The sequence below is a fragment of the Pan paniscus genome, chromosome X, assembly GCF_029289425.2.
Source record: "Pan paniscus chromosome X, NHGRI_mPanPan1-v2.0_pri, whole genome shotgun sequence".
Lineage (NCBI taxonomy): Eukaryota > Metazoa > Chordata > Mammalia > Primates > Hominidae > Pan > Pan paniscus.
This window is the reverse complement of record NC_073272.2, coordinates 123,792,183-124,368,898: the sequence shown is the minus strand read 5'-3', so window position 1 is coordinate 124,368,898 and position 576,716 is coordinate 123,792,183. Positions and strand designations below refer to the sequence as shown.

The window sequence follows — 576,716 nt, the reverse complement described above, 5'->3', positions numbered from 1 at the left end:
GTTGATGCTGAATTGTCTGTCAAGAAAGATGCAGATTCATTCAAGTTAGCTTCATTCTGGGACCTGTGAACAGTCAATACCTAGGTGATACTTTGATATCAACCATCATGCTTTATTCTATGTCATTTTTATTCCCATTTCACCTTACTAACAACATTACTACTCTTCATAGGCTAATACTAGAGTTGTGTATTTTATATCCTAACAATCATTGTTAATAAGCACTAGACTGGAAGCTACTTGAAGAAAGGGTCTAATTTATTCACTTTTGTAGCTTCAGTACTTAGCAAGGGGACCTAGAGCACAGTAGGCACTAAATAAATGAAAAATATGCATTGTTCTAAGGGTAAAATATATTTTTTGTTGATCTTGTCTTGTGTGACTCTCATAAGGATAAAAGTGCTACAGTGTGTCAGACCTCTGGTCATCTAATATACAACTCTATCTCTGACAGGTGATCTAATGGTCATTTAATTTTTTTATCTTTAGTTATGGGTACATAATAGGTGTACATATTTATGGGTACATGTGATTTTTTTTTTTTTTGACAGAGTCTTGCTCTGTAGCCAGGCTGGAGTGCAGTGGTGCGATCGTGGCTCACTGCAACCTCTGCCTCCTGGGTTCAAATGATTCTCCTGCCTCAGCCTCCCAAGTAACTGGGACTACAGGTGCACACCACCACATCCAGCTAACTTTCGTATTTTTAGTTTAGACAAGGTTTCACCACGTTGGCCAGGATGGTCTCAATCTCTTGACCTCGTGATCTGCCTGCCTCGGCCTCCCAAAGTGCTGGGGTTACAACATGTGATGTTTTGATACAGGCATACAATGTGTAATCAGGGTAATTAGGGTATCCATCACCTCAAGCATTTATCATTTCTTTGTTAGGAACATTCCTATTCCAATATTTTAGTTATTTTAAAATATATGATGTTAACATTGACTACAGTCACCCTGTTGTGCTATCAAATACTAGATCTTATTCATTCTATCTTACTATATTTTTGCACCTATTAACCTTCCCCACCTTTTCCCCCACTTCCCTCTACCCTTTTCAGCCCCTGGTAACCATCCTTCTACTCTCTATCTCCGTAAGTACAATTGTTTTGATTTTTAGTTCCCACAAATCAGTAAGAAGATGACGTTTGTCTTTCTGTGCCTGACTTATTTCACTTGACATAATATCTTCCAATTCCATTCATGTTGTTGCAAATGACAAGATTTCATTCTTTTAATGGCTGAATAATATTATATTATGTATATGTACTACGTTTTCTTTATCTATTCATCTGTTGATGGACATTTAGGTTGCTTCCATGTCTTGGCTATTGTAAATAGTGCTATGATATATTTCCTTTCTTTTGTATGTATACATAGTAGTGGGATTGCTAGAGCATATGGTAGTTCTATTTTTAGTTTTTTTTAGGTTACCTCCATACTGCTCTTCATGGTGACTGTACTAAATTACATTCCCACTGACGGTATATAAGTGTTCCCATTTCTCCACATCCTTGCCAGCATTTGTTATTGCCTGTCTTTTGGGTAAAAGCCATTGTAACTGGGGTGAGATGCTATCTCATTGTAGTTTTGATTTGCATGTCTCTGATGGTTAATGATGTTGAGCATTTTGTCATATATCTGTTGGTCATTCATGTGTCTTCTTTTGAGAAATGTCTATTCTTTTGCCCATTTTAAAATCAGATTATTTAATTTTTTTTCCTATTGAGTTGTTTGAGCTTCTTATACATTCTGGTATTAATCCCTTGTCAGATGGGTAGTTTGCAAATATTCTCTCCCATCTTTACTTTCTAATAAGCATTTCTTAGAAGACTTTGACAGTCCTACTTAAGTATCAACCTCAGTGATTAGGGTACCCCTCAGCAGTTACATTTGGCTACACATTGAACTGGAGGAAAAAACAGTATCAACAGCTAAATTTGAATAATCAATTTCCAAGAATGTGTTTTTCACACGTGGCCTGAATGGAACAGTTGAATTATAAAATGTGAAAATAAAAATTGTTTATCAAGAAGCTAAATGGAAAGAAATTTTCTAGGTAGTGAAAAAGTATTGTAATCTTTAATAAAATATAAATTGCAAATAAATTATTTATAGTTATAGCCTTGATGATAATGATATTTCTGTTCAAGCAATATTTATTAAGCACCTTCTCTTTGCCAAACTCTGTACTAGAGATTGGGAATATATGAAAGATGAATAACACACATTCCCCAACGTCAAGGAATTTACCGTCTACTGGGAGAGATTGATGCCCTATTAGTTAAGATCGCCTATTATAGGTAACAGGAATCAACTTGAGCTAGCTTAAACTGAAAACAATTGTATTAAAAGTACATAAGAATACAAGGTGACTGTAGTCAGTAATAGTCTGATTGTACATTTTAATATAACTAAAAGAGTGAAATATGATCAGTTGTAATACAAAGGATAAATGCTTGAGAGGATGGATACCTCATTTTATCTGATGTGATTAATATGCATTGCAGGCCTATATCAAAACATCTCATGTACCCCATAAATATATATACCTACTAGGTACCCACAAGAAATACAATTTAAAAAAATAAAGTACGTGAGAATGCTCCATTGGACTCAGGGCAAGAGTGTGGCTATACCACAAGAAGGGACTTGTTGCAGTCCCTTAACAATTCTCAGAAGAATTGTTAAGACCTTGCTTTTTGTTTTGAAACCCATCTCCTTCAACACTGTCTCTGCAGGTTGAGTTTCTCTAAGTTTCCATCTACAGGACAGGTATAAAAACCCCATACCCCATAAAACCTTAGTTCATATTTCTTCTATTCAGGAAAGAAGCTAAGATTAACCAGATTTTTTTTAGTGCCATTTCTAAATTCCAAGGAGACAGAATAATTTTCTCAACTTGAGTCAGCTGTCTACCACTGGTCTCATCAGCTACAATGAGGGGTAAGGTCAGTAATACAAATGTTGCTTTCTGGAAGCCTACCCAATTGATTCTCGAAGCAATTCCCAATGCAGGGCTGTCAGTGTCAAATGGATATGTATACCCAAAGAGGTCTACTAGAGAGGATTGAAAGCTAATTTTAATACACTTTAGTTAATACCATGATAAAGATACGGTAGCTTGCTCTGAGAGCACAAGGGATGTGAAACCATTTAGTAACGTAAAAGTGGTAATATTAATACAATATAAATAAACAACGTTTTCTGTATAGTAAGTGGTTAAGAATAACCACGATATAAGACAGACCTAGTTTTTTCACTAGTTCTGCCATTTACCTGCTATATGTCCTTGGACAGGTAACTAAAGATCTCCAAGTCTTAGTTTCTTTATCTGTCAAATGGTGACTGCAAAGTCTTGGGAGTTTTTGTGGTGAGGATTAAACGAGAAAATGGATATATAGCACTTTACAGTGTGTCTGTTAAAATGAAATGCTCTATAAATGTCAGTTGTGGTTGTTGTTTATCACTATTAATTTATTATGCATGTATTATGGGACAGATGCTATCAGGTAAGGTACCTGTTATCAAGTATTAGACAAAGAGGCAACATAGCTTCTGAAACACCTAATATCCCAGGGAACTCTTTAGCCTAGCAGAACCCAGCCTACTTTCTGCTCATTTTAAAGTAGGTAAAAATCCTTGCACTTGTCTTATTTTAAATAATACAACATTTTATTAATAGGCAACAACCTTGTTCTGCTAAACTTAGAAGACTGTGAGAGGAAATTCACTGAGGCACTTCAGACCTGGCTGCAGGTTAACTTGTGCTATTGTATTTCCCGTTGTCATTGTAGTAGCCCTTTAAGGGAGAGGTGGGATTTTAATTAGTACTCAGAAGTCCTGTTGATTTCCTTGACTGTTGGGTGGCTGAGCTCCCTATGTTGTTCTGTTCAGCAACTTTACAGGTAAGGGAATATCTGATACAATCTCATAACAGCCAAGAAATCCATTAGTACTGCTCCCTGTTGCTTCTGTACTGCATACCACAGAACCTAAGTAGTGCGGTATGTGCTACCAATAAACATACCATCATAGCCATGCATATGCTGTTCTCAGACCCTAAATTCATTCAAGGAAACAGCTGGAGTTGTGAAAAAAATGGCTAGCCTAATGCCTGGGTTTCTTGAATGACATGTAATAGTTATACCCAAATGAGGAGTTATTTCTTCTGATATTTGACCATGTACATTTGATGGAGGGAATTTGTTTGTTTTCCATTTCTTTCCTTTGCTTTTTTTTTTGTTTTCCCCTGGTAGTGTAAGTTATATAGGACCCTTATATAGCAGTGATAACAGTTCCTCAGAAACCATCTGATTGTTAAAGGAAGTGTATGAAACAATGCAATGACTTGGTAATAGCTTCAGCAGGAGCCCTGCCATATAACTGACATCCTAATGGCTCTGTTGGACCCATTAGGCATGTGTGAGACAGTGCAGTTGACTCTGTAACAGCTCCTTTGGAGATGTTACACTATCAGAGGAAGTGTGGAAGTGATTGGGGTTACTTTATGTGTGGGTGAGACACTTCTGTGGTGACTGTGATATTCAAAATTAAAAACCACTTTGATCATACTGAATTTCAAGCCATTATCAAGGTAGATATAACAAGCTCATATTTTCTTTTTCAGTAGGTAATTTTAGCTAGTATTATCTTTATGTTAAAGTAATATTGGCCAGTGATTTAAAAATTAATAGTAAAAACAGGTTTAAAGTGAATAAAGTGTATCATCCCCCTCCCTCTCCATCCTTCAGGTTTCACTCTTGAGACACGGTCAGGTTAATAATGTATTATATATAATTCCCCAAATTTTCCACGCATGTACAAATGGGATCACATACTACAAAAAGTCTCATAATTTTTTCCAGTTCATATTATCTTGGATATTTCCCCATATTTGTAGTACAAATCTGCCTCATCATTTTTAATGACTGCATAGGATTCTGTTTATATATGTGTTATTTTTTTTAGCCAGTTCCTTGTTGATGGACATCTAGATTTCCAGTGTTTTGATATTAAAAACAGTGCTGCACTTAATATCCTTGTACACATCTTTTACACACCTCTTGTATAATTTATTAGAAGTAGAAATGATGGGTCGAAAATATATGCATTTAATGTTTGTTTAGATATTACCAAATTTCCCCCTTAAAAAAGACCTACCAATTTATTTACCTACTAAAGCTATATAAAAGTGCCTGTTTTCCCATATACTTATCAACACTGGCAATGATGAGAAAGATTTCTAATACCCAATCTGCAATATGAAATACAGTATTTCTTCTTGCTATTATTTGTTCTATTTATGGGTGACCTTGGTCATCTTTTTAATGTTAATGGCCCATTTCCATCTCTTCTCTCAATTTCCTGTTGACATACTTTGCCCACTTTCCCATATGAATTTTTATATTTTCTTATTAGTTCTCTAGAGTACTTCCTATATTAAGGGTAAAAAAAAAAAACCTTCACTACATATTATGCATTTTTCCTAGTGTGATATTTGTCTTTTTAAGTAGGTGCATTGTGTGTGTGTTGTGTGTGTGTGTATATGATAAGATTTACATTTTTAAGTGGTAAAAGTCAACTATTTGTACTTTATAGCTGGTGGATCTCTCTCTCTCTCTCTCTCTATATATATATATATGTATATGTTTTTGCTAGCAGTACTATAATTTCCACAATTTGAAAAATAAATTGCTTAAAAATTTAATTTAAAAACAGAATATAAATATCTACACATAAATAATAAATGTGAATGTATGGTATGCATATGTGTAATATATAATACATATGGATATATTTACATGAAAGCAAACTTGAATGTAGAAGTTAAATACAGTACAAATAACGTAGCTATTAAAATTAATTAGTATTTTAGAAGTTAGTCTTTGGAGTTGATCTTGATATATTATTTACTCTCTTACTTCTTTAGTACATTACTGTGAAAGAAGCCAAAATGAGTTAAAGTGCTCTTATCAACAGAGTTTTTAAAAAGAGCTTAGAAAATGAAGGAAAAAAATATGGCTGAGCCTATATTCACCAGAAATAAAATGACAACATTGTCATCTGAATTTGAAAATAATGTTTCAATTGCCGTAGTTAGGACATATGCTTTTGGTTGTTCTTTTCTGGTTTGGGAATGGGCTCATGTTAAGTCATTCGTGTTACCTTGCACTGTCCATCTTTTCACTTTTGATAGATATTCATGAGATTGCTGGTCAGAGTTAATTTTTTGGGTAGGTATTTAAAGTGGAATGCAGAATAGCTCACAATTTGAATGTGTGCAGTTGAATTTTTTTTCATATATCCTAGTTGATCATTTTTTGAAATAATTGAAATAATATCTTTAGAGAAAAGGGGAATCATCTTGGCTACTTCAGAGGCAAGTTGACTATCTTTTCAGTAGTTTTTTTGTTATAAAAGTAATATTTTTTAATAAATAGATTATTAAAGAAAATTGGGAAATTACTGAAAAACAGGAAAAAATCCTTAAGGTTCTCTCCAAAATAAAATATTAGTCATATTCTCTCATGAATTAGCATCTTACCTTTTTCTTTCCGTGCATCATGTGTCCTTATCAGGATCCATACAACCTGATATTTCACTTAAATTAAAATGTGAGCAATTTCCAATATTACTAAGTCTTAATTAAATGTTATTTTAAATATATTAATTAGGTAGATGTAACATAATTAACTATACACTATTTTTGAATATTAACATTTCCAGTATTTCACTAGAGCAAAAAGACTAAAATAGACATCTTTGTAATCAAAGATAGGTCTCTTTCTGATCTATTCATTATTAGTAGAGTTCTACAAATAAAATACTGGGTTCTAAAATATTTTCATTAAAGTTCAAGATATATATTATCAAATTATATCAAGATTCATACTCCCCCATTAGTAAAGCATGATAGTGGCCATATTAGTGTACCCTCACTGATACTAGATAATTTACTTTAAAATATTTTTCACCAATTTGAAATGTGAAAAATATAACTACAGTCATGTGCTGTATAAGAGTGTTTTGGTCAATGACAGACCATATATATGAGAATGGTCCCATAATATAATAATACCATATTTTTACTGTACCTTTTCTACATTTAGATATGTTTAGATGCATAAATACTTAGCATTGTGTTATAATTGCCTACAATATTCGGTGAAGTATTAATAACATGCTTACAGGTTTGTAGCCTAGCAACAATAGGCTACACCTATGGCCTAGGTGTGTAGTAGGCTATACCATCCAGGTTTGTGGAAGTACAATCTGTGATGTTTGCACAATGACAAAATCCCCTAACGACACATTTCTCAAATTGTATCCGTGTCTTTAAGAAATGCATGACTGTATGTTGTTTAAAATTACATGTCATTAGAGAGAGAAAGGAAGCTAGCTGACTAGAGGCATCTGGTACTTACCTCCTCCACAAAGAAGAACCAAAATAGCTAGTAATCACACTTCAAATACATCATCTATGGGAGAATGCTAGAATTCAACAAAGAAGTGACGGGAAGTACCTAAGGCAAGGAAAAAGAGGGAAGCAAGGCAGCCTGCTCAGCTGGAATGGGCTGGGGACCTGGAAAAGATCCCCAATATGATGAAAGGATAAGTGAGAGACCCCAGCAGTCTCACTGTGAACTCCTGCAGTCCTAGCTATGGAGAACCCTTGATCCATGTGGGCCCTGAGACTAACATAGGGAATATGCCTGGAGATTATGTGACGGCATTGCTCCAGAGAGAGATGTCACATTGGGTCTCACCCCCCACCCACCCCCAAATCCTAAACAGCTACAGCATGACACCATTTTGAGAGCTCGGTCTCCAATAGACAGCATCCTGCCCTGGGGTTCAACATCCTCTGCCTCTACACATCCCTGGAGTACAATGAACATCCTCTGCCTACAGCCACCACCGCAGCTGGCTGCTGCTACCAGGGTCAAAGTATGAGCCATTGGAAGCAACCCCACTGCCCCCAGCAGTGGAGCCTCTTGCATTTGCAAGCATCCTAATGACAGGCTACCCTGCTGTAGCTACTACCCAGGGCAAAAGTGCACACTCCCTACCTGCCTGACAATTGCTGCTGCCACTGAAAACAACCTGTGGCTCCCTGATATCAGGGACACAGTGCAGCCACTGATACCCCTACCCAAGCATTCCACCAGAGGTCTGGGATCACCCTACCCCTGCCTACCACAGTCAGCACCTGCATGCACCACAAGAGGAGGCCCTTAATACAGATCTGCCTGGCCCAGCACCACCACTACCAGTGTCCAAGCTCATTGTCCAGGAGAGTGAGGATTGCCTGCTCAGTCCACCAGTGTTGGCAACTGAGCACTCCTCCCAGAAGCCTCAAGTTGGGCCAACACAACCAGTTGATACCACCAAAGCTTGTACCCATCAGCATGCACCACCTACAGACCTGGGAATTGGCCTGTCCAACCTGCCACAGCCACTGCCAACACAAGCACAGATCACTTGGAAAATAGAAGGTTGTCTTGTCACTGCTACTGCCACTGTCCATGCCACACCTGCTGGCCAGCAGCCCAAGGGCCCACCCACTCACTTGGTCCACTGCTGCAATTGCCAGCACTTGAGCAAGCTTTCTGGAAACCCAATGATCAACCTGCCTGGACCCACTAAGACTGGTGCCAGCATGCACTGCCTTGAATGGGCCCAAGAACAGGCACACTTGGCCTGCCACTGCCACCACTGCAGCTCAAGGAGGGGCCCAGCTGGCATCCTCATCTGCAGCAAAACTTTGCTTTAGCCTTCACTAAAAACTGCACACTAAGCCACTGAGGACATCATAGACACTACTGATGTTGTTTACAGCTAAAGGAGTCACACAGAGATGACACTACGGCACGGCACCCAGAAGCAAAGCAAAAATTTTCTACCCAACCAACATATAGGTATGTGTTCAGGAAAAAGTCCTCCCCTACCAAAGCAAATACAAAAAAATTAGAAGGAGCAACTGTTATACCTGATGCACAAATATCAATGTTAAGGACAAAAGAAACATTAAAAAGCAAGAAAATATGATACCTCAAAAGAACACAATAATTATCTATCAACAGATTCTAATGAAAAAATAATTTATGAAATCCTGGGAAAATAATGATATTAAATTCAGTGAGACAAAAAATAAAATTAAAAACCCAGGAATACAGCTAAACAAGGAGGTGAAAGATCTCTACAATGAGAATTACAAAACACTGCTGAAAGAAATCAGAGATGACACAAACAAATGGAAAAATGTTCCATGCTCATGGATAGGAAGAATCAATATTGTTAAAATGGCCATACTGCCCAAAGCAATTTTACAGATTCAATGCTGTTCCTATCAAATTACCAATGACATGTTTCACAGAATTAGGAAAAAAACTATGCCAAAATTTATATGGAACCAAAAAAGAGCCAGAGTAGCCAAAGCAATCCTAATGAAGCTGGAGGCATCACATTACTCATATCAGAGAAAATAGATTTATGTCAAAAATACTAAAAATAGACAAAAATGTCATCATATAATGATAAAGCAATCACTTTAGCAAGAATTATGTAACAATTCTAAACATATATGCCGCCAATACCAAAGCACTCAGATGTATAAAGCAAATATTATTAGACCTAAGAAGGGAGATAGACTACATAGATTAATAGTTGATAGACTACATACGTTAATAGTTGACTTAGACACCCCACTCTCAGCATTAGACAGATCATCTAGAGAGAAAATTAACAAAGAAACATGGGACTTAAACTTCCCTTTACACCAAATAGGCCTAACAGACATCTACAGAACATTTCATCCAACAGCTACAGAATACACATTCTTCTTATCAGCACATGTAACATTCTCCAGGATAGACCACATGTTAGGACACAAAACACGACTCAACAAGTTTTTAAAAATCAACATCATATCAAGTATCTTCTTATACTACAATGGAATTAAACTAGAAATCAGTAACAAAAGGAACTTTGGAAATTGTACAAATATATGGAAATTAAATATCCTCCTTAATGACCATTGAGTCAAACAAGAAATTAAGGAGGAAATTTTAAAAATCTCTTCACACAAATGAAAACTAAAACACAATATAGCAAAACCTAAGCGGTTGCTGGGCTTGGTGGTTCACACCTGTAATCCCAGCACTTTGGGAGGCCGAGGTGGGCGGGTCACCTGAGGTCCGGAGTTTGAGGCCAGCCTGGCCGACATGGTGAAACCCTGTCTCTGCTAAAAATACAAAAATTAGCCGGGCATGGTGGCAAGTGCCGGTAATCCCAGCTACTCGAGAGACTGAGGCAGGATAATTGCTTGAACCTGGGAGGCAGAGGTTGCAGTGAGCCAAGATTGAGCCATTGCACTCAAGCCTAAGTGACAGAACAAAACTCTGTCTAAAAAAACAAAACAAAACAACAACAACAACAACAACAACAACAAAAACTATGGGATACAGCAAAAGCAGTGTTAGGAAGGAAGTTTATGGAAAAAAAATGCGCACATCAAAAAAGTAGAAAGATGTCAAACAACCTAATCAGGCACCCCAAAGAATTAGAAAAGCAAGAACATACTAAACCCCAAATTAGTAGAAAGAACACAATAATAAAGATCAGAACAGAACTAAATGAAATATGGACTATAAAAAGTAATACAAAGGAACAACAAATGAAAAGTAGGTTCAGCAGATAAACAAAATCAATAAACCATTAACCAAAAAAAAGAGAGTAGACCCAAATAAATAAAACCAGAAGTGAAAAAAGAGACATAACAAAAACTGATATCATAGAAATGCAAAAGGTCATCAGAGACTGTCATGAACAACTATACACTAACAAACTGGATAACGTTGAGGAAATGGATAAATTCCTGGCCACATATACCCTACCAAGATTGAATCAGGAAATATAGAAAACCTGAACAGATCAAAAATGAGTAATGAGATTGAATCAGTAATAAAATGTTTCCCAACAGAGAAAAGTTCAGGACAGAATGGTTTCACTGACAATTTTTACCGAACCTTCTAAGAACTAACACCAATTCTCCTCAAACTATTTCAAAAAGTTGAAGAAGGTGGAATTCTCCCTAACTCATTCTACAAGGCCAGCATTACCCTGATACTAAAACCACGAAAGTCACAATTTAAAAAGAAAGCTATAGGCCAATATCCCTGATGAATATACATGCAAAAATCATCAAGAAAACATCAACAAAACAAGTCTAATACCACATCAAAACATAATATACCATGATTCAGTGGGATTTATCGCAGAGGTGCAAAGATGGTTCAATATATGCAAATCAATAAACATAATACATCACATCAACAGAATGAAGGACAAAAACCATATGGACATCTCAATAGATGTAGAAAAAGCATTTGATAAAATTCAACATTCCCCTCATGATAAAAAATTAAAAACCTCTCAAAAAACAAGGCATAGAAGGAACACACCTCAACATAATAAAGGTTATATATATGACAGACCCACAGCTGACATTATACTGAATAGGGAAAAGCTGAAAGCCTTTTCTTTAAGAACTGGAAGAAGACAAAGATACCCAGTTTCACCACTCCTGTTTATCATAGTACTGGAAGTCCTAGCCAGAACAATCAGGCAAGAGAAAGAAATAAAAGGCATCTAATTTGAAAAAGAAGTAGTCAAATGTTCTGTCTTTGCAGATGATATTATCTTATACTTAGAAAATTCTTAAGACGTCAACAAAAAACTCTTAGATTTGATAAATTCAGTAAAGTTGCAGGATACAAAATCAGTTTGCAAAAATTAGTAGCATTGTTATACATCAGTAATGAACTAGCTGAGGAAAAATCAAGAAAACAATTTCATTTGCAATAGCTCCAAAAAAATAAGTACCTAGAAATAAATTGAACCAAGGCACTGAAAGACCACTACCAGGAAAACTACCAAATCACTGATGAAAGAAATTGAAGAGGACACAAACAGGTGGAAAGACATCCGATGCTCATGAATAGGAAGAATTAATATAGTGCCCAACACAATCTACAGATTCAATGCAATCCTTATGAAAATGCCACTGTCATTTTTCACAGAGATAGAAAAAATCCTAAAATTCTTAAGTAACCAAAAAAAGCCTGAGTAGCCAAAGCAAGTTTGAGCAAAAAGAACAAAGCTGGAAGCATCACACTTCCTGACTTCAAAATTTATTACAAGACCATAGTAACCAAAACAGCATGGTATTGGTATAAAAACAGACACATAGACCAATTGAAAAGAATAGAGAACCCAGACATAAATCCACATATCATCAGGTAGATACAAATCAAAATGAAATATAATCTTATCCCACTTATCACAGCTGTTATTAAAAAGACAAAAAATAGCAGATGCTGACAAGGTCGAGGAGAAAAGGGAACTCTTACACACTGTTGGTGGGAATGTTAATTAGTATAACCACTATTGAAAGCAATATGGAGATTTCTCAACAAACTAAAAATAGAACTACTGTAGGATCCAGCATTCCCACTCTTGGGCATTTATCCACAGGAAAAGAAATCAGTATATCAAAGGGACACCTGCACTCCCATGATTATTGCAGCACTATTCACAATAGCCAAGATGTGGAATCAACCTAAGTGTCCATCAGTGGATGAGCGGATAAAGAAAATGTGGTACATATATATGATGGAATATTATTCAGCCATAAAAAGAATAAAATCCTGTCATCTGCAGCAACATGGAACTGGACATCATTATGCTAAGTGAAATAAGCCAGACACAGAATAAAAAATGATATATGTTCTCACCCATATGTGGAGGTTTAAAAGTTGATCTCATGGAGATGGAGTTTGGAATGATAGATACCAGAGGATGGGAAGGAGATATGGGGAAAGATCAAGAAAGGTTTATTAATGGTTACAAAGATACTGTTAGATAGAAGGAAAAATTTCTAATGTTCAATAGCAGAGTAGGATGATTACAGTTAACAGCAATGTATTGTATATTTCAAAATACCTGGAAGAGAGGACTTGAAATGTTCCCAACACATAGAAATGATAAATACTCAACATGATGGATACCCCCAAATACACTGATTGGATCATTGCACATTCTATGCATGTAACAACATATCACATGCATCCCATAAATATGAAAATTTTATTTCTCAATAAAAACATTTAAAAAAATAAATGTCATCCAGAAGAAAATTCAGAAGCTATAAAAATATTAATCAAGCCTGGCAGCCTTGAGGAACACTTTAAGAGGACAGAAAGGCTTAGATTGTTTAGTTGTTTCTGGTCTTCCGTGAGCCAGCCTTCACTCTGCAGCTCATCCTTGGCCATGAGGGGATGACAACTTGTAGGGTTAGGCACCTAGGACACTAGCCCCTTCTAAATCAGTTATATTTGTCTGTGTGTCTGTTTTTGTTGCTATAAAGATACCTGAGGCTGGGTAATTTACAAAGAAAAGAGGTTTATTTGACATATGGTTCTTCAGGCTGTACATGCATGGCATCTGCATCTGCTTGGCTTCTCATGAGGCCTCAGGAAGCTTTTAGTCATGGCAAAGTGGAAGGGGAGCTAGAGTGTCACATGCCAGAAGAGAGTAAGAGAGGGATGCCTGGCTCATTAAAATAACCAGATCTCATGTGAACTCATGACCACCGGGAGGGCACCAAGCCATTCATGAGAGATCCACTCTCATAACCCAAATACCTCCCTATAGGCACCACCTCCAACACTGGGGATCACATTTTAACATGAGATTTGGAGGGGACAAATATGCAAAACTATATGATCAGTTCTCCAGTTTGACTCTGGATCCCCACCCTCAGACCTCTGGATGAGATTGTTCCTCCTCTATAGTTCTGTGGTTCTCTGGACTAGCCTCGTCATAGCTGCATCACACTGGGCTTTAATTGTAAGTATCCCCCAACTAGATTCAAATAAAACAAGCTGATCACAGATGTATGTAAAGAAATTTTGGCCCAAGGTAAAAACTCATTAAATGTGTGAAGCATGAACATATAGTTGGCCCTTGAACAACAAAGTTTTGAACTGCACAGGGGTCCACTTATACATACATTTTCTTCTGCCTTGGCCATCCCTGAGACAGCAAGATCAGTTCCTCCTCTTTCTCCTCAGCATACTCAACATGAAGATGAAGATGAAGACCTTTATGATGATTCACTTCCACTTAATTAATAGTAAATATATTTTATCTTCCTTATGATTTTCTTGATAACATTTTCTTTTTTCTAGCTTACTTTATTGTAAGAATTAAGTATATAATACATATAACATACAAAATATGTGTTAATCAATTGTTTGTTATTGGCAAGTCTTCCACTCAACAGCAGACCACTAGTAGTTATGTTTTTGGGGAGTCAAAAATTATGCGTGGATTTCTGACTGTGTGGTAGTCGGCATCTCTAACCCCTGCACTGCTCAAGCGTCAGCTGTACTAATAAACCTATAAATAAATCAGTTCCAAGAAGTTCTATGAATGGGTTTCAGAGAGTCTGTGAATGCCTCAAATTGCATGTAATATTGAATGCACGCTGATAGATATGCAGTCCTCTGGCAAGGATCCATGTCCTTCATTAGATTATAAAGTAGTCCATGACTACCTCCAAATACCCCCAAATTATCTTAAATTCCTTGAATGAGTATGTGGGCCAAGCTTTGAGGTACCAGTCACTTTCAGAAGTCACAACTTATATTCTAGAGAAAGTTTATTTTGTTTTGGAAAAATAAGCACTGTTAGGAACCAATGGAAAATGATTAACCTCTTTCAAGTCAGGGGTTGAAAGTTAAAAGAGCAGAATATCATTACTTACCAACTGCAGCCAAAAAATTACAAATGAAAATCAACTGCCACTGCAATTAATACTTTGTCTCTATGAATGGGTAACATGGTCACCTCTGTGGAGGAAAGTGGAAATCTGAAGATCTGCAGTGCATTAATTGAGCAAATATTCTTTCTCTGAATGCTATATTGTATAATTTGGAATTTTTTCCTCTGTATGATCACCTATTTCAAAATAAATAATTATAATTTTTTAACTGGATGTCCTTTATTGATTCTGGAATTTAACAATTTTTATAATGACTTTAAATTTTTGTTTGAACTGGAATGATTTTTTAAGGAAACTATGATAAAATCTGAGAACTAACTAATAAATTCAAGAACCAATTCTTATAGGCATAAGCAATAAAATAGCACAATCAGGAAAAGAAGAGAAAATAAGATGTGAGTATGTCAAAATAACTAAAGAGACAGAGGATATTGAATGATTCATAAGAGACCAATTTGTGCACCTCTTTTAAGGTACCCTTGAAAACCATGTTGGAATGGATAATCTCATAGAAAAATACAAATGACTAAAACTGGTCTCAGAAGGGAGAGAAAATTTTCTCAGTAGAGAAAGAAATCTGATTTGTAAAATAGAAATAAAACTTCCAAAGAACTACTTAAACCAAAAGAAGTAGCGTAATTAGGCAGTGTCACAGGCAAAATTTGCTACATCTTTAAGGAACACATTATTTCAATGCTACTTAAATGTTTTAACAGCATAATTAAATGAAAGCTTCCAAATCTTTTAAAGATTTTTTGGAAGCAAAAAAAATTGATATCTAAAAGTGAAAAAGAAAGTACGAAATAAATCTTCAAATCAATTTTACTTCTGAATACCGAAGCAAAATTCTTAAATAAAATACTAGCCCACAAGGTCCAGCAATATAACAGAAAAATAATACACTACAAGTAAGTGCAGTTCATACTAAGAATGCAAGGATTATTCAATATTAAAAACTCTGTTACTCTAACATACCATATGAGTACATCAATGTAGATAAACCAAATTTAAAAACGGCGGAGATTTTCAAAAGGGTTTTGATAAAAACCAACATTTTATTTAACAAACGTGTTTATTCTGTGCCAAACATTGCTCTAAGTATTTTACAAATATTGAGTTTAATACTCATAACCGCTCCATAACTGAGGTACAAATGATATTCCCATTTACAATGAGAAAACTAAGGCACAATAAGGATACATAAAATGATTTGGCTGGTAAGTGGTAAAGTCAGTATTTACACCAGGCAGTTCAATCCTTGCATTTACCCATGATATTATACTGTCTGTCATGCGTCAATTTTTGATAGACATACATACAAACGTATATATATATATATATATATAATTTCTTAGAATGAGATCATGTAAAATCACAAAATCCAGTTTTATTTGAAGTGAGGAAGCACTAGAAGGATTTTTTTTTTTTTTTTGAGACAGTCTCACTCAGTTTCTCAGGTTGGAGTACAGTCATGAGATCATGGCTCACTGCAGCTTTGACCTCCTAAGCTCAAGTGATCCTCCCACTTTAGCCTCCGGAGTAGCTGAGGCTAAAGGTGTATGCCACCATGCCATGGCTGTTTAAAAAAAAAATTTTGTAGAGAATGGATGTCCCCTTTGTTGACCAGGCTGGTGAACTCCTGAGCTCAAGCCATTCTCCCACCTTGGCCTCCCAAAGTGCTGGGATTACAGGTGTGAGCCACCACACCTGGCTCTAGAAGGATTTCTATTAGAGACAAGAACAAAACAAGGATATCCGCTCTAATTAACTACTTTAAACTTATGAAGTAGCAACTGTCCACATTAGAAAAGAGAAGAGGAATAAAATTAGAAAAATGAGGTATAATTTTATTATTTTTAGGTTATATAATTGTATATCTAAAAAAAAAAATCTAAGACCAAACATGAAACTAATACAAGAAATAAGAGAATTTAGTAAGCTAGTTGGGTATAAAATCAGCACACCAAATTAATAGTTTCCTTCCATACAAACAATACTTACTTAGAAAATATAGTTGAATAAATGATTACAGTAGCAACAACAGCAATCAAAATGCCTGAGAATAAACAAGCAAAAAGTACAACACACACACACAAAAATCATAATGCTATTGAGGAATATAGAAAAGAACATAAATAAGTAGAAAGCCATACTTTTTTCTTAAATAAGTCTCAGAACCATAAAAATTCCCCTTAATCTATCATTTTAACATGCCTTCAATAACAAAATATCAATTGGTCTTATAAAAACCTAACATACCAGCTCTAATATTCAACTGGGAAAAACAAACTTAAGAATACTTTGAAAATATATGGGGAAAAACATAATATAATGATGATAGATTTGCCAGATATTAAAATATATTTAAGTTCATTGTAAATAAATTAGCGGGGTGCTATTATATGAATAAACAAAGTGTTAGGATGGAAGAAGACTGGAAATGGTTCCAAATACAAATAGGAGTACAGTATATGATAAAGATGACCTTTCAAATAAGTCTGGAAGGCATAAATTGTTTATGAAAAGTGTTGAGACAATTATGTAGCCATGCAGAAAACAATAAAGTTGCTTCCCTCCGTACCTCACTCCCTACACCAGAATAAATTCTAGGTGACCCAAAATTAAATGTGAAAATAAGTACTATAAAGCAATATGGGAGAATTTCTTCCAACCTTAAAGTAGGAAAACCTTTTCTAGATATAGCCCAAAAAACTAGAAGCCATAAATAAAACTGCTGTCAAATTTGACTACACAAAATTATATACATATGTATATATATGTGTATTAAAATATGTGTAGCATACAGAGACAAATAGTCAATTTCCTCCTACATAAAGAGTGCTTATAATCAATAAGAAAAAAATCCAAATAATGTAATAGAAAAAAATTGATATATGCCATAGTAAAGGAAATGAGAATGGTTCTTGGACATGTGAAAAAAAATGTTTAAACTCACTCCTAAGAGAAATGCATATTAAAACTGAACTAAATTTTATCATTTATCACCTATAATATTGGCAATAATTAAAATTTTATAACATACATTTTTGGAAAATGTGTATGAAATATTGATTATGGAAGTAAAAATAGATACAGTCGATATGAAAAGATATTTGACAATATCTAGCAAAGACAAATTATCTTCTTTGATCCAGCAATTTCTCTTCTTGAAATTTATCCTACAGATATTGAATGAGCATGCAGTGGTATGTATGAAGATATTAACTTAGCACTGTTTGAAATATCAAAAAATCAGTGATATCAATCAAGATGTTTATCAATAGGAAGCCACTTGAATAATTTATGGTATAATAATTTGAATAATTTATGCAGTGGAATACTCTGCAGCCTTAAAGAGAATAAGACATATAAGTAGGAAGAAAAGTTGGCTGGCTCAAGCGGAATTGCACAGGGGGTTTTAACTCCATTGACACTATTTGTATATGTATTTATTTATGATATTTTATTTCTTAAGCTCAGTAATGGGGTACATGGTGATTATAATATTGCTCTTTATACCCTTTTATGGGTGTCTGAAATTTTTAAAATAAATCTAGCACAAACAAAATGAGACAACTCTGTATTTATTGAAGTGGAACAGTCTTCAAGATGCATCATTAAACAAAAGCCACAGGGTTTGAATCGTTGTCGATAGTAGTGGATTTTCTTGTCTATGACCCAGTTGAAGAAATATATTTTACATTCTAACCCAGTTCACAATGAATCCATAAATAAAAAACAAAAACAAAAATTTCATAAGACGATATCTACCCTTACTATGAAACAACATGCTCTGACATTTTCTCTTCTATTCGATTCCATTTCATATCTATGTAATGTTAATTGTGATCCAGTAAATTAATTTTATAACTAATAGATCACAACCTGAAGTTTGAAAATGATGATGTCCACTGTGCTACACTTTATGTGTGATTTTTAATGAAGCTATATGCTTGCATGCTTACATTATCATAGAATTTCTCTGAAAATATTCACAATAAATGAATAATTTTGATTGCATTTGTGGAGAGGAAGTAAGTGGCTGTGGGACAGGGATTGGAGGGAGATTTTTTTTTCCTGCATGCTCTTTTGTCCCGTTTGTACTTTGATAATGTGCTATTAAATTTTTTAATTTAACATAATTTTTCAAAATAAAAGGAAAATGATGTCATAGATTAATGAATCCAATTCACCTGCTTTCTTGGCCACTTTTTAAAATAGCCAATACTTGCTGCTTAAAGGGCTCCTTCCGATGTTTTAAATTTTAAATTTAACATAAATAGAAATTTAAAATTTCTTTAACGTAGCTTTGTATGTGTATATTCCTTCTGAAAATAAAGTGGGAAACAAATCTATTATACTGCAAATAATATTTTGCTCTTTACATTACTATTATGTCACCTGCTCATATTGATTGTCCTAATGAAATTACAGCCCCATGTATAGAGGGGATATACTTTCTTGTTTACTTGAAAGAACTATGTTTGGAGATCAAGTTTCTGTCTTACAGAGGAAGCAAGCAAGGCATGGAAGTATTGTTATCTAGTGGACAAGCAGTTTTATGTTTCAAAATTGTTTGCCAAAATTAGCAGCTGTAAAACAAGAACACAGCTGCAAATTTCAAACTTTTCATATTAATATATACCATGCTATTTTCCTTTGAAACCAAAAACATGTATTTTTCATTTAACAATTTCAGCAGTGTACACATCATTGTGTTTCCCTGAACAAATGACTATTATGCTAAATGGTTGATTTTAAATAGAGTTTCCTTATTCACCAAAGTTGATACTTTTAACGTTTTGTTTTCAATTGGAAATTTCTGCTTAAATAATTTTCATTTATTTTGATGTTTGTAAGTGAAAAGTTAGTTTGCTGGTAAAAAATTGTCCCGTATTTTCATTGTTCCTTCAAAGTTTATATTTGCTGAAATAATTCTTCTGAAGTTGGAGAGATTGTATAGCCTGCACAAAAATACTGTGTAATTGTTTAATCCATTTTACCATGCGAAAATTTGTAGCCTTGTGAAATAATCCAAGAATTTTCCTTATACCACATGTTTTATAATCCCAGGTTACTAGTGCTAAACATGGACCAAAACAAAATTAGTATAAAACTAAGGTCATATCCCATTCCATGAAGAAATTCTGAGTTCTCTACACTGTTTTCACCTGGCTTACAGGATATCATGCTCTCTCAGTTTTCTTCTTATCTCAGTGGTCACTTCTCTGTCTTATTTGCTGATTCTTTTCCTTCCTTCTAATTTTTTTTTTTTTTTGAGACAGAGTCTCGCTCTGTCGCCAGGCTGGAGTGCAGTGGCACGATCTCTGCTCACTGCAACCTCGGCCTCCTGGGTTCAAGCGATTCTCCTGCCTCAGCCTCCCCAGTAGCTGGGATTACAGGCACACACTACCATACCCAGCTAATTTTTGTATTTTTAGTAGAGACGGGGTTTCACCATGGTGGCCAGGATGGTCTCGATTTCCTGACATCGTGATTCGCCTGCCTCAGCCTCCCAAAGTGCTGGGATTACAGGCCTGACTCTCTAACCTTTTAATTTGGTGTACATCAGTGCTCAGCTTTTGTCTTCAAGTCTTCACCATTTATACCCACTCAGTGACCTCTTATAGTCCTGAGGCTTAAACCATCTAATACACTAATGACTCTCAAATTTATTTCTCAGCCAAGACTTCTCTTCTGACATCCATTTTCAATTACTTATTTGGTAATTTCATTTGGATGTTTAATAGATATCTTAAACTCAACTTGCCCAAAACTAAACTCCTGATCTTTCCCTCCTACCCAAAACTTGCAGACTTCCCATTTCAGTTGACGGAAGCTCCATCCTACCACTTGCTCAAGTCAAAAACCTTGGAGTCATCCTGAAAGCTCTCTTCCTTGCAATACCTTACATCCACTGTATTAGCAAACTCTGTTCACTGTACCTCCAGCTCCACAGCTACCACCCTTGTCCAAGCCACCATCATCTCTCATCTGGGTTAAATCATACAGCCTTGTAACAGGTCTCTGTGCTTCTCAGAGTGATCTTTTAAAAATATTTTCTTATTACAGGTTAGCATCCTTTTCTTTCAGATTGGTATCATAGAAGTAGAAAGTAGAATAGTGGTTACCAAAGACCAAACAGGGGAGGAGGAAGGGGGAAAAGGGAGAAGATGGTCAGTGGGTACAAAGTTACAATTAAATAGGAAACATAAATTCTGGTGTTCTCTTGCACAGTAGAGGGACCATAGCTGGTTAAGAAAAATGTATTGCATATTTCAAGATAACTAGAATAGAGGATCTTGCAAGATATCACCACAAAAAAAAGATAAAGATTTGAGATTATGAACATGCCAACTATCCTGATTTGATCATTATATAAAATATGCATGTATTGAAACATCACACTACCCCATAAACATGCAATTATAATGTGTCAATTATTTAAAAATAATAAAAGAGTAGACAAAATATGAGTCGACTCTGCTAAAAATATTGCAAATGGCTTCTCATTTCACTCAGAGTAGAATATTTACAGTGATCTAAAATACCCTCCATGATCTAGCTCCTTGTTACCTCACCTCCTTCTACATTTTTTCTTAACTCTGCAGCATTGATACTGACATCTTTGTCAATCTCCAAAAAAAAAAAAAAATACTTGAGGCACACTTCTGCCTTAGGTACTTCACTGTGGCTGACTCCTCTACTTGGAATCTTCTTCCTCCAAGTATTGCATGTTTTCACTCTTACACCTCCATCAAGCTTTTGCTTAAATGTCTGCTTCTCAGTGAGGTCTACTTTGACCCATTCTACACACTACTGCAGTTTGCACCATAATCCCTGAACTCTTAATACCTTTACCCTGCTCTACCTTGTCTTTATTTCCATAGCATGTATGAACCTCTATATAATTTACTTATATACTATGCTTATTGTTTATTGTCTGTTTCCATCTACATTAATTGTAAATTCTGAGGACTAGGATCCTTGTGCGTTTTGTTCACTGAAGTCCTTAAAGGCCCTAGAATAGTTTCTAGGACTTAGCAGGTGTTCAACAAGTACTTTTGAAAGAATGAATATAGAATGTAACTTTTGGTATATGATTTATGTCTACGTCTTTACACAGAACTGAATAACTGTTTTTGATTGATATGAACTATTATTTCTTGCACAATTAGTATTTTTAATTTTTGTGGGTACATAGTAGGTGTGTATATTTAGAGGGTACATGAGATTTTTTGATACAGGCACGCAATGTGAAATAAGTCCATCATGGAGAATGGGGTATCCATCCCCTCAAGCATTTATCCTTTGAGTTACAAACACTCCAATTACACTCTTAAGCTATTTTAACATGTAGAATGAAGTTATTATTGACTATAGTCACCCTGTAGTGCTGTCGTATAGTAGGTCTCATTTGTTCTTTCTATTTTTTGTATACATTAACCACCCCCACCTCCCCCCACAGCCCCCTACTACCCTTCTCAGCTTCTGATAACCATTCATCTACTCTCTGTGTCTGCGAGTTCAATTATTTTGATTTTTAGATCCTACAAATAAGTGAGAAGTTGCAATGCTTGTCTTTCTGTGACTGGCTTATTTCACTTAACATAATGATCTCCAGTTCCATCCATGTTGTCGCAAATGACTGGATCTCATTCTTTTTTATGGCTGAACAGTACTCTATGGTGTATATTACCACATTTTATTTATTCATTCACCAGTTGATAGACGCTTAGGTTGCTTCAAAATTTTACCTATTGTAAACACTGCTGCAACAAACACAGGCATGCAGCTATCTCTTCTATATAATGATTTCCTTTATTTTGGGTATACTGCTACTATATACTATACAATATATACCCATCAGTGGGATTGCTGGATCATATGGTAGCTCAATTTTTAGGTTTTTGAAGAATCTCCAAACTGTTCTCCATAGTGGTTGTGCTATTTTACATTCTCACAAACAGTGTGCAAGTATTCCCTTTTCTGCACATTCTCACCAGCATTTGTTATTGTCTCTCTTTTGGATAAAAGCCATTTTTGCTAGGGTAAAATCATCTTTTTTTTTTCCTTGAAACAGGGTCTCGCTCTGTGGCCCAGGCTGGAGTGCAGTGGCATGATCTCGGCTCACTGCAACCTCCGCCTCCCAGGTTCAAGCAATTCTTATGCCTCAGCTTCTAGAGTAGTTGGGATTACAGGTGCACATCACCATGCCTGGCTAATTTTTTGTATTTTTTTTTTTTTTTGGTAGAGACGGTATTTCACCATGTTGGCCAGGCTGGTCTCGAGCTCCTGACGTCAAGTGATCCACCTGCCTCGGCCTCCCAAAGTGCTGGGATTACAGGCGTGAGCCACCGCGCCCAGCCGGGTGAGATCACATCTTACTATAGTTTTAATTTGCATTTCTCTGATGATTAATGATACTGAGCCTTTTCATATGCCTGCTTGCCATTTGTATGTCTGGGTTTGAGAAATGTCTATTCAAATCTTTTGCCCACGTTTTGATAGGATTATTAGGTTTTTTCTTATAGAGTTGTTTGAGCTTCTTATATATTCTGGTTATTAATCCTGTGGGAGATTAGTAGTTTGCAGATATTTTCTCCTATTCTGTGGGTTGTCTCTTCACTTTGTTGATTGTCTCTTTTACCGTACAGAAGCTTTTTAACTTGATGTGATCCCATTTTCCCATTTTTGCTGTGGTTGCCTGTGCTTGTGGAGTATTGCTTAAGAAATTTTTTGCCCAGAGTAATATCCTGGAGAGTTTCCCCAATGTTTTCTTGTAGTAGTTTCATAGGCTGAGGTCTTAGATTTAAGTCTTTAGTTCATTTTGATTTCATTTTTGTATATGGCAAGATATAGGGGTCTAGTTTCATTCTTCTGCATATGGATATCCAGTTTTCCCAGCACCATTTATTGAAGTGCCTGTCCTTTCCCCAGTGTATGTTACTGGCACCCTTGTCAAAAATGAGTTTACTGTAGGTGTGTGGATTTGTTTCTGGGTTCTCTATTCTGTTCCACTGTCTATCTGTCTGTTTTTATGCCAGTGCCATGCTGTTTTGGTTACTATAGCTCTGTAGTATAATTTGAAGTCAGGTAATGTTATTCCTCCAGTTTTGTTCTTTTTGCTTAGATAGCTTTAGCTATTCTGGCTCTTTTATCGTTCCATATAAATTTTAGGATTTTTTTTCTGTTTCTGTGAAGAATGTCATTGGGATTTTAATAGGGATTGCATCAAATCTATAGATTGCTTTGGATAGTATGGTCATTTTAACAATATTGTTTCCTCCAGTCCATGAACATGGAATATTTTTCCATTTTTTGGTGTCCTCTTCAATTTCTTTCATCAGTGTTTTATAGTTTTTCATTATAGAGATCTTTCACTTCTTTGATTAATTCCTGGGTATTTTATTTTCTGTGTGGCTTTTGTAAATGGGATTACTTTGTGATTTCTATTTAGGAATGTTCACTGTTGGCATATAGAAGTGCTACTGATTTTTTATGTTGATTTTGTATCCTGCAACTTTACTGAATTTGTTTATCAGTTCTGATAGTTTTCTTGTGGAGTCTTTATGTTTTTCCAAATAAGATTACATCATCTGCAAACAATGATAATTTCACTTCGTCCTTTCCAATTTGGGTGTCCTTTATATCATTCTCTTATATGATTACTCTAGCTAGGACTTCCAATACTATGTTGAATAACAGTGGTAACAGTGGACATATTTGTCACGTTCCAGGTCTTAAAGGAAAGGCTGTGAGTTTTTCCACATTTAGTATGATGCCAGCTGCAGGTCTGCCAAATACAACTTTTATAATGTTGGGATATCTTTCTTCTATCCCCAGTGTTCTCAGGGTTTTTATCATGAAGTGGTGTTGAATTTTATCAAATGCTTTTTCAGCATCAATTGAAATGATCACATGGTTTTTATTCTTCATTCTGTTTGTATGATGTATCACATTGATTGATTTGTGTATGGTGAGCCATCCTTGCATCTCAGGGATAAATCCCTCTGGTCATGATGAATGATCTTTATAATATACTGTTGAATTCAGTTTGCTATTATTTTGTTGAAGATTTTTGCATCAATATTCATCAGAAATATTGGCCTATAGTTTTCTTTTTTTTGATATGTCTTTATCTGGTTTTGGTATCAGGGTAAAATTGGACCTATAGAATGAGTTTGGAGGTATTGTCTCCTCCTGTATTTTTTGGAATAGTTTGAGTAGGATTCATATTAGTTCTTCTTTAAATGTTTGGTAGAATTCAGCAGTGAAACCACCAGGCTTTTCTTTTCTGGGAGATTTTTTATTACAGCATCCATTTTGTTATTCATTATTGGTCTGTTTAGGTTTTGGATTTTTTCCTAGTTCAATCTTGGTAGGTTATATGTATCTAGGAATTTGTCCATTTCTTCTAGATTTTTTTGATTTATTAGCATATAGTTGCAGATATTACACTAATGATACTTTGATTTTCTGCAGCATAAGTTGTAACGTGTCCTTTTTCATTTCTGATTTTATTTATTTGGATCGTCTCTCTTTTTTTCTTTGTCTGTCAATCTTGTTTAACTTAAACAAACTTTTGTTTCATTAATCTTTTGTATTGTTTTTCATTTCAGTTTCATTGAAATTAAATGAAATGTATGCTCTGATCTTTATTATTTCTTTTCTTCTACTGATTTTGGGTTTGGCTTGCTCTTGCTTTTCTAATTCCTTAAAATGCATGGTTAGATTGTTAATTTGAAGTTTCTCCTCTTTTTTGATGTAGGCATTATAGCTATAAACTTCCTTCTTAGTACTACTTTTGCTGTGTCCCATAGGTTTTGGTATGTTGTGTTTCCATCATTATTTGTTTCAAGAAATGTTTTAATTTCTTTATTAATTTCTCCATTGACCCACTGGTCATTCAGGAACATATTGTTTAATTTCTATGTATTTTTATAGTTTCCAAAATTCCTCTTGTTATTAATTTCTAGTTTTATCCCATTGTGGTAGAGAAGATGCTTGATATTATTTCAACTTTTTGAATGTTTTGAAGACTTGTTTTGTGACCTAAAATATGGCCTATCCTTGAGAATGATCCATGTGCTGAGGAAAATAATGTGTATTCTGCAGCTCTTGGATGAAATGTTCTGTAAATATCTATTACATCCATGTGGTCTATAGTGCAGATTAAGTCTGATGTTTCTTTGTTGATTTTCTGTCTGGAAGATCTGTCCAATGCTGAAAGTGGGGTGTTGAAGTCTGCAGCTATTATTGTATTGGGGCCTATCTCTCTCTTTAGTTCTAACAATATCTGTTTTATATATCTGGGTGCTCCAGTGTTGGCTGCATATATGTATTCAAAATTATGTCCTCCTGCTGAGTTGACCCCTTTATCGTTAAACAGTGACCTTCTTTTCTCTTCTTATAGTTTTTGTCTTGAAATCTATTTTGTCTGATATAAGTAATAGCAAATCCTGCTCTTTTTTTTGGTTTTCATTGGCATGTAATATCTTTTTCCATTCCTTTATTTTCAGTCTATGTGTGCTTTACAGGTGAGGTGTTTTTATTGTAGGCAACAGATCAATATTTTTTTCACCCATTCAGCCAGTCTGTGTCTTTTGATTGGAGAGTTTAGTCCATTTACATTCAGTTATTATTGATAAGTAAGGACTTACTCCTGCCATTTTGTTATTTGTCTTTTAGTTGTTAAGTGGTCTTCTCTTTCTTCTTTCCTTTCTGTCTTCTTCTAGTGAAGATGATATTCTCTGGTGATATGAGTTACTATCTTGCTTTTCATTTTTTGTGTATTCACTGTATGTTTTTGGTTTGAGGTTACTATGAGGCTTGCAAATACTATCTTATAACCCATTATTTTAACCTGATAACAATCAACACTATTTGCATAAACACACAAGCAAAATGAAAAATAATAAAAACTCTACACATTAATCTTGTTCCTCTGCTTTTTAACTTTTTGTTGTTTCTATTTATATCTTATTGTACTTACTATGTCTTAAAAAGTTGTTGTAGTTATTCTTTTTATTGGTTCATTATTTAGTCTTTCTACTTAGAATAAGAGTAGTTTACACACCACAGTTACAGTGTTATGATATTTTGTGTTTTTCTGTATACTTACTATTACCAGTGAGATTTGTGCCTTCAGGTCATTATTGCTCATTAATGTCCTCTTCTTTCTGATTGAAGTACTCCCTTTAGCATTTCTTGTAGAACAGGTCTGGTATTGATTAAATCCCTCAGGTTTTGTTAGTCTGGGGAAGGCTTTGTTTCTCCTTCGTGCTTGAAGGATATTTTTACTGAATATACTATTCTATGGTAAACTTTTTTTTCCTTTAGCACTTTAAACATGTCATGCCATTCTCTCATGACCTGTACAATTTCCACTGAAAACTCTGCTGCCAGACATATTGGAGTTTCATTATATGTTGTATGTTTCTTTTCTCTTTTCTCTTTTAGGATCCTTTTTTTCCCTTGACCTTTGAGAGTTGTATTATTATTAATAAATGCCTTGAAATAGTCTTCTTTGATTTAAATCTGCTTGGTGTTCTATAATCTTCTTGTACTTCATTATTGATATGTTTCTCTAGGTTTGGGAAGTTCTCTGTTATTATTCCTTTGAATAAACTTTCTACCCCTGTGTCCTTCTCTACCTCCTCTTTAAGGCCAATAACTCTTAGATTTGCCCATTTAAGGTTATTTTCTAGATCCTGTAGTCATGCTTTATTGTTTTTGTTTTTGTTCTTGTTATTTTTGCCTCCTCTGACTATGTGTTTTCAAGAAGACTGTCTTCAACCTCACCAGTTCTTTCTTTGCTTGATCCGTTCTGCTATTAGATTCTGATACATTCTTCAGTATTTCAGTTGCATTTTTCAGCTCCAGAATTTCTGCTTGACTCTATTGAATTATTCCAATCTCTTTGTTAAATTTATCTGATAGATTTCTGAATTCCTTCTTTTTGTTATCTTGAATTTCTTTGAGTTTCCTCAACACAGCTATTTTGGATCCTCTGTCTGAAAGGTCACAGATCTGTGTTTCTCCAAGACTGGTCTCTGGTACCTTATGTAGTTCATTTGGTGAGGCCGTGTTTTCCTAGATAGTGTTGATGCTAATCAATATTCTTCGTTGTCTGGGCATTGAAGAGTTAGGTGTTTATTGTAGTCTTCACTCTCTGGGTTTATTTGTAGCCAACCTTCTTGGGAAGGCTTTCCAGACATTTAAAAAGACTTGTGTGTTGTGATATATGCTTTAGGGGGCATTCTAAGCCCAGTAATACTGTGGTTCTTGCAGACTCGTAGAGGTACCACTTTGATGGTCTTGGACAAGATCTGGGAGAGTTCTCTGGATTATCACGCAGAGATTCTTGTTCTGTTCCCTTACTTTCTCTCAAAGAAACAGAGTCTATCTCTCTGTTCTGAACCACATAAAACTGGGAATGGAGTGACACAGGCACCTCTCTGGCCACCACCACTATGACTGTGCTGTTTCAGACCTAATGCCAGCACAACACTGGTTTTACCCAATGCTGGCTTTAACCATTCCCTGGCTACTGCCTATGTTTGCTCAAGGCCTGGGGGCTCTACAATTGGCTGGTGTCTAAGCCAGCCAGCTCTGTGTCCTTCCCTTCAGGTCAGCAAGGTCCAGAAGTGTTGTCCAGGAGTCAGGGACTAGAGGTAAAAAAAGCCTTTGAAGAATACCTGGCGTTCTATTGTATTGTAGCTGAGCTGGTACTCAGAACACGAGAGACAGTCCTTCCCACTCTTCTTTCCCCTTTCAAAAGACAGAGGAACCTCGCCTGGTAGTTACCGCCACCCCAGACCACGGGGAGTACTGCCAGACTACTGCTGATGTTCATTTAAGGCAGAGAGTCTTTTAAATCAGCTTTTTGTGAATACTGCCTGGCTTGGAACTCAACCTTTAGAGCAGTGGGCTCCTCTCTGGCCCAGGGCAGGTCCAGAAATGCTGTTCAATAGTCAAATCCTGGAACTGGGGACCCCAAGAGCCCGCTTGGTGTTCTAGCCCCACTTCACCATACTGGTATATAAGGTGCAAGAAAATGTCCCCTTTGCTTTTCCCTCTGCTTTTCTCAAGCAGAAGTTTTGCCCCATTGCCACCACAGCTGATCATGTGCTGAGTCTCACCTGAAACCAGCAAGTCTCAGAGGCTCACCCAAGGCTTTTGATGGGTATCATTGCTGTTTATTTGGGGTCCAAAGGCTCTTCAATTAGCAGGTGATGAATGTTGGCAGGACTGGGTGCTTTCCTTGAAGGCAGCAGGTTCCCTTCTGGCCCAGGGTTTGTCCAGTAATGTCATCTGGAAGCTAGGGCCTGGAACAGGGGCCTCATGACTCTGACCAGAGCCCTATCCTGCCTTGGCTGAGCTGGTATACAAGATGCAAGACAAAGGCCTCTTCATTATTGCCTCTCCTCTCCTCAAGCAGAAGGAAGGGGTCTCTTTTGGAGCTGTGATCTGTGCAGCCTGGGGTTAGGGGAGTTTTGCTGCCAACACTCCCTTGGCTGCCCCAGCTGGTGTCTCAAGTATGTTACATGCCCCTCCCAGTCCACTGTCTCTAGGCCTACTTCAGCACTAGGACTCAACTAAGAGTTGCAGTCCTTATGGCCTAGATTGTCATTCAAGTTTACTTGGAGGCACAGAATGCTGTAGCCCTCAGTGGTGAGGTTTGTACCCACTCAAGTTTGGACCTCTGAGATCAGTGATTCCCTCCCTGGCTAGGGCTGGTTTAAATGCTCCCTCTATGGGTGGTTGTCTGCTGAGTTTGGTCCGGTTATCCTTTTTGCTCTAACAAACAGTTCAGCACTGAGTTCAATGTCTCATAATTGCTGTGTTCTCCCTCCCCCAGCGCCCAGAGATACTCTCTACACCACACAGCTGCTGCCACGGGCAATGGGGGGAGGGGGGTATTGGTAATTCAGGACTGTTTTTTCTATCTCTTCAGTGCCTCTTTCAGCAATATGAAGTTAAAACCAGGTACTATGAGTGCTCACCTGATTTTTGGTTCTTATGGTGTTTTTTCTACATAGATAGCTGTTAACTTGGTGCCTTTTGCGGGGCAATGGGTGGAACTTTCTATTCTGCTTCCTCCACATCCTCCCATTTCTTGCACAATTGATTTTTAAAGGCTTTGTTTATATGTGTAAGCCAGTTTGGTTTCTGAAAGACTTGGTCAATCAGCTCGATAAAGTCAGTAGTTTTTAAACTCTTAATAGTTGAATCAGTGAAACCTATTTTCTGGTTTCCTGGATTTGTTCCGTTTCAGTTTATGATGACTATACTGGCCCTTATGGTAATATATTCAAGCTAACTTGTGCATGGAGAAATAGTTGCAATTGATATGCCAAATCAATGCATGTAGACACAACCATATTCAATCACAATTAGTCAAATGAGTGTTGTAGAAGAACTTTATACTCAGCATAGTTCATTTTAAGACAAGGAAATAGCAAATACCAATTGATTGAATGTCCATAAATACATAAATAAATAAGCACATGCATGTATTGTTTTGAGTGATTTATGAAAATAAGCAAGTCGATCAAAATTGTCAAATAGGTCGATTCATATAAGACATTGCCTAAATTAATATGTCATCTGACTAAATTCCCTAGTAATTCCAGTAAAAACTATTGAAATTTTAGTTTATGAAGATATAATCATATTTTATCCAATAATGCATCAATTGATTTTTTAGAAAGCATTCCAATTAGAATGATCAATCAATCCCATCAAAGTTTTAAATAAATGTGGATCTATAGGGTAGTCACACCTAAAGTAAGACTAGAATAAGAAAGAATAAGGTGTTAAAGTGAGATTTTACTAATCCTGAATCATGTCGGAGTTTGAGGAAATATCTGTAGAGGTTGAAAAGTGTGGCAAATGAAAGTTCAGCACTTCAGCCTTAAAAGAATCATAAACCCATAAACTCATGACATTTTTACCAGTCCTCCCATATTTATTTGCAGTCAAAACAATGCCACAGCTGACATTTAGGTACCCCGGGAAGCAAAAGCAAAACATAACAGAACAAAACAAAAACAACCAAAAAACAGAAAGATAAGGAAGGTAAACAGACAATGCTAGCTCCATGGATTAAGTACTTGATATATATTTTTACTCGCCCTCAATACATAAATTATTTTAACCTTTAGTTGCTTTTGTTTTATTTCTGGATGTTATAGGATACTGTTTGCTCATTTGTATAACTTGCATAGGGAGAAGTAAGGATTTGGGAAGTAATTTTATCTTGTGCCTCAGTGTAGTTTTGTCCCTAAGCTCTGTCATTTGTATATCAAACTAATACTGTCATTTTTATCAGCTTCAGCCACAAGAAGGTTTATCAAGATGTTTCTGTTTTACTTCTCGTTTCTAAGCAGCTGCCTAGAACTAGAGTCACGAGTCTGCTAAATTGGGCAGGCATTCAGAACTATTTTTTATCACGTTCTCCCAAGAATCATAATTTTATAAAAAGAAATTAGCCCAAGGTAAATCTCAGGAGAAAAGTGGTTTTCTCTAATAACTTGCCTCCAACGAAGCGGTTGGTCTTTACCCACAAGAACTAGAAATAATAATTTTTTTGTACTTTATACCTTGGGTCTGGGAGACTTAAAGAAATATCTTGCTTTCCGACAACTTGGGTTTCAGTTGTTCCAGATTGAATTAGTGTAAATAACATAGGAAGAAGGACCCTAGCAAATCAATACTGCATTGGTAGTAAACTGGAAAATACTGACAAATTATCCTTTTAGACCTTAGCGAGGTTTAATCTAAACATCGTTTTCTCCTGACAGCATGAGAGAGAAGAGAGTAATTTATTACACCATCCTGATATGGATGAGAAAAGACTGCTGCATGTTCTTCAGTGTTCTGGCTCTCTCCTTCTTTATGCTAGTTCAATTTTTGTTTTGCTCCAGAAAAGCACTCTCCAATAATATGGTTACAGGTCTTGTAACTTTAATGCTGTAGCACTACTCTCTTTCATTGTGCATTTGAGAACTTGCCAGCTGGTATAAGAATGTGGGTTAAGTGCTCAGTTGAGATTCAGCTGTCTCTCATTACATACATGGGGTATGTTCCTAAAGTCCTGTACGCAAATAATTTTATAGCTTTACCTAATGTGTGAGGTCACTATGTAGAGGAGTCTTTTAGAAAATCTTGTCACATTATAATGTGAATAATTACCCTGCCCCTAAATTTCACGATTTTCATAACTCGAGATTTTTGCTTGTTGGGTTTATTTAAGGTGGACTCTCTCTCTTATTCAGTTAAAGCTTACTTCATTTATAGGAAAGGGGGAATTTGTGTTTACTGAAGGAAAAATATTTAGCATTATTTCTTTCCTAATTTCCTGTGGTTTTTGTTTCATCAAACAACTCTTATTCCATGTGATAGGTGTGTAATACAAATATGTGAAATATGACTCACAAATATTAGGTCAGCTATTTGTTCATCTTTTTCTGTTAAATAAATTGGTCGTGTTAAATGTCACATTTTCCAACTTGGATATGATAAAATAGCACTTTTAATTAACCCAAGAGGGATATGGACATAAGAAAACCACAAACACTTGCTCCAGGCAGGATCCTTTCTCAAGGAACTGCATTATGAATATGACTTAAATTACTGGTTATATGTATCCCGTGTATTTTGCAAAACCTAAAATGTTATTATATTGTCATTACACTTCCACAGTTATCATCAGGATAATAAAGAAATAAACTCAAACTTTCTTTTTTTTTTTTTTTTTTTTGAGACAGGGTCTCACCCTGTCACCCAGGCTGGAGTGCAGTGGCACTATCTTGGCTCACTGCAACCTCTGCCACCCAGGTTCAAGTGATTCTCCTACCTCAGCCTCCTGAGTAGCTGGGATTACAGGCGCCTGCCACCGTGCCTGGCTAATTTTTGTAGTTTTTAGTAGAGATGGGGTTTCACCATCTTGGCCAGGCTGGTCTTGAACTCCTGACCTCATGATCCACCTGCCTCGGCCTCCCAAAGTGCTGGGATTACAGGCTTGAGCCACCGCGCCTGGCCAACCTCAAACATTTTTAACACATTTTGAGAATAGTGTACATATTAAATAGCAATAAATGTTTCCCTACATACTCTTCCCCATATCAAATCCAAGCCTTAAAATGTTTAATTGCTCATCTAGACTCCAAAAATATTTAAATTACCAGGTACCTCTAGCCAAAGGATAAAAACATTAAATTGGAAATGATTAACATATTTACAAAAAAGAGGAATTTTTCTAAGAAATTCGGTTAAACTTAGTTCTGCTGACTCAGAAGAGGAAGGAATTTCTTCTGGAAAACATTTTCTAAAATAGCAAAATTCATCATAAATATACGATTGGGACTATTAAATATAAATGTTGCAGTCTTAATCATCTATAGACCAAGCCATTATGACAAGATTTCCCTGTATAAATGTGCAGCATGTTTCATATGCCAGTGTATTAAAAAAAAAGAATCATTTGATGACTTAAAAATAATTAACTGAAATATTTGAATTTGCTTTGCTTCAGATATCGTATGAAATATCATTACCATTTTGTGAGACCTTTTAGGTTATTAAACATTTAAAAATTCCTTCTGTGAACAAGGCACTTTTATAGGAGAGAGACAGTGGGAAGATAAGGGGAATGTAAGGATTACAGATGTGCTCACAGCTTAGCAGCTTGCTTACTTGGACTTAATGATACTGATAAAAGTAATTCTGATGACATTATTAACCTATCTCTATATAACTCAGCCAATTGACCAGAATAAGATCAATATTTTTTCCCAGTTGTCAAGACAGCCAATCACCATGGCTTTGATTGGATCATGGCATGGTCAATCCAATTCATTAGGTAAGATTACTGAAATAAACCACACTGAGAGAAACCAAATGCCAGTTAGGTAGTGAGCAAGTGCCAAGTGGTAGAAGAGTTCTATAAGAGCAAGCTCATCAGATGATTTCTTCAAGTCGTTATTCATGTCCAGAATTAATTCAGTGAGTAAAGTCATTTGAAGGGTCTGGAAGATATAAAGTCGAAAAAAATGATTTCTAAAATTTAAAGTGAAAACATCTGTTAGCATGTATTAGAATTTGTTTCAAAACTACAATTTTTTATTGTACAAACATTTGTCAAAGGACTAAGAATCCAGAAATAAATAATTAGACATTTTCCTTGACCTTGAGAAGTTCATAATCAGTGGGCAGAGTAAGGGAGTAGACATATAAATAGATAATTATAGTGCAATGTAGTAAGCCTTGTTAATAGGTGTATGTAAAATGCATGCGTTAGAAGCACAAAGAAAATAAGCTGGAGAAATCTAGGAGGATTTCACAGAGAATGTAATATTTTAATTTTATCTTGAAGTATGGATATGAATATTTTGTCTTTTTCTTTATTTTCTTCTATATTTGTGCATGTGTATACACGCATGCACATGCATTAGTATGTATATCAGTTACTACCCTTTCATTTGTGAGTGACTAGGAAAAGGTAAATATTTGATTGCTTCTGGTTTTGGGATTTTTTTTAACAGCTTTATTGAGATAGATTTCACACATCATACAATTCACTCATTTAAAATGTAAAATTAAATGGTTTTTATTATATTTACAGAGTGGTGCAACTATCACCACAATCAATTTTAGAACATCTTCATCACCTCACAAAAACCCTTTACACTCAGCTGTCATCTTCCTACTCCTTTATCCCCCAACTGTAAGTAGCACTAATCTACATTTTGTCTCTACAGATTTTCCTATTCTGGAGATGTCATACAAATTAAATCATATAATATTTGTCAATTTGTGTCTGGCTTTTATCGCTTTGCATGTTTTCAAAATTTGTCTATGTCATAACACATCAGTTAAATTCCTTTTAATTGCCAGATAATGGCTCATTGCGTGGAGATATCACATTTGTTTATTCATTCACCAGTTGATGGACATTTGGATTGTTTCCACTTTTGCCCTTCTGATTTCACAGAGAGTGTTCTATTTGTTTTCTTTTAATTTTCTAATGTTCCATCTTGTCAATTTTTTTATCATCTTGGATAAAAATTATTTTTCCCAGCTGATAATTATATGTTCTACTGAGAATATGATAAATGTGGTTTTCCCTCAGATGAAAATAATCTGATCATATCTGTGGTCCTAAGAAAAATTTTTCTCTACTATCTGTGAGATGTAGAGGCAGCTCATAAGACAGTGACTTCCGACCTTTTATGGCCAGGGCTCATAAGAAATACATTTTTCATCACAACCCAGTACATACATAATTTATGTGTATGTATTAAACAAAAGTTTCACAAAACAGTGTTTATGCTTACTATATGCAGTGCACTGTGATAGCCTATCCTATTCTAGTCTATCCTAACCTTTTCTGTTCTATTCTACCCTATCCAATCTACCCTGTCATATTATAGTCTATTGTTTTAAATGTACATTACATGACCCATACATTGATTTCACAACCCACTACCACGTCACTATCTGAAATTTTGTAAACTTCAGATTTCAAATCTGAAGTTCTGTTATAGGAGAGAGACCAGAACACATTCTGTGTCCAGAAATATTCATCTCATCTTTCTGAGGCAATGACTAAAGAATGGTATTTTATTTTATTGGTTGATACCCATCAAATGTTGGTGAATAATAAAAAGCCCCTATGTTGACACCTCCATTCTTAACCTACTGACCTTTAGAAGCAAAAGAATAATTACTGGTATAGTTCATTACCTTCAGAACAGTAAGAGTAACTGTGCTATGAATATTATTCCCTTCTCTTGGGAATTAACTTTCCTATTATGACTCATAACATTTCTTTTGTACTAGGAATGTAAAATGTACCACTTAAATATAAGGCATTATAAGGAATTTAGGGCATTTTAATATAATGTTTAAGTTTTTTGATCTAATATTTTCATCTAATAGTTTAAGGTCTTTTAATCTAATGTATATAACTTAAATGGACCTTTCCCTGTGTATTTTAAAGGATGCCTTAAGGTGACATGATTTCTCTAGAATGACAAGTCCCAAGGAAGTATAAGCAAAATATTCCCATGGAGAGTGATAGAATAACATGAAAGACAGTTCAGACTCATTTCTCATATGACTCACTTCTCTAAATTTGGCTTTAACAGCTTATATTCTAGAAGGAAGGAAAATTGGCAGTCGGAATTGAAATGCCAGTGAATAAAATGTGTCTATAGGACACAATGTGATAATATTACATGTGTTGGTGACCTATTAAAAAAAAACAAACTGAAACTCCCACCACCGTACCCAACACTCCTTCATAACTCCTAAATAGAAGGGTACTCTTATTCTCTTCCTATGGTGACTTCATTGCTGACTTTCTTCCTTTTTCTCTTCCCACACTTCTCCACAAACACATACAAGTTGGGAAAACTCCTCCAAAGTATCTTCCTACCTTCTATACACAAATCTTCCTTTCCTCTTTTCTCTATTTTTCCACTTCCACAATCTTCCTGTCTCTTTTGTACTTGTGGCTGTCATTTCCAGAAGAATCCAAGATGTACAATTGACAGGAAACACCAAACTGAATTATAGAGACGGGCAGAAACTTCAACTTTGCTTCTTTCCTCTTTACCTGTTACCCTGCACTTTCAGAGAACTTAATTGTAGATTGCAAAATGAAGATCAAGCAATAACCACACACAATGAAGGATTCAAGGAACCCTAAAAAGGAAGAAAGTGAAAGTAGTAGAACCTTTCTTGTTACACATCTCTATTTTATTTATTCAAATGCTATTCTTTTTTGAGTCTATGTTTCCAGCCTGGTTAATCATAAAAGCTCAATCAAGCACTTCATTTTAGTCTTTTTTGTGTGGGATTATTAATGCCGTGGGTGGAGAATTTCACACAAAGTAGTACACTTAAGTCATGCCCAATAATGGCTCAGAAAATTGGTTTTGTGTATATACTTTGTAAATAGATAATTCCCAAATCAGGTAAGAAAAGAGAAAAGACAGAAAAATTATAAATAAAAGTGTAGAATATACTTCTATAGTGAAGGCTTATCCTTATTTCAATTAAGAATTATGACTTATGAAAGTAAATACATAAAAGCTTAGATCCCTGTTGTCAAATGCGAAATATATGAAAGTATCACAGACCTATGAAATGCCAAATACACTTGCACTTATTCACGGGCACTAATAACTTTAATTAAGCCAGAACATCTCAAAATAACAATAATGAAAATTATATAGGTAATAAGACTATAAACTGGACTTGAATAAATGATTTTGTTTTCTTTAGAGGATGTTGGCTACCATTCAGTCTCCAAGTATAAAATATTTATTACATGTCCATTTGCGAAAAAGATAATTTTTAATCCAATTCAATTTTACATTTTTCTATTATCCTACCAGGCAGAGTTTAATGCAGTACAGTTGAACTCATGTTTATTGAATAAGTTTTTCCTACTTGCCTGGAGTAAGTGCATTTTTCTATTTTGAAAATCTTTACTTAAACTTAAATGTTTTCCACTATTTTTCCAAACAACAGTTTAGAGTATTGTGTTTACTTGAAGTTATGTCTTAAGATTTTGAAATTTCTTTCCCAGATAGTATTTATGAAATATATTTTCTGTTGTCCTGTTGCAGTAAACTTTTTATAATTGGTATTTTAATGTTTCTTAAGCCAAAAGAATGATACTATATGTGCTAGACTTATACTCATCCTTATTTTTGGTTTGGACTGATAAATCTACTTTTCTGTTAGGAAAAATATCTGTCTGAAATAATCTGCCTCCATTTTCTTTCTTTTTAATTTCAGTAGTTTTGAGGGAACACGTGGTGTTTGGTTACATGGATAAGTTCTTCAGCGGTGATTTCTGAGATTTTGGTGCACCTGTCACCTGAGCAGTGTACCCTGTACCCAATGTCTTTTATCCTTCACCCACCTCCTACCCTTTCCCCTGAGTCCCCAAAGTCCATTATATCATTCTTATGCCTTTCAATCCTCATAGCTTAGCTCCCGCCTATAAGTGAGAACATACTATATTTGGTTTTCCATTCCTGAGTTACTTCACTTAGAATAATGGTCTCCAACTCCATCCAAGTTGTTGCAAATACCATTATTTCTTTCCATTTTATCTGCCTCTATTTTCCGACAGGCAGCTCATCTGAAACCCTAACTTCATAGTTTCTTGACCTCTCTCTGGCCAATAATCATTGCCTTCACTCCATTTCCACAATTCATTTCCTCTTCTCCCCCTCCTTCACTCTCACTGAATCACTTCTGGTCTCATCAAGGCCCTCATACCTCCCTAGCTACCTATCTATTTCGTAAACCTTTTCAGGCTCTCTCTCTTACCCTATTTCAACCGTGAACTCATTGACACTCTTGTGTTGCACCATCTTGCCAATCCTCAACCATCAGCTTTCCTTGATGTTTTCTTTCATTTTTTCTTCTTCTTCTTCTTTCTTTCATTATACTGCTTCTGCCAAAGGAAATCACATACCTGATTGACTGGTGCCACTGCAAATTCATAATATCCAACTTCAGCCAAGCCCTTAAAACTGCCCAGCTGTCTCGATTTTTGTTCTTAAGTCAGTTCCCATTCTAGTTCCCCATTCTTACTGCGCTAATGATATTGTCTCTGAAATATTTACTCCACCCACACCTTCGCAGACAGCAGAAAATGTTGCTTTCTACCTCATAGAAAAATAAAGGCCATCAATCATGAAGTCCCCTCTATTCCCTGCCACCCTACACTAAATATACCTCTATTTATACTTAGTCTTACCACATGTTTCACAGTAAGAAATGTCCTTTCCCCTTTTCATTGTCAACTCTCATTCTGTGTTTTTGATCCCATACACTCCTCACCTCCTCTGGAGCTTACACTTTCAATGCCTTCTCGCTTGCATTATTAATCTCTCTATTCCCTCATAAATACTTCCTCATTTACCATTTAGTCCTCAGTTTTCATGGGTTGCTACTTATTTTTTTCCGGCCCTTTGCCCAAATATGACGTACTCTGTGAGGCCTTCCATGATCACATTATTTAAAATCACAGCTTCAGATACTGTATCCACACAATTACTTCCTGTTGTCTTTTCTTGCTTTAACTTTCTCTTTAGCCCTTGTCAATATCTAACATGCTTTGACTTATTTTTCTTATTAATTATCTGCCTTCTCCAATAGAATATAAACTCCATAGGGCAAGGATTTTGCCTGAATTCTTATCAACTAAAACAAAGTTTGACACATAGCAGGAAAAAAATGAGTATTTGTTGAATAAATTAAATGTAATTTGACTTCTATTTCCACCAGGCTATTACAGTCCTAAAGATCATCGTTGAGATTATGGCTAAATCCAGTCCTCATTTTAGGTCTCATCCTACTTTTAGTAGAAGTTTGTGTAATTGTACAATTGTTCCCTTAAGAAAAATGATTTATCTGGGCTATCCAGTCTTTTTAGACTCCTTCACTGATGTTTCCTCTTCATTCCACCCTTGAAAGGTATCAATGTTCACCAGATATCTGTCCTTGGACCTTTTCTTCCTTGCACTCTTTTTCTGAGAAGTATCATCCATATCTATGTTTTTTAAACACTGCCAGTGGCTTCCCAGTCTAGATTTCTAGTCCCTACTTTTTTCCAGAACGTTTCTAACTGCATATTGGATATCTACTAGATGGCTTGTATGTTTTTCAAACTCAACACAACCAGCATTAATTCAGTACCCTCTCTTCTTCCTGAATGCCTTGTTTTAATTAATGGCATCAACATCTACTCAGTCTCTCAAGATATATACATTTTTTTATTTATTCTAGGCTCCTTCTTCTCCCCTGCCTCCAATTCTGTTCCAAATTCTAATAACTCTACTTCCTAATTCCATTTCTAACATATTCCTTTTTCTCCATCTTCTTCACCTCTGCCTTACCTCCAGCCCTCATAATTTTTCACATGTGATATAATAATAGTTACCTGATTTTTTTTCTACCTTCAGTCCTGCCCAAATCCAATCAAGCTTTTATACTGTCACCATAAATACCTTAGCCAATGCAAATCTTTCCATACCTGTCCCCTCTTGAAACTCAACGACTGTCCTTTGTACTCTCAGATAAACTTTTTACTCCATAAAGCCTAGCTTCAACCTACCTTTCCAACATCTTAAAACTCTACAGGTAACTTTATTCATTTTTCTCCAACTACACCACACACTTTCTCAACTCCAGACCTACAGCTTCTTTTACCCAGAATGTCAATTTCTTTCCTTTGTATCTGGCAAACTTCTAAGCACTATTCAATAGCCAGTTCAGATAGCAGCTCCTCTGTAGATCTCTAAATCTCACAAACTAAGTCACCTTGGTTTTTTACCTTAGAGCATTCTGTATCGTTTATCTCTATGAAAAAAACGTATTTACATTGTGTTTCAAAAACTTTGTTTGCATGTTTATCTTTTCACTGAACTGTGAGCTCCCAGCCCTCAAGTAATTAAGATAGTCTAGCTAAGGAGATAGCACACGTACTTAAAAGAGTAAATAGTGCAAGGTATGATATGATGATCATATGATAGAAATGGACTGAGAATGGAGAAATGGAAGCAATCAGGATTACTTCATGGGGTTGGATCATCAGGGAAGGCTGCACAGAGGAAGCAGCTCTCAAGGTTAAATGGTTTTTGGATAAGTCAAGAAGCAAGGACCCAGTATTTCACTTGAGGATTATACTCTGAGCCAATATGAAAAGATAGCTCAAGTAGAATAGTGAGATGGACATTGGGACAGGGAGATTTGAGCTTGATTGTGGATTTCCTAAATGTCATAAGTTTGCTATTGTGTTGTGTATTTATATGCATATGCACATACATGCTCCTTAGATACTTTTCTTTTCTACCCATTCTTATCCTAAAATTACCAAGTCTAAACTGAAAGTTTTCTAATTCCTCAAGAATAATCTGATTTATACTCTTGTATTATCCTATATAATTCAAAGGCCTTCTCCTGGAGTCCTGTAAATAAGGACTGAGATAAGGGATGTAAATGCATAGGGCAGTGCCCAACATACAGAAAGTGATTTATAAAGGTCAAGATTTTCCTCTTGACCTCAGTCTCTGATCTCAGGGGCCAAATTAGATATTGTACTGATTCAGACAGGAAAACAGAAAAGAAGAGAGAAAGTCATAGATGGGATAAAACTTCGATCACAGAGATCGTTTTGTTGATGTGGCAACAATTTTTGCCTGATAAAGTGAAGAGGCAATAAAAACAGCAGTGCATATGATTCTGCAGTTTGAACAGCAAATTGCAGCAAATTGTAGCTATAGCATTGGAAGTTCTTCTTGCTCTCTGGCTGTCTCTTTATTCAGAAGTTTAAGTTAATTAAACTTGGCTCTCATAGTGTTTGAATGCCAATTCTAAATGCCTGTGGTTAGAAAAATCACACTCTATAAAATCGGTCAAAATGCACATTCTAGAAGAGTCATCACAATTGATAGTGATATTTCCTAACATCCATTCATCCTAGTATTCTTGTTTTTTTTTTCTTCTATTGTATTTTTTCTAATTATTATCCGCTGAGATTAGTGGTTTGCCCTTTGCTTTCTGGCATGGCACATTGTACAAATGCTTTGTGGTAGAACTTTAATTTGTTCATCATGACACTGTTTCTGCCTTTGCCCATGGGAAAAATAAAATCGAGTCATTCCTACTCTGGCCTTCTTCAGCACATATCCTGTCAGTATGATGTTTATCTCAACCTGCCTATTGATGATTACATTGATAGTGCCATATCCTAGTGTGTGGCTCTGTGCTCCTGGCTTTTTAGTTTTGTAGAGTTTACTTCCTTAATAGAAAGCCTGTATGAACTTAAAAAGTCACCAATCTTCTCATATTAAGGAACAGAACTACCTATAACATGGGTTTCCAGCCACTACCTTATTCAGGTATAAATCAAAAAGGAAATTATGTGAATGGCAGAATATATAAAGCTGTGTGATAATGAGCCACATTGTAGTGAGGCTCTAGCATAATAACTCTGAACTGGGTTTTTATTTTAAGTCACTGAAAATGAGGGCTGGAAAATGTAACAGATTTGGGGGAAGAGAGGTAGAATTAGATCTACTATATTTTTGAAGTATTTTCTGAAAGGGAAGTGGGATTTAAAATATTGGATTGTTTCTTTTTCAGTCTTTTTTATCCCATTAAACACAGGCTTTGGGTATAAATCCTGGTATAGCTGACTACCAGCCTTGCCACCTTGGGCAAATTTTGTACCCTCTTAAAGCCACAATATCCTAATCTATGGCCACTTCACAGGAGTAGTGTGAGGATAAGTAGTGTGAGTAAGAACTGTAAATGTATAGGATGATGCCTAACATATAGAAAGTGATTTATAAAGTTCAGGTGTCTGCATTTGGTGGTAGTTTAGTATCAGAAAGTAGTAAACAAAATAGCTGATTGAGTGCTTTCTCTTGTCTTCCACTGGTTAGTATGACATCAGACAGAATATTAGAACAAGGTACTTGTATTAGTTTGTCACTGCCGTGTAAAAAATTATCACAAACTTAAGGACTTAAAACAGCAATTTATTATCTCACAGTTGCTATGAGTCAGAAGTCTGGACACATCTACTGGGTCCTCTGCTCAGGGTCTCACTGGACTGAAATCATGATGCCAGCTGGGACGGAGGTCTCATCTGATGATGCTCTTCTTGGCAGAATTCAGTTCCCTTGATTATAGGACTGAAGTTTCTATTTTCTTGTTGGCTGTCAGCCAGGGGTCACTCTCAACTACTAGAGACTGTTCTCCAGTTTTTGTCACGTGGCCCTTTCCATAGGCCTACTCACAGCATGGCAGCTTTGTCTAAGTCAGCAACAGAGAGAGAGAGAGAGAGAGAAAAAGAAAGAGAGAGGCAGAATTTTACTACATACTAGTAAAATGAGTCCTATATGTATATGGTAATATAATTGTGAGAGTGATATCCCACCACCTTTGCTGTATTCTATTGATTATAATGAAGTTACAGGTTGTACTCAAACTAATAGGGAGGGGATTATAAAATGGCATAAATACGGTGGCCATCTTAGGGTCTTTGTGCCACAATACTCAAAGAAATAATAGACAATTCACTGGCCTAAGTCTTAAGAGAAATAATGGGTAGTATCCCTTGATAATAGTTTAACATGCCTAATTCAACATGCAAATACCTCATATTTCTTTTTCCTGAATCTATGACTCTTGAAACTAATATTTTGGAGATTATTGAAGGATAATTTTACTTTAAAAATATTAATTACATAAGTAACACATGATTATATTCTTTTTGTAAAACAAGAAAAATTAAACCATACAACAATATAAAATGAAAAAGTAATTTATTCTCCACCTCCTCCTTACCTTTACCCCTTCCCCTATCCAGAGGTGCTCAAGGATGATAGTTTGATACTCATTCTTCTGTAATATTTTTAAAACATAAATGAGATCATGTTATATGTGCGTTCTGTAACTTGCTTTATTCTTTTTTAACCAATGTTTCTTGAATATCTATGTCAGTATAGATAGATCTGCCTCTGTTGCTTGATTTTTTTTTACTATGTGTGAGCAATTAGGAGATTTCCCATTTTTTACTTTTATGAGCAACACTACAATGAATTCTATGTATGTACATATTTATGTACCTGTGGGAATTATCCTGCAGTAATAGATTCCCTAGAAATGGAATTGATGGGTCAAAGGGTATACACATTTAATTTTTGATAGGAAAACAATGGAAGCTATCTGATATTTAAATACTGGTAAAATGTCCTCCAAAAAGACCAGATACATTTACAATCCTAGCAACAGTGTTTATTCAAGAGTCTCATTTTTGTCCACATTAAGGTCTTTTCCAAAATCAGCAATGTGTTACTCTTAGGAATGTGATAGGAGGTGCAATAGAGGTCGTTGAAGATGGGGATGAGTAGGAGTGAAAGAGCCCTGGAAACTATTGACAGGGGCAGTATCTATTTGGCTGACCACAGAAAATTTAGATACACTAAAAAATTTTGAAAACTACTTCCAAGGCTGTATGATATCAAGAGATGTATAAATTAGAGTAGTCATTCAAATTTAGCCCACATTATGCACACATACCTGCATGTGTGGGGAGGGAGGAAGAAAGAGAGAATGAGAATAGCTCATTTAGAGAGTGAACATTTTAGAAGTATAAAAAAATAGCAGGGAATGTTGATAATGCATGTTATTAACTCAACAGCTCTAAGAGTCCTCCTTCAAAGCCATTTCCAAAGCACCTGTGATTACATGATTAGAGACCCCTTAAAACAAGTAAAATAGGTCTGTAAACTAGGTTATCTATCAGATTACTAAAAAGCCCGCTGATAGCTATCATAAAATAAGTCACAATTCATACCCCTGCCAAAGAAATACAATTGTCTTGATAATATATAATAATGCCAAAGGATATTTTGTAGAATGCCACTGCTGGAGCTGCATGGAGATTTTTCAGTTTGCTGATTACAAAGCCTACTCAGAATCTTAAGGCTCAATCCTAACCATTGTGATTTGTGGAGACTTGCATTTCTTGTCCAGTCTTCTGAAAGTAATTACAAATGCTGCAGAAATACTCAGTTTTATCCAATTTCTGACAGATATATTCTGACTACTACCATTTATTTATTCTCTTTTGAATGAGAATACACGAGATGAAGACAACAAGAAGATAAACCTTACTCTATGCTTTCTGTTTTGCACACACACACACATTCAATTAATTATGTCTACAATTTATGGATCGATCATGTAAAGTGGTAATCTTGGCTTAGACCAATTGGTTTAATCACCCTGAATTGCATGTCCAATACAGAAGTTACAGACACACTACACTGCCAATGCTGAAAGTTGCTGATTATAGAACATCAGTAGTGTTTTGAAAGATTCGAAGGTATTTTGTACACAAGCAATTTTTAAAGGGAATGATTAAACAAGATTTATATTATTTCTTACGTTTAGAAGTAAATTATTATTTCAAATATGTTATAATTTCCCAAAATATGTTATAGTGAAGCCCTAGTTTTGTACTAGACTCCAAAGCAAAATAGCCCATATATTCAGGAAGTGCTGATTACCATAGCCCACTCTTGGTGACTGAGAGTACATACTAGCATATTTAAAGGCTCTGAGAAGTCCTTTAATAAAGAAACCTGTACAGATATGTTCAACGCAAAGTTCTCCAAATTTATTTGTATTGAGAACTCTTTTCTCTTAAAACTCTCACTGACATTTCCACACATAAAGAAAGGTAAATTTAAGAGATATCATTCCTAGCATTAGCATTACTTAGCTGTAAAATACTTATTTCAGTGTTTACCGTGCTAATGTTATATCGTTCCTTTTAATTAATTTGATGAAAATTTTAATTCCTTTTAAAAATACAAATGTATCTCAAAAATATTGAAAGAATACACTTGGCTGGCAAACTGATGGCAGCTTTATTTATAAAACTCATCATTAAAAACTTATTAAGATTGTGGAATTAGTCATGCAGTGGGGAAGAAGATAATTCTGGATAACCAGATCTCTTTTTTCAAAAGATTATTTGAATCATGTTTAATGAAAAAAAATGCAGCCCTCAGAAGATGGCATTTGATAAAGCTTCATCTTTGAATTAATTTATTTTTCCTGTTATCATTGTTAATTTTGCTTGTGAAAGATAATCTAAGGACATCTCAGGAATTAGATAAAGAAGGACTGCTGGGTCACCTTCATCCAGGTGATGAACTGATAACTGTGATTGAAAATTGTAGTCAACTTAAAACAAAACAAAATAAAAAAGGAAATTACTGTCAAATGGAAGTGTAGTTTTGGAAGCTGAACCCTTATAAATTGTAGTGATGGGGAACCTGCACCTGAGCCACGGTAAATCACTTCACTTGGATTATATTTAATGGCAATTGGAAATATCCTTGTTCTTTATCCTTTTATTATATGGCAGTTTTTTTGCGGTTCAGCTCAGAAAGTCAAGTTTATTGGGAAATAAATTTTCAGTGTTTCATATGTTGTCTTTAAAGAAACAGTGGTCACCACCTGCTGCTTGACACCCACCGATGTCGTTTTTCTTCCCAATCAAACAAAAGCAGGTCAGCAATTTCCTAGCAGGACAAAAGTACTAAAGGTTACCTTTTTCCCTGCGTTGTATCATGGGCAAGGCTTATACCTAGCATGATGTGGGGCATATCTCTTCCTAACCTCCTTCCAACTACCCCACTCCCCCTAAGAAGAAATATTTGTACTACTGCCACGAAGCCTGAAATTCCATAGTAGCCTCCCCTCTGGATCTGAATAAATTAAATATATTCTCTATGAAGGCTACAATTTGGCCAGGTGCATATTCACGCAAAGCTTTTATTACTTCTAAGCCTTTGTATAACCTGTTCCTGGTGCCTGGAACATTGTACTCTCCTCTCTTCTCCCTGACCCCCACCCTATCCACTCACCCATAACCCTCCCAGCCTGCCAGACTTTTCTCTAGGATATCTACCCTACCCGCTTCCGTACATGCCCCATCACACCCTGTAATTTCCCTACCTTATCTTAAAAAGTGGGAGGGAGGTAAGTCCTGGTGTATTTTCCTTGCTTTGCTCTAAGGTCCTATATATATTTTGTAATCCTTAATCACTCAGGGCATTCAAGGCAATGTACGTCTCTCTAGGTTACTTGTGTTAGAGAAAGACAAAACCAAGGGACTTATCTGATGCTCTGAATACAGGACCTTAATGCAGCTTTTTGTTTGCAGAAAATAATGTTACTACACATTACATATTGCAGAGTTTCTGCAAATTTACACAACCTAAAAGCCCAAAGAGTCCCCTTACATGCTACATGATCTTGTTACTCAAAGGATGGTCCACAGACTAGCAGCATCTGTATCCTCTGAGACCTTGTTAGAAATACAAAATCTAGGGCCCACTGAAGACTTACTGAATCAAAGTCGGGATTTTAACAAGAGTCCCAGGTGATTTGTGTGCACATTAAAATTTGAGAAGCAGCGGTCTAGAAAAAATGCTGGCACTGTGCTGGATATGTGTCTTAGTTAAAAGTGTGAAAGACTGAAAGGGAATTACCTTTTATTTATTTGGCATAGCATTACTTTTTTAGAACCTCAAGTCCAAAATTAATCTAAGTGTTTTGAAAATTAGAGAATATGTAATTTTTAAATTTTAGAATAATTAAATGTGTTTCTTTTGTTTTTACCCCATCTCCTCCAAGGATGCAGTGATTCTCCAGTAATAATGGCCCTACTAGTCACCTGGGGTGCTTCTTATACATACAAATCTCTAGGCCACAGCCCCAGAAATTGTATATTACATGGCCTGTGATAGGTCTATGAATCTGTAGTTTTAACAAGCTTCACAAGTGATTCTGATGTAGGTGGTCCATGGACCTCATTTTGAGAAACAGTAGGGGGTCAGGAGTGACAGGGAGACAGAATGAAATGTAAATATATTAAAATAAATACCATCTGCATCAACTTAACTGAAGGTACGTCCCTAAAAATACAACACCAGTTGACAGTCTTTTTCAGGGAACCAGGTGAATAGCATATTTTACCTTCAGTGCAACTTTTATTCATGTTTGCCGAGTTTCCACAATCAGTGACATATTATTTTTCAACATGAAATATTAGTTCTGTGGAAGGGCCTGTGGTTAAAAGCCTTACCTATCATTAGCTATCAATGTACATAATCTTCTACTGGAAGCACTCAAAACATAGCACAAAAATATGATCACCCCTTCCCCTCCACCATGATTACCACCCCCGTCAACCACACAGTCCATCAAGACCAAGAGACTACTGCTGGGAGCACCAAAGGCAGTGTTACAGAAGGGGAACTTCCTCTTAGGGATCAAATGTAGCTCTCTAGACTGTAGCCCATGCATTTATAAGAACTTGAGAATGACCTGGGTCTATTATGTGTCTATTTGCCTGGCAATAGATTCTGGAATTGATTAATTAAATACATTGGAAATGATAAACTGGAATACAATATAACAATAGTTTGTGTGCTATAAATAGGAAAACACTTATTTTTATGCCCTTGAAAATTGCTTTCTACTTGGCTAAAAAAGATCTAGTGCCATCAACTCTAGAGAAAGCACTAAAGGAGTGGCTTTGCCTGTATCTAACTAACGATTCCACACAGCACTGAAGTAGAAAAAGATGAGTCTCTTACATAAAGTGTGCATCTAGAGAGGAGGGTGAGAGGAGCCACTCATGCATAATGTGGCTCCCCTGTGAACAAAACAAGGAAGCCGAGAAGTAGATGAAGTTCTTGATTTCACCCTGGCTGTTAATGATAATGAATCATTGAATGCATCTGTTCCTTGCATTCCTACGGCGTAGAAGGAGGAAAGGAACATAAAATATAAAACCTCAACGCAGTTAAACTACACAAAATGAAGAAAACACTAAAGAAAGTAGGCACCTCAGTTAATGGAACTACAAGCACCAAATGATACTCTTTAAGAGGTAGTGAAGCCCAGCTGAAATCTGCATCAGGAATTCTGTGGGGTTATGAAGAAGAACACAAACAAGTTTGGACCCCTCATTTAGAACAACAGCAATTTTCCTGGGAAAGAAAAGGTGCTAAAACTCTGCATTTCCTCCCAATGGACTGTTGCAGTATTTTATGAAATACATGAAGAATAAATGTATTAATTCTACTCATAAATGAACAACTCCATGCATTGTTCAAACTGGCTAAAGAACCACTAAGGAGGATTCCTGAGGTGAGGAACAGATCTCTTAAATGAGTGATATGGTGAAAGGAGTAGGGAGGGGGAGGCAACGGGAATCAGCTGTAGTTAATATACTTCTAGGCTCTGAATAGAGTGGCAAGCAGCACATTCTGTAAACTCTCAAGTACTGAAGCTATTGCAAATAGCAGTAACAACAAGTGGCTCTAGATGAGCAGAATGCTTGGCAAAGCTGCTCAGGAGGTTAATGAAGTTGACACAGGTTTGAAAAAGTGGAAAATAATGCATCTTGAATGACAGGATCTCATTTTGAAAGAAACAGTGCTTAAAGAGAACAAGTTTAATTTTTTTATTACAGGTGCACTGTTGATTATCTAAGTCAAACATGGGTGGTGTGCCAATAAAAATACCCAGTACATGATCGCTTTTTACAGCTTGCATTCAAGCTTGGACAAGGCAAAAATGATACTCTGAATGACAGCAGAAAGTACATTTAAGGCGTTCGTCACTGTGGGTTTGTTCATGCTTGATGAAAGGACCTGAGATTTGAGAGAAGAGGTAGGATGATGTAGGAAATCGCATCATTTGACCTAAGGGACCATGAATGGAATGACTAATAGTATAATGTCAAGGACTTCTGTACAGTTCAATGCAGAGGAATATAGTCCCCTTGTACTCTGACCTTTGGGCTAGAAATCCTTGGTAATTAGCTTAAAAATGAAACCAGTATGCTATGGACTAAATTATGTCCCTCCCAAAACTCATATGTTGAAGTCCTAACCCTTCATGTGATGGTATTTGGAGATGGGGTGTTTGGGAAGTCATTAGGTTTAGATGAGGTCATGATGGTATGGCCCTCATGATGGAATTCGTATCCCTATAAAAAGGGACACCAGAGAGCTTGCTCCCTCCCTCTCCACCCTGTGAATATGCAGTAAAAAGGTGGCTATCTGCATGCCAGAAGAGACCCCACACAAAAAACTTGATCATGTTGGTACCCTGATGTCAGACTTCCAGCCTCAAAAACTGTGAGAAAGTAAATGTCTGTTATTTAAGCCACCCAGTCTGTGGTGTTTTCTTGTGGCATCCCAAGCTAAGGCCCAGTGGAATTGTCATTCAGCTTCCAGCTTGGTTTCCTTTTCATAAATAGAGCATCAGCAAAGGAACCTGCTGCTTGTGAGTAAAGGTGGGTGACATGCGCATATTGACTCCGATTGTTTCAAGCACAGGAATTCATCTGATTTCTCCTGTCATTTAGCGGAGCCCTGAGGAATTCTGTCAGTCTTCAGGGGTTTTTCATTTGTTCATTTATTCATTTCAGAAATATTTATTGAGCATATACTTTGTATCAGAAGGTACACTAGGTATTGGGCCATGGTAATATGGAGTTAGGCAGTAGACTGAGAGCACAGAAATCCCAAGGGGTGATGAGGAAGAAATACCAGAAGAGACATAGAAAACTAAGGGAAAATGAAGGGAAACACTTGTCATGATTTTGCCTATACCCAGTCCTGGTAACACTATAAGTATGAGATTAAATGCTGCAAACTTTGGAATATTTCTAGGGAATCAATTCGACTTTCTAGAGGCCAACCATTCAATTACAAACATAAATTGCTATTGAAAAACCACAAAAAAAGCCAACCTACAGTGATTATGCATGAGAGACAAAGTTACTCAACATGTTCTTAATGTGTCCTGTAGTCTTCGTTTAGAGATCTTCCAGAATTCGTATAAGCCCTCCCCAGGAGGGCTTCTATTTCTGTTAAGATGATGCTGGCATCACATGCCTTCCTGTTTAGTAAGTGGACAGTGGTTTGAGAGCATCTGAGGTGATAAAGACATAGTGAACATTGACCACAGGTAAAAGGACCAGTAGGTGGTATGCTGATTCCATGTCTATCAAATTATCTCCAAGTCCATTCCTTTTTTTTTTTATCATTCACAGAAAGAGGCAGCCACAACACTCACCTGCTAGCCAAGATGGGTCACAACCTATGCTGTGCATGCAGAGCTTTTGAGAAACCCCAGGTTACCAGGAATAGTACAGAAGCAATTGTGCATGATTGCTACTCCTCTGCGCCTTGTTTTGTCCACTTTTTCCTAATAACAGGGAACACATGTTGCATGCCGAGGAAATCTTTTTGCCTTTGCAGGAGTCCTTGCTTTCATTTACAGAATCCAAGCTCCCTAAGTATTGTAGCTGGGTTTAGGTTTAGTTTAAATTCTATTGCTGATCCGTTTGCTCCCTGTTTTGCCTTTCTTTAACCAAAAGGACAAAAGATGATGTGTTTATCTAAGTGTGTGTGTTTTCCACTGAAGGAGAAAGGCATGGGGGAGAAAACACTTTTTCCACCCAACTGAAGGTAATGTTTAGAGAGTACTGTTTTCTGACTATTTTTGTTGCCTGTTGTTTTAGTAAAAAGTATCGAGTTACATGACAAGGTTTTACTCTTCTGAGCCCTCAAGTACAAACTTTCTGAAGGTAATTTTAGGCATAGAAATATCTTTTCCATGGCAACTATGTGCCTATTTTGATCAACAGAAAAGTGTAAATCACCTTGAAATAAGCACAGCAAATCATGTTCTAACTTCATTCCTGTTCTGCTAGAGAAATTGAACTGAAATGTAAAAGTAAAATGGCATATTAACTTTGCTGTAACATATTAATGTCTAAGTAAAATTATAATGTATATTATAAAATGATATATTTATATATGTGGGTATTTTTAAGCTTTTCTTTGGCAAACTTTCATTAGTAATGAGCACCTAGAGCTTCACCTAAGGTGGCCAACTAGGCAGTTGAGTACTGATTAGCCCATATTTTAAGCAGGATCTGATTAACCTAACGAAAACAGATCAGCAGCTTTTTGGAACATAAGGCATTTCAGAGATGTTGTGCTATGTACATTTGCAGATTCATGTAGCTTCTAAACTATGCATAAGCAGCCTCCTCTCTTTATTTTTTTGTGCATTTATCTGTAAATGTGCTCTCAAGGGGTTAGTCTTGAGCTGTTTCTAAAATTAACCATCTAACACAATATGTACCCATAATTTGTACTCAGATACCTGAGCAGTCATTCTCAAAGTTAAATAAATGATTGAATTTTTCCCAATGTTTCTGCCATGTTTATTACTAAGTCTCATTGCAAATTGAATAGCTAATGCTCCAAGCTAGGTGATGATCAATCTTAAAATATAATCAATACTTTAAAATTATATTATGCTTTCAGAATTTTCATTATGAAGCAGATCAGTCTTGAGCCTCTCCCAAGAGACTTTAGTTGATGGGTGTATCAAAAGAACTTATATAAGTGGTTTTTGCCCATAAGAGAATCTCATATTATAAGTTCCAATGACATCATTATTATAAGCTTATTGTGTAGCACCTTGAATTTATCTAATGGTGGGCATCTAAGAAAAGAAGTATATTTTAAAAGTAGTGTTAGGTTAATCAGATCCTGCTTAAAATACGTGCAAATAATATTTGGTGGTCAATATTATTATCGTCATTTGAAAGACGAAAGAACAGAGGTCCAGAGAAGTCAAGCCACATGTCCAACTTATAAGAAGTCATTGCCAGAGGTTGAATTCTCAAGGATCCAATCCTGTGCCCTATCCACTCCTGTCACTCAGCTGTGAAGCCATCAAGGATTTACTATAAGCAAAACTAAAAGCAGCAGGATCTCCTTCATTTGTGATGTACCAAAGAGATAAGGTCCAATCACTTAACAAAATGAACTGAAGCTGATTGCATCTGAAGGACAGGGACCAGACGATTTAAAATAACTTTTTTTTGGTTCATGCCTAAATGACCATTGATGTACTTCACTTAGAAAAAAATACTGTAAAGATAATGCTTCATTAATTTCCCTCATCTTAATATAGTAACTTTTATGACTAGCTAATAAACATTTTCATCAGAAGAACAGAGCTAACGATGACACTTCTGTTTAATCAGGGACTTTTCATCACCCTTTTGTACACTGAGTATTCCATTTTCTTTCCCTAGTCTTTTCTAAACACACACACGCACACATACACTTTTTCTGTATGAAACATTTTAAACATACAAGAACAGTGCAGAAAATATGGCATTTATGTTCACACAACCAATATTAAACTCATATTAACATTTGGCCACATTTGCTTCATAGCACTCTTTCTTTTCAAAGGTAGAAAATTTAAAAGACCTAGGTAAAACTTCACTTCCTTCTTTCCTTCCCAGAGTTAACTGCTCTCCTAAAGTCGATATAGTTTGTATCATTCCTTGCATGTATAGTATAATGTTACTATATATGTAAGTACCCATAACTATAAATTACTAAAACTCTTTTTGCTCCTAAAATTTGCATAAATATTGTACATGTTTTACAAATAGATTTTTTCAAACAGCTTTGTTTTTGAGATTTTTTTCAGGTCGATAAAGATAGATCTAGATAATTTGTTCCTGTGTAATATTCCATTGTATGAATAAACCGCAGATTATCTATTTCCTCTGCTGAGAGACATTCAAATTATCTTTTTTTAACCACACAAACAGGGCTTCAGTGAACTTCCTTATGCCTATTTCCTGATAAACACAAATGGGAGTTTCTTTGGGATAGATACCTGGAAGTGGAATTCGGTTTTTATCTTCAAATCTATTAGATATTCCAGATGGCCTTCCAAAGTAATTGTATTCATTTCCGTATATCCATATATATGTGTGTGTATATATGCATATACATATATGTATATGTGTGTATATATATGTGTTTATGTGTATGTGTATATATATAGAGAGAGGGAGAGACAGAGAGAGAACACTTTTTTCCCATATCATCACCAACAAGTCACTTGGTGTTAACAGAGTTATTATTTTCTTTCAGTCTAATGGGTGTGGTGGTTTTAATTTGTACTGCCTTGCGTAACAGGTGGGATTGAGTATCTTTTCAGTTATTGGACATTGGAGTCTCTTCCTCTTTTAATTGCATCACTTTGTCCTTTTCTCGATTTTCTTTAGAGCAGTTTTTATTTTTCTAATCGACTCATAGGAATTCTTTATATATTACAGATATTGATCCTTAGTTATATACATTGAAAATATCTTGTCTCAGTCTGTGTCTTGCCTTTTCACTTTATCTTTTCTAATCTATTTCAATATTTTTATTTTATTTCAGTTTTCAAAATAAAAACAAATTATGGAAAACTGAGTTTTATGCCTTATTAATAGGCAAAGTCAGATCTTTTCTGTAAATATAATTGTTGTGCTCTTCCTTTCTTCCATATAACTTCCACACTTGTTAAAACTCAAGCCCAAATTCTAAAAATATCACTGCATTTCTATGATTACAGGGCAAGATAAGATTTATTTGGGATCATACTGATGTGGGACACATTTCTTTTCCTCTTAGTCTTCTTTCTGCTTCAGCAGAAAAGCTAATTGCTTATGTGTTTCCCAAGCCCATCTGCCCAGTTGAGGGAAGAATCTCTGTCTAGCCAGAGGACTGCTCTTCTCACAAGTCTGAGAGCTGGTATGCCTGGGGGACATGTCTGAAACCTCTCTGCTCATGTTTTATCCTGTTTGATTTCATTTTCTTTAAGTGTGAGCAATGTATTTTCTGTTTGTGAATAAGATTAGGGAGGATGCTTTTCCAATACATGTCTGTAAAATGAAAAATGTTTGGCAATGCAGTTTTGGTTTTTTACACCTAACTAGGCAGCAGGTAACATCTATCTCTGCAATATTGCAAAACTCTTTCTACCTGTTTTTTTTCTGTCTAACCTAGAATTAAAATAGTGCTGCATTTAAAATATTTTTTCATTGTCAATATCTTTGTGAGTTTCAGTAATTCCTTTTCGTCATCCCATAGGCCCAGTGGACATTTTAGATGTGGAGGAGGCCATGTCACATTCACTCAGATGTCAATGTTTAAGGTTCCTGGATGGATGGTAATATGAAATGTTTAGAGGCAGTGTTTATATGGTTTGAACATAAACCATTTTACACTTCACTGATTTTCACCAAACAGAGAACATTTCTGCCTTTGTTTCCTATGCTGATGAAGCCATATTCACCTCTTTAGACATAATTGCCTTAAAGTGAAAGAAGTCATTTTTTAAACTCTGTTTTCTAGAAGTCTGTGTCACTGAACTAACTGCTTAGGGAATGATAGAGAAAAAAAGGCTGGGCGTCGTAGCTCACACCTGTAATCCCAACACTTTGGGAGGCCGAGTCGGGTGGATCACCTGAAGTCAGGAGTTCGAGACCAGCCTGACCAACTTGGTGAAACCCTGTCTCTACTAAAAATACAGAAATTAGCCGGGCATGGTGGTGCATGCCTGTAATCCCAGCTACTTGGGAGGCTGAGGCAGGAGAATCACTTGAACCCAGGAGGCACAGGTTGCAGTGAGCCGAGACCATGCCATTGCACTGTTGCCTGGGCAACAAGAGTGAAACTCTGTCTCAAAAGAAAAAAGAGACAGAGAAAATAAGATCTGTATGTAATAGTTGGATGACAAAACCCAGGGCTCAGACAAGAATCTAGATTATACCAGCTTGAAGCAGATGAGAAGCCCAGGAACATAACCTGAATGACATCATAAGTCATGGGGTTAACAAACTGACATTGGTAGTGTAAGAGTCCAAATCCAGATAAAAGAGCCAAGATCCAAAACATATACTGTGAGAGTGACAGTAAAGAACCAAACTCAAAAAAACAAAGCCGTGGGAGGAAAGCAAAGATCAAGTAGTAGCAAACCAAGAAATGATGTGGAGGCTGTTTGTTTTCTTAAGCAGGTAATTTCGTTTCTCTGAACCTCAATTTCATCATCTATGAATGTAGAGATTCAGTTATTTGCAAGGGCTCTTCCAGCTTTAACATGTTTTGATTCTGATTCTAGAAAGTGAGAACACAGAGGACTAATGTTAAATCCCACTATCGGGAGCTGTCTAGTCTCATGAGAAAGGCAGACCAGCAGTCAGGCAAATAAGACACTGGTATAGAATATTTAGGTGGTTGTACTGCATTTTTAATCTTTATAAATTTTCTAGGTCTTGGACATACAAGAGGTAGAAAAGTACAAGTAAACTTTCCCTTCTAAAAAATCAAGACTTCATTTTGCCTATAATATACAGATAAAAGATAGTGGTCAGACTGGTAAAGAGTACTTAAGTGAGCAGTGTAGGAAGGAAGAAAGAGGTGAGAGAATGAGAAGGAAGATATAAAGTTTTTAAAGTAAGAGTTGTTAGGAAACAACTTCTACTTCAAAGAGAGGTTTAGACGCTAACAGCAAAATGGGACCTAGGAGTGGGGGAAGATAGATGGTACTTTAAAAATGGGGGTAGACTTATTTTCCTGCATAATAACAAATATATTTCTCATCCATGCATATATGTACTCTCCCATAGAATTGATGTAGACATAGGGAATGATATAGCATATTTTAGACAACAGTTCTTGGTATCAAATTATGTTGAACATGCTCTAATGGTATGACATGAAATTGTAATTAATTCTCACCTGCTTATTCCTTAAGCCAAAAATCACTAAGCCACCTGTGGTCCACGGAAAATTATTTTATTGGCAATGCTGTCATGAGCCTTTCCATAGCCTACCCTTACATATTTTAAACCCAACTTCATCCCCTCGAAGAGCATTCCTATTGGGCCTGAAACAGCTACACCTCTTCCCTATGTCCTTGAAGCTACTTTTAACGAATAGCTAAGTGGGATGACTCCCCTGTGGAGTGATATTCCAATGATCATTTTTCACTTATGGAGTCCTGTTTTTGCTGTAATTTCTTTCATTTTAATATTTCCCATTAACTTGAATCATTTATGAAGGTAACTCTATGCCAACTCTCAGTGACCAGACAAACTGAAAACAAATCAGTGACCTCTTAGAAGCTAATGTGGGAAATGTGTCCTATTGCTCCCAATAGGATGGGAAATATTAACACTTAGGGTAAGAGGTTAATAAAAGCTAGAACCTAATGTTGTAACAAATTCATTCATAGAGCAGAAATGTATTTTAACATTTTGTAATACATATATAAAACATTTATAAATATCAACTAATGTATATTTAATGAATATAGCAAGGATTCTACTGCCTAATATCTAAATATTATATTTCATAATTATGATCTGCTCACTGGGCAGCATTTCACAGATGAGAGGTCAAGGCTGGGAAAACAATTTCTAGAAGTGTAAGCCCCAAATGTACTTTTTATAGCATTTTAGCAAATCAGATTACTGTATTTACCCATGTTCATCTCTATCCCTTAATTTTACAAAGGAGGTAGTCTTATAAATGTTTTAGTCAAAAGATGTCTACTGAGTACCTCCTGTGTGCTGAGAAGTTTTAAAGGACAGACAGAAGTTGGCCAGGTCACAGAATGAGGTTGACCTTTTCAGGCAGTGGGAATCACATATGCAAAAACCCAGAGGCATGAGAGAGCATGGAATTATTGAAGAAACTAAGGCTAGTTTAGTTTAACCAGAGTGAAAGGTGCCTGTCGGGGAGGTGAGGGCAGAGAAGTAGGCAGAGACCACTTTATGAAGGGCCCTCTTATATTATCTGTAGAATTCAGACTTTCTTCTGAAGGCAGTGGGGAGCATATAAGTGACATGATTACATTTGCATTTCAGCAAGCTAAATCTAACAGCATCCTGAAATAAAGATTGATTGAGGAATGGTTAAATCTGGAGACAAGGTAGTGGATTAAGGGGTTATTTCATTGGCTCAAATGAGAAACATTGGTTTACTAAAATTGTGGAAGATGAAACAAGATGACGGGGAGAAGTTGCATCACCAGTGTGAGCATGAACTTTGGAGTCTCCCAGAAATAACTTTCAATTCCAGTATTGACCTAAAAGGAAAAAGCTGAGGCAAAATTAATATTAGTAAAGAGTTCTTTTGGGCCAGTAAAGAGTTTATTTGGGCCAAGCTTGAGGGTTGCACTTGGGAGCATAGATCCAAGTTGCCCTGAATATACACTCCCCTTAGCAGCAGTTACAAGTGGATTTTTTTAAAGGGAAAGTAGAGGCAGTTCCTGAGCTGTTTACCAATAATTTATATTAAAATAACATACTCTGGCCAGTGCAGTGGCTCATGCCTGTAATCCCAGCACTTTGGGAGGCCGAGGCAGGTGGATCACTTTGAGCTCAGGAGTTTGAGACTAACCTGGGCCATGTGGCGAAACCCCGTCTCTACTAAACCTACAAAAATTAGCTGGGCGTGGTGGCAGGCACCTGTAATCCTAGCTACTCGGAAGGCTGAGGCAGGAGAATTGCTTGAACTCAGGAGACAGAGGTTGCAGTGAGCTGAGATCGCACCACTGCTCTCCAGCCTGGGCAACAGAGCACTCCATCTCAAAATTAATTAATTAATTAATTAATTTAATAACATAAAATACACTATGGATTGACTATATATTTTTCTTCGCATCAAAATTCCAGGAATACGAATATATTGGTTGAGGCAGCTAGTGAGAAACAAAATGACAACAATTGCCCCAGGCATGGCGGGGGGCATGACTGAAGTCTCATACTTATGTCTTTCTGGACCTGCAGACCTCACAGAGCTCAGATTGGTCGGAGCTGTTTTTCTTTTCTCACCAGCAATACCATTTACTATCTATCTCTGTGGTTTTAGCAAGTTATTAACTTCCTTGAGGCTACAGTGATGTGGCACAGTCCCTGACATGAGTGTGTATTTAGCATGCTATTATGATGGTCCGATACACGGGATTGGTGACCACTTATATGCAGGGGTTGATAGAAAGGACATAATCTACAGTAACTCCCATAATTTCCCTTCAGATAAAGTGGTCAGTGGCAGCCAAAGCCCCTGATAAGTTGAAGAGTGATATAAATGGCTTGTTTCTCAGTAATAAGAGAAAAAGTATACAATATTATTTGTGTACTTATTTATATTTGGGGATATGATTTAGAAATAGGAGGAGAAGCTGTGACTGTGAGGTAGAGAACTAGGGAAAAAAGAAAAGCTAAGCAAGGTTAATGAGACAGTTGGAGGTTAGGAGTTACTCTTTGTAGGTTCTAACTGAAAGCTAATGAACGATTTCAAGGATGCAAGTAATGTAATAAAATATGAGAAATATAATGAGTCAAAAAATCATAGGATGCTAAAGCTGAAATGGACTACAGAGTCCATTATGTTCAGTTAACACTATGGCTCCAGTATCTTGCAAAGAACGTAAGCATTGCTGCACAAAACCTACCTTGTTGTTCACTCAACTCATTATCTTTCTGGGCAGAGACTTTTTGAAAGTATGGTGGTGATTTTCCACGAAATGCTTCTCCAGAGCTAGAGGGATCATTTGATAACCAATTGTAGATCCATCATTAAAGAATGTTAGTAAACACCTCTTGAACTGATTTAGCTTATGTTTAGAAGTTCAACTTTCTCCTGTATAAATCTCTCAGTTTAACTTATACTGCATACCTAACTTTTAGCTGTTGGCTTTTGTTAATTTCCACCTGTCATTACAGGACATAATTTCCATTGAACCTTCCTTTGGCTCTTTTTAGTTATTTTTTATTAAAAAAAGATGTGCCTTAATGGTCAAAATGCACGCAACCATTTGTTTTCCTCTTACATCGACTAATGACCAATAATAATAACATCTAAGGTTTATTGCATACTTACTATTTGCTAGACATTGTTTCAAAGGCTTTCTGGCTGGCTGTGGTGGCTCACAGTTGTAATCCCTGCACTTTGGGAGGCCAAGGTGGGAGGATCTCTTGAGCCCGAAAGTTCAAGACCAGCCAGGGCAATATGGCAAAACCCCGTCTTTACAAAAAATACAAAAATTAGCCCAGCGTGGTAATGAAGGCCCATAGTCCCTTCTACTCAGGAGGCTGAGGTGGGAGGATGGCTTGAGCCCGGGAGGTAGAGGCTGCTGTGAGCCGAGACTGCTGCACTCCAGCCTGGGTGACAGAGCCAGACCCTGTCTCAAGAAAGGGCTTTCTATATGTAAATTCCTGTAATCTTTACATGAGATAGATACTGTTTTTATTCCTATTTTATGAAAGAAGAAACCAAAGCCAGAAGACTTAAGTACTTTGTGGGTGATCAGACAGCAAGTGAATTACAGAGCCTGTACTCAAACACAGGCAGTGGCAGTCTGAGTCTGGAGCCCAAGCTCTTAACCACCTCATCAGACTAACCTCTAACTTTTGCTGGCTAAGAAACTGACACTATATTGAACATTACACAACACTGGTCTATTCAGATATAATTATGATTCCCTTAACAATATTTATTTATCTCATTTTGCCTCTACTAAAGCCTTCATACAGGCAGTTATTTTTGTTTTGACAATTGCCTTAAGATGCATATGTTTTCATTTGCCCAAATTTTGTTTAAGTTTTTGTTATGAACATACACCCACGGCAATGGCAAGAGTTGCATTAAAAGAGGGGGAGGAGGGATAAATAAATAAATAAGGCCTCCCCCACTTCTTGTATCTCGAGGGACTCTGGGATGTGATAAAACAAAACACTGTTAAAAATTCATACTAGTAACTTGCATTGTATATTATGCACTGCAACTAAACTTTTTAGTGTCTCGGCAAAGCCCTAGAGCAGCCGAGAGGTACCTCAGAGCACAGAAAGCACATTTGAAATGGTAATGAGAAGCGAGCCCCGTGACAAAGTGCTAGTCGGTGAAATATTTCTCTGAGACAAACATATATTTGGAGAGGGTAGAAAGTCATTGACTGCTGCCATACCATGACCTATTTTAATGTTTTCTTTTTTTCTTTGTCCACGCTATACTCAGTTGACTTCACAGAGGGCACAATTTTAATAATGCAATAAATGCCAGGACATTTGAAGTTTGAGAGTAACGTGTTACGTTATTAGTTCTCAGGATGTCAACTTTGGGTTTCATTGTTTGGAAACAGCAGCAGATCCTCTATTAAAGTACTTCCAAGGTTTAGAATCCTTGAAGTACCACTCTGTTTTAAAGATAATTCCAAAGTTCTTCTTCATCATGCCTTAATAGACTGTAAACTTGCTTTTTCTCTGGACCATTGGATAAACAGTGAGTGAATTTCCTCACATAACACCATTTTGCTGGTACAAAGTTTGTTAAAGTCTCAGTCTTCTGTTTGCTAATGAATAAAATAAAATAATGAAAAAGAAGCCGCTTCCAAATTTGCAAGAGTTATTGAGTACCGTTTCTCATCACACACATACATGCTTCAATATTTAGTGCAGCCCGTGGGATGCTTGTACAATGAGCTCCCTTAAATCAGCTGAACTTTCAGGTGCTCGAGGTTTTGTTCAGAACTTTTGAGTAAGAGATTCAGAGAGAGAGGATGCCTAGGAAGCTCTTAGTTTGAGCCCTGAGAAGAAATTTAGGCTAGGGAAAGAGGAAGGGTGCAGTGGGTTGTGAAACTAAAGAAACACTCTCCAGAGATAGAGCACTCAAGACACAGAAAATAAAGTCGTGAGAGTGTTGCTTTCGGGATAAGGTAAAAAGACAAGGGAAATGCAGATCTTCAAAAATTGTCCTTGACTAAGGCAAAAACAACTCTGGACTGGCCCTGCACTAAATCATCACAGCCCATTACCCCCAGGAGCTAAAAACGAAAATACCTAAAAACGTGGAACATAAGCAAACAAAAGCCAGCATGGAACTCCAGTGGCTTATGACATATATGTGATGCTCTTAGCCCCCCTGCAGAGGTTTTGTGGAGTTCAGTGTCCAAACTTTGTAAAAATCTTTGTGTGTATAAGAGTTGGGAATGGTGGTAGATAGGCTCCACAACCTGTTTAGAAAAAGCTTTGATTTTTTTTCTTCATTGTACGAATACCATAGCCCTTCATTAATTTGGGAACAAATGAGTTCACACGCAGACTTACCTAGCATCCCAGTAAACAGTCTTTCCCCTGCAATTTGCAGGATCACAGCCTCTTGCAACCTGAGTCGACCCAATTATTTCTGAGATCACCAAGTATCTCACATGTTCAAGGTCAATCTTTTCATGATTTCCATTCTAAAAATTATGTTGATGATCACTACATGGCAAGAAATCCAGGTGGCCATTGCCATAACTAATGATACCCTCTTTGAGTGAACCCTTTCCTATTCAGGACTCCCAAAGCCGCCCATCTGTCAATGCACGACGTTGCTACTGCTTCTCAGTTCTCACTGTGTTGCCAGAGCCATACTATGTACCAGGCAGAAATGGGGAGACTGCCCCTCTCCCCTGTTCTGTGTCAAATGTTTTCACTCAGTTTCTGAAGCAGCACCACTTATGCTCCGTTCTTCATGAACTCCTTCAACCTTTGTCAGCTGCACTTATCAATGTATGGACTCAGGGAGCCAGGCAGAGGACATGTGTCATGCCAAGCCACGTCCTTATTTCTTCATTTCTAGCCCCACACATTTCCCACCACAAATTTGCATATGACACATGTCCTCAAACACCTCTTCCTGCTACTTTCTATTCAATTAACTAATGCAAATAAACTCCCCTGGGAGATGTTATATTTCCCCATGCTCACTCTTAGTTTACACTAAGCCAGGACCACCTAACTACACAGGTGTCCCAAGTGCCACCGATAGTACTATGTTTGAGGTACGGGGGCTGAATAATTTTTCCCAGGTTTTATGAACTATCAAAAGGCACACAATGAATAAATATTTATGAAGATGTTTTAATTTGGGGAGGGATGGGGTAGACGTAGATAGGGTTTGTGATGAATATTTCCCACAGATTATAAATACAGATAACATACAACTAAGAGCCTAAGCAGGTCTAACTTTTAAGTTTAGAGGGAGAACACTTACAAGAAATAGTGAAGTTGTCCAAACTAAGCTCTCTTTTGTCCTTCATTTGAATCTCTCACCCACTAGCTTTTGTTGCCTTGGTCCCTTTTAAAGTAGAGGCCACTAGTCTATGTATACTATGCCCCTGAGATGAGGAATATGGTGGCTTGAAGAATGTAATATCTTAGAGGACACAGAGTGTGTCTCGTGTATCTTTCCATCATCTAGCATGTGTGTACTCCCAACGAATATTTAAAAATATGGTGTGACCCTCTTAACCATAAGAGATGATTCCTCATTTTGAGATGACGTGCTCTGGGAATAAAGAATGCTTCCTTCATTTTCCATGACTGTCAAACTGGCATCTTTCATCAGCACTAAATTCCCTTTTAAGTAGTCAAATGCCTTACACAGTTTTAACAGGAAATCTCTCAGCACCTCTAGCTATTTGTTGAAAAGAAAACAACTCTTTTTTTTTAGATACATCTTGCAGAAAACCATTTCCCAAATAAAAATTTAAAAAGTGGTATCATATTTAGAGGGAAAGAAATAAGCCCCTGAATCATAGTGCCAGTTTCATGTTTTCCTTAACGTTGCAAAGGTGATTATTTTTGCCATAATCTTCTTCTGGCTGTTAGCCCAGGATGGCAGGCTGCATAGCTGCCTTGTTAAATAAAAGAGAGGGGAGACTTTCTTGAAGCCATTTTTTAGAGGATTTGTACATATGTGTGTGGGAAGAGTGTGGGTGAAATCCTCAGGACAAAAATTTCCCATCTACTACTTCCATAATAATTCATGAAAAAATGAGTTCTACCACTTGTTATTAATTCAAGTCCTGGAAATATACTCTAATCATCGATATCGTTTCCAAAGAACATATAAATATAGTGGTGTGTTTCAAACTACCAAAGAACTTACACTCAGGATGCATTTTTCATCTTTCTTTCTTTTGTTTTCTTTCTTTCTTTCTTGTGTTTAGCTGGAAGTCAGTGTTGTTAAATAAGGAGAGATACAGGCATATACAGGATGGATTAGTTCCTTGCCCTCAGCCACTTTAATAATGATTTTTTACATTTTTTGATCTATTCAAATGTGTACAGTGCTAAAAAGAAATTTATTTGAAAAGGATCTAATTGGCATGAGCTGCCATTGCTGTCACACTGAAGTCCTGCTGACAAGGCTGAGGTTGGCAGAGAAATAAAAGCAACTGTTAATGTCAGAAATGAGTTGTGGTAAAACATACTGTTTGTTTAATGTTGATAAAAGGGCAGGTGGAAAGTACATGAAATTATCTTCTCAGAGAGTTCTTGACTCATAAACTGCAAATGCTCACTAGAAAATAAATTTATGTTTTATTTAGTTGTGGCTAAAACAATATAATAACAACTATACTAGGAGTATAGCATAGAGCGGGCACTGCTATTATCCATGCTTGTGCCAAATAGATCTAAGAATTGTAAGGAAATGTGTTTCAATAAGATGATATTCTCATGTATCCTATGACTATTATAAATACTTAGGTATTAATATCAGAGCAGAAGGATTGTGGTATTTCTGAAACTAACCGTAGATTAAGATCATTTACTGTTAGAAATGAAAACATTGTTGAAAAACTGTAAATGTTTGTTAAAACCTGTTTTTAAATTTTTTTATATTCAGTTTTAACATCTGTTACATTTCTTTCTGATTACTCTTAAATTGGCCATGACTCCTGATTGTTTATCATAAGTTTTAATTCTCTACTTTCCTTATGTCATCTGAAAATTGTAGCACTGGGGCCCTTCATATTTTAAAGGTTGTCTTCTGTTGAAATATATACATATAAAGGATTGACCTGCAGTGTAAATAATAATTTACCTCTTTTTATTTATTCTTTAAGCCTGTGTTAAATATATTGAGTTTTCTTAAAGAGGGAAAACCTGTGAATAGTTAACTCAGGCCAAAGGTATTTTAAGTTGTATGTTAATTTCTTTATGCAGTAAAGCTATGAAGCTCTGACTTGGCGTTATAACTATGCTCTTCTTGGAATAATAAGGGTACACGCTGCTTATCCGATTGACACTTCTTTCAAAAGCAGAAGATATTTTTATTGACTTTGGTGGCAATCCCATATTCAGGGCTTCCTCCATATAAAAAAATATAATAATGTGAACCTTGACCACAGGGAAGGTCACAGACCTTGGATAGAAGCCAAATATCTGTGTTTTGTTTAGGGCCCTCAAGCAAAATTTTCACACAGGATTTCCTCAGATTCACTTCACTGCAAAATAAAGGCATTTTCACTCCCTGCCAGGTTTAGCATGAGAAGCCCCTTTGTTGTGGGGCTGCTTGAGCAGTGTTTACACTTCCTTATTGAGTACTTGCAAATGTCTCAGCTAGAAAAGTGAAAGTAATCCAGGTAGGCTTGATAAAAAATTTTAAAAACCAACTGGGCGCAGTGACTCATGCCTGTAATCCCAGCACTTTGGGAAGCCGAGGCGGGCAGATCACGAGGTCAGGAGTTCGAGACCAGCCTGGCCAACATGGTGAAACCCCGTCTCTACTAAAAATACAAAAATTAGCCAGGTGTAGTGGTGCACTCCTGTAATCCCAGCTACTCAGGAGGCTGAGGCAGGAGAATTGCTTGAACCAGGGAGGTGGAGGCTGCAGTGAGCTGAGATCGCGCCACTGCACTCCAGCCTGGGCAACAGAGCAAGACTCTGTCTCAGAAAAAACAAACAAACAAAAATTTAAAAACCTGCCTAAAAGTTTTAGCAAGTTCATCTTTCTTGGCTTGCTTTACTCTTGCAAAGAATCTGTAATTTGGAGAGAACTGACTCATTTTTGCTATTAGAAACATTTTTTTTTTAACACCAGTAATGGAAGAAACAACCAAGGGATGAGGAAGTGAGCAAAAAGTGTGACCTTCCCAAATATTGGTCCTGTTAATAAAACTCAGATTCTAAACTGTTGATGTCAAGTCATTTTTAAATGTTATTTTTCCTAATTTTTGAGAAAATAGATGATCATTTTAGAAAATGTAGAAAGTACAGACAAGTGCATTTCAAAAGTACAGAAAAATATAAAAAGGCAAGGGGGGAAACTATTCTGTCACAACCCAGAAAGAACAACTGCTAACATTTTGGCTTATTTGCTTGCAGATTTCTGAATTTTTTACATAATTTGGATCATATTATTTATGTAATGTTACATCTTGCCTTTCATTTAACACTTGCCACATGTAAGTTCTAACATCTGTAAATAATTTTTTGGAAATCATTTTAATGACTCTATTATGGCTCATAATTTACTTAAATATTCCCCTAACAGTGGATATTTAGGGTGTCTTCAATTTTTTGGCACTCTAAATAATTTTTTTTTTTTTTGAGACAGGGTCTCACTCTGTTACCCAGGCTAGATTGCAGTGGCACCATCACAGCTCACTATAGCCTTGATATCCCTGGCTCAGGTGATTTTCTCACCTCAGCCTCTTGAGTAGCTAGAAATACAGGTGTCTGCCAACACGCCAGGCTAATTTTTCAATTTTTAGTAGAGATGGGTTTCTCCATGTTGCTCAGGCTGGTCTCAAACTCCTGGTTTCAAGCGATCTGCCCACCTAGGCCTCCCAAAGTGCTGGGATTACAGTTTTGAGCCACTGTGCCCAGGCTCTAAATAATTCCACATTGAGCACTTCTTGCATGTATCTTTGCGTACATTTCAAATTATTTCAGCAGTAGAGCTTCCAGCAGTAAAATAATAGGTCAGACAGAATAGACATTTAAAAATTTTCTGCTATATGGTTTCAAATTAATTTACAGAAAAACTTAACTAAATTATGTTACAACCGATAGTGTATGAGAGGACCTATTACTCACTTTCACCAGCACTGAATTTTATTTTTTTAACTGTGTTAATTTGGTGAGCATAATTACCATTTCTTTCTTTGAATAATTTTCAAACTAATGTAAACTCAATGGCACACCTGACGGCTACATCCTACACCACAGGCCCTTCTGAAGGAGACAAGGCCCTTTCTTTACAGTAAGAATCACCTATTAAGTATCGATGCATGTTTGAAATAATATTTTTAAAGTATATTATGCAAACATATATAAGTTAAATGCAAAGAGTGGTTAATTGGGGATTAGAAAGAATCAAAAGGAAAAACATTTGCATAATTAATGCTTGCTTCTTTTCTTTATTTTCAATCATGGATATTATAGCCCACAGGATTAAAACTTAAAATGTGCAGAAGTAGCATATCTGAATTGTTTACATCTTTTGAAATTGATATGTCCTATCCAGTTTTCCACCTAAAAGGAGACAAAGAAGCTGGGCACGATGGCTCCAGCCTGTAATCCCAGCACTTTGGGAGACTGAAGCGGGTGGATCACTTGAGGTCAGGAGTTCAAGACCAGCCTGGCCAACATGATGAAACCCTGTCTCTACTAAATATATATATTATATATATAAAATAGCTGGGAGTGGTGCTGGGCGCCTGTAATCCCAGCTACTTGGGGTGCTGAGGTGGGAGAATCACTGGAACCCGGGAGGCGGAGGTTGCAGATCTTACCACTGCACTCTAGCCTGGGTGACAAAGTGAGACTCCGTCAAAAAAATAAAATAAATAAAGTCAGCTTATGTATGAAAAAGAAATTTGTTGATTTCTACTAATGGAATATCATACAATCCAAAATCAATATATAAGATAATGTTATTTTCCTTACTTTCCTGTGTCTCGTCACGTTCCCATTTCATCATTTTTACTTCAGTGTAAGTTACCTTTGTGTAATGAGGAAGAAATCTCTGTCCTTTTTAAAATTTTATTTTTGGTAAGGCAAGATTTAGGATGTGGGGTTAATTTATTTCTGGAAATCCTCAAGTTGGCCAACATCCCACCCTAAAGAGGAACATGAATCTGACATTAAAGTGTGAAAAGGTAAGAAGTAATATTGCACATTAGGAGTACTACACAGTATATGGATTGTGTTTTTAATATTCAAAATGATATCCTCCTCTGATTTTATCTGGACATGGTAAGAACAACTTTGCAGTGGTTAAGAGTGGTTAGATTTTGAAGCCAAACACTCATGATTCCAATTTTGCTGCTGCCTTTTACCAGCTATATGATCTTAGACAGTTTAACATCTTTGAAACTAAATGTGTTTTAATCTGTAAAATGGAAAATGTTATTACCTCTCAAGCTGGGTGCAAAGATCATAAAATTATTGGGAATTAGGTATAGCACACTTTTCATTGCAGACTGCCTGAGTACAGGCATGTATGTGGCACTCCTTCTTTTACTTAAGCTGTTTGGTTCTTCCTTCCATCGGGTGGCTACTAACCACACTTAGTGTTGTTTTTTTGTGGCTGTCTATGAAGTGCATAAAGAAAATGTGTAAAGTGAATAGAGCAGTTAAGAAAAATAGATGCTGACAGATCCATGACATTTGCTTCATTTACCATTAATCAGCTGAGTTAAATAAACAGCAATTATTTTTCTTTTTTTCCTTTCCTATCACCAGACAGTTAATCAAACTAATTTCAATTTGGAGTTTGCAATTTTCTCTTAAAAGTTTTTAGGAAAAATTTTGTCAAAAAAGCAAATTCCTCAAAAAATATTTTATTAAATCATTGATAACTATTTCACCCTAACATTTTGTGCAGTTAAATGTAAATGAAATAAATGTGAAGGCATGAAGACAAATAAAGAAAGGAAGGAAGTCCTATAACGTAGGTCTGGTTAAATAAATCATGGTGTACCTATACCATACAGCATTATGCAGTATTAGCTGAAATGCTTTAGAAAACTGGCATGGGGTGTTTTTCATGATATGTTAAGTGGAAAAAAGCTGGTAATAAAACAGTATCTATGTGATGATCATAATTTCTTGAAAAACATAGTTATGTTTTAAATCAATGAGAAGAATATCCACTCAATTGTTATGATTATGATTGCTTATGATTGTTACCTCTGGATGACAAGATTTTTTTTCATTCATTACAGAATTTTATCTTTAGTATAGCATTTTAATATTGTTTCTAAATTTTATCTTTAGTATAGCATTTTAATATTGTTTCTAAATTTGTGTGTGAAACCTATATTACTTTTGTAAATTTTAAATTTTTTTCAGGAGGAAAAACTAAATCTATAAGAGTAGTATACTCACATACTACTCTTTTGGGGTCCATAGTTAAAAGCTACTTTTTAGTATTTCGACTTCTGTATTTTAATTTTCCCCTTTGCCGGGCAAAAGGAATTAAGAAATGTTAATGATAATGATATATCAAAACACAAAGACAAAAAAACTTAAGTAGTCTGCTTTGCTCCAATTTTCCTATTTTACATTGATTTAGAATGATATGCAAAAAATAATAATAAATCCCAGCCCAAGATCCCATGTGCAAATTTGTCAGTATATTTATTTGTTTCTACATAATTTATTTGAGGATCAGCTTTAGCTCAAATGATCACTGCCTCATGCCAGACTCTGTTATAACACATCCGTCTAATTAATTTCTCTGAAAATTTCACTTGAATTTCCGTTTTTACCAATGCCTATTGCCCTTTAGTACCAAATATAACATGTAGATGTCTACCATATTATAGGAATAGTTGTGAGATACGAAGACAAGTAAAAGAAAAGCAGCTTAGTATAACAGTGTAGGTGTTAGACTCAAAATAGTACTTAGCCTATTAGCATTTGACTCTAGCAAGACTTTGCAAGAGGACAAAAGTTGTTACCAATGAGCGTTTTCCCACAACCCAGTTAGGACTTGGTCATAAGTAGAATGTAAGCTCTTCAGCTATCATCCATTACTTTCCTATATCTTCTTGGTTACTATGAAATTCTGGAAACATAAGACATAAGATAGCAGGATTGTAGGTAAAAGTGTTTTGCATTCAACCTGTTACTGATTCTGGGTCCTAGATTCTTTTCTGCTTCTGTTGCCCATGACAAATGTGTGCTTGCTCCAGGCTTATTCAGCTGCAACACTAGATTATAGACAAACAGCATGAAGCTCAAATGTCCCAGTCCTTCACTCAGTCAATAAGCACTTCTTGAGAGAGGCACAGTACCAGCACTTTACAGGTTACACAGGAGAATAAGATATGAGCTTACTCTCTGGAAGCTTGCTCTGCTAGAAGAAATAAGATATATAAAAACAGGGCTTATAATATGAGGTTAGAAAATCAGAAGTCCTTTGAGAAAGGGGCAAATAAGTTCAAGTGCAGTGGAAGCTTGAAGGTAAATTGGAAAGGATTTGTGGAGAAGTTCCATTTCAGTTATGACCTACAGTACAAGGAGTACTTTGGCACAAGTGAATGGATGCAACAGACATATGTAATAAACTCTTTAAACAGTCTCTGGTATATAATAAGCATTAGCTACATTTGTTAGAGTAAAAAGCTTAGTTGCTGTAACGAAATGACACAACAAAGATTGTTTCATGTAACAGTCCATGAGGTGTGAGCAGACACTGCTGCACACAGTCTGTCACTATGCAGGGACTGGGATTCATCTCTTCATGTTCTTCCATCATCCTCTAAAACCATTGTTATCATCTGAGTATTTGAAACGATTCCTACCACATCCTAATTCTAGCAAGGAGAAAGGGGAAAAAGTGTTAGGAGTATACTTGTGATGTGTTAAGGCTTCCATTGGTGAGCACGTAGTTGCCTACCTGAACTGGGGCTAGAAAGTGTGTTCTCTGGCTGAGCAGTCATGTGATTTCTATAACTCCATTACCAAGGAAGAAAAAGAAAACAGATTTTGGTGGATAGCTAATAGTCTCTGCCCCAGCTATTATTATTATCATTCTTGAACAATTTGTTACTATCATCAGGCCATAATTGTACCCTAGTAATCTGTGATGGCTAATTCATCTCCCCAAACAGTGAATTTTCTACTGTACAAGTGGCTTAAGCCCAAGATATTCTTGTCACTATTCCCATGGAATAGAATTCAAACCATTCCCAAAGCCTAGCTAAAGCTATCACTGAGTAAAACTCTCTTAGCTTCTTAAAGTTCATATATTTGTCCTTAAGTGACCTAGGCTGTGAAGAAATGGGTGATAAAAGTGTGAATTACAGAACCAGTGCTTCCACCTGCACTGAATTCTCTGCTCTTCTGAAGAATATTTCTCACAATAGAGTGTCAAGGGAAGATTGGTTGAACTGTTTTATTCTATACTAAATTCTTCTCTTTTGCTTTTAAAAAGTCATTTGCCAGAAGAAAACCTCTTCAGCAAGTTCATTTCAACATTTCAAATAATAGTTCTCTTTTCATGAACTATTTTGTAGAAAATTACATGGGTAATAATATCATGGGAAGAGTATAGCTTTCATGATGTGTATTTTTTCTAATCGTTCTAATTTTTCATGGTAATCTGAAGTGCCATATCATCTTACCCAAGCTCAGGAATTGTACCAATTGGGGATTTTGAGTGCTTGGAAGAAATGGCTATTTTTAAGCAACTTTTCATTCTCTATCCTGTTAACATAGTGATTTATTTGTGACTCAGAAATGGAAGGACAAGCCACCTGTCTGTAGTGATCACCTGTCTTATGGAATCTTAATTGCAATGCTAATTCAGTCTCGGAGTTAGTGAGATAGTCAACTAAATGATAAGTACAAGATATTGATAAATGACAAGGGAAGTATTTAGTAAGTCATTGGTAAGTCTGTTTTATCTTAATGTGTTGAGAAATTTGAAAATTAGGAGAAGGAAATAAGAGCATATTTATGAAATTTTCTAAAGTACTGCTCTGTCCCAGATCTTGTGGTAGATGCTGTGGAGGGTTACGTAAAGAAGGGAGATTGAGCTCAGCCTTTGGTTAACCTTTGCCTTCATCTAATAGAAGACAACATGTACTTAACAAAAGGGGAAGCAATACTGGTAAGGCAATATGTTAAGTGTAGGTTACATCAGAAGACAAGAACTGGCCTGCAAGGCAGGAGATGTGGTTCTCAGGAAGGATATCACCAACTGAATATGTGACCCTGAGTAGGTTTTTTCTTCTCTCTAGGCCTTAGTTTACCCACCTGCACTATGAGGGAGTTCAATAAAGTGGATTATGGCCCCTAACAGATTATGTGATTATTTGAACTATGTAACCATATACATAGTATAAAATGCTTACTTATATTGAGATAATGCAGAGTACTGAGACTAAACAGTACAAGTGTGAGGAGTTCACATTCTCACTGATGACAAGCCTTAATGGACAAAGATTACATAAGATTTTTGAGTGATTGCATTCAATGAACTTCAAGGACCCTTCTAACGCTGGGACTTTGTGATTCTTGGTAAAATGTGAGATCCCTCTTGCTCTCTCAAAATCCCCAGAAGATCTAAATTGGATGCTATTTTCATGTCTGTCTCTACTCCTTGGTTGAATTGGAGAGAACCCAAATGAAATGAATAAAAATGGAAGATCTGTGGTGGGGGGGCGGCTGGGAGGAAGGATTTCTTTCACTTTAGGTAAGATAAAACTGTATAAGGAAAGACATGAAAGTAATGTATGACTTACTGAAAAGTGTAAGTAAAAGCCAGTAAGGAAGCAAAATGGGTTGTCTGAGACCGGGAAGAATTGAAATGAAAATGATGGGCTGCATGTTGGAGAACTGAAATCAAGGCAAAATACTAGGACAAAAACACATTGACCCATACGTGAAAAGGGAACAGAGCCAGGCGCGGCAGCTCACTCCTGTAATCCCAGCACCCAGCGCTTTGGGAGGCCGAGGTAGGTGGATCACTTGAGGTCAGGAGTTCTAGACCAGTCTGGCCAACATGGTGAAACCCTGTCTCTACTAAGATTAGCCTGGCGTGATGGTGCACACCTATGATCCCAGTTACTAGGGAGGCTGGGGCATGAGAATCACTTGAACCCAGGAGGCAGAGGTTGCAGTGAGCCCAGATCATGCCACTGCACTCCAGCCAGGGAAACAGAGGGAGATTCTGTCTCCAAAAAAAAAAAAAAGAAAAGGAAAGGAAATGTTACTGGAATATTTTAAAGTCATATAGCCCAGTATCATTCAGATTAATTAAAAATCTTGGAGCTTGACAATTTCGTGGTGCTGATGAGTGAGAGAGGGCTAAGATTAGCAGTAGCTAAAGAAGGGAAGTTTCCTACAATTATGTAGGCCAGAAACAGTTTCCCCCACCCTCTCACGCCATATGTTCTCTTGCCTCTTGCCTGAGGAAGAGCCACTATTGGTAAAATTTGATTTGCACAATTTTGTAGTAAAGAAATAATTAGAGTTTAAGACTCTAGATGTCACACCACTGAGACCGTATGATCTAGTGCCAATTCTAGATTCTGGTCTATACTCTGCCAATGATAGGCCAAGTCACTAAACCTCTCCCAGATAAGTTTTCTCATTTAATCAATGAGGACAGTCACTTCATGGGGTAAAATCACTTTGGAATTTTTAAGGTGCAATAGAAACTCACTAATTTCTTGTACCTTCTTTCTGTTCTTCCTCTTATTTTAAGTGACTTGGTTCATAAGACTGTGCAATGAAAATATTTTTAAATTTAGGACTTATTCAAGCACCCAGATGGTTTGAAATTCAGATGAATTTCAATAATTATTTTCATGCTAGCCATTCTTGATTTTGCTGTCAATAATAACACATAGTCAATTTAAATTACACTGAAATTTGTGGTTGAACTTTTAAATCTTTGTTGGATTATATGAAATTTATATTTTCTCCCCAGAATCATGTCATCATTGTCTTATTTTGCCTGACATTGGCCTGGGGTGCATACCCTTGCAATAACCTTACTCTGGGTTTACTATGCTTGCTCTTAGGCAAGTTGTTTAGTTTGTTTTTAATGTTTAATGTTACACAACCCAACAGCTTTCTGTTGTGTACTGACCTGAACCAATTTTATCATGCAGAATGCTTAGGTTCTTTTTGATAAATAATGGTAACCTCCAAAGAAGTCTTACGGTGGTTGAGGGTGACTCTCTCCAAAATCTCACTATGGGGTTATAGTCAAAGAAAATCTCAAACCAAATCCTACCACAAACGTTTATTATTTAAACATTTATTAGCATTTCAGTACATAAAACAGTTCATGTAACCTGTTCTGTAATCTCAAGAAAATCCTAGTTCACTATCCTTTCAGGTATCCTTTCAGGTGCTTTAGAGATTAAGAGAGACAACTTCTCTAAAGGAGAATTATAAAGAGTGTATGTCCTGCCATATAATAGATTTTCCTAATAGTGAGAGAAGATATATATAGCCATGGTATTAAGTTCAGAGATGGTGTATCCTTGGACATTGGTTTATTGAGAAATAATTATGATGACAATGATAATGATTTTGAAAATAACAATAAAATAGCAACCGCATTACCGCCTCACATTTATATCTCCAAAAGATAAATTTCGCAAGGGCAGGAATGTTGTTTTATATACCACTCTATCTCCAGCACATAGCATTTTGCCTGGAACATAGTAGGCATTTAGTAAACTTTTGTTACATGAACCAGTGAACAACAGTTACGGCAAACAGTTTGACAAACTGATGAGTCAGGCAGTGCTCTAAGCTCTTTACATGCATTATCACATTCAGTACAAATCTGTGAAAGAGCCAAGCTAAATAAAGCTTTCACTAATATCAGTTTTCAGGAAATGAAGTATACTAATTAATTGAATTTTCTGGTTAACAGAGCATTACATTTCAATTTTTTAAATTTTAATCCTTTTAATTGCAATTTTAAAAAAAATCAGTGACAGCCCTGCCTCAGTAAATAGAATCTAGAAGACATTCTTGAATTTTAGGTTAGCTGATTGAAGATTTTCTCAGGGCCCCAGATGAAACTCCAAGCATCAATTGTTTTATGCAGTATCATAAACAGAAAATGTGTAATATAATACATTAGACTAAATGTATAAATAATGCCATAACATTCTCTAGAAGTTGTTTTTCTTTTCTTTTCTTCTTTCCTGGGGGTATGGGTGGGATTATGTTGTTGAAGCTTTAATATTATCTTGTTTTCCTCTGCCAACTCTCTCATTCCCTTCTACATATTTTATGGAGAGCCAGTAAATAGAGCATAGTGGAGAAAGCGAAGGCTTTAAAGCAGGAAATGACTGCATTAGAATCTTTGTTCTGTCATTTAACTGCTGTGTAATTTGGGCAAGTTTCTTAACATCTCAGAGCCTTAGGTTCCTCTCCTGTGAAATGGAGGTAAAACCACTTAGTATAAGATTTCCTATGGCGATTGAATAAGGTCCTGTATGTAAGGGTCCTCTGACATAGCTGCTGCCACTGCTGTGAGAATCCCAGGATATAGGGTCTGAAGGCAACTTAAAAATATATAACTTGCTTCAGGAATACATGAAATATGATGCACAAGTAAAAGAATATTGTTTGAAAATGGCAAATTTTAATTTTACTATAAAGACACATGCACACGTATGTTTATTGTGGCACTATTCACAATAGCAAAGACTTGGAACCAACCCAAATGTCCATCAATAATAGACTGGATAAAGAAAATGTAGCGCATATACACCATGGAATACTATGCAGCCATAAAAAATGATGAGATCATGTCCTTTGCAGGGACATGGGTGAAGCTGGAAACCATGATTCTCAGCAAACTGTCACAAGAACAGAAAGCCAAACACCGCATGTTCTCACTCATAAGTGGGAGTTGAACAATGAGAACACATGGACACAGGGAGGGGAACATCACACATTGGGGCCTGTTGGGGGTTGGGAGGCTAGGGGAGGAATAACATTAGAAGAAATACCTAATGTAGATGACAGGTTGATGGGTGCAGCAAACCACCATGGCACGTATATACCTATGTAACAAAACTGCATGTTCTGCACATGCACCCCAGAACTTAAAGTATAATTTTTAAAAAATTTTAAAAAAAGAAATAGGAACATTGTTTGAAAAAATTAATTAAGCTATTATTAAAAATAATAATAAAAATAAAAAGAGGAAAATGACAGATTTTATATGGAATGTATACAAATGATTAATTAGAAAGGTACTTTGTTCCATTTGTAAAAAATGACAATGATAAAATACTAATCTAAGGTAATTTTTTTGAATCTTAGAGCAAATGGTCCATTTTATAAGTTTTCTACAGGAAAATGTATTAATTCTGAAACCATTAATTATTTATGATTATGAGTACAGTGGCTGGGCTGCGTCTCCTTGTTCTGTTTAAGCTGTGGATTGATAAGCAAATTCAGACATGAAATAAGATGCCAGAGAGTATAAAATGTTTGAGAGAAACTAAAGTGTTTTCAAACACTTTATAAGCACTCATTTACATATAAATAACATGCAAATTATGAGTCATTCTTCTGTATTTCCAAAAGCAAGTGCTTAAAGATATTTTATTAGCCTATGTTGAACTATTGTATACTTTGAATATGGTGTGAGTACACACACAAATGCATGCATTCATATACACATACATGCATTCATACATATTATGCATTTACTTTTTAATGATCTGTAGTTCTTACAAACTTTTTTTGCAAATTGGTCTGAGAAAAGTTTATTTTGTGTATTTTGTTTTATCAACACCTATTTTATCATCTCCTTTCTTCCCAGTGATGCTGATATAACTACCATTTTATGCCCAATGATTGATTTTGTCTTTATGGCAGCTATATGATTATCTTTGTGATCATCTCTTGAATATATTCACAAATCAAATAATTTCCAAAATATTCAAGAAGAAACACAAACGTTTTCTATTCATTTTCAAACTTCAAACCCAATTCTTTTTCATCAACACACTTTTACAATATTTTAAAATTCTTTTACTTACTTCCAAATCTACTTAACCCCTAAAGAAACTTTCTTTAAAACTGCTTGAAATTGGAAACAAATACCATTTTTCATACAGAGGAATCCTTCTCTCAGCTATTTTACCTTATTTTGTTGCATAGAAATCTTTCTATTCTATCTAATATTTAAATAAATATTTACAGAGTCTCTTCAGATTGTTTCATTCAATAATTCTGTTTCACTGAACCATTCGCAATGTTTTAAATCAGCTTTATTTTCTAGAGTACAGTGTTTAGATAATTTTTTTCTTTATTCAACTAAAGTACTCTTTTTTAATGAACAGAGATTCTGTTATTATTGAAAATTGACTCTAAAATATGAAATGCTATATACATACTGAGGGTATTTTAAAGAAAAAAATAGAATCTGTTTTGCTTCTGCCCATAATTTTTCTGGCAACTATTTCAAAGGACAATCGTTATTTAAAATTTAATATTGTCTAGTGTTTTAGAAAGTCCCAATTAGAACATTAAAATTTGTTGTATAATGAAATCAATGTTGGAAAAAACTCCCTAGTTTTAGCAGAGAAAGTCAGTTGTGTCTTGGTTTTAGGTAAGCTTCTTTAATGCAATGTTTTATTCCATAAAACTGAAAATTGTCTTTTGGATGCTGAAGAACACTATGACTTCCATTGTTTTGTTTTATAATATGTTTGCAATTGAGCTACAGCATATAATTTGATAGAGGATAAATAGAGAATAAACCTTTTATTTTATGCACATTGGTTTCATGAAGTATATAAATAAGCATTTCTAAAACCCTGAGCTGACTCTGACAGACCCAAGATATTGATGCAGTAGCCTACCAGCTATCCACAGCCATGCATAGCCTCTTGAACTCCTCATTAGGAAATAATGAAGGAACAGTCATAAATACATGCAATTGATTATGCATTACTACTGATGCTTACATTTGCTTTCAGTACTGTTTAGGCCAACTCTAAACTTTAAATTAATAGTTTGCAGCATTTACTGATGAAAACATTGGATATACACCATCTAGACAGAAATAACTTGTTTGTTTGATTTAGTGAAAATGTTAAATACTATTAAGACTTAGTTACCACAAACCTGGCATTGGAGGCTACTTTCAGCTTTAGCTTATACCCAAAGGGCTGTTAAATAAGGCAGGTCAGGAACTGGAATTATTCCTGGCCAATCATATCCTGCCCCTCCCTCTTCCTTTATCACACCCCTTTGTGTTTACCCTACTCTATCAGTAAAGGTCTAACCAGGAAAGTAGAAATATAAATTAAAACAGGGAGACTAATGTTGGAACTTGGTTACGCAGGCCATGGAAGAACTGAGAAGCTGAATATGGGACACTGCAGCCACCTAACTATAAGCAACAACAGGGAGCAACACCAATGCATCTAGGGTGGAGGGACAAGGGAAGAGTCAGCTGATATGGAAACCTTGGAATGGGGAGCTAGGATAAGGAGCAGAGAAGGAGAAATATGATCTAAGGACATGGATCTGAGGACAATCAGACCCAAAACAAGCACAGTTGTAGTGGGCTACTGTAAGGAAAATGAGAGAACAAAAGTGTGAAAATGAGTTTGAACCCCTAAGAAGTGAATAAGCCATGTTAATAATAATAAACAATAGCAATAATAATGGTGATGACGATAACAGCAGTTAACACTCATGGAGCACTGTGTATCAGGCATTGTTCCAAACACATTATCCATTATGTCTATTTTGTCCTAACATAGCCTAGTAAGTTAGGCACTATCTTCATTGTGCAGATGAAACTGGGGTATAGTTATTTAGCATGTCCAAGGTCACATAGCAAGGATTCAGACCTAGGCAGCCTGACTCTAGAAATGAAGCTGTTAACTTCTACACTACAACTGCCTCCCAAAAGGTAAACTATGCTGTCTCCCTCTTGGCCATTCCATCCTTCAGCCATCTATACAATTGACTAGGTCTTAAATTCATTTGATGACACTATACTAATTCTGTTAAGAAATAATAAAATCATTCTCATGCAATGCAGCTTTCATTAAGACACTTCTTTTTTTTGTAATAGGTAGCACATGCACGTGGTAGAAATTATTCTGGTATTTTTTGAACCATATGGAATTGCTGCTTTTTTATGTCAAAAAAGTTGCATATCGGCATTTTTTTATAGTTCAACCTAATGTAGAGGGCATGCAGTAAAGGCAAATATCTCCCTCACCCCAGTTTCTCTGAAAGCCACCGCTCCCTCCGGTTTCTAAAGTACCTTTAGAGAGATATTCTGTAAATATACAATCACGTATGCAGATATTTGCCTCTTTTCTGCCCAAATAGAAGCAAACTGTATTCACTATTCAACATCTTGCATTTTGTCACTTAACAGCTGCTGAGTTTCCAGTTGCACAACTGTACTATAATGTATTTAACCAGTACTTCTCAATGGAAATTTAAGTTGGCTTCATTGATTTGTTATTACAAAAACATACTGTAGTTAATATATTTATGTGTGTGCCTTTACACATGTAAATTACTAGAAGTGGAATTTCTTCCTAGGTATCTGTGCATTTTTTATTTTGATAAATATTAATGATATTGGACAAATATTGTCAAATTGCCCTCCATAGAAGTTTGATAAATTGGAATTCCCATTATCAGTTTGTGAGAGTACTTGTTTCTTCAAATACTTGTAAACATAAGGTGTTATCAAACTTTTTAATCCTGCCCATCTGATAAACACTAAATCCAATATTGCTGTATTTTTATTTTGCATTTATTTTATTATGAAGGAGAGGCAGCCATTTTTCATATGTTCAAAAGTCAGTAATATTACATTTTCTGTAAATCATTCGGATTGCTTACTATGTTGGATTGTTGGTCTTTTATTATTGATTTGTAGATACTATTTATATATTAAGTAAAGTAGTAGTCATTTATTTGGGATTTGATGTACAAAGACTTTTCCCAGTTTGTTATTTGTCTTTTATCATTTCTGTGGGTATGTGTGAGTGTGTATAATTGTTTTTTTAAATGTTCCATGTAATTTAAAAATGCCTCTCCTGGCAAAAGCAAACTATACCTGTTAATCAAGAAATCTAAAGAAAAAAAAGTTCTATTTTTAAGAATTTCTAAATTGGCTGGCTCATTTGGGCTGTAGTTGAGAAAGTTCTAGTGGTTTTACTTATTTTAATCCAAACTACTTTCTTACATCATGTATTTCCATTTTTAATTTACATTTTTTAATTCTAAAGATGATTTTATATATGTGCTCATTGTATACTTGGAAAACTGGCATATGAGGAAGGAAAAACATTTTTCCTTGTTACCACAGTCTATTCATATAAAGATAAAAATAAAATAAGAAGGATCAATGAAGTCCTTCAGCATTTTTTATTGTGATCTCTGTTTCTGATTTGTAGAAACAATTTGAAAGTCTTTTCCCAAAAGTGATTTATAAAAAGTTATCAAGTTTTGTGATAATGATACTATCACTAATCATACTGACAAATTCATGACATTTGCTAGATAGACGTTAGAGTTGCATGGATCTATAGGAATGTAAAATAAATCTTCATATTTAGCAATAATTGAGATTACTTGTTTCTTTTCTTTCCTGACACATATCAATATTTTAACAAATTATTCATAATGATACATTAAATGCTATCTTATTTTAGCTTGTTCAAATTTTTATTATTCATTTGTTTATTTTCAAATTGACAGACAAAATTATATTTATCATGTACAACATGAGATTTTGAAGGATATACACATTGTGGAATGGCTAAATCTAGCTAGTTAACATATGCATTACCCCACATAGTCATCATTTTTGTGGTAAAAACACCATATCCATTCTCTTAGCATTTTTCAAGAATACAAGATACTATCATTAACTGTAATCACCATGCTTCATAATAGATCTCTTGAACTTATTCCTCCTATCTAACTGTAAGTTTGTATCCTTTGACCAACATCTGCTCAGAAAATACAATTTTCACTTCTGGAAAAACCATTCTCAACCTCACAGACTTTGGCAGTCTTCATTCTATTATACTCTCTACTTCTATGAGATCAACTTTTTTAGATTCCACACATTTCGTTTAACATAATGTCCTGCAGGCTCATCCATGTTGTCTCAAATGACAGGATTTCCTTTTTCATGGCTTAATTGTATTCTATTGTGTATATATGCCATATTTTCTTTATCAATTCATCTGTTAGTGTACACTTAGGTTGATTTCATATCTTGACTATTGTGAATAGTGCTGCAATGAACATGGGAGTGTAGATATCTCTTTGCCATACTGATTTTATTTCCCTTGGATATATACCCCATAGTGGGATTGCTGGATTATATGACAGTCTTATTTTTAATTTTTTGAGAAATCTCCATACTGGTTTTCATAATGACTGTACTAATTTGCATTCACACCAATAGTTTGCCAGGGTTTTCTTTTCTCCACGTCCTTGCCAACACTCATTATCTTTTGTCTTTTTTTATAATAGCCATTATAACAGGAGTGAGGTGATATCTCATTGTGGTTTTAATTTGCATTTCCCTGATGATTAGTGATGTTCAGCATCTTGCTATATACTTGTTGGCCATTTGTGTGACTTTTTGAGAAACACTGATTCAGACCTTTTGCCAATTTTTTAATCAGGTAATTTGTTTTCTTGCTATTGAGTTGTTTGTGTTTCTTAGATATTTTAGATATTAACCCGTTATCAGATCTATAATTTGCAAATATTTTCTCCCATTCTGTAGGTTGTATATTCATTCTGTTGATTGGTTCCTTTGCTATGCAGAAGCTTTTTAGTTTGATGTAATCTCATTTTTCTATTATTGCTTTGATTGCCTGTGCTTTTGAGGTCAAATCATTGCCCAAGCCAATATTATGGAGATTTTTCCCTGTGTTTTATCCCGGCCATTTTATAGTTTATCCACTTTGAATTTATTTCCCTATATGGTATGAGGTAAGGCCCTAATTTCATTCCTCTGCATGTGGATACCAGATTTCTTAACAACTTTATTGAAGAGATTGTCTTTTCCCCGTTGTGTGCCCTTGTTGCCTTTGTCAAAAATCATTTGGCTATAAATCCATGGGTTTATTTCTGGAGTCATTCATTTTGCTCAAGATTGCTTTGACTAATTGGGGTCTTTTGTGATTCCATATACATTTTAGAATTTTTTTTCTATTTCTGTAAAGAATGTCATTAGTATTTTGGTAGGAATTATATTGGATCTGTATATCGCATTGGGTAGAATAAACATTTTAAAATATTAAGTCTTTGAATCCATGGACACAGGCTATCTTTCCATTTGTTTGTGTCTTCCATTTCTTTCATCAAGGTTTTATAGTTTTCATTGTAGAGATCTTTCACCTCCTTGGTTAAATTTATTTCTAAGTATTTTTTTGTAACTATTGTAGACAGGATTGTTTTTCTTTCTCTTTCAGATAACTCATTAAGTTGGAGAAACACTACTGATTTGTGTATGTTGATTTTTTATCCTGCAACTTTACTGAATTCCTTTATTTGTTCTAACAGCTTTTAGGTGGTGGCTTTAGGATTTTCTATATATAAGATCATGTCTACAAACAGGAACAACATAACTTCTTTGTTTTCAATTTGGATGCCTTTTATTTATTTCTACTGTCTAATTATTCTGGATAGAATTTTCAGTACTATGTTGAATAGAAGAGATGAGAGTGGGCATCCCTGTCTTCTTCCAGATCTCATAGGAAGATATTTCAATTTTTCTGCATTGAGTATGATGTAAAGGTGAGTTTGTCATATATGGTCTTTCTTCTGTTGAGGTACTGAAATGGTTTGGCTGTGTGTCCCCACCCAAATCTCATTTCGAATTGTAATCCCCACATGTTGGGGCAGTGGTCTGGTGGGAAATGATTGGGTCATGGGGGCAGACTTCTCCTTTGCTGTTCTTGTGATAGAGTTCTCACAATATCTGGTCATTTTGATAAGTGTCTGGTGCTTCCTGCTTCTCTCTCTCTCTCTCTCTCTCTCTCTCTCTCTCTCCTGCTGCCATGTAAGATATGCCTTGCTTCCCCTTCACCTTCTACCATGATTGTAAGTTTATTGAGGCCATCCCAGCTGTGCAGAACTCAGAGTCGATTAAGCCTCTAAGCCTCTTTAGTTTATAAATTACTCAGTTTCAGGTATGTCTTTATAGCAGTGTGAGGATTAATACAGGTACTTTCCTTCTATCCCTAATTTGTTGAAATTGTTTATCATGAAAGGATGTGGAATTTTGCCAAATGCTTTTTCTGCTTTTATTGAAATTATCATATGTTTTTGTCCTTTATTCTCTTAATGTAATGTATCAAATTTAACTGATTTGCACAAGTTGAATCATCCTTTCATTCCTGTGATGAATCCCCTTGATCATGGTAAATAACATTTTCAATGTGCTTTTGAAGTAGGTTTGCTAGTATTTCATTGAGGATTTTTGCATCTGTGTTCACCTGGAGTATTGGTCTGTAGTTTTCTTTTTTGCTGTGTCCTTGTTTGATTTTTGTAGTGAACCCATCAGGTCCTGGGTTCTTCTGTGATGGGAGACTTTTTATTACAGAATCAATGTCCTTACTTTCTATTGGTCGGTTTAGATTTTCTATGACTTCTTTATTCATGAGTAATTGAATTGAATGTATCAAAAAGTGTATCCGTTTCTTCTAGGCTATCCAATATGTTGACATATAATTGTTCATAATCATATCATGAAACTTTGTATTTCTGTGTTACTAGTTGTAATGTCTTCTTTTTCATGTCTGATTTTCGTTTGAGTCTTCTCTCAGTCTAGCTAAAGTTTCGTTGATTTTATCTTTTAAAAAAAAACCTCTGTTTCATTAATCTTTTCAGTTGTTTTTATAATTTCTATTTTATTTCTGCTAGTTCTTTATTATTCCCTTCCTTCTGCCAATTTTGGACTTAGTTTGTTCTTGTTTTTCCAATTCCTTAAGGCAATATTAGGCTGTTTATTTGAGATCTTTCTTCTTTTTTGATGTAGTTATCAATTGCTATAAACTTTCCTCTTAGAAATTATTTTGCCGTATGCTGTAGGTTTTGGCATGCTATGTTTCATGCTTCCATTTTCATTTGTCTCAGGAAAATTTTAAATTGCCCTTTTAATTTCATCATTGGCCCACTGGTTATTCCAGAGCATGTTGCTTGATTTCCATGTATTTGTGAATTTTGCAAAGTCTCTTCGGATATTCATTTCTAGTTTTATACCATTGAGGTCAGAAGAGATACTTGATATGATTTCAGTCTTATTAAATTTGTTGACTGGTTTTATGATCTAACGTATCTATCCAGGAGAATGTTCCATGTGAAGTTGAGAAGAATGCACATTCTGCTTCTGTCAGATGAAATGTTCTAAATATGTCCGTTAGGTCCATTTGGCCTAGAGTGCAGTTTAAGTCTGATGTTTCCTTATTGATTTTCTGCCTGGTTGATCCGTCCATTGCTGAAAGTGGAGTGTTGAAGTCTCCTATTATTGTTGTATTGCAGTCTATCTCTTCCTTCAGCTCTACTAATATTTGCCTTTTATATTTAGGTGCTCTGATGTTGGGTACACATACATGTACAACTGTTATATCCTCTTGCTAAATTGACCCCTTTATCTTTATATAATGATCTTCTTTGTCTATTTTTATAGTTTTTCCTTAACATCTATTTTATCTTATATAATTATAGCTCCTCTTGCTCTGTTTTGGCTTTCATTTGCATGGAGCATCTTTTTCTACCACTTCACTTTCAGTCTATATGTGTCCTTATAGATTATATATGTCTCTTGTAGGCAGCATATAGCTGAATGTTGTTTTTTATTCACTGAGACACTCTGTTTTTTGACTAAGGAATTTAATCCATTTACATTCAAGGTGAGGACTTACTGCTGCCATTTTGTTAATTGTTTTCTAGTAGTTTTGTAGATTCTTTGGTACCTTCCTTCCTCTGTTTGTGTGTGTGTGTGTGTGTGTGTGTGTGTGTGTGTGTGGTTAAGTGATTTTCTCTAGTGATATATTTTGATTCCTTACTTTGTATATTTTTGCATCTACTGTGTGTCTTTGCTGTGTGGGTACCATGATACTTACAAAATATCTTGCAGTCATAACAGATTATTTTAAGCTTATCACAACTTAACTTTGATGACAATTTTTAAAAACTCTACACTTTTACTGCACTCCCCCCACATTTTGATTTTTTAATGTCACCATTTACATCTTTTTATATTGCATACCACTTAACAGGTTATTGTAGCTATTATTTTAATAGTTTTGTCTTTTAACCTTCATACTAAAGTATAAGTGACTTACTCACCACCATTATAGTTTTAGATTATTCTGAATTTGACTCTGTATTTGCTTTTACCAGTGTGTTTTATACTTTCAGATGATATCATGTTATTCATTGACATTCTTTTCCTTTAGTTTTTAGCATTTCTTGTAAACAAGATCTGGTGGTTATGAACTCCCTCTGCTTTAATTTGTCTGGTAAAGTCTTTACTTCTCATTCATTACTAAAGGACAGCTTGCTGGCTTGCAGTTCTTTTACTTCAGCAGTTTGCATATATCATACAGCTCTCTCCTGGTGATAGAATTTGGATATTTGTCCCCTCCAAATCTCATGTTGAAATGTAATCCCCAATGTTGGATGTGGGGCTTGGTGGAAGGTATTTGGATCATGGTGGTATATTTCTCATGAATGACTTAGCACCATCCTCATGGTAATGAATGAGCTCTTGCCCTGAGTTCATGTAAGATCTGATTGTTTAAAAGACTGTGACACCTCCCCTGCCCTCTCTTGTTTCTGTTCTCACCATGTGATACACCAGCTCCTCCTTAGCCTTCTGCCATGATTGTAAACTTCCTGAGGCCCTCACCAGAAGCAGATACTGCTGCCATACTTCCTGTACAGCTTGCAGAACCATGAGCCAAGTAAACCTCTTTTCTTTATATGTTACCTAGCCTCAGGTATTTCTTTATAGCAATGCAAGAACAGATTTAACACAGAAAATGGTACCTCCCCCACCCTTGCTCCTGCTCTCACCACATAATACCCTGGCTTCCCCTTTGCCTTCTACCATGATTGTAAACTTTCTGAGGCCCTCACTAGAAGTAGATGCTGATGCCGTGCTTCCTGTACAGCCTGCAGAACCATGAGCTAATTAAATTGCTTGTCTTTATAAATTACGCAGTCTCAAGTGTTCCTTTATAGCAATGCAAAAGTGGACTAACACACCTAGCCTGTAACGTTTCTGCAAACAAGTTTGCTGCTAGGTGTATTGGAACTTCCTTATTTGTTCTTTGCTTCTTTTCTTTTACTGCTTTCAGGATTCTCTCTGTTTTTGATTTTTGACAATTTGATTATGTGTCGTGAGGCAGTGTTATTTGGATTGAATCTGATTGGAAACCTTTGACTTTCCTGTACCTGGATGTACATCTTTCTCAAGGTTTGGACATTTTTCTGCTATCATTTCTCTAAGCTTTCTACTCTTCTATCTTTCTTCTCTCCATCTTAAAATCCAATGAATCAAATATTTGCTTTTACAATGCTGTTCCATAAATCCCATTGACATTCTTCATTCCTTTTAATTCTTTTTTTCTCTCCTTTGACTAGATACTCTTAAATAATCTAAGTTCACATATTATTTCTTCAGCATGATCAATTCTGTTGTTGATGTTCTCTATTGCGTTTTTTTCATTGTATTTTTCAGCCCCAGGATTTATCTTTGATTCTTTAAAAATTATTTCTATCTCTTTGTTAAATTTCTTATTCTGGTTACTTTACAGTTTTTCTCATTTATTTTAATTATTTATCTGTATTTTTTTAATGTGGCTGAGCTTCCTTAAAATAGTTCTTTTGAATTCTTTGCCAGGTAGTTTGTATATCTCTGTTTTTTTATGGCCAGTCACTGGCACTTTATTTTGTCTCCCTAATAATGTCTTGTTTCTCTGATTGTTCTTGATCTCTGTGGCCATATGTTGATATTTGCATATTTGAAGAAATAGTTACTTATTCCAGTTTTTTTAAATTGGCTTTGCCTGGGAATGCTTTTAAATAATAAGCCCTTCCGGAGACTCTATCAGGCCCTCTGGCCTGGTCCCTAAGCCTGGCATGGCTGTGGCCGTTGTGATGCTAGGGGAGTGCCCTATGCCAGGGACCACTGTAGTCGGTGTAGTACTGTGGCTGAGTTGGGGGCAGTGCTGGGGTGCAGCAGAAGCCCCATGGTTGCTGAGGCCTGCTTGCCACTGACATTTATCCAGGGCCCACGGCCACTGTAGATATCCAGCAGGGACACACATTGAGTTCACTGCACAAGGGCTATGCTTTCCCATCTGGTGCCAGGGCAGGTCTGGAGGCTTAGTCCATAGACACTTCATTCCTCTTTCACTTTTTTAAATCTTATCAGCCTCTGAAAAACTAGTATGCCCATTTTACCACATAACTCATTTGACTTGAATTTCTACTTTATGAATTTCAAATTTTTTCCAGGCTCTCAAGGTTAGAAATATTATATATTGCTTCTATTAATGCCTATTTTTTGTTATTTTCTATGACTCCTCAACGTATTTGCTATTGCAGCAATCTCCTCAGCACAACACATTTCAAAATTATTCCTCCCATTACTCATGTTATTCTTCTCACCTTATCTGTTTTTGCCATCCTTCAAGGCTAGCATGTAGCTGAGAGAGAAATACACATATTGTCATATCTGAGTTCCTGTCCCAGCTCTTACTAGGTCTTAGTAATTGTGTGACTTTGAGTAAGATAAATGAGATAAAGCAGCTAGCATATTTACCAACACATGGAAGACACTAAATTTTTTTCTCCCACCCTCACTCCACAGGGTTTTTTATGAAGACTTGCCTGAATACACTCTCTCTCCTCTGAATTGAAAATACTCCCTAGGTCACAAAAACCAATGCCATTTTGCAATTTTTTTTGTATTTTTAATTGCAAACTATATTATAAACATCTTTATGTGAATTCTTCTACTTGTACATCCATTATTCCCTCCACAAAGCACCTCTTATAACACTGAGGATACCAAGCACTCAATAACTACTTGTTGGTTGGTTTGTCTATATCTGGAAATAGAATAGCAGTGTCAAACTTTGTTATATCTATTGGTAAAATATAATTCTAGGAAAACAAACAATTGGAGAACTTGGTTCTTATTTTTTCATCTTCTTGTGGTCCTTGTTAATGTCTGTTGGTTCACAGGTGATGATATACAAAATTTAGGAAGAAGAATTTTCGTTCTTTGTTAGTGGAAGAAATTTTTGTTATTGGAAGTCATTTTTGAAAACCTTTTCATTGGTTTTAGGATTGTAGGGGGAAATGGAATCAAAACTGCAGTGATTTAGAATATCATAGGATAGTAGAACCAGGAAATTAACATATTTAATTATAGATTTTGAATGACTTCAAAGGAAACTCAGTTTTTTCAAGGTATTAAGCCAGGAACTGGGCCGTTATTATAGGAGGCCACTTGGGCTTCCATTTAGCCAGTTTCTGGCACATTCATTGACAGGAATAATTTAATGATTGTGAATAATCACCAAGTGTAGGAAATAAGGTCCTCTTTGAATCATAAAGCTTTTTTTAAACATGAAAAATGTTATGCATTTTTTTGAGAATGGTGAAACATGCAAACTAATTTCATATTGTCCTACCAATTATGAATGTGTTATTCCTGGCAGGCAGGTCTCTTTAAAATTGCATATGCTTAGTTCTTTGCCAGGGAGAAGAGAGAAAAACATTGTCAGCCTCTTTATACTCAGCTGGGGCCAGGTGTTGTTCATTAACATGTAAATAGTGCAATTACTGCCAATTAAGATTTTTTAAAACATTAAAATCTGTGGGAACACAGTTATATCACCTATAAAATTTAAAATACATGTATACATCTTAGTGCTTTAGATTCCTACAAGGCATGTACTATAACTTGTAGTCTTAATTACCCAATGCTTCAAGTTGTCATTTATTTGCACAATGCCACATATGAGGTTCAAATGAAATGTAAAAGTACATTGGCTGAGTTTATGATTGTAGCCAAATATTGAGAATTTATTATGGATTATATTGATTGTCAGATTATTTTGATTTGTCCTTTAAAAAATTTTTCTATTTCTTACTCCGTGTAAGGAACTGGGTTAAGTGCAATGTATTCAATGGTGAATGAGGCAGACATGGTCTCTGCCCCCATGAATCTTACAGTGTAGTTGGGCTTCACAAATAAACAAGCAATACACATACAAATAAGCATACAACTAGGTAAGTATTGTTATAGGTACTGTTGTATAAAATGAGAGGGTGCCATTAGAATTCATGATGGAGCAGGATGAGTACAGTTTGGATAGAGAGGATAGAAAGCTCTCTATGAATATGCAGCATTTCCACTGAAGCTTGAGGGATAAACAGGTGATATCCAGGTGAAGAGAGTGGAGAAGAGCATACCAGCAAGAGATAAGAGCGCTTAGAAAGGCCTTGAAGCAAGAAACAGCTTGCTGTCTTCAAGTAATTGACAGAAAGAATACATGCCAACTTGAAGGTAGTGGTTGCCTCCAGGGAGCAAAGGAGCAGAACAGAATTTAGAAGCAGTAAGAAGGGGGTTTCAAGAGCAACTGTAATACTTTAATTCTTTAATAAAAAATATAAGCAAATATAATGAAAGGTTAACATTCATTATTATCCCTTGGTGGATTTATGGATGTTTGTTATATTACTCTTGGTACTTTTCTATGTGATTAAAATGTTTGATCACTGGGAAAAAATGTGAATGAGAGGTGAGAAAGTAGATTTTAAAATTTGTTTACAGTAGTATGAACTGGGCTTTGTTATAAGAAAGAGTTAAAAACTGTTAATGTATTTTTGCCTCTTTAAAAATATTTCTTTGAATTTTACTTGGGGGTATTCAAACCCTTAGCCACTACTGATATCTATTAGCAAACTCTATTACCTATTGATGACATAGATACTACTATGTTATCAATAGAAATAACTTGGCAACAAGCACATCCTTCTGCTGCACCCTACTTTGCAGTACAATAGTTTGTTTTTGCACTAATAGAGCTACTTGAGGCTGAAGCAGTGGGGCTTAGAATGAAACCTTTATTGGGGGGTGGGTCCAAGATGGCCAACTAAAACCAGCAGCAATCAGAGGCTCCCATCGAAAAGAACCATAACAGCATGTGGATCCTGCAATGGCAACCGAGGTATCCAGGTTCTGTCATCAGAACTGACTAGGCGGCTGGTGTGACCCACAGAGAGGAAAGAAGAACAGTGTGGTGTGGTGGCCCACGTGGGAGCCATATGGGGCAAGGGAGCCCCCAGCCCCCCAGCCAAGGGAGGCAATTGGTGCCCCCCGAGGTCAGAGATCCCAGAGGAAGGAGCAGGCACCCATCTTTGCTGTTCTCCAGCCTCCTCGAGTGACATCTCCAGGTACGGGAGTGAACCAGATGAATAGGGCCTGAAATGAACCCCCAGCAAACTGCGGCAGCCCTAAAGAAGAGGGACCTGACCATTGAAAGAAAAACAAACAGAAAGCAACAACAAGAGCATCAAAAAAAGTCACCACAAAAACCCTATAGAAGGGCCAGCAGCCTCAAAGATGGATACTAGACAAACTCATGAAGATGAGAAAGAATCAACAACAAAAAAAAGTTGAAAACCCAAAAGGCCAGAGTGCCTCTTCTCCAAATGCTCACAATGCCTATCCAGCAAGGGGACAGAACTGGAAGGAGGATGAGATGGGCAAATTGACAGAAGTAGGCTTCAGAAGGTCAGTAATAACAAACTCCACTGAGCTAAAGGAGCATGTTCTAACCCAATGCAAAGAAGCTAAGAACCTTGATGTTAAGGGAAGCCAGAGAAGAAGGTCAGGTCACCTTCAAAGAGAAGCCCATCAGACTAACAATGAACCTCTCAGCAGAAACCATACAAGCCAGAAGAGATTGGGGGCCAATATGCAGCATTCTTAAAGAAAAGAATTTTCAACCCAGAATTTCATATCCAGCCAGACTAACCTTAATAAGTGGAGGAGAAATAAAATCCTCTCCAGAAAAGCAAATACTGAGGGATTTTGTCACCACCAGGCCTGCCTTGCAAGAGCTCCTGAAGGAAGTACTAAATATGAAAAGGAAAAACTGGTACCAGCAACTGCAAAAACACACCAAAATATAAAGGCCAATGACACGATGAAGAAACTGCATCAACTAGTGTGCAAAATAACCAGAAAGCATCATGATGACAGAATCAAATTCACACATAACAATATTAACCTTAAATGTAAATGGGCTAAATGCCCCAGTTAAAAGACACAGACTGGCAAATTGGATAAAGAGTCAAGACCCATCAGTGTGCTGTATTCAGGAGACCCATCTTACATGCAAAGACACACATAGACTCAAAATAAAGGGATGGAGGAAGATTTGGAAATGGAAAGCAAAAAAGAGCAGGGATTGCAATCCTAGTCTCTGACAAGACAGACTTTAAACCAACAAAGATCAAAAAAGACAAAGAAGGGCATTACGTAATGGAAAAGGGATCAATTCAACAACAAGAGCTAACTATCTTAAATGTATATACACCCAATACACCAAGATTCATAAAACAAGTTCTTAGAGACCTACAAAGAGACTTAGACTCCCACACAATAATAATGGGAAAATTTAACACCCCACTGTCAATATTATACAGATCAATGAGACATAAAATTAACAAGGATATTCTGGACTTGAACTCAACTCTGGATCAAGTGGACCTAATAGACATCTACAGAACTCTCCACCTCAAATCAACAGAATATATATTCTTCTCAGTGCTACATGGCACTTATTCCAAAATCAACCACATAATTAGAAGTAAAACACTCCTCAGCAACTGCAAAAGAACTGAAATCATAACAGTCTCTCAGACAACAGCACAATCAAATTAGAACTCAGGATTAAGAAACTCACTGAAAACCACACAACTATGTGGAAATTGAACAATGTCCTCCTGAATGACTACTGGGTAAATAATGAAATTAAGGCAAAAATCAAGTTCTGTGAAACCAATTAGAACAAAGACAATGTACTAGAATCCCTGGGACACAGCTAAAGCAGTGGTAAGAGGGAAATTTATAGCACTAAATGCCCACATAAGAAAGAAAGAAAAATCTCAAGTTGACACCCTGACATCACAATTAAAAGAGCCACAGAAGCAAGAGGAAACAAATCCAAAAACTACCAACAGACAGGAAATAATGAAGATAAGAGCAGAACTGAAGAAGATAGAGGCATGAAAAATCCTTCAAAGAAAATTAATAAATCCAGGAGCTGTTTTTTTGAAAAAATTAACAAAATAGATGGACCACTAACTAGACTAATAAAGAAGAAAAGAGAGAAGAATCAAATAGACACAATAAAAAATGATAAAGGGGATATCACCACAGACCCCACAGAAATGAAAACTATCATAAGATAATACTATAAACAGCTCCATGCAAATAAGCTAGAAAATTTATAAGAAATGAATACATTCCTGAACACATACACCATCCCAAGACTAAACCAGGAAGAAGTTGAATCCCTGAATAGACTAATAAAAAGTTCTGAAATTGAAGCAGTAATTAGTAGCCTACCAACCACAAAAAGCCCAGGACCAGACAGATTTACAGCCAAATTGAACCAGAGATACAAAGAGGAGCTAGTACCATTCCTTCTGAAACTATTTCAAGTAATTGAAAAGGAGGGACTCCACCCTAACTCATTTTATGAGGCCAGCATCATCCTGATACCAAAACCTGGTAAAGACACAACAAAAAAAGAAAACTTCAGACCAATATCACTGATGAACATGGATGCAAAAAATTTCAATAAAATACCAGCAAACTGAATCCAGCAGGACATCAAAATGCTTATCTAGCATGATAAAATTGGTTTCATCCCTGGGATGCAAGGCTGGTTCAACATATGTAAATCAACAAATGTAATTCATCACATAAACAGAAGCAATGACAAAAACCACACAATCATCTCAATAGATGCAGAAAAAGCCTTTGGTAAAATTCAACATCCCTTCACGTTAAAAACTCACAATAAACTAGATATCAATGGAACATATCTCAAAATTATAAGAGCTACTTATGACAAACCCACAGCCAATATCATACTGAATGGGAAAAGCTGGAAGCATTCCCTTTGAAAACTGACACAAGACAAGAATGCCCTCTCTCACCACTCCTATTCAACATAGTATTGTAAGTTCTGGCAGGGTAATCAGGCAAAAGAAAGAAATAAAGGATATTTAAATAGGAAGAGAGGAAGTTAAATTGTCTCTGTTTGCAGACAGCGTGATCCTATATTTAGAAAACCCCATTGTCTCAGCCCCAAAACAAGCAGAGAGTCAAATCATGAATAAACTCCCATTCACAATTGCTACAAAGAGAATAAAATACCTAGGAATACAGCTAGCTAGGAATGTGAAGGACCTCTTCAAGGAGAACCACAGACCACTACTCAAGGAAATAAGAGAGGACACAAACAAGTGGAAAAATATTCCATGCTCATGGATAGAAAGAATCAATATCATGAAAATGGCCATACTGCCCAAAGTAATTTAGAGATTCAGTGCTATTCCCATTAAACTACCATTGACATTCTTCACAGAATTAGAAAAAAAACTACTTTAAATTTCATATGGAACAAAAAAAGAGCCCATATAGCCAAGACAATCCTAGGCAAAAAGAATAAAGCTGGGGGCATCATGCTACCTGACTTTAAACTATACTACAAAGCTACAGTAACCGAAACAGCATGGTTCTGGTACCAAAACAGATATATAGACCAGTGAAAGAGAACAGAGACCTGAGAAATAAGACCACATATATGCAACAATCTGATCTTTGACAAACCTGAAAAAGAAAAAGCAATGGGGTAAGGATTCCCTATTTAATAAATGGTGTTGGGAAAACTAGCTAGCCATACACAGAAAACTGAAACTGGACCCCTTCCTTATACCTTATACAAAAATTAATTCAAAGTGGATTAAAGACTTAAATGTAAAATCTAAAACCATAAAAACTCTAGAAGAAAACCTAGGCAATACCATTCAGGATACAGGCATGGGCAAAGACTTCATGACTAAAACACCAAAAGCAATTGCAACAAAAACCCAAATTGACAAATGGGATCTAATTAAACTAAAGAACTTCTGCACAGCAAAAGAAACTATCATTAGAGTGAACAGGCAACCTACAGAATAGGAGAATATTTTTGCAATCTACCCATCTGACAAAGGGTTAATATCCAGAATCTACAAGGAACATAAAGAAATTTATAAGAAAAAAAACAACCCCATCAAAAAGAGGGTGAAGGATATGAACAGACACTTCTCAAAAGAAGACATTTATGCAGCCAACAAACATATGAAAAAAAGCTCATCATCACTGGTCATTAGAGAAATGCAAATCAAAACCACAAAGAGATACCATCTCACACCAGTAGAATGGCGATCATTAAAAAGTCAAGAAACAACAGATGCTGGAGAGGATATGGAGAAATAGGAATGCTTGTACACTGTTGGTGGGAGTGTTAATTAGTTCAACCATTGTGGAATACAGGGTGGCAATTCCTCAAGGATCTAGTACCAGAAATACCATTTGACCCAGCAATCCCATTATGGGTTATATACTAAAAGGATTATAAATCATTCTACTATAAAGACACATGCACATGTATGTTTCTTGCAGCACTGTTCACAATAGCAAAGACTTGGAACCAAGCCAAATGCCCATTGATGATAGACTGGATAAAGAAAATGTGGCACATATATGGAATACTATGCAGCTGTAAAAAGGAATGAGATCATGTCCTTTGCAGGGACATGGATGAGACTGGAAGCCATCATCCTCAGCAAACTAACACAGGAACAGAAAACCAAACACTGCATGTTCTCACTCATAAGTGGGGGTTGAACAATGAGACCACATGGACACAGGGAGGGAAACAACACACACCTGGGCGAGTTGGAGGGTGGGGACAAAGGGAGGGAGAGCATTAGGACAATATCTAATGCATGCATGGCTTAAAACCTAAGTGACAGGTTGATAGGTGCAGAAAACCACCAAGGCACACATATACCTATGTAACAAACCTGCACATTCTGTATTTGTATCCCAGAAGTTAAAGTAAAATTAAAAAAAAAAACCTTTACGGCTAACTTTATCAAGTAACCAAATCCCTTTATTAAGAACAACTAATAAGCCCATCCTTCATCAAAGACTCTTATTACCTAGCTAACTCTGTTATAATGTTAACACTTTAATTATGTTTCCAGGGAAAAATAAGTCATGCCACTGTCTCTGAAAAATGCAACCAAGTTAATAGGGGCCTTTGAAAGGAAGTTCTTGAATTCCAGTATTTTAATCCTTCAGCCTCATCATAGTAATTTTATATCTGGATGGACAAGTCTCTAGGAATACCTAGTGACTAAAAAGCCAGTGGAAGAAGGTATCCTAAAATCCATCTTGGGCAGCCCCAAGGAACTATGTGCTATGGAAAACCCCTCAAAGAATAATCAACTGCAGGTTGCTCTTGTTTATCTACTTGCCTGATTGAAGAGAGAAAGCCAGACCCATCCAGTTCAGTCACATCAGCACGAACTTCAGTTCAACAGACATTTGACTCATTACTATATACAGGGCACTTCATGGGCTACAAAATTGAGTAAGCTACAACCCAAAAATGCCAGGAGTTTAAAGTCTACTTTTGGACACGGAACAAATACAAATCTAATCCATTTCAGAGTTGGAATAAGCGTGGAAGTGAGCTCATGGTGAAGTGGCTAGGGAAAGAGAAATGACTATATCTCTTTCAACTCCTAGATAAATTGATTCAAATTAGACTGATGTTCCTTATTCCTAACCATGACATTCTCATGAAAGAGAAGCTAGTAGAAATCTAGAAATACTCACTGTAATCAAATGGTTGCTTTAAACACCAAGGTAAAATTCAGTTATCTATAATTATCATTCACAATCTAGGAAAATGTCTCTTTTTTTCATAAAGAGGCCAATTATAACAATAAATGTCAAATTCCTTAAGTGTAAATCTTATAGTTGAGGCTTAAGTAACTAAGACTGTATCTGGCATTCCAGAAAAGATAGGTTGATATTTTATATAAAAATATTATTCTGCCTGATATACCGTATCTTCTATATTTAGTATAATAATGAGCTCTTCCCAGCAGAGAACAATATTTTTAAAATCTGATGTTTGATGCCAGTCCCAAGATAGTCGTACTCAAGGTACTTGATTTAGAAAGAAGAAAACAGCAAGATTTTCCTGTGTTTTTAAGTCGAGAAGTCCCGATTTTATAAATTGACTTGGATAGAAAAGTACATAAAATATAATGCAAAGGTCATAAGGGTCTGTTATCTGTTCCAAAATAGTGATCCCTGGTGGAAAAGCAATGTAGTGCATATGGCCATGGCTGCAAAATGAAAATGTGTTCTAAGCAGGACCTGCTGAACTGAATAAGCACAGATGTACTTCAAATTAATATTTAATCTGATACCAAAAGCACTTAAAGGAGTTAGGGATATGAATTCCTCATAAGAAATAACTTCCTTCTCACAGAGAACAATTATGGTACTGCAAAGGTAACACAAATAAGATTGTCATATTTTCGTTAGATTTAAAGAGTAAATCTGGAAATGAAAGTATTTTGCTGGCTCTTTTTTTGAATTTTCTTAATATTATTTCTTGTAAAAAGAAAATCCTCTTTGAATGTCATGGCATGGATCAAAATGAAAGCTAATAAAGTCATTTTGATTGTGAGACTATCTCAGCCCTTGAGAGTAGATGAGAGTGATTTTTAATTGACATCATTAGAGTATTATTAGAATAAAATAGAACCAAGTAACCCTTACTAATCTTTAAAAGGAAAGTGCCTATAATCAAGTTACAATTCTGATTTCTTTCTGTTGCTTTTTCAGGCCATTTTCAGAAGCAGATCCTCAAAATAAGCTGGAGTCCAGAGCTGTCTCATGCCTTTCATTTTAAACCCACTTTTGTTCCACATTTTGGCCTGTCAAAAATGTTATTACCACGTTACATACTGAATACTCAGAAACTACCGCCTAAATTAAAAAAAAAAAAAAAGAAACTGCCACCTTAGGTTAAAGTGACATTTCATCTCTTAGGGTGGTTTTTTTCTGAATTAAAAGAGATGACTGAACCTACTACTTCAATAGAAAGCAAAGACACTTCACAAGTATAGTAGGCACTAACTGGAACATAGTATGACAAAGAAAAACAGGCTATATTACACTTACCATCATATTTACCACTAAAATATTAGCTCTCTTTGCAAGATAGTTAGCTTTTGTATGATCAAAATGCCACATGGACGTTGTATTGAGGTAACTATTTTTAGATAATGGGTTAGTCTTATACATTGCAGCAATTATGCAGGAATTATAAGCTATCTACATCTTTTCATTTGAGGAGATAAAGGACATCCCCTCCCAGTCATGCATTCAACAAGTATTGAAACTACTACTTATTTATGTATTCAGAATATATTTGAGCACCTACAACATGCTAGGCTTGAAGTATTGAAACTACTAGGCTTCAAGTATTGAAACTACTACTTATTTATGTATTCAGTATATATTTGAGCACTTAACAACATGCTAGGCACTGTGCCAGATGCTAGAGATATAACATTGAACAATGCTGCCCTATATCCCAGTGGGAGAAAGAAGCAAAAAGTCAAAACAGAAATATATAGATATGGTAATACCATTCATTTCAGAGAATAAGGGAGGTGATTGTGGAAACTACGTTAACAGTAGGGAAAGCTGAAAAAAATCCTTCCTTAGGAGGTGACAATTGAGGTGGGACCTGAAGTATGAGAAGAGAAAATCAATCATTCAAAGGATGGTGAGGGCAGGAAGACCCTTTCCAGCATATGCAAAGGACCTGTGGTGGAAGAAGATGACCCCATCTAAGAAATGCAACCAGACCCGTGTGTCAAAAATGTGATAGACTAAGGGGAGAATAGCTCAACAGAGGAAACTCTAAGCTAAACAGCAACCAGGTCACAGAAGGTCTTGGAGGCCATTACAATGAGCTTAAATGCTTTCCTAAGTACAATAGGAAGCCACTGAAGGAGTTTAAGCAAGGGGTGGGATGTTCAGTTTTGTTTTTTTAAAGATTATTCTAGGGCTGATTGTTGTACAGTAAATAGGTTGGCGGGTGGATTGGAAGTGGGGAAACCAGGAAGCTGACTATTGTACCTATTCAGATGAGAGATGACGGTGGAAACAGAGAGAGGTGGATAGAGAGAAGATATATTTCTGAAGGAAACCAATAGAATGTGGTGACGTATTGCATGTGGAAGTTAAGGCACAAGGAGAAATCGGTATGATTCTATTATCTTGTTTGAGCAACTGAGTACCTTGTGGTGTCACTTAGGCTAGATGAGCAAAAGGGCATAGTGAAAATAGGGGAATCAAGAATTATGTTTTAGGTATGTTAAATACTTGTCTATGAGATACCCAAACTGTTATTGAATTTTGGCTGGATACACAAACCTAGGCTTGAGGAGCACATAGTTAGCCTGCTACTGACTGGGAGGAGTCAGCAAACAGCGACATTTAGACTCATTACAGTTCTTTTTAGTTCCCGAATGCTTATTCCTTTGGATTCAGGCATTGATGGCTCTACTCAAAATATCAGCACTATCTCAATGGTGGTTCCACATATTAGACATTGTTTCCTGAGACTGACCCGAGACAATGTGCCAGAGGGTGAATGAGTTCTGTTGGGATACAGAAGGTTTTTATTTAAAAGGTCTGGATTATGCAGTTCTATTAAGAAGGCAGATTTGGGTGGGATTTCACAGTCCAGAGGGCAAGGGGCCACTTGGGAGAAGAGGAGGAAGATAGGAAGGGAAAGAGGTTTTTAAAAAGAGATGGAAATAGTGCTGTAAAAGAAACTGAGTCATTTCACAACTTTGGAGAGAGCCGGGTCTGCTACTAGATATTTTTCTGTAAATTTTTGAGTTCCTTTCTATTAATAAAAATGAAAAATTTAGTAAGCACTTACTATATGCCAAGCACTGATCTAAGTACATTACATAACTAACTCATGTAGTTCTCTGCAGAAAGCTATGAAATATGCGTTTGACCACTTTTGCCGATGAAGAAACAGACACAGAGAAGTTCCGTAATTTCTAAATTCACCAAGGCATTAAGTGGTGTGCTAAGATTTGAATCTTGGCAGTCAGTTTCCAGAACCCATGGTCTTAACCATTACACTATATATTTCAGTTTCAGTATAATATAACATGTGATTGTAAATGTCTTTTTTGTCTTTCTAATAAGCAGGTCTTTTACCAAGACTACCAGAGAAATCTTAGTTTTCATTATTTTTTGTCCTGTAAGTTCTACATGTTTTATGGCCTGGAAAATAATTATGATGATGGTTGTATAATATTAAGATACCTGCTTCCAGTCTACATATTCTGTGATTTTGTTCTATTTTATTTCATTTTTATTTTCTCATATTTCTTAGCCCTTTGCCCCTTAAAAATAATTACCAGCGTAGTATTTACTGATCATCATAGAAACCACTACCCAATTCTTCAACCCTATTATATTGATCATAATTTATTGATGAGGTCTGACATCTCACACTCTTTATCCAGACTTCCTCCCATGAGGAAAAGACTATAAAATTATTTTCCTGCCTGGCACATTTAATTCCAGAAACTTGCATCTAATACTATTGTGGTGAACAACTCCAGCTGCTGTTCCAGGTTCAGAGTCATTTTACTCCATAGAAAAAAAGTATGTTAATTGACTAATCTATATATTGTAATATTTGTTTCTTTAATGATATGGTTTTAATTTAACTTAGCCATATGTTAGGGCCCACGTTTAGAAATTAGTCTATTTTCAAACTAACATTCGAGAACTGCCCAAGTATACAGAGAAGTTTAATTGACTGAAATGTGTAAAACAAAGCAAAATTATTAAGTTAAAAATAATGATATTGTCTAGTTATTTTTTAACTTTGAAATACTTAAAACTCCTTGAAACTTTGCTATAATCAACTGATTTTTAATTTACTAATTTGAAAGTGTTTTGCTTTATTAAAATGTTTTTTTTCATCCTAGGGATACTTTTTTTCTCATGGCTAGGTTTCATCTGTCATTGTGCCTTATGGGCTTGTCCTTTGCCTTTTGCAAATGGTCTATTTCCCTTCTAACAAATATGCTTCGAATTTTCATAAAAGATATGTAACAATGTTAGCTTTTTTTCTGGGTGAGAAATGGCATAACACAACTCTGAAGAGTTTATTACTGTCAAAGTCTGTCCCTTGGAATTATAGGTAGATGTTTGTGAAAAGAACTAGAAAATTCTCTCTCTTCTTATAATCTTCAAGAATACTTCAGATGAATGTGAGTTCAGAAATGGTCATTCCTGTGACATTGGCATGTTTAAGGCACTGACCAACTGATAGGCACAATCTAAAAACAAAACGACCTATGCCTACTGGAAATCTATGTAGGCTGTATAGACTCTGGAAATTTCACTACAGAACACCTAGCACATGATTTTTATTCAGCATTTGGTAGGAAAAGAAAATGAATTTATTTTTCAAATAAAAAATGTATCAAGGAAAGTTCTGGGGAAAGGAAGGAGTATGGGATTGGGGGTAGAAGTGGAAATTTGATTACTTGAGTTATTGAAATGATTCAGAATGGCAAGCTTCTAGAAGTACTCCCAATTTCCCTCTGAGATAATTCAGTCCTCCCAAAGATAGGTCGGGTGTTTCCCAGAGAGAGGAAATATTGTACTATCTGAAAGAAATAAAATCCTTCCCTGGATCCATCCTTCATAGGAAGGTTAACATCTCCCTGAAGGCTTTCTGTCACCTCTGGAGACACAGTGTGGTGTGTGTGGGGAGCATATTTTACACACATGCACACACACACACACGCAATTATGCACACACAAGCCATTAAATAAGACAGTGAAATAATAACTCTACTTATTGCCAGCTTCTTACTGAAGTATGCCTATCCCATTGCTCCCATAATGGAGAAAATTAATATATCCTGTCAGGGTCACATAATATGAATAGTGAAATTCTGTGAAGTGACTGCACGTAGAAGAGTCAGGAAATCCACTTTGATCTACATTTTTGATGTTTGATAATTGCACTGATTATCAGGTCCTTTCTGCTCTTTTTCTTTGACATGAGATCCATTATCAGTGACAGCATGAGCGTGAGTATGTGTTTGATTTAAAAAACTACTTAAGATGAGGTAATGGAAAAGAAGCTTTTTTTGTCCATGCATATTAAAAGAATGGGAGACAATTAAATCTCATTATACAGTGGCTGGCTTGAATTGTTTCTCTTTTATGTATGGCATTGTTTGGGCACCTCATGGGGTAACTTTTTTCAAAAGAAATTATTTCCTAGTGATATATTTTGTATATATGTAGACTGTTATCATTTGCTTTGATGCTTTCATTCTATGAGAAAGCATTGAGAGAAGAGATAAAGAAATGATGGTCACAAAAAATAGGACAGGTCATGTAGCCAACCTCTGCTTTTTCAGAAATCATTATAAATAGAATGCATAGTCATATGTGAATAGGACTAAAAACAGAACATAAATTCATATTTATACCAAGGCAGATAATTGGTAAATTTATTAACTAGGATTCTTTCTGTATCTGTTAATTTATTTTAAATAACACAAGTTACCTTGATGCAAGTAATTATTGGCAATTAATATGTGATAAGGTATTTGAACTTTTCTGCTTGCCTAAATTTTACAACAAGGGCTCAGGCTAATTTAGCACTTTAACGTGTCACCTTGCACATTAACAAATTAGTATTCTTCACAGTAGAAGCCTAAGTAAAATGCTAACCCATTCATTTACTATTTTTTTTATTTCTATTATGGACATTACCTACTTTTGGTCTTTGGCTGTCAATATTATACATATAAATAAGTATTCTATAAATCAGTATTATATAAATAATACATGGCTAAATGGTAAAATTATAAAACTCTTTCAGCCAAAATTAAATGCTACTCCCATATTTTTGCTTACAAATTTCTCTTCTTTGCTGAATAATAGAGAAAAATAAACTTGTCTTTACTCATCCAAGTTAACTTGGATTTAATTTGGAGCAGCTAAAAAAATAGTCTTTGATGTTCCTCTTTTCCATTAACTTTACTTTTTTCAGATATGTTCTCAATAAAAAGTTATTGGAGAAGTAGTACTCCTCACGGCTCTTGGAGAAAATGAGAGTGTATTTGGAAATAGTTTATGGAGTAGCTTTTGTAGCCTCTGACTTTCTCTGAGTGACTTCGTACCCAAAAACAGTCAGGTGGAACCATTTTGTAAAGTATAAAGCACCGTACAAATGTCATCAAATGTTAGAAAAAGTAGGAGAATATGGTAAGATATGACAAAGTACAACCACATACATTCCAAATGATAGCCTTAGCCTAATTTGAGCTACATTTGTGCTACCTTTGAATTGCTAGTTTATTTGTTAGTGCTTAATATGGTTTGACTCTGTGTCCCCACCCAAATCTCATCTTATAGCTCCCATAATTCCCATGTGTTGTGGGAGGAACCTGGTGGGAGATGACTGAATTATGGGGGCAGGTCTTTCCTGTGCTGTTCTCATGATAGTGAATGGGTCTCATGAGATCTGATGGTTTTAAAAAGGGGAGTTGCCCTGCACAAGCTCTCTTTTTGCCTACTGCCATCCATGTAAGATGTGACTTGCTCCTCCTTGCCTTCTGCTATGATTATAAGGCCTTCTCAGCCATGTGGAACTGTAAGTCCAATAAACCACTTTGTTTTGTAAATTGCCCAGTCTTGGGTATGACTTTATCAGCAGCATGAAAATGGACGAATACAGTAAATTGGTACCAGTAGAATGAGGCGCTACTGAAAAAAAAACCTAAAAATGTGGAAGCGACTTTGGAACTGAGTAACAGGCAGAGGTTGGAACAGTTTGGAGGGATCCAAAGAAGAAAGGAAAATGTGGGAAAGTTTGGAACTCCCTAGAGACTTGTTGACTGGCTTTCACCAAAATGCTAATAATGATATGGACAATGAAATCCAGGCTGAGGTGGTCTCAGATGGAGATGAGGAATTTGGTGGGAACTGGATCTAAGATGACTCTCGTTATGTTTTAGCAAAGAGACTGGCAGCATTTTGCCCCTGCCCTAGAGATCTGTGGAACTTTGAACTTGAGAGAGATGACTTAGGGTATCTGGTGGATGAAATTTCTAAGCAGCAAGAGTGACTTGGTGCTGTTAAAGGCATTCAGTTTTTAAAAGGAAACAGAGCATGAAAGTTCAGAAAATTTGCAGCCTGACAATGCAATAGAAAAGAAAATCCCATTTTCTGAGGAGAAATTCAAGCTGGCTGCAGAAATTTGCATAAGTAATGAGGAGACAAATGTTAATCCCCAAGACAATGGAGAAAATGTCTCCAGGGCATGTCAGAGGTCTTCACAGCAGCCCCTCCCATCACAGGCTGGGAGGTCTAGGAGGAAAATATGGTTTCCTGGGCCAGGTCCAGGACCCCCCTGCTGTGTGCAGCCTAGGAACTTGGTGCCCTGCATCCCAGCCACTGCAGCCATGACTAAAAGGGGCCAAGGTACAACTCGGGCTGTGGATTCAGAAGGTGCAATCCCCAAGTCTTGGCAGCTTACACATGGTATTGACCCTGCAAGTGCAGAGAAGTCAAGAATTGAGGTTTGGGAACCTCCACCTAGATTTCAGAAGATGTATGGAAATGCCTGGATATCCAGGTAGAAGCTTGCTATAGGGGAGGGGCCCTCATGGAGAACCTCTGCTAGGGCAGTGTGGAAGGGAAATGTGGGACAAAGCCCCAACCCAGAGTCCCTGCTGGGGCACCACCAAGTGGAGCTGTAAGGAAAGGGCCACTGTCCTCCATACCCCAGAATTGTAGATCCACTGACAGCTTGTATCATGCACCTGGAAAAGCCACAGACATGCAACACAAGCCCATGAAAGCAGCCATGAGGGGGGCTATACCCTGTAGAGCCACAGAGGCGGAGCTGCCCAAGACTATGGAAGCCCACCTCTTATATCAGTGTGCCTTGGACATGAGACATGGAGTCAAAGGAGATCATTTTGGAGCATTAAGATTTGACTGCTTTGCTGGATTTCAAACTTGCATGGGGCCTGTAGCCCCTTTGTTTTGGCCAGTTTCTCCCATTTGAAATAGCTGTATTTACCCAATGCCTGTATCCCCATTGTATCTACAAATTAACTAACTGGATTTTGATTTTACAGGCTCATAGGAGGAAGGGACTTGCCTCATCTTAGATGAGACTTTGGACTGTGGACTTTTGAGTTAATGTCGAAATGCGTTGAGACTTTAGGGGACTGTTGGGAAGGCATGATTGGTTTTGAAATGTGAAAATACGAGATTTGGGAGAGGCCAGGTACAGAATGGTATGGTTTGGCTCTGTGTCCCCACCCAAATCTCATCTTGTAGCTCCCATAATTTCCGTGTGTTATAGGAGGGGACCAGTGGGAGATGATTGAATTATGGGGATGGGTCTTTCCTGCTAGTTTATGTTAGTGCTTGATATGGTTTGGCTCTGTGTTCTATCCAAATCTCATCATATAGCTCCCATAATTCCCACGTGTTGTGGGAAGGACCTGGGGGGAGATTATTGAATTATAGGGGCAGGTCTTTTCTGGGCTGCTGTCATGATAGTGAATGGGTCTCATGAGATCTAATGGTTTTTAAAACGGGAGTTGCCTCGCACAAGCTCCCTTTTTGCCTGCTGCCATCCACATAAGATGTGACTTGCTCCTCCTTGCCTTCCACCATGATTTTGAGGCCTCCCCAGCCATGTGGAACTGTAAGTCCAATAAGCTGCTTTCTTTTGTAAATTGTCCAGTCTCAGGTATGTCTTTATCAGCAGTGTGAAAACAGACTAATACAGTGCTGAAGCACATATACTATATTATAGAATCTATCTCATTTCATTGTTCTCTAGCATTCTTAAGCATTGTAAATAATTTAGCACACCTTTAGAGAACTGGAGGAGTTAAAATATTTTTATTGGAAATTTGTAAAGATAATATTAAGAGCTTATATTTTAGTCTAATCTTAGAAAATAATAGAAAAGCTTACACCATTGTCAGAATACCTTTCTCCCCAAACAGGCAAATTTCAATGCTGTTATCTGAATATGCTCTCTAGGGACAAGAGATAACCTGTTGAGAATTTGTGACTCTCCAACATCTTTTTGATGGAGGTGGATTCTGATACCATAAGCAATGGATATCACCTACATCAAGAGTATTGCTAAAGGCAGGGCCTGAAATCAAAGGATTAAAGAAAAAGGAAAGGGGCCCAAATCAAACTTATTTCAAATTCTGTGTATAGCCAGTAACATCCAGGCAAGATTTACAAGAGGGTAAACTTTCCCAAAGTTTGTAAAATCATTTAAGTGAGTTAATTCCATATGGTGAAAGTATACACAAAATGTGTCTGGAGATACATTGTTATTAATAATACACTTTCCAGATATTTTCACAGAATATTAACTTCAATGACTGAGCAATACTATAGCTGATGACCTCAAATCAGTTCCAATTAATATGCCTCTGCTTTTGTACATAAAAGGGTTAAAAATTAGCACTGTAATGAAATGTTGCATAATACTTTGAGAGTTGTGTTGAGTGGGCAATAATATTTTTTATTTAAATGATAAAACAGGGTATTGAATGAAATTACTAATGTTTCCATGAATACTGAAAGTATAAGACTCCCGTGAGTACAGAACTGTTAACCTCTTTTGAATTGAGATTTTGATGTCATATATTTATATTGAGTTACATTATTTTTTAAAGAATAGTACATATTTTTATTATTACATATTAAAGAATGAGTACATATTTTTACTGAGTTGTTAGGTCATGTTCATTCCTTTGCTTTGTCTTTCTGGCTTGCTTTTTGCCTTATCATGGATAGGAAGGGGAAGGGTAAGCATTCAGAAATTACTAGCTTTGTCCATATAAACAGTTGCTCAAGTAAAAAACTAACAAATTGTTGAACCATAATAATATTGTTTTCCATATTAAAACTCAGGCATGGGAACAGCAAGACTCCATTGGTTTTTCAAACCTGCTTTGTGACAATTGCATATATATGGTTCTATTAAGCCCTTTCACTTGGATACAGTTTATTTCCAGAAATGTTCAATTTGTGGATAGTGTTCACTTAAGAATTTCATCAGTGTTCGAAAAATTAATTTAAATGTTGACTGATGGACCACTAAATCCTTTGAAGTTGACCACACAGTCCTCCTGCATGCCAGAAACCTAAATTCGTGTGAGTAGGTGTTAGAGGGAGTAGTCTATATAAAAGGGAGACTCTTTGTTTTGTGAAACGATTTACTACAAGTTTATTTTAAATCATGTAGTCAAAATATAATTTAACAGAGCACCAGTTATTTATATAATAATACATTTGCCAGATCACATATGATGGATATGCAAGAGATATATCTGAAAACTGAATGGCAGAAGCAAATACCTATTTATTCGTGTCTTCCTGTACAAATATCAACTGCTTCCCAATTTGAAAAAGCATGGTTAAGATAGAGAATATAGTGCAGTATTATCTTCCTGCTTCCAAATAAGATAATATCATAGTGAATATATATTATGCTTTATAGTTAACATTCTTACAATGTATATTTTCTAGCTTTACTTGGAAATTCTCCAAAAAATTGTATATATGTAGATTATTGTTATATTCAGGAGCAACACTGACCTATTATACTAATAGTAAATACATGGGCCCTATATAAACGCTACTTGAGGCAAATGTATTCACCATATGAAGCTACTATAAGATGCTCCAAATATTCATGGATTATTCAAAATTAGAGTAAACACTATTGAGCAAAGTACAATATTTGTGAATAATTTGAAATGTCACCATTTTGAATATTTATTACACAGCATGACAAGATAGAATCATTGTCCAGGAGACTGGCTGACAAATCGGGTCTCATGAGGAAGTATTATCCTTTCCATTATCTGTTACTTCAAGTCCATTCTGTTTAGCACTTGTTACAGCATCTAAAGTGATTTGACCTCTAAGGTCTGCCTTACCTTAACCAAATTGAGACTGATATATAAAACCAGTCAGTCAACTGATTCATTTACAATATAAAATATAACTTCAAAGCAAGTCAAAATATTGTTGTCAGTGGTCAAAGTATTTGGTCAAAGTATTGTTTCCTGTTGGGAAGCTACATGGGAAACCAAATGATAACCAGAAGGTTCCTTTACAAGGATGGATATGAGAGAGAAAAGAAGTTAGTTGGAAGACCAAACTCTGAGTAGCCCATTATGGGATATGCCTGGCCCAGCATCAGATACTTAGATTCCTGAATAAGGTGACCCGTTTAACTAGACAGCATGGGTAAGGATAACAATGATAAATTCTTTCTATGATTCTCCTTTTCTATGTCCCATGTTTCTAATAGCACATTCTTTCTTCCCACTACTGTAACTATTACCATATCAGCTTAATCACATCTGGCTGTTCCTAAAATACTTGACCACTCAGTTACAGATTATTACTTAGAATGGGCTCCTTCTACAACTAATCTCATTCATTACATTTTATTCCTAATTTTATTCTCAATTAATGGTCTTTACTTTTAAATTTGGGAGGACTTTCATGTCCATATTGCCTACAATAGTCTCAAACCATTGCTGTATCCAACGCTTCCTCAATAGGTGACTAGCCAAAGAATAGAAATATACATTGCCATGTAATTGAGATTCTTTTGATGGTATATAACAGAAATGTAAACAAAAGAGTGAGAAATTCAATTTATTATTAGAATATAGGAGTATCTCAGAACCCAAGGACAGAAATCACTATAAGGCCTAATTGAGGGACTGGATTAGGAATTGGAAAGAAATCAGTAACTCCCACACCCTCAATTTTTTCATGTATTCCTCTTGTGTGTTTGTTTTATTCTCTCTGCAGATGAACTCTCCTTCCCTCTGTATGTGACCAGAAAGGGCCATACTTCTGATCATGAATGGACATGATATTTCAAATTTTAAAACCTGACTAACTAATATTCTTTCCCAACTTTAAAATCCCAGGAGAGATCATCTTATTAGTAAAGCTTGGATCAGGGGCCAGCTGCCAGAGTATTTGACTCTCAGAATATTAGAGGAAGAATCATATAACTGCCACAGGAGCCTTATCTCTGTGGGTAGTGGGCAGTTTTCAGAGAAAGGGAAGGTGAGCTAAGCAAATATCTAAAAATTGGCTGCTGTATATGAAGAGACTAAGGCATGATCATGAATGACTTGTCCTTCCTCACTTTTTATTTCAAATACTGTGATTTTTCATCTTAGAATTTCCATTCTCTTTTTTGTTTTCTATTTCTCTGATGAGATTTCCTTTCTTTCTGTTTACTGTGGGCCTATTTTCCTTCATATCCTGAGCACAGTTATAGTATCTACTTTAAAACCCTGGTCTGCTAATTCCAATATTTGGTTTTCTTGGGGTTATTCTCTATAGGTTGTCTTTTCTCTTGAGAATGAGTCACATTTTTCTGTTTTTCATATTTTAAATAATTTTGGACTGTATTTTGGACATTGTGATTGTTATTTTGTGGAGACTGTAGATTCTGTTCTATTATTATTCTAAATAGTTTTAATTTTTTTCTCTTCGTGTAGAAGGCAATTAAATTTTTTGGACTCAAATGACAAATTCTGTTTCTTGAGCTGCAGCTCAAATCTCAGTTGAGTTTCTTCAATCTCAGTTGCAGTCAGCCTCACACATGCATGATTCCAGGTCAGGGAGAGATTTGGGCAGAGTTTGTATACAGAATATGGGGTGCATTCTCTCTCTTATCTTTTTTGGGGGATGCCCCCTTGACTTTCCAGTGGTTGTGGTTGCCTAAACGCTGTTCCCTATTTTTTTATGTGAGAGATACTGAGAGTTTTCTGTCAAGATTTCTGCCACCCTGTGCTGCCTCATTGTTTCCTACCTTCTGGTTTAAAAAAATAATAAATAAATAAATAAAAACTGGAAATTAACCCATGCCTTCCCTTCTTCCAAGTGTTGATTCCCCACCATAATCTGCTTCTTTTGTTCACTCTCCAGTTCCTAAAGGTCATCGATTTTTTTATTGAATTTTGTCTAGTGATTATCACCTGCAGAAAGATAGATTATGATAGAAGCTTACTAAACTATACCCTTCTCACCACTTATTCGACATTACTTCCTGCTCTTTATAGTAAGTTCTTTTTAAAAATTATTATAACACATGCTTATCATAAAAATAACGAGTATGTGTATAACAATATATGCTAGATTGTTCTAAGCAATTTTTATATAATAACTAGATCATGAAATAAATAGTACAGAATATGTAATGTACACTTAAAAGTTCTATTTCTCCCACTCTTCTACTCTGAGAGATGAGTATTCTTCCTGATATTTCTTACACAAGTCAAACTTTACTATATATCATCTTTCTGCAATATGCTTTTCTCACACTCACAATATATCATAGGTATCTTTCCAAATCATCTTAAATCTTAAATTATCTAACATAAATTTGCTACTACTAGTACAACTTTCACACACATACACAAACTTGCAGACCGAGTACACTCATATCATAGAGATATTTGCATTATCATTTTTATGAACGAACTTTTCTGGTTAGGTAGCTTTACCCAACTAATTTTCTTTTCCTTCTCCTTCAGGTGGCTAAACCATAACCATGCCCAATGTCAGAATATTGTCAGACTGCACTCTACAATTAACTGTTTTTCCTTATCTAAGTCAAGTCAGTTAAATCCATACAATCATTGTGAAACTAAAAATGAAATAATGTATATGAAAAATACTTCAAAAAGTTTAAACTGTTAAATAAATGAGTAATATCAGTTTGACCTACATTTTTTAGTATCTGCTGTGTATAAGAGTCTCGGAGGTTATAAGGATGAATAGGATGCAATATCGGTCTTCAAGGTGATGACAATCTAGCTTTTAAAATGTAGTTAATGCTATGACATACATTTTTTTAAATGTGTTATGGGAGTGGCAATGGGAGGACAATTGATTCTGACAAAGAGAATCAGAGATGTATGAGAGATGATGAGGTGAATTGGTCTATGAATGATAAAAAGAAATTTCAGGTATGAGACTGAAGGAAGGGGATGTATTCCAAGATGAAAGAACAGTGTATATGTAGGCATGAAAGTATTTATTTTTCTGGTAATACCAAGTAAGTCATTTTGGTTGAAGCATAGGGTATGGTATATATGGTCATGGGAGGGGGGTAAGAGTCAAGGATTAAAAGTAGAATGAGACTATAGAGTGAGTCACATTTGGATTTATAAGGGCCTTATAGGTGTCGTTCCAAGAAATTTGCCTACAATATGATAGCCAATGAATTAAGGATCTTGCCCCGAGAAATAGCACAGTGTATGGTGTATAAGACAATGCTAGCTTCTGTTACCAACTAACCTAAAATTGTACAATGGCTCAAAAATAGTAGTTGGTTTCTCATTCACCTAAAATGCAACTGGAGAATTCCTGATTAGTAGGCTGTTCTCCTGGGCTTGACTTAGGGCACAGGCTCTTTCCATCCTTGTAGCGCCACTGTCTTTAACACATGGCTTGAAAAGTTGCCATGTTTGTCTACATCAAGCTAGAGGAAAGGAGGAGAGCAAAGATCACGAGTGGAAGATTTTATTGACCAGACCTGGAAATGGTACTCAACACTTCTATTTTCTAAACTCAGTCATATGTATACAGTTATCTGCAAGAACGCCTGGGAAATGAGGTCTAACTTCTTCCTTGGAAGAAGAGGAGAGGAATGTAGTGAACAACTTGGTGGTCTCTGCCACAAATAGTCAGATTTAGTTTTTAGAAAGCCCACCCTGGTTGCAGTGTCAGTGATGGATTGTAGGAGGAGATACTAAAAGCAGAAGAGCAGATAAGAGGCTGTTTCTATAGTGCAAGTGAGAGATAGTCAGGTCCTAAAGGCAATGCTTAAGGAGCCACTTGCATCAGGGATAAGACAGAGATACATTTTGGAGACCAGATTTGATGACTGAGAATTCAGGGGCCAGAGTTTGTTGACTTGAGCAATAGGTTGATAGCCTAGATGAATGGTGATTACTCTATATCATGATAATAATGCTCATCCAAAAAAAATGGTTGCTTACTTAGACTGGTAATAATTGAGTGTTTAATAGATCAGAGCCCTTTGTCAAGAGCTATAGGAAAATAGAGTAGAGTATTTGATATGGCCCTTTCCCTCAAGGAGTTTTTAATCTATCTGAGGAGAGAGAATACACCCAAATGACAACTTGACAACTTTTATGTATATCAGTAAATGTGAGTTAATTCAACACAAACTGAATCCGAGTGCTAGAGGGGTTGGTGGAAGAGTTGTGTTTAAGAATGCATGGGATCATTAGGATGTAAGTTTGGAAGTTGGATTTTATTCTTTCATTTAACAAACATGTATTAAGTGTATGGTGTGCTTAGATAACTGTACTGCTGGTTCATAAAAAGGCTCAAGTAATATTTGTTGAATAAAATATTAGTTATTTAATGAGACAAACAAAAAATAAACCTTACTTTTGAGGGATTTATTAGAAATAAGTAATATGGGACAGTAAGGTTAACATAAAGGTAAACAACCAGTACAATAATGGTTAACAAGTGGTATGATAGAATGGTCCGGTTGGGGCACAAAGGAAGGAATGTTCAAGAAAAATCTTTGTTAAGCATGAAACCCTTGAGCTTGTCTTGGAATAACAGTACAAGTGACCACACAAACTAAAGATGAAAGAGAGAGAAGAAAGGTCTTTCCAATGCAGCAGCAAAGATGAAGGTATGACAAGGAAAGTGGGTTGGCAAGAGATGAAGCCTAGTGTTCCCTGAACCTAGTGTTCCCTGAATTTAGGGACCAAGTCGTGTTAATATCTGTACCCTTGTGCATAGTACTTGTCCCTTTTGAGATGCTCAGAAAATAATGGATTCTATTCCTATATGCCTTCTTATAGTCCTGGCGAGTGTATCTAGTACACTTCTCTTCAACTTCAGACATCTAACTAATTAACAGAGGTAGTGAAATAATGATTTTTCCATCAGTGACTGAAGGCTCTGCTTGTCCCTGCTGGTGACCTCACTTTACATTCTCCTGAGGCTACAAAGTCATTTGCAGGTATATTTGGTTGTTTTAAATCACAGTTGCAAACCATCACTGATATAAGCCATCTAAAGTCCCAATTTCTGCTCAAAGAGAGATGCCTAACTGAAATAATAGTATCACCAAACACCATCTTGAATTCAAAATCAGATTGAGGCAACAAATAAAGTTTTATGTGATGTGAATCACCAATGGTATGAATTTCTCTTACTCTAGCAGAACTATATTTCTTAAAAGCTAACAACCATATTTTCTTAGTGAAATTTACTGTTTGAAGTGTATAAGCACACTTTGGTCCTTGAAGGGTTGTAATTTTAACCAGAGATATTTCAGAATAAGATAATAAGTTGAGAAATGAGTGCTTGGGCAAGGAGTTTGAAAATGCAATTTTATTTCATTGGCATTTTTCTGTCTAGCCTCATATGTGTTTTTATGCACTAAATAAGTATATTGTAATTTAGACCTTGTGGTTTAATTTTCCATGAGCCTAATCCCTAATCTATACTGGGAAGAATGATCCTCTTAAAATGGGGGGTATCTAAAACCTCTTTTGTGTTTTCCTGCTAATAAATAACTTACATTAAAATAAAAGTATGGGATTGTGAATATTTGAGGTCAGACAGACTTAAGGTTAGTTCCCAATTTGCCACTTACTAACTGGGTGGCCCTAAGCAAGTTACTTAAATGTTCTGAGCCTTGCTTTCTTCATCTGTAAAATGAGAATAGTATCAACTACCCCTTGCAGGATATTTGTGAGAATTAGAGATTATATGGTGGGAATTACCATGTATGAGGTGTTTAAAGAGTGGGAATTGCTACTGCCACAAATATTGTTGTTGGCATCTTTCAGTTAGAGTCAACTTCCAGGGGAAAAAGTGTATTTGGAACTGCCCTCTGCATATAACAGTTTTAAAACTTTTCCCATTTGCACAAAGATCCTATATGTGACCTCAAAGTATATAATGGGTAAAAGTAAAGGTGAGATACTCAAAGCTTCAGGCCCCATCCTAGTCCCTAAGACGTGCTCATGAAATACAATTTGAAAACCATTCCCTCAGTGGCATACGTTTACAAGTGCTAGGGGAACTTAAAACATGACATTAAAAGAAAAGCAAGATTTCTAAGAAAGCACTGCATAGTTCCTGGTGGATCCTTGTATGATCGAAATGCTTATTCTATTAAATGTATGGTAAAAAGCACTGCAATCGGGACTTATAAGAAAATCGTGCACTATGCCTACTGAACTACCCCTCTGTAAAGAAGCATGAGAAATGAATCGTCTTTGAGGAGAGAAGTATAAACGTTTCATGATTTCCTAACTTTTCTGCAGTATTGTCAAAGAGGTAGGCTATAACCTATGCCCACAATTATTGAATGACAGCCTTCCCTCAAGACACTTTACTGCCATCAGAAACTTACTGTAAAATACTAGTTGTTAGAATAAGACTCTCTACAGCTATATTCCAGAAACCTTTTAATAAGTCTGTTGATTTTCATTATCCTCTATGATCCCTAGTATCTCCAATGTGAATGGCACACTCTGAAATGGAGCACTCTTGTATAGTGTGTAATCAGCATACATTATACCATGACCCTGCTGATATCCATATTTTTTAATAAAGATGAATTGTTTGGTTAAATATAAATGGCAGCTAATTAAAAATATAATTTTCACTTAAATTTTTATACAGATGCTTCAGAAATCAAGTTCAAATAAAGCAGTAAACCATACAGATTCTACAATTTCAAGGGCTTCTCTGTAGGCAGATAAAATAGCAGAAATTCAGCTGTCAACAAAATTATAGGCAGATTAGGTGCTATCTATGAATTAAAATGTAAAATTTGTAAATAATCTTCCTTGAGGTGATTGAGTTGCATATGATTTACTCCCATTGACAGATGAAATTCCTTCTTTTACTTTTTATGGCTTAAAATATACTAGAAATATAAATGCATTCCCTTGACTATTAAGCTGACATACCTTTAGAATATTGAAAAACCAAAGCAACATTATTTTATTTCAGTCCTCAAAAGCAAATTTTTGCACTAAAATTCCATTTATTGTGTTGTAGAACTTTGCTCCTTAGTTCAGCTAAAACCCAGATTCTTGTCACATGACCAGGAAAGTTTAGGCATGCGGACACATTGAAGGGTGAGGGGAGCAGGACTTTACTGAGCGAAAAGGATAAAAAGGAAGAAAACTCAGCAAAGTGAGATGGAGTCCTGCTAACAAGCCCTCTGCCTCACAGATTGAATCCCAGGTCACCACATAGAAACTGAAGAGTCCAGGCTCCTCCCACCTGCAAACAACGCAAACTTCCCGGGGCTCCACCTCGTCCTCCCAGTGCGCAGGCCAGTTGCAGATTCTCCAGGGACCCCGTTTTATCTGCCTAGGCATTTAACTGTCCCTACTGGAACAAAAGTAGTTTGCAATTTAAGAGAACAATTAAATATCCTGGTAGTGAACTCTGTTTCCTGAAACGAATCCACTGGATAATGAAAACCAAGACAGTACAAGAGGGGTCAGCAAACTATGGCCTGTGGGCCAAATCTGGCCCATCGCCTGTTTTTGTAAATCAAGTTTTATTGGAAAATAGCTGTGTTCATTCATTTACACATTGTCTGTGGCTGCTTTGGTGCTAAACTGGTAGAGTTGAATACTAGCCACAGAGACTATATGACCTGCAAAGCCTAAAGTATTTACTGTCCAGTCCTTCACAGAAAAGGTTTGCTGACCTTTGCAATATTAAATTATTTGAAATGGCAAATAAAATATTATATATGTTTGTGGGAGCAAATTTATCAATACAAGGAAGGATATTCCACACTTTAAATGTTAATTATCATCAGGAAAGGTATTGGCAATTAAATAGAATACTTCTTTCCTCCTTGTTGCACAATTCTACTTCACCTAAACTCTTCCAGTCACTACACATCAAAATACATAAAATGGAATTGAATAAAATTCAGAGAATGAAAAATGAATTTATACTAGACTGAATAATGGAAGAGACTCTTACATTTGGGGAAAATGATGAGTGGTGACTTTACCAATTCTTCAAAGTCAAAAAGGCCAATGGTAAGCTGAGTACTAACTTTTCAGTAGAACCCTTGAATACTTGACAAAGTACTCCAAAGACAAAACTCAGGGCTATAAGGACCATAAGTGAAACAACAGTTTGTCAGAAGGGACTTATTCCTTCCTGTTAAGTTTATATAACTACATTGAATACAATCAGAATTCAGACATAGGATTACTAAGTGGCGTTTTTTTCAAAAAAGGAACACTAACACTGATCTCAAGCTAACAGAAGGTGGCATTGTGACCTTCAGAGGTTAAGAGCAGCAAGCAGAAAGTTAGTATTAGTATACAGGAGTTTTATTTAATTTTATTTTACTTATTTTTAAATAATTCCAACTTTTATTTGAGATTCAGGAGTTTAATGTCAGGAATACTGGGAGGAAACATGAGAAGGAGGAGGACTGCTTAGAATTCATTTGCAGAACCCTTTCTTAAAACAATATTTTAAGCGGAAACCCAAGATACAAAAACCAAAAATAAATGAAGATGTTGATGAAGCTAGAGTGGATGAGTGTTAAAGTTCTGCTTGCTTGGAATAAAAAAAAATAAAATAATAAAACTAAATTTAAAAGTTCTGCTTGCTTGGATCCCTCTCTTCTTTATGTCTGTCTCCTCTGTGAAGAGGAGCTCTGCAGTTTCAATTAGCAGACTATCACTGAAAGTGATTCAGGAAGGCTACTCACAAAAAAGGAATATTTGTGTGTCCAGCCCATCTAATTTCCAGCATGTCCAGAAAAGTTTATTATGCTTTTTTGCTATCTCCCACTTCTTTTGGCCTTTATTTTCCTGTTATGAAATATTTATGACATACTGAAAATGTTATTTAATATTTACTCATAAAATTTTGTAAAACTTTAAACTTTGCACATAAACAGATAAATATTTTTGGTATGCTTTTCAATCGATATTCATCGAAAAGGTTTATTACTTTTGTAGATACCTTTCATTGTTTTCATTCTTACTTGTCTTAAAGTCTAAAATTAAATCAGTATCTCTACCCTTTTCCTAAACAACAGATGGAAATTAAATTGTTTTAATTTTGATCATTATCCCTTCATTTACATGTAATTATCATCCAGTATTCTGATTATACTTCTTCTTAACACCCCAAAATTATTTATTATAATATTTTCCACATTCTATGCTTATTTAGATTTACCCACATGTTTACCAATTACATTACCATTTTTTCTTGCAGCTCATGCCTTTCTTCTGGGTTCAGTTTTATGCTTCCTGAAGTACATCCTCTCATAATTCTTTCAGCAAGGGTCTGTAGTGGTAAAGTCTCCTTCTTTGTAGGAAGTTGTCTTCATTTTACCCTCAGTCTTGACTAAGAAATTCTCTAGATAAGGAATGCAATACTGACAGTTGTTTTCTCTAAGCATTTTGAAAATATTACTTCATGAACTAACAGATTTATTCCTGGTACAAGTAACATACTATCCAACAATAATGTCTTCAACAATAAAGATGTACACAGTCATAGCTCAGTAAATGCTGGAGATTGGTTCCAGGACCCCTTCATATATCAAAATTCTTGCATACACAATTCCCACAGTAGGCCCCACAGAACTAGCACATACCAAAAGTTGGCATCCCATGAATACTGTATTTTCTATCTGTGTTTTAAAAATCAGCATGTAAGTGGACCTGCAGGGTTCCAACCCGTGTTGTTCAAGAGTCACCTGTACTTTCTACCACAACAAGCAGTTCAGAGCTAGGCAGTACTAGGGTTGGTTAATTGAGCAGCTCAATATACCACAAATCTGAGTCAGCTTCTCTGTGACACTTTTGGCTTTTCTTTTATAGTTGTTAAATAACAGCCAGCTCCAAACATCATGTCCTCACGATGATAATGTCCAAAGGCTGAAAGGAAGAGCCAAGTTCTCCTTGCCTATCTCTCTCTCGCTATCAGACAAGATAATCTTTTCCAGAAACCTTTTTTCAGACTTCCTCTCAGCCAGAATTGGGTGGCATGCTCACCCACTAATATAGTCACTGGCAAAGAAGAATGAAATATTATGACTTGCTTAAACCAGTAATGGAGTTTGGAGTGGGGCACATGTTTCATACCTGAACAATGTAAGAATTCTGTTAGCAATGCAAAAGAGGTTAATGGCTGCTAGGTAAGCAAACAACAGTTTTCCATACTTTTTTTTTTTTTTTTTTTTTTTGACGGAGTCTTGCTCTGTCGCCCAGGCTGGAGTGCAGTGGCATGATCTCGGCTCACTGCAGCCTCCGCCTCCCGGGTTCAAGCAATTCTCCTGCCTCAGCCTCCTGAGTAGCTGGGATTACAGGCGCACACCACCACACCTGGCTAACTTTTGTATTTTTAGTAGAGACGGGGTTTATGGTGCCATTAAGTAATCTGTTGTTATTCTAACTAATTATAGCTTCATTATAGCTAATCTGTCTGTTCTATCTAGTTGTTCTATTATATCTTTATGTATGGTGTTGTGTTAGTTCATATCATCCAAGAAGCAGCTGCCAAGATGGAATAAGATGTGCTAGAGTGTTTTGGAGGATCCTTTGAAGGATAATGGAGAGGGAGCCGGAGAAGGGAGGGAGAACCTTCAGAATGATGCAGGGTCTGACCTGTGAAGAGGGAGATAAGAGGGAATATTAAGTAGGAAGAGTTTCAGACTACAATGCAGATCCAAGAAAGTTTTGGCCAGGCTGATGGAGACCCCTTGAACCAAAGTTACCCATTATAGGGGTCCTCCATCTTGTAGGAATGGCCTGTGTTAGTACAGTCATTGGCTGGAAGTAGCCCATAAGAAGTGTGGACTCAGCATGAATCCAGTACTACATTCAGAAGGTCAGGAGCTGGGGCTATCATTCAATTATGCACATAAATAGATTGGGAGGTGCATTTTCATAGCTGCCTTAGATAATCTAACTATGAATTTTCCTTTTTCCTACTGACGGGTCATGCTTCCTGAATCTGAAAATTTTCTCAGATTCTCAGATTTTTAAATCAGTCTTAGAATATTCTCCATCATCATTATTTCTTCCCATTTTCTTTATTTTCTTTTTCTAGAATGTTTATTAGATCCATATCATATCATTTCATTCTATCCTCCATGACCCTTAACATTTCTTTTAGATTTGTCATCTCTTTATATCTCTGTGCTGTATTCTGGGTAATTTCCTCAGATACACATTCAAGTTCATGAATTCTTGCTTGATTTGTGCCTCATTTGCTATTGAACTTTCCCTTTGGCTTTTATTTTCCATTGAGTTTTACATTTTGATACTATATATTTTTAGGACAACTTTCTTTTAAGTCTATATGATCTCTTTTTAAAAATAGTGCTTTGTTCTTATGCTTTTCATTCTTTCTTTAACCATTTTAAACGTATGCATTTTTTACAGTCTCTAAACAAGAGCTGTGTTATCTGAAATTCTTAGGGACCTAATCTTATAGTTTGGTGAACCTTTTGTTTCAGTTGGATTATTTCCTTATGTAATTTTTAACTTTAGGTTGTGATCTTATTTGCATTTGCCTCTGCCAGGCTCTCTAATCCTTTGTATTAATGTTAATTTCTCTTACTGGTAGTCATTAGAACACATGGATAGTATACACTCAACTCTAAATCCATCCTTGATATAGGCCCATGATTATAAATCCTCAATAACAATTGTCTATTGTTTTCACCCAGAGCCCAGTCCAGGGCAGACAGGCTTCTTTGTTATCCCTTTGTGTGAGTGGGCAGATTTCTTTCAGTGTATTCTTTTTGGAAGTGTAGCATTCTGGGGTCCATATATTGGCAACATACGGGGGTTTCATTTGCAAAACCCTACCTTATGAAGACCAAAGTCATCACCTCCTAATTCGACAACCTTAGCCTTAAAACCCATATCTTTATGTTACCTACTTGCAGAGAAGCTGCAACATAGACTCCCGAACATGCCACTCAGGTTTAAAATTCCAACCTTGGTTTTGACTCCTGTTTTGTTTTTGCTTTTGTTTCCACATATTGTGAGCTCAATTTTTCATTTAAAAGGACACATGCAATGTTTATCCAGTATTTTTACATTTTTTTTTTTTTTGTAGGCTAAAACTTTTTACATTTTCTAGTCCACCATTATCGCCAGAAGCCGAATTCTTAATTCCTACTCTATACTGCCTCAGGGTAGTTTGGTTAACAAACAGCAAAATTCGCTTGCCATCCACACACCTTCTCTTTATAGCATAAGAAATCATGATATTAGAAAAAAAAATCTTGATACATCTGGTTTCAGAGAAAACTGCAGTGCTTCCAAGGCAACTAGAAGAGGTCACAGGCATGCTAGGCAGATAAATTCTAGAGAATGTTTTAACCAAGCTTGCCATTGTATCACTAAAGGAAAAGCAGAGGTCTTGCTTGGGAGTATTAGAAAGGCACATTGCTGCTTTTTTAGTGTAGGACATCGTTCGATTCAAGGAAATTGCCCTAAATGTTATGTTTTCGATCATCTACTGAGAAACAGTGAGGAAATAATCCTACAATGACCCAGCTGGCTAGTTGCGTAAGTTATAAAGTTTTATTTTGTCAATAAAGACTTACTTTTCTTAAGAAGGTTTGTGTTCCTGAGTCCTATAAAAACTGGATGAAAAGAAGTTGGCTGCTAGATTATTACCACAGATATAAGGTCCCATCTAGTGGCAAATGTTCATGCAAACTGAGGTCTGCACAATTCATGAAAATAAGAAAAGGTTCATTTTTTGGCATAATTGACAAAGTATGACATATCAGCCCTTTCAACATCAGCTTTTTAATGAAAATCTTCTTTTATGGCACAGAAAAAAATTTGTAGTATACAATATTATTTTAGAGTTTTTACTGAGATGATTTCAGATTATTATTTACCAAGTATCTATTCTATTTTAAAGACTGTATTTTTTAAAAATGTTTACACTTTTTCTATGCCATTTAAGGGGCAAATTTTTTATTCATTTAATATAGAAAAGTCTCATAATTTTAAAAACTTTTGACAGTACTAGTTGAATCTTACCCCGGAATATTCCATGGAAAGAGTAGTATAAAGAATGTAGGGGGACAGGGAACGGTGGCTCACGCTTGTTATCCCAGCACTTTCGAAGCCAAGGAGGGCAGATCACTTGACGTCAGGAGTTCAAGGCCAGCCTGGCCAACATGGCGAAACCCTGTCTCTACCAAAAATACAAAAATTATCCGGGTGTGGTGGCGTGTGCGTGTAGTCCCAGCTACTCAGGAGGCTGAGGCACAAGAATCGTTTGAACCCGGAAGGCGGAGGTTGCAGTGAGCTGAGATGGTGCCACTGCACTCCAGTCTGGGCGACAAAGCAAGCCTCTGTCTCAAGAAAAAAAAAAAAAAAAGAATATAGGGGATTTGGTTCACCTGCCTAAGAGAATAAACTATTTTAAGAACTTTAAAAGCAATAGTAATACAATGAAGATTTTTATTGTTTTTCTTTAAACCAGTGAGTCTAGAAACTTCTATAGGATACTAGTAAGTAGTGACTAACATTCATACAGTGCATTTGAAAGTAACTATCACATATTTATATTTTAAATATTATACGGACTTAACAATTAATACAACTTGACTCTCCAACTGGCCTGAATTAATAGGATTTTTAAAATCTTTCTACACATTTTCTTAAATGTAAATATTTTATATGCTGAGGGAAAGTAGTTTCTTTCTCTTAAGCTGTTTTCTTGAGGAATCATTACATTTTCATGACTCATACCTTTGAATTTTATCTTTTCTTACAATTCCAAATTGAGCTGTTCATGTCTCTTCTCTATTCCAAGCAATTCTTTGCCCCATTCATTTTGAAGATGTGATCAGAGAGTAGGTGTGAGTGGATAATATTCAATTCAAACAACATGACTACACATAATTTAAAGCATCCAGTGCATTTTAAACTGACATTTAAGGATTGCGCTGGACTAATTCATCCTGCCTTCTTCAGCTTACGTATTTCTGTGCATAATTCCTTCTTGAAGTTAATGGGAATTTGGCATGTGGCAGGAATACATGTTTCATGAAATGGGAATCTGGGATCTGTCATTTAACAAGAAATCTGCTTCTACCTTAATTGGTCTGTCTCCCTAATGTCTTTCACTATACTATAGCAGCATAGGCTGGCCTTCCATTTTAATGTTTAATGAAACTATTTTAAATTGAAGACTATATATGGGTTACCATGAACAGAAAGAAAGTAGTATGATCTATGGGACTGAAGATGGGAGAGTTTTGAAATGTTGTGCTTACTGAACATAGCTTAAAATTTAAAAGTTCTGTGTGCTACATTGTAAACATTTTAATTAAGAACACATTGTTTCACTCACCCATGCCAGTAAATGCTGAAAAACATCTTATTCAACAGGCTTTAGAACTAGAACTTTATTTTTATGATCTTTTAAATTAATTTTTATTTATAATTGATAAATAATAACTATACATATAGAACTAGAATTTTAAATCAAAGAAAAAGTAATGGTTTTTCTAGTTCCTTAGTGCTGTGCACGGTGTATTGGAGTTCAGCCTTTACATCAGTATCTACATTTTCTAAGTTTCAGTTATGCAAATATGTACTTCCTGTATGTAGGTGAAATAATTTTTAGCATATAAAACATTTTCAAATAATGATCAATAATTTGCCAACACACTGAATAAACTATAAGATCCATGAAGGGAATACTATGCAGGCTTAAAGAAAAAGAACGCAAGAAAGATTTCTATACATTGGTATGGAGAGATCTCAAGATGTATTGTCAAGTTAAAAAAAAAAAATGGTCTGGGTGCAGTGGTTCACGCCTGTAATCCCAGCACTTTGGGAGGCCCAGGTGGGAGGATTGCTTGAGCCTAGGAGTTTGAGACCAGCCTGAGCAACACAGCCAAACCCTGTCTCTACAAAAAAAACTAAAAAATTTAGCTGGGTGTGATGGTGCACACCTGTGGTACCAGCTACTCGGGAGGCTGAGGTAGGAGGATCACTTAAGCCCAGGAAGTTGAAGTTGCAGTGAGCTGAGGTTGCACCACTGCATTCCAGCCTGTACAACAGAGCAAGACCCTATCTCAAAAATAAGTAAGGTGTAAAAATGTAAATATAATATACTATGCTTTGTGTACAGAAAGAGTGATATTATAATATATATTCTGATATTCTGTACTGGTGTGAAATATAATGGAAAGATGAATAAGAAGCTAGTAAAAATGGTTACAGGGGGTGGAGGAGAAATGAAGTGGGTGGGAGAAAAGACAAAGTGAAACTTACTGTACACCTCTTTAAACAATTTCTTAGCTTGTTTTGTTACAAAGCATGTTAATGTAATGAAATGGGAAGAAAATAAATTTACCAATACACAAAAGATGTTTTAAACTGCTTTCTTCCAGGAATATATAAGTTAAAATGTTGGACCTGGATTTTTTGTCTTGACTCTGCCACTAATTAGCTATATGATGTTAGGCAAGTCACTTTACTCATCTGGACTTCGATATCTGTAAAATAAGTAAGTTAGAATAAATAGTTTCCAAGGCCCTCCTCAGTCCTTTCATTCTAACATGCAAACAGGTGACAGCTTAGTATAGGTGTACATAAGTCAAGTTTTTAAGGATTGGAATTGTGTCTGATTGATAAGAATATTTATTGGTACTCTAGAGTTCTTCTGCTTTGGCTAATTTTTTCTCCAGAGGAAATAATACTTAAAATGAGTTTTCTCACTCAGTCAGATAGATACACATTGGATATAAATTACCTTTTTAAAAAGCAATTTTACTGCTTTTCCAAAAAGAATTTCTGTCTTTTAACTTTACGCAAAATCTTCATACAAATATTTACTAAAGTATCATAAATGTACTAACACCAGATGAACTCAAAACATTGACTTTTAATTGCTAATCAGTATTTTGATAAGCTTCTGAGTCTTTATTAAATATGTGTTCATGTTTCATATCCATTCTGTTTAGGCTTCAATTATTTAATTACAGGTCTTGATATGAAACTAATCATGCGTATATCCATACGAAGCTTGCATACTGACAGGATAAAATCATTAAACAGTCATTACTGTAAACTGACGTTGGCCTGAAATTTTTGCAGTTAACGGGGGAGTTGATGCTTGATGAACAATCCAATTAAAACTGGCAACAAAAGACCTAAAATGTCAGCCAAATTGCTTTTTAATAGTCAATGCAGCCATCACAAAACATAAACATTAAAGTCCCCATAGAAGCATAAAGCTTCATGGTGAAACAATTCTAGAAAATGAATAATAATTATAGCATCTTGAGGATTCTTTTAATAGACATGCACTCATTAAAAATATTTTGTTGGTTAGAATCAGATGACAAAGTATGTTTCCCTGAATATTTTCTTATATTTGTTATAATAATAATTGTATTTAACATTAGATAGGTGTAATTTCTATTTTCTAAAAAAGTTATTTTAAAAGCACTTTAATAACCTAGAATACAGGTTTTGAAAAAGGGAATAAGAAAAATGTACAATATGACCTGCTAATATCTCAAAATACAAAATCATAATGAATCCTCAGTTACACTGAACTTTAAATAAAAGGCAGGAAAGCCAATTGTGATTTCTACAAGTAATCCAAAAGCAATGGACAACATTTAGATTCTTGCAACTCTCTGAGTGTTCAATACTGAATATGTGAATGGATTAATCACCCAGATGTTTCCTGCTATTCAGCAGTTTGATTTTTAGTTGAAGATACAAATTCTATTATCTGCATTTTTCACCATTGGTTCAGATGTTTTGCACATGGAAGCCAAAGAATTAGATTGCCATGAAAGATTATCTTGTATGTTATGAATAATCCAACTTCTTCCTCTATCATTACTGCCACATCTTTGAACAGGCAAAGAAAGAAATTGTGGGGTTTTCATCTTTGTAACATTGTAACACAAAGGAAAATATCAAATGGCTCCTCGGGAAAATGTTGAAAGCATCAGGGTTTTAATAATAAGTCATTTATTTTCTCAGTAAACATTTGCTAAACACTTATAATGCGCCAACATGGTGTTGACCACTCTGGGAATCTGGAGATGAGAAAGATTTGGATACCATCTGAAGCTTATTATTTAGCTGAAGGTTAGACATGTAAGCAATCACATACATGGGAGAAATGTATAAAGAATTCAAGCCAGGAAAATAAAAAATACTTATCTCCCAAACTCACATGTGAATTAGGATTATCCTTTAGCCTACCATATTTTTAAAAATACTTTGTAGCATAGATACACACAGTAGAGTCCTCAGACAGATGGTTTTCTAATATGTTTATGTATTAAAATATCTTTCAATTAAGTATTGCCTTCCTCTACAATCATAGAGTCTAATTTTATGTGCTATGAAGGGTAAATTGACGTTCACACTTCTCCAGCTGTGGTTCGTGTGTTTTATCTGTTGGGAAAGTTAGTGCTCTGTTTTCAGAGCAACAATTTTTAAAATCCCTCAGAGGAGAGATAGACACATTGGGACTTCAAAGTCTATTAGCTGAAACAGTGAGGAGAAAACCCTATAGGAATATAAATGAAATTTTAATAGCACCATATCAGAAAATATTAAATGACCCAACTATCCATAAAAATTTGCTTATCTTTTAGGTTTTTTTCATAGTACAGTGATGACTAAATTATAGAGAGAAAATTCTAACATTTAGGCTATATCTCTAAACCACCATCTCAGCCTGTGGGAAAATAAAAATGCCTTGGTCCGTATTATGCACATCGTCGAATAAAATCATGTCAGCAATTTGGTTAAGTGTTGGCTTGAACAGACCAAATCAGCCAGCTCCTTTGCTATTGTATGAACCACAGAATAATAAGTTTAAGCATAATTTTCTGCCCCTAAATTAATATTTTAATATGTAATCATTCAGTAAAGAACAATAAAGCCTTCGGTGTAAAAAAGAATAGATAGATTGATAGATCTATCTAAAAATTCTTATGACCACATGTAAAATTGCATTATGTATTTTGGCATTTGCCCAAGTAAATTCAAGGTAAATATTAATACTATTTGCTCACATATTTAATCAGTTACCTACTATGACCTAGACATTGTGCAGGGCACCAAGATTCAAAAATGAATAATAAATAGACCTCACCTTCAAGCAACTCACTGCCTCACTGACACAACACACACACACACAAATACTCATGATAATGTTGGTTTCTGATAGATAATTTTAATAAGTCGTGTGAGAACACAGAAAGGAAAATGGAAGAAAGCATCACAGAAGAGGTAACATTGCCTAAAAGACTTCCATTCATGCCTTAAGACCTAGCTCCACTGAGAAGGGTGAGAAGCAATAGCATCAAAGCAAAGGAAGCATGTATAATACAGTACTGTGGAAACATAGATGTGCATGGCATATGCAGAGTAGAGAGATAGGGGATAAAGCTGCTGGGGTTTATAGGCCCTACTAATGATTTTGTACTATATGTTACATATAATGAAGAGCCATTGTATTCATTGTAATTAAGAAAACAGTTGTGGATTTATTCATTTTGATTATTCATTGGTAATACATATAATTAAATAAGCTAGATATCAGATATCCTAATTTAATAAGAATTAGATCTGCGAATACCAGGGTATTATCTATAGTCAGTGTTTCCTACATTCTCCTGAATATACTTAAGTCAGGTGAAGATTTTCTAAGATGATTTCTTTATAAAGCACAATTAGCATTTTTTTCCACAAAAGCAGTAATAAAACCACCATCATACCTGTATAAAAACCCAAATTTTTATATAATATTCCAGTAGAACTCTTAAAAGCACTCAAACAATGAAATTACCGGCACATAAACAATACCTAACTCAAGGATTGCCAGAAACCATATTTTTATTATCTACAATTATTTTAATGTTAAAACCAATAATGTGGACATTTTGGTGGCACAAATTACTTTTGAACTACTTAATTAGTTTAATAGGCAACATGGTATAGAACAGTGACTTTTAATTTATTTTTCTCACCGTTTCCCACAGTTAAAATATATTTTGCATCATAATATACAAAACTGAAACAAAAGTTTCATGAAACAATTAAAATCTTTACTAAATGTGATGTTCTAGGATATATTATATTCTATTTCATTTTTTATCCTAGTCAAAATTGGTTTCATAACCCATCAATTGATCATAGCCAGACATTTGGAAAACATTGTTATAAATAGAATAGTTGAAAATAACTGGATTTGAAGTCAAAAGATACTGGATTGGAAGTTGAAAGACTTGGGTTCTTTTTCTGGGTTCTTTTTACTGCTTACAATCTCTATGGCCTTAGTAAAGTCAGTTAACTCCTCTGGTTTTTGATATATAAAATGGGAATGATGCCTTCCATGTCTATCTCACAGACTCCTGTTGTAAGGAGCAAATGAGATAATATAGTGTTTTGCAAACCATAAAACACTATATAAGTGTAAGGAGGTGATATCCATAAAATGAGACTATACTTCATTGTTATGTATTTCATGTGACTTTCGTGAACCTTTTAATCCTTCAAATTCACTGTTAAAAATAATTTCCGTGAGGGTATCTAGTCACACCAGATGTATGTGAAAATAAGGTTGACAAAGTGTTTCTCATTATGAGTAAATGACATAAGTTCAAGTAGAGTTTATGTTTTTGGCCTCTCTGAAAGAAATGTGAAACAGACCAGCACCCTTTAAACTAAAAGATAGTTAAAACAATGAGAGGAATGCATGGCTTTATGTTATGTAATTTGCGTATGTGACACATCTTTTTTGAGACATGGTGCTGCTGCTGAAGTTAGCCTTTGGCAAAGACGTGTCATAAACGCATTTGCAGAACACTAATAGGAAGAAATCTATAAGAGTGAAGAGGGAAGCAGGCAAATCATTCATTTGAAAAAGCATTGTTTAGTAAAATATTATTATGAACTACCTATGTTCAGTTCTTGCCTTGCTAAAAATGGATGGAAATTCAGTATGATTTGAGGATGACTTGTCTGGCTTTCTCCATTCAGTTTTTCAGCAAACATTTGCTAAGTACTGGCTGTGTACCACACTGCAGGTGCTATGAGAGTCATTACCTTTCAAAGGGCTTTATCCTCTGTTAGGGAAGATAAAACAAGTATACAAATACAAAGCACAATATTAGGCCTGTTGGACGATTGCACGAAGCAGAGACTTACTCAGACTAGCTCAGATGATAAGGATTTATTATAAGCGTGCATGTCCAAAATCTGAAAATGAACCAAGCTCTAGAAATTTCAGCAGCAGGAGTTTGTGAATTTTCAATCCAGGGTTCTGCTATTCCTGACACAGTAACTGCCTCCTGTCTGCTTTTTTCTATATCTGTCTGTTCTCTTTCTGCCACCACCTGGCTTCATGTGTCTTAGGAGGTATTGAGGGCATAATAGGAAACAGTGCTATAGGTGGTCAGAAGAGATTACTGTAGCTTCTTTCTTTAGATTTCAAGGAATGCTTAATAAAAGGGGTAACATTGGTAATGGGCCTCAGAATAGTAGGATGCAAACAATATGGGATGAAAGGACATTCAAGGTGGGAAGTCAAGTGTGAATGCAAAGATGCAGAGATGGAGAGAGCACCAGTGGGTCTGTTGAATGGCAAATGTTGCAGTGTGGCTGCAGGACAGGAAATATGCAAAGGTATACTGGGCCAAAATCATGCCTTTTTAACCCCTCAAAAAGTGTTCTAAAACTTTTGAATTTAAATGTAATATAGTCAGTCTACATGTGTATGTATTTTTTAAATGTCCAATAGTTTTCCAATGTAAAAAAAAAAAAAAAACAGTCCAAACAAAGCATACCTCAAAAATGTCTTCCATTGGCCTTTGCTTTAGTTTATTTTGCAGAAACTGGAACACATTTGTCACTCCATTGACAAGCTTATCTAGTGAGGCATGGCACTAGGCAGTGTGTGGATTGATAAAATAAGAAACTCCCTGTTCTTAGAATTTGCCATTTAGTTGAGGGACAAGACAGACAAGCCCAAACACAAACATAAATGTAGCAGAAGCAGGTATTTTTATACAGCTGTCACTAAGTACTTTCACACTCCCTAAACACTATACCCAGATATTACCACCCAATCTCCCTCATTGGCTTCCTTGCTTACCTATCTTTATTCAGATTCCTTTCTCCTCAGTGTGCTCTAAGATTCACAGCAACATAAAAAGGTACCTAATTGGTTCTCTAATTGAAATATCTGGTCTTGGGTTTAAAGACCATCTACCAATTGCTGTCCCCACCCCTGCACTCATTTGACTATGTCCATTTACCACTTCTACCTAGTCATGCTCTCCTCTCCAGGGAGGCAAACTTATTTGTCACTGGAAAATATTGTCCTTTGAGGACCTGAGGTCTTAATAGAAGGCAGAAGAGCAAGCAATGATCACTGATAAAATTTGATTGCCTTTGATAAAGTAACATGAATAAGGGCTTTAAACATAAATTTCTTGATAAACGTTGGATTCAAGTTTAGCCAAACCCTGCAAATAACCATTATATGTTAAATAATCAAGATGTACCAGCAACAGTTTTTCCCTTACTAATTCTCCAGGACATAGAAGGTAACTAATCCAAGGTGACACGGTTACAATAGGATTCAACAAAGTCTAGTCTGTTCTGGGATAGAAAGGTATATTTTGCTTCTTTGGAATGCCCTCCAGAAATAGAAGACTATATCTAGGGTGAACATTCCAACTTAATCCTAAATCTGAGAGATATCTCTGTGCCTATTACCTGATTCAACTACTGACATAGCACTGATCACCTTGTAAAGCACACATATAAATGGCTCTATAGTAGAGACCTGTTCTCACATGAAACCTAGAATATTTGTGGAGTGATTATTAATGGATTAATGTGACATTTAGTAGTTGCAACTCAGCTGAGAATAGGAGATGAGCTCCTGGAGACACAAAGAACCTCATGTCTCACCATTTCTTCCCACTGACTAAGCTTTTCAAAGGTGTGTGTGTGTGTGTCTGTGTGCTTTTGAGAGAAGTGACTTTCACCTTCACCATTATACTTGGGCACATAGCATACCTAACACTTAATAAGCAGTACAAAAATGTTTGTTTAGAAAATTAAATAGCCGGCTTGGGCTAGGAAAATTATTAAATCAGCATTAGCATGTCTATAATTTTTCCCCTCTCTTAATTGTTATATTTACTTCTGCTGCCCTGCCATTCCCTCGTACCATTGCCCAAGCCACTGAGGCACCCTGCTCCCTTTCATTAGGGCCATTTCCCTTCCCTGTGTATCATACAACTTTTCTGTGAAACCTTGTAGACTAGTCTGTTCTCTCTTTTTCAACTCTACCACTGTTTACAATTACCTGCTCATCATTCCATTGTATTAATATGCATGTGCTTACCCTCCTCCCATGTCAGTTACATAACCCTTTCTGATGACCACCCACTATTCCTTTTGGTGATTTTTCAGGCAGATATATCTGTTAGGGGAAGAGGAAGAAGGGTTAAATGGCAGATTTATTTCTGTAATCTTTGGAATGAGGTTAGTCAGTAAAGACTACACAAGTAAAGACTACACAGTAAAGACTACAGCATCATACACAAGTATGATGCTGACCATTATGTGTAAAGCTGGAAAGTGATTATGACCTGGAGTAAAGGCATACTCATCTCAGTGGTCACCACTGGTTGACCATGTAATCTTCAACAAATAACATAAATTTTCCATGCCTCATTTTCCTTACCTTATATTTAAAGGTAAGTATTTATTGTACCAGCAACTTTATAATCACAATAACTTACCACATCTTATAATGAGAATGGTGATTGGAATGATATATAAATGGAATGCTATTTGCACCTCTCTGTGTATAAGAGAGCTGAAAATGATTAAATACAGTAACAAATCATTTACTCAGAATGTCTGAGACCTGACCTGTTCTATTATGTTGGAATTTAGATATCCTAGTTCCAAGTGAGCATAACAATTTTAAAGGCATGTTAGCTAATCAATTTATGCTATATAGTGTGAGATGCAAAGTATAGTAAGAAATAAGTTTTAAAACCATCTGTCTTAGAAAGCATGACACATAATATGGAATGTAAGATATGGTAGAAAATAAACAAGTTTTTAAAACATGAGTTGAAGAAAACATTTATTTAGTGTTAATACATTATCTAGATGAGTTGTTGCTATGTATGGAATTGTGTCCCCCAAATTTATATGTTGTAGCCCTAACCACGAATGCGATAGTATTTAGCAATTGGGCCTTTGGGGGATAATTAGGTTTAGATCATTCCATGAAGATAGGGCCCACATGATGGGATTAGTGCCCTTCTAAGAAGAGACATACTCTCTCCCCACCATGTGAGAACACAACGAGGAAGCAGCTATCTTTTTATTTTTCATGGAAGAAAATATTTGCAATGTATTTAACACAAAAGGATGAATATTGGGCTTTATGTAATAATTTCAAATCAATTGTAAAAGACCAAACATCCAATGTACATTAAAATGGACAGAAGTTATAAAGAGGCGATTCAGTTTTAAAAATGAAAAAATAAAATTTAAATGGCTAACAAACTGTTTTTAAGATGCTCCACTTCACTTGTAATCAGAATACCCATAAAAAGTTGCTTAAAATTATAATCCATTTATATTATAGAATACTATGGAAGCATTATTTTTTAAATTAAGGTCTATTTGTATGTACATACGTGGAAAGATCTCCAAATGCATTTCTTAGAAAAACATGCTACAAAACAATGGAAATAGTATGATCCCATTCATGTTTTTTTATTTTTTTATTTTTTATTTTTTTTATTTATACTTTAAGTTCTAGGGTACATGTGCACAGCATGCAGGTTTGTTACATATGTATACATGTGCCATATTGGTTTGCTGCACGCATTAACTCGTCATTTACATTAGGTATTTCTCCTAATGCTATCCCTCCCCCCTCCCCCCACCCCACGACAGGCCCCGGTGTGTGATGTTCCCCACCCTGTGTCCAATTGTTCTCATCGTTCAATTCCCACCTATGAGTGAGAACATGCAGTGTTTGATTTTCTGCCCTTGAGATAGTTTGCTGAGAATGATGGTTTCCAGCTTCATCCATGTCCCTACAAAGGACATGAACTCATCCTTTGTTATGGCCACATAGTATTCCATGGTGTATATGTGCCACATTTTCTTAATCCAGTCTATCATTGATGGACATTTGGGTTGGCTCCAAGTCTTTGCTATTGTGAATAGTGCCGCCGTGAACATACGTGTGCATGTGTCTTTATAATAGCATGATTTGTAATCCTTTGGGTATATACCCAGTAGTGGGATGGCTGGGTCAAATGGTATTTCCAATTCTAGATCCTTGAGGAATCGCCACAGTTTTCCACAATGGTTGAACTAGTTTACCCTCCCACCAACAGTGAAAAAGCATTCCTATTTCTCCACATCCTCTCCAGCACCTGTTGTTTCCTGACTTTTTAATGATTGCCATTCTAACTGGTGTGAAATGGTATCTCATTGTGGTTTTGAATTGCATTTCTCTGATGACCAGTGATGATGAGCATTTTTTCATGTGTCTATTGGCTGCATTAATGTCTTCTTTTGAAAAGCGTCTGTTCATATCCTTTGCGCACTTTTTGATGGGGTTGTTTGATTTTTTTCTTGTAAATTTGTTTAAGTTCTCTGTAGATTCTGGATATTAGCCCTCTGTCAGATGTGTAGATTGCAAAAATTTTCTCCTATTCTGTAGGTTGCCTGTTCACTCTGATGGTAGTTTGTTTTGCTGTGCAGAAGCTCTTTGGTTTAACTAGATCCCATTTGTCTATTTTGGCTTTTGTTGCCATTGCTTTTTGTGTTTTAGTCATGAAGTCCTTGCCCATGCCTATGTCCTGAATGGTATTGCCTAGGTTTTCTTCTAGGGTTTTCTTTGGTTTTAAGTCTAACATTTAAGTCTTTAATCCATCTTGAATTAATTTTTGTAGAAGGGGTAATTCCCTTTGAAAACTGGCACAAGACGGGGATGCCTTCTCGCACCACTCCTATTCAACATAGTGTTGGAAGTTCTCACCAGGGCAATCAGGCAAAAGAAAGAAATAAAGGGTATTCAATTAGGAAAAGAGGAAGCAGCTATCTTAAAGCAGCTATCTTCAAGCTAGGAATAGAGCCGTCACCGGAAACCAACCATACTGGTGTTGCAGAACGTTCTCTTTAGTTCAGCTAAAATCAGGTTCTTGTCACACGACCAGGAAAGATGAGGCTTGCGGACACATAGAAGGGTGAGGAGTGGAATTTACTGGGCAAAAAGGAAAAAAAACTCAGCAAAGTGAGATGCTAACAGGCCCTCCACTTCACAGATTGAATCCCAGGTCACCACAAAGGAACAGGAGAGGTTGGGCTCCTCCCCACTGCAAATGGGGAGAACTTCCTGAGGCTCCACCCCTTCCTCCCAGTGCACAGGTGGGCTGTATTCAGAGACAATTAGTCGTGAAAGGGTGGGCTTCATCTGGGACCAGCAGTCTGGTTTTTCAGCCTTCAGGCTATTATAGGCTTGAAAGCAGGGTTTTGCCGGGGACTCTTGACTGTCACCTGTCTCTATCACTGGTACTTTGAACTGCTAGTCTCTGAGCTGTGAGAAAATAAGTTTCTATTGTTTTAGCCACCCAGTCAATGGCGTATTGTTATGGCAACTTAAACCAAGATAATCAGCTATTTATTATTTTATTTATTTAGAAATATGGATGTATATCTCCAGGTTTTGTTGGCTAGCAAGCACATATCTTTTACTTTTATCATTACTTGACACAGCCCAAATTTTCCAAATACAACTGATTATTTACATTAAGGAATAGGCTATATGATATATATGTACACAATTCAGTGCATTAAAATGGAACTGGACACTATTATTCTAAGTGAAGTATCTCAGGAATGGAAAACCAAACATCGTATATTCTCACTCATAACTGGGAGCTAATCTATGAGGATGCAAAGGCATAAGAATGATACAGTGGACTTTGGGGACTCAGGAAAAAGAGCAGGAGGGGGTGAGGGATGAAAGACTACAAATTGGGTTCAGTGTATACTACTTGAGTGATGGGTGCACCAAAATCTCACAAATCAACACTAAAGAACTTATGTAACCAAATACCACCCGTTCCCCAAAAGCTTATGGAAATAATTTTTTTTTAAAAAAACTTTTTTTTTTCTATTAAAACATATGTTATTAAGAACACTACAGTTCTTGGGTTACCAGCAAAATCTGTGTTGATGACCATGTAATTATCCATTATAACTTGTCTGCCCTATTCATAACGCTTTCATTTGTCCACTGTGATATTGCCGACCCACAGAATCACACTATCGCCATGTGATTTAAGTAAAATAAAAGATTGAATTATTTATTCAATTATTTATAGATAAATATTCCACTCAATGAAGAAATGGCATGACTTTTTATTTTGATAAAAACACATAAAATATACCATCTTAATTTTAATATACCATCTCCAATTTTAAGTGTATGGTACAGTAGTGTTAACTATGTGTACATTTTTGTATAGCAAATATCTGGAACCTTTTCATCTTGCAAAATCAAAAATTTATACCCATTAAACAACTTCCCTCTTCCCCCTCCTCTCAACTCCTGGAAATCACTATTAGTACTTCCTAAGAGTTTGACTATTTTAGATTTAGATTCCTCATATAAGTGGTATTATGTAGTATTTGTCCTTCTGTGTCTGACTTATCCACTTAGCATAATGTCTTCCAGGTTCATCATTTTGTGCAAATGACAGGATCTCCTTTTTTAAGGCTGAATAATATTCAATCATATGTATATGCCACACCTTCTTTATCCGTTCCTCCCTTGATGGACGTTTAGATTTCTTCCACCTCTTGGCTGTCCTGAGTAATACAATGGACGTGAGAATGCAAATAGCTCTTTAAGATCCTGTTTTCCACTCTTTTGGATATATTCTCTTTAATAGGGTTGCTGGATCATATGGTAATTCTATTTTTAATTTTTTCAAAAACCTTCATACTTTTTTCCATAGAAGCTGCACCTTCTTACATTCCCACCAACAGTGCACAAAGATTCCAATTTCTCCACATCCTCACCAACACTTTATTTTCCATTTTTCTTTATACTGGCCATCCTAATGGGTATAAGATAATATCTCATGGTGGTTTTGATTTGCATTACCCTGATGATTAGTGACACTGAGTATCTTTTCATATACCTTCTGTCCATTTGCATGTCTTCTTTAGAAAGATATCTATTCAAGTCCTTTGCCCATTTTTTAATCAAGTTGTTTAGTTTTTCTGTTTGTTTTGTTTTGTTTTGTTTTTTCTGCTACTGAATTGTATGAGTTCCTTTTCTATTCTGGATGTTAATCTCTTATCAGCTGTATGGTTTGCAAATATTTTCTCCCATTTCATAGGTTGTCTTTTCACTCTTTTGATTGTTTCCTTTGCTGCACAAAATGAACAATCATTTTTAAAGCCCTTTTTTTAAAAATTCTGTTGTTCAGATACTTCTACTCATTATACTCCTGTATAAACAAACTTCTGTTAAAATGTTTAGGGAATTCGAAAGCTTTTGTTTGTTTGTCTTACATTTTCAGTTCTTTCAAATGGAGATGTTATACAAATTGAGTGTATTAGTATGTTACATTATGAAGAATACAATAATTTATGTGTAAGAAGTTCCCCAAATCCATAAAATATAAAATAACATTCAATTCACATTTTTTAACAAGACAGCTCTCTAGTATCCCTCGAATTTTAAGACTAGATTTTGGCATACCTATGAAGTGCTACGCTATGTATTTATTTAATATAGCCAACAATTAGAACTATTATACTGAGTGAAAAAGATGGCCGAATAGGAACATCTCCGGTCTACAGCTCCCAGCGTGAGTGACGCAGAAGATGGCTGATTTCTGCATTTCCATCAGAGGTACCAGGTTCATCTCACTGGGGAATGCCAGACAGTGGGTGCAGGACAGTGGGTGCAGCGCACCGTGTGCAAGCCGAAGCACGGCGAGGCATTGCCTCACTCGGGAAGCACAAGGGGTCAGGGAGTTCCCTTTCCTAGTCAAAGAAAGGGGTGATAGACGGCACCTGGAAAATCGGGTCACTTCCACTCCAATACTGCGCTCTTCTGACGGGCTTAAAAAACGGCGCACTAGGAGATTATATCCCACACCTGGCTTGGAGGGTCCTACGCCCACGGAGTCTCGCTGATTGCTAGCACAGCAGTCTGAGATCAAACTGCAAGGTGGCAGCGAGGCTGGGGGAGGGGTGCCCACCATTGCCCAGGCTTGCTTAGGTAAACAAAGCAGGCCGGAAGCTCGAACTGGGTGGAGCCAACCACAGCTCAAGGAGGCCTGCCTGCCTCTGTAGGCTCCACCTCTGGGGGCAGGGCACAGACAAACAAAAAGACAGCAGTAACCTCTGCAGACTTAAATGTCCCTGTCTGACAGCTTTGAAGAGACCAGTGTTTCTCCCAGCAGGCAGCTGGAGATCTGAGAACGGGCAGACTGCCTCCTCAAGTGGGTCCCTGACCCCTGACCCCCGAGCAGCCTAACTGGGAGGCACCCCCCAGCAGGGGCACACTGACACCTCACACAGCCGGGTACTCCTCTGAGACAAAACTTCCAGAGGAACCTTCAGACAGCACCATTCGCGGTTCACGAAAATCCGCTGTTCTGCAGCCACTGCTGCTGGTACCCAGGCAAACAGGGTCTGGAGTGGACCTCTAGCAAACTCCAACAGACCTGCAGCTGAGCATCCTGTCTGTTAGAAGGAAAACTAACAAACAGAAAGGACATCCAAACCAAAAACCCATCTGTACATCACCATCATCAAAGACCAAAAGTAGATAAAACCACAAAGATGGGGTAAAAACAGAGCAGAAAAACTGGAAACTCTAAAAAGCAGAGCGCCTCTCCTCCTCCAAAGGAACGCAGTTCCTCACCAGCAACGGAACAAAGCTGGATGGAGAATGACTTTGACGAGTTGAGAGAAGAAGGCTTCAGACGATCAAACTACTCCGAGCTACAGGAGGAAATTAAAACCAAAGGCAAAGAAGTTAAAAACTTTGAAAAAAATTTAGATGAATGTATAACTAGAATAACCAATATAGAGAAGTTCTTAAAGGAGCTGATGGAGCTGAAAGCCAAGGCTCGAGAACTACGTGAAGAATGCAGAAGCCTCAGAAGCCGATGCGATCAACTGGAAAAAAGGGTATCAGTGATGGAAGATGAAATGAATGAAATGAAGCGAGAAGGGAAGTTTAGAGAAAAAAGAATGAAAAGAAATGAACAAAGCCTCCAAGAAATATGGGACTATGTGAAAAGACCAAATCTATGTCTGATTGGTGTACCTGAAAGTGACGGGGAGAATGGAAGCAAGTTGGAAAACACTCTGCAGGATATTATCCAGGAGAACTTCCCAAATCTAGCAAGGCAGGCCAACATTCAGATTCAGGAAATACAGAGAATGCCACAAAGATACTCCTTGAGAAGAGCAACTCCAAGACACATAATGGTCAGATTCACCAAAGTTGAAATGAAGGAAAAAATGTTAAGGGCAGCCAGAGAGAAAGGTCGGGTTACCCACAAAGGGAAGCCCATCAGACTAACAGCGGATCTCTCGGCAGAAACTCTACAAGCCAGAAGAGAGCGGTGGCCAATATTCAACATTCTTAAAGAAAAGAATTTTCAACCCAGAATTTCATATCCAGCCAAACTAAGCTTCATAAGTGAAGGAGAAATAAAATACTTTACAGACAAGCAAATGCTGAGAGATTTTGTGACCACCAGGCCTGCCCTAAAAGAGCTCCTGAAGGAAGCACTAAACGTGGAAAGGAACAACCAGTACCAGCCACTGCAAAATCATGCCAAAATGTAAAGACCGTCGAGACTAGGAAGAAACTGCATCAACTAACGAGCAAAATAACCAGCTAACATCATAATGACAGGATCAAATTCACACATAACAATATTAACTTTAAATGTAAATGGACTAAATGCTCCAACTAAAAGACACAGACTGGCAAATTGGATAAAGAGTCAAGACCCATCACTGTGCTGTATTCAGGAAACCCATTTCACATGCAGAGACACACATAGCGTGAAAATGAAAGGGTGGAGGAAGATCTACCAAGCAAATGGAAAACAAAAAAAGGCCAGGATTGCCATCCTAGTCTCTGATAAAACAGACTTTAAACCAACAAAGATCAAAAGAGACAAAGAAGGCCATTACATAATGGTAAAGGGATCAATTCAACAAGAAGGGCTAACTATCCTAAATACCTATGCACCCAATACAGGAGCAACCAGATTCATAAAGCAAGTCCTGAGTGACCTACAAAGAGACTTAGACTCCCACACAATAATAATGGGAGACTTTAACACCCCACTGTCAACATTAGACAGATCAACGAGACAGAAGGTTAACAAGGATACCCAGGAATTGAACTCAGCTCTGCACCAAGCGGACCTAATACACATCTACAGAACCCTCCACCCCAAATCAACAGAATATACATTTTTTTCAGCACCACACCACACCTATTCCAAAATTGACCACATAGTTGGAAGTAAAGCTCTCCTCAGCAAATGTAAAAGAACAGAAACTATAACAAACTGTTTCTCAGACCACAATGCAATCAAACTAGAACTCAGGATTAAGAAACTCACTCAAAACCGCTCAACTACATGGAAACTGAACAGCCTGCTCCTGAATGACTACTGGGTACATAACGAAATGAAGGCAGAAATAAAGATGTTCTTTGAAACCAACGAGAACAAAGACACAACATACCAGAATCTCTGGGACGCATTCAAAGCAGTGTGTAGACGGAAATTTATAGCACTAAATGCCCACAAGAGAAAGCAGGAAAGATCCAAAATTGACACCCTAACATCACAATTAAAAGAACTAGAAAAGCAAGAGCGAACACATTCAAAAGCTAGCAGAAGGCAAGAAATAACTAAAATCAGAGCAGAACTGAGGGAAATAGAGACACAAAAAACCCTTCAAAAAGTTAATGAATCCAGGAGCTGTTGTTTTGATAGGATCAACAAAATTGATAGACCGCTAGCAAGACTAATAAAGAAGAAAAGAGAGAAGAATCAAATAGATGCAATAAAAAATGGTAAAGGGGATATCACCACCAATCCCACAGAAATACAAACTACCATCAGAGAATACTACAAACACCTCTATGCAAATAAACTAGAAAATCTAGAAGAAATGGATAAATTCCTCGACACATACACCCTCCCAAGACTAAACCAGGAAGAAGTTGAATCTCTGAATAGACCAATAACAGGCTCTGAAATTGTGGCAATAATCAATAGCTTACCAACGAAAAGAGTCCAGGACCAGATGGATTCACAGCCGAATTCTACCAGAGGTACAAGGAGGAACTGGTACCATTCCTTCTGAAACTATTCCAATCAATAGAAAAAGAGGGAATCCTCCCTAACTCATTTATGAGGCCAGTATCATCCTGATACCAAAGCCTGGCAGAGACACAACCAAAAAAGAGAATTTTAGACCAATATCCTTGATGAATATTGATGCAAAAATCCTCAATAAAATACTGGCAAATTGAATCCAGCAGCACATCAAAAAGCTTATCCAGCATGATCAAGTGGGCTTCATCCCTGGGAGGCAAGGCTGGTTCGATAGACGCAAATCAATAAATGTGATCCAGCATATAAACAGAGCCAAAGACAAAAACCACATGATTATCTCAATAAATGCAGAAAAGGCGTTTGACAAAATTCAACAACCCTTCATGCTAAAAATTCTCAATAAATTAGGTATTAATGGGACGTATCTCAAAATAATAAGAGCTATCTATGACAAACCCACAGCCAATATCATACTGAATGGGCAAAAACTGGAAGCATTCCCTTTGAAAACTGGCACAAGACAGGGATGCCCTCTCTCACCACTCCTATTCAACATAGTGTTGGAAGTTCTGGCCAGGGCAATTAGGCAGGAGAAGGAAATGAAGGGTATTCAATTAGGAAAAGAGGAAGTCAAATTGTCCCTGTTTGCAGCTGACATGATTGTATATCTAGAAAACCCCATTGTCTCAGCCCAAAATCTCCTTAAGCTGTTAAGCAACTTCAGCAAAGTCTCAGGATACAAAATCAATGTACAAAAATCACAAGCATTCTTATACACCAATAACAGACGAACAGAGAGCCAAATCATGAGTGAACTCCCATTCACAATTGCTTCAAAGAGAATAAAATACCTAGGAATCCAACTTACAAGGGACGTGAAGGACCTCTTCAAGGAGAACTACAAACCACTGCTCAATGAAATAAAAGAGGATACAAAGAAATGGAAGAACATTCCATGCTCATGGGTAGGAAGAATCAATATCGTGAAAATGGCCATACTGCCCAAGGTAATTTATAGATTCAATGCCATCCCCATCAAGCTACCAATTACTTTCTTCACACAATTGGAAAAAACTAACGTTCATATGGAACCAAAAAAGAGCCCGCATCGCCAAGTCAATCCTAAGCCAAAAGAACAAAGCTGGAGGCATCATGCTACCTGACTTCAAACTATACTACAAGGCTACAGTAACCAAAACAGCATGGTACTGGTACCAAAACAGAGATATAGATCAATGGAACAGAACAGAGCCCTCAGAAATAATGCTGCATATCTACAACTATCTGATCTTTGACAAACCTGAGAAAAACAAGCAATGGGGAAAGGATTCCCTATTTAATAAATGGTGCTGGGAAAACTGGCTAGCCATATGTAGAAAGCTGAAACTGGATCCTTTCCTTACATATTATACAAAAATTAATTCAAGGTGGATTAAACACTTAAATGTTAGACCTAAAACCATAAAAAACCTAGAAGAAAACCTAGGCATTACCATTCAGGACATAGGCATGGGCAAGGACTTCATGTCTAAAACACCAAAAGCAATGGCAACGAAAGCCAAAATTGACAAATGAGATCTCATTAAACTAAAGAGCTTCTGCACAGTAAAAGAAACTACCATCAGAGTGAACAGGCAAACTACAAAATGGGAGAAAATTTTCACAACCTACTCATCTGACAAAGGGCTAATACACAGAATCTACAATGTACTCAAACAAATTTACAAGAAAAAAAACAAACAGCCCCATCAAAAAGTGGGCGAAGGACATGAACAGACACTTCTCAAAAGAAGACATTTATGCAGCCAAAAGACACATGAAAAAATGCTCACCATCACTGGCTATCAGAGAAATGCAAATCAAAACCACAATGAGATACCATCTCACACCAGTTAGAATGGCAATCACTGAAAAGTCAGGAAACAACAGGTGTTGGAGAGGATGTGGAGAAATAGGAACACTTTTACACTGTTGGTGGGACTGTAAACTAGTTCAACCATTGTGGAAGTCAGTGTGGCGATTCCTCAGGGATCTAGAACTGGAAATACCATTTGACCCAGCCATCCCATTACTGGGTGTATACCCAAAGGACTATAAATCATGCTGCTATAAAGACACATGCACACGTATGTTTATTGCGGCACTATTCACAATAGCAAAGACTTGGAACCAACCCAAATGTCCAACAATGATAGACTGGATTAAGTAAATGTGGCACATATACACCATGGAATACTATGCAGCCATAAAAAATGATGAGTTCATGTCCTTTGTAGGGACATGGATGAAATTGGAAATCATCATTCTCAGTAAACTAACGCAAGGACAAAAAACCAAACACCGCATGTTCTCACTCATAGGTGGGAATTGAACAATGAGAACACATGGACACAGGAAGGCGAACATCACACTCTGGGGACTGTTGTGGAGTGGGGGGAGTGGGGAGGGATAGCATTAGGAGATAAACCTAATGCTAAATGACGAGTTAGTGGGTGCAGCGCACCAGCATGGCACATATATACATATGTAACTAACCTGCACATTGTGCACATGTACCCTAAAACTTAAAGTATAATAATAATAAAATAAAATGAAAAAAGAACTATTATACTGAGTGACATATGTAGTGATACTATTTCTAGAGTTGCTAGTTGAATTACCATAACCCTAAACTATACTCATAATTATCTATTGTTGTAATCTAACATGTATTTAGAGAAGGAAAATCCCTACATGTGACTTATAGTTTAAGATAATTCTTTTTATTGTAATAACATTTATTTGAAGCCAATTTGGTACTTCCCATAGTAGAGAGATGGTCATCATGAATGCCAGTTATTGTATTAAATAAGAATTTATTTTAGGTACATAATACTTCATTTGTAAATGTGGTTAAACTTTAATGTGCAGGAAGAAAAACAGCATACATAAATTGCTCAGTTGTCTTTTTAAAGCAAGCCCATCAAGCAGCCTCTTCTGATATTTTCAGCATCAACTTGGGATAAAATGACACACCAAATAAGCTAACAACTGTTACTATAGATTACATAAATTATGTAGGTGCTACTGAAATGAAGATATTTGCTACTCAAAATTAAAAGGAAACATTTAATGATGTGTGCTTGAGCATATTGAATCGGACTTACAAATAAAATAACCCACTCCATAGATTTCATTATAAGTTATTACATAGCTGTTCAGACTCAGCATTTTATATTAATTGTTTGCAATAAAGAGGAATGACAAGATTGGTATAAGCACAGTTGGTGTTGTTTGTTTTGAAGGCCAGGAGAGATGGCTGAGTGGCAACAAATGGAGTCAGTGCAATACTATGGTACCCAAGGCCTTGCACTAGGTTCTCCACGTCTCTCAGACTCATATTCTCCATCTCTAAAATGGGCACAGCATATGAATGTTGAAACACTGTGTTTTCTTCAAGGCAGTGGAAGTTATTTATAGCCTCAGAAAACTTTAAAAATTACACATTCTTAACAATAATGACTCTTTTTTTCAAATAGTCCATTTTCACAGCATACCAGTTATGTGAACGACAATGTAAAATAAGAGAGACTAGAGGGCCAAAAATAAAAACAGTAAAAAGAAGTGGATGAAACTTGTGATATCTCCACAGTCAGTGTGTCTAAATTAATGTTATTTTTTTCATGGCACCAGTAAAATTTACTAAAACTTTGTAGGTCACTTATTTCATTTGGGTTATAAAAAGTCTCTAATTTGATTCTGTCTTCCCCCCAGAAATGATTAGCCACTCGTTTTAATGGCATACCCACAGCCATAGTCTTCATGACAACAAGACCCTGTGTAAATGGTTTCAGTTGGAAGGTGGGAAGAGGCCTTAACATCTATGTAGCCTTACCTCTCCCCATCTTGGTCTACTGTTCCAACAGAGGAAGGGGACATGTTTTTCTTTTCTTCCTACTGTACAAGTATATATCCTAACAGGCATAAGGAAAAGAAGTAATAGTTGTAGCAGTAGCAGCAACAGCAACAAATGTGAATATATGTAAGTCATCACTGAATTCTTTGAAAGAAAATTGGTTTCGTAATCTAAATTCATACTGGAAATAATTACAATAATAATTATATTAGTAACTAACATTAACTGAATGTGTCACATGTACCAGGCACTATGCTAAGTATTTGACATACAATCCTGGTCTGGTACCCATGCTGTTTACATATACTATAATTAATATGCAATGCTTTAATGAATATATTTGGATACACTATGAGGCAAGTCGTATGTCCCAAATTAGGTTGATACACAGTTACAAAATTGAGCAGATAGTTTTCATTTATAATGTGGATGTTGCTGTTAATGCCAATATGATAAAGTTCCTGTTTATTTGCTATGAGAGGTATACCTACAGAGCGCCACGTTTCTAAATCGTCGTCATCGTTTGTTAGGTGGTATTTTTGTATATACTATTTAAAAATGTTTCTGAGCATTCCTGACACTTCAAACGGTTATCCACAACTCCTTCCCTCATGGGGTTTGACGTACTGTGAGGGAATTATTTGAAAGACAGTTTTGCTTGCAGCTTGGCCCAGTGAATAAAGCATCAGATAATATTTGTGAAAGTCTTTGAAAGATGCAGATGAAAGGTGCTTCATAAATACAAAGCACTAATGTTGTATTCATGGAAATGGCTCTTCTTCACATCCTTTGCTCTAATGTCTGAGTCCCAAGGTGTTATTGCAATGGATACTTTAGAAATGCATGTATACCCCCAGATCATTTTAGTATAGAGGAAAATGCAAGTGAACACAGTCAGAGTACTTAACTAAAAATCATGAAATAGAGACTATTATCTGAAGTGAAAGAAACTTGCAGCATAATAAAGAAGCTAATCAATAGAGAGTGTTTGGTGTGGCTTGGAGGAAGAGGAAAAGAAAGGTGTCAACTGTTCTTATATTGACTCATGACTTCAATAATAGCTTCTTAGAACTTTTAGAAGAAAATAAGAAAACTGAAAATTGTGAAAAAAAATCAACTATAATGCAGAAGTTTTAAGTAATCAAGTGTCTTGGAGTCAAGTAGATTATCCTCTTAGGCTACTTACTAGATGGCACCTGATTTTATAGATTTCATTGAGCTCAATAATTGATCATTCATTTAATAATATTATTTAGTGCTTACTATGTGCCAAGCACTCTGCTAAGTGTTTTGTACACATTACCTCATTTAATTCTTACAAAAAACATTGAGATGCTTATTACTATCCTTATTTTACAGATGAAGAAACAAAGGCTTGAAAAGGTTTATAGCAAACTGATAGTAAATGACAGAGCTGTGATTTAAACCGACATAGGTCTGATTCTAATATCTGTAACTTAACCATTGTGTCATTCGAAAATGTTATGATGTACTTACTAATTTAAACAAGTTATATACAGATGATATCTCTAAGTAAGTAAATTAGTAGCAGAGAAAGTACTCTACACTTGATTCACCTTATTGAAAACAAACAAATGAAACTAAGACACTCTCCTCTTTGTCTTCTACTACTAAATATAAGGTGTTCCCTAAACGTTTAGGTTAATTTCTCCTTTTCTTTGGCTTCCTCATCATTTATTTTGTAAGTTATAAGTAGGATAAGCCCTACTTTAAAGAAGAGTATAGTTCAGTAGTAGACAGCACTTGACCTTTTATTCTGTACACATAACAATAAAATTTAAATATATGTATATAATCTCTCTCTATATATATATATATATCTGTATACCTTGACATGCAACCCATTTTGTATGTTTATCACTAGAAAGCCCTATGATACACAATGTTCAAAACTACCCAGAATGGGAAACATCTAAGTCCTGTACTGTAAGTACGGAAAAGAGGAAATTGCCCTAGTGCTGCCAGGGCAAGAATTTGAAGATCAGGTAGCTGGTCAGTAAGCCTAAGTGACATGGCTTCCTGAGTAATGGAATTATGCTTTACATAAGCAGTTTCCAAATGCTGATGAGACCAGGAGCATAAAACAGAGCAATTCCACAGTAGTATGTTCTTTTACCCTGAGGGAGAGACAGCTCACTCTGTGTGGGCTACCAAAACCAGAAAATGAGGGCTTGTCTCCATGAAGTACAGGGGAAGCAAAAGGGAACCATGTATACATGCTTGCATTTTAATTTCATTTCTATCCTTTGTGGTACGTGTTTGCTATTTGGGAGTCAAGAAAAGTAAAAGCAAACTTGAATCAAATCCAGGTTGTCATCATTCCCATCCAGGAACCCAGATCACACTCTGTGGTCTGGTCTGGTCCAGACCTCCAGTGTTAATACACAGAAAGGAGCGTCTGTGCACTCATTCACTGACTTCAGGCACTACAAGAAGTCTCTTTGAGAAACTGTTTCACATAAGTAATGTATGTTTAATCTACTGTCCCTCTCAGCATCTCACCTATCATACAGACCTATCATACATATGTATTTTCACAAGGTACATGAGTACCTTTTGAAAAACTTACTTGGATGAGCTTAACGAAGAACTAAATTGCTTAAGAGATAGGTTGGTGCAAAAGTAATTGAGGTTTTTGCCATCACTTTCCATGGCAAAACCGCAATTACTTTTGCACCAACCCAATACTTGCTTAAAGGACATATTTCTCAATCACTACCTATGAAATCATTTCTTAATTTCTAGGATTTCCATCTATATTTACTACTGCAGTCTCATATATTCACAGCTTCATTAACATGTGTTCTCATTTTTTTCTTCTGTTTATGCAAGCTGACTGTCTTCCCCTTGAGATAAGCTAATTTTTTTCATTTTCTGAAGGCATCTATACATTATGTTCATTTCACTGGAGGGGAGTACCTGCATTCACTGTTGTTCAATTCATTCTAATATCATATGAGCAGACTCCACTAATTTGCGTTTTTATTTTTTTTTATTTTATTTATTTATTTATTTATTGAAATAGTCTTGCTGTGTCGCCCAGGCTGGAGTGCAGTGGTGTGATCTCAGCTGTCTGCAACCTCTGCCTCCTAGGTTCAAGCGATTCTCCTGCCTCAGCCTCCCAAGTAGGTAGGACTACAGGAACGTGCCACTATGCCCAGCTAATTTTGTATTTTTTTGTACAAAATTACTAAATTTCATAATTTAGTAGTTTGGTTTCACTATGTTGGCAGGCTGGTCTTGAACTCCTGACCTCAGGTGATCCACCTGCCTCAGCCTCTTAAAGTGCTGGGATTACAGGCCTGAGCCACTACCCCTGGCCTAATTTGCTTGATAGACATTTCACTTGATCCACTAGCAGACACATCTATATCAATAGATCAGTATATTTCCTAATTGAGCTGCCTTCTCACAACTTCATTAGCCATATTCTAGTTAATGAAGTCTCAAGTGCAATCTATACATAGTTTGAGGCTACATGTGAAAAGACATCATTAAAAAGAATTTATCAGATAACTTTTTTGTATTGTCGGTGATGTTCATCCAGAATGTTGCATTTTGTTTGGGGAACCATAAAGACCTAGTTAAATTGGAGTGAGTCCGGGGAGATAAGCAGTAATGTAATTGAGAGAATGAATCAGATTTTGAAGGAAAAATAAAATGACTTAAATATGCATAGCTTAGCATAAGCAAAGTTTATCAGATAGGTTTAGTAATAGGTTGTAATTTTGGCATATCTCCCAAAAAATAGCTCTATTTAACATTTCACTAAAATGCCATGTTGAAAAACAAGAAGATGAAAATTTGTAATAATGAATCAATCAATGAACATTTCAAGCAGAAAACTTTTCAGATACAGGCTGTGCCCACACAATGCCAAAACAGCTGTTAGGAATGTGAATAATTCAATCAAATAAGTTATTTGGCATCATAAAACACTCTCACCCACCATGGTTGCTATAACTTTTTTATAAAATAAAACTTGATTGAATTCAAACTTTAAATTTTTGAATTCACTCAAATTAATTAAATTTGTAAATAAACAAAATAATAAACTTGAATAAAATTATGGGTTGTATGTGGGAGATATAAAGATGATTCAGACTCACATCCTGATACAAGACAAGTATATGCATAGCTTGAATGCAAGAGGGGAAATAAAACTTTCTCTGTCCTTCCTACAGAATTGTTACTTTCCTGCTCATACTTCTTAGGAGGCTCCCTCAGTAGCCCATTAGATGTCAGACAGAAAGATTGGTGGCAGCCAGTAGTGTTCTACCAGCAATCGTTAAGATCATAATTCTGAAAAAAAATGTTTTGGCCCCGACATATTTGAATAACATGTACATGTTACTCATATGAGAATACCAGGACTTCTTTTTTTAATGCTTCCTATTTCCTTTTTGTTGTTGTCGTTCAGAGGGGAAAGATAAGCAAATCTTCGTCCCTCCCATGGTATGAGTAGAATCACTTTACAAGCATATGGATATGAAAATCACCTATTACAACTGCTTATAAGATCAGAGTTGTACCCAATTCCTATCACTAGCTGTAACCCCAACCCCTTTCTCTCCCATCCAAGAAAGCACATCCAAATGCAACTCAGTGAGAGTGTCACTATTAGAGGCATCACCCTGAGTCCATTCATCTATACTTTTTAAAAATAAATCATTTGTGAATTTCAGCCCTCTATTATAGCAACAGGTGACCGCAAAACATTGGCATGTTTTGATCCTATAGCTGAGTATTGCTGAACTGGAGCAAAGGGCCAAAACATGAGTGAAATTTGAGAATCCTCTGGCTCTTGCGAATACTGCTATAATAGTGACATCTCTTCCCATTGTCCCAGATGAGGGCTATGTACTTGTTTAGCTCCCAATTATAGATGCCAGGGTTCCTCTCCATCACTCCATTAGGTGTCCATGAGTGCCCTTTGTTCTTAAAGTTGTGCTGGTGGAGAGGAACTATGGAGTACAGGGGATCTTTCTTGCCAAATAACCAGACAACGGTGGTTATGAGAACATTTTCTTCAGCCTTTATTTGAAAAATCTGGACAAGGGTGAAACCTTTCCGAGGCTTCCCTAGCCTCTATGCTTTTTTATACTCTAGAATTTTTGCCTTTTGCTTTTTTTGTTTATTCTTAATATAGCGTGCCCTCACTATTTAACATATGATAGCTTGAAAAATACTTTTCTTGAAACTTCAGACACAGTTGTAATGTTTTCCTGATTTGTGCTTCACACATTGCGTTCTATCTTTATAAATAACATTGGAACGATTTGCATTCTTTGCCTTTTGAACAAATACAGGGTGACCATTTATAACAGTGTAATAAAAATAAAGCCCTGAAAATGAAAACTTTATAAATGTTCAGGATATCTCTTATTAGCTAATTCATTAAATGATACACTGTCAATTAATTCATAACCCTCCATTACCTACCTGCAAATAAATAATGAACTTGAAGATTGAAAATAATTGAAATACCTACATAAAACTTTAGTTTGAGTATAAACTAAATATGAAATTTTAAAGGATCATTACTTTTTTATATTTTCTTTTTGATATACTTCACTGGGTAATAACAGAAGCCACAATATCATTGTCAACATAAGATAAAACAGGGCAATTATCTATTTCATGTTTCATGGTACATAACAGATAACAGTTTCTTTCAAGGCTATAGTGAAAAGGCTTTGGCCAACCACTAATTTTAATTGCTAACTAATACCGTATACTAATGTTTAAATATTGACATTTAAAATTCCAAATTGTGCCATAAAGTAGAGCTCTTTACCACTCTACTTAGAAAAATGACAATTTTCTAAGATAACAAATTTATTGGCTTCATTTTTCTTTTTTTTAACATTACCAAACTACTCTGCAAATATTAGCAGAGATATATCCATCTTGTATTTTCACAACCAAGAAAATTAGGTAGTTTGAGCAATTACTACAATAATTTAAACAAAATGGCATTTACCACAGCCCTATCTTTTTTTCTTGATTGTAAAGTCCTGGATTGTTTGACTGAGTTAACAAACCAGCCACTTATTGGCAGGAATATTGAGCATTATGCCTGAGGTTGGCTGATTGTACTATGTAAAACCAATACAGTGTACAGCACAGTTGGCTTCCCTCTATAACAGAGACAGGAAGAAATGGGCTGGGGGAGGGCTGCTTTGTGGATCTTTGACTAACTTGTATGCTTGCACAACAAATTGGAGAACAGGAAAAGAGATTGATTAAACTAGAAAGTAGAAAATTTGGACTTTCTGTATGTAGACCAGCACTCCCTCTAAAGGTGAGTATCAGCTTATAGAGAGACTAAAATATAAATATGAATTTCAGCACAAACATGTCAAAGGATCATAGGTGCTTTATTGTTGACCTTTATTTCCAGTGATTGTAACAAAGATCAACCTAACTGACAGAAATTAACACAGCATACTATATCTTACCTGCTGGCTTAGTGAGAGGGCCATTCAAAGTCCTCAAAGGGATGTACTTGACAATCTGAAAAACAGTAAATAGTATCCGGGGCTGTGGAAGCCATGCAGAATGCAGTAATCCAGAACCAGGTTGAGCCCATGGAAACGAGAAAACATTGTAATTTATTGTTAGCTTTCCCCCAGAGCCTCTGTGACTGTTCTCCTTCAGTCATCTGCTTCAGTTGTGATATCTCCTCTCTATTTCTCTCTCCTTCTGACTCTTTCTGTTGGTGTCTGTGCGTCACTCATGCACATGCCCATTTATACATAAGTATTTATTAAGCATTACCTATCGAATGGACTTTATTTCCATTCTCAATCCAACGGTTTATTTAACTGATAAATCTGCTTTTAATAAAGGATGTTGGTATATTAATATTAAAGCAGTATTATTTGAGCCAGAAAAGTGATAAACTGTATTTTTTATTTTCTTCTGAAAACCAGTTTTCTTACCTTTTTATTCTTTTGAGCCTCTAATAATAATTACGAGGTTGAGAACAGAACAGCCAGATACATTTAAGTCTAATTTGATGATCATTGAGCACTATGAAGTTAATGGATATTAGCCATAACATGCAAATCTTAAAACTACCTGCTCACAAGTTACAAAAGCTCTTTGTGACAGGTAAAATACCATTAAGTAGTAACATACATTTTGAGTTAGTAGTAATAGTTAATATTAATAAGAAAATATCTTCTCTTTCTTTTAAGCCTGTTTCCTTTTACCCCCTACTCCTGCCTAGAAGGGGAGGGCAGCTCAGAAAAGCAACCTCAGGAACCAAAGACTTCTAATTGGCCTTGAGAGATCTGGCATAAGTAGTATGGCAATAACTCTTGGTGCCCTGATGTTCTTTGCACGTGTAGATTATATGGTCTTCAGAGGCATTAATTAATATTGCCTCATAAGAGCTCAGGAAGGTGGTTAAATACTAATACAGGCCCATAATCCCTTATCCAAAACCTTTGGGGTCCACTTTTTTCAGAATTTAGAATTTTTCAAATTTTACAAAGGTGCTGCTGTACATATACTGTATATTATATATACACTCACCCAGAGTGAGGTATGGGCCAGCACCCCTTAATAAAATGCATTAATACTTTCATACCTAAATGTATGAAAATTCACAAAATAAGATAAATAAATGAAGACTATAAATGTCCTCATATCACTTCAGGTCAGGCTTTGCCACCAAAATTTATGAAATTAGATAAATAAGTAAAGACCATAAATATCCTCAAAGCATTTCAGGTCAGCTTTTGCCACCCAATGAGTTAGGGGAAAACAAACTCATTTTTCAGAGATTCTTTGATTCCATAGTTGTAGATAAAGAATTGTGGAGCTACCCTTCCCCTTGGCCAAGGAGATAATGAAACACATACTAAGGACCAGGAAGTACAGACATGATTTCTGACTCTCCGTGACCTTTTTCTAGAGCTATAGGAATATATGTGCCCCTTTTGACAATGTACACTGCATAGTAACCTTGGAAAAAAACGTATTTAGGGAAGGTATTGTCACAGTGTCACTAAAGAAAAGAATGATCAATTTAGTACATGGATTTCAGAAAAGCTAGCCATGTATCTACTTTGGTCAAATTTTTCAAGAAAAATTGTCTATTTGGCATTACTGTAATACTGACAATATTTATTTTTAACACCTACCGAAAATTATTTTGCATGTACAGCCAGTGCTGCTACAGTGCTTGTTTTATAAAGGTTAATTTTTTCCTTTGCCGTTGGGATGTTTGAGAACAGTTTGAACTTAAGACAAATTTTGCGTTTGCATATGCGCAATTCCATCTGTTAAAAGCACTAGATGAATGCAGAAAACTGCATACAGCAGAATGAACTGCGTAAGAATACACAAAATGGGCACACGTATATACCTGAAATATCCATCAGCTATTTCAGCTCACCACATTTGGATAGGAGACTGTCCCATCCACATCTGGTATTTAGAAGTTTCCGTCCTAATCAGATAACTTTCCTTTTCACCACTTCACAATATCTCACAATTTGCAACTCTTCTGACACCCACTTTCACAAGATAAAGTGTCATATTTGGTATGGCATTCACGTATCCCTTAACCATTAATATATGACAAACTATGCTGTCATTCTTATTAGGTTCCTTTTTTTTAATGTGTCGTTGATTATGTTTCTGAATGTTGCATCCCTAACTTCATTTTTTCCATAACCCTTTGGTTATGTGTGATTTTGCATAGTGCAGTGAATTGCAGAAATGCATGCTTTGTCTTGTAGCAGAACTGACTGTATATGTTAATGAAATGTAAGGGACAAAACACCCTGATAGACACTCTGATAAGTTGCCACAGTATTTCTGAGCAGAGATACTCTAATTTCTTGTGAAAACTTTCTCTAACACATTATCCAAAATAAGGTGTATTGGCAAAAAGAGAAGAAAAGGAAAAAAGAAAAAACTATGCGTGACACGTTTCTTCTTGCGCTTACCTTTTGGAGACAGAGGCAATGTTGTTTCTGAAGGCTTATACTTCTATTAGTAGCTCTGCCACACTTAAAATGTCTCAAATCTACAGTTTGGAGGAATTTTGCTCCTGAGAAATTATCTTACCAAGTTGTTTTAGGACCTCAAACCTGAAACTGGCTACTATCCAAGTATATTATGTGAATTAGACCTTTCCATTTGAAAACTTAATTTATTTTCAGAAAGCTTTCTAAGTAAGTCTGGATATCTACATTTGCATAATCACCACTCCCCCCTTCTCCCTTCCTCTCTCTGGGGCACAGAAGTGTATGGTTGCCAGATACATTTGGAAGTGAGTGTATGTGACTCGCAAACCCCTAGAATTGGTGTTCTAGAGCTTCTGACACTGAACACTAATGTATTTTTCATTAGTGTTTAATGTTGGGAAATCCCATTTCATGGATCCCAAGTATTAAATTACTTCATTTGGGAGGGAACAAGTGCATTCCCCATCTTTTTCCTGAGGTGAAAAAAAGAATGAATCTGAGATCATTTGCATTTCATAAAGGCTTAAGGTCTGGATGTATTCCACTCAGTGCAACAATCCAATATTGTGAAAGCGTTTAAAGACAATATGAACTAGCAGGGAAACTTCCACATATTTGAAATGTGGAAATAAAAATACACAGTAAAATAGATGAAAATCAAAATATCCATATATGTATATGGATATGCATTATACGTAGATAATCTAAATGACTAGACAAAGCCATTCTACCTGCAACAGAAATGTTATAATAATACTATGATTGCACTTTTCAATGAAGTAAAATTTTTATCATTTTTCATAATAGAGTTGCAAAGATTGTGAGGTAATCTAGCAGGCAATAAATCTGATGTCAATGAGATATTCTTTTTCTTTTGAACAACTGTACTGAAGAGAAACCCTTTCTCTTGCACAACTGTGCTGACAGAAACCCCTACTGATTAAGCTAGTAAATGTCATGCATGTTGTTTAGAGGGGTTCTGAGCACAACACCTCAAATTGACTCCTCTTTTCCTTCTAACCTTGGACTTGCACCTTTTGCCTCCCTTCCCTCGGGTCATTAAGTGCTCTCCCACACGTGGCATTAGACAGTAGATCTGTAGTGTGTCACTGGTGCTTTTTTCACATCATGAAGGGGCATCATTTTAAGCACCTTCTTCAGAGTATCATTGTCCTTTGTCATGGCTCTGGGAGGCATTCCACTAAGATCTTCAAGGGGAAAACCTACTTCTCTGTCAATTGAATAGATAGCCAGTGGCTACATCAGAATGAGAGCCAAAGGGAACACAGAAGGTGATTATCTGGGTCCCATGATCCAGTCAAACCCTCTTCTATTAGGAAAAGATTTTAGAGATCTTGCTCTGTACCCAGTACTTTGCTCAGTGTCATACAGCATACAGGAGAAGTAGAAGGAAACCTTATTCTAAGAAACATGCAGTCTATTTTGGGAGAAAAGGCAAAACACATAGGATATGGTGGGGATGCTATAATATTGCCAACTCAGGGATCAAATTTATGGCAAAAACAGTAAATGTTAAAGTCATAGAAGAGAGTCATGTTTATGTTCCGAAATAGCATAATGGAAAGAGTGCTGGGCAGAGTACTGGGATTTCAGATAACATAACCCTTGGGGGTGGGGGAGAGTTTTAAGTTCAGTCTATCTGTTAAAATGTCACTTAATTTACAAAAACACGTACAGAAAAAGAGTAAAGAAATCATCTGGCATGGGCAGGAAAAAGTATACAAGTTGAATGACCTTGAGCAAGTCAGTTCACCTCTTTGGGTCTTGGGTTTCTCATCTGTAAAATGGCGAGTGGAGAGAGGCAAGCTTAACTAGGTGATCCCTATGATTTCTTCCAGCCTTATAGTTTTATACTTGTATACTTTTATTACATTCAATAAAGAAATAGTCAATAAAATGCATGTTCAAGCACATTTTACATGAATTAAATTTAATTGTTAGGAAAAGGGATTATTATTATTATCCTTATTTTACAAATGAGGGGTTAAAGCTTCTAAAGGGTAGAGGCAGAACTTAAACCCAGATTTGCCATACATCCCAGTCCAAGTCCTCTCCTCTTTCCACTGTGCTTTGTTACGTACCATTATACCACACTGCCTTCCTTTCTACATTTAAGGAGTCATGGTCAAAGAGAGAAGCAGACATAATAAACCTAAGTGAAAAATCAAGAAAATGTGGACAATTCTTTGTCTCTAAATCTTATGAAGGAAAAGAGAACTCATATTACAGAGATCTGCAATACAGGGAATGGAGCATTAGCCAGAGAGTCAGGAGATGTGAGTTCTAGTCCTGACCATGCCACCAACTTGCCAAGTGTCCCTGGACTTGTTTTCTCATTTGCAAAATGAGAGCATCTCCAAAGTCCTTTGGGTTTCAACATTCTATGCCTCCTTGAGTCCCCAAAATGGAAAGCACACTTCTAGTTACGGTTATGAGTATGAGCCCAGAGGTTTAAAAAAAGTTCATGAGATGTTAAGTATTTGTGATGAATTTTTTTAGTGGATATGGGATTTGAGCTGGGCCTGGAATAATGGGGGTGATTTAGGAAATTCATGAAACATTTTAGTTCTTTTAAAATATACAAGGATAGCTGACCATCTAAAGGAATCCTTTTTATAAAATGAATGATCACCACTCCCTTCTCTATCTATCTTTTGTACAATTCAGATTTTCATATAGTGAGTTTATTTAAAGGGAGAGCCACCTGTGCTAGAAAATACAGCCAAGAATTTGTCATGCTCTTGGGAGACTAATATCGTTTTTAAAAATAAAAAACCATGCCAATGTCTTTAAAATTCAAGTTTGAAGTAAAAAGATTGAAAGAAGTGATTTTTTTTTTTTTTTTCTGTGATCAGCCACTGCAAAGTGGGCCTCAGCACAAACCAGCTGAGTCCTTTGCTAGGCATTGAAAGCCTCTGGCGTTTTTCTGCTTTTCAACTCTCAGTTATTTGGGAGGTGAGACAAGGCCATGCTGTCCACAAAGTTTATCCAGAACGTGCTGGTGTTACAAGAAATCACTTGACATCTATTATGTTTCTCCTGTGGAAGAGAGGTGGCTATCAGCTACAATAGTGATTTCTTTTTAAAGGGGTTTAATTGAGGTATTTCTCATGGGCCAAATTCTAACTCACTGTCTTTACGTGTGCCTGCCAGGAAAACAATGGAAAAATACCAAGCAATAGCAACAATAGAAGTCTGAGGACCGCTGCTGTCCCAGGCTGCCCCTCTGCAAACGAGCAGAAAAAAATCTGTTTCCTTGCTGCCCAAGCTGCCGCTAACATGGCAGAGCTCCTAGAAAGGTGTGTCAAAGGAAAAAAGTTGCAGACTGTGCTTTGCATGACCATGGAAATATGTATAACAACTTGAACAAACTTCTTTTAGCCTACCTTTTACAAGTAGCACTCTAGTTGGGGGGCTGACAAAGAGATTAGTTTCATACAGCCAAGCGACACACTCGTGAGCTGTTTTTCTAAAATATGGATTTGCTCCCGTATAGGCAAGCTCACATCCTTTCCTGAGGTAAGCCAGAAGGTGGCCTTATATTTTTATTTGAAGTGCCGAATGATTTTCCTTGCAACAAATTTGTGCCTTTTACTAGCATTTTCTGAAGTGAGAATTTTGCAACTGATGGAAATCAGCTCACTTCTGTTCTGTAACTTGGTGTCTTGTTGATGATTTATTTGTTCAGTAGCAGAAACTATGACAAATGGTGTGAGGTGGCCTCATTTACTTTTTAGCTGCTATAGCCCTAAAGAATTTACATGTAAATGCAACTGTGAATGTTTTACATTTCATAAGCATGCTGCACGTGCTTTTGTAAGTTAAGTGGCATTTTTACAGATAGACTGAACTTAAAACAACCTCCGTCACCCCACAGGTTTTATTATCTGAAATCCTGGTAAGTCTGTCATGCTGGTTTCCCTGACTGCCAAGTGGGAGAGTAAGTCTCTATTTTATGTTTCTCTTCTCTCCTCTTTAGATGTGCAGAGCAGCCCACACAACCAGTTCACCTTCAGACCCCTCCCACCGCCACCTCCGCCTCCTCATGCCTGCACCTGTGCCAGGAAGCCACCCCCTGCAGCGGACTCTCTTCAGAGGAGATCAATGACTACCCGCAGCCAGCCCAGCCCAGCTGCTCCAGCTCCCCCAACCAGCACGCAGGATTCAGTCCATCTGCATAACAGCTGGGTCCTGAACAGCAACATACCATTGGAGACCAGGTACTTGAGCTATTATTGATCCCACTAAGCTTAAGTATTGGCAGAGGATGGTTCCACTGATTGCAGAAACTCATTTCATCACACACATCTGCAGAGACACACAAATGCACAAACCGATACACACCCAGATGCATGGGCAAAAAGGAAGACTCCTTCACAGGCACAGATGTGCAAACAGACACACACATCGAGATCCAGCCACAGACACAGACCAAAGCAGATACACGTGAAAAGATGAAGCCGCAGATACATAAACACCCCGCTGTCACATATCCACAAAAACATAAAACAAAGCAATTATCTAAGCTGTCACTGCAGCCTCAAAGTGAAAGGCAATTGTCCCTTGTTTTAAAAAACTGCAGTATTACAAGAAAACCCAAACACAACTGGAGGAGGAGTGATCATTTCTATTTTATTTATTGTAAGATTCTTTGAAAAAATAAGTTGCCTTCAAACATTAAAAAAAAAAAGGATCAGCCTCATGTAATGGAAGTATATGTGTAAGTTTAAAAACTAAATTCTGCCTTTAGGGTGAAGCTTTTGGTCTTTTGAGCAAAAAAGTTTGCCTCTGTTTTTCTTCACATGTTTAGATTTCTAGATTGACTCCTCAGAGCTTTGTCATGATAAAAGTTCTACTCTTTGCCGTTCTAGGTCCCTTGATCATGATAGATTTTAGCACTAGATACAATTAATAAAGAAATTATTCATCATTTCTAGTCACTTTCTTAAATCAAACATTACAACTTTATATTGACATAGAAAAACACTAACTAATAAAACATAGATTCTATTTTCTTTGAAATTCAAGGACTTCCCCTTGTTTTTTTGTGTGCCTTATTTAGTTCTACAATGGAAGCTTTTATTTTTGTTTTATTTTTATAGATTCGGGGATACATGTGCATGTTTGTTACATGGATATATTGTGCAGTGGTGAGGTTTGGGCTTCTAGTGTACCCTCACCTAAAGGGTGAACATTGTACCTAATAGGTAATTTTCTAACCCTCACTCCCTGCCCATCCTCCCTTTTTTGGAGTCCCAAGGGTCTATCATTTCCATTTTTATGTCCATGAATAGCCATTGTTTAACTCCCAGTTATAAGTGAGAACATGTGGTATTTGATTTTCTGTTACTGAGTTAGCTTACTTTGAATAATGGCCTACAGCTCTATCCATGTTGCTGCAAAAAACTGATTTTTTTTTATGGCTCTGTGGTACTCTATGGTGTATATATACCACATTTTCTTTATCCAATTATTCATTGATGGACACTTAGGTTGATTCCATGATTTTGCTCTTGTGTATTGTGCTGTGATAAACACATGCATGCAGGTGTCTTTTTGATATAATGATTTATTTTTCTTTGGGTAGATACCCAGAAGTGCATTGATGAATCAAATGGAAGTTCTATTAAAAATCGCCATACTGTTTTCCAGAGGTTGTGTTAATTTTTATTCCCACCAACAGTGTATAAGCATTGCCTTTTCTCCACATTTTTGCCAATATCTGTTGTTTTTTGACTTTTTAATAATAGCCATTCTGAATGGTATGAGATGGTATTTCATTGTGGTCTTAATTTGCATTTCTCTGATAATTAGTAATGTTGAGCCTTTTTTCATCTGTTTGTTGACCACGTATACAGCACCTTTTGAGAAATGTCTGTTCATGTCCTTTGCCCACTTTTTAACAGGAATTTTTGGGTATTTTTTTCTTGTTGATTTGTTTAAGTTCCTTATAGATTCTGGATATTAGTCCTTTCTTGGATGCATTGTTTGCAAATATTTTCTCCCATTCTGTGTGTTGTCTGTTTACTCTGTTGATTATTTATTTTGCTATGCAGAAGCTTTTTAGCTTAATTAAGTCAAATTTGTCTATTTTTGTTGTTGTTGCATTTGCTTTTGAAGTCTTGGTCATAAAATTTCTTGCCTAGGCCAATGTCCTGAAGAGTTTTTTCCTAGGCTGTCTTCTAGTATTTTTATAGTTTCTGGTGTTATATTTAAGTCTTTAATCCATCTTGAGTTAATTTTTGTATACAGTGAGGGATAGGAGTCCAGTTTCCTTCTACCTATAGCTATCCAATTTACAGAAACTTTTTCTAAAGACATTTGTATGTAAAAAATGGGTATAATATACTACTTGATAAACAATGTCTGGTATCACCTTCTAATCTGATCTCTGGGAATTGGAATGGAAAGAGAAGGACTAGTCAACTCTCCTAAGACTGGTTGTTATTGTTTTTGTTGTTTAGCAGCATATTAAATTAAATACCAACCATGGCATCAGAGAATATTTCACCATCAACAAACTGGAAGTACTATGGCCCATGTCCAGGAAACAGTATCATCCATCACTTACCAGATTAAATGGTTTCATAAAGGGTGATTTCTGCTACATTCCAAGAGAAAAATATAGCAGTCAGCACCTATGGTGACAATAACCCAATTAGAACTATACTAGTGATAGAGTTTCTGTATTTATTTATTTATGTATTTATTTATTTATTTGAGACAGTCTCCTTCTGTCGCCCAGGCTGGAGTGCGGTGGCAAGATCTTGGCTCACTACAACCTCCACCTCCTGGATTCAAACGATTCTCCTGCCTCAGCGTCCAGAGTAGCTGGGACTATAGGCATACGCCACCACGCCCAGCTAATTTTTGTATTTTTAGTAGAGACAGGGTTTCACCATATTGGCTAGACTGGTCTTGAATTCCGGACCTTGTGATCTGCCCGCCTCAGCCTCCCAAAGTGCTGGGATTACAGGCGTGAGCCACCGTGCCCAGCCCTGTATCTTTTCTTTTCTTTTCTTTCTTTTTTAATTGAAAGGGGGAGGTGAGTAAAGGGTAAAATGCAAAGAACGATGTATATCTTCTTCAAGGAGTTTTCAAACAGTGGTTATTTCTTCATTTTACTTTTAGTTCATTTGCAGAGCTTACTGATAGAGAGCTGAGGAAACAACAGGGCAATATGGTTAAGTAGCAGTTCTGACAAGCAAACACACTCCTTTCGTCTATGAAGCCAAATAACAGGAAATCTGGGAGAGAGTGGGGAATGGGTTCAGGCAAATGGAGAGAGAAAATTATTCTTATTTGAAATGTACATCTAGGCATGTTTGTACAAACTGCACCCACGGACCTTCTGTATCTATGCAAGGAATATATTAATTGGTCTCAGTTTCTTAAGACGCAGAGAAGAACATAAGTTTTCATGTAAGAGTGAACAGAGTACCTTTTTAGTACATTTGAACATATATTTAGCATCACAATGATGATTTTTTAAAAGCCAGAAACGTTATTAGCTCTATCAACTAGCATTGTTCAAATATAGCCTTTAAAATGTTCATTTCTCATGTAGTCAATAAAGGTAACTGTGGGTATCCAGGAACTTATACATGAACTGTGTAACAGAACCTGTCTGAGCCTCAGCCTCCTCATCTGTAAAAATGAATATACAAATGCCTGACTTCCTAATTAGGAAAATCAAACTAACGTAGTAGAAAGTGCCTCATATACTGTAAAGCACTACACAATTAAAAGGTAACATTACTATCCCTACTAAGTGGCCACTTGCCTTTGCATAAATATCTCCAAAATAGGTAATTGACTTATTCCTAAGTTATTCCACTCTACCTCAAACGACTACTAGAAGATTCTTTTTGAACCAAAATCTACCCCTTCTTAACTCTGCCCATTTTTCTCAAATCTAATTTTAGGGTCTCACAGAATAAGTAAAATTCCCCTTACAACTGACAGCCCTTCACTATTCCTGAGTCTTCTCTTCTTTGTGCTAAATGTTTCCCCAATTCCTTCAACCTGTTCCTCACATTAATGGGTTTCAAATCTCCCTTCCTGGTCTCTTTCTTTAGAACACTCCAGTTTGTCCAAACTGCTCTTGAAATGTAATGTTCAAGGCTGAATGCAGGTGTGGGTTCTTATTAGCCTCTCTGGTTGCAAGAAGCCAGAGACATTCAGGTTGCCTCGAGTAATTGAGAACATCTTTTCAGTGTATGTGTTGTCAGTCCCTGGGAACGCGGGAAACTCTGGTCAATCCCCAAAGGAAAGGCAAAGCCTGTAGATCTCTAGCATTAATAAGACTCAGCAGTTCTCTGCATTTTTGCTCCTCTCTGTCTGTTTCTTTGTCCAATAGCTTATTCTTTCCATCAGCTCAATATTTATTTTGCCTACCACATAGTTTCTACTATCTCATAACAATGTCTTTTCTCCACTGTACCACATGACTCCAAGAGTACCTCCTCACACCTCTCACCTCATCCCTTCAGCTGCATGTCCCATTGCTAACTGCATTATTATCTTGGTCACTGTAGGCTCAAAACCCTAAGAGGGAATTTGATTAGCCCAGTTCATCCCTTTTATAGCAGGCTGTGTTTCAGTTTTTTGGCAAGCCCTGGCAATTATTCTCACAGTCAACTGAGGCTACGGGGAGAGAAAAGTCATGTGATTAAAATAAACAACAACATGGCCATCTATGGTTGTCCCTTGAGGAAGGACCGCGAGCAGATTTGATGTTCCTTAGATGGGACTCTCAGCAGTCAGTCACTTTGACTGATTCACTGAGGATTTTATGCTATGACCAACAATTAGCCACCTCTCTTGTTCTAATTATGTATTTTCGTTAATGCTGTCTACTCCAGTATCAGCTTTTTTGGTGGCCACATGACACTATCCATACACATTGAGAACACTGGAAACTAAACCCCAAAGCCTTTTTAACATGTTCTGAAGCTAAACCACGTTTTATTTATTCTGTAAGTACATAGTTGATTCTTTTTCAGTTTTGTGTTTGGTATGGAAGATACCAGTGGAAATATATTTGGAGCCTTGATTTGGCCTAATTTGATTTCATCTTGTTAGCATGTGGAGATGTTGCTGAGTTCTAATTCTACCATACAAACTATTTGCTTTTGCTCTCAGAATTATGTCATCTGTAGGCTTGTTAGGTATGCTTCCCTCTTTTTTATGTAAGTTATCGATACAAATGTTACATAAGACCAGATTAGGGTTAGATCTCTGTGCATGCCACTGGTGACATTTATCTATTAGGCAACATTCTTTTACTAACAACCCACATTTCTCCATCTTGTTCATAGCCATATTATGGGAGACCTTGTCAAATGCCTTGCTGATATTCAGATATAGTATGCTTACATTCTTACCGATCTTCCAATCTAATAACCATGTCAAGAATAGAAATGAAATGAGATTGTCTAACATAACTTGTGCTTAGAGAATTTATACTGCTTGCTTTCTTATGGTTACTACTTTTTTCCTAAGCGCTCACAAACTGTTCTTTTATTAACCTGTTGTAGAATTTTGTATTTAATCAACCTGTTTCTTGGTCTAGTCTAAGGAGTCCATATGCTTCCTGTTTATTTTGAAAACTAAAGCCAATGTTTTCTGTTTCCAGTCTCCTGTCACACTTCAACCACACTACAGTTGCTAAAACTTTAGCAACTGTGACAGGGTAATCCAATCTCCAAGACCTCTCACCACTCTGGGATAGAATTTTAATTCATTTATTATAGAACAGCCAAATGCCTTTTAATGACTGCTTTGCCTATTTTAGCTTCAATTTATGGTTACTGATATTGATTTTACCATTTCAAGTCTATCATCATTCTTTTTCACAAAGAAAACTAGTACAGTAGTTGAGAAGGCCTCTCAGATATTGGCCATCCAATAACAATTTCATGGGTTGCATGTCTCTCCTACCCTTGCTCTTCTTGGTTTAAATATATTTTTTAAAAAGCACTTTTCTGTCATCTTTAGCAGTTTTTTTTCTCAAGCCTCAGGCTCATTTGGGGTATAATTCTTCTTAGCATTATTTTCATCATGCCCTCTTAAACTTACTTATTTTTGGTTTTCATCCCTGTATTTTGGTACCTGTTCTTTCGAAATCCAAACTGAATGTGAATGGGTAACACCCAGTACAGACACACTGGTTTCAACAGGTTAAAAAAAATAAAATATAATAGCTTCCCAACTCTCTTAATTCATCTCCATATTAGAGTATCTCAGGGCATGAAATTGTACCTACTTTACTTCAGCAAGCTCTTTTCCTAAAGTCTGGGATTTGGGCCTTATAAGGTATTTATGGACTCTAAGATAAAATACTTCACTTCCTCTAAAGGTTCCTATCACCTTCAACACACCAGTTTCTCTTTTTCTAAGTCAGTCAGAGAGGCGAGTTTCTTATTTTCTCTACCTTTTGGGAGGTGTAGTCATTAACACAAAAATTTGGGAACTTGCCATATATTTGCATTTTGCAAATCGATACAACTAGCAGATGTTTATGGAGTTGAAATCACTCATGTTTACTACCCTTTCCTCCTATGACACTTTTGTGATCTGTGTTGAAAATCAGCATCCATTGTCTCCATCTGGCCAAGTATCTTATTATAGACTCTCCGATCCACTACCTATTAGTCATGTGACATTGGGCACATTAATTATCATCACCATGTCTCGGTTTTCTCATCTGTAAAGTAAGGATAATAGTAAAACCTAGCTCATAAGGCCATTGTGAGCATTAAATGAGTTCCTAATTGCAATGTGCTTAGAGCAGCCATGAACATAATGAGCACTCCGTAAATATTAGTAATAGTAATAGCAATAATCATAACACAAGAGATTATTTTACTTTTTGTCCCTATTGCTATCTTTATCTAACTAAAGGTATTTCTACCCTTCCATTCATGATTTCCTCAAAGTAAACACATACAACATCATTCCACTTCCTCTCTTAGCATGCTTTTAAATAGAATACACTTGGCCTGGCCCGGTGGCTCACACCTGTAATCCCAACACTTTGGGAGGCTGAGGCGGGTGGATCACCTAAGGTCAGGAGTTCCAGACCAGCCCGGCCAACATGGTGACACCCCGTCTCTACTAAAACTACAATAATTAGCCAGGTGTGGTGGCAGGTGCCTGTAATCCCAGCTACTCAGGAGGCTGAGGCAGGAGAATCGCTTGAACCGGCGGGGAGTGGGGGTGGTTCAGAGGTTGCAGTGAGCCGAGATCCCACCACTGCACTCCAGCCTGGGCAACAGAGGGAGATTCTGTCTCTAAATAAATAAATAGAATATACTCTTTCACCACCGTGTTCCAAATCATCAGAACCATCCCCCCTCTCCCACATTTTGACGATACATACCTGTGAGGCTTTTTAAGACTGCCCTGTGATCAATCTTCAAAACAGCTTGTGCATTGCTGCCTGCCTTCTGTTATTCAGAAAAACAATGCCCTGTCTACCCAGTACATTGGGGATTGGGCCCTGCCCTGAGCCCTCCCTTACTCAGATGTCAGCCTTGCTATCTCCTTCTCCAAGCCTTCTTCTCAAAATTCCCAACGTCTAGATTATATTTTGGGGGCAGGGTGTTTTTTGCAACCTGGAAAGATGGGCACATTGCCAAAGATGGAGAGGCTGGGTGATGTGTGCAAGCATATGTACTCCAACATCCCTGGACTAAGCTACTTATGTTATTGTGAACTTAGACACATTACATAACTTCCATAGACCTGAATTTCCCTGTTTGTTTTGTGTCAAAAATGACAGACCCTACCTCATGGGGCTGTTTTCAGAACTGAATGAGATAATATATGAAAATGTCTACTCAGAGCCAGGCACATAGAAAGTGTGCAATAAATATTATTATTTTCAATTCACTATAATAGCCTGGCACAGACCTGCTGGCAAGTAGATGAATTCAGAGTTACTACAATTCAGAGAGACACAATAGCTTTAATCTGCTGTAAAAACATCCAGTATTCACATATACTTCCCAGTCTATGGATTATTGTGCATGTCCTGCACAGCGAGGCATTCAGCAAGCATTTACTAGTTATTCCTCGTGCACTGCTGCTTCTATGAGGAATGAGAATCCCTGTATTCCAGAAATGTATGGTTTCGTACTAGTAACAATAACGATAGCTAACTATGCTAAACAGCATTACTATATGCCAAGCACTATTCTAAGCCCTTATGAATCAACTTCTTTAATCCATATGCTAGTGCCCATGTGGTACGTACTATTTAGTGTTGCCATCCTCAATTGAGAGATGAAGCAACTGAGGTACAGAGAGGTTAAAGAACTTTGTAAAATCCCACAGGTAGGATATGACAGATCCAGGTCAGGTTTTGAACCTAGGCTGTAGGTCTAGCATCTTCATATTTAACCACTATGCATTACTGACTTTCTGTAGTAGGGGAAGCAAAGGTAAATAAATAACAGTACCATCACAAGTGTTTTGTTATATTTAAGTAATCCAAAGGTAAGAACCCTTGGAGGGGGGTATATCTAAGCAAGGTAGGAATAGTAGAGACTAAGGAAGTGTTCAGGTAGGTAGAAGGGGGGAAAGTCGAAATTTCCCTGAGAAAATGGCCTAAAAATCATTTTGTTCTAAAATCATGAGGTGATACTAAGTGAAAAATGGAGGAAAGGGCATTCTGGGAAGAACATATCACAATCAAAATTGTGCATAGTCACCAGTTATCTAAGTGATATTAGGCACTATTCTTTTTATTATTTCTTTCCCTTCTTCATTTGCCGTTTAAATACTCTTGACCAGGTTGGCCACTCTGTGAGCAAGCATGTTCTTTCTAGTACTAATGAGAGACAACCATTCTGGAACTGAAAACCTATCATTCTCAAGCTATGAGCCAGAAATCTAAATTTCATGCTAAAATTCCTGCTGTTAAACTTCCATATTATCCTTCCTTATCCAGAGGCCCATCCTTAGATATACTAGAGTTTGCAGATCCTTTCTTTCTTTTATTCTTTGATTTTTTTTCTTTAGAAAGTCTCTTTTTCTTCCCTGTGGCATGAGCCTCAATCCCAAAGGTATCATATGGCTTTGGTGGCACAGTCCTGTGACTGCTTGATAAAATTCTGTAAGACTGGCTAAGAGTTTGCATTTGCTATTATTAGTGAGATTAAATATTTTCTAAAATGTTTAAAACATAAAAAAAAAAGAAAACAATAGAACTGAGTTCAAAGTCCCATTCTGCTTCTTATTAGCTCTATGAGCTTAGGCAAATTACTGAACCTTTCTGAATTTCAGTTTTTTGAACTTAAAAATGGGTTAATAGCACTCACTTTATAAGGTTGTTACAACTATTATTTCATACCGCACATGAAATTTGCACCCTCATTTTAGTTTCCTTTCTTCTTTCTCTTCTTCCCATGTCCATCCCCTGGCACTGGCTTTATTCCTTTCTAGCTTCTCACAATCATGATTTACTGCTTTCCTTCTTTTCTATAGAATGTTTTTTTCATTCTATCCATGAAATTATGTGCAAGTAGATTGACCTGCCTTTAACACCCAATTAATTGAAGAGGTGCTTATTTCTGTCAGGAATTCAAACACAGCCCCCTTGCTGCAGAGCACTGGAATAGTTCCCTTTGCTTCTCAGCTTCTTCATCCAGGTTCACTTTTAAGTGGAATTGCAGCCATTTTTGTTTACTCTTATTTACTCTCTTTGCTGTCCCCCAATTCAAATTCCTAATTCAGAGTCTACTTGATATTCTATTACTCATGATAATTTTTGGCCAAGTGTTGCTTCAAGACAACTAATTTTGCTTGGCCTGATCTTAGATGGTAATTATTTTTTCAGAATGATGATAATGGATAGTAATCACGATCTATTTACCAAAATGAATCTTACTCAAAGGTTTTGCTGTGATTATCAACACTAGAGAAAACCTGGTGTTGGGATTAACATGACCACTTCAGTTCACAAAGACAAATCAGAATTGTGTGGAGGAATCATGCCGGGGCAGGAGAGTGCAAGTAACCATCTTCATTGATTTTTAGCATATTCTGACAGATGGCTGCAGCTTGGTATGAGGCTAACTGCCCTTGATGGCTTTAGGCCAATGTGACAATTAAATGGAGTCTACAGGGTTATTTTTACAAAAGAAGAGCCAGGGCCATTGGCAAAGGAGATTTTGGCAAGGAATGGAAACAGAAATGAAACTTCTATGACCAATGTGTATTACTATACTTCCAGAGCTAGTTTCTATCTTGGGGAAAAAAGAATCATTTGGAGGAAATACTCATTAATGGTGATTGCAGTAATTTATTTATGGAAAAATACCCTTTAAGTATTAACCAATAAATGTAAGTTCTCCAGCAGCAGTAATATGTCTTTATTATACAGCACTGCTAAAATATACCTAACATTTATAAGTAGTTTTTTTCTAGAACATTTGCAATGGAAAAATAGAGACTAAATTTTTTCCTTCAATAATGACTGGAGAAAAAAAATCTCAGAATGTACATATGCAGTGCTTAGATCCAACAGTATCTCAGGCTTTAATCCTTTAACAGCACGGAGGTTAGCAAAAATCTATCTTCAGCCACAGATTTAAAGATTCTTTTTAAGACAGGAAAAGACGCTGTAGAACTAATCTATGACCTATAAATCCTGTTTAACCAAGCTCAACCAAGCTTTTCAGCCTACACCACATGATGGATGTGGAATATGTTAAATTTACATGAAAGAGAATGCTGTAGTCTTAAAATATGTTTTACATGTTGAGAGTAAAAATATAAGTCTATTGTGCTTAGGCAGTGAAGAACAATACTTTGGAGATCAGTGTGATACAGTCTCTAGTTACTTTGGTGGCAGCATTATTTTTAAACATGCTTTTCAACTGACTATTCTCAGTTTCATTTCAAAATAAAACCATAGGCAAACATAATTTGTTTCATTTTATAGGGAAAGAATGCTTCACCATAGGTGAGATGAAATCTGATTTTAATATGGAGAAGATTTACTTGGCAATGCAAATGTGAATCTAAATATGTTTTAGGGAATTTTTAAAAATGAGTTGATTGATGTAATATACAAGCATAGCAAACAAAAATTAAATTTTAGTGAAATCTCTGTACCCATCATTTTGCCCTCCCTCACCATATACTTATACACTTCCCTATACCGACTATATTTAAAACAGAGATGTATGGTTTTGAACAAGAGAGAACACAAGTTCTTAACAACTTCATTCACTGCAAAGTTACTTATCCAGTGAATCATAACAAATATTTCCATTACCATGTCAAGTTAATAGATACTTGTCTATTTTACTAAGAGCATGAAATATATTTAAAGCAGCAGAAAATAAATTTCCTGTCAATTATTCTTATTTTCTATCAGGGTGTTAATGTGTATCTGCACGTGTGTGTGTGTATGTGTGTATCAAAAGATGTGCTACTAAGCATCTCCCTTTAGAAGAATCCAGCTGGTTCTGTATTAACTCCATAACACAAAAATGTTTGTAGCTTTCAAAGCAAAAGATAAGATCTGGTTAAGTCTTGAGGTCTTTGAAATATGTTTGCAAGAATTGTGAAAGTGTGGTACTGAGTGTTTTATTTAAAGAACAAGAAAGCTCAAAAAGAATTGTCCCCTTTGGTGAACAGATAAGCAAATAAACAGTAACATCTGCTTCTCTATTTTGTTTAAAAAATTGGTGTGATATCTGAGGGTATTAGAAAGTATATAATGCAAATACTTTAAGTGAAAAACAGTTCATTATAAATAATATAATGAATTTATTTTAGTTTCATCAAATTTTAACAAATACTTATTAAGTGCCTACCTTAAACCAAACACTCTTCTAGTTGCTGGGGCTACAACAGAGAACAAAACAAATAAAAACCTTGCCTTTAATGAGCTTACAATCTAGTAGGGGGAGAGAGCCTTTCCCCTAAAACATTGATCTTTTTTGAGGTTAATAATATTGCAAGACTTGGGGTCTGGCTAGATGGGATATGGGAAAACGGGGAGAGGAGTCAAAGATACCTCTTAGGAGTCTTCCTAGTCTGCCATGACCTCTGTTTTAGACTGGGTAATTTATAAACAACAGAAATTGATTGCTGTCATTTCTAGAGGCTGGGAAGTCCAAGATCAAGGTGTCAGCAGATTTTGGTGTCTGGTAAGCACCTGTTCTTCATATACAGCACGTTATTGCTTTGTCCTCATATGTCAGAAGGGGCCAACAGGCTCCTGAAGCCTCTTTTATAAGGACACTAATTCCACTCATGAAGACAGAACCCTCATGGCCTAATCACCCTGCCAAAAGCCCTACTTTTTAACATCAACATATTGGGGATTCGATTTCAACATATGATTTCTTTTTTGAGACAGGATCTTGCCCTGCCACCCGGGCTGGAGTGCAGTGGCACAATCATGACCCACTGCATCCTCAACCTCCCGGGCTCAAGGGATCCTCCCACCTCAGCCTGTGGAGTAGCTGGGACCACAGGTGCATGCCACCATGCTCAGCTAATGTTTGTATTTTCTGTAGATATGGGGTTTTGCCATGTTTCTCAGGCTAGTCTGGAACTCCTGAACTCAAGCAATCTGCTTGTCTTGGCCTCCCAAAGTGCTGGGATTACAGGCGTGAGCCACCACACATGGCCAACATATGAATTTTGGAGGGACACAAACATTCAGACTATAGCAACCTCCCCACTTCAACTTTCATATAGAAACCCCTTATCTATGATCTCATAACACTCTGCCAATATGTTTATCACAACGCCTTATTTCATTGTATATTTGCCCTCAAAAACTTCTATTTACTTGTCTTTGTTCCTCACTGAAACTTAAGTAAAGGACTATGCCTTTTCTTATGTTGATCCCTCAGTGCTTGGCTCATATCGTTCAACAAAATGCATGGACAGAGTAAGTGAGCAGAGAACTACAGATAGAGTAGATTTCTGAAATCAGGAACAGAAGTTAATGGAAGCAGACAGTGCATATTATTTTGGAAATATTGGAACACCTACGTGAGCCATCTAGTTTGAAATGTTCAGTATCAAAAAAAGTTGAAAATATGGATCTGAGTCCAAGGAAAGGAATAAATAGAGAAAAAATATTCTCCTACTACTTGCTTACTATGTGCCAAGTATTTTTCCAAGTAACTGTCACATTTATTTTAACTTAGTGTTCTTAAAACTAAGGCTTAAAAATGTTGAACAACATGCCACAGGGTCATCGGTTACGTGTAGTGGAGTCAGTTAAAACCCAGCTACGGCCGGGCATGGTTGCTCATGCCTATAATCCCAGCACTTTGGGAGGCTGAGGCGGGCGGATCACAAGGTCAAGAGATCAAGACCATCCTGGCCAATATGGTGAAACCCCGTCTCTACTAAAAATACAAAAATTAGCTAGGCGTGGTGGCACACGCCTGTATTCCCAGCTACTCCGGAGGCTGAGGCTGGAGAATCGCTGGAACCCGGGAGGCGGAAGTTGCAGTGAGCTGAGATCATGCTGCTGCACTCCAGCCTAATGACAGAGTGAGACTCCGTCAAAAAAAAAAAAAAAAAAACCCACCAGATATGTCTGCTTCCAGAGCTCATGATGGACGTAGATAATTAAGACTTTCATAGGTAAATGTAATAATAGTAAGTATTGAAAAACCTAGATGGAGTTTTATGCAAGACTAAAAGAAAGCCAAAAACCAAACCATGGCAACACTTATGTATTAGGAGTTCATAGAGGAGAAAGGCCAGCGTAGGTGATTGAAAAGTAATCACGGAAGAGAACAAACAGAAGGAAATTTCCAGGAGGTGGTGATCATGATTTTCAAATATCACAGAGGAATCAAATAAACTATGGATGAGAAGAGACCATTGACTCTATCAATTATAAATTTTAAGCAGCCAATTTCTGTACAGTAGTGAGATTGAAGCCACATACCACGTTGGATTTGAAGAATTGGTAAGAGCTAAGAAAATGGAAACAAAAGGTAAAGTAGGGTTTTGAAATGGGGCAGTAGATTGAGAGCAGACTGAATCAGGGCAAAACTTTCATATGAATTGGAAGGCAAAATACAAGGGAAACTACATTAGTGAGGAGGTATACACTAGACATCAGGATAGTGCTGTGAGTGACAAGAAGAAACAGACCCAGTCAGAGATCAAGTTGCCTTAATGATAAAGTATATAGAAATATGCAGTGATAATCACATAATTCAGAAGAAAACAACATGATCCCATACAACAGTACAGGCTTCCCAGGTTGCCAAGTCCCAACAAGGACATAGAGCTTCGGATTTTTTTTTTTTTTTTTTTTTTTTTTTGAGACGGAGTCTCTCTCTGTTGCCCAGGCTGGAGTGCAGTGGCATGATCTTGGCTCACTGCAAGCTCCGCCTCCCGGGTTCAAGCCATTCTCCTACCTCAGCCTCCCAAGTAGCTGGGACTACAGGCACCTGCCACCACACCTGGCTAATTTTTTGTATTTTTAGTAGGGACAGGGTTTCACCATGTTAGCCAGGATGGTCTCGATCTCCTGACCTCGTGATCCGCCCGCTTTGGCCTCCCAAAGTGCTGGGATTACAGGCGTGAGCCACCACGGCTGGCCGAGCTGGGGATTTATTAATCCTCACCTTTGGGAGGAGGATTAAAATAAAATAAAAAGTTTGCCTTTGGTATTCTCACAGTAGAGGTGATATTACATCTTCCCACTCTTATCTAAAGTTGGTTCTCAAATATACATCATATTTCCGAGGGCAAGCACCTATCACTGGCCAAGACACAATTAGAACTCGAACTTTTTATCTCTATCTGGCATACAAAAAATACTAGGCGGTCCCTTGTTACTGAAGAAGATACTTAATAGTGACATATGTATGCACAGAGCTTGCATTGACAGCATAGATGCTAACATGACTATTTCCAATTCAAACTATCAAAATATCAAGTACAACATGATATTAGCTTCATAAGTAAATTGAATTTCTTCTGGCATAAAATAGTCACAATCTGATATTTTTCTCACCTGTCAACTAAAATAATTGTTTTTATCTATGACAGTCTAATCTTTCAAATTTTGTCATTTACCATAGTGAATAGTATCATTAACTTAGGTAATTTTATGGTAATGTGGGTAGTTGTGTTTTAGTAGATACACTTGTAGCTAAATACTTTTTCTTGTCTGTCAAAGTCAAAAGGCTTAGCTATTTGATAATGTACTGTATATGTATGCATGTATGTTTGTGTGCGTGCATATAGGCATGTGTACATATATAAGTATGCACGCATAATTTGCTATTGTCCAAAGTATTTTCACTAGTTATCTCATTTCAAACTGTAAACCCTGGAAAGTAGACATAATAGAAACTATGCCCAATTTAATGGTAAAATAACTGAGTCTTGGGAAATTTTAATGACACATTCATGTGGAGCATGTGTTATTAAATTATTAAAATTTCTTGGAGCAAGATTTGGTGTTGGAATGTAAGTCCTGTGCAAACAATCCAATGCTCTTTGCACTATAACAATTTGTCTCTGGTATGTAAAGAACTCCAAGCCATCTCTTTTTGTCTTTCAGTGAATATTTATGGTTCGGTTAAGTTTCCCTGCCTGGAGATATAATCTAGTTTTTATTCTATTTATATTAAAATCTTAAATGCCCAGGAAACTGGGGCATTCTGGTTAATTGGATTTGGTGGTTAGCTTAAGGTTAAATAGAACTTTTTACAAATTGCCATTCTTGTTGAAAATCATTCTTAAATATGAATCTACTTTCCATGTTAATCCAAATGATCATAATTTAATCTTTTATAATTGAAAATCTTATAGTACATCAGGGTTGCCATTTAAGCATGAGTTGTTATTGTAAAGTGTTCTAGGTATAAAGGGATGTTGTAGAGTGGACAAAATGTCTAGTGGTCCCAGGATATCCGTTGCAGATTTTTAATGGCCCCGTGTGAGTTTTTGAAAAAGCACTAGATTTACAGTTAGAAATCTTGAGTCCAAGTCCAATTTCACTATTAAATAGCTATGTAACCTTGATATCCCTTTCTTCTTCTCAACCTCATTTTCCTCAATAGTCAGATGAGGAAATGAAGCTAAACGATATTCGAGGTCCTTTCTGGCTTTACAATCTCTGTCATTCTGTGACTTGCTTCTTGTCTCTTGCTCCTCCACTGAAAGAATCCTGCTTAATTGAGCTTTCCAGTTAGTTGGATTCTAATTAATTGCAAGTTTACTAATTCCAGGTGAGGTCCCCAAACAAGTGAGATAGATTTAAGTTGAGCAGTCATGATTCTTTCTGAATTTCCTATAGGCAAGAAGAACTGAAGAAGACACCACACTTCCCTTTCTGTCAAGGGGTAGTGATGATGGCAGGCAACTATAGTTAAGGAGGCAACATTAGGCCAGTGCAAGACTAGTCTATGAAGTCATTTTTCCTGTTACGCAATAGGTGCTTGATACAATTTTGTTAAATAAATGCATTTTTAAAACAAAACCCTTTGTGAACCCAAAATATCTGAGACACATCTCAGTCAATTTAGGAAGTTTATTTTGCCAAGGTCAAGGATGCGCTGGTGACACAGCCTTAGGAGAACCTGACAACATGTGCCCAAGGTGGGTGGGGTGCAGCTTGCTTTTACACATTTTAGGGAGACTTAATACATCAATCAATACATGTATGATTTACATCATTGGTTTGATCCGGAGGGGTGGGACAACTCAAGGTGGGGAGCTTCCAGGTCATAGGTAGATTTAAACATTTTCTGTCTGGCAATTAGTTGAAAGAATTATTAGTAGAAAACAATGTCTGGGTTACAATAAGGGGTTGTGGAGACTTAGGTTTTATCATGCAGATGATGCCTGCTTTAGAGAAAATAGACTGTATATGTTTCTTATCAGACTTAAGGTCTATGTTGATGTTAACACTGGAGGGATATAACGAGGCATGTTAAACTCCATCTTCCATCATGGCTTGAACTAGATTTTCAGGTTAACTGTGAAATGCCCTTGGCCAAGAGAAGGGGTCCATTCGGATGATTTGGGGCCTTCGAATTTTATTTTTGGTTTGCACCTTTATAGTGACAAGATTCAAGATGCAACACCTTGTATAGAAGTCTACTCTGCCTTGGGTCATACTGTGAGGCTGCAGTACAGTTTCAATATCTTCCTTCATGTTGTCATTCTCAGTCTATGACATAAATACAGCTTCATATTATGTTTCCTATTGAAAGATAAAAATATAATCTGGTTTAGGTTTAAGTTACAACCAGCCATTTCTATACTGCACCCTGTGAATCCGTGATGATATTTGTTTTCTAAGGATAGGCAATGATGCATAGAAAAAATAAGTCCAGGTTTAATATTATATTTGCCAAGTACAAAAGCATATTTAGAGGTCAGCAGAGTGCATGAAATCCCTATATTCTTGACGTTGACCTTACCTTGTTTATCTCTCTGTGCTGTCCCTGAATAATTAAAGTGAACCAATGTGTTTCTTCTTTGCACTCTCAAATCCACACAGCAGGGAACTAGGGAGAGAACATTTTAGTGGAAGGCAGGCCTGCTTTCCACAAATTCTCCTGTGCTCAAGTGGAATTGTAGTTACTAAGATTTAGAGCACAGCACAAAGCTGAATTTGACTGTTTCTTAAGTGACCTAACCTAAGAGGAGTTAATGTTGTTTCAATTGCTATGATTATTATATATTCTGCATATTTTAATCAGTTCAGGTTTTGGATTTTTGCCTCATGACAGGTTCATGAGGGGTACAGTTTAAAAAGCAATTTTTTTATTGTTACAAAGATTTCCTTGTTTGGTCAGTAAGGGTAAATGTTTGAGGCAATTATCGGTGAGTTGTATATGCTCTCTGGCCCTAGGGTTCAGGGTATTTGTTTGGATAATAGACCAATCCCAAGTGCAAATAGAGCATCAAGGAGGAACAGCTGTGAGCTTGGGGAGGAAGATAAGATCAGGAGTGCCTGGCATGAAAATCTTCCTCTGGGAGTCTTTACAGAGTGACAGATTTTCTCCTGTAGAGATGTAGAATACCTCAAAACTTCACGTTCCAATTGGATGAGGAGTTTTGGACAAATGGTTCTCAACTTCACCACTATTGACATTTTGGGCTGAATAATTTCTTGTTACGTATGTCTTGAGGAGGTAGACTGTCAGGATGTTTAGCAGCGTATCTGACCTCTACCCACTAGATGCCAGTAGTACCCTTCCCCAAGTTGTGATAACCAAAAATGTCTACTGACATTGCCAAATATTCCCCATGGACCAGTTGGTCCCCTGTTGAGAAACAGTTTTTTTGTAGCCAGTTTGAGAAACATTCTTTTCCATCGATGTTTCCCAACTTAGTCCTGGTACTGGTAAGACAAAATCTATTGTTGCTGGTTCACTTTTTACTCAAACCACTCTTCAAACTCTTAATTTCTTTTTTCCCTTCCCATCTTTCCCTCCTCCTATTCCTTTCTTCCAAGGCCTTTGTTAGAGGTTTAGACAATTCTCCAGTTTATAGTTTGGGATAGAAACCATTAAACCACATCCATTTAAATCTGATCCTCTCTGCATTGCTTTACTTTTAATACAATGGCAACTCATCATATAATTTTTATCCCCAATTAACTTGTCATATCCTGCATTTCTATGTGAGAGTCTTAAGCAAGAGAAATACGTTTTTGACACATTGAATATATACCCTGTTGGTACTATACTTAATTGACTTGTTTTCTGGTAATGCATAAAGATGGAAAAATACAGTGTGTCATTGCTGACTATTTATTTAGATCAAAACTAAACAACCTATAGCAAAGGAGACCAGAGTGACCCCTGAAGCAACTAACAAATGATCTAACCTTGCAAAGACAGCCATATCTATCTGTAAGATTTCTTTTCTTACTCTATTCCTTTCTCTTCTCTTATACTCTTCATTCTCCCTATGTTCACTTTTTGTCCTCTATTTCCTGCCTTACTTTAGACCTGCACTATTTGGGGGCATGTCTTAGCTCTTCTGATATTGTTCTTTGCAAAAAGCTTACAAGGACACAGAAACCTGAAAGAAAAATGGCCCATTTGGAGATGCACATAACATAGGATGGCTAGAAGTATAGAGGGCATTGTAGACAATAGCAGTAGTGAGGCTGACAGGCCTGCAGAGGCCAGGTCATGACGGACCTTATAAAAGTAGTATACCTTCATTTCAAAAATAGAAAGGACATGGATAATCACCAAGAAAAATAACTACAACTTCCATCATCCAAAGATACTTACTATTAAGATTTCCTTTTGTTTTCTTCTAGATCAGATGTCTGTGGAATGGGGATTTGAGGTTGTATTTTGCTTTTGGTTTTGTGTGGGAGGGGACAGCACGTAATTGTGGTTGTACTATATGCATGAACTCTGTTTCTTGCTCAATATGGAAAATTATCTAGTTACTGGGAGCAGAAAACCTGTAAAACTAAATTAAACTTTTTAAAGGTTTTTTTTAAGATGGAGAGTAATCTCACAGTGAAAGAAAAGCACAGTAAGTACAGCCAGGCCTAATGAAAGATGAAACTCTCTCCATCATTCTATTTCTTTCTGGGACCAGATGATGTCTCATCTTTTCTTCTCTCTCGAGATATGCTCCATTCTCAAGCTTCACTCTAGATGGGATTTCTTTGTCTGTTCCCCTATAATGTTGTAACTCCAGCTCTGGCTCAACATGACCTTGCATCTTGGCTTCCCCAGTTGTGTGTCTATGTCTAGATTTCTGAGTGAGAAAGAGAGAATACAATTGCCTCTAAGTTTGGTTATCCAATTCTGGACTATGGCTGCAGGCAGTGGGGAGTGGGCATAGGGGGATCATGGATGTCCTGTCTAGGTCTCTGTGCTGAGAGACAATGATCTACATATCTAATATGCTTATGAGGTTACCAATTCTTTGGATTTTCTGACTGCATAATATTCCATGGAATGAATGTGTTACCAGTAGAAGAGATCTGAGTTACCCTGACCAGCAGCATATCCATATGGGTCCGTAGCAACTTCAGTCCCTGCCTCCTCAGAAGAAAGAATTTAACTGAGGGGCATAAAGCAGAAAAAGAGACTGAGGCAAGTTTCAGAGCAGGAGTGGAAGTTTATTTTAAAAGTCTTCAGAACGGAAAGAAAGGAAAATTTGCTTGGAGGAGACTCAAGGGGGCACCTGAAGGTCCAAGGGAGAAAAGAGAGCAAAAAAAAAAGGTGCCTTTAACTTTGATCCTAGGGCTTTATAGGCTCGTCTCTCCCATGATTCTACCCTTAGGGTGGGCTTCCTGCATACTCAGTGCATTCCTTACCATTTGGAATTGAGCACGCACAGTGTGTTTAGGGAGTTATACACATGCCCATCTGAGGCTTTCTTTCCTTTTCCAGTGGCGTGTACCCGGAAGATCATACTTCGCTATTTTTGTCTCTTGATGTGCATGTCCAGGAAGTTGCTTCTCCTTGGGGCCTACATTCAATTAACATTTTGATGTTAACAGGTGTGGACTATCAGGAAATGGCACCGGCTACCAATTTGTCACTGTTTGAAAGGCAATGCAATAATTGCTGAACCATCAATGGACATTTCTAGTGGGTGATAGGGAGAGCCCTCTCCTGCCCCACTCATGCCTATTTACCTGTAACAATTGTACTAGGCTCCTTCCATATTTGGGTCTGCTTTTTTCTAGCCAGTGGATGAGGAAGGAGATTGGGGATCATGGGTGGAAAGTTTTAGGGGTCAAGCCTTGAAGTGTCAGACATCACTTTTGCTCACACTTTACATTTCATTAGCCAGAACTCAGTCGCAGGACCACACCTAACAAAAATGGTGGTTGGGAAATTGTAGTCTATTTGTGTGCCCAGGAAGAGAGGAGAACATGGATGTTGGTGAGAAGCAGTCTCTGCTTCTGGCTGTTTTATTTTGAGGCTATTTCAAAGGACATTCATGTGTTTTGCCAGCTTGTTCTTTAGAGAAGAAAAATGTTATGCTGGATAGATTAAGGGACTGATTTGAGTGGCATTTCTTATGTTATTTTATGACATTATAAAATATTCTTACCTTTAATGTACATGTATGAATAAGTCTTTCAAAGAAATAAAAGCTGATAAAAGCCAAATGTTGATCAAGATCCTTCAAAAGTTGCATTAGCATAATGATCTAGATTTTCAACCTGAAGTGTTTAGTGAGAAACTCTTAGGCTCTGTCCTTCTTGTACTTCTTCGTAATTAATTTGAAACTTTTTTTTATATAAGATGTCCTTATCGAGGTACATTATAACTCAATAAAAATAAATGATACAGAAAAGTATACCATGTCAACTGGCTCATAAAATAAACCAGGAAAATACATGTCTGTGGAAAATGAAGTTGAACGGGAGTCTGAGGCAGGAGAAACGCTTGAACCCGGGAGGTGGAGGTTGCAGTGAGGCGAGATCACGCCATTGCACTGAGCCTGGGCAACAAGAGTGAAAACTGTGTCTCAAAAAGAAAGAAAGAAGAAAGAAAAGAAAAGGAAAAGAAAAGAAAAGGAAAAAAAAGAAAAGAAAAGATGAAAAAAGAGGTAATAAAAGTGTATAATACTCTGCCCACTACCCCCTCCTGTATAAAGAAAAAAATAACCATAATAATCCAAGTAACCACTGAAGATCAATTTTATAAAATCATCAGTTTCTCTGTTGAGTAAAATTGGGAACTGACTTTCAGCGAAGGGAAATGTAATTGAGTTTCTTTACAAAATGAAGAGTTTTTTTTTTAAGTCCTAGGAAATTTAGAGTCTGATTTACTTTTAAATGTATAGTCACAAGTATTTCCTGCGTCACCTGTTTGTTCCTATTTTGATTAGTCTCTGTTAGGGAATGAACTACTGAAAACTATAGGGTGGCATTCCATTATTCCTCCATAGGGAACATGTATAAAATTGTAAGAGGATTGATAAGCTCACCTACCAATAGCTTTCCACATTATTTTGTAGTTTGAAAGGATTATAGCTTCCACACCATTATCTCAAAACCTAAATTAGTATTAAATATAAAGAGAATGAAAATATGATAAGCTTACTTATCTAAGTAAATAATTTTTATACATTGGCCTGAGCCTTTTAATACAGGAACATTTGCATTAATAGAAAATATTAATTTGGTATTTACTCTTCAACTGATATAGAGTTTTTTAATATCAAATTTTAAATTAAAGTTGGGTTAACAGAACATGGATCTAACTTGGAGAAGGAGAATGAAAGGGTGACTTGAAAGGGCATTATTATGAAGAGAAGCATTAATTATTTATTTTAATTAGTTTTGAGGTCTACTAAAGCAACTTGATCAAACATTGTAAAATATGTAGTATATTCTTTCTATACCATTTATGTATCTATGCCCTTACTCCTACTTTCAATTTATCTCTAAACATCCTGTTAAAGAATGTTGAATTTATATTTAGTTATATTTAATTTATATTTATGTTTATATTAATTGACATGGGAAAGTCCAGTACAGTACTGCATGAAACTTTTCTGATGTCCCCCACATTCTAAGCAGAGAGCCATGACAATTACCTCACTTTCACAATGATGATAGGTATCCTCCTGATATCATTTGATCATTTCTGTAATTTTAAGAGTTGAAAACAAATTCCATAAAAACATATTCAGTGAAATATGAAGTTTATATGTATTCATCTTTGAGAAGAGAAATATCAGATGACCAGGTGAATTAAGAAGATCATACTACCTCAATGATTAATATTATGAGTGATATTGTAGGCATGGATTTTAAAATATTATTGAGTGCCTGCTGTTTATTATGCACCATTTTAAGCACTGAAGATACAGTAATAAATAAGATAGGCATTTGTACTTTCATGTAGCTTACATTCTAGCAATCAACAAAACTGAAGTTGATTCCCAACTCTGCCTTTTACCAATTGTGTAACCTGATGAAATGTATCTAATCCTATTATCTGATCCACAGCCTCCTCACCTATGAAATGCAGATAATATCATCTACCTTATAGGATTATGGTGAGGATTCAGTGAGAAAAAGCACATAAAGTACTTTAGCAGAGTACCTGGCACATAATAGATGTTCAGTAAGTGGACAATGATGTTGCCATTATCATTAACAGCAATTATCTTTAAATTATTAGTATAATTATTAATAGTAATTCTTTCATGACTAAAATATCTCACAAGAAGACATGAAATGTGAATCAACTATTTCTTTGATTTATTTATTTTAGATTATGTGAAAATGAAATGAGTGCATATAGTTGTTTTTACATTCAACAAGCCAAGAAATATTTGCCCGCAAATAGAACACTTACCTTAGACTACCCAACCTTTGTTCCTTCTGCATAGTGATTCAAGACCCATTTAGAAGAAGCAAAGGCATCATACAAATCAATATGTATTCATCGAATACCTCTGAAGTAAGAGACAATGTACCTAGAAATTAAGACTCTTTCCTGTCCTCAAGGAATATGCAATCCAGAGATAGTTGACCAGATAGGGCAGATATTGCTTCTGAATAAAAGAGGAGAAGGGATGATAACCACTGAAAGGTTTAAAAAGGATCTCCCGGCTGGGCATGGTGGCTCACGCCTGTAATCCCAGCACTTTGGGAGGCCGAAGCAGGCAGATCACCTGAGGGTGGGAGTTCGAGAACAGCCTGACCAACATGGAGAAACCCCATCTCCACCAAAAATACAAAATTAGCCGGGCATGGTGCCACATGCCTGTAATCCCAGCTACTGGGGAGGCTGAGGCAGGAGAATTGCTTGAACCCAGGAGGCGGAGGTTGCAGTGAGCCGAGATCACGCCATTACACTCCAGCCTGGGCAACAAGAGCAAAACTCCATCTCAAAAAAAAAAAAATTTTTTTTGCAAATCACGATAGTAACGATCTAGACTACAGAGTATTTCTATTTGAGAATATGTTATAGAACTAAGACTTAAGCCTAGGAAAATTAAAGCTTAGATAGGTATCCAGAAATTCATTTAAAAGCTCTTAAAATTATGAACGATGTGGACGGAGCATAGAATTTTTATCAACACTTGGCATCCAAGGTTTAGAAGCAATATGTGGACAGAGGTGGCTTAGTATTTGGAAGAAAGAATCACAGGGCAAATAAAATGAAATTCTCCTTTATATAGTTGTTAGTAGAGATGTTGAGGTTGATATCTTTGCCAGTAATGACTCTTTTCCACAAAACAACTCTAATTATTCTTGTTAGAGAAGAAAATGGGGCTGACCCAGCATGGCATTTTCTTGTGTTTTTTGGAGGCATGAGAATAAATACCTATGAATAGCCATTTAAGCAAAAGTGATATACAAATGCCAAAAAGCATATGAAAAGATGTTCAAGGGCGGGTGCGGTATCTCACGCCTGTCATCCCAACACTTTGGGAGGCCGAGGTGGGCAGATCACTTGAGGTCAGGAGTTCAAGACCACCCTGGCCAACATGGTGAAACCCCGTCTCTACTAAAAATACAAAAATTAGCTGGGCATGGTGGCAAGCGCCTGCAGTCCCAGCTACTCAGGAGTCTGAAGCAGGAGAATCACCTGAACCTGGGAGGCAGAGGTTGCAGTGAACCGAGATTGTGCCACTGCACTCCAGCCTGGGTGACAGAACAAAACTCTGTCTCCAAAAAAAAAAAAAAGAAAAAAGAAAAGAAAAGATGTTCAAAATCCCTATTCATCAGAGACATGCAAATCAAAACCACAATGAGATATCACCTCACACCCATGAGAATCATTACTATTAAAAAAAAGAAGAAGAAGGAAAATTACAAGTATTGGTGAGGATGTGGAGAAATTGGAACCCTTGTACACGGTTGGTGGCGTTGTAAAGTAGAAACCGCTATGGAAAACAGTATGGAAGTTCCTCCGAAAAGTAAAAATAGAACTACTGTATGATCCAGCAATCCTACTTCTAGGTATTTATCCAAAAGAAATGAAAGCAGATCTCAAAGAGATATTTGCACACCTTCTATGTTTACAGAAGCACTATTCACAATAGCCAACAGGTGGAAGCAACCTAAGTGTCCATCAGTGGACGAATAGATAAACAAAATATGGTACATACATACAAAAGAATATTATTTGGCCTAAAAATGAGGGAAATCCTGTCAAATGCTACAACATGGATGAACTTGGAGGACATTATGTTAAGTGAAATAAATCACAGAAACACAAATACTGTATGATTCCCCTTATATGAAGTATGTAAAGTAGTCAAAATCATAGAAACAAATAGGAGAATGGTGGTTGCTTGGAAGAGGATGGAAAGAATAATTGTTTAATGGGGATATAGTGTTTCAGATTTGCAAGGTGTAAAAGTTGCAGAGATCTGTTCTATAACCATGTCAATAATACTTAACATTACTGAACTATACGCTAAAAAAATTCAACATGCGAAATTTTATGCCATATGCTTTTTATCACAATAAAAATTCATTTTATAATTTGTTCTTTTAAAAAAATACCTAAATTCTACTATGCTATCCAAATATGGTTTGGTCCTATTAACTTCTAGTCTTCTTGTTTTTAAAAACCCAACCTCAGCTTCTACTGGAAGCAAGTTGAATTCCTTCTTCTGGGTACAAAAATGAGTCAGATGCTTATAGCTAAGGGAATATAGGTATAGATATGCGTCTCATAAGAATGTTTACAAGATGTAAAAGAAAAAAATCATTGGTTATTTATGCATCTGTTGTTAGAAAGTCATAGATTTCTATTTCCTATAGAATTTTAAGTGCCACATTAAATCACATTATTTAGTGCTAGCAGATACCCTCAGAATTATGTAGTATGAGGGGTTTAAAAATAGAGAGCACATTTTCCCCTTTTTTATAGATGATTTTAAAATCCTTACAGGGGCATTTATTATATTCCCATTTACCACCACTGGGTCTCATCATTGTTGAAGATTTTTTTTTAAATTTCTTTATATGCCCATTTCCTTTTGGTAATATCTTGCCTTTCCTTTCTAAATTTGAACTTGAATATTAAAACAGATGCAAAGAAGAGTACTACTTACACATAAACTCTTGAACTGCATTTTTATCATTTGCTCTGTGGAAAAAAACCCAATTGTATGAAATTGATAGCAACATTTTAGTATATCCTCAGGTCCCCAGGGAAAAGCAATGTGCTTAGACAGATGATCTGATTTTATGAGCACATAGCTAACATCTAGCACTGAGCATTTGTCTTTCTGCTCCTGCTTCTTTCAGGGACTATGAAAACACATTTAGGCACTAGTTTGACTTTCCAACAATGGACTGCAAAGCCTATGACAAAACACGTCATTTGCATTGCTCTTTTTCATGGTTCACAACAAAGTATAGATCACTTTCAGCATAGAATCTTAATCTGAGTTTGTTAATAAGAAAACAAGAACCTTAGTACATGAACTCATTTTATTATCTACCCTCATTGAGAACCGTGATTTGGATTCCACTCAAATAAAAATTAGTTTAAATGTTGTTCTGCTGCAACCGTTGAATTTATTCATTATGCTGTAATATTTTACTTATGAAACTGCATTTGGAAATCCTTTGGTGTACACCAGGATGAAATTACAGGGCTCAGGGATATTGATTATTCTTGTAATTGCCGTCATAATAGCCAACAATTCTCTGTCTTTTTTTTTTCCTTCCTTCCACCTCTTAATATTGTACCAAACCAAATCAATATCCAACATATTGGAACACTTACATTGTCTCAAAAATCCAATTATTCTCCTTCATAAATATGCAAAAGATTGAAGATTTTATCTCCAAACATGAAGTAAAGGAACCTCATTCCCATAGGACCATATGAGAGTGTTGCTGCATCGAATCCATAATATGTGACATTTTGTCACCTCCAAAGTAACCACAGGGCAGGAGTGGGGAGGTAGGGAGGCTACATCCCTACGCTGCCTGTATAGTGCTACACTTCTTGCTCACTAGTAAATGAAATGGTCAAAGGGGAAAAAAACAGTCTGGGAGAGTTAAGCAGACATTAAAAAAGAAATTCATCTTTTTATGGTGCGGAGGAGGTTATTTATTTAAAAGCCTTAAAGTCACAGCACAATCAAATGAAAAGAGGACAACTAAGAGTCACTTATTCATTAAAATATACTTAATCTTATTATTATTTTTATATTGTTTCTTCCTTCTGGGGATAAATTAGGTGCCTTTAGAAGCAGTAGTAACTCTTTTAGGTTTTCATCAACTAAAGGGTAGTTTCTTTGTAATGCTTACCCATTCATCCAAAATAGTTAAGACAGTGTTTAAAATTTACTAGAAGAACATTTGACATACAGAAGAATAGATGTGTATTATGTAGTACTGTTTGAACAGATAGTATTTGTTGGGCCCAGGTCAGTTAACCCAGATGATTAGAACCTGATGCTAATCTGGTGAAGACTGTGGTTGTCAAGTAGCATGGGGTAATGTAAATACACTATTTTGGAAGCCCCAGATTTCAGTTTCATCCATGCCTATTAGCTAGCTATGTTATTTTTAAGTAAGAAAGTTTCATTCTCTTGGCCTCAGTTTCCCTAACGTCAAAATGAGAGGGATGGGCTACTAGATGATTTCTGCGGGTCCCTTCCAACTCTGTGATTCTGTAGCCATCATTCTCACATTCTTGTTATTAGTCAGAAAAGGAACGTAATAGTGTGGCTCAGTTAAACATCATCCTCATGCCAAATTCAACACAAAGCATACTTATTCTATGCCTCAACAGGCCTGTATTCCCATCACAAACAATACACTATGTTATAGTATATTGTTTAAGAGCAGTGGCTCTGCAGCCAGACTGCCTGGGTTTGAAACTCAGTTTAATCAATTACTAGCTGTGGGGCCATGGAAAAGTGACTTAACCTCTCTGTGCTTAGATCGTCTCATCTGTAAAATAGAGATATCGACTGTAATAAAGTTGTTATGAAGATTAAATAATATAATACTTTGTGAAGTATTTAGAGCAATGCCTGTCAAAAATAATCACTCAAATGTTATCTCTTACTAACATTATTATAATAATTACTATTATCACCGCTCTACTCCTACTAAACCTCTTTGGGTCTCAGTTCAGTCATCTAGAAGATTAGGATAATAGTATCAGCTTCACAGACATATAAGGATCAAAATTGGAGACAAAGTGCCTAACTTGGAGCCTGGCCCATCTAGGCGCTCAATAAATCACGTTAACTTAAATGGAACCAACTATTCCTGTGGTTGGTGTTATCCTGTAAATGTTTTCCACTCCCTAATACTCATGAATCTTTTTTTTATCTTAGTTACAAAATCAATACAAGCTCAAGGCAGAAAAGTTCAGAAAATACCCCTACCATACAAAGGTAACATAAATTATTATTTTCCTTGAACATATGTACTTTTTTTCCTTTAAAAATTGAATAATGTTGCCCATACTCTTTTGAAGCCTGCCTTTTTTTGCTTGGTAATATCTGTAAACACTTTTCCCAGTGAATAGACAGTCATTTGCCACACAATTTGTAATGATTGTGTAGTACTATATTATGTGTTTATAAAATAATTTACTTAATGAAATAGCACTTACTGGGCATTTAGATGTTTATTTTTTGCTATTATAAATAACATTGCAATGAATGGCTTCTTATATGCATTGTCATACACATCATTTCCTGAGGAAAAAACCCTATAGCCATAATTATTGCATCAAAGAATAGGCATTTTTAAAGTCATTTGATACATAATGCCAAATTGCCCTCCAGAAAGACCTGTGAATCTGTACTCCCCTCAGCAACCCAGTCCTTTAAAAAATTTTTAACCTCATGATACTGAAGCAAAATTCTCTGTTGTGGGTATTTTCCATTAACATTCATATAGGGTTTTTTTAATCCCTTTAAATACATATGCTTTTGTTCTCTAAATATGGAAGCTAGAAGTCAGTCTTAAAATAATGTTGGTAATTTATGCATTTGTGCACACATTACATGTACAAGGTGATGTTGGCTTTATGCTTAGTGAAATTTTTTGTTGTACATTAAAATGTAGCACTCGAATGTGTTTTGTTATTTTACTGCCCCAGGTAATACGGTAGACTGCTTAAGATTAAAGACTTTGGTCAAGGTGATGAATATGCTAATTATCCTGATCTGCTCACTCTACATGTATATGTATTGAAACAACACTATGTGATGCTGGTAGGCTGGGGGAAGTCCCCAAATGCTGACGGGATCTTGGCCACAGCTGATGTCCAGGCTCTTGACACTGTTGCAAGAATGAACTCAAAGACAAGTTGGAAAATAGTGGAAGTATGGACGTTTATTGCAAAGGGAAATGTACACACTCAAGAAAAGGGAGTATAAGTGTACTCAAGAGAGAATCACCCACAAGGGGGTTTGGAGCTGCTACCTTTTGGGGTTTGTTTATTCAAGGGGTAGAATATTCATGAAAATTCCTGTAAAAAGGTGGAGATTTATCGGAACTGTGGTGCCACCCATTTTTACACCAAACATGGGTATTTCTGGAACTGTCATGGTGCTGGTGGGTTGCGTGATTTAGTATGTTAATGAGGATATAATGAAGTCCGAGGTGAAACCTAGGTCAAATCCCGCACCACGTTGGGTCCAGTCAGTCTTAGCCAGCTTGGTTCAAATCCTATTATTCAGGGTCTTAATAGCCCATAGCCTCTAATCATGTGAAACTGCTGCCTGGAATTTTTTTATTCTCCTGCAACCACACTATATTATTCCTGTCTCATATGTACCCCATAAATATGCACAATTGTTATATATGTCAATTAAAGATAAAAAAGAAAAGAAAAAAGTGTATAAAAAATGATTGGCCGGGCACAGTGGCTCATGCCTGTAATCCTAGCACTTTAGGAGGCTGAGGTAGGCGGATTGCCTGAGCTCAGGAGTTCAAGACCAGCCTGGGCAACATGGTGAAACCCCGTCTCTATTAAAATACAAAAAATTAGCCAGGCAGGGCGGCAGCCTGTGGTCTCAGCTACTTGGGAGGCTGAGGCAGGAGAATTGCTTGAACCCAGGAGGTGGAAGTTACAGTGAGCTGGAGTTACAGGCTGGAGTGCAGTGAGATCTGGAAGTTACAGGCTGGAGTGCAGTGAATGAGATCGTGCCACTGCACTACAGCCTGGGTGACAGCGAGACTCCATCTCAAAAAAAAAAAAAAAAAAAAAAAAAAGATTAAGGACTTTGGAACCCCAAATGACCTAGATTCTGATTCTGGCTCTGTCCTTCACTTGCTAGGTGAGTTTGGGCAAGTTGTTTAACCTCTTTTGGTCTCCATTTCTATAAATGCACAATGAGAATAATATAGACTATTTCATAAGAGTAAAGAGCAAAAGAGATACTAATGAGTGTTCAGCACAACACTTGGCACTTAGCAAGTATAAAAGTACTTTTATTTATTTGTTGTATAAGTATAAAAGAAGTGTATGCAATTTTATTTATTTATTTATTTGTTTTTGGCAACTCCTTCCATGTGAATACATTACTACTGTTTACAAAATGCCCATATTACAATAGTCATGAACACTCAACAATCATTCTTTAGTAATTCAAACATGACAGTAGCATGACTCCATTTGCATGAAGTTCTACAAGAGGCAAAACAAATGTATGGTGGCAAAAAAATGCAGAATAGTGGTTTTCTCTGGGAATAGAAATAGGGATTTACCTAGAAAAGACAGAAGAGAACTTCTTGTCTTGATGGGAAAGTTATACATCTTGATAGGGGTTTGGGTTGCATAGGTGACAGCATTTGTCAAATCTCAGCAAATGTGCACATAAAACTGCACATTTTATTGTGCATAAATTTTACATTAAAATTTGTAAAACTATCAAACTAGCTAATAATATGTGAGTTAAAATATATGAAGGGAAGTGTACTGATGTATGCAACATACTTCAAAATGCTTAAAAAACTAAAAACTGGCCGGGCACAGCGGCTCACGCCTGTAATCCCAGCACTTTGGGAGGCTAGGCGGGCGGATCACTAGGTCAAGAGATGGATACCATCCTGGCCGACATGGTGAAACCCCATCTCTACTAAAAATACAAAAAGTAGCTGGGCGTGGTGGTGCGCACTGTAGTCCCAGCTACTCAGGAGGCTGAGGTTAGAAGAATTACTTGAACCTGGGAGACGGAGGTTGCAGTGAGCCGAGATCACGCCATTGCACTCCATCCTGGTGACAGAGCGAGATTCCATCTCAAAACAAAACCAAACAAACAGAAACAGAAACAAAACAAAACAAAAAACTAAAAACTGACAGATGGAGAGAAGAATGGATAAATGAATAAGTATGTGACAAAGTGAGTTCAGTCAAATGCTAACTGTGGAATCTAGTTAGTATGTGGTTGTTTATTATAAAATTCTTTCAACTTGGCTGTATATTTGATAATTTTTATAATAAAATGTTGAATGAAAATATGACTGTGAAGCTAGTCTCTAAAGTTTGGTAGTGAGGATAATCTCAAACACTGGTGTCTAGGCCATTCTAATGATCAAAATGCCTAATGATGCATCTCTGTTTTTGAATCAACTCTTGATGATCATATTTAATGAAAGGGAAGGGTGTAGTGTGTAACACCAAATGTGGAATGTTAGCACTCACTAGCCAGCAAATCGGGGAACACAAGGCCTGTTTCTTAAAGGTCTAGATGAAAAAAGAAAAAAAAAAAAGACAAAGAAAAGAGAGAGAACAACAAGGGCAATTTAGAATTATCTCCTAGGTATATGAAAATGTTGCTGAGCTCCATCCAGTTCTCTTGAGCTTGGCTATAGCATGATTGTTTGAAATTAATGGAGTTTGTGTTTTTGTAGCAACTGGCTTTGGTTTTTATAGCCCAAACTCGTGTTTCCTTTTCACAGGCATTTCCTGTTCAAACATGGATCTGGTTCCTCTGCGATCTTCAGTGCAGCCAGTCAGAACTACCCTCTGACATCCAATACCGTGTACTCGCCCCCTCCCAGGCCTCTTCCTCGAAGCACCTTTTCCCGACCTGCCTTTACCTTTAACAAACCTTACAGGTGCTGCAACTGGAAGTGCACAGCATTGAGCGCCACTGCAATCACAGTGACTTTGGCCTTGTTACTAGCCTATGTGATTGGTAAGTCCTTTTTGTCATGCCTCAGTTTTGTTCTTAATCAAAGTCTTGTTTTGCTTGTGGTGGGAATGGGGGGTTTTTCTCTCGATTCTGGCATGTACACATTTGGACCTAGGCTTAGTATTATAACAAATTGATTTTCTTCTTTTCTTTTTCTTCCTAACCTTAAATACTGCTGAGGAGAGTAAGGAATGCTCTTTGAGAAGAAATATTTATACTACTAACACAGTCTTATTGATCGCAATTACTGTAGTTAACCATTTTCCCTTCAATTAAAAGGTTGTTATGGTTTTCCCATTAGAAGTCATAAGTACCAATCTACAATAGCTTCTTAAATTACAGTTAAACAATAATACTGCTATGGAATTTTCAGGTAGCAATTTCATTAAAGCCCCAGTTATTTGGAAGCTATCAGAAAAATCAGTACATAATTTCTTCCCAAGAATTCAGATTTTTACACTGTGACCAAAAAATGTATTCTTATTTCACTAGGTAAATGACTGCAAAATTGTTTAGTTACTATGTCTTGAAAAGTAAAGCAGAGAGCAGTTATAAGGTGCTCTTTCCACTTTTAGGAAAAATGTTGTTGTTCTTGAGTCACCCTGATTAAAGTCACCCTCATTTGGTAGCAAATTGTATTGATTTTTCTGGATGTCATTTTATTGTGACTGAATATTAATTTACTTTCTTGAGTGGTTCTGCAGTCTAAAATGTAAACTGACTTAAGAAATGTGTGTATTTTGTGGCAGCACTATTCCTAGAAGGAATAGAATGTCATTGTAGAAAACAAAGTCTATCCAAGTATATCCCTAGTAAATTATTTTCAGGTTTACCCCAGTTACCTATTTGAAGCAGATTTACCCACTAAGAGACAATGAATATGATTTTGAGTGGCAGATAAAAAGAGACTTAGACTTTCTTTAAGTAATAAAGTACATTTGGTTGATTCCCATTTATCTAAAATGAGAATAATCTAAAAGTTCACATAATGAGTTTGTGCGGGCATCGTAGACCAGTGGATGGTAAGTAAATAAACGGCTATATTTTGTAGGGAGGTCACTGATGATGTAAACAGTATAGGATCATAGCCTGCCCTGATGTTCATGATTCTCTCTTTTATATTTTCATCACACAAGCTGAATATATTTGAACAATGCTTCTATTTAACATGGATTATATTACCCTATAATATCAAAACTGTGTCTTTTGTCTCAGACATTTCAGGATAACCCAACATGTGTGTTTATTTGGTTTGTGGTGACCTGTAATGAGAAATACTGCTGAAGGAATGGAGGCGAAGGATGAGAAAGTTCTACAACTCAAACATGATTTTCATATATCATTAAAAACAAGGAATAATATAAAAAGTTTAAATACATTAGAGTCCCTTTAAAATGGTCTTGCTCAATTGAGATAAACTTTTATATGGGTTATTTTCTATTAACTTTTACTATATAGAGAGATAATGTTTTAGATACAAGGCCTAACCCTTGGTATAAACAAGCTCAAGCAATAGCAAGCTCTTTATTTAGGTTTATACCATGTTTAATACTAATTTTCTATTTAAATTTATTATTATGGCCACTCCCATATCAAAATTTTATTACATATTCTGAAACTTGTTTAATTCAGTTGTATATTTATTCATTTCATCAGCAAAAGTGGAACATTTCAGTTATTTCAAGGACTGTCTTTTTTAATAGAATAAACAATGGCATATCAATTTGGCATGGAAGTAAGACAGTATAGTTCAATAGTTATTAACACAGATTTTCCAGACCTCTGCCACTTATTAGGTATGTTTCCTTGGGCAAGTTACTTAACCTTTTCAGGTCTCCATTTCCTCATCTGTAAAACAGGCTTAAAATCGTACCTATAGCATAGGATTGTTATAAGAATTAAATGAGTTAATATAAGTAAAGCACATGGAGTAGTGCCTGAAATATAGTAAGTAGCCTATAAATGTTAAATATTATCATTAATATTACCATTGTTACCATCATAATTATTATTCACGATTAAAATTCACTAGTTCCCAGAATTAACAATTTTGTTCATGGCTGTATCTCAGCACCAGGAACAGTGCCTGGCACACGTAAGCCCTTTCAGTAAAAGTTTGTTGAAAAAAAATGAATTATGCTAAGCTCTTTCCTTGTATTAGCTCATTTAATTCTCACAACAATCCTTAAGGATAGGTATCAATACATATGTATTTTATAAATGGGGAAACTGAGGCTCAACAAAGTTAAGAGGCCACATAGAGGCCACTTTTGAGATTAAGAGGGTGCCTTGCTAAGAAATAAGGATGCTGAGCTTCAAGCCAGAGCAGACTGACTCTTGAGTGCTAGGCCTTGCTGCTCTTCTAGCACTGAAGTAAACTTTATAACTTGTTTACTTCTCAGTCTACTGAATAAATCCACCAGATATTTTTTCTTATTAAATTACAAATTCAATTAGATATACCAAGTCATCTATTCCCATGGTGAGTGCCACTAAGATTGGTTGATTGGTAAGCAATATTTGTTGAAATCATTTACTGGGAGATTTTTTAGATGCAGAAATATCAGGCTAAATGCTGGCACAGTAATTTGAGTGGGTTCAATATGAGAAGATGTTTATGGCAAACACTGGAACTTTGCTGCTGGTTCTGTCATGAACTGGACATTATGTGAGTGGATAAGTCAGTAAAAATCTCTCTTGATTTATCCCATCTGTGCCATATTGGTGACCACCTCAGAAGGATAGAGTAAAAATTCATAAATAGGCATTCAGGTGAAAGATGGCACATAAGAGCTGTAATATACAAGATGATTTTTAAATGGCTTTCTGTGGTTGAAATAAAAAAGTATTATATTTCAAAATATGAAACCATTTCATTCTCGACTATTGCTGAGTCTGTAAGTCATCATTTTTTTCAATCCCCATTTGCAGTTGCTGTATAACCCAAGTAAAATCTTTCACTGAAACTACTTGCTGCTTCTGTTTCCCGTGCAAATTCCTTTCTGCTATTTCATTTTCCTCTATTATCCATTATACATAACCTTTAGATACTAATGGCTGTATGCTGTGCTGCCCTCAATCCACCAGGGGAAATCGCATCGATATCAATGGGACATCAATAGTCATTCTGTGCATTATAGCTCTGTAAGTGGTCATTGGAAAGCAGTGGAAATCCAGCACGTGAAAAGCCAGAGCTGGGTTGTTCAGCCAACCAGTCCTATCTCCACACCTACCCACTATACCTTTTGGATCAGGGAAAAAAATCATTCCTTTGAATAAGTTTTGAGTTCAAAAAAGTTGGTGAAGAGAGGCATGGAAAAATACTGATTATATGAAGATAGCATGGAATGGCTATTGTCATCACTTCCTCATAAATCTGTAATATTTTCCATCTGAATCAAAAAGTATGTCCTTATGCTTCATCTTTTCTGATATTTTGGCATCAGTGATGTATCAGTGCCAGTCAGAAGCACATTTGCTTGAATTTACAAATAAGCCATATGAAGTAGTAGTCAGGAAGACAGATGACCATATGCAAGGTGTCAAGAGAAGGCGAGGTTAAGGTACTTCATCAGTGGTTGTGAAGGGCACAAACACAGCTTCTCTGGCAATCTTTGATGTTTTGATCAAGTTTCTTCACAGTCAGCAGATTGTATAAGAGGCTACAGAATCTCACATGCATAGAAACTCACATGAATACATTGTGCCTGGGGTCAAGTGCGCTGTTACATTGAATGAGCTGAAGAGTAGGGGTTTCTGGCTCTCGTACCCATTATCATTAGTTAATGACATGGATGATCCTTTTCCTTTGCCATGAGATTAGTAGCAATCCATACCACCTTCAGGGGATACAGGTAGTGTTCCAACTGTGCAGATGAAATAATTTCAGTCCATAAATCTTGTCATGACATACTATATAGCCTACATGTAGAAAGCTGACCACAATGGATATTAACAATATAGAACTAGAAGAGATAGAGTTTTGTACCCAGTTCTCTGATCCAAAGGTTAGAGATGAAACTATTCAAGAGGGCAAAGGGCCTTCTTCATGTTGCTCTCTGCAGCAAAATTCAATAACATAGATTCAAGTGCTTTTTTTGCCTCTTTGCACTGGCCCAAATTGCCCTATTTTGGGGGTTTACTACAGTGGAGTAAAAGAGTGCTGAAAATAATAGAATGAAAGGAGTGGTGTGTGTTCATTTTTTCCCCCTCAAAAAGAAAGTGCAAATACCTCACTATACAGGGAAGAAATAAAGTGGACTGTGGCATGTTCTGACTTTGGAAAATTCAAGAATTTAGATTTTTTTTAACAGAGAGGATAGAAATGGAGTTTTTTCCCCATTAAATCTAAATATAAAAATGCTCCCTCACACAGTATTTGCTAAATGTAGATAAATATGCTTACCAAAGCCCAACTCTTTCACTTACAGTGCTAGCAACTTCATTAATCTTTCTGTGCCTACGTTTCCTCATCTATAAAATGGGAATGTTGATAATACTTTCTTCAAGGATTGTCTTTATAATTAAATGAGTTGAAGCTTGTAAAACACTCAGGACATTGCTTAGCACAGCTGAATAAAGATTAATGATAATTATTAGTGAAATAGAATTATTATGAAGATTATTTAGTTTGAGCTGGGGTAAGGGTAATGAGGATATAATTCATCCTAACATGAACTGCTTTTGTTTCCTTTCTTTCCAAAGTCATCTAAAACAATTTTTCAGACCATGAATGTCTGTCTCACAAGAATCCTCTAATGAGTTTGTTGTTTCCTTCTGCCTGGTCTGAAATAGCTGTCACTTTGCCTTTATTTTACTAATATCCCTCTTCTATGATGTTTTGACCCTTCAAATGGTTTTGTATTTTTATCTGAAGGCCATATCTAGGTTGAAACACGTTTTCATTAAAATGCATTACAGCTTATAACATTTAAGAAATGACTCAGCATAAAATGCTAAAAAGCATTTCACATTATCCTATAGACCATTATCAATCCTTTTGCTGTCATGCTTAATACTTATTACTTCTTCCAATTCACTCTTATAGACCCAATCATGATAATACTGACAGTTTTTATATTAGCATTGACTTTTCCTCCTATTCATGAATCTACCAGCCTTCTAGCAATGTCTCTAAGCAGGGATCTGGAAAATGGTGGTATGACTTCAGTCTAATTACAAATCTGCTATCCATGCATTTATCAGAACCTTTCTTTAAAAAAGATTTATAGACTCTTCTCACATCACCTTTTGGTATAATATATTCCATAAGTTTTATCCCCACCATGTTAAGTGGCACTCTTGCCTGTCATAAATAAAAGTATAAATCCAATCCAAATTAAACATACTAAAATGACATGATGAATCCATGTCAAATAAAACTAATTTCTAGAATCAGAGTTAGGTCCTGTTGCTCAGACTAAGGGCATCTTGGTGAAAGGCAAATACTGCACTTATTTTTTTTTCTTAGAACTCCAGAATGTATTTAAGACACAGAGTAAGAGAAATAATTTATTGGGTGAACAAGTAGTAGATACTAAATATATGTCTTGCATCAAGAGATTATTGTCTCAAGGAGAGGCAATCACTCTACTAAGTACTTCTCATACAGTACTTTCTTAGCCCGGCTAGGAAAATTAAAATGAGACTCCGTGAAATAGATAAAGATCTACTGGTAGGCATAATAAAGGGGGACTGGACAGGAGGTTAGTCATTTTGGAGTTTTGCATGCTTAAGATATTTTAGAACAGTAAGAATCAATCATGCAAACTCAGACCAAAAAAAAAAATATCTCAAGAAATCTATGACTTCACAGTAAATAACTTGAATTCTATTTCATAAAGAAGAAATTTAGCTCCTGTTTAACTCAGTTTCTCTACACCCAAATTGTATATATAGTGCATACATAGATATGTGAATATTTTAGAGCCACATTGCATAAGTCGTTAAGCTATACTTACTCTGAAGTGAATAAGAATAAACTAAATTAGAGCAATGGCTTTTAAACAGATGGCAGGTTAACCCATTTTAAACTTCAGAAATATGACTAAATTTTTATCTAGAACAGCCAGAGTGGGGAGGGCCAGTATCACCAACAAAATAACTGATTTATCATAGTCAACACTAACAGGTGGCATCTTACAGGGTGGAGGCTTATCCATTTAGGGTTCAGCAATATTTGCTTCACAGAAAGGTTGAAAAGCATAATATGTTTTAATAAATACAAATATATTGCAATACCTGGGGAAGCAAAAAAGGAAAGATACAGAAAGGTGGCAGGAAATGAAGACGGTAAGCAGGAGCTGATTATGGAAGGCGTTTTAAGCCATGGTAAGGACCTTGAAATTTATTCCAAGAACAAATGGAGAGTTTTTGTGGTTTTTCATTAGGGCAAGACAATTATTTACTCAGACTTACATTTAGAAAAATCACCCTAATGGCAGTATTGAAGTTGGGTTTGGCAGGCAGGACGATGGGTTTGTAAAATTGAAAACATGGAGATAAATTAGAAGACTATAATAGTAATACAGATTAGTGATAGTGAGAGCATAAACTTCTGGTAATGGAGAAGGAGGAGATGGAATGGAGAAATATTTAAATGATAAAACTCACTTGACTTAGTGACTAATAAGATGTATCAGGAGAGAACGTTGTTATCTGGCTTAGGGACTGGGTAGATGGTGATGCTATTAGTCAAGATAGATAGCAAATGGAAGGAAGAGGCTTAAGGGTGAAAATGGACCTACAGGTAGAGATACCTAGAACATTATTAAATATTTGGTGCTGAAACTTTGGAGGTAACTACCTTTGAGGACACCAAAATCGTGGGAGTAGGAAGGAAAAAGGAGTATGAAGACTTGAACTCTGGGAAATACTGGTGTTCAAGAAGCCCAGGGAAAAGGAATCTGCTAAGCAGACTATGAAGAAACAACTAGAAAGATTGGAAGAAAACATTCTATGGTGAAGATAAAATAGTGGTTCTCAATGTGTGGTCTAGCAACCACTAGGAATTCCAAGACCTGTCAAAGCATCTATAAAGTAAAACTATTTTCATAATACCATAAAAGTGTTATTTATCTCTTTTACTGTAATTCTCTCAGGAGTGTACAGTGTAGTTTTTCAGAGACCACATGACATGTGAAATCACAAGAATTTGCATGCAAAAGTAGCTATGAGAGTCCACCTGTTTTTCGTTAAGCCAAACATGAAAGAGATCTTCAAAAATGTAAAACAATGCCACTATTCTCACTAATTTTTTGGGTTTTGCAAAATACTCTATAATTATTTATTACAAAATGTGTCATTTATGTTAAAATGTAATGGTATCTATATATTATTCAATAAATTAATAAATACTTAAAAATTATCCATTTTAATTTCTAATATAGATATAACTCATGTCACCAAAAGCTCTTTGGCATCTTCAGTAATTTTTAAGGGCAATAAAGAAGTACTAAGACTAAGTCATTTGTTCATGGAAGGCTAGATTCTTGTCTAGGTATGATCCCACAAAGTAGTCTTTCCTGGGTAGACTTACAAGCCCATTAACAAATTACACCAAAGTACAGATAGCATTTAAATAATAGCACTAGTTTGTATTGGATCCTCCATACAGGCAAGACCCACGTGGAATTTCAGATTACAGTGTAACTTCTCAGGAACACCTTCCTTGGGGCTCCTACTCCTCTCTATGGGACAGTAATGAACAAATTAAGAGGATCCAAGATGGCCCACTGTAATTTTCTACTCGTCAAAGCCTCATCAAAGCGTTGCCAGTCTAATTAACATAGACCTTATGTACTGTGTTGTAGTTAACTTCCAGGGTAATTGCTTAGTCAAGAGTTTCTAAGGAAGGGCCTCACAAATGTTTGATTATTGGGTTGGATGTGACAATGGGAAATTCTTAACAGGAAGAAAAGATATATGATCTGGCACTTTGAAAAGCACTCTTGCTTCTATTTCATTTAGCTCATATTAAAGGAGCTTTCCTGATCAAATGATCAGGGAACTGTAGGCTAGCATATATACATAGAATACCAGAGGAGGTGATTGAGCTCTCAGATAAACTAGCTGCGGCTCTGGTCAAAAATGAATAGAAATGTGATTTTTGACTGCAACCATTCTGTGCTACACAGACAAAGACTTCGCTCTTTGGTAGTCATAGGTTTCATTAAATCAAATAGCCCATTTTTCAACGGTCTTAATTCAGTTTTGCCCTTTGTTCACTTATGAATCTACATTTCCTTTGGTTTTGAACTTTAATTTTAATTAAGCATAGATATTAAATATGGCAAATAACAATAATGCAGTCTTTTATATATATCATATCCACAAATACTTTGCAGAATTAACTAATAAAATTATGGAGTTAAATGAAAATAATATTAAATAAAGAGAGCAGATAAAAGATTTTGGATTTTACTCATAACAAGCAGCTAAGCCAATACTAGTTGTACAATGCTTAAGAGAGAGAGGAGAGAGAGAGAGATACCAGCTGTCAAGAAACTAGGAACAAGTATATTGCACTATGAAAGAAAGTGGAAATTTTTGAAATGGAGTGGTTTTGTTAAAGATCATGTGCTACCTCCAGACATAGAAACCTATTGAACCCTAATCCTCTGAAGCTAACAAATAGTTCGCTGGTTTTTGTACCACCTAGCAGAGAGTCAAGAAGGTTTTCTTTTTAAATGTCTGATTGTAGTGGTAAATCTAGCCTCAATCAGTCCATAAGTAGTTGAAGAATCAGATGACTTTTGAACCTAGTTGAACTATTTGGCTCTTTGGAGGTGAAAGTTCTTATACCAGTGGGAAAATGTAAAGGACTGGAAATATTCAATGCTACTCCAGGCTATAATAGCACATGCTCCAATATTATCTCATAGAATGTTGTGGAGATAGCACTACTTAAGATTTACCAACATAGGAGACTGTGGGAGTATTGAAAGCCAGATGGTACAAATAGATCCTTTCTTTGTCATGCCTAAAACACAGCCTGTTCTAAGATTGTACAAAACCCAAACAAACCATTAGTATCTTTGGTTTCTTTTCCTGCCTCTGTATGTTTTTAGTTTGGTTTCTCTGAACAAATTCTGCCATTATATAACTTGGGTTAGCCATCATATAAATCTTTTTGCTGATAGGCAACAATCTAGTCTTTTGAATCAATGAACTATTAAATGTATAACCCATTAACTGGAAGGAAAAAAAATCCCTCAATTTTAAAAATAAGAGGTTCAATGGGCAATCACAGTTAAATAGACTTTCAAAAAATGAAGACTGTGGAGTCAAGTGGTAGGGACATATTTTGGCCTAAAAGAAGCATAATTCATTGTTAGCATGCATAGCAAATTAAAGAATATAGTTCTTTTTTATAGGCAATTACAGTGCATATGTCTTTTGTGATTTGAGTAGGTAGGAAAGAAATAAAAATATTTGGATTACTCACTGACTGCCTCAGTAGCGTTCTCGCTAATGAGGCTGAGGTCATGGGTTCAGTTACTATTTCAATCTGTCAGTTCAGTTCTGTTCTGTTTCATTACCAAAGCCCATAGTCTCAATCTCCCTTTGTGTTTCCCTCCCCAAATCAGGAACTTAGTCCTGTCTTCTACTCCCTAACAAAACCTGAATTCAGAATTGAATCTTAGGTCAAGAAGGTTTTACATAAAATGTCTTGTTTCTCTTTAAAAATAGATCTGTCATCCCTGGCCCTGCATTCTCCCATTTCCCCATGCACTTATTGAGTACCTACTATGTGTCAAGGATTATTTCAGTCTTTGTTGTGGCAAAAATAGTATGAGAACCATTAACTGGGGCTAAATAGGACCATGAACGCTCCAGTCCATCGAATACCCATCCTACCCTCTTCACTCTTTTATATTATCTGCCTTCCTTCTATGTAGATATCTAAGCCTGAAGCCACATAATAAAATAACTCACACTGAGGTATAAATGGCTATAACAAAGATAAGTGTATTATATCTCCGTTACGTAATTTGCACTTTATCAGGAGACAAAGTGTTAATTCTAAAAAAGTCTAGGTTCTGCAATTAGAGTCAACTCAGAAGTTGAAATATATTTGCCATCACTACTTTAAGCCAAAGAAGTGAGATACTCACTATGAATTTCCAAGCCTTAAAAATCCAGGTGGAGAAATTATGTGAAGGGCAGGAAAACATGCCTAAGAATACAACACAGTCACCCTGTTAGTACATCTGGATTTATCCACAGTTACAAATCATGGCCCTAACCATGGATGACTCTCTCATAGATGCATGGAACTGAACGTAAAGAACAGCACGCAGTAAAATTATATTTCATACCCATTATTAGGGACTTGTTTCAAATCAATGTGTTATAGATACTGGGTACACAATGTTCAGGTATGTGTGTCTGCATATGTATTATATAAACGTAAAAATAAATATTAACAGTGAGTTCTGGGTTCCCATAGGGTAACATTGGCCTTTTAAATCCAAATCTCTCCATTCCCTTATTCAAAAAGAAATTCAAATGCAGAAGGGAAGCAAGTAAAACCACCTGTAACCCACTCAATAACATAAATAGGAGATAGATAATTCTACAAACTTCAGATTACACATAGGTAGAGAAATAAGCACCCAAATTACACAGAGTTGTCTCTGTAGCCCATGCCAGGACTGAGAGTCAGATAGAGGCTAAATGGAAAAGAAGACATGAGAGCTAGGGCCCAGCTATGGCAGACTTGATCAAATTACTCCCATTAAAAAGAAGAATTACTCCCATTAAAAAACTGTCTGAACAATCTCAGACCTGGCATATGAGAGCAATGGCTACTGAAAATGGAAAGGAATGTACTTTAAAGTTCACAGAAGTAAAGTTGGTAGCCTTGGGAAGGCACAACCTCTGAGGGCATGGGGGCATTAACTTGGAAGAGATGTCCTTTGGAGGCTTGGTGGTGAAGAGAAAAAAGAAAGCAAGAGGTATAATTTCAGGATACAGCAAAAATAAAAGTGAATCACAAAATTAAGCGACCTACCAAACCCCCTATCCAAAAGCCATTATTGATTTTTAAAAGCTACACTTTAATAAGAACTAATAATTCTAGTAATCTAACAAGTCACCAAACTCCTGATTCCTATTTACATACAACTCCTATTACTGGTCCAGGAAACTAAAATATTTCAGAATGAACATAAAAGGGAGACAACACCTACACAAAGCTCTATAAGAAGGAACTAGAAAATAAGAATTAATCATTTCATTTGATTAAAAAAAAACTTCTAATAGCCAACCCCAAAGCAGAAAAAAACAGCAATAAAACATCTCAGTCCTAATAAGCCTTAAACAAACATTTGAAGATATGAAAAAGGCTCAAATGATAAAGTTAAAAACTCAGAACAGAAATGTACAAAATGAGAGTTGACTAAACTCAGGGAATAAATTGAAGAAAAAGATAAACCCATCGTGAAAATGAATACTATACTGACTGATGACGAAGGGAGAAAAGATATTAAAATGAAAAAGATGCAATGATGAAAGGCACTTGAATAGCAAAGGGAACGAAATTGAAATAAAGAAAGAAGTTTAAGAAAAGATCAGAGAAAATAATTGCTGTAGAAGATAGTCAAATAAATACAAACTACATATAATTATATTAATGGTTCCCAAAGAAGAAAAACAAAACAATGAAATAAAACTAATATTTAAAACTATAATCAAAGAAAATTTTCCAGAAATAATAGGCCTGACTGTAAGTATTGAAGGGCACAACCTTTAATACCTTGGAATTACCTCCAAGTACCTTCAAAAACTGACTCAAAACTATCAACTCCAAGTCATGTGCTACTAAAAATATTAAACTTCAATTATTATTTATAATCATCTCTGGGCCTTGTAGTGGGAGGAGTCATTTGTAAAAGAAAGAAAATCAGATTGGCATTAGACATCTTGACAACAGACAAAGCAAGGTAAGAGTAGAGCAGCATTTTCTTTCTTTCTTTCTTTTTTCTTTTTTTTTTTTTTTTTGAGATGGAGTTTCACTCTTGTCGCCCAGGCTGGAGTGCAATGGCATGATCTTGGCTCACTGCAACCTCCACCTCCCGAGTTCAAGTGATTCTCCTGCCTCAGCCTCCCGAGTAACTGGAATTACAGGCATGCATCACCACGCCCGGCTAATTTTTTGTATTTTTAGTAGAGACGGGGCTTCTCCATGTTGGTAAGGCTGGTCTCGAACTTCCGACCTCAGGTGATCCGCCCGCCTCAGACTCCCAAAGTGCTGGGATTACAGGCATGAGCCACCGTACCCGGCCAGAATTTTCAAATAACTCAAGAAAGAGTATGAGCCAAGGATTTTATTCAAACCAGTTATTCTTTAATTATTAAGGATCTAGAAAAATACTTTAAACATGCAAGAACTCAGAGAATACTGTACTCATAAGCCCTACTAGATTAGGAAATTTTGACCCACCACTTTCAGTTCAAGACATGTCAGGTGGACAAAAACATAGTAAATATATAGAAGAAGACCTAAGAAAGCAAAATCAGTAAGATAGATCCTTTTTAATGTATTATAATAGTAATTTTTAATAATATTTTAACTTTTAGTTTCAGGGGTACATGTGCAGGTTTGTTCTATAAGTAAATTTTGTGTCAAGGGAGTTTGATATACAGATTATTTTGTCACCCAGGTAATAAGCATAGTACCTGATAGGTAGTTTTTCGATCCTCATCTTCCTCCACTCTCCACCCTCAAGTAGGTCCCGGTGTCTCTTTCTCCCTTCTTTGTGAACATGTGTACTCAATGTTTAGCTCCCACTTATAAGGGAGAATATTTAGTCAAGATAGATCCCATGGCTATGTATTGAACTTAACACCCTGATATTAGAGAATACACCTTCTTCTCAAGGTTTCATAAAACATTCACAAAATTTCAGCAAATATTAGGTAACAACTCAGTGAGTTTCATAAGTTAGAAACAATACAAACATCATTACCAGATCATGGTGAAATGAACGTACAAATTAATAAGAATATTTAAATACCAGAAAAGCCCTTCTATCTGTAATTTTTTTTAATTTTAAACAATTCTTGTGTATAAGGGGAAATAAAACATAAAATTTTAAAATAGCTAAGAAAAAATTATAATGAACACACCACATGTTAAAATACTATTAAACCTTGTATAAGATGAAAATTCACATCAATAAAATGAAAGAAAACAAATCTGAAAAATCAATAAAATATAAAGAAAACACAAGAAAGGAAATAAGAAAGATATAGCAGAAATTAATGGAATAGGAAACAAAAATAATAGAAAGATAGATAAAACAGTGTTAAAAATTAACAAGTAGGCAGACCACAAATAATCTGAAATCAAGAGAAAAGGGGAAATATATACAAAGTAAGAAATGAGGAGAAATAACTATTGAAACAGAGGAAAGTTGTAAAAAACTGTAAGTGGCAACTTTTCATGAATCTTTTTGATAATGATTGAGCCATTTTGTACACCCACCAGCAATGTATGAATGTGTTTACGTCTCCACGGACATTGCTATCAAACTGTGCTGCAAGCTTTTGAATCGTCAGTTTGACAGGTTAGAAATGACATCTTAGTGTAGTTTTCTTTTGTTTTTCTCTTAAGAAAAAGTAAGGTTGGCTATCTTTTCATATTTTTAAGGATCTTTTTTGTTACCTGTGTGCTCATATCTCTTGCCTTTTTTTCCATTTTCTTTTTCTCTTCTTTGTCTCAAATTTTAAGAGTTTAAGAAGAGTCATTATTTTGAATACATAACTCTAACTGTATACCCTCAGGGGAATATATTCTAAGGACAAAAACACAAAATTTGAACTTTACTTAGTAGGCTCATTTCTAGTAATGGTTTTGCTATAATAATTCCAATACTGTTTTGTGCATCTTATAGGATAAGCAAACAGGTAAATATATTGATGTTACTGGGAACAAGGTTCATTGTGTGGAAAAGGAAATAAAAATATGGAATGAGAAAGAAGAACTCTGAAGTGTTGGATTAGAATTGGGGATATATATATATATGAGCTTGTGCTTTTAAACTGCATATATGCATGTCTTAGTCTGTTTGTGTTGCTATAAAGGAATGCCTGAGGCTAGGTAATTTATAAAGAAAAGAAGTTTATTTGGCTCATGGTTCTGCAGGCTTTACAAGAAGCATAGCACAGGATCTGCATCTGGTGAGGGCCTCAAAGCCCTTCCACTCATCGTGGAAGGAGAAGGGGAGCCAGTGTGTGCAGAGATCACAAGGCAAGAGAGAGAAGAGGGAGGTGCCAGGCTCTTTTTAACAACCAGCACTTGCAAGAGCTAGTAGAACAAGAAGAGAACTCACTTATTACTGCCAGGATAGCACGAAACCATTTATGAGGAATCCACTCACATGACTCAAACACTTTCCATTAGGCCCCACCTTCAACATTTGGAATCCAATTTCAACCTGAGATCTGGAGGGTCAAACATCCAAACTATAGCAATCCAGATAGATATATGTGTGTATACACACACACACACACACACACACACACACACACACGAACAAAGCAGGTTATAGAATCTAAAAATTTTTTTATTTGTTTGTATATTCCTAGTCTGTCCTCTGAAAGGACTTAAAAGCAATAACACCTCAGTAGTAATTAATACACCTTATACCCAAACTTTGATTTCTAAATACATTTCCTACCAAAATCTCCTTGAAGGATTGGCTGTTTCTAGGTCTGTGGCAGGGAAAGTAAGTATAAGGTAAGCCTGGGATATCTTGTGCTAGAAAGCAAGGAAGTGTTCAGGATGCCAAAATGACACAGGAGCCAACTTGAAGGGATTCCCCTTGGCCAAATTTGAGTGTCAGAAAGAAGAATGGTGGTAATTGATTATACACTGAACAACAACAAAAAGAATTTAGTATTTGTAATATGGAAAAATTAATCATTTAATTTCTAGAAATAGGCATGTGTTCTACTTTAACTCATGTAGGTCCCTTTATGCATAATCATAGTCTCATCCAAATTAGGTATTACAATAGTACTGCCTTATCCACAGTTTTGCTTCCTACAATTTCAGTTACCCATGGTCAACTATGGTCTGAAAATATGACATACAATAAGATATTTTGAGAGAGAGACCACATTCACATAGCTTTTATCATGGTATGTTGTTATACTTGTTCTATTTTGTTATTATTGTTCATCTTTTTAATTTATAAATTAAACGTTATCCTAGGCATGTACACATAGGAAAAAAAAACATAGTATATGTAGAGCTTGGTACTATCCGTGGTTTCATCCATCCATTAGGGGTCTTGGAACATATTCCTCACTGATAAGGAGGGCGTATTGTATTATTTCTACTTTACATATAGGAAAACTGAGACTCAGAGAGCTTAGGAGCTTGCACAACATCACATAGCTAATAAATAGAAGAGCCATTACTCTTCGAATCTGTCTGATACAAAAAGAGCCTGTGCCCTCACTTATTACACTAAACAGCCTCTAAAATGGAGCTCATATTATATACTGCTTTATTGCGCTTGCTTTGTAAACATTTTTCTCTATCATGAAATATTTTCTGTAATATTCTTAATGGCAACACGATCTTCTATTGTATATAGTCATTTGTCTAACTGATCCCATTTGTTGGACATTTGAGTAATTTTCAAAATCTTGCTATTATATACAATACGCTGAATACCAATGTTTTAAATCTATTCAGACCTTTTTCTTACCATAAATTTCTAAACATTAAATGGCTTGATAAAAATATTTTTTAAAAAATCCAACACTTTGGATATATATTGCCAATTTGTCCAAACATTTTTGCAACACTTTACACTACCAGCAGTATGTGAGGGTGTTTGTTCCTCTGAACTCTGGAAAACTTTTGACATCATCATTTATAAAAAAGAAAAGAAGCCATTTTGATAGGCAAAAGGGTATTTCAGTGTCTTAGTTTGCATTTTCCTTCCATATTTATTGAGGTATATTGAGGTATAAATGACAAAAATTGTGTATATTTAAGGTATGCAATGTGATGTTTTCATACAGTATACACTGTGAAACGATTACTATAATCAAATTAATTCATATGTCTAACACCCTCATAGTTGCCTTTTATTGTTCGGTGATGAGAGCATTTAAGATCCACTCTCTTAGAAATGTTCAAGTAGGATCCTTGCTTCCAAAATGCCAAAGGAAAGAAGGAACAATGGTCATGCCATTCGCTTGCAGCCTGTTCGCTGCAAGAACTGTGCTCAATGCATGCCCAGGAATAAGGCTATTAAGAAGTTTGTCATTAAAAACATAGCAGAGGCCACAGCAGTGAGGGACATTTCTGAAGTGAGCCCTCAATGCTCACAGTGTTTTCCAAGCTGTATGTGAAGCTATATTGCTGTGCGAATTGTGCCATTCACAGCAAGGTAGTCAGGAATTGATCTTGTGAAGCCTGCAAGGACTAAACACCCCTACCGCTATTTAGACCTGTGGGTTCTTCCCCATGGCCCCACCCAAGGCCCCTGTAAGGAGCTGAGTCCTTACAGACTGAAGGAAAACTACTCTCTGGAGAAAAATAAAATGGAAATTGTACTTTTTAAAAAAATAAAAGAAAAATAAAATAAAAGAAAACTCCTGTAATCCCAGCTACTTGGGAGGCTAAGGCAGAAGAATCGCTTGAACCTGGGAGGTGGAGGTTGCAGTGAGCCGACATCCCAGGCATGTCAGCCTGGACAAAAGAAAGAAAAGAAAAGAAAAAAAAGGGAAGGGAAGGGAAAGGAAGGGAAGGGAGAAAAGAGAAGAGAAGGGAGAGGAGAGGAGAGGAGAGGAATCTTGAAGTATACATTATTATTAACTATAGCCAGCATGCTATGAGAAGAGAAGAGAGGAGAGGAGAGGAGAGGAGAGGAGTGGAGAGGAATCTTGAAGTATACATTATTAACTATAGCCAGCATGCTATACATTAGATTTCGAGAATTTACTAATCCTGTGTAACTGAAACTTTGGACCCTTTGAGCATCAGCTCCCTACTTTCCCTACCCCCAGTCCTTGACAGCCACCACGCTACTCTCTGCTTCTATGAGTCTGACATTTTTAGATTCCACATGTGCGCTAGATCATGTAGTATTTGTCTTTCTGTGTCTTGCTTTGTCTCTTTTAAGAAGTGTTTGTTCATGTCCTTTGCCCACTTTTTGATGGGGTTGTTTTTTTCTTTAAATTCGTTTAAATTCCTTGTAAATTCTGGATATTAGACCTTTGTCAGATGGGTAGATTGCAAAAATTTTCTCCCATTCTGTAAGTTGCCTGTTCACTCTGATGATAGTTTCTTGTGCTGTGCAGAAGATCTATAGTTTAATTAGATCCCATTTGTCAATTTTAGCTTTTGTTGCAATTGCTTTTGGCGATTTCATCATAAAATCTTTGTCCATGCCTATGTCCTGAATGGTATTGCCTAAATTTTCTTTTAGGGTTTTTATGGTTTGGGGTTTTACTTTTAAGTCTTCAATCCATCTTGAGTTAAAGTTTTAAAGCATAAGGAAGGGGTCCAGTTTCAGTTTTCTGCATATGGCTAGCCAGTTTTCCCAGCACTATTCATTAAATAGGGAATCCTTTCCCCATTGCTTGTTTTTGTGAGATTTGTCGAAGATCAGATGGTTGTAGATATGTGGTCTTATTTCTGAGGTCTCCATTCTGTTCCATTGGTCTATATGTCTGTTTTGATACCATGCTGGTTTCTTGTAGTATAGTTTGAAGTCAGGTAGCATGATGCCTCCAGCGTTGTTCTTTTTGCTTAGGATTGTCGTGGCTATATGGGCTCTTTTTTGGTTTCACATGGAATGCTTGTGATTTTTGCACATTGATTTTGTATCCTGAGACTTTGCTGAAGTTGCTTATCAGCTTAAGGAGTTTTGGGGCTGAGACGATGAGGTTTTCTAAATATAGGATCATGTCCACAAACAGAGACAATTTGACTTCCTCTCTTCCTATTTAAATATGCTTTATTTCTTTCTCTTGCCTGCTTGCCCTGCCAGAACTTCCAATACTGTGTTGAATAGGAGTGGTGAGAGAGGGCATCCTTGTCTTGTGTCGGTTTTCAAAGGGAATGCTTCCAGCTTTTGCCCATTTAGTATGTTATTGGCTGTGGATTTGTCATAAATAGCTTTTACTATTTTGAGGTATATTCCATCAATACCTAGTTTATTGAGAGTTTTTAACATGAAGGGATGTTGAATTTTATTGAAGGCCTTTTCTGCATCTATTGAGATAATCACATGGTTTTTGTCATTGGTTCTGTTTATGTGATGGATTACATTTATTGATTTGCATTTATTGAACCAGCCTTGCATCACAGGGATGAAACTGACTTGATCGTGATGGATAAGCTTTTTTATGTGCTGCTGGATTTGGTTTGCCAATATTTTATTGAGGATTTTTGCATCAATGTTCATCAGGGATAAGCAATATATTGTTTTAAAATATGTATATATTGTCGAATGGCTGAATCAAGCTCTGAATTTTATGCTTTTGTATGTTTTAATATTTATTTTAGTTGTTAGTTAGCATCCTTTATTTTCAGGTTGAAAAACACCCTTTAGCATTTCTTGAATAGCAGATCTAATGGTGATGAATTCCCTTAGCTTTTGTTTGTCTGGAAAGGCCTTTATTTCTCCTGAATTTCTGAAGAACAGCTTTGCCAGTTATACTATTCTCAGTTGGTAGGGTTTTCTTTTTTAATACTTTGGCTATATCACCCCTCTCTCTCCTAGCCTGCAGAGTTTCTGCCGAGAAATCCACTTATATTCCTTTGAAGGTTCTCTGTATATGATAGGCCACTTTTCTCTTGCTGTTTTCAAAATTCTCTTTTGTTGTTAACTTGTGTGAATTTCATTATAATATCTCAGTATATATCTCTTTATGTTCAATCTATTTCTATTTTGGGTTCTTTGGGCTTCTTGCATCTGGATTTTCATTTCCTTCTTCAGATTTGGGAAGTTTTCAGTCATTATTTCTTTAAATAATCTTTCCACACATTTCTCATTATTTGCTCTTTCAGGACTTCCATAATGTGTATACAGGTTTGCTTGAGGCCAGGCATGGTGGCTCACGCCTGTAATCCCAGTACTTTGGGAGGCCAAGGCGGGCAGATCACCTGAGGTTGGGAGTTCGAGACTAGCCTGACCAACATGGAGAAACTCTGTCTCTACTAAAAATACAAAATTAGCCATGCATGGTGGAACATCCCTGTAATCCTAGCTACTCAGGAGGCTGAGGCAGGAGAATTGCTTGAACCCAGGAGGCAGAGGTTGTAGTGAGCCAAGATCATGCCATTGTACTCCAGCCTGGGCAACAAGAGCAAAACTCCATCTCAAAAAAAAAAAAAAAAAAACAGATTTGCTTGAAGAGACTATAAGCTTTCTTCACTCTTTTTCATTTGTCCTTCCTTTCGTTCCTCCTACTGAGTAATTTCAGATGACCTACCTTTGAGCTCATTGATTCTTTCTTTTGCTTCGCTGACTATTGTTGAAGCTGTTGATGGAATTTTTCAGTTCAGTCATTGTGTTTTTCAGCTCTGGATTTTTTTTTATGGCTTCTATTTCTTTGTTGAGCTTCTCGTATTTCTTATGTGCTGTTTTCTGATTTTATTCACTTGTCTATCTGTGTTCTCTTGTAGCTCACTGAACTTGTAGTTCACTGAGCTTCTTTAAGTTAATTATTTTGAATTATTTTTCAGGCATTTTATAGCTATCCATTTTTTTAGGGTTGGTTACAGGTGCTTTGTTGTTGTTGTTGTTGTTGTTGTTGTTTGTTTTTTGCTTTCCCTTTGGTGATGTCATGTTTCCCTGATTATTCATGATCCTTGTGGCATTGGCACTTTCTCCAGTCATTAAAGACTGGCTTCACCAGGAGAAGCTCTTCACCTGTCAGCTTGTCCAGGGATTCTGTGTGGACCAGCAGGGAAGGTCTCTGGGTTGGCTTTGCTGAAATCCTTGGGCTGGTAAGCCTGGTGCATGGGTCAGTAATGGCACCCTGGTTCCTGGGTCAGTAATGATGGTTGAGCCTGGAGCTTGGGTTCACCAGTGCCAGACTGGTACCTGGGGCCATGGAAGATGGCCTGGCCCTGGGGTAGGCCTAAACCCTTGGGCCATGAAGAATGAATGCAGCTTAGGGCTATAAGGGCCATCCTTGTGCTATGATGAATTTGGATCTTGGGTTGGCAGTGGCTTTACTAAAGGTCAGATCCGTGGGAACCAGCCTGATACTGGGGTGGGAGCCTGAGTCCATTGGAGCTAGCCTAAAGCCTGGAGCCACAGGGACCAGCCATGTTTAGTGGTTGGCCTGGAGCTTGGGTCTATGTGGACCAGCCTGGAGTCTCAGGCCTTGAGGCCTTGCCTATCACTAGGGTAGGCCTATAAGCTTGGTCATTGGGTGCCAGCCTGGCACCAGGGTTCCCTGGGGTGGGCATGGTGCTGGGTTCTACAGTGAAGTTAGGTGTTTACTTCACTCTCTTCTGCCACATGGAAGGTATTTCTCTCCACACTGTGCTGTGTAAGCCTGGGAGAGTAGTATTGCAGGTAATGCTAAACTATTCTTCTTACACTCTTCAATGCATCTTTTTTTATGACTGTGTTCCACCAGATACTGTAATCTCTCACCTGAATTCCTTAGCACTTGTGAAGGAATTTTTTAGCCTGAATGATTGTTCAAGTTGATGTTTCCATGAGGGAGCAAGCACTGGAAATGCCTATTCTGCCATATTGTTGCCATCACTCCTCTAATTTGCATTTTAAAATTACCACTATGGTTGAATATTTTAAATTGTCTCTGTTAATTTGCATTTCTTTTTTGTGAATTGCCTATTGATGTCTTTTGTCCATGTTTCTATTGAAAGGTGCAGCTGATATTTATTGATTTATAAGAAATTTTATATATTAAAGATTTTAACATAAACTGCATATTTTAACATTGTTTAAAATCCAAAATTACAGTTTCAAACCATACAAAAATAATGAAACTAAAATACTGCCATATTATTTTCCCACATCTATTGATATCATGGTAAAGCATTTCAGGAAACATTAAAAAATTTTTTGACTCCTTTTCAGGGGTGATATGAAATTGAGTTAACTTCCCACTGCCTACCTTTTCTTTAAAGAGAAACTTGCATCTTTTTCAAAAATAGTGAGCAAAGCTTAGGACAACAAAGTGATCCGTTTTGACAAAAATGCTAAGAAGATTGAAGTAAACAAGAGAAAAGATTGTAGAACCAGTAGAAAATACATACAGTGTATTTTACTTCAGCTACATGTGACCCAGTAATTCAATAAAATTTCAGTGTCATTATAAAAAGATTTTGCAGATGTACATGTATTTTGAATTGGAGGGTTTTTACAGAGTTCCCATTTCTCTCTTATGTACTTACCTGAGATTGATGGAAAAAATAGCTTGAATAATCAGGCTATGACAAATAGTGGAATTTTTCCCTATGCAAAAGTAACGGGTTGGAATAAAAACTTAACCTATAACATTGGCCTCATTAGTCTGATATTCCAGTCAAATTACTTCAGTACTAAATGTCATTGAAAAGAAGAAATGGATTACGTATTCTCTTGGCCTTACGTAAGACTGAATCAGTGTGGTTGGGTGAAACAAGACTGAGGTAGAAAAATAGGGTCCTAGTGTCAGCTCTCTGTGTCCTAGGTGCAAAGCATTTCCTTTCTCTAGGTGTTATTTTCCTCTTCTGTAAAATGAGGAGATTGAGGCAAATGGCTTGTGTGTGGTGTGTTCTTTCCAAAATATCCTTTTAATTGTAGAACACTTTTAGACTTACAGAAAAGTTGCAAAGATAGTACAGAGAATTACCATATACTCCTCATTTAGTTTCTCATATATATTTTTTAGATAGTACAAAGGCTGTCATAGTTTCTTCTATTGTCAACGTCCTATATCACCATGGTACATTTGTCACAACTAGGAAATGAACATCAATAATTACTGTTAACTGCATTTGACACTTCATTTGGATGTCACCAGTTATTCTTTTCCAGGATCCAATTCAAAATAGGATATTACATCGTGTCATGTTTTCCTATCTTCCCATGGTCTATAACAGTTTTCTGACCTAGATGACATTGACAATTTTGAGTAGCACTGGCCAGGTTGTTTTTTTAATGTCCTTCAATTTGGGTTTTGCTGATGTTGTGCTTATGTTTAAACTGGCAGTATGCTTTTGGTGAGGAAGACCACAGAGGTGCCATTATCATTGCATCATATCAGGTGTCTGTGCCATAATGTACATGCTATCATTGATGATAACCCAGCTGAGGTAGTGTTTTCCAGGCTTCTTCACTTTAAATGTACTGGCCCCCTCCTTTCTAAACCATACTGGATTACTCTGTGGTCTTTTTGAGCTCTAACATAGCATGATTTTATTGTTGCAGACAGATTCCCTTACTTGTGCAGATCAATTTGATAGAGTAGAATCCATCACCCAGGATTGCATACTTGTGCTGGGTAACTCAGCTGAAAGTTTTCTTGGGACCCATTTCATACTATATAGCTACGTGAGAATTATCAGTTATTATTCATAAAATGAGACTCTAACTGCTTTATGCTAGCCTTTATAAAAAGTGTACTCTACTAAGAAATGATGATACCTTTTAAAATCTTAGGGATGCTCTAATTTCTGGAATCCTTTTACCAAGAAAACCCAAAACCTACAACTTCCAGATCCCCAGTGCCCTGATGATAGAGGAAAGGAAATTAAAGAAATTTGCAGCTTTGGGGGATGTTGATGGGGATGGGAACATAAATGAATGTCTGTTGTATATTAAGTCAAGGATTTGGAATCAGGAAATTAGGTGAGGTTTTTGTTTTAACTCTACAGCTGTGTGAAGATGGCAGCTGAAGTTCTCTCAAAGACCGGAGGCCCTCTATATTACTCTCTTCAGAGAATCACAACTACACAATCATCTCCTAGGGCAGGAAAGTAGAGAATTCAATGAGTCAATGACTTTCTACCTTTCTCCACTTCCAGGATGGTTTTGTAAAGGGATCAATTAAACAGGCTTAATAATGATTGCTAACCTTTATTGGGCATTTAGTATGTGCCAGGCATTTTTTTCTAGGTACTTTACATATACTGACTCATTTAGTGTTCACAACAACCTTATGCAGATGTTGTTATTGTGCACATTTTATGGTGAAGATACTGAGAGGCAGAGAATAACTTACCCAAGATTATTACACACACTAGTTAGCAGCAGAGTTGAGATCTGAACCAAGAAACCTTGGCTCCAGAGTCCCTGCTCTTTATTATACCATATGACAACTGCCTCCCTTTACACAGAGTGAAATCCCCAACAGGGCCAGTTCTTTTTGCAACCAAACAGTAAGTGTTGTATCCTCAGCAACTAGGACAATGTCTAATACATAGGATCCAGCCAACAAATAATTACTGCATTAAAGGAGAAGACTTGAGGATCCGGATCATGAATCAACCCCATTTTAATAATACATTAGTGACTCTTTCAGAAGAACACTGTCATGGTGTCACTTCAGAAAACCCAGAAAAAACTGGGTCCTTATAATCACCACTTCACTCTCTCTACCTCCTCATCTGTTCACATCTTATAAGGCAGATAAGAAGGTTTCATAGTTTTTCATCACTCATCGTTTTCCATCTTCTCTATCATATCCTGTCTTCCCAGCCTTCTATAAGCCCTGCTCCTTAACGTTAACTGTGAATAATAAGTTAATGACAGGGTTTTTAAAATTCCAATATCTAAAAGTTTGCAGAAGGACACATACCACATATTTATGGCTATGATTACATGATGCTAACTCAGAAAAGTGAGTTTCAAAGTATCAGCTACCAGAGGTTGTGGATATAAATCAATGAATACATTTCTATTTTAAAAATTTAAATAATATACAGGTCAAATGGGTAAGAGGAAGAGATAGCTGTGTATGTCTATTTCTTACTCTCTATAGTCACAAGTTTTATTTGGGTCTTTTTAAAAGAACCTGGTTACTATTGCCAATAAGTACTCAAACCAGGAAAGAGAGTAGGAGAATATTTAGGAATCTAAGAAACTCCCATCATCAATAATGAAGAAGTGATTGGCAGTGATTTGGACCATAGAGAAAGGGAGAATTCGTTGAGCAGAAAATGAAGTAAAATAGAAAAAAAATAAAATTTTAAAGAAGAATTAAAAGTACTGATTCATGTCTAAATTTATATTTTTGCTACATTATTCATTAAACTGTTTTTTAAATTTATCCCATCATTATGCTGCTTATTCTTCCTGACTCCACAAAGCAAATAATAATACAAAAATAAATAAGATTTGAGTTATGGAGAGCACTTATTGGTGCTGTGACTTGAGATGAAACCACTAAATAATTGTGTCTGTCTGATAAGGAATACACAGATGGGCCCGTTATGCAACTGCAAATGGAGATCATATATTAAACTTGTGATAAGATACCTAACTAGACATGTTATTTATAAATATTGCTGTAGTCTTGGAATGGAAAATATAAAATACGTAGTAAATGAAAGTTTTAAGATAATATAATACAGAACTGGGATATTAAAATGATTTATTACTCTGATAGGATCTTTTCCATCCTGAGTATTGGATAAAACTAGCACCATACTAAGGCAAAAGAAAAAAGCATGCTGCAATAGAGAATAATTCATTTCATTTAGGAGAGGAAAAGTAGGGATTCAAACACGTGGAGCAACAAAAAAGGTGTCCTCATTGCTCTGTTATACTATCTCAATCTTTTCTTAATTGGCATTTAATTTTAATGTTTCATCATGGCAGACTTGCAAAATGTGTTTTGTAAAACAGTTCAAGTTAAAATGCCTTTTGTTTTTTTTCTTTTAATTAGCGAAGTTCTTTCTTTCAAAGGGAATTCTACCTATATACAACACAACAGCTTTTCGGGTTTTCAAAAATGTTTGAAAGAGACCTCAAAACCATACTGACTACATTTAAATTGCTTTAAAAAGAAACATTTAAGTATGTTTTATTTATGTTCATGATGTAGTGCAAGCACAAATAATATTTTTAGTATAAAATGTATATGTATAGCCCTAGGAAAAAAAGAGAAAAGTTGAATGAAACTGCTGAGGCAATAGTAGATACCATAAATAAACATGCATTACTTCTTTAATTTAGTTCTTGAAAAATGCTTCTCTGAAAACTAATAGTTTTCAATCCTGCATGTAATATGGTTATTATCAGGATAAAATTCAGATCTGAAGGTAATTTATCAAAGGGCTATAGTTCACTCATATGCCAATTTGATGTTTAATGTAATAAAAATGGAATTTATTTTAAGATGGGAAGATAACCTGGTTTCTGTAATGTTGGCAGTCACTGCATTTAATTCAAGTAGCATTTATTTTTGCAGTGATATTCCTTATTGCAGAAGCATCTAGTCTCACATCATGGCCACTGAAGTATCGGTCTGGTGAAATTGCTTCCCACGTGAGTTAGTTGAAAGCCTGAAGTCATCAGGGGTCACCATCTGGGTAATGTACTTCGTATATATTTCAGGAAGGGAACTGTCCAACATACAAGCAGATCTGTAGTTTTGACAAGCCTTGGAAGTAAAGTACAACAGCTGTAGCATTCCCTAGCCTGAAGAAACATGAAGGGAACTAGTAGGGGGAGAATGCTGACAAAAAGGGAAAACAAAGTATCTTATAAAATATTATATACTTTTGTCTTGGCATGCTGTGAAGCAGGACATGATCCATAATGGTCAGGACTTTATTTGTAAGATAGGTTTCAAACTTTCTAAATAGGTTTATTTAGTGGATTTAGAAAATAAAAACCCAAAATTCTTGCAACAAATAAATATAACACCCCTAGCTGAATATCTTTGCATTTCAAGGTGCAAGATGAATTCCTTGAAAGCAAAGTTACATTTGTCTTAAAAGTCTTATAATTTCAAGGTTAACTTGTATATTTATTATCAAAGCCCTATTTATTGTTAGGTGTATTCAAAAATTACCTGTAAGAGAGTGGACACAAAACCCCAAAAGATACATAATAACATGAAAAGGGGTCCTGTCTCCTGACAGTAGCACTATAAAGATATTTCAATAAATTTAAATACCTAAAAGGAATTCTTCCCAACACCCAAATTTTCCTTATTCAGATATTTTGAAGATAATTTTGTAGGCCACTAGATTTCAAACTATATTATTTGGATCTTTTGGACAGCCAATCCCTTTCAGCCAAATTCTGTTTTATCTGTTTTATGTATCTGGGAACTGTTCATATTTAATTGCTGAATGGTTCTGCTGCTTTGAAATGTTTTGAAAAGCCCAATTTTAGACAGAAAACAGCAATAAAAGAGATAGAATAAAACAATGAAACCATTCAGCTTAACAAAGGTTTGTTGAGCACCTGGTATTTTTAAATTATATAATAATACATGAATACATTATCATTGTAAAAGATTCTAACAATACTATGAAAATGTCAAAGTATCCTTTTGGTTTTCACAGCTCCCTACTCTAAACATCAATAGTTTGGTATTCATTTTTCAGGTCTCTTTCTATGCATTTAAAAAATGTAGATATATATAAATACATATTTTCTACTTAAACCAGATCGTAGAATATGCATTGTTCTACAATATTTTTCATAAAATCTTAGAGCTTGTTTCATTTCAGTACATACAGATCATCCAGTGATGTGTTGATAAATGTTTAACAACAAGCTCTCTGGCCCAAAAAGCCTTGATCTGCCACATTTCCTAATTCCCAGGATGTAAATACACCCGCCATGGTCAATTTCAACTGCCAATATAAAGTCATTGGAGGTGGAATTGGGAAGAGATGTGCACAGTTGGCTTTTGTAAACCAGTATAAGCCAGCTCCAGCATATCACTTGATCAGTCCTTTTTCTCTCTCTTTTTGGCTTTTTATTTTGAAATAATTTTAGACTTACAGAAAAGTTACAAATATAGCACAGAATCACTGTATTCCTGTCACTGAGCTTCTCCCAATATTAGCATCTTGCACATAGTACAATTACTAAAACTAAGACATTAACATTGGTATGAGGCTATTAACTAAACTTAGAGTTTAATTCAGAGTTCTCCAGTTTTTCCACAGTCTTTTCTGTTACAGGATTCTTTCTAGATCCCCATATTGTATTTAGTCATCATGTCTCCTTAGTTTCCTTCAATCTGATAATTTCTCAGTATCAGTCCTTTTAATTCTTATAAAGGATTTCATAGTAAGCATGTACCACTCTTCCATAGATGGGTATATTGGTTGTTCTAATTTTTAACTACATTAATAAAGTCAATATATTAACAATGCAATGGCGAATTTCCTTGCACATGCCCCTTTATGCCCCACATGTGATTATTTCTTTAGTACAGACTCCTAGAAGTAGAATTCCTTGGTCAAGGAATATTCTCAATTTAAATAGTGATAGATATCAACATTGTCTTCCAAAGCCACTTTACCACTGTACACTCCTATCAGCAATGAAGAGTACTTCCTGACTACCAATCACAGAGTTAGGTAGCAGGAACAGAAAAATACAGAAGGCATTGTTCCTGCCTTTGGAGTGCTTAATAATGATGAGACAGACATGTGAACAGATATCTTTAATATAGTATGGTAGATTCTATGATAGGGTGCTAAAAGAGAAACATCATATCTCTTTGTGAAATGTAGGTAGTCCAAGATCATCACTGCTCAACAGAAATAATTGTGAACCATATATGTAATTTAAAGTTTTATAGTAGCCATATTAAAAAAGTAAGAAACAGGTGAAATTAATTTAAATAAATATTTTATTTAACCTGATATATCCAAAATATTATCATTTCAATGTGTAAATAATATAAAAATATTAATGTGATCGTTTATATTTTTTCTTTTATATCAAGTCTTCAACTCTGACTAGCCACACTTCAAGTGTGCAACAGACACATGTGATGAGTGGCTACCATATTGGATAGCGTAGGCCTAAGTTATTCAGCATGTATTTCCCACATTTACTTCTGACGCATTCCTGTGGGATTTTTTTTTTTTTGAGTCAATGAGTGCCTCTTGAAAGAGAGTGGGATGGGAAAGGATTATTGATTATAAATGTTGCTAGAGACCACCAGTCTTATTTATGAGAAACATAGTCCAACATTCTAACAGTATGCAGAAAGAAAACTGCAGAGAGACTTGGAGGTTGCTACAGAAATGTGTAAGTTAAGAAGAGGAAGAGCTTCTGTACATGGGGTCAGCCTACCTTGAGTTCCAAGGTGCTTGATTGAATTTGGAATTGAGGAGAGCCAAGACAATCCATTCATTACCTGAACTTTGTAATGAATTTATAATTTTAGAGCACAGCTCTTTGCAATTGGATAGAAAAGGAAGGAGAATAATTGTAAAATGTACAGGGCTCAGCACCAGGGAACATTTGCTAAAAGAGCATTAGGGACTGCCATTTTTAATCTGCTGAAAATACACCATTCCTGGAATATTTGAGTAGACATAAACATTCTGTCCAACCATTGAATTTCAGTGAAATGCAAATAACAGGATGGGTACTCCCTCAGAGATCTGGGTAGCATCCATCTCCATTCATTGAGTATATATATGTATATGTCTTAGGGAACAGTAACTTTGACCTTGCTTACAGTCAAGAGTGCTTATATTACATCTACTTCAACCAGCAGTGCTCATTTGGAGGTATATATTCTGGTATGTGAGATTTTAGGTTTATTACTTTCTAATTCTTATTTGTTGGTGACCAGCTTGCAAAGTTGGCTAGTGTACTGAGGTAACAAGATTATGGGTTCAGGACTTATGTGTATGAGTGTTCCTACCACTCTTTGCCTTTCTGACTGAGCTCACACTGGGCTCCTTAGTATTTCTCACACACTTCATGTAAGACTTCAGGGCTTTCTATAAATTCTGTTTTGTCTGCCTGGAAGGTTCTTCCACTAGATAGTCACAATGGCTTCACTTCATTCTAATCTTGGTTCAAATGTTACCTCCTCCAAGAGGCCTTCTCTGACCACCCTTACCTATTTTTACCTTCATAGCACTTATAACTACCCAACGTTATCTTGTTTATTTGTTGTTTTTTGTTTTTTGGTTTGTTCCCATAACGTTGTATTCTATCTTATATTTTATATCATGTATTTTTTATTTGCCTGTCTTAACCCACTACCCTCTCATGTAAGTTCTGGGAGGGTAGAGGTTTTTTTATGTTTTTGCTGCTGTAAACTCAGAAAAAAAAAAAACAGTGCCTGGTTTAAAGTAGGCACTTAAAAAAGTATTTGTTGAATCAACATGTGAATATGACTTAATATTGCCCTGTTTGTTCATTACTAAGTTTACCCTTATTCTAGCCAATTGGCTCATAATGTCTATTCTTGGGTTTGGGGGACTCACCTAAACAGTGTGGCTCTAAACACATAGCATAAATCTGGATGGGAATCCACTAGAAACTAAGGAAGCTGTCTTTATACTGCATCTAAAGCTGACATTCAGCCAGTGTGTACACACTGGTTAGACTGTATTAGTTGTTTATATCTGATAGCCATTTTGGTTGGCCAGTACCTATGTTTGGAAGAAATAAAAGGCCAGTAGCCTTGCCATGATACCTGTCTGTGGTCTGTAGCAAATAATTAACTTTCATTATATATTCACACAAACATATATTACAAACAGCTTGTTCCCTGGGAAAGATATAGTAAGTTCAAAAAATTACAAAGCTTCACTGCTCTCAAAGAGTGTTCTACTAAATGTGCCCATACCTCTTTATCTGTCTTGATTGGCTGGAAGCAGTCCATTTCATTCGATGGTGAAAAATTAATCCTTACCTTATATATTTTGAAGTGAATCTCACCACATGCATTTTCTCGCATTTTCTCGCATTTTCAAGTGCCGCCAGGAAACTGGCTCAACTTAAAGTATATAAAATAGCCCCCTTAGTCTTCTAAATGAGAACTACTATTCCTTTTGTTACATATGGTCCATCTAATTTCACAAAAGTAATTGAACCCAGGGAATGAAACACATTTTCAATATAGCTCCTACTATCCATCATATTCAAATTATTTGGGAGGCAGAGTAGACCAAATTTTCTGTAAAACGGAAAAATACCTCTAATTGGAACAGGTGTGTTAAACTAGAGTCCATTGGCAAGGAAATCTCAAGGATGTCACTAATATAGCTTTATTAATGTGCCATACCATACCTTACTCAGAACCACTATCCTTTGAGTTAAAATTATTTCCAATAATTGCAAGAGAAATTCATCAGGCAGCACTGGCCTTAATCCAAAGAAAAGGGTAGAAACCAATTAAATGCTTAAAAGTTTTAAGGATAAATTAGGAAGTAGGTGTTAGAAATCTCTTTAGCTCCAACTAAAAGTGGATGAATGATTTTTAAATAGGCTATCCTTCTCTGTTCTCGGTCACTAACTCAAAATACTATACATGAGTGTTACACATACTAATTAGCCCCTTTCAGTTCACCTAGGAACACAAAGAGAAATATGAAATGGCTTATGAGCAGATTCACTTTTTTTTTTTTTTTTTTTTTTTTGCCTTTTGGTAGGATTTGGTTGATGTTGAAAAATGCAATGAGAAAACAAACAAGAGGTTTCTCCAGCTTTTTGCCCTAGGAACTGTTTTCTCCTAACATTCTCTCCCTTCAGTGACTTCATTCACTCTCACAACTTCAACTATTGCCTCTGTGCATATATGACTTTTCATTCTTTTTCTAGCTCTAATATCCTCCAGAACTTCAAACCTCCTATAGTTAGCATTCACTATCTGGAGGGCCCATCAGTCCCAGAAACCCAACAGCCCCAAAGGCTGAATTCATTGCATTCCTTGCATCTTCTCATCCTGTCTCAAGCCACATATTCAAATAGTCATCAATCAACAAAACACAAATCCAGTACCAACTATTTGTGGCAAGTGCTAGACTAATAAAGAATTCTCTAACTCTATTAATGGTTCCACCATTGTTTCAGTTAGACTCAAAACCATAACCATTTTGGATTCCTCCCTCCTTTCTCTCACTTTTTTCTACGCCCTCCCTCAGCACACCTATACACATGCATGAATGTATATACAAACACACACAGAGACAGAGAAAGAGAGAGGGAGAGAGAGAGAGAAAGAAACTTCTTGCCAAATCCTGAAATGCCATTTATGCAATTTCTCCTTAAGAAATCTCCTTCTTTGCATTCCCACTGCAAATAACTGAGACACTCCTGTGACACTACTCTAATTGGGGCACTAATTACTTCTTTCCTAAATTATTGCAATGCCATCCCAATTGATTTATTTGCCAAACCTTTAGGTCTCCAATTCATTCTTCTCCATACTACTGCTGGATTTATCTTTCTGCAAAGGATGTTTTTATTATATCAGTTATTTGCCTAAAAACCTTCAGTGCTTGCTCCCCACTATCAAATTAATCATCCGAAAAATTCTGATCATATCACTCAACCTGTCAAAAAATAGAAATGCCTCTCCGTTGCCTAATAAGTTGAATCCAAATGTATAAGTGTGGCACCAGTGTGCTCCACAATATGGCTCTAATCTTCCTTTCTGGTGTTAACTTCCACTAGCACCAGCACATAGATAAGCTCCAGTGAACCCCAGCAACTTCTTTTGCCTCAGATACATCATGTACTTTACAAAGTCATATTTTGTTCAGCCCTGTCCCTTCTCCCCACCAATTGTTGTCACCTGTCAAAGCCCTACACATCCTTCAAAGTCTATATCTACTCCCACTTCCTTCAAAAATTATTCTTGATCAGCCCAACCTATTTTAACCTCCTGTTCCTTTAAACCAAAGCTTTCTTTTTCACAGATGGCAAATGTTACACATGTTCATTGTAAAAAAAATATGGAAAACACAGAAATCATAAAAAAAAATAAAAATTCTCTGTAAGCTTCCCATGCTGTTAACATGTTGCTATATATTCTTCCAAACCTTTTTTTCTCCGGACATGAACATGTGCACACATACACAAACACACACACTTCAGATCACACTATTTATAATGTTTAGTAGCCTAATATTTTTCATTTGATACCTTATGAATATTTCCCATGCCATTGCATGGTCTTCTGCAACATGATTTTTAGCAGCTGCATAATCTTGTATTATTTACTGTCTCATCAGTTATTTGATTAATCCCCTCTTGATGAATATTTAGATTGATCATAACTTTCTAATATTGTTTTCAGATGTTACAATAGACAGCATTGTACTTTGGCAACATTCATAGTTAATTCACAGAAATTAAATTGTTAGCTCAAAGGGTAAATCAGATTTTAAGTTCATTTAATAAATGGTGCCACATTGCCCTCCAAAAAAGGTCACTGTATTTTTATACTCTCATCAGGAGTGTATGAGAGTGCCCATCTTCCTGCACAGTGACCAACACTGGGTACTTTTTAATCTTCTGATAGCAATTTAAACCTGTCTTATGTCAATCATTCTGCATAATATTATTTTATCCTGGTATTACTACCAAATCCCACCCTAATAAGCATCTACAATTTAACACCTGCAGCAACTATCATAGGGCTTTATTCATACTAGGCATTCAGGAAATATTTGCTGAACTGAATTGAAGCCATAGAGAAGGTCTTCCATGTTCTCATGATAATCTGTCCACCATTACTCTGTAATAGTTTCCATATGGAAACTAGTGTTACATGACTAAGGGGAATAGAAAAGGAAAGGGTCACAGCAGTGAGAAGTTAAGTCTAATTGTACTATAGTTGATTACAATTTCTAATCCTATCATTGGGATAGCTTTAGCCTCAAAATGTTAACAACAGCTACTTTAACAGCTGTTAACACTTATATGTGTGTAGTAGCATGTAAGTAGCTACATGTATGATGTATAGGTATAAACTCCCAGTTACTTGGCCTAACTAAAAGAAAACTGTTCGTAACATTTTTAGGTGCAAAGGGATACCTGGCTTGGAGATTTTCTCAGTGAGTCTGGAATAAATTAATGTATGGCTTGTTCTCTTGCAGCAGTGCATTTGTTCGGCCTGACTTGGCAGTTGCAACCAGTTGAAGGAGAGCTGTATGCAAATGGAGTTAGCAAAGGGAACAGGGGGACCGAGTCCATGGACACTACTTACTCTCCAATTGGAGGAAAAGTTTCTGATAAATCAGAGAAAAAAGGTACAGTGATCAAAATGATTGATTGTTGATTACTTTTCTTCTAATTTGGTCATTAGAACTGTAGCTGGGATGGTTTCACTTCACATTAAATTTCATGATCACTTGAAAGAAGTCCTCTACGTGGACAGAATAAATGCATGTAAATATCTTGTGAAAGCAAATCTTCCTTGTCTCCAGTGCCTTGAGTATAAACCAATTAAAGTTTTCAAATATGTTGGCAATTTTGAAAATAGATAAATATTTACAGAATGGAGGCTTCAATACAATGGAAATTGCATTTCGCATATAACTACCCTGAAGCAACGTGGGATTTTGATTACATTCTCTGTGTCCAAGCCCAGCATTTATATATAGCATTTTACAAAGGGTATATGGAAATTTCTTCTGTTTGTAATACGAAAAAGCTTTTTCTGCTTAATGTAAAGGTGAATATTTATGTCAAAGTTGGATAACATGATTTTTTTCTAGTTTGGGAACATGAATTCTTCCTAGTTGGGAGAAAGAAAAAAAAAATCACTTTGAGTCCTGAACTGTTAAGTTTAACCAACATGAGCTTGAACTACCTGACTTATTTATAATAAATGTCACAGTACCAGCACTCCCAACATCTTATTCACACTGAATGATCTTAGTCTTAATATACAAGCAGTGAAAATAGCTGGAAATTTATATTTTTATTGAAATAGGATTCAGTACAGAGGGACTTGAGCCATGTAAAATTCCAGGAAGTCAATTTAAACAGTAGAAATTGAGAATAATATATATAGCCAGCAATATCCTGAGTAATTTTTGGAGACCAAACATAAATAAATGAATGAATGACCAAAACCTTACCTCCATGAAGCTTACAATTTTATACAGGTGGTAACACAGTCTTATTTTGGTTCATTAGTTGCAACTAAGACATCATTTTTTAATACAGTAGTTATTTGGGTTACTGCTCTTCCCTTGTGTTTTTAATTCCTTTCGTGGGGGGGGGTGTTGTTTGTGGGTTTTGTTTCCTCTTGTTTTTGTTTGCTTTTGAAAAGGTAACTTTAATCCATGCTTCAGTAAAAATTAATGCTTAGGGTTCAGGAAAATATTATGGTTTGCTCTAGTTTTCAATTCATGATGCAGTTTGCTGTATGTTCTCATTTCAAAAATACTTGTTTCTAGCCTGGAGTGACCTTTCCCAGCAGTTTCACTGTTACTCCTGAGAGTGGCTGAGGAGAGTAGAGGGGCCAGAGGTGGCAGATTAAAAAGTCTGCCACACTTACTGCTCAGATTTTTCTTCCTTATCTCCCTTACCTGCTTTTTCTCCCTTACCTTCTCTTCTGCTATTTTATCCCCTTATATCTGAAAGTACAAGAGCTATCATTTGGTATTATCTGCCTAGGGTTTCTTGCCATTCACACTAAAAATCAGAATTTATCTGTCTGAGGAAAATGAAACATGCAAGACAGCAGGTCATCACATAGTTGCCATTATAGTATATTTGATTTTATATTCTAATTCAGACCTCTTTTGATTCCTTTCCATAAAGTAAGTTGATGATGATGGCTAAAATTAAATTAAAATTACCATGTGTCAAGAATTGTTCCAGAAACTTTACATGGATTATATCATGAAGGTCACATTATGGTCCCCATTGTCCAAATGAGAAACAGAGGCACAGAGAGGTTAAGTAACTTGCCCAGTGTCACAGAGCTAGTAAGTGGTGGTCTGATTCCAGAGTCCAGTCTCTTAACTTCTACACTGTACTAAAATCCTCATATGAAATATCTGTGAAGACCACAAAAAACTTTTTACACAATGAAAGCAAAGTCCCAGAGTCTATTCATGATAGATTTTAGAGAAATTCTACTCACCTCTATTTTTAATGTGTTGTGACAAGTCTCATAAATGAAAAATGATTTAAGTTTCTGCTCAATTATAACAACAAACAGAGCAAACCGACTTCAATTAAATACTTTATTAAGAAAAATCATTATGGGTTGATGCCTCATATACCAAGTTGCTAGCTTAACCTGACTTTTTCTGGAAGCCTGAACAAAACCTTAACTATAACTGCACATCATGGTTTTGCTGTATTAGGTCTTTACTGCATATTACTTACCAAGTAAAAACATAGCTCCTTTTTTTTTAATGCCATATGTATACTAATCCAAACCTTGCAGAAGATATAATACAGTAGAAGGATATTTTCAAATGTTCAGTTGTATCCTTTTATGATTTTCTACATAAGACACATCCCATAAATACAGCTCTAGAAGCTTGTCCTGATACTGTATGCACTAAAATATGAAACTGACAACCAGACCATTCTTTCTAAATTGTTTTCTCTACTCTCCTAGAAGATTGGGCATTATAGCACTGTGGTTAAAAGCCTGGATTCTGGAGTCAGAGAGACCTGGCTTTAAATACTAACTGTGCCATCATTATCTCTCCAACCTCAAGTAATTGACACAACCTCGCCCAGCCAGTGCCCTCATCTGTAAAATAAGGGTGATAATAATAGTACCTGTCTCATATGGTCATAGTAAGGAGTTAATTAAACAATTGATATAAAGCATATAGCACAGTGTCTGACACATTGCTTAATTTAGCAGCAGTTATTATTGGACCAAAAGATTGGAAAATCGCCTTGAGGTTTTTGAACTTCATTGACATTCCGTTAGGTGCTATAGAACCTGCTTTCAAACCAGTATGAACTTTGCACTGAATGATGACCTTCTTGAGATTGAAGTGTTTTCTCTCTTTAAAGTTTGGTCTCTACTCACCAATCTAAAACCTATTATTTTTAAACTGTTACCACTATCATCATCAGATAATGATGAATGGCACTTTCTTTTATTATACTTTAAGTTCTAGGGTACATGTGCACAACGTGCAGATTTGTTACATATGTATACATGTGCCATGTTGTTGTGCTGCACCCATTAACTCGTCATTTAACATTAGGTATATCTCCCAATGCTATCCCTCCCCACTCCCCCCACCCCATGACAGGGCCCGGCGTGTGATGTTCCCCTTCCTGTGTCCATGTGTTCTCATTGTTCAATTCCCACCTTATGAGTGAGAACATGCGGTGTTTGGTTTTTTGTCCTTGTGATAGTTTGCTGAGAATGACGGTTTCCCGCTTCATCCATGTGCCTACAAAGGACATGAACTCATCCTTTTTTATGGCTGCATAGTATTTCATGGTGTATATGTGCCACATTTTCTTAATCCAGTCTATCATTGATGGACATTTGGGTTGGTTCCAAGTCTTTGCTATTGTGAACAGTGCCGCAATAAACATACGTGTGCATGTGTCTTTATAGCAGCATGATTTATAATCCTTTGGGTATATACCCAGTAATGGGATGGCTGGGTCAAATGGTATTTCTAGTTCTAGATCCTTGAGGAATCGCCACACTGTCTTCCACAATGGTTGAACTAGTTTACAGTCCCACCAACAGTGTAAAAGTGTTTCTATTTCTCTACATCCTCTCCAGCACCTGTTGTTTCCTGACTTTTTAATGATCGCCATTCTAAAGGGCTAATATCCGGAATCTACAAAGAACTGAAACAAATTTACAAGAAAAAAACAAACAACCCCATCAAAAAGTAGGTGAAGGATATGAACAGACACTTCTCAAAAGAAGACATTTATGCAGCCAACAGACACATGAAAAAATGTTCATCATCACTGGCCATCAGAGAAATGCAAATCAAAACCACAGTGAGATACCATCTCACACCAGTTAGAATGGCGATGAATGGCACTTTTTAAAGAAACATCAAATTCTACTGGAATTGGTTTCCCATTAACAGTTGTTATATATATATATTATATATCTGCTTCTCATGAGAAAATAGAATTTTCTCACCACTTAGTTATCCAAATGAAAGAAAAAGAGTATTTGATTATAGACATTTAGTATGCTAAAAAATTTACGAACACTCTAGAATTTCAATAAGCAGATATAAGTCACAACCACATACTGTAATCTACCAGAAAAATCTCAGTTGTCAGTATTAAATATTTATAAAATTGAAAGTATTGTACCAAAATAGTCCCTCACTACATTAGAGTCTTACAAACTAGTCATAATTTTTTTTTTTTTTTTTGAGATGGAGTCTCACTCTGTCGCCCAGGTTGGAGTACAGTGGTGCAATCTCGGCTCACTGCAACCTCCGCCTCCCAGGTTCAAGTGATTCTCCTGCCTCAGCCTCCTGAGTAGCTGGGACTACAGGTGCCCACCACCACATCCAGCTAATTTTTGTATTTTTAGTAGAGATGGGGTTTCACCATGTTGGCCAGGCTAGTCTCAAACTCCTGACCTCAAGTGATCCACCTGCCTCGGCCTCCCAAAGTGCTGGGATTACAGACGTGAGCCACTGTGCCTGGCCTAAAACTATTTAACCAGTAAACATTATGTAACAACTGCTTTAAACAGAGCAGAGGATATGAACAAATAAAAGACTTATTCCTAGACCTGAGTTATATAATGTCTATAAATAAAATTAAAAATAACTACCCCCACGTAATTTATCAATAAATTAGAATGTTAAAATCTTAAAGATTATCAAATCCAATATCCTTATTTAGAAATTAAGAAAATTAGGTCCAGAAAAGTTGAGATCACATAGAAAGAGCTGGGACTAGGAGAGAAGGTACTGAGTTTCACGTTTTATATTTTTCACCTGTTATTGTAATAGTATAAGATAAACTAAGTATATAAATTTCTGAAAAGGTTTTCAATAAGTATCACAGAGAAAAACTGAACAAGTAAAAAAATTGATTTTATTCAGGCTATTGCAATAGGGAGGTTTTGTCTTGGTCTTATTAGGAAGGGGTAGATGGGTTACATGTGAGATGATTTACTGGTGGGATCGTGTTGCAATCAGGGGAAGTATCAGTTAGCTGAACAGGAAATGTGTATCTTTGTTTCTAGCTAGTTTCAGGGAAACAGACAGTTCTAATCTCAACTAATTATTCATGAGACAAAGAATAGGAAATTGGAGGGTCTGTATACTGCCTTTCAGTGGGTTCAGGCAATAGGGGAAAAGTCTGTGTTTGGTCTTTTCAGGGGTGGAATTATAGGTGAGTCTTAGGGAAATCATGGGAAAGAAGGGACAGAGAGTTTTATTTAAGTCATTTAGGGAAGGGTGTTTTGTATGTGTTTGTTTGGACTTTTGTTTGTTGTCATTGTTACGGTTTTTTTGCATAAGCCATTTCCCAGGACACAAAAAAGTGGGAGAATTTCGGAAAACAAAAGGTTGGGGAATTTCTTAAGCAAAATTGTTTTCCAGGAGCATTAGGGCTCAGGTAAAGTCTTGTATTGTCAGTAGCAATATAAATGAAGATGAAATTTATTGGGTAGTTGAGGATATTGAATTCCTGCAGGTTGGATGCCAAAATAGAACACTGGGAACAAACAAGGATGGGTGGGGAAAGAGAGAACTAAAGAATACTAAAAGCAGCCTTTATCTCCATTACAATTTTGCATAAGCCTGGCCTTGGGGGAAAGTGGCATTTCTTTTAAATTCATCCTGCACAATCTATCTCCACAAAGTTGAAAAAAAATGACGTTTTTCTAGTCAGTGTCTGCTGAATATACGACCATGTAAACAAAATACAGCTGATTGATATGACACAATTTATAGCCTGTCATGAAGATGCTTTAGCCAAGACCAAACAGTGACTACTGCCTCACCTCTCTAGGCTCCAGTTTCTCATCTGAAAAATAAGGGAGTTGGCTTTCAACCGTTTCTAGGGGCAGAGAAGAGGCGGGGCTAGCAGGCAATGAAAACCTTTTTACAAATTAAATCTTACCCAGAAATTACAAATTTAAATAGAAAACAGATAAAAGCCAAGTTTCTCCAGATATGGCGAGGGAAGGGGGCAGATTCCTGGCAAAACTCCCGTTCCCTTCCTCTTTGCTTTATTTGCCCTCTATTCTCTCAGCAGCTGCTAAGGCTTTGACAAAACACAAGGCTAACTTATCTGTAAGATCCCTTTCAGCTGTACACACTATGCGTTAGTGTTCAAATTCTGCAGTTAAGGAAGAATAATGAGCCAATACAAGTAAAAGTGGACCTATTTTTGCAAAAGGGATATACTCCTGGAAAGAGGTTGAAATGTATATCTATAAAGTTTGTAAAACCACATTTGCCATTTAAAATACTTGCAGAGAATTCCGTTGCAATTCAAACAATTAATTCCCAGTTTCCTACCTTATAAGTTTGGAGTTTTGACATGTATATAACACTAACAGCTTGCACTTAGCATTTACAATTGTAAAATACTTTAATGTCTTTTATCCACATAATAGTTTTATTCTGTGGCAGCTATTGTTACCTTTTCTTTTTTTTTTGAGACGGAGTTTTGCTCTTGTTGCCCAGGCTGGAGTGCAATGGCGCAATCTCGGCTCACCGCAACTTCCGCCTCCCGGGTTCAAGCGCTTCTCCTGCCTCAGCCTCCCGAGTAGCTAGGATTAGAGGCATGTGCCACCATGCCAGGCTAATTTTGTAATTTTTTAAATGGAGACAGGGTTTCTTCACGTTGGTCAGGCTGGTCTCGAACTCCCAACCTCCGGTGATCTGCCCGCCTCGGCCTCCCAAAGTGCTGGGATTACAAGCGTGAGCCACCACGCCCAGCCGTGTTACCCATGTTTTATAGTTGAAAAGGAAAACACAAGAAAGTTACATGACTTGCCTTGCGCAATAGACAATAGACATAACTAAAGGCAGAGCTGAGATTGTGATCCAGTTTCTCCTTACTGTTAGCACCCTTCCTTGGGCTTTTTCTTTCATTTTTCAAAAAAATTCCTTTCTCAAAGCCAGTTTGTTTAAATAACGGCTATCTTGATTAAAAATCTCAATGCATACAGTTCAAATACTGTACTCTTCCTTAAGAGTACTTGGCAAATCTTATATTTCACATCTAAGATCTCCTTTCAGCGAGCATTCTCCCTCCTCCACAAAGCAAAAGATACACACACACACACCACAAGTACTCTTGGGAATTGAAAACTAAATGACAGTGCAAAATGTACTGTTTACAGCCACCTTTCATTGTGGACCTATCCAGAAGAGGGGTGTGTTTGTGTGTGTATGTGTGTGTTTTGCTTTTTTTTTTTTTTTTTTTTTTTTTGCTTTATCTGAGGCATAAATGCCTTGGAACATTTTATACAATGCCAATTGTGGACCTGAAATAACAGGTTAAATTTTAATTTACTTAAGGTTTGGCAGATATTTATTTCACAGACCCAGTCAGTAGATAAAGATTCATTATGTGGCACCAAACTAAAAAACCGCACCAACCCCACCCAGGTAATCATTGTGCATTCAGATGGAACGCAGTCCTGCAGTATAGTTCTGTGGTTCTGCAATATTGGTTCATAGGACATGTGGATATTCAGCAGCCCTTTGAGTCAACCCATAGTTTCAGTATCTTTTATTTAAAGGATTTTATAGCCCAAGATATTGAGGTAGAATTGGGAATAATTCATGTAAGCACAACAAACCACATGAATAAAATAGAAGTAATGCGCTAACAAAGACAACATTGTTGGGAGTGTAACAGTATTATTTTTAAAGATTGATGGCGAATTACAGTAAATGTTTCCTATAATGCTATATAGATGTTTCCCTCACATAAGGTTTCAGAGGGCCCAGCTAGAGTGCTGCAGCTTGTTTTCAACTATATTAAATCACTTTATCAATATACTTCAGTTTTAACAAAAGCTTTCCTAAAGCATACTGGAGACTTGACTTCTAAAACAGATTTATGGAAAGGGTTCCCTATGCTGAAAGACAAACTTATTTATTGTATTAAAAATTCACGTTAAATGTCCTTGGTCATATATGTTTAGTGTTTCATTCTTGTTTCATTTTCATCCTCATTTTACTTAAAAAAAAAAAAAACAAAAAAAACTAATACACACCTTTCCTGTGATGCAGTAAGAAATAGGTCTGTCTTGTGGTCCCTCTAGTCTAACAGTCTGCATCTGACAGGGTCACTAAGTGGTATGCTATAGAATGCCATGTTTATCCTCCTGGACTAGTCCTTTCAAAGCTAAGGGATCTTCCCATAACATTTTTACAACATTTTAGTTTTGTGGAGGAGCTAGTCCATTGTAGAGGTTTATCGGCCATGTGTATATTTAATTCTGTTGAGTATCCATTTATATCTTTGAACCTGTATTACTTTTCAAGGAAGTTTAAACATTTACTAGCCTTTTTTGTGGAGTCCAATGTAATTCTAGTTACTTGAAGTTTACTTTTGACTATTAAGTTTTACAGTTCCAGAATTTAATGCACAAATCTGCATTTTTCCTGCGTGTAACTTTTGTAATCTCCTAGATGATAATCACACATTCTTTTTTAGCCTACACATGTCTAATATTAAGAGTCCTTGCGTTTACTTCTGTATTCTTCTTGTAGCTTCCATTTTCCCTTAGTCATTTTAATGGTCATTTTCTATTTTCATTATAATTATACTGAAAGTGTCAGCCACAGCTATACACAGATACCATCTTCTCTTCTTGGTTCTAGGAGAGGGAAGAATAACAGTTAAAAAGTTGAGTTGAAAGAGAAACCATACCTGACCACCTCAGATGCTCCATTAAACTAATAGCAAGGGAACAAAAATGAAATTCTTAGTATTCAGAAACACAGAAGCTCATAATTTTTAATCCTGTATCAGCCAAGCTGCTACTTTAACTGTACTAAGTACTGTGGAAAGCTAACAAATAAAACAGAAGACATAGTGCTTGCCCTTGAGCAGATTCCCGTTACATAGGAGAGCTGGAAGAAACATGCATACATACACATACAATACAAACAACATGCAACAAACTGTTGTACAGAAATAAAAATAAGATGGTTAGGTGATTAACAGGCTTAAAAGAAAGAAGATTAAAATACGACTGTTTCTGGAGAAGTAGTTTGCGCCAGACCTTGGAAAACAAGAAAAATCACTCCTAGTGATCTTGAGGAGTACATTTTTAGGAGAATGGAATAATCGAATGGTAAGGGGGAAATGCAGATGGTAATAGCCTAGGTGGTAAGTGGATAATGAAACAATAGTGCAGCTGATAGAAACAGTTCAGCAAGGAAAGGAAGGAGATAAACAGTATGATAATTTGACAAAAGGGCAGTTGGGTCATGTTATTAGTTTTTTTACAAATTTTTCAAAAGAAGAGAAACTTTTTTTTTTTTTTTTTCCTGAGATGAAGTCTCGCCCTGTCGTCCAGGCTGGAGTGCAATGGCGCGATCTTGGTTCACTGCAACCTCCACCTCCCGGGTTCAAGCAATTCTCCTGCCTCAGCCACCTGAGTAGCTGGGATTACAGGCACGCACCACCACGCCTGGCTAATTTTTTGTATCTTTAGTAGAGACAGGGTTTCACCATATTGGCCAGGCTGGTCTCAGACTCCTGACCTTGTGATCCGCCCGTCTCAGCTTCCCAAAGCGCTGGGATTACAGGCGTGAGCCACTGCGAGAGACTTGTGTTTGTTTGAAGACAAAGAATGAGGAGCCAATAGAGAGGGAGACACCGAGTATGAGTAAGAAAGAAGATTGCAAAAAGACCAAAGTCCCAGCATAATCAGGAGAGAAGAGGAGGGAGGAGCCTTAGAGATAAACTGGGACATCAAATTGGATGGCATACTGAGTATGAAAGAGGCATTTTGATATTTTAGAAATAAGAGATAGGAACTGAAAAAGAGGACACAGTAAGTGTGGTAGCATCTATTATTATTATTATTACTCTCTGACATGGGTTTTGTCTGTGAGAAGTTTTAATTCATGTAATTGAAGATTTCTGCATGCCTAAAAGGTAGAAATCAAAGGCTATAGCAATATGGCAAGTCTAGAGGACTAGTACAAGATATGCCATTCCCTCATTACTCTCAACTATGTCATGGGTAGTTCATCATATAATTGTTTTTATTAAATGCCCAATGAGTAGCTGTCGAAAATTTAGACAGATGTGAATGTTCTATCCTCTGGGGACTTATATTCTAAAATAAAGGAGAGGGAACTGGATTAACTGAGCTATAATCAGCCATCCTGCCACCATCCAAAGTTAAGAATGATGTGATAATGATAACTGACATATAACAGTATCTAACATTGTATGAAATATAGAAAATGGGCATCCCTGATGTGTACTACCAATCACACATTCTAAAATACTGGCCAGGGGATAGTTCAGCTTCTAGGTAGCAGGTAACATTCTAAAACCACTTGGAAATACATCAAAACTCTTGTGACAGTACATGATGGTTTTTGTGTATATGCTATGCCAATTCACACTATCTAACTGTATTTTTGTGACAGCTTTATTGAGATATAGTTTATATAGCATAATATAATTGTGCACTAATTTAAAGTGCGCAATTCAGAGATCTTTACCCTATTCAGAGTTGTGTAGCAATCACCAATATTTAATTCTAGAACATTTTCATCACATCAGAAAGAAACCTCATAGGCATTGACTGTCACTCCATATCCCCACCTCCTTCCAACCCCTGGCAACCACTAATCTACTGTCTCTATAGATTTGCCTATTTCTACATTTCATATAGAATCATATAATATAGGTGGAGGAGCCAAGATGGCCGAATAGGAACAGCTCCGGTCTACAGCTCCCAGCGTGAGCGACGCAGAAGACGGTGATTTCTGCATTTCCATCTGAGGTACCGGGTTCATCTCACTAGGGAGTGCCAGACAGTGGGCGCAGGCCAGTGGGTGCGCGCACCGTGCGCGAGCCCAAGCAGGGCGAGGCATTGCCTCACCTGGGAAGCTCAAGGGGTCGGGGAGTTCCCTTTCCCAGTCAAAGAAAGGGGTGACGGACGCACCTGGAAAACTCGGGTCACTCCCACCCGAATATTGCGCGTTTCAGACCGGCTTAAAAAACGGCGCACCACGAGACTATATCCCACACCTGGCTCGGAGGGTCCTACGCCCTCGGAATCTCGCTGATTGCTAGCACAGCAGTCTGAGATCAAACTGCAAGGCGGCAGCGAGGCTGGGGGAGGGGCGCCCGCCATTGCCCAGGCTTGCTTAGGTAAACAAAGCAGCCTGGAAGCTCGAACTGGGTGGAGCCCACCACAGCTCAAGGAGGCCTGCCTGCCTCTGTAGGCTCCACCTCTGGGGGCAGGGCACAGACAAACAAAAAGACAGCAGTAACCTCTGCAGACTTAAATGTCCCTGTCTGACAGCTTTGAAGAGAGCAGTGGTTCTCCCAGCACTCAGCTGGAGATCTGAGAACGGGCAGACTGCCTCCTCAAGTGGGTCCCTGACCCCTGACCCCCGAGCAGCCTAACTGGGAGGCACCCCCCAGCAGGGGCACACTGACACCTCACACGGCAGGGTATTCCAACAGACCTGCAGCTGAGGGTCCTGTCTGTTAGAAGGAAAACTAACAAACAGAAAGGACATCCACACCGAAAACCCATCTGTACATCACCATCATCAAAGACCAAAAGTAGATAAAACCACAAAGATGGGGAAAAAACAGAACAGAAAAACAGGAAACTCTAAAATGCAGAGCGCCTCTCCTCCTCCAAAGGAACGCAGTTCCTCACCAGCAACGGAACAAAGCTGGATGGAGAATGATTTTGACGAGCTGAGAGAAGAAGGCTTCAGACGATCAAATTACTCTGAGCTACGGGAGGACATTCAAACCAAAGGCAAAGAAGTTGAAAACTTTGAAAAAAATTTAGAAGAATGTATAACTAGAATAACCAATACAGAGAAGTGCTTAAAGGAGCTGATGGAGCTGAAAACCAAGGCTCGAGAACTACGTGAAGAATGCAGAAGCCTCAGGAGCCGATGCGATCAACTGGAAGAAAGGGTATCAGCAATGGAAGATGAAATGAATGAAACGAAGCGAGAAGGGAAGTCTAGAGAAAAAAGAATAAAAAGAAATGAGCAAAGCCTCCAAGAAATATGGGACTATGTGAAAAGACCAAATCTACGTCTGATTGGTGTACCTGAAAGTGATGCGGAGAATGAAACCAAGTTGGAAAACACTCTGCAGGATATTATCCAGGAGAACTTCCCCAATCTAGCAAGGCAGGCCAACGTTCAGATTCAGGAAATACAGAGAACGCCACAAAGATACTCCTCGAGAAGAGCAACTCCAAGACACATAATTGTCAGATTCACCAAAGTTGAAATGAAGGAAAAAATGTTAAGGGCAGCCAGACAGAAAGGTCGGGTTACACTCAAAGGGAAGCCCATCAGACTAACAGCGGATCTCTCGGCAGAAACCCTACAAGCCAGAAGAGAGTGGGGGCCAATATTCAACATTCTTAAAGAAAAGAATTTTCAACCCAGAATTTCATATCCAGCCAAACTAAGCTTCATAAGTGAAGGAGAAATAAAATACTTTACAGACAAGCAAATGCTGACCGATTTTGTCACCACCAGGCCTGCCCTAAAAGAGCTCCTGAAGGAAGCGCTAAACATGGAAAGGAACAACCGGTACCAGCCGCTGCAAAATCATGCCAAAATGTAAAGACCATCAAGACTAAGAAGAAACTGCATCAACTAACGAGCAAAATCACCAGCTAACATCATAATGACAGGATCAAATTCACACATAACAATATTAACTTTAAATGTAAATGGACTAAATTCTCCAATTAAAAGACACAGACTGGCAAGTTGGATAAAGAATCAAGACCCATCAGTGTGCTGTATTCAGGAAACCCATCTCATGTGCAGAGACACACATAGGCTCAAAATAAAAGGATGGAGGAAGATCTACCAAGCAAATGGAAAACAAAAAAAGGCAGGGGTTGCAATCCTAGTCTCTGATAAAACAGACTTTAAACCAACAAAGATCAAAAGAGACAAAGAAGGCCATTACATAATGGTAAAGGGATCAATTCAACAAGAGGAGCTAACTATCCTAAATATATATGCACCCAATACAGGAGCACCCAGATTCATAAAGCAAGTCCTGAGTGACCTACAAAGAGACTTAGACTCCCACACATTAATAATGGGAGACTTTAACACCCCACTGTCAACATTAGACAGATCAACGAGACAGAAAGTCAACAAGGATACCCAGGAATTGAACTCAGCTCTGCACCAAGCGGACCTAATAGACATCTACAGAACTCTCCACCCCAAATCAACAGAATATACATTTTTTTCAGCACCACACCACACCTATTCCAAAATTGACCACATAGTTGGAAGTAAAGCTCTCCTCAGCAAATGTAAAGGAACAGAAATTATAACAAACTATCTCTCAGACCACAGTGCAATCAAACTAGAACTCAGGATTAAGAATCTCACTCAAAGCCGCTCAACTACATGGAAACTGAACAACCTGCTCCTGAATGACTGCTGGGTACATAACGAAATGAAGGCAGAAATAAAGATGTTCTTTGAAACCAACGAGAACAAAGACACAACATACCAGAATCTCTGGGACGCATTCAAAGCAGTGTGCAGAGGGAAATTTATAGCACTAAATGCCCACAAGAGAAAGCAGGAAAGATCCAAAATTGACACCCTAACATCACAATTAAAAGAACTAGAAAAGCAAGAGCGAACACATTCAAAAGCTAGCAGAAGGCAAGAAATAACTAAAATCAGAGCAGAACTGAAGGAAATAGAGACACAAAAAACCCTTCAAAAAATTAATGAATCCAGGAGCTGGTTTTTTGAAAGGATCAACAAAATTGATAGACCGCTAGCAAGACTAATAAAGAAAAAAAGAGAGAAGAATCAAATAGACGCAATAAAAAATGATAAAGGGGATATCACCACCGATCCCACAGAAATACAAACTACCATCAGAGAATACTACAAACACCTCTACGCAAATAAACTAGAAAATCTAGAAGAAATGGATACATTCCTCGACACATACACTCTCCCAAGACTAAACCAGGAAGAAGTTGAATCTCTGAATAGACCAATAACAGGAGCTGAAATTGTGGCAATAATCAATAGTTTACCAACCAAAAAGAGTCCAGGACCAGATGGATTCACAGCCGAATTCTACCAGAGGTACAAGGAGGAGCTGGTACCATTCCTTCTGAAACTAATCCAATCAATAGAAAAAGAGGGAATCCTCCCTAACTCATTTTATGAGGCCAGCATCATTCTGATACCAAAGCCTGGCAGAGACACAACCAAAAAAGAGAATTTTAGACCAATATCCTTGATGAACATTGATGCAAAAATCCTCAATAAAATACTGGCAAACCGAATCCAGCAGCACATCAAAAAGCTTATCCACCATGATCAAGTGGGCTTCATCCCTGGGATGCAAGGCTGGTTCAACATACGCAAATCAATAAATGTAATCCAGCATATAAACAGAGCCAAAGACAAAAACCACATGATTATCTCAATAGATGCAGAAAAAGCCTTTGACAAAATTCAACAACCCTTCATGCTAAAAACTCTCAATAAATTAGGTATTGATGGGACGTATCTCAAAATAATAAGAGCTATCTATGACAAACCCACAGCCAATATCATACTGAATGGGCAAAAACTGGAAGCATTCCCTTTGAAAACTGGCACAAGACAGGGATGCCCTCTCTCACCGCTCCTATTCAACATAGTGTTGGAAGTTCTGGCCAGGGCAATCAGGCAGGAGAAGGAAATAAAGGGTATTCAATTAGGAAAAGAGGAAGTCAAATTGTCCCTGTTTGCAGACGACATGATTGTTTATCTAGAAAACCCCATCGTCTCAGCCCAAAATCTCCTTAAGCTGATAAGCAACTTCAGCAAAGTCTCAGGATACAAAATCAATGTACAAAAATCACAAGCATTCTTATACACCAACAACAGACAAACAGAGAGCCAAATCATGAGTAAACTCCCATTCACAATTGCTTCAAAGAGAATAAAATACCTAGGAATCCAACTTACAAGGGATGTGAAGCACCTCTTCAAGGAGAACTACAAACCACTGCTCAAGGAAATAAAAGAGGATACAAAAAAATGGAAGAACATTCCTTGCTCATGGGTAGGAAGAATCAATATCGTGAAAATGGCCATACTGCCCAAGGTAATTTACAGATTCAATGCCATCCCCATCAAGCTACCAATGACTTTCTTCACAGAATTGGAAAAAACTACTGTAAAGTTCATATGGAACCAAAAGAGAGCCCGCATCGCCAAGTCAATCCTAAGCCAAAAGAACAAAGCTGGAGGCATCACACTACCTGACTTCAAACTATACTACAAGGCTACAGTAACCAAAACAGCATGGTACTGGTACCAAAACAGAAATATAGATCAATGGAACAGAATAGAGCCCTCAGAAATAACGCCGCTTACCTACAACTATCTGATCTTTGACAAACCTGAGAAAAACAAGCAATGGGGAAAGGATTCCCTATTTAATAAATGGTGCTGGGAAAACTGGCTAGCCATATGGAGAAAGCTGAAACTGGATCCCTTCCTTACACCTTATACAAAAATCAATTCAAGATGGATTAAAGATTTAAACGTTAGACCTAAAACCATAAAAACCCTAGAAGAAAACCTAGGCATTACCATTCAGGACATAGGCATGGGCAAGGACTTCATGTCCAAAACACCAAAAGCAATGGCAACAAAAGCCAAAATTGACAAATGGGATCTAATTAAACTAAAGAGCTTCTGCACAGCAAAAGAAACTACCATCAGAGTGAATAGGCAACCTACAACATGGGAGAAAATTTTCGCAACCTACTCATCTGACAAAGGGCTAATATCCAGAATCTACAGTGAACTCAAACAAATTTACAAGAAAAAAACAAACAACCCCATCAAAAAGTGGGCGAAGGACATGAACAGGCACTTCTCAAAAGAAGACATTTATGCAGCCAAAAAACACATGAAAAAATGCTCATCATCACTGGCCATCAGAGAAATGCAAATCAAAACCACTATGAGATATCATCTCACACCAGTTAGAATGGCAATCATTCAAAAGTCAGGAAACAACAGGTGCTGGAGAGGATGTGGAGAAATAGGAACACTTTTACACTGTTGGTGGGACTGTCAACTAGTTCAACCATTGTGGAAGTCAGTGTGGCGATTCCTCAGGGATCTAGAACTAGAAATACCATTTGACCCAGCCATCCCATTACTGGGTATATACCCAAATGACTATAAATCATGCTGCTATAAAGACACATGCACACGTATGTTTATTGCGGCATTATTCACAATAGCAAAGACTTGGAACCAAGCCAAATGTCCAACAATGATAGACTGGATTAAGAAAATGTGGCACATATACACCATGGAATACTATGCAGCCATAAAAAATGATGAGTTCATATCCTTTGTAGGGACATGGATGAAATTGGAAACCATCATTCTCAGCAAACTATCGCAAGAACAAAAAACCAAACACCGCATATTCTCACTCATAGGTGGGAATTGAACAATGAGATCACATGGACACAGGAAGGGGAATATCATACTCTGGGGACTGTGGTGGGGAGGGGGGAGGGGGGAGGGATAGCATTGGGAGATATACCTAATGCTGGATGACGAGTTGGTGGGTGCAGCGCACCAGCATGGCACATGTATACATATGTAACCTGCACAATGTGCACATGTACCCTAAAACTTAAAGTATAATAAAAAAAAAATCATATAATATACAGCAATGTATCAATACTTCATTTTTATGGCTGAATAATATTCCATAATATAGGTATACCAAATTTTGTTTATCCATTCATTAGTTGATAGATCTTTTGTGGATTTTCACTTTTGGGCTATTGTGAATAATGATTCTATGAACATTCATGTGTAAGTTTTTATTAGAAAACCTGTTTTTAATTCTTTGGAGTATACACCAAGTTGTGGAATGACGGGGTCATATGGTAATTCTGTGTTTAACATTTTATGTTTAACAGTTCTTCAACTGATGAACTGCTTTCCAAAGCAACTGCACCATTTTACATTCCCACCAGCAATGTATGAGAATACCAGTTCTCCACATCCTTACACTTGTTATTGTCTGTTGTTTTTATTTTAGCCATCCTAATGGGTGTAAAATGGTATCTCATTGTGGTTTTTATTTGCATGTCCCTGATGAATAATGATGTTAAGCTTCATTTACTGTTCTTATTGGTCATTAGTCTGTCTTCTTTGGAGAAATGTCTATTCAGATCATTTGCTCTTTTTTCAATTATTTAACTTTTTATTGTTGCATTGTAAGCCTCCTTAATATACCATAGATACAAGCCCTTATCCAATATATCATTTGCAAATGTTTTCTCCCATTCTGTGAGCTGTTTTTCCACTTTCTTGATAGTGTCTTTTGAAGCACAAAAGTTTTTAATTTTTTTTTTTTTTTTGAGATGGAGTCTAGCTCAGTCGCCCAGGCTTGAGTGCAGTGGTGCGATCTCGGCTCACTGCAACCTCTGCCTCCCGGGTTCACGCCATTCTCCTGCCTCAGCCTCCCGAGTAGCTGGGACTACAGGCACCCGCCACCACGCCTGGCTAATTTTTTTGTATTTTTATTAGAGACGGGGTTTCACCGTGTTAGCCAGGATGGTCTCAATCTCCTGACCTCTTGATCCACCCGTCTCGGCCTCCCAATTCAATTTATGTATTTTTTTCTTTGTTATTTGTGCTTTGATGTCATGTCTAAGAAACTATTGACAAATCCAAGGTGACAAAGATTTATGCCTGTATTTTCATTTGAGAATTGTACAGCTTTAGCCCTTACATTTAGGCATTTGATCCATTTTGAGTTGTTTTTTGTATATGGTATGAGGAAGGGGGTCACGTTTATTCTTATGCATGTGGATATCCAGTTGTTCCAGTATCATTTGTTGAAAGTATTATTCTTTCCCCCATTGAATTGTCTTGGTGACCTTGTCGAAAATCAGTTCACCATAAATGTGAGGTTTCATTTCTAGATTGTCAGTTGTATTCCATTGATCTATATATCTATCCTAATGCCAGTACTCATTATCTTGATTAGTGTAGGTTTGTAATCAGTTTTGAATCAGGAAGTGTGAGGCCTCCAATTTTGTTCTTTTTAAAGATTGCTTTAGTTATTCTGAGTCCCTTGCATTTCCATATTAATGTTAGCATCAGCTTGTCTATTTCTAAAAAAAAAAATGAGAGTTGGAATTTTGACAGGGACTGCATTGAATCTGTAAATCAATTTGGGAAGTACTGCCATCTTAACAATAATAAGTCTTTTGATCCATGAACATAGGATATCTTTCCATTTATTTAGGAAATATTTAATTTCTTTCAATTATGTCTTGTAGTTTCTCAGTATACAAATCTCACAGTTTCTTTTACTGAATTATTCCTAAGTATTTTATTCTTTTTAATGATATTACAAATGGACATTCTCTTCTTAATTTCATTTTGGAGTTTTCATTGCATATAGTCATATTTATTCATAAATCTTTGGATTTTTTGCAATTGGCAATATTTTCTTTCAAGAGATATTTTATTCCACCTTGACCCATGAGTCTGAGTAAATGTTTGAATATGTAACAACTTGATGATACATTTGTGCTTTATATGAATTTTAGTTTTCACCAAGAAAAGTCAAAGTAATTGGCTACTTCATGTACCCATTTGTAATCCGTATACAGAAACGTCTACAAATGTAATTTGTATTACACCGTATGAGATTGTATAGCAAGTCACAAGAGCCTTAAGTTTGGAAACTCATTTTTCTGAATGCTACCTAATGGTCAATAGACCACACCGGAAGAACTGTGAAACTTTAAAGTTTTTGGGAATGTGGAAGTTTTTACAACAAAATTTAAAGAAATCCTTCTAAATAGAGAATTGTGTCTTTTAAATGATATAGCTTCAAAAACAGATATACAGAGTCAAAATGCAACTCAAAATAAGTCCTTTAATTAAGGATAAGATTTTAGCAATGCCATTTTACTTCTACCTGAGAAGATGTAAGCAATACTAAATAAGCTACTGTACTGGTATCTGTAGTCTTTTGGTGTTTGGACATAATTGTTTACACTTATACAAGTAATGTATTTCTCAATTGTAAGATTAGTTAATTAACTTTTCTACACAGTGAGCTATCTATTATCAGTGTCATATCAGAGGATTTTATTTACAAACATATTTTATTCACAGTTAATTGCCAAGGCCTATGTGTGTAAATAGTTATAATTCTTCCTCTCACCAGTAAATTCTTGACATCTACTTACTGGACATTTACAATTATATGATGACCTACCTATCACATAGTTGGGAGTAATAAAAAAGTTGTACATTTTGACTAAAATGTCAAATATATTATCAAAATTACTATCAACAAAAAAATTATCAACATTACTAATTTATTAATGTATCCAAGCAGTGTTTACCAAGTTCCCACTAGGCGCAAGGTTTATTCTTTTCTTTTTCTCTTGACTACTTTTGGGTAATATAATGGATACAAAAGCATGTGTAATCCATAACCCAGAAAATCTACCCCTGAAAAATTGAGAGTTGAATACATATTTCTCTTCGATAGTTCACATAAGGAAAATTACATTAAGCTACATAGATGGAAACAGTAGCTTTCCACTTACCTTTCAGATGGCTTTTGCTATACCCCTTTGAACCCTTTAAAGCATTTAATCACAGGGAAGAGGTTAGTTCCACCTCCCATTTTGCTCCAAGCACTGCTAATCTAAATTTGCGAAGACTTGTTACTGTTAAACAAGTATTATATTTAGAGGAACATAAAGAAGATGATACTTATATCGTGAGACACACACTAGGTCTAATTTGGCTGAAAAACACACCAATATCTTTTAAAGGTTTTGAGCATGTTATAGGGTGAAGTTAAGGACAAATATGCTCTTAATGCATATATTTCTTCTCTTTGGAAAACATAGCTTAGATACTTTATGAAACTTGCAAATGTCTTTAAAATACAACTCAGATTGCTGTTATGGGCTATACCATAGCCTTTAACTTGATCATTTTTACCTTAAAATTTAATGGTGGAATCTTTTTAATGACCATGTTTCACTATCTTCTATCAATATTCAACCGAGTTTTGCATAGGATCATTGAATGTACCACGTCTAGCTATATTAAATAGAAAAAATAAATATACACATATGTGCAGAATATAGTTATTTACCTCCTATTTTATATGAACAATGTCATTAGTAATCATGTAATTAGTATTCAAGTGTGTGTCTGAGTCTAGATATAATGGAATCTTGATTTAGGTGATACCGCCACTGCACACATTGTCTGTCACCAATTCCAGGCCCCTTTTTTTTTCACCTTCCAAGTATCTTGACCTTTTCTTTTTGAACTAAGTTACCATCACTTAGTGTGCCCTCCTTCAACACAGCCTGTCTACCATTGGTTTTTCCTGCTCAGCAGTTGATGCCTGTGTTGCAACCTATAAAGAGAGTGTTTAGCTCAAACTAAATTGGTGGATATTGGTGAGACTGTGATAACTACAGTACTGCACAGCTTGATATGCTCTTTGGCTCTCTGCATTTAATCTCAAATTTGTGCAAGGAAGTGTTCTATAACTGGAGAATATGGTCTTCCTAGGTTTTCCAGTATGCTTTAGTAAAATAAGAGATTAAATGCCAATTAGAACAGGCATATTGCAAAAATAAATAAAATTGTACCTGGATGCTGTATTCTATCTCTGCTGTTGACAATTTGCAAACAAAGGATCAGAGTCAGTGTTAAGTTTGGCCAAATAGATTCCATTTACCTATATTAATACAGAATTTTTTGGAAAAAAAATCCTTTTTTTTTTTTTAACTGGAGACAGGGTTTTACAATATTGGCCAGGCTGATCTCGAACTCCTGACTTCAGGTTATCCACCCGCCTTGGCCTCCCGAAGTGCTGGGATTACAGGCGTGAGCCACCACACCTGGCCTCAAAAAATACTATTTTGTATTGTTTTTCTACATTTAATTTCCTTCTCTTTAGTTTGCCACACCTTTTGGCTACATTAAGGAAAATAGTTAAATAATGAATTCATAGTTATTGTATTATAGTCTATAACAAATTTTGAGAGATGATAAAATGGAGCAGTCTATTTAGTGGTGTAGATTGCTAACAGGGAGATATCTTCCTTTCTGATGCATGAAACTCTAAAAGGTAAGAGGCTGAGAAATTTTCCACCTGCAAGCTGTGAGAATGTCTCTTCTCTAGTACCAAATCACCACAACTAGCTTGCTTTGCCTATTTTTATTTAAATTACAGTCCACGTGCTCATTCGTATGTTGTCATCTCTGTTCATCTGCCTTGTCTTAGCTGTAATGAAGCTTTCAAGGGATAAGATCAACTTCTTTTAAAATTATTTTCATGCATAACTTATGCATATGTACTCCACATACATAGAATTGCTAATAAACAGAGAAGCCCAACAACACAACTTCCTTTCTTTTGATTTATTGAATAACATTTAAGTAGCTTCATTATGCAATATATGATGCTATAAAGTGCAGAATAAAGAGATGGTGTAGTATTTGGTAAGGTTTTAATATAAAGGTTAATGTCCATCAACCAGTTTTGTTCAGATTTTTAAAAAATGACAATATCTATTCATTAAAGTCTATTCTTAGCACCTTTAAAACAGTGTTTGTCAAACCTAGAACATTTTGAATTGTTTTATATTTATAATATTGTTTGCATAACCAAATGATGCATTTTAAGATTGATAAAAGCCCCTAATGAGGATAGCAGTTGAATAAACTGAACATTAACTTGCGAACAGAAGTGCCACATAAACATGGTCTGTTAATTGTCTGCTCATTGAAGACATTGTCAGCTCTAGGACTTAAGAGTTAAATGTATAATCAACACTTTAGGGGCCAAATTGATCTGTCTCACATGGAAAAAAGTAACTTTCAGTGAAAAATAAGGTCCTCAGTTGGTCATTTATCTTTTCAAAGAGCCTATTTTATTATAAATGTCAATTCCACAAAATTATGTGTCCTGTAATACATAATTATGTACAAAATTGCATTTGAAATCTATTATTAACAGTTAACAGTGAACATTCTTAAAATAGTTATTACTGTTGGCCTTAACACAAAAAGCAATAATGGAGGTATTTTTGGGAGTTAAAAGCTGCAAGGCATTGGCCATGGAATAAAGCCACTGCAGGTGTGTTTCTTAATGGGCTGCTAACTTTATAATGGGTGAGCACAAAGAACAGAGACCATGTGTGTTTTAAAACTGTGTTTGGTCTGGACAAGGAGTTGATGGCTGAAAAAAATAAAGGTGATGTGAAATGAGGCCAAGTTGAGCTTTCTCACCTGAGATGTAACCCTCCTTGCTTAAAATCAAGGCAAACTAAATCTTGCTCCTCCTCTTGTATTCCTACCCTCCCCATTACCACAAAACAAAAAATTCCATGAAAACACATATTAAACTGGCACATCAGAAATCATTGGAAAATATGACAATAAATAATAAAGCTCTGATTGCCCAAACTCAACATCCTCCCTCACAGACCAGCTCCTGTTTTTGCTATTACCACTGTCTAAATCCCCCAACTCACAATCACGGGGTTAGCTTTGACCCTCCATTGGCCCCAACGCTTAATGTTCTCTAGAGCTTTGCTTCTCAGGGTGTGGGCTGTAGACCATGCGACATGAGCATCACTTGGGAACTTGTTAAAAATGTCTGACTTTGGACCTACTGAATCAGAATTGTATTTTAAAAAACTGCCTTCTTGTACGCATTAAAGTTTGAGAATCTCTACTGCAGTATCTTCCTTAGCATTGTCTCTCATATCTTCTCCTTCTTTCCATTCACACGAAATTATTTTTCACTGAGATATAGTTTTTCTATATGAGCTGTTTGGGCATACCCTAAATTTAGATCTTCATGTCATTTCACTTGAATCACCCATAATTCCTATGTCATTCTTGTGTCCGTCTGCTCTAATTCGTCCCACCTCTGCCTCAAGATTAGCCTTTCTAATGTACCCAAACCTCTTCCCTCTTCTGAAAAACCTTTAATGGCTTTCTATCCTTTATTAAATAAACCCTTTTGACTGGTCCTCTAGGCCCTAGACAACATGATTTCCTTCTTCCCTCCAGCCCTAACTGCAACTGCTCCTCTCTATAGACACATACCCTACACCTTAGCTTTACAGTTTCTTTCCTCTTTTTAGTTCAAGCCATCCTTTCCATGTGCGCCACTCTTCCCAATAACTCTTTTGAAATCCTTGTCCTCCTCTAAGGCTCATCTTCAGTGCCACTTCCCATAGTAACTTTTTCTCATTCATCCATTTGTTCTATGAATACATATGTATCATCTATGTTCTTTGCCTACAGTTGCCTACATTGTTCTAGGTACTGGGAATAAACCAATGAATAAAACAGCCACAGTGCTTGTCCTCACAGAGCTTACTTTCTATTGAGGGAAAATAGACAATAAACAATAAATAAGTAAAATATGTAGTATGTTAGATGGTGATAAGTGCTAAGGAGAAATACAAGAAGATAAAGAGGATAGAGATAGCTAGACATGAGGAGTATCCTCCAACCAAATAACTTTCCCTCTTTCAAATACACAGAGCGCTTATTTTTCTTTACAGTGAGGTTATATGTGCTTGTCCTATTTTCCCTGCTCTTTTCAATGCTCCTTAAGAGCAACAACTGCCTCTTAGTCATCTTTGTATCTCTTGCAGCTACCAAGACAGCACTCAGTAAATAATGGTTAAAAGGAGTGAAATTGATTGAAATAAATGCAATAGGGTTTGAAGAGAAGAGAGAGACTGACATAGTGGGTGGTTTGGGAAGGCTCCTTAGATGATATTTAATTTGGGCAAGGTCTTGAAAGACAGATGGGGTGGGGAGGAAGAAAAAGCTGAGTAAGTTATTTTGATATATCTGTTCTTGAAAAGCTAAAAACCATTGCTTTATAAATTAAGATTAACATGGTGTGTAATTTTCTCTACCTTTAAAACTAGTGTTTCAGAAGGGACGGGCGATAGACACTGGAGAAGTTGACATTGGTGCACAGGTCATGCAGACCATTCCACCTGGTTTATTCTGGCGTTTCCAGATTACTATCCACCATCCAATATATCTGAAGTTCAATATTTCTTTAGCCAAGGACTCTCTGCTGGGAATTTATGGCAGAAGAAACATTCCACCTACACATACTCAGGTATTTGATATTATAGGTATTTTCTTAAACCCTTTTCAAGGGTGATGGGTTGAACAGTTCAGGGTTTGTGACTTATGAAATATGTGGTTGTCAAAGGTAAGGACAGAAAAATATTTGTCATGAATAAATATCCAGAATAATTACACTGAAACTAATGAAAAAAATGACATGGAGAAATAAGGAATAACATTTAGCAGAGCAGATTCAGAAAAGAAAGTTTAAGACAAACCCTTTAAACTTGACTTCTGCTTCCTGGAACCGGCTATTCATGAGCTTCCCAGACCTCTCATCTTGCTTAGCTTTACTGCCCACAGTCCCTTCACTGATTTCATACATTTGTGTCCCCTTTTCCCAATGAAGGAACGCATATTAATCAGAAATTAGTGAGAAATTAGTCAAAAAGTTAGGTTTTGTCTTACAGGTAGAAATTTTTCTTTACTGTTGTTAATAACTTAAATGTGTAAAACTTCTATGATTTTTATAGCCCTTCCATAAACTTTAAACATCTCATTTCTCTTATTTTCTTCTCCTTATTTTTTCCCCACATGAACCCATTTCGAGCACTACTTCATCTAAGAAGCAGAAAAAGTAATCAAACACTGGGGCTTGTTTTTTCCCCAACAGATATGACTGTAGTTAAAACCTTACCTTCAGTTAGTCAAGAGATCATGTTAAACAAAGAAACAAACTAAAAAACAACCTTACCTTCTGGGCCAGAATAGAAAGGGAATTAGAATGCATTCAAATGTGATTCAAAAAATAAATGTTCAAGGAAACATGTGCCAGGTCCTTGTCAACTGATTAGAAAAAATGGAGAGGAGGGGCCTTTTGAATATGTAAATATGTCACCCACAAACGTAGTAAATTATGATGAATGTTCTCAAATTTTTGACTGTTCATTTATTTATTTTAAAGACTATACAACTGTTTTTAATTTGTAGAGAAGGTCACAGTAACATTTATGAGCGGAAGGTGCATTTTCAAGTATCTTCTATCAGATGCTTTAGTAAAATGTCAGGATTCTCCTGCATAATACTAAACAAGATTTCTTTCTGTTTTTTATTTATTCATTTTTAAACAATTATTTTGAATACTCTCAAACTGAAAGGTTTATAATATTTATAATTACAGTGAGGGTTTCTTCATAATTAATAATATGTTTTTGAGTTTAAATATGCTCTTTAAAAAACTTTTAAAAATTTTTATAAAATTTGTTGCCCAGGCTGGTCTCAAACCCTTGGGCTCAAGTGATCTTCCTGTCCTCGCCTCCCAAAGTGTTGGGATTACAGGCATGAGCCACCGTGCCTGGCCAAGTCTAAATATACTTAAAAATTGATAACCTCCTCTTCCAATTTGCTCAACTTCAAAGCAAAGAAGTATGAAATAGGGCAGTTGAAGTTAGGGATGTTTATCAGTCTAGAAGAAAAAGTAGTGGCTCATCTTCATGTTTGTATTTGTTCCAGTTTGATTTTGTAAAACTAATGGATGGCAAACAGCTGGTCAAGCAGGACTCCAAGGGCTCTGATGATACACAGCACTCCCCTCGGAACCTGATCTTAACTTCGCTTCAGGAGACAGGTTTCATAGAGTATATGGATCAAGGACCTTGGTATCTGGCATTTTACAATGATGGAAAAAAGATGGAGCAAGTATTCGTGTTAACTACAGCAATTGGTAAGCTGCTTTGCCTAATATGTTGAATTGACAGTTCAACCCTAGAAAGACACAATCAGTGATGACAGTGTCCTGGGGGTTATTTAAGCTTATTGCTCACTTTGAGTTGAAGTCATTATTGAGGAAAGGTTACTATGATAAAAGTTTATATTGTTGTTATCATTGATGTTGTTTAAATGCTGATTAAGATTTTTTTTAATGCTACTTTATTTGTTGCTCTGCTAGGACACTTGCCATACATCTTTTTATGTGCTCTCAACAGGAATAATTACCTTAGTAATATTATTACCAAGGCTACGTAGATGAACAATTTCAGTGAAAAAGGGAATAAGCAAGTTAATTTAAGTTCTGTTATTTTTAAAAAGCAATGAATACCTTTTTCAAATAGAAAAAACTAGTATCAGTACAGTTCTTCTTTAGAACAACTGGTTGTAGAAGCATTAGGGCTTTAAAATACAACATAAGATTATTTACAGAAGAATATTAAGGATAATAACTTGAGACATTCAAAGCCCTTTCTTATAGAATATTTTAGTTTGAAATTCATCACAATGTCTCTTTCAGTGTGCTCAGGGCCTTTTAAAACATGTTCTTTTTAATGCGATGCCTGCCTATACTCATTCACTTTCACCCTAATTAGTTTCAGACATCTCACTCTTTTGTCATTTTAGGATAAATAGTCCTCGTGACCCTTTGTGTGAATAAAGCTGAGCTCCTTAGCAATTTTAGAGTCCTGAAAATAAACAACTCATAGACACAGTATCGTATTGTGTGAATTTTCCTAAAACACATGTCTTTTAAAAGACCAGAAAATATTTTACAGCTGTCAGTTTTCAATACAATCCTCACCACTTTATCCTTTTGTTAACCTGTTCAGCCATATGTTTAGGAAGATGTGTTGACTGTTAATAGATATACCATCTGCTCTTTTTAACAATTATGTTCTATTTTTACTTGATGCTGAAGACTTTGAGTCAATAGAAAATGGTATTTCAGCCGTAAGATTATCAAAACTTTCTTCTAAAGTAATCAGAAAGTCAATACAATGGAAATGATGATGTTTCCCCTAGAGAAAAACTCCACTGATCTTATATCTTCAAAAGACAAAATATTTGTTTGTTAAAATAGAAAATAAATTTTTAAGTCATGTCACTGTTTTGCTATTGACAGGCTCAGTGGGGCAGGTTCAATGGATGAATATTTCATGGCATTTTTCTATGGAGGCTTAATATTAATTATGTGCATGTCGAGGAGTTATAAAAGGTTGAGTTTCTCCTAAAAATTAGATAAATTAGAAGAAATAAAATATTTGTGAAGACTTTCTGTCTTCCTGTTATTCTTACTCTTAAGCTCAAGTTAAAACACTAACCGATCTATTAACCTTCCAAAAATCAATAGACCCAGAAACATGCTTAGAGGTTTTTTCCTGTCCCTTACTTCCTCTCCCAAAGAACCTAAACTTTGAGATACAATTCATATCATCCACATATCAAGCTGTCAGTTTCATATACAACAACATATTTGCTCTTTGCTTAATGCAAGTCAGTCTCTTTACTTTTCTCTTGTCTTTTTAAAATTAGAAGCAACAGAAACGTTTCTGCTACCATTCCACTTAAAGAAAACTCAAGTAAATTTTCCCAAAATCAAAAGGCTTGTAAGTCATTCACCCTAAATTCTCCTCTTTCTTTTTTTTTTTTTTTTTGAGACAGTTTCTCTCCATCGCCCAGGCTGGAGTGCAATGGCACGATCTCGGCTCACTGCAACCTTCGCCTCCTGGGTTCAAGCGATTTTCCTGCCTCAGCCTTCAGAGTAGCTGGGATTACAGGCGCCTGCCACCACTCCCAGCCAATTTTTGTATTATTAGTAGAGACGGGGTTTCACCATGTTGGCCAGGCTGCTCTCAAACTCCTGACCTCAGATGATCCACCTGCCTCAGCCTCCCAAATTGCTGGGATTACAGGCGTGAGCCACCATGCCTGACCTCCTCATTTTATTTTTGTTTTTGAAGTTTATCTTAATCAGAGTAAAAAGAAGCCAATATACTTGATTAAACAAAGTCAGATTTGTATGAATTTGTTCTAAATGCTGCTCATTTATCTATTTCATGATAATGTTAGAATCAGTTGATTGATCTCAACTATATTTGGTCTGCTACTAACAAGGATGAAGACAATTAATAACTAACATTTACTAAATGACTAATATAGGTCAAACACTGGCCTAAGTTATTATATATTATTTTCCAGTAGTATAGGCAGCATTGTCAGTATCCCTTAATCTCAGGCAACTTGCTCTGTAGCAGGATAATAGATAGCATTTATGGAATGCCACTCTGCCCCAAGCACTGTACTAGACGCTTTACACTCAGTTATCTTGTTTGATTCTCATCACAACCCAGATAGCTCAGGAATAGTGATACATATATTACAAATAACTGAATGGAGGCTTGAAAAGATTAAATAATTTGGCAAGGTCTCACAGACAGCAAGTGGCAAAATTGAAATTTGAGAACCAGTATGTCTGATTCCAAATTCCATACCCTTTAGACTATACTCATTCTATAAGAGTATTCATTACATTTAGTTTCTCCCATGAGAATAACTACCAGAAACAAAACCTATCATCAGCGAAGATGCAAATATCAAGGGGCTTTTGACTGTAGCATAAGAACAGGGTTTAAACATAGAACTTCAAAATTATTCTCACCTCTAAGAAACCGGACTCTAGGAAGTAATTCTGAAGTAAGATTTAAAAGATAGAAGTCAAAGATTACTGGAGGCCAACATAAATAGAAAAACACATTTTTTTTCATGGCTAGTTGTTTATGTGTTCCTGCTGCAGCCATCTTCCTCCTGGAGTCCCTCGGCTGTTCCAATGTCTCTTTGATACCCAGTGGAAGTGGCAGCTTCAAAGCCTATATTGCCTTCTCTTCTCATTTGCATTGCTGGGGTTAAGCTTTGTAAAGCCCTTTGAGCTCAGGGACAGTTCTTAAATAAGTCAATAAGATGTACGGATTTTTATTTATTTTGATAGCAAGCTTTATTAAACATTTTTTCCAGAAGAGCTACATTCCCACAAGGCTGCTTCCATAAAGTTTCCAATAGGATCTGGTATGAAATTAAATTCAACTATATTTATTTTTGAAAGCTTCCTTATGGCCTTCTACTAACCATCCAGCACGGGGGAAATTCAAATGTAGATTTAAGAAGTGGCACTACTGCTTGGTACAAGGAAGCTAGATAAGTAGAAAACAGATAAATAATTGTTCCATCTCTGAATGATAAAAAGTCTCTTTATGCCTTTTCATAACTACTTGTCAAGTAAATTAGTGATTTTCTGATGATAACTAGTGTTTTAATGAGTTAAAAATAGTTGGCTCTTTGCTGAATGCTACATTTCAGTCAGCCCAGGTGTGGTTAAGTGAATGTCAGGTGTTATTTGCTTATCCAGTTGAGTTTTCTAACACTGTGATGAGGGACCAGACTGGCATAAACCCGCAAAAGGCATGTGTTCACATAGTGGTTAGACAAATAATATCTTCAATTGATAATAGGGTGGCTATCCAGCCACTGGATTCATTCTCAGCTTTTAAGAATCACCCAAATGGACTAGATACCTCTTTCTTTTTCTTGTTTTTATTCTTCTCAAGGCAAAAATGCAACATTTAGAACAAAGTTCTCTAACTATGGAAGGTTACTATTTAAAGCATTGGTTCTCAATGTTCTCATGTGGTGATTGTCAGAATGTAGATGACTGGGCTGCATTCCTCTGAAGCAGGTTTGGTAGATCTAGAGCTGAAACACAGGCATCTCCATTTTAAGTGCCCCAGGTGATCTACTCATACAAGTAATCCACAGGCCACAATTGTAGAAATGCTATTTCTCGACCCTCATTATAAATTCTCACTCTTATTGTTCAGTGGAAGATATCAGGACCACCTCCTAGAATCTCTCCTTCTAATCAGAAATAGCTTATCCAAGTGAAACTTGGTGAAGCAGGTAATTTAGATTGAAAAGGGAAAAAATGGTACACAAGAAAAGTGTGAGTTTAATAGGCCAGAACACTAAACTCAGAGTCCAAGAATGCTGAGTATGAGAAATTTATAGAAAGGTGTAATGAGGAGACGATAACACACACACACACACACACACACACACACACACACACACACACCACAAAAAAAAAACCCCTGCGAGAATAAAGCATAGGTACCATAATAGTTCAGACTTAGAATTTGATCATTATTGTGCTCAAACACAATTTTAAAATACAAACATTTTTTCACCTCATTGTCAGAGAGACCGACATTTGTATAATATTATAGATTTTCAGAGAAGTTACCGTAAGTCTTATAAAAGTTCTGTTGCACGGTACATATTTATGTCACCAGAACTACCTATCGGTACCTTCAAAGCCATCTCAATTCATCTGAAATCTATTCTTCTCTAAGAATGGATTGAAAGGAAATTAGTGGCAGAAAACGGATAAGCATTTACAGTTCAGAAAGCATTTCTCAACAAAATACTTAGGTTCTAATGCTTTTAGTGGTGGTGAATTTAATATGAACACTTACTTTAAAAGCCTTCCATTGTCACTTATTAATGAAAATGAAATACTGAATATCATATTTAAGCTGTCAAGATAGTAGATTAAATAAGTTGCTAGAGAAGAAACTTTATTTGCTAAAACCTAAATTTGAAAAATAAACAGTAGACTTAGTCATCTGTGTTACATTTTAAAGCCTGTTTTGCTTTTGAGAAATGCCCTGTAATCCTGGTACATTTTTTAGCTTTATCATGAATGTCTCTTAAGAATACAGTTGAACTAGAACATTTATGTGCTTTAGAGATAATGATGTTTTTTGGTTCCACTCTTGATTGGCCAATTCAGCAAACCCAGGGCCCTTTTTATAATTTTGTACTGCATGTGACATCTTACAGATGTCTTTGTATGTGATTTTGAGCAGTAAGTGCTCCACAAACAGCAAAGGGCAAAATTGTCATAGGTCCAGAGTTCCTGCAACTTAAAAAAAAAATAAAGACTCTACAGCCTGGAGATTCGTTCATTTTTTTTTTTATCTTTTTCTCTGTATTACTAGAAATAATGGATGACTGTTCAACCAATTGCAATGGAAATGGAGAGTGTATCTCTGGCCATTGTCATTGTTTCCCAGGATTCCTTGGACCTGACTGTGCTAGAGGTAATGTTGCTCTGTTATTCTGATTGGTTTAGGAAAATAGATGTGATTTCATAACCCAGAATTAGTAGTAATAGTCATAGTAAGTAACATTAGTAGTGGTGACAGCAACAGCAGCAGTGTTCCCTATGGCTGCTGCCAAAAGCTGAGCACTTACTATGCCAGGCACTGTTCTAAACACTTTGTGTTCCATCTTTTAATTCCAACTTCCTACAATAGCCCTATGAGATAGGTCTGCTATTATCCAATTTTTATGGGCAAAGAAACAATGCCAGAGAGTTTAAGTGACTTAACCAGGGTTACCTAACAGCTGGGATTTGTACATAGGTTGTCTGACCAGTCACTATGTGATGCTTGTATTTCCTTCACAAACTAATTCATAATGAGCTGACTTTAAAAGTGAACTAAGTTGATAACTGCTTGTACACACCAATGTATGTGGAAGGGGTGGGTTATCACCAAATGAGTAAGGAGCCTACAAAGTAACGACTGGAAAGTCAGAAGTCAAACTTAGCAAACTTCACTCTTCCTGGACTTGCCCATAGTTTAATTTTTGAAAAGCTTTAGGTAAATCACATCATGTTTTCCCGTAGACTTACAGTTATTATTTTAGAGATGTTTTCTGCTCATTTTCACTGTATTCTTAAAGTTCCCAGTCTGCTAATATTTTAATATCAGGTTTCTCAGGCACTTGGTTTCTTTCTATTAAATTCCATTCAGTAGAGAATTCTAAAACACTTGCTAGGTTCCCAGCACCATGATAGATCTTGAGGAGGTGGGGGTTGAGTGTGGAGGTGATGGTTGGTACTAAAAAATCAATAAGACAAAAAATACAGGCCTTGTCCTCAAAAAGTGCATAGTTTTAATAAGGAGACTAACAATGACAAAGCAGAATTAGCATTCTAATAAAGGTCTGCACAATGTGTTATAGGAACAGACATCTGTCCAATAGAAATCTATTTAATTACACAACTTTTTAAAGATAATATTTGATAACATTAATAACTTCATTTATTGCTTTTTAAATTTTCAGATTTTGCTTCCTAAAAGTAAACACATATCTCCCTGAGGAAGAAAAATATAAGAAAGAAAAATCCTAGCTTAAAATAATAACAATAACAGTTTAAGAGTAGGGTGAGATCAAATGCAAGTACTTGAAATAATTTCTCCACTCAGGATATTTTAAATTTACCTTTATTTCACTCCCATAAGAGGAAAATTCTGTTTGTAATCATGAACATGTGCCTATTTAATAAAGGGTAAGACAGAAATAGTACAATTTTTTGCCTGAAATACGAAAATCAATAGAGAATTGCTCTTTGGAGACTTTGAAAGCATTATGAGAACATTACAAGTTCATTTGCCAACCTTCAGATTCCTGCCCTGTGCTGTGTGGTGGGAATGGAGAATACGAGAAAGGACACTGTGTCTGCCGGCATGGCTGGAAGGGGCCAGAGTGTGACGTTCCGGAAGAACAATGCATTGATCCAACATGCTTTGGCCACGGCACCTGCATCATGGGAGTCTGCATCTGTGTGCCAGGATACAAAGGAGAAATATGCGAGGAAGGTCAGAATCCCATTTTAATCTATTGCTTCAGGCTTTTCTCTCACTCAGTTGTCCAAGGTGTCATTCTGTTCTCCTAGTAGAGATGCAAGTGGCCTTTGCAAACAATAAATGCTCAGCATCTTAGTACATGCAGCGGAGGGTTTGGGTCAGCGGAGCTCTTGTCTCTTCTGACAGATTCTAATGTTATACATGAGGCTGTATCTGTGACACTTTCAGAGCAATAATGAAAAATAGTATTGTACATCCCTAATTTCTCTCACTATTTTCTAGGTTGAGAATGTCCATATTGATGATTTTAGGTGTTAACTCATATGATTTCATTATTACAGAATGCGTTATGCTACATCTCACTTTAAAGCACATAATAAAAATAATAATATATGCACGTTTGCAGCCATTTTGCAAATGTTTTCTTTGGGAGTGTTTTGTAATTACCATTACTATTATTGCTTTATATTATTTATTTTTACATACCTCATGCTGAAACTTGACCTCCATGCCTAAGGAAGCAGGCTTACTACTAATGAGTTTCAAAGCCATGCCTTTATATTAAATTCACCCCAAAGGAGTCTTTATCCCCCCAAAATTTTGAAATGGCAAGTTTTATCATTTAAAGAGACGCACTGGAAAATAAGTTTACTAGTAATCAGACGTTTTTCATGCTACATTCCTCAAACAAGACTGATTTCAGAAATAATATTAAACCATTACCATGGGAGATGGTCTCATCATAACTGTTGTTCGGGAAAGAGGCTGCTGGAAATGCACAATAATTGCTTTTTAAAGATGTCTCATTAAGACTATTACACAGCATTCTAACGGGTTTAATCTCATTCCACTCCATGAACAAGCAAGACTTTAGCTTTTCACCTCCCATTAGCAATAGTAGAATTTTGGTGTGACGATTATATCTGCCATATATATATATATATATGTATATGTATATATAAATTTATATATATATGTCTATATATATATGCCATATATATAAATTTATATATATGGCATATATATGGCATATATATGTATATATCTGCCATATACATATATATATGCCATTTATATTATATATACATATATATATATATGCCATTTATATTATATATAAATGGCATTTGGCCTAGACAAGGCACTGGAGTTTCTGAGTTACTTTCAGAAAGTGTTTTTATGGTGATCCAGCTGAAATAATTATATTTAAGTTGCAAATTCATATGCTATATAGACCCACACAGTGTTAGTAAAAAAATACTATCACATCTACAAATTACCATGAAAAACATGTAATCTAATTAATTTAGACCCCTCTAATTTAAATTTTGTAAGCAGTTTAGAAAAGAGTTCACTTAAATTTGTCTTCTCCAGGGTCACTAAGAATATCTGTAGAATAACCAAGATATTAAGGAATAATGCTCAGTACATTTAATGGTATAAATTTTTCCAACGCAATAGAAAAAAAGATGTTTTAAGTCAAACTTTGCAGCAGGAGCCCACAGGCTGAACCAGGCCTCTGAATGGGTTTTGTTTGGCTCACACTGTGTTGCTGCTGTTGCTGTTGTTTAATGTGACTTATTTGCCAAAATTTAAAAATAGGGAACTGCCACATGAGAATTCCTATTTCTGGCTTCTTTAAACACTAGAAAATCTGGTGACCCTGGGCCCACATTGCTACGTGGTGGCAATCAACTGGAGCCAAGTAGCAGCAGTTCTTTTTAAAAGGGCACTTACTTTCAGTTTGCTCCCAACACACCCTTTTTTTCTTCCATATGGCCCATTTCCTTCCTGTATGCCACCTGCCTGGCCCCTTTAGCCATATGATTTTGTGCTTCTAAATTAAATATGACATGAATGATTTAAATATGACTTCCATGAATACATTGAAGCAGGCTTCTTAATAAAATAGGCTATATTAAGTTAAATATTACTTTATTAAAATTATTATTCTTTAATATAACAAAATGGCCTTCTTCTGAAAACAGATTCTATACTTTGGACTTTCCCTCTCTCTTCAAATCATGAATCAAATTAGATGTACCTTCTGGTATTTATTTGCTTATTAGCTCAGATAATAAATTATTGTGCTAATGACTCCAAGATCTTGGGCTAATTATAGTGGCAATAACACCAATTATAATAGTGCTTAGTTAGACTTACTCTGTTCCACAGACCCAAGCCACACCCTAAAACTAGGCAGTCTTGGAAATGCAGGCGGGTTGTCACAGTCTATTTGCATTGCTGGAAAAGTAATTCAAATCATACGTCCTCATTACGATTAGTTATTTTAGTCCCATTTTATTTGTATGGAAAGACTAGAAATTTGGAAATCAACCTTTCTATTTTCCATGGAATGGTTACTAGTTAAAATCACAAAACAATTTTTCCCCCAGGCAAGCATAAGAACCTACCTCTAAAACAGTATACACATTTGTTAGAATGTATACAAAAATTTCCAGACTCACAGACTCAGAGACAAATGGAATTGGATCTGTGATATTCTAAGACCCTGAAAACTATGTCACCGTGTTCTCATAGAAGGAGAAGCCATGAAGAAATGAATTTTTAAATTAAGTTTAAAATATTACATTTTCAGTACTTTTAAGGAATAAATGAGAGATTATAATAAATTGATGTAAATTTTATTATTTCATGCAACAGCATTCACCTCACCCAATACCTTGAATAATCCAAATTTCAAAAATTTATATAAACTCCTCTAGACATATCAAGTAAAAGTCTTCTCTGGGAGCTATTGCTTCCATTTTCAGAAAGGATAAGGAATGACTTAGCAAAAACTCTTGGGCTTTTTTGCGAAGCTGAGCAATTCCTGTTGAAGGCCCACAGTACTCCACCCACTTATTTGTGTGGGGGTACTGCACACTGTTCACAGTTTCACACAGCACATGTGTGGTTTCCTTTTCCTTCTAAATTTAGATTGCAACCATTGTGATACCCCACCATGTTTTGAAGTGTTAATAATATGGTTTGGACAGAGTGTTTGCATGAGTCATTTTATTGCCTAATTAAAGCAGCATTGATGATATAAACTAGGAAATCAATGTAATCTCCGTTTCATCATGCTAAGGTATGTTGGCCATACCTGTTCACTATTAATCACCCCTCCCCACCACTTTTTTGTGCCTTCAGAGGACTGCCTAGACCCAATGTGTTCCAACCATGGTATCTGTGTAAAAGGAGAATGTCACTGTTCTACTGGCTGGGGAGGAGTTAACTGTGAAACACCACTTCCTGTATGTCAAGAGCAGTGCTCAGGACACGGAACTTTTCTTCTGGACGCTGGAGTATGCAGCTGTGATCCCAAGTGGACAGGATCTGACTGCTCAACAGGTGTAGTGGAGTTAATTTCCTTCTCCTTCCTCTACTCTTAAATTCTAACTGTTCCTTCCTTAAGGCAGTGTTTCTTAAAATATGATCTGTACACCTTTGTGAGTCCTAAGAGGTTTCCAGGTATGTCCTAGGTTAGTATTTTACTGCATTTTTATTTATAACACGCTGTTACCTATTTTTTTCATCTTGTTTTTCCTTGTAGGTCTGTGCTTGAATTTCTGTCTTCATTTTGTATTCTCCTACAGTTATTTAATACATTCCCAAGTCTCCTACTGTCAGTTCTATGCAGATTATTTCAAATTATATCTCTCCCAAACTCAAATAATCTGGCATTTCCAACCATCTGCGAAATATTTCTACTGGGTGTCCCATCACTTAAAAGCACAACTTAGCCCAGGAACTCTATCCCATTTTACATATTGCTATATTGCCACTCAATTGCTATTCCTACAACATTGCTTTCCTTTTTTCATTCCCTACTCTAGCATCTTCTATAGTTTCCCATTATCTGTAGATAAACTTCAAGTGTCCTAGTCTGTGATCAAAAGCCTACCACAAACTATTCCAAAAATCTTTCTCCAGCCTATCTTCTATTTTTGCTTCCTGCATAAATCGTTCCTTTGCCAAAGTAATCTATGTGCTCTCCTTACCCTTAATGAACCATATTTTTATGCTTTTCTCCATGCCTTTTCCTCCTCATGAGATGCTATTGTAGTTCCACCTAGTGAAATCCAACCCGTCCATCAAGACTAACTATAATTTTAGCCATTCCATAAACTGTTTCCTGATCACATCAACAGGGATCCCCTAATTTTTTTTTTTTTTTTTTTGGAGATGGATTCTCGCTCTGTCGCCCAGGCTGGAGTGCAGTGGCGCAATCTCGGCTCACTGCAACCTCCGCCTCCCCGGTTCAAGTGATTCTCCTGCCTCAGCCTCCCGAGTAGCTGGGACTACAGGCGCATGACACCACGACCGGCTAATTTTTTTGTATTTTTAGTAGAGATGGGGTTTCACCGTGTTAGCCAGGATGGTCTCGATCTCCTGACCTCGTGATCCGCCTGCCTTGGCCTCCCAAAGTGGCAGGATTAAAGGCATGAGCCACTGCACCAGCCAGGATCCCCTGAAATCTTACCATGCACATTGCTAAAGAGCACAGAAAACATTGTGATGTAAATATGTGTGCACATGGCTTGTCTTTTCGCCTGAATTATAAGCTCTAAAAATAACAAGTCATTCTTTATACCATTTCTTCAAACCATGTACTCATTAAATAAGTATAATTAATAAGTGGTAACTCTTAGAAAGCCTCTGCCTATGAATTTTGTTAAAGATGTAAAATGACGTGGTAAGCAGGAAAGATTGAAGCAGTGTGGGACTTTTTGTACCACTGGATTAGCTCATGAGCTGAAAAGTCTGTGCCTACACCATAAGGAAAGAGGAGAATTTCTCTGTTAAAAGGCTTAATTTTAGTGTAATAATTCACTGCAATTCTAACAATACTTCACTGAAATTTTGTTGCCTCACATAGACGTAATACAGGAAAGAGGAATACATTTTACAATTTCAGAAAATGATCAAAATGCTAAAGGTAATCTAATAATAACTAAAATGAAAATCTTAAAAACCATATATATCTATATCCTTAGGCATAGGATATAGATATGTATATCTCTATATACATATAGAGGTTATATGTATATATAACCTCCATAACCTTTATGTCTAACAAATATACATGTGCCTGCTAAGTGCTTGGCATGGTACTTGATGCTAGGGTTATAGTAGTGAACACGGTGGATGTGGTCCTTGCACACATGGATCCTACAGTTTAGTCAGAGAGACATTGAACAAGTTAGAAAAAGGTTACAAAGGGAAAGTTTCTGGGTATTATGAGACTGTACAATAGGGACCTAACTTGATTATTAATTTACTTACTAAATGTTACTGAATACTTTCCATCCTTCCATGTTTCAGATACACTATCATGGCTTAGAGCTTTAAGTTAAAAATGATAATATTAATGTTATTATTATTGTAGCAAACACATAATAATTATTATGTATTAGTCACTATTGTAAGCATTGTACATATATTAACTCACTGATAACAACTCTGTAAGTATGATAATCATGCTTACTTTACAGATGAGGAAACCAAGGCACTGAGAGGTGAAATAACTTGCCCAGAGACAATCATATAATCATATAGCTTCTGGCTTCACAGTTCATACATTTCACCACTATACTGCACTGTCCTCTAAAATTTATTATCTAACTCACCACGTATAAAAATGTATCATTGTTGGACCATGTCCAGGGCCCTGTGTCACAGAGCACAAAGGAGGGAGCAGTAGACTATTTTTGTGAGAGGAAGCCTTACAGTCAGGTAAGGTTTTGTAGAAGTCTTAACATTTGAATTAACACCAGAATGATGATTGCATGTTTATCACATGGACAAGAGAGGAACGAACATTTCAGGCAGAAGGAGCAGTTTAAACAAAGAAATAGAGCTAAGAATCTAAATGACACATTTGGGGACTTGCAAGCCATTGGGTATAGCTATAGCCTAGGAGTGCAGAAGGAGATAAAACTGGTGAGATGAGCAGGGGCCAGAAAATAGGGAGTTTTATTTACACACTATGCTGAGGAATTTGCATTTCTTCTTGTTGCAATAGGAAAGCATTGAGTGATTTAAAACAAACCACCTTTGAGATAGACTGTTGAGAAGACCAATTGTAGCTGAATGATATAAGGAACTAAGAGACATGTGCAATGTGATTATTGGAGTAGTCAAGGAGCATGATGGTGAGAAGGGCCTGAATTGAAGCTGTAGTTGTGAGAATGGTGAGGTGGAAACAGACTAGAGAGGAATGACCACGGTAGATGTAGAGAAAAGAGACAGGGTAACTGCTTTGGATGACTAGGCAAAAGTAAGTGCCGCCAACTGAGAGAGAAAAGACATAGGCCGAAAAGTAGGTTTGGGGCAGAGGGGCCAGCTATGGTGAGCTCAGTTGTGGACATGCTGTGTTGTAGGCATCTGCAGAAGATCCCGCTTGCATATGGCCAGCGAGGGGTTGATAGTCAAGAACGAAATTAGAGAAGAATCCTGAGCTAGAGACAAATATTTGGAACATAGTTGGGACCACAGGAATGCAAGCTACTGTCCAGGGAGAGTGTGGAAAATGAGAATGAAGAAAATCAGAACCCTAGAGAACACCAACATTAATGTCTTTACTATGGTAGGGTGCTTTACAGTTAGTCAAAAGCTTGCCTCTTTATATATGATTTAATAAATACATATTGATCAAACAGTGATTCTGAATCATATAATTGCTCCCTCAGATCACTCACGTCCTTTATGTGCCCTTCCTGATGCCTCAGAATTAGATAAAATTCCTGGTAATGTACTACTCTCCAGTTGCATAAATTCAAATATTTGTATTTCCATTGAGTTAACATTAAATTCAATGTACTGAGAGTTTCTCTTTCCCTGCCCATTCCTACTCCCTAACACACAAAGACATGCACTAGTCCTGTTGGCCAAGAAGAAAATCACAGAATGGGAGGAAAAGGGTAATTATGAACATGCCTGTATGTTGCCCCCTCCTTCTCTCTCTTCCAGATGAAGTACCCTAAACCCTACCCCACTCCTTTCTCACCCCGAACAACCCTTACCCACCAAAACAAATGAAATGATGAGGGGAAAAAATGATAGCCCTATAGAATATTAGATCTGGAAAAAAGTGTAGGTATCTGATTCAATATTCATTAAATGTTCCTCTTCCATCCATCTCAGCATCCCTATGGATTTTAATGCACTGAGGCACAGAGAAGTTAAGCAGTTTGCCTCACAGTGTGAGAACTACTGCACTAGTCAAAACCTCCTCATTTACTTGTTTATTTGCCTAACATTTCTTGAGCCTGAGCCCCTATTATGTCTCCGACAGCATGTGAGGCAATAGTATACAAAGAAGGATGAAACATCTATAGTTGGGGAGGCAAATGTGAATAAAGGTGAAAATACCTTGCACTAAATGCTAAAAGATAGAGAGAGAGATACAATGTGCAAAGAGTCTTTAATATTTACTGATGGTTGAGGAAGTGATCACAAAAGACCACAGATCATGAAGGTCTCTGTATGCCATGCCTAGGAGCTTGGACTTGACCCTGAGGACAATAGGAAAGCCATTTAAGGTGTTTAAAGAGGGTAGTGTCATGACCATGCTTGCATTTTAGCAAAGTCATTCGGTAAATGACTTGGAGATTACCATTACCATTACCATTCGGTAAATGGTTTGGAGAATATAGTCAAAAAAATGATGCAAACTTGATATAAGGGAATTTAAGTGTAGATGGAAAGGAAAGGACAGATATGAGAGGGGTTAGAAAATAGCACTTGGGGCCAGGCGCGGTGGCTCACACCTGTAATCCCAGCACTTTGAGAGGCCAAGGCAGGTGCATCACGAGGTCAAGAAATCGAGACCAGCCTGGCCAACATGGTGAAACCCCGTCTCTACTAAAAACACAAAAATTAGCCAGGCATGGTGGCGTGCGCCCATAGTCCCATCTACTCGGGAGGCTGAAGCAGGAGAATCACTTGAACCCGGGAGGCGGAGGTTGCAGTGAGCTGAGATCGTGCCACTGCACTCCAGCCTGGGCAACAAGAGCGAAACTCCGTCTCAAAAAAAAAAAAAAAAAAAAAAGAGAAGAAAGAAAGAAAAGAAAAGAAAAAAGAAAATAGCACTTGGTGACTATGTGGGTATAAGGGGAGACAGGGATTTCACTGACTCCATGATTTCTATATTGGGAGACTATATGAATGGTAACACTACTAACCAAGATGTGAAATATTCATCTATTAAACAAATTTTCATTGAATATCTTCTTTGTGCCATCTGCTACACTTTTGGGATATATCAGTGAAGAAAACAAAGATTCCTGCACTAACGGAGCTTGCAGTCTGTCAGGGAGAAACAGATGGTAAAAAATGAACAAGAAATATATGAGTTTTTGAAACATGAAGAAACTGAGAACCAGAAAGGTTAAATAATTGGTCCAAGGTCATAGACCCGGCTAATTGCAAACCTGCCAGAAGAAACCAGGTCTGCTGATTTTATGTAATGTCTAGCATTCTTTTCAGCCCTCAGGCCCTACTCCTGCCAAAGGAAGAAGGAAAAGTTAGACAAGGAGACAGAACTCAGGTGAATAGATTAGTTTGCTGAAAAGGAGATAAAGGACATCAAATACCAAGTACATAAATGACACATTTTTGTACAGAGGTCTGGACCAAAGCCACATTCATCCATTCTGGACCACAAAGAAAAAAGATCACTAGAATCATCTCTTGTTCACAGAAGCAAAAGGGTGGATAGGTATGACCCAAAACTCAGCAGCCTCTCAGGCAAAAGGCTTCCTAATAAAACTAGCAGATTGGAAAATAAGGGAAGGAAATGCCTTCCAAATCTCCAGTGTCATGGTAGGAATAGTCCTTCTGTGATTTTTAAGCTCCATAAAGGTTGTTCCCACAGAGCATATTTAACCATCGAGATGATCTCACTGTGCAGACTTTTAATTGAGTGTGCTCAGTACAGGAAGCAATTTAACATCTGATTCTTATAATGGATCATGTCATTTCAAAGGTGGATATGCTCTTTGCCATTGATCATTTTCTTCCACTAAGCACATGAAGCTTAGCTGTTAGCATGTTAACTGTGCTGCTCTGATACCAGGGGGACTATAGTGAATGGTTTACTGATTATTTTCAGACTGTATTTCTAGGTACATTGAGTATTGTTAACAGCTCTAAAATGATATTTGATATAGGCTTCTTTAACCTGATGACCTCACGACACTTCACAAAGGTTAACTCATTCTTTAAAAATACCTGAAGAGGAATACAATAGAAGCTTGTTATAATATGCTTTAGATTTGGATATACCACAGGTCAAATCATGCTCCCTTAAAACATAACTCCTTATCATGAAATCTCAGTAATACATTTAGCCTATTCTAAGGGTATTGGCCCTAGCCTCTGAGATCAGCATTGCACAATGTATCTGCTATATTCCTTTTGTAAAATCTGACTTGTCCTGGTCACATAGTCTTTGAAAGAGAGCATAAAAGCAGTTTAGAACTTTGTACTACTCTCTTCTTGATGAAACCTCCTTTGAACCACTCCCTCTATCATTACTTGCAAATAACTGACAGCAAAATTTATAAGTGGTAAGCATTTAATAGAGAGGCCAACTCTTGTCCTTTCTCTGCTACAATCCTCTCTGATTATGCTGTATCTTAGAAGTGGGTTAATCAGCTGGAGAGATGTGAAGCATTAGGCCTTGAGGTTCTTTTCAACATACTATTTGCTATTCAGCAGAAATCATATAAGGTATTATCATGATGTGCCCCTTCTAAGGAAGGTTAGTTCCTTAACATGTCAGAAGGCTTTGTTATAAGGATATTTCTTTTTACACTATCCTATGACATGTGTCCACCTTGTCCATCAGAAAGATATCAGTATATGTGTGGGTGTGCATGTATTCACACACAGTGACCGTGAATAACTTAATTTCTTTTAGTCTTAGCCACCTCATTTGTGAAATAGTGGAAGATTAGCAAAATGGCCCATGAGGTCTTTTCCAACACTGAGATCTATGATTCTTAATACTGTATATTGAACTATTGACACTGATTATGAATGGTTCATACATTTAGTTCATAAACTCTCTTGAGTTTATTAATTGTAAATAGCTTTGTTTTCATTATGAGGACATCCACATTTTGATATATAGACTATGTTATTTGATGATTTCCCTTTATGTATGGAGATACACATACACACACACATAAACATGTGTATGCGTGTATATCTTCATTATAACAATGTCTCATTACGTTTTGAAGTGTTCCCTAATGGATGATGATATGCATCTACTAATAAAACAGATAATTAGAGGAGGAGGTTGTAAGAGGTTTATATAATTGTTGTTGCTGAGGAAACTTTCCTTGATTATACAAGTACCATATGCTTTAAAAACATTATTAGTTCTCCCGTTTATTGAAAGTGCCAATAATCAAAAGATTTTTCACATGACTCTACGTGTCTAGCACATGTAATGCATCACTTTACTGCAATTTCTAGGAATTTATTAGGTCTTATGAAATGATTCATGTGTACACAGTGTTTTTTTTCCTTTACACATAACAGTTACAGCAGGCTCATACGTGCCATCTGTTAAAGAATCTTTGTTCAAAATGTAATGCACACACCATGAGGATAACTACGCAGCTATTCATCATGCCACTGAAGGGAAAAGCCCACTCACATATAAGGTATCTAGAATTTAGCATCTTCAGTAGACAAAGAGACAGTTAATGTCACCATATTAGGAACCTAGGATTGCAGGTACATTCTTCTCTGCAGCTTTGGACACACACCTGGGTTTCTTAGAAATAGTAACTGAGTTCTCAGAAAAAAAAAAGTTTCTATTAGTTAGCAATAATGTTAATATTATCATAATGCTACAAATTCCCTGGACTTAAAGTTCATTTCTGCAGATCATATGGGGCAAGAAAAAAGTTGAAATATAGGTAGTCACAGAAATATGATAGGAGGATTTATAGTGCTTTTTAGTGGATAAAAGACAAAAAGCTTATGCCTAATTCATATGCAGGCTTCATTATTTTCATCTTGATATTCAAAGTATGACAATCTGTGCTCACATTTATTTTAAAATAATTCTTTTTCTACTCAGTAAAAAAATAAAAGATAAACATTAAGGTGACTCTGATTTGATTGGTTAAATAAAACAAGCATCTGCATAAAACATGGTAGCTATTTCATTAACATTACAGTGAGATTAAAACATTAACTCTAGATTATTGAAGTAAATGAAATTCATTGGTGGCACTAGAAATACAATTCAAAAGCATCCTTAAGACAATTCCAAGTCAAATTAAGTGTGTAAGACTGAATCTACAGGAATATCTTTGGGAGGTAGATATGAAATGGAAAAAAAATCACACTATTATAGTGGTATCGTAGCCATACATCCGACTCAGAGATGATTTGTCACCCCAGGCCTTTTTTGGCCCAAATGAAAGTAGAAATTGAACCACAAAATAGTCTCAGATCCAAAAATTCTTTATCTTTATACAAAAGTTCATTTAATGGCCATAAGATTTTATAATTATATATATATATAGTAATTTAAGATTGTAAGGCAATTTAAAGCACATCAAATATCAAATGTTTTCAAAAGACATCTTTTACATTTTTGTTCTGAGACAATAAAACCACACGTTATACCATTATTAGCAGGCAACAATGCAATATATAGTGAAACTTTTGACAATTTGACAAGTTTGAAGTAAAAGGTAAGTTTGCAGCTGCCTCTCTATAAGTCTGAGCTAACTCTACTAACTGTTCCAAGCCATTAAAGCTTTAAAACTATTTTTCAAACCAGAGACATATATTTAAATAAGATGGCAATTGTGAAGCAAGAAAATGTAAGTAAACCTGAGTGCATGTTTATTTACATCAAGTACAGTACAGTAAGAATCCATTTGGACAGACCAATGGAAATGTCAAAAGAAAACAGGTAAATCTTGTGTTTCATTATTCCCCTTCCTTCAACTCTTATTCTGAATTCTAGATTCACTGGCTATTTGTCATTTTTCTGAATTCATTTTTAGCTATATGAAGTGACAATAGATCCCAAAAGGAAGTATTTACAAGGTGTGTCTGTCCCTGTATATGAGAGATCCTATGGAGAAAGTGTCTACCACTACAGCTTGCCCTGCTGCCATGGAAATTCTCTGACAGGGGAGGATAAAGTAGAAAGGCTCTGTGGTGGAGATGGCTGAGAGAGGTTGAAGGAAGCCATAATTCAACTGTGTAAAAATTAGTGGCCATGGGGAAGGATCAGAATAAATTATCCCAATCCTGTGTTCCAAAATCAGGTGATTGGAGATATAGAAGAGTACGCCATATGCTTACCCCAAATAAGCTGAATGATACTATTCCTGTAATAAAAATATCCTGCATTTATCTGATTGTTTTATTTTTTTCTCCAAATACATACCAGTGTTTTTTTTATTTCATCATTATGGCCATGATCCAGGGTCATTATTAGAGTTTGGATTGCATATTGAGCTTTGATGATACAAAATACCTACAGGACTGTTCCAGAGATTTGATTTACATATATATTTCCCTGAATCATTAGAGAGAAGGAGAAGAGGGATGGGAAGGACATAAATTATTTCTTCAGTAAAGAGTGAGGACAATAAATTTTCACTTAGAAACTTGTTAAGGTCAGGCTCATAGAGACTCTGAATGGGTAGTCGAGTCTGCTATAAAGAACTTGACTTGTACCCCAGCTACCAAATTTCCAGTAGCCTAGCAAAAATGTTTCTATTAGTCTCATAACACCCACACAGTATGAGTAGGGTAAGTAATAGTTTCTTCATATTAGAGTTGAATGAACTCCTTTACTTTGAGAGGCAGGGCAAGTTACTTTATTGTGTATGCTTCAGAATTGAGGCCACTGGTAGAATTCACACCCCAATATCCTTTCTTAAAGATCAGTATGGGCCGGGCGTGGTGGCTCATGCCTGTAACCCTAGCACTTTGGGAGGCCAAGGCGGGCAGATCATGAGGTCAGGAGTTTGAGACCAGCCTGACCAACATGGTGAAACCCTGTCTCTACTGAAAATACAAAAATTAGCTGAGTGTGGTGGCATGCTCCTATAATCCCAGCTACTCGGGAAGCTGAGGCAGGAGAATTGCTTGAACCCGGGAGGCAGAGGTTGCAGTGAGCCGAGATTGCGCCACTGTACTCCAGCCTGGGTGACAGAGCAAGACTGTCAAAAAAAAAAAAAAATCTGTATGGATTTTTTTTTTTTTTTTTTTTGAGACAGAGTCTCATACTGTCGCCCAGGCTGGAGTGCAATGGCTTGATCTCGGCTCACTGCAACCTTCGCCCGTGATTCTCCTGCCTCAGCCTCCCAAGTAGCTGGGATTACAGGCACATGCCACCACACCTGGCTAATTTTTTTTGTATTTTTAGTAGAGATGGGGTTTCACTATGTTGGCCAGACTGGTCTCGAACTCCTGACCTTGTGATCCGGCTGCCTCAGCCTCCCGAAGTGCTGGGATTACAGGCACGAGCCACTGCATCCAGCCAGATTCATTATTTTTATCCTACTTCAGACTTGCTGAGCTTCTTGAATATAAGAACCCATGTCTCACATAAATTATAGAAAAATTTCAGTCCTTATTTCTTTGAATCTTGATTTTCCTCCTTTTGGTATCCTTTTGGAAGTTCCCTTAGACTGTCCATTCCATTCTAGCCTCCATGTCCTTTACTCCTTTTTCTTACTTACTATCTTTGTTTCCCTTTGTTATCTTATAAGCAATTTCTCCGTATTTATCTTCTAGCTCACTAAATCTCTCTTTAGCTATGCTTGTTGTAATGTTTAACCCTTTTATTAATTTTTCATTTCAATGATTACTTTTTGTTTCTAAAATATTTACTTAGTTTTTTAAAAAAATATGCCTCATTATTTTGGGTAATTTTTTGCGTCTTAATTGTGTTTTTGGTTACATGAAACATGGTTATTTTATATACAGTATCTGATAAATACAGCATATGAAGTCTTTGTGGATGTGGGTCTATGGTTTGTTACTTCTTTGAACTCTTGGATATTAATTGCATTCTTGTTTTTGGCTTTTTTAAATTGTGAGCTCAAACAGGTTGGAAATCTCTCTAAGTCCTGTATGAAGAAAGTGTTCTTCTGGTGAGGATTTACATTTGTTTCTGTCAGAAACCTGCCTACGCTACAAATCAGCGTAAACTTTAAAATATCATGTTGCAATTCTTTAGGCCAAATAAAGAGTACAAATACGAACGCTAAACCCACATGAAACCTGGCTAGTGGCCATGAGGTCTCAGAGGAGGCTTGATATTTAACATCCTCATAGACCCAAGACTAAGACAGATCATTTTCTTCTACTCTGTCTCTGCAACACACATTTTCTTCCAGATTGGATATATATCCCAATATATATCCCTAAACTTGCACAGGCCCAAGGTAGCTAAAAACTTTTGCTCACTCTGGACCCTCATGAAATCTCTGGGTCACTCAAATCAGCAGATGACCCATGTCCTGGCACAGCTCTGACTTTCCATATAATCTCGGGCACTTGAACCACTATGGGTCCCAATTTACACATCTGCAAACTATTTGTAACCTAAATTCACATTTCAATTCATTTTTAGTGATTAGCATTTTTACTCTAAGTGGATAAAACAACTTAAGTTCCAGTAAAATTAAGAATGTAGTCTACTAAGGTATGGGTAACAATATTAGATCCAGTTCCACAAAACTAGAAGAGCTTATTCCATGCTAGCAAAGAATGTTCTAAGAAATATTGCTCAAAAGACATTTCAGGAACCATAGCAGTTAAAGTCAGTGAGGTTAATAGTGGAGTCAAGAATAAGTAGTTTCAACAATCAAAACAAGCTTCCCACACTTCTCTGCTAGGTTCATTCATTTTTTTTCTTTTTTACCAAGAAAGATATTGAAGGTTCATTCGTTTTTTAAATTGAATTCTGCATATCAAGCAATGAAAGTTAAGGCACTCTAAATATGATTGCCTACTTTCTTTTCCAACAGTCTTCTGTTTGTTCATTTCTTTTTTTGACAGACTTGTCATAATCATAGAATATTGACAATAGATGAGATTTTAGATGTCACCTAGTTCTGCCCTTTCCTTTTATAGATGAGGAAACTGAGTTCCAGAAAGGTCAAATGACTTATGGACAGTCATATAGCTCATTAGGCACGTAGTTAGTATGAAAAACAGGTATTGTGATTTCTGGTTTAGATCTTTTATCCAATATACCATTCAGAGAGCCTTCTATAAATTTAACAGATTCTACCCATTGTCAACAGTTCCACTGAATCTCTAGAAAGTTGGCAATGAGCATATATGGGGAAGGATCCTGGGACCTTTTTCTTGACTATCAGAATGTTATAAAAGTTGTCAGAGATTCAGCATGGAAAAATTCAGACAGAAATGAACTCAAATCCCAGGCCTGTTTCCAAGTTATTGTATTACCTTGAGTAAGTTGCTTGGATTCTCTGAGCCTCTCCTGTAAAATAGGGAAATAATTAATATTTTGTAATATAGTTGTAGGGGTTAAATGAGATAACATATGTGCAACACATAGCATGATGCTTTTCCCATAGTGGGCACTAAATTATAATGATAGATTGTAGCTATTGTTGGCATTGTATGTCAATTCTCAATGTAAAGACACATTTCAAAGACAAATCTTTTGTAAGTAGAAGATAAATTAGTAGATGATAAATCTCAAGGAAATTCATCTTTAAACACTGTAAAGCTGAATTAATTTGAAGGAGTATGAAAATTCTTTCTACTCCAAAGTCTTTATGTTCTTTTGTCACTATCCAAATGGTATTGTTTCCTGTGTTTGCAGAATACAGATATATGTTTTACTGGAAAGTCAGTTAACAAGTAGCTATTCTGCCTCTTCACTACCTTTACTTTGAGCCATGCTATTTATTATAAAATCACATTCAAGGAAAATTTACATTCCTGATGTGTCAACTAAGATTATAGTTCAGTGATTGGAAGTACCTCCCCAAGGGGAAAAAAAGAGATAAACAAGATAGAAGTATTATTTTATTTTAGGCAAAAGAAATCTAGAGGCAGGCAGTCCAGGGCTTGTATGGTGACTTCAGAAAGAAAGCTTCTTCCAGCTCACCACTGTACTATTTCTAGGATGGAGCCCTTACCCTTATAGTACACAGTGGGAGCCAGTGCTCTAGCTATTACATCCTCACTATAGGCGAAATGAAGAAATGACGAGGCAAAGGGACTTCTCTACTTTCTTTTAAGAAGACCTCACTGAAGCTACTGCCAGAAACATTCACTTACATTTTATTGATCGATAACTTAGTCATGTGAAAACACCTAGCTGTAAAGGAAGTGAGAAATGTAATCTTTATTTAAGGAAGTCATGTGCATAGCTAAGTAATGTCTAATTGTACCGTAGCTTTCTAACTCCCTCTTAACCAACACAAGAGGGAAAAATGATCAATTATGTAATTCACAGTGTCCTCAAGATAGACAAACTCATAGCTCAATTAAAATAAAACTTTTCTTTTCATTGAAACCAATGAGACACTTCTCCTTTAGCTGCTCTTCAAGACTTGTATGGAAGATTAATTAAAATATCTCCTTATTAATTTTTATATTGATTACATTATGAAATGATATTTTGGATAGATTGGGCTAAATAAAATATATTATTTAAATTAATTTTAATAATTTTTACTAAATAATTTTGTTTTACTTTTTAATGTGGCTACTAGAAAACTTTAAATAATATATGTGGCTTGCACTTAAGGCTCACATTATATTTCTATTGGGCAGCAGTGCTTTAGCATATGGCAGTATCAAGTTTAGCCTGGAAAATATAACTGCATACATATTCCAAATTAAACTGATTCTATTCCAACGCCAAGGTAACTAAGCAAGTTAACTTGTAGTATGAAATTATTGACAAAGTGGATTAAATATGGAGAAGGTCTACCAAAAATGATTATTTGAGTCTTAATGTAACTGACTAACAATCCTTTTTGGCAATAATAAGACAGCAAGGGTAACCATTTTAAATCTACTTCCAGTTTATGACAATAAAATCGTATCCAGGAAATATAAAAGAATAAATATATTTATATTTCCTAAGACAGGAGGAACATCAAGTTGTTAATACTCAGAGCTCTACACAAGATGATAAAGAATACAAATATGAAATGACAGTGGAATAATTAAATACCTAACGATAACCTGTTTCTTATATAGAATATAGGCTGGGGAAACTCAGGCTTTCAGTTTCTCAAGAAGGAAGCCAGCATATGCTTTAGATAAAATGTCTAATAAAGTAATAGGTTTGTAACTTGGAGAGAGTAGAATTTTAATGTCATAAAATGAGTTAGACACACTCTGGGTCCAGCCAGCCAGAAGACCTATGGAGATAATAACTATAAACAAACTGGTAAGGATGAGAGTGTATCGTTTAGAATAGTCTTTGAATAGTTCTCCCACCATGAAGTCTTCCTCTGATGCTTTATTTAGCTTGTGTGTTTAAAAAATCATGTGTGCTGTATCAGGGACATGGACAGAGGTGGCTCGGGATCACCAAGCTGTCAGTTGGCATCTGAGCTGCCATGACCTCATTCTCCAAATCCATACCTTGTGTAACTGCCACGGAGCCTGGCCTTTTTAGGGGATGCAACGGCCAAATTCACATTTTCCCACGAGGTCATATTAAATCTGAGGTTTTACTTAGCAATAAGCTTTTCATATATAGACTTGACTCTGATAAAATCCAAATGGCCTTTTCTAAATTTATTTTTGCTAGTCACCACATTAACTTGGCCAGAATTTTTTTGTTTGTTTTTCTCTGCCCATCATTCTTATCAAACCAGATACTATGACAGTAGGACAGAGTGTATATATCCATTTTGATTAGCAGCAATTCATCCATAATGGGAGCTGCCCCTCACTTAAGGCACATGAGGGCAGGGTTGAAATGGTCCTTGGGAGTCAATGGAATGCCCACAGTGTGTGAAAGCCTCTCAATCCATCACCACCTCTCAGCCTCCTTACATAGTAAATCAAAATGTAAATGCAAACATAGCTCTGGAACAGCTATACCAAGGATCAAAATAGTGAAGAAATGATTAATGTCTACCTTTTTCAGAATATCCATCTTAACGATGGGTAGTTAGAGAGGAGAATCTAATCCTAGTCAATAGTCCTATGCAGCAAGTAAAATCTATAATGTTTGCCACCAGGCTAGATACAGACAAAGCTTCTTACAGATTTATCCCACATCCTACTATTCAGTATCAGCAGGATTGGTGTATAAATACATTTTTATTTGTGTGAGGAATTTTCCTTTTGGGTTATTGCATCTCCCTCTAAAACACTGCTTCATGGGAAAGCAACTCACACAGTCCCTTAAGACTTCTGGTAGAAAGCAATAGGATCCACCACCATTCTGAAATTCAGCTCCCAAGGAATGATTAACTCTACCATAAGGAGCAGGTAATGGATAAAAGTTTAAAGATGATTTTAAAAGGACCATATATCTAAGCAAACTATGTGCACCTTGGCAGGAGATATACAAGAACAAGGCAAATCATTTCTAGATTGCTGGGAAACTGAATCAGGACCAAAAGGAAGATCATCCAGTTGTATGAGTCAGGCATTCAGCAGCAGTCCACCTGACATCTGTCAAGTTTTATGGTGGCTGTTGTTTCTTAGATAAGTGGAGAGGGAAAGAGACAAAACTCATACACGGGAAGATACCTGTGCTAAAAACAAGATCGTATGAGAACATTAAAACCAATCAGAAAGTGCAATACAATAAGAGTGCTTGCCTGTGGAATTCCAACCTGAGGAGTTTCAAAAAAATCTTAGTTATCAAAGAACCTTTTGGTGGCTCTAAAAATTCTATTTTAATAAATACATACATTCAATGGAATTATGTGGTAGGTTGTCTGCTGAAGCTTCTACCTCCGTTGGAGTAGCTCGCCCTAATCTGGCAAAGGAAATCCTCTGGCTATAGAGTTTGTAGACCCCTACTCCTAGGGGTGTATTAGACATGCCTTTTCTCACTCAGATCATCGACACTCTGGTAGGCTTTTTAAATTTTATTTTTTAATTGACAAGTAAAAAATTGTATATATTTATGGCATACAACATGATATTTTGACATATATATACATTGTGGAATGGTTAAATCAAGCTGTTGAACATAGGTATTACCTCACTGATATGGGTTGGATCTGCGTCCCCACCAAATCTCATGTAGAATTGCAGTCCCCAGTGTTTGAAGTGGGGCCTGGTTGATGGAGCTTCTCTAATCATGGGGTTGGATTTCTCATGAATGGTTTAGCATGATCCCCTTGATGCTGCTCTTGTGATAGTGAGTTCTCATGAGATCTTCTTGTTTAAAAGTGTGCAGCCTTTCTCCCCTCCCTCTCTCTTGCTCCTGCTTCCACCATGTGAGACACCTTCCTCCCCCTTTGCCTTCTGCCATGATTGTAAGTTTCCTGAGGCCTCCCCAGAAGCAGAAGCCACTATTCTTCCTGTACAGCTTGCAGAACCGTGAGCTAATTCAACCTCTTTTGTTTATAAATTACCCAATCTCAAGTATAGCAGTGTGAGAATGGACTAATACAGTCGCACACTTATTTTGTTTTTTCATGCGAACACTTAAAATTTACTCTTAGCAATTTTCAATTATATAATATATTGTTATTAAGTGTCGTCACCATGATGCATAGTAGACCTCTTAAACTTATTCTTTCTAATTCCTTCTTAATGATTATAGTGATGATTATGGTAATTATAATAATAATACTGTTGCATTTATTGAGCTCTTACTATATATGTGCTTTACAAATATTATCCATTTAATCTTTGGGACAAATCAGTCTTTCCGAAGTATCTTCTATATAATCCTTTTATTGCAAGATATTATAGAAAAACAAAAATGCATTTTTATAGTATAATGAAAGGGAAAAACACTGCATATGTTAGCTCCCACTTGGAAATTCACAAAGCACATTCCTGTATTATAGATACTAAAAAAAGCCCTGTATAAGGAAATCTGTTTACCAGAGTTTCCCATGGATCTTTGATCAGGAAACCCAGTTATCACCTCACATTTTTAAATATAGTGTGCAGATAGCAGTGTTCTTTGGAGTATACTTTAGGAAAAGGTGCTGTAAAATGCTACCTTCATTTTGTAGATGAGGAAATGAAAACTTAGAGAAATTCAGCAGATTTCAATCAAATAGCCAGTAGGAGGCAAAGCTTTTGAAGCCAAGTTTATTTAATGCTAAAACCCATACTCATCATTAACAATAATGGCTCAGATAATAGCTATCATGTATTAACTATCTAATATGTTCTAGACATTTTATGTATATTTTCTCATCCTTATAACTCCTGCAGTGAGAGTACCATTATCCCCATTTTATAAATGAAGAAACTGAGGCTCCATTAGATTTATTGACCTACCCAGATCTAGCCAAAGAAGCTTATACAGGACTGTCAGCAGGGATGTAGACTTTATTGGTCCTGCTTCTGTATCATTAACCAAATTACCTAACCTCTTGAAGCTTCATTGTCCATATCTGTAAAATGGGTGTAATATGTGTAAAACCTCTGGCACATAATAGTTATTGAGCAAATAGTGTCTATTACACAAACAGTAGTGAGTTTTTAACCAAGCCAGTATACTCTAAAATAAGTACATAGTGAATCTTAACATCGGAAGTATGATTCATAAATTGGATATATTGCCTCTAAAGTAGATTTGAACTTGACATCAACCAAGTTTTTAGGGATTGTTAGAGAAGACAATTGAGGGGCAGAGAGTAGCAGGCAGGCAAAGAAACCCCATTCCCAGTGAGGGAAGATATAAATACTAGAAAGGTCATACCTTTCAGCATGGCGTAATTCAAAGAATACAGTGTTAGAGTGAGACAAACTCAAAATTGATACCAGCCTCTCTCCTAATTAGCTACATGACCTTAAGCAAGTCATTTAACTTCTCTGAGCCACAGCACCTCCTCTGAAAACTGGTACTAACACTATCTTGCAAGGTTGTAGTGAAGATTAAATGAGATAATGTATGCAAAGATTCTAGCCCTGAACCTGGCACTTATTACATGGTAGCTTTGGCCCCCAGGGCTTTGCCTCTACCTTCTAGAGCAGCATGTTTTAACCAACAAAAGGAAAATGTTATATCAATGAATGAGCATCAGGCTCATTCCAGAAATGTGCCTAGTGCTCTCTGCAACTTCAAGGGTGGTCTGGGGCGAAAACAGATGATAATTATAGTCTTTTAAATATTAATCCCAAAGTATCCTCAATCGCTTTGACAGTGGCATGTGTCACTGTGAATGAAGAATTCTGAGAGAATAAAGTAATCAAAAATGTTTTTAAAGGGCAATGAGGAAGGAAGGTTTCCCAACCTTGGCAGCTGATTTACATCTATTAAACTGATATTACCAGATGCAGGTTTCGAATATAGCTATTTTTTCCCTGCAAATTTCAAGCAAGGTATAAATTGTGTGTGTGTGTGTTTAATGCAAATATCTTATAGATGTATTATAGATACAGTTGGGAGGTGCTTCATTTCCCTCATTTTATTCTGAGGTTAGTAAAGTAATTCTTAGAGCACACTCTAATGACTGCCTAAATAAAAGTACAAATAACATTTGATCTCCAAGCATGTATTTGAAACAGAAAGATTCACACTTGCATATTCATACAGTCAAACACACTATCATAAAGTCAAGCGAATACACGAACACACATACACCCAAACACACTCATGCACACACTCATGTACATGCACCCAAACAACCCTTATACACTCTCACATTCACATATGCTCAGACTCTTGCACACTCACACATATATGCACACTCACACAATCACACATATACACACACTGTTGCACGTTCATGCACACATTCAAGCCCATGCTTACCCACTCATATACACCCATGCATATTTACACATAAATTGACACACTAACAGATTGTTGCTCTTACACACATACACACAATGAGTTTGTTTCCATTTATAAAGAATATTGTCCTTAGTTTGAATAAAAAGAAAATTATTTTATAATAATGTCCTCATCCTAAGCTGATGTTATATGCACACTGAACACTTAAAATTTTATTTACTTAGGTTACATTCTACATCAGAGAGGGCAGAAAATTTTAAAGGCCCTAAATTGTGTTCATGCCCTTTAAAAGTTAACTCTCTCTCATTCTGTCTTGAAATACAGAACATCTTTAAACGTGAAGTGCTTTGGGAAAAAATGTAAAATTTTGTAATAGTTGTAAATTGGTATGTGCACTGTAGAGTAATTTAAAATCATTAGAATGATGCATTTTTTAAAGTAAGTGCTTTGCTAGAAAATGAGTGAAGCCATATCACAGTGTATTAATGGAGCTCAAGACATCTCAAATTGATTTTGAAATTAAACATCCGAAACTGCAACTTGAAAAAAAAATAATTAGGTAAACCATTATATAGCAATCAAAAAGAAAAAACCCTCTTGAAATTTAGGAAATTGCAAATTAAGAGTGTCAGTCATCCTGATATGGCAAGGGTAAGGATTGTCAATGAAAAGAAAACATATGCAACTTAAAATATTCTTGAAAACTGAATCGCGCACACGGTTTGCTACTCTGTTTTGATTTCTAGCTTGGGTATTTCTTTCGCTCAAAAGAAAGACACATCATTGTGAGAGCATCATTCAACAAAAGTCTTGCATGTCTTGTCAAGACTTGACCTTGTGAGCGTTTCGCAAATGAAGCTGGCGGTTGACACTAGACTGGAGGAAATGGTCAGGCTATGCGTCTCTCCCTCTTTTCCCACCCCTAATATTAGATTGAACTGTATGAAGTTGCTGATATTCGACCTATGAATGTGATATTTTCACAAAGTTCAATCTAATATTTCTAGTTTAACTGGATTTGGGAGGAAAGGGAGTTGTAATTATCTGGAAAGTGGCCTTCTTGTTCTGATGCTAGCAGTGTAATGAAAAGTAACCTAAAAATAATTTCTGAGACATGTAGCTAGTTACTTAATTGATAATAATTTATTTGTTTAAAAAATGGAAATAGTGCCAATCTGCCATACATAACCTAAAACTTAGTAGGACAAAATTAAATAAGAGGTATGTTTTAAGTAGTCCAAATTACAATACAAATAAACTCAAGTGCATCCTCACCTGTCTGGATCTTTTATTTATTCAGACTATGCTCAGTTGTAAGCTAGCTTGCACAAAGCATTTCTCCATTTTTAGTATCAGGGCCAAATACTTTAAAATTGGAAATATCTCCAGTTTTTGCTAAATGCTAAAAACATTCACCACCAGCTTTCCCTACATGAGAGGGGATTTATGAAATCTTTTTCAACATTACAAGTTGAGCATCCATAATCTGAAATCAGAACTGCTCCAAAATCTCAAACTTTTTGAGCACTAACATAACACCATAAGTGAAAAATTCCACACCTGACTTCATGTGATGGGTCACAGTCAAAATGCAGTTAAAACTTTGTTTCATGCAGAAAATTATTTAAAATATTATATAAAAGTACTTTCAGACTATGTGTATAAGGTGTGTATGAAACATAAATGAATTTTATATTTAGACTTGGGTCCCAGTTTTGTTTTGTTTTGTTGTTTTTCATTTTGAGACAGAGTCTTGCTGTGTCACCCAGGCTGGAATGCAGTGGCGTGATCTCAGCTCACTGCAACCTCCGCCTCCTAGGTTCAAGCGATTCTTGTGCCTCGGCCTCCCGAGTAACTGGGACTAGAGGTGCCCACCACCATGCCCGGCTAATTTTTTGTATTTTTAGTAGAGACAGGGTTTCACCATGTTGGCCAGGCTAGTCTCAAACTCCTGACCTCATGTGATCCACCCGCCTCATGCACAAGTGCTTGGATTACAGGCATGAGCCACCGCACCCGGCATTGGGTCCCATTTTCAAGATATCTCATTATGTTTATGCAAATATTCAAAAATCTGAAAACGTACAAAATCCAAAACACTTCTAGTCTCAAGCATTTCGAATAAGGGATACTCAACTTGTGTCTAGATTTCTCTATTACATGGATTGAACCCAGTCTCTGACGGTGAAGGTGCCTATAATTCTGTTTTATTATTTTCCTATCTCTTTGGGCCGCTAAGTAACTCCTTGTTAAATGGAATGACAAGATATAATCCACTCCCTTCTTCTAAGTAACTCCTGTATTCTTCAGTGACACAGTGGTGATATTTTATACATTGTTTGGTTGTGGCCTTAATCATGTATAATAATTATTTCCATAAGATAAGACGAATCATTTCAGCTCTGGAGAAAACTTGACTCAGGCTCTATGTAAGACAACAAGAATATTTTAAGCCCCCACTGTATGCTGAATCCTATGCGTTACATGAATGAGATATAAAAACAGAATACTGTAGTAATCCATCTAGTTTTTCTAGATAGAAGTTTGGCAATTTGGTTATTCACAGCAATTATTCAAAGTAGGAAGGAGTCAGGTACATCTTAAGTGTGCAACAGAATCAGAATGGTTAGGTAAATTAGGGTGCATTTGGAATATTATATAACTATTACAAATATTTGTGAATAATTTTTAATTTACGTTAGAAAGTTTTTAAAGGCAGAGGAAGTCTAAAAGTATGCTAAAATGTGTATTTAATATCTCCACAAGGTGCGTAGTGTACAGAATTAACGGAAAGATGCCAAAATATAAAGAGTGTTTTTTGCTAAATTGGGAGATTTTTTTTTTCCTTCTTTACTCTTTTTTTGTATTAAGGACTCAGAGGATTTGGAATGTAGAAGGCAACATAATTTAAAATCATGGTCAAAAACATTATTGAGGACAGGTTGAGGCCCCCATTCATTCCGAGAAAAGAGAGTTCAGAAGAGACTTAGTAATAATCTTCAAGTACTTGAAAAGCTTTAAGATAGGGTATGGTGACCAGGTCTTCTCCCATTCTTTAAAGAATAGAAAAGAAGTAAGTAATATACAGAGAAATCAAGTTTGGCTAGAAGGGAGAATTTCATTTGGGAGAGAGAATAATTTAAAAATTAGAATAGCTTATGATGGCATATATGCCATTTCCTTTTTAGAGGATTTGAACAGCAATTTTTCATCTGCCTATAAGGATTTAGGAACAATCCAGGCAGTCTCCTGATTGCAGAAGGGTTGGCTGATTGTACTCTTGAAGTCAGTTCAAGTCCTTTGATTGCATCATTTGTTCCATGCTGACAGAGTAAGTACATGGTGTAACTCTGGCCTCTGAATATTATACCTTTTCCTATGAGCCATTCTGAAATCTGTTCAAACTCATCTTGATAGTTTTTTAAATAGCAAGGGAAAAAGATGCTCGATTCACTAGTTATCGGGGAAATAAAAATTTAAAAGAGACTTTTTTACACTCTTCCATATTGACACATCAGTGAAGGGTATCTAGAAACAAGTATACTCTTACTCTGATTGTGGTTATATAAATTGGTACAATATTTTATCAGTACCTATCAAAACTTAAAATACATATAGCCTCAATTCAGTCATTCCATTTCTAAGAAGTATTCTAGAGAAATGCTGGTACATGTGCACAAAGAGGCATTGTTTACAATAGAAAAAAGGTTTAGAAACAATCTAAATATCCATTTGTAAAGGGCTAAATTATAGGACATATCCAGACTATGATGGTATGTTATATAACAGTCTAAAAGAACAAGTTAATTTTATATGGACTTAACAATATGTCTTGGAGCTATTTCCCAGTTCTAGAAAAATATAAACAATGTTATACCATTCAGGTTAAAATATACCCACAAATTAGTGATGTATCTACATGCATTTATTAATGTAAATGTATTAAAAAGTACAGAAAAGTATTTATTAAAGAGATATTAGGGGTTACCGTCTCACGAAGGAACTACAATTGGCAGCTCAAGGTATATTATTGTTTTATTCATAGCAGAAAGTTTTACAATATGAGTTGTATTTTTCAATTCAATTCAATATGCATTAAATCTTTATTATTTTGTTTTTTATTTATTTTTGTAGAGACAGGGTCTCACTCTGTCATCCAGACTAGAGTTCAGTGATGAGATCATAGTCCACTACAACATGATACTCCTGGGCTCAAGTGAACATCCTGCCCCAGCCTCCTGAGTAGCTAGGACTACAAGTGTGCTCCACCATACCCTGCTAGCTTTTTAAAATTTTTTGTAGAGACAGGATCTTGCTATATTGCCCAGGCTGGTCTCAAACTCCTGAGCTGAAGTGATCCTTCTGCCTCAGCCTCCCTAAGTGCTGGGATTACAGGCATGAGCCACTGTGCCCAGTCTGGAATGTACGTTTAATTACTTATAATAGCATGTAATTAAAAACAAACATGAGTAAAACTTAGGAAACAGGTGTGTAATATGGAAATGAAGGCAACTGGTTAAAATAGATGTTTGGGCTTTTGACAAGGAAAAAGAGTGGCCAGATCTAGAAAGAATGATGGCAACAGGGTTATGGAGGGAGACAGAAAATGTAATGGGAAAAAATAATGCTTACAAAAGCAAACAAAAAAGAAGTTAGCATTAAATAATACAAAAAATGTGCTGAAAATATAATGACAAAATATAATGGGAAAAAATAATGGGACAGAAAATATAACAGGAAAAAATCATGCTTACAAAACCAAGTAAAATAATTTTAGCATTAAATAACAGAAAATGTGCAGAAAAATATAAAACTCTACTGACTAATGAATGAGGACTTGCCCTACCAGGTGTCACAATGTGTTATAAAGCTTAAGTAAATACAACAAGTTGGTATTGATGCCTCAATAAACAGATCATGGAAAAGTAGAAAGTCTAGAAAGCAACACAGGTACATGTACATAATAATTTGGAGTATGATAATCAGTAAGGATAGGATGGATAATCCAATATATTCCAGAAAGCTTCATCCCAGTCCAAGCAGCGTGAATGTCTAACCATATCTCTCAGATTAAGTGGGAAAATGAAGGATGGAATGGGAAAAATTACAGAATTCCTTCCACAGGATAATTCCACAGGATAAAGAAGTTTGAATGCTACTGACTTAAGTATACTGACATTTCATAATTCTTAAGGTCTATATTTTTATTGAAAGATTTTACATTTCTGTGATGACATGAAAAGGAAGGAAAGTTCTTAAGGATTTTTATGGCTATGAATGGAGTCTGGGTATTCTTTTCCCTTAATTTAACCCTCTCTTTCATTTCACTGACAGCTTCTTGCCTCTTCTGGTGAAGTTTTAAAGATGGTCTCTTTGTCCCGGAATCTCAGTATTTCTTATAGACTCTAAAAGAACTCAGGGGAAAAACTAACTGGTGAACTAGTTTCCTTTCTGGGAAAAAAACAAAAAAGAAACAGCATTATCATAACAGGAAGAAAAACTTAATTCAAGTCCCCGAGGAATTTAAAGTAAAAATCATAGGGCAGCAGGATGGAAACCCCTAGGTTTCTGGAACTAGTCCAAGCTGAACTAGAAGGGCCTAATGCAGTCATTCATTGATTTGAGAGACAGGATATGTCAAAGGTATTAGAGTTACAACAAGGCAACCTCCAAGGCGGAGGCTAGCCTGCCAACCTTTACTTGATCATTTGCTGCTTGATATTACTGGCAGGAGGGTCAGAAATATTACCTCTTCCCTGCCCCCTTTCCTCTTTGTGTTATATCTAGTCAATTCTCAATTTCCCTCTGCTTCAGCTCCAGTTACCTCAAAAATAAACTTTCTCCGGAAAGTCTACCTTTATTACACATGTATCATTTTCCTCATACTTGGCACTGTTCAGTCTAGTCAGGTATGAAAGTTAGGGAGGGACAATTAGAAATCCATTTGATCCTTTTGTCTGAAGCCAACTTTGTCATTCCTCTTTAGTGATACCTATTCAGGATTGCCTTTTAGGGCATATGGCAAGATACCAAGCACCTTAAATTTTACTTAAAAGAAGGAAACTTAATTAACACCATCAGTAGTACCAGCACTCAAAACTGATACCGCCAACAAGAAATTTTAAAATTATAAAAACAGCCTAAGACTATAAGGATCTTAATAACAGTGGAATTTCATATCCTGGGGAATCTCAGTGGATTCTTCATCTTTCTAAAGATCACTTACCCTTGTTAGATGCTTTTCTTTCCTTAGCACCAAGAGGCAAAAGGGGAGAGGACTCTTAATATATGTTTGTAGTCTCCCTTCTTCAGATAGGCACATCTTGGGCAGGTAGTTTCCTTCATTTTTTTTCTTCTTTGAATTGCTGTAGTTCTCTACTGTACATTCACATGAGGTCAGTTTTCTATGTAAGGTCTTCCACTGATCCATTCTATAGCTATTTACAAAATACTATGTGACAGGCACTATGTTTAGATGCTGCACATACAATAGTGAAAAACTCCAAACCCATTTCCTGTCTTCACAAAACTCAAGTTCTAGAGGGTCCAGTGTGTAGAGACCATGTGTTCTATTTCTACTATAGAACCCTACAAAGAACAAGCACACATACACTTGTTGAATGTGTTTCTTAAAGCTCTGTAAGAGGACAGATTCTACAGCAGTGTTTCTTAAATTCGTAGACATAACTGAGTGCCCGTTGCATATGCAGATTTCTGCCACCACCCTCCCCACAGAAAGCCTAATACAGGGAGTCTGGAATGAGGATCAGAGAGCAGCATGTTTAACAAGCTACCCAGGTGATTGTAATGCAGGTATTACAAGGACAACACATTGAGAACACTGTCTCTACTCTTCCTGATAGTTAATTAGTATTTTATATAGTTTAATTTGAGGCTATCAACTTTTGTTCAGTCTTCTCAGAACACAGAAAAGAGATGTTCAGCATCTTCTTCATATAAGAAGTCCAGGCATCGCCTGAAAATGACCATTTTGTGGTCGATTTGGGGCTTTTGGTCATATTAATAGCCAGTTGCTGTGGTATCAATTAGAATAGATATGTGGCCAATTTATCCATTCAGATATCCAATATAATAACTGAGCTGGTAGTGCCATGCAGGCAACATTTAGACATGACCAAAGTCTGGCAAGTCACACCAAAGACAGTTTAATTTCTTTCCTTATCATAGTGACAAGGATTAAAGAATACTTTAAGTAATTTCCATTGAAACAGTTTTTGTCTGTGTGTGTGACCCCACCAGTGGCTGGTTCAGATCTGAGTGTTTACAGCTTATCACTGCAAAAAAGTGTTTATGTCCTCATCCCTAAAGAAACATAATAATACCAACTTGATTGAGGATGAAAAGACATAACATGTAAAAATACTTATTACAGGGCTCTAGTAGATGCTCAATAAAAATATTTTCTCTGTGACCGAGACTTCATAGAAGTTAACCTATATCCAAAAGTCATCAAGTAGCTGTGATAGAAGTATATATATATCTCACTACTAAAAACCAAGACAGAAAGAGAGGAATAAGGACAAAAGCTTAGGTAATTCATGCATTATCGTTCTTTTTCCAGGTTACTCTCTAGAAATTGTTAGATTTTGTAAGATGTTTTGGATAAATTGTTACTTTTTGTAAGATGTTTCGTCTAAAAATAACGGAACCTTACTTTTGTATGGCATTGTACTTTTCAATGCTCTTTCCCAATTGTTATTATATTTGGTACAACAACCTTGTGAGGAAATGACTGTTCACAATTGACAGATCAGGAAACTAAGGCACAGAGAAGATAAGTGATTTGCTCAAATTTCCCCAGTCATGAAGCACCCAGAGTAAATACTAAGTTTCTTGAATTGGTAGTACAGTTCGCCCTCCACAGACTGTTTAATTACTGGGACCATGCTTGAGTGTCAATAAATGTGTTTGAATTTTAAGTCTTTTAACTCAGGGTTTGAAGCCAAGACACTTTCATGCAGGAACACCTGTGATGTAGACATGAAATGCTACTTCAACCAACATTTACTTAGCTACTTTGCCTGTCATTCTACATCCAAGGTTACATATTTTTTTAAAAAGTAAGCGTAAATTCTTTGTGTTATCATCAAAACACTTTGCCGTCTTCTTCCATTTGTGGGAAAAACAGGAATTAAGAATGCTGTTGAGAAGATGGCTTCTAGGCATAATATTGGGTAGTTTATAGTTACTGGCCTGATACTAAATCTTGGGCATGTTCCTAGCTCTTGAAGCATGATCAATTCCTCCTGGTCTCTATCCTTGGCTCTGCCTTCTAGTTACCACTTAGTGCTGCTTTTTTTGTGTGTGTGTGAGACAGATCTTGCTCTATCACCCAAGCTGGAGTGCATTGGCGTGATCTCCGCTCACTGCAATCTCCACCTCCTGGGTTCAAGTGATTCTCCTGCCTCAGCCTCCCGAGTAGCTGGGACTACAGACATGCACCACCACGCCCAGCTAATTTTTGTATTTTTAGTAGAGACAGGGTTTCACTATGTTGACCAGGCTCATCTCGAACTCCTGACCTCAGGTGATCTGCCCGCCTAGGCCTCCCAACTTGCTGGGATTACAGGCGTGAGCCACCACGCCCAGCCTGTTACCACTCAGTGCTTCTAAAATGTTGTCTGGGTAACCCCACTTCTAGCTTGAATAAACCCTGGCTCCTCTCCTCCTATCTCCCATCCCATGGACAGCCACCCCATTTTAGTCTAGTCTTATTTTACATGCATGACCCAGAAGTAGGAGAATAGAAGATTGTTTTCATAAGCCAGTGAGCATAGCATGGAGCTTCTTGGGAGGTAGATGTATTAACTTCTTCGGTGCAATGATCTATACCATGACCAATTTTCTAGATTACTTTGAGATTTCATATAGGGGGATATCAGGAGAGAATTTTACGTAAAGCTGCATTCTTTTCAAATATAATTGGTACAGATAGGGCCATCCTTAATGTTTGTGGAACATAGAGCAAAAATACAAATAGAGACCTTCTGCCTATGTTCTAACCCCTTTCTCCTCCCAGCCCTGACTCTGTTCCGTATTATGAGAGGCTTCATATACATGGACTCAGCCATACCAGCCAAACTCTATTGACATACCACGCCACCACCCCAACCCCCCCAGAAAACAGTTGTCCTTTAGCTATCCTTCAAGCCTTGGGGCGCATATATTGGCAACATAGTCCAAACTTGCCAGAGTCCTCCATAGGCCCTGAAAGTAGGCTTAGGGCCATGTAGACAGGGCATTCTAGGCACCCAGCTTCCCAAGGAGTAGTCTTATTGGGGATCAGGAGTGCAAACTCCAGATAAGCTTATACCATTGGCCCAGTAGACTTTTCACCCCAAAAGAGGAGGGTAGCTGAAGGAAGACCAGATGATGCCATTTAAAATAGGTCAAAATAGACCCTAGTTGACAGATTTAAGGGCAACACTAGGGTCAGAAATAATATACTCTCTTACAGTTTTCAGTATCTTTAACTTAAGTCAAAACTACCTAGAGCTGTAGAAAAAAACATTGAGGAAAAGATTCCCATGATATTATCAAATGAGATATTACCAAGCAGTGAAAGAAATGAAATAAAGGGTGAGGTGGACATATTTAGAGGATACCAGAATAATTTGAAGAATGAAATACTTTATAACCTCCTGACCCATATGATAGTTGGATCTCCCATTTGCCACTGTCTCTTCATTTTGTCCCTGGGTTCTATCTAAATTTTCAAAGACATGATTTTTTAAATAGTTTGCTGATATAAGAGAACTTGAGGAACCATTCTGTTCTTCCTTTTTTTTTGTATTCAGAATAATTTTGGTTTACATATACATGAAAACCAAACACAATGCGATCAGCAGTTGTCCCTTTCCTGGATTTTCACAACCTCACTTCTTATCCGGGTCATTTCTATTTTTTCCTCATAATGCCTCAGGCCTGGAAAACAGGGGAAGTTTAAGCTGATGTACATGACTTGAGACATTATGATAATTAATCAGAAAATGCTTTGTAAAAGGTAAAGTTCTATACAAATGTCGGTTGTTCATCATCTCAGAAGGAAGCATCTTTCTATAGCAACCTTATTTCAAATAGTACCTCTCACCACCAAAACGAAACTTTGAGGTAGGGCCTTCACTGAACTTTACACATTGTAGAAGGCAATGGAAGGTAACATTCCATCCATAGGATGGAATTAATGTGGATTTTATTTTCTTTCCAGCTCTGGGAAGAAAATAGATTGCAGGACTGGTAAATTGATTCACTAATCTGCTGGATGATCAACAGCATACTTATATGTGAAAAGTCTTTGCATTCACATGTGAACATGAAATTGATGTGGGAGTGTGCTTTGGTAGATGATGATAGATAGATGATCGATGATAGATAGATGATCAATGATAGATAGATGATATAGATAGATAGTTGGGAGAAAAGGAGGAAGGGAGGGAGGGAGAAAGCAAGGAAAAGAAGGAGGTCATTCAGGTTAATAGGTTCTCCTCTCCCCTCTGCCTACCCAATGTGGAGGCCTGGAACAAAAATATCTTTATTCTGTGTAGTTATGTGATCTGTTGTCATTTTAAACGCATAGCACAAGAAATCTCTTCTCTTTTGGGAATTTGTTGTTGGGTAAAAAAATGGCTTGCTTGTTATCAACATAGTTTGGGATGGGTGACACTGCTGGAAGGAGGATTCTAGGTTTAATTCTTAGAAAAAAATGTTGCCACAGATGTTTATAGTACAGAACACTGTTCCAACCTAGTAGATTTCAACATTTTTATTCTACCCAACTCACCTCAGGGCTATGACAGGCTACTCCTTTCATAAAAAGTAATGGTGACTTTTTAAAGTATAGATTCTCAGTTTGGGGTGAGTTATCAGAATGAGGGTAGTGGAGTATGTGTAGTTTGAAAAGCTCCCCGCCACCCCAGTGGTTTTGATATGTCCTCTAGCACACACACATATGTATGCATGTACACACACACACACAGACACACACACCTTGAAATCATTGTTCTAACCATATTTATTCTATGCCTAAACAAGCATCCCTGAAATACACATATATTTTTATTTTTCTGTCTTGATTGAAAATGTTCTTCATAAAAACTAGTGATACTGAATTACCTTCCTCATCTTTAAAAGGATCATTTTCCTTCCAGCCACAATCCAATAAAATAATTTTTGTTTTCTGAAAAAATCATATTTTAAAATTCAGCAAGGCTGAAAATGTACAGGCATATTGTATTAAAACATTTACTCTTGCATGCAAGTCAAGTTGCTTAGTACTAAGAGGCAGCTGTGGAGTTCAAAATGAATCTAAAACTGGGTGCCTCCTTTAGAAATTAGTTTCTGAACCATGCTGTGCACTTGAGACTTAGCATTCATTATGGGTAGCATTATGTGCACCTAATACATTGTGACATGAAAAGTCACAATATTCTTGAAGATTTTCTGTATCACAGTGGGAGAACCAAAGTCTAGTGAGTAGAACAAGAGATAAAGAATGGATCATTCTGTGATCTGTTCCCATTTTAGCTTCTATTTTATCTCATGATCCTGAAAAACATTATTGGTCTTCTTATCTTTACTATAAAGATACTTATTCGGTGTGCTGGCTTTCTTTGTATATTGGAGGCAGCTGATTTTGAATTGGGTTCACTGAATCCTGATGTTCTTTAAAAGTACCTTAGGAGCTTCCAAAGAAACAAGGAGTAAGTTAAGTAGGTTTGGATCTCCCTACTTTATATCTATTTTACATAATGGGATTCTGATTAAGATTTCATTTGAACGGAGAGTATTCTGGTAGACATATTAGTGTTCACCAAGATCCCAATTGTTTTATCCTTTGGGGCACAGTGCCATTTCAGTTAGGCATCATCATGTGACTTGCTCTGGCCTATGAAATGTGAGCAGATGGTATGTGTAGCATTTCTGAGTGGAAGCTTTTAAGAGCCATTGCACAAATCTCCATTTTCTTTTAGCCTGCCTTGGAAGGCCCTAAAAGCTTCATGTTGAGATGACAGTGTCCTAAGTAGTGTTCAGAGCACCACCTTCTGAACTGCATTGCACATGTAGCATGAATGAAAAATAAGCATCTGTTGTTTCCACCCACTATTATCTTGTGGGGTGGTGGGTCATCTGCAACCTAATCTAACCTATACTGACTAGTCCAAGTGTCCCATCAAGCCACTGCTGTAGTGGAAAGAGTCTGAAGCTAAGAGTCAAGAGTCCTAGATCTAGTTCCAGCACTGCTACTGAGTAACCCGTGACTTTAGTCAAATCCCTCATTTCTTTGAGCCTCAGTTTCCTACTCTGTAAAGCATAAATAAGGAAGTCGCATGCTTCCTAGCATGTTTGGGAGATAAAGTGATTTATTAGATATTAAAGAATAATTAATTATAATATCATTTTAGAAACTATAATCAATATAGATGTTTACAAACCGGTATAACCCTCAAAGTTTCTACGAAGGGGAGGACAAAGATCTAAATACCTCCCTGGCAGAAAAGATCTTGTGTGAATGAAGGAGGGAGGTATCATCCCTTATTCAGGCCACTGTTTATACCTAAATCTCACTGATTCATTTTAATAAGGACCCACCAAGAAATAACATTTCCTGTTGATATTTGATTACACATGCTTAGTAGTAGGAAGAAGTACAATACTTATTGTAATCAAAGAGTTGAGTTGACAATACACTTTGCAAACTTGTTAAAGACCAGAAGACTAAGGTAGAATTCATAGCTTTTCTGTATTATGACACTTATTTACTGAAAAATAGATTCCAAAGGCAGTGAAATTTGGATATTTAAAACTTATGTTCCTCCTTTAGTGACTTCGTATGTTCAAAGGTAAAGACTGAATATCTACTGTCTAAGCTGTATAAATACGTATTGCATGGAAGAATTACTTCCTATTATTGCACTATAAACAGAATCTGATAATATTTTGAGTTGATATATTGTCAGCTTTCTGAAGGGGTTCAAAGAAATACAGCCAAATTGCTATAGGATTTTGGACAAATTAGCCTGGGCCTCTGTTTTCCAATTATCAAAATGAAAATAGTTACCTATCTCCTCTCCGTCTAATGGAGTGATTTTGTGCCTATGTCAACCTAGGCTAGTGAATTAGAAAGCACTATGAGCTATTGTGAGAAAGGCCCCCTTATAAATTGATTATAGGAAATATCAATTATTATCTTCTGGTCACCCACAGCGATCACAACATGGTACTCACAGGCATTATCGTTATTGCCCAGACTGCCCTTGGCTGATTCCAGCATAAAATCTATATCTGAATTTTTAGTATCCACCTCCTATGGTGACTGTATATTAACAGCAATAGCCATCTGTTTTCCTTCGATTCATGCCTCCTTGGCTTTAGGCATCAATCTTATATTCCAGGGTCATAATATTTAGGGACAATGGTGCTTTTTTCTGTACTCTAGCTGAATTATTTCTTCTAGTCTCAACCCTTTGTGTGCTCCTGCACTGTAGGTTTTCACTACATTTTACTCCAGTGAGGGCAACCAAGAGTTATGTGAGCATGAGGCAGAGGTAAGTCCAGGTTATATCTTTTGATTAATTTCAGTTCCTCACACTTAAGCCCACTAGAAATGGTGAAACACAGTTCCTTTGGTATTGCTACAGTTTTGATTAAGCATGTTAAAAGGCTTGTTGGCTGCAATTTGAATCCCTGGCAACTACTGTCTTACAATTTCACTTGTAGCATGTCTTGCTCAAAACCAAAGGCATAGCATGTCTCGCTCAAAACCAAAGGCTTTAGATACATGTGTGAGGAAAAAAAAAAAAGCAGCATGGGTTCAAGGATCTACAAATCCATCTCCTCTAAAAGCTTAATTTTTAAAAAGTTGATCTTGGCTTGGGAGACTTTTTTTCTTCAGCGACTATGTCAGTCTAATTTTCTACCCTATCAGATTAAGCTTTTTTTCATTTATTGTAAACGATTTCCCACAATATCCTTATTTGATCTGCCAACTTGTACGATCTATGGCCCTTAGCGGAAATGGGGAAGGCAAGTTCTACTATTCAAAAACCCCCTGTGTGTTGGTCACAGCATAATTGTATTTCTGCTTTACACCTATATCATGGTTGGGTAAACAAAGTTATACCCAATGGTGAATGAGTAATCCTTTTCAGTGGTATCAATTTCCAGAGCTTTGGCCCCATGAAATGAAATATCTGTTAGTATGTTTACCATTACCAGTCCAACTCATAAGATTGTATTGATTAGATTTTTGCGCTGCAAAAATACCATTTTAAACCAGAGTGAAATCAATATGGGTGTGTATTTTTTATACACAAATTAGATTTAGCTCAAAAAGAATATTCTTTGTTGGAGCAGAAATAAATCTGGAAAGAAAATCTGATAAAGCATCCTAAAATGGAAAAAAAAAAAAAAGCTTACTCTTCCTGGTGCTTCAGTTCTTTCCCCTGACTATTAATCTGAGCTCAGTTCTTGCTGTCTGAATGGAGATTTCTCTTCTGCTCAAAGCAGATCAATGTTTGCACAAATTAGAACTTCAGATAACATCATCAGTGTGCAAATGCCTTCTTTAGATTTAAATGACAAAATAGAGTTCCATTCAGCTCTTGGGAAGCAGCACAAACTGAAGTACAAAACAGCCAGTGAGGCTCCTGACAGCAGTGCGCTTACTGTAAAGCAAAGAAGCTCTTTTCCTTGGAGCACTTAATGCTTCAGAAACATCCCACCAGATGGGGTAGCATTATTTCCAGGAAACAATTAAGGCAGTTATTGGAGCGATGGTAAGGCATCACTCTGAGTAAGCAAATAGCAAAGTTGCAGCCCCTCAACTTGTACTAGTTTTTATTTGATTTGGCTAAAGCTGAAGTTCAGAGATAATGAACATGGCTTTGGAAAGCTGAAAACTGATGTATATGAACTCTGATGTGGACTTCCCACGCATTAGGAAGACTGCAGCTTATTCCCAAAATAATTTTACAAGCACTCGACCAAAACTAAAGACAATGTTCTCTGGTTTCCTTATAATACTAACAAGAGCACTTTACTAATAAAATCTCAGCGCACCTGTTATTGGGCTTCTCACACAGGAGTGCCCACTAAATGTTAGTCGGCTGACTCCTTACTGTAGCAATCGATTTACACATGTAACTTATCCTCCTTATACTTGCCACTCTTTTAGTCTTCCCCATCTCACTAAATGCAACTTTGTTCTTCTAGTTACTCAGACCCAAAACCTTGGGATCATCATTATCTTGCATATCTACATCTAGTCCATCAGCAAATCTAATTGGCTCCATTCTCAAATATATCCAGAATCTGACCATTTCTCACCACCTACACTGCTCCTGTCCTGGTCCCAGGCCACCATCACCTCTCACCTGTATTATTGCAATAGCCTGTTAATTGGTCTCCCTGTTTCCATCTTTTCCCCCTAGAGTCTATTCTCAGCAGAACAACAAGAGTAATCCTTTGTAAATCAGGTCATGTCATTCCTCTGCTCACAAGCTTCCATGGTCTTCCCACTTCACTCAGAGTTAAAGCTGACTTCCTCACTATAATCTACAGGGCCCTACCCAATCTGCTTCTCCCACCTCTGTGACCTCTCTCACACCATCTCCTACTAACCTTTCTTCCTCTCTTTCATGCTGCTCCAGCTACATATGCAGAATTCTGGCCTCCTTTTTTTTCTTCAGTATTCTCGTAATGCTCCTGTTTTAGAACATTTCTTCTTGGTATTCTTTCTGCCTGCCTCCCTCCAAATAGCTGTGAAGTTCCCACACTTCCTTTGAGTCTTTGTTCAATTGATAAATTATTAGAGAGGCTTTCCCTGATCACCCAATATAAAATAGCAACTACCCACCCTTCATTACTCTGCATCCCTCTCACCCTACTTTAATTTTCTTCAGAGCCATTATTACCACTGAAAATATCCCATATTCATTTATTATTCTCTGCCATACCATCACCCCCTACACATACACATACACATCAGAAAATAAGCTCCACAAAAGTAGAAAATATCTATTTTGACCACCACTGTATAGCCATTGCCTGGAATAGTACTTGGCTCATCATAGATTCCCAACAGATATTTGTTTTCAAATAAATCTGAGGTACCAAATGCCCACCATTTTGTCTCATTCCTTAATGTTTCCTCCCTTATCCTCCTCCTCCTTGTCCTCCTCCACATCTTCCTCCTTTTCGTCCTCCTTCTCTTCTGCCTCTCCCTCCTTCTCCTCATCCTCATCCTCTTATTCCTTCTCTTCTTCATCATATCCATTAACTTACTGAGCACCTGTTGCTGGGTACTATTGTACATAATGTACTATCTCTTTTAATCATAACGAGAACTCTGTGAGAATATATGTTATCCCCATGTTAATAAACAAAGAAATTAAAGCTCAAAGCATGGTATAATTTGCTCAAGATGACATAATTAGTATATCAGAGCTATGGTCTAAACCCTAATGTGTCTGATTCTAGAACCCATGCTCATTCCATTCCTCCAAACCTAGTGACTTCTGCAGCTTATCTTACTGTCCTCTTTTTCCCTCTCCTACTCTCTTTCTAGCAGCTGAAACATTCATGAAATTATAAAATGATGGATCCAGACAAAATCTTAGACATTAATGTATCTAACCATCTTGTTTCCTCTCCCTTCTTTCCTACTTTTCACCATTTTGCTGTTGGTGAAAATAAAGCTCAGAAATATTAAGTCTTGTCCAATGTCACATGGAAAATAAATGGCAAAATGAGGACTAGAATCTTCTTATTTCCAGTCCTGTGTCCTAAATGGAACACTTAGGTATCTTTAAATAGTCAATGGGACAGCATGTTACTTAGAAAGGATTAAGATTATGAGGATGATAAAGGTTCTTATAGAGGCAAAGAAATGAGAAATGGAAGAGTGTCAACTCTCTCAACACCAAATCAGTGATCCTGTAATTTTAGAATACATTACCTAGAATATTGTTAAAAGAAAAATTTCCAGGCCTCACCCTCACATTTTGACTCAGTAGATCTGCAGTGGGGCCCAAGAATATGCATTTTTTAACTGGATCCCAAGCAGGCACTCTGTGGGCCATACTTTGCAAAATGCATTGTAATCTAAACACACCAGGTTTAGGTTAACAGCATATGGTTTTTTTGCAAAGGTACCATAGAAATGATTGAAAGAAGAAAAACATCATGTTGCTTCATTTAGAAAGCTTGGAAAAAATCGAATTGCCATTTCAATACTGAAAATCATTTGGAGTGGTTTTCAAAGTTCAGGCTTTAATATACACTGCTACAATAAGAATTCAGCTTTTCAAGTCAGCAAAAATAACAAGATGAGAAGAAGTCAGCTGGTTTGATATATGATGACAAAAATATGTATGCTAATTGAAAGCCTCACATATAATAGAAACTGTGCATTTATTAATGATGCGCAACATTGGTATTCCAGTGGAACAGTAGATCACATTCCATATTATCCAGTGCATTGTATTACTGTAAATATCCCAAGGATGAATAATGTCTCATTATGAGAACATTGAGTTTAACATCATTGTTAGGTTACTGGACAAGTGACATTAGTCCTCAGAGGCTGAATATACAGACAACACTGAGAAAAGCAAACATTACTGAAAACAAAAATGGCAAAGCAAAACCAGAAGGGTATTTGAAAATGTTTGGTAGCTGTGCTTTCAACATTGGAAAAAGATACTGGAGATTAGAAAGTGGAATTTGCTCCTGAAGATCACCAACAATTCTCTTGCCCCCTTGACTCCATATACAACAAAAGGTCCTATAGATCACACCTGGAGTTATTTGGAGGACTAGACCAAAGAAGAAAAAAGTTGTTTTATCTGTGATTTTTAAGGTAAAACTTTCTGTTGGACCTAGAAAAGGATGAAACCGTTCTTATACACATAAAGTCACCTAGTCAAAAGTAGTAAAACTCACTCCTTTTATTTTCTTTACTGAAAGAAAAGCCCATCTAGTATGGTGAAAGCAGTATTGAACTTTCTAGATATTAAAGGCCAATTTTCCAAAATGCAGCCTCATTTTTGGTTGGCTCAAATTGATTTTTCTAAGAAAATTTGAAGCCTGACACTTTGACTTCACAGTAGTCCTTGCAGCACTGTTCTTGGGGCTTTTTTGAAGAGTCCCAAGCAAGGGAAACCTACCATTGATCCTAAATGGAATCCTCTATTTGCTCTGAATCTAGAGATGTTCTTCAGAAATAGGGCATGTAAGGGAGAGGAGAGAGAAAAAAAATAATATATGCCAGTCAGTGTACTACTTTCATAAACGTCGTCTATTTAAACAACGCTTCTAAGAAGTATCTCCTTGGACAGGTTAGGAAATCAAGGGAAGAGTATTTTCTAAGCCCACACAGCTAATGGATCTAGGATTCAAATCCAACTCTGTCCATTATGAAAGTTCATGCATTTCTATGTATCAGGATTACTTTGGTTTACTGCTTGAGTTTTCAAAGTGTTTTTCAAATAGTTACACTATATTTCCAACATTCCTGTAAGTTAGGATGGATGATAGCATCCTCATTTTACAAATGAAGACACCATCTTAGACATGCTATGAGCGTATCCCAGTTCACATGGCTAATAAGTAGCAGATCTGGGACTCCCAGTTAGGTCTATTAATTCTAACTCACACATCAACGATTTTGGACCTGAAGATGAGTTTCTGCCCCAACAGCTTCAAACTGATCATTTCTGGGCATTTTCATTTAAGAAAAGTAAAGAACTCTATCCCTTGACGGAATAGAATATTGGAAAATAACAATGTGGTTCTGTTTGAGGAAGCCAGCATTTTAAGATGTCTCAAACAGTGAGATATTAAAAAATATGGGATTGAACCTACTACACATTATTACTCTTTTATGTCATTGTTAGCTTCTCAAATAAAATATCATTAAGAAAGAATGCCAAGGGACTGGAGCTGTCTAGGCAGAAGGGTTTCCTATGACAGCTGAGCAATCCAAACATCAAGGTAGAGCAGACTGCCTTTATTTTTGAGGAGCAACTACTAATTTTGAGATAGCACCATATTACTATGTCATTTTGCTATTATACCGATTATTTTATGTAGACTGAATAAATTGACAACAGAAGTTAGTACAAAGATGTGAGAAAGAAGGAAGAATATGATCATATTAAAGGGTGAACATGTTATTGTGATCAAAAGAAACAACTACTACATAAGGTGTAATGATTTTATTAAAGTATCCTTTGCATATACTATAGGGCAAATAGCTTAAATAAAAAAAGTAAAATGAACATTTTTATTAAAACAACATCCCTACTTAATTCTGGCTAGGGTAAGTATGGTACTATCAAAGTTATCATTTTTTGCTTAACTCTAGTTACTTGAAGTAAGTAACAGGACATGTCTTGAAAAGCTTTTGTTTCTTCGTGATACAGATTTGTGTCTGTTGTATAGCAATGAAATGTCTGAGTTTAGATTGAACTTGAAAACAAAAATATATTTATTGTTCAGCCAATCAGACTTATTTAGAACATAAGTTATTACCAACTACTGTGGTGTATCCAAATAACTTCTGAAAGCAGTTTAGTGTAGTGGTTAAAAGTGTGGGCTCCAGCATCAGGCTGTGTGGGTTCAAATCCCTGTTCTACTGCCTGGTGGTTATAAAACCCTAGACAAAGTGTTAAGCCTCAGTCCCCTCATGTGTAGAGTGAGGTTAATAACAGTACCTCTAACATAGAGCTGTTCTGAGGACTCAGGAAAATAATTCGTTTACATCATTCAGCACAGTGCTTAGTATCTAAAATTCCCAATAAATGTTTGCAGTGGCTGCTAGTATTGTAATTATTGCTTAATGCCAACAGGCCTGCATGTTTAGAATGCATCATGAGGTCTTGATAACTACAGTGCAACTGCTATATGTTTAAATGACATGCTTAGTATATCAGTTTCCTAGAGCTATCACAACAAATTACACCAAACCAGGTGACTTTAAGCAACTGAAATTTATTCTCTCTCAGTTCTGGAGGCTAGAAGTCTAAAATCAAAATGTCAGTAGGTCCACACTCCCTCTGGAGACTCTGGGGAGAAACATTTCTTGCCTTCTCCAGCTTCAGGTGGCTGGCAGCATTCCTTGGTGTGTGACTACATAACTCCAATCTCTGCCTCTGTCTTCATATGGCCTTCTCCTCTTCCCTTTTCCTTTTCTGTCTCTTATGAAGACATTTGTCATTCTATTTAGTGCCCACAAGGTTAATCCAAGCTGATCTAATCTTAAGATTCTTAATTTAATTACATTTGCAAAAACCCTTTTTCAAAATAAGGTTTCGTGCACAGGATTTAGGAATTATGACAAGGACATACCATTTAACCCAATACACTTGGTAAGACATCTTCAGTTTCACTTTCTCTGGCTTCATCATCTTTTAGGTTGCCACATCCTGGGAAAGGGTTGTATCATTTTATCTCAGATATTCCCAAGTCAAGAACCAGTACCATTAAAACTGTGAAAATAGCAAAGTTTCTCTTCAGTGGCCTATAATCTCCCCTTAGGCTCCTGCGTTTTCCTATGTGGCTCTTCTGTCCTTGTCCCTCACCCTTGCACATAACACCTGCATTCTGCCTAAGACTCCCAACAGCCACCCTACCTAAGTCTTGCTTACTCTGAGCAATGCCTCAAGTTCTAGACTTATTTTTCTCCCTTCAACTTACCAATAATCTTATTATTATATATTTTAACAAAGCTTCATTAGCTCATTGTTCCAAAACTCTGGTGAGGAAGATAATACAGGCATTATAATTGAAATTTTTGGAAAATTGGTCAAGGGTTTTTTTCAACAGACCCATCAGTGGTTTTGAACTTCATTTTTTGACAGCAGAAACTTCCAGTTAAATCTTCTTCTGAACTCCAATAAATAAAATGGGTAAAATTTAAGCAGCTCACGTAGAAACACAGGTATCTGAATTATGATGAGATAATACTTTAGTTTTGGGGATTTCAGGCACTATGGGATAGCTGTCCTTTTACTTTAGAATCGATATAATTAACCCATTTTAAATGGCCTGAACAGATAGGACCTTCTCAACCTAAAATTATGTACCACACTTCAAAGTTCTGATTAATGATGCCAAATGAGCAAACTACCGAACATTATTGTAATTTATTGGGAAGAGTAAGATTTTCAGCCTGAAAAGTATCCAACTTTGAATTTTTCTAACACTTCAGAAGTTTACTAAGTTATAGTTGCAGTGCTTCTTCCATCAGTAAAAGGTTAGAGAAGTTCTATATAAGTAGGACTTCCTTTAAGAAAGAATGTAGAAAAATGTATTCTCCCAAGTTCCAATACAAATGGTCTATCATTTTAGTCCCTCTTGCAAATACTCTAAAATCCATTGCCCCATTGGTCCTTCCTGAAAAGCCTCAAACAATGAATTATGTCAACTCTCAGCCTTGCCCCTACCTATACAAGCAGTAGCCAAGCCCTATTGGAAAAAAATCATACGGTTTGGGTAGACTGATACCAATAAAAATTCAGCCACCAACCTCACTTGGGATGTCAAAAGTGCCTGGAAATATTACTGTATTCCTCAGGTTACCTCATTTTGTTATTCTCCACAGACACTTTTTCAGAATTTCTCTTCTCAAACTTCTAACTTCTCCTCTGCCCATTCATTCTCAATGGATGCCCTTGCCTCCTGCTGCACAGAAAAAATAACCATCACATGAGAACTCCCTCAATTTCCTGCCATCAAGTCTGAAATCAGGTTGGATCTGCACCCAGGCTCTCTTTCTTCCTCCCATTACAGTCCTGGAAGAGTCCTGTGAAAGGTCAGTCCCTTCACCAGTGCTCTGGATCCCACTTTTCTCCCACTTTCTCTCACACGTAAGTTTGACTCCAAAGTTTCTACTAGATCCTTCTCAAGAGCTTTTAAACATGGTTTTGTCTCTCCCACTTGAAAAAGAAATTCCTTTTTGAATCCCACGTTCTCCTCTAGCTAGTTAATTATCTCTTGCCTTCTTTAATGTTTCAACTTCAACTTCTCCACTTTCTTACCTTCCATTCACCCTTTACTTTTTATTTGGTAACAATCACAAGCTTACTGAAAAGTGAAAGTACAGTACAAATAATTTTCCCCTGAAACACTCAAGAATAAGTTGTGGACCCTTTTCTCCCAAATTCTTTATTGTGTATTTCCTAAAATTAAAGGCATTATTCTACATAACCACAATACAGCTATAGAAAACAGGAAATTAACATTCATACATTACTAATGTCTAATGCTTAGATTCTATTCATATTTCATCACATATCCCAGCAACATCCCTTATAGCAAAAGGAACTGGTTCAGAATAAAGCACTACATTTTAGTTGTCATGCCCTCTAGTCTCCTTCAGGTTGGAAGATTATCTCAATCTTTCCTTAACTGTCATGACTGATACTCCTAAAGATTACATACTGGTTATTTTATACAAAGCCCCTCAATTTGGGAGTTTTCTGATGTTTCCTCATACTTAGATTTGGGTTGTACATCTTTGGCAAGAATATCATAGAATTAATGTTGTGTTTGCATTATATCCTATCAGGTGGTACCCATTATTTATTTGGCCCACTACTGGTGATGTTAACTTTGATCATTTAATTAATATGGTATCTTCCAGGCTTCTCCACTGTACTCACCCCATATGCACTTGTAATTAAGAAGTGTTTTGTGAGGAGGTACTTTGAAGCTATGTATTGCTCGTCAAACTTTCAATTTATTAATTCATTTATTCATACCTGTGATAACTCAGGATTTTTCATATTATTCAATGAATTATAGTTTCTTGCTATTTCTGTTTATTTTGATGCTCAAATTGTTTTGTAAACAATGACTGACTGCCACTTCAAGGTGGACTTTGCATGTTTTTGACATGTCCTCATCTTTCTCTGAGCACTTTTTGTCTTAATAGGATATTCCAGTCTCACCTTGCACTTTCCCTGCCCTGTGCCTGGAATCAGGCATTTCTCTAAGGAGGCTAATTTATTTTCTCGGAGTGGTATTTAGAAGCCAAGTTCTGTTCTCAGCACTAGGTGTGTTCATTGCTATTGGGGTATTGCTATTCCCAGGCCCTCATGGTGAACAGAGGTAGGAAATATACACATACATTTATATATATATACACACACACACACACACACACACACATATATACACATACTAATTTCTATCAATATTCACCTTTTTATCTATTTATATATCATCTATCTATCTAGAGAAAACCATGAGTTTCCATTATTACCTCCAACTCCAGTTCAACACCACAGGGTTCATTCTTGTTTTCTCCTTTTTCATATTTGTAACTCTCTTCTCTGACAATGTAAAATCAAGATCCCCTTATCCTTTATATATTTACTCCAGTCACTTGTTAACCTATTTCATTCTGGCTTCTACCCCCAATCACTCCACTAAAACAGCTGTCACTATGTTACCAGTAATCACCATTTTACTAAATATGACAGACACTTTTTAATGTTCACCCTACTTGACTTACAGTACCATTTGGGATACTTAACTACTCCTAATCACGGAAAACTCTTTCACTGGTTTCTGTGATACTACATTCTCTTGATTTTTCTTTTACATCTATAGAAAATCCTTCTCTCTTTTGCTGGATCTCCTCCTCCACTTGACCTTTAATTGTTAAAGTCCCACAATCTTAGGCCCCATTCATTTCTCATCACACTTATCACAAATTCCCTTGGTTTCAATGACCATTTTTACTGGTGACTTAAAAATTTAATCTCTGCCCGTGAAACCTCTTCCTAATTCCAGACCCATAGATCCATCTGCCTCCTTGCCACTTTTAGTTGAATTTTTTACAGGCACCTCAGGTTAACAGGTCTAAAGCTGAACTCATCCTTCAGCAGTCCCTATATTGATAAGAAATAGAGTAAACACCCAGAGAGTTGCACATGCCAAACTAAGACATGATGCATGGCTTTTCCATATCCTTTGCACTCTTTATCTAATCAGTCACCAAGTCTTGTAATTCTACTTCATAAAAATATTTTGCATACAGCAGTCCCCATTATCCACTGGGGGATGTGTTTCAAGATTCCCAGTGGATGTCTGAAACCTTGGATAGCACTGAACCCTATATATACTATGTTGTTTGCTACACATACATCCTAAGTAGGTGTATATATTTATGGGGTGCAAAAGATATCTTGATACAGGCATGCAGTGTATAATAATCACATCAGAGTAAATGAGGTATCCATTATCTCAAGCATTTATCTTTTGTGTTACAAACAATCCAATTATACTCTTTTAGTTATTTTTAAATGTACAATTAATTTACTATTGACTATTGTCACCCTGTTGTGCTATCAAATAGTAGGTCTTATTCATTCTTTCTATTATTTTGTACCCACTAACCATCCCCATCTCCCTCCCACACCATTCAGCCAAACCCCACTACCCTTCCCAGCCTCTGGTAACCATCCTTCTACTCCCTGTCCACATGAGTTCAGTTGTTTTGATTTTTAGTTCCTACAAATAAGTGAGCAAGTGCAATGTTTGTCTTTCTGTTCCTGGCTTATTTCACTTATCATAATGATCTCCAGTTCCCTCCATGTTGTTGCAAATGACAGGATATCATTCTTTTTTATGGCTGAATACTACTCCATTGTGTATATGTACCGCATTTTCTTTATCCATTCATCTGTTGATGGACAGCTTAGGTTGCTTCCAAATCTTAGCTATTGTGAACAGTGCTGCAACAAACATAGGGGTGCAGATTTCTCCTTGATATACTCATTTCCTTTCTTTGGGGTATATATCCAGCAGTGGGATTCCTGGTTCATATGGTAGCTCCATTTTTAGTTTTATAAAAACTGACTGTTCTCAAAACTGTTCTCCATAGTGGTTGTACTAATTTACCTTCCCACCAACAGTGTGCTAGGGTTCCCTTTTGTCCATATCCTCACTAGCATTTGTTATTATCTGTCTTTTGGATGTACGCCATTTTAACTGGGGTTAGATGATTTCTCATTACAGTTTTGATTTGCATTTCTCTGATGATAAGTGATGTTGAGTGCCTTTTCATATACCTGGTTGCCATTTGTATGTCTTCTTTTGAGACATGTCTATTCAAATATTTTGCCCATCTTTTGATCAGATTATTAGGTTTTATCCTATAGAGTTGTTTGAGCTCCTTATATATTCTGGTTATTAATCCCTTGTGAGATGAGTACTTTGCAAATATTTTCTCCCATTCTGTGGGTTGTTTCTTCACTTTGTTGATTGTTTTCTTTCCTGTGCAGAAGCTTTTTAACTTTATGTCATTTCATTTGTCCATTTTTGCTTTGGTTGCCTATGCTTGTGGGGTATTATTCAACAACTTTTTGCCCAAATCAATGTCCTGCAGATTTCCCCCAATTATGTCTTGTAGTAGTTTCATAGTTTGAGGTCTTAGATTGAAGTCTCTAATCCATTTTGATTTGATCTTTGTACATGGTGAGAGATAGGGTTCTTTTTCTTATTTCAATAGGTTTGGGGGGAGGAGGTGGTGTTTGGTTACATGGATAAGTTCTTTAGCGGTGATTTCTGATATTTTGGTGCACTCGTCACCCAAGCAGTGTACACTGTACCCAATGTGTAGTCTTTTATCACCCATCTTCCATCCTCTATCCCTCTCCCACCCTTCCCCTCAAGTCCCCATACTCCGTTATATCATTCTTATGCCTTTGCATCCTCGTATCTTAGCTCCCACTTATAAGAGAACATGCAATGTTCGGTTTTCCATTCCTGAGTTACTTCACTTAGAATAATGGTCTCCACCTCCATCCAGGTTGCTGTGAATGACATTACTTTGTTCCTTTTTATGGCTGAGTATTATTCCATGGTATTTATATACCACATTTGCTTTATCCTCTTGTTGATTGATGGACATTTGGGCTGGTTTCATATTTTTGCAATTGCACATTGTGCTACTATCAACATGCATGTGCAAGTGTCTTTTTCCATATAATGACATCTTTTCTTCTGGGTAGATATCCAGGAGTGGGATTGCTGGATCAAATGGTAGATCTACTTTTAGTTCTTTAAGGAATCTACACACTGTTTTCCATAGGGTTGTACTACTTTACATTCCCACCAGCAGTGTAAAAGGGTTCCTTTTCACTACATCTATGCCAATATCTATGATATTTTTGATTTTTAAAATTATGGCCATTCTTGCAGGAGTAAGGTGGTATTACATTGTGGTTTTGATTTGCATTTCCCTTGTCATTAGTGATGTTGAGCATTTTTTCATATGTTTTTTGGCCACTTATATATCCTCTTCTTCCTTCTACTCCATTCTCTATATTATATCCAAAGAGATCTTTGTAAGGCAAATATGATTTTTGTTACTCTCTACTACCTTTCAGGGTTTTTCAATTGCTGCTATAATAAAGTCCAAAATTTTAGCAAGGCCTACAAAGGCCTGAATTCTCTGACCTCTGCTTGTCCAGCCCCATCTCATACCATTCATTCTGCCTCTCTCTCTTACTCTCCTTACGACACATATTATCTATTTCATTTCCCCATCGCCACATACGTTTGCCCATTCATCCTGTAGTTTTCAACTTAAATGCCAATGCCTAAAAATGGTCAAAATTCTGACACCTTCAAATTAAATTAGGTCACCCGGTGATAGTCTCCCATTGCACTCTGCATTGCTCCTTCATAGTACTTTTCTCAATTTGTAGTTCCACATTTCTTTGAGTATGTATGCAATAGATTTTATGCTCCATAAAGGCAGGGGCCATATCTGTCTTTGTTGTTGTATTCTGCCAGTTAGCACCATGTTTAACTCGTGTGAATGAAAAGTCGAAAGGAAGGAAAAAAGGATGTAATGCTGATCCTCACAATGACAAATGTTTGGATAGAAGATATCTAAGAGTCAAACATTTAGGTGTATCCAAAAACTCATATATTTGTGGTTTTCAGAAATATAGGCAAACAATTTTTTTTCTCTTAAGTCAGCCATCAGAGCAATCTGATTGGCTGGCTTCTAATCATTTCATTTTGTGTGATTCAGAAATCGCTTTGTGATTTTGAAAGCTTTTCTTAATTCAGTTGCTTAAAAATAAAATTGGATTGTTTCCTGGACACAGCAGGAAGGTAATTTAAAGAACCCATGAACATTGTTGAAATTATCATGCAAGCTTATTAAATGCAATGCATATTTAAATTGAAAAAACTTTCTTTATTAAACCTAGATAGGTGAATTTTTACAGCTTCCCGTGCTAAACTATATTAACTTTCAGAGTCAGGTCAGATTAATTTCTAATCTTTATGGAAATCATTTTTATTAAAAAGTGGAAAGTTAAGAATATGACAGTTACAGGGTGTGGATAATTCTAAAAGGGTCATCATTTAAAAATGCAAGGAAAGTATAATCGGAGTGCTTTCATGATAAAGATGATTTGTTTATTTTATATACTCATCTTTAAAAACTGTTTTAATATTTAGGCTTGTTAAGGAAAATCTGAAATGTGGTTGAATGTATTAAAACTTAAATAAGAGTTTTGGCTTTTATTTCTTTTTATAAGAGCCGACCAAGTAAACCACAGTCTGAACTTAGATGCTAAGAAGAAAAAGATTAAGGGTATATTTTCATTTTTAATATAAATGATCAATATATTTGTTTTTATTTGTGGCTATAGTCTACAATTGTCAAGTGAGTATTCATATTTCTTACAAAAGAATATTTTACATAATTGGAAATTATTAGTCAATCATTTGCATTTCAAATTGTTTCCTTTCCTCTTTTTTACTCTAGCTTCGTTGAGACATAATTAGCAAATAAAATTGTATACATTTAAGATGTACACAGTGATGATTTTATACATATGCATTGTGAAGTTATTACCACAATCAAGTTAATTAACTCATCCATCACCTCACATAGTTACTTTTGTGTGTGTGTGTATGTGGCAAAAACACTTAAGATCTATTCTCACTGCAAATTTCAAGTATACTCATATTGCTTTAATTTAAAGGTCATTTTGTTTTCTTGTGGTAATTGGCTCAGGGATGCACAAAAACTCTGCAAAGAAACTTCCCAGGAAGATAATTGACAACAGAGTGGGAGGAAGCTGCTTCTTTCCTTTGAATTTGGACTGCTCTTGGTACTCTTAAAAGTTAGAAACCAAACCACAAAGGAGTACAACACTTTTGTCCTTCAAAAGAGCAAGGACATTTGTCTGTGTTTATTGATAGATTGCAAGTGGCCAGGAGGTTATAACGTGTGAGAACTGACCTTTGAAGCCTCAAAAAGAATTAACTATCCTGACATTCTAGGCCTTTCAAACCAGTGATTCTATAGAAGTCCTCACTGAATGGAGATATGAATGAAAACAGAGATTCAAATGTTTACTTTTGAGTATCAAACAGAGAAATTTAGGAGTTTTCCAAGTACATGAGAAAAGATTGACTTTGTTCATAGTCATTAGTTTTGTGGACTATGTAGTAATTTTATTGTATATATTTGAGGTTTACAACATGATATTATGGGATGCACATAGATAGTAGAATGGTTACTATCGTGAAAGAAATTAAAATATCTATCATCTCATGTTACTTTTTGTGACAAGAGCAGCTAAAATCTATCTATTTAAAAAAATCCTGGAGGACCCAGTGAGAAGTCAGCCATCCACAGTCTGGAAGAGGGACCTCACCAGAACCTGACCATGTTGCACCTTGATCTTGGACTTTAGCCTTCAGAATTGTCAGAAATAAATTTCTGCAGTTTCAGCCACCCACTCTATGGTATTTGGCTATTGCAACCCAAGGTGACTAAGACATTTCTCTCCCAGCCTGGGGTCCACTCTCCTCTGACATGAGAAGATTTTTTTTAAGTTAAAAAAGCATTATTCTGGGAATTGTGAAGGACACTCCAGATCCCAGGGAGGTGAATGCTGGCAAACAGCCCCCATGATGTCATCCAGCTGATAAAAGTGAGTGAAGCCCAAGTACACAACGGGGCAGAGAGCTTCCCTCTGTGACTCACTTTTCCACAGTGGATCTGAACAACCTAGGCCAAGGGAAAGCACTTTGTTTTGCCCAAGCCCTAGAGCTAACTTAGAAAGAGGGTTGGAGATGCTGGGAGAGAAAGATACCAGGAAAAGCTGCAGATATTTTCCCAGACCCAAGAATGAGAGCAAGATGCCATTTTTAATCTGGGTGCATACAAAATCAGCCATTGCTTGGCAACCTAGAAGTGTGGCCACACAAGCATTTTAGCCTCAGGCCAGAGATTGGAGCACCTGCTCTGGAGTAGGGTAGGGGCCTCCACAGCCAGAACTACGGAAAGCACCTCAGCAGAAGGCACTGGAATTGTGCTCTCCCCGACTGCAATCCCGGATTGGTAGGAGAACTGCAGTTTCCCTTGGGAAGTGAGATTTGCAGCCAGGGCCAGCTTGGCAACCTGCATCTGGTCTGTGTATGCCATTGCTAAGTGCCCCAGCCTGCTCCCCTGAGGTCATGGTGCAGCAGAGCCCTCTCCACTCCACCCCAGGCAGAAATTCGGGTACTTAGAACATTCACTTACTTGGACCAGAAGCCTGAGCTGCTCCACCCTTCCTGGACATAGATTTTGGTCCAGCAGGGCCCTCTCTGCCCCATGCCCAGGCAGAAATCTAGGCATTTAGAGCACCTGCTTGCCTAGACTAGCAGCCTGAGCCGCCTCACCCTTCACGGACATAAATTGAGGTGCCGCAGGGCCCCTTCCGCTCCACACCAAGGCAGATCTCCAGGCATTCAAAGCAACTGTTTGCCTGGTTCAGCACCATGAGCTGCTGCACCCTTTCTGGGCACAGATCATGGTGTAGTGAGGCTCTCTCTACTCCAAGCCCAGGCAGATCTCCAGGCATTTGGAGCACCAACTCACCTGGGTTGGCATCCTGACCTGCCCCATCCTTCCTGTGCAGAGATCTTGGGGCAGGGAGGCCCTCTCTGCTACATGCCCAGGGAGATCTCCAGGCATTCAAAGCACCTATTCACCTGGTGGCTGCCCACTGGATTATCACTTGGCACTGGTGCTTGTGCCTGACATTGGAAGATCTGTAGGTGGACCTGCCTAGTCTGGCCCCATTCATCTTGTCCCCCACAACCCTAGGGCTGAGCAGAGTTCAGAGCACTCTGCACTGCATGAGTCAGTCCATTGCCTGAGAGAACAGAGAGTTTCTACCAGTAAACAAGGATGAAATATATATGCAGCCACATTAGCTGTAGCTAGCTCTTACCTACAAGCACCATCTACTGGCTTGTAGGTCTAACTATAAAACCTGCTAAGAGAAGTGCATAGAGCTATAGAAGCAAAGCCAAAAGACAGCCCATACCCAGCATTCTCTTCAGTCACACCCCCTAGGGAGGGGGAGAAAAGGAAAGGGAAATTAAACAAACCAAAAAAAAAAAAAACAGTAAGGCCTGGGCATGGTGGCTCACGCCTATAATCCCAGCACTTTGGGAGGCCAAGGGGAGCGGTGGGGTGGGGAGCAGATCACCTGAGGTCAAGAGTTCAAGACCAGCCTGGCCAACATGGGAAACCGCATCTCTACTAAAAATATAAAAATTAGCTGGACGTAGTGGCACACACCTGTAGTCTCAGCTATTCAGGAGGCTGAGGCAGGAGAATAGCTTGAACCTGGGAGGCAGAGATTGCAGTGAGCTGAGATTGTACTACTACACTCTAGCCTGGGTGACAGAGCAATACTCTGTCTCAAAAAAAAAAAAAACCAATAATATTATACGTAAAGAATGATGAAGAAAAAACCTACTGGCAAGGAAATAATTACAAAAATTAGAAGTGCCAACATCTCCAGATGAGAAGGAACCAGCACAAGAGTTTTGGCACCATGAAAATCTGAATGTAGCAACAGCTTCAAAGGATCACACTAGCAAGTCCAGCAATGGTTCCTAACCAAAACAGAAATTCAGAAATTACAGGTAAAGAATTCAAAGCACAATTACAAAGAAGCTCAATGAGATCCAAGACAAGGTTGAAAATCAACACAAAGAAACTTCTAAAGCAATCCAGGAAATAAAGGAAGAGATTAATATGCTGAACAGAAATCAATCAAAGCTTCTGGAATTGAAAACACACTCAAGTAATTTCAAAATACAGTTGAAATTCAAATACAATTGAAAGCTTTATTAATAGACTAGACCAAGCCGAAGAAAGAATTTCCAAGCTTGGAGACCAGTCTTTTGAACTATGCCAGTCTGACAAAATAAATAAAAAAGAATGATAAAAAAATGAACAAAGTATTTGAGAAATATGGGATTATATATAGCAACCAAAATGTGAATTTTTGGCATTCTGGGAGAGGAGGAGAAAAAGCAAAAACCTGGAAAACATTTGAGGGAATAATTCAAAAATATTTCTTTAATCTTGCTAGAAAGGTTTACATCCAGATATAAGAAAAGCAGAAAACACTTGAGAAATACTATACAGAATGAACATCACCAATGCATGTAGTCCGCAGACTATCCAAGGTCAATGCTAAAGAAAAAAATCTTAAAAGCAGCCAGAGTAAAAGGTCAGATTACTTACATAGAGAACTCCATCAAGCTAACAGTAGACTTATCAGCAGAAATCTTACAAGCCAGGAGAGATTAGGGGCCTGTTTTCAGCATTCTTAAAGAAAAGAAATTCCAACCAATAATTTCATATCCCACAAAACTATGCTTCATAAGTGAAGGAGAAATAAAAACTTTTCCAGACAAGCAAGCACTGAGGGAATGTGTTACCACTAGACCAGCCTTAAAAGAGCTCCTTAAGGAACACAGCAATGAAAGAACAATACCTGCTGCCACACAAACACCCTCCAGTACATAGCCCACATACCCTATAAAGCAAGTACACAATAGAAACTACAAGGCAACCAGTTAACAACTTCAGGATAGGATCAAAACCTCACATGTCAATATTTACCTTGAATATAAATGGTCTACATGCCCCCACTTAAAAGACACAGAGTCACAAGTTGGATAAAAAAACAAGACCCATCCATCTGCTATCTTTAAGAGACTCATCTCACACATAATGACACCCAGAAGCTCAAAGTTAAGGGTTGGAGAAAGATCTACCATGCAAATAGAAAACAAAAAAGAGCAGGGGTCACTATTCTTATATCAGATAAAACAGACTTTAAGCCAACGACAGTAAATAAAGACAATGAAGGTCATTACATAATGATAAAGAGTCCAATTCAGCAAGACTTAACTATCATAAATATACACACACCCAACATTGGGGCACCCAGATTCATAAAACGAGTACTTCTAGAATTATTAAAAGACTTAGGCAGCTACACAATAATAGTATGGTTCTTCAACACCCCACTGACAACATTAAACAGATCATTGAGACAGAAAACTAACAAATTCTGAACTTAGCTTAGCTGACACTCAACCAATTGGACCTAGTAGACATCTACAGAATACTCTACCCATCAAAAACACAAAATTCATTCTTCTCATCTGCACATGGAACATACTCCAAGAGGAAACATATGCTCAGCCTTAAAGTAAATCTCAATAAATTCAGAAAAATTGCAATCATACCACCATACTCTTGGACCACAGTGGAATAAAAATAGAAATCAACACCAAGAAGATCTCTCAAAACTGCACAGTTATGTCAAAGTTAAACAACTTGCTCCTGAATGACTTTTGTGTAAACAATGAAATTAAAGCAGAAATTTAAAAAAAAAGTTTGGAAATAAATGAAAGCAGAGACAGGACATACCCAAATCTCTAAGATGCAGCAAAAGCTATGTTAAGAGGAAAGTTTATAGCGCTGAATGCCTACCTCAAAAAGTTACATCTCAAATTAATGATCTAACTTCACACCTAGAGGAAATAGAAAACAAGAACAAACTAGCCCCAAAGCTACCAGAAGAAAATAAATGACTAAAATCAGAGCAGAACTGAATAAATTAAACTAAAAAATCCAAGCAAAGAATTAACAAAACCAAAAGTTAGTTATTTGAAAGGATAAAAAAGATGGATACACCACTAGCTAGATTAAAAAATAAAAAAGGGAGAAGAGCCAAATAAGCACAATCAGAAATAAGAAAGATAACATTACAACCAATCCCATAGAAATACAAAAGATCCTCAGAGACTATTATTAACACTTCTACTCACACAAACTAGAAAATCTAGAGGAAATGGATAAATTACTGGAAAAACATAACCTCCCAAGACTGAACAAGGAAGAAATTGAAAGCCTGAACAGATGAATATCAAGTTCCAAAATTGAAGTAGTAATAAAAACTCTAGCAACCAGAAGAGCCCCAAACAGATGGATTCACAGCCAAATTCTACCAGTGTACAAAGAAGAGCTGGTACCAATTCTACTGAAACTATTCCAAAAAATCGAGGAAAGTGACTCCTCCCTAACTAATTCTATGAAGGCAACATCACCCTGGTACCAAAACCTGGCAAAGATACAACAACAACAACAACAACAACAACAACAACAAACTACAGGCCAGTATCTCTGTTGAACATAGATGCAAAAATTCCCAACAAAATACTAGCATACTGAATCCATCAGTACATCAAAAAGCTAGTGCACCACAATCAAGTAGGCTTCATCCCTGGGATGTAAGAGTGATTCAACATATACAAATCAATAGATGTGATTCATCTTAAAAACAAAAGTCATATGACCATCTCAATAGATGTGGAAAAAGCTTTTCATAAACTCCAAAATACCTTCATGATAAAAAAAAAAAACCCTCAAGAAACTAGGCATCAAAGGAACATACATCAGAATAATAAAAGCGATCTGTGACAAACTCACAGCCAACATCATACTGAACAGGCAAAAACTGGAAGCATTCCCCTTGAGGACTGTAACAAGACAAGGATGCCCACTCTCACCACTCCTATTTAACATAGTACTATAAGTGCTAGCCACAGCAATTAGGCAAGAGAAAGAAATAAAAGGCATCCAAATAGGAAGAGAGGAACTCAGACTATCTGTCTTCATGGATGTTATCATTCTATACCTAGAAAACCCTAAAGACTCTGCCAAAAGGCTCCTGGAACTGATACAGGACTTCAGTAAAGTTTCAGGATACACAGATCAATGTACAAAAATAAAAAGCATTTCTTTTTTTATTTTTATTTTATTATTATTATACTTTAAGTTTTAGGGTACGTGTGTACAATGTGCAGGTTAGTTACATATGTATACATGTTCCATGCTGGTGTGCTGCACCCATTAACTCGTCATTTAGCGTTAGGTATATCTCCTAATGCTATCCCTCCCCCATCCCCCGACCCCACAACAGTCCCCAGAGTGTGATGTTCCCCTTCCTGTGTCCATGTGTTCTCATTGTTCAATTCCCACCTATGAGTGAGAACATGCGGTGTTTGGTTTTTTGTCCTTGCGATAGTTTACTGAGAATGATGATTTCCAATTTCATCCATGTCCCTACAAAGGACATGAACTCATCATTTTTTATGGCTGCATAATATTCCATGGTGTATATGTGCCACATTTTCTTAATCCAGTCTATCATTGTTGGACATTTGGGTTGGTTCCAAGTCTTTGCTATTGTGAATAGTGCCGCAATAAACATACGTGTGCATGTGTCTTTATAGCAGCATGATTTATAGTCCTTTGGGTATATACCCAGTAATGGGATGGCTGGGTCAAATGGTATTTCTAGTTCTAGATCCCAGAGGAAATCGCCACACTAGCTTCCACAAGGGTTGAACTAGTTTACAGTCCCACCAACAGTGTAAAAGTGTTCCTATTTCTCCACATCCTCTCCAACACCTGTTGTTTCCTGACTTTTTAGTGATTGCCATTCTAACTGGTGTGAGATGGTATCTCATTGTGGTTTTGATTTGCATTTCTCTGATAGCCAGTGATGGTGAGCATTTTTTCATGTGTCTTTTGGATGCATAAATGTCTTCTTTTGAGAAGTGTATGTTCATGTCCTTCGCCCACTTTTTGATGGGGCTGTTTGTTTTTTTCTTGTAAATTTGTTGGAGTTCATTGTAGATTCTGGATATTAGCCCTTTGTCAGATGAGTAGGTTGTGAAAATTTTCTCCCATTTTGTAGGTTGCCTGTTCACTCTGATGGTAGTTCCTTTTGCTGTGCAGAAGCTCTTTAGTTTAATTAGATCCCATTTGTCAATTTTGGCTTTTGTTGCCATTGCTTTTGGTGTTTTAGACATGAAGTCCTTGCCCATGCCTATGTCCTGAATGGTAATGCCTAGGTTTTCTTCTAGGGTTTTTATGGTTTTAGGTCTAACGTTTAAGTCTTTAATCCATCTTGAATTAATTTTTGTATAAGGTGTAAGGAAGGGATCCAGTTTCAGCTTTGTACATATGGCTAGCCAGTTTTCCCAGCACCATTCATTAAATAGGGAATCCTTTCCCCATTGCTTGTTTTTCTCAGGTTTGTCAAAGATCAGATAGTTGTAGATATGTGGCATTATTTCTGAGGGCTCTGTTCTGTTCCATTGGTCAATATCTCTGTTTTGGTACCAGTACCATGCTGTTTTGGTTACTGTAGCCTTGTAGTATAGTTTGAAGTCAGGTAGCATGATGCCTCCAGCTTTGTTCTTTTGGCTTAGGATTGACTTGGCAATGTGGGCTCTTTTTTGGTTCCATATGAACTTTAAAGTAGTTTTTTCCAATTGTGTGAAGAAAGTCATTGGTAGCTTGATGGGGATGGCATTGAATCTATAAATTACCTTGGGCAGTATGGCCATTTTCACGATATTGATACTTCCTACCCATGAGCATGGAATGTTCTTCCATTTGTTTGTATCCTCTTTTATTTAATTGAGCAGTGGTTTGTAGTTCTCCTTGAAGAGGTCCTTCACGTCCTTTGTAAGTTGGATTCCAAGGTATTTTATTCTCTTTGAAGCAATTGTGAATGGGAGTTCACTCATGATTTGGCTCTCTGTTTGTCTGTTATTGGTGTATAAGAATGCTTGTGATTTTTGTACATTGATTTTGTATCCTGAGACTTTGCTGAAGTTGCTTATCAGCTTAAGGAGATTTTGGGCTGAGACAATGGGGTTTTCTAAATATACAATCATGTCATCTGCAAACAGGGACAATTTGACTTCCTCTTTTCCTAATTGAATACCCTTTATTTCCTTCTCCTGCCTAATTGCCCTGGCCAGAACTTCCAACACTATGTTGAAAAGGAGTGGTGAGAGAGGACATCCCTCTCTTGTGCCAGTTTTCAAAGGGAATGCTTCCAGTTTTTGCTCATTCAGTATGATATTGGCTGTGGGTTTGTCATAGATAGCTCTTATTATTTTGAGATACGTCCCATCAATACCTAGTTTATTGAGAGATTTTAGCATGAAGGGCTGTTGAATTTTGTCAAAGGCCTTTTCTGCATCTATTGAGATAATCATGTGGTTTTTGTCTTTGGTTCTGTTTATAGCTGGATTACATTTGTTGATTTGCATATATTGAACCAGGCTTGCATCCCAGGGATGAAGCCCACTTGATCATGGTGGATAAGCTTTTTGATGTGCTGCTGGATTCGGTTTGCCAGTATTTTATTGAGGATTTTTGCATCAGTGTTCATCAAGGATATTGGTCTAAAATTCTCTTTTTCTGTTGTGTGTCTGCCCGGCTTTGGTATCAGGATGATGCTGGCCTCATAAAATGAGTTAGGGAGGATTCCCTCTTTTTCTATTGATTGGAATAGTTTCAGAAGGAATGGTACCAGTTCCTCCTTGTACCTCTGGTAGAATTCGGCTGTGAATCCATCTGGTCCTGGACTCTTTTTGGTTGGTAAGCTATTGGTTATTGCCACAATTTCAGAGCCTGTTATTGGTCTATTCAGAGATTCAACTTCTTCCTGGTTTAGTCTTGGGAGGGTGTATGTGTCCAGGAATTTATCCATTTCTTCTAGATTTTCTAGTTTATTTGTGTAGAGGTATTTGTAGTATTCTCTGATGGTAGTTTGTATTTCTGTGGGATCGGTGGTGATATCCCCTTTATCATTTTTTATTGCGTATATTTGATTATTCTGTCTTTTCTTCTTTATTAGTCTGGCTAGCGGTCTATCAGTTTTGTTGATCCTTTCAAAACACCAGCTCCTGGATTCATTAATTTTTTGGAGGGTTTTTTGTGTCTCTATTTCCTTCAGTTCTCCTCTAATTTTAGTTATTTCTTGCCTTCTGCTAGCTTTTGAATGTGTTTGCTCTTGCTTTTCTAGTTCTTTTAATTGTGATGTTAGGGTGTCAATTTTAGATCTTTCCTGCTTTCTCTTGTGGGCATTTAGTGCTATAAATTTCCGTCTACACACTGCTTTGAATGTGTCCCAGAGATTCTGGTATGTTGTGTCTTTGTTCTGGTTGGTTTCAAAGAACATCTTTATTTCTGCCTTCATTTCGTTATGTACCCAGTAGTCATTCAGGAGCAGGTTGTTCAGTTTCCATGTAGTTGAGCGGTTTTGAGTGAGTTTCTTAATCCTGAGTTCTAGTTTGATGGCACTGTGGTCTGAGAGACAGTTTGTTATAATTTCTGATCTTTTCCATTTGCTGAGGAGTGCTTTACTTCCAACTATGTGGTCAATTTTGGAATAGGTGTGGTGTGGTGCTGAACAAAATGTATATTCTGTTGATTTGGGGTGGAGAGTTCTGTAGATGTCTATTAAGTCCGCTTGGTGCAGAGCTGAGTTCAATTCCTGGTTATGCTTGTTAACTTTCTGTCTCGTTGATCTGTCTAATGTTGAGAGTGGGGTGTTAAAGTCTCCCATTATTATTGTGTGGGAGTCTGAGTCTCTTTGTAGGTCACTCAGGACTTGCTTTATGAATCTGGGTGCTCCTGTATTGGGTCCATATATATTTAGGATAGTTAGCTCTTCTTGTTGAATTGATCCCTTTACCATTATGTAATGGCCTTCTTTGTCTCTTTTGATCTTTGTTGGTTTAAAGTCTGTTTTATCAGAGACTAGGATTGCAACCCCTGCCTTTTTTTGTTTTCCATTTGCTTGGTAGATCTTCTTCCATCCTTTTATTTTGAGCCTATGTGTGTCTCTGCACATGAGATGGGTGTCCTGAATAAAGCACACTGATGGATCTTGACTCTTTATCCAATTTGCCAGTCTGTGTCTTTTAATTGGAGCATTTAGCCCATTTACATTTAAAGTTAATATTGTTATGTGTGAATTTGATCCTGTCATTATGATGTTAGCTGGTTATTTTGCTCTTTAGTTGATGCGGTTTCTTCCTAGCCTCGATGGTCTTTACATTTTGGCTTGATTTTGCAGTGGCTGGTGCCAGTTGTTCCTTTCCATGTTTCGTGCTTCCTTCAGGAGCTCTTTTAGGGTAGGCCTGGTGGTGACAAAATCTCTCAGCATTTGCTTGTCTGTAAAGTATTTTATTTCTCCTTCACTTATGAAGCTTAGTTTGGCTGGATATGAAATTCTGGGTTGAAAATTCTTTCCTTTAAGAATGTTGAATATTGGCCCCCGCTGTCTTCTGGCTTGTAGAGTTTCTGCCGAGAGATCCGCTGTTAGTCTGATGGGCTTCCCTTTGTGGGTAACCCGACCTTTCTCTCTGGCTGCCCTTAACATTTTTTCCTTCATTTCAACTTTGGTGAATCTGACAATTATGTGTCTTGGAGTTGCTCTTCTCGAGGAGTATCTTTGTGGCATTCTCTGTATTTCCTGAATCTGAATGTTGGCCTGCCTTGCTAGACTGGGGAAGTTCTCCTGGATAATATCCTGCAGAGCATTTTCCAACTTGGTTCCATTCTCCCCATCACTTTCAGGTACACCAATCAGACGTAGATTTGGTCTTTTCATATAGTCCCATATTTCTTGGAGGCTTTGTTCGTTTCTTTTTATTCTTTTTTCTCTAAACTTCCCTTCTTGCTTCATTTCATTCATTTCATCTTCCATCACTGATACCCTTTCTTCCAGTTGATCGCATCGGCTCCTGAGGCTTTTGCATTCTTCACGTAGTTCTCGAGCCTTGGCTTTCAGCTCCATCAGCTCCTTTAAGCACTTCTCTGTATTGGTTATTCTAGTTACACATTCGTCTAAATTTTTTTCAAAGTTTTCAACTTCTTTGCCTTTGGTTTGAATTTCCTCCTGTAGCTCGGAGTAGTTTGATCGTCTGAAGCCTTCTTCTCTCAACTCGTCAAAGTCATTCTCCATCCAGTTTTGTTCCGTTGCTGGTGAGGAGCTGCGTTCCTTTGGAGGAGGAGAGGTGCTCTGCTTTTTAGAGTTTCCAGTTTTTCTGCTCTGTTTTTTCCCCATCTTTGTGGTTTTATCTACTTTTGGTCTTTGATGATGGTGATGTACAGATGGGTTTTTGGTGTGGATGTCCTTTCTGTTTGTTAGTTTTCCTTCTAACAGACAGGACCCTCAGCTGCATGTCTGTTGGAGTTTGCTAGAGGTCCACTCCAGACCCTGTTTGCCTGGGTACCAGCAGCAGTGGCTGCAGAACAGCGGATTTTCGTGAACCACGAATGGTGCTGTCTGATCGTTCCTCTGGAAGTTTTGTCTCAGAGGAGTACCCGGCCGTGTGAGATGTCAGTCTGCCCCTGCTGGGGGGTGCCTCCCAGTTAGGCTGCTCGGGGGTCAGGGGTCAGGGACCCACTTGAGGAGGCAGTCTGCCCATTCTCAGATCTCCAGCTGCGTGCTGGGAGAACCACTGGTCTCTTCAAAGCTGTCAGACAGGGACATTTAAGTCTGCAGAGGTTACTGCTGTCTTTTTGTTTGTCTGTGCCCTGCCCCCAGAGGTGGAGCCTACAGAGGCAGGCAGGCCTCCTTGAGCTGTGGTGGGCTCCACCCAGTTCGAGCTTCCCAGCTGCTTTGTTTACCTGAGCAAGCCTGGGCAATGGCGGGTGCCCCTCCCCCAGCATCGCTGCAGTCTTGCAATTTGATCTCAGACTGCTGTGCTAGCAATCAGCGAGACTCCGTGGGCGTAGGACCCTCCGAGCCAGGTGCGGGTTATAATCTCCTGGTGTGCCGTTTTTTAAGCCTGTTAGAAAAGCACAGTATTAGGGTGGGAGTGACCCGATTTTCCAGGTGCCGATTCACCCCTTTCTTTGACTAGGAAAGGGAACTCCCTGACCCCTTGCACTTCCCGAGTGAGGCAATGCCTCGCCCTGCTTCGGCTCGCACACGGTGTGCTGCACCCACTGTCCTGCGCCCACTGTCTGGCACTCCCTAGTGAGATGAACCCAGTATCTCAGATGGAAATGCAGAAATCACCTATCTTCTGCGTGGCTCACGCTGGGAGCTGTAGACCAGAGGTGTTCCACCTCAATAAGTAGCATTTCTGTATACCAATAATGTTCAAGCTGAGAGCCAAATCAAGAATACAATCCCATTTATAGTAGCCACAAAAAAATAAAATACTTAAGAATACATCTAACCAAGGAGGTGAAAGATCTCTACAAGGAGAACTTCAAAACACTGCTCCGAGAAATCATAGATAACACAAACAAATGGAAAAACATTCCATGCTCATAGATTGGAAGAATCCATTGATTCAATTGAACAAGGAACAAACAAATAATCCCATTAAAATTGACAAAAAACATTAATGATAGACTGGATAAAGAAAATATGGTACATACACACCATGGAATACTATGCAGCCTTAAAAAAGAATGAGATCATGTCCTTTGCAGGGGCATGGATGGAGTTGGGAGCCATTATCCTCAGCAAACTAACACAGGAACAGAAAACCAAATACTGCATGTTCTTATACATAAGTGGTAGCTGAACAATGAGAACACATGGACATGGCGGGGAACAACCCACACTGGGGACTATTGGGGTGTGGGGAAGGGAGATCATCAGGAAAAATAGCTAATGCATGTCGGGCTTAATACCTAGGTGATGGGTTGATAGGTGCAGTAAACCACCATGGCACTGTTTACCTATGTAACAAATCCGTGCATCCCACACATGCATCCTGGAACTTAAAATAAAATAATGCTTTTTAAAAAAAATGGGCAAAAGATATGAATAGACACTTCTCTAAAGAAGATATACAAGTAGCCAACAAACATATGAAAAAATGCTCCACATCATTAATCATCAGAGAAATGGAAATCAAAACCACAGTGAGATACCATCTCACCTAAGTCATAATGGCTGCTATGAAAAAGTTAAAAAAAATAACAGATGCTAGTGAGGCTGTGAAGAAAAAGGAACACTTATCCACTGTTGGTGGGAGTGAAAATTAGTTCAGCCACTGTGGAAAGCAACTTGGAGATTTCTTAAAGAAGTTAAAACAAAACTACCATTCAATCAAGCAATCCCATTACTGGGGATATATACAAAAGAAAACAAATTGTTCTACCAAAAAGGCACATCCACTTGCATGTTCATCACAGAACTACTCACAATAACAGAGACTTGAGATCAACTTAGATGCCTATCAATGGAGGCTTGGATAAAGAAAACGTGGTACCTATGTACCATGGAATACTATGTAGCCATAAAAAAGAACTAAATAGGCCGGGTGCAGTGGCTCATGCCTGTAATCCCAGCACTTTTGGAGGTTGGGGTGGGTGGATCACCAGGTGAGGAGATGGAGACCATCCTAGCTAACATGGTGAAACCCTGTCTCTACTAAAAATACAAAAAAATTAGCCGGACGTGGTGGCACACACCTGTAATCCCAGCTACTCAGGAGACTGATGCAGGAGAATCCCTGGAACTCAGGAGGTGGAGGTTGCAGTGAGCTGAGATTGTGCCACTGCACTCCAGCCTGGGTGACAGAGCAAGACTCCACCTCAAAAAAAAAAAAAAAAAAGAACTAAGTATTGTTCTTTGTAGCCACGTGGATGGAACTGGAGGCCATTATCCTAAGCAAACTAACACAGGAAAGAAAAACCAAATACTGCATGTTCTTGCTTATAAGTGGGAGCCAAACATTGAATACTCAGGGACATAAAGATGGCAATAAAAGAAACTGGGAACTACTATAGGGGGAGGAAGAGAGGGAGAAGGGTTGAAAACTAGCTGTTGGGTAGTATGCTCAGTGCCTGGATTACAGGATCATTCATACCCCAAACCTTGGCATTATGCAATGTACTTAGGTAACAAACCTGCATGTGTACCTCCTGAATCTAAAATAAAAGTTAAAAAAACTTTTTAATGAAATAAAAAATAAAAAATTATTAATACAGTACAATTATATTAACTATGGTCCTCATGTTGTACATTAAATCTCTAGACTTGTTCATCCTGCATATCTGCTACTTTGTGTCCTTTAACCTGTATCTTCCCATTTCCTCTCCCCAACCCCACTCCATAACCACTATTTTATTCCCTAACTCTGTGTGTATGTGTGTGTGTGTGTGCATATATATACACACACGTGTATATAGACATATATGAGTATATATTCACATACATATATACATGTATATCTATATGTATGTGTATATATGTATATGTGTATATATACATATATATATATAAGATTCCACATATAAGTGAGATCATAGAGTATTTACCTTTCAGCGCATGGCTTATTCCACTTAGCGTAACATCCTCCAGGTTCATACATGTGTAGCAAATGGCAGGATCTCCTTCTTTTTTAAGGTTGAATTGTATTTTATTGTATATATACTACATTTTCTTTATCCATTTGTCTGTCAATGGACACTGACAGTGTTTCCTTACATTGTAGCCACTATTTTTTATGTCGTTACTTTGATTTAATGTTAATCTCAGACAAGTGCCGATGAATTAGCACCACCCTCTTTCCTGCCTCTTTTTTGATCCACATTAGCACCTAGCATGCAGCTTTCCCACACACAACTGTAAGCTCCAATAATAGAATCTTAGCTTAGTAAATGCCTATCCGTATGCCAGCTTAGCAAATACCTATCATTCTGCATCTTTTGCCAGCACCTTGAATTAAACACAACCAAAACCAAACATAACTCATCCTGACTTCCTGGTTTCCTTCAATGATGCCAACATTTTTCTAGTCACTCAGACTGAAAATTTCAGATACTTTTATGTTCATCAGTAATTTATTTAATCAAAGTATATAAAGCTCAAGTTTGCCCTGAGCTATGCAGAGTACTCAATAAATGTTTGTTAAATCAATTCATGAAATAATCCTACAGATATTTATTGAGTGCTTATGTGCTAGAAATGTGTGAAAGAGAAAAAAAGGATTAAGACCTAGTTCCTGCCTTCATCAACTTACAATATAGTGGGAAGAATAATGCATATGTGTAAAAACTACAATAAAAGATTGTATGCAATAACAATCATAATATATGTGTAAACAAAACTCTATAATAGTATAGAAGAGGAGGAGGTCATCCCTGTCTTGGAGCATCTTAGACCATGGACTGTTGCCTGAAGAAGGTGTCATTCAAGCTTCAAGTGGAAAAATCATTTGTGCAGGTAGAGATAGGCTGTGGGAAAGGCCTTGAAAAAGAAAGGGAAAACATTGTAGAGCCCCAAAAGCATGAAAAGAAGGTGATTCTACTAAATAGAATAGGGCTAGCAGTCAAATTTGTCTGTAGCAAAGGATGCAAGCTGGAGAACCATGAAAACCAAAGTCGAAAAAGTAACAATTGGGGCTTGGTTAGAGAGAGTTTAGATTTCTAGGCTAAGGATTTTGGACTTCGGTGTGCTTTGGTGAACTATGAAATCTTTTTATATGTAGTGTGTGACCAGAGCTGTGCTTTGTGCAGAGAAGAGTAACCAATATGTTAAGGGTAAGCAAACAATGTAACATGAGCAACATTTGTAGGACTCAAGGGTGGCTAGATGAAGAAAAATTTAATTGAGATTGAATAGCTATCTTCAATGATCTGAGAGGCTGACCAGTAGAAAAGAGAGCATGCTAATTTTTGGCAGAATTAAAGGACACAAATAAATCTAATTGGTGAAAGAAAATGGACAGCAGATTTCAGTTCAAATCAACAAATTACTTTCTAATATGGCTGCATAAATATAGAATTGACTGGCTTTGTGACGTATAGCTGAACTTTTGGGAGAATATTGGAAAGGTAGGAAGTTTGTATGTCAAAGTGAGGGGCTGGCCAGATGAATTTTAAAGTTTTCCCAAGCCCTAAGATTCTGTTGTTCTAGCTTATAGTTGTATGTGGGATGTTTAAAAAGAGAAGAGAGCATTTGTGAAGCCGATGAGGAGGCTTTTGTGAGACTCAAGACAAAAGATGGTGAAGGGCCAGATAAGTGTATTGGAAACAGAGGCAGTCATAATTTCTAACAGTTATGTAATACTTATGTACCCAGCACTATATGTAATATATGTAAGCACTTTACATATATTGACTCATTTGTTCCTTGTACCAACCCGATTTTATAGATGGGAAACCAAAGCATAGAAAGATTTAGTGAGATGCTCAAGGTCCCATAGTTAATCGATCTCTGAGCTAGGATTCGAGACCAGGAAATCAGACTTTAGAGTCCGTACTCTTAATCACTATGCTATCCTGGCCTTCCAGAGAGAGAGAAATTGAAGAAGTGTTGAAAACAGAAGAACTGAAAGATGTAGTTGGATATGAGCATAAGGCAAAAGGAAAATGAAAGCATAATGCCAAATATCCTAACCTTGGAAACTAGGACTATTATCACGATATTAACAAAAATAGTAAAATCAGACTGGATGTGGTGGCTCATTCATGTAATCCCAGCTCCTTGGGAAGCCAAGGCAGGAAGATTGCTTGAGTCCAGGAGTTCAAGACCAGCCTGGGCAACATAGTGAGACCCAGTCTCTACAGAAAAATTTTTTTTAATTAGCTGGGCACGGTGGCATGTGTCTGTAGTTCCAGCTGCTCAGGAGGCTGAGGCGGGAGGATTGCTTGAGCCTGAGAGGTCAACGCCACCATGAGCCATGATCTAGCCACTGCACTCCAGCCTGGGCAACGGAGTGAGACCCTGCCTCAAAAAAAAAAAAAAAAATAGTGAAATCAGGATAAAGAACTGATTCATGAGTAGAGATTAAAATGTAGGTTATAAACATGTTGAGTTTAAAGGTGCTGGTGGCTTAGCCAGGTAGAAATGCGTAGCATGCATGTTATTTGTGAAATTGAGAGTGAGCCAAGGACTTTAACTTCGTGTAAATGTACCTAGATTGATATACTACCTCCTCATAGCTTTCCTACAGTACATTGTAACCTCACTAGAATGTCGATAGCATAAGACAAGGATAGACATAAAGTCAAATACTTTACTCCATTATTAATCCTTAGAAGAATGGGTGTGGTGACTCATAGGAAACATATGTCTTAAGACAAAATATATGTCTTAAAGTTCAGATGACACTAATAACCATAGAGCCTTGATGATTGCCATAGAGTAAAACTATAAATTTTTTTAAAACTAAATGTCTTAAGTGACACTAAACTATGCATTGAAATGCTATATAAGGACATTTATATGCCTTTTTCTTCATCATGCTGAGGATTTTGTTGACTCTGGGTTCTTTACGTTTCTTTTCCCCCCTGTCATGTTTATTTATAAGGGTAAAAATAAACTGTTGGTGCATGGTCTGTTGGGCTATGATGGCAGCTTTGTAAATATGTATGCAGCCCCTGCCCAGGTCTTTGACAGAAAGCTGCTTTCCATGCCTTTGTAATGCCTTGAACACACCTTCTGCATTCAGAATGCAGAAGCCTACCACCGTTGCAAAGGTTGCCTGATGATTGCTAGTATCGTCTCTCTTGTGGACTCCAATTAGAGTTAGTGTTCTAAAGCATGGTGAGCCCTTAGCAATAGTGTTGAATGGGATGGGGAAGACAAGTCTGTGAGCTCTTTCTCATTTAGAGTAAGACTTTTAGTCTGCGTGAAGTGTTCTTCCAGCATACAGCTTTGGCTTTGCCACTGAAGTATGCTATCAGATTTGCTTGGGGACTTAGACGTGTATTTGAAGATCTTTGGTTTGTAGAGTTTCTTTGCTAAGTTGGGAGGCTTATTGCCTTAGAATAACACCATGTAGATAATTTAGATGTGCATTAAGGGGACTAACAAAAATTCATTTTGAGGAGAGGTAATGTCAAAATTTTCTGAAAAAGGGAAAGCAGGTCAAATATCATTCAGAAAAGGGAGAAAAAATTCTGCCTGGTGCAATTTTAACATTTTTACCAAATTATGCCCAAGAGTGTTAAACTTTATATACGAAAAGTAGCTTTCTAACTTACCAAGAAATAGTTCTTAAGTAGCCACTCTTAGACAAGATGCAGTATAATTGTTCCAGTAGTAGTTCTATAAATGATATACACTATATAGTGTATATAGTTTTATAAGTGAGAGCACTGTTTTACTGATGTCTAAGACATGCATTTCATGCCTCTGTGAGGCAGTTAAGCTTGCCCTTTTAGGTGGTCACAAACTGCACCTAGACAGCAAGTATGATAAGAAGGTCTAAGTGAAAAGCTGTAGATAAACCAAAACAAACTCTGCCATGGCTGAGCAATCCCATGACCTACTACTCATGACAGATCATGAGCCTTAAAAGTTAATATTTGCGGGGCTGGGCACAGTGGCTCATGCCTATAATCCCAGCATTTTGGGAGGCCGAGGCAGGTGGATCACCTGAGATCAGGAGTTCGAGACCGGCCTGGCCAACATGGCAAAACCCCGTCTCTACTAAAAATACAAAAATGTTCTGGGTATGGTGGTGTGTACCTGTAGTCTTAGCTACTCAGGAGACTGAGGCAGGAGAATCACTTGAACCCAGGAAGTGGAGGTTGCAGTGAGTCGAGATCACACCACTGCACTCCAGCCTGGGTGACAGAGTGCGACTCCGTCTCAAAAAAAAAAAGTTAATATTTGCTTCTTTAGGGTTGTGGTTTTACCCTGACAATCTGGTACCTAATGGGTCAAATGATAAGCAAATGTCTAGATTTCAACATTCTTTGGCATTTGAGGATACTATTTGGATAGGCAAAAGTGTCAGGTTTATAATCAAAGGATTGAAACACGCTCTTGCAGTCTGTAGCTACAAATGAGTAGAAGTTCACCTCATCTTCAATAGTTTGAGCTTCTGATCACTAAGCTAACCAAAATGTGACATCTAGAGTTAGGGAGAATATTTTATTTAGCAAGCAAGGAAACAGGATTTATTCCAAAGGAAAGATTCTGTATAGTGAAAAGGCCAACTGACTTATTTTATCGAATTCAAAAGTTGTAAGTCAGGCATGGATTTTTCTGTCTTGTCAGGTTATTCAGACCTACCAAAGAACAGTTAACCAGTTCCTTTATAAAGGAAATCCAAAACCATGTGACAGTCAAGATCCATGAAACATTAAGCTCAAAGTCATTACAACTTTTGATCTTCACATGCTAGATTCCTTGGGATTTTTGTTCTTATCCATCAAGAATTTGAGAATTCTCTCAGGGTTTTATATAGGCTGGAGTGTGTCGCTGTTGTTACGCTGCTTGTATGTTGCTATTTGTTCAGTTAAAGCTAGCTGACATTTTGTATCATTTTGAATCTCTTCAATTTAATTGTTCAGATTTAAGATAGTATTAAAACTACTAAGATACATTGAAGCATCATTGTAAAGCTGAGGCTGAGGGACAAGTATTATGTTATAGGTTTTCTGTGTTAAAATGAGGAGATACTATTATACTTCAAGCATAGAAAACGTGATACTTATCCCACAGTAAAGCCAAATCTTTATCATAGCAAGGTACTTGTAAAGATTGGTTAGAGATGGTATTTAATTTAACCATATGCAATAAAACAGATATGATACCTCATCAACTAATATGTTCTTCAAATTACTTTTAGAGAAATAGACACCAAAAATATGTGTGTGCATGCATGTATATATGTGTGCATGTGCATGCATGTGTGCACGTATGTTCTATTGATATAAAGTTAACAGTGACTTATAGTAGTCCTACTTTCTAGTAGAATATTTACTACTGAGAAATGGAAGGAGTTGAAATAAGTAAAATGAAAATGATCCAAATCCTTGGTGAAACAACACACAGTACACAAACTTTTGTTTGTAATAATGTTTACTGTTATTAGTTGAATCATTGCTTGATTTTAGTGAAATTTTTGGTATACACCAAAATTGTTTTCAGCCCTTAAACAGCTTGAGCTGGCACTGCCTACACTTGCCAATATAACCTTACTTTTTTTTCTTACTGTTATTTCTAATATTAATCATACAAAACAATGAGAAAATCCTCATAGTTTAGTTTCCCCAACAAAAATTGCAGTAAAGTCTAAGAAAGAAAGGGTCTCTGTCTATTCAGGCTCATTCATTCTCTGTTCTTCCCTGTGCTTTCCCTTTCAGCCTAATTTACTCTGATCTTTAATTGATTCTACCAGATGCTGGGCAAGTGAATATGTAATAATTTCTTAATTTTTATGAATTTTTACATCAGAGGTGTCTTTTCCTTGTTTAGAATGCCATATTTTAATCTTGAAAATTTTACATAAATGTATACTTTAGAAACTGATAACCAGATTTAATCTTTTGGGGTGCCAAATATCATCACCATCTAGTATTGGAGAAGGCAGAGGGGTCAAGAATAACAGAGTTTACATTACTAGAAACTTTTGCCTAAAAAGTAAATCTCAGAGAAGTGGTTCTGAGGGAGGCTCTGAAGGATTTACTGTTTAATCAAATTGTTCTTTGTCAGCATGCAACAAAGAAGTGTTCCAGTTGTATCTGAGTTCAATTTATACAAGTGTTGTTCATTGTTGACATGCATAAAGAAACTTATTAAAAATGAAATGTCTCAATAGAACTTTAAAGTGTCTGCCTATATTTTTCATGTTCTTTTCCAATACATTTGCACAGAAGAATGTTTATATTTTAGCATTCTTTTGTCATATTTTGTAGCCTGTAATGTTAATGTATTTTCAACAAGATAGAAAATATTACACAGGAAATAGAACTATTCATGAGACAAATGTATTAGAGCAAATATCATTTCTATCTTGTTTGTAAATTATACAATTGCCAGCATCTGTTTTCTGTTAGTTCTTCACCCACACCAACCCCACTGCTGATTATAGGAAGATTGGGATTGAAAAACGTCTTAGAATCAGTCCAGAAACTCTATTTGGAACTGGATGCAATTGCAGAAATGTTGATGCAGTTCAAAATGAGGAATGCTTATTGCTTAAGATCTGCTTCTCCATTTGTAGTAATTCATTTTGTAGAGGATTCCCTCATTCATGAGGATATTGCTTCCCACCTGGATTCTTACTGTGCTGAATCCTATCCGACTCGTGGTTGTGGTTTGTATCTGTGGAGGGTATTGTGTAAGAGTTAGGTTAAGTAATATCTCCAGTTATTTATTCAATAGAACAGTCAGTTCTAAAGACAGTTGTTTTTTACTGATTCTCTTTTTCTTTTGTAAATTATTATGAAATATTTCAGACATGTAAGATAACATAATGAACAGCTGTAAACCCACTACTTTGCTTTAAAAATTAATAAATACAAACAAAGTCCCTATGTATACTTTTGTGATCCCATCTGCCTCTCTTCTCTGCAGCAGAAACCACTATCCTCAGTCTATTCATTGTCATACAATACACATGTTTAGGCTTTTCCAAATATGTATATATCCATAAAATATATTGTATTGTTCTACATGTGTTTAAATTTCATATGAATAACTTGCTTTCCTCCTTCATCATTATGTTTCTAAAGTTTATCCATATTCAGGCATGGATCTCTACCTTATTCAAGTTAACTGCTATATTTTTTGCACTGCATAAATATACTAAAATTTATATATCCTCTCCCATTGATGGATATTTAGGTTCAGACAGACATGCACACCCCCTAGTATTAATAGGTATGCTTCAAAATGTTCTTGGATATTCTTGGCCTTTTCTGTTTCATATGGATTTTAGGATCATGTTTCAAGCTCTATGATGGGATATTTACCAGAATTACATTGAATTTATAGAGCTAGTACAGAAAAATTGACATTCTAATGATATTAAGCCTTGTGAGCCATGAACACAGTATATCTTTCCATTGATTGGGTCTTTTTATGTGTTCTTCAATAAAGTTTTAAAATTTTATGTAAAGGAGTATGGAACCTTTTTTTTTTTTGCTATATGTGCTATTATTTTTAATGGAACCTTTTATTTAGAAAAAAAAAGTACATGTTCTAATTTGCTGTCCCCGATATCTAGGCATGCTATTGATTTTTTCCTTTTGATTTTACATCCAGAAACCTTGTAGCTTTCATAGTTTACCTGTATGTTCAATTTTATCTCTTCCTTTTCAGGCGTTCCACTTTTTTATGTCTTTGGTTGCCTTTTTGTGCTAAGATTTCCAATACAACATTGAGTTAAAAAGCTGTAGTTAATTCTAGTACTTCTTCTGACATTAAAAGGAATATATTACTCTGTTTCTGTACTAAATATGATGCTTACTATAGGATTTTGGTAAATCACCTTTACCATACTCAGTAAGCTATCTTTAGCCATGTTTTTCTAGGAGATTCTATCATAAATAGGAACTAAATTTTAAATGGTACTCTTTCTACATATAATAATAAAATTATAATTTTTCTTTAATCATTATGAAATGTGTGAAAGTAAAATGGAATAATTCAGTGGTGAATTACATTGATAGATTTTTCTAAAGTTAAACCATCCTAGCATTCATGCTTATTTGGCTGTGACTTCTATATACTGGTGTACGCATGTGTGTGTGTGTGTATGTGTGTGCATTTTTGGTTTGATTACCAGATATTTTCTTGAAGATTTTTGCAGCCATGTTTATAAGTGAGATTGGCCTATTAAGAAATCTGTTCTAGAGCTGGACAAGGTGGAACACACCTGCAGTCCCAGATACTTGGGAGGCTGGGGTGGAAGAATCACTTAGGCTCAAGAGTTCAAGTCCAGTCTGGGCGAAATAGAGACATCCCACCTTTAAAAAAAAATCATTTTCTCCTTTTCTTACCCTATTTTGGAACTGTTTTGGAACTAGATTATATTCTTATAAAATGATTCAAGATGGTTTCCCTTTTCTCCTGTTCTCTGGTATAGTTTAAAATAGAGATTATCTGTCCTTTGAAAATTTGACAAAATACACCTGTAAAACCATCTGGGCAATTTTCAGTGTTTTAAATGTGTACTCAGGTTTTCTATTTCTTCTCACGTCCATTTGTTTTCTGGAAAAACATCTGCTTTATCTAAGGTTTCAGACTTACTTGCATAAAGTTGTTAATAGCAGTCTCTAATTTATTTTTGAATTTTAATCTTTAATGTTTATTTGTATTCTTTCTTTTCCTTTTTTCTAGCTCTATTACCTTGCCACGGGTTTCTCTATTTTTTATATTCATCTCAAAGATGCAGATTTTGATTTTGTTGATCTTCTCTGTTGTTTCTTTGTTTCCAATTTCATTAACTTCTGCTCTTGGCTTTGTTGTGTCCTTCATCTACTTATATGTAGTCCTTTTTCTAAATCCTTGATTTGGACACTTTGCTCATTAGATTTCAATTATTCTTCTTTTCTACTACATGCATTTCAGGCTGTAAATTTCCTCTAAGTTACTGTCTAAGCTGCATCCCACAAGTTTTTGTAAATAGTATTTCATTGTTACTCAATTTCTAATTCCAATGTAATTTTTGAAACATAATTCATGAATTATTTTTAACTGTGTTTTTAAAGAACACCTTTCTGGGATTTTTCTTTTGTTATCTTTTTGTTTATTGATTTCTAATTTTACTGCATTTTGTGAAGCAGAATAATCCATATGCTGTGGAATCTTTGGCATTTATTGAGTCTTGCTTTGTAGACGAATCTTTGTCAGTTTTTGTGGGTTATTCTGTGTGTGCTTGGAAAGAACATGTATTGTATAGTCATAGCTTTGAGGTCCTATATATGTCCATTAAATTAAAGTTGTACTGCCTTTGAGTGATGATGACTTTATTTATTCCTTTTCAGTGTTTAAACAAGTTTCCTTTTTCTTGCATAATTTCATTGGCTAGGACCTCCAGAATTATATTGTGTAGAAGTGATGATCATAGGCATCTTTTCTCAGTCTTAATAACACAAAAAAAGATTTTAACATCTCACTATTATGGTGTTTGCTATGGGGTGTTGTAGCTACTCTTTATCAAATTTAAAGTTCCTTTTAGTCTTAGTTTTAAAATTAAAGTTAAAAGTTCCTTTTAATTACAAGTTAACTTAAAATTTCCTTTTAATCTTAGTTTGCTACAAGTTTTTATCATAAATGGATGTTTAGTATTTATCAAATACCTATTATGTATCTATTGAGATGATAATTTGATTTTTCTCTTTTATTCCATATATGTGATGAATTACATTTGTTAATTTTCAAATGTGAAAGCAATCTTATATATATTCTATAATTATATTATATATATTATATTATATAGATTATATAATATATATAATCTATAATATATTCCTAGAATAAGCACAAATTGGTCATGATATTATTTCTTGTTATGTAATGCTAGATTTGCTATGTTAATTTTTGTTTAGGATTTTTGTATCCATGAATGAGATCTTCATGAGAAAGACTGGCATATATTTTTTAAATAATATCCTTCAGAATTTTATATCAGGATTATGTTGACCTCATAAGGCATATTGTTAAGAGTCTCCTCTTTTCTATTTTTTGGAAAAGTTTATTTAAGATTGGCAATTTTTCTTTCTTAAAAGTTTGGTATATTTACAAATGAAGTCATCTGAGACTGGAATTTTCTTTGTGGTAATGTTTTCCATTATGGATTAAGTTTCTTTATAGAAACTATTCAGTTTCCATTTTTTCTTGTAGTTTATTAAGTTGTATTATTCTAGAAATCTGTTCATCAAAAATTTCAGATGTACTGGCAAAAAGCTGTTAGTAATATCGTCTTAGGATGTTTTATGTTTGTACTATGTATAGCAATGTCATACTTTTTATTCCCGATACTGGTTATCTGGGTCTTCTGTATTTTCATCTTGATCAGTCTCCACCAGGAGTTTATCAATTTTATTGGTCTGAGCCAATCATCAAGTATTGACTTTGTTGATTCTTTCTGTAGTATATTTATTCCTATTGTATTAGTTTTAGCTCTTATAATTAGCATTTTCTTCCTTCTACATTCTTGTATACATTGGTTTTCTTTTTCTAATTTCTTAGAATCGATACTTAGGTCATGGTTTTTCAGCTCGTTTTTCTTTCTACCTTATAAATTTTTCTGTACACATGGATTTAGTTATATTACACATTTTCATTCATTTCCATCTCTTTTCTAATTTTCATGATGATGTCTTATTTGTTTAATGTTTTATTCGAAAGTATATTTATTGATTTCCAAGCATGTATGGATTTTAGATTCATCTGCTATTACAAATTTCAAATTTAATTTCATACTGGGCTTAAAATATCCTATGTATGATTTCAATACTTCTAAATATATCAAGACTTGCTTTAGAGCCTAGCACGTGGTCAATATTTGTAAATGTTCTATATACATTTAAATACATTATGTGTATTTTGTAGTCATTTATGGCAGTGTTTTGTATGTATCAATTAGATCAAATCTGTTAACCATGTTGCTCAAATATTTCATATTCTTTCTGATTTGTTTGCTTGCTCTATCAGTTGGTGTGAGAGGGGGGGCTGTAAAGTCTCTGACTATGATTGTGAATTTGTCCTTTTCCCTTTCTTCTTCTTTCAATTTTGCTTCATTTATTTGGCTTACTGCTTTCTTCCATGGTGGGTTTTGTTTGTTTGTTTGTTTGTTTGTTTGTTTGAGACAGGGTCTCACTCTGTTGCCCAGGCTAGAGTGCAGTGGCATGAACATGGCTCACTGCAGCCTCGACCTCCTGGGCTCAAGCAATCCTCCCACCTCAATTTCTTGAGTAGCTGTAGGCACATGCCACCACAGCCAGCTATTTTTTGTATTTTTTGTAGAGATGGAGTCTCACTATGTTGCACAGGCTGTTCTCAAACTCCTGCGCTCAAGTGACCTGCCCACCTCACCCTTCCAAAGTGCTGGGATTACAGGTGTATGCCAATGTGCCTGGCCAATGTTGGAAATGTATTAGCCATTATCAATTCAATTTTTTTTTCTGATTCCATGAGACTGAAAAAGCTCTACTCAGCCTCTGAGCCTTCTAGCTCCCTCTAGTATAATTGACAGATGCTGCTATAGGAAAAGCATCCATAAATGTCAGGCTCTTCTCTCTGGGTTTTCTTTTTCTTCTGGAACTTGGCACAGTAATTCTTTACTGTTTTGTGAACTCCACTAACTCCCAAAAGATTTAAAAATATATTTTGTTTAGATTTTCTAGTTCTCATCAGAAGGGAATAGTAAAAATTACTTAGGTCCCTTTTACTAGAAACAGAATTCCACCTTTATGTTTTCATATGCATACTTGACAAAGTACCAGTTACCTAACTCCCGAATAATATAAGGCTTTCCAAATATTTCATTCAGGACACTCCATCTTACATATTATTAAACGATAGTATTTTATTTCTACATTGTTTCCTAGCTCCAGATTTTTTATTATTATTATTTTATACTCAATAGTCAGTACTTCTTTGTCATCTCTCTGGGCTAGTGGGTAGAGTTTATTTCTCACCATCTTACTGAGATTGCAGCCTTTCAAGTGGCTCCAGCTTTATGCTGGAGATTTAGTCCAACTCCATCTGAAATGGGTCCAAGACCTCATCTCTTTTTTCTTTGTGGGCTTAAGTACCCAAGCCCCTAGTCGTAATTGGGTATAATAACTCTCAAGGCTACCAGAGAATTGACTGCTTTGGCTTTTAGCATCCTCTTTGCTTCTGGCACTTGAAGATTTCTCTTTTTTTGTGAGCCAAGACATGCAATTTAAAAAATTGTTACATTATATCCAACATTTCTAATGGTTTATATAGAGATAGTTTGAAAATAGCCTAGTCTGCTATTTGGCCAATACTGTTCATCTAGTCCTATTACTTTTCAAACAGAAATCAGAATGTTATACTCCTCTATGCCTAACATTTATAGTTGTACAAAGCAATATATGAAAAATGTTTGCTTCTAACTATTCTAGTCAGAGCTGACTTGACTAGCTTTAACCAATTAGCACCTAATCTTATAAAGGCCCTTTCAGTTCAGTTTTTAATGTCTTGGGAGGAGGCCGTGAAGGGGAACAGAATGATAATATCAGCCTTACTACAAGGACTGAAATTATAAATACAAATTATCAGAGATTCAGACCAAGATTCGGGACCAGGGGTTCTTTTGGGATAATTCTACCTGAGCTACCACTTTTTAAGCCAAGGCCCACGTTTTTAAGATACGTTTTTCTATGCCCTAGACTTTTCTCACAACCTGATGATTCCCTGCACAGCTTTCCATTCACTTTTCCACCCATTCCAATTTGGCTTTTCAACTACACCTTTATCAGTACAGCTCTTCCTAAAGTCATCAACAAATTCCATGTTGATAAATCCAATGGGCACTTCTCTGCCTGTGCCTTACTTGACCTCTCAGCAATATTAGATGTAGTTAAACACTCCTTTATTGAAAAGCGTCCTCTTGTGCTTTAGTTACACCGCAATCTCCTGGATTTCTTCCTATCACTCACTGCCATCTCCATCCCAGTTTCCTTTGATGGTTCCTCTTTTTTCTACCTGATCTTTCTTCAGGGCTCTTCTGTTCCCTGTTTAGAGGTATCAACCAGTTATTTCCATGCCTTTAAATACCACCTATATGCTAGTGATGGCCAATTTTATATCTCCAGCCCTGGCCTGTCAGAATCATATATTCTGCTGGTTGCACTGACATTTTCACTTGGCTTTTTACATATATCTTAGGGTTAATCTTTTTGATCTTCCTCCCTTATTTTTCCCTTAGCCTTTCCCATTTCATTAATGACAGCATTATCTATCCATTTGTTTAAGCCAAACTTTTATTTTTCCCTTTCCTTCATCCCTTATATCCAATTTTGAGCAAGTCCTGTTGGTTACATCTCTAAACTATATTTCAAATCTGTCCAACAGCTTTGTGATGTATAAGTATTATTACTTCTATTGCATTCTTACGCAAACAGAGATTAAGACAATACGTTAGTAAGTTGCCTAAGGGTCCATAGGTACTAAGCAGAGGAATCAAGGATGCAGTTCTCTTTATTTCAGATTTACTACTCTTTCCATCATACCCTGACCTTCAAAGAATACTTGTGAGTAAACCTATGAACAAATTGATCCAGATTATAATAAAACTCATAATCATGGCTTTATCAGAAGAATATTGTCATCTACTGAAAAATAACTCTGCTATCTGTGGAGAATATTAATATCAATGCCTCTAAATATATTAAACTAGTTTCAGAATTTGAGACTGTGAAAGAGACAACCTGGCTTCCAGAACACCCTCTTTTCCTTTCAGGAATATGTGGCCTATTGTTCCCAAAACATATTTCATTCTTTCCGTAGGTTTTTATCCTACTTCTCTTCCTCCAGCAAGGGAATTAGATCACGAAAGAGGCTTGCCATGCTTTTATGTTGGTTTATCTACTGTCATGACTTTATTAATATTCAGCATTTCTCAACAAAAAGTCAAAGGGACAAAGGAAAGAAACTCAGCAGGGCCAGTACACATCATCATTATTATACTGTCTAAATACTTAGTAGCATTTGAAGATAAGAAGGGTGTGTACTTTAATCAACCAGGGTTAATTTTGTATGCTTAAAATAAATGCAAATATTGTTAGTATGATCAGGGAAACCAGCTGGTTGTCATCATTGGCATCTTTACCTTTTGTATATTATGAATTTTATTAGAAAGTTATTATCTTTCCAATTAATGAACTTGTCTTTCTGAATGAAGTTAGGGCACTGTTTTATTGGGATTTTTCCCCCAGTGATACCTAATACTATCATAAAATTCCTGCAACATTATCTGTGATCTTAATGAATTTTTAGTGAAACCCACTTGGCATTTGTTTGTCATTAATCTCATTTCTAAGCCTTGAATGCCATTATCATTTTATAGACTTCTCAGAATCAGTTTGGCTTAGAGTTTTATATTATTCTTAGAGACTTAACTACCTCTTTTTAGAGTTTCTTGCACATTCATTCAGATGCTAGAGATCTTTGTGACATCTTGTTTATATAAATTGTTTATTAACATTTTGTTTAAAATATAAGTGTGGGCAGGGCATGGTGGCTCACATCTGTAATCCCAGCACTTTGGGAAGCCAAGATGGGAGGATCACTTGAGGCCAGAAGTTCAAGACCAGCCTGGTTAACACAGCAAGACCCCATCTCTATTAAAATAATAAATAAATAAAATATAAATATAGACAGGGATTTTTGGTAATTATAATGTTTCTTGGAAGAATGGATGCTGGTTTTAACAAAATATGTTAATATGTCTTCTTTGAATTCCCCACAGAGCTGTGTACCATGGAGTGTGGTAGCCATGGAGTCTGCTCAAGAGGAATTTGCCAGTGTGAAGAAGGCTGGGTAGGACCAACATGTGAGGAACGCTCCTGTCATTCTCATTGTACTGAGCATGGCCAATGCAAAGATGGAAAATGTGAGTGTAGCCCTGGATGGGAGGGCGACCACTGCACAATTGGTAAGTACCACCATACTTTAACCAAAGTAAGTTGGATTAGTTGAAGTTAAGAGCAGTCTAGTGAGTCAATCACAAGGCATTTAGTAGAATTTGAGGTTGGAGTAGGGGAGGAGAAGGAGGGTTGGTTACAAGTTTTAAAGTTTTGTGAACTGGTAGGTTTCTTCTTTTGTCGATGACATTCTACGTATTTCTTGTGTTATTTCCTTTCTTATTACTTCAGTATTCCTTATGTTTTCTGCTTTCAAGTGCTTTGAGTTACTCAAGTGAAAGATGTTACATTGGAATAAAGTGTCATTAGTTAATAAGAAAAGTGCTTTTGTAGTGAAGGTAACATTATCTGCCCATTTTTCCTTTTGAAAAGTATAGGTTGTTTCAGTTGAAAGCACTTAGAGGCAATTTCATTAAATGGGACTACTTTAACAGGGGCCATTCGATATCATTAGAGGCTGTCTTTAATGTATATGAGGAAGGCACTTCTGACCTATCATCAATAGAACATTTGTGTTGAATTGTTTATCCGGTAGTGTAGAGAGTTGGTCCTGAAGCCACCACTCTCCCTTCACCCCTTATTGCTAATTTCACAAAGGGAAAATGATCTGTGAATATGGAAAAGCCTATGTAATAATTAATGTATCATGTGATCTTCACACTATAAAAGATATTAAAAATAAATATTTCAGTTATAAAACACTTTCTTTTTCTGAAAAAAAGCAAAGCCCTTAACATATATTTCTATCCACCGCTAAGGTTTCTATGCAAGAAATCTTTGCATAGAAAGGTTGTCATTAATACAGAGTAACAAGTATGATTCCCACTGTTCAGCTAAAGAAAGGGGGTCACAGAGTGTTCCAGTGGCATTCCTTGACTACACAGAAAATTCATGCAGAGCAAAGGCAAATGTGGGCCTCTGGATACCCAATTTATTGTTTGTAGGCTTTTCCCTCACTAGACTATACTACAGCTTTCATTTTTAGGTGAAAGTATTTTGTTATAATGGTTGGAGCTTGCCAAAGTAATGTATAATATATATAATACATATAACATATAATCTTCATAAACTGCATTACTTCTCTACTAAAGGTACAGTAAGTCTTGTTCTGCAACTGTGGGAAATATTTAAGATTCATTAAAAAGGTGGAGAGGGGTGAGATTCAGATGTGTAGCTTAAGTAATTACATTCCTGTACTACAGTAAGTTTATTGCCTTTACATAAGAGGATTTAAATATTGTGATGATTACCATAGGTGGTTACTCCAGAACTCTCTTCTAAAGATATTACTAATAAGAAGTTGAAGCCAGTGCTCTTTCACAGGAGTTATTACTGAAATGTGAAAATGCAGTTCTTATACTTCTAATGAAATATGACACTTTTTATGAAGCCTAATAGAGTTTCTTGCAGAAATGCCATTAATATTGTTCTCACAGAAAATATTATTCACAAACTACACAGGCCCATGTACCCAACTTTTGAGCTGCAGGCATTTCAGCAGTTCACAGTTTGCTGTTCTCCTCCCAGGCAACAGATGGTAAACCATTAGTACATATTGTATAGCTTTAGTCTCTCAGAAATTCATTTGATCACTCTTTTCCCCTCCCTTTTAGCTCACTACTTAGATGCTGTCCGAGGTAAGATTTTTCTCACTAATTTTATAACAGAAATATATTTTTAAAAGAAAATATGCATGTAAGAAAGAAAGGGTAGCGTTTTTTGGCATTTGTGTTGTTTGTTTTTATTTTTGGCAATCTTATTTAAATATAATGTTGTCAGTTTCATGCTAAAATAGTCACACTAAAAGGTAATTTGTTTTTTCAACATCAAAGAGTCACTTTTTACCGTAGTATGGAATGGACTGATAAGCAGTTTTAAGGACTACTTTTTCTTGTCTTTATATTGAGTTCTGTGTATGTGTGTGTGTCTGGATCTGTGTGTATTACACAGGTAATTATTAAATAATTTTTAATAATTTAATAATTATTAAATAATTTGGTTCAGAAGATGAACTTTCTCTTTAACATAACAATATAGCTCCAAGTCCATATACAAGGACTCCTGAGTCCTTACAGGGGCAGGAGAATTATCCTCCTAGAAGCATCCCATCATCCATCCCTCCAAGGAGCTTCCTTTAACAGAGACAGCAAGGGTTTTTCTGCCAGATATCCTAGTGCCTTTCATTACCTCAGCTTCAGAAGTTTAATATGTCCCAAATTATTCTTTATTTCACCTTAATTATCTATTGCCTATCCATTAGAATAGAACTACAAAAATTCCCTTCTCAAACCTATGTATGTTTATTATATGCCATGTCATGAGTATATTACATACATCAAGCTTTTCATATTTTCTAACAACCATCTGTCATTTTATTTTTAAATTTTTTCTTCCTCTTGTCTGTTGATAGTTGCTTGGAAAACTATTTAGAAGGAACACTGGGTTACTTCTACAGATTTTTTAATCTTTTTTTTGTTTTGCTCTTTATGCTTTTGGAATTTTCTTTCAAAGAAAGAAACCAAAATGAATATTGACTGGACTATTCCCAGTAAAATTCAGGTCTGGTCCTGTGTTGCTACTAGGAAAATACCCAGTAGCATTATAGTTGCTTTCTCCATTCATCTGCCCACTGCGCATGTGGCGCATGTGAAGTTACCCTTTGCTAGAGCTGAACTCCAGACTACGGGTACAAAGAGTAGGGCATCCCTGAGAAATTTAAAGTCTAAAGAGGAACCATTGTCAGTGTTGATGCTTTATCAATGGATAAAAGTTATTTAAATGCTACACTTTCCTCTTGACTTGATATTTTCCAGTTCTCTATAATTCAGAAAGTCTAGATCTGGCATGTATTAATTCCATAAACACTTATTTAACATTTAATATTATTGTTATAAGCATAATATCATGCAAGCTTTTGAGAGAGATACCATTGAAGTAAAGATTTCAATCCTTAGCCCGCAGACGAATAATAATCTTGAAGAGAAAAGCTGAATAAATATAAAGCAACTACAGCACATTTCTAAGGCACCATATGAACAAATACTTAATGGTGTGGTCTGAACTGTATACCAACATACTTAAGTCCTGAAGCAATACATCATAAGGGAAAATCAGCACAGGCTAGAAGTAGTAGGGAAAGTTTCTCTTCATAGGGACTGCTATATTTTCCCAACATATCGGCCATAACTAGATACAGTGTCATCCATATAGTTTTGATTGAGATGAGGAGATATGTTTAGTGAAAAGAAAAAAAGAATTCTTGCCCCTGCCATAGTTTTCTTCCTATATGAACCAGGGGTTGGGAATTGGGGTTAGCATTAATAAAGCTTAATTGGCTCCCTAAGGAAAACCACTGCAGAGTAAGGGATAACAAGTTCCCTGGGAAGGTTTTGCAGGCAAGCAAGCTCCTCTTCCATTTATTCAACACCTCATCTGAATGGGGCCCAGATGGTTAGATGCTTCCCTATAGGCAAATACATCATTGTTGGCCAATCCCATTCTGATGTCTCTGTGATGGTTACTCTCTGATGTCTTTTCAGATGGCTGCCCAGGGCTCTGCTTTGGAAATGGACGATGTACCCTGGATCAAAATGGTTGGCACTGTGTGTGTCAGGTGGGTTGGAGTGGGACAGGCTGCAATGTTGTCATGGAAATGCTTTGTGGAGATAACTTGGACAATGATGGAGGTGAGTCATTTATAAAATGTTCACGTAAGAAAGGAATAGCCCAGCCTCTAGCACAGTGGTAATCAACCTGGCCAAGGGTGAAAATTAGGAATCTCTAGTATAAATGATACTGAGTTATATAGGGTAATGCTACCTTTTAGTCTCAATCACATTAAGAAGACATTACTTATTGAATATTACTATGACCAGGCAGTACTCCAATTTTTTTTGCATGTGTTATGTATCATTTAATTCTCACAATAACCCTATGAGGTATAGGTATTACTATTTTCCCCACTTGTAGATGGGAAAATTAATGCTCTGGGTGGGGATAGTAAGTGACTTATCCAGAATCACATAGCTAGAGAGTAGCAGAGCCAAGTCTCCAATTTAGGGCTATGTGACTTCAGAGCATATTTTCTCAACTACTACACCATGCTACCTCCCATACCCATGGCATTTATCATATCAAATTAAATTAACATACCACTATTCAAGTTGTTTGATGTTAGCATAGTTTGCACTAGACATGCTAAAATATTTTTCTTTGTTGTTAGTTATTTGGAACTCCCTCTTGTGTGTCTACCTTTTAGTAGCACTTTATACCTTTCAGAGGACATAGCATCGAGACAATTTATGGTAGAATTTTAAATATTTAATCAAGGAGCTGCGCATGATATTTTTTAAAACCACTGTGGCTCCAAGACCTCAGAGTTACCACTTCTCTTAGGAAAGCCAACAAAACATCTAACACACTGTATGATCAGACATCAAAACTACCCAAACCACCTCTGAGTGAGCCTAAAACAACAAATCCTCACTTTCCACATACCTTCTACTCGAGGAAACATAAAATTAACAAAAAATTTTGTTTGAATTTCTGTATATTAGCTTAAAATGAAGTATATTATTAAATTTGACACTTCACATTTCTATATCTGCTTAGACAGTTGCATTCCTTGTCATATGAATTCAGACATGAGGCAGGATTATATTAATAAGGTAGCAGTCATGGCTTAAGCACCAAACTGCATTGTAAGAGTTTCTTCCTTTACTTGTTCTGGCTAACAGTTAACCTTTAAAAGTTTTAAGACCTTATCAAAATTAAATGGAGGCAACTTTGTGATTAAGAACACAGAGATTTGAAGTTAAACTGTCTGGATTCAGATACTAGCTCTGGCTCTTATACTAGCTGCATGATTTGGGACAAGTTTTATGATATCTCTATGCTTCAATTTCCTTATTTCTAAAATGGGGTTGATGATATTAAATGATATTACCATTTTTCCCTATAGTAGAATTAAGATGATATTGATGATAAATATAGCTTCAGTTCTACTTTGAGACAGAAAGATAGATTGAATAATTAGACACACACTGTCTAATAGGGTTGTAATAAGTATTAAATGAGATAGTTCAAGTGAGCCACTTGAAAGATAGTAAACTACACCACACATACACACACACACACACACACACACACAAATAGAAGAGACTATTTTCTGAAGAGACTGTTTACTACCCATATAACTTGAAAACCTTGTTTTGGAAACTGGAGTGAAGTTTTCAATCTAATGATCCACTGATAAACTATTTAGTTTATTTTTATGGCCCTCTAAGACTCATCTTCACTTTCCTTCTTGTCTTTTTCATTATATACCTTTTACCTGGCACATCTTCATGTCTTCTCCACCCATTATTCTCTGTCCATAATTTAAGTCTCAACTTAAACCATATCTCCCATGAAACTTCTGACATCCACCTCCTCAATTACCCATGGTGTTGATAATATGCACCATACAATCAAACACCTAATTATATTCTGTATATGGTTTTCTTGTTGCGTGTTAAGCATGACCCATTGCCCATAGTTATATTCCCAATATGTTGAAAATAATAGTATCTCACTTGTATTCAGGATTTACTATGTGCCAGGCACTGTGCTGAGCCCCTTATGTGAATTATTTCATTTAATCCCCATTAGGTAGGAACATTTTTTTTTTCTTTTTGAGACAGGGTCTTGTTCTGTCTCCCATTCTGGAGTGCAGTGGCACAATCTCAGCTCACTGCAACCTCTGCCTCTGGAGCTCAGGTAATCCTTCTACCTTAGCCTCCTGGGTAGCTGGGACTACAGGCACACACCACCACTCCTGGCTAATTTCTATATTTTTAATAGAAACGGGATTTCACCATGTTCCCCAGGCCCGTCTCAAACTCCTGGGCTCAAGCAATCTGGCTGCCTCAGCCTCTGAAAGTGCTGGGATTTCAGGTGTGAGCCACTGCACCTGGCCAGGAACTACCATTAACACTACTTTACAAATTAGGAAACTGAGACACAGAGAAGTCAAGTAAGTTGTTAAAAATCACATAGTAAGCAAATGATAGGTCCTGTATATAAACCTAGGTAGTCTGCTTCATTCTAAAAAGGATTTGGTATAATAATAGGAATTTCTCAGTTATGTATTGATTAAAATGTTATGCTCAGAAAACACATTAACAACCTATGCAATTATAATTTCTGGCTCAGTTAAGGTTGAGCCAATGTTTCCTGCCTTAGTAAAGTAATAAAAATAATTGAATATTTAATTATCACCATTTTTTATGGCCTCAAGGTCATCTCAAGGCAGCCAAAATGTTTAAAGAATGGATCAATTAAATATTAATGAATTAATGAATTATCAATTCTCAATGCCTGTGGTCTATGTAGATTCAGAAGACATAGAAGATTTAACTGAACGTGTATTGACCTGTGAACATTCCTTAAAACTATGTATCTATATGCAAATTAAAAATCAAAGACCTTAATATGAGCTCAGTATATTTTTATGATCATCTCTTTAGGGAACAGGGGGAAAGCTCCTTGAGATTTCCAATTACCATTTTTCCCTATAGTAGGATTAAGATGATATTGATGATAAATATAGATTCAGTTCTACTTTGAGATGGAAAGATAGATTGAATAAACTCTGAAAGCCCCATGACTAAGATTTTAGACCAATAATTTCATTTTTATACTGTTCAAACATTACCCCTGAGAATATATTAAATGCCCTTCATTTGGTAGTCTCAGCTTTCCAGCTATCCATAATGGCTGGTTTCATTTAGTTAAATATGACTAATTATTAATATTTCCTTAATATTAATATTAGTCTACTTGTTTGCACATGTGTGTATAGGTGTGTGTTTTAATTACATTAGAAAGTACCAATTGAACCGTTTTGGGAAAAAGTAGTTCTAATTTTAAAAATGTAATTCTTAAGAAATCTTCCCAATCAAAAAAAATCACTTTCAAGCATTTGCTTCAAGTAGCTGCTACCTGATTACTCCATATTATAACTGATACTTAAAGAATGGTGGAATTTTTTTGCATTCTAATCAGCTTTGAATACTCATTAGTATTGCTGCTACTTCCTGAAGCTTTGACTTTAGTTACCCTCTGATTCAATGCATTGTGATTCTCAGTAACTAATTGGGCTGCATTGAATATGTGGGTGACACCACTGGTCCAGAAACTACCTAAAAGCTCCTTGAACAGTAAAAACAGAACAGAGAAAAAATAACCTTTGGATGTTTTTTCTTAAGTGCAAAAAAGGAAAGCTATCTTATGTATTGTATATACAAGAACTAATTACTATAGAAGTCACAAACCTATTAAATGTCTTGACCTCATTCATCTCTTTAATCAAGAAGCACCTACCACATGCACAACCCTATACTTGGAGGAAAAAACTTACTATGGTGACCACATTTTCATTTGTTAATCATGTGTCCTAATTTGGAGTTGGTTACATATGATCACCATACATTACATGCACGTATGAATTAACATCAGAAAAAAGTTTGAACATTATATTAACTGAGTCAGAATAGCTAAAACAAACAATAGTGAAAGATAGAACTATCAGACATTAAGGCATATTTGAAAGCTATGATAATTAAAGCAAAGTGGCACTGATGTGAGAATAGACAGATTAATGCAACTGAATAAAAGCTCTAGAACACACCCAGGTACAAAATTTAGTATATTATAAAACTGGCATCAAAAAGCAATGGGGGAAATAAGCATTATTAAATAAATGGAATTGTGACAACTCTTAAGAAAAATGCCTTAGATTTTTTAATTCATACCATATACCTAAAGAATAAGATAAATAAAAACACTTCAACTGGATTAATGAGGTAAAAGTAAAAGAAAACAAACAGAATTCAAAAAAAAATAGGTGATAGATCTTACAATGAGAAAGCACTTTGTAAACATAAAAAGAAACCATAATAGGAAAAAAAAACAATAAATTTGACTTAGTAAAAATTTAAAACTTTTTTATAATGTTTAGCTAAATGTGTAGACCATCCAATATCTAAATATTTGCAGACATCAAAATCTACACTGTCTAGTATGGTAGCCACTGGCCACATGTGAGTATTTAAATTTAACTTAAATAACATAAAAAAATTCAGGATCTCAACTGCACTAGTCACATCTCAAGTGCTCAGTAGCCACATGAGACTAGTAGCTACTGTACTAGACAGCACAGTACTAGAGCATTCCTAGCTTTAGGAGAAGTTATATTGGATAGTGATGATCCAAATGTTTCACTCAAATGTTTACCTTTAGGCCAAACATTTCACATTAAGTACCTGGTTTTCCATTAATTCATTACTACTTCTTGCTAACTATTGTGCTTGGCACTGGGGAGAAAATGATAAACAATACAAGTTTCTGCCTTCATGGAGCTTATGGTCTAGCAAGGCAGATAGATATTAAATAATCCACACAAATATGAGGGACTTCAAAAAGTTCATGGAAAGGGAGACTTGAAATATAAATATTTTAAAATATAAACTTTATTTCTCAACAAAAATATAAACTTTACTTCTACATCAAGTTCAAGACAATTTTGTAAGGGATGAGTCCATCCTGATATAACCGAGGGTCCTGGGAACTTAACCAGTCTTCTTTACATTGTTAACTGAAGAAAAATGGGTACCCTTTAAAGATTTTTTAAGATTAGGAAACAAAAAAAAAAATTAGAAAGAGGCAAATCAGAACTGTAAGTAAGGTAAATGCGTAATGATTTCCCATTGAAACTCTTGCAAATTGCCCTTGTTTAATGAGAGGAATGAGCAGGAGCATTGTCATGGTGGATTAGGACTCTCTGGTGAAGCTTTCCTGGGTGTTTTTCTGCTAAACCCTTGGCTAACTTTCTCAAAACACTCTCATAATAAGCAGATATTATCGTTCTTTGGCCCTCCAGAAAGACAACAAACAAAATGCCTTGAGGACCCCAAACAACTGTTGCCTCCTGGGTTCAAGCTATTCTCCTGCCTGAGCCTCCCAAGTAGCTGGAACTATAGGTGCATGCCACCCCCGCCCCTCTGACTAATTTTTGTATTTTTAGTAGAGATGGGTTTTCACCATGTTGGATAGGCTGATCTCGAACTCCTGACATCAAGTAATCTGCCTGCCTCAGCCTCCCAAAGTGCTGGGATAACCACTGCTGTTGACCAGTCCACTCTTGCTTTGACTGGACCTCGTCCACCTCTTTGTAGCCATTGTTTTGATTGTATTTTGTCTTCGGAGTCAAACTGGTAAAGCCACATTTCATCTCCTATTACAATTCTTCAACAAAATGCTTCGGGATCTTCATCCCATTTATTTAAAATTTCCATTGAAAGCTCTGCTTTTGTCTGCTGCTGATCTGGGAGTAACAGTTTTGTACTCATCAAGTGGAAAATTTGCTTGACTTTAATTTTTCAGTCAGAATTGTGTAAGCTGAACCAATTGAGATGTCTGTGGTGTCGGAACTGCTACTGCTGTTCATCATTGATCCTCTTCAATTAGAGCACAAACAAGATTAATTTTTCCTCACAAATTGATGTGGATGACCTGCTGCTGCAGGCTTCATCTTCAGCATCATCTTGTCTCTTCTTATAATGAGTTATCTATTTGTGAACTGCTGATTTCTTTGGGGCATTGTCCCCATAAACTTTTCATAAAGTATCAGTGATGTCATCATTCTTCCACCCAAGTTTCATCGTAAATTTGATGTTTGTTCTTGCTTCAATTTCAGCAAAATTCATGTTGCTCTGACAGGGACTCTTTTCAAAATGATGCCTTATCCTTCTTAGTGCCTCAAACTAGATCCTGTTCAGATGTGTTACAACAAGTTAGTATGACTTTATTTTAGTGGAAAAAAAATTTGAACTCCTTGCATAGTTTTCTCATGATACACATTTTCCAAGAACTTTTTGAAGATCCCTCATAGCTATATATTTACAACTGTGAAGAGTGCTAGAAAAATTTTATAATTTTAAAATTGTGTAATTCTATAAATGTGCATGGGGACCTGACCTAGTCTGGGTGGTGAGAGAGGCCTCACATGAGTCAGGGGAAGAACGTTCCAGACAGAGGAAACAGCATGTATATATGCCCTGAGGTGGAAATGTACTAGGCTCTAAAGTAAAAGGCATGTCTTTGTGGCTGGAACATGAGTCAGGAAGAGATTAGTATAGAAAAGTAGTCAGGGGCCAGATCATACAGAACATTGTGAGTTTTACAAGATCTTCAGTTACCATACAAAGATTCCATTTCATTCACTCGACTTATGGAGGAAGGAAAGTGGTCTCTGATATTGTGGAAATATTTTCAAGGAGGCTCAAAAAATGTAGAGTAAGAGTGTTTAATCCAAACAGCCTTTTTTCTCTGCTCTTTTAAGTATTTATCACGTTTGTCCAAGCTTCTCTGGTATAAACTCTTCCAGTGGTCTATATTCATATTCATTGGTAAAATCAATAAGTTAATTGCCTAAAAGAGAATGATCTTCCAGGAATCATTCTTCATAACAAGTCACCATTCATTAAGAGCAATAGCTGTTTGCAAGCCTCTTTTATGATGTAGTGTTTCTAGATCCAGAAAACAGCACCATGGGTGAGTTATGAACACATACAAGCTCATGGATCAATGAGCCTCATGTTTAGAATGGCACTAGCATGCTTCAGTGTTTAATAAATAGGAAAATGAAAGAGAAGGAACAATGAATTTATAACATTTACTCTATTTAAGAGGCAGACATCTTCACATTTACTTTTGAGATTTGGTTGGAGACAAAAGACTTGGCATCAGAAAGCATATTTCTAATTATTCTTTTCTCACCGTACCCCTTTAATTTTGAAGCAACCCATTTATTAATGGATCATCACTTAGTTATAAGAGCCTAAACTGCCCAAGTGCCTCCAGATGCAACTGCAAAGTAGAAAATCTCAACTCTGTAACTGTTCACCACTGTATGACTGGGCCCATCACATTATCTACCAACTAAGGCTACTGATACTTGACATCTGTCTACTTTGCAGTGATGAAAATGAATGAGAAAAGAGTGGAAATACAGTCATTTAAAGTGGGCAATAAAAGTGTGTTATCAATGAAGAATCTATTAATAACAATTTGATATATTAGTTGGACATTTGTTAATCTCTGGGCACATTTACAAATGTCATAGAAATAGGACTTTTATGGCATCCATTTATTCATTATTCAAATATATAATGAATGTTCATTTTTTTGGGGGGAGGATAGAGTCTCGCTCTGTCACCCAGACTTGAGTGCAGTGGTGCAATCTCGGCTCACTGCAACCTCCGCCTCCTGGTTTCAAGCTATTCTCCTGCCTGAGCCTCCCAAGTAGCTGGAACTATAGGTGCATGCCACCCTCACCCCCCAGCTAATTTTTGTATTTTTAGTAGAAATGGGTTTTCACCATGTTGGCCAGGCTTGTCTCAAACTCCTGACATCAAGTGATCTGCCTGCCTCAGCCTCCCAAAGTGCTGGGATTACAGACGTAAGCCACCGTGCTGGGCCTTGAATGCTTACTTTAAGCCAGGTACTTTTCTAGTCATTGAGGAAATAGCAATGCATAAAAAAGATAAAATTCATGCTTCCATAAAGCTTATATTCTAGTTACAAGAGGCAGAAATTAAACCAAATTTTAAAAATACATATTATGATAGAAGGTGGTAAATGTGATGAAGAAAATTTGTTTTTTTTTTTTTTTTAAAGGCAAGATGGTTACCAAAGGCTGGCAAGGGTAATGGGGATTTAAAGGGGAATTGGAGATGGTTAATGGTGCAAAAAGATAGTTAGAAAGAATGAATAAGACCTACTTTTTTTTTTTTTTTTGAGATGGAGTTTCACTCTTGTTGCCCATGCTGGAGTGCAATGGTGCTATCTCAGCTCACTGCAACCTCTGCCTCCTGGGTTCAAGTGATTCTCCTGCCTCAGTCTCCCGAGTAGCTGGGATTACAGATGCCCACCACCACGCCCGGCTAATTATTGTATTTTTAGTAGAGACAGGGTTTCGTCATATAGGCCAGGCTGGTCTCGAACTCCTGACCTCAGGTGATCCACCCCTCTTCAGTCTCCCAAAGTGCTGAGATTACAGGCGTGAGCCACCACACCTGGCCAAGACATACTATTTGATAGCACAACAGGGTGACTACAGTCAATAGTTTAATTGTGCGTTTTAAAATACCTAAAACAGTATAATTGGATTGTTTGTAACACAAAGGATAAATGTTTGAGGGGATAGATACCCCATCTTTCATGATGAGATTATTATACATTGCATGCCTGTATCAAAATATCTCAAGTACCCCATAAATATATACACCTACTATGTACCCACAAAAATTTAAAATTAAAAAAATTAAAATTAAAATAAGGCAGGAAAAGGAAGGACAGGGAGTGTAGGACGGGGAAATTTTAAATAAGGTAGACAGAGAAAATCTCACTAAGAAGATGACATTTGAATAAAGACCCAAAGGAGGTGAAGGTTAAGCCATGTTGATACCAGGGAGAAGAACATTCCAGGCATAGGAATAGTGTGTGCAAACGTCCTGATAACATTGCCTGGGAAATTAAGGAACAGCCAGAGGAGTGGGAAGGAGATTGGGTGGATCAGAAGAGGTAAGATCTGAGAGGTAAGAGGGAGATGGCAAAGAATCAGACTGTGAGGTAATAAGTCATTGTTGAGACTTAGGCTTTTATTCTAAGTGATATGAAAAGCCATCGATGGCAGGTAGGCACCAGGAGGACATGAACATTAGTGGCATACAAACAACGTATTTTCCCAACCCAGAAAAGTTAAATGGTATGTGGTTATAGCAACAATAATGATTTGGGCAGGCCAAATCCTGAGTGCACTTGAGTCTCTCTCACTTTCTTTTTTCTAATACAGTAAAATCCAGGGGTGAAAATCAGCCTGAATAAATGAAGAATATGAATTATAGACTATTTCCAGAGGAAATACAGTCCTATTACCTTCAATACATGTAAGGGCAACAACTAAGCTAACAGGAGTGCCTAGTAGGAGGCCTGCTTTAGTAAAGAGTTATGAATGATTTATAGTTAGTTCATTGCTTATGGCTTTCTAAAATGCCTAAGAAGACTTTGCTTTACTGAGTCATTGGAATGATCAGCCCTTCCATTTTATTTTCACTATTAATTTACTCAGCAGACCCACTGTTCTACAGATGCTGAAAAGCTTAAGCTTAAATCCAACCCCTGTCCAAATGGTGACAAATTCTGAATCAATCAAATCCAATGAATGAAAAGTTTCTGTAGTATTAGTGTTTGTCTACTCAGAGTCACATAAGATCCTACCTACCTGACAACCTGACCAAGCATAGTTCGTAAAATGAACACATTCCAACAACTGGAACGTGCTACACAGAAATCAATTACCCTCTGGCCAGTGATAAGGCAACTTCAATAAAAGGGGTTGAACACTTTAAACTGCCATTGCAAACCATTGACATCTACCCCTAAGACTCTATCCTTAGATTCTTTGCAGTCTGTATGTTTTAGAATTTGATATAATAACAACAGCTAACATTTATCAAGTGCTGGTTATGTACTAGATAGTAAGCTTATTATGATTACCTTTCCAGCTTTATTGAGGTATAAATGGTGTACAAAACCTGAACATAATAAATGTAAATAATTTGGTCAGTTTACACATATGTATAAACTCATGTTACCATCACCACAAACAAGGTAATAAACATATCCATTACATCCAACGGTTTTCTTCTTGTCCCTTTGTTCTGGGGTGGAGTGTGTGTGTATGTGTGTGTGTGTGTGTGTGGGTGTGTGTGTGTGTTAAGAACACTTAACATGAGGTCTACCCTCTTAAAAAATTGTTAACTGCACAATACCTCATTATTAACTATAAGTACTATGTTGTACGAGAACTTGCTCATCTTATAACTGTGACTTTATACCCATTAAACAACTCCTCATATCCCCATAACCAATCCCCAAGTAACCACCATGCTGTTGTCTACTTCTATATGTTTGACTATCTTAGATGCCTCATATAAGAGCAATCATGGAGTATTTTCCCTTCTATGACTGACTTATTTCACTTAGCCTAATGTTCTCCAGTCTATGGCTATACCACCCTGAGTGCCCACAATCTCATCTTTATTATAGCATGTGATACTTACAACAACCTATAGAGTGAGTATTATTGTTATTTACATCTTACAAATGAGGAACTGACTTGTCTAGGATTCTACAGATTGTAAGTGGCAACGTTAAGCTTAGAGCCAAAGCAGGGCTGGCCCAGTGGCTTACGCCTGTAATCCCAACAGTTTGGGAGGCCAAGGCAGGTTGATCACCTGAGGCCAGGAGTTCGAGACCAGCCTAGCCAACATGGTGAAGCCCCATCGCTACTAAAAATACAAAAAATTAGCTGGGCATGGTGGCAGGTGCCTGTAATCCCAGGTACTCGGGAGGCTGAGGCAGGAGAATCACTTGAACCCAGGACACAGAGGTTGCAGTGAGCAGAGATCACGCCACTGCACTCCAGCCTGGGCGACAGAGCAAAAGTCCGTCTCAAAAAAAAAAAAATAGAGCCAAAGTAGTCTGTTTTTGTTTTCTTTTGTTTTGTTTTTTACCTTAACCACTTCATGTGCTCTAAATACCTATGTATAGTCATGCACTTGGAAGTCCTACAGCCTAGATCAGTACTAGTAATACACGCTGTTTAGATGATGATGTTGAATGTGTGATTTGCATGCATAACACTAGGTGTTCATATGACTCCCAGGTTACTTCCCACTGCAACTACATTTAGCCTCCCCTTCTTTGTTTGTAATATAGGGATGAGAATATCAACCTAACAGGCTTGTTGAAGGGATTTGTTGAGATAATATACGTGGATGTACCTAGTGCCTGGCAAATATTAACTAATCTGTACGTGTTTTCAAATCCTTTTGTATAACCTACCATGAATTAACTGCCCATTATTATCAAGGTGATAATACAAGTGCTGTCTCTAAAGGATATATATTTGTAAATTCATTTTCAGGATTAGAAAGTATGGGTTTCCCCTGTATCACTCATATTCCTCCATCCATTTCCCCTTTCAGCCAGGGGCATACAATTAGTAGGCATAAGTTTACGAGTGATGACTTGATCCCGTAGCAAAGAAACCAGTGCTTCATCAACACCAATTGAGCCAACTGGCAAAGTCCCAAACTGGTTGGCAAAGCTAGGATCAATGAATGCCATAGATAGTCCTTCAAGTCAGTGTAACCTCCCTCTTTTTTAGCTACCTAGTATTTTTATTCCTTTGAAGAGAACAGGCCCTAAAAGTAAAAATCAGTTAATATTTGACATGCCCATATCTGACGACGCTGAGCTTGGCTGTCAGTAGGGTGCCACAGCTTCCAATTCTGAACAATTAGAAAAAAAAAAAAACTGTTAATAGCCAAAAAACAAGGCACACATTCAGTGTAATTGTCATTTGCACTTCTTTGCAACAGTCTAGACGTACTATATGGGGTGTTAGTCAATGTGATAATTGGTAAGTTCATCTTTGCCCGTGTGCTGGACTTACCTACAAATTATAATATGGGGTTTGCATGCCATTATTGGTCGGCTTGCCTGAGGTCTTTCTAGACTCAACAGGAGCCTTGCTGATGTCTCAGAAAACAGAGGTCTTAAAGGGTCAGCCCTACATAATAGGCAATGATTAAATATGAAACTATAGCTTGGAATGTATAGAACATTACTAGATGAGAATGTGAGTCCCAATTATGAATTGGTTCTATGTTTAGATTTTTTTAGTTTTTTTTTAAGATCGTTTTTGGCATTAATATTTATTTAAAATCTATTTATTTTCAAAAATAAGTCGGAATTTTGTGGTTGACAGGTTGAAACCTGTGACTGCCCAATGTGATTATTACTAGTGTATTTGTTAATATTTGCCAGGCATGACACTGGATACTTCCACATATATTAGGTCAATAATAACAAATTCAGTATTCAATAAAAATGTAAAAGTGACTGCCCATTTGAAAAGCAGTTTTTCATTGTTTAGTGCATTATGCACCAATTCCAGACATCAGAGAACTCTCTTAATCAGCCTGATATTTTTGCCAGCTGTTCAGCGCATCCAGATGTTTAATTAGCAGAGTAAAGAGATAATGTGCTAATAAGAGGCTGAGAACAGCGTATTGGAGAGAGAGGTGGTAGTGGTATCTAAAATCCCTAAAAAATCTGTTAATATAATTTGCTGAATGATGGGAAAAGGGGAAGCAGAAAGAAACTTCTTATTGAAACAAATTCACACTAAAAAGTCATCAATGAAAAAAATATGTATACAGAGAAATAGAAATCAGGGGCAAAAACACATTGAACAAACACAGAAGGCAAGAAAAAAAGCAAACTGCATTTTAAATCAAAGTAGTGTCTATAGTACAGGGAATTTGAAAGGACCACATGTGGGGAAAAATATTTCCTGGGTGCCCTAGGGCTGCTGTTCCAAACGTCTACTCTCTTGGTGTTCCTCGCTTTCATTGCCCCCAGCTGTGGTACACCCGCCTCTAACTCCACGGGAGCAGACAAGTAGGGGAGAGAGAGCAAGCAAAAGAGCTGCAGGAAATCAGTGCTAGTAACTTGCTGCAGCAGCAGCCTTAAGGAGACGGTGATCCATCCGAACCTTCCTATTCCAAGGCAAGCCAAGAAGATTAGTGTCTTTATATTTACCCTTGTTAAACAACTGAATTAGAGCCACTTGCCTTCTTTAAGGACCTGGGAAGAACTTTAATTTTTTTGCTTATGGGGCATGGAATGAAGTGTCCATATGCTCAGTTAATCACTCCAACCCCTTCTCTTTGCATGTAACTCTCTTAAAGCACTTCTTACATTTTTGCTAGTATAAGAGTTAGCTGTTTACATATCTCTTTCTCCTACTAAGCCCAGAGCTCTTGAAAACAGGAAAAGGGTATTTTTATCTCTTCACCTCTGCAAGCACCTAACAGTATTTTGCACCTGTTAGATTCTCAGTGGTCTCCCTGCCTCACAATCCCTGTTCCCTATATCATTTCTCTACCAAAGAACAAAGCCTTTGTATGAGATTTATTTGTGGTACAACAGTGGATTCAGCAGTCTACAGCAAATGGTGAAGGGCCAGAAAATGAAACGGAGAAAGTCATCGCATTCATGTATGTCAGATTTAGTAGTAATTGCATCGGCTGGGTGCGGTTGCCCAGCACTTTGGGAGGCCGAGGTGGGCGGATCAAGAGGTCAGGAGATGGACACCATCCTGGCTAACACGGTGAAACCCCGTCTCTACTAAAAATACAAAAAATTAGCCGGGTGTGTTGGCGGGCGCTTGTAGTCCCAGCTACTTGGGAGGCTGAGGCAGGAGAATGGTGTGAACCCGGGAGGCAGAACTTGCAGTGAGCCGAGATTGTGCCACTGCACTCCAGCCTGGGCGACAGAGAGAGACTCCGTCTCAAAAAATAAATAAAATAGAATAGTAATTGCATCAAAAAACTGCTGTTAGGCATGTTAACTCTAGTTCCTTCTATAAATTCCTTAAAAAACTGGTTCTGCAACTTTAGTATGCTTCAGAATCACCCAGATTAAGTATGCATAATCCTGGGCTCTGTAAAAATTCTGAGTCAGTAGGTGGAGCTCAAGAATATGCATATTTTATAAGCTCCCTAGGTAATTGACAACAGATTTGAAAATCATTGCTCGAAATATCTTTTTTCACCATGAGAATCCCAACCTCTATTTTGAGCATTACCAGTAGACAACAATATTGGGAGGATTTTTTTAAAAAATAGAAATTCAGGTAGCAAGTACTTGTTAATTGTGTGCTCATAGATGTACTAGGTGTACTTACAAGAAATCATCGCATTCGGAAAGAATGGTCTCACTGAGGAAGAAGAAATTTCTGAACAGTGATATGTAATAGAATTGTTTACCCAAACTCTAAACAATAACTCTATAAACTATATTCTCCAGCTGATAAATGCTGGATAATTCAGGAAAGAAAAATTTATGAACAAAATACTTTGAATTTCTCTGAGGTGCCATGTGAACTCAGAGTGAGTGATAATTCATGAAAAATGTGAATTTAACAAATTCTGAACTCAAAACAAGGTTGATTATCTTTGGCTATATTTTAGAATTTTCTCCATTTATGTATATTTTAAACTATATTTTTCTCTTGAAGCTAAATAATCAATATTGGTTTTGGGTTTTATTTCCAGATGGTTTAACCGACTGTGTGGATCCTGACTGTTGTCAACAAAGCAACTGTTATATAAGCCCTCTCTGCCAGGGCTCACCAGATCCTCTTGACCTCATTCAGCAAAGCCAAACTCTCTTCTCTCAGCACACTTCAAGACTTTTTTATGATCGAATCAAATTCCTCATTGGCAAGGACAGTACTCATGTCATTCCTCCTGAGGTGTCATTTGACAGCAGGTACATATGTATTTATTTTATTCCTTAATGAACAATGGTCATGTTTTTCCTGAACTATGAAAGGAAGATACCTTCTAAGGATCAGGTTACTTCCCATTCCACATAATCCACGTTCATTTCTTTTTAGGACTTCTCTGGAAAGCCAAAACCCTTACTGATTAAGGAAAAACCTCATTTCTAGAGATTCTGTATCATAAAATTATGTGTGTATGTTTGTGTATGTATATATATAATATGGCTTTTAATAACAAAAACAGGAGGGAAGTATAATTTGCAAATTTATTGTTTAGCTTCTGGATTGATTCATTGAAAAAATCTTGAATTTCAAAAACTAAATTTTAAGTTTTATTTCATGATGAAAAATGTTTCCATAGGAAAGGGTTGAATAAGTTTGACATCCTAGTGTGAAATGCAAGACTCGTGAAAAATCTGTCTTCCGGGAAAGCTCAAATGCATGAATTGTCACTTAAGACCTCAGACCAAAGCCCAACCCATAAGGCAAATAATTTTTTTAAAATAAGCTTACTTATATGAAGTGTAATAACATGAATTTGCTCACTGTTATTCTTTAATTCATCTTCAGCGATGATATATTTTACTAATTAGCATTAGAGGTAAGTCACTAAAGTCAACATTTCCAGGCACAAAAATGTTCTCCTGTATGCATTCCACAAGTCAATATTTCACTGGCTTTGTAGACTATTGCAAACAGGAATTTTTAAGAAACATGGAAAGTATTTGTCCAGAAACTCCTGTCTACATCCCACTCCCTCAGTTGCAGCCTGGTGGGAGTTATCATTCCCCAAGAATAACTTGGTCAAGAGTTTATATTGATATCAGTGACAATCTGAGAAAATTACAACTCCATCTTGACCTATACATAGTAGAAAAGGGGAAAAATAAGATGTGCATGGAAATTTCAAACTCTCAACTCCCTTCCCTTCAGTTGTATACTAGAACTGTTATTGAAACTTAAAAGTTTACAATTTTTTTTTTTTATTGTGTAGTTCTGACTCTCTAGGTCTCTGGCAGAACCCAAAATCCAACTGCCAGTGAATCACAAGAAAGGGCTTTTCTGCCAGGGGATCTAGTCAAAGTTTTCCTTCTTCCAAGAGATTCAGTCATCTCCATTTTGAAGTATTTCTTCCAGCTTCAATAACAACTCTGCAGTGACTTTCAGATGTGGTATAGTCAAAGTGATTATTTAGATAGTCGAGACTTATTTATTATACACCAGAGGAACAAAAAGAACAAAAAGCAACCATTATCCCTATTTTCCTATTTAAGGTAGAGGTAAGACATCAAGTCTGTAGCTTTCTTCACTCATAGAGAAAAGTTGATCCAAAAAAAAAGAAATGAAGTGAAAGAAATAACAACCTCCATGACATGGAGAAGTGTTAAATGACTCACTAAACTCAAGTAAGGGGAGAAAGCCAGGACCTAAGAGAGACAAGAGACAAGTCATTGTGACCCAGAGCAGAGCATGTGAGCAATAAACTTAGAAAAGTGAGGACAAACTTAAATCCCTGCGGTTTAGCTTCATGCATCAGCAGCACTTGCCAGCCGCTCAGAGTGAATAAACCTATTTCTTGTGGTGGTTAATGCCCTTCTCCTCCTCCTGGTTTGATTGAGTTTCCCTCATTCTTTTGTAAAATGCTCCAAGTTATCATTTGGCTCTGCAAGTCACATTTAAATTCAGAACGATGGGTCTCCTTCATCCAGGGGTCTCAGCTCTTACAAATATATCCATTCTATCAGAAAAGGCAAAGGCTTTTCGTGAGGAAAGTAGCTGAGGACAAACAATTTAATTCTATTTCCTCTAAAAAATCAACACATGCATTTTTATTTGGGATATCTTTGGGCAAAATAAGTCCAATTCTGATCATATATATAAATCATAATAGCTACAGTCTCTTACATCTATATAGTACTTTTTAGTTTACAAAGCAAACAAACATACATTATGTCCTTTTATCCTCACATTATCCTTGTAAAGTAGATACTTGTATTAGGTGCATTTTATATATAAGGAAACTGAGGTTCAGAGAGATTAAATAACTTGCCCCAAATCACACATGCAGAAAGCTTGCATTGTAGCAACTCTTGTAACCTTTCCATTACGCCACAGCTGCCCCATTTCAATGGGTCCTTAAATAAGCCTGGTGATGTGAACCAAATTTATACTAGGTAAATGGTATTTGGGTCAACACAAGAAACTTAGAAACCAAATGACATTTTAAAAATCCAGTTCAATTTAATACATTTCAGTGACATCATTTACAAACTTCAAATCAGTGCTAATGAATTTTTTCTTTGTAGATCACAATTGAGTGACTCATGAAATGGCCCTTTTGATACATGTAAATTGTCCTTGGGCATTTGTTATGTCAAAGATCTCATGCTAAACTTTTACATGTGTTATTTAATCCTCACAAAAACTCTATATGGTAGGTACTATTACTATCTCCATTTGTCAGTGAGGAAATAAGAACAGAGATGCCCAGTAAATGACTTGTTCAGGGTCACAATTAATGAGTGTCAGTCAGATTTCGAACCCAGAATTTGAACTGGTGCTGACAGCCTAGTCTCTAAACCACTATGCTGGGCCATTTTGGCTACTTAGAAAGCTGGGCTAGCTGAATCTGAAATACTTATGGCTCTTATACATCTCGGACTGTAGGATTGCTCTCCTCAGGCAGATCTAGGACGCTTATGTGCCATAATCAGGTGAACAAACCACTTTGCTTTTTAGTTTTTGCTGCATAATTGAGAGAGAGCTGGGTAGGCGGGTGAAGAAAGCATTTTGAAGGGGCTTGTTTGCCTACCGGCAAAATGCGACCCACACAGCTGATTTGCTGCTGAATGTTGCCACCATCAGAAACCTTTGGAGCTAAAGATGGTGGCACACAGGTGACTAAGTGTTGCAAGGACACACAAAAACTAAAAAATTGTTTATCCTTGTGCATCTAAGAGAGACCAGACCTTCTTGTTTTGAGTTAGCTGCACCCACATGTGAAAGCCCATGGAATATGTATGTTCTGTGCCGTGTGATGGTGTAACAACAATGTGAACGTGCACCCTGCCCATGGTGAAGATCTTGGGCAAACTCAACTGAGTTGCCATTTTTTTCCTAAATGCAATTTATATCCTGTAGCTCGAGTTTGTTTTCTTCAACTACTCCAAACATGACTGCAAAGTAAACCACATATTCTACGAGCCCTGTACGACTTATTACTTTTTAAAAATGTAAATAGGTGAACAGAAGCATTATTGATCTTTAGTGTCTAAGCATTTAATCACTATTAATAATGTAAAAGGTTTTTATAATTATGTAAAAACAGGAGTACATTAAACTAAATGACAGCAGTAATTTGCAAAGCCAGACATTTCACTCGCCATCACTAGTGGAGAAGTGCATTTAAAAAAACAAAATCTTACCAGGGTTAGTGCAGCGGCTGACAGCAAGGTCTAACCAAACTCATCTGTCTGTTTTGTAACCATGAGAGGCTGATCCTCACGTCAATCCGTGTCAGATGTCCATATCAGAGGTTGCTTAAAATCAGCCCACAGATGTATTTTGTTTGTCCTGACATTTAGAAATTAGGAGATCCAACATAAAAATCAGAATATATTCCTTCTCCAGAAAATTTACACAGCTTGGGATGCATGGGCAACCTAGGATGCATGGGCACGGCATAGGTGATCTGACGCTAAGGGCCAGCTGCCCCTCTGGATGGGACATGGCATGCCTTTCTAGCTCACCACTCACTTGACTCACATCCTTCACTTTCAATGTCATGCCTGGCCTTGCTGGCATTTGAGTTTGTGATTTCTGGTCTATACAGTTTCTGTAGCTTTCCAAGGAAAGATCTTAAGTGTTTGTTTTTCTTTCTGATCTTTTTCCCTGAGAGCCTTTAAATACCCAACATTATCATTTCACTTAATTTTTGAACTTTTATTATAGCGGTTTAAAAAGAGGAAAAAGATGACTGAACATGATCTAGAAATCACATTAATGGAACAATATTTCTCCCCTTAGTTCGCTGGAGTACCTTTGCATATCTCATGAATAAGTTGGTATACACTCTGCCTCACACCTTAGGCTAATAAACTCCTCTAGGCCAGTGGATCTTAACCTATGATGTCTTAACATCCCACCCATTATATCAGATAATCCCGGTCCCACCAAAGTAGGAAAAAAGTCCACATTTTATGAGAAGAATGTGTATGTTAGCAGGAATTTGATTATTATGTCTATAACTTAGAGTAAATTTTAAGAACAGCTTAAAGATCTAAAATCTTGCAACAGTCCTGCTGAATCAATTGTGTTGACCTCTTCTGCCCACTCTGGTGGAATGCCTACCCTTAATTGAAAATTTCTAGAATTAGGACCAAATTTAGTACAGCACTAGGCACATAATAGCAATATTAACAAGCAAAAAAAAAAAATTGAAACAAAATGATGGGTTTCTTCTAGCTTTCTTTGGAATTGCTGCATTTCAGTTTCTTGGTTCACCCTAGGATGTACAATGTTAGCTCTGAATTGTCGTCATTTCTAAATCTTAAGTTCTGTAAGGACAAAGACCAAGTCCGATTTGTTCTCTTCTTGTTTTGAATATCTACTGCTATGTAGCAAATTATTCCAAGTAATGGATTAAAACAATTCAGTATCATCCTATTTCATGTGTCCATGGGTCAGACATTCAGATAAGGCATGGCTAGCATGGCTTATCTCTGCTCCATGGTGTTGGAAGCCTCAGCTGGGATGACTCAAATAACTGGGGGCTGGAACAGCTGGACAGCAGATGGAAATCCTTCTCTCTACAGGTAGCCTCTCTATTTGACTACTTGGGCCTCCTACTGGCATGGTAGCTAGCCTTAGGTTTGTCAGAGCTCTTATATGGTAGCCTAGGGCTCCAAGAGTGAGTGTTCCAAGAGACAGGAAATGGAAAATGCCAGTCTCTTAAGACCTGGGTCCAGAAATTGTCACAGTGTCACTTGTGTCATACACAGTTGGTCAAAGCAGTCACAGAGCTTGCCTAGATTCAAGGGGAAGGGCATAGATCCCACCTCTTAATGAGAGCAGTATCAAATAATTTTTGGCCACCTTTAATCTATGATACCACTGTATCCCCAGATCCTAACACAGTATTTGGCATGAAGTAGGTGAAAAACAAGTGAGTGAGTAGCTTAGTTATGATTTTGAAGTGTGAGTGCTCTGTATTAGGTCATTCTCACATTGCTATAAAGAAATACTGGAGAATGGGTAATTTATAAAGAAAAGAGGTTTAATTGGCTCACAGTCCTGCAGGCTTTACAGGAAGCATGATGCTGGCATCTGCTCAGCTTCTGGTGATGCCTCGGGAAGCTTTCAATCATGGTTGAAGGTGATAGGGCAATAGGCATGTCACATGGTGAAAGCAAGAGCAAGAAAGAGAGAAGGAGGTGACAAACACTTTTAAACAGCCAGACCTCATGAGAACTCACTCACTCTTGTGATGACAGCACCAAGAGGTGGTGCTAAACCATTCACGAGAAATCCATCCCCATGATCCAGTCACCTCTAACCAGGCCCCATCTCCAATACTGGGGATTATAATTCAACATGAAATTTGGACGGGGACAAACATACAAACTATATCATGCTCTTCTCATATTTGCTAATGAAAAACTCATTTTGGTTGCCTAGAACACACAAATGATATTAGGACCTTAAATAATCCAATTCTCAAATGTAGAACCAGCCTAAAGGTAAGACTACAGTTCTCCAAATAGCAGAGAAACAAAATTCATGAAAGATATAATGATAATATAACAATAGCAAAATAATTATTCTTTTTTAAAACTTGTGATATATTCCATCACTGTCACAACCTGCCAATAATTGACATCATTTATGATTTTGTGTATGCATCAATAATTCTGTTTTCAATGGGTTAGATAATCAAAATTTAGTGCTAAGAAAAAAGTGGAATATAAGGAGCAATATCAGGAGGTCAGCAGGAAAACTGCTGCTAACTGGCTCACTTTGGTATGCATCATTATTCTGTCTCACAAGAAAACCAAAGAGAAGTACCCTAAAACAAACTGAAGTACTTCAAATGCCTTGAACATGGAATTTTGGCAAACTTTTTATTTACCTAAGCCTTCATCCTCCTTTACTATACCCTACTCAGTAATACATTCTTGATTCTTGTTCCCGATTAGTCATGATACCTGGTGACAGCCATAATTACTCATCATAACTTGTTTAATATAACATGCTTTCTGCCCTTAGTTGAGCTGGGAATTTATACCATTTGAGATTCTGTGAATGGCAAAACAAATTATTGGCCCAAGACTGAGATCGAGGGAAGGTTGCAGGAAGATGGTCATCGCTGCAGAAGCTGCTGATCTTGAATAAAGACTGAGACTTAAGAATAACCATAATTGACAGATACTAATTACTGTTTTAAGTATATATTTTATTACAATATTGGTATTTCCAGAGAAACTGAGGACTTTACAACCTCAGAAAGAGATAGAAGAGATACCAGATTCTTCTCCCATTCTTAATGTAATATAATACCCTAATATCAATTCATTTTTCAAGAGTGATGAAGGATATGCATTCACTCATTCATACAACAACATTTATTGAGTACTCACTTTATGCCAGGAACTGTGCAGATGGAGATACACAAAAGAAACACAGTCCCCTTATTCAGAGTTTACATTGTAGTGGCAGAAGCAGTCAAAACATCAAGTAAATACATAAATAATTAAAATAATTACGAATTGCAGTAAGTCCGTGGATCATGGAACATCAGATTTCTAAGGGAGCTTGGAGTTCATCAACTCAGGAGTCCAAATTCAACTGTTTTGATGGGGAAGACAGGTAGCCCTGTAAGACAAGAAGTATTCTGGCAAATTAGACAAAGTCATTAAACAATTATAGAAGTGAAACTGACCTAGAAGTTTTCAGCAATAATCCAGAGATGGGACTAATTGGCTCGGGTGAGCATGAAGAGCTGCTAAAATTGACACACACTGGAGACTACTGATGACTTGCAAGAAAAATACAAAGCTTATTTGGACAGTGAACAGCTTAACTATATGCAAACAGTTTCATCCTTTGACATTTGGGGCTATAAATAATTTTCTCTACAATTTGAAATGTGTGTACCAAACATAAATTCCAGGAAAAAAAAAAACAATCATCCAAAAGAAATCCCATTTAGCACAATGAAAAAAAGATCCCCATTAACCACACTTTGGAGTCATTTAAAACAATAGATCCTACAGTTTCTTTCAAGACAATCCCTATTGGGGGAAGATTAATCATTTCACTCTTTAAATGTATGAACATTATAATGTTTACTTGGTTCGTTTCTTCATTTAGTGATAGGTACTCTTCTAAGCTCTGGGTTATAGTGGACAAAATCTCTTCCCCATACAGTCTAGTGAGGGAGGCAAACAATGAAAAAAGGAAATGTCAGGAAGGTATAAATACTGTAAGGTGAGATCAAAGTTAGGGACAGAGAAGGACCATTTTACACAGAGTGGCCCAGGGACACCTCTCTGAGGAGGTGACACTAGAGCAGAACCCTGAACAGCATTCATCTGTATATTAGATGATCTTGGTATAAATGTTTCTTGCCACCTGGACCCCTATGCAATAGATTTTAACAGAAACTGGAGCCTGCTATTGACTTTTAGGGGCCTGTTGAATCAAAATTCTGTGACATAATGTGCAATGGAAAAGTAAAACAAACCTTTGTCAAGGAATTACTGCATATTGGTTACTGGGTTTTACTGATAAATGGATGAGGTGCCTGCCCTCCAGGAGGACATTGAGAAAATTTGAATACCTCAGACAAACTGACTAGGACCTGGAAAGAGAAATCAGTAACAGCCTTAGACCACTTACTCATGCATGACAGAAAAAAATAGCAGATCTTCATCAATTAGTGTTAATCCTAGAATAAATCAAATATTGAGAAACCACTTACTGATTTGGAATTATTTTTTAAAAGATAAGCCTATATTTTAAAATATTTAAAAGGAAATATAGTGCTATTACAGTATTCAAGCATTCACAGAATTAACATGTTGCAGTTTTGTCTATCTACGAGTAACCCCAGAAGGTCGACAACATAAACATTTGTAGTTTCACTGAGGTACAAATTTGAATCCATATGCCTTGCGTTTAGCTTTTTCATGAATCTATTTGTTAAAGACCTCTAAGTCTACTTGCTAATGGCAGATTTTTGGGTATTTTTAATCTAGGAACATGAAAAACATTACACCAAGTACACAACTAGGGGTTGATAAATACACAGTGCGACAATTGCTGAATAAATTGAATAGACTAAGAATCGGGTAAGCTCTTTATAGAGCATCAACATCCTCAAATATACCTTCTGTTCACCTTCCTTTCTAAAGGAAGGCACTGCAGATGACCTGCTCACATTTGGAAAAAGAATTCCAGTGTGTTTTGGATTGGCCGTGGTTACTTGTTATTCTGTTTGTCTGTCCCTGTTGCTTTTCCTGAGCAATCTCCCTTGCTTATCACCTCTGAAGTTGTTGTCCTAATTGGGAAGTAAGGCTGTTGCTACTTGCTAATAAAGCACTTTGATCTTCATGTGAAAGGTGTTACTGAAGATGGGATCTCTTGATTTTCAGACTATACTGTCTAATGCTAAAATTCAGAAAACACATGTTCAAGACACATTTAAAAAATTACCAAGTGCAGAAGGTTCCCAGATTTATAGTGCTGACTGTCTCCTGAAATCAGCAGTCAACACCTAAAGGTACCAAAAAGAAACAATGTGAGACTTTCACTTCTTTGCAAATGCTCTTGGGCAAAGAAGAATGAAAAATCAGAACACAGATCTTCAAAAGGCTGTTTCAACTGATGATTTATGATACTTTGAAACTCAGTTGTTCTGAGACGCTTAATAATTATAATTAATGATACCAGTAGCTACCTACAACTTATCTCAGCATGAATAGGTATTTTCTAATATTTTATCTATCCTACTTGCTGCTCCATTAGGATGTAAAGTTAAAAGGCTCAAATCCTTATTACCTACTACTCAGTCACACTATTTGTTTGTAATGACTCTCTAGCTGGTTCTGTCATCTCATTTCGTCCCTGGAGAGGACAAAGTGAATGCAAGTTTGGGAAGAAAGAACAAATGACATGCTATAGCTCATCTCCACTACACACACTCCACATAGGAAGTGCTCAGCAGTTGGTAAATTTCTCCAGGTAGCGATAATTCTGTAGATAGCACCATCTTTGTAGGCGATCACTTTCTTTTCATTTGTAGCCATATTGTTTATATCTTGACTCAGAAAGATCTGCAATACAGCTCAGGCTCTTTGGGGGCCAGGTCAAGAGATCTCCACCCCTCCACCACCTATGGGCTGTGTTAAGTGCAAAACTTTTAACTTCTCTGAGTCTGTTTCTTCATTTTTTAAATGGGCCTAATAGCTTTACCTACTCAGGGTTATGTGGACATTAAATGAAATAAGGTAAGGAAAGTATCTGGCATAGTACCTGATTCATAGTATAATAAATATTTTATTTATACAACATATATATCTAATAATTATCAGGGTACATAGCAATAGAATTTGAAAGGCCTAGTTCAAAAGTGATCATTTTACTGGGTAATTTTACTATGATGACATCTTTGTGAGGTAACCGGGGAGAGGTCAGGGAAGAAAGATCATTCCCACCCTACATAAAGAGCAAACAGAGCTAAGAGTTAATTCTGTTTCTTAGGAAAAGTCAACAATGGTGGTTACTAGCAAGCCAGAGCTAGAACACAGCTGTGGCTAGAGCAAAGACACACTTTTTCCTCTGTAGAGGGAAGAGTAATATATGCCCAGGAGATGGCCAACAAGAAGGATCTGTCCTATATTTAATGACTATCCATTAGTCGAAAGGCAGATTCAGAGAAGTGACAAGAGAGGTTAATGAGGTTAACAAAACCCTATAAGGCTGATTGCAAAGAGAAAACATTTGAGTCATGTGTAGAACAAGCAAAAAACAAACCAAAAATTTTAAGGGAAAAACTAACTTCAGACTATTCAAGAGTTGCAAGGGCTTACAGGACAAATATTTCAGGATTCAAATTCTGGACGAAAATAATCATGTGTCTAAATGAAGCAAACTGGCACTTACGCAGTCCTGAAAATGTGACTGTGTCGTCAGTTTTCTTATTGCTTCAAAACACTTGATCTTTTTCCCATTACTTTGGGGATCTCAGACCTCCAAAGCAAGCGTACTTTTGACAAGCAATTACCAAGGCAGATGGGAAAATAGCCACCCTACCTCAGGGTGAGTGCCCCCATTTTGTTTTACTTGAAACATCACTAGCCATGAGGAAAATAATTCCGCTTAAAAATCTATCTGCATTTTCAATGGCACCACCTTTCCCAGAGTCCTAGAATGTTGATGGCTAATGCTCCCAGCTGCTTTTAATGCTACCCACTTGGTAGGCATTGTTTATTTGGGGCAGTGACCAACTGAGTAGGATTAAATCAACCCACCATATTAAAATAAAAACTAATGAGGACATTGTATTGGGTTTGCATATGAACATTCACTGCATTTGAATTTTCAGAACATGGAAATAGGTTTACGCTATAACATTAGGTGTTTTCATAGTGCTGTACCAGGTTAGATAACATATATCAAAAGTAGCACGTGTTGTAAGGAAACCCCCAAAATATCTGGATATTAGAAGTCCCAAATGCATTTAAATTATAAAATAGCAAATAGTAATTATATAATAATATATAAAGGAAGAATGGGGCTAGTGTGCATAAATTAAGCATTTGAAGACTATTCATTTCATCTTCCCGATCACAATAGGTACTGTTTAATTCCCTAAAATAGTCAAGTATCAAACAAAACACTCCTGATGAGAATGTCATAATGCTCAATCCAGAGTGTTGGCTTCTAATAAATAAAGTGTAAGGCATCTGTTACACAGGAATCTCAACGTAGTCACTGAAGCCCTTGCTTGAAGCAGTGCCATGAGCATAGGTTGCAAGGATCTTACAACTATATTTTTAAATATTTGAGTTGAAATTCTATGAACCTGTCTTGAGCATGTGCTGTGTACATCAGGCTCTGAGAAGGACACAGGGAAGAAAATCACACAGTTTTTGCCCTGGTTATCTAATAAAAAGACAGACAGATCTAAAACTGTCATCCAAGACTGGTTATGATAAGTGCAATAACACAAGTATGAGCATTGTATAATAAGAATAATGAGGATGGAGGAGAAATGGACACTTATTTGGGACAAATAAATTGGACTAAAACATATTTCCATTTTATAATCTCTGAATTTGAAGACCCTGTAGTTCATCTTGTAGTGCAGCCACCCCTTTTGTCATGACAGTTTCAACATGACTCCCCAAACTACAGTTGTTGCAAACCCTTTCCCAGAAGTTTATATGGAAGAGTTAAAATTCATGCCTGACAGGTTTCATAAGGGTAAGATTGTGAACCAGTGGTTGATTTGCCTGCCTTTTTATGGTTTATACCTTCTGCCTCCCTCTCCAGGAGTTCATATGCCTTAATTGGCTGAGTATGTTATGGCCTTGCTTTTCCTAAAGCAGCAGTTCTCAAAGGTTTGTCTTGTTAGAAATGTAAATTCTATGATCCAACACCAGACCTACTAAATCAGAAACTCTGAGGATACGACCCAGCAATCTGTGTTTCAATAAGGCTTTCCAGTGATTCTCGTGGACAATCAAGTTTGAGAATCACTGATCTATAAGAGAGAGAGATTATCAGACAGGACTGAGGACCAACACCACAATCCCAAAATTACTTTCTAAAGAGAAGCCCCTTTATTCACTATGTGATGGCAGTGGTAACAGGAACATCACAAACCCTTTGTCCTAACTATTCAGAGGTATTTGCATTCCAACAGAGACCCCAGTAGCTACAGTTGTCAGGGGAATCCTCCAGTCACACCTCATATGTGACAAATTTCTATCCCTTGGAGACTTGAACCAACTGACAATTCAAAGAGGAATTTACGGGGCAGGATTCAAACACTAGTGAGCAGAGGATTCATACAGCCTCTCTCAGCCCAGTCCTTCTCAGTGCTACCTTTTGACCAGAGCTGTCAGCTGTAGAAAGGATTTCATCTGTTCCTATGGAAAAAAAACAACCTAACCTGCCCACCTGCTGCTAGATCCCCTGCTGGCTAGGTCCTTGATTTTGAATGTTACCCTTCAAAAGCTGCTTATGCTCCTGTTAGCAACAAAAGGAAATCGCTGTAACTTTTCTAGCCCTGAGTCTGTTTTCTTTCGAAAGACATTAATCAGAAATGCAATGTAGTAAATTGCATCTTCTTTCAGCAATTTAGTTTTCAGCCTTGTTTTTCAAACCAACTATTGTGCTTGAGGTTAATGTTGTTGCCTGAGGTGTTAAACGAATATCGGAGATTTGACACCGAAGACAAAAGACAACAAATAAGGGAAGAGGAGAATGGAACCAAGAGTTGATTGAAGGCTAGGGATAATTTGACTATTCCATGAAAATAACAAATACAGAATGAATTAGACCTTTTGCATCAGAACTGTCTAACAAGCAGCTTGTTAGTTAAATAAGGCTCCCAGTAAAGTGTATTCTGACCTGCATTTCCCAAGATGCTCTGTTCTTCAGACCAAGCTCCAAACACCTAGAGGATTCAGCATTTAGTTAAAGTGGAGAAGCAATTCCTTTGGGGTTGCAGCTTTAGCATAGTGACAGCAGGTAGACAGCTTGGCAGCAGCCTGTATTCTCTAGAGAACAGGAAAAAAGACACTTGTGAGGGGTGATATTCCCCATGCATGTTTCTAAAGTCACATTGGACATGCCCATCTAAGTTCAAGTTATCTTGCTCTAACCAACAACAGCAGGGAGAAGTTCTTGTTTTCAAAGGTTCAACCAAGCAAAGCATCCATCTCATTCATGTCTGTGAATCAAAGGAGAGCCCAAGCAAAGACAGAAAGTATGCAATGCCCGCCGTTGAGCGTACACAAGACCATGCATATAGACACACAAAACCAACACAAACGACAGTTATGCTGGGCACATAGCTGCTGTACACATGTGCAGGGCCAGCCGCATGACAGTCCAGACAGTAGCTTCTATCATCTTACTTGAAAGATTTAGAAGAGTTCTATATATTATTGAATTGAAACTGTTTCAGAAAAAGACAAATTTTTAAGGACCAAAACTCAGGTTGAAGGTAGTTTTGATGTGGCAAAAATTCAAGAACTCAAGATGCTTCCTCGAGGCAGACCAAGTACAGGCCAAGTAGGGCTGACTAATTTCAATGGTGATTTGAGGAAGCCAGGGACTCTCTGGAAGAGGAAACAGGGAGGCACCATAATGGGAATAGGAAAAACACAGAAAGCAGGACTGTGGTAATATCAAAGGCAGACCCTCACCGTACATACCTCACTACTCAGCTAGGATCTAACTTTGGAAAAAAATGAACTATACAGGCTGCCTTAGATATAAGAAGCATAATCAAAATAGTTTATATAAATGGGGGGGAAGGAACTATATTTTAGTGGCTGTGGGGAATCAGGAAAAACAAACCAGATACAAGGCTACCATCCGCAATTATTAAGAAAATAGAATTTAGAATCTGGGAGTGCACAAAATGGCAGTTGAGCTGAACGAAGTGGCACAATATGCCATACTTCCAAAGAATATATATGAAGGCTCCCTAATGGCCATTTGGAGCTGATGTAGCCTGCCTGGGAAAGCAAGTACACTCAAGAGCTTTCTTTTTGAAATGGAGAGTTTGCCTAAGAGGTAGATTTTTCCTAAATTTCTGCATGCAGTGTCAGTCAAGATTACTGCAAATTAAAAAGAATACTTTAATGCTGTCCTGAAATTTAGACAATTTAAACTGACACTGGATGACTGATATTGTTCAAAGATTACAGTAAGTACTAGTAATCCAGGAATAAAAAGACCTAAGAGTTATTCTCGTGAAAAATGGATGACATGGAGTGTATAAATAATGGGAGCAAATGCAGCAAGATACAGGGAATCTTGGAACATTTAAAGTCTAATACATTACAAAGGGAGTTCAATACTGATAAATGTAGAATATAAGTTTTATGGGGTTTTATCATATGCTGTAAGTTTGTGTGGATCATAAAATATGAGGAATAAGAAAGAAGGGGCGTTGAAAGACAGGTCTGTGAGCATTATTTATGAGTGATGAAGAGTGAAATGAATGAAAAGAAGAACAGGTAGACAATGTCTTGAATAATGATGACTTTGATGAGTCATTATCACACAAATATGTGTGCTTCTTAAAACATGAGGAATATTAAGAAGCAGAAGAGTCAAAAGACAAGTCTACTCAGAACGAGATACAGAATGAAGGAAGAGAGGAATACAAGGGAAATGCACAGAATAATGATAACTTTTATGAGACTTTCACCAGCTTGGATCCTTCATAAATATAAGCCATATAGAAAATAAAAGAACAGCAGAGAGGAGAGACAGGTCTGTGTGTGTCATAAAATATGAGAAAATAATGCCAACTAGGCTTGACAAAATAAAAACAAAAATAATTGAGCCTAGTACAGCTGTGGAAAGACACAATGTCTAGATTAATGTGAGCAAATAAAAAGAGTGACTTTGGAATTGTCTTGCCAATAGGGAATCAGCAAGCACCTAGGTAGGTGTTATTGTTGTAAAGGCCACCTTGTTAACTGGTGGAGGCTTGGCAAGGTAATAACTAACCCCCACCATACTCCCAAAGCAGCTAACAACATTGAGAGCTCAGGAAACAATGCTTAACTAATTTCTAAATTGTTTGGCATCACTACAGTCTCTTCACAGCCCCCCTGGAACCAATCCATATGTCATTTGCAGGAGATTTTCTCAGCTTGTTTCCATTCAATCTACACCCACCTTGTCAAAAGTTGCTCTGTAAAGACATCTAAAAGGTTACTGTATAAAATCAGAGATGTCCTTTTATTTTCATTTCTTGTTACATTGGACTTAGAACCTGGGACCAGATCTGCCAGAATTAGTTCAAAATCCAGAACTCAATGACTTCAAATGTCTTCTCTATTAGAACAAATGGGATTTCAAAATGATACAGAAATTGGGACAATCAAACATGGCGAAGCAAGTGCCAGTATGCCATTTGCATGCCACTCAGAACCATGATTTACATAATTCATAAAATGGACAGCTCACTGGAAAAAAGCCACTGATCTATGTCACAGAGCTATGAATGTTGGTCTGAGAGTTCAGAAAATACACAAACACTAATAGCAACAATTACACTCGCTTACTTTGCGTAATACTTAATGGCTTGTAACTTTTGTTGGGAAAGCCCTTACGTAGAAGAGGATAAATCCTATTAGCATAACTTATAACCAATTCCTCTGATTGCAACAGAATTTAGTAGTGAGGTTTATTGGCTAAAACATATACAACCAACTTTAGCTTATTATAAGCTACCATCTGTAGCTTATTCAAAGGTGTTTTACTTTCTCTCAAATGATGTTTGTGGCCATGAGCCTTTACATCCCTCCCTTTACTTTCTGATTCTGTTAAAAGAATGTATAATTCCAGGATGAAATGATTAGGATTACTCTGAAAAGCCATGTTTGCCTGAATAACATGGTCCCCTTTAATCCAAGATTGAGCTGCCCTGGATACCCAGAATCCCACTTGGTTAAAAAAAAAAAAAAGGTGGCATTGATGCCCTAGGAAAAATCACTGACCTTGCTCAACCTTCCTCAACCCTGCCAGCTCCAGCTATAAAATTCATGTCCAAGAGCTCAGGGCTGCCAAGACTAGGATTAAACTCTGGTGAAAAAACTGTCCCTTCCTCCCAGCAGACCAGTGAAAAAAATCCTTGCTTGGGATTTGTCCCAGGGCACTCTTCTTAACTGCCAGCCTCCTGAAATTTGTTACAGCTTGTCAGCCAGGCTAGCGCTGAAAGTCTTGTATGTTTTAGTGGACTATGTCCCTGAAAGAGAGCCCTATTTAGGGACTAGTTTAATGGAATTCCATTTTTTAGTAAGGATGGGACTCATTTGTTTAAAGGGAAAGTGTCTTGAAATATTTTATTTAAATTAGGCAAGAAAAGCAGTATACCATTGTCAGGGATCATGTCTCTTTTGCAGACTTTAACTTAAAGTGTGCTCAACTAAATTTGTTTGTTTGGTTGGCTGGTTGTTTCACCAGAAAAAGGCACTTTAGCAGTGTGTATCAGGAGGCTTAAAAATATTCATACTATATATGTAAATGCATAGAAAATGCACACAACAAACTAATAGTGCTGAGTACCTCTGATGAGAACACCAAGAAGCAGGAAAAAGGCGGTCAGTAGGGACTTTAGTCTTATCTTACAATATATTTATGTATTAACTAATGTAATTAACTTTAATTTTGATAAGAGAAAAGTATCATTCCACAACTAGGACTCTCTCTCAAGGAAATAATAAGAAATTTAAGGCAGAAAAAAATTAAGAAACAACAAAATGTCCGAAAATCAGGGATAGGTTAAGCAAGTTATAGGATACCAATTTAAGAGTGTATTATATAATAACAAAAATGATATATTAAGGAATTTCTAAATACATTGGACAATATTAATAATATGCTTTTAACCTTAAAATATCTAGATTCAGAACCATACTTAGTATGATTCTAATTTTGATGGGGAAAAAAAAAAAACTCCTCCCCAGAATGTTATTAGTAGTTTTCTACTGGTTGGTGAAATTACTGTTTTCTTTGTTATACTTGACTGTTTTCCAAAGTTTCTACAACTTGACTTCTAGAATCTAGTCTCAACATGCTTTTCTGTTTGCCTTTGGTCTTGTGTTGCAGGCGTGCCTGTGTGATTCGAGGCCAAGTGGTGGCCATAGATGGAACTCCTCTAGTGGGAGTGAATGTCAGTTTCTTGCACCACAGTGATTATGGGTTTACCATCAGCCGGCAAGATGGAAGGTATGTCAATGTTGTTTCTGATCATTGTGGGGGCCAATTACTGACTTCTAGCCAGGGGTAAAACCAGGGCTCAGATGATACAGTGATGGTAAACCCATCTTTCTTCAAGTTATATCTCAAAAAGTCATTGGTGATATTTATTTCCTCTATTTCCTAATTAATTCAAACTGGATTCCTCTTCTAATCCTTCTCGAGTCTTCTTGAAACCCAGGCCATGTGAAAAGTTTTCTATCCTTTATCTAATTCCATCTATAAATCCAACTTCAAAGATCAGTGACATTATGCAAATGATAAATAAGGAGCTATGGAACACATAGGCTATTTTTCCATAGTAACCCCCAAATATTTCAGAAATGAATGCATCCAAAATATTTCTTCCAAAAGTACAGAATTCCACCACATTAATGGAGAAGCTTTAAAAATGTGTCCTCCCTAGGCTGCCTATTTGACTATTGGCCGCAACTGATAGACAAGCTTGGCCAGCCTACTTAATTATAGTGATTTATCCTGAAGCACCAACCACCAGGCTGCTCTCTAAGGGGGTTCTCTAAGATCTGAGAAGCAAGACCTTGAAGTAAAACCTTCTCATCCTGGAAAAGGATTTGCTCACAACAACATTTTTGTTGCCGTCATTTAGACAGACATTGATTCAGAATATTTGGGTCAATAGGCCCATGTGTCCAGCTTAAAGGTACCTATTTATGACTCTCAGGGACACTATAATAATGGCTTTGAGGTGCCCTAGTCTCCAGGTGACTACCCTTAAAATGTCCTACTCATAACAAGCCACTTCAATAATCATACGCAAAAAAAGACCTGTTGGCTTCGAGCTTTATCACACTGTGAGAAACTATCTCATTTCAAGAACCTACAATCAAACCTTATTAGTCCTAGACACTTTAGAAATGTTAATTGTTCAACTTGGGCTGTGCCGGATTTATTTTTCCAAGAGCCTGTCAAGAAAGTACTTATAAAAAATTAGTTTAAAAAGATAATAAGAAAGAGTTTTAGCCTACTTAAGAAAATAAACTGTTCTTAAGGACTTTAGTAAATTATATAAATTATTTATGTATAAATTATATTGCTTATTACTAACTAACCATCTCTTCATTATAACAAGCTCAGCAGAACTATTTTGGTAGCACACACATATATGTACATATATATGCACATATATATATGTGTGTGTATATATATATATATAAAACTTCATTTCCTTTCAAATATTCTATAATCAGAGTTCTCTATTAATTCAAATGGGTCTTTCTCCCAATTAGATTGAATAACGGAATTTTGGTAGTGCACTCACCAGTAACTGGTGCTTAAAACTAGCCTCACCCTTGCAAACATCTTCAACCATATGCCACAAATTGAGAAATGGGTTATTTCTCTAAATAGAATATGTCTTCTGAGACATTTGACTTTGACTTCTCATGGAGGCCTGATAAGACCTCATTTTTTTGGCTTACATACAAAGGTTTCGGTGAATTATTTGATATTCACACAAGAACCTAAAAGAATCTTGATACCTAAAAAGTCTAAAATTGTTTGTGTACAGTTTACAGGGAATATTAAAGAGGGTAATCTTTGTTGTTATTTTTGTGTCTTTAGTTTTAAGTGAAATGCCCCAAGCCCCTCCTCTGCTGAACTCACAGTGACAACTGAGTTTATGTAGATGACAGATACTAGTCAGAATCCCCTCTAGCAATAACTCCCCTCAGGCTCCATAAAGGTGTAAACATTCAAAATATGGGCCCCAAATGCCAACCAGACTGTTCCACTGTCATTTCCTGGACATAAAGTGACAGTATGATGAGAGTTTCCATTTATATGTCTCTGCTTGTTGCTACCTCAGTTTGAGTAAGTACATTTCAAAAGTAGAAAATCATAAGAAAAATATACCTGAGGTCGGCCGGGCACGGTGGCTCAAGCCTGTAATCCCAGCACTTTGGGAGGCTGAGGCGGGCGGATCATGAGGTCAGGAGATCGAGACTGTCCTGGCTAACACGGTGAAACCCCGTCTCTACTAAAAATACAAAAAAAAAAAAAAAAAATAGCTGGGCATGGTGGCGGGCGCCGGTAGTCCCAGCTACTCGGGCGGCTGAGGCAGGAGAATTGCTTGAACCTGGGAGACGGAGGTTGCAGTGAGCCGAGATTGCGCCACGTTACTCCAGCCTGGGCAACAAAGCGAGACTCCGTCTCAAAAAAAAAAAAAAGAAAAGAAAAAAGAAAAATATACCTGAGGTCAAAAGAGTATAGAAAGGCTGAGATTAGCATCTAGATACCTAGTAGAGAGTGTGATATGAGAGTTGCTGATAGGATCCTCCATGTTCAAATCTCAATCCCTCCAGTCGGCCACAGTGCTTATACTTTTCACCAATGGTATCACTGCTTTGGGTGAAGCTGTCAGCTCTCTCAAAGTCCCCGTTGAATGCAAATATGTCATGTGGGATGTAGAAATATTTACCCCCATTATCAACTACTTGCTAAAGTAAACTGACAAGTTTCCCTAAAGAACCAGAAAAGGTCTAGATCATGGGACCAAAGTAATTTATTCAAAGCAGAAGGAAGGATGGTGTTGAAAGACTGAGCCCTTTAAAAGTATGAAGAGATTAGATACTCACATAGAGAAGGGACTACTTAGCAGAAAAGAAAAAAGCCTTTTCTAAAGGAAAGGTGAATGTTTATGAGTGTCTACTGTATGTTAGACACTTTCATGAATGTCTCTGTTTTCATCTTCACAACTATCTGAGATAAATATCATTATTATCATCCTCCCCATTTGCTGTATGAGAAAATTTATCCAGATAATAAGGATACAGTTCAAGATTTAAACCCAAGTAATCTTGCTCTTTTCTTCTATGATTTACCACCTTCAACTTAGGTATATAACCAGTCCTCAGTCAAGTGTTGAAAGAGAACTATTTGTAAATAGTTCAGCTAATGATAAGCAAAACAGGTGAAGTGACGACATTCTTAGAAGTTTCTTGAGAAGTATTAAAGGTCTCAAGAACTTTGTTCTGAAGACTAGAAGATGAAGAGAGGGTTCCCTTTGATTCTCCTCCAGGCAGAAGTTTATTCATTTATGGATACCATGAGGCAGAGAGAGATAAGCAATTTGCATAGGTGTCAATAGCCTTCCATCTGTAGATAGTACTGGTTGGACTTATGTGTTGACAACAATCTCCAAACAAATAAATCCTCTCCCTTGGGTCTTTTATATCCACTCTCATATGACTTAATAACCTGTTATTAATGGCCCGTGCAAATGGAGGTGTTTTGTGGTGGGAGAAATCCCAAAGAAGTAATCATTCAGAGAGCATTCTATTTGGCATTGGAAATGGTTTAGATGGATCTCTGGCCACAGTTCCACCTTCCGTCTCCATGTCAATTAATGAGTCAGCCAGGCAGTGTTTACTGTGTATAACTGCGAGGTGGAAAGATGAGAAGTTATCAGTCAGGGCTTTCCAGGGAAACAACATATGACATAGATATAGATATTGATATTATTGTCTTGAGAGAGGGATTTATTCCAAGGAATTTGCTTATAAGATTGTGGGGATTGGCAAGTCTGAAATCTGTCGGGCAGGCTAGAAGACTGGAAACTCTCAGGAAAGAGATGCAGTGGTCTTAAGGCAGAATTTCTTCTTCCTCACAGAAACAGTTTTGCCCACCCACATTATCAAGGATCATCTCCTTTACTTAAATTCAACTGATTATAGATAATAGCCACATCTCCAAAAGACCTCCACAGCAATACCTAGATTGGTGTTTCATTAAATAACTTAGAACTATAACCTAGGCAATAGAGATATAAAATGAACGATCATAAGAAGCCTAAGGGAAGTCCCAAGGAGACCTTAAAAATCAGTATCTGCTCATGGAGATAATCAAAAGCTGACCTATAGTTCACTTGAACTCCAAAAAAAAGAAAACATATGGCAAATGTAGTAGGGCAATGAATCTGATTTGAGAAGAAAGGTAACAGTTGTTGAGTTCCTACTATATGCTTGACCCTTAAGTCTTTAACTCATTCATTTACAATAGCAGCTACGAGATAGATTATAGAGGCTTCATTTTACTAATGAGAAAACTGCATCTCAGGAAGGTTAAATAACTAGCCCAAAGACACAAAGCTAACAGGGCAGAGCTGGGATTCAAACCCAGATATATATGAAACCAAACCCACATTCTTTCTACGAAACAAGATGCCTGGCCTGTCTGTGTAATCTTTCCAGAAGTACAGAATAAAAGTTTTCTTTAAAAAGAGAGAGAATAATTTCCAGGCACCTATGTTCTTATCTGGATAGTTTATTTAGTTTTCATGTTTGTGTTTGTTTTTTGTTTTTAAATAAATAAGCACTTCAATTTTGAGTCAAGAGTCAAGGTTTGGGTGAGGCAGATAAACTTCCCCAAGAACACATACTTAAGTCCACATAGAAGGTGAACTAGAGGAAAGGTTTCTTGACAAGTAGTGTCAGATTTTCCCCACTACACTTGCCTTAAACTGTTCCTGTAGTATTATGAATTCAGACCCTCTGTCTTAAACCATAAACCGTTTGTGTTTTCTTTTTTTTTTTTTGGTTCAAACCTAAATTATTTTCTGTAGCTAATGCAGTTCTTCAAATCCTCTTTTTGGAAACTGACTTAATATTAAGCTACTTTACTGAAAAAGCAGCAATAAAAAACACGGTATTATCCATCCTTTGTTACTGTTCATTTATCTTTATCTGCAAGATTTCTGCAACAAAACACGATTGGTAATACTATAATAAATATAATAAATGTCATAGGAAGAGAGTGATGAGATGTCCATAATTAAGTCTGATTCCCTATAAGGGCTTTTTATCATTGAAAAAGTGTTCTTCTGAAAGATCTTTTTTAATGCAGGCAATTGCTTACATCTCTCTCCTGTGGATTTAAGTTGCCTTGAATATTAAGTAACATCATATTGCCCTTTATCCATTTTTAACATAAAAATGATAATAATTTATCATTATCTTACTTTTTTATATAGGAGTTTATGCTTTTCAGATGCTCTCAAGTACATCATCTCCAAGACGTCATTATACTTAAAAGAGAAGTAAGGTAGAACCATCTAGTGCAGAATGAAATGAAATCTGAATCTGTTCAGCTCCAATGCAATAGTCTTGTCATAGACCACATCTAGAGATAGACAGAGTTGGCTTACAGCAGAGGTAGTCTTGCTTTGTCATAGATAGAGAAGAAGTTGTTGGTGAAGTTGTGCAGGGTTCATTACAGGCTGTCTTACAAAAAGAAACCAAAAACCATTGTGAAGCAAACCAGAGATCTTAAATCTGAGGTTCAAGTAGACTAGGAGGCCAAAGAGGGTAGTCAAATGTAGAAGGCTCGGTCGGGCATAGCTGAGTTCAAAGAAATTTTCCCTAACAATTGTCCTCTGCTGATATCTTTCTCCAAATGCCATCTCAAAGACACTGTCTGCTTTCTGACACGATGTTTGTGACCCTGAACAAGATATTTAACCTTTTGGCTCCTTACTTTTCTTATGTTACATTATAGGATTTTTTGGAAAATGAATAATGCATCATTCTCAAAGATGCTGCTAAATGTTAGATGGTCATCCTTCTGTTATCTTTAGCATAAGGGGAGCAGCTGTGTCAGATTTGGCTTTGCAGAAATGCATGCAGTGATTTTGTTTAAGATAGTGTTAAAATTAACTGGTTTACAGGCTGGGCGCAGTGGCTCACACCTGTAATCCCAGCACTTTGGGAGGCCAAGGCGGGTGAATCATCTAAGGTCAGGAATTCAAGAACAACCTGACGAATATGGTGAAATCCCATGCCTACTAAAGAATACAAAAATTAGCCTTGCATGGTGGTATGCACCTGTAGTCCCAGCTACTCGGGAGGCTGAGACAGGAGAATCGCTTGAACCCAGGAGGCGGAGGTTGCAGTGAGCTGAGATCACACCACTGCACTCCAGCCTGGGGTGACAGAGCAAGACTCCATCTCAAAAAAAAAAAAAAAATTGGTTTACAAATTTCAAGGGAATATCAACTGGTGACATGGAATGTCTTCTTAGAAGACCACTAGATAGTGAAAAGAAGTCATCTATGGAATGAATACATTGCTAGAGAGAATTTATAAAATAGACAATACAAGTGGATATAGTTGAGTCCCCCCAAAAAGGAAAGGGCACTGATATTAACCTATTTTTTAACTGTAATTTTTTAATTTTTCATTTGATTGCAACTGTCTTATGTTTTTTCCTTCTTAGCTTTGACCTCGTGGCCATCGGTGGCATCTCTGTCATCTTAATCTTCGACCGATCCCCTTTCCTGCCTGAGAAGAGGACACTCTGGTTGCCTTGGAATCAGTTTATTGTGGTGGAGAAAGTCACCATGCAGAGAGTTGTATCAGACCCGCCATCCTGCGATATCTCCAACTTTATCAGCCCAAACCCTATTGTGCTTCCTTCACCGCTCACATCATTTGGAGGGTCCTGTCCAGAGAGGGGAACTATTGTTCCTGAGCTGCAGGTGAGTATATTGGCCTTTGAATGTATAAAATAATAATATCATGGAGTGGTCAACAGTGTATAATAGCTAAATTCCTTTTCCTATTCTTGTTACCATCCTTATAAGGTGCTGCCCTTTATTTGTCAAGAGAAGTCTTCAAATGTTTTTCTGGCACACATTTTTAAGACAATTGGTCAGGGCATTAGAATGCTATCTGTGGCCATGGAATAGAACAAGATTAAGCAGCTTTCATAAGAATTAAACTCCAATCTTTGACCTAATAAACACTGTGCTCTAAGAACAAAGCTAGCTGGCTTATTAGTAATAACAGTATAATCCATGAGCTTGGACTGTTTGTGGTTCTGAAATTAAAGCTCCTTAAGAAATTTAGTTTTTGAGCTGGGCGTGGCGGCTCATGCCTGTAATCCCAGCACTTTGGGAGGCCAAGGTGGGCAGATCACCTAAGATTGAGAGTTCAAGACCAGCCTGACCAACATGGAGAAACCCTGTCTCTACTAAAAATACAAAATTAGTCAGGCATGGTGGCACATGCCTGTAATCCCAGCTACTCAGGAGGCTGAGGCAGGAGAATTGCTTGAACCCATGAGACGGAGGTTGCAGTGAGCTGAGATTGCACCATTGCCCTCCAGCCTGGGCAACAAGAGTGAAACTCTGTCTCAAAAAAAAAAAAAAAAAAGAAATCTACTTTTCTTCTGTTGTCTAGTTTGTATCATTGTCATTGTTCTTAGAAGACATGACAACTTCTCTTGTCTAGCTGTGTAAAGTAAATGTAGTTTTCAAGCCTGTGCAGTTTTTTTTTTAAAAAGCTTTGCTTCTGAGTGTTCAAGCTTTATAGTCAGGAGAAGACATTTTTGAACCTCGATATTTTAACATTCCTGAGAATTATTCTTTATTGAACATTCAATATTGTCATTTCAATATTAAACTATTCAACCATAGTACAATTCCCTCACCACATTATAGAAACATTTTAATGATAATTAAATGTGGAAACCACCAAAATGGACTCATAGGTCTTAACAGATCCAGAAATCCAGAAGGAAATGCATGCTCCAAGATAGAATTGATTGTTCTTTCATCATAACACCACCCACCAGCTCTTAGCAGTGCCCAGAGAATACCACTTAGATAAGGCTCACACAAAAATACTGCCCTTCAGGAAAAGCAGTCCAAAGAGCTACCCGTTATCTTTTCCATTGCTCTTTGCTTACAAAGGGAGAAAAAACAAGACAGTGTTTAATGAGTACATTTGATTGGTATGCCAATCCCTTCACAGATGTCATTAGGAAGTATGGGTCTTCTTTCAGCACGAAAGTTTCCAGGCTTATTTAGGATTGCATGTGTTCTTAGGAAAATGAACTACAAAGTTGGTGAGTGTCAGGCTATCCTTCTCTATTTTACTTCTGTCACCAACTGAGAAGACAGCTGGTGGACAACTCTGGTATCAAATGGCTAAGGTAGAGGAAGAAAAACTGGGCAAAGTGTACACAAAAGGTATCGTGTCCTCAGAAACAGGAGAAAGACCAAAAATCCTGGACAATATGAGACACCATATGTTTAACAATCAGTTCTTCTATGTGCACAAGTTTGGAAAAGTAAGAGAGAACAAGGTTCTGAGGTAAAAATGAATAAGAGCATGAAAATATCTACACTATTCATGTCACCTTAAGTGTATTGAATAGGATGGGCTTTTTCTTCAGAGGTCTTTTGAAAGATGAAAGTCAAAGAACACATGATTCAATTTTAGTTACCACCTTTGGTTATTTAACTTTATCTGTGGTGATAAGCAAACAAGTAATAACAATTAATTAAAGCCACATGCTATTTTTACTCTGAGACCAACGTTTAGTGTAAAATTTGCAGAAGAATTAGTGAGAGTTATTTGCTTCTCAGTCACAAGTGCCAACTTGGAGAAACTTGTTCCCAGCCGTTGCTACATCCAGGCACAGAGAAATATGTAAGAAAAATTTGATTAAAAATTTGGCCTCAGGGTCATTTCAAAGCTCCAAGGAAAACAAATTTGATGGCATCGGTAAAGATTAATTCTAGGGAAACTATAATCTTTGTCATAAAATATCACTTGCTGGGCCTGCTTCTTGAGTTCTTCCTCTTAGAGAGCTTAGCCTGAATAAGGATTACACCAATGGTTTTATGATATATGACTTAACACCAAACAAGATTTTGTGTATGTCTGTATAAGAAAAAGACCCCTTAATGGAGCCCATAGTGCTGAATTGCTTGACATTCAGCGGTATGATCTTTTTCAACTCCTACTAAGCAGTTTTTGGAACACTATTGAAAAGCTGAAATTGTTCCTTACACAATCTTTCCTGGCATGGGGAAAAAATAAATGCAATCCTTAAGGTTGGGTCTTGTCTCCATTCAGGTTTGGTGCAAAATTCAAAACCTATTATCATACAGTCTCACAAAGTTTCAAGAACAAATGCCTTGACGTCCTTAGACCTGTTTAAGCTCTCTCCTTTGGCATGTTTCAAAGACAACAAAGCATGCAATATCCTCATCTACCTGCGACCACTGACAAGAGCCTATTTGGCTTTTTTTTTAAATTTATTTCAGGTTGTACAGGAGGAAATTCCCATTCCCTCCAGCTTTGTGAGGCTGAGTTACCTGAGCAGCCGCACCCCTGGGTATAAAACCCTGCTACGGATCCTTCTGACACATTCAACGATTCCTGTAGGCATGATAAAAGTACACCTCACAGTAGCTGTGGAAGGGCGACTCACACAGAAGTGGTTTCCCGCCACAATTAATCTTGTCTACACATTTGCTTGGAACAAGACCGACATCTATGGACAGAAGGTTTGGGGCCTGGCAGAGGCTTTGGGTATGTTGAACTAATTATATGTAAATAGCAGTATTACATGCACAGAACAGAAAATACTTGTTACATGTTAATTTGTATTTGGAATAATTACTGATTTTCTTCTGTTTAAAGGACCTAAGGCATTTTTAATTTAAACACTACCTTGAGGCCAGTTTAGAGTTCCCTTTTGACACATTTTTGCTTCAAAAAGATTTTAGTTCCCCTTTCATGATGGCTGCGTACCAATGGACTCATGCAATATCTGACTTGTAACTGTCACCAGAGCCAAATGCTGCCTTCTAAATGTGACCTTTGGTGTGGCGTTCTATAAGGCCATGTTTTTGGATTTGACATTTAGACTGTCATTTCTACTTAGAGACTACAAAATTCTAACTTATGGCCATCTCCACTTATTATCTTTTATGTCTAAGATGGTTAGACTTCATTAACTTGTTACTTCTTCAGGTTAAATAAAAAATCATCCTGCCTTCCTATTCCTTTTGATTTTCTCTAATCTCAAGACTTTAAAACCTAGAATCTTATAGATAGCAGGGACCTTAAGAGGTCCTTTGGGCCTATGGTTTTCAGATATTTAATTCTCCCAGACAAATGACATTTTTTAAAAATGAGGCAGAGATAGATTTGCCAATGTTTTATTTTGTCAAGTAAGAATATTTTTAAAAGAACTCACTATAATATACTATTCCTACCACTACCATAATTTCATATATGAGGGATACCTTAATAGCAGAAAAGAAAAAATAGTCTGTTTTAAGAAATGATGGCAAGCAATCGAACCCTGACACTCAGAGAGAGATAAACTAACACCAAAGTCTTTATCTCTCTCACTCTGTAGAAAACAAACCTTCCTAAGGTTTCTGTATCTCTGATACAGGTCTGTAGACCTGCAGTTTGGGAGCCATTAATCCTTGTACCTTCAGGAAGCAGCTCATGTAGATCACCCTTGGACAGATGAGAAGATTATTTTAAAGCTCTCCAAAAGAGACATTTAGACATCCTCCCTTGGAAGTGTCTATCATGGTATAATTCCTACAGAGCTGACCTATATTTCTTAGACTATAGTATGTCAATTTTCTTTTCCCAGAGGGAAAGAGAAAGAGAGAGAGAGAGAGAGAGAGAGACTAATGACTCTTCTCTGCCCAAGAGACCCTCATATATTTAAATAATTAACTCATTTGTGTTGGACTTTACTGGAATGCAAGGAACATGGACAGGTTCATATTACCTCAGTAAATGGGAAATTATTGTAAAGACACACAAAAAAATAAGAAAGTACAAGAAATACCATCGGTAGCCTCACAAGCAGGCCTCAAAACCTATAGCCTTGTTCAGGACACATTGCATTTCTAGAAGGTCTGCATCTGCTCTGTCAACTTAAAACCAGCTCAAGTTTTTCCAAGTCCACTGCTTCCCACAGTGGTGACTCAGCCATACTTAAGACTGACTTCATCTCTCCTCCTGCCATACTAACTACCCTCCTCTCTCTCAGCTCTTCACATTCTATGTGGTCTGCTAACTTGCTGTGTATCTCATATTCAGGTTCCTCTTAGAGAAAATATTGTATTGTGTCAGCCATTTACTGTGCAGTCCAGAACACCCTTGTAAGGCAGAACTTTAGCATTAGGCTGCCATGAAAGTTGCTGACCAGCCTACAGAGTCCTGCTTAATCCCTATTCTATTGAGTGTAGTGGTTATGAGAACAACTCTGGAGCCAGACTCCTTCCCCGGGTTCAAATAATTCCTTCTCTACTTACGAGCTGTGTGACATTGGATAAATTAATCTCCAAATGCCACAGTGTCTCCATCTATAAAGTGAATATCATAAAGATTATGTTACTCATAGGTTTGTTATGATATAATGATTAAATGAGGTGAGTAACATAAAATACTTGGCACATTGTAAGAATTCAACAAATGTCAGTTGCTGGTATTGTTTTTTTTCATTTTGTTGTGGCCAGGGTACTGTGATCACATAGTATAAAGCATGGAGTCTATGCAGGTATTTGTTGCCTTAGCTTCTCTAAGAAGGGTGTTGTGAGTATAACAGGCAAGCACTTTGTGCTACTTACTCTCCATTTGCCCTCCCTGCCCGCCCCACCCCTCCGCCCCCAACAAACACACACACGCATAATCTCTTTTCTGTCCTTCTTTGTGCTCTGAGAGGCTGGCTTCCATGGACTGCATTCCCTGAACACCTTGCTCTTTAACTTCCCACTTGATTTGGTCAATGAGTGGCACCATCTAGAGACTGTAGAAAGAGAACAAGCTCAGGGTATTTATCCCTCTCCCTGCTTTACTGCAGACTACATTAGACAATAGCAGCTCCTGTCTAGTAGCCCCTCGTCCAAATCCCCATGCTCTCTCTTGCCTTCTGTATCATCACTCCATCCTCTTCCCCCTACAAGCCCAGAAGGTTTACCAGTTATGCCAGTGCTTAGGTGGCTCTCCCTTCCTTGATAATTCTCTTATCTCTGCCCATGCCTTAATTCGAACTCTCCGCGGTGAACATTTACAAGTGCGACATCTCATTCCTGCTGAGACCCTCACTGAATCATACTCAAAGCCTCTAATTCTCTTCTCCATGATATTATCCTACAGCATTTCCTTCACTAGGCAGATAATCCAAAATTCCTCTAATTTTTCTCTATAGGTCCTTATTTTCCAATTCTTTTAATTTATTATTTATTTATTTATTTTTATTATACTTTAAGTTCTAGGGTACATGTGCACAACGTGCAGGTTCGTTACATATGTATACATGCACCATGTTGGTGTGCTGCACCCATTAACTCGTCATATACATTAGGTTTATCTCCTAATGCTATCCCTCCCCCCTCCCCCCACCCCACGACAGGCCCCGGTGTGTGATGTTCCCCTTCCTGTGTCCAAGTGTTCTCATTGTTCAATTCCCACCTATGAGTGAGAACATGCGGTGTTCGGTTTTTTTGTCCTTGTGATAGTTTGCTGAGAATGACGGTTTCCAACTTCATCCATGTCCCTACAGAGGACATGAACTCGTCCTTTTTTATGGCTGCATAGTATTCCATGGTGTATATGTGCCACATTTTCTTAATCCAGTCTATCATTGATGGACATTTGGATTGGTTCCAAGTCTTTGCTATTGTGAATAGTGCCGCAATAAACATACGTGTGCATGTGTCTTTATAGCAGCATGATTTATAATCCTAATTTATTTATTTTTAAACTTTTATTTTAAGTTCAGGGGTATGTGTGTAGGCTTGTTATATAGGTAAATTCGTGTCACAGGGTTTGTTGTACAGATCGTTTTGGCACCCATTTACTAAGCCTAGTACCCAATAGTTATTTTTTCTGCTCCTTTCCCTCCTCCCAGCCTCCACCCTCAAATAGGCCCCAGTGTCTGTTGTTCCCCTCTTTGTGTCCATGAGTTATCATCATTTAGCTCCCACTTATAAGAGAGAACATGCGGTATTTGGTTTTCTGTTTCTGCGTTAGTTTGCTAAGGATAATAACCTCCAGCTCCATCCATGTTCCCGCAAAAGACACAATGTCATTCTTTTTTATGGCTGTACGGTATTCCATGGTATATAAGTACCACATCTTTTTTATCCAATCTGTCATTGATGGGCATTTAGGGTGATTCCACGTCTTTGCTATTGTGAATAGTGCTGCAATGAACATTTGTGTACGTATGTCTTTATCGTAGAATGGTTTATATTCCTACCCAAAGAATGGGATTTCTGGGTCGAATGGAAATTTTGTTTTTAGGTCTTTGAAGAATTGACACACTGCTTTCCACAATGGCTGAACTAAATTTATGCTCCCACCAACAGTGTTTAATTGTTCCCTTTTCTCCACAACCTTGCCAGCATCTATTATTTTTTGACTTTTTTAAAATTTGCATTTCTCTGATGATGGATGATATTGAGCTTTTTTAAATATGCTATTGGCCACATATATGTCTTCTTTTGAAAAGCATCTGTTCATGCCCTTTGCCTAGTTTTTAATAGGGTTGTTAATTTTTTTCTTATTAATTTGTTTAAGTTCCTTATAGATGCTGGATATTAGACATTTGTCAGATGCATAGTTTGCAAATATTTTCTCCTATTCTTTAGGTTATCTGTTTACTCTCTTGATAGTTTCTTTTGCTGTGCATAAGCTCTTAAATTTTGTTAGATCCCATTTGTCAATTTTTGCTTTTGATGTGATTGCTTTTGGTGTCTTCCTCATGAAATTTTTGCCTGTTGCTGTGTCCAAAATGGTATTACCTAGATTGTCTTCCAGGGTTTTTATAGTTTTGGGTTTTACATTTAAGTCTTTCATCCATCTTGAGTTGATTTGTGTATATGGTGTAAGTAAGAGGTCCAGTTTCAATCTCCTGTATGTGGCTAGCCAGTTATTGCAGCACTGTTTTTTGAATAGGGAGTGCTTTCCCCATTGCTTGTTTTTGTCAGCTTTGTTGAGGATCAGGTGGTTGTAGATGTGTGACCTTATTTCTGGCCTCTCTATTCTGTTCCATTCGTCTGTGTCTCTGTATTTATACCAGTACCATGCTGTTTTGGTTACTGTAACCCTGTAGTATAGTTTGAAGTTGAGTAATGTGATGCCTCCAGCTTTTTTTGTTGTTGTTTAGGATTGCCTTGGCTATTTAGGCTTTTTTGGGGGGTTCCATATGAATTTTAGAGTTTTTTTTTTCTAATTCTGGGAAGAATGTCATTGGTAGTTTGATAGAAATAGCATTGAATCTGTAAATTGCTTTTGGTGGTATGGCCATTTTTACGATATTGATGCTTCTTATCCATGAGCATGGAATGCTTTTCTGTTTGTTTATGTTATCTCAGATTTATCTGAGCAGTGGTTTTGTAATTCTCTCTGAGAGATTTTTCACCTCCCTGGTTAACTGTATTCCTAGATATTTTATTCTTCTTGTGAATATTGTGAATGGAAGTGTGTTCCTGATTTGGCTTTCAGCTTGGCTGTTGGTGGTGTATAGGAATGCTAGTGATTTTTGTACATTGATTTTGTATCCTGAAACTTTGCTGAAGTTATCAGCTAAAGGAGCTTTGGGACCAAATCTATGGGGATTTCCAGATATAGAATCATGTTATTTGCCAACAGGATAGTTTGACTTCCTGTCTTCCTATTTGGATGCCTTTTATTTCTTTTTCTTGCTGTATTGCTCTGGCCAGGACTTCCAATACTATGTTGAATAGGACTGATGAGAGAGGGCATCCTTGTCTTGTGCCAGTTTTCAAGGGGAATGCTTCCAGGTTTTGCCCATTCAGTATGATGTTGGCTGTGGGGTTGTCATAGATGGCTCTTATTATTTTGAGCTATGTTCCTTCAATACCTAGTTTATTATAGAGAGTTTTTAACATGAATGGTTGTTGAATTTTATCAAAGCCATTTATGCATCTGTTGAGATCAAGTGGTTTTTTTCTTTAGTTCCGTTTATGTGATGAATCACATTTATTAATTTGAGTATGTTGAACCAACTTTACATCCCAGGGATGAAGCATACTTGATCATAGTGGATTAGCTTTTTGAAGTGCTGCTGGATTCAGTTTGCAAATTTTTTTTAAGGATTTTTGCATCAGTATTCATCAGGGATATTGGCCTGAAGTTTTCTTTTCTGTTGTGTCTCTGCCAGGTTTTGGTATCAGGATGATGCTGGCCTCATAGAATGAGTTGGGGAGGAGTCCCTCCTCAATTTTTTGGAATAATTCTGGTGGGAATGGTACCAGCTGTTCTTTGTACATCTGCTAGAATTTCGCTGTGAATCCACCTGGTCCTGGGGTTTTTGTTTGTTTGTTGGTCTGTTGGTTGGTTGGTAGGCTATTTATTACTGATTCCATTTCAGAGCTCATTATTGGTCTGTTCAGGGAACCAATTTCTTCCTGGTTCAATCTTGGGATGGTGTATATGTCCATGAATTTATTAATCTCTTCTAGGTGTTCATAGTATTTTCTGATGGTTATTTACATTTCTGTGGAGTCAGTGGTAGCATCCCCTTTGTTGTTTCTAGTTGTATTTATTTGGACCTTCTCTCTTTTTTTCTTTATTAATCTAGCTAGTGGCCTATATATCTTACTAATTTTTCAAAAAACCAACACCTGAATTTTTTGATCTTTTAAATAGTTTTTCATATTTTCTAATTCTTTATGATCTTCCTGAGACCCCAGTTGGGTTTCGAGGGGGTTGTTTTTGTTTTTGTTTTTTGCTTTTCTTCTTAAATTGTGACACTTAGAAATTTTCTCAGTCCTCTCATGAAGAGCTGACCAGTACAGCATCTAGTAGTCATTTCTTGCTAGGGTTCACATAAATGCAGCTCAGCTGCATTTTTTAAATAACAGGCTTATTGAGGTATAATTCATAGACCATAAAGTTCACTCACTTAAAGTGTACAATTCATTGGCTTTTAGTATTTTCACAAGGTTGTACAACTACCACCAATATCTAATTCCAGAACATTTTCATCATCACTCCACAAAGTAACCCTGTACATATTAGCAGTCACTCCCCACTCCTCCCTCCCCCAAGTCCTAGAATCCACTCATCTCCATTTTGTCTATATGGATTTATCTATTGGCCTGTTTTTCATGGCATAATGTTTTCAAAAGATCCATTTTCTGACAATGGTAAAGCATCTGAACAGTTGGTAGAATGAAGCTGGAGAATCTACTACTCTGAAGATGGATTGTGAGCTCCATAAGAACACAGTAGATGATAAATAGTTCAGATGATAAATGAGTGGAAACACATAGGATGAAATATACAACCATTGAGCTGATACCTTAATATTTATGATTAAATCTAAATAAACAAAGAAGGAAATGTCTATTTGTACTCCTGGTGATATTTTGTAATCACTTAACTGATATGGGAGGAAATAGACTGAATTTTGCACCAGCAACAGTGCTGCATCTGACACTTTTCAGATTTGCTTCAAATTCAGAAATACTAGTATAGCTATTTGGTAGGCAGAATAATAGCCACCCCCACAAAGATGTCCATCCTTGGAAACTATGAATATGTTATGTTGCATGCCAAAAGAGAATTAAGGTTACAGATGAAATTGAGATTGTTAGCTTCTGATTTGAGATTGGAGATTATCCTGGTCTATCTGGGTAGGCTCAATTTGTCATAAGGGTCCTTATAAACAGAGAAGGGAGTGGAAGGGGAGGTCAGAGTTACATGAGGATATAACTATGGAAGAAAGGCACAGAGAGATGCAACATTGCTGGCTTTGAAGATGAGGGAAGAGAGCCACAAACTAAGGCGTGCAAGCAGCTACTAGAAGCTGGAAAAGGCAAAGAAATGGATTTTCCCTTAGAGCCTCTGGAAAGGAACTCAGCCCTATGGACACCTTGATTTTTGCTCAGTGAGACCCATTTGAGAATTCTGGCCTCCATAACTGTAAGATGAGAAATTTTTCTTGTTTAAAGCCTGTAAGTTTTTGGTAATTTGTTACAGCAGAGATTGGAAACTAATATAAGACATGACCAGCATTCATGCAGTCCAGTTAGAGCAATGATTTTGGTTAAAACTGTGACTAGAAAGATCTCCCACTCTTTCTCCTCCCATGCCAGTTAAATATGAATCTCTGGCCCACTCACTTCTGGGTGATGGAGAAAGAAGGGTTCAGTTTTAAACAAGCTGAATTTAAAGTGATGGTGAATATCTAAATTAGTTTGATAGTTGTGGGACTCTTGTTTTCCATGTAGCTCGGCTGTAGGGAATTGGTATAATCTCTAAGGGCTAGAATATCACAAGAGAAGAATAGAGTGTTGAGAGACAGGAAAAATGAGAAAAGAAGTGCTTGAGATCCTAGGATATATCACCATTTTTTGTAAGGAAACAGACTTTGCAACTGAAGGGATAATACCAGAGTGAATAAATTACAAACAGGGGTTGTATGAACTCCTTCCTTGGAGAAGTATCAATGGTAACTGATAAGATTGATTAATCCAAGTACAATATTTATCAAGTGGAAGAAGAGTAAAATCATCCCCAGGGTTCCAGTACAAAAGCCACAATCACTAGTTCATCCGGCTTAAAGATTTTGTTGTCTGATACACAGACAAGCCTCCCCTGCTAAAAACTCCATGTGAGCGTTTTAAATAATTTGGACTTAGTGCTTTATTCTTTGACTCTAAATAAAGTACGATGTCTGGAAATCATTGTATTTTATTTAGTTTCTTTCCCTACTCTGCTGCTTGCAAAACAATGTAAAAAAAAATCATTACTGTTAAGTTCACAGGGCTGTTAAAATTCTAGAGATGGCTTATTTAATTTGACAAACTGGCTTGTTCAGGGGCTCTGATCTGCATCCATTATGTGAATTTTGTCAAAATAATTCCCGATGTCCGCCTGTGTCTGCATACATTATCAATATGTAATAATGCATTCTGCCTCGTCTTTATTTTAATTAAATTAAATTGCAGCAGTTTGGAGTCCTGGAAGTTCAGGAAATCAGCCATCCGCTGTTAGTAGCTCTGCTATAAACAATTCTATTTTTCTTCAAGGTTATTGGCAACAACAATTGCATAATTATTTAGTATAGTAGTTTGGCAACGAAGAATGGTGTTTCTGGGAAAACTAGACTTCCTAAAGGTTCACGACACATAGGAGTCTGTCTAAATTGTGTTAGAGAGAAACAGGGGAACATTAATAGTAATAGGTGCTAAGCTATGGTTGCTTTGTGCACACAAAACATTCCTGAGAACGATGCTTTAGCGTTCATAAATTTCCCTTCAGTAAAACCTAAGCAGGTTGGGCAGCCACAAAAATAGCATCCACTGAATATTTTAATAATAAATGGGTAGTGCTTTACAATTTGCAAACTACTTTCACATATATTATCTCATTTTAATCCTTATAACATTCCTGCCTGGTAGGCATGGCAGAATTAGTATGATCTTCATGTTGCAGAGGGGGAAACTGAGGGTCAGAAAGAAAAAGTAACTGGCCTAGAGTCCTGTACAGAGCAGGGATTCAAACTCAGGTCTCCCAGTCCTGAGTTGTGTATGCCTTTCAATGCTGCCTCTCCTCACTAAAGTAACCAACCCACCTTACTGAGTACCCAATTCAATGCCCCAGTGGTTTTCTATCAGAGAAGCTAGCAGAGATAATAATCTTTCATCATTTCTCTCCACTCATGAATTCATAATCGTTAACTGAAAGCAGGGCTGTTTTATCCGTTCAACTTCATAGGCACAGTGCCAAGGATATGAGATTTTCAAGGATCTACAAAATGTTTGCTACCTAAAAAACAAGTTTATTGTCACCAGAAGATGAAAAGGAAATCTGAAAATCAACGTTAATAAATGTTTAAATAAGTGTCTGAAAAATGGAGCACCATGTCAGCTTGTGAACTACAACTCAATTTTCATCCTTACATATGAAATATGTTTAATGTAGGATATGAGTTGTATACATTTTAATATGTGTTATAAGATATAGGATATCCAAAAGTAAGAGTTCCTACCAAGGTTTTCAAATGGCCTTCACTAATACTTTCATAAGCAAGTGGTCTTGTGCCCATTTCAAACTGCTGGTCAAACCCATTAGTAGACTGTGAAATCTATTTGGTGAGTCAACCAGCATTTTCGTTTTGAAAAATTGAATAGAATGTGATGGAATATAATAGAACCGAAGTGAACAGAATTAAATAGAACATACCAGAATGTGATGCTACAAAGACAGTATTGTCTTGGAAAAACTTCAAGTGTGTGTGTGTGTGTATGTGTGTGTGTGTGTGTGTGTGTGTGTGTGTGTATCTCCCCATGTGGATGCTGGGTCACAATTAACGAGTTGTGTTTCTCATCATGACTTTCAGACATGAAAGTTTAAAAGCCATTGGTAAGATGATAAGCCCAGAAACAGAAAAATTAAATGACTTATCAAACCATGTGACTTATTTTCCAAATCAGCATTTATGACTGTTCTTGTCTTCTGGTCCCCTCTACCAACCCATATCAGAGGGGACTACGGAGGTATGCCTTCAACATTGAGTGACCACATAATTTATCATTCAAACCAGATACTTTTGAGAGTAAAAGGAGATACTGTTAATAATTACATCAAGAAAACAACATAACCAAGCACCATTTTTGGCCATTTGGGTTACATGGCACTTCTACTTCAAGGCTATCCCTAGCTTCCAGTCCTTGTCTCTTAAATTCTGAACAAATAAAAAGTTATTTATTTAGCACTACTGAATTGCAGGTCTTCCCCCTTAGTAGCTGTTATCTAGCATAGTAGATGAAAGCATTTGCCTATGAATTACTGGGTTTGAGCTCTGGCTTTGCCATTTACTAACCATGTGACCTTGGACTTAATAACTTCATTTCTTTGAGTCTCTATGATATCTACCAAACTGGAGTAAATATAGTTTCCTCATGACTTTGAGTCTTCAAATTAGGTCATATGCACAAAAACATATCTAATTGTTATGTATTATACAAATGTAAGGCATATTATTTTGTGGTAATTATTAGGGAGATCATTGATAAAAATTCCAGAAAGTAGGCTGGGCATGGTGGCTCACGCCTGTAATCCCAGCACTCTGGGAGGCCAAGATGGGTGGATGACCTAAGGCCAGGAGTTCAAGACCAGCCTGGCCAACATAGTGAAACACCGTCTCTACTAAAAATAAAAAAAATTAGCCAGGCGTGGTGGCGCATGCCTGTAATCCCAACTACTCAGGAGGCTGAGGCAGGAGAATCACTTGAACCTGGGAGGTGGAGGCTACAATGAGCCGTGATCACACCACCGCACTCCAGCCTGGGCAACAAGAGTGAAACTCTGTCTAAAAAAAAAAATTCCAGAAAGTAGGTAATCCTTCAAGGTATGGCTTCTCTCACATGAAAAATTATCCTGCCCTGTATAATATTCAGTATATCTCCAGTGCTTCACAGATCACCTGCCTGGCACGTAGAGCAGCTTGGCGAAGGTTTGCTGTGTCATTAAATAACAGCACCTCACTTTCCATTACAATATTGAATCCCTTTTAGTCGGTCACATTGTTTCAAAGGATAGCCAGTCCATTTTCAAGGTGAGTCTGTTTCCAAAACCCCTGCCTCCCCTCAAAATATGCCTAAATACTGCTAGGGGATAGTAATCTTACAATTTTTTACTGGGTAGGGACAGGGAGGGTTGTTGTTCTTCACTTGTTTTTGATGCACTGGAGAGATACTGACTCTCTAGCCACTCTGACCTTCTTTAAATCTCTCAAAAGCTACCAAGTCTCAAGGCCTTCCACACATGCCACTCTCTCTGCCTAGAATGCCCTCCCCTATAAAGGTAAACCCTTTCTTGGTAAAGAGGCTTTTCCTTGCCTCCACAGTCCAACATAAATTTCCTGGTTACACTCTCTCATAATGCTCAGCATTCTCCCATCATAACCTTTATTACAATTTGTGTGTTTGTGTGTGTGTGTGTGTGTTATTTGTTTTACTTTTATATTTGTTCTTCCCACTTGAATATAACCTCCACTGGGGGGAGGGATGCTGTCTTGTTCAACCTCATATCCCCAGTGCCCCACAAACTGCCTGTCAACAAGAGGTACCCATGAAATATTGCATATTTGTTGAATGACCGAACAAAGAAATGAATACCAACAGAGGATCAGGGTGATCCCTTAGCCTTGCCTATATAATGGAATGGTGGGTCTGCCCAGAGAGAGGAGGGCAGTGCCCAGGTACGCAAAGGCACTCACAAATGTTATACATGAGCCAGTATATCACTCTGCCTTTGATGGCAATATAGGTTATCCATGTTGGCTTTTATGCAGCTAGGCTTGGACAAAGCAGCCAGAAAAAAATCTCATCATATCAGGTTTTACTGTACAGTGTCTCACTCCTGGATTCCTTTTAATTTCCTACCTGTACTTTCTCTTCATTCAACTGCCTCACTCTAACACTATCATATTTAACCCTTATTTTTGTAAATAGATAGGGTAAAGATCTTAAGTAAGGGATTGCCAAATCAAATCCAGTGATTCACTGAAAGGATAATACATCATGTCCAGGTAAAGTTTATTTTAGGGCAAGAAAGATGGTTCAACGTTGGGAAATCTATTGCTATAATTCACTGTCTTAACAGATTAAAGGGGAAAACTATGTGAATTTGTCCGTAAGTGTCAAAAAGACACTTGATGAAAATTGAACACCTGATTCTGACACTCTTAGTAAGCTAGGAATAATAGATAAACAAAGTATTTCAGACCACTGGGCAGTGTGTCAAATTGAGAAACCTCTGGGCTCATCCTATCCTACGATAAATCACTAGAGAATAGGGAAAGATAGAAGAATCTCTGAGAGCAGGTACTTGTTTTAAATAGATAGTATTTTGTCTACATAGTATTGGTCTATTTTGCCATGGCCTTCATTTGGTTCTTTAGGTTTTTTGTCTTTTGTTGTTGTTTTTGTTTTTGCATTGATCTTGTATTTTAAAAGAATGGAAAATATTTATTGCTATATTCACTAATTCCTTTCGGAGAAGAAGATTTTCATCTTGTAATTAGGTACCTTTTAAATATCATGAAATTATTTTTAGACGTTCCCTGAGTTCATGAAGGTAACATGTAAATTTCTCACATTGACTATCAGACGACTTGTAATTATATATTGCCTTCATAAATGCAACCATTATAAATTCTGAAGCCTTAGCCTGAAGCTGTTGAAAGTCATCTGCTTAATCTTGTCATATTTCACACATCAGCTTCATTGCATGGCACCTTTACCTTGGCTACTTAATGTCAATCTCCTATCCTAGCCCTTATAGATGAATGTAACAGTAACTAAACTAAGTTATCAGGGACGCCGTGACCCTCAGCCTTCTTGCCATCCCCATGTCATACAAATGCTGCTGCTCTGATAAGTAGAATGAACATTCAGTTATTTTTCCAATGTCAAATGGCTTTGGAGGAGCAAGCTACAATCTTTTACTCAGTCTTCTTTACAAGCCAGTGTAATATTTGCAAGATGACTAACAGTGAAGTCAGAGGTGCAATCCTGTGACCAGAGGATAGAATCCTCTGCAAAAGTAACAGGACTGTCTAGACAATTAGTGACTCTTGGTTAAGGAGCATTCCGTTAATATCTCTGTGTGGAGGTGAAGGAGAGAATACAGGAAGGCAGAAATCCAGATGAAATTAGAAGAGTCACAAGGGAGGTGATCACATGGCTCAGAGAAAGTATTATTCCATAATAATTACTCACTCTCAACTGCCTTCTCAATATATGCACACCAGCACGAACCCATTATGCTAACCCCTGGGAAGTGTAGTCCAGGACCCCTTATCCACTTATTCCTGCTCACTGCCAGTCTAGTCTACTTTCTACAGCTTCTCTGAGATGTTGATGAATTTTTTTTTCCTTTCTATTACACTGTTCTCCCTAGTCCCTACTCCAGAGTGCTAGAGACTGAATCCGTGCCCTGTACCATGCTATGTTGATGATCAGACGTGATAGACAACAGGCCGCCTGGGAAATGGTAGTGGTCCACTGTGCTTATTTAGCTGAGGCTCAGCTGTCATAGTGTCAGGCAGAGCATGGTGTCAAGACAGGGTTTTCAGTGCCAGCTGCAGTGTAACCTTTTTTCCCTATATTTAATTATATGAAAAAAGTAGGCATTTAGTGCATTATAGTCTGCTTCCATGACAAAGTCTAGGATTAGTTGCTACTGTATTTGCTAGTTCTTGTGAGCTTGGAGAGAAGCTCAACTCCATGGGGTGAAACATTTGCCTTCTCATAAGCTGATTGCAAGTTCCAGGATTATGTTAAAGTGGGCTGCTGTCAGAAAGAAACTTTGCCTTGTTACCCTGAGCAAGGAGCCACATACGAAAATACCCCGACACACAGCTATTCTCATTAAAGTCAGCTGGAAATTTTGGACAAGTCTTAAATATAAATTATAACTTCATTAGCTCATAGAGCTTTCTTGGGAGAAAGTAAATCTAATAAAAATTAGAGGGAACTTAGTAAGTGGTTGCCTTGTTGCTATTTGCTGTGGCTGGGGAAAAAAAGTAATATAATTGTGGGGTTTGCAGCCAATGCACTTTTTTGTTGCGAACTGGAGAGCAATTCAGAGAGCAGATAGGAGGAGGTGAAAAGAGTACGTATGTCTCATTACCACTGCATTGAGAACTCCTTAATTGATGCTTTATGTAAGCATTTCCTGCTGCAGAGTTGGGAGGATCTTTAACTGTTACTGAGAGAGAAAAAGCAGGCTCCAAACCACCATCACAGGTCACCAGGGCACACTACTTATTTGCAAAACTGCGCAATCACCTTCCGGAGAAGGGATTCTTAGGAGAGCTCACCAGACTTACAATGTACAGAAGGCAGATCCAGTAATTGCCAGGAGTACTGTGGGGAAGGAGATGATGGCTTTAAGGGAACTTGTAATTATTGTCGTTGTGATTATTTATTAATCAAGACTTTTAAATGTTGGCAGGAGAAGCAGAAACTGTGTTATCCTACACACCAACATGACCCTCAGTGTGCTCTCTAACCACCTGATTTTTCCAGCATAAGATTCAGTGTTCTATTTGGCTTTTGGGTTTGATCCTCAACCAGAAGTTATCAAATGTAATCTAGAAAGAATGCAATTTAGAGTGTTAGTGCTAAAGAAGGATTAAAAGGATTGTCTACTACAGTTGTCTTTGGTCTGAGATCTTTATTTGGACTTCAGAAAGTCAGTGAACTCCCTAGAGTTATATAGAAAATTTTGTACGCATATGCATTTTTCCAGGAAGAATGTCCATAACTTTAATTAGACTCACAACGAAGTGCTCCCTGACCCAAAAGCGTCTAAGAACCACCAATTCTAGTCACTCCCTCCCACTACGCTACCAGTGAAAAGCCCAACTCCAGAAATGGAGAATAACTTGCCTGAGCCCACACAGCTAGTTAATGATAGATCTGAGAGTTGAAGTCTTTTCTAACTCTTGGTCCAAAACCAACTCTTTGCACTTTACCAGAGTTGTTTTAGCAAGTAGAGGGGCTGTAGGAGATATCAGGGAGACTGTAGACAGTATTGATTTGTACCATAAGTGTAACTTGAACTAGATTACCTTGGAGATCCCTTTCCCCTCTGAGAGTCTATTTCCACTGTTAATAGAGAACAGCATTGACAGAGACGATTAGTTTCCTCCCCCGCCCCCAGTCCATTGGCCTCTGTTGCTAATAACGCTTGGTTGAGGATTATATTAAAATGAGTCTGCATTTCATGAGTCTTTACCAGCTGATGGCTGATAGAAGGGCATCCCCGCCAGGAATGGCTACATAATTTGCAGGGCCCAGTGAAATGAAAACAGAAATACAGAGCCTCTTGTTTAAAAAGTATTACAAACTTCAAGACAGTGACTGCAGAGCATTAAATCAAGTGTGGGGCCCTCCTAAGCATGGGTCATATCCATGAAGATGGCCCTGATCCCTGTTATAAGCTTTGGTAGAGTGGAGGACAAAGAGAAGCCAGCCTGCAATTTAAAATTGGCCACAAATGATCCACAAAGTCAGAGAGTTGGATATTTGTGATTACAGGGACTTTTTGGCTTCTCTGTGAATGTGCTCACACACACATGCACATGCACACACAAATCAGTTTGACTAAAATTACCATCTTTTCCCTTCACCTAATGCCAAAAACCAAAACCAGTTGGCTTTATTTTTTCACTTTCGGACCTATTGTTCTGGCATTGTTTAAGCACGCATTTTCACTTCCAGTTTTCATAACCAAATGACAAAGGAAGGACTGAGCTCTTCAGGGGCATCTAAAGAGTCAGGCAGAGGCAGGTACTCGAAAGCTATGGCAGACCACAGACCAACAGGGGCTATTTTAAGCTGCCAGAAAGAGGGAAAGCCGCTTCAGGATATGCAGTATAATGAGCCAGTGTTCTCAGGCTTAGAACATTATGAGGATAGAAAGCATTGTAAATTTAAGAATCAGAAATCTGGGGTTCCAACAGGTGAGCAGGTTTACCAAGAGGGAAAATGGCTAGGACTTGGTATACTTAAGCTATACATAGTTCAGTAGAGCAAAGACTCTCAAGCTACCACATTCTGCATTTCACATTTCAGTGGCATACCGAGGTTCCATGTTTAATGTACAACATCTGTGCTGCACAGCAGTTGAGGACAAATGTTGGGTGATGTCCCATTGGTTAGTTATATGCAGAAACCAAAACATAACGTGCACAAAGTGGAATTTACACTTGCAACACTCTAAGCAAACTTAGTCTCAGCAAACCAAAAGCCAGTTAGCACAGGAAAACATAAATTGGGCAAATCCATTTGTATTAGTGGCATATGTAGTTGGTTGCTGTATAAGTGACCTAGTACTCCAAAGGCAGCTTGCTGAGTGCATTTTTCACTATAGTGGTAAAAAACCAGCCCTACCTGCTATTCTCCTACAAAGGCAGAGAGAAATACTACCACAGCTTAATCCTGCAGAAAGCATCTCTCTTCAGTTTTACAGCACAGCCTCCAACCCAAAAGCCCAAAATAAAGCCTAATGTCCATAAACATATGGTACCAACCTAATAAGAGCATTTATTTACTCACTCCTTCATATATTTATCCGATATGCACCGATCACTTTTGAGTGACCAATGCTATGCTAGATGCAATGTTGTACTGTGCTAGGTGAAAGAAATTTGCAGTCAAATTTCAACTCTAATCAGAATTCAGTAGCCAAAGTGATATCCACAGAATTATCAACTAGTATAAACATGAAGCAAATATTTTACAGTTTTCTAATGTGCTGTTAACTCTTTGTTTGCAGTATCTGTGGGATATGAATATGAAACGTGCCCTGACTTTATTCTCTGGGAGCAAAGGACAGTCGTTTTACAAGGTTTTGAGATGGATGCTTCTAACCTAGGAGGCTGGTCTTTGAATAAGCATCACATTTTGAATCCTCAAAGTGGTAAGTAGCTTTTTAAATTTGTATGAATACTACTTTCCTAATGCTGTATAATACATATTCATTGCAGAAAATTTGGAAAGTACAAGATAAAAATTACTTGTGAGAATACTACTTAGAGATGACCGCATTAAACATAATAATTCTATTTTGAATTACTCTTAGTGTGGTAAGAATCGGAACACTCTCATCTTAATCTATCCCTTCTTTGGACCACTCTCCCTGCTGTTCTCCTTGTTTGCGATTTAAATGTTAAACAAATCAGGAGAAGGGAGCAGAGGTGGCCCCTGAGTTTGTGCTTTTCCCAGACAAACTGAGTTTGCTACCCTGGTTATAACTCCTTCATCCAAGTTCCTTCACCTACTGTTGCATCTTAGTGGGAAACCCGTCACTGGTGTTTTCATACAGCTTTCCTCTGAGCGTCTACTGTGAAATCATATCCCTTTTCATCTAAAGAGACAGATTCTGAACAAGCTATAGTAGGACGTGTACATTGGGTTATTTTTCCAGAATTGGGGCTCAGAATGTATTGAGGCCCCTACACACTTCCATCCAGCCATCCTTGTATCCATCCTAACTTTGTGGAACAGGTGGTTAAGGCGAGGCGATCTTATAAGGCCATGAACTGACCAAACTAAGAGATCCATTTTATAATCACACCCATGATATCACTTCATCTGTACTATAGCCAAATCAGCTATGTCAACCAGCCCCACAGGCTGAGAAACTTTGAATGGCAAAGCTAACCAGATTTACTTCAACCATAGAAAGAGACCGCCTACTATAGTCCCAGTGTGGGACTCTGAAGGTGAATGAGTCTATTGCTGTATGCCCCCATTATACCTGTTTCCCCTCCTTCAAGGAAGATTCTGAATTCCATATCAAACAGTTTATTTTTTTTTAAGAGCAAAGATTCAGGCTGAGATATAAAAGGTCAACTTTTTTTCTGTTGTCAAAAGGAAAGCCACAGTTTTAAAAGTACAAAAATGAAAGGGCAGATGCCACTTATTAAATTATTAGGTTTTTTGTTTTGATTTGAAAGAGTTTGACATTTTAAGCAGCCGTTTCTTTTCCACTCACTTTTATTGGCTTGTATGGATTGTCTCTTTCAAATGCCTGTCATTGACATTAAACACAAAGTGGGAAATGACCTCAATCGAGCCAGCCCCCAGCTGTGTGCTCCCAGTCTTGTATCCTCTTACCATTTGCTTCACACAGACTTGAAACATTCAGAACAGAAGGGAGTCATTCAGAAAGTTGGCTTTGGGGGGGGGCCCCTGATTTTCACAAATGTGTTATCTCCACCCCTAATTCACCAGTAATTAGTTTTTAGGTAATAGGCATCAAGTGATTTCTGAGAATTTTTAACAGCTTTATTGAAGTATAATTTATACATCATAAAATTTACCCATTATAAATGTACACTTCAGTGATTTTTAGTAAATTTGTAGTTGTGCAACCATCACCAAAACCCAGTTTTAGAATACTTTCATCACCCCCAAAAGATTTTATGTGCTCATTCACAGCCCCACTAAATCTGCTTTGTGTTTCTACCTTTCTGAGAAATTTATTCTGAGAAAGAAGCCTTCCTTTGGATAGTCTTTTAAAAAGGAACATTTGTTCATTTTATCATCTCATTTGTAGATGTGTATTTCCAACCAAGAACTCATCACACTTGCCGGGAAACAGATCTGAAGCCAGCTCTGCTGCTGCCTTTCAGCCTGACCTTGGACACGAAAACCTCTCTTGGGATGTTTTCGAAGTCTAAATCCCACCCACAAAGGCAGTTTTAGAGGCAGGAATGATAAGTGTGATGGAGCAGCTTTGGGAAGACCAATTTAGAAAGCAATGCTCTTTCCCCCTCGGGTCAGACAGTCTTTTCTGACTGATTAAGCTGATTAAGGCAAGAGCAACATCTCTCCAAATTCCCCCACTCCGCTTCTCTCTGGAAAAAACGTAACTCTTTAGGCATCCTGCTTTTTTGATCAGAGACAGATAGCAGATTAAAAACAAGAATCTATCTTCCCCCAGTTTCCTCTCACTGGTTAAAAAGACACCTGTAATTAGACTGGATGTCTGTTGCCATTCTATTCTTCAGTTTTCTTTGGCTCCAAAATCATTATGCAATGGGTAGTTTCTAGCAGGCAGTGTTTTCAGACCATTTGTCATTTCCATTGCTGCAATTATATTTACCTGACAATTAACCATTGGTTGTGGAGAATTGTTTCCCAATATTAGGCCTGATATATAAAGATGGTTCTGATTTTCACTGAGATAAAAACATCAGAAACTTGTGGTTTTCAACATTATTCCTTTTAAGTTCATCTTCTTAGTGATTATAAAGAGGGTATATTCATTCATTTTAAGAAAACTCAGTTCTTTAAAATTATAAGAAAGTTGTGCATATCTGTTACAGAACTAAGCTATTTGTTTGGTATATCTTTTACCAAACATATCCCCTAGGGTTTCCTGCCAGTCGAGTGTTTAAAATTATTAAAAAGAACAATCTAGGGCACTAAGTGGGTATTGTCATCTGTCTCAAAATTGGTAAAGAATTTCTTTTAACTTATCCTCCAAAATAGGCCAGTAGTTTGCCGACAAATGGTTTTACTGGGAGGAGAAGTAAGTGTCCATTGATCACACTGGCATACCTCCCAGTATGTGTTTATATCCTCTCAGTCAAGTACTAAGAGAAATATGTGTTGTGTCTCTTTGTTGTTCATAAATCTGAAAAATGGTTTCTTCCTTGAAATCAGCATAAAGCACCACCCACTGGCTTTCAAGGAGATTTTTTATTTCAGACATATTTATAAGCATCAAAAGAAGTTCTGAACAAAGTAGCAAGAGGGTATGACTAGTATGTTTAAAAGTGTGCTTACCTTATTATACAATGGGCTTGGCTTTTTGGCAAAGAAAAGGAAAACTTTGAAGACAAAATGTGCAGTAAGCCCCATTCAGTGAGGTTTCGTTAACTGTAAACAAGATACCCAATCCTTAGCAGGAAGTTGGCCTTCACATAAATAATGTGTGTTGTCCTAGGATCATTTGATTCCCTTTTCAAAATGAGCATGTGTGGCAGAAGAAACTGGAAAGGAGGCAGCAGTAATTGATCAAGATTTCTAGGAACATAAACAAAATATTTTCAAAGCAACATTTTGCAAAAGAATTGGTGTTAAATCATGGTTGCTAGATGGTATGCCCTGGTTCTGTGTAATGGAAGGTTAAACAGATTCTTGAAACAACAAAAACACCCTTCAAAATGATCTATTTTTCCAGGGCAATACAAAAGGGGTTTGCCCATTTTTGTTTTGATTGCTTCAGCTTTAAACAGAAATGGTAATTTCAGTACACGGGCACTTTATTACCTTGCATGAAAGCCAGACATCAATTGTTGAGATGTAATCAGAAAGTACATTGCCTTATGTTTTATTTCCTTTAATCATTCTTCTTCTTTGATGGAGTGTTGGGCTTTCTAATAGAAAAGGGGAGTTTTAGAATTGCAGGCTTAGAAGAATGGTTTAGAATAGCCATCTTTAGTTCTAAAATTGCCAGGAGGCTGGTAATAACATGTCATTTTGAGGGTAATTGTTAACTATACCATTATATTGATATAAAAAAATGGAGATCTACCTGTGAAAATAGATGTTAATAGCAAATCTGGTATTTCCAAGCCAATAATTGGAAAGATTTTTGAATGATATACACTATAGTGCATTGCTGAAATACTGACATGCTAAACAGTGGTTTCCTCATTTATTAAAGAACATATCATAGTCTCGTTTGTAGAATATTCTGTTAGCAATCATCGGGAGATTTCTCTTCAATGATGTTGTGCAACTGTCATTCCAGTTCTCATTCACCTCCTCCTAATTTATTTGAATTACAATATTGACCACACTGCAATTAAATGTTTTTTTGAGAAAAGAAATTCCTATTCATCTTACTTAATTAACTATTCTAAATCTTAAGAAAGGTCCCTACTACCTAATAAAGTTATTAATAAAATAATAAGAAAGTGGTGATCCTCAAGATATCTCATAGTTCTGTAATAAAAGACCAATTTGTTAGGGCATAAACTCACAGCTGCTCCTGCAAATCATGTGTTGCAAAAGTAGCCAGAAATCACCCTGGAAGGAAAAGTAAAAATGCTTAAATTTGAAATCCAATACTATATGATGGATGGGATTTCTGTTTGCTGGAAGGCCCTTTCCAACCATATATTCCACCATGGTATTATAGCATGTTTTACCCTCTTGTTTATTTTTGCCAGCAATGTTCCTACCTCAGAGTGACCAATAGTTTCTGTGGTAGGACTGTGGTACCCAAAGTTGGAAGAAAACTAAAGAGACATTTCAGGAAATGTTTAGGGAGAATAACAGGCAATGCAAGGAGATAGACAGCAGGGGGAAAGGGAGAAAAAAATAAGGCTTAACTGTATAACTGCATTCATTCATTTGCTGTCAGTGACTTCAGTCTGACACATGGGCATGCCTTCCCACAACATGGATGTTTCACCTGCCCTGGCTCACTCTGGGCTGACTTGAGCTATTTAGCACAGCAGTACTTGTTCCTCGGATTTTCTGCCCAGGCTCAGCAGGTTTGCAAAATCATTGGAATTTAGACAAGGAAACTACGAGAAACTCAAAGCCTATTTTCAACATTTACTGAGCACTTATAATGATTTGGCCACAGGGATTGGCACTAAAATACAGAAAGGAGTAAGACAGAGGATCTGCCTTCAAGGAGCTCATTCATGTTCTAATGGGAAAGACAGAGAAGTAATAAAAACTGTATCACACATGTGGTAAATGTTATAACAGAGCTATGGAAAACAAACTATGGGCGCACAGAGGAGGGAGTAACTGACTCTGCCTGGATGGAGCATTGAGGAAAACTGGAGCTGAGCTTTAAAGGATGAATAGAACCTCCCCAAGCAGACAAGATGAGGAAGGCATTCAAGATAAAGACAATAGCATGGACAAAAACATAGAGGAATGGAAGTAGGTGAAAGTAACCATAAGTAGTTTGTTCTGGCTAGATCTCAGGATATAGATGAAAGCATGATGAGAGGGGAGACTGAAGAAGTAGTCAAGGGCCAAATCATGAAGGACTTTTTGTGCCTTAACAATAAGGAATGTGCCCTTTATCCTAAAGGGATATGGAGCTATTGAAAGGTATTAAACCACAGACTGAAATAATCTCTATGGCAGGAGTGGGGACGAAGATCTGGAAATGGATATGCATGGAGACCAGGAGACCAAGAAGTTAAGAAAAACTAAACTAATGTAGGAATAGGGGAGAAAAAACTGGTTTCAACACATTTTAAGGGATAGACTCAATGGGAGTTAATGATTAATCAGGTTTCAGGAATAGGGGGAAAGAAGAGCCATGGTGATGTCCAGATTTCCAATTTAGGTAATTGTATGCATGGTACAACCACTCATAAGATGATTAGGGAACACAAGAGGAAGAGCAGGGTTTGGGAGTGGTTGCAGAAAAATAATGAGTTCAGTTTTTATATGTTCGAGTCTGAAGTAATTGTGGGGGGTCCAAGTAAAGAGGTCTAGAAGGAAATTGCATGTCAGTTAAGAACTCTGGATGGGAGAAAGTTTCAGCCTATAGAAATGGGAGTTAAAGCTGTGGGTATGGATGAGATTGCCCACACAGAATGTCTGCAAAGCATTTTCATAAGTCAGTATCTCTATTTCCTGCACTGATGATAGTGCGATATGGTCCAAAAGAGTGGAAAATTCAAGTTTCTTTCATATTTCTTTGAAGTGCATTCTTGCAGTAGGATTTCTTTTCTTTTCACAGAAGTAGATTACCTTCCTGATTGTGTTTTGCTAAGGTTAATATTAAAATTGACTGATATTCTCTTTTCAGGAACTGGTTTCATAGTGAGGGTAATTTGAAGTCAGACAGGTATGTGCTAGGCATCAGAAAAGAGCCAGCCAGATATGAAAATGTAGCCACAGATGATTCACAGAGCCCAGAGTGAATAGGTCATTAAAAGTTAGTCATCAAATGCTTTATTGAGTCATTTAGAATCAACATTACAAGGACTGTAATGTTGTAATTACAACATACATAATACTGTGAAGTATTACCCTACTTCACAGATGGACAAACTGAGGCAAAGTATTATGCTACTATTTGTTGTGGTTATGCAGTTAAACAAAACCGAGGAAAGTGTGTGTTTCACTCTCAGGTTCTCTTATGCCAGGCCAAAGCTCCTTCCTGCTTTGAATGATGAAAAATAAATTAAAATATTGCTGAGATTATTTTGTGGTAATTGCTTTTCTTAAATTCTCTTTTCGTTTTCCTTGAATCTAGGAATCATACATAAAGGGAATGGAGAAAATATGTTCATTTCCCAGCAGCCCCCAGTCATATCAACCATAATGGGTAATGGACACCAAAGGAGTGTAGCCTGCACCAACTGCAATGGCCCAGCCCACAACAACAAACTCTTTGCTCCTGTCGCCTTAGCTTCTGGCCCTGATGGCAGTGTGTATGTTGGCGACTTCAATTTTGTAAGGAGAATATTTCCCTCGGGAAACTCCGTTAGTATTTTGGAATTAAGGTAAGTCTTCTCTAATCTCTATATATTTGCTTAGCAGATAAAGCAAAAAGCAAGATAATATGAAAAGACAAAGCATTGCCAGTAGAAGCAGAAAATGTAGTTGCCCCTATTGTAGCACTGAGTTAAGATGCAGGAACAGGGACAAAGGTCAACGTGCTCACTCTTCCTACTTGAAGGATTGATCCTTTGAGCACTACTTTGGAGAACCAGGAAGTGTTAACATCCCTGTATGTATGTCCTTCCCTGTAAACAGTGCTGACACTGAAATGGATCTCAATACTTCCAAGCACTCAAGTAAGTCACTCATTCGCTGCTGGCCACTGTGAAGACTCATCAAAACTCTTCCATTCTAGTTGGGAGAGGTATTGTCAGATCCAAAAGGCTAAACTTCATAAGTTTTTATTTCCAATCTTTGGAAATGGTCATTTCATAAACAAGAAAATGGAAATCTGGTTTTCATGGCATGATAAAGGAGGGAGAAATGGTTCTTTACCCTTAAAAGCCCTACCCCATGATAATTAAAGCATTTATCTTTAGATTTTCCCACATGGTTTAGGAATTTTCTTGAGAGTACAAAGTATTTTGACACTTTTTGTAAGGAATTCGTAGCTTTTAGTATTCCATATCCTGAAGTTCCACAAAGATTATGACTAAATTGACTGTGGCTTAATTTGCTTATTTCTTCCCTTTCTCAGATTATAAGACACAAATGTGTATCTTCTGGTGTTATAGAAAAGGGAAGCTTCAACTCCCGTCTCCTTAAGAATAAACAAACCTGTTTCCTTTCCCCTGGGTAAACTGGTAGAGCCTTCTTTCTAATTAGTTATGACAGCTATATTCCTGACACATGCCTCTGGAACATTTGGCTTAAAGTTTCTCTGTGTTCAGAAGATCTAGATGCTATCCCATGAACTATTCCATAAAACAATTTTTTCTTCAGGCATCTCCTCAATGACCTGACAAATAGTGACCAAATATAGTGACTAGAAGAGCATAGACATTGACAGAGCAACTTGTATGTGCATGGCATCATCAAAGCCAATTAAAACACATGAAAAGTCTTGGGTCATTTTCATTTAACACTTACTTTCACACAAGCATGTGAATTTAAATACATAAGGGCATTTCTCAAAATTTTTCAGATTCTCATGCTTGCTGTGGAATATACCTCCATTTTCTAATACTGAGTGTTATTCCCTAACACCTAGCTGGGGAAATCTTCTAGTCCCAAGCCCCCATCCATTTTTCACATTAATTCACTCCAGTTTTAATACATTTCTTAATTATAGTAGCAAAGGCTGTCATAGGGAAGAAAGCTGTTAAATCCTTTAGCTAATGAAAAAACAGACTGTAAAGTTAAGACTTTATAATAAAGACAAAGCACTTTTAGAGAGTCTAGAGAGGTACTAATTCATAGCACCCTACCCTAATCAAGTGTTCATGTACCTCAGAATGTTACACCTCATGGGGACTTGTCATTTCCAGCAGCATATCTCTTTGGGCACCTACTTACTGGAAAGTCAACAGGAAGGCCAAGATGGCTGGTTGTATGTCTGGATGTGGAAATGATTTATACAACAGTCCACATTGTTTTCAAAACCCTAGGGATGCTCTATCTATATAATGCCAGATATAGATGGGAGCGCTGAACAATTCATTCAACATCTGAATGTTTCTAGTCATCCAGACTGTCAGGTAGACAGAGACCTTTTCTTGCTGAGTCTACATAGTTAACCCTATAAAGCCTGTATAGCTAACCCCTATATAGCTAACTCCTCAAAGGAAAAACAGTAAAATTATCTACAAAAACAAAACAAAAAATTATATTAATATTTTTTAAACTCCAGCTAAATTTAGTCCTTTTCTTTGTAATTTAAACGTAAATTTACCTAAAGTGGAGCAATTGTCATTTATTGATGAGATTCTCTCTTGGTCAAGGATCCTTAACAGTTTACAAATTTGCATTTTAGTCCAAAGTACCTTATGATCTTCAATACAAAGCCATTCGAAGTATAAAATAGAATAACTTGGACTCTAATTGCAAACTGATTTTCACAGTATAAAGAAAAATTAGTTTCTGACAGTTTGAAGTACTATCCAATGCCTGTATTCATTCTTATTCCATGACACTGTTTTGTCTCATTGTCTCAGCTCTTCACTTAGGCATGCACACACTTTGAATTCACACATCAAGGCTCTCACTTAGCTTGAGAGCTTTTCTCAAGCTAGCCGGCTTTTCTGAGTTGAGATCCTTTAGAGTAGTTCTTCTTAACTTTTTTTTTATTAGTGTTAGACTCCTTTGAGAATCTACTGAAGGCTATGGACCCTCTCCCTAGAAAAAACAAAATCACACAAATTGGCATATGTGATTTAAGGGATCGCATTTTTTTCCCTTCCTTAGAGTTCCCTGCCTCCCACTGCCCCACCAGCAACCAGTCCCTGTAGATGAAGCCCTTTTATAGACTCATGGTTAATATCCCCTGCATTAGGTTCAAGGAGAAAAGGCAATTATTTCTTCTCTATTCCAACACTCCTGTGATTGGCCATCAAAGAAATAAGCTAATGGAATATACGTGATCATTTTGATCTAATTGACAGGTAACTCCCTAACTGTTTGACTGTATTCAAAACCATCAAACCAGTTTATGTCAGCACACATTAGCTGTCATTAGCTGTCATGTTTACTCAGAAGCTAATATAGCTCTTATTAGATTCACTTTAAAAAAAAAAAGCATCTATCCTGATCAGTTGCCTATATGTGTACTGTACATTGTACATATAATTTGTGGATTTATATATTTGCTTTATAAATTTTCCAAATTTAAACTTCCTGGAGAGAAATAAGTTGATTTAATAAGGCTGTGCTATCTTAAGAACCATAATGTTCATTGATTCTACTGTATTTAGATAAAAACCTCACTTCGTACCAGTATTTTTCTTAAGATCAGTTAATTTAATTGCTCTGTGCCCCATGCAAATTAGTCACTTTACTTGGTTGAGTCATCTGTTTCCTTGGAAACACAGACTAATATAGCCATTATGTTATTGGTTGTATTTAAAATTGTGAATGGAGAAGCAATATTGTCAACAGATTATTGTAGAATGGGATAGAGAGCCTTATAGATTTTGATCCTCTGCCAGGTTATTCATTATGTAACTGATGTACTATGTTCTCTAGTAGTTCTCTTCCTTATCTATAAAATTGACTTCAGGTTTATACTTGAGCATCCTCTTACATGACACATACAATTTAACCTGTTTAGAGATCCACAGTTGTGTAGCTCTCAGCCCAAAGTTTGATGACATTTTGGGAGGACATATAGTTTGCCCCTAATGGATGCCCTTCTAGATCCTTTTGTTTCATATTTGGCCACATCGAGTAATTCCAGATGTCCCTTGGCAGTTTAAAGATTGGAAGACTGTAGATATTTTCTGCCTCAGCCCTATTGATCCGAAATGTTTCCAATTGAAACATCTGACCTCAAAAATAACTTCATTTTCATTGGTTGCCAATCATTTATTTCCATTGGTAGAACAAGGAGGAAAAGGAAAAGTCAGCAATATCACTATCATTAGAAATCTGCCAAGAGAAACAATATTATTTCTTATTATTTAAGTATATAGTACCCCTTTGCCTGTTTCCTGCAGATTTCATTCGTATGTATGCATCTTAAAGCTTCCTTCCAGTGGGAGATTGAGGTAAGATAATAAAGAAGGAAAGCTGATAAGATCATGCAATTAAACCTCTGCGACTTTAAAAATACATCCTTGAAAAAAATTTTAAGATAGATTCACTTCTATGTGAGATAGTTTAGGAGTTGGTTTCGCTAGGAATTTGCTCCATATATGCAGACACACACACAGATTTCAGTGGAACAAAAATGACATCACAGATTTGTGAGCTTAGTATTAGAAGGATCCATGAGGGTATCAGGTCCAAAATTGTGCCCATTCCATGCCTGATGGTTTGTTGTCTCTACACTGATCTCTTTCAATCACGGGAAACGTCAATACTTCTCAAGATCCGTTGCATCTTTGGACTGCTCCATTAGAAAATTCTTCCTTATATTCAGCCAAAATCTGCCTTTGTGAAAAATTCACTCAGTAGTGGCAAATGGTAGCATCTAAAACAGTACAGAAGTCACTTCCCTCTTTTACCTGACAACTTTCACAAGTGTGAGGAGAGCTGTCATAGGTTCCTGAGCTTTATCTTCCTCAGTCTAAACATCTACAAGTCCTTCAACTGTTTCCCATCAATTATGACTTAGTTGACTTTTTAAATTGTTATAGCCTCAGGACCACTTTTAAGTTTTCTGAAACCAACAGGGATAATTATGTAAGTAAAAATAGGAGACACCATATCAAGTGCTTTGCAAGAATTCAAATATGTAATATCCCCCTGTACCCCTCTCATCTTCTAATTTCACAACTCTATTAGAAAACTCATTAAGCATGACTGGAAATGATTTATTCTTTATAAAAACCTCATGCTGCTGTTGTTCAAGATTTTGTTATTCTCCAGATATTTGTTTTGTCCTTCCCTTAAAAGTGAAAGAGATAAGAAAATAAGAGCCTGGCAAATGCTTCTTGGTATCTTGAGTAATTTGGATTCAACAAATGTCAATGTGATATGAAAATTTCTCTTGAGATTTTCCTGTTTCTTTTCCAGCAACTGCTTAATGTTTCATACATTGTGCTCTGGACTTGATTCCTGTCATTGACTGGGAATGGAGTAGAACTGGAATAGCAGCCATTTAGGGGCAGTTAGAATGCTGAGAGGCAGGAGAACTTGTAGAGCTCTCCGCTGAAGGAACAAATGGAAATGGAGCTTTGAGAGCTCTACAAATATCTCAGAAATGGCCATGAACCATCCTCTTGTCAACAGCATTGGAGCTACAAATGCTAGAAACACTACATGTAGATGAAATAGGTGGTTACCTCCCCAGTTTGATCTCATGTATTAGCAGTGGTACTCAAGGATTCCCTCCACCTCACCCAAAGACATCTTCACTGGCCTTCCATGGTGCCCAAAATTTTCACTCTAAGAAATATGTTCCTTTGAATTGAAACATTGCATCTCTAAGATTTCCCAAAACATGAACCTCTTTTAGAATGGTTCATCAAGCTAAAAGCATTCACGAGTCCCTTGATATGGATTCATTTATCAGATTGCTTTTCAAAGGGACTGCTAGCTGAAAACAGGGCCCTAAAACAGGACAGGTAAGTTGTGATAAGGGCAAGGAACAGAGCCAGAGCATGGGGGAAGGTAGTCTTGGATGAGGGTCGCTGGAGTTGGAAGACCTGAGAAGTCAGTGACAGTCAGGAGTGTGCTCTGATGTCTAAAGCAAGAAGACCAAGGAAAGAGGAGCAAGAAAGGCAGACCATTCTTCAATGTCAAATGTTTCTGGCCAGGAATATGAAAAGAAGCTGAGAACAGCATGAAGAACAAGTAAAGGGCTGCAGCCACCACAGTGCAGGCCAGTCAGAGTCTCATGATGCCAGGTCACTAGAAAACAGCTCCAAAATTGGCGTATGTCCTCTTTTCCATCCCTTACCTCACAAAAACATAAAAGGAATAGATGGTACATTATGTTAAGTGGAAGAAGCTAGACATAAAAGGACAAATATTTAACGGTTCAATTTATATGAAATATCCAGAATAGGTATTCTTGTGGTTGCCTGGAGCTGAGGGAGGGGAAAAATGGGAAGTGACCACAAATAGGTATGGAGTTTCTTCATAGCATGATGAAAATGTTCTGGAATTGAATAATGGTAAAGGCTACACAACTCTCTGAATGTACTGGAAACCACTGAATTACACATTTTAGAAGGGTGAATTTTATGGTATACAAATCATATCAATAATTTTCTTTTAAATTAGAAAAGAAGAGTACATGACCCTTTCATCACCTGGCTCTTGAGAAAATCAAAGGTCAACTTAAAGACTTTATCATTGGAAGCATGTCTTGCGCTAAAAAGATTTGAAATTCCATTTCTTTCTCCTAACTCATGGCAAGCTTCAAGTTGGTCCATTGCCAGGTGGTGGTGCCCACGGATGGGCCCAGGCCCTTGTGAAGAGCTCACACACTGACACCTCAGCATGTAGTCAGTTGGTAGCTAGATAGCAGACTGACTTTGGTGGTGGCTCAGTCCTAAATCCTTAACGAAAAGTAATTCTGAGACAGAACAAGGTCACACACTGGAAATAAATTCCGTCATTTTCACTTCCTCCCTCTGAGATGTTAATGAGAGAAGCTGCTCTGCATAATATGGAACATCTTTCCAAATTCACAGTGACATTATTGGCAGAATCAGAAGCAGCTGCAAGAAAGTCAAACCATCCCCCTCTCACTCCTTGCCATCATGTAAGAATTTCAAAACCCTTTGTAGCCACACAAATGGTTCTGTACCATGAGAATCTGCTGCTGATGAAACCATATTTTAATGAGATCCTTCTAGTACTTTCACAACTAAACTTTCAGGAGGAGCACCTATGCCACAGTGATTACAGCTAGGCTCAAACACACTCATTCTATAATTTAGAGGCCACAAAAACAGGCAAGTGTCTAGAGACAAGGAAATTGAAAGAGGTGCAAATGAAAGTTTCTAGAGACAAACAAATTGAAAGAGGCGCAAATGCCTGCGGCCAGGTTTCTAATCAGAGCCCCTCATCCTTATCAGTTCACCTTTGTTTCAACCCACAAGATACCTACCCTTTTGAGATGAGCAAAGGAAACAGAAAAGTCAGTGAACCTTGACCTGTGGCCCAACTAGTAAAATCTCAGAAAGGTTCTTTTTAAAACGAGTTGAATCTGCTGTAGCAGATAACTTCAGATGAAAAATTTTGTATATTTTCTTCTTCCCTGAGATTCCAAAGAATAAGACCATTTCCTAGTTTAGATTAAAAAAATGGTTATCTCTATGTTTTCAAAATGACATAGGGCCAGATTTAAAAGGATTTTAAAAATTAAAATGATCGTATTTCACAGATGATTATAGCCTTTTAATTCTGGGCAGACTTGACCCAAAGTCAGGCCTATACACAGACTGCACTCCCTGTGTGAGAAACCTCATACCAGGTCCCATCATGAAATGCCCTAGGCAATACCCTGTGCCAAGAGGCTTACAGATCAGGAGCCACCAAAGTATTGTCCTTCTTCTGGCCCAACAGTCCTCTAGTGCCTACCCCAGTTGCCCTTTAGAGCATGGATGGCTAGAAGACACAAAGCCCTAATAGTTGATGTACAATGTGTTTTATTGAAGTTGTTTTGATCAGCAGTTTTGATGTCAGGGATATTCTGTCATGGTCTAAAAGAAAACTCTTACACTTTCAACTTGTTAAGGAGCTTTTTAATATTGCTAAGGAATTTGCACAACAGATGTTCCTATCTTATCTCTGAGATCAGATAAGTGGCTTAGGGTTAGTGTTGGGATGTCTGTCTGTACACACAACTTGATAATAAAACAGTGATTTTACACTTTGATAGAGTGCTTATGGCTATCAAACCAAAGCCTAAAATGGTTAGTCCCTCTGCCGTGGCTGCTTCTTCAACCCCTAGTTCAATGGTTCCTAAATTTTATTTTGCATCAGAATTGCCAGCCAACTTTGTTAAAAGTAAAATTTCCAGGCCCCACCTCCACCCAAGATTCTGATTCAGTAGGGCTAGGGAGAACCCTAGGAAAGTGCACAAGTGCAAGAATCCAAGTGATTCTGATGCAGATGGTCCAGAGAGAACCTTTTGAAAAATCTGTCTTAGAACTTTGCGCATCCACCAAACAAAATATGCAATCGCCTTGACACCATCTTAGGAGGCAAAGCCTGGAGGGATTGGATCAACTTTGGCTTGCACGCCTGACTAAATGATCCCCATAGAGTCTCTCTAAACGCCGCAATCTGAGTTAGGAATTGGTGTGTCTGGTTAGGTTTGGCTTGTTCAATGATACTGATGACTCTCTGTTTGCTTTTGCTTGCCACTCGTGGATACCTTGTGCACCCTAGAAACAGAGATACCAGACATAGGTAAGCAAATCACATCAGCAGCTACCTAATGCCCCCTCTTGCCTATGAGACTACCTCCTAATAATGTGTTAATAGGGAAATTTTTCTTCCTAAATAAGGTTAAAGAATAGTGTGAACATAAATTTGGAAGTTATAACTCAGGTAAGTGTCTTCCAAAAGAAGAAGGGTCCACTATGTAGGATTTGCTGGAGGATCAAAACGTACTAAAAAGAAAACAATTCATAAGTGAAAGCTGACAGTTGAGTACTTCATGGGAAAGCAAGGCCTTAAGTTTCATTATGTTTCCCTAAGGTGATAACACAAATGAGTTGGTAAGTTCAAATAGATTTGATGTTTTCAAATTGCAGGTAGAGAAAGAGGTAATACAGCAATCTCCCTAGATCCAGAAGTACAGTTTTTAAGTGTATTAAGAGACAGTGACCATGATGACCTTCTTTAATACACTTTTTTCTTTTTTTCTTTTATGTGACCTCACTGTTTCTATTTCTTTCCACCGAAAAGAAATAATAGGAAAACCTTAAACTGACCATTTGCAGACAATGGTACATAGCTCTGAAATTAATCATAATGAATATTTCTATTCAATGTGTTTACGCATTACACTTGTCAAAACTGTTCTAAATTACCTGAAATTGCAAAGGAGAAAATTGAATTTGTTCACTCCCAAATGCCAGTTGTCATCAAAATGGCACTGATGGGGTTTCTAATCTGGATTTCATTTGGGCAATGCCACTTCCTAAATGCCAGTACAGACGATCAGCCTTGCTACTTTGGCATAACTGATTCCTTAAGCAAATTAAGTTGGTTGTCAAATTGCTTACTGGTAAAATGTTGCACAGTATTAATTATAAACATTAATTGCCCATTTAACAATCTATGTGATTTTTAACTAGTATGAATGAAGTGATCTTTGCTAAGTTGAAGAGCATTGCTTGAATGTAAAACTAACCAAAAGGTGATAGTAAACCTAACACCCAAGTTGTAAAAGAAATCTTCACATATCTCAAATTGCAATTTGCATTGAGACGCAAGGGATTAAAGCAAATTGGAACATAGTCCAGTAGTTTTTTCTTTCTCAGGTGTGGCTTGTTTTCAGAAAGTGGAAAGAAATCAGCCTCAAAAGAGCTAAAGTACACTTGAGAAATGGCATGAAATGGCAAGTTACATATTGATAGGAGGGACCTTCCTGACTGCCGGCTATCAAGAAAATAACATTGATTAGATTTCACTTTGGTATGTTGGGCTATTCTATTTTCTAAGGGCCAGTACACAAAGTTTGAGAACAGCCTGGCTGAGCAAAATAGGACATGTTGCTCATTAGAAAGCAGGAACACTGATTTGTTTTGCTGCCTTCAGAGCAAGAGTATTCTGATGGTATTTTGCACACAAAATCACATATAATCTAGTCTAATCTTGGTCCAGGCCCAAACTTGTTAGTGACCCCGGCCAAGCTCCCTATGTGTCTGGGTTTCCCCAGCTGAGATTTGAGGAGATTGCTAATTCTAACTTTCCTCACAGGCACACTGGGGGTATTCAATAATGAATGAATGTACTGCATTCCAAAGTGCTTTTGTGCAAATAGCAAAATAGCATTTCTCTTGGAAAAATGGCCTATGGACTCTTCCTAAACAAAGCATGACTAATCTGACTGAATTGAAACTCCACAAACTGGCTATCAAAGTATTGTAGTTGTTTCAAAGAAGGGTTTTGACCCCTTCTTTTTTCTAGAAAGATCTGAGCACATTGGAAAAATTTTATTCTGAAGGCAAAAATTTAACTATATATGTAAAGACTTTTACTCAAACCCCTATTGAAGCAGTTTTTCCCAAAGAGATGCCTTGTCTGGTATGGCTACCAAATCAATTCTAGAGTTTGTTGGGGCCCTTCATAGTTTATTTACAGCACCTGTTATGGTGGTTCCAGGGTTGGAGGTGTCCCTGGAATCTACTGGATTCTCTTACTTGATGAAGGTAAGTAGGAAAAAATTAAGTATTCCAATTGAACCTAATTTTTTCCAATTAAAACTATAAACAGTCTCAAATTAGTATTTGCAGGCCTGATTATTATTAACATACATAAATATGCTTGGAGGGCAAATATAATTACAAATACAATTAATAACATTCCAGTCCTTAAAGGTATCTTGATTGTTCTCACCACCCTCTCCCCTCCATTTTGCCTAAGTAGCAAGGCCTGAACTCTTTTATGTCTTAGTTTTATATCCTGCAGTTCAGTTTAGTTTAGCACGTACTAAGCACCAATCCTGTCAGGCCCTCTGTTGGCACTGAGAATAGAGAGATGAATATGGTTCCTGCCTGCAAAGAGCTCACAGTGTAGTTGGAGAGAAAGATATGTTAGGAAAAAAAAATAGTGCTTACACCCAGCACCCAGATCTTGGTTTCTAATACCATTCTCCAATAAAGGGAACCAGGGGAGTCTTTGGAGAAATGGCTGATTCTAGGATTGGGGCAGGGGGTATAGCAGATGAGCCCAGAGCATCTGGTAGTGCCAGAAAGAAAGGAAAGGCTAAAAAAAAAATCCCTCGTTGATGGGGATATGGCAAAGGGACACATGAGTCAACGAAAAGAGCTCCCAATGGCTAAAGCTGGAAGAACTTGAGCAACAAAATAAAGTAGCATTGGATTTAATGCAAAGTATAAAATAAATATCCATGAGTCCATACTGATATAAATAAATGGTTGAATTAATAATAGATGGAGACGAAATAAAGCTCCCATTTAGAAGAATTCCAAATAATTTATGTAGATACTCCACCCTCAAGGAGGTGGAGCATAACTCTCTACTCCTTAAGTGTTGGCTACGCATAGTTACTTCCTTCCAAAGAGTAAAGTGTGGAAAGTAGGGGAGAAAGAGTATCTTTACAGTGAAGAAATCTGACGAACACTATTTCAGCCAGGAGATCAAGGTCAAACCCATTAGTGTACATCATGTTGGTAGTATGTACCCTTGATATAATTTGATCAGAATGGCACTTTATTACCTCTGTGCTCTTCCTCCCAAAAGCCTATCACCCCTGTCTAACTGTAAGAAAAAACAATCAGACACATTTCAGTCAAGGGTATTCTGCAAAATACCTGACCAGTACTCCTCAAAACTGTTAAGGTCATCAAAAGCAAGAAAAGTCTGAGAAACTGTCACAGCACAGAAGAGCCTAAGAAGACATGACGACTAAATATAATTTGTTATCGTGGATGGGATCCTGGAACAGAAAAAGAACATTAGGTAAAAACTAAGGAAATCTAATAAGTATGGACTTCATTTAATAAGTTCTAAAAATAATGCTAATACCATACGATAGGTGCTGCTAAGACACAAGTCCCTCTTCTTTACTAATTTCTCTCCTTCTGTTTCTCCTGTCATAACACTTGGACTCATGGTAGTCATATCCTGTCTACTTATCTGTCTCTCCCACTAGACTGTGAGTTTCATAAAGAAAGAAGCTGTGTGTATCTTGCACACAAGTAGGTCTCTAGAACATAGCACAGTTCTTGGATACATTGTATGCACTTAATAAATGATTTTTAATGAATTAGTAAACAAATACACAATACTGAAATGGTACCAAGGAAGTAGTTCAGATGAGAGATGATGAGGCCTTAGAGTAAAAACAGCAGAGATAAAAAGAAGTGAGCAGACTGGAGAACAATTTAGAAAGTAGAATTTAAAACCCACCTTTCACTAGATGTGGGAAATGGTGGAAAGAAGGAAGTAGAAAAGAATGGCTTCTGGTTTCTGGCTTTGACAACTGGGTGCTAGGCAGAGGTATGGGCAATGAACATATCAGAGATGAACAAGACAAGATTGCTCTCCACCAAGCTTTACTGCAACTGGCAGGGCAGGAGAGGGAGATGCAAACAACGCATAAACAAATAATTTAATATGATATGTAATCCCCAGAATAGAGGTAAGATAATGCAAATAACCCAGACTGGAGAAGGGAAGACTGGGAAAGCTTCCTTCAGGAGATGATGCCCAAATAAAGCCTCAAAAGACATGTAAGAATGAATTAAGAGAAGAAAGGCTTGGCTAACACACCAAGAAACATTAAAAAGTTTTTAAAGATGGGAGCCAAATGATCAGAATAACTCTGCAGGCAGCATGGGAAAAAAATGATTTAAGATTTCAAAAACACATCCTACATGTCGATCTATAGAAAATATTCCAGGCCAGAGATGATGAAAGATAGAACTAATGTAATGGCATAGGGATGGAAGATGAGAATGTTTCTGAAAGTTAGTTTACAGACACAATTGCCTGTGGAGAGCAAAAGAGGGATTAGGGATGACTTCCACATTTGGGGTTTGGATGATGTCAGTATTACACAAACCTTAGGTTCAAGTAAAATGTCTCCAAAACTAAGGTTATTGTAGCCATTGAAAAACTAAAATTAGGAAGAATCAAAATAATAAACAAACTCAGCCATCTATACAGATAAAAATAACTTGAGATTCCTTGTGAGTATGTAATAGAAAAGTTTCAAGAATGCCAAAATCCAAACAAGGTAACTTTAGGGTCACTTTTAGGAGGTATAACTATGCGATTACACAATCATATGATTGCCATTGTAACTTTAAAAAGGTTCAATATAACCAGTTCCATTATGTCCTGAAAGAACAAAAACCAGATTAGAAAACTGTGGTAGTCAATTGAAAAAGGGAAACTTGGAAAGAAGTTTGGCAGTATATCTCCAGCATGATCCTCCCTTAGCGACACTCCTTGAGCTTTGGACATGCCTTTCAATTGACAACTGGGGCCTGGGAGGATGGTATTGTCCACAAGCAAGGTGAGAAGCCCAAGAGAAAGGAAGTAGGTTTATGAGAGATGGGGAAAGCAGGAAAAGAAAGTAACTTCTGTTTTGGATATGTTGAGTTTGAGGTGACTGAGACACCCAGCAGTGATCTAGTAGGTAATTGGATAACTGAGTATGGAGAATAAGAGAAAAATGACCTCCTGAGATTTCCTATCTTCTGTTTCTTTCTACCCCCAAATGGATGGTATCGGAATGTCAGCATCATTATGAATTAGCAGTATACATTAGATTTGTTTCATACCTAGACCCACTATTAGAAAAACAGAGAAGTATCCATCTCCTTGATACTTAAGAAGGAAGATAAATGAATTCACTCATCTATCAAAAGATTTTTCCATTTGTGACAAAAGGCTGAGCCCAGGGGGTTCGTGTTGAAAAATTGCCTTGAATAACTTTACTTTTCTCTTCCTTAGCACAAGTCCTGCTCACAAATACTATCTGGCTATGGACGCTGTGTCTGAATCACTCTATCTATCAGACACCAATACTCGCAAAGTCTACAAGTTGAAATCTCTTGTGGAGACGAAAGATCTGTCTAAGAATTTTGAAGTGGTGGCAGGAACTGGTGATCAGTGCCTTCCCTTTGACCAGAGTCATTGTGGAGATGGTGGGAGAGCATCAGAAGCTTCACTGAATAGCCCTCGAGGTAAAAAAAAAAAAAAAAAAAAAAAAAAAAAAATATATATATATATATATATATATATATATACACCCTTGGGTCATCTAAAGATTTTATTTGACTTTACAAAATCCCGAGACTGTTGCCACACTTTAGCCCATCCACTAATCTCAATATTTTGCCTCTGAGAGCCAAAATATTGAAGTCTGTCCCAGTAGACACATCCAAGGCACATAATGCATTTTTAGCCAATATTCATTAGTATGGTTATAGCTGTTATTAAAAGAATGAAATGCTTTCTTTTCTAGTTGATCAATAACTATTAGCCAGAACCCTCAGAGTGCCTCCCTGGCACCACAACCCACCCCAGAGTTACCTCCTGGAAACTCCCCACAGTCCAGCAACTAAAGGGTTAACCTGACCCAGCAGAGAGCCTGCAGACCCCTGCTTTGGCTCTTCAGCCTGCATTGCTTGGGATAAGGTCTGTGCCTACCTTCTACCACTGCTAAGTATGTTGAATATCTCACAGACCCTAAACATTCCTGACTTTTGCTTAACAAAATTATGAATCTTCAATGAACCTTTCTTCCATTAATTTATCTAAATCATTCTGGAAATTACTTATATTTTCAGTTGATATTGCCTCTAAAATAACAAATTCCAATTTTTTTCTGTTGCCTTCTGTGGGAGTTTGGCCTTATTTTTATTTGTCCTAAATTTACTTCTCAGTCTTCAAAGACCAACCTTCAATTTAATTGCCTAGAATCTAGTGAACAAATCTGTGTCTCCCAATTAACTTCTGGATTTTCTGGATCATATGCCAATCTTAGGCCACAAAGTTGAAGGATAGTCAACTTTTAAGTCTGTCATCATATATCATTGACCCTGTCATCTTAATTATTTAACTGCTCTTCTCAGTTTCTTCTCCAAGATGTTTGTGTATGTGTGTGTATGTGTGTGTGTGTGTGTGTGTGTATCTGCATGCATGCATACATGTGTGCATTTATGTTAGTGATTTTAGAAATTATTCATTTTACTGGGCTTACAAAGCCAGTGTTTTCTTAGTTATTGTACAAATAATACAAACATTTGTTGCAGAAAAATTAGAAAAGGGAGAATAAAAAAATTTAATTAAAATCACCCATAAGCCTACTACATGTAGAAAACCACTGTAAACATTTTAGTATTTATCCTTCTAGACTTTTCCATGCATATCAGATATTTTAATTCTGTAACAGTAGAATCATATTATACAATGCTGTTCTGTAACCTGTTTTACACAATGTATTATGAACATCTTTCCATGCCAATAAATGTAGTGAGGTCAGTGTGTTTAATTTATTAGATGGTCACTTATTACTTTAAATTTTAAGAGGTTACTCTTTAACCATTTGACTTTTGCTATATTGGGATTGAATTCCTACTAGTATCACAGTTTAAAGATTTCACTTTCTTCAAGGCCTTTGTCTTTTATAAAGCCCCTCTGGCTAACCCTATACCATTAAATCTGAATTTATTTAACAGTGTCTACACTACACAATTAGCACTTGATTTTATTTTGCCTTCTTTTGCTTCCAGTGCTTTCATGAATGGGAGATTTTTTCTACTGAAATAAGTCGCTTGAGACGGGAAATCACATCTAATATTATGGAATCTTCCCCCCTTCCCCACCAACTTCTAGCATAGTGTGGGACCCACTACACATACTTATTGTGTAATTGATCAATTAAGTAACTCTTATCTATGCCAGGAATTCCTAAAAGGAATTTCAATGGTGTTTACAGGGGGTGATTTATTTTCCCTAAGGGAACACAAGCCCCCCCCAAGTATTATGGTAAATTTTTTCTTTATTTCTCTGTGCCAGCTCTTTCCTTATACATAGTGGGTCCACAATAAATATTTAATGATTGAATAAATAACTCGGGTGCAACATGTGATCAGCTCATCTTTCAAGAAAATACATTAGGCTGTGTCTCACCTTTTACACAGGTTTAAAATTCTTGAGGGTATTATAAAGATTTCTGCATAAAAAATAGAGAGGAATCAAGCTTGTATTGTGCCTTAAATTGACATCCTCCTGAGTTGCTGCTAGTTTGAAAACCATTCACCTCAACTACTACATTCAACCTGCCACACAGAGAATGAATATTTTATCTTTTCCAAATAAAGCAAATAATTGGTTCACTGCAGCTTTTTTTTTTCTTGGAAACAGCAGTAATAAAGTACTGGTGAACAGGATTTACATGAACTCTTGAAGCGTCAGTAATGAGAGTGCTGAAATTTATGTATCAAAGCTAATATTAAACTAAGTTTTTCTTCTTGTCATAGCCACTACTACATTTTCCTTTGTCTTGATTTACTCATCTTTCTATCCAAGAGCTTCCTTTGCCATAATCTGGTACACTTCATTCATTCCAAAGCAATAAGAGAGCCCTGATAACATCTGGCCCAGACTTCAGACAGCTAAATGTCTAATCCATCTGGGACAGCTTACACATAACGTTCCTGAAGCTGGTGTTGTCAACATCTGCTTTGATCCAGTGAGTGAACTAGAATGCTTAAAGGAGTGGGATGTATGGTTCACACTAGGTAGCCACCACATCTCCTTCAACCATGCTAACAATGTTTGAAGACCCTGTTAGTGATCTTTATAATAACTCAGCTGGCAGAACCTATGTCCAGCCATCAGTTGCTCTGAAAATGCTGGTCAGAACACTTAGGTGCCTAGCTATGGCACCTATCTCCATGCTGAATATAGTCAGCACTCACCTTTGTCAGTGAATTAGAAGTGAGATTCTCTTTAAATGAAATGCTGCAGGGCGATTTCATAGACTTCCATAAAAGGAAAAAACATGCAAAAAGTTATTACAGTGTACAAAATGAGAGGAGAGTATTGCTAATTGCTCATTTCATCTTTGAGGTTCTCTTACAGATTCTTTGTTTCTCAAGAAAGCCCAATTTGTTTGTTTTTTGCTTTAAAACTACCCTGTACATCAGCTCCTTCTTCCTTCCACTTAGTAGATAGCAAACGTTTAATGAATTTCTTTAAGGAGAGGTTTGATTTTTCCCTCCACCTAGAAGCTAATAAAGAAAAGCTGTAGATCAGTAGAAAATGGAAATGTACATCTAGGGAGCACCATTTCTAGGTTAGGGAAAAGAGCTTGCTCGCTCCAAGACTTTAACAAGCAACATATTGCAATTATAGGAAGGTTCTCCAACATGTCCTTAATTATGCAAGGTAAGTCAAATAAATGTTAATCTGTACGACAGCTAATTTACTCTCTAAATCTGTTCTAAAAATAGGATGAAATAAAATTTGCTTTTGAGATCATTCATTCTAAATTCAGAGTAAATTATCCAATGGGGTTAAAAACCAGTCAGCGAAAGGTAACAGGTCAGGAGCCATGGGAATTTTTTGTTTTGGTTTTGTTTTTGTTTTTGTTTTTAGCAATGGCAGCAAGTTTTGGTAAATACCAAAGGAGGGAGCCTGGACTTTCTTTTTCAATACATGTAATGCCCATGTTTTCTTTCAATGACTCCGTGCAAGTCACTGTACCTCACTGTGGTTTCATTTACCCGAACACGAAGATAGACAGGCTGAGTGGTGCCATTGACTAATTTTATGACATTGGGCATTTAAACACTGGGTCCTGAAATTCCTCAGTTGTAAACTGAAGGGGTCAGGATGATCTCCCTTTCAGCTCTAATGTATTAAAATAACTGTAACTATAACTTGTTCAGTGCCTACTGTGTGCCATACACTGTGCTAGATATTTTACACAGTTTCTCTGATGTTCACAACAATGCATGATGTAAATAGTATTAGTCACATTGTACAGAAGAGGAAATAGAGAATCAGACAGATTAAGAAATTTACCCGGACATACTACACATGTACCACTGAACCTAAAATAAAAGTTATTTTTTAAAAAAGAAATTTACCCAGTTTCACACAGTTTACAGATAACAACACTGGAATTCAAACCAGGTCTGCCTGACTCCGAAAAACCCATGATGCCATTTTTTTTTTTTTTTTTTTTTTTTTTTTTGAGACGAAGTCTCGCTGTCACCCTGGCTGGAGTGCAGTGGCACGATCATGGCTCACTGCAACCTCCACCTCCCGAGTTCCAGCGATTCTCCTGCCTCAGCCTCCTGAGTAGCTGGGATTACAGGAAGGGGCCACCACGCCTGGCTCATTTTTGTATTTTTAGTAGAGACGGGGTTTCACCATGTTGGTCAGACTGTTCTCGAACTCCTGACCTCGTGATCCGCCCACCTCGGCCACACTTTACTTCACCATACCACACTGTCTGCCTTTCTGCTAAAATCTATGATCTCTGGGAAGGTTGGAAGTATTGGGGGAAAAAAATGCTTTTCAATCTGAGGACATGTATTCAATGGGAACAAAATATTTTTATTTACAAGATAAATAACTTTTAGTCTAGTTTCCTTTTCCTATTAAAACCATTTCTCAGATTTTTCTGACCTAGTAGTGTACCCATAGTGCACTACATAGATAGCGTTTACATACTCTGTAAATGTAATTATTCTAATAAATCTCCAGGAAACCTTGTCACTTCTCTTTGGAAGATTCTGTAATTAGAAACTTCACCAAATTTTCCTTAAGGGACACAGGCAGGAAACCTTCATTTTATTAAATTTCTTGACTACAGTAGTAACTACAAATTTTGTTTGAAGGAAAAATGGAAGCGTCCCCAAATAGAATTTCATGTGATAGCCTCTGGGTACTTCTCCTGAGAGGAAGTCTTTATCTGATCCAGTTTTATGCACTTAGATCTGAATCTCAACAAAGAGAAACATTTGCCATTTTACTCATCAATACTTCAATGTAATGGGACAAAGAAAAAAAGTTTAGAAAAGAGGTTGATGGAGTACTAATCCCTGGCATTGTATATGAGTTTGAATTGACTTTGAAAGATGCTTTTAAAACATGCATGGATGATGTAGTTGAAACTTAGGTTCCATTTATTATTTTTACTGCAACTTTCTTTAATTCTACAGAGAACTGAAACTAATGAGTCATGTAATAGATGACCAAGTACTTAAGCAGAATGTGAAATGGTACTAGGTGGGGATATAAAATAAAATTTGTGACAAGCTGGATGCATTTATTTTTTTAAGTAGATACGGAAGGTGAAGGAGTGACTGGACAGGATGAAATTAATCAGTGACTTAATTTGGTTCTCTTGGACCTCACCAAGGGTTATATCTCTATTCTCATGTACATCTTCAGGCAAACTGACGTCAGAACTCAGCAGGAGCAGAACTTAGGCAATATCCAGACAAGTGCAAACAGCCTCTGAGCTGTTCCATAGGAAGGAAATGATCCTTAAATCTTGACGGCTTCCAAAAGTGTTTTTAGGGTATACATGACACTAACCTTACAGGATTCATCTTAACTTTATTGGAAATTAAGAAATCTGGGAATAATAAAGTCTAGACACAAACAATCTGTTTTTGTCCCTATCCAGGTCTAGCTGAAGTACATCCTGAAGCCCTACTCATTCTCCTGGCATCTGCATGCTATTGTGAAAAGTTATATTTGGGGTTAATGGAAAGATGCTAAGGCTATAATCAGTGACTTTTTGCTGATGTCACTGGTGTCTATGAGGGAGACAGTGTAGTAAAGAAACAGACATAGAATGTTCTTTTGGTTCTCCTGTTCAATGGAAGTGGTATGGTTTTTCCTAAATTCCTTTAGCATATGATCCATCTTGGTAACAAAGCCATTTAGATTGACACTGGGGACAGCCCTCAACAAAATTACGGGTAAGCCATAGCATGGATAAAAAGAATGGTATATTTAGGAAACTGCAAATAATTCAGTATTCTTAGAGTAAGAATATTGGAGAGTAACAGGAAAGGGGGGCAGAAGCAAGAAAAGGAAGTTTGGATTTTATCCTGTAGGGAAAGGATTTGAAGCAGGAGAGATGCCCACCTTGTGCATGCGTTTTTGATAATGTTGGCGACAGGGTAATAAATGCGCTGGAGCAAAACTGGGGCAAATAAATGACAGGGAGTACTCATCTGTATAAGATTGGCAGTGGAAGAGGATCTAATGAAGGAAACAGAGCAGAAACCTTCAGAAAAAAGGGTGGTGGACCAAAAGAGCACACTGTCCAGGAAGCCAGAGAGTAGTTAATTTCAAGGAGGTGTGAAAAACAGTATCAAGTGTCACACATTTGTAGCTATTGCATTAGGCAATGAGGAGTTCGTTGGTGACCCTGCCATTGGTGGTTTGGATGGTGGTAGAGGTGGAAGCCAGATTTTAGTCATTTGATGAGCCCATGAGAGATGAGAAAATAAATATCACTGGTGAAGCTCACTCTTCTGAGAAGCTTGAATGTGAGAGATGGAGTGATAAATCGTGGGAGGCCAATGAACTCAGGAAGCCTTTTTCTATAAGGGGAGATGTGGCAATGCTTATCAGTCAATGGAAAGATAAAGAAGACGGGGAATAAATCAAAGCTTGGAGGAAACTGGAAGGAAGTCGGCCTAGAATAGGAGGGGAGACTGAAGCGATTATTTGTAGGGTATAGGGATGAGGATCAGTTTGTAGTAGGAGAAGCTAGAAGAGTGATGATTCTTCATCTTGATAGCCTCCGTGTTCTGAGAAGTGGATCTGTTCTGCTTAAAATGAGGGTGTAAGTGGGAAAGGTTTAGGAGAGGCACTTACTGAAGTCTTCCTTCTGGGTAAGACAGCATTCTACCACCCATGGCCAAATTCCTAGCCCAGTTTCAAGACATTTCTTATGAGAATTTTACTCCAACAACCTTGTTTTAGAATCAGAAACATCTTGAAAAAAATATGTTTGATAAAGCCTTAAAATTCAGGCGAAATATTTGTTCTTTATCCCTCAATGACCTTGTGCTGTTTTCCTTTAGGGGGGGTTTCTGTCTCAAACACTGTTATTGGTCTCTCAGCTTACTGTAACTGCAACAGGAGAGTTAGTGCCTATTATGCAACCAGAATTAGAGGTTAACCTGTTTTTTATGCACAATTCATCTAATGCATCTGCTTAGGGTAGTCAAAAGATTTTGGCCTTAGATTATGTCAGCAACTGGAACTTGAGGACCTTCCGGCCTGTTCTGTTGCAATCCCAAAGCCATAAGCTGTTGATGAGAGAAGTCAGACAAAAGGAAGGCACTTACATCTAGCCTTGGCTCATTGCCTGTTTGGTCTAGGTAGCATCCACGGTTGGAAGACCTATATTAAGTTTTTTCAATTTTTATAAAGCCACAGATGCATTATTAAATGACTTTTTCTTCTGCATTTGTCTTAATTTTCATGTATGCATCAGATTCTAGCAAGCACAGAGGTAATATTTTAGAGGCCACATAACATGGTAGATAATTTTTCAGGTTTTTGAGTCAAACAGAAATGGAGGCAAATCCCAGATCCACTGCTAATTAAATGTTTAACCTTAGGCAAGTCACCTAACTTCCTTGAGCTTCAGATTCCTCATCTGTAAAGTTGGAAAACTAGTAATAGTGCCTACACAACGGGTTGTTGGATAACGTATGTAAATTGCCTAGTGTGACACCCAGCATAAAGTATGTTACTATATTACATAACAGTATTACTTACTGTTATGATCAGTCTTTCTGTTTTGTTGCTATGGTCATAATAATTATAATAGTGACCCATATATGGAATAAGTTACTTTGGAAGGAAGGAAACATTATGTCCTTGTAGGTCAATCTGAGACTTGATAATTTCTAGGTAGGATGGGTGCCACAGAAGAAGCAAGAGTCAAGGTAGGATGGAATTCACATGTTGTATGTGATTTGACTAGCCAACCCCTCCTCACCTTGAGATGCAGCAATTCTAGTGTTAGTTCCTTGTACATGTTATATTTTGGGGAGCCCCACAAGGCCCATCTAACTAAAGTAATTCCCTTAGCAGCGTACTATTTCACAATTAAATTCATTCCCATAAGGATTTTCTTCAGATGCGAACTTAGTATGTGGTGCAGGGAATTGTCTAGGAGAGCAGCATATTAATTCTTCATTAAAACACTTTATGGGGGCCTGGAGGGAATGGGGGCCTGGAGGGAATGGAGCAGAAGATGGATATGTTTGGATTGACAAGATCACCTGAGAAAGACAAGCCTAGGTGGGAACCACTGAAGGTAGCATGGAGAAGTGTGGTGCTAGGTATATGGCAGAATAGCTGCAAAGTGGGAAGAGGTGGAGGAATAGCACTGATATACTTCATCTCCACAGGATTGTCTAGAATGAAACTTGGATGCCTACATGCAAAGACTGACAGCTTGGAATTCTGGTTCCTCTTTTTATTTAAGATCGCTAGCCAAAATAACTTTGCTTCCCTATCACAGCTCCTCAATGTCACACTTTTCTTATCTGCCTCAGCTGATGAAAAAGAAGAGTCCTCCCCACCCCTGCCAAAAAAGTGACAGAGATCACACACTAATAGGCTGCAAATCACTTAAATCATATTTTGAGTGGTGTATTATGGTAACCTATAAATAACTAATTGTGTAAAATTGCTTTAGTAGTTTCTAGGTGGCAGCTTTAATTAAAAGCACCAGAGACATTTAGAAGTTTAGAAATGGATGGCATGTAATTTGCCCTTTTACCAACCATAAAATGGTAATTAAGAAATTTGATTCACTTCTTCCTATTAAAAGTTTTATGAGAATAGCAAGTTCCTTCTAAATATAGTTTCTCTTCAGCAAAAGGTAGTACGTTTGCTTTATCAGTCTTCTCCAGCAGGGTAAGATGTTTTAATGTACAAATTCTTCAGAAGTTAATTAGGACATTTCTGTCCATGCAAAATGTTTGTTTTTAAGATTCTAAAACATAAAGCTGTATTAGAGTTGAACTTTGATCATGGCTCCATATTACTCCACCATCAACACAAGATGGTCCAGTAATTTCACGATTACCAAATGCATGGAGCTGACTATAAAATTAAAGAAATTGGGAAGTCATTTCCTGGTGAGTCTAGCATGCTTTGCTGATTTTTGAAGGAATCTGAAGTCTACAGTGTGTTGACTTCCTAGGGAATCCAGAATATTCACTCTACACTAGCAGAGTCATAAAAGATCATTTTAGCTTCATGGATCCTCCAGAAATACTGGATAAATTAGTAGTTGTATAGTGTAAAATTCAAACAACATGCAGCAAACTAAGATTTCTTTGGAAATCTATGAATTTAACACTGTCACAGGCTAAAACACAGCTGGAAATAGAGTAAAGAAGTTCATTTTTTATTTTATAATTGAACAATTGATTGCATTTTTGGCCACTTCAGCCCAGGGTTTATAGATGTCACTACTCAGGGCACTTACAACAGCATCATTAATGACGTAAGTTATATGCAACATAAAGACAGCTTCTGGGTTTTTTTGTTGGGAAAAAAAAAAAAACCCAGGAGTACCTCATAGTCGGCCGCTTTTTTTTTTTTTTTTTTTTTTTTACGTCAAGCATATGTTTAAAAGTTATCTAAGCTGGACAGATCTAAGCAGAAAATAGGGGATGTTTAAAATGTCTCCTCTTCATCCCATCTTTCAGTGACTCCTTGGCTAACTCTGAGCCCCTTGCGGCAGCCCTCAGTCTATCTCTCCTAGATAGAAATCCAACTTTTTGTCTCCTCTCTTCCCTAATCAGAACTGGGTGGGTATAAGTGGCATACTAAAGGGGGATGGGACAGTGGAAGAAGTATTTTATCACTGACATTATTTGGAATTTCCAGCGAATGTTGATAGTTAAAGCAGACCTACTATTCACCAGGTTTATTATTGTTTTTTAAGATTTCAACAGAAAATGCACTTCCCCTTACTCTCTATACCCAGAACCAACCACTCCCACCTGCTCCCCCAAACCTTGGTACACCCCTGCAGGTATAAGGAAGATATTCACAAAATAGCATTCAATGAAAAGTTCAGGACACAAAGCTGTATGTACTGTATGCTGCCTCATCCGTAAGGGTGTAAGGGTAATATATATATTATATATTATATAATTATATATTATATATTACTCTATATTGTATAAGTATATATTATATATTACTCTATATTGTATATTATATAATTATATATTATATATTACTCTATATTATATATTATATATTACTCTATATTGTATATTATATAATTATATATTATATATTACTCTATATTATATAATTATATATTATATATTATGATGTATTATATAATTATATATATTACTATATATTATATATTATATTATATATTATATAGTACTATATATTATATAGTACTATATATTACATAATATATAATATATAGTATATAGTATATAATTATATAATATATAGTAATATATAATATATAGTACTATATTATATAATATATAGTACTATATATTATATAATATATATGATATAATGTATTATATAGTACTATATATTATATATGACATAATATATATTATATATTTCTCTCTATGTATATAGAGAGAGAAAGTTTGAAAGGGAGTATATGTAAATGTTAGCAATGATAATTGCTACATAAGGGCATAAGTAATTATAAGTGACTTTTCTTCTCTTTAATTTTCTGAGCATTTATTATAATTCAACAAAAGACCAGATATTATTTTTTGAGTTGATGTCTAGTTATGAAATAGAGTGCAACTTTTATATTTTTCTTAAAAGTACATGTATGTTATTTTCTCACATACACACCCTGTCTTGTCCTATGGCCCGATTTCTGAGGACTCAGCTCTCTGTTTTCATAGATGACAGCTCTCCAAGAAGGAGTGTCATAGTACTGATGGTTGACAATGGGTTACTCCCACCTGAGCATGTTACAGGAGACCTGCTGAAGGGGCAATACCGTAAGTCAAGGAAGAAACCTAAATGGAAGACCTTGAAGGAATCCTGGCAGGCCAGTAGTAAAAGATATTTAAACTACATTTATTTTTTTTAAAAAAGAGTAGGAGAAAGAAGAAAAATTTAAAAGGCATCTAGATAAGCACTCTTGACATTGAAACATAAAAATGTAAAAGTAATAAATGTCTATGGTTTGATAGTTCAAACTGTATAGAAAGATACAAAAGAAATTTCAGGCTTCTTTGCCACAAACACACCCAGGTCTCTCTCTGTAAAGATAACCAATTTTAACAGGCTTTTGAGATTCCTTCCAGACCTATATATATATTTTTCCCTTACATAAAAGGAAACCATACCATATAGATTACTCCTCACCCTGCTTCTTTTATTTAATAATATGTCTTGAAGATCTTTCCATAAAAGCAGGTACATTTCTACCTCTTTGTTTTTAAGAGCTGCACGATATTATAACATATGGATACACCATAATGTATTAAGCCAGTTGCCTCTTGATATACTTGTTGCTTGTTTTTAATCTTTTGTTATTACAGTGCTGCAATGAATAACCTGGTTCATATATTTTGGAGCACTTTTGTGAGTATATACATAGGGTTAATTTTTAGCAGTAGTAGATATTGCCAAATTGTCCTCCCAAAAGATTGAACACATTTACAGTCTCACTAATAGTGTATCAGAGTGCCAGTCTGCAATACCCTCAGCAGCTCTCAATATAAACCTCCTAATGTATGCCCATCTGAGCAGTGGGAAATGGTGTCTTGTAGCTTGTAACTTTAATTTCCATTCCTTTAATTATCAATGAATTTGGGTCTCATTTCATATCTGTTGTGACCATTTGTATTTCTTTTTGGTAAATTCACTTTCATATCCCCTTCCAGTTTTTCTACTGAGCTGTTGTCCTTTCTGTTCTGGAAATTAAGAAAAACATCCCTTTGTCTTTCATATGTGTTCCAAATATTTTTCCAAGCTTGTCATTTTTTTCTCTTTTTTTAACCCTATAGAATTTTCTAACTTCATATGGTCAGATTTATCAATATATCTTCTTAACATCTCTAGAGTTTGTGTCCAGCTGGAAGAATCTTCCTGTCGTAAAGATATAATATATTTAAGGCAGGTGGGCAGACTTTTTAGTGACCCTTAAATCATACCATGTGCCTCTCCAGTTTGAGCCCTGGGAAATTTGGAAAACTTAGGAAGTGTTTGCAGTAGTTAAAACCAGAGACTTTGGAATAGTACAGATAAAAATGGGTTCAAATTTATTTTGAATCCATCTTTGAGCCACTGTTTTGTCATCTGTAAAATGGAAATAGTGCCTACCTTCATTATGGGTTTATAGAGGATGAAATGACACAAGATGGGTTAAACAGTGCCTGGCACAGATTAAGTACTGAATGAAGTATGATGATGAGAAAGAGGATAAGTATTAAAGTACTTTTTTTAAGCTAATAACTATTATTAAGTAGATTATTTTCAAGATTTGTAATAAACATTTTGTTTTCAAAATTGTTTGACTGCATTCAAATTTTCTTCTTTCAGACTTCATTGATTGTACAGACACAGCCCTAATTTAATTCTGTTTACGTGGAAAATTCATTGTTCAACTAAAGGGGAAAAATTGCAACATCAAAGAGATGAGCTAGAGGGTGCTTGACTGAAGAAGAGTGTATGGACAGTCACAAGTACACACATGCATAAGACATGTGCTATGATATTAATTGTAGTATAAAAAATAGAAACAACCTAATAATCCATTGACAGGGGGTTGGTCAAATGATGGAACATTTATACAACAGTAAAAATGAATGAGCTAGATCTACATGTAAAACCATTAATAGTCAAAAATACAATGTTGCATGGATAAAAGAGAGAATTGCAAAAGGATACATAAGGTGTAATATAATTTACGTGTTTTTATTGTGGTAAAATATACATAACAATATTTACTATTTTATTATATATACAGTTCTGAGGCATTAAGTACGTTCACATTATTGTTTAGCCATCACTGTCATCCATCTCCTACATAAATTTTTAAAGCACAAAAACAATACTATATATTATTCATGGATATATACACATATGTGGAAAATTTATAAAAACATGCATGGGAATGATACACACTAACTTCAGGACAGTAGTTACCTCTGGAGAAGGAAGGAAAAAGAGGATAGGGATAAGGAGATGGGATTGGCTATATCCATATCATTTCCTTTTTAAGAAATAGATATGTGCCAGGCGCGGGCGCGGTGGCTGACGCCTGTAATCCCAGCACTTTGGGAGGCCGAGGCGGGCAGATTACAAGGTCAGGAGTTCGAGACCAGCCTGGCCAACATGATGAAACCCCATCTCTACTAAAAGTAAAAATGAATTAGCCAGGCGTGGTGGCGGGTGCCTGTAATCCCAGCTACTCAAGAGGCTGAGGCAGGAGAATCTCTTGAACCCGGGAGGTGGAGGTTGCAGTGAGCCAAGATCACGCCACTGCACTCCAGCCTGGGTGACAGAGAGAGACTCCATCTCAAAAAGAAAAAAAAAAAGAAAGAGATATGTGAAGCAAATGATAACATCTATTAAATTTTGATGGTGGATGCATGATGGTCCGTAATATTATTTTCTGACTTTTCTAACCAGTTGAAATATTTCCTAATTTTGAAACATTTTAAGTCAGAAGTAGGGTTTAGAAATATCAGCACTTTGGGAGGCTGAGGCAGGCGGATCACTTGAGGTCAGAAGTTCGAGACCAGCCTGGCCAACACAGTGAAACCCCATCTCTACTAAAAATACAAAACTTAGCTGGGCATGGTGGCGTGTGCCTGTAATCCTAGCTACTCGGGAGGCTGAGGCGGAAGAATCACTCGAACCTGGGAGGCAGAGGTTGTGGTGAGCTGAGATTGCGCCACTGCACTGCAGCCTGGGTGACAGAGTGAGACTCTGTCAAAAAACAAACAAACAAACAAAACTAGGGTTTAGAAATCAACTTACAAATGTATGCCTGACTATTCCATTTCAAAAAGTGATTTGTTTTGTTTTGTTTTAAATAAGACTTTCACTCCTATAGAAATGATGGTCAAAATATTTAACATCCCGTAAGGCACAGGTACCAACATATGAGAACACACACCAGTTTTGGCCTTGGAGCAGGGTCATCAAGGACCCCTGCATTAATCCATTATTTTACGAACAGATTGGTTTTGAAGCTCTTCCATTAGCTGTAGAGACCATCACATCAGCACCTCTAGTATGTGCCCATATGTGGAGTTTCCTAAATGGCTGACAGTGAACTTCCTGAGAGAGCCTCCGTATAATGAATCAGCTTTATCGTTGACCGAAGAAAGTCACTGTTCCCTTGGGAGTGAGTTCTGGCCCATTTAAAGTTTCCCCCTGAGGAATCACAGGCTTAATAACTCAAATGTGAGGTTATCTTCAAGCCTCAAATATCAAAGCCTAGCCAGGAAGCCCCAGTGTTATTTGCTCTATTTTTCTTCCAGTTTCATTTACTAGCTATTCCATTTGATTTTTCAAAAAGCTTATTAGACTGTGTTTAGGGGCAACACAATTTTCAAAAAGCTTATTAGACTGCATTTGGGGGAAACAGTCTAATGGGTTTGGGGGAAAAGGAAGGTGGGTAGGTGCCCCATTTTACCTGTATTTACTCAGGAAAGGAAGCTGACTACAGTGGTAATTTCTCTTAGTGGGCAGGAATTATTTCTCATTTTGGAAAGCATCTCTAACCCGAGGAAATTGAAGCCATAGTAATAGATTGATAGGTCTGCTTTGTCCCTCCCCAAGCCAAAATCCATCAGAATAGATTCTGCTAAGCTTACCTATATTGGTTTTCATAATCCTTTCTCTGTGTTCTCTTGAGCAAAGTAAAATCAGAACTGCAGGCAGGCTACTACTGGAGCCCTATTTAATGAATTGGGGCAAGATCTCACCTTTCCCAGAGTAGTAAAACTGGGGACATTTCCAGGGAGAGTGGACAGAAGAAGGGTTACTTTGAAATCTTCTGATTTTCACTTGTTATACTTGAAATTTTGAGAAACCACAGATCAACAGTTAGCACCCTAAAATGTTTCTTTCCGTTGTACTTTTCTTACGAATGCTGGGCACTTTTTCCCAAGTATATCTGATCTAATTTTAACAGTATGACATTATTCAAATAATGTATTGAATGTTAAAAAAAAATACTAGCCAATTTACAAATGACCAAAACCACTTGCTTCTGCTTTGGCCCTAAAATGATATCTTCCTAGTTCCTGGAAATGCTGGAGATGTTTGAGCTGTTGAATTAAGGAATGAATCATTGTAGTTGTAACAATGGCATCTGGAAGTATTTTCATACAAGTCAGTTTTGTTTTGTTTTAAGTCCTTTATCAGAGTCACTGCCTGTTATTAATTACTCATTTTTTAAATTGCTCAAATTGTTATGTTTCTAAAATAGACCTTAATCATCTATTTTATGAACATATAAAGTGTGTTTATATATATAAAGTAGTCTTGTATGGCAGGAACTATGCTAAATGCTATAGTCAAACACCACAACCATCTCTTGTTGCAGCACAAACTTACTGGTTATCCGACAGGAATCCAGAGATGCCATTATATTAATTAATACTTTAAATATATTTATTTTACTGATGTCAACAACACACTAGTGTCAATGGCCCCACCTTACTATTCATAAGATTCCCACTGGTTTTAGCTACTGTAGCACGTCCACATCATGCGCCTGGTATATCTTGTTAGAAAAAGAACCACATTCACTGAGCTTTATTGTTTTGTTAAGTTTTTCAAGCAACAAATTTGGAAATCATAAGTAAACTAAGAAGATATGGTCCCTGCCCTTGAGTGGAATATTATCTCTTTGGGGAGACATGGGAGGACTCATTAGAAAAGACTAAAATACAGAATTAGGTTGCATGCATCAACTTTAAATACCACGGGGATTCACAGACTGGAGAGCTGGTTGGGGTTTGGAGAGAAAAAAAAAGGGGAAAAATGAGAACAGGGAAGAAGTGGAGAAAAAGGAAGGAATCTGAAAAAGGATGGGACACAAAGGTAAAAAAGAACTAGGAACTAGATTCTAACCTCTATTCCTGATGGGTTAAGTGAACTCCAGAAGAAATAAGAGATCAAGGAATAAGGCATAAATAAGATGGGGCACGGTGGCTCAGGCCTGTAATCCCAAAGATTTGGGAGGTCAAGATAGGAGGATCACTTGAGCCCAGGAGTTCAAGACCAGCCTGGTCAACATAGTGAGACCCCCATATCTACAAAAAAATTGTTTTAATTTGCCAGGTGTGGTGGCATGCACCTGTGGTCCCAGCTATTAGAGAGGCTGAGGGGGAATGATGTCGGGAGCCCAGGAGTTCGAGGCTGCAGTGAGTTGTGATCATACCACTGCACTCCAGCCTGGGCGACAGAGCAACACCCTGTCTCTATAAATAAGTAATAAAACCAAAACATAAATAAATACTAACATCACTTGTGTTGAGCTTTCAGAAAGATTTCACACATAGAAGTTATTTTATATGGTCTTTACAGTCATCCACTGACATGAGCAGCTCAGCTTTTCTACTCACTGTTAGACAAAGGCAAAACCTGAGGACTGGGAGACTATTTAAATTTGTTAAAGTCACAGTCAGTCTCACAACTGGATCTTCTGGCTTCTAGCCCAGACTCTTTCCTCCACCTCTCATAGCTCTGATGAACTTGTCTGGATATTTGAGTTTAGAGGAAAATAGACAGGGAAATGGCCTTGGAAACTCCAATCTCAATCAAGACAAGGCTAAGGAAGTCGCCAGCCCCCTTTGAACAAAACATCCCAGCATTTTAAATGCCTCTCAATGTCACGTTCTTGTGCCCACAGATTGTCACACCTGTAGGTCAGAGTGTGGAAAGGTAAAAACAGTAAAAGAAGTTGTTTATCTCATTAAACAACTGCTTTGACTATTTTTCGCTTTTTGTTCCGCTGTCATATTTGTGCCTGTGTCTGTGTGTGTATGCTGTTGTTATATTCATATATTCTTGATTGAGCCCAAATCAGTTCTCCTAAACGTCTCTTGAACCTCCACTTAAAAGGTTTAAAGTGTGTATTCACGCAGTGCTCGTTACCCTGCCTTACCTTTTGCAAATGACTGTCTACCACTCCTGACTTTGTGAACTTCTCTTCTAGCACTAGCTTCATTAGTCAAGACATACGGATGCAGGGAGAATTTTAAATGGGCCCTCTGTGTTGTTTTTGAATGGGCACTACATGCAAGTCATTATCCTAAAGAAATTTTAATTCTTCTTGAATTACCCCACTTTTGTGAATAGTGAGCACTATTGGCTTAATTCCTCATATCCTGCTTTTATTGAGTATTCAGGACAAGATATACTTAGTTTGCTTTTTATATTAGAACCTCTTGGTCATTCACATACCTGGAGATAGACTCATTTTCCCTAGAGTGCAACAACTGCAATTAGTTTTTTGCTGGTCCATGGGCAATAAATGAACTTTCCTTCCTAGGGCTAATTGTTCACTAAGGTTCTTGTGTGGCAGTTGCCTTCCTTAAGATGACAGAGACAGTTCTTTCAAATGTATCTGAGTAGTGTCTCAGATATCGTTGCTTGATGTTTGAGGAATTTCTAAAGGGGGAGATATAAAATATGCAGCTCAGATTTAGTAAACCTCATTTATCTTAGCCCATATATACTGAGAACCCTTAAATCTCAGCCTGCAGGCATCTTTTGAGTGGGAACTCTAACACAAAAATAAAACAAGACATGTGCATTTCAACTTGAACTAGCACCGTCTACTTACCCCAATCTCTCTCTCTCTCTCTCCACACACACACACACACCCCAACCTCTATAAAGCAAAGAAAAATAAATCACATTATTATCAGTGTCTGGTTTCACTGTTAAATGTTGAGACATTACCACCACCTTGGCCAAGGGTCTTCCTTAGCGAGTTGCACGGCATGGAACCTCATTTATTTGATTCTGTGTATGGAAACTTTAACCATCTTATAAAAGCTTGAAGGCTTTTACACCAATAATTTAATAGTGTAGTATTTCCCCTGCGCTAACAAAACTGTTTTCAACTACTGAATTGTCTCTATGGTGAATCTAACATAGGGTGCTCTCCTACTGACAAGGGTTACATAATGCTCCATGGACTTAAATCTTATTTACAGAACACAGAAAAGCCTAAAGTGTTCAAGCAGGGCCTGTGTGGAAATTTTTGACTATGATTCTAGGCTTAGAAAAGTCACTGTCAGAAAGAATTATAGCAATAACTAGGCAATTAAGATACCACTTAGCACCACCATAATACTTTATCTTCTTCAAAGTCCTTTCATTTCATTGGCTCTTGTGAGCTTCACACCATGTTACCTTGTGTAGTAGGTAGTATATAAGTTAAGAAATCAAGACACTGAGTGGTCAAATGCATTATCCAAAGTTCTACAGCTATTCTGTAAGAAAAATCAGCCTGAAAAAATCCTGAGGCACTTCTGTTTCTTCAGAACTCCTAACATGGTAAGGTCGGAAGAGATCACAAGATCGCAAACAAAGTTATATTGACAGAACAACTGGATTTGTGTGTGTGGTCGGGGGAGCGGTGTCATGAGCTATTCATTGTAGCTATCCACATGGATCACATTTGTTTGCAGTTAATTTGATCCATGGTCCTTTGTCTGTTTGCTCTTGGTTGTCAACCCCACTTTTCCCATATTCCAATCATCACTAATTGATAGGGGACTGTATTCCTCTTAAAGGACTTTAGAGAAAGACATTGTCACTGCATCCTTTCTAAGCTCATTTCTAGTGAAATTCCTATGCAGTTCTTGGCCTCCTGGCATGCTTTATTTTGTTCAAGGTAGATATGTTTCAGTATAAATGCATGGAAATTTAGTCCTGTAAATCAGGAAGGTTTATTGAACATTTGTGCCCGAGTGTACTGAATTATTTGAGATATAAAAACTAATTCTAAAATCCAGTTCCTGTCCTCAGGGAGCTTATTACCTACACGGATCATGATTGGAGAATTCACATTAACAAATAAATAAATAAGTAACAGCTTCTGTGGGTTAGAAAACAGACCACAATGAACTGGAGTTTGCAGGGAAGGATTCATGAAAGGGAAACATCCTATAAAAGCCTTAAAAGGTGAATAGGATTTGGGTTGCTGAATGTTAATACTCGGGCCAAGCTAACAACCATATTAAACACACACACACACACACACACACACACACACACAGTATCTCAATAGCTTAACAAAAATAGTAACTTATTTCATTCTTACATCACAATTTAATATGGGTTGCCTGGGGAGTGGAAGAATCTCTGCTCCAAGCAGTGATTCAAGGAACCAGCCTTCTTCCATCTAGTGATTCCTCAATGCCTTAGGCCTTGGAGTCCTCTACTGGATGGTCTGCATGCAGCCAGCCTACAGTGGAAGGTAGTAATCCATACAGAAACTCAGTAGATAGTTCGTTAAGGATCAGGCCTAGAAGTCGCATACATTACTTCTGCCCACACCTAACTGGAAAGGAGGCTGAGAAACGTAATCTAACTCTGTTCTCAGAAAGAAAGAGAAACGGGATGACACGAACACATAGCATTGTCTCTGTCATACTGAAAATGAAACGACCTTATTAATTTTAATTGATACATATAGATATATATATTTGGGAGCTATGTGTGATAATTTCATACATTTGTATAATTTGTAAAGATCAAATCAGTATAATTAGGATATTCTTCACCTTAAATAGTTGTCTTTTCTTTATGCTAGAAACATTCAAATTATTCTCTTCTAGTTATTTTGAAATATACAATAGATTATTGTAACCTATATCACTCTACTGATTTATCAAACACTAGTTCTTATTTCTTCTATCATAGTGCATATTTATACCCATTAATCAACCTCTCTTCATCCTACCCTACCCTTCCCAGCCTCCGGTAACCACTAATCTACTCTCTTTTATAGCTCCCACATATCAGTGAGAACATGTGATATTTGTGTTTCTGTGCTTGACTTATTTCACTCAACATAATAACCTCTAGTTCCATCCATGTTGCTGCAAATGATAAAATTTCCTTCTTTTTATGGCTGAATAATATCCTATTGTGTATATGTGCCACATTTTCTTTATCCATTCATCTATTGATGGGTACTTAGTTGATTCCATATTTTGGCTGTTGTGAATAGTGCTGCAATAAACATGGGAGTGCAGATATCCCTTTGATATACTGATTTCCGTTATTTTCTATATATACCCAGTAGTAGTAGTGGAATTGCTAGATCATATGATAGTTCTATTTTTAGTTTTTTGAGGGACCTTCATTCCATTTTTTATAGTGGCTATCCTAATTTACATTTTCACCAACAATATATGAGGATTCCCCTATCTCCACATCCTCACCAGCATTCATTATTCCCTATCTTTTTAAATAAAAGCTATTTTGACCTAGGTGAGTTGATATCCCACTGCGTGGGGTCTCCTTTTTAGGTGGTAATTCTATGATAATAGTAAAGTTACTGAACTCCCCACCACATGGAAGCTCTTGAGTACTTTCTTGAAACTCATCAGCTCTGTGAAGATGAAGCCACAGAATACCTTTGAAGAATAATTCTGAAGAAGTCTAAGAGATCTATAGGAATACAAGAATTCTTAACAATTTTGGGGACGGGTCAGAGATCCTTTTGACAATCTAACAAAGCCAATGGGCTCTCTCCCCATGATAATACCCATACACAAAACATTTTGTGGATAATTTCATGGAGTTTCTGAACCTTCTTAAGCCAGTCTGTACCCCATCCCTGTGGTAAAGCAATTGATAACCTCATTTAAGCTACATGGCATAGTGGTTAAGAGAATGGGCATTAAACTCAGACAAACTTGTGTTAAACTAGCATTTTCTTTTTTTTTTTTTTCAACTTCTACTTTAAGTTCAGGGGTACATGTACAGGTTTATTACGTAGGTAAACATATGTCATAGGGGTTTGTTGTGCAGATTATTTCATCACCCAGGTATTAAGCTTAGTATCCATTAGTTATTTTTTCTGATCCTCTCCCTCCTCCCACCCTCCACTATCCGATAGGCCCCAGTGTGTGTTGTTCCCCTCTATGTGTCTATGTGTTCCCATCATTTAGATCCCACTTATAAGTGAGAACATGTGGTATTTGGTTTTCTGTTCCTGTATTAGTTTGCTAAGGATAATGACCTCCAGCTCTATCCATGTCCCTACAGAGGACATGATCTCATTCCTTTTTATGGATTCATAGTATTCCATGGTGTATATGTACCACATTTTCTTTATACAGTCTATCAGTGATGGGCATTTAGGTTGATTCCATGTCTTTGCTACTGTGAACAGTGCTGCAATGAACGTACACGTGCATGTGTCTTTATAATAGAATGATTTATATTCCTTTGAGTATATACCCAGTAAGGGGACTGCTGGGTCCAATGGTATTTCTGTCTTTAGGTCTTTAAGGAATCACCACACTGTCTTCCACAATGGTTGAACTAATTTACACTCCTACCAACAGTGTATAAGCGTTCCTTTTACTCCACAACCTTGCCAGCATCTGTTATTTTTTGACTTTTAATAATAGCCAATCTGACTTGTGTGAAATGGTATCTCATTGTGGTTTTGATTTGCATTTCTCTAATGATGAGTAATGTTGAGCTTTTTTTCACATGCTTGTTGACCACATGTATATCTTCTTTTGAGAAGTGTTTGTTCATGTCCTTTGCCCACTTATTAATGGGGTTGTTTGTTTTTTTTTTCTTGTAAATTTGTTTAAGTTCCTTATAGATGCTGGATATTAGACCTTTGTCAGATTCGTACTTTGCAAAAATTTTCTCCCATTCTGTAGGTTGCCTGTGTACTCTGTTGATAATTTCTTTTGCTGTACAGAAGTTCATTTGTCAATTTTTGCTTTTGTTGCAATTGCTTTCGGTGTCTTCATTATGAAATCTTTGCCCATGCCTATGTCTGGAACGGTATTGCCTAGGTTTTCTTCCAGGGTTTTTATAGTTTTGGGTTTTACTTTTAAGTCTTTAATCCATCTTGAGTTAATTTTTGTATATGGTATAACGAAGGGGTCCAGTTCCAGTCTTCTGCATATGGCTAGCCAGTTATTGTAGCACCATTTACTGAATAGGGAGTCCTTTCCCCATCGCTTTAAACTAGCACTTTCTAGGTATGTAACCTAGAGTTAGTCACTCTACCTCTCTGCACTTCCATTTCCTCATCTAAAAAATTACATTAGTACCTACTCCACAAGGCTGTTGTGAGGATTGAATGAGAAAATCTATGTAAGGAATCCAGCACAGTACCTGGAATATCATAGTGTTCTCGGCAAATGGAAATGATTATTGTTTAGTAATATTAGTCATCTTTCATAGATTTTCAGTGGTGTTTACCTGTCATACATACTAGGCTCATCTAGAATTCAACATGGTTCTTCAGATTTCAGCTTACCTATCACTTAAGTCTGAGAAATCACTTGTGACTTTCATTTCCCCAGCCCATCCCCCAAGGATGCTCCCATGGCACCTTGGACTTGCCCCAAACTAGTGCTTATCTAATGGCATTGCAATTGCCTGGTTATTTCTCTGTCTCCCTCTACCAGTTTCCAGGCTTTCTAAGAGCAATGCCATGTCTGTTTTATAGTCTCCTGTACTCTCATTGCCTAGGACAGTGCCTCACACATAGAGGGTACAGAATAAATCTTGAATAAGTTAATGAGTAAACAGAAAAACATTTTTCTCAGTAAGCTTTAAGAAAAATAGTGGTTGGTAGATTTAAAAGGGCTGTCCATTCACTTTGCCTTATGGCAAAGCTGAAGTCTAAAGTTTTGAGAGGATCACAAGGAGCTGAAGACAAGACAAATGCTAAACACTGGTGTCATCTGTCTTTCTCTCAATCAGAATTCTTGATTAACTAGCCCACAAATTTATTGTTCTTTATAATGACTTTGAAGCCCTTTGAAGTGCCTTTTGAGTAATCAAAATAAGACATTCCAGTCAGCAGAATATTAGTTTGAAAGCTTATCATTTTTAATTTGTGTTTATGTTCTTTGGAAATTGACCTTTACTATGTAGAATATACTAGAACATTTTATTAAACAAAATATCTGATTAAATAACTCACTATTCACTAGTCATATAATATTACAGTGAGTTTATTAGTGTCTCCTTACTGGAGAAATCCTGATGCCATTGTTAACCACACAGTGAAATCATCTCAGCTTGTCATTAAGCTCTGCCTCCTTCCAACCTCTAGTGACACACAGAAATCTGTAAACCCTCCAAGTTCTAGAAGCTCCATTTAGTGGCTACATAGTGAGAAAACTTAACAGGCTTATTATGCATAAGTAACTTGGGCCTTTCTGATCCCAGAGGGTAATTAAGTGGACAGTAGTCAGATGGGTTGAAGAATGGACTTTTCTGCCTAGTAGAGTTTCCATATATACCACACATATAGTACCAATTTTCAGAGAATTGGAATGCACATGAACAAAGAAAAATTCTCTTTGACTAAAAGAACATTTTTGAATCAGTTACACAATTCAGCACTCTCAGTATTGGAGATTGAGCTGACACCAATATTAGGCTTAGGAATTTCCCTGGAAGTTGATTTAACCATTTATCTTTGTCTGATAAAATTAAACAGCAGATTGTGGCAGAAAAACATCCAGTATTTCAGTTTTCTTGTTGCTAGGGCTATAGATGAAGAGAATGTTATGACTGCTTTCCAAAGCTTATATTTTGAAAGATGTTTCATTTTTTATATAGAAATAATAAAAATGTAGGTGGCCTCAACAGCTGTAATTTTAAAAAATTAAGTACAGAGATGCCTTCTGCCAACATTTGAAATTGGCATTCTACACAGCCAAAAACTCAAATCTTCACTGTTATCTAATTTGGGATTTAGCTACTATTTCCAGGCTATTAAGCACCACATCTGGACTCTCAGTGATTACATCAGGATGCCCCTGTTCCTTCAGTATTGATCAGTAGCATCTTTTCCCCTCACAGGTGATAAATTTATAAGTAACTATCCAGGCTGCCCCAGCTTTAGGCAATTGTCTTCTTAAGAATTATAGTATTTATTCATTGGAGGATAATAAGACAAGGGAAGAAGTCAAATAATTTTGCCTATAATTTGCAGCTGTTTCATACAGAGCACTGCTTCACAGAGAAAAGAGCCTGCAGTTCAGATATTATATAATATCCCCTACTTTGCATGGGATGTTGTGAATAATTTTTTTACAAGATGCACTTTATTTATGAGCAGGTCTCTCCATAGAAAGAGCTTGTTAGGGCTTAATGCTGATGAATGGAGACAGCACCATTCACACTTCCAGGTTATGGTCTGTCAGTGCTTTCATTATATGCACTAATTTACAAGGATTTATTTATTTTCTCCCAAATGTAAAAATGTGCTCCAAGCTAAACATGCTGTCTGGGCATCTGAGGCCAATGTTTTCCTTGGTGCAGGGGGATTTTTAAATTCAAAGTTAAATTGAGGGGACTCAAGCTATCGTGTGTTTTCTTCCCACTTCCACCTCCACCTGCCTTGCATCACGGCCTAACCTTGTGGTAATATCAGAGATCTCTGTATTTTTACTTGCTTTGAAAACGAAAATGAATTCTGGTTCAAAATTTTTAAACCTGGAAGTGGTTTTCTTAGTACGGTTTAAATCTTTAAATCTTTTCTCATCCACAGACTGTACCTTTGATTGTTTAAGTGCTAATGAAAATGCTGTCAGTGAGCACATCAATGAACATGACCGTTGGAACAAATTATGCCCACAACATTGGTTACCAAGTTTTGGAGATCTGGGCACAACAATATCAAAATTGGAAAGTAAATTGAATCTGCAGATCTTGCTAGCCCCAGATGGCTTTATGTGATCTGAAATCACTCACATGCCCATCTCCAAAGAATAAAGCTTAAAATATATACTGGGAATGTGTCACCTCCTTTCACTCATTCTGACAAGCAGTAATATATCTACAGCATCATCACTATCCCTGGGTTATAACAATAAGCATTATGGGAGGGGAAACCTCCCCAAATGATGGACAAATATTATTCTCTTTTTCATGCCTGGGGTTTCCAATTTGATTTTTACCCTCAGTGAAAATTAAATACCCCTTAAGCTTCACCAGCAAAGAGGTTGCAAAATTGTTGTTTGGGGAATTTATGTGTTGGTTGGTTGATTGGTTGGTAAGGGAAGGCAAATGAGAGGAAAATATGTACATATAAAATATGCTCGGTACATTTATGAAGCACCTATCACATAGCTTCCTCAAAGCCTTTTCTACTGTTTCTTTTTCAACTCCAAACATAAGTGTAACCCAATCAAAGTTAATTAAAGCTTCTGAAGGAAAAAGAAGTATGTTTGGAATTTGGACCATGATAAAAGAAGTCGCTACACAAATATATGAAAGGAAAATATTCTACAAACTGTCAGCAGAATAAGCCCTGAAGGCAAATAGTGAGTATTTAATAAGCCCAGACTTATTTCAAAGGGCACTCGTCTGTGGAACTCAGCTGACATGAACAGAGACAAAGAAGTTCACAGTGTTTAGATCTTCACAAAAAGTAAAAGTAAGCAAACTATGTAAAGTCCCAGATTATCCTCCCCGGATCAGCCTAAACTTTGCACTCTGATGGGATGAGAAGTGTGGTAGTCAAGGAAAAGAATTGTCCTCCCTGATATCAGCAAAGAGATGAAAAGACCTTCCCATGTATACTAGTTAAGAATACATTTATTTCTCTGTACCTTTTGTGAACCTGCTCAAATTTTTAGAGGATCAGATCCTCTAAGTTTACTGCCTCCTCATAAGAGCAACACCTCACTTTATTTTTAATATCCTTAATTTACTAAAGTTCCAGAATATTCCTCTTAGTCTTAGTTTCAGTGTAACCAGATTCTTTATCCTTATACCCTCACAGAGCCTAGCATGGTGACATTCACTATGATTTAGTAGTCATAGTGTTTAGTAAATGATTCATGATTTCGTACATGTCGAGCACATCTCCTTTCAGTCTTTCCGTCTCCAGACTTGAGTCTTGAGTCTTGATCTTTCAGTCTATCCCCTTATGACAGCCAAATTTGAAATTTTATACTCAGCGATATTTAATATAGTGGTCATAGAAGGTGGTTCTAAATAATAGGTCTGCCACAAACCACACCACATTTTAAGCAATCAAGAAATTGATGTTGCAAAACACAAAAATAACAGGCAGAAGTTCCCCCTTGGTTCATCCTCATCCAAAATGTTCTGGAGATTAAATAATTGTTCATATGCCACCATCATTTAACTTGCCCCAGTCTTAAGAGTCTTTTTATAAACCACCTTAAGGGTCCTTATACCTCTAAAAATTATAAAGAGATTTATGGACATGGAATTCCCTTGTTTGGACATGCTGGTTTCCTTGGAGAACTCACCAAAACATACATGACTTTAGAAGTATTCAGGGGACATTAAAATGAATTTGTAACTTTTATAGATGTTAAGGATTAATCAAACATCAGGATTAATCAAAGTATACCATAAAGCCAAGTCTTAATATTAACTTCCTGCCAATGAATTAGTTCACCTAAAAGCAGTTTATTAAGTTGAGTTTATAAAATGACTCTAGATGAGTTCACATTTTGCCAGAAAATTCATGTGTGTGTGTGTTTGTGTGTTGTGTTGTGCTAAAAGGACATGCTTGTTAGCACAGAAATTCTGACTTCAACATCCATTCAATGAGTTTCACCAGACCTAAATAAAGGGAAGTGGGGAAAAGACTAAATTGTAGACTAGTTTGAAAAATGCCATGTGGTTATTTTCAAGAGCACTGTCAAAAGCACCAAGGGAAATAGGAGTAGGGCCATATGTTCTTAAAGTGTATCTGATACTTTTTATATGTATTATTTCATATGATATAACAACCTAGGGCCAGGCCCGATATCTCACGCCTGTAATCCCACCACTTTGGGAGGCCAAGGCAGGTGGATCACCTGAGGTCAGTTCGAGACCAGCCTGGCCAACATGGTGAAACTCTGTCTCTACTAAAAATACAAAAAATTAGCCAGGCGTGCTGGCAGGCTCCTATAATCCTAGCTATTTGGGAGGCTGAAGCAGGATAATCACTTGAACCCAGGAGGCGGAGGTTGCAGTGAGCCAAGATTGCACCATTGTACCCAGCCTGGACAACAAGAGCAAAACTCCCTCAAGAAAAACAAAAAACAAAAAACCTAGATATAGAGTAACCAGCTCATCCTGGTTTGTCAAGGATGGTCCTAGTTTTAAAACTGAGCTCTGCCTCAGTTACAGCCAAACCAGAGCAGTAGATCACTTTAGCTAAGTAAGGCAGACGATCCTGTCCCTATGTTACCAAAGAGGAGTCTGAAATTTGCAAATGAATGACTCAATCAGAGTCACACATTAGTTGTAAGTGGGGTATTCAGTATTAGAACCCAAGCCTTCTAACTGCTATTATAATAAAAATTTTAAGAAACCAGGCTGTAATTAACACTGTGTGTAAAAACTGCTGTGAAAATTTTATCGGCTTTTATCTTTTCTAGAAACTTAGCCATTCCCTTTGTGATACTATAATTTTGCTCGCCAACTCCCCTTTTAATAGATAATATGGAGAAAAAAACTCAGCCCGGTTTATCAAAGTTATTACAAACTCCCTTTTAACAAAGTCTGAATTGATGAAAATAATTATAATGCTTTTCAAGTCAGTTATTTCCTAATGCAATCATGAAAATAAGCAGCAGCCTGTGCATTAGCACCCTAAAAAAATGTAATGTACATGATCTCCCCGTCTTTTCCCATTTATCTTAAAGATGATTTTTTATTGTTTGTGGGGGCAAGCAAGTATCAAGGGGGTGGAAATGTAAAACTGGACAAAACAAAATTATTAGACCTGGCTTTATCTCCGCGTGTGACTTTTTGTCATTTCTTCTCAATACACAAAGAAGTGAATGTATGCCCCAACAAACCTCTCCCATTACTGTCCTGTCTGTGCTGTGCAAAATTGAATCTATATGTCTTTAAAATGCCTTTCCATTGCTATGGCTTTTTTCAAAATACAGAGCTTAGTGCAAATGTGGTTCACTAGACTACTAATGCTCATTTGCTCTTTCCCAACAGGCATCACAGTTGATAGGCATGGATTTATTTACTTTGTGGATGGGACTATGATTCGCAAAATTGATGAGAATGCTGTGATCACAACTGTAATCGGCTCAAATGGTCTGACTTCCACACAGCCACTGAGCTGTGACTCAGGAATGGACATCACTCAGGTAGGCATCACTGGTTTTCAAGTATTATTGTCATTTGGCATCATGGAAATGGATAACAATTTTCTCATGTAGAAATTAGGTAGAATGGAAGCCTGGTATATCTGTTATAACACCAGATAGCAGAAGTTTCTCTTTATGTAAGTTACTTTTTTCCTTGTTAGAAAAGCTTAGTTGGGAGAAAATGGTAAGCGAGGATGGAAGTAATGTCAGGTAGAATATTGACATACAATTAAGTAAAGTCTCTCAAACTTGATTAATCAGAGGGTAAGGCCAATCTCGTTTATTGAATATTTCCAAGATAAGTAATTCTATTATTTTTTTTATTATACTTTAAGTTCTAGGGTACATGTGCACAATGTGCAGGTTAGTTACATATGTATACATGTGCCATGTTGGTGTGCTGCACCCATTAACTTGTCATTTACATTAGGTATATCTCCTAATGCTATCCCTCCCCCCTCCCCCCACCCCACAACAGGGTGAGTGATGTCCCCCTTGCTGTGTCCAAGTGTTCTCGTTGTTCAGTTCCCACCTATGAGTGAGAACATGCGATGTTTGGTTTTTTGTCCTTGCGATAGTTTGCTGAGAATGATGGTTTCCAGCTTCATCCATGTCCCTACAAAGGATATGAACTCATTTTTTATGGCTGCATAGTATTCCATGGTGTATATGTGCCACATTTTCTTAATCCAGTCTATCATTGTTGGACATTTGGGTTGGTTCCAGGTCTTTGCTATTGTGAATAGTCCCACAATAAACATACGTGTGCATGTGTCTTTATAGCAGCATGATTTATAATCTTTGGGTATATACCCAGTAATGGGATGGCTGGGTCAAATCGTATTTCTAGTTCTAGATTCCTGAGGAATCACCACACTGACTTCCACAATGGTTGAACCAGTTTACAGTCCCACCAACGGTGTAAAAGTGTTCCTATTTCTCCGCATCCTCTCCAGCACCTGTTGTGTCCTGACTTTTTAATGATCGCCATTCTAACTGGTGTGAGATGGTATCTCATTGTGATTTTGATTTGCATTTCTCTGATGGCCAGTGATGATGAACATTTTTTCATGTGACTGTTGGCTGCATAAATGTCTTCTTTTGAGAAGTGTCTGTTCATATCCTTTGCCCACTTGTTGATGGGTTGTTTGTTTTTTCTTGTAAATTTGTTTGAGTTCTTTGTAGATTCTGGATATTAGCCCTTTGTCAGATGAGTAGATTGCAAAAATTTTTCTCCCATTTTGTAGGTTGCCTGTTCACTCTGATGGTAGTTTGTTTTGCTGTGCAGAAGCTCTTTAGTTTAATTAGATCCCATTTGTCAATTTTGGCTTTTGTTGCCATTGCTTTTGGTGTTTTAGACATGAAGTCCTTGCCCATGCCTATGTCCTGAATGGTATTGCCTAGGTTTTCTTGTAGGGTTTTTATGGATTTAGGTCTAACATTTAAGTCTTTAATCCATCTTGAATTAATTTTTGTATAAGGTGTAAGGAAGGGATCCAGTTTCAGCTTTCTACATATGGCTAGCCAGTTTTCCCAGCACCATTTGTTAAATAGGGAATCCTTTCCCCATTTCTTGTTTTTGTCAGGTTTGTCAAAGATCAGATAGCTGTAGATGTGTGGTATTATTTCTGAGGGCTGTGTTCTGTTCCATTGGTCTATATCTCTGTTTCGGTACCAGTACCATGCTGTTTTGGTTACTGAAGCCTTGTAGTATAGTTTGAAGTCAGGTAGTGTGATGCCTCCAGCTTTGTTCTTTTGGCTTAGGATTGACTTGACAATGCAGGCTCTTTTTTGGTTCCATATGAACTTTAAAGTAGTTTTTTCCAATTCTGTGAAGAAAGTCAAATGAAACAGTGACTGAAATTTAGAAAAATAGTGACTACGAAGTCTCTTTAGACATCTTTTTTAATGAATATATGAGCATGTTGTTACTCACGTGTATATAAATAGCTATTTCTAGGGTGTTTGGAAGTTTTCTTAAGTAAAAGCAACATCCCCTCTGAGATCTATTTTACTGTTATTTAGGAAATCTGTGTTTTTTTGGTTTTTTTTTTAGGCCAGTGAGGATAAAAGAAAATTCAGTGTAGCTCTCATCTGGGTCCAAAATTCTGATTTTACCACAATTCTACAAAATCAGTATTAGACATTTAAAGAGATTATAGAGCATACAGCATAGTCCCAACATTCAGTGTCTGACTTTTTTAGTCTGCAGAAACAAGAAATGAAGGAAATAGATTAGACAGTCCTCAAACCTTCCAGCTCTAACATTCCATAAATTTGTGACCCTAATAAAGTAGATTATTAAATAATCTTTTCAAAAAAACTAAAGTGGATGTTGAGAGTTTTCAAATTGATTAGTGTATCCCAGAGGATGGTCTTGTCTGCAAGTAATAAAATACTTGTCTAAAAGTTGTTTAAACAATAAGGTTTAATTATCTCACATAATGAGATGTCCAAAGATAGGCAAAGATGCCAGCAAATTTCCTTCTTGTGTCACATTGGCCAGAATTGAGTCACATGCCCATGCCTTCACCAGTCACTGGCAAAGGGGAAATGAGATTCCATAGTGAATTCAGACCCTCTAGAAGTGGGTCTCCTTCCCTGAGCACATTGCTACCTGATTCTTAAACCAAAATCAGAGTTCTGTTAGCAAGGAGTAAAGGGTTGCTACTGGGGAGGCAATGAGCAGTGTCCCCCACAGTTATGATATTCCTGCTGCTTCATTTGTCATACCACCCAAAACCTAGAAAAACAAGGTAAATGTATTAGTCCATTTTTATGCTGCTGATAAAGACATACCCAAGACTGTGCAATTTACAAAAGAAAGAGGTTTATTGGACTTACAGTTCTCCATGGTGGGGGAGGCCTCACAATCATGGTAGAAGGCAAGGAGAGGCAAGTCATGTCTTACATGGATGGCAGCAGCCAAACAGAGAGCTTGTGCAGGGAAACTCCCATTTTTAAAACCATCAGATCTCGTGAGACTCATGCAGTATCACGAGAACAGCTCAGGAAAGACCCGCCCCCATAATTCAATCACCTCTCACCAGGTTTCTCCCACGACCTGTGGGAATTGTAGGAGTTACAATTCAAGATGAGATTTGGGTGGGGACACAGCAAAACCATATTAGTAAGTAAAAGGAACACAACCCTAAGAAACCTTGCTTTAGTCATTGACTCTAAGATCTCCTGCCACGTCCACCCACCTTGAGCATACAACTCTATAAAACACTGGCCTATTTTGAATTTCTTCTTCTCTATGTGCCCCTGCCCTGCCCCAGAAACTCAAGAAATGTTCATATATAGTCAACTACAAAAGTGAAATGGGGAGTTGGGCCTGGAAAACTGACAAAATGAACAAACCCTTTTTAACAGAGACTTGAATGGGTCAGGCTATCAAGTCCTAGAATAGTCTAACTTTCCATGATTCAAAATGCTGCAGAAGGCAAGGAAAAGGAGCATTATTTATGGCAATAAGGAAGGGTGTGAATGTATTTGTGTGGAGGAGCAGGGACAGAGAAGATGCACATGTATGATTCACTTGTGGGATATTTTTAACTTAAAATAGGGTATTTAGTATTGCAATCAGTCAACTCTAAACAACTTTTCTGTTTCTGTGTAGAAAAGTTATGTTGAAAAGAGAATTATTTGTCTTAGTAGAGCAAACATATGATCATCATTACCATGAGAAGGGTTCTTTTTCACATGACACTTTCCAAACATAATTCCCACCATAAAATCTACCTCATCCTTTTCAGGTTGGGAAATACAATGCAGCCCACTGAAAAGAAGCCCTGGTAACCAGGAGACAGAAACTTTTCTCTATGGCATTTCATTCCAAGCCTCAGTTTCTCTGAAGTACCCTCTTTCCCCTTTCTTTACACAACTTTAGCTTTAGAGATACAGTAGATTTTTTTGGAGGCAGGGGAGGTTGTGTGGTTGAGAAGGGGATGGCAGAAGCCAGCAGGATTTACCAGGAAAGAAAGCAGGTTTTATGTCCAGATTATTTGGCCCGTAACTCTGCTGCTATCCACCATTTCCTGTTCTGTGCCTGAGACACACTAAAGAGTAAATCCAATTTGTCCACCCAGACTGGCTCAAAACAAGGAGACTGTATTGATTAGTGTCCAGATTATCACCCTCTACCTTTATTAAAGGCCTACTTCTCATGGCCCCATTCCCCCAGTCTGGAAGTACCTCTGCTGGTCCAAATCCCATTCTCCATCCTCCTCACACCTCACCTCTTCCATGGGAACCTTCCTTGATGGTTCTAGTCCTCACTGTTGCTTCAGTCCCTTACTGGAATTTAGTATCACCATGCTTAAATGTAATTTGATCTTTGTTGGCAAACTGTGTATCCACCCCGTCTCCCACAGTAGACTGTGTGTTCCTGGAACATGCATAGGAAGGGCTCAGCAGGTACAGTTAACATCTATACCTGAACCAAAAGGACATAATGGTAAAAAGAATATGAAAGAGTAGTGAGAGATGAAGCTAGAAAGGTAAGTGAGGGTGAAATGGTGAAGGGCCTTACAAGCATAATGAAGTTATACTGAACAATGAAGAGATAATAACAGCGTTAAGAAGGGAAATGCGTTTTTAAAATAGTATTAAGCATGGAAATCAGTTTTCAGAGATCATTCTAGCTGTTGCATGGAGAACCAAGTGAAGCAAAATAACACTAGAGGCAGGGAGACCACTTAAGAGACAGTTGAAGAAATCCAGGTATGACAAGGAAAAAACATATCAATATAGAAATGATCAGCCCCTTTCCAAGGGACTGCTATAAAAATTAAGCTGTTTTCCAATGCTTTTGGGATGTTCAGCGGATATTTCTTTGGGATACAACTCTGGATGAGACTTTCCATGACACTGCTCAGCTTTATGCAGGCTACATAGGCAAGCAATTTTAATGGCTGAACCTAAAATCTCATAGAAAGGTAGATAGATTCATTAAACATTGGAGCCAATATCAAATAACTTGTTGACTGACAATTTCAGAATTGAGGGAACATGTGTATGGTAGTACCATTCACTGGTACAGGGAATACAAGAGGAAGAGAAGCAGGTTTGCTTGATGGTTGGATGGTGGGTTCAGTTTGGGGTACGTTGAGGTGCCTGTGTGGCATCCAGATAAAGATATCTGGCAGGAAATTGGATACAGGTTTAAAGCTTGAGGTCTAACTACAGATTAGAGTTGTGATTGCTATTAGTTTACACATGGCAATGGTAAATAGGGGAGTGGATGAGCTCTCTCACGGAGGGTACATAGCATAAAAAAGAGGAGAAGGCTTAAGACCAAACTCTATGGAACACCAGTATTCAAGAAAAACCTGAGGAATGAGAACCCACAAAGGAGGCTGAGAGAAGGAGACCTGGCAATTAGGTGGAAAACCATGAAGGTGTCAAAAAAGCCAAGAGATGCAAGTTTTTCAAGAGGAAGGGAATGGTCAGTATCAAATGCTGCTTAGGGATCATAAAAAATGAGGTGCTTTTTAAAGAAGCCATTAGATTTCACAGCATTAACGCCTCTGATAAGAGTACCTTTGATAGAGTGCTAATTAATGAGAGTCAGATACCAGCGGCAGAGTAGGAAGTGAGGAAATGGAGAAACAGAAAATAGATCACTTCTTTGAGATGTTTGGCTGGGAAGAAGAGGCTTTGGCATTGAAGCAAATCAGCTCCCAGGTGTGGGCAGATCAGCACCCAGGTGTGGCACAGGTGGACTAAAGCTGGAGAACACCGAATGAAATTGATGGGTCAGTTGATAGAGAGTTTACCAGGAGAAAGCCTGTGTGTGGCACAGCTTCCTAGATGCTCAGCCATTATGACCAGAGCTTCCCATCTGTTTAGACAACTGTGACAGATTGGCAACCGATGTTTCCCATGACTGTACTTAAGAACATGGGCCATCTTCAGCTAGAGAGAAGAAAGCTGAGCAGGGAGCTTCATAACACCCACCAAGAGCAAAGCCCCAGTTGTTTATAGTAGTACTTACAGTGATCCAGCTGAGCTTACACAGTGCTGAGTTTCATATTTCAGTAAATCAAAATATATTGACGGGTGAGGGCACAGACAAATGTCTAAATGAGAGTGCATTGTTTCTGCTGACAGGAATGGACAGGAGAGAAAATAGAGGCCTATGCTGCAACATGAAGATTTGAATCAGACCTTAAGAAAAGCTTACTGTTTCTAACACTACATGGCAGCATCATATATTTTTAAAAATTTTTTGTGGAGTTCCCACCTTTTGAAACTTTTCAAGCAAATATTGGATAGCAATAATCTACGAATGCTTGACATACAGGCCTCTCTGGAGCCAGGAAAATGGACCAACTGTTTTCTCAAGGTTCCTTCCAACTCCACAAAGGTGTCTCCACAGAAATACAACCAAATTTCTAAAGTTTCTTGTTACCTTTCCAGCATTCTAGCATTTCAAAACCAAAAGATCTCCAACAAAGAAAGGCCCATGTATACTAGCATAGTACCTATGGAGGTTAGAAAGTGATGTAAGAGAATGGTCCTCTTCATCTTACTTGCCTTCATCTTCTGTACTTTTCTGTGGCAAACCTAAGCCCAAAGAAGAATCAGTTCTCAGGGCTTGTCCTAATCTTTAGCAGATCATTAAGTCCTATAGTAAGTCTAAGAATAACTGCTACCACTTCTAGAGAGCTCACTATGTACCAGGAACTATGCTAAGAATCTAATTTACACTATTCTATTTTATCTACACAATGCAACCACCCTTGAGAGGTAGATATTATTATCCCCATCTGCCAGAGGAGAAAACTGTTAGTCGGAGGGATTATATATTGTGCTATGACCATAGAGTTATTGAGTGATATAACTAAGATTTTGGCACAATCTTTCTGAACCCAAGTGTGCATTTTTCCAACCTCTGGAGATGGCCAAATAGCATTGTATTTAGCTGAGTGACAAATGCCGCTTGGTTGAAGAATACGCTGTTTATTCACAGAATGTGTGTTTAGTGGCAGTTAGGAAAGAGTTTAATAAAATCTAATCGTCTCAAGAAATGAAATTTGCTTTGACAATAAAATCATCCATTTGTTCAAAATCAATATCTTTTTTTGATTTACTGAAATCTGAAACTGAACTCTCAGTATAAACTCTGAAGCATAACTGCCCTTTGTAAGCACTGCTATAAGCAACCAGGCCTTTCACTTCAGGAGATGAGTTGATTATCAAGACACTGGGTGCTTTATTTCTGTTGCTGCTTTTGAATCATCCTGCTCTGGTAACTCACTTCCATCTGATGCCTGACTAGAATGGAATTGGGAGTTAGAGCAAGTTTCTTGATGGGATAGCAAGTTACTCCTTGGAGCCAGCCTAATGCTTTTCCCAAAGTCAGCCCAATAGGAGATACACAAGCAAGATGGACCTTTTGCATGCATAGGAAATCCTGTTGACCTACTGCCCATAAGGTACACACTTTGAGGTGTTTGTCTAGAGCATCCAGATACACAGCCAGGGCTTCATAAGTGCTTATTGGATGATTTGTGTGTTTCCCACTGGTGTCCAACAGCACCCATTTGTCAGATGGGTCTAACACGGGTAGGGGAAGCATCATCCATAGTTGTGCAGGAAGGAAGGTAACATTCTTTGGAGGAGCAAACTTTGTCCTCATACATTACATCTATTGAACTAGTCCACTAGGAATCTTACTCTTCTCAGTTATTTGATGCTTGACTCCTCTCCAGAATATTCTGACCATGTAGTAACAATCCAACCTATTTTCAAATGCTTCCTGTGTTAGGGAATTAGTACTACCTCCCCCAGGCAGCACATTCCATCTTTGAATACCTCTGACTGATGACAAGCTCTTCTTGGATCCCTTTGACTTTTTGTCTTCCTTTAACTTTCACCATCCAGTCTTACTGCAACTGTTCAGGCTTTCTTGAATTATAAATTTAATCTATATTCTATGAGATCAATCTACTAGTGAATCAAGCACAATACTGGGTATGTTTATATATGTTATCTTATTTAATCCTCATGAAAATCCTTCAAGATAGGTATTATGTTCCCCTGTTTTTAATACATATGAAAAACAAGATTCAGAGGAATTGAGTAACTTGGTTAAGGCCGCACAACCAATAAGTGGCTGAGTTGGAATTTGAACCTGGTCAACCTGACGCCAAAGCCCACATTATTTTCACCAAATTACATTAAACTGCCTCCTCCACGTGACAGCCCTCTTAGTATAAGAAAACAACTCTTTCATGCCTCTTAAGTCACATTCCCACTTCATTTAACTATACTTCATTTTACATGGTTTTGAGTTCCTTCACCATTCTTCCAGAATGGAAGCCACCATGGCTTCCAGAATGAATAAAATAATCCAGATGTGCTCTGAGTACTCAGAGGTAGAATGGGAACTGTCACAACTCCCTTTCTATATTGTTTCTTTTCCTTTTGCCCATTGATTGTTTTAAAAAAAAAAACTTTAGCCACAGAACATTTACTTCAAACAAATCAGTCTTAATTTATAAAATAGATGCAAACAGCAGATTCAAACAAGAGGTGGTGTCCCAGAACCTTCTTTATTCAAGCTTACTTCCGTGCAATGGTAGCTTGCATGGTGACCTCAAAGGCACTTTTGCAAAATGCTAAAGAAATAAAGGGCACAGATTAAAGAACCACAGCTAAAGTTGACTGGGATTTTTTCACAGCTGTATCACACATTTGACATATGATGTGATGTGATTACAGAAAACTAAAAATTCACGTGTCTCTCATTCCCATCTCCTCATCTTATACTTGCACCATTAGTGATTTACAACATACTGCTGGGTCCTGCCTTAGTCTCTATTCAATTCCATGTTGTTTGAGTTAGTCCAATTCTTTATACTCTTCTGATATCATCTAATATTTTCACTATCCTTCCCAGCCTTGTGTCGCCTATGTATCTGATGAATGCCTTCTATGCCTTCATCCATTATAAAATTGATGGATAGGTAGGTGCAATTGTGGCACCAATAGACTAGTTATCTGTTAGATTATGAACCCATGTGTTTGAACTCTCACCTACTCATTGTGATTCTTCATAATACATCGGGAAATCAATATAATGGCCTATGACCAGCTTTTTAAAAAGGTGAAACACAATTTTAAAAATCAAGGTGTATCATGTGTAATGAGGGTGAGCAGTGTTTCATAATATTTTTATTTCAACTGGATAATGGTGTAAAATACAGTTTTTAGTGAGTGTCACAGTCAAAACAAGTTTGAAAGCCACTCTCTTCACTGATATTTCCCCCAACTTATCTGTAAAGGTATCATGAGAAACCTTACCAGGTTGGTAACTCTGTTTAAAAGGAAATAAGAACCACTTGAAAAAATTTGTTTCTAGTCACAGTGTCTGTAAACATCATTTCCTCATCTAAGAGCTAAAAAAACAACTGTTTCATAATACAATTGAAGATCTTTTCCAAATCAACATAAAGCTCCCTCCATGCAGGTTGTGGGGCACATTTCTGATTCTTCTTGAAGTCAGAACTATATTTAACCATCTCTAATCTTCTGGTGCCCACTATTTCTCAATAATTACACAAAAAAGTTCTAAACCCCATTTGCATGTTCTCTATAAGGAGTGATTCTTCCTAGCTAGAAAACTTGAACTCAGTTAAAGAATTTAGATGCTCTTTTACAATCCCTTCATCCATTTTTGGCTTTGGTAACTCTGAATCAATATTCTCTGTCGTCATTCTCCTTAACAGAGAAAACAAAACCTTCCCCTCTCTCTCATCCATCAGTACTATACCACCTGCCCCAAGCAGCAGACCTCTGCCTTCCTTGGTTGTCTTCTGCTCTCTACATAACTGAAAAAACAACTTTCTCTTGTCCTTAGATTTTTTTGCAAGCTTCAGATAAAGTAACACAGCTCTGTAGAAGGGGTAATATGCAGCCTCCTCTTCAAAATCTACATGTCAATTTAATTTTATACAAGTGGGTTCAGCATTTTCTGTTGTTTTAAATACACACACACACACACACACACACACATACACACACACACACACACACACACACACACACACACATAGTCATCCAGGCATGAAAAGTTACAGCAATCTGGGTGGAAAAAAAAGAAAAGAAAAACAGTAGTTTTAAAGCAGAAGAGGGCTAGGCATGGTGGCTTAAGCCTGTAATCCCAACACTTTCAGAGGCTGAGGTGGGCAGATCACTTGAGCCTCAGGAGTTCAAGACCAGCCTGGGCAACAGGACGAAACCCCCGTCTCTACAAAAAATACAAACATTAGTCGGGCATGGTGGTGCATGCCTGTAGTCCCAGCTACACGGGAGGCTAAGGTGGGAGGATCACCTTAACCCAGGGGACAAGGCTGCAGTGGGCTGTGATTGTGCCACTGCACTCCAGCCTGGATGACAGAGTGAAACAATGTCTCAAAAAAAAATTTATTGAACAGAAAAGGCACCTTCTTTTCCCCTTCTTAAACTCTTGCCTAACATCTGTCATTGTCTTTCCCTCTCTCCCTTGCCAACCCTTTCATGTCTACAGAATGTCCTTCATCATCCTGAGTGATACTGATACAGATGATATTGAAACTCAACTTCTTCATGGATTACTTGCTTTTCTTTGTGCACTTCCATCACTCTCCCATGTGCACACTGAAAGAGAACAGAATTAGATCTTTCAAATGAAGGCCACTATAAGTGAAATTCCCTGCCGGGACAGACTTGTGAGTTTTGTGAAGCTCTGTAGGGAATCAAGAAAATCTGAATTATAATAAGTTTGCTTGAATAAAGGGATCTCCCAGGGGAAAAAGAAAAGAAAGTTTATTTTAAAAGTTCTTGCCACCAAAGATGAAAATCTCACCACCTCCACCCCACCACACCCTCTCAATGTTTCCATGACTATGGAACTTATCTCACTGTCAAAGCAAAGAAAAGGTCTCTGGCCACACTCCAGATAATTCAGACACAAGGGCATGTGGTAGAAGGAAGGAGTGAGTTGCAGGTAAACAGCAAGACAGGGACGATGAAAGCTGTATATCTGAAATATTTGAAAACACATTTCTCAAGGGCCAGTAATACCAGTGTGCAGTAGGCACAAATAGGTGGGGAAAAAAGAGAGGTGAAGAAAGGATAAGAGAAGATTAGAGAGTGGACAGAAGATCAAACCGCAAATTAATGAGGCCCAGGGAGTAGTAGAATGGAACGAAAAATGTCATTTGGTGGCCCTTATGCCAAACATTTACTCTATCCTAATTGGTCATCATTAGTTTAACCAATTGAATCAACTATTTTCATAGTAACTATCAACTAATAGATTAGATGGCATTCAAAGCCATACCAACCAAACCTCCAGTGTATTTTCCCATTTTCTTTCACCATTCTCATGCCTGGACCACAACAATAGAGCAGCAATTTTAACTGCTCAGCAATGGGCTATTGCAGGAGTCCAAACATAAGTGTCCTAAATCAGCAATGTTTTGTTCTATTCATTTGAGCCACATGCACTCAGTCAAACCACGAGTCACAGCCAATTCCTCCCGCTGATCCAAAGGCTTATATTATAAGTGCAGAAATGGGAGTGCTTGTTAGTTCCTACAAGATAAAGAGGGAGCTCAATCTACATCAACCATAGCAGGAAGGCATTGTTAACTTAGCCACACTCTTCTCAAAGACCTCAATATGTCAATTACCTTAAATGTGAAAGTATTTAAATCAGAAAGTGATGACTACTGAATAAAAATGAGCAAACTTTCTACCAGACATGTTTATAAGCCTGGAACAATTATTCATATTTCTTCAGGAGTACAGAGGCATGTTTTACCAAAGTTCTCTGGACAATTGCCTAATTCACCTATTTTCCTTTGACTAAGAGTGTTCTAGTAGAAGGAGTATAGACAGTCCTGGGTGTGAGTCCATATTCTGCCATTTATTTGCAGTGAGACCTCAGACAAGTTAATTAAGGTCTCTGAGCCTGAGTTTCTCCACCAATAAAAAATGGGATAAAAACATGTAATGTCTCCTAAGGAGGTCATGTCAGTTAAATGAGAAAACACACATGAAGGAAGTTTCTTTTTTGAAAGGCACTTGCAACTATAAATTGTTGGAGCTGATCAGAAGTGAAAAAAGAGACCATATGGCATTACATGTAACCTTGGCTTTTATGTGTACATTTGCCATGTCAGTTAGGTAGGCATGTGGAAGGAAAGTGGCACAAACTTCAGTCTACATAGCAATCAAATTATGCTGTCACAGAGCATGAGATGGCAGGAAGAGTTGTTTAGACTCTGATTTGACAACAGCACCAAAAGCCATTTAAAAAGGCTTTTTTCAGAGTCCCTAGTGGCTCTCCACATTATTACTCACCTGTAAATGAGAGATCCATTAGAGTTTATGGCTGAATATTACATAATAATGCTAAATAAACACTATTTGTAGTTACCGGGTCTATATTTTAGAAAAATAACATTTCGTTCTGAATCATTTATTCTGCTCTCCTCTGAAAGATGGTAATACAGAAAAAAATGTTAAATCTTTTTTTTCTATTTCTTGACCCAAATGAAGGTTCTGTATAATTTTGGATTCAGTACTAGATGTAAAAACTGACACTAGAATTTTGGAGCTGGTTAATTATTCCTCCTTATGAAGGCTAATTAAATAAATGACCCAATTGTTGATTAAGTGGCCTCTCTTTTTTAATGTGAAAGCACTTGGAAAAGTGTGAAGTGCTTTACAAATAAAAGAGATGATGTAAGATGTTAATTGGCATCTTCATGAAGTATTTTCTGTTGATTCATCATACACTTGCTAAAATGGGAGGACACAAGAACCAAGTAAGTCTGCAAGGTGGTTTTTCTGATTTTGAATATCTGTAGTTGACAGTCTCTAATTTAAATGCATTTTTGCATAATGTTATTTATTGCTTATGCAACCCAGACCTAGTCTCCTGGCTCTGTCAAATGCAGAAAAACACCTTCTGGAACGGCAAAGGAGAGCCAAACCTTTCTCTAATCCTTTAATAGAGGATGCAAGAGACAAAATCAGGCCTTTAGGGTAGACTGTTCTTCATAATTATACCAATATATAAAGTCAGTAAAGCTTAATGGTATGGGAATACAGACTGCCTGGGTTTAAATCCTAGATCCACCACTTGCTAGGTGTGTGCCCCTGGGAAAAAATTCTGTATCTGTAAATGGGGGTGATAATGTTACTTTCCCCATAGGGAGGTTGTGAGAATTTAATGTGGTAATATGCATAAATCACTTAGCAAAGTGTTTGGCTCATAAGCGTTCAATAGATTATTATTTTATCATTATTATTATTACTATTACTAGTAATAGTAGTAGTAGTAGTAGTATTTGACCTTCTGCTCACAAAAGAGAATTGAACTGATAGCTTACAAAACTAAAAGGGACCAAGAAGTTTAGAACTGATAGAGAAATTGTATAATCTTCCTTTCTGTCCTTTTCACATAGGTGTACCTTTTACAGAGAGGCATATATCTGTCTGTAGGTGAGTGTGATGGGCTGTAGCAAACATGTTCCAGAGACTGGTCTTAACCTGCTGTGACCTTCCCAGAATGTTTTGTCTCCCTAGTGCTGATGTGAAGCTCTGTCTAGATCACTTAATGAATGTTCACTATAGTCATTGAATGGTGCCCCAAATACTTCATCTTCTTTCTACTTTCACATACTGTTGTGATGACTATGGAGCTGAGGCTGGAATGTAGTATGAGTTTTATACATCTGTGAATGTAAGACGTTAGATCATCCTCTATCTCTTTGAAATCAAGCAGTAAAAAAGCAGCTCATTCAGTGGGTGGCCTGCAGCCATTCTAGGTGGGTCAATTTCACACACACACAAAAATAAATATTAGAGTACATAAGAAAGAAGACAGAGTTTATCTAGGTCACTATGAAGAATATGACTTTCCCAAGACAAAACAAAAAGGCTCCCAGCTAAGTGGGAAGTCAAAAGGAAAGAAGCTGATCTATCATAAGAAGAAAGCAGCGTCCTAGGATTTTTGAAGCAAGTTTGGTCTATGAATTTTTTCATCTAACTAATGACTTCTGTTTTTATCAAGATATTCAAGTTTCCAACACATCTATCAGTTTTCTTAAGTCTATTATATATATATAAAAAAACAAATTTAACAAAATGATAAACTGGGAGAAACAATGCAATGAGATTATCCGCAGAGTTCATTTAAATATTGTATCCTTTCTCCAAATTTATTTAAACCTTTTTTTAACTGTTTTTCAGGCCTGCATCTCTTAGGTAAAATCACAATATAATAACCTGTTATCAGAGATATTTCCATTGCTCCCTCCAAAGTGACAGCTCAGGTTGTTTATATAAGTAGAGGACAGCAGGCCAACATCCTCAGCTCCAGCATATCCAAATTCTGCTGAAATGTCTGCACACAAGCAAATAGCCAAAGTTGTCAGGGGCCTTAAAATAAAAGTCAAGTACCGTGCTCAATGCTATATCGAAAACATAATTTATCACATAAATAAAACTCCCTCAGCAGTGTCCTCTTTCCACACAAAGGACAATGGCACGTTAGCTCTTATTAAAACTATTAAGCACCAGAGGAAAAGCATCTTCAAAGTTCAGGGCAAGTCACAAGATGCAAGGCTTGCAAACCTGCTTTTGAACCACTCAGTCTTCCACACATTTTGCTCAGCAGGTGCCATGACCTGAGGTGAACCTGAAGCTCTCTAAGATACAGAAATATCTAAGATACTTCTGTATCTCTCTAAGATACAGAAGACCTACGATAGTGTATTGCTGTTCCTCTATCCTTGTGTGTGGGTTGATGTTGTGAATACTAGTCAAGATTCAGTCAGAGGCCAGGCACAGTGGCTCAAGCCTGTAATCCCACCACTTTGGGAGGCCAAGGCAAGCAGATCACCTGATGCCAGGAGTTCGAGAAGTAAATTCAGTGGTTAGTGTCTTCAGGTTCTAGGGATAACATCCTGTGCTGAGTCCCAATGCAAGCCAGTTGGCCTAACTAAATTTCAGACTACACTGTACCTTTAAACCTACTCCCACTCTCTATTAATTATGAGAGGGGAAAGTGCACGAATCAGTGCCAACCCCTCTTTATCAAATGGAAATACAACTCAAAGAGAAAGTTATTTGGCTGTCAGCAAGAGTGCCATCTTTTCATGCAAAAGTTGGTGTGTTTGGAAAAGTAAACATGGGGACATATAAAATGTTACCAACAGGCTACACCTGTTGAAACGTGTTTATCTTGAGATACATAACAAAGAGCAGGGGTTCATCTGGCGCATCTCAAAACACACTTCCAACTCCAAATCAATGAGAAGAGGATTCTGAAGGAGTAATTGCAATGTCTGACAAGAAAACTAGCAAGAGTGAATAGAAAAGAAATTTAATAGTAAATATCTAATGTATTACTGTTAACAATTGAGCACATAGGAAATGTTGTCACGGGGCAACTTCATGAACCATTTGGTACAGAATTGTGTCTCCGAATAACATGGGAGAGTCACATGATCGACCATGAAATCATTCTCAAAAATTGCAAGAATGAGAAGTTTCTAGAGAATAATGACATAAACATGGCATTTCCAGAGTCAGAGAAGCTCTGGATAAAATCATTCACAACCAACTTTATAACATCCAAGCACAGTGGATTTCTGGACTTTCATAGCAAAGTCTCTGGGGCCAAAATAGTCCTTGCTGCTTCCAGTTCACCTTTACTAGTTTTCTGTTACCACTGACCTACAATAGTGTATTGCTGTTCCTATATCCTTGTATGTGGGTTAATGTTGTGAATGTTAGTCAAGATGCAGTCAGAGGCCGGGCGCAGTGGCTCATGCCTGTAATCCCAGCACTTTGGGAGGCCAAGGCGGGCAGATCATTTGAGGTCAGGAGTTCAAGACCAACCTGGCCAACATGGCAAAACCCCGTCTCTACAAAAAAAAAAAAAAAAAAAAAAAAAAAATTAGCCGAGCATGGTGGGTGCCTGTAATTCCAGCTACTTGGGAGGCTGAGGCACGAGAATTGCTTGAACCCAGGAGGCGTAGGTTGCAGTGAGCCGAAATCGCGCCACTGCACTCCAGCCTGGGGGATAGAGCAAGACTCAGTCTCAAAAAAAAAAAAAAAAAAAAAAAAAGATGCAGTCAGAAAAACAGAAAGTACATTCGTTATTTTAACAGAGAGGATTTAATATAGAGAATGTGATGTACAGATGTTACAGGGTCGGGAAAAAACAAGAGATAGAGATAATATCTGTAGGAAGTGGCCACCATCTCTCCGACTGGGGAAACAAAGGGAAGAGGTTGGGGTTGTCAGAACCTAGAAAGTTGGAGAATTTGCTCCATGGAGGTAGGACCTAGTCCTCTGAGAAGAAGATGCCAGCTAGCCCCATCTCTACTAAAAATACAAAAAATTAGCTGGGCGTGGTGGCGGGCGCCTGTAGTCCCAGCTACTCAGGAGGCTGAGGCAGGAGAATGGCGTGAACCTGGGAAGCGGAGCTTGCAGTGAGCTGGGATCATGCCACTGCACTCCAGCCTGGGCGACAGAGTGAGACTCCGTCTCAAAAAAAAAAAAAAAAAAAAAGAAGATGCCAGCTGGTTGCTTCTGGTGCCTCTGAGGCAGCATAATGAGACTGATTCTCAGGGTAGGGAAAGGAGCTGGAAGTGCAGCCAGGTACTGCTTCCAGGATGAAGGGCTACTGTTGAGATGACACTGACAGGAACAGAAAGCAAGCAGGAAGGATCAAGTCCCTTCTCCCTCCTTTAGCTTCTCAGAATCTCTTTATTTTCCATATTGTCAGGACCTATCAGAAATCTAGCTGGCAAAAGAAAAATGTAGATTGCCGAGTCCCAACCCCAGCATCACAAAGCAGCATCTTTAAAGGGGTGAGTTGGGAGCTGTGAGACAGTAGCTTAATAACTAGCACACTGTGCAATGAGGTGTTAGATTTTCATGTCATTGTTGCTGCTGGAGTCACTCAGATATGCTTACAGTTTAGATGAAACATTAATTAGAGTGGACTGTTTGTCACAGAGGATTTCATCATTACTGAATCTGTAAGAACCTGTTATTGGGAGACCTCAGCCAGATTTGCTGTTCGTGAGGGTGATTTTGCCTCCCCTTTTATTGAAGCTCAGATACTCACTATTCATCACCATTTTTTGCTTTTGTTCAGGCTTAAGTCTATAGCCCGCATGCTTCCTTAAATGATTCTGTACACATGGTAAGTGGTCAGGTGGCCAATCTCCAGAGTTCTAGAAGCATGAAGCTTGAGCTGGGCCATCTGTTGAGTGAGTGCAGTTTTGTATTACACACAGGGAAGTGGTGGGCAAAACCCGGAAGCACACTGGAGGCCTAATGAAAATACCACCAGTTAAATCTTCCCTCTAAATGTTCATTAGGCCATCTGCTCTTATTAGTGTCCCTATCATTTGGAAACATTACAGAGTTAAGATGAGAGAGACAATCTGTGGAATTCTAGTATAACTTGAAATGAACTTTTGAGTAGAACAATCATGAGTTGTGATGCTTACCTTCCCATTCAGAGCCCAGCCCACTTATAGCTTAACATCTCCATGGTGAAAATTTTTAATAGTTTCTTCCTGAAATATTATAACAGAAAGAAGGGTTAGCAGTAGCTACAGAAATGAAAACATAATCTCAGAGTGGCTGATCAATGAAATCAGACCATTTCATAAAAGCTGTGCAGTCATACTTCTGGCCTGTAAATTGCTTTAGGTGCCAAAGGGAATTGGAAGCTTGGTCTGTCCTGTCAAGCCAATACTATAATATTAACAACCTGCAACAAACAAGTTTCTGCAACTTCTCAGCAGAAACAAATTGCAGAATGATTCCAGGGGCTTCTTTATAAGTCTCTGGCTCCTATGCAAGCAAAGCCTTGGATCTCAAGAGGACAAGAGTCTCACTTCCTACTGTGTTAAGACCAGCAGAGGTCCTGTCCTTACTCTGAATTATCTCAGACTTCATGGGCTCATCACGCAGCCTCAAATTTGATTTCTTATTACCTTGAACTGTGTACTCTGATTGCCTCTCCTTCTGCATGTGTATCCCCCACAGTGCTAGATATACAGTAGATATTTAATGAATTCATGTAAAATTAAATTAAAATAGAGACTCAAAATAAAAAAACATAGTAACATTTTCATATTCCTCTTCCCACCCCCAGAAGGGCTGAGAGGGTTCAGTTCTTTAGCTGTAATGATAAAACCCGAGAAACAGAGATACAAACAGTAAATCGGCAAGTAGCATCATGTAAGTAGCATCATGTACAATATGTTCTCCTTACAATAACAATCAAATTTACAAACAAATTAGCTGTGGAGTCTGAAGGACATTCTGTAGTTTTCACACTGGGCCTTCATCTCCTGCTGATAGATGACTTTGACTGTAAATTGAAAACTGGAAGTGGTTAAACATTCTGTGTATTCACAAGTGCCATTTCCAAAATTGAGGCTTCAGAGAGGAGATGCAAGAAAGGGTCGACAGAAACTCAGAGCAATTATGCCTGTTATTAAGATGAGGTAGTGGCAATTACACAGCAGACTCAGAGAGAGTGTGTACGTGCTGATTGTTCTGAGGCAGCCTGTAAGAACAAACTTTTATGGTACCCATCAGGCATTGGGTCTCTAGAGGAAGTGAAGATTTTCAGCCACTCCTTCAGTATGCTTTTGGACAGGACTTATGGCCCCAGGAACTATCTTAGGAGGAATATATGCTTTTTTCTTAATGAGCTTCAAGGAAACCCTTATATAATAGAGTGGTGTCTTTCACTGTTTCTTTCCTCTAGGATAAAAATTCTCAAGCATTTTGGTCTCAGGACCCCTTTGCATTTCTAAAAATTGTTGGGGGCCCCAACGAGCTATTTGTTTGTTGGTTTTATCCTATGAATATTTACCTTATTAGAAAATAAAAGTGTGATTTTTTTTAAACTGAAGAAACACTAGCCTGAGGTAGCCTCTGGAAAGCCCCACTGTACACACATGATAAAGTACAAAATGCACATAATATTATTTGAAAAATAGTTTTGACCTCATAGACTTTCTGAAAGAGACTTGGGAATTCCCAGACTCCCCAGACCAAAATGGAAATACCATATTTCCTAAATTCTAAGACACCATGGACTATAAGACATAACATCAATTCGATATCTTTGGGTAATGGGGAGAAATGTACCATCAAACATACACATTGACTATAAGATACATCTTCACTTCAGAAAAGTTAAAATATGGAGGCAGTGGGAAATGCATTTCTTAAAATTGAGGTATTTATGGCAATTTACACTAACCTCAGTGGGTCTCTGGAAACCCAGATTTACTGACACAAACATGTTGATGAGAAATAGTTTTTCTTAGAGCCTATTTGCATGTTATAATTTTTTAAATGCTTTCATGGACTAAAAACATTACTGTCAATGAAGCACTAATATTTTCATTCAACAAACGTTTGCCAGCTTAATGCCAGATACTAGGAAAACAAAAATAAAAGAGTTCTCATCTTTGCCGTCAAAAACTCATAGGCCTGGTAGAGAACATAGGAAGACAAACAAGTATTTTAGAATAAGAGAGAAGTACTGGATCTAAATGAAGGAGTCATGGAGCTGGAAGAGCTTGAAGTACCCAAAGATGGAGCCCTAGGTATTCAAGAATGCTTGAGGTTAATCATTAGGTTTAAGCAATTAGTCATCCTCTTAACAAAGGGCTGCCCTAGTGGACTTTGCTACATGCATCAGTCTCTTTCAGACTTAATTTATTTCAATTTAGTTTAATTTAATTTTCCAATCATAGGTGATTCATCCAGAGGTGTAAAACTAGAAATCTGTTAGACCAGTTTGAATGTAATGTTGTAGTGAGTAACTCCAGTCAAGACCAAAGCCTAACAGAGCACTGTCTTCCCTGTGATTAGATTCAACCAAGAATAACAGAAAACCCTAACATGACAGTGATGTAAGCAAGAGAGCAGCCAGGCTAGATGTGTGGTTTAGGGCTGAGATGGCAGCTCCGCAGTGTCATCTGGGTTCCAGGTTTCTGTAGCCACTCTAACACATAACTTCCATTTTCAAGGCCACCTCATGGTCCATGACATCTGCTAGAACTCTCACTGGTATATCCACATTGCAGAATGGAAGAAAGGGCAAGAAGAGCTTCCTTCCAGTTGGGTCAGCTCTCCTTAAGCAGCCTTTTTAAGTATCTATTTGTAAGTGTGGGTGCTTCCACACTTCCTCTTACATATTATTGCCTGGAACTTCACTTGACTACAGATAATTGCAAATAAGGCTGGAATGTCTTCTATTCTAAACAGCAATGTACTCAGATTCAAAAACAGAGTTGGCTGGGTGTGGTGGCTCATGCCTGTAATCCTAGCACTTTGGGAGGCCGAGGTGGGTGGATCACCTGAGGTCAGGAGTTCAAGACCAGTCTGGCCAACATGGCAAAACCCCATCTCTACTAAAAATACAAATAAAAATAAAAATAAAAAAATAGCTAGTTGTGGTGGTGCATACCTGTAGTCCCAGCTACTCAGGAGGCTTAGGCAGTAGAATTGCTTGAACCTGGGAGGCAGAGGTTGCAGTGAGCTGAGATCATGCCACTGCACGCCAGCCTGGGTGACAGAGCAAGACTCTGTCTCAAACAAACAAACAAACAAACAAACAAATAAATAAATAAACTGGGAGTGTAATCAGGAGGAAAGAGTGAATATAAGAATAGGCCTAGAACCAGCAGTCTCTGCCACAGGAATTTTAGGAACCACAAATTTAACGTTTTGTTTTGACCCTGATATTGTCTGAGCTTCTTCAAATTTATAAATAGGAGAGAAAATCCATCTAGATAAAGCTTGGTTTTCTACAGTTAGAAAACATGATGACACCTAAAAGAGCGATGGCCCTTATTGATCTTGCTTGCAAAAAGTGGAAATTATTAGAAGATGAAATATACTAGGACTACTTTGGAAGTTTTGCTTTGTTTGGTTTGGTTTTGCTTTGCTTTGTTTTCCCCACTTCCAACATGTTTTAGGAACATTGGGAGAGATGCAATTTAATCTATATCCTCTGCAGTAGAATAATTCTCAAGATCAGCCAAATTGTTACTTTTGATTAGATTGATCCTAGCTATTCATTTGCAATGAACAATGCAACGTAAGTGTCAGTTACTCTAATTGGGAAGCCATGGAAACAGACCATGCCAATGCATTTGACCAAAGGTTGAGAGGTTCTTCAAACTCTCCAGCCATTATGCAGAGAGACACAAGAGTGTGTATCTAAGATAATGGGAAATAATTTGCCCTGTTGACAAGGCCATGTAATCTTGGTGTATTTCATCTTCTAATAATTTCCACTTTTTAAAAGCAAGATCAATAAAGGCCATCACTCTTAAAGGTGTCATCATGCTTTCCAAGTGCAAAAAACCAAACTCTCTCCAGATGGCTTTTTCCCTCTTTTATACATTTGAAGAAGCTCAGAGAGTATCAGTGTCAAGAAATGAGAAGACCATTTGAAAACTGACAAAAAGTGATGCTAACAATCTGGAGTTGTCAGCTTTTAGAAGTGCGGAAAAATCTAACATGGAGCTGGCATAACACCTGGCAGAGAGCACTCAGTCCTGTCACTGTATCTTCCCCAGGGCTGGCATACTACAGAAGAGATAATCATACGCTTCCTGGAAATTCCTACTGAAGAGGACTCACAGATCAAAATCAAACAGAGTCATTTTTTAAATGAGCCACAAGGCTCCCAGTGTAGTAAAGGAGGGAGATTAGAAGTGTCATGGTTGAAATGGGGAGGCAGGACCTTTTGGGAAACAACTGGTTACTTCAGCACACTTGAACTTTGGGAAAAGAAATTATTAGCACTTGGTGACAATTGTAAAATATAGTAACAGTCATGATATGTTTTTGAGCACTTCCATAAATGTTAACTTCTTAAAATGAATAAACTGGAACAGAAATAGTCTACTGCTCTATGCCACTAACAACCCCTTGTACATACTGGAAGATGAAGGAAATGAAGTCAGCAAAAGACTATAAACATTATGAGGGGAGGAATCTAGTCTATCCTGACTGAAGTTGGCTCCTTAGTGCCTAGCATGGTACCTAACATGAGATAAATAGACATTTATTGACAGAAGAAAGGAAATCAATTAAGGTAGCGTTTTCTGTAGCTGGAATTGTACCAAGAGTACTGTTACAGTTAACAGTGGGGAGTTCAAGTAATAAGCTAAAATATTAGCCATGAAATTGGCTGACAGATATATATGAGATAATATATCCCAATACCAGCCAAATATTTCTTGGAAGACATATAGCTTAGAAAGATTCTCAAGGAATGGAATAGATAAACAAGGAGGAAATGACTGGTGACATAGAATCAAGAGAAACCTTGAAAGCATGACTATATGATTAAACTTAAGAGTTTATGAACTAGCCAAGGAACAGAACAATAGACAGGGACCAGCACAAATACACACATGTCCCATAATTTTCAAAAATAGCTAGCCTCTACAAAGCTCTTTTAATGTACCAAGCACTGTGCTAGATGGTCTATGTGTTTTTTCCTATCTAATTCCAATAATAATTTTTGAAAAGATAGTGTTACTATATTCAATTTGTAAATGAGGAAACAGAAGCTCAGATAGGTTAACTGATTCGTGCCAAGGTCACAGGGATAGCAAATGACACAGATGGAATTTTCAACTCCAGAAATCTTAACTCGTGAGCCTGAGGTCCTAACTACTTCCTTCTAGTGCATTGAAGCCTTTTTCTAGGGAGAGAGTACATAGCTTTCATCAGATTCTCAAATGGATGAGTAAATCAAAAAAGTATGAGAAGCAGTGTCCCAGACTCCAAGTTCCATGAAGGCAGGGACTATGTCTATCTGGATCAGGACCCAGATATCTGTCAGATGGTTGGATAAAAGGATATATTAAGGGATGGATGTACCAATGAATGGCTGTCCTCCAAATTGGTTATCCTGCATCTAGTCTGGTCTCCTTCCAGCCTGTCCCCCAAAATGCAGCCTAAGTAATCTTTCTAAAATACTAATCTGATCATGTCAGCTCTCCACTTTAAAGTGGAGACTCCTCAACACACACAGTTTAAGTCTAAAGCTATCAGCATATACCACTCTCCATGACTTAATCCGGTGATTCTCAGCAAGAAACATTTTTGCCCCTCAAGGGACATTTTGCAATGTCTGGAGGTATTTTCAGTTGCCACAACTGGGGGTCAGGTGCTACTGGCACCTAATGTGTAAAAGTCAGGGATGCTGCTAAACATCCTACAATGCACAGGACTGGCACCACCTGACAACAGAGCCTCAGTGGAGGAACCTGGACCTAGTCCTAGCAAACATTTAGAACTCATTCACCACTACCACCTACCTTATTTTATGCCTAAGAAATCCCAGACAGCAGTTAGTTCCTTCACTCTCATATGATTTCATGCTTCTGTACTTTTGTTCATTCTTTTCCCTCTGCCAAGATCACCCTTCCCACCTTGCTTTTTCTCAATACCTTTGCTTCATCCTTCAAAATTAAGTTTACATTTCTCTTCTAGGAATCTTGCCCCAAACTCCCTCCATTGTGTTTCCATGTCATTCTGGGCATACATCTATCATGGTACTCATGACACTTAACCACATTATGTTAAATTATCTATTTCTGTATCTGCCTTGAAGTAATCAAGAGCAGAAATCTGTTTGTTTACCTTTATAACATAGTGCCTGGCACGTGGTCAAAACTCATAAAGCATTGAACTGAAAGATAATAGATGACAAAGAAAAAGATAAATCACTCAACTCATAAAAAGTCTTGACCTTCACAGCCAAAGAGAGAAACCTTTAGGTTGATTCAAAAGGGGATAAGGGGAGGCCAGATTTGGTGAGACAAGAATGAAGAAACATGTCCAGTCTTGGGAATGACGAATCAGATGGCATAGGGGCTAAAAGCACATATCTGAAAGTGGAGATGTTAATAGTTTTTCTCAGGTAATTTTTATATCAAGTGGTAAACCATATGAAGTACCTGACACCCAGCAGGCATTCAGTAAACAGTAGTCACTTCTATTAATGGCTCAGATGACTGGGCCTGTAATTTCATCTGTTATTGATTACGTAACAGTTCAAAGGAAGGGGCAGCACCTATTCACATTTTAGAAGTCAATTTAAAGCAAAATATTAAGTCAATAATAGTGCAGGTGATGTAGGGGTGAGGCAAAACTCATAAAGGTGGCACAGGGACAATTGAAGTCTGGGAAACACAGTTGAAAAGGAGCTACATTGAATGGTAACTGGGCCAGGTTCCTCCTAGCTCTAAAGGTCTATGACTATAAAACTGTTATTACTATTAATACCACTTGCTATCCCTTACTATGTGCCAGGCACTGGGCTAAGCAACTTACACCATTATCTCATTTAATCCACACAATAACTTTACAAGTAGATATACTATCACTAGCCTCCTTGTTTTGTTACAGATGAGGAAACCAGAGACTCGTAGAATATACCTCATTTGCCAAGGGTTACATACTAATAAGGGTGGGAACCAGGACTCAAACTGTTAGAGGGAGCCCAAGTATACAAATGGTGGTTTGAGCATACAGTATGGGATTAGGCTTATACATAATTTAGACATTTTCCAGTTTAGTCTAACCAAGGGATTATATTTAGATATTGCTTTTAAACATGAATTTCTCCGTATAGGATTCTGCTGCTTTATAAATTGCTACTTAGGTCAAAATTAGCTGGATCTCTAAACCAATCATGGGACTGGTTGACCTGAGAGTCAACTCCCTTCAAGGCAAGTTTTCAATTAGCAGAGGAAGACGTAGTGCTGTCAAAGGTTGACATCCTGACCAAGAGCTCCTTTATGCTCAGGGTTATTTCTCAGGGAAGGTTGTTGGGAGATAGGCACATTCCACCAGCTGGCGGCTACACAAGTGACCTTTAATGCTAGTTTAGCTTAAATGCATTTTGACATTTCAAACAAATTAATGTATTTTTACAAGGTGTGGCAACCACCACAAATGAGGCCAAATAGTTTGCCTGTAGGTTGGGTCACTAGGCAGAGTTTACAGAGCTTTGCTGCTGCTCTTCAATCTCTGTTCCCACCCCCCCAAAAAAGAAGTGTTTATTTACCCCAAGAAATCATTTGGACAAATGGTAGCAGCAATTGGGGGCCAACCTTAGCCCCACCTTAGTATCATATAATTCTAGGGTCTCTCTGCAACTAGTAGATACTAATTCTAACTGTCACAATCAGCTCAAAGACTCCATTCCTTATATTAAGCTGTATGTTATGAAAATGTCTTGGTAGTAAATACAGTATTTCTGTTGTGTGAGCATAAGGCACCAGTTCCTTGAAAACTTACCTGGCAATAGGAGTATTTAACATGAGAAGGACATAAAAGGAACTGACAAGCTACGAGAGGTGAAGAGGTCCAGCTTCTGAAAAGGCAGACTCTCAACTACTAAGTAGCCACACATCTTTCATCTGTGGAGATTGCATAGACAAGCTGCCCGGCCAAATCAAATGGGAATTAAAGGGAATCTGAGTAGTTTGTATAGAAAATGGCTCAGAAGCACAAAGGACACTTTAGTCACAGGAAGATGCCGGAGGGTGACTTATTCCATGGAAAAGAAAACAAACAGACAAAATAGCTGGTGTATTTTTGAGGCAAAATTAAATATAATAAACATGACACCAATCGTATTGGTTTAAATCTGGTTGGGTGAGTTGGAGAATTTAACAGCTTATTTCCCAACTACCAGCCTTTATCTCAGAGGCAGCCTTGATGGCTAAAAACAGAATCTGAAACATGCTTCTTCTCTGGCTTCTGCCAGGTGTGTGCTGTCCCCAGCCTCTGCCCTGGCCTCGGCTCCCAGAGTGGGGATAATTAGAACGTCATTTCTGCCAGGTTTGTTTTTTCTGGGTCACTGACTTGAGACTCAATCAAAATGGGAGTGTTGTACGGAAATGAATTCATTTCCTCTTCCTCAGCCAGCCCCAGCTAATTTCCTGGGGGACTATGCTCCGTAGGACCAGTGCACACAGACAGCTTCTGGACAAGCATGATAGTGTATAGAGGTCCAAGGCAGGGGCACACAGTGGAGGAGTCAGCGCCCTCCAAAGCAGCAGGCGTTCACTCTCCCTCTCAGTGGCAGGGCACTGACATGCAAAGGCCTCAGACAGACATGCTGAGGAACACATCACCGCAAACTGCTCTGGGAGCTGTTAAGGCTGGTGTTTAATGTTTATCCGATGGCCTCAGTCTGAAAGGCTCTGTAGAACATGCATAACACAAGCTCAGCTTTATACCCCATTAGCACTCAAATTCCTAGCTGCACAGAAGCATCTGGTACTGACCAGAGAAGGCCAGTCTATGTGGATAGAGGTGGAAGGCACACAGAAACATAGAAACAGAATGAGGCTGCTGGATGTATGGGAGAGACTCAGACATGGGCAAAGAGCCCCACATGGTGCAGTAGAGGAGGTCAAAGACAACCTTTGTCCTCTTCACAACATCACCAGTTGCCCTCCCTAATGAGACACAATTAGAAGAAAGGCCTTATCTCAAATTGACCTTTATCCACTTCATTACTGATTGCTTGTAAGCCTCTTTGAGCTGGGGAAGTAGTAGGCCGCAGAATGCAATGACAGCTCATACCTTGTTTTCAGACTTTCAGATTCCACAAGGAAAACAAAGCCTTCTGTGGGCTTTCACTCAAAGCAAAAAAGAAAAGTGGCTACATTACTGTTACTATTTTGGCCATGAATGGGACTTTTTTTCTGCCTTTAGCCTAAAAGAAAAGAAATAGAGAACAAGTGAGTGGTAGGGTGGGGAAGGGTGTGGAACACAGTTCCCTGAGAAACACCCAGGGATAAATAGTTACTGTCAAGGAGATGTCAGGGTAGGCATTGAATCAACTCCTGTGTCTAGAAAGGAACTAAGGTGAAGCCATGTTTGGCTAGCCTGCATGTCTCCAGTGCCTAGCACATCTCTTGGCACAAGGCACACCAAACACACACACACACACACACACACACACACACACACACACACACACCAGTCCTTTTGCTTCCAACTCTTTAACATGTCTCAAATCCATCTGCTTTTCTCCATACCCATTGTTGCCATCCCAGTTCAGGCACCATAATCCCTAACTTGGGCCCGTGCAGGAGCCCCCTAAATGCCTGCCTCCCTCCTATCTCGCCTCCTTCTCTAATATGGTCTGGACAGCAGCCAGGATGATCTGTCTAGAACCCAAATATGACTATCTCACACCCCTACTTAAAGCCCTTCAGTGGCTTCCCACAGCCATCAAAACAAAACTGGACATGTGCTTCCCTCTATTACCCAATGTTTTAGTCTGTTTTTTGTTGCTATAACAGAATATCACAGACTGGGTAATTTATGAAGAAAAACATTTATTTAGCTCTTGGTTCTGAAGGCTGGGAAGTCCAAGAGCATGGCACTGGCAGCTGGTGAGGGCATTTTTGCTGCATCATAACATGGTGGAATGGCATCATATGGCAAGAGGACAAAAACATGCCAGCTCGAGTCTGTCTTCCTCTTCTTATAAAGCCACCAGTCCCATCATGGGGACCCCACCCTTATGACCTTATCTAATCCTAATTATCTTTCAAACAGAGAAATGCAAATCAAAACCACAATGAGATATCATCTCACCCCAGTTGGAATGGCTGTTATCAGAATGACAAAAAAAAAAAAGCTGGTGAGTTGCAGAGAAAGGAAAATGTAAATTAGTACAGCCATTATGGAAAACAATATGGAGTTTCCTCAAAAAATTAAAAATAGAACTGTTATGATTCAGAAAAGTAAAGGAAATCAGTATGTCAAAGAGATAGCTGCACTATTTGCAACAGCTAAGACATGAACTCAACCTAAGTGTCTATCGACAGATGAATGGATAAAGAAAATGTGGTACATATACACTGTGGAGTACTACTTAGCAACAAAAAAGAACAAAATTCTGTCATTTGTGGCAACATAAATGAGCTTGGAGGACACCGTATTAATCCATTCTTATACTGCTGTAAAGAAATACCTGAGACTGGGTAATTTATAAAGAAAAGAGGTTTCATTGGCTCACGGTTTCACAGGCTGTACAAGAAGCATGATTCTGGCATCTGCTTGGCTTCTAGGGAGGCCTCAGGAAACTTACAATCATAGCCAAGGTGAAGGGGAGCTGGCACCTCACATGGCCAGAGCAGGAGGAAGAGAGAGAGAAGGGGAAGGTGCTACACACTTTTAAACAACCCCGTCTCATGAGAACTCACTATACAGTACCGAGGGGGGACAGTACTAAATCAGTCATAAGAACTTCACCCCCATGATCCAGTCACTTTCCACCAGGACCCACTTCCAACACTGGGGATTACAATTGAACATGATATTTGGGCAGGAACACAGATCCAAACCATATCAGACACTACGTTAAGTGAAATAAGCCAGGCACAGAAAGATAAATACCCCATGTTCTCACTCATATATGGAAGCTAAAAAGGTTGACCTCATAAAAGCAGAAAGTAGAATAGTGGTTACTAGAGGTTGGGAAGGTGGACAGGGATAGCCAGAGGTTGCTTAATGGATATAAAAATACCACTAAGTAGGAAGACTAAGTTCTAGTGTTCTAGAGCATTATAGAGTGACTATAATAAACAACAACTTGTTATATATTTTCAAATAGCTGCAAGAGTGGATTTTAAACGTTCTTAACACAAAGAAATGATAAATGCTTGAGGTGATGGATATGGCCCCACCTCCAAATGCCATCAACATATGAATTTGAGGATTAAGTTTCCAACACATGATATTTGGGGGACACATTCAAACCAGAGCACCTGATATATTAGTCTGCTAGGGCAGCCATACAAAATACTATAGACTGAATGGCTTAAACAACAGAAATGTATTTTCTCATACTTCTGGAGGCTAGAAATCTAAGATCAAGGTGTTGGTGAGTTTAGTTTCTTCTGAGGTGTCTCTCTTTGGCTTGCAGGTGGCTGCTTTCTAGCTGTGTCCTCATATAGTCATCCCTCTGTGCGTAAGCATTCCTGGTATCTCTTCCTCTTATTGGAGAGACATCAGTCCTGTTGGATTAGATCCCCACCCTTATGATCTCATGTAATCTAAACTACCTCTTTGAAGGCCCTGTCTACAAATACAGTCACACTGGGGGTTAGGGCTTCAACATATGAAGTTGGGGAGGACACAATTTAGTCCATAACACCTGGCCTCATCCCTCAGGTCTCCCTCACACCCAGCCTATTATTAGTCTTACTGAATTAGTTTTAGTAACCTGGATGGGCCACGCTGTCTTTAACCTCTGGACTTTCACCCATGCTTTTCCCAGTACCCAGATTTTCCTCAACTCTGATGCCCCTCCCCCCTCAACTTCCACCCAATTCTTCTCCTACTGTTCATTTCAGACCTTACTTAGGTACCACCTGCTCTGGGAATATCTTGCCTCCTGACTCCTAGTCCAGGTGAAGTGCTATCTTATCCCCTCTGTTGCCTTCTTTTCATAACATGGAGAGTAATTGTCTAATGGTTCCTCTGAGGGCTCTACTATACCACAAATCATTTGAGGACAGAGGCCGTGTCGTAGTCATTTTTGAGCCCCCAAAGCTTAGCACAAGGCTTAACCCAGAGAAAGGTACTCAGCGAATACTCAGTGAAAGAAAAAAACAACCTGTTTCTTTGCTAAAAAGGGGAACCTATGGAGTGAACCAGGTCAAGCTAAGTAAGCAGTGTGCTACACCCCAGGATTCTAAATCAACAGCTGACGAACTGTACCTGAGTGTTCCACAAAGTGGATGCTAGGTCTATGCTAATAGCAGGTCCTGTTGCAAAAGGTTGCTCATTGAGTAAAATCTGGCTTCTCTGGCATTCTGTCACCCAGAAACCTGTATGACTTTGCTCTCCTATACATCTACAGGACAGTGAGAGAGATTTGAGTATCATAGCTACCGGAATTCCTACAGCAATGATCCTCAGAATCACCTTGGCAAAACACAGATGTTTGGGTCCCCACCTCCAGGGTTTCTGATTCAATAGATCTAGGGTGGTACCTGAGAATTTGCATTTCTCACAAGTTCCCAGATAATACTGTTGCTGCTGATCCAGAGAACACACTTTGAAAACCTCTACTCTAAATGATCCTTCTGAAATTATTGGAAAAAATTACATTATATTGTAAATGGCATAAATGATAAGTACGTTTACCAGAACATGTGATTAACCATCCTCCCCCTGCCCTCCACTTTCCGAGACATCACCAATGTTGCTAAAATTCATAAGACGGGGGAAACAATACACCAATTTTTTTTTCTTTTTTCAAGTTAAAACTGTCCATGGAAAGACATGGTAACCTAATGGTATGTGTTCTGTTCGTTTCACAGGTGCGATTAGAGTGGCCAACAGACCTTGCAGTAAATCCTATGGACAATTCATTGTATGTCTTGGATAACAACATTGTGCTGCAAATTTCTGAGAACAGGCGTGTGCGGATCATCGCAGGACGCCCCATTCACTGCCAGGTGCCAGGCATCGATCATTTCCTGGTCAGCAAGGTAGCAATTCATTCCACTCTAGAGTCAGCGAGGGCCATCAGTGTCTCCCACAGCGGGCTGCTCTTCATAGCTGAAACAGACGAGAGGAAAGTAAACCGCATTCAGCAAGTAACCACCAATGGGGAGATCTCCATCATCGCTGGTGCCCCCACTGACTGTGACTGCAAAATTGATCCAAACTGTGACTGTTTTTCAGGTATGACCCTTTTAGCAATTCACCAGCTCCCCCTCTCTGTTTTGAAAAGAAAAACGTGCCCCAGTAAAGTCAAAAGGAAAAGGAAAAGCAAAGTGTTACTTGCAAACATTGGTATGAGCTAGTGGAGAAAGCAATGGATTAGGAGTCAGATCACCTACTTGTTCTCACAACTAACTCACTGAGTGACCCTAGCAAAGCTGCAAGATCTCTTCATGACTCATTTGCTTCATTTGTTTAATAAAGATGGCATTGTCTCAGTTATATCACCTTGCTATTCTGAGGATAAACTAGTGTAATAAAAATGTTTAGACTCTTAAAAAGTTGAGACCACTATACAAATGAAAGATCATGATATTATTAAATATTTGTACTTTAGAGAAAGGAAAACTAGGTAAAACCCACATTTACTGGTTTAGCTGAGGAAAAAATTACTTCCCCGTAAGTGGTTGGTTTTCAGATTAAAAGCATGTGCTATTTGAGACTCAGAGGGACTAAGAACAGACTGTCTTTGGGATAGATGAGCAAAATTAAATCTGGCAATGGAGAGTTCTCAGGACATTGGTCTGCTAGATACATTGCTTTTTAAAAAGCTAAGACTTTCTCAATAACCCATAGTGAAGTTTTCTTCTAATCGAAATTGGAAAAAAAAAAAAAAGAGCCTTCTCCCCAAAACATGTAGTGGATATCTCAGATGGCAAATGGTCCTCTTAATGTCAACAGATACAATTATTGCTGGGATGTGGAAATCCCTCCATACTACACGCAGTGCTATTAAACTGTTCATCCAGGCCCGAATGGTTCTCTTAACCTTTGCCTTTCCTTAGGCCAGAGGAGTCAGGAGTGAGCAATTTGGTCAATATGACTTTTGATCAATATTTCCAATGTTTTCTTCGACAATTAGTTTTATAGATATTTTGCTAATTTGTGTCTTTCGGTCAAAGCAAATCTAATGTTTATTCCAGGTATCAAATTTGATGTTCTGAATCATTGTTGTACTTATAGACTTAGTGTACTTTGACAGTGTGACAGTGGGAATTAACAGAAGAAAGGGCATCTAGGCACAGTAGGACTGGAAAGTCCTGAAACAGATCCTGAAAGCATTGACAGGCATAACTCTCAGATTTCCAGCCAAATTTTGTGTGGCTATCATTATTTGCAGTTCTTGTTTCTTATAATACAATAGATTCTGAACAGCAGGATTGAGGATTTCACAAAATTGGTGTAACTGAGATAATTAGATCTTACTGTTCATCTGCAGTGGTACTGACTCAAGAATTACAATCTTTTGAATAATAGGCTTCATATTTTTCAGAGAGGGAATACAGAGAATGTTGGTTCACTGATTGTTTCCTTTAAAATGATTCTTGATGCACAGAGCTTTATGTCTGTGGTATGTTCATGTAAATGCTTATGATGCCAATTGTTAAAATCAAGTCTTTCTCCCACAGGTGATGGTGGCTATGCCAAAGATGCAAAGATGAAAGCCCCTTCCTCCTTAGCAGTGTCGCCTGATGGTACCCTCTATGTGGCAGACCTCGGAAATGTTCGAATTCGTACCATCAGCAGGAACCAAGCCCACCTGAATGACATGAACATTTATGAGATTGCTTCACCCGCTGATCAGGAACTGTACCAGTTCACTGTAAATGGAACCCACCTACACACCCTGAACTTGATAACAAGGGACTATGTTTATAACTTCACCTACAATTCTGAAGGTGACTTGGGCGCAATTACCAGCAGCAATGGCAATTCAGTGCACATTCGCCGTGATGCAGGCGGAATGCCGCTATGGCTTGTGGTGCCTGGCGGACAAGTATACTGGCTGACTATAAGCAGCAATGGAGTCCTGAAAAGAGTGTCAGCCCAAGGCTATAATCTGGCCTTAATGACCTATCCAGGAAACACAGGGCTTCTGGCTACCAAAAGTAACGAAAATGGATGGACAACCGTTTATGAGTAAGTTTCTAATTCTTGACATGGGCTTTGTTAGGTTTTTATTTGAAATTGTATTATACTGGGAAAATGCCTTAGTAATTGCTGAGTGTTGCATGCTGTTTTCTCCTAACAACCACCATTTTAAGAAATGAAAAGTCAAGGAGAAAATTTTACCTAATTCCTACAGTTCAGACCCATTTTTCCAGAGCAGTTTGCAGAGCATAATAATAAAAACTTAGACTGCATCAAGGAAGACTCAAGTGTGGCACTGCAGGAGACAGGAATGAGGTAGAAGTACAAGTACTCAAGAAATTTACAACATCCCTGGGAAGATAAGGTACAATTTCATTTAAATAACAAAACTGTAGTTCTAAAGCAGCAAAGAAGCAGTGTGACTTAACAACTATTTATTGAGCCCTGTGGGGTTTAATGAATGAATAAATGAATGTATGCCCAGCCCAGCCCAACTCAGTATAAGTTGCTGTGGGAGGTAAGAGAGAAGTTCAGATATAAGAAGTGGACCCTGGAAAGCAGGGGAATAATTATGTGGGGCAAATGCTGAATAGGAGAGGCTCCATTCCATTGGCTGCTTCTGTAAAAGGAAGAGCCAAATGCTCTGTACGGGATTGGGCTTCCTCAGGGTCCCTGCACAAGTTGAATAATCCAGCACATTTTGGCATTTATAGACTGGAACTGTGATAACTTTGTTTAATGGGGAAGTAACACAAAATGTGTCTGACAGCAAGCTACTAGGAGGTGCCGTAACACGGAAATAGAGACCATTGTCCTTGCCTTGTAAGGCACGGATGACCTTGTTTGCAAGTAAGCCCATCTAGAAAGCTGGTCTTTTGGCACTCGGGAAGCATTTTCCCCACAAAAGGAATTCCTGAGTTTTTTACCAGTATACTGAGTGAGCTAATCCATGGAATCTGAATTCAGAGTCTGGAATGGCATCAAAGTTGAAGAATGTGAGAAGTGGAGATGTTAAAGTATAAGGGGTTCCAAGTGTGACTATTTTGGGAGGATATAGAGAATATGTCCAGTCCCATGAAAGCCTCTTGAAGAAAGGGACAAAACAATTGGCCTTCAAGTTTTGGATCATTTTCCAAAGAAATGCCATCTGTACAAAAGAGCCAGACAGCTATTTTGGTTTCACTTAGAAAAATGTATTCAGTTGTTTCTGTTGCAAGTCTTCCTCTGTTTTTTGAAAGTAATTCTCTTCCGTCTTAATAAGAGTAATAAAAGCTACGGTTAGCTAAAGATTTACTAAGTGCCAGGTACTGGGCTAGGTAATTTACATATGTGACTTTATTTGATCCCCATAATAACATGGGATAGGTGCCCCTAAGTATGCCCACTTTATGGATGAGAAAACTGAAGGACAAAATAGTTAACTTGTCCTGATTCACATAAATACCCAGGATTCAACCAGCAAGAGCCTGTGTTTTTAAATATACTACCCTTAGAAAAGATAAAATTTCTAATGAGAAGTTTTAATGTCTTTTTTAAAAACTCAAGCCGGATCACACTGCAGCTGAAATTAGGCAAACAACTATTTTGAAAGCTAATGGTGGAATTCAGTCCCCCAGCAAGAAATGGCTGAAGTATTAACTAGTTTTCAAAAGAACCAGTTCAACCATCCATGTATTTATTCAACAAATACATGAGCACCTACTACATACCATACAATGTTCTAGGTGCTGGGGATATAGCTATGAATAAAACAGATAAAAATCCCTACTTTTATGGAACTTATACTGTACTGGAGGAAGATGAGGAAGGTGTATACAATTTCAAATGGTGATAAGTTCTATGGAGAAAAATCTAGTAAAGTAAGGGAGATCAAGTGGGTGGAGCAGAAGAGGTTTTTATTTCAGATTGGGTGGACAGGAAAGGCCTCACCAAGAAAGAAGGTGACTTTTACATAAAGATCTGTAGGAGATGAGAGCAAGCCATATGAATATCTGGGGGCTGCGGGGTGGTATGAGGGGTATTCCAGGCAAAGGGAAGAGCAAGTATAAATGCCCTGCAGCAGGAGCAAGCCTGACACATTCAAGGAAGAGTAAGGCAGCCATTGTGATGGAAGTGGAATGAGTAAGGTTAATGAGGACATGAAATCAATTAAGTAACCAGAACTACTTCATGTAGGGCCTTGTAGGCCACTGTAAAGACTTTGAATTTTACTCTAAGAAGTGGAGCCACTGGAGAGTTTTGAGTAAAGAAGTGATATAAGCCAACTTTCATTTTTTAAAAAATCACTCTGTATTAAAAATGGACTGTGTAGTGGAAACAGGGGAACCTAACTGGGAAGCAGGAGGAACTATTGCAATAATGCAGGCAAAAGATGATGACTTGGACCAGGGAGTTGGGCCAGTAAGAGGTGCTAAAATTCTGAATACATTTTGACAGTAGAGCTATCAGGACTTATAGAGAGATTGAGTATTGAGTGTGGGAGAAAGAGGGGTCAGAGATACCTCCAAAGGTTTTGGCCTGAGCAACTGGTTTTCATTTACCAAGAGGGGAAGACTATACAAGGAACATATTATACTGGAAGGTTGTGAGGTGGGAGATTGGGAATTCAGTTTTGGATATGATCAATTTAGTTAGGCATCTAAGTGAAAATATCAGGTAGACAATTGGATATATGAGTCTAGAATTGAGGGGAGAGGGTGGAGAGTGAAATTTGAGATGTACTAGTGTTTAGATTGTATTTAAAACCATGAGATGGGATGAGATCTCTCCATGAAAGTGAGTATAGACAATGAAGAAAAGAGATCTGAAGACTGACCATGAAGCACTCCATGTTTAGAATTGAAGATATGGGCCAGGCACAGTGGCTCACACTGCACTTTGGGAGGCCAAGGCGGGTGGATCACCTGAGGTCAGGAGTTCAAGATTAACCTGGCCAACATGATGAAACCCCATCTCTACTAAAAATACAAACAATTAGCTGGGTGTGGTGGCGGGTACCTGTAATCTGAGCTACTCGGGAGGCCTGAGGCAGGAGAATCACTTGAACCCGGGAGGTGGAGGTTGCAGTGAGCTGAGATGGAGCCACTGCACTCCAGCCTGGGCAACAAGAGCGAAACTCTGTTTCAAAAAAAAAGAAAGAAAAGAAAAGAATTGAGGATATGAAGAGGAACCAGCAAAAGACACTGAGAAGGAAAGGCCAGTGAAGTGGAAAGAAAACTAGGAGAGTGGAATGTCCTGGAAGCCAACTGTGTTAATCTGTTTGTGCTGCTATAACAAAATACCTTATACTGGGTAATTAATCAAGAACAAATTTGTTTTTCACAGTTCTGGAGGTTGGGAAGTTCAAGGTCAAGATGCCAGCAGAGTCAGTGTCTGGTGAGGGCTACTCTCTGCTTCCAAAATGGCACTGCCTGCTGAGTCCTTATATGACAGAAGGGGGACAGTGAAAAGGGACCTAGCTGGTTCTCTCCAGCTCTTTTGTAAGATTGCTAATTGCATTCATGAAGGCAGAGACAACATGACCTAATCACCTCCTAAAGGCCTCACCTGTTAGTACTATCACATCGGCAGTTCAGTCTCAATATTTGAATTTGGGGGGACAAATTCAGACCATAGCACCAAATAAAACAGGTGATTCCAGGAGGAAAGAGTGAGCCGCTGTGCCAAATACTCCTGATAAGTAAGATGAGGACTTAGAATTGACCATTTGATTTAGCACTGTGAAGAGCAGGCGCTGTGACACATGAGGGACCAAAGCCTGAGTAGAATATTCTCTTAAGAGAGAATAGATACACAAATTTTCATAGCAACATTATTTATAATAGCTGAGAAGTATAAACAACTCAAATGCCTATCAAGTGGTGAGAAGACAAACAAAATGTGATATATCCATGTCATGAAATAGTGTTCAGCCATAAAAACAAATGAAGTTCTGATACATACTACAATGTGGATGAACCTCAAAAACATTATGCTCAGTGAAAGAATCCAGAAACAAAGGACCCTTCTGATTCCATTTATATGAGATGTCTAGAAGAGGCAAATCCACAAAGACAGAAAATAGATTTGTAGTTGCCAAGAGCTGGGGAGAAGAATGAATGGGGAGTGATGGTTAATTCATATGGGGTTTATTTTGGGGGTGATAGAAATGTTCTAGAAGTGGTGGTGATGGTTGCACAACGTTGCAAATGTACTGTAAGTCTCTGGATTGTACAATTTAGAATGGTGAGTTTTATGGTGTGAGAATTATATCTCAATAATAATAATATAGAATGACTAGGAGGAGAGAGACTGAGACAGTGAGTAAAGAACTCTTTTGAGGAGTTTTGCTGTAAAGAGGAGCAGAGAAATTAGAGCTGGAGGAGAAACAGAGTAAACAGAAGAGTTTTTTAAGTGAGAGAAATAACAGCATATTTGTATACTGATAAAAATGATCTAATATAGAGGGGAAAATTGATGATGCTGAAGAGAGAAGATAATTTTGTTGTCATATCAATTTGTGTGCCTGTTTTCCACTGGCATCACATTGATGCAGGCACTGGGTGGTAGGCAAGATTCTCACGGTGAATGGGGTCCAGGCCTGTTACCAGGATTTGGCCAACAGTGAGTGAGAAGGTATCAACTAACATCATTGGTGAGTAACCAATCTCGAGCCACTAAGCTATGAGAAACACAGACATCCACATGGGGGTAGTCATGAAATTTTATGGCCACAAAGAGACATTAGATGTCATTTTACAAATGAAGAAACCGAAACCCAGAATAGGGAAGTAACGTGCCCATTCACATGCTAGTTGGCTTATCCAGAGTCAGGCTAACAGAAAACAGAGGATCATGTGGGCTTACAAGAGTGACCATACAAAATCTAGAGGGCTAGAAAGTTTCCCCTCAAGTAGCAGTAAAAGAGGAATAGGTAGCACCAGGAGATGAAAAGGGAGGCTGAATAACCATTTGTTCTTTCTCCCACCTTCTTAACTCCAGCCAGAATTATACTGAAACCCTCTTGGTCAAATAGCATCTGTTGAAAGGAGAAGGTACCTCTTCTCCTGAAGCAGTCTATTCTGGTGCTGAACAGCAGTCTTTAACAAAACACAGCTCCTGTCCCTTCTTGCCTGTAAACAGAAATGAGCAACTTTCCAACCTTCATAATGTGACTAATTCCTCCTACAGTCTTTATACAATATCTGACTTTTTTCACTTTTGTCCTCTAGTCCTTTGGCTACTTCTGAGCACTCCTTCAAGTTTTCTCTTGTTCTTCTAAAGTTGGAGAACACAGCATTTGACCTACTCTTCTAGTCAGGGTCAGAGCAGTGCTAAGGTCGGTAGAAGGCTGCTATACCACTGATACCAGGCCCTCCTAAAAGAACTCGAGTAATTCCCCGAGGTAAAAGGGAGGCTTCTTTATGTGGACAAGGGGACAAATTGTTTGCACAGGTGGAAGTATAAATTCTGCTCTGAGAGGAGCATGAGAGAAACAGAAACAGAAGTGAAATTTGGCAGGATGGAAGACTGCAGTGTAAAGGTAGCCCAGTCACTAATCCATTCAACTTTCTATTATCTGCAGCTATCAGGAGGAAAAATGACATAGATGACCCTGAACAGTGGATAATCCAAATGGGATTTTAAAATGCATCTTGTGTAGTGGTAGTGCCTGGGCTTTTATTATGTAGTGTGATGTTGTTTACATAGTTCACTAATTTTCATAATTCCATTTGACTTGGACCAGGATCAAAATTGCACACCCCAAGTGTTAGTATTTGATGCACCACTGCCCATGAGTGTCCCAAGTGTCAGGGGGGAAAGCTGACCACAGAGAAACAGCTAACAAGGAAGTGATTGTCAAGGCACGAATACTGGCCTGAGGCGGCACAGGTGGGCTCCTAATTGTAATAACCCTGCAGCAGCTGAGATCTGAGGAGGGGCCTAGCAACTCGCACAGCAGACAAGCCTTTCTCCACAAGGCTGCAAAAGTAGCCAGGATGCCCTTGCTTGTTTCCCTGGCAAAGGCTTCTGCTCTACTAAACTGAAAAGGTCCCAGACTAAGGCCAAAGCATCAGTCGTGTCACTGCTGCTGGTCCATTCTGAGTTGACAGTTCCTCAGGCCCCTTGCCCTTTGTGGGAAGCCCTCCCACTTGAAGGAGACTCTCCGTTTACATGATCTCTTGATCCTTCGTCTTCTGCATTCTCTGTTTTCAGACTTTATTAACACATCCTCTCCTCCCATCAAGAAAACAAAAAACTAACAAACAAACAAACAAAAACACCACCCACTGACAGGTTGGAGAAGCCTTCATAATATCTCTGGGTATCTTCTAGACTGTTTTACAAATGCCCAGTTTTATCATGGATGGCTAATGACAGATTCCCCCTTCTCCCTTATAAGATCAGAAGGGGTAGGGGGCAAGATAAACAAGCCATGTCTCTGGGTGAGATATTTGCCTGGGGATAGGATGTGATTCCCATGCAGAAATGCGTATGTAATAATCAGTCATTCCAAACACATGTGACGTTTCCAATGCCTTCTAGAATCCCAGAGTAGAAAAGGAACGAAGGCATTGTATGGTTCAGCCCCATGCCTCCAGGCAGGTGAATGATTTCAATTAAACAAGAACATAGAAATGTTGACTGTTCCTTCAGATCTTTAGAAATAGAGAGTTGACACCCTTGCTTAGTCACCTCTCCTTGTGCTTTATGCCCTTGATAAGGATCAAGAGTGAGTAAAACAGAATTATCGTCGGTATTTCTGGGAAGAACTGAAATAAAGACAGAGTGAACAGAAGTAACAGAAGCTGGTAGGGAAGTTTCGCTGAACTCCATAGCACATCTATGTAACCTGAGTGTGCCCTCTCAGAAGCACTATCGATGGTTCTGTCTGTTCTATAACCATATTGGCTCTCATATCTACCCCCATCCTTTTTTTCACTGGCAGCATCCTATTTATACTCATTCAACAAATACATGGAGTGAGATCTACTCTGTTCCAGACACGGAGAATATAAAAATGAATGAGACACTGTGTCCTCCCTCTAAAGATGTGAGAGTTGTACAGTCTATTGGGGAAGACAAATCCGAATGATAGGCAATCACAATATATTTAACGAAGGCAACAGACCACCATCTTCTCTTATATGAGCTGGGTCTGCAGCCTCCTAACAGTTCTCCCTGCTCCTTGCCTCCCCTTCCAAGACTCATTGCCACCAAAACACTGTTTGGATCATCCTTTTATCCCCTTGAAAAACTGTCTATGCTTCTTTATTGTATAAGCCTTATCTCTCACTACCCTCCTAGAGGAACCCTGTGCTCCAGCAATGCTGGTCCCCCAGTAGACATCCCATCAGTCAGCGTGCCTTTCTTCATACCTCCATTTGGAATGCCTTCCTCCCCTTCCCAATCTCTATCTACCTTCTAGGATTCAAACACCACCTGCTTCTGCTCTTCCTCCTCCTATTCTGCTCAGCCCAGCTGGAAATGACCTTTGCCTCTTCTGAGATTCTAGTTTCTTCTTTACAGAAATTCATGGCAATATTCTGGCATTAGAGTTATTTGTGTGCATATCTTATCTGCCCCACTAGACTGTGAATTTCATTCAGCACTGTATCCCTGGTCCCTAGCACAAGACTCTGATATTTATTGAATGAAGAACAAATGAAGATAGAAGGACATTATGGACTTGGAACTGAATCATAGGAAGCCAAAGGAATTTATTAGTGAGGAAAGGAGAATCCCATATTTCCTAAAGAATTCTTATTAGGTTGGTCAGCTTTCTGACATGAAAGTGTAAAGAGGGTCTGACTCTTTCATATTTCCTTTAAAAGAGTAAGTAATGAATTTCTCTTCTATTATCTGCAATTTTTTTTAAGAGCAAAGGTGTGGGAGCCTCTAGTTTTATCTTGAACAGTTTAACTCTGGCTTAAATTGTCCTCAGAGGAAAGGGCAAGCTATCCCTTATGAGAAAATTCCAGGCCAAATATATTTTTAATCATGTGTAAATATCATCTCTCCAACTAAACTATATGCTTCTCAAGGACAAGAATGGATTCTGAATTTTCTTTACAAATGTTTCCTTTGCTCTACTGGGGTGCACATGTGTGCACATGCACACACACACTCACTCAAGTGCACATGCACACAGCCTATGACAGTGCTGAGGAAAAGGGTGAGTGTACCCAATACTTAACTGTCTGGTACCCTCTGAGACCATCACAGTGGAACTCTGTAAAATCAGGACAGCAAGGGACAATTTGATATCAAATCTCCTCTTACCAAATCCACTTCTGATGGCTATGAAGGCAACTGTCATTTCCTGATGGCACAATTCAACAGCTATAATTTGCAGCCTGGTTAGGTGAGTGCTGTGCCCTGCATGCAAAGAGGGTGGGTTTGCTCCCATGCTGTGGCCTGAGGGGATTCGTTGGAGCATATCGGCTTGTATCTCTGCACCAAAGGATGGAGGCACCAAAGGGAAACACACAGCAGAAGAGATTTTGATTAAACTTGTTTCTTCGACACTCAGTCTGGAAAGATGCATTCCCCTGTGATGACAGAAAAAACTCAAGTAAGCTATAAGAAATCAAAGTCTCCCTCTATTTCTTATCCACTTTGAGCAATCTTTCCAAAGTTGTAGGAATTACCCGCTGATGTGTACATCTGCCTATTGTTCTTCCTTTGGAAATGACCCAACAGAAGAGAGGTGGGGTCTGTATGTTTTGATCCAGGGCCATATTGAGCATCAGAGACACCACCCCGCAGATACCATTAAATGTGATTGCTTTAACTGTGAACTAGCAGAATTGGGGTATGTGAGTGTGTTGGAGTTGGGGTGCTTTGTTTATCATGGAGTTACAGTCAAATGTACACTTTCATTGGCCTCTCTGGCCACAGAAAGGAAATGAGGCAATATAACTTTCCAGCTACCCAACAACTGGACAGACCCATGGGAAATATCTTATTCCCAACACCATTGCCTCCTTCACCAGAAAACACACACACACGTGCACACGCACACACACACACACACATACACACACACAAACACACACATATACACCAAGCAGTCTCCCAGCTAAATCTATCTGGGTAATTACAGTCTTATCTAGGAATCTTTAGCTTGCCTCTCTGAATATACTACTGTCAATATGGGGAGGAGAGATGGGTACAAAATATGTAGGAATATGCCTGTGCTCTTGGAAATAAGCTTTAAAATGTTTATCAGACAAAGACCACCAATAACTTAGCTGAAAAGGTGTTTGGGTGGGTGGACTAGGAAACCAGATTTAGCCACAGGTCACTGCAAAGGTTCATTGGGAATTCTGACCCTTGTACCCCTATGCATGGACGGCCCAATTGGTATCTGATCTTGTCATCTTGCTCTGATGAGTGGATATAACCACTGCTCATATCTTTATATGAGATCTTCCCTTAAAACAAGGGGCTGTGTGACTGAAGGAAACTGCCCCCAAGCTGGAAAGTCCATGTGGAACCTGCATCCACAGCATCTAAGATCAGCTTTCCTGGAGGAATGATAGAGTGAGCTTGTCAAGGGTTGAGGAATCCCTTTAGAAATCAGGAAAGGCCAGTGATGATGAACATTTTTTCATGTGTCTTTTGGCTGCATAAATGTCTTCTTTGGAGAAGTTTCTGTTCATATCCTTTGCCCACTTGTTGACGGGGTTGTTTGTTTTTTTCTTGTAAATTTGTTGGGGTTCATTGTAGATTCTGGATATTAGCCCTTTGTCAGATGAGTAGATTGCAAAAATTTTCTCCCATTCTGTAGGTTGCCTGTTCACTCTGATGGTAGTTTCTTTTGCTGTGCAGAAGCTCTTGAGTTTAATTAGATCCCATTTGTCAATTTTGGCTTTCGTTGCCATTGCTTTTGGTGTTTTAGACATGAAGTCCTTGCCCGTGCCTGTGTCCTGAATGGTAATGCCCAGGTTTTCTTCTAGGGTTTTTTATGGTTTTAGGTCTAACATGTAAGTCTTTAATCCATCTTGAATTAATTTTTGCATAAGGTGTAAGGAAGGGATCCAGTTTCAGCTTTCTACATATGGCTGGCCAGTTTTCCCATCACCATTTATTAAATAGGGAATCCTTTCCCATTTCTTGTTTTTGTCAGGTTTGTCAAAGATCAGATAGTTGTAGATATGCAGCATTATTTCTGAGGGCTCTGTTCTGTTCCATTGGTCAATATCTCTGTTTTGGTACCAGTACCATGCTGTTTTGGTTTCTGTAGCCTTGTAGTATAGTTTGAAGTCAGGTAGCATGATGCCTCCAGCTTTCTTCTTTTGGCTTAGGATTGACTTGGCAATGTGGGCTCTTTTTTGGTTCCATATGAACTTTAAAGTAGTTTTTTCCAATTCTGTGAAGAAAGTCATTGGTAGCTTGATGGGGATGGCATTGAATCTATAAATTACCTTGGGCAGTATAGCCATTTTCACGATATTGATTCTTCCTACCCATGAGCGTGGAATGTTCTTCCATTTGTTTGTATCCTCTTTTATTTCACTGAGCAGTGGTTTGTAGTTCTCCTTGAAGAGGTCCTTCACGTCCCTTGTAAGTTGGATTCCTAGGTATTTTATTGTTTGAAGCAATTGTGAATGGGAGTTCACTCATGATTTGGATCTCTGTCTGTTATTGGTATATAAGAATGCTTGTGATTTTTGCACATTGATTTTGTATCCTGAGACTGCTGAAGTTGCTTATGAGCTTAAGGAGATTTTGGGCTGAGACGATGGGGTTTTCTAGATATACAATCATCCGCAAACAGAGAGAATTTGACTTCCTCTTTTTCTAATTGAATACCCTTTATTTCCTTCTCCTGCCTGATTCCCCTGGCCAGAACTTCCAACACTATGTTGAATAGGAGTGGTGAGAGAGGGCATCCCTGTCTTGTGCCAGTTTTCAAAGGGAATGCTTCCAGTTTTTGCCCATTCAGTATGATACTGGCTGTGGGTTTGTCATAGATAGTTCTTATTATTTTGAGATACGTCCCATCAATACCTAATTTATTGAGAGTTTTTAGCATGAAGGGTTGTTGAATTTGGAGAAATAGGAACACTTTTACACTGGTGGTGGGACTGTGAACTAGTTCAACCATTGTGGAAGTCAGTGTGGCAATTCCTCAGGGATCTAGAACTAGAAATATCATTTGACCCAGCCATCCCATTACTGGGTATATACCCAAAGGACTATAAATCATGCTGCTATAAAGACACATGCACACGTATGTTTATTGTGGCACTATTCACAATAGCAAAGACTTGGAACCAACCCAAATGTCCAACAATGGTAGACTGGATTAAGAAAATATGGCACATATACACCATGGAATACTATGCAGCCATAAAAAACGATGAGTTCATGTCCTTTGTAGAGACATGGATGAAGCTGTAAACCACCATTCTCAGCAAACTATCACAAGGACAAAAAACCAAACACCGCATGTTCTCACTCATAGGTGGTAATTGAACAACGAGAACACATGGACACAGGAAGGGGAACATCACACTCTGGGGACTGTTGTGGAGTGGGGGGAGGGGGGAGGGATAGCATTAGGAGATATACCTAATGTTAAATGACGAGTTAACGGGTGCAGCACACCAACATGGCACATGTATACATATGTAACAAACCTGCATGTTGTGCACATGTACCTTAAATTTAAAGTATAATAATAATAAAAAAAAGTTTTACTATTGTAAAAAAAAAAAAAAAAAGAAAGAAAGAAAGAAAGAAATCAGGAAAGGGAAACCAATGAGGCAAAGTTGCTGGTGCCTCATGTGGAACAGAGAGGAGGTGCCCGCATAATCCAGGTTGTTGGGGCCACAGTTCCCCTGATAAGAAAGGCATGCAGCAGCTTCCTTCGGTCTACTGCCTGCAAACTCCCGCCTCCTCTACCTTGGGAGAATAATGGCTGGACAGTGGGCCGGGCGTGGTGGCTCACGCCTGTAATACCAGCACTTTGGGAGGCTGAGGCAGGGGGATCACATGAGGCCAGGAGTTGGATACCAGTCTGGCCAACATGGCGAAAACACATCTCTACTAAAAATACAAAAATTAGCCAGATGTAGTGGTACTCATTTGTAATCCCAGCTACTCAGGGAGGCTAGGGCATGAGAATTGCTTGAACCCGGGAGGTGGAGGTTGCAGTGAGCCGAGATCACACCACTGCACTCCAGCCTGGGTGACAGAGCAAGACTGTCTCAAAAAAATTAATTAATTTTTTTTTAAAAAGGCTGGATATTGTTGTTTTCCTCCCCTGGAAGGAAGACCAAACAGACAAGGTTGGGGCTAAAGTGGGTATTCGAGCCTTCCTATGCTCCGTTCTTCTGCTTCTTGTAGCTATAGAGCCCCACAGCAGGCAGAACATGGGCAGTCTTTGCAGAGGGAAGGATTTTGCCATTAACCCCAGGAAGAAACAGCACTCTTCAGTCTTTCTTTGATAACGCGTCCTTAGCTGCATAGTAGCACTGTGCCAACCATTTCGACTGAAATCCATTTAAACAAAGGAGACACCCAATTTAACATCTAAGGCTAGGCATATCTGTGATGTCAATAACCTATTTGATTCATTCTATTCACATATGTGACTGTTTTAACTGATAGTATATATGTGTGTGTGCACACACACACATGTATATGCAGAACTGAACTTTAGGTGGCATTATGTATAGGCTCAAGTTCAAGTCTGTCCTATAAAGTACAGTCCAACTGCTTTTCCCAAGCCTTCCAAAGGCTGGTATAGTTATTAAAATTTGAGCAACTACCCAGGCTGAGTTTTTTAGAATATAATGGATTGATACTGAATTACTATGCCACTTTGTGTAATCGTTGGGGGAGGGAGTAGTACAGCCAGTCTCTACCATTGTGTCCAGGCTGAATCCTGCTCATTTTGGGTAAAAAGAATATAATTGTTTAACATTTTAAAAGACAAATAAAAGTGCTTAAATATTTTGTAATTTGCAACTTGAAAAGAAAACAGTAATGGGTTTCCAAGTACATGTCTTTACTTTTAATGAAGTGTTTATTTTTCATGGTTCTATTGGCAATAAAAGAACAGCTCCACATCAAAAGCCTTCAGGGAAGCAGTTTTCATTTGGAGGACAGTGAGATTGCCAATAATTCTGATTTTTTTTTTTTTTTTGGAAAAAGTAAACTCCCTAGACTATATTTCTAGATATAGGTTATAGCCTATTATCCCAGGTAATTATTTTTTGTCTCTTACTCATATAGACAAATTACAAAACCTTATGTACTATACCCTAAAAAGATTTTTAAAATTTAAGTGACATCAAGATCAGAGGGCTCCAGAATGTTTTAATGAACATGTTTCCATTATCCTCTGTGCCTGTTCATTTTGTTGGAAGAATGATTCATTCATTTCAAATTTGGCAACTTAAACAGCAGCAAATTATAATTTTCCCATCATAACCCAAAGTCAGTATATTGGCTTCTCAGCCTTCGAGGGCCCTTTTGTACCTTCTTTTGCTTTGACAACAGCACCCTCTGCTGGGTTTTGTAATCCATCACATCTAATGGGATCGACCCAAATTGCAAACGGAGGCCTCCCTGCAACGTTGCACACAGCAGGACATGATTCATAAATCAGTGTTCCACCCTGGTGATTCATTACCAGATATATTTTTTCTGTAAAACAGCACAGCTCAAGGAAGTTATCAAGAATTCAGAAGTTGCAAAAAATACCTTCGTTTGATTAATCATCTCTCTGACCTTTTTCTTCTTCTTGAACAAGGTTAATAATACTTGTTATCACTCAAAGTTAAACTATTAGCTGCCAAGTGATTTTTATTTTGCAAAGTCCTGTTATCACTGCCGAGACGCTTCAAAGCTGGGATTGGTTACATTCCTCAGGTATGACCCCGAGGGACACCTGACCAATGCAACGTTTCCCACTGGAGAGGTCAGCAGCTTCCACAGTGACCTGGAGAAGCTGACAAAAGTGGAGCTAGATACTTCCAACCGTGAAAATGTCCTCATGTCAACCAACTTGACGGCAACTAGTACCATATATATTTTAAAACAAGGTAAGATTGTTTCCAACGATATCTGACTGTAACAGCCCCTATCTCAACATCCACCTTGAAACCTGCGTACACCATTCATAAACAGAATTCACCTCTAGCTGAGAAGATGCACTCTTCCTGTTTTCCAGCTATGGAAGTTGAAACACAGACAAAATTCACACCTTTTACAAGTTCTCATATCAACTTTGGGCCCATCTCTGTGGGAGTCATGAGGTTCAATCCCTGCCAAGTCTGCTCTGCTATCAACTTATTTCCCAATACCCAGCTGTTTGCAAAGGTCTTTCAGGGTCTGGCTAGGTTATATTAAATAAATGAAGCCTGGGCTCCAGCTGAGCTTAGCATCCTAGATCAATGCCAACAAGGGTGAAGAAAAAGGAAAATCTTAGGATACAGACCAAGCAAGAATATAAGTGAAATGAGAGAATTAAAAACTCATTATATTTGAAGACAGAAAAGTAAGGAAGAACAGAAGAAGAAAGGAAGGAAGGGAGATAGGATTTGGAATGTCTTAGAAGCTAGAGGACAAGTGCACAAAGAGAAATTGCTTTCTCTCTGCCCTGTCATTAAGACCTCGTTCTGTTGTTAGGTGGTGACACCAGACACTCTAAGAGTACACTAACTTTTGTTAGTGGTATTTTGTGGAGTACGGCAACTGTGATGGTGGGCCCAGGTGGTAAGGTGCTAAGTTGAACTTCATACTCTTCTCATTCTAGCTCCCAGCGTATCAAACTGAGGAGGCTGATCCAACAAGTCAGTGAGGGAGGGAATTCTTTAAAAATGAAAAAAGAAAAAAACAGAAACAGCCTGCAGTGTTAGACAAGAGTCTTTTATCCAAGAAACAGATACTCCAGCTGTGAAAATAACAAGACCCAAATGGATAGGGAACACGTTTGCCTGTCAGAGCGGTAGTCTAGCCCAGAAGGCGGATAGGACCACAGCACCCCATCTGCTTATCCCCCAAACGTGCCTCCTAAAACTAAACCTGTCTCTTTTCTGCTTTCTGCTCTTCCCTTCCTTCCCCCTCTTCCTCCTTTGCTCTTCTGTCTACAGAAAATACTCAAAGTACCTATCGGGTGAATCCAGATGGTTCCCTGCGTGTCACTTTTGCCAGCGGGATGGAGATCGGCCTCAGCTCAGAGCCCCACATCCTGGCAGGGGCAGTCAACCCTACCCTGGGCAAATGCAACATCTCATTGCCCGGAGAGCACAATGCAAACCTCATCGAGTGGCGGCAGAGGAAGGAGCAAAACAAAGGCAATGTTTCGGCTTTTGAAAGGAGGCTGAGGGTAAGGCTTGACTTTACACAAGATATAGAACTTTTATAGGTGTTTGGTTTGTTTGTTTGTTTGTTTAACTGCAGAGCCTCGCTAAACTGAAGTCCCATTTCTCCAAAGCTTTTCTAAGTGACTGACTGGCTTATATGATATACTAATTCAAAAGAGGATGCTAATGGCCGATAATGGTTCAGTATCCTTAAATGAGCATTCTAATAGGAGCTTTCTTTGTCATTAGCCAGCTAAAGTGCTCTAATAGTAGCAATTTCACCAAGAAAGTCTGGCTGGAGAAATGTGTTTAGCCAAAGGAGGCCCTCCAGCACCCCTCCCAGCATGCCCTGGAGATGTCTATCAGGTTCACTGAGTTGACCGAGGTCCCTGCTTTCCAGGTAGCTCTTTGGAAAGACCTCGCAGGTACACACAAAAGGATGTGAGACAAAAGGCAACATTTGGGCAAAGACAAGTTAAGAGGAAAAATCAGTGAATTATAGCATTGCCATGAATGCATATCCAGGGCCAGAGGGATAAAGGACTGGTACTGAGATTGGGCTGAGGTACTCAGAGCTGCCTGGAGGAAGTTATAGATTAGGGAGTTTTAAAGTCCTTACCAAGCACAGTTCACCAGAGTTAACCAGGAGACCTCGGTCAGCTTTTCTGCAGCACACAAAGCCTACAATCGCCATAGCACTCTGTCTACCTGTCTCCTCTTGAACGTTAACCAGTGTTAGGATGATGTGGCCAGCTTTCTACATGTAGTAACATTCAATATCAGCCCTAGAGCAACTGCCAGCCTGCGGGAAATAATCACTCGCTATTGAGGCCAGATCTGCTTTGAGCACCTGTGTCACGCCTGATATACCGGGAAGGTTTATGTTATATATAAAGTTTCGGTGCCACAAAAGGAATAGCACTCGAATATAAAATTTTCGTTTTAATTATCAGCAAGGCAAGTTACTTCTATAGAAGGGTGCGCCCTTACAGATGGAGCAATGGTGAGTGCACACTTGGACAAGGGAGGGGAAGGGGTTCTTATCCCTGACGCACGTGTTGCTGTGTCGTTCCCCTATTGGCTAGGGTTAGACCGCACAGACTAAACTAATTCCGATTGGCTAATTTAAAGAGAATGACGGGGTGAGTGTTTTGGCGGGAGTCAGGGCAGAGCAGGTAGCAGATAATCTGAATGAGTTAGGGTAGAGCAGGTGATCCAAATGATTTAGGGTGGAGCAGGTAATCGGAATGAGTCAGGGTGGAGTAGGTAATTGAAAAAGGTTGCTTTACGAGGAAGTTAAGTTTAAAAGTAGAAGGCAAAGAATTGAACATACTGACATATTAATTATTTGAAAAGAAATGTAGAACTCATATCAAAAATTTGGTAACCTTAAGGTTGTGGAAGTGCAACCCCCAAACAACCACCCAATTCCAGAGAGAGGCAGTCAAACCAGTCATATGGCTTGATATGAACAAAATAATCTACAGCAGTGCTCACTTTTCTTTTTTTTTCTTTTTTTTTTTTTTTTTGAGACAAGAGTCTTGCTCTGTCGCCCAGGCTGCAGTGCAGTGGCGCGATCTCGGCTCACTGCAAGCTCTGCCTCCCGGGTTCACGCCATTCTCCTGCCTCAGCCTCCCAAGTAGCTGGGACTACAGGTGCCCGCCACCACACCCGGCTACTTTTTTGTATTTTTAGTAGAGACGGGATTTCACCGTGTTCGCCAGGATGGTCTTGATCTCCTGACCTCGTGATCCGCCCACCTCGGCCTCCCAAAGTGCTGGGATTACAGGCATGAGCCACCGCGCCCGGCCAGTGCTCACTTTTCAATCAGTTCTATTGGTGACACACAGCCACAGACTTTAGTGGGTGGGTTTTTTGTTGTTGTTTGGTTTTGTTTGGGTTTTTTTTTTTAAAGCTACTGAAATTTGTATGTGCACAAGTCAATTTTTATGTTGACAAGTTTCTGACATATTGTCAGATTCTATTGACAAGTTTCTGACAGAATATTTACCAGATATGCCACTGAATGGAGAAGTGAAACCAATCCAAATATCAAACCAATGTGTGGGTAGCAGTAAAGATTTCTATCGGAATTCTTTGAGAAATAGGACCTCCTGGGTAGAACCCTGGATGGGGAAGTTAGAGAACCTGGCCTTGATACCCTATTTTACAAATGCTTTAAGAAATGCCTTGATTTTTTTTCACCTGTAAAATAAAAGTGTACTACTAGAGAAAGTAAGAATTATCTACATATGGCTTATCGACCTCATGGACTCATCACAGAAAAATTGTATTGAAGACATGATTTCTTAGTACCTCTCCCAGCATATAGCCTCAAAAAACCTTTCTGAACCAAATCATATACTATGTGACTTTGGGATTTTTCATTCTTTAGGATAACTCATCCTATATTATGTGACCTTGGAAGTTTCCATTTTCTAGAACAACCCATCCTGTTTTCTGTCCTCCATATGCACAGATAAGGGAGAGAAACTATAAACTGTAATTTACACCCCATATCCCAAATTGTTCTTAATGCTGAGAAGCTAATTGTCATAAAACATTTGGGAGCTCATTAGTGTTAAGAAGTAAAGTGTTTAGTTAGTACTAATTATAATGTGACCCATTTCCGATCCTGTGGCAGAGTTGAGCAGATTTGCGGACTGGACTATAAGGGCAACAAATTCAAGGCCTTCTTCTCTATATCACTTCTAGGCTACTCCCTGAGGTCCTGTGACTGAAAAATGAGGCCCCTTATTGGCCAGGTGGTGTTACCATGGCATGTCCCAGAAGTCTAATAACAATAACAATCATTTACATATGTTTAGTGCCTCAGAGTGAACAAAATGGTTTCATAGCCAGGATTTTATTTGATCACCACAGCTGTCAGTTGTTACTTTCAATTTACAGATAAGGAGACCAAGGCCCAGATAGGTTAAGTGATTTGCCCAAAGTCAACCAGCTATTAAGGATCAGAGCCAGAGCTAAAATGCAGGTCCTCACCTAGCATGGCACTCTTTCTACTGCATCACACTGTGCTGCCTTGTTCCTTAAAATAATTAATCTATGAATCATTGCCCCACTCAGTGGAGCTACCTTGGCAGGGCCTGACTCCTCATTTCAATGCTGACAAAAAGAGACAAATAATTGACTCTAATGTACTGGCAAGTGTGGGAGGCACAGGACAACTGGCTGGCTTCCAGGCAGGAAAAGCACGAAGCAGGCAAAAAGAGGAAGGAGGCTGCTTAACTGGTTAATTTTTACCTGATCTCCCTATTCCTAGTGATTTTTTTTATGCTGATGCCTCAATTTCCCCAGATTTGGCATTTCCAATTTAATAAAATGAGTATGCTCCCAAAAGGGACATGTGAATCCAATTTTGACAAAGCAAATTCTCTTCCCCCACTGACGTTATTGTTTCCGAGATGGCGTCCCTTCATTTCTGGTAGCTTTTCAAGGGACAAGCTGATGCCAATTTTCTCTCTTCCTGGACCAAAATATGCAATGACCCATTTGTAAGCATACAAAGAATAAGCTTCTCTGATGCTCTCAAGTTCCTCAATACCTTGGACTGAATCATTTATTTCTTCTAGTGAAGCTGTCATTTCAGACTGAGGGCAGGTGGAGCTATCAGAGCTGTTGAGACAGAATTTCCAAGTCATACAACATAGAAACCCCTTCTGTACTGTGGGAAATGGGGCTCCCTTTTGAAAACCCACACAAAAGTGTGGTTGTAATTTGCAAGTGTGCAGGCCATAAAGCACTAATTGTTCAAGGACAAAATGACAGGTTCATTTAAAGGCCCATTTGGTAAGATGATAGACGTCAAATGTTCCCAAAAGCTGCCGATCACACCTCCCCCAGACCTTTTAGCTGGAAAGAAAAAAAAATCAGAAAAGGATAGACCTATCTTTGGAGAATAATCAGTGATTTTTTTTCATGCAACGTCAGGATCCTTTTTAAGGTGAGGGAGGCAAACTTTTGGGAAACATGATACCCTGCTCAGCCTGAGCAGGCAAGGGATTTGTTACCTCTGAGCCATCCTTCACCAGCTCCATTAAGTGAAATAGGTCACATTAACATCCTGAAATTTCATTTATTTAAAAAATCCATTTCCCTCCAACCTGAGTTGTGTTTGGCTCATCTTCCTTCCTTGCAAGGCACTTTTGCATCTAGTCCATGTATCTGCTTATCTGCTGCATCAATCTGTCCCCATAAATACATTTCCCTGGACAATAGAGAAATTAGAGTGCAGATAACAATAGAGGCAATTGTAAAAGAATTGGGCATTCACCAAAAGCATACTGGTTTAGGAACTACATCCAGTTTGTACCTTGCTATGTCCATGGATAACAATGCTGTCATATGAGATTTATCCCAGCTTTGGATCCCAGAGCTGTTTATAAGATTTTGTAGACTGAGTTGTAAGGTTATAGCAAAATCCCTGAACTGCAGCCTCCTTTATTAAAAGAAAAACAATGGAGGGGGCTTAGCACTTTATGACCAAAATTATAAAATCAGGTAGGATTATTATGTGTTTACAAATGAAATGAAGCAAGGACTTATCTAAAACTCTCCCAATTTACTTTTTTCCTCTACTCAAACATAACTGAGAATAGGGTAGGTTGGTTTTTAAATGTAACATATGAGTGTTCAGATGTGAGCTGAGAAGGAGAAACAAGCTCGGTTGAACACAGGGTCTCAGGCTGACAAATGATGGGGAATTGGTGGGGGCAGCCAAGAGGGCTCTGGCCTCTCCCTCTATTCTGAGAAATTGCCTTGGTCCTCAGCTACAGGGTGCTCAGAGTTGGATTTTCATTCACTTGACACTATTTTAACTTCCTTCTCCTCAGGTTTGGTGGAAGCATTTATTTTGTGAAAATTTAGATAAGGAGCCTGACTGGAGATATATTAATCAGATTAATCTATTTAAAAATATATCTGCAGTTTTCGGTCAAGTAACAGTGCTTTTCCCCCTAAGGAGCCCCCTGGAGACAGGAGATTTCCTATATCAAGGCTACTGGGCAGTATTGATTTTTGGGGTCCAGGAATTCTTGGGGCTTCCAAATCGTAGAACCTGCTATATTTGGTTGTGTTTTTGTTTTTTTGTTTTTTGTCTCCCAGACTGGAATGCAGTGGCACGATCTTGGCTCACTGCAGCCTCTAACTCCCGGGCTCAAGCGAATCTCCCACCTCAGTCTCCTGAGTAGCTGGGACTACAGGCGCATGCCACCATGCTCGGCTAATTTTTGTTTTTGTTTCTTTGTAAAGACAGGGTCTTGCCATGTTGCCCAGGCTGGTCTTGAATTCCTGGACTCAAGCCATCCGCCCACCTCAGCCTCCTAAAGTGCTGGGACTTCAGGCACGAGTCACCGTGCCTGGCCTATTTTTGTTAATCTTGGATCAACCTCACTAAGATAACTAGAAAGAAAGAATTATTTCATATACCATTTCACCTGTATATGAGCATTAATGATTTGGTATAAAAAAATTTTAAATATCTGTTGTATGGTTACACAGATGAATTGGTCAACAGCAAAGTACTTAAGCAAGGGCAAATTAGCATAGTGCAAAAAATGTCCAAGGTAAATAATATAGCCAAAGTTGGGTGAGAAAAATGAGTATGATTTTGAGGAAGAACTGGTATGCCCATAATTTTGCACTTTTCTCATCTATAAAAAGAGGGACATGGATGGTGCAATATATTATTAGTGGTAGTATTAACCATAACAGCAGCAATTAGCATTCCTTGAAGCCTTACCATGTATACTGCCACATATTAACTCATTTACTATTTATAACACCTTACCAGATGGGTTTATCATTATCATTCCCATTTTACAGATGAAGAAACTGAGGCACAGAGAGGTCACGCAGCTAGTAAGCAGTGATCACAGGATTTGAATTCAGGCAGTCTGGCTCAAAAGCCCATTTCCTAAGATCCCCTCTGTTGATAAGGTTCTATATGCTGGCAAAGTAAAGGGAGTGTCTTGGGAGTAAAAAACATTATATTATTGAATCAAATTCTTCAAAAGAATTAGAAACAACTAGTTGTATGTGATTATAAGTTACAGTGGGTAGTTGGGTAAGAGTGAACAGAAGGGTTCCTTCTAACTCAAGCAGTTTTGTGTCAAAGGTTATTATGATGTCATGTAAACTTTTCTTCTGTAGAAATCTATCACTATGTAAACAAATGATTGAAAATCCTGCATGGGGGACAAAACAGTTGGTGGGGATGTTAAATTGACATAAAGGGAAATGAGAAGTTTTGGGGGTGATGGAAATGCTATCACGAATGTGGTAGCGGTTACCTGATTCAACGACTGTCAAAACTCATTAAATTGTACACTTAAAATTGGTGACTCCTACTGCGTGTAAACTATCCAAATAAAGTTGATTTTAAAATAATAAAGCACATATACACCAAAAAATTAAAAAAAGAAAAAAAGAAAATCCTGCATAAATGTCATACAATGATTCTTGTTAAATATGAAATAATTTTTAAAGAATAAAATGTCTAGAGAAATTATACATTTATTCCATCTATTTTAAAAGTAAGTTTAGTTATCTTTCAAACAGAAAGAAAAAAATGGGAATTCCAGGTGAAATATTAGAGGCTGATGCTAATACTGAACATATGCCCTGTTCATTGGTAGGCATCTCTGTGAAATAAAAGTAGGCTTAAGTAAGCTTTTGATTGTCTACCAAGAGATACCAATAAAAAAAAAATCTGTGGAATTAATGTAGTGATTGATTTCTAAAAATCAAATACTAATTACCTTAAAACTAGTGAGAGTAAAGTAGCATGTGGTACTTTTTAAGATCAACTGTGACTTTTTTTTTTTTTTTAAGAGTCTTGCTCTGTCGCCCAGGCTGGAGTGCAGTGGCGCGATCTTGGCTCACAGCAAGCTCCGTCTCCTCTGTTCGAGCAGTTCTCCTTCCTCAGCCTTCCGAGTAGCTGGGATTACAGGCGCCTGCCACCACGCCCGGCTAATTTTTTGTATTTTTAATAGAGATGGGGTTTCACCGCATTAGCCAGGATGGTCTCTATCTCCTGACCTTGTGATCCGCCCGCCTCGGCCTCCCAAAGTGCTGGGATTACAGACGTGAGCCACCGCGCCCAGCCCCAACTGTGACTTTTCTATCCATTCTCACAACTTCATAAAAATTAAATGCAGGAGGCCGGGCACGGTGGCTCACACCTGTAATCCCAGGACTTTGGGAGGCTGAGGCAGGTGGATCACTGGGTCACTTCAAGACCAGCCTGGCCAACATGGTGAAACCCCGTCTCTACTAAAAATACAAAAATTAACCGGGCATGGTGGCGGGTGCCTATAATCCCAGCTACTCAGGAGGCTGAGGAAGGAGAATCCCTTGAACCCGGGAGGTGGAGGTTGTGGTGAGCCAAGATCATGCCATTGCACTCCAGCCTGGGCGACAGAGCGAGACTGTCTCAAAAACAAAAACAAAAACAAAAAAATTAAATGCAGGATCTTCCAAACTCTGACATGGCTATTTGGCCCATCTCACTTATTTACCTTCCAACTTCTTCAGCAAAAATTAAACAAGTAACACAATTGTCTAGTGACAGTGTTCTTGAAAATTCAGCCTTCTCCTCCTTAAGGAGGGGAGAAAATCAACTGCAGTGATCATAGCTCAGAGTTCAGCACATTCACAGGCGTGGGTGTGCAAGTGTGTAGTTGGTTGAACCATAGCAAATTGCCCTTTGTGTAGGTCAAAAACAGCTAAATATCACCAATTGCCTTTAGATCAACCTAGTACAATGTTATTTTTCTAACTGAATGACTTTCAAATCAGAAGGGTTGAAAGGATTTTCTCTTGAACAATTAGAACACAAAGTCCTCAGAAAGAGCAGGAAAAGGCTTTGCTTTTCCCCATATACCCTCTTTTTACAGGCCTTTTCATTTCTGCCAGCAACACTATTCATGGCTCTCCAGAGCACACTCTTCCCTCTTTCCTCTCTGGTCCTAGTATGAACAACAATCAGGCCTGTCTCCTAGTATAGCTGAAAAAAACATAAGGGAAACCAAAGGATGCATTACAGCGTAGATCCATCTTCCCTTATTAAAAGCCTATTACCAAACAGTTTTCTTACCACACCACACAGCTTGTCAGTTGCCAAACTCAAAGGTTTTATTCAATGCACAGCTATCCAAAGATACCCTTTTTAACTTGGAGCTATTCCCAAATTTCAATCTTTTTTTCCCCCCCTTCTCTTTTCCAGGGAAAGGATTAGTGTAGATTGAATACTGAAACAAGAGTGGAAATAAAGATTGATGGTCCACACTTAGGTCAAGGGCTATCATCTTTCAGGAAAGCAAGCACTTGTATGAATGTGGAGGTTTCTCAGCCTTGCCCACAAACCCAGTAGTAGGTAGTGTTCAGCCTAGTTCTTATTCTTATCATAGAGGCTGGTGGCACGTGAGCACTCAAGAAGGAGGTTGGAGGCCTGGCGTGGTGGCTCATGCCTGTAATCCCAGCACTTTGGGAGGGTGAGGTGGGTGGATTGCCTGAGGTCAGGAGTTCGAGACCAGCCTGGCCAACATGGCGAAACCCTGTCTCTACTAAAAATACAAAAAAATTAGCTGGGCGTGGTGGCGGGCACCTGTAATCCCAGCTACTCGGGAGGCTGAGGCAGGAGAATCGCTTGAACCAGGAAGTGGAGGTTGCAGTGAGCCAAGATCGTGCCATTGCACTCCAGCCTGGGTGACAAGAGCAAAACTCCGGCTCGAAAAAAAAAAAAGGTTGGGAGAGCTCAGCTGGAAAAGCATTCTCTTTGCCAGGCTTCTCACACATGGTTTCCCCAGGAGACTCAGGGAGGAACCTGCGGCGTCTTCAGTTCCTTCATTCTTTTTTAGCTCTTAGCCGAATTTTACATTAACTTCCAAACCTGACTTTGAAACTAGTGTTTCAGCAGCACTGGAATATCAGAGTGCATTATCCATAAACAGAGAAGCACAGCGGCAGACGTCTTGACAGGCAGAGAAAGAACATTAGGCAGAGTTGTCCTCTGCTTGCTTTGTGGTGGATTTTAAATAGTGATCCCTGCTTATGTAGCTATAATGACTTTATTAAGAAATGTGTTCTTGATTAGTAAACTTAATCTATCAGACAAATAAAACCACAAATTTAGTTGAACTGGAAATCACTTGTTACTTTGGCTCTTTAACTATCATTATAGCATAAATTGCAACAGTTACAACCATCTCTGGGAGTACATGGATATTTTACAGCTATTGTAAATGAACAGTATTACAGTTGGAGATATGTGGCGGTGAAACCACAGGAAGGGTAGTTCAAGAACACCTGGTTTCCTATAGGCTTCCAAGCCCGTTGAATCAAAAGACAGGAAATATGCGCTTTTCTTATCACCTTTTAGGTGCACATAACAACACATAAGCACATAACAACAGGTGGCTGTATATGTATGCAAGACAACACTGCATGCATTGGCCACAGATGGTATAAAGAGTCAAGAGTCCCAATTTGTGGTTGTACTCCCTGAATTAAACCTACCCCTGACACAAACGGCACTTGCCCCCAGATAATTTAAGCATCTAACCACTAGTCTTCCAGATACAATTCATGGCATGGAACATTTGATAGGTCTTCTATTTTTTTTTTCAGAAGTTCAAAATTAAGGGCAAATAACATTAGCCCCAGCTGACCAATGAAGAAACTGAAACCAAAAGAGGTTTAAAAAGGAAAGTGTCACACCCCAATAGAAAAATGGGCAAATATCATGAGCAGACAATTTATAGAAGATACACATGTGGCCAATAGATGTTAAAAAGTGTTTAGCCTCAGTAGTAATCAAATAAATGCAAATTTAAGCCACAGCAGCATATCATTTTCCCACTCTCATATTGGGAAAAGTTAATTAACTGATAATACTCAATGCTAGTAAGGATGGACTGAGATAGCCTCTCCCACTACTAGCTAATGGGAGCATGAATTTATACAACCTCTGTGCACTATAAAGTAATCTCTCAGGTTGCATCAGGGGTCTTTTAACATGTCTCATTTGACCCAGTAATTTCACTCATAGGGTTCTGTATTATGGAAATATTTATTTATAAAAATGTTCAGCAAAACATGCAATATGAAAGAGAAAAACAAAAACTCTACTTTCTGATTTCTAATTGGGAGAATAGATAAATAAATGTTTATCATGTAGTAAGACATGCAACCATTAAAAAGTATATTTTAAGAACATTGAATAACACAAGGAATGCTAAAGATAAAACATTAGCTGAAAAAGTAGGACACAAAACTTTAAATACAATCCTAGTTGTATGTTTTAAATGTATGCACAGAGATTATGCCAAAAAAGTAAGATAAATGAAATGAAATACAGTGAAGTGTTAACAGTGATTTTCATTGGATGGTTGGATTACATGTAATTATATCCTTTGTACATTTCTATATTTCTAATTTTTCTGCCATGAAAAAGTTATCTCTTTTATATTTGGGGGTAGGAGGGAAAGGTTACTTTTTAAAGCAAAGAGCACAAGATTCTGAACAAAGGAAGACCAGAGTCTGGTATGAGAGCATTAGCTTTGCAGCCATCCAGACCTCTAAGATCAAAACTCTTTCTGAACCAGGATGTTGATCTTGGATTCCTGAGACCTGAAAAGGTTTTATGTTTAGGTTTTTCAGAAAGGTTCAAAGCCCCCCTAAGAGTATATTAAAAATGTTAATATATATGCATTTTATATGCACTTTTCTTGGGATACATTGCATAGCTTTCAGATAGTTAAACAGATCCTTGACCACAAAAGTTAAAATTAACATCAAGTTTAGTTGAGTAGCTAGTGAATCAGTTTAATCTGACTATGATTAATGTAGTCAAATCCTAATGTGAGTTTCACTCCTCCCCTTCATTAACAAGATATTTAACATTTCATTCAGGATCATGTTGACAACTCTTACCGATATAAATCTAGTACACTAAGCTACAATCACCTTGGAATCTGAAATGTGGTCCTATTCACAAGCCTAAATAAAATGAGAAAAGTAATCATTATGTTATACAAATAACAATTACTAGTGTTGTTTCACAGCTTACCAAGTACCTGTATATGGAATATCGTTTAATTCTTAGCACAAGTTTGTGGTGTAAAGTGGTAACATCACTCTTGTTTCACAGATAAGAAAACTAAGGCGCAGATGGAAGAAATGACTGGTGCACAGACAAGTAGCTAGTTTGAATGTCTCCTGACTGCAGTTCACTGCTACTTAGACTCCTCAAAGTCTCTCCTTTTTCATTCTTGTTTTTGTTCCTGCCGGATACACTAGGACTCTCTCCACCCAAATCAGAAGTCTGTCCCCTAAAAGCTGGGTGAAGGGTACACAGCAACTCTACCATTTTTGCAACTTCTTGTGAGTCAGACTATGTAAAAATAAAAAGTTTTAACACAACAAAACATAAAACCCACTAAAACTAAAACTTAACTAAACTGAGCTAAGCTAAAATAAAATAAATTTTAAAATTCCTTCCTGCACTTTCCACCTATGCCTTCTTCAAAGCTCCCCTCTTCCACAGGGCCTTCTTCAGTGCACTGGCCAGCAGGGACTGAACCTCTTAATGACTAAAATCAAGAACACCTTTTTTTTTTCTGAAACACACACACACACAAAAAAAACAGTTGAGGATTGCATTTTCTAAGCGATTGTGTTGTAATCAGCTACCCATAGCAGAAGTTACTGGTAGATCTAGCAAACACTGACACTACCAGCTGAAACGTGGAAAAAATCAGGTCAGTTGTCCAACTGCTGATTTTTTAAACTTTTTTTTTTTACTAAGTCATTTAGTTATTTGGTTATCTTGTGTGAACCCAGATGAATTTTATCAGTCAGGCACCGTTGAATACTGTCTTTCATGGAATCCAGTTCAAGATCCCTTGAATCAGGATCACTCTGGGACTACTACAAGGTTTTGAGGTGCCCAGAGAAAATGCTACCATACGGTAGAAAAAGTCTAGAACCAGAATCATGTGAAAGTACTGTTTCTAAACTTGGAATCCAAACTTAACTCTGTGCTTTAACCACAGTTAGTGGTGCTGCCCTTGTGAATGCTGGGGGACCTACCAACACTTAGTTCATTTACCTACAGGCCTCCGTGAAAGTATTGCTAAGTGAGATTCCATAACTAGAAGGCAAGGCAACCTGAGTTCCCCTATAATAGGTGTGAAATCATATAAAACTCCAAGCCCAGGTGAATGAGGAAACCAAAGAAGGGAATCTGTATAAGTTAGAGGGGGCTCACTGTATTCCTTTTGTCTGATTTCTAATCACACAAATAATTCACCATTTTATGTTATGGCCACTTCACTGGAGAAAAGGGTGAAGGAATACCCACTCCTTAGTAGGCAACTGACTTACATAAAATAAGATCACATAATTACTGAAAACTGTGGCACTGCACTTAAGGCTTGAGCTGGGGAAAAAGCAATCAACAACCACCTATTGAGAGTCTAGAGTATTTCAAGTACTTAAGACATAGCCCTGCTCTCTGAGAGTGTGCAGTGTGGTAGAGGAATAAAGACAGGTGGCATCTGTGGAATGTGAAGCCGTGAGGCTTCAGAGGCAAGACAGACTCTATCGTTGGATAATCAGGAAAGGATTCATGATTGTCAGTGCTCTAATGAGGGGAACAAGGCTGTGCTTAAAATGTATTTCATATCTCTTTCTCATAGGCCCACAACAGAAACCTACTCTCCATAGATTTTGATCATATAACCCGCACAGGAAAGATCTATGATGACCATCGAAAATTCACCCTTCGAATTCTTTATGACCAGACTGGGCGACCCATTCTGTGGTCTCCTGTAAGCAGATATAATGAAGTGAACATCACATATTCACCTTCGGGATTGGTGACGTTTATTCAAAGAGGAACGTGGAATGAAAAAATGGAATATGACCAGAGTGGAAAAATTATTTCAAGAACTTGGGCTGATGGGAAAATTTGGAGCTATACCTACTTAGAAAAAGTAAGTACATAGGGGAAAAAGACAAGTTTCAAGTTTCTGAATGAGACTATCGAAAATGGCCCTAATTGTCCATCTTGGTGAGGACCTGCAGGAGAAAAGTCTGTGTTCCAGCTGTTCTGTTCTGTAGAAGTAACAAAAAGATGTTGAACTTATAAGGATAAACTGTTTTTCAGCTGAAAATTTTCCCCAGTCCCAGACTCTGCCAAGTACTCTTTCAGACTAAAGTCAGAATAACGGCTTAGCTTTCTCCTCATTTGAACATCTTTGTTCATGCTTTTGAAAAGGTTATCTTTATTATTATGAAAGCTCATACCGAGGGAAAAATAGCTAGAAAATTATAAAATTGTGTTAATGTACTCAGCTCTGGTAAAGGGCTTTTTACCCAGAGGATAAGCAATTCTAATTTTGTTAGGATAGTCAGTGAAATTTTAGTTGTATACATTTGAAGACTAATTTCCAAAAGTAATCAGCCTGCGGGAATGGTGGTAGTGGGGCCTCATTGGTAATACTCTTTTCTGTACACTGAGTCTCCAGTAGCATCCATAATGGGAGCTCGTGGCCTGTGTCTGGGAATAATAGGAAAATATTTTAATCCCACTACAGGAACCATTTGTCAAACATCAGCCCCTACAGAGCAAAATGGTTTCTGGCCAGATTGGTACCAGAGGACAATAAGAGTAATTGATCTCTATCTCAATGTCTAATCTCCTAAGATAGTGCCTCTTGTTTCCCAAATCTATTCTTTCAACACATTTAGGAATTCATCAGTCCTAAATTAATTTCTACAAAAATTGAAAAATGGCTTCCCTTGAGAATTCAAGGGTAATCAGTACAAGGTAGCTTCTAGATGTTCTTAGAAAAGTCATAGGAGCTCATAGCTCACATGACAGATTTCCCTATTGGTACCAAATAATGCCCAACTTTTCTGATACACCCTCCCCAAAGTTAAATAAAAATAGTGTGCCAGTGGTTATATGTCATTATAAAACCATGTTACTAGTTCCCAGAGTTTGTTGCTGGAGAATTTACCAAGTTGGAAATGCCTGGAGATGAAGCAGAGTTCACTTGGGAGCCAGGGCAAAAGGAAGGAGTCCTTTGGTGAATCCACCTCGTGTCCTTTTTTGCTAAAAATATTTATCAAATCTATAATCTATCCTCTACACTGGCAAAATCTGAATCTTATAGAGCAGGTCTTTCCTCTTTTGAATTTTGGTAACAAGAATGATTGGCAAAACCGTGTGACTAGTGCCTACAGCATGCCAAGCCTGTTACAACATTAACTGAATCCAAAAATTTGCTGGTATGTGTGCATAGGCAAAGTATTTCTTAAGGTATAGGCAAAGTATTTCTTAAGGTGTATATTGATGACCTTCATATGAAAAAAACAGTGCTACTGATCACTAACAGAATATTAGCTGAGTTAGTTTTTCAGAAAGGAAGACAGGTTTGCACCAATCTTTCCACAGGTCCCCCATGTGACTAGTTAAGTAGCCAGCACTCCTTAGAAGCATACGTAGGTTTGCACTCATAATTCCAACCTCATTGGCACCAGAGTCCGACCAACTGAGCTAATTGCCTATAGACAGTCACATGTAGGTCTCATAAGACTTTCCCCTCTAGATGACGAGTTAGTGGGTGCAGCGCACCAGCATGGCACATGTATACATATGTAACTAACCTGCACATTGTGCACATGTACCCTAAAACTTAAAGTATAATAATAAAAAAAAAGACTTTCCCTTTATCTGCACAATAACATAAGAGCCTATTGAAAACTTCAATTTCATCCCTGGGTGCAGTTATTTAGCCTCTTCTCTGACACCAATGAGGAGATTTTATTGTTTCTCTTTTCCGAATTCACTGATTATTCCATCAAATTTACTTAAGCAAAGAATCACGTGAAGCAAACTTCACAAGTTCTCTTTGCTACAAAAACGTAGTTGGCAATAATTGCTAAGCAAACAAACAAAAACCTCGGTGAGACTGCCAGTGTCTGCAGTGGACAAAAATAAGACCTTCCTCACCCAGAATAAGGTATCAAGACAAGTCCTGGTAACTTTCTGACCAGTGAGACAAACCAGCTTATTTGTACCTTTGAGTTCACTTTTGTTCCTTTCTTGATTTTATATTTAATTTGTTCTCTAATTAAAAGGGTAGCTACTGATTTAAGCAATCCTGTTATGCAAAACTCAGAACCTACAGAATGCATAATTATGGAATGATTCTTTACTTTCCAAAAGTCATTTGTCATAAAATTGATTTTATTAACATTATTATTACCAGTAATCATAACTAATTCACTGAATAGATATAATTAAATGAAATAACTTAATATAAAACACCCAAGTCGAGAATTTAAATGCTAGCTAGCACTTACTGCCACTTGGAGGTAAATCAAAACAAGAAAGAGCAGAAGAAAGTAAGGGAGGGAAGAAGGAAGGAAGGGAGGGAGGGAGGGGGGGAGGGAGGAAATTAAAGCATCTTTGAAATTGCGATTCTAGGGGGGAAAAAGGGAAAGAACATTGAATTTACCAAAATCCCATGTAACATGTAACTTTTTCAGTGACTTGAGGTTTTGTATCTCCTTGTGTTCTTTCCAGTCCTCTCTTTAATATGGCCTTTGTGGCACATTCTCCCACTATGACAGGGGCAGAGCAGGGATAAAGAGGCTCGTTCTTGTAGTATATTTTAAACTAAGAATTCTCAAACTTTAAAATGGATTTCTCTTTTTACGCCCCAAAATACTCTGGTATTACCTTGTGAATTCGCTTGCCATACCTGTGTCACGATGTATTAAAAAGCAGCAGCAGATTTTTCACCTTGACACGCAGAAATTTTGTAAAAATCGTTTGACTTCCTCTAGAGTAAGTGAAACTTATGCATATCATTTTCATGCACAATGGTTTGTAGCCATTAGGAGAAAAATAATTATTTGGGTAATGGCTGTGGTTGCTTAATGATCTCTTCCCTATTAAAAAAATCAATTATTGTGTCTTAAATTTTCTCTATGTGGTCATTAATTCTCTGTCTTGATTTATGAGACTTCTCTGAGTTAATTATATTTTGAAGACTTGTGGGCTAAAATTTTGTATTAGAGTAAATGTAAATCTTTCAGTTTCCTAAAATAATTCTTATGAACTTCATTTTTAAAATGCATTTAAATATATTTTATAATCATTTAATAAGATACTTTAGCCTTATACATTTACAGCAATTGCCTCTTTGGGGCTGAGGCTTTCAGAGGCTGCCTAGAGGGACAGAACGACGACTTTGGCTTCAGCTTCCAGGTGGCCCCACACTGCCATCTGGTGGTCATTCAAATGCTTTAACTTTTCAAATTTCTGCTCTCATTTCTAGTCTTGTTCAAATAAGCATACAGCCATGATTGCTGTTGCTGTTGTTGTTGCTTTTACAATTATCTCTTTTAGAACCTCACAATCAATTAAAAGAATAAAAGTCTCCCACTCTGTTATTTGGACTAATAAGAAATGGCCTTTTGTCCTATAACAGCATTGTGGACATTGGATAGATTCATAAGCACTGTTTTTGAGCAAACTGATGATAATAATGCCCACCCAAAGTGAAAAAGCAGCCAAATGAGAGCTAAATGGTATTTTGGCAATGTAACAGTTACATTCATTTGATTTCTAATCACATCATCCACATTCTTGCCATTGGCAGGAAGCTTTGAAACAGACTAAGGGCTTTTGAGACAGCCCAGCATCAGCACCACCTAGGAACATGGTTCAGGCAGTGGTTTACTGCAGGCAGGAGGATGGGAACAGAGGAGAGAATAACAACGACGTGCCATAAATACTTGGAAAGGCTGGTACAGTGACTGGAAAAGGCATGGCCCAGGCAGGCTGGTACTAGATAATGTGTGGGGGCCATATGGTGATAGTCCCTGGCCCGTGTCACAGGTGACAGATGTCATTTACTCACAGCAAGTTGACAGAAGAGAGTGGAAAGGAACTGAGAAATGTGACTTTCAGACTAGAGATAATGCAAAAGCTTTTCCCCAATTCCTGTAGAAAGCCTTTCCACCCCTGCCCCCTGCCACCTGCTTTCCCATTCATAGGAAAATTTCTTGCTGATTCTATTGAATTCTGCCTCGGTCCAGGGAGGCAGTTCTCCCTTAATGTCTCCAAGCCCATTCAGGATTTCCAAGTCTCCTTCCTTTTGTTCAGGAGGTTTTCAGAGGTCACAGTGGTGGAACTGTAGGCTGTGGCAAGCTGCAGGTTGTCCACAAGTGACGAATTGACAGGATTTCTGCACTCACCTCTGGCTCTGCAGGCATAATGTTGGTGGAAAAGAAAGAATGAACAAATGAGCAAATAACCACTGACTTTGACTTCATGGTACTGAAATGCAATTCAAAGTCAATAATTCTCAGAAGGGTAGGGAGGATATGCAGTTTCAGAAAGCACATTCAATATTAGAATGTAATGTCATATTTAGAAGATGTAAATGTACATTACATATACTTACATAATTCACATTCATAAATATTTATATAATTTGTGCTTAGAAAATGAAAATATACCTATTGTTTTCATAACACAAACTTGAATAAATAACCCTCAACTAAATCTCTTTGCTTGAAAAGGTAATTTTCTAAAGGGGAAGGATAAAGCTCCTCTAGGGAGTCATATCAGAATCTCCAAGGATGAGAAATTTTTATTTTTATTAAAAGATGAGATGCACATGTCAGTCAATTAGAGTCCTCCCTAAAACAGTGCTCCTTTTATGTCTGTATTTAGAATTAAAACAAGACAATCAATATTTATGAAACACCTGTTACCTGCATTATACCTCAACAAACAACTGTTTCTAAAATACAGATCAGTTTGGGGGAGAGGGGCTGCATAACCAGAGAATCATTCGATTTTAATGACATGCTTCCCTAATATTAAAACACAAATGGAAATGTGAAGTTAAAACATCAATTGCAAAACATTAATAGTGCCATAATAATATTTTATGCACAATTTTTAGGAAGACATCTAGTATGTGAAGTCAATCAATACTTTATGATAACTATAAATTAATTTGTGAAATGCCCTGCCATCCATTTACCTTCCTCTGAAACATATGCACATTGAAGTAACCTTTCTAAAATACCAACTTGACAGTTTCTCCCAGCTTGCAAGTGCCCTCTTGCAACCGTCCCTTAACTTGCTTAAAACCCTTCAAGAGTGCCAGATGCAGTGGCACACATTGGTAGTCCCAGTTACTCAGGAGGCTGAGACAGGAGGATAGCCTAAGCTCAGGAGTTCGAGGCTGCAGTGAGCTATGACTACACCACTGCACTCCAGCCTGGGCAACACAGTGAGACCCTGGCTCCAAAAAAATGAAATAAAATAGAAACCCTTCGATGACTCCCTGTTGCCAACATACTTGAATCCAAACTCCTTAGTGTGGCTTAGAAAGCCTAGCATGATCTGGACTCAGCCTACATAGCTGACGTCATCTCCTGCCATTCCCACCACTCCCAACATACTCAAGTTCTAGCCACACAAAATTTCTCTCACTCTCTGAAAAAGCCGTGTTCTTTTTCGTATCCAGACCCTCACAAGGCTGTGCTCTCTGCCAAGAATACTCTTTCCCTACCCCTGCCCCAGGCTCCCTGCCTTCACCTGGACAATCCCTAGGCAATCTTTATGTCTCAACTCAGATGCCACTTTATCCAAGAAGCCTTTTCTGGTCTCTCAAGTCTGAGTAAGCTGGTCTTCCTCTGCCTTCCAGAAGCACTCTGTAACTCCCCTGTCATAACACATTTCACACTATATTGTAATTGCTTGGTTACTTGTCTTTCTCCTCCATTAAAACTGTAAATTTCATGAAGATAGACACCAGTATTGTGCACTACTGTATCCACTAGGGTTTGCCACAGTGTCTGGCACACAGTAAGTGCTTGATTAATTTGTGTTGAATGGATGAATGTGTATTTTCTTTAGTCGCCTCAACTTTAGTTGTCCATAATATGCTATTCTGCCTTTGTCTCGTTTCAGTCTGTGATGCTTCTCCTACACAGCCAGCGGCGTTACATCTTTGAGTATGACCAACCAGATTGTCTGCTCTCAGTCACCATGCCTAGCATGGTGCGTCACAGCTTACAAACCATGCTTTCAGTGGGCTACTACCGGAACATCTACACCCCACCGGACAGTAGCACTTCTTTTATCCAAGACTATAGTCGAGATGGCCGATTGCTACAGACCCTGCATCTGGGGACAGGGCGCAGAGTCTTATACAAGTACACCAAGCAAGCAAGGCTTTCTGAGGTTCTCTATGATACCACTCAGGTCACATTAACATATGAAGAGTCTTCTGGAGTGATGAAGACAATACACCTGATGCATGACGGATTCATCTGCACAATCAGATACAGGCAAACAGGTTTGTTGTGAAAGAGTGATGGTGTGTGCAACAACATCACTATTTTCTTATGACATTTTTACTGACCACAGTGTGAGACAGAAGCATTAATCTACACACATTCAACCCAACTTTCGCTTTACTTATCAAATTATCTGACATTGAAAATGTAAAGCATGTTATAGTCTGATGAAAGCTGATTTCTTAAAAACATATAGTGCATTTCTTTCTTTCAGCTCTCAAGTAATTTGAAATCCAAGTGCCTAGTGTAACTGTATACCCATTCCTGCTCAGCACCAAATCTTCTCAAACATGAAACTGCAAGATATAAGTCTCACTGAAACTAGCTCAAGCCCTGTGTAACCTTTATAAGCCTCAGTTGATGACAAAATATCTTCACAAGTCAGAACTTTCTAATGTATTTCACCCTTTGGGTTTATAGAATGCCCAAATCCAGTTACTTTAATGCTGGAATTTGTCAAAACCTGACCCTATGACTTTGTAGCAAAGGTTAAATGAAATGAAAGCATTTTTGTCAGTGATTATAGCAAGAAGTATCAATTTCATCACCCTGGGCTACTGGATGTGTTATTACTTCTGTAGTTTCTATAATTAAAATTTTCTGTAACTATAGAGTATTTTAATTTTTTATATTTGAGGATTACCACTATGAGAATATATATCCATGAGGTAATATGCCCAGGCATTTGATATCAGAGATCAGTCTCTGATATTGTATTATGAATATAAAAGCACCAGTACTAAATAAAATAACACTAGACCTTTCTGACTCTTCCGCATTGACCGCCTAGCTTCTTACTGTTTTTGTTTCGGTTCCTGCAGGACCTCTTATTGGACGCCAGATTTTCAGGTTCAGTGAGGAAGGCCTCGTGAATGCACGGTTCGACTACAGCTACAACAATTTCCGAGTCACAAGCATGCAAGCTGTAATCAATGAAACCCCTTTGCCTATAGATCTTTACCGATATGTTGATGTCTCTGGCAGAACAGAGCAGTTTGGAAAATTCAGTGTCATTAATTACGATTTAAATCAGGTCATAACTACTACAGTGATGAAACACACCAAAATCTTCAGTGCCAACGGACAAGTCATTGAAGTCCAATATGAAATCCTAAAGGCAATTGCCTACTGGATGACCATTCAATATGATAATGTGGGCCGCATGGTAATATGTGACATAAGGGTAGGGGTAGATGCCAATATAACAAGGTACTTCTATGAATACGATGCCGATGGGCAACTTCAGACTGTTTCGGTAAATGACAAAACCCAGTGGCGTTATAGTTACGATCTGAATGGAAACATCAACCTCTTAAGCCATGGGAATAGTGCTCGTCTTACTCCTCTCCGATATGACCTCCGAGACCGCATCACCAGATTAGGAGAAATTCAGTATAAAATGGATGAAGATGGCTTTCTGAGGCAGAGGGGAAATGATATTTTTGAATATAATTCTAATGGCCTGCTGCAGAAAGCCTACAATAAGGCTTCTGGCTGGACTGTGCAGTATTACTATGATGGGCTTGGGCGACGTGTCGCGAGTAAGTCCAGCCTAGGGCAGCACCTTCAGTTCTTTTATGCAGACCTTACCAACCCCATAAGAGTTACTCATTTGTACAACCACACAAGCTCGGAGATTACATCTCTGTATTATGATCTCCAAGGTCACCTTATTGCCATGGAGTTAAGCAGTGGTGAAGAATATTATGTAGCCTGTGATAATACAGGTACCCCACTAGCTGTGTTCAGCAGCCGAGGTCAGGTCATAAAGGAGATACTATACACACCTTATGGCGATATCTATCATGACACTTACCCTGACTTTCAGGTCATTATTGGTTTTCATGGAGGACTCTATGATTTCCTTACTAAATTAGTGCACCTGGGGCAAAGGGATTATGATGTTGTTGCTGGCAGATGGACAACGCCTAATCATCACATATGGAAACAGTTGAACCTCCTTCCTAAACCATTCAACCTCTACTCCTTTGAAAATAACTACCCAGTTGGCAAAATTCAAGATGTTGCAAAGTATACCACAGGTATTTAAACTATGTAAAACTTTAAGCTAAACTTGAGTAACTCAGTACTGTTGATTTTATCACAGAATCTCAATGCCTTTGTAAATATGCTTCCTCTTCCTGACAGTTAGCCCGCAAGTTATTGTGCATTTGCTGTCTTCCTTAGTTTTCTAGAGTGAGCAAAACGTGCATGTTAACATATAATACTTTTGCATCCTGCTACATTTTTTAGCTGTTTCTGTGTTTTACTCTTACAAGCTTATATGAATAATTTCGTAAAAGAAAAATTCAGGATTCTTGTTTCATCATATAAGCTGATATTATAATCCAGGGTTATCCACAAATCAACACTCTTCCCTGTAGAGAGAGGATCAGGTGTTTTAGTGTGGGCCATATAAAGGGGAGTTTTAGGCTGGGTGCGGTGGCTCACACCTGTAATCCCAGCATTGGGAGGCTGAGGCAGGCAGATCACTTGAGGCCAGGAGTTCGAGACCAGCCTGGCCAACATGGTGAAACCCCATCTCTACTAAAAATACAAAAATTAGCACATGCCTATAATCCCAGCTACTCAGGAGGCTGAGGCAGGAGAATCGCTTGAACCCAAGAGGTGGAGGTTGCAGTGAGCCAAGATTGCACCACTGTACTCCAGCCTGGGCAACAGAGTGAGACTACGTCAAATAAATAAATAAATAAATAAATAGGAGTTTTATTCCTAACTTCTATTGCCTAAACAGTTTGAAGGCAGGAGAGGTATCTTTCAAGTTTTCAACAAAGCTTATAAAGTATGGGATTTTTCATTTTCTTTTCTTAATATTGTGTCTCACAGACATCAGAAGTTGGTTGGAGCTATTTGGTTTCCAGTTACACAATGTACTACCTGGATTTCCCAAACCCGAATTAGAAAATTTAGAATTAACTTACGAGCTTCTACGGCTTCAGACAAAAACTCAAGAGTGGGATCCTGGAAAGGTTAGTAAAAGTTTTATCACCTCCTTTTAGCTGAAACAACAGAAGGGCATTCAATACCTAGAAATTATATATACATATGTTTGCTTACTGATTTTTTAGTCTTCTTGAATATTCACTAAAATGTGCACAATTAATGAGAAGGTATAAAAAAAAGCTCCATGAGAAAAAAGATCAGAGAATTGGAGTTTTGGGGGAAAAAAAGATTAACAGGTTACTTGATGACTGCTGCAATAGGTACATAAGAGGAAAGAGGAACTGCACTTTAAAAATTCTGAAATGGGCTACCAAGAGCAATTATGGATTCTACCTAGAGAAAATTGTTCGGTAAGAGACACGAAAACATCTGATTTCCAACTGTAAAATAATTTAGGGGTTGATGTCTTAAGAGCATGGGAATAACAGAATAAAATTATTCTGATAAAGAAAAAATACATAAACACAATGAAGCAAAAATAATAAATATTACAAGGGTACAGTTTTGAGAAAAAATAGGAACATCAAAACATTTAAGATTCAGCAGATGATTTCACCAGAAGTATGAGGTACAAATGAAAATAAGGAGCTTTTTCTTTCAACTGAAAGAAATATGAATATCTGTGTTTGCGAAAACAAAATGGGCTTGATAGAATAAAACTGAAATTTGGGTGTGAGGCCTTGAAATTTAAGTCTAAAGAATGATAAGGGACAGGAAGTTCTAGATAGGTCCTATAAATTCATCCCTTTTTGTAAAGATGTAAATGCTTTCTGTAATTAAAAGTCCTTCTAAAAAACATTTAGCAAAATGTTGAAAATTGCTGAAGCTTCATAATGGATACTTGGAGGTTCATTAGTCTTTTCTCTTTATTTCTTAGTATGTTTGAAAATTGCCAAAAAAAAAAAAGGTTTTTTTTAAGTCCACATAAAAAGATCAATGAATTTCTGGCTGATTTGCCATAGTTAATTATAAGGTCTTAAACTCTTTAAAGTAGGAACTATGCCTTATGCATTTCTTTGTGCCTCACTGTGCCTAAGTATTACTCTACATGTAGTAATAACATCTAGTCAGTGTGAGTGAAATCAGTGAAAATAAAATGTCTGTGTTTTGGGAGAGCTGGACCAACTTAAAGTGCCTTCCAGCTCTGCAATTCTGTGATTTCAAGTTTAAATGTATTTCCTTATGCTTAACTCCACCAAGATATAAGAATGCTAGGTAGTCACCTGTTAGTCTTTTCCAAATCTCTGATGAAGAGATTCCAAATCTGGCTTATTTTTAAATCACTCACTGACAAATTAAAGAGAGAAGGAAGCAAACTTGCAAGCCTGTCCTTTCCACAATCACCAAGTATCTGACAGATGTCTAACTCCATGCTGCATCTGCTCTGTGCCTCTCTTTCCTAGACTATCCTGGGCATTCAGTGTGAACTCCAGAAACAGCTCAGGAATTTCATTTCCTTGGACCAACTACCTATGACTCCCCGATACAATGATGGACGGTGCCTTGAAGGAGGGAAGCAACCAAGGTTTGCTGCTGTCCCTTCTGTTTTTGGGAAAGGTATAAAATTTGCCATCAAGGATGGCATAGTAACAGCTGATATTATAGGAGTAGCCAATGAAGATAGCAGGCGGCTTGCTGCCATTCTCAATAATGCCCATTACCTGGAAAACCTACATTTTACCATAGAGGGGAGGGACACTCACTACTTCATTAAGCTTGGGTCTCTGGAGGAAGACCTGGTGCTCATCGGTAACACTGGGGGGAGGCGGATTCTGGAGAATGGTGTCAATGTCACTGTGTCCCAGATGACTTCTGTGTTGAATGGGAGGACTAGACGGTTTGCAGATATTCAGCTCCAGCATGGAGCCCTGTGCTTCAACATCCGGTATGGGACAACTGTCGAAGAGGAAAAGAATCACGTGTTGGAGATTGCCAGACAGCGCGCAGTGGCCCAGGCCTGGACTAAGGAACAAAGAAGGCTGCAAGAGGGGGAAGAGGGGATTAGGGCATGGACAGAAGGGGAAAAGCAGCAGCTTTTGAGCACTGGGCGGGTACAAGGTTACGATGGGTATTTTGTTTTGTCTGTTGAGCAGTATTTAGAACTTTCTGACAGTGCCAATAATATTCACTTTATGAGACAGAGCGAAATAGGCAGGAGGTAACAAAAATATCTCTGCCTTTGCGTCACCAAAGACTGCCTGTTTTTAAAACATAAAATGGTTTATTGTATTGGTTTTCTAGATCAGAACTCTGTATATGTAAATATGGAGGAAAAACATATCCAACTGCCTTTCAATGTGACGGAAGATGGTATTTTAATATTGTTTGTTTAAACTCTTTAAGAAATGACAGAGATTTTTAGTTCTTGTGTGGCAGTATTCAAAATAACACAAGTAGAACTCAAACAGCTAAAAACAGTTTTCAGAAAGCACCACTTTCAATTTGCCGAGCCATGCATATGTTCCAATATCCAGAAAGAACCCAAGGTTCTCTATCTCTATTGTGACAAGCAGTTTCATCCTTAACTGTTGGCAGAACTTGCGGGCTATTTGAATAGGTGGTGCAATAGTATCTGAAACTTGCCTTTCGAAAGACTGCCAGCCCTTTGACGTTTTCCAGATCTGTTATAGGAAACTTAAAAACAGGTGTAAAATGTCTTCAGCCACCATCTCCTAGAGTGAGGACCCAATTGCCCTTCCTTCTTGATTATTCCTCCTTGCTTGTTAAAGTAAATGCCATATTGTTGTGCTGTGTTTTGGCGTGTGGTGGCTGGGTTCTGTCTACCATGCTTCCCTGTGGGTGTGGTAACCAGACTGTATAGCCGCTATTTGCTCGTGTGTACATGATACCAAAGCAGCTGGCCAGCGTGACCTCTCTCACACAACCTGTTTTGACTCAATTTTTTACTAAAAGTTGTTCAGCTGTATTGGTATCATGTAAACATAGCTTTTATTAACCTGGGTAGGAATTTCTCATTTATATATAGGATGTGTTTTGGTCATAGTTTCACATTAGTGATTCAGTATCTATACACTAACCCAATGGTTTTGTGCACATGAACGGTAATTTACTTAAAAGTATGATTCTGGTACAAAAACAAACAAAGGCTTTAGCAGGCATACGTGTCTGGGATGCCGATACATACATTAACTACTACTGCAGAAATTCATAAGAGCCAAAACCTTAAAAAAATAGACCTGGTACTTAAGTGAAAGTACTAAAGGGAAGACCAGACCAAACATCACAGCAGTTGCCGCCACATTGTTTCAGCCCACTTAGATTTATCTTTCAAATGTACAATTCTGTATTGAACATCTCCCAGCCATCTTCAGGAAATCGAATCAAGTAAATCCTTTCCAACCGAAAACATTTCAACTAACTATAGAGAGGCAGACTCATTTTTACTAAAATAATTTATACAGTTAGTTATTTTCGTTCTCCGTCCTTACCCATTTATCTTTATTTAATCATCTCTACTGCCTAGGAAAATAACTATTTTCCAGGACGGGTTATTTGTTCTGCGATCATTTAAAATTTGGAGAAAGGTCAGGATTAGTGTTAATATCAGCTGCAGTTTCTCAATCTCTAGGAATCCTGCAGTAAAACAAGCCCCTTGGTGAGCTGGAAGATTTGTGCCCAGTGACAAAGAGATAGTTTGTAAAATGCTGTGTAATTGTAAGTTACCACAAATGAAAATACATGACAGCACAATGTGGCCCGTAGAAAATTCCCCTGAGCCAGCTTCTGCACTTTCATCACCGAATCTGAACATTTGCTATGTCTGAAGGCAAATTTATGATGGAATGTTAGTTTGGATTCTTTCCAGATGCTACCTAAATGCAGTGTGGGGTCATTGCCTTGCTTTGCGATGACAGTTTCTTTGAAAATATGCAAAGTCATAAGCTCATGTTAAGGTTTTTCAAGAGTCTGCCTCCTACTACACAAAGGAAAGCAAGGGAAAGGAAATGACCCTGGCAAACAGTAGGGAAGGGTGTATTCAAACATTTCATTTTCAAAACCTTCGGGTTAGAATACCACTTACACATGTATTCTGAGAGACAGAATTCATGATGAACTCATCTCTCTTTATAACTGGAAACACACCAGCTTGATATATTGCTAATCCATACTAAAATCATATTATTGGGTTTTTTCTGAATCAGGCCTGTATTAATGGTACAGTACTTATTCAGAATGGAATTCTCAAATTACTAACAAACTTGTTGAAAATTTGAATACCTCCACACCAACCTAAAAATGGACCTTAAGTTCCTAGAACCTCTGATGTTCTTTTAAATTAATGGAAAAATAATTTGTGAACTGTATATAGAGAGTGCATTCATAAATGTGATTATGTATTTTATCACAAATCCAAAATGTCAAGATTAGAGTCTATTTTGCTTATATTTTAAGCAATTATACGTTTTTGCAATTCATTGATGATGTATCATTTTCAAACTGCTTTAAATATCCATTAGAAACAAATATTTGAAGCTTTTACTTAATAGTGATTACCTTTAACTGTGCATTTCTAGTTTGTAATACGTATTTGGTTGGTTCGTGCCTTTAGTTTCTTAAAGTTACATTTGTATTATATTCAGGAAATGCACTTTTTATTACTTACAGCTGTGGTTTTAATACTGCCTTGAACTATTATTATTCTTTTTACAACTCCTAAAGCTTGAGGGAGGAAAGAAAAAAAAAACAAAACTACTAATCAGTAGTAAATCGAAGAGAAACATTTTGGCATTTCTTAATAAGAAGATGGAGATATTGAGTATATCACTTCCTATTCAGCTGAATAGAAAGAATGCCTTCATTGACTTGCAGTTCTGCAGTTTAAATTATTGAAAGAACAATTCATTTGCATTTCCTGATGAAAGTAAAAGCATTTTTCAGAGAAACATATGAATTTCTCATACCCAGCAGACAGATGGCTGACACTGCACAGCCACACACCATTCGAGTAAGTTAAAGTGAGAGCATAGTAGTTGGACTCTCCTATGAAGAACATTCTGGGCTGGAGGCAGGGAATACTCCATGGTTGTTTCTTTTTCCTACTTAAGCCCATTTTGTTTGTGCTTTTCTGTTTTGTTTTGTTTTCACTCTTGCACTACAGTCTAGAGATCCAAATGAACTGAAAAGTTCAAAGTTTAACACATTTAAATATGTTTATTTTTAGTTGTCATTCTAATCGTTATTGATTAGAAGCATGACTCCTGAAGGAAAGGGAAATAAATCTCAATTCATACTAACTTGCAACAAAACACTTTTACCATATAAATAAGTATATGATTTATTTTTAACCCAAAAAATGTATAAAATAAGTGTGTCCTTTACTGTCAATTTATCTAGAAGATCTATAATATATAGACTACATATATATAATATATACGACATAGCCAAATGTATGAAAACTTGACAATGTATAATTTGGAATTCACATGCTACCTATGTAGACAGGTATGAAATTAAGTTATAATTTTCATGAGACATTTTCATCACTGTTGACACAGTTTCAAGCATTCCATCATGTTATTTTGACTCTTTTTCTTTTTTTCTTTCTTTAAAAATATATTTTTAACTAGACCAGGCCCCACTATAATATCACTTAAGAGAGTCAGGGCAAAGTTTTTGCATTTATGAAGATGTGTTCATGTAAGGGTGATTGTAATGGAGTTCATTGGTAATAGAAGCAAAAGTACAGTAACGAAGTATTGAAAAGAAAATTTTGGAGACATTGGAGCATATTATATATAGCTTGTGGAAAGACATAAGGCTACAGATGGAATGGAACATTCCTGTTTTCTTGAAGAAATTCACATACACATAGCTGACCTGACTAGTACTTCAGCTCTTCCACAGCCTTCTATAAAGGTTCTTTCTTCTGCAAAGAAAACAAAACAAAACAAAACAAAACAAAACAAAAAAAAACAAAAAAAGCGCAAAAAACAAAAAAACAAAAAAAAGCAAAGTAAAATTTAAAAATACAGAAAACAAACAACAAAAAAGAATTCAACCATAAATAGTGACTATTCTTTTCAGTGTGTCCTTCATGTGAAAGCTATTAAGGACCAAATATACTACTGTTCATAAGAAGAAATTACTTTCTAAACAGTAACTGAAAATACTTAGAGTTAAACTTGCTGTGGATTTTGTCTTGGCAGTTGTCATCTCACATTATTTGTCAAAGGAAACGTGTTTGGCAGTTAAAAATCTTTCCTTAGATTTAGTGGTGGACTTTAACCTCTTAAATAAATGTTAGTATATCAGATTGTGTCCTTGAAAAATATGTTACTTGTATGAATCATGACAACGTCTAAATCTTTACTATTCTTCTGGCAAAAGCATCAGTAAAAAAGAAGGCGAAAAAGAGAAGTATAGCCTTTATGTCAGAAAAACATTCTTTTTAGCTGCTTACTTTCTCATGAAAAGTAAAGATGTTTACAGTGTATGCCAAGTTTTCAGTTTCTGTATAACAACAGTTAGAGGTTCTAATCATATTGAAAATTGTGTTATAATGGTCTGAGCCATGTTGCTAGGAAACAATAGGTTCCAATTTTGTATTCCCGCTCTCCTGTGCTGAAAAGTGACTGGATACTGTACAGGTTCATGTTCTCTGGCTGCAGTTAAATGGTCTTTTGCATTTTGCTCTGGCTTTCAGGCCAGAAGCATGCATTTTTCTACAAGAGCATCACAACAACATGCTGTAAATATTTAAAGTTAAACATTATGTGTTGATATTTGAAAGAAAAGTACTTTGAATATTTCATTTTTAAAAAATAAAATTGCCAATGAAAAATGTGTCCCATTTTATTTATGCGCCAAACTGCATTCTCAAATCAGTCTGGTCACCTTAGATAGGACAAGTGGCTCACTAACAGGGAACAATAAAACCACATCATCTTGAAAATGTAGGTACAGAAATCAAAAAGTCACTAATCCTAGGCAGACAGCTCTTCATTTTTATTTTTCATACAAATAGGATCTCTGACACAAGTGACCATTTAATAAACAAGGAAGAGTAGCTGCTGCAAATTTAAATGCCTCTAGGCTGTGACTTCCTTTAAAAAGGCTTCCCTCTCCTTTTGGTGCCTTTCTCAGCAATAGAAAGAAAATAAAAAATTATAAAAACGGGGTGGGAGAGATATATAGGAGTTCAGGGTGTCCAAATGCACTGGCAAAAAATAATGGATGTTGGGGCAGCAGCCAGTGGGGAAGGGTGTCAGGGAGGGGAGGCAATCATGAAACACTAAAAAAATCCTATGCAATTACAATTGCCATTTGGCACTTGTTTTTCACAAGAAGACATTTACAAGTGACGCTGGGAAATCTGGCCAACAGATCTTCAAAAATTCATCTTGATACTAGCGGAGCACATATAGTCCAAACAACCCATTACTGAAACTTGGAATCCTGCAATTTACACCACTTCAAAATGCCCTGCTGCTTTTTTTTTTTTTTTTTTGTGTGTGTGTGTGTGTGTCTGTGTGTGTGTGTGTGTGTGTGTGTATATATATATATATATAGAGAGAGAGAGAGAGAGAGAGAGAGGGAGAGACAGAGAGTGAAAAGAATCATGGAGCAGAAGACAACCTTGATCATCTCAACACAACCCATCAGTAAAAAACAATGGGGGTAGGGGGTTGTTAGTATCAATCATCTGGAAATTTTTTTCAAAACATGCATCCCACCTCACACTCAGGGTATTTTTTAAAAGGGCAGGAGCTCCTATAGAGAGAGAATTATAATAGGAGATGTTTGTATATTCCTTCCCTATTCACCCTCCCTTTTAGAGATCTGTGACTATCAGTCAATGTTATTTAAACATTCAGTAATATTACTACCTTAAAGTTATACATATATGTAATTACACACACATATATATGTAAATTATTGTACCTTAATAATCTTGTGAGGTTAGTACGACTTAATTATTCCTACTTGGCAAATGCAGTAACAGTAACAGACTGACTTACCTAAGGTCACGTGGATAATCAGTGACAAAGATGAAAAACAGTGGGAGTTGAACAATGAGAACACATAGACACAGGGAGGGGAACATCACACACTGGGGCCTGTCAGGCGGTGGGCGGCAAGGGGAGGGAGAGCACTGGGACAAATACCTGATGCATGCAGAGCTTAAAACTTAGATGACGGGTTGATGGTGCAGCAAACCACCATGGCACATGTAACCTATGTAACAAATCTGCACATTCAGCACATGCATCCCAGAACTTAAAGTAAAATAAAAATTAAAAAATAAATAAATAAAATGTTTAAATGGCCCACCAGGTGACGAAAAAAAAAATCAGGTCTTATGAATTCCTGCTTTTACTCTCTCTGTCCAATACTGAATGTGATACGTAGTATAGCCTTTTGTCATCTTGTGAGAAAACAGTTCTATTTCTGCGTGTATGTGTGCAACCAAGATGTATATATATATATATATATATATATATATGTGTATATATATATATATGTGTATATATATATGTGTATATATATATATGTGTATATATATGTGTATATATATATATGTGTGTATATATATATATATGTGTATATATATATATATCTATATCTCAATTCCGTATATGTTAATGGGCTCTATCCAAACAGTTAGTCAGCCTTATTATATCTTGCTACATTAAAAAAAAAATCTTCATTTAAGAACTAAATGACCTAATGATAAGAATTCAGCCTTTTACTACAAGTTTGGCCAATTACCCCAAATTAGGAAAATGTCCAAACTGGGTAGTTTAACTTCCCCCCTAGTTGCAAACTACAAAATAATGGTATCCCATTTACTGCAAGAGAAAACATAGGTGTTAAAGTTGAATGTATAGCATCCTAACAGGAAGACCAGGCATCCTATAACCTTGAACTGCTCAAGGGCAAATCTGGGTTTTACTAGTAGTAGACTTTGGATTCTAAGCTTAACGAAGTGAATCAAATAAAACATAAGCTGATGTTGAAACATTATTAACAGAGTTTAAAGCTGTTTCTCACATTTTTAATTCTGTGTCCATTCTACCCGAAAGAATATCTTAAATCCAGCCCTTTATTTATAGCAGAGGACTTAATCAGAGGCATTCTCCATAGACTTATTCTACCTGTGCACTACCACAAAGGTTCCCTGCCTGTAACAGCCAAACAGACAATTACCTAAGCTTGTCTCCCTACTGACCTTATCTCTTAAGAACAAATTTCAGAGGAAATGAATAAGTATTTGATAAGCTGTCATGTTCCTTTTGGGCTTGCTGACACACTTTTTTTTTTCTGAAGAGAGCTGCACACTTGGAAATATATTGTGCATTTTTCTACCTTGACTCAGCATCTTACAATATGTTAGCATGGCAATATTTTAGATACAGCAAGGATATGACCTTTCTGTAAAGGTGCAAGTGATTACGTACTGGAAAATAGCAAGGATGCTCATGTTGGGAAAGAAAAGGTGGAAAAAAAAAAAAACTTGATGAATAAAAGGCCAGCCAAAGAAGACAGGAAGTAGGCTCATCAACCGGGAACTTGGACAGCAATAAAATCAGAAAAGCACTTACCTTTTCCAGGGAATCACTCCCATAAGATAATCATCAATCCTTTATTTGGTTTATTAATAGCATCAGTCTCTGAATATTTTATAAGGAATTATAAGGAATATTTCAAGACAAATTAGCTAAATAAAGCTTTCAAACACTTTATTTAAATGTGAAAGACTTGATGATTCAAAAAAAGCTTTTTTTCAAAAAAAAGGCTCTTGGAAGTGAACATGCAAACATAATTCATATGTTTAGGATTATTCCAGAATGAACACATTATAGAGTTAAAATTAGTTACGCCTATTACAATTTAAACTCAAGCCATATAATTAAAAATTATTAAACCTATGCAACTTATTATGAAAGTAGGATTTTTAAATTCCTTTACAAGTTCATGTGATGCTTTTACCTCAAGAAATGGTAAACCACCCATAATGCATTACTCAGGCCACACTCCACTTTTGTACTCCCACAGCATCCATATTAAATGCTCAGAAATCAGGTCTTGCCAGTACATGGAGAATAGCTCTGTCTCTCAGCAGTTCACTAATTAAAACCAAGTTCACCAACACTCATACACAACCCAGAATTCCCAGTTATTATTTTACAGTGAAGCTTAGCCTTTTCATATGGCCCATGGACCAGAGTATTTGCACTGACCTATCTAGCTGCCTCTAAAGACCAGATCTACCTACACACGGGGAACCTCGCTTATCATGTACTTATCAACTTTCATTGTTATTTTTTCCTTGTCTTTTATTGTTATTTTCTTTCACTGTCTTTTATCGTTATTTTCTTTCACTGTCTTTTATCGTTATTGTTTTCTCGTCCAACAAGACAGTGAACTGAGAGCAGGGACCAGGTGTTTTTACTTCTATGCCCTCAGCGCCCTATTATGTTTGTTGAGTGAATGAATTCTGTGAGCCCTGTAGCAAAGTGACATATAATCAATCACAAAATCACAAAAATATAAATGTGAGAAGAAAATGCCGCATAAAATTCTGACTCTCGTGTAGGTTTCAATCACTTGGAATTTTTTTAAAAAATAATACAACCATAAACTTTCCAGTGGTTTTGTAGGGTTACTTTAAAAGGAGGCTGGTTACAAATCAGTTACTCATGAGCTGCAGCTGCTGAAATTTCCCTTCAAAATGAGGTCTTCCATGTAGTAGAAACAACTGGGGCAGAGGTAAATGAAAAGAAAAACTCATTTCATTGGATTTGTAATACAATTTCGAATCCTATAGCATCAAATACGATAAACATGTTTAGAGCATATTTTAAATTATAAGATTTTCAACTCCAGGTTGGTCTGTGGATTTTACTGTCCAATATCAGAACACTAGGCAAGAAGGTTGCTTTCAGAATTAAACATAAATCCTTCACTCTTTGTTTAGTGCTTGTTTTAGCACACAGTATACAGCTTCAAAAATCCCAAAAGAGCCTATGACACCATAGCTAGTGGAGAACTTGGCAAAGACAAGGGACACCAGCCAACTTCCCACCATACGATCAAGCAAGACATTTTAAAATTAGTAGCTATAAAATAATATTTCACTAAAAATGGAGCTTTTCACAAAAACTGGGGATTATTTTTATTTATATTTGGCAAGAATTGACATTAATCCTTTATAAAGTATTCATTATCCTTTTGTTTCCCATTTGTAAATATAATAACTGAAAATAACCTATGGAATTACTTTTTCCCAATCCTCGTTTCAAAGCTCCTCACTATGTACAAAAGTCCATTTCAGCTTTGACGTCATGCTAGATGCTTCCATTACAGGACTACAATGGCTTTAGAAATGCATTTGTAGCTCACCGAACTGTATTATCTACAATATATAAGACTTAGCATATATTTAAATTATAGAAAATAAAGTACAAGGTGTTTTATTTTTCTTCATGGGGCTTTCAGGCAGACATCAGGATCTTCTCTTATCCCTAAAGAAAAATAACAAAAATCAAGAAAAAATAAACTTACAAACTATTAAAATTACAGATTAACTCAAACTTATAAAATTTCCAACTGCATAAAACTCACTATGACACAACACAGTAATATACCTCAAGCAACTATTATTTAAAACTGAGTTATAAAGAATGGAATATTAGGCAGAAAAAAACAACTAGCCAACTTGGAAATTAGAGCTCTATTTGCATTTGTATTATAAAGGCTAACTATTCATTAATTTAATTCACCACTTGAGTCTAATCGTCAGTTTATGCCTGAGCCTAGGTCCCTGTCAAAAAGGGACTCGTTTTCTTTTATCATAAATATTTATTGTTTCAATCAAGGCCTATCCTCTTACTCCAAACAAATGATAAACCCCATTCAATAGAGGAGTAAACAGTCACGTATCAGATAGCTACAGACATTGGCTGGTATTCAGTCTTTAGCACGACACATACACTAAAATAGGTTTGCTCAGGATATGTAACAATATGTGCCAGTGGAACAATAAAGTGCACTATTTAATTTCCTTTGCTTCAGAAAAATGTCATTAATTCAAGCACCACCAATACAGAAATCAGAATCATGTGTGCCAGGCTAACGTTAGCTTTCATGTCCCTGAAGGAAAAAACAGTTTACTAAGCAAAGATAAAGGACAGCCCAGGTGTTCTCTGAATTATACCATCTTTCACATTATTTGTGTCTGAATTAGTGAAGTGAAATCATACTTAGCTACCTATTAAAGGAACAGGAAAGAACAAGATGAGACAGACAAGAGCAGTTAAAATGTTATGGGCTTATAGAATTTTTGATGTTTTTACAGAGATTTATTAAAAGTTACTAGAATAATAGATGAAAATTATAGCACATAAATTGTCACCTCTCATTTGACTTGCTGGCTACATCTACTTTCTCATTGCATTTTTCTTACATAACTTCTAATTGATTATATGGTTATGAACAGGTTGACTCATAACTCTGAGCTTCCAAACCCTGTCAAAAATTAAGAGGAAATCATACCTGTCGTACCTTGTGTGCTTCTAGCTGAGGACTTCTTCTCAACTGGATACTGCAGAGGTATTACAATGCCTTGATCTGGCTTCTGAAATGCTGAAATGAGATTTTTTATTTTCCGGAAATATCTTTTATGTACCCCAGGTGCTGTCTGGAAAATAAAAGGCCAAGCAAATTATTTACCTATCTCATAATGATACAAAAAGACCTACAAAATGTGCTAGGGATGCTAAGAGAAGTAACATTTGTGTAACTTGTTGAAATATTTGAAAACATAAGGAAGAAGGAAAAACAACATTCCAGAAGAGCTTACTTTGGTTGGCTGAATTTCCCTGCAAGAGGAGCTAATGAGCTGTCATTTCAGTTCTCCCAAAGGTGGTATTAGTTTGTACAAGCTCTTGCTCATCGCCCTGCCCTTCCTGCCTGCTCCCCATCAGACATCTCAAACCTCTAAGGGTATACAGGCCATTACCCACAATGAATTCACCAACAGAGGGGATGCAGTTAAACAGGAAAAAACAAAAACAAAAACAAAAAAACAGATCCTACAGGTCATTAATAAAAAGCCCGAGGAACAACAACAAAAGAAAAACCAACAACCCATCCTCCCTGCCATCATCCCACAATATAAAATGCTACACAGGAAATTAAAAATTGGCTGTTATGATGCACACAGTGCACGGCTAGTTCAGTCCTCATACTCTTTCACCTCACAATATTTCCTGCGCCATTCTTCACATTAAATTTTTTCCTCCTTGGGAAACTTCCCTATACTCCCAAAATTGTTCTCTCCATCAGCACGTCACTGTAACAAGGTTTTCTCTATGACATGAAAATGAAAGACTATATAAGGTCACCTTTATTTATTTATTTGTGTGTTTTTAAAGAGACAGTTATTTGCAGGTGACTATTAAAATGTGTTCCTTTCCTGACATCAGTTGTCTTGCAAAGACACTGCCTGAAATCAACAACAATTTCCTGCAAAAGCTTATGAGCCAAGCTTCAGGCATCAGCTCAAACCTGTCATTTTACATAAAATAAAATAGTATTGCTATGAGCAATTGAACAATGACTAGTTTTTTTTTAAGTTGTTTTTCAGCTATTCCATCTGGTAGATTTTTGAGGTGGGAGCTGTTTGTTTTTTAGCATTTAATGAGAAAACATGAAGGCTAGCATGAAGACTTCTGTCAGCTAGATAGTGGTATGCTGAAGATAGCATACATACTACACTATCCATAGTAACTCTCAGTCATTTCCTTATGTTGGGGTAATTTTTCATTGAAAACATGACAAAAATTCTTTTTAGCTCTATATTAGTGTTCCCCCATATGTTCACAGTAGATGTAGAACACTCTCTCACCCAGCTCCACCCCACTCTCTCACCTACCCTCCACTTTCCTAAAGCTCGATTGAGAACTCATCCAAAATAACATGGCCATTCTTGCAGAAGTCCAAACAGTTCGTTGGTTCCAAGATAGAGTCTCCAAATTGCAAATGCAGGTCATAGGCACAAATTGCCTCCTTATACTTTCCTCAGTGCACTTTTTCATTTTCAAAGCACATTCCTATCTCTTGCCTTCACTATTTCCTCACAAAATGGCAGTTATTGGCTGATTCAGTTATTCCCACTTGACAGATAAGAAAATATGAATGCAAAGAAATTAATCAGCTTGCCCAAAGTCACACAGACAACCAGAGGCAGAACTGGCTCAGAATCCCAGGACCCAGTCTCTTGCCTTTCAGATTAGAACTGGGCCAAACAGGATCTAGCGAAGCTAGGGTCATCAAACAGAAGAAAAACTATACACACCCAAAGTGTGGAAAGATTTCAAACCACACATCTTTTTAGCTTCTTGTGGCTTGTAAAATCATTTATCAACAGAAGCATAGCCGGGCACAGTGGCTCACACCTGTAATCCCAGCATTTTGGGAGGCTGAGACCGGCGGACCACCTGAAGTCAGGAGTTCAAGACCAGCCTGGGCAACATGGTGAAAGCCTGGCTTTACTAAAAATATGAAAATTAGCCAGGTGTGGTGGCAATCCCGGCTACTTGGGAAGCTGAGGCACGGGACTCACTTGAACCTGGGAGGCAGAGGTTACAGTGAGCCGAGATCGGGCCATTCCACCACTCCAGCCTGAGCGACAGAGTGAGACTCTGTCTCAAAACAAAACAAAACAGAGAAGCAACATTTTTATGGGTACTGATATGTAGTTAACACTTGATTATCCATGCTAACAGAAATGAATAATAGCACTGGAAGTATGGAAGCTATTTGAATTGGGGATCTGATGTTTCATAAGCAAATGACTGGCCTATTTTACAGTGTTTTACTTAGATTAATAAGGACAATTATTTAACATCTGCTGATCTCCTGATCATATACCCAGTAAAGCCTGAAGACACTGATGTCAACAGGGTGATGTCAGTACATTTTTAATAATGTATTGCCAACAAATCACATATTAATAAATGAAAGTAGATTGTGGAATTATCTAAATTAACAATGTAACAAACTTTTAGTCTGAGTCATATAAGATAATACACTAGGCAATTATTTAACCTAAAAGTCTCTCTAAAACTAGAAAAACACATGACATCTGTCTTTCATAATTCAGTGGGGCCAGGGTTTGATTTCATTACACTCTTTAAAACAAATCTCACTTACCTAGATTTCTAGCACAATATATGCACAGATGATGGCATGCTACTGCCCTGATTTTTCCTGCAGCATGGCAAACTAACACATTGTTCCAAAAATCAGTATTAATATCTATCATTTACCCAGTTTTGAAAATACATTTATCACAAGAATTGTACCACTGACAACTCTCATCCTGTCACTGAACTCAGCTATTCTTCAAATTTGCAAATCGCCCATACTGTCACCTCTTAGTTATCCATGGAAACATGTATTTGATCACAGCTGGTCTTCAATATGCTCTAGAGAAATTTTTTCCAGTCAGGTGGTATGAGCTCTGAGAATATACACTAGTTTAATATTCACCTTAGAAAAGCACTGCTAAGAAGGTAAATTTAGTAGATGATAGAAAAAAATGCAATATGCATTTCAAAAATTAAAGAATTTTTAAAACTATTTTCTATTTGCGGATAAGTCATGCCAATCTTCTGCTCTCTTGGTGCAGGAAATTACAATATTATTATATAAACAACGTCAGATCAGACAACAGGATGAGGGGGCATTTGTGTTCAATAAGCCCTCTCGTCTTTAACATGATCACAAGCATGTAACAATCTCATATGATGTTATACTCAAAATGCAGGAAAACAAGTTTAAAAACAAAGTTGTTAAACCCTAAGCATTTAAGATCCTTTCCTTACATAATATTCTTCAGCAGCTGAAGGGTATTTCTCTGGGGAGAAGAGCTATTTCTGGTGAAATAATATACAAACGTGTGTGTGTGTGTGTGTGTGTGTGTGTGTGTGTGTGTTTGTCAGTATATATTACACATAACTTTCTTCATAATAAAGTTTAATTTCTTATTCAATCATCTCTGCAGTGATACAGAGAATTTTTTAAATAAACAGGTATAAATAGTTTCAATTAGAAATGGTATAACTTTATCTTTAGTTAGTATTATAGTTTTAATGATCCTTACATAATACAGCAAAAGTGTGTTTGAAAACTTGGCCTAATTCATCTCAGTGGTTCAAAACATTTGTGGTCTGTAATTTATACTTTCCAACTTACTGATAAATTAGTAAACGTGAGAGCTATTTTAACTTCTTGAAGTCTAGACTTCAGAAAAATTTAAATGCACAGATTGAGTTATTAATAGGAGTTGTGGCAATTTTCAGGAGTTCACTTTTTTGAGGGCTCACTGTGTGCCAGGCCTTGTGGCAAACAGCTTCTTTATGTGTGTTATCTTATTTACTTTTCAAAATGAGCCTTGTGCATAAGGGAGGATTCTTAGGCTCCGTTTACAAATGAAGAAACTGGCTCACAGAAAAGTCAAGTAACCTGCCCAAGATCATAGACCTATCAGAGAGGAGGGGAGACCAGACCTGGAACCCAGATTCACCTGTTGACAAAGCCTAGTTTCTTCCACTCGTAACTGTTTAATTTCAAGTTATAACTTCCCAAGTATATTGTAGTCTCTTAGAAAATAAGCATCATGTTTTTTAATCTCCCACGATACCAATACTCATATTGGTATCATTTGGTAAATAATTGTTCATTTAATTATTTTACCTACTTTTGATATGCTTTCTAAGATTTCACATAGTCACTAAAAGTTTGACATAATTCTTCAACTTTTTTATCTTTCTCCCAAAGTCATACAACTCTGCAAAATGATGGCTAAACAGGACTGGGACCAAAATTCTCTAAAGCTTTCTTAATGATCCATGAACAATTTTGGATTGGAGCTTTAGAGATTTAAACCTTATGAATACTTAATAATGTATAATTTGCTCTTTTATAAAACCAGCCTAAATTTCAAATACCTCCTTGACACCCCCAGAAGCAAAAATAAATAAAACTATACCTCAGCACTCCAAGAACCTGTTTCTGTCTGGGACACTCGGTATGTATAAATGTAACCATGATACCTGTGAAAGAATAAACTTCCATTACTGAAAGATTCCAAAAGAACAATGGATACTTTAAATTTGAGCTTAATATTACATATAAATGTCACATATACTAGGACACACGTATATGGTGTCATTGCATTCATAGGAAGTAAAGCATAGTGAATCTAACTTGTCTCCATATTGTATCTGCCCAACCACAGTTTCCAGTGAGATTTCTTTATCTTTTCATTTTTTGAAATATGGAAATTCATGCTCCTAAAGATTTGTCAAGTTGAGAGACCATTTGGACAGAAAGAAACTACAACAGGGACCTGCTGTAATTGATAAAACCATGAATTATTAGATAGTTTTAACAAACAATAGACTTATTTTTAAGTACATATCGAAACTTAAGGTGAAAACATTTCACTGGGATAATACACTATCAGGCCCACATAAATAATTATTAATATTAATAATATTTGTTATAAATATAATAGCAATAGTATAAGGATATAATACTATAAATGGAATATAACTATATTTTTATAAAATTACTATTATAATGTATAGCAATATAATATTGCCACAGTCATGCATCACTTACCAAGGGGGATACATTATGAGAAGTGCATCATTAGGTGATTTCGTTGTTGTGCAAACATCATAGACTGTACTTACACAAACCTATATGGTATACCACCTAGGCTATGTGGTATAGCCTATTACTCCAGGCTACAAACCTGTACGGCATGTTACTGTACAGAATACTGTATGCAATTGTAACATAATGGTATTTGTGTATCTAAACCTATCTAAACATAGAAAAGGCACAGTAAAATATAGTATAAAAGATAAAGAATGCTATACCTGTTGAGAGTACTTACCATGAATGGAGCTTGCAGGACTGGAAATTGCTCTGGGTGAGTCAATGAGTGAGTGGTGAGTGAATGTGAAGGCCTAGGACATTACACTACTAGAACGTTATGAACACTGTAAACTTAGGCTACACTAAATTTATTTTAAAATATTTATATTTCCCAGATCACGAGGTCAGGAGATCGAGACCATCCTGGTTAACACAACGAAACCCCATCTCTACTAAAAATACAAAAACTTAGCCAGGCATGGTGGCACGCACCCGTAGTCCCAGCTACTTGGGAGGCTGAGGCACTGAGGCAGGAGAATCGCTTGAACTCAGGAGGCGGAGGTTGCAGTGAGATGAGATCACGCCACTGCACTCCAGCCTGGGTGACGGAGCGAGATTGTCTCAAAAAAAAAAAAAAACTGTATCTCTTCAATAATAAGTTAATCTTAGCTTCAACTCTTTTACTTTATAAACTTGTAAATTTTTTTAAACTTTTTGACTCTTTTATAACACTTCGCTTAAAACACAAACACATTGTACAGCTGTACAAAACTGTTTTTCTTTATATCCTTATTCCATAAGCTTTTCTCTGTTTCAAAATTTTTATTTTATGTATTCTTTGCTATTTAAACTTTTTTGTTAAAAACTAAAACACAAATACACACATTAGCCTAGGCCTACAGAGAGGGTCAGGATCATCAGTATCACTGTCTTCCACCTCCACATCTTATCCCACTGCAGGATCTTCAGGTGCAGTCACACACACGGAGCTGTCATCTATGATATTCATATTCCAGAATGCCTTCTGGAATACCTCCTGAGGGACCTGCCCGAGGCTGTTTTACAGCTAACTTTTTTTATATAAGTAGGAGTCGATTTTAAAATAATGATAAAATGTATAGTACAGTAAATACATAAACCAGTAACACAGTAATTTGTTATCATTATCAAGTATTGTGTACTGTATGTAATTGTCTGTGCTATACATTTTTTTCTTTTTCTTTTTCTTTCTTTTCTTTTTTTTTTTTTTTTTTTGAGATAGAGTCTCGCTCTATTGCCCAGGCTGGAGTGCAGTGGTGCAATCTCAGCTCACTGCAACCTCCGCCTCCCGGGTTCAAGCAATTCTGTTTCAGCCTCCTGAGTAGCTGAGGCTACAGGTGCATGCCACCATGGCTGGCTAATTTTTGTATTTTTAGTAGAGACAGAATTTCACCATATTGGTCAGGCTGGTCTTGAACTCCTGACCTCAGGTGATCCACCCACCTCAGCCTCCCACAGTGCTGGGATTATAGGTGCGAGCCATCACACCTGGCCTGTGCTATACTATTATACAGCTGACAGCACAGTCGGTTTGTTTATACCAGTGTCATCACAAATACATAAGTAATTCATTGTGCTGTGGCATTACAATGGCTACAACATCAGTAGGTGGTAGGAATTTTTCAGCTCCATTATAATCTTATGGGACCACCATTGTATATGCTGTTCGTCGTTAACGAAAATGTTGCTATATTGCACATGACTGTATTACTATATTACCCTATAATATATTATAAATGAAGTAATAGTAAAAATATATGAATTAAAAACAAGTGCTGCTTGCTTTAAATTATACTTTTGTGAAAGAGCAACTCTAAAATTCTGTGAACTAGGACTATCTCCAAAGTGCCTTAGTTGTAACTTTATTTTCCTAAAAGCAGCTTATCCTTTTAAATGGGGTAAACATTCCTTCCCATTACTCGGTTTATATCTATATTGTATATTTGTCTAATTGATTTCTACTACATGCCAAGAGTTTTACTTGCTGTATTAGTCTGCTTGGCTGCCATAACAAAATACCATACCTTGAATGGCATAAATAAAAGAAATTTACTTTCTCACAGTTCTGGAGGCTGGAAAGTCCAAGATCGAGGTGCCAGCAACATAAGTTTCATTTTGAGCCCTCTTCTCTTGCCTTGTGAGTAGCTGACCTCTTGCTGTGTACTCAGACAGCCTTTTCTGTTGTAATAAGGCCCCCAATCCTATCAGATTAGAGCCCCACACTTATGATTATCCTATCAGATTAGAGCCCCACACTTATGATTATCCTATCAGATTAGAGCCCCACCCTTATGATTTAACTCATTTAACCTTAATTACCCCCTATCTCCAATTACAGTCATGTTGGAAGTTAGAGCTTAAACATATTATGGGGGAACACAATTCAGTCTATATCATTCCACTCTCGACCCCCAAAACTCATGTCCTTCTCACACTTATACCATCCCAACGGCCTCAAAAGAAATTAACTCATTCTAGCATCAACTTAAAATCTAAAGTCCAAAGTCTCATCTAAATAAAATTAGATGTGGGTGAGACTAGCAGTATTATTCATCTTGAGGCAAAATTTATTTTCAGCTGTGAAACTATGAAACCAGACAAGCTATGTGCTTCCAAAATATAATGGTGCTACAGGAAGAGGATAGACATTCCCATTCCAAAAGGGAGAAATTGGAAGAAATAAAGGGGTCACAGGTCCCAAGCAAGTCCAAAACCTAGCAAGGCAAACTCCATTAGCTCTTAAGGCTCAAGAATAATCCTCTTTGATTCAATATTCTGCCCTTCAGGTTCACTGGAAAAGCAACATCACCCCCACAGCTCTGTAAGGTGGCCACATCCTTTGGCTAGGGTGATGGCCCCACCCATGTGGCTCTGTTGGATGTCAGTCTCACTTTTTGAAACCAAGGTAGAGGCAGCCTTACCCTCCAGGCCTGTGCACTTTGGGCCTATAGTAGGAATGGCAGCCCTGGTGATCTCTGAATCACCCTCAGGGTCGTTCTTCCCTTTTCTTGAAAGATAAACCATGTTTGCAGCCAAATAACTATACCATACTGTCCTGTTCTCTTTGGTCCAAACTGGTAATATTTCTGCTGCTTTTTTCCAAACTCTATTCCTGACTTCTGCTCAGATGGCTGGTTAACATCATAAGTAATCTTAAGTAGTGATAGATAGTCCAGCCACACCCTTAGTGTTGTCTCCAGAACAAGCTTCCTCATTTATTGCAATACATAAAGGCTCAGAATTTTCCAAATGTTTAAGTTCCAGTTCCCTTTTGCTTAACAATTCCTTCTTCAATTCATCTCTCTCCTTTTGTATTTTACCATAAGCAGTCAGGAGGGACTGAGCCACTCCTTCAACTTTTTGCTTAGAAATCTCCTCAGATAAAAAATCAATTTTTTTACTCAACAAATTCCACCTTCCACAAAATACTAGAACACAGTTCAGTCAAGTTCTTTACCATTTATAACAAGGAACACCTTTCTCCCATTTTTCAGTAACATGTTGCTGATTTCCATCTGAGACCTCATCAGAATAACCTCCAACATCCATAGTTCTACCAACCTTCTGTTCACAGCCGTCTATGCTTTTTTCTAGCATACACCTTAAAACTCCTCCAGCCTCTACTCATTACCTAGTTCTAAGGCCACTTCCACATTTTTAGGTATTTGTTACAGCAATACTCCTCTTCTCAGTACCAAAATCTGTATTGGTCTGTTCAGGCTGCCATAACAAGATACCATAGACAGGGTGGCTTAAACAACAGAAATTTATTTCTCACAATTCTGGAGACTGGGAAGTCCAAGATCAAGGTGCTGGTAAGGTATGTTTCTTTCTGAAGCCTCTTCTCTTGGCTTGTAGACAGCCGCCTTCTTGCTGTGTGCTCATATGACCTCTTCTTTGTACATGCATTCTTCCTCTTCTCATAAGGTCACCAAATTTATCAGATTACAGCCCCATCCTTATGATCTCATTTAACCTTAATTACCTCCTAGAGGTCCTATCTCCAAATACAAGCATATTGGAGGTAAGGGTTTAAACGTGTGAATTTAGGAGGATAAAAAGTTAAGCTTATAGCACATGCATTATCTCCTTTGGACCCCACAAAAATCCTATTAGGTTTATATTGTAATATTTATTTTATAGATGGGGAAACTGAGACTTTGAGATGTTAAGTAACCAAAATCAGTCTAGAGATTAAGAAGCAAAAATGGGATTTGAATCAGGCCCATTTGATTCTAGATCCCCAGTTCCTGATCCCCACATTGTACTGGATATAGATTATTTGTTATATTTTAGTATATATAGTAATCCTACTTAATTTGCCTAATAAAATTTTACCTCATAAAACAGTAAGGTAAACTTTATAATGAATTGTTTCAGTTTTTGAATGTGAATCAAAATCAATTGTGAATCAATTGAATGTGAATCTAATTCATTTCATAAATTTTCTGATTGCTATTCTTGGGCACAAGTTTGGGTCAATAGAGATCTTTTGGTTAGGACACATGCTTTTTTTTTTTTTTTAATGGTGTCTTGCTCTGTCACCCAGGCTGGAGTACAGTAGGGTGATCATACCTTACTGCAGCCTTGCCCTCCTGCCTTAGCCTGCTGAGTAGCTGCCACTACAGGTGCACACTGCTGTGCCTGGCTAATTTTTTTTTTTTTTTTTTTTTTTTTTTTTTTTTAGTTTTTGCAGAGACAGGGTCTTGCTCTGTTGACCACGACGGTCTTGAACTCCTGGCCTCAAGCTATCCTCCCACCTAGGCCTCCCAAAGTAGTAGGATTACAGGGGTGAGCCACCACACCTAGCCAGGACATGCACTGAACTCTGGTTAAAATCAATGTGTTTACAAGCAGAGCGTCATGCTTGACTTGATGATCACATTTACCATTAACCTCCTTTGGAAATAAAAGTATTTAAATATGTGAATTAAATTAGGCTCACGCCTGTAATCCCAGCACTTTGGGTGGCTGAGGTGGGCGGATCACCTGAGGTCAGGAGTTCGAGACTAGCCTGGCCAACATGGTGAAACCCCATTTCTACTAAAAATACAAAAATTAGCCTAGCGTGGTGGTGGGCACCTGTAATCCCAGCTACTCGGGAGGCTGGGGCAGGAGAATCGCTTGAACCTAGGAGGTAGAGGTTACATTGAGCTGAGATCGCGCCATTGCACTCCAGCCTGGGCGACAAGAGTGAGACTCCATCTAAAAAAAAAAAATTACTATATCTTTCATCAATATGCATCAGAACTGATTACCTAAAGGGCCAAAAAAAATCTGAAACACACTATTCAGATTTACTTGATTCGTGACACTGAACAAAAGGTCAATTTAACTACTGATGTGGATTATATGATGTTTTATTTTTTACGAAGGATTGCCAGAATATTTAGATCATATATAAAATAGCTTGATATATGCCTATATATAATATGCTGAATAAATATACAATATTACAATGTTAAAGTCTTTTGTCTTTTTAAACACTTGAAATCTACCTCAAAGCCCACTAACTTCAGCAAGTACTCTATGGGGAACAAGGCAAGAGCTTTGATTTCCATTTTTCACCATGGGAACTCAACATAAGCCTTTAAGTGATTTTCTTAAAGCCACATAGCAAAATGGAGACGGAAGCAGTGAAACAGCATAGGTTCTTAGTTCCATTTTCCCTGTGAGAAATGATTAATGGCAATAATTCAGTATCATAAGGGTGATGTGGAGATTCATTATTTAAAATCTCAGCAACAAGATAAGCAGAATGGTAAGCAACAAGTTTTCCACTTTCTAAAACAGTGGGTCTCTAAAAAATACAATGACTCTATCTCCCTACTATCATTCAGACGTATTTAGTCAAAGTAAATGAGTCTGTTTTGAGAATTGTTTCCTAACGAATCTGATCTTATCTCACTTTCAGTTAAGTAGCAGGAACCTGAGTACCACTTCAAAACTTCGTACCTCCTTCAGTCTCTGAACAACCTGGTGTGAATGGTACATAAAACTTCTCATGATTAACTCATCTAATATTAACAATTTCCTTCCCCCCACAACCCCTCCAATTTCTGAATGAGCAAAATTGTTTCACCCCTCAAATAGGCCAGCAGTTTATATCTTTCACTTTCAAGTTACTGAAGTAACTGACCAAGGATCCCCTGTAGTCAACTCTTACTATAATATGTCATACAAGGAAGAGATCTAAAACAGTGCAACTCAAATTGCATTCCCAGGACAACAGCATCAACATCACCTGGGAGCTTGTTAGAAATGTAGACTTCCAGGCCCCGCCCAGAGCTGTTAAATCAGAATCTGGATTTTAATAAGATGCCCAGGTGATTTGTATGAACATTAAAGTTACAGAAGGACTGATTAAAATGTAAAGAGAATGCCCACATCTCATTGGGAATATTGATGGCAACTTCCCTGTTGTCAACCTGGCTTCTTCCACCTGCCCAGGGCAGTTCTGTGCCACCTCCTCCGTAGTCATTCAGTCTATGCTTTAAGAATGCAATTTTATTTTAGTATAAGCTGAAGGTTTGTCAATCATTTCAGTCTTCACAGGACAGTGTTTCTGAACCATTTTTTCCTTTCTTCCCCAATAAGATTTCTTAGTTTTATTTTCTATAGCTTCTATTATAAACCAGTAATTTTGTAACATAAAATTAAACTAAAATATTGAATATGCCTTTTCAAACAAAACAAACTCTGTCCCTGTCCATGGAAAATCGCTATTCAAACTGACAAGTTATATAATGAGACCTATAAAACCATACATATTTTTGACTGCATAACCTTGCTTATCTTCATATACTCCAAGGAAACAAGTCAAGAGGAAAACGCAATTTGACAAAGATTTTCATACTGGCCCTATTTCAATAGTGAAAAAATGGAACTAACCTAAGTACCCCTAAATAAGGAATAATTGCTCAAAATAAGGGAATTGTTTTTGGGTATAACCCCAAAAGCACAGACATCAAAAGCAGAAATAGATAAATGGGATTACAACAAACTAAAAAATTTCTGAACAGCAAAGGAAACAACAGAGTGAAGAGACAACCTACAGAATGGGAGAACATATTTGCAAACCATACATATGATAAGGAGTTAATATCCAAAATATATAAGAGACTCAAATTACTCAATAGAAAGAAAACAAATAATCCCATTTAAAAATGGGCAAAGGCAGCTACTCGGGAGACTGAGGCAGGAGAATGGCATGAACCTGGGAGGTGGAGTTTGCAGCGAGCCAAGATCGCGCCACTGCACTCCAGCCTGGGCGACAGACCGAGACACCATTTCAAATAAAATAAAATAAAATAAAATAAAATAAAATAAAATAAAATAAAATAAAAATGGGCAAAGGACCAGAATAGACATTTCTCAAAAGAAAATATACAAATGACCAACAGGTATGTGAAAAAATGCTCAACCTCACTAATCATCAGAAAAATGCAAATGAAACCACAATGAGATAACATTTCACACCTGTTAGGATGGTTATTATCAAAAACAAGACAACAAGAGAGGATGCAGAGAGAAGGGAACCCTTGCACACAGTTGGTGGGAATATAAATTAGTACAGCCATTATAAAAAACGGTATGAAAGTTCTTCAAAAAATTAAAGATAGAACCACCATATGATCCAGCAATCCCACTGCTGGGTATATATCAAAAGGAAATGAAATCATCATGTCAAGGAGAAATCTGCACTTTCATGTATATTGCAGCATTATTCACAATAGCCAAGACATAATGCAATCAACCTACATGTCTATCAACAGATGAATGGATAAAGAAAATATGTTGTATATACACAATGGAATACTATTCAGCCTTAAACACAAAGGAAATCTTGTTATTTGCAACAACATGGATGAATATGGAGGACAGTAGGTAAAGTGAAATAAGCTATGCGCAGAGAAACAAATACCGCGTAGTCTCAGTTATACATGGGATCTTAAAAAGTTGAACTAATACAAGCCAAGAGTAGAACGGTGGGTGGCTACCAGGGGCTGGTAGGGGCGTGCAGGGTGGGGATTGGGAAATTTGGGTCAAAGGATAAAAGATTTAGGTTAGGAGGAAAAAGTTCAAGAGATCTATTGTACAACGTGGCAACTATAGTTAAAAACAATGTGTTGTATTCTTGAAAGTTGCTAAGAGAGTAGATTTTAAGTGTTCTCATCACAAAATGTAAGTATGTGAGGTAATGCATATGCTAATTATCCCAATTTAGCTATTACACATGTATACATATTTCAAAGCATCATGTCATACACAATACATATATACAATTTTGCCAGTTTAGAAATAAATATACAAATTAGGGAAAAATAAAGGAATTATAGCAGAAACAATGGTTCAAAATTACACTTTCTATGTCAAAGGTGAAGGTTTACAATGTTAATGCTGGCTGGGCACGATGGCTCACGCCTGTAATCCCAGCACTCTGGGAGGCTGAAGTGGGTGGATCACAAGGTCAGGAGTTCGAGACCAGCCTGGCCAACATGGTGAAACCCTGTCTCTACTAAAAATACAAAACAAACAAACAAAAAACTGCTGGGTGTGGTGGCACGCACCTGTAATCCCAGCCACACAGGAGGCTGAGGCAGGAGAATCGCTTGAACCTGGAAGGCAGGGGTTGCAGTGAGCTGAGATCACACCACTGCACTCCAGGCTGGGCGACAGAGAGAGACTCCATCTCAAAAAATATAAAGAAATAAATAAACAAATAAAATCTTATGCCAAAATTCAAAATGTTAGAGTCTTAGGTTTTCCAGAAAACTTTAAGTATGTGGACTATGTTGACATAAAATGATAGCATGTGTAATAGCAAAGACTTGGAACCAACCCAAATGTCCATCAATGATAGACTGGATTAAGAAAATGTGGCACATATACACCATGGAATACTATGCAGCCATAAAAAAGGATGCATTCATGTCCTTTGTAGGGACATGGATGAAGCTGGAAACCATCATTCTCAACAAACTATCGCAAGGACAGAAAACCAAACACTGCATGTTCTCACTCATAGGTGGGAATTGAACAATTAGAACACTTGGACACAGGAAGGGGAACATCACACACCGGGGCCTGTCGTGGGGTGGGGGGAGGGATAGCATTAGGAGATATACCTAATGTAAATGATGAGTTAATGGGTGCAGCACACCAACATGGCACATGTATACATATGTAACAAACCTGCACGTTGTGCACATGTACCCTAGAACTTAAAGTATTAAAAAAAAACACACACAAAACAAAAAATAAAAATAAAAAAATAAAATGACAGTATGTGTAAAAAGTGGGCACAAGGGGATGCCACTCTGAATACAACTATTCAAAACTGTCTATCCCTGTGTATATATAAACTAGAAGTAAATTTAAACTAACATAAATGCATTCTTGCATGTTATTTTTTCATGTAGTTATTTAAGTGACTAATTTTTTAAGAAAAACAAGCAGAATTACAATTTGGAGCCTTACAAACCGAGCCTAAGCAAATCACAACTCATAAAAATGTAATTCATTTTTTAAAATTGTTACATCCCCTTCAGGATTATATTTCCTCTGACTCCCTCCCTTAATACAGACAAACCAGCAATGTAGTGTACTTTTAACTTTCTTCCCTCATTAAAGCTTTTTTGGACTTTTTGATAATCCTAGAGTTTAAAATGTATCACCAAAAAAATCAGAACATGAATAATTGTTAAAGAACGGTGGAGTTTTATCATTGCCTTTAATTTATTTTAATTACTATAAAGCACGTGTTAATCTAGTCTCTGCTGATATTGAAATTTGTCTTTATTTCATCAAAAGTTGTCCCTAACTGTAAAAAAGTGTCCAGGTTAGAAATGGACAAGAAGCAACCAACCTGACTTATTTCTTATTTTCTCAGTGGGTCAGTGTTGGGGACAGATCCTGGTTTAGAACTGACAAATCCACATCAATTCCTTTTTTACATCGCATCAAGTACTACACAAAAGAAAACATTTAGCTACATCTGACTTCTTCATGACATTTCAAATAAAGCAAGCCAGTACCTATGCCCTCTACGTCTATACGAACTAATGCTACATACAAAATTCAAGACACAACTATAATGATTTTTAACAAACGTTTCAGAACTTTTATATCCAGAGGAATAGTATCCTACACAAAGCCATTATTTTTGAGACTATACTCTGATTCAAGAGCTTTCCAAACTTACAATGGCCCAAACTTTATTCTTTCAGAGAGAATTTTAATTTTTGAAACAGTTGAAAGTCATTCAACTTCAAGTGTGATGGTAAAACTATGTGATATTTTGATGAGTCATGAAAATAAATATAACCACTTCTTCCCCTGAACTTCCATATCAAGTTCTATTTACGTATACTTATGATGTTCTAACTTTGTATTACAATTACTTATAGAGCTTTTATTCATATTAAAAAACACATATTACATGTTAACTTTACAAATATTAACTCATGTCATAATCATCATAACAACCCTGTGAGGTAAGTACTCTCATTATCACTATCTGCCGTTTTACAGGTAAGAAACCTGAGACACAGAAAGTTAAAGTAACCTGCCCAAGGTAAAATAGCTAGTTGAGGGTCAGAGCTGGGATGCACACCCAGAGATCTGGCTGAGAGATCTGGCTGGAAGATCTGGGCTCTTAACCACCATTCTATGCTGCCCCTCTCTTATACTAGAGGGAATGTATTAACACATTGGTCTTTAAGACAATTCCAAAAGCACAATTCTCAAAAAGGGAGGGAATCTGCTTGGACATGGAGCTGGAACTGTCCACTGAGAGAAGGAGGGCAGTGGAGGGAGCTGAAGGGAAGAGGCCAGGTGGGGAGAGCCCGAAAGAGATCAACCCAGACTCCCCCTTTGCTTAAGCTAAATGACATCTTCAGGCTAATCTTGCAACTTTAATTTTACATTGTCAACCAGAGTCAGTACTTGGCTTATTTGCCGTGAATTATCCATTCGGTGGTTTATATGTGGCAAACTTAATCCTAGGCTGGCTTTCAGGCTCACTTTACCACTGGATTGTATTCAGGAAATTGAAAATAATGTTGGTGGCCTAAGTTATCATGAAGATAAATGTGGCACCAAGGCACATATCCAATTGAATTCAAAAACTAAATGCAAGTTGTAATTTCTCACTAAATGAAGTTAAGTTATAATTTCAAGTTCTTTGCCACACTGTTCCCCTTTATTGCAACTGATAAACTGGAATTTTATTTCATCACTGCTCCTCCCCCATTTCTCCAGTTCAGTTGTTTGACAGGCACTTTATTCCCAGTTGTCCCTTTAAAACTTAAAGGACAAAAAGATAATTATGCATTTATCAAAAGACATACATGTCAAATGACTTCATTATGTGTCCTTGAAGCTAAAGAATTATAACAGCATTTCTTCTTCCAAATCTTCCATCAGATAAGTAGCAAACAAAGGCAGATATGTCCAGAAGGATGCCAACTATGGAAATAAACTATTTTTTGAGCTAATTATTTTAAATATTTTAAATTAGTTCTCGTCTTATCACCATCAATCCCACTGGGCAGTCAGAACTTTCCCAATGGCTGTCTACATTGAGGGTGAGAAGGGAAGAAATGTGAGAGCACATATGTACCCCAGTGAAAAGAAACTTGATGTATCTAAAAAAAACAAAGGGAATAAACTTAAAAAAAAAACTATCTGCATTAATAAGAGCATTCAGTACACTGGATAAATACAAGAACAGAACATAAAATCAGTAGCTTTCCTATGAAACAGAAAATATAGTGGAAACAGATCCCATTTATGATTTTTAAAAATCAGCATACACATTCATACACACAATAACTCGAAATAACAAAAAATGTGTAAGACATACAAAAAGAAAACTATAAAACTTGATTGATGGATATAAACAAAAAAATTATAAATGGAGAGACTTATGGGAAGGGAAGGGAAGACTAAATTATTTAAAGATGACAATTCATTCTTAGTTTATTAATAAATTTAATGTAACCCCAATGGTATTTTCAAAAAAATTTTTGATACATAATAATTGTACATATTCATGGGGTACAGTGTGATGTTTCAACACATGTATGCATTGTAATAATCAAATCAGGGGATTTGAATATTTAGGATATTTATCACCTCAAACATTTATCATTTCTATATGTAAGAACATTTCAAGTACTCTCTTCCAGCTATTTTAAAATACATAAGATATTGTTAACTATAGTCACCGTACTGTGCGACTGAACACTAGAACTTATTTCTTCTATCTAACTGTCTGTTTGTACCCATTAGCCAACCTCTCTTCATCGCCTTCCACCCTTCCCAACCTCTGGTAACTATCATTTTACTCTCTATCTCCATATGATTGAAGAATCCCACCACAGGGTATCTATCAAAAGGAAAGGAAATCAATATATCAAAGGGATACTTGCGCCCATACATTTATCACAGTACTATTTACAGTAGCCAAGATATAGAAGAGTCCAGCAACAGATGAATGGATAAAGAAAATGTGCTATGCATATACAATTGAATACTATCTGGCCATTAAAAAGAATGAAATCCTGTTATTTGCAGAAATGTAAATAGAACTGGAAGTCATTATGTGAAGTGAAATAAGCCAGGCACAGAAAGACAAATATCATGTGTTCTCACTGGCATGTGAGAGCTAAAACATTTGGTCCAATGAATTTTTTTTAACTTAATAAAATGATTCTAGATTTCATTTTGAAGAACCAACAGATAAGAATAGCAAATAATTTTTAAAATATATTAAAACATTATCATACTATAGTGCTATCAGTGCAAGAATAAATGGATCGATTGAGACAAATAGATAGTCCAGAAACAGTAACTGTTATATATAAGAATTTAATATATGGTAAAGTCGGCTAGCAAATCAATGAAGAATGGAAGTTGTATTTATAAATTATATTAGGACAATTGCTAGCTATCTGGAAACAAAGTCAAATTAGATCCTTTATCCACATCAAAATACAACTCCAAATGGAATTAAAGAGGTAAATGTAAACTAACAAAACCGTAATTTAAAACAAAAACTGCAGTGAAGTTTTATGACATATCTCAAGGGGAAAGGACTTTCTAGCCAAGGAAGAAATCAAACACAAAGAAAACGAGTGACGTATTTGACTACTAAAAAGTTTGATTTTTGTATGTGTCAAAAAAAGTAAGGGCAAACACCAAACTTAGAAAACATACCTTGCAACAGATCAAGGATTAGTATATATATATATATAAATTTACAATGTGTTAAAAAAGTTTGATTTTTGTATGTGTCAAAAAAAGTAAGGGCAAACACCAAACTTAGAAAACATACCTTGCAACACATCAAGGATTAGTATATATATAAATTTACAATGTGTTAAAAAAGTTTGATTTTTGTATGTGTCAAAAAAGTAAGGGCAAACACCAAACTTCGAAAAGATACCTTGCAATAGATCAAGGATTAGTGCACATATATATATATATATACACATAAAGTGTGTTTTAAAAAAGTATGATTCAACTGGTTAAATGAGAAAAATACACAAAAAGCCAAATCATGGGAGGAAATACAACAGCTTAACAACCATATAAAATGACAGTCACTAACCAAAGGAATATAAAATGTGAAAAATAAAGAGATAGAGTGTAAATATAAAATAAAGAATAACAGGCCAAATGTCAAGGGAAAATTTTCTTAACTACAATACCCATTTCTAGTGAGGGTGTGGTGAAATGGGCACTCATGCATTACAGGTGAGCATGTAAATTGGAATAACCATTTAGGGAAAATATCTCATGATCATGTATATATCAAGAATCCAAAGCTGTTTATGTTTTCTGACCTAGAAATTCCACACTGGAAATTCATTCTAAGGAAATAATCATAAATGCAAGGAAACTTTAATGTACTGAAATATACATCCTGATGGAATTTATAATAACAAAAATATGGAATGAGTCAAATGTCTAAAAGTAGGTGACTGGCTAAGCAAAATATGGTATACTTACTAGCTAGCTGGACTACCACGCAGCCATTAAAAATAACATCTTAAAGTTGTCTCTAAGAACATTACACATGAGTGTATTTTTTTCATATTAAGTGGGAAATGGGAAACGTATACAATTGTAAGAATACAAGAATACAATCATATTTTTAACACATGTAAATTTATATATAAATATATATGAAAAATATATATATTTATAATAATATATATAAATATATTTATAATAATATATAAAAATATATATTTATAATAATATATATAAAATATACATATTTATAATAATATATAATATATTATATACAGAATATAATATATCATATATGATATACTGTATATAATATATGATATATTATATACAGTATATCATATATATTATATACAATATATCATATATGATATATTATATATTATATACAATATATAATATATTATATATTATATACAACATATAATATATAATATATTATATACAATATATAATATATTATATATTATATACAATATATAATATATTATATCTTATATGCAATATATAATATATTATATCTTATATGCAATATATAATATATTATATCTTATATATAATATATAATATATTATATCTTATATATAATATATAATATATTATATCTTATATACAATATATAATATATTATATCTTATATACAATATATAATATATCTTATATATAATATATATCTTATATACAATATATAATATATCTTATATACAATATATAATATATTATATCTTATATACAATATATAATATATTATATTATATTATACTATATAATATATGTATATAATATACTATATATTATATGTATATATTATATATTATATATAGTATATTATATTTATATATTATATATTATATAATATTATATATAATATATATTTATATATTATATATTTTATATTATATATTTATATATTATATATTTTATATTATATATTTATATATTATATATTTTATATTTATATATTACATTAATATATTTATATATTATATATTATATATTTATATATTTATATAATATATTTATATATTATATAAATATATAAATATATAATATATAAATATATTATATATTATATTAATATATATATAATATATAATTATATATATTATATATTATATATATAATATATAATATATAAATTATATATATATTTATATATTATATATATAATATATAAATTATATATATAATTTATATATTATATATATTATATATAATTTATATATTATATATTAATATATATAATATATAAATTATATATATAATTTATATATTATATATATAAATATATAATATATAAATTATATAATATAATTTATATATTATATATTTATATATATAATATATAAATATATAATATTTGGTGTTTGCCCTTACTTTTTTTGACGCATACAAAAATCAAACTTTTTAGTAGTCAAATACGTCACTCGTAAGAATACAATTGTAAGAGCACACGTGCTCAAAAAGCAATTCATCTTATTAAAATATAGAAGAAAATTCACCTAATTTTTAGCAATAGTCATCTTTAGGTTATAAAACTATAGATGATTTTTCTCTAATTTCTATTATCTATATGTTTCAAATTTTCTATAATGAATAGGTATAAGGAACTATTTTTAATAGACTTATACAAAAATCTATATTTATTTAGAGAAAGTAATTGAAAGAAATACTTATTACTTAAAATGAAGGTGAGCAATCCTATAAATGGAAAACTCCTTTAGTGCTTTATGAAACAGTTCAATTTTCGATTTTCTAAATCAGAACAGAAGAAAAGGCCATATCTGAAAGCCATGATTAGGAGGTTCAGAACTGGGGAAAAGGGCAAGCATCGTTTGAAAGTACAGTTTAAAGTACAGTTTGAAGGCATATGAAATGCATTATCTCTACAATAAAAATATAAAAACTATAGCTCAATTAAATCTTCTTGGTTAATAGGAGTAAACAAAAGATAGAATGAGAAACCATTCTGAGTACACCCTACAATCAATGCATGTTTGTCAGCTATACCTTGTTGTCCATGTGTATATGATACCACTTATATTGTTATTTCGACTGCATATCATAAGTGTTCTGGTTTAAAATGAGTACGTGGTTTATTTCTAAATAAAATCTGATTTTATAATTACAGTGTAGCACCAAAAAGAGGGAATGAAATTTTTACATTTATCAAAAGGGACACTCAACTCAAAAACATTGAGAAACTGATAAAAGGCGATGTATCCTCATATCTTCCCTCTGCAGCACATTCTGGCTATCACCCTAACAGTCACATAAGACTTCGAGGCCCCAGTGTACCATTTGAAAGACACCGTAAGGGAACTCCCAATTTGTCTAGTATTTTCCGCTACTTCACAAGGAGGTTTTCATGGAGAACTAAGAGTCATAAAAACTGCATCTATGCAAGATTCACTTTGGGTGAAAACTTAAATGCTTGATAATTTCTCACCTGCCTAAGTTAATTCCTCATGTGGTTCCGGCCTACATAGGCAAAAGTCTAAAGCTGCCCTTCTCTCTTGCATAAGGTACTTAAGGCAATCTTTTGCAGAAGGTAGGATACACATTACTATTCCTGTTTTATAAATATGGAAACTGAGTCCCAGAGAATTTGAGTGACTTTCCCAGAGTCCATACCCTAACCTCTCAATGGCCATTCCGTTTATTGCAGTAAAGAACAGAATTTGCCTTGACAGTTTGTTAATTCAAAAATATCTGCTGAGTGCCTATTATGTGTTCCTGTGTTTCTGGTGATGGAGACAGTATCTCCGCCCTCATGGAGATTATATTTTTGCAGGACAGCCCAGCAATAAGTAGGTAAACAAGCAAATTATCAGATAGTTTAAAGCTCTTTGAAGAAAAATAAAGAGATGGAGTGAGTGTATCAGGGACAGGGAGAGGGCACTTGTTCTAGATAGGTGGTCAAGCAAGTCCTCTCTGAGGGAGGAGACAGTTGAACAAACATGTGAACTGAAGGTATTTTGGGCAGAAGGAACAATAAGCGCAGAAATCCTAAGTGGGGGCATTTTTGAGGAGCTTGAGAAACGGCCAGGAGCCCCGTGAGGCTGAAGCCTTAGGTGTATCTTGCCTCTCACTATACCCTGTTGTCCCTCCCCTGCCCAGACTTGTTTTGTACATTCTTTTTCACCTTTGGGTTAAGGAGCATGTTATCTCCTTTGTCAGCTTCCCTAAAGCAGCGCCTTTCACCCACCCACTCACTCCACCTTCTTTCAATGAGAAAAGAGCCTAAGAATCCTAGCTGGTTTTCATTGCCCTTCCCTAGGTTCCACACGGGAACAATAATTATATAAGCAAAACATAAAGATTCAAGCCCAAGACATTCAATAGCTTCCACGTATTTCCCTTGAAGGCTTTGTGAAAAATGTATTTAGCATGACCTGAGAGCTGCCACAAACAAGGCTTGACCGTTTTTAAAAACCAATATACAGTGAAAAATCTTCTAGCACCAGCATCAGGATAATCTTTCTTCACTGACCCATAAGGTATTTCAAACTCTTGTGGGGTATTATCAGATGCTGAACTTACTACCAAGCATTTAACCTCATTTGGTTTCTGTCTAGAACCTACAATGCAGGGCTGCTGTTTTCATGGATTTTGTTTTTTATCCTGCTGACGATAATGCCTGAGCTAGGTCCTTCCTTAGAAATGCCCCCATGATTCCTAAAAGAAATCAACTGAAAAGAGAAGATAAAATAATAATATATCTTTGGTATAATAATAATACCAATAGCTTACATTTATTGAACATTTACTAGGTGTCAGGCCCCAGTGCTAATTTTTTTACTGCATTATGGCACTTAATCTTACAATCCTATGAGGTAGGCAGTAATATGATACCTATTCAATGGATAAGAAAACTGGGGGACTGAGAGGTTAATTTGCCCAAGTCACAAACCTAACATCTGACGAGCACAGGACAAAGTCTCAGATCTGCCTGACTCCGGAGCCCTGGAGCAAAGACGCAGATGAATTTGATTCAAAATGAAGCCTTAGAATGAGACATGCCTAGGCAAATGGCAAAGCTGAATCATAACAAGGGTGTTTTCCCTCCATTCCCTTTAAGACTATTGTGAGTCCTAACGTTTATCAAGAAGGGTCCTATTTCTGAAATCCCCTGCCCCTCCCCACCCCCCACTACTTTTCTAAAGGATGCTACATCAGCAGATCCAGAGAGGTGATTTTACTGACACACATCCCCCTCCTCTCTCAGCATCTCGACCTAACTGGCATTGCATTCTTAAAGTAATTGACTCTGTTTCTTAATGTGCCTCCTCTCCCTGAATGTCATGCTCTTCCTTTGGGATGACACTTCAAAAGTCGTTTAAAGAGAGCTAGAGTAAGGCTCGCAGGGCGCCATCCGATAGGGGTCAAAATGGAAGTGGGGAGCCTGGGTCTTTCCCGGAGCGAAGGTAAACTGTGGACCACATTTCACCACCCGAAATGGCATTCTCTGCAGCTGCCCCAAAAGGCTCTGGTGAGGGCCTTCTGGAGAGCAGGAGGCCCAGAGAATGAAATCCCCAGCGAGGGATTCAGGCGAAAGTGTGTTCCACCACGGCCCTGGGCTGGACTTGAGGGTGGGCCATGGAGGAGGCGTCGGCGAGCTGCTAACGCCGGCGCCCCTGCCTGCCTCGGCCTCCACCCTGGCCCCAGCTGCTGTTGCCCACCGCCCACACCCTCAGCAGGCCCATGTCCACCGTATCATACTCACAGCACACATAGGCAGTACACGCCTGGCACGCTCTCGCTGTCCCTCAGCAAATAGCTGCCATCCAGCCCAGTGGCAAGCAGGAGCTTCTCGCCGGTTTCCCTGCTGATTTTGCCATGATACACGGCCACTGCGTCCATGGCCTGGCGGACTCTTGGGCAGGCCGAGGAGGAGAACTGTGCAAGGGAGATGCCGCTGCTACTGCAGCCAGGCACAAGTCAACCACCTGACTCCCAGTTCAGCCAGATGTGCAAAAAAGAGAGAAGCACCCCAACAACAGGATGTTGTCTACTTGCCTTAAACCTCCTTCTCACACTTCAGTTAAAACGAGCTCAGCAATTTAGCAGCTTGGTTCGATCGAGCTTGCCAAGGGCTTCCATCTTCTGCCCCCCAACACAGGGTTCATACAGAGAGGGGAGGAACATTGGAAGAAGGATTTTGCAAGATTGGGGCTGTACTGCCAACACACACCCTTGCACTCAGACAGGGATGCTTAGTAATGCTTCTGTTCTTGCAGTTTACTCAGAGGCCACCAGGAATAACTTAGCTCAACTAGCCCATAAGGAGTTGATGATAGAGGCAAGTTGTACATGTCTCTGTTGGTATGTGGACCCATTACGTAGGGCAAAAACATACTGACAAAATGAAAGGACCAAGAGCTCTGAGAACAAAACACTGATAGTTTTATCAGTACTGTCAGTATGCAATCATTACTGAACATGGCCATGAAGACTCCTACAGAATCAGACATAGTAGATGAACAGTGAACTTTGGGCAAGTTCTTCTTCTCCCTCTTCCTTCTACCTCACGCAGTCATCTTGAGAAGTCTTGATCCTGAGCAAATATTGATTTCTTTCCTAACACCTTGTCCAAGGTCCCAAAGTGCTAGTTGAGATACAAAAGTCACAATGTACATCCAAAGATGTTCCAGATGTATCTATTTGATGGGCTTTAGATGAGACTGTGAATCATTTAACTGGTGCTTTGCCTTTATGTGGATTTGTATGTGCCCTTTGGTGTACAGGGCCCACCTTTCAGCATTTTGTCCATAAAATCTGTTTTGAATCATTTGCAAGTTGTTGATAATTTTGTTGTAACTTTTATTCTCTGTTGTTTCTAGAAAATGTTATTTCTTCGATTGAGGCTAAACTGTCTTTAATATTTTAAAACCTTTCAACCTTCATTTTCTTCTCTGAAATAAAACATTGCTTCTATTTCAAAATGTGCTAGGTAATATTTCCGCAAAACTTCCTGCATTTTCACTAGAGTAAGACTTTATTTATTGCTGAAGCTGAATGGTCTTGTACATGTACCTTTAGATTATGTAAAGTACTTTTAAAATTTGAATTTAAATAACTGAAGCTATGTCGTCTATTATATGCTTTCTGCAACTTCAGTGTGTAGTTCTTTGAGAATATGGCAAGGCTGGAAACTCAATAGGGAGAACGACACTTAATTCCTCACATGTCTTACCAATGGATTGGATGTACAGAGCTGACTTGCACCAAAGGCAGATATTTGCTCTTCATCTACTAGGATTAAGAACAATCCTCTAAGATTTCAGTGGTAGCTGGTAGCAACTTTTCTTCTTGATTGAAGAGTGTCCAGCCTTAGTATGCAAAGTATAAACATAAGTCTCCTACTAGTCATTTTCAGCATTAAGAATTTTTTTTTTAAAGCATTCAAGGTGACATTTGGGGATGGCTCTGGGGAATGGGACCAATATTATTTTATCATCTTCCTTCCTCACATGTTTTTGACCAACTCCACCTCTTACCCCTTTTCATGCTTTGGATCAAGGAAGAAATTAATCTGATATATGAATGCATACTCCAACATTAAGGATTTGAAAGGTTGTCCACCTTGGGCTCTCCATATATTGAGCAGGCAAATGGTTAGCCCAGAGGAATTAATCAAAATGGTGGAATTTCAAATAGAAAGGAGACAGGGAAAGGGATCCCTTTATATCAGTCCATATGAGCAACAGCTGACCTGTGAGGTGAACTGTGAGAACATTCAGTGTCACATAAGTGAAAACAAAACCTAACCTTTTTTTGTCTCTTAACAACTCTGAACAAATCATCCATAAACTTAGGAACAGAGCAACCTGGATCTGACAGCACAAGCGTACCATGCACTCTTTTTTTCTTTCTCTGTTTTGTTCCATGTTGCTAAAATAGCACACCTGTCAAAGCAGCCAGGTATGACGGGGTTCAGCACAACTAAAATTGCACTAAAAAACAGATAAATTATAAGGTAGTAGTACAACTTTCACATCCAGTACCTCATTGTCATCTTACAAGCAAGCTGACAGCTGAGCCAGCCGAGCCAGCCCACTAGTGCAGTGTTGATGAAAAATACTGACATCTTCACTCTAATCCTACACCAGTACTAAACCTGACTTTAGCAAATTCAAAACTTCACACTGAGCTTGAAGCGTAGAGAAAAGAGGAATTGAAATGACTCTCTTCCTTCTCTCCCCATACACACGAGAGGAAATGGGAGAAAATGAAAGAGGAGAGCAATGGAGATAGTAGAGGCACCAACAGAGAAAGAGTTAGGAAGAATGGACCCCAAGTACAAGTATAAACCACTTAGGAGCAGAATTATTTAATTAATGGTTTATCGTCTGTGTCCCCCACTAGAATGTAAGGTCCATGATGGAAGGATTTTGTGTACTTTGCTCACCACTGTATCCTGTGTCTGGCAAGTAGTAGGTGCTATATATATTTGTTGTGTGAATGAATGAATGAATGAACTTAATGGTCTCAATAAAAGAAAAAATACTGAAATTCTCTTTTACGCGCGCACACACACACACACACACACACACAATATTGGTTCTACATGCCTATGGTCGTCTTTGAAATGACAAGATGAATTGGAAGGAGCAGTAGTCCAGTAAGTAGGAGAGTTGAAATATATGCCATGTTTTGCCACTAAATCACTTCTCTCTGAGTCTCATTTTCTCCATCTGTCAAATGGAATTGAACCAGATGACCCCTAAGGTCACTTCTAGGTTTAACATTCTATTCTCTAAACAAAAGCCAAATGTGTTTTAGAGAGAAACAGAGGGGAAATGAGTTGAACTTATTTGTGCACAAGAACAAAGACCTGTTTCCTCAATCTCCCTCAATAAAGGAAATATTTTCATTCTTGACATTTTACAATAACTTAAGGGGGAAAATCATAGAATGGAGGAAGAGAGCTTCACAGTTACAACCTTTTAGAATATAGATGCCATTTAAATCAGATTATAAAAGCATTGAAATTTTAGAAAAACTGCCAGCCAAGGTTGAAAGTATCTTCTTAACCAAACTTGTCAACTCCTGAGGTCTCTGAGAGGTGACAGAATTTTGCATGTGGAAGCCCTGTCTGAGGTGCTAATTGTCTTCATTTCAAATGCCCTAGGCTATTCTCAAATCCAGGTAGATTAAAAGAATGATGCCAAGGGTGGTCAGTTTTATAGAGTGGCTCTGACATTTCAAAATCTTTTTCTCTGACCTTTCAAAACTAACTTTGTTCTTCCACTAGCTCATTTATAGGTGTGAATTCTCCTGTGACAGTGTTATGACAGTGTTACCTGTGGTGAGTTTACACATTCTCTCAGCACTTACTAAAATTCACTTCCTTTACAAAAATGATTAAAGAAAAAAATTGTTTTTTTTACAAAAGAGCACCTCCTTTTGATAATCTCTGGGTTTACCTATGAGGCCAATCTTTCTAAATGCCCTTTTTAAGTGAGAAGCCAGACACAGGGTTGTTGTGTGTGTTTATTTAAGCCTGTCTTAAATATTTTTATTATTTCAACCAACACTTATGAGCATCTACCATATGCCAGACATTATAGTAGGTACTTAGGTTACAGAAAAGTACAGTATCTGCCCCTAAGTAGCTCATAGGTCCAGTGAAGAAGACAGACAAGCAAACAGACAATTATAATTCACTTAACAAGAGCTGAGATAGAGGAAAGGATGGGGCTCTAGGGACATAGTAGTGGCATATCTAACTCAACTTATATTCTAACTCGCACAATCTATTCGAGATGGAAAGTGTTTTTATCTTTCTGTCTGCTGTGTACAGGTTTTTTTTTTTTTATTGCACGAATTTTGCCTCCTTCGTGACTCAAAGGAAGTTCCCTCATTCTAGCTGAAACTCTGCATGCTTCTGAGGTTTCATTCTCGGAATAATAGCAACAGCTAATATTTGTTAACTGCATACTATATTCCAGGCATCCTGCTAACCACTTTGAATGTATTATCTCATTTATTTATATCAACAACCCTGTGAAGCAAATACTATTATTAGTCTCATTTTACCGACAAAGAAACTGAAACCCAGAGAACCTAGGTAGCCTATTCAAGGTGGCACAACTGGTCAATGTCAGGCCCAGGATATGAACACAGGCCACTGACTGCAGAGCCTGTGCACTTCACCACTATCCTCTTCTGCCTCCCAACATTAATTCTGAGGTCACTGCACTGGATTGCTCAGGCTTCAGTCTCCTATCCAGCGACTGTAATCTGGACTTCTAGAATATTCTTCTTACATTTCAAGTGTCAACTGGTCCCATGCCCTGACTCATAGCATGTCTATATATAACTATATGTCTTATCAAATCAGATATACTATTTTAGCCTCATTCTCTTTATTTACTATGTCTTAGAAGGGTCTTCAGTTCACAGTCAAGTTTTGTTTCCTGGGTTTATGGGTCTGGAAACAGGATCATAAGCTCATCCATCCAAAGTAACAGAACACTGAGTAGTTTGGGTTTGGTTGGTTTGTTTTGTTTTGTTTTTAAAGTGATACGGATATTTTCTCTCCTGGGAAGACCTGGATACACAGATAAGGTCTTATCACCCCATTCTCCTTTTTGAATGTTTTCTAGACCAAATGAAGGCCACTCCTCATTAGTTTTTATCTTTTTCCATGAAGATAGATGTGATGGTATATGCGGTGTGCCTGGAGCCTAACAAATACACAATATTATTTTCTCCTACTAGCCTGTGAACTCCCGGAAGACAGAGATGATGTCATATTCCTCTTAGCACACCCAGAACCTAAAAGAGTACCTGGCACCTAGTTAGCTCCCTTCCTTTCCCCCTCTTCTTTCCCTTTATAGAGAGAACCCTCTGCAGAGAATGTGGCTTCTAATTTGCCTCAAGAAGTATATCATTTCTGACATTGACTTCTTTCACATTCATCACTTACCAACGTCTACCCTGTGGTCTGCCTCATTTTGGTTTATAGATATAACTCTTCACATCCCACACCTTGGCACCTGACACACAAATAAATCATCATGTACTTATTTGGCCTCATCAACCAGTTGCCTTTGGATCGTGACAGAATCTTCTTTCCGCCTCTCTTTATCCTGGGTGGGGGCCCTCAGGGTATGCTATCAGCACAAGAGAATATTACGTCTTTGTAAATGAGTCTGCGACTTTTCATCTAAAAAATCTGTTCTCTTTCTTAAAAGCTCAAGAATAAAATTCCACCACTGGAGCTTTAATCGAAAAGATTAAAGTCCAAGAGACTCTTATTTTGTCTATATATTTTTGCCTGAACATTTTTAAAGAAATCTCTGATGTTTTCAAACACAGATGACCACTTTGATGTATACATCACAAATACCAAAATTTCGCGAAGGAATGGAATGAAGCGAACTATAAACATTTCCCTAAGCAGTTTTATAAATGCAAATGAAATATTATAACCCAGCAAACAAAACAGCTAGTGGTGAATTTCTAAATGCATTTTGTAGTTACATATGCAACAATGACATTATTTTGCTTTTCCTTCTCAGTAATAAATATTTCATGAAAAAAATGCTAGAATCATTGATCAGCAAGGAGTTAAATACTATGAGTCTTTTACAAAGCAAGTCATAAATGTTCTGAAGTTACAAAACTGTCTAGACAATATCAGGAATTGTAGTGGTAAAGGTATGAAATTTTCAATACTTGTCCAATCTTTTTCCTTCCTAGAACCAATATGGTTCACTGAAACTATCAAAATAAACATATATATCAAGCAAAAAATAAATGAGATTAAATCTCCTGTAACTTTTACTTACAGACAAAATCCTCAGATAGCTCATTGTCATCATTTTATAAACACTGGGGTATGGTTTAATGCTGCCTACCACAAAAGTAATCGTAGGTTTCTGCCTTGTGTTAAATTATTTTTATAATGTGGTGCAGAATAAAGAGTAAAATCTAAAATAATAGATATAGACACAAGCAACAAAGTGCTGGAAAATGTCTCAAGTGAAGCTGTAATACCACATATTATTTTGAAGTAAAACAAAGCCAATTTTCCTAGCAACCTTTTTGTAGACTGCAGACACAATTCGGAACCATCTGGCTATCATGGAAGCTTTGGAACCCAAAATGGTATATACTGCACTTCTCTAAAATCCTTTAGCACTCACTGGCATTTAACATGTATTAAAACTACTAGCTTTCTACAGAGGTTGTTTCTGAAATTGTGTTCCCAAGGTTCATAGAATTTTAAGAAGGTAATATTGATTTTGAGGTATTGTCAATTTTACAAAGAGCCTAGTAAAATGGTCCATTTGCTGGGATTAGACTGCATGTAATAATAATAATAATAATAACAGTAATAATAATAATAATGGAATTCATTGAATCCTCACCAAAATCCTAAATGAAAAATGGCAAGTGGCTGCTTTTAGGTTAGAATTATATTTGGTTAGAATTTGTATGAGAGAACTTTATAGTTATATAGGTTTCCTTAATTTTAAATGAACAAGCAATCTTTTATTAATTGATGTCATTTGACATGCATACAGAATATTTTAAAAGCTGGCATCTACAAGCAAAAAAATATGATGGAACAATTGATGAAAAGACTGCGAACTGTTTGGTGCATATTTACCTTATTTCTTCTAATAGAATACAAGGTCACTGAGGGTAATAACGATCACTTCCACAGAGTGAAGCATATTGCCCAGCTTATAACAATCCTGCCTTGAATGCATGCTGTTTACTTGATGTGTAAAGTAATAAAATAAGCTAGAGATTTCTAGTGGCATTGCTTACCTTTAAAATTATCACTCAGGATGATATGGTGCTTTTCCACAATTGCTTTATGCCCCAGAGAAGTTAGCCTAGACGGACGAGGATCTGACCTAGTAGAGTAATTCTTAAGTCCATTGAAGAGAGTGCCTCCAACAGTGAACCAAATAGGGAGTTGTGCTCAAAAAATTGTGCTAGGTCTCCTGGGATTATTAATACCCAGTGCAGCAACACTTACTATGTCTATTTCACTATTTCTGAACCCTTTTCTTAAACACCAAAGAATAAACAGTATAGAGAATGAGAAAAATCTGTTCAACAGCAACCTCATAAGGTCACAGGCTAGGGCTGTTGAGTATCATTAAGTGTATGTGAGTTTTAGTGCCAGTGGATGCACTGACTCTATCACATGCTAGAAGTGAAGAAACCACTGAAGAGTGTTGTGCAGCGTCTGTACCACATAAGAAGCAGCCGCTACCATTCCGTGTTGAGTCTTTACAAAGCATGTGATAAGGAAGTTATGTGTTTCTTTGCCATTCTGTTGTAGATTTAGCACCATAATGTAAAAAACATCCCCGTTTGGCAACATGAGTCTGAAGTTTTCAAAATCTAATTTTCCCCTCCTTCCTCACTGGAAAAAATATATATATATACTGTATATTGGACTTATACAGCTGCCACCTTATTCACTTAAAACAAAAACTGAATAATTCAGACAGACTTTAGGTAAGCAGTCAAGATGTGTCCTATCTTAATACTAAACTCAGATATAAACTTTTCGTAAGTCCAGTCTGCTGAATCAGCACAAGTCATGCCCACTGCCTAAATCATTGCCCTTATTTTGCAGTCTTGGTGACTAAGATAATAAATGGCCCTACTCAGTGGCAGCCTGGGTTATCGATCACATATCCCAAAATTTGGGATTTGTTTTTTTTATGAGACTGAGTCTTGCTCTGTTACCCAGGCCAGAGTGCGGTAGCATGATCTCAGCTCACTGCAACCTCCAGCTCCCGGGTTCAAGCAATTCTCTTCTCTCAGCCTCCTGAGTAGCTGGGACTAAAGGCACATGCCACTACACCCGGCTAATTTTTCTATTTTTAGTAGAGACGTGGTTTCACCATATTGGTCAGGCTGGTCTCGAACTCCTGACCTCAGGTGATCTGCCCACCTTGGCCTCCCAAAGTGTTGGGATTATAGGCTTGAGCTACCACACCCAGGCAAAATTTGAGATATTCTAAAAGAGCAGCTCCACAACCACCAGACTGCCACTATACCTCAAATTCCCTCCATCACAGTCATTTCTTTGGGTTTAGGTATTATGATCCCTGTTAAAATGCACATGTATCCCTCAGTAAGGGTAAAACCTTAGGTGGTGTGATATGATGGAGAGTACAGACATTGGAACTAGTAAAATTTCATTTTGAAGCCAGGCTTCACTAAGTCCCAAATTTGGGTATTACCACACCTGTAAATTGGGGGCAATAGTACCCACTTTGAAAACTATTAATATGGGTACCTACAATACCTTACAGTCATCAAAAGGGACAATGTCCTTAGAGTACCTAACACATAGTAAGCACTCTAATGGTAGCTCTTACTATGATTAATAATCTCATACACTCATGACCACAGGATCCAGAGCAGAACCCTGAAGATAGAGAAAGGGAACTAATACTTGTGGGGCTCAGAGACATTCAGTAAATTCTTTGGGGTCACAGAGCTACTGAATAATAGATCAAGTAGTTGAACTCGTTTTCTCTGTCTCCAAAGCCCAGGTTTATGCCACAGAAACCTGCTGCCTTTTCTTGCATGTATGCAGCCTGGAAGAGAGTAGTGATCTGACAGCCTCAATGATTCATATTGTTTTGAAAAAGGTTGACCCTGAAAGACTGTGTAGTCATATTAAAATATATAAAAGCTATACACAGGGTGAGTCTGTTTTCATAAAGGCCTAAAAGCATGCCAATTAACAACAGAGTCCATTTTGAAGCCATAAAAGAAACAACTATAGTGAAATCTAGAATGACCTGCTGGTATACGAAAATGGATTATGCTGAAACATGTCCAAGTCTCATCTGTATCCCATCTTCCCAAAATTCCAAGGAGCTATCAGCCCACATGAGTATCATAAAACCAGCCCCCAATCCAGAAAACCTAGCTTTGGGTCTGACATCCCTAATGGATCCCTTCCTCTGAAGTGCTCCCCTCCAAAGTAACCAAGGACCTCCCAGTAATCATGACTCTGAGGGAAGTGAGAATGCTGGCGGGGCAAGGTCACTTTTGTTCTCTGTCCCCATTCCTGTGCCCATACCAAGCAGGTAGCCAGCCTCCACTCCCCTTCACCTCAGGGAACATTTGTCTTGTGAGCAGACAGGCTACAGCCTGGCTGTTTTCCAGAATCCTAAACAACCTGATAGGATTATGCATAGGGGAGAGGGGACAGTGACTTGGAAGGCAGAAATGCAGGAGGAAAGTTTCTGTTCATGGGACATTAGGGGGCCTCAGGGAGACAGGATCTCAGGGAAATGGCTTCTTGGTACACAGAAGGCTGGCTTCCAGGCATCAGAGCTCCAAGCCTAGGTAGAAGCACCCTCCCCAACTCACCCCTCCTGCCCCACCACTCTGGAGCAGAAGATATGCTAACCTTCACGGGACCATGTGGACTTGGACTGTGAGGATAGAAAGGACAATCATGATGGATTGAAGGTCCTACAGAAGTGCCCCCAATTCTTGGGTAATTCCTCATAAGAGGAAGGCCCCTCCGGTAGTAAATGAGATTGAACTTCAGTGGGATGAAGGAAAGATGAAGATTTAAGCTTCCACCTCTGAGAAAATTTGCCCTGAGATACACACTACACACAAGACACAGCAGTCCAGTGCACACTCTTTATTACTAGTTAGGATCAGAAAACCCCTGACAAAGGTTGATTTTGGTGAGCTGGGTGGGATCTTACAGGGAAACTTGAAGACATCTTTAGCTTGGACTGGAGGCAGATCTAACCCACCACCCCTGAGCTCTACCCTGGATCCCTCCTTGCCTTGCAGCAGCTGCCTTGGGGGAGCCTGCAGAGAACACGCCAAAGAGGAAGGGTCCAGGGGCATTCCCAAGAGTGCTCGCCCCTGTCCAGTTTTATTTTTAACCCAATTAGTCCTCTCAAGAGAAACACCATCCATAGCCCACAGCCCTTATGTCTGTCTGTCTGTCCTTGAAATCCATTTTGTTCTTCATCCACCTATTGACTAGAAAGGGACTTGGAATGGGGGCAGCCCGAGGCTGAGGGCTGGAGTGTGTAGTGAATACTCCTCAGAGCACTGTCTTTCTTCAAGACACCCCAGTGGTCTCTCATGCAGGCTTACTGGCAGCCAGGAAAATATCTGTCCCTCTCAAAGGAGGAAATCAGCAGACAATCAGAAAAGCCCTGCCTGCACTTCTGTAAGACCACTTTCCTGAACTTTGCCACTGCTTATTTGTCTCACCTGCAAACCAATGAGACTAGCAGTTTGGTTACTCAAGACCTTTCATGCAAGTCTCTTTCACATTGCCCACAAAACTGCAAAAATGGATCTAGATGTTATTTAAATTGGTTTTACCTAAGGCAACACTACATGCAAGGCAAAGAAGATACCCCTGATCTAATTTGTATCCCAAATTGTGCTCTCTCCTATCTTCTAACCAACTCAGCAACAAGGATTATGATGTGTGCACCAAATAATAACCTATAAGTCTAGCTCCTAACACATATTAGACAATAACTATTTAACAAACTAAACGAAATTCATCAAAGTTGCTACCATCTACAGAATTGAACACAACCCCCCAAACTCTTCCAAGTTAATTCCTTGTCCCAATAGAAAAATTCAATTCTAACAAAACAATTCTGCTCTTCCTTTTCCCCCAATGAGTGTCAAATCATCTCTTCTTCTCTGACTTCCTCTTACTCCTCTCTGCTGCAGCCAGTAAGTCTGCAGTCAGTCTCACTTTCTTTTGGCTTTGGAAGATCTTCTAATGGAACAGGTTCAGCTTCTTCAGCAACAAGCAAGTTTGGTGGGGCTGAGATACAAAAACAGAACCTCACCTATAAAACCAACAAAGCAAAATGAAGAAAACATGAAGATTGCAGTAGTTTCAAAAGGAATAATAGCATTTTCAAGGAAGTGTGGTGATTCTAAAATTTGTTTCCAAAGGAATGACAGCATTTTCAAGGAAAAGTACTGTTCCTAAAATTCAACATGCCTTCTAACTCTAAAATCACACAACTGCTCCCAGCCACATAGATGGCTTTTTCAGGAAAAGGAGTGAAACAAAAAGGAAAAGAAAAGGCTTCATGACTTCAGCTTCTCCAGGGTATTAACCAATCAGCATCGGCCATCCAGAATCCACCACCTGCAAAATTTAAATGCAATCAGGAGAAATCAAAAGTAGTCCATCTCTGTTCAAGTAAATGAATAACATGAGAATATAAATGCATATATATTTGTATGTATGTGTATCCAAAACAACTTTTAAAATGGCTAATTTGGGTAATGGGATACTAAATTATTTTAATTTTCTCCATAATTTGGGGTTCAATTTTTCTGTGAAGTAAATAAGTTATACTTTAATCAGAAGAGGGTCTTAGGAAATTGGTTTCTCTTTGAAGTGTGTCCATTCTTACTTACCTTCCTGAAATCACTGAGTTTGTCCTCCACTCTCAAATGGCACACAGGCTTTCTTGCATTTATAGCAGGCCGTACGCCATGAAAAATTAATGGCTTTACACCATGGGCATTTCCAATTCATTGGAACTGGAAATGAGGCAGGCTTCTCCTGTTGCTGGGATCCCGAGACTTTATTCACTTTTGGTTTCTTGGCCTTCTGCCTCTGAGGTTGCCATTTCTTTGGGCTTTCTCTGACACCATGGCTCCTGCTGTCCCCCAGGGGAGTGTCCTGGGGCCTCTCTGGACCTTCTTCTGGTTTGCAGCTCCTGCTAAACACCAGGGTGGCCATCCCCTGGGCCCTCTCTGGGCTTCCTTCCTGGCTATAGCTCCTGTTGTCTCCCTGGAGGACAATCCTCTGGGGCCCCTCTGGGCCTTCTTCCTTGATATGACTTCTGCTGTCCCCCAGGGGAGTGTCCTGGGGCCTCTCTGGACCTTCTTCTGGTTTGCAGCTCCTGCTAAACACCAGGGTGGCCATCCCCTGGGCCCTCTCTGGGCTTCCTTCCTGGCTATAGCTCCTGTTGTCTCCCTGGAGGACAATCCTCTGGGGCCCCTCTGGGCCTTCTTCCTTGATATGACTTCTGCTGTTCCCCAGGGGAGTGTCCTGGGGCCTCTCTGGACCTTCTTCTGGTTTGCAGCTCCTGCTAAACACCAGGGTGGCCATCCCCTGGGCCCTCTCTGGGCTTCCTTCCTGGCTATAGCTCCTGTTGTCTCCCTGGAGGACAGTCCTCTGGGGCCCCTCTGGGCCTTCTTCCTTGATATGACTTCTGCTGTCTCCCAGGGGAGTGTCCTGGGGCCTCTCTGGACCTTCTTCTGGTTTGCAGCTCCTGCTAAACACCAGGGTGGCCATCCCCTGGGCCCTCTCTGGGCTTCCTTCCTGGCTATAGCTCCTGTTGTCTCCCTGGAGGACAATCCTCTGGGGCCCCTCTGGGCCTTCTTCCTTGATATGACTTCTGCTGTCCCCCAGGGGAGTGTCCTGGGGCCTCTCTGGACCTTCTTCTGGTTTGCAGCTCCTGCTAAACACCAGGGTGGCCATCCCCTGGGCCCTCTCTGGGCTTCCTTCCTGGCTATAGCTCCTGTTGTCTCCCTGGAGGACAGTCCTCTGGGGCCCCTCTGGGCCTTCTTCCTTGATATGACTTCTGCTGTCCCCCAGGGGAGTGTCCTGGGGCCTCTCTGGACCTTCTTCTGGTTTGCAGCTCCTGCTAAACACCAGGGTGGCCATCCCCTGGGCCCTCTCTGGGCTTCCTTCCTGGCTATAGCTCCTGTTGTCTCCCTGGAGGACAGTCCTCTGGGGCCCCTCTGGGCCTTCTTCCTTGATATGACTTCTGCTGTCCCCCAGGGGAGTGTCCTGGGGCCTCTCTGGACCTTCTTCTGGTTTGCAGCTCCTGCTAAACACCAGGGTGGCCATCTCCTGGGCCCTATCTGAACATCCTTCCTGGCTGTAGCTTCTGCTGTCTCCCTGGGGGACAGTCCCCTGGGGCCCCTCTGGACCTTCTGATTTGTGGCTCCTGCGAAACACCAGGGTGTGCATCCTCCGGGCCCTCTTTGGACCTTCTTTCTGATTTTGTCTCTCTCTGTTCCCCAGGGGATCCATCCCCTGGGGTCCTTCTGTACCTTCTTCCTGGGAGTGGCATCCGCTGCTCCCCAGTGGGGCTGTCCCCTGGGGACTCTCTGACAGCGGGTTGTGGCACCCACTGTCCCCGGGGAGGGGCATTCTTTGGGACCTCTCTGAACCTTCTCCCTGGCTGTGGCTTCTGCTGTCTCCTAAGGGGAATGACCCCTGAAGGATTTTGGAACCTTCCTCCTGGATGTAGCTTCTCTGGTACCACAGAGGGGCCATCTCCTCCTGGAAGCCCACTGCAGGCCACGGGCAAGGTGGGTGGATCTCAGTAGGAGGCACCTGAAGTGGGACTGCTGCTGCTTCTGCCCCCATTACTACAGCAGGTGGTAGAGGTGGCAAGGATGGGAATTTCATTGGGAATGGTGGTGGGTGTGGGAATGGATGTGGCACTAGCAGAGGGGGTTGCATGCCCTGGGCCCAGGGACTCAGAGGTCCTGGCACATAAAGAACATCTGTCGGGGTTGGCATCTGGGCATTAGCATGTGTCCCCATGGCCACCATATCGCTCTGCTGCTCTGTAGCCAGGGGACATGCCGCAGCCCCATTCTGCTCTGCTTGCGGCCCAGACATTATTTCATGGGCCAGTGGAGCGGCCTGGGGAAACCTCTCGATCTGGAGCAGCCTCCCGTACAGCCCATCACGCTCATTCAGCGCCTGCTGCAGGGCAGCCTGCGCGAGGTGCAGCTGTGTTGCCGCCACCTCATGCTCCAGGCGCAGCTGCTGCAGCTGGGACGTTAGCGCCCAGGAGGTCGCCTGGTGCTCCTCCGCATGCCTTTGCAGCCACTGAACGTGGTGCAGCAGCTCCTCCCGCTGCCTCGTGGCCACTCGCACGCTCAAAGCCAAAGCGCTCCAGGTACAGGCCCTCTTGATGGCGCGCGGCACCTGCGAGTCGGCCACAATGGCCTGAAGCCTGTCCTCTACCTCGTTCCACGGCCGCGAGCGGAAGGCCACGTAAAAGGCTAGGCCGCTGCCGTCCGTGAGGACTTCATTGTTGATGAACCTGATCACATCATTGTGGCGGAAGCCGCTGGCATGGTCCCCAAAATTCATCGCCATGGCGGCTGCGGCCTAGTCAAGCAGCTGCCTCACGGTGCGTCGCCTCGGCTGCTGCCACCACTTCCGGTACCAGCTGCTGCCGACAACCAGTCCGCCCCTCACCTCCCCTTTCAGTCTTACTTTAGTCCTTGCTCAGTCCTGGCCTCTTCCTTGGCCTCCTTCCTCCCTCACTCCCTGGTTCTCACAAAGAGAGAAGCAGGTCCCCCTCGCCACACCGAACCCTACCGGCGACTCCACGACACGTCACAGAGAAAAGCTGAGTCGTGCCGCAAGGCTTGCTGGGACCAGCTTCATTTGGCACAGTGCTGCCCACAGGGAAAATCGGTGCGCTGCAGACTGTAGTGACCCAACAGAACCTTTGTTTCCAATAGCTTAGGAAGGACAATATCCAGTATCATGGAATGAATCCCTAGCCAGGTGATGGAGTTGGATAGGTGTATATATGGGTGCTGTTCTTGTCTCACCTCCATCTCTTGTACTCTCAATTACTACTTCAAACATTCCATAGAGTTAGTCATGCTATGTGCACCCTTCCCTTAGCTCCTAAGCAGGTGAACTTAGAGTCCCTGTCATCAAGAAAAGCAAGTAATTGAGCCATGAAGGTCCTGTAAATTCATTTCCATCTTTATCTGGTCAACCCAGATCTCAGAGGGTATCTCTTTTTCCTTTTGGCTAAATGCTCGTCCATGATCTGGATCTTCCCTAGGAGAAATGCTAAAGGGAGTCCTCTGGGCTGCACTAGACAGTAACTAGAATTCAAACAAAAACCACACGGTAAAGATAACAATGTAGGTAAATACACAAGACAAGATTAACGTATTTTTGGCTTGTAACTTACTTTTTTTTTTTTTTTTTTTTTTTTTTGACGGAGTTTCACTCTTGTTGCCCAGGCTGGAGTGCAGTGTTAGGGATCTCGGCTCACCTCAACCTCTGCTTCCTGGATTCAAGCAGTTCTTCTGCCTCAGCCTCCCGATTAGCTGGGATTACAGGCACCCACCACCATGCCTGGCTAATTTCTGTATTTTTAGTAGAGATGGGGTTTCACCATGTTGACCAGGCTGGTCTCGAACTCCTGACCTCAGGTGATCCATCAGCCTCAGCCTCCCAAAGTGCTGGGATTACAGGCTTGAGCCACCACTCCTGGCCCCAAAAATATTTTTTTAAGAAAAGAGAAAGAAGGCCGGGTGCATTGGCTCATGCATTTAATCCCAGCACTTTGGGAGGCTGAGGTGGGCAGATCACAAGGTCAGGAGATTGAGACCATCCTGGCCAACATGGTGAAACCCCGTCTCTACTAAAAAAAAAATACCAAAATTAGCTGGACGTGGCAGCGAGTGCCTGTAATCCCAGCTACTCAGGAGGCTGAGGCAGGAGAATTGCTTGAACCCAGGAGACGGGTTCAAGCACCCAGGAACCCAGGAACAGCACCATATATTGACTCTGTTTTGGGAAACTCCTTTAATGCTTACCCAGATCATTTATAATGCTGCGTTTGCCTTTACTTCCTTTGCCTTTACTTCCTGCTTGTGGCAAACCTGAAAGTCAGCAACAAGTAGAAGTATAGGGTCTTCTCAGGCCTTTTCTGAGCATGTCCAGTCTTGGGCATGTACAAGGCTTTCTCAATTCCCTGGTTTACATTATGGGTTTTAAAAGCCCTCATTCTCCCACATATCTCTTTTTCCCACCCTCTTTCTTCCCAGGATTTTTGGTCTATCTATTGCTTGTGTTGACTGCTATCCCTTGTCCCAGGCTGCTACAGCCAATACTTTTGCCTTTAAATGCTTTTGGTAAATGCCACCTGGAAAGCTGCCCCATCCCTGCAAATTCTGAGTCAGATGGGCAAAACAGAAGTAAGCCCTTACATCTGTCCTTCAGGGAGCTATCAGACAGATTAAAATACACCACCACAATTCTTTGAGAATAAGGTCTGTATTGCTCCATCTGGCACATGGCATCCTGTACCAGGAGTACAGGCTACTGTCTTCATGGCTGCCTCCAATCTAGTGTGTGGGGAAAGGGAGACAGGCAATTTGAAACACCAGAGAACTCCCTTACTGCAAGGCAGCAGCTTCTTTCTTCATTTGGCTTTCCCCTGGTTGTTATACGCTTTGACTAGATTCCAGAGTTCTGCAAAAGTTAATTCTGACAGTATTTTCCAGCTCCATTAGATGCTTTTATGAAGGGATAGGACCTCAATTTCTCTACTTCGCCATTTTTTTTATAAAGAGAGCTATCATACCCCAAAACTATTAATATCCCAAGTAAGATTAATTTTATCTCCTTGTCACCTATCACTCATCCTTCCAGCTCAATCACCACCTCTTCCAAGAAGTTTTTCCTGACCACTACACCACCAATACTGTGTAATTAGTTTTTTTATTCTTCTTTCTCTTCAACTAGACTTAGTCCCTTGAGAACCGAGATTGTGGCTTTTCATCTCTGGATTTCTAGCACCTGATATGGTTCCTATTACATGTATTGCTTATAAATGCCGAGAAGAGGGAACAAAGTAATGGAAGATAGTGAAAAAGGAAAGAAAAAGGGGAAAACAGAGACTACTTCATGAGTTCTATAATCTTGGTTAAAAGTCAGACTGAAAGCTATAAGAGAATATTCTTGTCATATTTTCAATTCAGAGAAAAATAATTTTTTAAAGACACATACTTCCCTAAAGAAAAGCATTCACTGTATCCAAACTGATGTATCTATCTTTTGGGGAAGTGCTTTCATATACTGTTAAACTTCATAACAATTTCAAACTATTTCCAAATTAATGTAACAACACTTCATAAATGCCAATGTGTTTTTAAATTATTAACTTTAAAGTCCTTTGGCCTTTCAGCCCTTTATGGAATCAATCTCCACTATATTGAGACCGGAAGGTGATATATAATGGCCTATAAAATGAGATTTAAAGGGTAACCTGGCTGAGTTATCATTCTTGATAAAACAATGATAATATCACAAATACCACCACACTTTACTTTGCAGGTGTGCAAGTTTGCAAAGTGTGAATGTATGTTTACAAGAGGTAGAACAATTCAATTGCATAAATTAATCAATCTGAGAAACCACATTAAAAACATAGCTAATTTTTACATGATTTTCAGTAAGTTCTTATACTTTCAATTTTAGTATAACCTCTGTCACAAAGCCTTCATAACAACTCTAAATGATAATCATTGATGATAAAGGAAGGAAAATAACATTTTAAAGTTCATAGTATTAGTATGTATCTACGTTTGTGCAGATTTAATCTCCTAGGAATCAAAGGTGGTAAACAGAATAGAGAAAAGGCATATGGAGTAAATATAAGCTATATATGCTGAGTACTGAGGAACAATTTTCATGCCGCTTTAGGAAAATTTACACCTTTTATTACATATACTTTCTTTTCTTGTACTTTGTACCCACAGTGACCCATTCAATACAGCTACCCAACAGATGCCAAAAGAAAAGAAAGGAGGCAGCTAGGCAGTTAATCTCAAAAAGACTAGAGTCACATCCCCTTAATTTTTTTTTTCCATGTGAGCAGAATACATGGGCAGAAGCCCATAGTCAATAATCAACGCAAGTGTGAGCACAGCTGAGCACAATGGCACATTGTAAGTGAATATACTTTACAATCAATTTCATCAGACCCATCTTGACAACACTCACGGTTATTATTGTGCATGTGGTAACATTAGCCATAAAGAGTAAGCAGACATAAATTTGTTTTCCATAGACAAACGGTTTTTGTATTTTCTTTCTTCTTGTTAGCCCTTTAGTATCTGTAAGTAACATCCCTATTGAATATTCTCACGGAAACCATTCACAAATTTACACCTCCCACCTCCACCCCCACCACAAACACACCCATACACACAATCTCTTATGTCTGCTTACATGCCAATGTGGCCTGGAGGACTCAAGGAAGCAGGAACTCTGGGACATTTAAGCTCTAGCCAACTAACTGGCTGGCAAGTCAGACTTAGATCACCGCTCTCGGAGGGAAGGGCAGGGGCAGATGATTCATCAGCCAAGTGAAGGGGTATGAAACAAAGGAGAATGTATGCTGAATCCCCAAGGATCTGAGAGTCTTAAGGTTGGGGCAGAAGGTAGGAGGCTGAAATATAAAGGGAAGAACCAAGTAGGTTGCAGATCTATGAGCAGTTAGTTACCCCAGGATAAGCATAGACTGACTGGTACAGAAAGGCTGGGGGAAACAACCTTTAAGAAAAATCACTGGACCTGAATTGGAGGAAACTGACAGGCCCCTTTGGCTTGGCAATTATTAGAAATAGCCTATCAATAGCGCCACTTACAAAAATTAATATAAATACTAGGAGTATAAAATGACTGCTACTCTGGTTTTGATCTAATGGCAAGAGGGTGACTTCTGAAAGCACTAGATACCTGAAGGTCCAGTAGGCTATATCTGACAATTGAATAAACCAGAAGAGGTGAAGTCAGCATCTATTTTGCACTGGTGAGGATAGTACTGACAAGCCCAACCCCACACCACCCCACAATCTCTTTTTGAAATGCCACTTGAGCTACCATTGTCATTTTTCCACCACTGTCTTGAGCCTTGAGCAATGAGGTACAGATTGCTATTAGACAGTGAGATCCAGTAGGATTTTATCAAAATTTCCTAATCTAAGGAGGACAGGCCCAAAAGCCATTGATAGAAGAAATCAATTTTCCTTTCAGACTTCACTCATGGCTAAGAAGAGAGGATGGTGACTTTGTCACCAATTTGTCCAGTGCCTGGAATCCGCACTCCATTATTATCTTGCTTTCCACAAGGCAGTGTCTAGAAAGCAGACCACTCTCTGAAGGTGCCACCCCATTCTTTAGAAATTTGGGATTTGAGTTTAGAAGAATCCAGATCACACAGTGCCTTGTGCCAGGTAAAGGCACTCATCACTCACTCCCATAATAAATATAATCCCCGCCCCTGACACACACACATACAACTTAGAGGAGACAGACACTGCACCCAATAGAGGAGAAAAATAAAAAATAAAAAAATCAGCCCTGCTCTCTGCCCAAGGGCACACTCAGAGCCCTGTACCCTCACCAGAGGTGCTTCTACTCTAAAGTGCCATATGTCATCTCTCTTGGGAATGTACATTTTCCCATCTGCCTTTACTGACCCACATCTGAATGTATGCTTTTGACACTTTCTTGCTCATGATAACAGCCATGATTTAGGGAGTGTTTACTATGGGGTTATTACACAGAAAATGCCTTTACTTCATTTAATCCTCAAAACAACTCCATGTATTAAAGGTACAATTATCAACCCATTTTACAGACAGAGGCACTGGGGCTCATAAAGGTTAAGCATAAGTAATTTGCCCAAGATCACACAGCTAGGAAGTGGTGGACTTAACAGTGTTGTGAACACTTTGTCATACTTGCTTTAGAACTTTTTACTTAAAGAAATTTGATGTTAGTGATACAACTAAAGTCCTCCTGTATCATATTTTCTCCTTCCCTCCCGTGTGCCTTCCACCCTCAAAACTAACCCAAGCCATATACCTTCCTGTGTATGTTTTTATAGATATGTATTTATCTATAAACATTATGTAGTATTACCTCTGTGGTAAACAATATCAACTTTTTCAAATTTGCATTGTTCACTTTACATGATATTTTCCATATCTTCCTATGTTGATAACTGTAGGTTAGTTCATTCATTTTAACTGCTGTTCACTCTTTGAATGTGCAGTTATGTTATTTCCAGTATTATCATCATTAGCAACAGTTGCAATTAACAACATTGTACATGACTGGTAGTATACATCTGTAAGTATATACTTAGAAGTGGAATTTCCCCATGCATGCATCTACAATCTTATTATATATTACTAAATTTTTCTCCAGAAAAGTCTTACAAGATTATATTTCAATCTGACTACAAATACAGAATTTCTGTATTCTTGGAACTTACTAAACAGGGCCATCTTAAATATGATAGCACAGTTAAGACAATTGATGCCTAAGAGAGGGAAAACAAGATGGTTCTCTCTCTTGGCTTGGTTCCCAAGCCAACTGCCCATGATAATCACCCAATAGGCTTATAGAATGCAGATTTCAAGGTGTGGTCCCAGATCTACTGAATTAGACTCTTTAAGAATGGGATGGCTGGGTGAGGTGGCTCATGCCTGTAATCCCAGCACTTTGGGAGGCCAAGGTAGGTGGATCACCTGAGGTCAGGAGTTCGAGACCAGCCTGACCAACATGGTAAAACTCCGTCTTTACTAAAAAATACAAAAAATTAGCTGAGCATGGTGGTGGGTGCCTGTAATCCCAGCTATTCTGGAGGCTGAGGCAGAAGAATTGCTTGAACTCGAGAGGCAGAGGTTGCAGTGAGCCGAGATCATGCCATTACACTCCAACCTGGGCAACAAGAGCAAGACTCTGTCTCAAAGAAAAAAAAAAAGAGTAGGACCTCAAAATGCTCACCAGATGATCCAGATACAGTTGATCTGTGAACTCAGAGTTTGTATCAGCTGTATTCTGACCACACACCATGCACACTATTCCAGATTTTTCTCTTCTTTAATCATATATTAATTAGACTATTAGAAAGCAATATATGTGGCTGCACTACCATAGAATATGTACCTGGCTTTTACCAAAGGACTGCCAGCTGAGGAGAAGAAACTGGAAGCAAAGAAAGAAGAATCTGAGGAGTCTGATGATGACATGGGCTTTGGTCTTTTTGACTAAACCTCTTTTATAATGTGTTCAATAAAAAGCTGAACTTTAAAAAAAAAGATTGGGGGTTTATTATGTAATTGTTTCATTTTGTTGTATTCTGTGTTAAGATTTCTAATTAAATTAAGAAAAAAGTACTTTTTTTAGCTGCCCAAATTTATCAACAGCAGCCAGACAAGGAAAGGAAAACACCTTATGCTGTAAACTTTAAAAAAAAGAGAACCAGGAGAAAAAAGTTTATGATGCCTCTAAACCCACCTTCACTTTCATAATTAATACTGAGGAAAGGAGTCTCGACAAAAGTCTGGCAACTTTCAGTAATTTTCTTCCAATTATAGAGATGTGGTCTGTGACAGTGAATAGAAGTAAAATTTCCTAATTTTTCTTGAGTCCATTTTGTTATATAATATTTTCTAGGAATTTTTAAACTTTATCTAAATTTTCCAATATACTCATTTATAATATACTCATCTCTTCAATGTCTGTAGCATAAGTAGTGATACCACATTTTTCATTTCTGATATTAATTAGACATTTTCTTATTGTCTTCATCGGTCTTGGTAGAGATTTCTCCATTTCATTTAGAAGGAATGACTTGCTGGTCCACTCTGTTGCATTATTATTTTGTATTGTATTTAATTAATTTCTGTTTTGTTTTGTTTTTTTGTTTGGTTTTGTTTGGTTTTTGAGGCAGATTCTCACTCTGTTGCCCAGGCTGGAGTGCAGTGGTGTCATCTTGGTTCACTGCAACCTCCGTCTCCTGGGTTCAAGCTATTCTCGTGCCTCAGCCTCCTGAGTAGCTGGGACTACAGGTGCGTGCCACCACACCCAGCTAATTTTTGTATTTTTAGTAGTATTGGCCAGGCTGGTCTCAAACTCCTAACCTCAGGTGATCTGCCCACCTCGGCCTCCCAAAGTACTGGGATTATAGGTGTGAGCCACTGTGCCCAGCTAATTTCTGTTCTTTTTTTTATTGAAGTAGAAATGATATTATTTTTATTTTTTTTTTGCATTTCCATATACTTTTTTTCTGTATGTTATTGGGATACAGGTGGTATTTGGTTACATGAGTAAATTCTTTAGTGCTGATTTGTTAGATTTTTGTGCACCCATTACCCTAACAGTATATACTGCACCATATTTGTAGTCTTTTATCCCTCCCCGCCTGCCACTCTTCCCCTCAAGTCCCCAAAGTCTACTGTATATTTTTGTTCTTACTGACAATGTTGAACATTATCTGAGCCATGTACTCCCACCCTTCTGTGCTCTGGCTAACTTGTAAAGGACCACCATGCTGTCATATAACCCAAGAAAACACCCACCTGCACTCTTCCGCAATGCAGAAAAGACCCATCTCTATCCTCCTCATGTCCCATAAGACTTACTTCCAATTTCCTTGTTTATCTGCCTCTATTAAAACCTCCAGGCTCCCTTCCTTTTGTTTGAGACATTCCTCACTAAGGTACATTCACTGGATTTCAATAGCCTGATTTAAGTCATCTTCTTAATTATCTGGTGCATTTTGTCTTTTACATTACCTTTTTTGTTTTCTTCTTTCTATGATCTTTGGGTTTTTTCTTTTTTAACGTCATGAACTTTGTTCATTAAATTTGAACCATTCTTCTTTTTAATATAGATATTTAAGGCTGTAGCTTTCCCTTCAGGTAGTACTTTACTGCATACCACAAGTTTTAATATGTAATATGTCCGTTGTCACGTAGTTCAAAATATCTCCTAATTTCCATTATGATACAAGAGTTATTTTGAAATCTATTTCTTACTGTCAAAATTATGGGGATTTTCTAGTTTTTATTATTGATATCTATTTTAATGCACTGAAGTTGGAAAACACACACATGATTTCAATTATTTGAAATGCATTATGACTGTCATGGCCCAGTTCGTGGTCATATTTGACAAATGTTTTATGTGTGCTTGAAAACTATTTAATTCTGATGCTTTTGGCATAGTAATCTATATCGTTTTTGTGAAGTCAAATTTGTTCACTGTACAATTTGAGCAACAAAATTAATAACTATAATATTGGATTATAACACAAAGAATAAAATAAGAGTTTATACTGATATAAATAAATGATAGAATAAATATATAGATGGGGGAAATGTACACATCTCTTATGCAAAAGAATTCAAAATAAATTATGTAGATACTCCACCCTAAAGTAAGGGGAGCATAACTGTCCATTCCTTGAATATGGGCTGAGATCAATGACACAATTCCAAAGAATAGAGTATGGAAAGGGAAAAATAGTAACTTCACAGTAGAGAAACCTGGCAGACACCACCCTAACCAAGTGATCAGAGTTAACATCACCAGTGAGAAGTCATATTGAAATAATGTACCCCCTGATATGATGCGATGAGATGGGTACTTCACTTCTATGGATGATGTGATGAGATGGGTACTTCACCTTTATGGTATTCTTACCAATAACTCATAACCCTACTCTAATCATGAGAAAACATCACATCAAACCCACATTGGGAGACATTCTACAAAATACCTGACCATTTGAAATCAGCAAGATCATGAAAAACAAAGAAAGACTGAGAAACTGTGACAGATCAGAGAAGAAAAGGAGACATGACAACCAAATGAAATGTGATATCCTGGATTGGTTACTGGAAAAGAAAAAAAGACATTAGTAGAAAATCTAGTGAAATTTTAATAAAGTCTGTACATTAGTTAGTTTCTCAGTTTTTACAAATATACTGTGGTTACTTAAGATGTTCAAATCAGGGGAAGCGGGGTGAAGAGAATATGGGACCTCCTTGTACTACTTTGCAATTTTTCTCTATATTTAGCTATTCCAAAATAAAAGATTTATTTTAAAAAATGTACTCATTATGTTGTTCAGAGAGAGAATCTTTTTTGCCTGTATTGTCAATTACTGAAGGAAGTATACTGAAATCTACCATTATGACTGTGGGTTTGTTTAATTCTCCTTGCACTCTCAATGTTTGCTTTTATACTTTGAAGTTATGTTATTAGGAACATAAAAATTTTTAATTGTTATGTCTTTCTGGCAAATCAAAACATTTATTTGTATAAAAATTTCAAACATAGTAATAATTTTACCTCTAGTAATGATTTTACCTTAATGTCTATATTGTATGTTAATAATGGTGAGTTTCCTTGCTCTTTACCACCTTTTCTTCATTTTTGACATGGTAACTTCTTACTATATTGTCAATCTTCAGTGCTTTTGAGAAGCCATCATTAATACTGTATCCAAAATTTTTTGTTGTTTTCAGTGGGAGAATTGATCTGAATAAACTTATTCACCATTACCAGAAACCAGAAGGCCTAAAGGCAAATTGAAAGCAGCACTCGGTTTCCAAATTCTAACTCCTAGGGAGAAACAAAATTATCCCAGATAAGGTGGGAAGGTTGCCAAGGAGAATGTACCTAAACTCTGTCAGAGCAAATAGAAGAGCTAAGTGAAGCTTTTCACATTAGGCATAACCAAGTTAACTCTGCAAAAATGAAAACAAATATCATGGAAAAAGAATCCAGATGATAAAAATAACATAATTCAAAGAATAGAGGTATATTCCCCACAGGATTGTTGTGCTATAAAAGAACTTAACAAGAATATTAATTTAATAAACCAAGGGCTCAAAGACAAATAATATAACAACAGAAAAAGCAGAAAGGGGAGATTACAGAAGAAAAAAATAAGAAAAAAAAAAGGCACCTTAACAGATCTATTAAATAGATCAAAAATAACAAGAAACCAGAATAGATATTATTGAAAATCAAATTATGGCATAAAGTAAAACTTGAGATAATTACAGTAAATTCAAAAAAATAATGTCAATGAGATTAAAGTAATTAGAAAATAACACATATGTAGGACAATGATGATCCAAGACAAAGATAGTTGGTGTCCTTGAAATAGAAACTCCCACTAAAGGGACAGAAAAGGACTTGTCTTGTTCCAAGACAATTCAATAGGGAAAAACAGTTTTTTCAACAAATGCTGCTGAAACACCACATACCAGAGAATAAATTTGGACCCCCTACTTCATACCATATAAAAAAACTAAATTTAAAATGGACCAAAGACTTAAACATAATAGTTATAGCTATAAAACTCTTAAAATCAAGGTCCACTGGAATAAAGATTTCAAAACAGAATGCAAAAAGTTGTTATCATAGAAGAAAATATTGATAAATTGGACTTTGTTCAAATTAAGAACTTCTTTTCAGCAAAAGACACAATTAAGAGAAGGAAAAGACAAGCCACTTGTAATACATATATACAATTACAGACTCATATGTAGACTCTAGAAAAAACACTGCTACAAATCAAGAAAAAGACAAGTAACTCAGTTTTTTAACTGGCATTTCACACAACCACTTGAATAAGCACATCACAAAACATAGCCAAATGGCCATTAAACATGTGAAAATGTGTTCAACATCATTAGTCACCAGGGAAATGCAAGTGAAAACAATGAGATACCATTAAACATCTATCAAAATGGCTGAAATTTAAAAGGCTGACAGTATCAAGTGATAGCAAGGATATGGGACAAACAAAACTCTCATACATTGCTGACAGGTCTGTACAATAGTACAACCACTTAAGAAAACTACTTGAGAATATCTTCTGAAGCTTATTAACCTGCCCTCTGACTTAGCAATTCTATTTCTAGATACATACCCAAGATAACTGAGTACATATACCCTTCAAAAGACATGCACAAGAATATTAATAGCAGAATTATTTATAATAGCCACAAACAGGAAACAAGTCAAATATTTATCAATGGTAGAATGGATAAATAGTGGTATAGTCATACAATTGAATATGACAAGCAGCAATTTAAAAAAAGAACTACTGTCACATACAAAAGTATGGTTGAATCTCACATAATGTTGAGCAAAAGAAGCTAGACCTAACAGTACTTTCAGTATGCTCCATTTATGTGACATTCAAGAACAGGAAACACATATGGTAATTATCTTAGTCTATTTTGGGCTGCTATAACAGAATACGTGAGACTGGGTAATTTGTAAAGAACGAAAATTGATTTTTTACAGTTCCAGAGGCTGGGAAGTCAATAATCAAGGTGCCAGCTTCTGATGAGGGCCTTTTTGCTACATCATAACATGGCAGAAGGCATCACATGACAAAAGAGAGCAAGAGGTCAAACTCTCAGCCTCAACCCCTTTTATAATTGGCATTAATCCATTCATGAAGGTGAAGCCCTCATGACTTAAACACCTCCCATTAAGCCCTACCTCCTAATAATGTTGCATTGGGGATTCAGTTTCAAACACATGCTTTTGGGGGCACCCATCAAGCCACAGCAGTAACTGAGGTGGATTTTTTTAAATAACCACAAGCTTTTCTGCAGCTCCTGCCATCAAGCGAGTTTATTCCCTACCCCTAGAATCTGAAATGGCCTTGTGACTTGACCAGTAGAATTCAGCAGGGCTGACATTGTACAACTTCTGAGCATTCTTCTGCTCTTGCCCTCTTGCTGCCCTGAGATTGTCATGTAAAGCAGCCCACTCTACCCTCTTGTAGGATTAAGCATACAAATGGAGGGAGAGAGGCCCAGCTGATAGCCAGCACCAACCATAGTCATATGCATAACACCATATTAGACCATCTAGCCCTAGTCAAGCTGCCAAATGACTGCAATCACCTAAGTGGCCTCAGGTGAGACCAGCAGATGAATTGCCCAGCTGAGCCAAGCCTATAATTCTGACCCACAGAATTAGAAGCCAAAAAAAATGGTTGTTATTTTAAGCCACCAAGTTTTGGAATGCTTTCTAATAGGTAACTGATACAGTGATAGAAGACAGAATAGTAGTTACCACTGGGGGATGGATAGTGGCTGAGAGGGAGCACATAAAAGCCTCCTGAAGTACTGGATATATTTCATTCCTTGGTATGAGTTGTGGTTACACAGGTGTACATTTACAAATTAAATAGTTATATATGTATGGGAAAATTCATCAAGCTGTACAGTTAAGATTTGAGCACATTTTATATGTTATACTCCAATAATCTGTTTTAAAGTCAAGGTCCAGTTTGTCTTGGTTATCTCTGAGTATGGTAGGCAGAATAATGGTCCCCAGAGATGTCTTAATCCTTGGAACCTGTGAACATGTTAGGTTACATGGAAAGGGAAAATTACTACTGCAGATTAAATTAAGATTGCTAATCAGCAGATAGGGAGGCTATCTTGGATTGTCCAGGTGGGCCCAATGTCCTTAAAAGTGAAAAAATAATAGAGTCATGGGGAGATGTGAGTACAGACACAGAGAAATGCAACATTACCGGCTTTCAAGATGGAGGAAAGGAACCTCAAGCTAAGGAAAACAAGTGGTCTGTAGAAGCTGCGAAAGGCAAGGAAATGGATTCTCACCTAAAGTCAGCCCTGCCAAAACCTTCATTTTAGCCAAAGAGACCTATTTCAAACTTCTGAACTGCAGAAATATAGGATAATAAATTTATGTTGTTTTAAGCCACTAAGATTGTGATAACTTCTTAGAGCAGCAATAAAAATTTAAAACATTGGGTTGCTGCTGC

General features: G+C 37.4%; 3 protein-coding genes across 4 annotated transcripts; 1 reads left to right on the top strand and 2 right to left on the bottom strand.

Annotated features, from left to right (window-relative positions):
* The first annotated feature begins 183,860 nt into the window (after window positions 1-183,860).
* Window positions 183,861-518,317, top strand: TENM1 (teneurin transmembrane protein 1). Its single transcript, XM_034950131.4, has 28 exons — window positions 183,861-186,964; window positions 219,999-220,151; window positions 244,055-244,254; window positions 245,718-245,928; window positions 251,027-251,128; window positions 252,500-252,694; window positions 255,836-256,036; window positions 332,010-332,195; window positions 333,798-333,821; window positions 335,724-335,870; window positions 350,415-350,631; window positions 367,505-367,624; window positions 373,883-374,144; window positions 376,722-376,989; window positions 393,757-393,900; window positions 400,231-400,480; window positions 408,480-408,500; window positions 413,745-413,977; window positions 441,978-442,132; window positions 472,567-472,933; window positions 474,382-474,892; window positions 488,711-488,883; window positions 489,934-490,169; window positions 502,866-503,162; window positions 509,174-509,561; window positions 510,384-511,604; window positions 512,410-512,552; window positions 513,930-518,317. The coding sequence occupies exons 2-28, from the start codon at window positions 220,094-220,096 to the stop codon at window positions 514,686-514,688; spliced, it is 7,089 nt and encodes a 2,362-aa protein (XP_034806022.2). The 5' UTR covers window positions 183,861-186,964; window positions 219,999-220,093; the 3' UTR covers window positions 514,689-518,317.
* Window positions 518,318-522,201: 3,884 nt separating this feature from the next.
* On the bottom strand, window positions 522,202-549,242 carry SH2D1A (SH2 domain containing 1A). Its single transcript, XM_008976722.4, has 4 exons — window positions 549,026-549,242; window positions 529,544-529,607; window positions 525,043-525,187; window positions 522,202-524,012 (listed from the first exon to the last, which is right to left on the bottom strand). The coding sequence occupies exons 1-4, from the start codon at window positions 549,160-549,162 to the stop codon at window positions 523,972-523,974; spliced, it is 387 nt and encodes a 128-aa protein (XP_008974970.1). The 5' UTR covers window positions 549,163-549,242; the 3' UTR covers window positions 522,202-523,971.
* Window positions 549,243-558,934: 9,692 nt separating this feature from the next.
* TEX13D (TEX13 family member D) lies at window positions 558,935-563,707 on the bottom strand. Of its 2 annotated transcripts, none has more exons than XM_055106584.2 (2): window positions 560,722-563,707; window positions 558,935-560,446 (listed from the first exon to the last, which is right to left on the bottom strand). In XM_055106584.2, the coding sequence occupies exon 1, from the start codon at window positions 563,432-563,434 to the stop codon at window positions 560,732-560,734; it is 2,703 nt and encodes a 900-aa protein (XP_054962559.1). In that variant the 5' UTR covers window positions 563,435-563,707; the 3' UTR covers window positions 558,935-560,446; window positions 560,722-560,731. The 2 variants fall into 2 exon arrangements, with proteins under 2 accessions (XP_054962559.1, XP_054962560.1); XM_055106585.1 differs by having other exon boundaries at window positions 558,936-560,138.
* Between the last annotated feature and the right edge of the window lie 13,009 nt (window positions 563,708-576,716).

Excerpts from the sequence above, each read along its gene's own strand:
- TEX13D (XM_055106584.2), bottom strand. The coding sequence starts at position 563,434 with ATGGCGATGAATTTTGGGGACCATGCCAGCGGCTTCCGCCACAATGAT.
- SH2D1A (XM_008976722.4), bottom strand. The coding sequence starts at position 549,162 with ATGGACGCAGTGGCCGTGTATCATGGCAAAATCAGCAGGGAAACCGGC. Across the intron at positions 529,608-549,025 it reads GTGTACTGCCTATGTGTGCT|GTATCATGGTTACATTTATA; the intron begins GTGAGTATGATA and ends ATTCTTTCACAG. Across the intron at positions 524,013-525,042 it reads AAGCACACAAGGTACGACAG|GGATAAGAGAAGATCCTGAT; the intron begins GTATGATTTCCT and ends ATTTTTCTTTAG.
- TENM1 (XM_034950131.4), top strand. The coding sequence starts at position 220,094 with ATGGACACTACTTACTCTCCAATTGGAGGAAAAGTTTCTGATAAATCA. Across the intron at positions 220,152-244,054 it reads TGATAAATCAGAGAAAAAAG|TGTTTCAGAAGGGACGGGCG; the intron begins GTACAGTGATCA and ends CTTTAAAACTAG. Across the intron at positions 512,553-513,929 it reads AAGAGTGGGATCCTGGAAAG|ACTATCCTGGGCATTCAGTG; the intron begins GTTAGTAAAAGT and ends TCTCTTTCCTAG.